Raw genomic sequence first — 500993 nt, forward strand, 5'->3', positions numbered from 1 at the left:
TTTGTTTTTGAAAATTTTCTGTAAGGTCTTTTTTAATAATTCTGAATTTATCTGGTTCTAAAAAGGAAATGGTTTTATTGATATATTCTTGTCTGGGGATGGCTATTACAGTGTTTCCTTTATCTGCACGGGTGTAGATAACATCATTTGTGTTGCTTTTCAACTTTAGTGATTTTACTAAATTATATTTGTTATCAGGTTCATCAAAAAGAAAGGAAAACAGTGTTCTGTTAAAATAACCAAAATTATAGTGAAACATTTCCAACAAAAATAGTTAAATTTATTCTACTTTTTTATATAACGTGTAAAAACAAAATTTTGTGTGGCAAAAAGGTTAAAAAGGTTATACATATCAACTCTGACCAAATCATCAAGATGGCGACAGATAAATATAATAAACGAATAAGGCATCTCTGAGTTATTTGCGGTCCTTTTTTTTAAAAAAGTACACAATAGCCTTTTTAAAGTCTGCATTTTTTCTCTAGGATGCGCCATCTTTTAGAGAAAATTGTAATACCCTGTATCTTGGAAACAAATTATTTCTGGACAAATGCCTACAAAATGTTTTTGACTACAGATAACTCAGATGTTAATACCCTGAATATAATAATAATAATAGAGTTTATTTCGGTAAATAAACAAAATACATCACTGAGGTATAAAACATTATTACCTGTATGTAACGAAGTGAAATTCGTTACTAGAATCACCCGGTATAATTTGCCCCAGGTTTAGAATTCAATAATTATTGTACTAGAATCACCCAGTATAATTTACCCCACGTTTAGAATTCAATCATTATTTTACTTGAATCACCAAGTATAATTTGCCCCAGGTTTAGAATGCCATTATTATTCTACCAGTCATATAAGTAGGTGAAAATAAAATTTTAATCGAAAGCAGTGAAGGTATTTTTCGTCCAGTTCAGGAAAATTCATTTGAAATAATTTCTGATTCATTTCATGAAAATATAACGATGCAATTTAAAATATCAGCCCATGTATAAAAACATCCGAGCGACACCGCGATAGACGTTATCTCTTCAATATGTTCTTTTTTACATGTTGTCGTTTGTTTTTCATAGACACACCGCCGATTTTGAGACTCGAAATTTTCCCCTTCAAACCGACATTACAAGTGAGGTATTTCGGAAAAGAAGAATTATTCTTGGCGGTGTCTTCGAGGTATAAAGATATTTTACTAGTTACTCCTGTCGGTGTATTCGAGCTAGATATTTTCTAATAAATATTGAGCGGATTAAGATTGTTTTTCTGAAGTATTTAGAGTTGAATTTTTAGTTTACAATTTTCTTTCCGAACGTCGGACGTTTTAGTGCAGTAATTCATAGTTGTGAATTTGACACTTAGCTCGTGCCCGAAAAGAATTTGAGTTCGTGTGGTGAAGTGAGAAGTTCTTAGGATTGGTAAGACCCGTTTTATTCCTGTCCGTATTACCGGTGATTTTCCTGTGCTCCATCGCTTCTTTCCGAGTGTATTTATTTGTAATTTATTTTATTTCTTTGATCTTTCTTTCTCAAGTGGAGTTTGTCTGTCAGGTTCCTTATTGCGAGCAACTCTAATTTGGAACTACCAGGCTCCTTATCTTGGGGAGAGGGGTCGCTAATTTCCGATCTCCGGATCACCGCGGCCTTTTCGGCGAATTACCCTGTCTGGTCTGACTCGAGTCGTGAATTAGTGGATGTGCCGATGTATACCCTGAGTGAAATTTATTTCTTTGATCTTTCTTTCTCAAGTGGAGTTTGTCTGTCAGGTTCCTTATTGCGAGCAACTTTTATTTGGAACTACCAGGCAAAACTCCTTATCTTGGGGAGAGGGGTCGCTTATTTCTGATCTCCAGATCACTGCGGTCTTTTAGGTTAATTACCCTGCCCGGTCTGACTCGAGTCGTGAATTGGTGGATGCGCCGACGTATACCCTGAGGGGAATTTATTTCTTTGATCTCTCTTTCTCAAGTGGAGTCGGTCTGTCGGGTCCCTTATAGCGAGCAACTCTCACTTGGGACCACCAGGCAGAACTCCTTATCATGTTGAGAGGGGTCGTTTATTTCTGATCTCCGGATCACAGTCGCATTATCGGCGAGTATTTTGCCCTAGTTCCCTTGATATCAATTTTGGTGGATGCGCCAATACAAGACCTGATTCGAATATATTGTTCAGGCCTGTTTTCTCGAATGAAGAGGTATCAAACCAGACCGTACGGAATACAGAATAGGTTGTCACATCTGAATTATTAGACTACATTACACACGTATGCTTTCCACGGCTGTCCGCACTTAACCGTTTTTATCATTGCTCATTTGGCCTGGTCACTGCTTACTCATTTCTGCTGCTTGATATACGCCACCTGCTCACCTCGCTCAGTTCTCGTTCCGTACCGTGTTGCATTGTAAATATTTGCTTTTGGTGTTTAGTAGCCTTTTGCATTATTGTATATATAGGATAGTGTTGTATATAATTTGTTGTTGTACATAAGGGAACGAATAGAGTTAAATATAATGTGTTTCGTCAGAGTGTCTTTTATTTGTCTCATAGACATTTATTGCCATTTAGTGAAAGAAATCACCAATCGCTCTTACCTTAGATTGAATCCTTCTCCAACTGTTTAAAAGCTACCCAGGGTCGATAAAAGTGAGCGACCTAAGGAATTGCGACCTTATAAAACCTATCGCAATTAGCGCCCGAGGTAATAAAGAAGGGAAAAAGTATACAATCAACAATCCGAAGGAAGTCCCCGTCACAATGTTCGCAATGTTTATGAAACGCCTTGTATATTATTTGCTGATAGTTTATTCCTCATTTGACTTTTTTGTATCTCTGTTCTTTACCATATTATTACAGAAAATTTTTTACTGGTGGCCATTGACCTGGGGTCCTTCTGCCTAAATTATATTATTATTTTTCATTTTTAACTTATTTGTTGTTTTCAATATTTCACTTATTTATTTGTGTATAGTAGCTCGGTATATGAATGGCGATTTAATACCATGCTAATTTCAAATCCTTATTAAAATAAGAAATATATTAAATGCTATTATAATTTGTGGATATATAAGAAATCAAATTATTAATGTTGATTTAATTATGTTTGAGTTTGATAAATAAGTCATTTCATTTTTATACTTTTTAAAATCTGTAATGATCTATGTACCGTATGTATCTATCATTTAGACGAAATAAATCAATTATACTTTTTTGGAATTATTATTTCACCCTGATTAATGGCTCCACTACCGGCTTTCAAAAAACCTTTTTTCTTAGTTGGAAGTCACTTCGTTGACTTCGATTGGAGGCGCTTCGATCGGGAGTTGCAAATCTATGCAACCGATTCACTTCTCACCCGATGATTTGAGAATGGGAGAGGGCGCACCTATAATTTGGCCCGAGAGAGACTAGTCAAAACTCAATTTGTACAGTTTTAGATATTTTTAATTTAATTTTGGTTGGTTATTAAAATTTTGTCAATTTTGGAATTGTATTTCAAGACAAAAATCGTATATATCATAAAAATAAATCAGATTGCGAAGGATTCGGCACAATGTTGTCATAATTTAGATACCTAATTATATTGAATGACTAAATTGAAGAACAGATAAATGTCGGTGATTCATCATTGAATTTGGATAAATATTCCCCATTGCTCCTTAATCTTTATTTTAATGATGACTAGTTTCACTAGTTTCGAAACTAGTCGACCTTACAATAAAGATTGTGGGACAAAGGACTCTTTCCCCAATTTCAATATTGAATTATCTTCATCAAGTTGACTCCTTTATTTTCTATAATTATTTGTTAATAATTCATTGAAAGTGTAATGAAATTCACGTTTGTTGTAGTAACTTCGAGTGCAATGTTTACAAAAAGAGAAGACCTCATAGATGCAATGAGAAGTTGCGAAAATTTTCACAGAATTGTTCCATTTTCGATAAACATTTGAAAATCTTTTTTTCTGAATAAGAATATCACTTGAAATTTACCTTTTCGAAATCCGTACAGAATAGGCAACTTTTCAACTTAAAATGTAGAAAAAAAACCAGTGCTTTTTTCCTATACCACCTTAGATCGAATTAGGTACAAAAAAACACTTCCTCCAGAACGTGAATTTTAAACATTTTTTTCAGAATCCCTGTAGAATATTTTGTACTATTTTTCAGTGCATGAATCGAAGCAATAACTCAACGATATTCATGGAAAAAAACTGATTCGAAAAGTATTTAATTGTACCTTTGACATAAGAGAAAGAATTCAAAGTGAAAAAATTTAACATTTTCATAAAACATAAAATACATATCTCGAAAACTGAGACTTTAACATCAGGTAGAGCACATTCTGATCTACATTCCGTTTTCTTTTGACGTGGTCTTTTTGGGCTACCCTGTATATACTGTTATATTTCTTGGAAGGAAGAATATATGAGATTGAGGAATACTATATCCCATAATATGAGCAATAATCAGTTTTGTAATGCAGTAAGCTATGTAGAATATGCTACTTTCCATAGCACTTGAAGTACAAAGCTTTCATGTAGATAGGATTGAATGTTACTGACCGTGATTATATGAGATTTCTGTGGAAGAATTCAGACGATAATATTAAGTTATTCAGGCATTGCAGAATCGTTTTTGAGATGATCATTAGCCCTTGCCTCTTTGATGCCGTTATATTGTATCACCTTCAGAGGACATTCCATGATTCAAGGATGAAAAGGTATAAGTTACTATTCCACAGATGTTATTGAAACACTACAATGTAGCTCTTACGTATAAAGAATGTGTGACAAGTGTAAATAGTGTGGATTAACTCTCAAATTTCAGAAGCGAAAAGTTGATATCATGAATGATTTCGAATACGATTTGGGAGGGTGTACCTGATTGTGATATACTTGATGCTAGTAAATTGACTAGACGTGCTAATTATATGGAAGACTCTGTGATGAGTTGAGAAAAAGGTTTCGTATTGATTATTTGGAGATCTTCTTCTTCTTCTTAGTGCAGCGCTTATCCAAACTGAGGCCCAGTGGCCCATTGTTCATCGTTCTGGAAAGACTCAGATCCTCAGACAGAAATGTCGCGAGCCTGGCAGGAGTGGTCCCTCTCACCTTAGGAATAGCAGGTATTGAATTTTCTCAACCCAGTTAAGTTACCACAGTTGAATATAGAGAGCAACTCGTCAATCCCATTCTCTTCAAATGTTTATTGAACAGATGGTCAGTCAATGCGCCGATTACCAGACTAAGTTGTTTCCTCTCTAGCAACTGGAGTATTTTGACCCCAGGGCGCGAGGAGGGTCTCTCAATGAGAATCCTCGACCACCTTAGCCCATCTTCTGTACTCCATTCCAAGGAAAATTCCTTGTTCAGCCAACTCCTGAATAAGCTTCTGACAGATGTGCGACAGATTGATAACGCAGGCTCCAGACCTACAAATGCTGCTCGTTGGCCTTATTCGTTTGATTCTCAACATGCTTGTTCCACAAAAGTTTGCGGTCCAATATCACCCCGAGGTAACGAACCTGCTCGGCTAGAGGGAGCCCAACCTCATACAGACTAGGAAGTCTCATGTTTCCAGGCACCCTCTTACTAGTAAAGAGAACCATCCTTGTCTTACTAGGATTTACCTAGAGCTCATTTTTTCAAGCACCATCGTTCAACCAGTCGCAGAGCATTCTGCATCAGATCTACAATGATACTGACTACCTTACCTCTGATCACAAGGTTGTCCGCATATGCCACCACAGTATTTGGAGATACTAAAGAGTCATCGTAAGAGTGGGGTTCCTGACAATTGAGAGTTGGTGAATTCGTTTTAATCGAAAGAGGACAGTACTCCAATTCCCATTCAGCAAAGTTGATGTAACACGCCAAGTATTAGGCAATATTCCATCTATGGAAGATTCTTGCTGTTCTAATTTTCAAGCGAAGTTCTTTTTTACTATATTTCAATCCCAAGAGGAATTTCTTCTTATAATTTTCTAATTTCAAAGGAGATTGTTCTTCGTAAGGTTCCAATCGCAAAGGGGGTGCGAAAGTCCCAACAAAATTCTCGCCGATAAATCAAATCTCGAATTTCATGAAGTTGGAGAACTCAAAGATTTTCGAATTAGAATCTTATTTTTTATTATTTCAGTCAATTCTGCGTATAAAAATAGGGGGTGTTACTTAAAGGTTCTCTATACCATAGTATAAGGAATGGATAGTAAGCCAACCGCCGTTTGACGGCAAGGAACTGGTCACTTGGAGTCGCTACTGTAGTTGGATCCGGTGTTTTACGGGTTGCCTATATCGAACACTATTGACTACCCAAAGTGGAGAAGTAACTCGATAATAGATGGCGCTGAATCATGAGCTATAGATGGCGCAGAAATAATACGATAATTCATTCAGTGGCGTGGTTGAAAAGGGGTCGCATGACTTTGCCAACAATTTTCATGTTATTATTAAGTTACCACTACATTTGAATATTCGAATATTCATTGAATATTTATTCGAATAATTGCGTTTTGCATTACGATAAAAGTTTGAATGATCACTTAACTCTCTATTCAGGAATAATTAAAACAAATTGATAGATACAATTGAATTAAAATTATTCATATACTAGTAGAAAGTGGTTTCATCCGAAGAAATACGAATAGAATTGGGATATTATCAATGAAAAAAATATAAAAATTTAATATAAGATTCAAACATATGAATTTAGCAATAAAGAGTTCTAAAAATAATAATATAAGATTCCACATTCGAAATGTAATGCCGTCTTTTAAATCGTTGGCAAAGTTTTTTCATTTGAAACCTTGCTTTTCTGTTCCCTATGCATTGTGATTTTTAGACATTTCTCTATATATCAGTGGTCGAAAATTGTTTTATTCTGAATTGAGAACCGACGAATCTTTCTATTCTTTCAAACCTGGGGTCTTGAAATGTACACACATCCTCCTCTAACTAAACTGAATCAGAAAAATAAAGTGTTTTGAATCATTCATAGAATTGAGGACGAAGTGTAATCTTGGATGATTTAATGTTCTCAAAATCCGCTCGATCATTCTTTTTGTATCTGTATACCTGTAATGAGAATGAATTTATTTATGGCATTTAGATTGTATTGCTGTGTCTTAGCGTAAGATTACTGCGTCTACAAAAGGATCTATAATTGTATTTTGAACGTTGTCATATAATGAAAATTATTTATGGATTTCCAAAATGAGGTTTTTGATTGAGAATTAGTCTCGAAAATTAGCTCCGCTTTGGATGATCGGTATTTTAATTTTCTCGATAATTTGGAACAATGAGCGATAATGAATGATACTGCTAGTCTACTTGGATGATTTTTTTATGCAATTTTTTTAATGAAAATTGTTTTGGAGTTTGAGGATGCATTAAATTGAATTTGTATTTTAGTATATCCTGAAACATACTTACTATATTTATCTTAAAATGATAAGGAAATGTCAGGCGGCAAATTTTCAAAGTGCCTGTTATGGTTTATTACATCTCTTGTCCTTAGACACTTCTATCTTTTGAGCGTTTTCTTGTGTACCTCCAATTTATTTTATTACAAGGTCAGAAGGATTATTACGACCTAGGGCCGCCTTCAGGACCGGCCAACCGGATCATAAAATACCATTTGGTACCTATTTTGCTCACTCTCAATTGAGCGGTACTTTTTCTATAGAATTTAACATGTACTTGGGTAAATATCTTATTTTCTCCTTTCTTGTTATAAGAATAAGGTTAAAACCAGAAATCATGGTTCTGCAGTTTTTGCCCATTCTTATATTATTTCTTGAGAAGGATGAGAAAGAAATTGTGAAATGAAATTGTTTCTCGTATATTTTCCATTCCTCTGAGGAATCAACAAACTGATTGGATAATTGAAAAAAAAAACTAATACTTGAAATATCCAGAAGCTATTTCAGATGCGCAATAAAAAAGAACCCTTTTTTAGAAAAACTTTAGAAATGTAATAATTTTCTCGAACAAAAGACAGTGGTGTAGAATAAGAATAGAAAAACTATCAGATCGCTCCCCGAATTTCTAAAAAGTTTCTGATTAGTAGGAACTTAATAAAACTATGTTTATAGTTGTGAGTTTTGACTGATCATGTTTTTTCAAATGATAGGAAATAACGACGCACCCCTTAAGCTGATACAAAATATGCTACTGGTTGGGTACTTTTGTGGTCTAAATGTGATAATTGAGTTCTGATTTACTTGACAGGGTTGAAGGTCAGGTTGTTGGAACAAAAACCACCTCTCAGTCCAGTTGCCGACATCAATTGAGCGGTAGTTTTTCTATAGAATTTAACATGTACTTGGGTAAATATGCTATTTTCACCTTTCTTGTTATAAGAATGAGGGTAAATACCAGAAATAATGGTTTTGCTGTTTTTGCCTATTCTTATATTTCTTGAGAAGGATAAGAAAGAAATCGTGAAATGAAAAATGAAATTGTTTCTCGTATATTTTGCATTCCTCCGAGGAATCAACAAACTGATTGGATAATTAAAAAAAAAAATAATACTTGAAACATCCAGAAGCTATTTCAGATGCGCAATAAAAAAGAACCCTTTTTAGTGAAACTTCAGAAATGAAATAATTTTCTCGAACAAAAGTCAGTGGAGTAGAATTAGAATAGAAAAAGTATCAGATCGCTCCCCTATATTTACGCCACTGGATAATTTTGGCTGGCAACAACGATTCTGATTTAAAAAATCATTTTCAGTTCTTTCTTCGTTAATGGTTGAGCTTGGATTTAATAAAGTAGCTTATTTACTTTATAAAAAAAATGCACAGCACTAAGAGTGGCTATTTGCTTAGTATGTATAAAAGAACTAAAATTCCATCTGTCTCTACCAACTCTTGAACTTTTCTTTATAAAATTTCTTTTATTTGATATTAAAACTGAATTTTCCAATTTTCAAGTTTTTTCCTTCATTTTTACCAAAAAAGATGTATTACTAGGAAACCTCTAATATTTCAAGCTCCTGAGCTATATGAAAAATCCATTGATATGTTCAATCCACAAACTACAACCCGAAAATATTGATTTCAATTTTAAATATAAGGTAAATATAAAAATAAAACATGATTTTATTTATTTTCAACATCATTGAGATATTTCAATATAACTTGGTTGTTTAAGGTAAACTTTTTTTCGAATATTCATAAAAACATGGGCTGATTTTTCGGTCAGAAAATATTATTACAGTCGAATAATGAAATACATAACTCTAAGAATCGTAAAAGGTTGGAAAAAAATGATCGAAACCAACTGTCAAATGCTAAATATAGCTTTTGAGAAATTTCATTGGAACTTACGACATTAGGAAATTAATGTTGATAGAAACTTTACCTATTCTCACTCAATCTATAACAAAACAATATCAATCGAATATTCTTCAAATACATTCAATTGCAATATCGATATTCCGGAAAATGGAGTTTATTCCATTCATAAATCCTGAAAAAACCTAGAGATATCATTTCATGACGACTGGACCTGACTAGTGATTTCATCATAACTTGTAGCATTGTTTAAGGAGAAACAATGCTTGTAGCATTGTACTTGTTTATCACAAATACACGTCACTGGCGTAAATTCTTATTGTAGAGCAGAAAAAATATCAAAATATAGAAATCTTCTGACCACTCTATTTCAAATATTTTAGTTCTTCAAAATAACATCAATTTTTTCAGAGGGCTCCACTTTACGGACCAATTTTTGACAGTAAAATTCGAGGCTTAACGTGAGTGCAACTAGATGGCGCTCAACATCAACAAAATCGAATAAAGCACTACACTGGCTTACTATCCTTTCCTTATACTATGTCTATACCTAAAATGAATACATTGAAAGTTATTGAGGAAAAATTTTAATGAAGAAAAACCGCAATTTCTAACTGTGTGGAGTTGTCTGCGAGTTCCGGAAAACACGTCTAATAGACCATCGCCGTGAATCACCCTGTATTTTTAAATATTTTTCATTTATTTCAATAATTAATTAATTTTGTATCCATCGTTTAATTTAAATTCAGTTATATATAGGGTTTTTCCATTCAATAAGAAATTAATTATCGATTCAGAGGTTGGTGTTTTCTAAATGGGACCTTCTATATGACTGGATAACAAATTATACAACAAACACAAAATTAATTAAATCTTAAAATAAATGAAAAATATTTATATATAGGGTGCCCCAACAAAAATTAAATTGAAAAACTCAATATCTTCGAAACGAATGACTTTTTTTAGAAATTTCTTACAAATCTGCGGGTAAAAAACAGCCTTGAAAAAGGTAGGGTGTCCCATTTGAGAAACAACAACTTTGCTCCATATCTGTAAAATGGTAATTAATTTGTATGACCTGTTATAGGTACCTATTTCATAAAAAATGAAAATTACTAAAAAATAGCTACTAGAGATTTTTTTATATCTCGTACAGAAATCAAGATATAGCGAAAAATTTGAAACGACCATTTCTCAGAAACGTCCTGTAACTCGAGAACGAATGAAGATCTGATATCTTATTCATTTTTTTGTTGTCTTTTGAAGGCATCGACACTAAGGTCATTCGCCTTTAACCTAACCATCACCAGACATGTACAACATCCATGACCTAGCCAGGATTCGAACCCGGTACCTTCGGCACCACAGTCGACTCTTCAGTCTACCGTACTGCCGAGGCAGTCTCGGGTATTTAAGTATTTAAAATAAATCTGGCGTTTTTGAAGATTTTTTCTCCAAATCTTAGTTTTCGAGATGCTTTCAATGAGCATCGAATTTGGTGCACCCTGTACCTAGATGATTAAATTGATGATATGATGAAAACTCATTGAGAACTATCAAGTGATTTATCTATTTTACACAGTTGAATCTGATCGCCAAATAAAACAGATTTTCATATTGATATTTATTTCAGAAACAGAAGATCTTGGGTATTGATTGTGCAAAGTATTCGATCAGTAAATAGTTATAAAATATAAAAATGGTCTCTAAATTGAATAAAATAATGTATAATTACACTAATCTAAAAAATTGACTCATCATATTGAGAAGTCATTTACAAGCATTGTAGGTATTTATGAATTGTGCTCATGGAGACATTTATGTTAAAAGAAAGACAATTAAGTTTAGGGTAGGTTATTCTGAATTAGACAGTAAACACTAATCAATCACAAAACGAGCTACCTTTCTATAATTAGAAGAATTGCAAATGAAAAATTATGGTTTAAGCTTGTACGATTAATTGTGTAGATTTTAAAAAGTATTAAAAATTAATCTTCTCATTGATTTCTCTTATGCATTTCGATATAATAATTAAAGGTGTCTGCTTGAAATTAGTTTTCTGAGATGTTTAATTTTTATACTCCATATGAACACATAGCACTCGTATAAATCAATAATTTATTGTTTATTGCCTATGCTGATTTGGTACCATATTTCAAAAACAAGAGTTACGATTTCTCGAATATTCTGGTGAGTTTAAATATAAAAATCATGAGAAATCTTTCAAAGTTTTTAGAATGATTCAGGTACTTTTTCATTTCAGGCTTTTTTAGAATCAGTTGAAGCAATAAACTATATTTTTGGCTGAGAATGATTTAATATGAATTGAATTCGAAGTGAAAGAAATATCTAACCTAAAATTACTTATACTAATATTTATATCACATTTAAAATTTTATAGCTTCAGCTATCAGCGCTTTTTTGAAATGATACATTTTTCTTAAATTTTTGAACATTCATAATCTTATTCAATGAAAATCAAGAAAAAAATGAGAAGAGTTCGGACAGTACCCCTACAGATATAATTTGTCTTGATTGAAAAAGTATCACATCTATCTTTAGTATATAAGAGTAATTGATAATTATGTAGTAGTTAGAACAGTTACATATTGCTTTGTGATTATATAAGAGTTTTTGGTTTTGTCTTATTACCTAAAACTTAAAGTTCCGATTGAAAAAAAAATAATCATTATCAAAATTGTCAATTTTCAATAATTTCAACATCGATCCTGAAACATCAACACACACTAATTCAACAAATATAAAATGATTAAATATACATATTTAATCCTAACACAAAAAGCAACCACAGCCTTGTATCTATCAATTGAGAAAAATAAACTAGTTACAACACCCTGTTTTTCAGTTAAAATTAATATTGATTAATACTGACTTCTTCTCATAAACGTATCTTAAAATTATGTCTCGCATCTTGTATTATTATTGTTGATGATTTTATTGGTCACTCTATCTCAGTTTATCAGTCACAAAACTTGGTTTTCATTTTCATTATCAGATATGCCTCATATATAAAATACTTTCAGTGAAAACTTTTCCAGTTTCATAGGGATCCCATATATCATAGATACTATACATGATGTTTAGAAATTGATAAGAAATAATTCGAAGGGCGAATTTGTGGAGTATTTTCAAAACGCTATTTCCTGAAAAAACCTTATTTCGGCAATAAACACTAGTTTTAAAGTAAATTATGGCACTTTTATCTATCTGATTCGAATTTCCCTGTCACTTAACCAAACGGCGATCAATAATTGAGTAATACAGAAATCAATCGGAACGCCAGCATCAATAAAAAGAAAACGTCAAAGCGACACGAAATAGTGTTATAACGAACGTTCATTCAAATTCATGGTCAAGAGTGCTGTGGAGAAGTTAGATTTTCTGTGACTATGAGTAGCGCTTATCTTATATCATTATCACTAACATTTGTTTACATACTTTGAATCTGGGATGAATATGGTACAAGCTGAGCGCTAGTTGTAATCACAGATAATCAACTCTAATTTCTCCACATCACTGTTGACCACGAATTTTAATGAACGATCGTTATCATAGATAGTGCGTTCAGGAATTATTGACATTCCGGGCGTTTGTGGAGAATCGAAAGAAGTAGGTTATGGCTCATTCAGTAATTTTTTGAAAAATCCACAGAAATTTTGAGTGATATTTTGGAACCAGCAGTAAAACTGCGGCTAGACTTTGAAGGGCCTACTTCGATGTCAATAATTCCCGAATGGCCTATAGATATTAGTTCTTAGATTCTTTAATACTGTCATCTAGCCTTTCACAGAAGATTTAGTCAACAAATCTATTGAAGAATGCAATTAATAATAAAGATATTGCAATGATCAGATCATTGCAATAGCAATGATCTGACGCGAAAAGCAAATTATTGTTTGAGATCTTTTCAATCGCTAAATCAATATATGAATTTATTTCGTCAAACTCATTCTTGAAAAAAAAATAAGGCATTCCGTTTGATTAGTCATGTCCGCATGTAGATAATGCAGTTCTGAAACATTTTCTGTATAGATTTTTAATTTTTTTTTACTGAAGATACCTATCAAAAACCGAATTCAATTCAGAAGATGGTATAGTATATCCAAAGTCACTTGAACTAGTAGTCCATAAAAATGCTTGGTCATAGCCACTGTATTATAATTAATGAAGTAATAAAGTATTGATATAACTTTAAAGTGCATACCGCGATCTGCTAAATACGGGGTTCATTTGAAAGTATTGTTAGGTAATAAATTCACTAGTCCCAAAGGAATTTCTGGAAACTTGGACAACCCTAGTATAATAGAAATTTTCAGCTTCCTCCAAGTGATTTTGGATAAACTATAACAGGAAATAGCATCATAATGAAAAATATATTAATTACATGCAAGAATTGATTTTTGTAGACAATTCACTTTTTTCAAAATATTATTCGCAAACTTGGAAACACCTTGTATAAACAGAGTAATTTCAATGATGTTCATTTGTGCTTATGTGTTAAAAATTGCATCCTTATTAGCAAAGATTCAAATCAACCATGTGCCGTCAAATTGATTTGAAGTCATGCTCCTGGTTTTTCAGTGACATTTGCATAGCACACCTTACAATCATTGTGACATTTCCGGTTACTTTTAATTGTGGACGTAATTTTTTCCTATTTTAAACAAAAGAACGCTTATTGATACTTTTCAAAGGCGTTTTGGATAGTATGAATAATTATATTAGAACCATATTCATCAACAAATTTTAGAAATGTTTCAATTTTTTTTTTGTCATCACTCAATAAGTCCTGGGCCTGATTACTGGCTGGCGGATAAATCGAAGATTTTTGAGAACGCCTATCCTCCAAACGACACTTGCTGAACATGTCAATCGAACGTTTGATTCAAAAGTTACAGTGATTTTAATAGACTAACTTTGTTGAATTAAGATTTGAGGTCTAGTACTGAGTAAATTGGTGCAGACCTTGAAAAAATGATACAGGGAAAGAGGCCTCTCTGAAATACATAAGTATTTTCCAGGGTTGAATCCTTCCACAAGATAAAGAATAGAAACATTAGAGGGGTGCTGATTTGAATATACTATTGAACAAGTGTATCTTGTTGAATTTCCTAAATTTGTCGTTTTATTTGTTAGGACTGAAACTTATTGAGCGACGTGTTGAATTACCTATCACCTTTTTTTCACTCTAATTTTCGTACACAATATACCTCTATACACCTCTATTTTATTTTCATCAGGTTTCGATCCTATTCCTGAATCACATTGAATATTGAAGAAATATAAACTTTTATTGAAAAACAACAGATAATTCAGAATAATTACGAATTATACATTGAGTGAAAATAATTCGAAAAGTATGGATATTGATTCTTCATAAATAAATATAATGTTATGTTTTTGGTCTGTCTGATTCCATTGAAAATTTTCAGATTGGATTGACAAAAATAATGATTTACTAAATTCTATAGCTAATGCGTTATATCATTCCTGATGGATTAGTTTAGATTCATTTGGTATGTTCAAAGAAAAAATAACAGTAAGCAATTGTCATTCGAATAGGCGGTAACTTGTAGTATTTCAAATAAATCGCTCAAGATTTAATTTAAGATCGAATTGTCAATGCCGGAATAGGAAAAATGTTGAGCTTTTGAGGATCTTAGTCATTGTTCATTGTTTTAGTATCAATACCATCACATCATAGTTTATGCAAATCGAGCATTTTAAATGTGAGAATGAGTTAGTTTACCCTGCCAGTAAATTCATTTCTCTAATGAAACACACGTGAAGCATTGTTGTAAAGAAGTAATGAAGCGAAATATATGAGAACTCTTCCCAATTGTCCATCATGAACATAAACAATACATTATCTCATCTCAGCGTGAACTCAGTGAGTGAGAAGAGGTAGTTTTCGACGACCCTGAAGGAGACTCCAAGAGGTTCGTTTGTTCAGTGCTGTGTATAGATATATCGGTATTCACAGCAACATTTACATATTTCGGTGCATTTGAGGGAGAAGGGACGTTTGGGTTTTGTATATTGGCATTCTCAGTGATGTAATGCGTTAATCGACACATCAACGGTCCGAGGTTCACCGTGTAGAATTCCACTAACTGCAGAATATCGTAGAACTTCGTTAAGCCGTTGTCCAATGTGAAAACTGTTATATTTCTCTCCTTGTCGATTATCGGCACTATTTGTTGGTGAGCTAATTTTCCTTGACATTTGTAGGTTAGGACGTATGTTCCTTCACTTGTCCGGCTGGGTCTCACTATGAACACCCTGTGAACAAAACAAAAATTGAATTTACACGAATGTGAGTAATAACTGAAGAATCTACTGAACTATTATTATTATTATTATTATTTGAACTGGGGTCGTTTTGCTTCGGTAAGCCTTCCGGGAACTGCGACCATGCAGATCTTTTGTTCACTACCCTACTCATTCATAGAAACCCAGGGAGGTCGTCAACGACGTTAATAAAATTGACAACCTCCCTAGGGGCCTTGGCCGTTACCTCTCTGGTATCCAGGACCAGCTTGCCCATGTGAATGGTTCTTAGGCCAGCCAGCTCTGGACACTTGCATATCAAGTGTTCAGCCGTTTCTACTTCCGATCCACAGAGCCTGCAAATCTCGTCTGCTGACTTACCCATACGGTACAAATGATGTTTGTACCGACAGTGCCCCGTCAGCAGTCCCACCATCACCCGAAGCTCTGTTCGCGACAGCTTCAGGAGCTTTTTGGCGTAGGTAGGTGAAATCTTCACGAATTTCTTTGCCTGAGCAAGTCTAGGAGTGTTAGTCCAGTGGAATCTACTGAACTAAATGTTAGAGGAGTTATTGAAGTAATAAAAAAAATATACGAAAATATTGCATTGAATTAGACATTGCATTGTCTAATTCAAAATCGCGCCTTTGTTTGACTTCTACCTATTAGGCAATTATTGGCCTAACTTATATCTGTGAAATAATGTGGACCTCTTCCTTTCCAGAGAACAGGCGGGATTTTGATAAGGTTATCAACAAATGACCACCTTCTGACAAACAGAGTTCTTATCGAAAAATGTATCGAGTATAATAGACCGCTAATGTTTGTATTCATGGACGTTGAAAAAGCTTTTGATTCGAACATTAAGGAACCGAACAGGAGCAAGGGACGCAGTGGAGGCTATTTTGCTCAAATCGAACTGGGCGGGACATGTGACGAGAAGTGGGCGATGGAAGATTAACAAAAAGACTTGTTGACAGAAGGGTGTTTTTAAAGGGTCAGTCATGATTTTTTTTGGATAAACTTCTATGGTCATTGATGAATCTAGCGATAAATGAATATGGTGATATAATGTGACAACAAAAACTCAAATTTCTCGAAAACGGTAAAATTGTTTGTATTTGAATAAGAGTACCTTCTTCATGTAATCTTCTTCGGTTCACCGAATGTTTTTACTTTTGCACCAAAACGAAGAAGTTGTCCCAAAAAATCATGACTCACCCTCTAAAAACACCCTTTCTAACAATACCAGAAATGTAGAATTCTAATAAAAAATTTATTTTAACAACATAAATTTATGCATGAAATTTCAATCTGGTGGCAGTCACTGTTAAGAAGTTATGCGTAGAAATAATTTCAATTTTATCAACTTCAGAAGGATATATCTCCCGTAATATGTATTTTGGGCCATAAGTTTATCCATCAAGCTATAATTAGTTTTCAATGTACTATCACCCGCAGAAAGCTCGGTATGCATTTTCGACTCACCCTGTATAGTTTAGTTTATTTAGCAATGCAGCATCGACAACTAAGGTCAATAGCTGATCACCCTGTGTAGGTAAGGACTTTCGAAATTCCGTTTTCTGATAGTTTCAAGCCTACCAGTTCGATCGAAATGAAATGTTACTTTCAGTTGTGAATGTTGTGATACAACAATTTCCAGCTGAAAAGTTTCAGAATTTCATATTGATCGGATATCAGAACTAGAAAAAATCAAGAAGAATATCGAATAAAATTACTGAATATTTTCGTCTTTGAATTAAATTAAATTAAAAATTACGAACAAGATTTTGTCTGTGGGTATAAAATTTCAAGTTCTATACGATGTTTTAAACATCATATCTAAATATATAAAAATGAATCCCTTTATCCCTTGGTCACGGCATCACGCGTAAATGGCTGGACCGATTTAACTAATTCTTTTTTTGTTGTATTTGTTATTATTAGGAGAAGGTTCTTATGTAAGAAAAGATTACGAAAGTTGCATAATTCACGTAGTTGACATTGAAACAAAGAAACGTAGTTTATAGTGTTTATATGCTCTTCGCAAATACATCGGTCAGAGCCACCTCCGTGGCGTGGTCTACAGAGATCTCGATTGAGGCACCGAAAGTCCGGGGTTCGAATCCCGGTGAGGGCATGGATGTTTAGTGGTTGTTCAAGTGTTTGAGAAAAAATAAAAATTGTATGTTGACATATGGATGAATGCGAGTGTGAATTATATGTAATACATGTGGGAAAATTAGGAGAAATCCAACAAATTTGTGACTGGGTACATAACAAAAAGTTGAGCCCAACAAGCGAGAAAGAATGAATGAATGAATATCGGTCGGAGTTGGTCTGTGGTCGGAGTTATAATAACAAGATACATACATAATTAATTTACCATTTCTTAGTGTATTCTTCACATTGGTTTCTACAGGATAATTTGTTGTGTGTGTTTAGGGCATGGATGTTTAGTGGTTGCTCAAGTCTTTGAGAAAAAATAAAATTGTATGTTGACATAAGGTTGAATTGTATGTGATACATATGAGAAAATCAGGAGAAATCCAACAAATTTGTGACAACCAAAAGTTGAGCCCAACAAGCAAGAATGAATGAATGAATATCAGTCGGAGTTGGTCTGTGGTCGGAGTTATAATGAGAAGATACCTACAATAATTCATTTACCATTTATTAGCGTATTCTTCACGATGGTTTCTACAGGATAATTTGTAGTGTGTGTTTTTTTTCTGAAGTGTTTGTTCAACAAGGTTAGTCAAATTAATATAGTGTTGGAAAGTTTTGATAGACCATTTTCATACTTTCACAAAAAAATAGGTACTATAGTTTTTTTCTTATTTTCAGTTGAATTTTTGTTTCTAAAAATGCCGGCAATTAGACGTACAAACTTAAGTCGCAGAACCCGTAATGCTGCAAGTCAAAGAAATACAAGAGCAAGTCAAACTGATGAGCAACGTGAAACGCGGAATGAAGTTGAACGGAATCGATGGAACCGGAACCAACAAAATAGAAGTGTTGCGTTTAACCCCTATAGAGCTGCATTTAATTATAACAAAGAAATTGACTACAGTACACTACACATCGTTGCTAATTGGACCAATGAACGTTGTTGGTCAATATTGCAAGGCATTTAAGTTTAAAAATAAAGCCCCTGCATTGTGTTGCTCGAACTTAATAATGAAATTAACTTAATTCAGATAAAAAGGTAACAGAAATTTCTTGATTATAGGGCGGTACGAAGTTCGCCGGGTCAGCTAGTGAACAATAAATATCCGATAAAAGACTGAGTTGGCGTCAGGAGATTTAGAGCTATTGCCCCTTTGGAGATCAAAGACTCGTATAACATGGTGATCGGTTAGTTCAGTACGTTTATTTCAATGATCTGCTCCTGCTGATAGAATTCTCCTAAAATTATGCTTGAACATTCGAGTGATTATTTTACGTACACAAACAAAACTTCAATCCAGTTGTATTTATTACGGATATATTGGGTACTTTTTCATTATTCTGAATCATCGATTCCTCTCAACAAATACTCTTGGCTCAATTTAGTTACTGTGTGGTTGATTGACAAGTCAATAAGGTTTGTAACTATATGGTTAAAACCATAATGAGTCAACTCTTCAGTTTACTTGACTTCCGCACTCAAGACCTCTACGAAGAAGATATCTTTAATGATTATGATTCCCTCTATTAACATTCATCTAGTAAGGATTGGAATAGTCTCTTGAGTAACATGAATATTGGGGATTATTTGGTTACTGGTTATGTTTTTGCACGAATCCTGAGGAATCTGTAGCTCGTTTTACCAGGAAGAAAGTGGTCATCTAGCCATGGTTGACAGATGAAATTCTTATTATGTTAACCGTGCATTGGAAAAATAATCTATTAATGTCTACGAGGAGGAAGTAATGAAACATTTATCTGAGTTGGATTCATCTGCCACTCCTGATCTGGATAATATGTTTGATGGAATGCTGAAATGGTGCTTCAGATCCCTCTCATTGCGATAACTCCCTCAATAATATTGACGTTTAGTTCATGTAAATTACCACCTGCTTGAAAAAATACCTGTTATTACTCATATTTTCAAAAATGGGGACAAACTATGCTCCAACACCATTACCGTCACATTAGTCTCCTTCCTATCATCTCAAAGATTACTGAGAGATAATAATGTTTGAGAAGTTGCTCCATTCCTTGTTTAAAAACAACATAAATCTTTTAATTTTGGGTGCCAGTACGGTTTCCTACCTTGGCGTAAGTCATCACGTGTCTCCTGCAATACTTTCAGCACCGAATCAAGTCTCTTGTTTGTGGAATACCTATACAGGTTTGGAAATTTCACTCGGAACCATGGGATTTAGCGTACAAATCTCCAAGTCGCTCTGGCTCCAATGGAACAGCGGAAGAATCGAAACATGAGTGCCATACCATATCAAATAACGCAAACGGCTGCTGGCAGGCGTAGATTTCATCGAGACCGAGACTTCAGACCCGACTAACAGATCCCCCACTAAGCTTGCCAGCGGCCATTCACGAAGACCAGAATTTTATTTGATGTGGCATCGCACTCATGTGACTCATGTTTCGATTCTTCCACTGTTCCATTCGAGCTAGAGCGACTTGCAGATTTGTACGCTGAATCCCATGGTTCCGAGTAAATTTTCCAAACCGGTATATGTTATCTATTTGGATTTCTCCCGAGGCTTTGACCATATTCTTGTCAATCGTCTGCTTATAAACTCGATCATTTAGGCATTAGAGGGAATTCATTTGCTTGCCTTCGTTAGTTCATCATTAATAAGGATTTCGAATTTCAAAGTGGTCGTTAGAGGTGTTCCTCAGAGCTTTGTTTTTATAAGTCTAATTATTTTTTTGATTTGTGTTTCAGATTTCCCTAATTCAATTTCAGCTTTTTCTTCACAATATGCAGAGGATATCAAACTATTTTACAATGCCCGCTTTCTGATATAGTCCGAGGTGATCTGGTGCAGGTGGATTGATGTGCCGCCAGTGGCTGCTTCATCTGAACTCCATATTGGAGGACGCAATCCAAAGCACCAATATCTTGTCGATGGCACTGTTCTGGACTGTTATGCACGGAGCATAATGACCTTGGCGTCATCATTAAAGAAGTAATTTTCCGTACCGCCCAAGTGGCAATTCAGTTGGGAGAGCCAGTAAGATCCTGCACCTCATGCAGGGATGTTTGATTGATACAGCCAGCTATATACAGAGGGGTAACTGTACATACTCTTATCACAGGTAGAATGGGACTAGGTTGTACGAATGGATTAAAATAAGTAATTTTTTCCTTTTCTCATAAAAATACTGGGTGAGTTTTCATATTCATGGAAATAATGAAACCATCATCAGAACCAAAACTATCGGCGGAATTTATTGAAACTTGGTATGTTATTGACACATGCAGACATGTCGAGATAGAGAGATTTTAAATATTTCAATATTCCAGGGCCGGACTCATCAATCCTGGTTTGAACTATTCAGATAAAAATTTCACTTCGTATTTCGAATTCAAAATCGTTATTACGATCTCCAAAATAGCATGATTTCTGCTTCAATACATGGTATCAACCAAAGTTCTCACCTCTAACTTTATTTTTTTATGAATTTTTGAAATTGCTCAAATTACGAAAAATGTGTCGAGCAGAATCGAGTGTGCTAGTTTGTTCGTTTGTAGGGAAACCAGTGCTCCAGATTTTTTATGCTTAACGTCGATCTGCCCTGCGTCGACTGGAGTACGTTTCTGCTTTGAGTCTCTCGTTTGAACCTTTTGAAAAAGGAAAATTTACAGCAGTTGATATCAGTGGGATGTCTTTTCCATCCAAAAACCTTTATTTGATCGGATCAACTTAATTCAATCTTTTCCCCTTTCAGAACTTTATTTGTTAGTTAGTGGTTAGTATCTTGAAAAGTTATCAACTGATGAAGGCAGATATTTTTCAATGAACCTACTTCTACCAAATCCATCAATTGTATATATAAATACTATTCTATATTTTCTTTCGCTGGACCTAGTTCTGAAAGTGAGTTATAGTTATTTTTGCTTCTTGTTTCATTTTTATGTATGTGCATGAATAATTGATTACTGCTTTTTATTAGTTTTCTGAATGCGTTAGTTGAAGGACTTACTGTGAGAATGTTTGTGAAAAAGGTAACTTTGTTGGGTGTGAGTGTACTCAAATTTTTCAAGATAGAGAAGAAAAAGACAAGACCAATAACCATTGGGGATCACAGAGGTATCTTTCTTCCTATCCCCGAAACGGTTCAAATATCAAATATTCAAGAAAATGTAGTGAAACAAGGCTGTCACACAATCGGAGGCTTTAAAATGAAAAGCGACAAGGAAACCAACTCTCCTTGTCCTCGTTAGTACACCTCCAACTAAGGCAAATTAAATGATTTTTGTTTGTACTAAGCTGAACTGAAGATATTCCCAAAGTCGTTAGAACAAAGGGGTCCAGGACGACCAATCTCGGGTAAGTGATGGTGGAACCTCTTTCTGTTCTTATTTGAATCATTTATGATTCTATCCCTGGATCTTGACTGATTGATTGTAATCATCTATTTCACTTTCCAATGTGTCAAGTAGGTACATATACTTTAACAAGAATGAATAATAATTAAAAATTCCGTACTACAAAATCAAAAAAAAAATGTGTCTTACGGTTGTTTTATATTCAAAATGAGGGAACGAAAGAAACAATTATTCTCGCATCCGCTGAAATGTATGTTACAAATCTTGTAGGATTTCATGGAGTTTTGTTGTATTCTCGTTTATCCATTGAATTACGAGATCTCTGCCATCAGCCTCTAGCTTGTCGTTTTGCGGTCACCAATTCTGGAATTCGTAGAGGTAATTGCATTTTTTATCTTTTCTTGAGTGTGTAGGCGTGCTTTCCAAGGCTGCTTTCTGAATCATTTCTATTATATAGTTCGAGGCTATCTCCAGATCTTCAGGTTCTAAGTTTTACGATTAGTTTTGTGTTTTCAGTTGATATTTGGTGAAATGAGTTCCAGTTTGTCCTATTTATGTTAGAGCAGGTTCAGCCTCCCAGAATTTAGTGGTTGTACTGAGGTTTATCAAGATCGGTGACTTATCTGATGACAGATCTGGGATTGATTATATTTGGATGTAGCAACTAGCAATACCCTTCATAACGAAAAAGTCAAGAAGATTTAGGGTTTTGTTTGGATCAGTCGGTCATCTAGATTTCTATTCATCAGATTGCGTCATTAAGAAGATATCGTGATCCCCAGTAAGTATGCTTCATATTACAGTCATCTCCTATTGTAAATCTTTATTGGAAGTGATATTATGTCGTGGTGGTGAATAAATGGCTGATAAATCAAAGCTCCAAGTTTCTGTTTATAATCTAAGAGTATATACAGAATCACTTCATTCATAAAATTGGGCAATGCATGGTGTTCGAGATTTCTTGGGGTAAGAATAGCTGAAGCACCATGTGCTCTGCCAACGGGATGTTCAGCAGAGTAAGTTATATATTGTGGAAGACTAAAAACTTTTCTCTCAGTGAAATGTGTTTCCGATATCAACATGATGACTATTTAAAATATATTCATGAGGGCTGCTATTTCATTTTTATGGTTCAGAAGGCCGTTGGCATTACATGAAGCTCTAGGTATCAACTAGGACATTTTTGAGTCTGGTTTTGGTTTATCATTTTCATGATCATAGATGGGTCTGCGAGAAAAGTTGTCATCACAGATTCTAGGGAATGTGTTGCTTCTGAGAAAAATTATCTTCTTGTTCCTTGGTTTGTTGGAGTGCTTGGGGATAAGATCTTCTTTTTCTGGTTTAGTTGTTATTATTTTCGGATTTTGTTCTATTGGTGAGTATGTTTCTGCAATGTTTGGTTGTCTGAGGTCTTTGTTGTGGCTCTTCGTATGTGTTAGAAGTTTGTAGACTTGGCATCCTTTATAATTGGATGGGTGATTTCCTTCACATAATGCACACTTTGTTGGAGAGGATTTATTGCAAGTTTTAGAATCGTGCTCTTGACCAAATTTAACACACATATATGACATATACGATCTACAGCAGAAGGATTTTAAGGGTTCGTATTCTTTATACTTGGTACCTTCAATTGTTTCCTGTTTTTGTTTCGTGGCTCGTTACTTATTCTTTGATTTAGTATGAATTTGGCATATTTCTTTATTGTTTTTCCTCGGTTCTAAGTAAACATAAAAAAGTGGAAGTGGATTTTTCGTCCGGTCTCTTATGCTGCTGATATTTCTGAGTTTGTTCTAACTCTTCCATTTCTGTTTATATGTCGTCTGTAAGGACTCTGAAATGAAGATTTTGGATAACAACCCTTTAGGTCCTCTCTTGTTTGGTTTGGTATGTATGTGAAATGATGTCTTCTTCACATAGAAATCTTAATAATGTCTTCTTAATATGGTAACGTTTGTCTTGATACAATTATTGGAGATTGTTTTCTAATAATAGTAGTAGTAGTAGTAACTGTTATTTATTGTTAAACAAAAGGCCACCGACCTAGGGTCCTTCAGCCTTCTAATAATAATATTGACATCCCTAACAACAGTTGGTAACTTCTTTCTCATTTCTTGATAGACTGTGACTCCGTGTATAAAAATGTGAGGTGGTATTGGTATATTCGTTGGTGCTCTATTGTATATACTAAACTGTCACTATACGAACAAAATTAATTATTTTCACAACCTGTGGAATATTACACAAACCTATTTATTTTTTATTTGATTCGATTTATTGTTTAGAATATAACACTACATAACAATCGAATAACTACTTACAAATTTGACTAACAATTTATAATTTAAAACTGTTTTAAATAACAATCGAATAGTTGGTTAAGGTCATATATGAGCAAATTTTTAATTTGTTTAAACTCACCCATCTCCTTCTCCATATCTGGTAACTAACGAAGATGCCTGATCTCTCGTGAGGTTGCTATGAAACCAAGGCTGCATGGTGTGAATTCCTACATCTACGTGGTTTTCATTCAATTTTGGATTTAATGGTCGTCTTGCCGGTACTTTATGGCGCCTTTTCCACATATATCCTTCTGCTAGAGCAATTTCATTGGCTTCTACTGGATCTTCAACTATTCTACCCTGTTTCCCTGTGAAATCCATTGCTACCCTGCTTCGTATAGATTCCTGAAACAATAGAAACACAAATTGAAAATGATTGAGTATTAAATTGAATTACTATGTTAATGAATATACTATGTTGCATGAATAGATTTTTTTTTTATTTTTAGTTTTCTCAACATCGAGAACACCTCAACATATTCCAATGACTTGTTAGAATTAGGACATACTTTTAATCATTGTTCCGAAATTCTCCTCACTATACCCAAAATTGAATGTATAATAATACAAGGTGTCCAAAAAGGGTATCGGGTATTTGTAAGTTCGATAAAACAAAAACTAGTTACAATTACAAAAAAAAATTATTGTTAATTATTACAGCATGAAGTGGAAAATTATTCGGAAAAGATTATGTTATCTAAATGGTGACCGTTACGCTGCTGGTACTCTTCTAATCGGGAACGAAAATTGGTGATCACACGCTGACACATAGCTCTCGATATTGCTGCCATTTCTGACCTTATATGTTTTGCTTCAATTGGGTCAAATTTATTGGAATATTCTCATACTCCTTACTTTTAATGTGCCCCCATGCAAAATAGTCAAGTGGACTAAGGTCGGGGCTTCTGGGAGGCCAATTGATGTTACCCCTACGCGAAATGAACTCATTAGGGAATAATTCTTTAACAGCTACCATTGCTTGATTTGTTGTATGGCGAGTGGTCCCATCTTGTTGAAACCACGTTCTTGAATTATAACCTTGAAATTTCAGTAACTCTGGACCCAAAAAGTTTCGCAGCATATCGCAATAACGGTCACTATTTACATTGAGTGGTTGGCCTCGTCGATTTTCATGAAAATAAGGACCGTTTCTTCGTCGCGGACTGAACGAGGGCGTTCAAATTCTAGAATTTTTATCGTCGCACCTGTATTTTCGAACATTCGGATCCATTTTCTAATGGAGTCATCACTTGGTACATGGCGTGTACGATATTCCTCACGATATAAACGTTGAGAAGCTACTATTGAATCACTGTTGTGATAATACTCTCGTACGCAAAAAGCGCGATGCGTTCCTGGGTACTGCTCCATCGTCACTGAAACTCCAAAAAATTGCGGAGATCACGATCCCTTTCACAATCCCACCCGTCACTCATTCTTAAATGCAGCGACAAAACAAACACCCGATACCCTTTTTGGACACCTTGTATAAGAGTGTATGCTCTCATAATCCTAAAAACACCAAAAATAATTAGACACAAATAAAATTGAATATTACTAAACGACTAACAGCAAGTTAACAATTCGTCGCTTCTGAATAACTTTCTGAAAACCATTAATTGTCCTATAGTTATCTATCTAGGAGATAGTTGCACCTTAAAATATCTGTTATTCAAAACTTAAAATCTGAAGTAGCGAAACAATTTGTATTCATATAATAAAAAGTGGAAATTAAAAAAAAAGAGACTCAATTTTGAATATAATCCATCCATGGATATAATAGACGGAATTTTTAGCAGATGTTCAACCGTAACGTCTTATTATGTTATTGACATCTTCCATCGGAAAAACTTCTAGAAATGCGAGCCTGTTATTGGCATAAAATATTCGACAGGCCTAACATTCGTACTCCGAAAACAGGCAGAATGGAAAACCGGTCGGAAAAACATTCCAAAACATCCAACAAAGGCCTGGAAAGTTTCAACTCCCCGAGTCAGCGAAAGGAACTGCTCTCTGAAGTCCCAATAAAAAGTTGAGAAGAGTTCATTCTCCAGAAAATGAAACAGAAACCTGAAACTGCTGGCGCATCGGAAAGTCTATCATAATTTTCTTTTATGTTATCAATGAACTTTGATCGAAGAAATTGCAATCTTTGGTATCGGCCCCAATTTCGATAGGGCTGGATAACGATAATATAGAAACTTGACCGAAGACATTTTCATACTAAGAGAAGGAAGGAAATCGAGCTGAGGCTCTATTTTTGACAAAAGTTCGACATGCTTTATATTTTCATAGTTGTATTAACAAGGGTTTTATATAATTTCTTATTTCAAATGGCACACTCAGTGTATTATAGCAGCATTAGATAGCTTTTTTTAATGACAATTTCAGCAAAAAAAAGTGGCGACAGGGGCTCACATTTTTTTGAATATTTCTGCAGAAATTTTTTTTTCGAAGAAACCTTTTCCATTTTCGATTCTACAAATACGTAGTATTATGAGACTGTCTTCTGTTTGGATAAAAAATGTAAAAGGTGCTTTGAGATCATGAACTTGGACAACTCAAATTCATCCAAACTCAAGATTTTCTAATCAGAACCTATATTTTTTATTATTTATGAGTTGAATAAAAGTCAATTGATCATTTATACAAAATTTCGATTGGAATAAAAAGTATACATACTTGGTTCAAGCACAGTGTTGGGGCGAGTGATGAAGTGAGTTACCCAGTGAATAACCTAATAACAAAAAATAATTTTTCGGCAACCGTCCGGGAAGTACTCACTTCCCGGACGCTTTTTTTCTGAGAAAGTAGCATTTCCCGGCCTAGTCCGGAAAGTACGTACTTCCTAGACTAGGCCGGAAAAGGATCATAGAATCCATAGCAACCGAGATAACGGCTGACAGTTCATATGAAATTAGTTGCCAAAAATTTGCATGTTTTTTGATCGCAATCACAATAAAATATGGAAACAGCAGCGATAGTGTTATTTTACATGGTTGCCGAAAAAATATTGTACGCAACACGCCCGAAAATGGTTTTTTTGGACTCACAGACTTTCCAATTTTGTCTATTCGTCCAAAAAAACCCTATTTTCCGGACTTGTTACGTAAATTACTATTACGTAACAAGTCCGGAAAATAGGGTTTTTGAACTGTCAGCCGTTATCTCGGTTGCTATGGATTCTATGATTCTTTTCCGGCCTAGTCCAGGAAGTACGTACTTTCCGGACTAGGCTGGGAAATGCTACTTTCTCAGAGAAAAAGCGTCCGGGAAGTGAGCACTTCCCGGACGGTTGCCGAAGAATTATTTTTTGTTATTAGGTTATTCACTGGGTAACTCACTTCATCACTCGCCCCAACACTGTGCTTGAACCAAGTATGTATACTTTTAATTCCAATCGAAATTTTGTATAAATGATCAATTGACTTTTATTCAACTCATATACACCCAATGTTCTGGAATAATTTGGTAACCATCAAAAAAATGCAACGTGATACCTAAAAAGCTCCTTTTCTGCATAGTTTCAGTTCAAATGTCTGTCGTTATTGTAGTACTTTCCAATTTTTCAATTTTCGATAAAGACATTGGCAACTGTATCATATTTATCTGTGTCAAATCAAACATCGTTTTTCTACATGGTAATTTATACTGCGGAGCAGCTACTTTCCAAAGATGAAATCCTTGGTCTTCCACTAATAGAGATGGGTTGATAATCAGTGCAAATCATATAAAGTACGGTATTCGTTATTTTTAAATGTTTCAAACCACCTTGTTCCCATGAAATCAGGAAATGATTTTGTTGAGCGTTGTTGTTCCGTGAAAGGTTCTGATTATCTGAAACGTTCTTCTGCAGTTTGGGAGGAAAAGGACGAATTACTCTCCGTTGATGATGATCCATTCCTAGCTCAAGGGGCAGAGCCCTTTCGGCGAGAGGAACGAGTAGATTTAATACATTCATTTCAATGAAAAGTATTTTTATCAGCCACAACAAAGATTGATATTCAAAATTCTCATGGACAGTACACGCATTAAACTACCAGAGCCGTTTCTAGGTACAATTGCGCCTGTGGCAATATGTTAGACAGCGCCCCCCATTTTCGATGATTTTTTTTTCGGCCATTATAGTTTCTTATAATATTTTTTTATTCATAATTTGAGTCATATGCTTTCGTTGAAGTTTTAAAATAATAACCAATATTATACAGGGTGTATATGATATAGTTGCGCAAAAATTCAGGGAGAAATTACTTGTCAAAAAATAGCGTGGGTTTTTCATATAAATTTTTTTTTTGCACCTCCATCTCCTTAGCTGTAGCCCCCTAAAGATGGCTCCCGAAAAGTAGTTTTCAATTTGTGAAAAGTTTATAATTGTTGTTTTTTTTTGTTTCATTCATTTCATATTTGTACCATTTCTCGATAAAATCATCGTTTTGACATCCGCCTATTGGATAAATTTGAGGTCGAAAATAATTCCAACCTCCACAACTCAGACGTATTTGTTGATGTTTTTTTTTTCGAAAACTGTGAATAAAAGCAAAAAATTACAAGAGACCTCATTTAAGAATAGATTAGTCTATCCAAAATTAATTTACTCATTGTAAAATATGAATAAAGTTATCGCGAAACAAGTTTGGAGGGTGGCTTTTTCTACCCCTTGGAATCATAGAGAAACACCACCAACAATTTTTTCGAATGCCTTCTCGCTCGCGTGAAATGTCAGCTCAACTTTATTTTCGTGAATTTTTTGATTTTCAAGAGAAAAATGATGTCAAAACGATATTTTTTAGAGAACTGTTACAAATATAAAATGAATGTAACAAAAAAACATTTATCACCTTTTCACAAAATAAAAACTACTTTTTCTACTAAGCGGGGAAGAGCTCAAAAAAAGTTTATGTGAAAGACCCACCCTATTATTTGAATCTCCCCCTGATTTTTTCGCACCTAATCATAAACACCCTGTATATTTACTCATTTTTATTGAAACCATTGATATTCATATAGGTACATATAAACACTATAAAGAGATAACTCCTGAAGATCTGAAAAATCGATCCTTATAAAATTGTATGAAAAAAAAAAAACCGCCGCACTTCAAAAATAAATGCTACCGTTTGTCGAAGAAATACCGACAAGTTTGATAAAGCGCAAAAAACTCGTTAAAATAGGGGTAATAACACATGTCGAAGCTCGACCCTAATATTTATGATCTGAATGTGGCACCTCTGAACATACCGACGCTCAAAAGATATATTTATGACTAGATTACGACACGCTTGAACATAGCCACATTTATATTATTTCTTCCCTTAAACTAAAGTTTTGTTGATTTTGAGATCATTTTGGGCAAATTCTATAGAAGGTTAGCAATATTTTAAATGTTTCCAGATTTCTCGGCATCGCTCGTTGCGAGGCGTATATAGGTCTAACATGAAAACCGAATTGTGATCTTTCGAATTATTTCGCCTGGAGCTCCAATATTTTTTTCTTTTGATATTTTTGGGCGCCCTTGTGGGCCTTGCGCCCGTGGCAAGTGCCACCTTTGCCACGTCCTAGATACGGTACTGTAATCTACTGATATCCATAGATTAACTTCACGAGAACGATTAATGGAACTGAAAACGAAAATTCAAATTCGAGCCATCTGTGACGAATCGTAAAAAATTTCACATACAAAATTTTTGTAAGTTATATTGATATTAATTGCCTTTTAGAATTTCGAAGTTGGGCCCTCTCCTCACAAGGAAATGAAACAGGTAGAAGCAGAAGGGGACATCCTCCCCAAAACCATCAATTATCCATCATTATTCTAAACGTCTTTCCATGAGAAGTTCTCTTTTCCAGATTTTAATTGATTCCACTTAGAAAATTCACCTGGTATAACCAGCAATTTTCAAGTTCACAATAGATGTGCAGCTTAAGTTTATACGCAATCGTGGAGAAAACTGATTGAAGTTCGAATCTATTTATGTTATCTGTGATGATTTTCTATATTCATCGAATTCGATATCAATATATATTCCGAAATATAAATCCAAATTAATGATAGAAACTTTGAATCGCTGAACCCAACAAAAATCATCACATATTGAATGTACTGTACTTCAGATTTAGGCAGGATTTAAATATTGGCAAGCTTTAAATGAATCAAAAGCTAATGATGAAGCGATGCAAAATTTTATATCGGAAATCGATGTAGGATTTGCATTTTATTATACCTGAATTATCACCGTTACCAAGTCCAAACCGAATCGCATAAAAATTGTATGTATTTGGTAGGCTATACGCAACTATTGAAATAAAAGGTCAAAGATTATAGAATAGGATTTTTGGGCATGTTTTGCATCTTTTTGAGTTGACACATGACTCTCAATTGCCTTTTCGATGCTTCATATTTCGCGATTTTTTACCATATTATTCAATTGGTAATTATCTTGAGACACTGCGAAATTGATTTTGTAGGCAATTCCATGTTGTTCGTTCCACACCACCATAGAGGGTTTGTATTGGCCTAGACTTTGATCTGTTATTAATGTGAAGTCTCAGTAAATTTGTGTGTATGTGTTTCGAACAGCTCTTGTGGAACATATTGGTGGCCTGGTGTGAAGTTTTGTAACAGGTCTCGCTTCATACACATTAGTTGATGGACTACTCCCCATATTGTTATGACGTGCAAGGTATTTAGTTCGAGCAACCAGAGGATAGGTGTTGGATTGTCTCTTCTGCATTATTACATAAACTGCAGTTGGTAGTTTTTATTTGCTGCATCATTATACAGGGTGTTTCCTAAACATGCGGCAAAAATTCAGGGGGTTGTTCCTTGGACTATTCTAAGAATATTTTGTCCTTTGAGGATTTTTGAAAAACCTCTTTGTTTCGAAGATACAGGGCGAACAACATTTCTCATATTTTTAAAATTAATAATAGTTTAAATAAAAATGCGTACCGCACTGTGTTTACTAAGTAGGTACAATTTATTTTTAAATTTGTTTAACAACATTCCAATTACTAAAAACGGCCAGTTTTTTGACTAAAAATTGCTAATACATCACAAAACGAATTCAAATGAAAACCGTGTTTAATCTGTATTCCTTTACCATCTGCACTTATCAATTTTTAGTCAAAAAACTGGCCGTTTTTAGTAATTGGAATGTGGTTAAACAAATTTAAAAATAAATTGTACCTACTTAGTAAACACAGTGCGGTACGCATTTTTATTTAAACTATTATTAATTTTAAAAATATGAAAAATGTTGTTCGCCCTGTATCTTCGAAACAAAGAGGTTTTTCAAAAATCATCTTAGGACAAAACATGCTTAAAATAGTCCAAGGAACAACCCCCTGAATTTTTGCCGCATGTTTAGGAAACACCCTGTATACTTAGTATATGTACTTGTTGGCATAGTATATCCAAAGTCACTACAAGGGTTGACCAAGATTCCAGATTTCCAGTTTCCAAATTTCCAGTTATGGAGCTAGGGTATTCATTGCCTAACAGTACTTTCAAATAAACCCTTGTAATATAGCGGTTCGTCCCTGGAACCAGAATGTGTAGATTTGGTTGTTTCTATTGGCTAATATAGTCCTCGTTCCACAGCATGCATGTTTACTTTCAATGGCTGCAGCTATTACTTATTCATTATATTTCTAATGATTCTCATTGATCGGTGTGGTCCATAGGTGGATTAATAAAATGAGCATTCCTTGGTTTTAGTTCGTTGGGTAACTGATTTTCTCTTTTTGTTTGGATAAAGTATATTCAAACTCATGTGAATATACCAGAATATTTTCAATATTCAAGAGTTTTCTAAGTGAATAGAAATTTATTAGGGTGTAGAATCAACAGGAAATTAATTTTCTTACTGGTCCCTTTGAATATATTCTAGTATGTGTAAATAGCATTTGTCAATTTGGTCACTTTCATTGCCAGAAATAGTATACTTGCTGCAGCGTGGCAAATTCTTCTTCTTCTTCGTCAGCATTCCCTTATCCACTCCTGGATGTACGCATTTTTCATGTTCCTCCATGCTGTCCTGTCCTGAGCTATCTGAAACCATATATTTCCCGCATATTGTTTTACATCATCAAGCCATCTTCTCTGTGGTCTACCTACACTGCGTTCCGTCATTCTTGGTCGCAACTTAATTCCTTTTTCTGTCTCTAAGACTGACATTGAGCATAGTTCGTTCCATCGTTCTCTGCATCACCCTCAGCTGGTTTGCAGTCTTCTAAGAGAAGAACTAAGAACTAAGTGTGGCAATTTAATCGCCCTTATTGATGGGAGTTGTGTTCTTCTTCCACACAATAGAACCATAGGATAAAAATGGAAATTCAAGCAGAATATCGAAAAGAGAGGATGAAAGTACTAACGTGAATTGAGTGCTCCTTCATATTTTGGGTCAAATACTGCCTAGGATACAACAGAACTATGTAGTATAGGTATAAGAAGTCTCCAATGTCGAAATTAGTGAATAAAAGAACAAGTATATAAGTAAGTTCTTTGCACATTTTTATAGATTTTTAATCAACCTGTAAATCCTCGTATCCCACCACTATTGCTTCATTGCTGATTTATTTGGTGTTGATGTTTATTCACCCAAGAAGAACATTACTGAGCTTTATGTAAGTATTGAAAATAAGGAGAAATGCTTGTCATTTTTTTATGGACCTGAGTAAAACATTTGACCATGTTTCGCATGATATACAGGGTGGCCACTTTTTCAATGGGATTGTATTGGTAACTTTTAAACCATAAGAGTTAGAAGGTCGGTCAAATGGAGAAAAAGTTGCATGCATAGAAGCATTATCAAGCAGTTCAAACAAATCGAGATTATCAGGGCCGGTTTTCGAGATATCATAAGAAAAATAAATTATGTCATTTTGATTTTTCTTTTTTTCCCACTTCATTTCAAATATCATCAAAAAATGTTACAGGAATTTTTTATTCCACAGTAAATTATCCTCAATTTGGCGTAATCAGATTTCCTATCCAACGTTTCGTACTCTCTGGGCCACCCTCAACCTCATTTATTTCAATACGGACCTGCATATTTTATGACATTTTTCGAAATAACTTTCAACGCTGAATTCAACGATATATCATACAATGTCATTCAAAGTAGATTTTCAGGTGATTTTGACCCTTTTCCAATTTTCTTTGGGTCGGATCTGTATTACCTTCATTTAGTTTAATTAACAACATGCAATATGCAATAAATTTCGATAAGAAAATCAACTTACCCATCTTGAACCAAATGGAACATATTAGAATCAGAGCAAGAAACCAGTATACTGGTTTCTTGGTTCTTCTTTTATAATAATCCTTTAAATATTTCAATTTATAATAATTAAACGAAAGTATCATTTAATGAAAGAAAAATCAAATGATTATTCGAAAGTAAATGGAAATTAATGATGTAAGTGTTCGAAATGTCCACCATTTTGTAAATTGCACTTTACGGTTCTGGAACCCATACTTCTTTTACATTTGCTTGTTTGGTCTACTTGAGTACCTTCCAAAACATTCTCCATTTTCTCGCGAGGTATCACTATTGTTGTATTTGTCATTTGAATCGTTGAAACAAATTACAGAATCGAACTTTATTTTTAGATCATTATACGATATAATTTTTGCAAGGCTTGGTATTCAAATTCAAAATCATTGTATTCGCGTCTCTAGACTATTTTATTAACAGCAGTTTTTGAAAAATTCCATTCACTGGCCACAGTAGGACTCGTTTTTTTTTTGGGTTCGATTGAATTTGGGTCAGAACATTGATATCGTTAATAGACTTGTTTTTTCTTACATACACACCATTAAATTTGGATGAGGGTTAAAATCACCTGAAATCAACTTTGAATGACATTGTATGATATATCGTTGAATTCAGCGTAAAGAGTTATTTCGAAAAATGTCATAAAATATGCAGGTCCGTATTGAAAAAAATGAGGTTGAGGGTGGCCCAGAGAGTACGAAACGTTGGATACGAAATCTGATTCCGTCAAATTGAGGATAATTTACTGTCGAATAAAAAATTCCTGTAACATTTTTTGATAATATTTGAAATAAAGTGGGAAAAAAAAAAATCAAAATGACATAATTTACTTTTCTTATGATATCTCGAAAAGCGGCCCTGATAATCTCGATTTATTTGAACTGCTTGATAATGCTTCTATGCATGCAACTTTTTCTCCATTTGACCGACCTTCTAACTCTTATGGTTTAAAAGTTACCAATACAATCCCATTGAAAAAGTGGCCACCCTGTATTACTGGAGAAAGTGAACTCGATAGGTCTAATGATTCAATAAAATCATATTTTTGTAAAAGAATGCAATTGGTCGAGGTGGCAGGCGTGCGTTCATTTTTCGTTGAAATTGGGTGTGGCGTACCTCAGGGTTCCATATTGGGGCCATTACTATTTTCGATATTTGTGAACGATCTTTTTGATCAAGCTGATAATGATTGTAGATGCTAATACATATGATAAAAGGGAACAGAGTTCGGTAATATGATCTGGCCAATTTAAATTTGAATCAATGATTACTTCCAAAAACCTAACTGAATGAACTTGTTATACTGAACTCTTTCCAACTTTTATTTCTGTGGTCTTCATTATTTTTCAGAGAAAAATGTCTTTTCAGCATTCAGAAACAATTTGTTGTCAATGAACCATTCAGAAATTCGTGCCATGTTATTACACTCAACAATGCATTCTGTATCAATCTACACTACTGCGTTCTGAAAGATCGGTACAGAATGAATTGTTGAATCCATAGTTTTGAAGCTATTTGGTAACAAATATTCAGAAGGCATTATTCTATATCCGAACCAACCCCAAAATTTTCTAGGATTTTTCATCGAAGAGTGATCGTTTTTACGGTTAGACATGATTGAGAGTAACTTTCATTATTTCCGTCTTGAATCATAATTATACTTCCAAAAATCTTGGAGTTAAACTTGAAATTGAAGTCGAGGAATAATATTCTGCAAAATTTAGCTGGTTCTTCATGGTTTGCTGATGAATATCGAAAAGAGAAGATGAAAGTACTAACGTGAAGTGAGTGCTCCTTCACATTTTGGGTCAATTACTTCCTTAGGAGACAACAAAACTATATCGTATAGGTATAAATAGTCTCCAATGTCGATATTGGCGAATAAAAGAACAAGCGCTCAAAAGTAAGTTCTTTGTACATTTTTATAGATTTTTAATCAACCTGTGAATCCTCCTATCCCACCACTATTACTAAATTGCTGATTTATTTGGTGTTGATGTTTATTCGCCCAAGAAGAACATCAACTAATTATCGTGAACGGTAATTTCAATTAAGTTCGATTGTTGACCCAGGAGTAAGCGAGAGAAAGAAGACAATCCTAATAGATGTGGGAGAAATACTGAGAGGGAACCGAGTTAATCAAGCGGGATTTCGAACCTGCTATAAATTAGGGATTTAAATTGGGGGGAAAATGTTCCAACTGATTTATTACTCCTATCTACTGGAGAAGAACGGAATCTACACTGGAAGAACGGGTTCTGGATGAAAGAAAAAATAAATTGGAGTGATTCCGAATATCGGTCCAATAAAGGGAAGGTTAGGTTTCCCTTGGTCTAAACACATTTTCTTCAATTAGGGTTTCAATGGAAAAGATCAAGTATGATAATGAGTGAGTTTCATTTTGAAATCTTTCAAATTTTCGAAAAAATTTCAGTTGAGAACTCAACTATTTTTTTCTGAAGATATTCCGCTCTAGATCAATGTAGTTCAATTAATTCAAACGTAAGTACTGATATGATTCCTGAAACTATGAAATATGCCTCTATTATCAATAATTTTAGATTTGCTTGAATTTTAATATTTTGGGTGGATTCTAGTCACAATTTCAAAAAAAAATTTGAAATTCAAAAATTGAGTGACAGTAGTTTATAGACTACTCGTATATTGTATCATCCATAGAGTAATAAACATGGATAGAGGAAGTATACGCAAAGTTGTTTGGTAACTTTCGCTAGTGTCATCGGTTGTTTCACGTCGTTTGGGGCGCTTGAAGTTTGTTTTCTGAATTTCTGATATATTTGGGTATTTATTTCAATATATTTTGAGTTAATAAGAAACGTTGATTCACTATGAGACATAGTCTAGTGAAAGCCCACTATGAGAGTGTGATGTAGAAGGAGCTATTGACCATTCAATGAATACTTGTCTAATGGGGGTTCCAAAGCTATACATTCAGTTTCAGATTAGTTTTTATTTATTTGAATCTTTTGTAGATCAAATTTTCGGTTTCAGTTACTAATTTCTTTCTTTTTTCGTATTATTATTATTATTGTATGCATATTCATTTTGACCTTTTCTATACAGTGTACTCTGTCTTAAGGAAATAAAGAAATATTATTATTATTATTATTATTATTACGTTTATTACTCCTTCCCGGTTCTTTTCTGTTTTGCTTTCAGATTTAATCATAATATATACGTCGTCAACTTTTGGTGGAAAGAAAGGATGAAAAAAATTTTGTTTGGATGAAGAAGAGCCCATCAATATAAATATGTCAGCTTATTCTGTAAACAATTAGATAAACCGATCACTATACCTATACGGGGAGAGATTGTTGCTGAGGTTTTTATCTGTGCCCTTATATCATACGTTAAAATGTATGATGCCCCGTTTACATTTCCTCTGCTTATACTAGGATATGTATCTATACATGCTTTACTGTTTAAAGTTAATAATTTTTCTATTGATTCATCTCAAAAAAATAAATAGAAAATTTTGTCAGCAGTAAGTCGAACTTCATCGTTCGAGACAATTCCTGGCTCAAATTCAGTTGATTACAGGCATTTTGACGCAATTATAAGGGTAGCAGTTTGGGAACGACTGCTCTTCTTCAGGAGCCGTCTTCGTTCCGTGATTTGGCTATCATCAAAGCTTTACCTATTGTCGATATTGCAGATCTAAACAATTGGCAGTTGTTGCAATTGTACCATTCTCTCAAGTTCTTCAACCACGAGTTTCTTCTTCTTCCTACTGATCTTTTGCCCATTTTCTTTCCCTGGAAATGCCAAACCGACAGTTTTTCATTATATTTTAAACGTTGAAGGGTTAAATTACTATGGAAATTCCATCTGAATGTAAAACCAACCTGTAACAGAATTAATCTTGCCGACGGAATATCTTGTTCATTAATGAAAATTCTAAGACCGAATTGGATTTGTCGTCTGGCGTTTTGATCAAAGTGAGAACATTTGTATAAAATTTCAATTAATTAACATGTTTCCACTCGAAGGAATTCACAAACTCCTCCTGATCCACATTATTCCGTTTGAAAAGCGATAGGAATTAATTCGAACTTTTTTTCCAATTATTCTCATCAACTTCATCTTTCTTTCTTTCTTAATTCTGGAATTCCATTCATGATGAACCCTTATTTCAATTACTTGGGGATGATTGGGAAACAGTGGATACAACTCTGAATCCTGGCCAACTGCGTTTATATTTTATGATTTAGAATTATTATTTTGAAGAATTTTCAATTTCGCAACCACCAAAAGGAAGGCTTTCTGGGATTGAATATTTCATTTGGTTTTACTTTGGCATCGAATGTTCATGCAATTATATTCAATTGAATTCTTCTTTCAGTAGATATATATAAGGTTACAAAGAATTGTATAATTCCTTTCGTTGAATAATTGAAATTGAACGAAAATTCAATCAGAAATGTTCACATTATTATTACATTTCGTGAAACGAATTGACGATATCTCTACAATAATAGACAACGAAGAATCATTCGTCAAGAAGTGGGAAATATTGACTATCTCATGATAGATGTTGGGACAAATTGAGATGAAACATGCGCTTCACCTATGTTTTATCTTTTTCACCAGATGGAACAGAATTGGAATTAAAGCAATGTGTCATATATACAACTACAAATCATACTCATTACGCAAATTTTCATTCAATAATAATAATAATAATAAAGGTCTTTATAATTTAAACATTAGTTACAGAAAATATATCATACAAACAAATAGAGCGAGGTTCAGTGTGGGTAATTGCACATTTCTGTACAACCCCCACCTGTTCTTACACCTAACCCAAAATTCGGAAGTGGCACTCAGATAATGAGAAAAAAAAATCGACTATAAATAAGTCTGAAATAGTATTATTGTTATATTCGATACTTGTATATACTCCAATTTATTAATTTAACTTTAAAGATTGCGTATTTAATTGTTGAATAATAGTTGGAATACTCACCAATGTTTTTCCACCGGCGTGAACTTGGCAGCCACTTTTCAGCAGCCGAATTCATTCCAGCAGCCAAACGACCAGTGGCGTCGGTAGAATTCAAAACTAACGAATCGATCTGTTTTTGGGGTGCAACGCAAGAATTTGCTTTTTGAGTTTACTTGAACGACTTCAGTCAAGTTTTTATGACATTTCAATGCACAAAATAATATTATAGATGAACTTGAATTATGCTGATCAATGAAACGAAGGGGTATATACAAGTCTTTTCACGAATGAAACCTTGAAAAACGTTTAGCCAAGTTGATATTTGGAATACTTACTCTTCAATAGGAACAGAATAACATATCCGAAGCACATTGATTTGCAGGCCGTCTAAGGGGTAGTTTATACCAATGATTTTTTCAAAATTTTCAAAAATGACCCTATCAAAAATGTTAAGCCAAGTTCATATTTGGTATCATTACTCCCATATAGCTACAGAATAACATATCCGGAGCACATTGATTTGCAGGCCGTCTAAGGGGTAGTTTACACTTGTGAATTTTTCAAAATTTTCAAAAATGACCCTGTCAAAAATGTTTAGCCAAGTTCATATTTGATATTATTACTCCTTGATAGCTAAAGAATAACATATCCGAAGGATTTTGATTTGCAGGCCGTCTAAGGGGTAGTTTATACTTGTGAATTTTTCAAAATTTTCAAAAATGACCCTGTCAAAAATGTTTAGCCAAGTTCATATTAGATATTATTACTCCTTAATAGCTAAAGAATAACATATCCGAAGGATTTTGATTTGCAGGCCGTCTAAGGGGTAGTTTATACCAATGATTTTTTCAAAATTTTCGAAAATGACCCTATCAAAAATGTTAAGCCAAGTTCATATTTGGTATTATTACTCCTATATAGCTACAGAATAACATATCCGGAGCACATTGATTTGCAGGCCGTCTAAGGGGTAGTTTACACTTGTGAATTATTCAAAATTTTCAAAAATGACCATGTAAAAAATGTTTAGCCAAATTGATATTTGGTATTATTACTCCTTAATAGCTAAAGAATAACATATCCGAAGGAGTTTGATTTGCAGGCCGTCTAAGGGGTAGTTAACAATAGTGAATTTTTCGAAATTTTAGAGAATTACTCTCTCAAAAATGTTCAGCCAAGTTGATATTGCGCAAAGTTATTCTTCAACAGCTAGAGAATAACATATCCGAAGCATATTGATTTGCAGGCCGTCTAAGAGGTAGTTTGCACTTGTGGATTGTGGACAGTCTTCCCACCCCATAATTGCGGGCTATTGTGGCTCATTGTTGTGCAACTTGTAAAGTCTTATTTGGATTTATTTAACTTGAATCTATTTTCCATATGAGATTAACATAAGGGTAACACAACCAAATATTATCATGGCTAAAAATTTCTGACAGGGTCATTCTCAAAAATTTCGAAAAATTCACAAGTGTAAACTACCCCTTAGACGGCCTGCAAATCAATGTGCTTCGGATATGTTATTCTGTAGCTATATAGGAGTAATAATACCAAATATGAACTTGGCTAAACATTTTTGACAGGGTCATTTTTGAAAATTTTGAAAAATTCACAGGTATAAACTACCCCTTAGACGGCCTGCAAATAAAAATCCTTCGGATATGTCATTCTTTAGCTATTTAGGAGTAATAATACCCAATATGAATTTGGCTTAACATTTTTGACAGGGTCAATTTTGGAAATTTCGAAAAATTCACAGGTGTAAACTACCCCTTAGACGGTCTGCAAATCAATGTGCTTCGGATATGTTATTCTTTAGCTATTTAGGAGTAATAATACCAAATATGAACTTGGCTAAACATTTTTGACAGGGTCATTTTTGAAAATTTCGAAAAATTCACAAGTGTAAACTACCCCTTAGACGGCCTGCAAATCAATGTGCTTCGGATATGTTATTCTGTTCCTATTGAAGAGTAAGTATTCCAAATATCAACTTGGCTAAACGTTTTTCAAGGTTTCATTCGTGAAAAGACTTGTATATACCCCGTCGTTTCATTGATCAGCATAATTCAAGTTCATCTATAATATTATTTTGTGCATTGAAATGTCATAAAAACTTGACTGAAGTCGTTCAAGTAAACTCAAAAAGAAAATTCTTGCGTTGCACCCCAAAAACAGATCGATTCGTTAGTTTTGAATTCTACCGACGCCACTGGTCGTTTGGCTGCTGGAATGAATTCGGCTGCTGAAAAGTGGCTGCCAAGTTCACGCCGGTTGTTTTTCCAACCATCAGACATACCATTTTAATGTTAGAAATGAGCTACATTATTAAAAAAACCACCATGAACTCTTTTTATAGAGAGTAGTATTTATTAGGCCAATTGAAAAGTCCCCGGTCTACTATAATAAAACACATTCTTTCGGCAAAATTCGATTTTATTATTCAACATAGTTGCCTTCGAGGGTGATACAGCGATTATAGCGATCTTCCAACTTTTCCATACCATTTTTGTAGTACGATTTATCTTTCGCTTCAAAATAGACCTCAGCTTCGGCGATTACTTCTTCATTGGCGCTTAAGTTCTTTCCTTCTTTTGAGGTCTGAGAACAGGAAAAAGTCGCTGAGGGCCAGATCTGGCGAATACGATGGATGCAGAAGCAATTCGAAGCCCAATTCATGCAATTTTGCTATTATTTTCATTGATTTGTGCAACTCGGCGCATTGTATTGATGAAACAGTACCTTTTTTTTCTTCAAATGGGGCCGTTTTTTTTTAACGATTTCTTCCTTTAAACGATCCAATAACGTTATATAATAATTGCTGTTGATGGTCTGGCTCTTTTGAAGGTAATCAATGAATATTGTATCTTGCACATCCCAGAATACTGATGCCATAACCTTGCCAGCTGACTGTTGTGTTTTTACTCACTTTGGATTCGGTTCATCATGTGCAGTTCACTCAGCTGATTGTCTTGATGAAACAGCGCCATTTTTTCTTCAAATGGGGCCGTTTTTCAACGATTTCATCCTTTAAACGATCCAATAACGCTATATAATAATTTTGGAGGGGAGCCACATTGAACTGAATATGGTCCTTGGAAGTTTGTCAATTATATATATGATCTAGAATCTAAGTATATATAAAACCGCTTGCACATATACGTCAAACTTTAAACGTAAAATCACAGCCCAAACGGGACCATCTAGAGCAAAAATGACAAGAATAAGACCCCCCTCGAAATCGTCTGGAGATCCCGGGAAAAATCCCAAACCTTCGATTCTCCCCGCGGTTTTCGAGTATACGGGGTGTTTCGGATCATTTTGACATTTCAAGTCCCATATTTCTGTGGTATCTGTGGACAATTTGGCTGTCAGTGTCATGTTAATAATAAATATTCCATTTCGATATATGAAAGTTCTTGAAAAAGTTTGCAGTTTCCAAAATTGTTATTCAATATTTAAATAAATGCCGACAGATAAAATGCAAAGTCTTCGGCGAATCGAAAATTCGATAGATATTTGTCAAAATTTGGAAATGAATATTGATATCATCGAATGCATTTTCAGTTCAGGTTCGTTTGAAGGGTTTGTATAATTATTGATTCAATTGGATGAATGTTACTTTATTTCAGGAATTTTTCGTTTATTTTCCACAAACTATAAAACTACATTCTCTTTCGTGAGAATTTGAATCTATTGCGACAGAAGATGGAACTAAAAAAGAGAACAGAAGTTTCATCTGATCATGTATTAAACAGATAGAAAAACTCCTTATAGATAATTCACAATTGGCTTTATTACTGGAAAAAGAGCCAAGTTAGTCAGATTACATTCAAAAATTTCCATGTGTTTTTTGAATATCTGAAATATACACTTTTACGACAGGAGAGTGCAAAAATATAAATGACCCATCCGTTTTTGAAGAATTTGAGTGCAGTGCTGTTGAACTTATAATGAATAAGTCAAATCATTGTGAAATCTTCCATACGAATAATTTCAACTATATATTATCTATTATATTATTTGCCGCTCAACTGAAACATGTAGTAATAAACCTTGGAAATTAGAGACTCAAACTTTTTACCTGATTTCTCAAAAAGGTTCCACCAAGATAAGAAATTAAAATTTTTTATGAGGTATCATAAGCCATGGGTATTTGAAAGGCAAGTCTATTCATTCTGTCTCTTTTTAGTTTGTTTATTAAAGCTATACTAGGATATACATATAAAAAATCAGTTGAAATACTAGTCAAAATGTTACGACAGAAATAAAATTTAAAGGATCATTCAGTATATGAAGAATTTCAACATGGCAGTTACTTTTGAAATTGGTATCAATTTTCCAGCAATTCAATGTAGGTATAAAATACTTTGAAAAGTAACTATTCATCAAAACTTTCCATTTCATGAATGAATGATTAAACATGTAGATACCTATTTCACTAAAGTTTTCAATCGTTATAGGAATAGTTGCTCTATGGCCAGTTCGAAAATGCTATCCTACTGATTTATTCATTGCTTTTGATTTTGGTAAAAATTAAATTATTAATTGATTCAGATCCAAAGTTAACATTTGAAAAAAATCAACCCACTAACATGGGTCAATAGTATTGGCTGATACAATTTTAGTACCGAGGCAGTCATTTCAAATACTGAACACATCTTCTGACTGAAGTAAAACTTGAACAATGACCTTTTTTTACTTGCAACTTGAAATGAATTTTGCACTTTTTCAGTGTTCAATAATGAGATAATTATTAAATTGACTCAAGAAATTAACAGTATGCTTTATCAGGATTAGTTAATACTGCTAAAGACGTTAATAAACCTATTAATTTCTTATATGGTTCATCATTACAACTCTCTTTTGTTGAATCAAATTTCAATTGAGTTTTCAAAGGAGTGATATTCAGCCCTAAACATTTTTTAGCTTTCCATAAATTCTTTATGATAAAATTATCATTTGAATTTTCTATCAGATATTATATTCATTCAGAATTAACATTAGTTAAAACGAAAAAGTCATCCACGTACAATGCAACAACAGTTAGCAAGTTATTTTTTGATTTTATGTAGATACAATGCTCAATTGTTGATCTTTTTTAACTAATATCTATCAAAATTTTATTTACTATATATATTGCCCTGTTCAATTTACTTCTGAGTAAAACCCAGAGCTACAAGCTTGCTCTATAACGTAGCGAACCATCATTCAGCTGTCCTCCACTAAATCAGAATTATCTAGTGAAATTTCTATATCATACCTTATCTATGATAACTACATCTCGACTGGTATTAATGAAATTGTTACCTGTATCCCTTTGATCATTCACCAGAACCCATAAAAATCATTTTTGTCCCTATACCTTCAAGAAATATGCAACAGAAGAGTATGCAAAATTCATCGATACAATAATCAGATTCTAAAAACGCCTTTGTTCTTCAGGAATGTCCAATTGGTCTTTCGATATTATAAATTATTGAAAATAACCTACTATTAACCAAATTTTTAGATTTCAAAAGGTGTCCTTCCTTAAATTCTAAATATATACACCCTAAATAATTGTTGATCATATATTGTATTTCTTAATAAATTATGGAATAGAAGAATAATTTGTTGCTCAACTGAAAAAAGTATTGATGAACCTTGGAAATGAGGGACTTCTTATAACCTGATTTCTCAAAGATGTTACACCTAAATAATATAATTGCTTGTAAGGCAACATAAGCCATGGGTTTTTGAAAGGTAGATCTATTCATTCTGCCTCTTTTCAGTTCATTATAGCTATACTGAATATTCCTAAAACAAAATTTCACTGTAGGTCTTTTCATAGATCTTATCGAATGATTATGTAAATTCAATATTTGTCAAAACTGAAAATAAACATTGAATGCAGTTTCTTTATTTCAGGTGGTATTTCTATTGACTGATAATAACTCTCACATTTTGATTATGCATTTTTCCCAAATTTTTTAAAGAAGAAAGAAATTGCCATTTCTAGAGAAATGAGAATTTCAGATTTCAAAATGTCTAATTACTACTTCAAATATATATACACCTTATATAATTGTTGATCAAATATTGTGTATTTCTTTACAAATTAGTTAATAATTTGAAGTTTTAATCTCAATTTTCAAACTTGAATTGGTCCAACATCTCTAGATACTTCTAATTGATATTCGACAAATAAGTATCCTGTATAATTATCCATACAAACGAAAATAATCCATCTTCTGAAAAGAAAAACAATGTTTACTATATAGAATTAATTTTAATAATGATTCAAAAGTGATGAAATTTTGCAGACTTACTTATTTTGGGTCTTAGATCACGAATCCGCTATCATAAATTCCTTAATCCAGCTAGTTTTTTTTTTTTTATTGTGATTTCTTTTTTTAATTGTGAAATTGGCCTAATGAAGGTGAGGTTATCCACATTAATAGCTAGTTTTCTTGTATTTTATTAACTGATTCTCGTTAGAAATGATTAATTAATCACATTTCAAGCTTTCCCTGATATAAAAATGCCTTTTTTTCGTCAAAATCGATGGTTTTATCGATTGTTTATATATGGCGGCGGCCATCATGTTTAATACGTAACGTTTGTCAGATGCATAACGGATATTAGGTCTATGGTCAGATGCGAAATAATCTGCGACGTTGCCTGTATGCCAGATCTTCTTGATGGGATCGGTTTTTTACTTGGTGGAAATTCATATTAATAGATTGTTTGAGATTATGACGTATTATAAAACTGTATGGAAACTCATAATTTTCGCACAGCTATTCGAGCAGAAAATTCGGCAAATTTATTTTCGAAATGAATAAATGGTAGTTCATATGGTGTTATTCTGGTTTTTTCGATATTGGCATAGGATTCAGTTTAGTCCTCCTGAACATATACAGGGACATTGATGTTGACGAGGACGCTGTGATTACAAGGTTTTCAAAGGGTTCACAGACCAAATTAGATTTTGTGTTATACTTGCCAATTGTCTTCTTTTTTTTTCATATGAAACAATAGATTTACTATTTTTTTTTTAATTTCTACCTGAATGGCTAAAACCGTGATAAGTAAATTAATATATTATAATATAACAAATACATAAGCGTACAAATTTTTTTACCGAAATTTGAGGCTTTATTGTAAAACACTGGTTATACATTTATGATTCGAAATATTGCCCATCGCTGGTCACTATACTTTCTCACATCTTTCGGGCAGCGTACGAATTGAAAAAACTGGTCATCTTTTGAAGCGATCCACGAATCGATCCAAGTTTTTAATTCTTCATAAGATAGGAAGTGCTGGTCAGCCAGGCTGTGTGCTATTGATCGAAACAAGTGATAGTCCGAGGGAGCAACGTCTGGAGAATACGTCGGGTGGGGTAGGAATTCCCATTTCAACTTTTTCAAGTATATCTTGACTTTCGCAACATGGAGTCGAGCATTGTCATGCAGTAAAATCCATTCATCTACTCTCTCGTCGTATTGCGGCGGTTTGTCTCTCAATGCTTGACACAAACGCATTGATTGCGTTCGATAACGATCGCCTGTGATCGTTTCAGTTAACAACTCATAATACATTACGTCGAGCTGTTCCCACCAAATACTGAGCATGACCTTAGAACCGAGAATATTCGGTTTAGCAGTCGACGTGGAAGCATGGCCGGGATATCCACATGATTTTATGTGCTTGGGATTATCGTAATGAACCCGTTTTTCGTCTCCAGTCCCAATCCGATGCAGAAATTCCTTCCGTCTTTGCCTCGAAAGCAGCTGTTCACAAACAAACAAACTCCGTTCAAACACCTCCCGGCTTCAACTCGTACGGCACCCACTTTTCTTGTTTCTGAATCATTCCTATGACTTTCAGGCGTTTTGAAATGGCTTGTAGTCCTAATGATCCTGTCAATTATTTGAATTTGAGAGCATAATTATGTTTGAACACTACCCTTATTTTTACCGTAGAATTCAAGGAAATCACAAAAAATTGGGTTCTGATTTGAGAATCGAAAGTTATGATCAAATTTTGTTCACAATTTTTGGCACAATATTTGAAACACCCTGTGATGATATTTTTCAAATTCAAGATATGCACGATATTCCAACATCATTCTAGTTTGTGAAAGTGAATTGAGTATACGCATAGGATATTCACAGTGAAAATAATTCACGTGATAGTGACTATGGAAATTCTCTCTTTTTTACGGTTTTTTCTTAATATTTTGAAAACTATGAGAACTAACGCAATAATTTTAGCAGAGAGTAATTGAGAATGGAAATCTTTCTTGTATAACCGGAAGTGCCAGAACTTCTAAAATATTTTAGCTGAATAGGGCATCATGAACAATGTCATATTCTGAATTTTCAGATTTCAAATCGGCCCTGTTCTCCAGAAACGTCTAATAGGCCTTCGAACTTGAAACACCCTGTATAAATATTCATATAAATATCTAAATATAAATATTTTTGAGAGGTTAAGCTCGATATCGGTGTAATCTGGGATTTGGTACCATAGAAAAACTCGAAACCCTTAACGGCGAACACCCTCAAACTTAAGGCTAGGACCGCCCTTGATTTGTCATCATGGAAAGTTATTTGCATCAAATATTTTCATGTGAGCAAGGGCGAAATGGTATGTTCTAGGAAAGAAGTCATATAGAATTCTACCCTAGAATCAGCATAGGATACCGAGTGTGAATCGTCTAAAATCAGCTAACGATACAAGGTTTCCGAAAAAAATATTTTATTTTCTAGAGGGATACCCAGTGAAGGATCTACCGGCATAGTGACGGGGTCCAAGGGGCGGAGCCCCTTCGGCGAGCAGAGCGAGTGAAATGATTAAAGAGCAAATGAAAAAAAGTATTCAATCGCATGAAAATGTATTTCAGTATGTAGTGGTATGCTTCAAATACCTGAAGAAGAATATAGTTATGTTCGCTAGTTTGTAGTGGGACTTTCAGATCTTGATTGGTGTTATTTTACAGCTAAACAACTTTGTGGAAATATTTTTGAATACGAGTTTCGAAAGTAATCTGAATTCTTGAACAGAATGACAACTTTTATGAACAATCCTTATATTATCAGGGCTGTGCCAAAGTTCTGTAATTTATAATCAAGTTGAAGAATAATAACTTCACTTCAAAGTCGGCCAGGGCTTCAATTCCAAAATTTGAGACCCAACAAAATAGCAAATATTCATTTTTATGAATTTTTTCCAGCATAGTTGCATTTAGCCAAAGTACCAAAGTTTCTTTTAATATCAAATTAATCGCAAATGGTGCAGTACCTACATATACGAGAAATTTCTCGTATAGATTTGACCATTGAAAAAAATAATTCCTCATATTTATAAGGAATTATTTTTTGTTTGATGGTCGAATATGCATAGATGAGCTTTCAAATTACTTTGAGGAATGGGTTTTAACTTTCTGGTATTTCATAGAATGTGATTGGTTATAACAAAAAACTGGAAGATTTGATTGGAATTTTGTGTTCGGAGAAGGTTAATGCTGTCAATGAGAAATTATTTTCCAAAAATTTCTTCATTCAATAGAACCATTTGGGAGATATTACTCATTCATGGATTAATGGATTTTCAATTGCCTGTATATTTTCAATCGATTCAAACAAAAAAAAGGTAGGCTAGAGGACAGCCCACCTCTTGTATATTTCACAAACACAAGAAAATAAATTTCTCCAAGAAACATTAATTCCATGAAACGATTATAATTTGCGTCCGAATTTTATGCGAAAATCTCAGATGATTCTTATTCAACGTTTAGAATTGATTTTAGATGTTGACAGAAAAATGGATAAGGATGTAAACAATCCTCTCAACATCACATATTCTCTTAATAAGTTACGCCTAACAAGGCGAAACATGTAGAGCTGATATTAAATAAAGAGTCCATTAAGTACAAAAATAGATTTTTTCGGCAACCGTCCGGGAAGTGCTCACTTCCCGGACGCTTTTTCTCTGAGAAAGTATCATTTCCCGGCCTAGTCCGGAAAGTACGTACTTCCCGGACTAGGCCGGAAAAGAATCATAGAATCCATAGCAACCGAGATAACGGCTGACAGTTCATATGAAATTAGTTGTAAAAAATTTGAATGTTTTTTGATCGCAATCGCAATAAAGTATGGAAAGCAGCAGCGATAGTGTTATTTTACATGGTTGCCGAAAAAATATTGTACGCAACACGCCCGAAAATGGTTTTTTTGGACTCACAGACTTCCAGGACTCGCTTACGCTCGTCCTGGAATTTTGTCTATTCGTCCAAAAAAACCCTATTTTCCGGACTTGTTACGTAAATTACTATTATTACATTACATATTCTCTTCCCTAGAATTTTTCAAGTTCTTTTCACTGAAAGTAGATCAGACCCAATTTCTTTTCAGCTTTATATTGATGATCCAGCAAAAATAGATGGCCCGTGTAAATGCATGAATAATCGACAGAATTAGCTTTTGGATTAAAATTTCAGCCTGTTTCCAAATTCAATTTCCACAAAGACAGAATCCCATTCAGCGTGAAAATACCTAAGGAATGGTCGTTTTCAACAGAAATTGAATCCTCCCGTTCTCCGAAATCATTTCTGTATTCGCTATAAATAGCCCCCCTCCACTTTTGACAAACCCCTCATAATGAACTAGCGCAGCTTCATTATTATGAATGAATGACGCAATTAGAGAAGATGAGTATCCTCATTAAAATTAGGAAAATTATTCACTACGCTCGTCCTGCTGAAAGGAGGCCTCCTTCAACACCGTTTCGTTTTTACCCAGCCGTTAGACATCTTGAAATTTTCATTAGTAGCGAACTCCATGCACAGAGGGCACGCTGACTTTCCAGGAAGCTTGTTATGATCTTGTTATTTATTGCCATGAACTGAGACCCGCATCTTCGCAATATACAGTGAAAATGTGTTCCTTTCCTTTTCATTCTGCTATGTTTTAATTTTGTCTGTAGACGCTTAGTCCAATTCTGTACAAATTATAAATGGGGATAGAAATTGCTAAAATAATGAACTGACGGAAAACCACTTAAAGATTTAAATTCTCTATGATAAAACACTGATTACGATGAAACTAACAATAAAATGGCAGTGGTGCGCTTGGCAGCAAGCAAAACATTCCAAAGGAAAAAAAGTAACAAGAGCATCGATAGAGAAGCAGAGCTGTATACATATTGGGATTTCTATAAAATATACAATTTATTATTTATTTCATTTATTTCAATTAACGTGTCTCAACTACATGGCCATTGACACGAGGTACAATAGCTTAATACTTAGGGACCTTAAGATCTAGAAAGAGACAGTGGTTTGAGAACAGCAAATATTTAGAAGGACCTAAATATCTAAACTAGCATAAAATAATGTAATAGAAGTTATATCCGGTTGTAAAGTTGACAGTCTAGGGAATTTTAGAGCTTCTTCGATCTGATCCTGTCAGCTAAGTAACATCTTGGTTGTTCCTCTGATGATATTAGGTAACCATGGGTCAGCTTGGTGTGGCCTATTCTGAGTCCTCTGACCACTACATTATCGTGTCTCCCGAAAAAAAATTCGATGTATTGTTAACTTGGGATTGGATCGTATATAATTTTGTATTGACACCATCCCATTGAGCTTGCCAGTCTTGGAGATATTTCGTCTTTATGGTGGTTTTGAGATCTGCATGGAGCTGAATATGGGTTATAGGTAGGTCAGATGATCGCGATTGATTTGCGGAGTGGTCTGCTACTTCATTTCCTGCATCCTATATGAGCTGGGATTCAAATTATAGCCGTGGAAATATTCTGGTAAGTTTTGAGGATGTGACATCTTTCTTGGATCAGCTGGACAATGGGGTTCTTCGAGTAAATGTTAGCTATAGCTATTGACTTCATTGCAGATAAGGAGTCAGTAAGTATTTCAACTTTGAAACCTTGTGTGATTGAATTATGAAGGGATTTATAAATTGCAAAAACTTCGACAGTGTGTATGCTACAGTTAGAAGAGAGTTTGTAGAACTCTTCAGTATTCGGCCTTGTAATGAACGAGCATGATACTCCCTGCTCATCTGTGGAAGGGTCAGTATATGAAATACACAATTACTCACAGAGTTGGAGGCGATGTTTGTGTTTGAAGAAGAAGAAGAAAAAAGTTTATTTTTTTACTTAATAAACAAATTGAAAGCAACTTTGAATAGTGGAAGATGTCTATTAGAAAATGATAATGAATATGTCCTCAAAATTCAACTCCACAGTCGATGAGGTCGAGGCTTTCTTTGTATACCTACAAGAATTATTTCTAATGTTGCGCAAATGTCCCTGCCTTCTTTGGACAAAATTTATATAGGATTATAGGTACATTTGGATGGTATTGACACAAGTAAGGTTTTCAAAAGTTTTTGTATCGTCATCAAATTGCCACCAGGGTAAGTAAACTTGGGAGGGCATTTATGAGATATAGGAGTACAAGATGTAGCTCATCAACGAACATAACTACGCCGTTCGAGATTCAAATCTACCCTGAAAATTTCAACTTTTCATTCGAGAGTTATTGTGCTCCATCAGCAGTAAGTGGAATCGTTTGAGACCAGATCAGGCTCAAAATTCCAAAAAGACCCAATATTTCCGTAACAACTGATTCGACTGAATGAATGAGCGAACAAAATTTCCTCTCTTGAATTTGTGACTATAATTTTCATGAACTTCGAAGGAAAACATCTAAATATAAGTATTTGAGGGAACATCGATAATACTATCCGTATGGTAGGTAACCGCTTTGGTTAATATAGGTAAGAATTTCAAGAAATAGGCTCTCGTCCTTGAAGAATTCTGAAAATTCTTCAACAATTTAATGAATTTTTAAAACTAATTTGTTTCCGTAACTACACTGATCAACAATTGCTAGGGATCACTTATGAACTTCTCTTCATTTGTATTTTTTTCAAGTTATCTCGTGAATATCTGTACATTATATGTTCTCTAAGGAAAAAGTAAGATGTTTTGAGTTGATTATATCAAAGTCTTCCTCACTTCATCAACTCTTGTTTACAAAATCGATTATTATCTGTAGGCTGTTACAGGTGGAGCGAAAAGCAATGTGGTATTTGTTATTAAATCTGTTTTTTTCTCTCGTTCAAACACATAAGGTGACAATAATTGGAGAAATGAGAACAATATCAGCTTATCAGTCATGCCGAGAAGACGTTTGGCTCCTGTGCAACTGGACCAAATCATACGGTGGATACAGGAAGGTTTGTCCCAGCGAGAAGTGTCCCGGCGGTTGAATGTTTCGCAAAGTGTCGTGAGTCGGGCTTGGAATAGGTTCATCCAACGCACAGAGTTGGTTGTTCTGCAGAACACCACCATGACCAGCCAGAGATATCACGATATGATTATTGAACCCATAAGTGTTCCGTTAGCGGCTGCCGTGGGCGAGAATTTCATTTCAATTGACGATAATGCCCGTCCACACCGTAGTCGTCTGGTTAATGAAGCGCTAGAAACTCATGCTATTGATAGGATGGACTGGCCAGCTCGCTCTCCAGACATGAATTGCATCGAACATGTCTGGTCTGAGATGTCTAGACAATTGTCAACCTTAGAACAACCGATCAATAACCTGGAGGACCTTTCTAACGCTTTACGGAATATTTGGACGAATTTGCCCCAAAATTTTATAAATCGTTTGATCGAAAGTATGCCTCGAAGGGTAGAATGCTTGAGACGAGCTCGTGGGGGACCAACTAGGTACTAGCTTAACCGAAACTTCAGCCTTCTTGTGATTTCATCATAAAATTTTTATGTTATTCAAACACAGAATTTTTAGTGTTCCTAATAAAGTCTTTTTTTCTCTCCAACTTTCAATTTTTTCATTCTTTTCTCAAGTGAACCATATTATCAACTGAAAATACTCTGATATCTGACTAAATTTATAATCTTGGAGCGAATATTTCAGAAATAAATTTAGAACAAGTAAGTGATCCCTATCAATTGTTGAGCAGTGTATATCCATATTTAATCAACCGATGTATCTTTTCAAAATTATTGATATGATACTGATTTTGGCTGCGACAACTGGTTCCTTATTTTCAGAATACTGAAAGTATACTATCCGAGAATAGGAGCATAGAAAAACATCAAAAATATCTTCTTGAATTTTTTTACCATTGACCCCGCTGACATAATAGAATTCCCAAAAACCAATTCTTTATTCTCTATTGGAAAGGTGTTGCCCAAGAGTAGCATCCACCGAGGCATCCACTAACTACCGATATAAATTCGGGTCAAAGGAAGGGAAGGAACCCTCCTCGTCTTTCCAACACTCTCCGTAATTCCCCAGGGATTATGGATATATCCTCCAAGTTCTGAGTAATTAACACAAGGTTTCCGTGTTTAACGAATACTGTTGGGGATTTGAGTCGGGTAATGAACTCTTTTGGGGACACATCCTCCGCCAGACAAAAGCTCCGACGCCCTGAGACGTGCTGTTAACAAAAGGGTGGAAATAACACGTTCTTTCATCTAGCGCAAGTTTGGATTAGAAAATGCATTCCATATGGAGAGATGTAGGTATCAAAAAGTATTTGGAAACTTTAGTGGGGAATTATTCTATACTGCTTGATGATAATTTTAGGAGAAGTAGATTAGTGTATTTTATGCGAGGATTTTAAGGTCTCATGAAAATTTTTCGCTACTCTAGAGTTTCGCTCCATTTTACTTATATTGTCTGAAAGTGTGGATCTTTGGAATGTAATAATGAAGAATAAATAAATACTATAGCAAGTGTGCCTTCGATGATTACCAATTACCTAAAATTGGATAATGCCAAGTCATACACAGGACATTGTTTGAGACCTCGTTTGAGACGGTATGAAACCTTAAAAATGCACGGAAAATGGAAGAGTGCATCTGTGGCAGAAGGTTACATAGAGCAAATCATTTTCTCCGAAAACAAAGTATAGACGATGAGTATGTTACAGACTCTAATGAATTTTCAGGTGGTTTTTTTGTGAGAGAACTTCCAAGTAGTTGTAGTCAAGTTTTTGCTTCAGATGTTTCGAAAAATCTGAAGATTCACTAGTAAATAATTTTTCTGGAAAATTCGAAAACCGCACATTTAATCTTAATTAGACTTTGTTGTAGTTTGTTGAGTTATCACTTGTAGTAGTACCAAAATTCTGGGAAATAAATAATTTCATTTCAGTTCTTCCTTCTCGCACAACGTGTGGGCTTAATGATCCCCGCTAAAAAAGCCTTAGGGCGTTATAAATGTATTTATAGCAACCGTTTTCAAGGTAAAATAACAGATAATGTACAAGTGAAAAATAAAGAACTAATTGCACGTTACTGATAATTATAATATGATAATCAACACAAAATTCGAAAGTAAAATCAAGCTCGTGAAAAATTACATACTTGAGCTTGACTTGATTTCAGATATTCATTGCTTGACTTGATATTAAGCTACTTGATATTACTTTGGGTCGCACGTCATAAATTTCTGCAAGCTCATGAGCGCTTAGACAAAATAAGGGGATTCCTCGAGCTCCAAGATGACTGAAGTGATCGCCAGCAGGGGCACAACTAAACTTGACTCATAGGGGGCGTTTATCCCCACTTCGAAAATGCCTGATCTTTAAATTTTTTATGATTTTTTCTTCAAATTGTTAATCACATTTTTTTTATTTCTTCTAATCATTTTATAACTGCCAGTGTGACTTTTTTAGTAGTTTTCCCGCATTTCAATGAAATTTGTTATGACAGAAATCTGCTCGTAGATTTTGGTAGTATTAGTAGGTAGTATTACATTTTGAGTATCAGTTCTAGCAACGGAGGTACCGAGACGTTTGGGAATTGGGATGCCTAGACTGTTCCCATCAATCAATTCATTGTTCATTGAGTATCTGCGTGATTCTAGAAGAGTCTACGCAAACATAATAAAATCATAGAACTGTTTTGGTGGCTTAGAACAACTACGAAGGGTATCTCATTTAAAATGATGCTGTGAATATAAGTTGAAAATATTTCATTATCGGGTATTTTATTACGTGAAAAAAGGTTAACTGGATTTTTATTGATAAATTGAAGTGGCAGAATATTTCAGATTAATAGATATTCATTTCACATAACATAATCGTTTTTTTATGACCTCTAATTTACAGTGAATTTTTACTTATCTTCGCATTCCCAATCAATTCATTCTTTATTATTTAGATTCATAACATATTGTAATATGAGACTATAGATAGATAGATAGATAGATAATATATTTATCCTGAATGACATTACATTAATGTATAGGACACGTCAATACTTAATACAATGCAATAATAAATTAAATGATTTCAGTTGAAAAATATTCATCCAGGTTATAGAAACAATTAATAAACATAATTTTGGTAACTTCCTTCTTGAATTTCGATGGATTCAAGGACTTGATCCAGTTTGGTAAATGGTTGAACAGCTTGATCCCCACATATGTTGGAGACGATTCAAATCTAGATGTCTTATGGGTCGGAATACAGATGGTGAAATTGTGCCGTGTGTTGTATTCATGGAAACCAGAAGTTGTATCCAGCTCCGGCAACTTACTGTGAACAAACAGCAAACAGTTCAAAATATAAATGCAAGGCAATGGAAGGATTCTATGCTGGATGAAGATCGGCCTGCATGATTCTCGTGGTCTTAGGTTGAATATAAGCCGAATACACCTTTTTTGAGTTATGAAAATTCTTCTACTCGATGCTGAATTACCCCAAAGGACAACATTATACTTCAAATGGGCAAAAACCAGGGCGTAATAGACGGCAAGCAAACCCTCCAGAGGCAGCGAGTTCTTGAGGCGACTTAGAGCAAAAAAGGACCCATTCAATTTTCTGCTAAGATGATCAATATGGTAGTGCCATCTCAAACTGCTGTCAACGTGCACACCCAGAAATTTAACGCTATCAGTTGCCTTAAGTTTACTGTCTTTGCATTCGATAACAAAAGGCACTTGAGGAATAGATTCTCTTAATTGGAAATGAATTATCTCTGTTTTGCTTAAATTCAACATGAGTGAGTTTCGATAGCACCAATCGGAAAATTGCTGGATAAGTCTGTTGCATTTATTTTCAAGCTCTTCCTTTGTTCTCCCTGAGACCCCCATCGACGTGTCATCAGCGAAAAGAGTGATAGAGTCGGCCTTAATAAAATCAGAAACATCGTTAACGAATAACAAAAAGATTAAAGGTCCCAATACAGATCCTTGAGGTACTCCCATAGATAGAGGATAACTTTCCGACCTGCAACTCTTATTCTCAACAAAGATACTGCGGTCAGACAGAAAACTAGAGATCCACCTCAGAAAAACTCCTCTAAATCCCATACTGTACATTTTATCCTCAATGAAGGAGAACTGCAAACAGTCGAATGCTCGCGAGAGATCAAAAAATAAACCGGCAACATAGAGTCCACCATCCAAGCTGGTATATATGAACTCCAAAAATTGACAGACAGCAGTTTGCGTAGATTTACCCCTGCGGAAGCCATGCTGGGAGCCTGATATTATGGAGAACCTTTCCAAGTAATTCGCCATTTTGCCGTAGACAACTTTTTCCATGACTTTAGAGATGACGCTGAGCAGAGAAATAGGGCGATAATTTGCCATGCATGAGGGCTCGCCCTTCTTGAATACCGGAATTACCTTGGCCATCTTCAATAAGGAGGGAAATTTTCCTGATGTCACCGATAAATTGATTAAATAGGATAAATGTTCCGAAATGAGTGGTGCAATTTCTTTCATAATTTTCACAGAGAGGAAGTCTGGACCAGGACTGGCGTTGTTCTTTAAACCATTTATAACTTCAAGAACTTCTCCGGGTAAGACAGGATAGAAAAAAAAAGTATTCTCAGATAAGCCTTGAGTCGTACAGGAATTAGATGTTATATCTCCATAATGTTGCCGTAGGCTCTGAGCACATATAGATGTAAAATATTTACCAAATGCCTCCGCGACATCCACAGGATCAGAGAGAATGCGACCATTAGCATTCAAAACAATATCATCCGAAGGTTTCCTCTTCCGGTCAGTCTCTCTATCTACAAGTTTCCAGATTGTTTTGGTTTTGTTGTCGGATGCAGCCAATATTCCATCATAAAATGACAACTTACTTGTCTTGAGTAATAGATTGTACTTTTTTTTTGCAGATCTGTAGGTATTATTCAACTCCATGGATTTCAGGTTCACTCTTAACCAGTGCAAACTTCTCAGATCCTTAGAAGCCTTTGTGATCTGAGGAGTGATCCAACTCTGACGACGACCGGATGAAGGACGTGCCCGTCTGATGGGACAAGATTCGTCAATCATAGATGTTAGGATCCTAAAAAAAACACTGAAGCTGGAATCCACGTCCAAGGAATGATATACGATGTCAAAGTCAGCGTCATACATCATCAACCGGAGACCTTCAAGATTTCCCTCCGACACCACACGAGAGCTTCTTATGGCATAGTCGTTCGATCTGCTAACACAGTTTTGGCCGTAACTCAACAAAATGCACCTATGGTCTCCAATATCCGTTTCAATCACAAGCGTTGTGAGTAAATCTGAATCAGCAGTTGTGAAGATGTAATCCACCTTAGTTGATGAAGTTATGCCGTTGCAGTTGGTAAAAACTCTGGTAGGTTCCAAGGACGAGCAGTGTAAATTAAAACACATCAACAAATCCTCAAGATACAGTTTTCGAGTATCTCGCTCAGCTAAATAATTAATATTGAGGTCTCCGCATACAAATATAGCGGTAGACATATACGCATATTTATGCAACACATGGGAGAGAATATTCAGGAACAAGTTGAAGTCACCAGTAGGAGGTCTGTATATACTGAGGATACAAATCTTAGAATTGTCAGTTTTAAGGTATATTCCACAAATCTCACAATGCATCTCAGTAGAAATCTTGCTGATATCATGAATGGGAAGATAGTTGCAGTTGTTCTTCAGATAGATAGCTGCACCTCCATGTCGTCGGGAAGGACGGCAATAGGATGCCGCAATACGATAGCCGGGAAGAACCATATACTCCAATTGAGTTTCGTTACACCAGTGCTCAGAGATGCTAAGAACAGTTGGGTGTTCCATCTTCAAAAAAACTTCTAAGTTATTGATCTTGTTAGAAATACCTTGTACATTCATTTGGGCAATAGTTAGCGGTTCACGTATCGATACCTCGCTTAGCTTCGCTCGTTCAGGCAAAAGTTTAATGTCGTCTGATGATAGTGCAGCTGGACCTAAGTAAGAAGGGTGTTCGGACGACGTTTCATAAAAAAACGCTTCACAGCTGCACCCTCAGGCCAGACAGATGGATTCATGGCCTTATCCAATAACTCCAATGGTACAACAAGCTTAAAGGAGGAATAAATATCCGGTCTCCTGGAGGTTAATTTTTCACAAGACACACCAGGTATACTTGCACCAACATATTTCTCCAGATCTTCAATGTTAGTTGTTGGGCTTAGTCTTGACACGTGGATAAATGCAAGACGCCTTTTGGGAACCGCGAGCAGCGATCCAGATTTCATTGTACCCACGACTGGAGCATAAGGTTTCCTAGAAACCATTTGTGGTTTTTGTACGGCTGGTACGGATTTTTCGTCTATAATCTTAACTGTGCTAACAGGGGGTCTATTTGGTTTCACACCTTTCTTTGATTTTACCAGAGTCCAGTCATACTGTGTTTCAGCTACGGCAGATTTACTACCATCCTTAGGTTTATCGTCCGTCTCAATGTAAATCAAATTATTCATTATTTTCTGTTGATTTAATTCTACAGAACGGGGATCACCGGGCGCTACTCTCTCTTTAGAATTGGCATGTACAGTAGTTGATGAGTCACTCGAGATTTCCGTAGCTTGGACGCGCGGGTTATCATAGCCAGATGGATTTGTTTTCGAAACGTTTTTCCCTCGCTTCTTATCAAACATCGAATTTTGAATTTGTTTTTCCTGCATCAAACTCCGAATTAATTTCTCTTGAGCAACTAGGATTTCTTTCAATGAAACAATTTCTGCAGTAAATAATCTAGTGATATCTTTAATAATTTCTTGTTTAAAATTCAATAAATCCTTTTTTTTCAAACACTCACCAATTTTGTGCTGACAAGACAATTTATCAACATTTGGCTCCGTGTTTGAAATATCCGGACTATTTGTATCTTCAATACAATCCAAATTTTGTTGAGATGATACATTAATTTCATTAGCAGTAGATCGCTGCAAGCAGGTCACACAACTCCACTGATTCAACTTTTTTTCATCACGCAACTTCAAATAATTTTCCACTGATGAGAAAACACATTTACCATGGAAATCATTTTTACATTTTACACATTCAATAGAGTCATCATTTCTATCTATTTTTAAATCACAACTAGAGCATCGAATACCACGTCCGTGCGACATGATTGACAGATGTATATTAATTATATGTGCATATGTTTGATTACTGAAATTGAAGGAAATAAATGATCACAAAATTAAAAGAGAACATCAAAATATTGATAATCATGAATCGATTGGATTATTTTAAGTCTGGAAAATAAAAAAACGTTTTCATAAGATACGTATTGTAACGTTTTTCGGTTAATTAAATCGGTACTTTTCACTAAACTCATTTATTTCAGATACACATCCATATACAACTATTTACAGATACTACTACATTAATTTATTTCCACTACTACATTAATTTATTTCCACAACTACATTAATTTATTTCCACAACTTATATCAACTTGAGTTTAAGCCGCACTGACTGCGGTTTACTTCGACACTGCCCTCGTCTGCGGCTTCCATTGGTTATATACCACTGGCATCTCTCTCTAGAAGGGATTTGATCTTTCTATCGAGCTGTCAGAGCGTCCGGTACCTTCTAGAAAAAGGCAGAGTCGTAGTGCTTTCGAATTCCTTACAGTATTTTATATTTTGTAATTCAAATCCAACTTCGAAAAGTATCTTGTATCTAGTACCTCGAATAGTAATATTCAAAGAATTCTGTATTTGATTATTTTATCTTGTGAATCTTTTCCAGCGATACCTCGCTTTTGGAAATATTCAAAGATATTAGGGGAGATATTAGGAAGCTAGCAGAAACAATTTGGAACTTAAAATTCATTTTGGCCATGATTCCAGGCGCATTTGACCATGTATCATGGTCGAACCTTGTTGTTTGAGACCATTTCTTGCTCAAAAAATAATAATAATAATAAAAAAATACAGACATATTGTCGAAATTATCGAGCATTCGGTTCCATAATACGGTGCTGTTGTAATTGTTAATCTGGTCCGTTGGTATCACAACTCCAATGAATTTATTGCTCTTTAAGTTTTAATCGTTCACTGAATATAAGAACTCCCAACACAACTCTTTTAATTTCCCTGTATTTTGGAAAACTCGGAGGTTGTTTGGAAAACCTGTGAAATCCATCCTTGAGTGAAACTGAAGTGGGGTAGTCCACCTCTGACTAATCCACGATCAATCTAGAAAATGACCCGCGAAAAAGGCAAAACTTTCCCAAGTTTTCCCAAGTCATAATGGATTACAAAATCTCGGTCCCAGCTTTTGTTTTCCACGGATCATTTTTCATTTTATCAAATGGATCCATTTTCAGATTAGACTTAATTAATCATTGCTATCTTGACTCCCAGCCTGCCTTACAATATAAGGGGTTGAATCCAGTGGGAATTTTCGAGATTTTTCACATTACAATGTGGATACGATTTGTGTTTTAGTCCCTTGAATGGAGACAAAGGCAAGAAGGAAGTTCTTAGATAATAATGTATGCGTAGAATTCTCTACACTGAAATTTATAGAGTAATCAGTTTCAAGAAGAACCATGGCATGAAACAAAGATGAGAAAAAAACTGACTTTAAGTCAGGGGCTTTCGACGTTTTCTTTGGTGCCAATTGCGCCCTTGAGACAACAACATGTACCAACATACAGTTGTAGGACCTCCAAGGGCGCAATTGGTGCTTGAATGCGAGCGCTCAAGAGCAGCTGGCTTCATGTCAGTATTTTTCTTAGTTATATTCGATATTCATCTTCGATTTCCTGAGGATCAAAAAAATTCAAGCAAAATATCGAAAAATAATTTCGATAATCTGAATAACCTATGCTTATCTGAGTTTTCTAATTTTTAAATTTTGATCAAAACTTATATGTTTTTGATTCAAAAATGATAAAATATGGTTTGTTACTTTTATATTTTTAAAACTAATATGACCTATAGGATATATTTATGGCATACTAGTCCTTTGAGATACTCAAGGAAAAATAATATTGCTCTGGAACAAGAAAAGTATCTATTCGAAAATTTGAAAACGAATCAAGAAAATCCTAGCTTTCTTCATGGTTATCACCATAATAATTACCCACTTCATTTTGTGATGAAAAAAAAAGAGACAAGTAACAAGTATGAAAAAAGGCAAACGATAAATGGATTTTGAAATTTAAAATCGACGTGTGGTGCGAGGATTTTCCTTCATAATTCAAGCTGTATATAAAGCCGTTAAGAAATTTGTTATTGATCGAAGAAAGGGTATTCAAATATTCACAGAAAGGTTTATTCAAGATCTACTCGGCAATCAGCCAAATGTGAATAAAAACATTTTAGAAGCATGACAAAAAAACCGTTCGAGAAATAAACAACGCACTGATCTAAACAATTCTGAATGAACGATTAATAAATAGAAACAGCTTAATTGAAAAATAAAACAAAACACAACTGAAAAAGTCCTGATCTCAAAAAAAAAATATTAACTCCAACATTAATTCAACAGTCACTCAGGTAAGGAATGGTCTCTCGCGCATCCGTTTCCTAGTGGATTAGTGCACCTGATTGCGCTAGCCTTATAGGAAACGGAAAAATAAATCCGAACTTTACGAAGTATCCCCAAAACGGGCAATTGTATTCTTAAGTTCTATGGTAACGCCATATGGTTCGCCATTTTTAATGTTTTATTTTTTAAATATACACTATAATTTTTTTTTCTTTTGAGATGATACTTTTAATGTTTTACTATTGGCTGCACTGCTCCTATCATATTATTGTATTCTACACTAATATTTTTCCCACTCTAGTTATCAACACACACAGGATCTGCCTTCAGTGGATTTCTCTAAGTTAATTTACTGGATATACATAAAACTTAGTTTTTTTTTTTATTATTATTATTATTTTTAGGCTCAATTTGGACGAATTGTCGCCACTGTGTTACATTAAGTCACGATAGGTACTTGGCTCGAGAAAGACTCGGCAAAGTTGTACCTTTTCTACGAAAGAAGAAAGAACAGAATTTACTGGGTTCGTCGAATCAATATTCAAAAAAACAAAATCGTTTTTCGTACTTTATACACGAAACTGAAGAGGCTAAATTCTTCAAATACTTCCGGATGCGCTTGCCTAGTTTCGATGTCTTAATTACAAAAATCGCTCATAAACTTCACTTATAAAGACTTCAATGTGTAATTCTGCCATGGCCATGACAAACAAAATGTTTACAAAATTGTAAAAAAAACGTAAAATTCATTGTGATATGAAATGATTCAAAGTGAAGTCGTTATACGTGAAAAGACGTGTAGTTGTGAAAAGTTCTATTTACTCAACGCCCTTCAGCTTAATATGTCGGCAAGGCTGCGATTACGACTACGACTCGAGGGGGCTTAGAATATCCTTAAAATTTGATGCTATGCGCATGCGTAGATGTCAAAATAAGAGATCCTTTATTGAAAGATCGTTTATTTGAGCGTTGCAATAACTCTCTACCCAATATCGAATATTTCCACTGAATAAATAATAACGAACGGATATTGCCTGCATTGCGGTGGAATTGGAGTTTGGTAACCTCCACATTTATTCATATTTCAACTGAAAAATTCATTCGAAAATGGGGTTCGAATAGTTGATAATGCGAATTGTGAAATGATCTCATTTTTCTTTCATACTTGCCGTCATCGCAATTCTAACCATTACTGTTGGAGACTTCTGTGGATTACTTTTCCAAGGGGGAAAGTTTTCAGATTTCATAGATTCAGAAAGTTGAGAGTACATTACTTCAAATTGTTTTGAGTGAAAAGTTTGAGATGAACATAAGGGGATATGCTATTATATTAAAGACTTTGTTTTCCATGTCGTCATTGTTGCAAAATAGGTAAAACTGAGCTTTCATTGACATTTTTTGTTTTTTTGTCATCTAACAGCAACGTACTGAAATTAGTCTTCATTATATTTTTTCATCTGGCTATCTACCTTTCGTCGAAATAATTTTGTTTGCACGGCAATGATCATTATTCACCTGTATATCAAATACCTATATAATGATCACAATATCCAAGAAATTAGTAGGTGAAATTCATGAAAAATTACTATGAAAAGAAGTTATGTCTGCCAGGAAAAAATAAGTACTGAATGCGATTAAAACCATACACTTATGGTAGAACTTTATTTTTAGCGTATCCCCTATTCGAATGTTCTGACAACAAAATTATTGCAGCGAACTTCATACGGTTAGAACTCGAAGGATAATATTGAAATTATATTGAAGTTGTTTATTCTCATTTTGAATCAGAAATTATTTCCAATTCTGTCAATAAAACTATGATTTCACATTTTCAACTGAACTTACATGGAGGATTCGAATGGAAGAATATTTGCAAACTGTGAAAATAAATATTATTATGAATTATAATTTTATAAATTATACCATTTTTTTATTCTTTAGAACATTGGCCTCCTCGATCTCCAGATTTGAATCCTTGTGATTTCTGTTTATAAGGTTAACTTTAATCATTAGTCTAGACGAGACCCATAGTTGATATCAACGATTTGAAGAATCGTTATTTAAATATGGTGTGACACCATAAGAAATACACCTCAGATCTTCGAACGCTTATGACAATCCATGACAGGTAGACTACTTTCGTTTATTTTGGCTGAAGGTGTTCATTTCCAGCTTTCATTATGAATCCTTCTTCCACATTTTACATTTTAAGTGATTTCCACTCAATTTATTGAAAAAATTAAGAAATATGGTTTTCCACTTCAGCTATTGGTTTTGGGAAAAGAATTCAAGAATAAAAAATAATTGTAAACGAAACAAAGATTTTAATTTATAATTTCAATTAATAGAACTTCAATTCGAAAAAGATTTTTGATATGAAATAAAGTTAGAGTTGCTAAATTAACCCCCGTATAATATAGAAGGATATTGAAAAAAATGGTTAGTTCTTTGCGAGTGCACAAAAATTACAGAATTTCAAGTTCCTAGCTTTACTGGAATTCAAGAAAAAAATAAAATTGAATTTTAGTCACCACCTTTAAAGGGTGATTCCTCGGAAAAAGGTGGGCTGAGGAAATTTTGAGAAAGACCCTTCTTAATTTCATACGAACATTTACCCCCTGAATTTTGTCGCATGAATTTAGGAACACCCTGTATATAAGAGGTATAGATTATACCTAAATCCTTATATTGACAAAGAGAATTACATAATTTCTTTTCAATCCGGACCTAGATTTTGTTTGCAATCATTGAGTAATTAATTCAACTTGAAGTAAGAAAGATATGTGCCAAATATAAAGGAAATGTACTTGGTAGTTCGCTTGTTAAGACCTCACAAAGAAATTAGCAGAATTCACGAATCACCCAGTAACTCGCTAACCAAAGTAGTCAGACCCAATAAATGGGGTATATCTAGAATCACCTCGGTGTCCTCTATATACTCTTCAAGTTTATCCGTTTACCAATGAAACACCCTATATACGTTGTTCATTCCAAGGTTTTGGATGAGAATTAAGCAAGATTTCGAAGTGAATAATTCAGATCACCTCCAGTTTCAATATATTCCACTGTATACTCGAATAAATTCTTCAAAGTAAGATTAGACATGTAAGAAACAAACTATTTTCATCGTGTTGTTCACATAAACCTCGGAAATTCTCTTCACTCCATACCACAGGGCCCAAAATAAAAAACAAAAAGTACAAACCTCCCATAATTTTACATAATATATGAAATATGCATGGAGACGAATATATGCAGGGACAGGAATTTCATCCAGTTTTATTTCCGCACATATATTTTTCGCAGCAATTTCATCATACTTCGACAGGGTTCAGTGTTCGCGAACTGATATTTTCCAGAACTTTTAACTAGGTCAGATAAACAGGCGAAATAAGAGTCCGTGTTATCCAATTACTTCAGAATTGAGGATATATTGCTCACACAATCTGAATCCCAGTTTTAATGACTGAAGAACCAAATAAGCAGATAACATCCCTAAAAAAGTTGTTCCAAAGAACATGCTGAAAAATTCTTGGTTGAAATTATAAGTTGAATTCAGTAAATTGTTTGAAGTTCAAATGAAACAGTCTCTATGGAATGTTGGTCGAATTGCTCGTTCCCTGAACAGAACACTATTATTTCGTAGCGATGCGATTTCTTATATTCTGAGCAGGAAATTATCTCAAACCATAAGGTTCAGTTCACACGATAACTTCCGAGCGATAGACCTAGAAATTCAAAAATATCGAAAAAAAAATTACACAAAATCGCCCAACGTGAAATTCGTGGTATTGATTCCAAATGAAATTTCAATCCTCCTGCATAATTTCGAGTTGATCACATCATAAGAAGCACATAAAATTCTAGAAGACTATTCGCAAATAAATACAATGCATAATTCAGTGTCATCAAAATCATCAAAACTAGAAAATTCAAGCAGAATATCGGAAAAAAATATTCCTGGCAATGGATGAGGCACTATGCTCTTTCGCTTTCCGTTCCTTAAGAGCCATTACCCCATACCTACTTATTTTCAGTCTATTATTTACCGATTTCTTTTATCTATACGTAACGCACACCTAATAACAAAAAAAAATTATTCAATATGCCAACCTGAATGCTATTTCCCAAATTTATTCAAAATCAAAGTAGTAGAGCGCGAAAAATTGGGCTCAAGGTATTTTACGAATGAGTTGAATTTTTTTTAAAATACTTACTTATTTACTCCCCGCTCCCCGATTTGTTCATCCATTTTCAGGTCCTTTTTAGCAGCCGCCATCAATGTTCCAATTTCATCCTTAGATATTTCTATTCAGTTCTGTTTTCTTAAAGTCAATATTTTTGATATTATGCTACATATTGAAATTTGACATTGGCCAAAAGTATCGCTCTATCATTTCGTCACAATATCTGTATCAAATTTTGGGCCTTGAATGATCCCTGTGGGATTTTTGTCCGATATATTGCATAGAACATTTGATATAAATCACAGATATCACACGACAGACTTGACGCTCACAAATACAAGAAAAATGCAACAGAGGCGCTCAACAAACATAAAAAAACAAGAATTCTAACTAATAAGAGACAAAAATACTGACATTAGAACAGAAACGAGAACAGAGAGATATGGGAGATGATACACAAATTATACAACTCAGAAAAAACAGATAGAGAAGAGGTAAAACAACTAAGTCAATTTTATGTACCACTCATCAAAAAACGAACACAACAAATAGAAAAAGACAAGACCTAGAACATGAAACATACCAAGGAAGACTGACTTTGACGTTGAAATTTAACATAGTAATTTGAGGAAAAATTGAAGGTGAAATATATTTCATTCTAATTAACTTTTCTTGTGAAATAAAATTTATTGTCAATTTGTTAATTTTACTCAAGAAGAATCGATGAAAAATTACGAAAGTTCTTGGTCAACGAACTTCAGCAACATTTTAGGTGGCCGAGTTTTTTCCGGTGAGTGTAGATTAAGAAGTTTTTTCTCCTCCTGTAATACGATGAGAACATCTTAATTTTTGTCATTCCTCACACCGTCTCTATAAATGAACAGGATCGGATTTTTCATTATTGTAGGAACATAACTGGTCAAAAGGTTCTTCAAAGATTCACAAGCAGAATGCGAATTAAAACCTCTGTTTTCAAATTATGTTTGAACAGTTTCCATTTTCATTCTAAAGTAATCCTCTGGGTTAGTTTTAATGAGGTATTGAAGTCATAGCTTGAAAAGTTTGACTCTTCTTGGTGTCGTTTGACGTGTATATTCAGCTTCACATTCTACCGTTCTGAGTGATTCTTCACTTAATTCGAGGTATCAACTCAAAAGTCTTTATTTTTCTGTATATTTCCAAACTACGTTCGGAAACGATGAATAGATACAAGAAGAAATCTCCAAGAAGCGAGAGTAGCAATTTCAAAAACCTAATGCATCGCAAAATCGAAATAAAAAAAAACTCTATGCGACACGTTTCGACAATGGATGAAATAATCGAATGCTTTTCAGTTCACTTTCGGACTAGAAACACGTCAGACAGGTAGACCATCAATCTTGATTCCGTTTGCAGAGAATGTGACCAAAAAAAAATTAACACAGTGGCGTATCGGTGACTTTCAGTTTCAAACGGAAAATACAAAAATAGTGTCGAGCCTAATATGCCTCAATTTTCGGCAGATTTTTCCAGATATTTGAGAAATCGATGGAGATACAAGTGTACGAAATCAAGATTAAATGATTAAGTGGCTTGATATTTTCGGGGTAGGCATGGGATACTAGAGGCGAATAAATTAGAACGAACTCACCAAACTCCACACTGATGGAAACTTTTATAATTTTCGCAGAAACCCCGGATCCGGCAATTTAACTTGTCAAAGTCTGGCATTGCTAGAGTTAAGGTGGCTGAGAAACCTGAAATGCCCAAAGCTGAGATAATGTAGGTAGTCACAAAAGTCCCAAACTAATTACACACCTCCACTGCCACGAATTAATTTTCCTTCTGGATTTTACTCATTTTCCTCCAACGGATTCAGACGATTTCATACACGTTCATTTCGGAAATTAAGCGATTTAACTTTATACACTGTTTGAAAAAATCTCAATTTTTGATGGAGATTGCGATTTGAATCATAAGTTCTAGGTTCCGATTGTGATGAAACTTAGCACTGAGAATCAGAGTCCTTGAACGGAGAGTTGTGCCAAATTTCATTTGTGTGGTTGCATCACAACCATAGAAAAAAATTACACGATTTTGACACAAGATGACCTGAATCTCCGCAAGTACTTTTTCGATTGTGATGAAACTTCGCACTGAGGATCACAGTCCCTGAACGGAGAGTTGTGCCAAATTCCATTTCTGTGGTTGCATCACAACCATAGAAAAAAATTACACGATTTTGACACAAGATGACCTGAATCTCCGCAAGTACTTTTTCGATTGTGATGAAACTTCGCACTGAGGATCACAGTCCCTGAACGGAGAGTTGTGCCAAATTCCATTTCTGTGGTTGCATCACAACCATAGAAAAAAATTACTCGATTTTGACACAAAATGACCGGAATCTCCGCAAGTACACATCCGATTGTGATGAAACTTTGCACTTAGGATCAAAGGCCTAAAACTTGGAGTTTTGCCGAATTTCATTTCTGTGGTTGCATCACAACCAAAGAAAAAAATTACTCGATATCGACACAAAATGACCTGAATCTCCTCGAGTACTCTTCCGATTGTGATGAAACTTTGCACTAGAGATCACAGTCCTTGAACGGAGAGTTGTGCTAAATTTCATTTCTGTGGTTGCATCACTACCATAGAAGAAAATTAATCGATATTGACACAAAATGACCTGAATCTCCTCGAGTATTCTTCCGATTGTGATGAAACTTAGCACTGAGAATCACAGTCCTAGAACTTGGAGTTTTGCCAAATTTCATTTCTGTGGTTGCATCACAACCATAGAAAAAAATTACTTGATATCGACAAAACACGACCTGAATCTCCTCGAGTACTCTTCCGATTGTGATGAAACTTTGCACTAGAGATTACAGTCCTTGAACGGAGAGTTGTGCCAAATTTCATTTCTGTGGTTGCATCACAACCATAGAAAAAAATTAATCGATATTGACACACAATGACCTGTGTTCGGATATGATCGCTTGTTATGACATGCCGTTTATTATGATTTTAGGAAGAACCATATGGCATACCTCAAATTTGTAATATTATGATGAGTGAATATGGTTAATCATCGTCATAAGTATCATTCACTCATTCGGTCGATACAATGTTAGGAATATTGGATCGCATCCAACGAAATAATCAGGGTGTCGCTCTTTCGCTTGATTCTCGTTTAAATTTGATCAGAAATCTGCTAATTACTTTGGTATAAAGTAATGAGCAGATTTCAAATTTAAACGAGAATTTTATTAGTTTTCATTCTCAATAACGACCGATAACCTGCAACAATTAATTCGCTCAATTTATTCATTTACTGCTAGTCCAAATTCAAGTAACTAACTCGAGTTAATTCGAACTTCGCAAAATTCGGGACAACTCGAGTTAGTAGGTCGAGTTGACACAGCTCTAATACCTATACTAACTGACAAAGAACCTGCAACACCCAGAAGGAGAGGTTCAAATTTTCTTTGGTAATACATAGATAGTAAAGGGTTTTTTTAGAGCTATAGAACTTTAAATTGCAATAAAACAACGATGGATTATTCGATTGACATGAATTTTATTTATCCGCAAGATAATCTTGTGGCATTACATTTTAAATTTGATTTCTGGCATATGACCGCCACGGCTGGCTCGGATGTAGTCCAATTTGAACGTCCAATTTTCGATGACTTTTTCCAACATTTGTGGCCGTATATCGGCAATAACACGGCGAATGTTGTCTTCCAAATGGTCAAGGGTTTGTGGCTTATCCGCATAGACCAATGACTTTTCATAGACCGACAGAAAGTAGTCTAGCGGTGTTAAATCACAAGATCTTGGAGGCCAATTCACAGGTCCAAAACGTGAAATTAGGCGGTCACCAAACGTGTCTTTCCATAAATCGATTGTGGCACGAGCTGTGTGACATGTTGCGCCGTCTTGTTGGAACCACAGCTCCTGGACATCATGATAGTTCAATTCAGGAATGAAAAAGTTAGTAATCACGGCTCTATACCGATCACCATTGACTGTAAAGTTCTAGCCATCATCGTTTTTGAAGAAGTACGGACCAATGATTCCACCAGCCCATAAAGCGCACCAAACAGTCAGTTTTTCTGGATGTAACGGTGTTTCGACAAACACTTGAGAATTAGCTTCACTCCAAATGCGGCAGTTTTGTTTGTTGACGTAGCCATTCAACTGATGGACGATTTTGTCGACGATAAAATGGACGTAGTGCGCGATAAGTATTCCGCACAGAACCATTATTTTCGAAATAAAATTGCACTATTTGCAAGCGTTGTTCAGGCGTGAGTCTATTCATGATGAATTGCCAAATCAAACTGAGAATAAATCACTTGACAGCTGTTAAATCGGTTGCCATATTGAACAGTAATGCCAACTTAAAGTTATATACCTCGAAAAAAAGACCCGTTATAACAAAAAGTAAATTATTGAATTTGTCATTTTGAGAAATAGCTAACCATACGAACAGAAATCCAACTACTGTTATCAGATGTTGTCAATCGTGGTTTGATAATGCCCAAAATTATAGAAGAGTAGGCACCGGACGTCGAAGGGGCACAAATGAAGTTCAAGATAGACGTCTGAGACTTATGGCCATTAGATACCGATTTGCGACAACTCGGTCTTTGCCTGATATGAAAGGATATGAAGGCCATCCTGAAACTCTTCGGGCGGTTTACCGTCGGATAAGGTCTTTTGGACTCATTGACCCCATCTTGTGTTACCTCTGACGTTTGAGCATCTCCAGCAACAATTACAGTGGTGCAGAGAACGTCAACATTTTAATGTGTAATAGCATCAAGTCGTCTTTTCTTATGAACCTCGACTCTCCTTGGGAGCACATGATGGCCGAAGACAACGTCGGGGAGAAAGACGTGAACCTCAGTTAGATGTTGAGCGTCATGTACACCGGACAGTAGGTGTTATAGTATGGGGTGCTATTGCACATGCAAGTAGGTCACCTTCAGTCTTTATTCGAGGTAACATGATAGCGCTGCGTTACCTTCAAGAAATAGTGGAACCATATGTTCTCCCTTTCCTTAACCGGTTCGAGAACCCAATATTGCAACAAGATAATGCCCGACCTCATGTTGCCAGAGTTAGTTTGAACTTGTTCGAAGCGACTAATGTGAATCTTCTGCCATGGCCGCCCAGATCTCCCGATTTTTCGCCCATAAAGCATGTTTGGACATCATGGGTAGAAAAGGCTTGGAAATTTACCCCAGCCTCCCCGGATTTTGGCAGTTCTGAGACATGAAGTACAGGTAGCTTAGAATAGTATCCCCCAAAAAAAAAAAGAACATGTCATTGCCTCAATTGCGAGACGGGTTGGAGAGTGTATAGATAATCGCGGTGGTCAAACACATTATTAACGAATTTATTGAGAAAAATTGTGAACTCTTCGTTTTTTCTTCAAATTTCAATTATTTACTGCTTACTATACTATCTATATTTTACCAAAAAAATTTAAAATTGAAATAGTTCCTTCTGGGTGTTTCTTTGTCAGTTAGTATATCTTAAAATGGAATGGAAAATGGCCAATATCAAAATATAGGAATACAGAGCGAGTCTTTGACTTGTACATAGACTTCAACCGGAGATTCCTGAAGTTAAAAGAAATACTTTTTTCCTCCACTATTTCTTCAAATGCGTTTTTTTTCTCACTCAGTATAGCGAGCTTTCTGGAGTTGACTTGACTTTGATGGAAATTCATGTTTGGAAAAGATTCATCACATCGATACAAAAACTATATTCCGAAAATCATTTCCATCGATTCCATTCCATTTGCTACATATAACTAAAAATTACATTTTTCATGGATTTTCAACAGCCTGTATCTTCTCAACCGAGCCGAATCGGAAAAAATGGAAGAGGAAAAAAGTGTTTCCTTTGACTTCAGGAATCTTCAGTTGAAATATATTTCAAAGAGTCATCTTCTATTTACATTTAAATAATGTTTTTTCAATGAATATTTGGAATAGCTGCTTCTACGCCTCTGACGAAACAGTTTATCAAACGGCGAACTCTCGATCTAGTTGTCCTTGGATGGGAGAGGCTTCAACATAATGTGGGCCGGTATGTTTCTTACGTAACAATTATAATTCTTATTTCGGGGAACAGTCACGGTTTGCCATGCCTCCCTCTGAATGGATTAGCGAATTTTCAAGCAATTTGTTTCCTAATGGAGTTTTAACAACCGCCTAGGAAGGAATAGATCCGGACTTTTTGTAACGGAACCATGCTGTGCAAATTATGGGTATTTTACTCTTTGGATTTAATAGGGGAATTAGGGAGAAGGAGGGCTGATATTGTTGAATTGGGACAAATTTGGTATTCACGTTCATAGAAGGATTAAGGGGTTTCTATTGGATTTATTCAAGTTGAAGTTCAAATTACAGAGATAGGACCTTTGAAATCAGGCCACCAATTTGGACTAAGCCAACGTCTCGTCCCTATTTGGACTTCATCAAGTTACATATATGTATAAATAAAAAGTAACAGAGTCAAAGTTTGAAATATTTGCTCACCAAATTCATTCAATCGAATAAAGATGATTAATCTGAGTACAGAGAAAGTAACAGTTGTTAAATGTGTAAGAACTAAGATAGAATGACATAAACACCAACAAGTCGATTATAAAATTGGAATCACCATCAGAACAAACTGTTGAACGATTTGATTTTCAATATTATTATAGATATATCATGTGTGAACATGTTTACGGGTTTTGGGATTCACTATATATGTATAATAAATTAGCATATACCTGTCTTAAAGCCTGTTTATAGGTCCTGCAATTAACGGTGTCATTTGATTTCAAGAAAATCATTTCGATGATATTCCTTTTCTTCCAATTCCTTCCATAATCCACAATATTCTCATTGTTGAAATCAAAAGTAAGATCTTCTGTAAAATGATGCTCAGCAAGGGCGCTTGTATTTTGCTTATCTCTGAATCTCTCATCGCAATCATATTTATGTTGCATTTTTGAAAATTGTTTAGATTTTATGTAGCTTTTGGAGCATCCCAGGTAAGATATTTTATATTAGACTGAACAAATACTTTGTGAACCATGCTCTGGATATGACAATGAACAACCCATATATAAATACAAAAAGAAACATCAATATAAAAGCGAAAAATCAATTTATTTGAGGCCTATTAGTCTGCAAGAACTTGAAAATATTATCAAATCTTTGAAAAATAAACAGACAAGTGGAGTTGATGGTGTATCCAACAGCATCATTAAGCAGTGTATGAAAGAAATTCTGGAACCCCTAAGAATAATAATAAACAATTCAATAAAAAAGGGGATGTTTCCAGACAGATTGAAGATTGCGTTAGTAAGACCTATATTCAAGAAGGGAGATGAAAATGATTTTGGAAATTACAGGCCCATCAGTATTTTACCATCCTTTTCTAAGATCTTTGAGCTGGCTTTTTGTGGACAAGTCATGACATTTCTCTTGAAAAACAGAATATTCACCAATAATCAACACGGTTATTTGAAAGGAAGATCAATTCAAACGGCCATATTCAACTTTGTGAAAAAAATAACAAGTACTTTTGAGAACAGAGATCTATCTATGGGACTGTTTCTGGATCTATCGAAAGCTTATGATTGCCTTGATATAGGAAATCTTATAGAAAAATTGGAAAGTTATGGAATTGCAGGACCAGCCCTAGATTGGGTAAGATCGTACTTCACTAAACGGACTCAGTTAGTAAAGATATATGCAGATGGATGTACAGTGCATCCCATTTTGGGTGAGACTGCCAGGTTTCTCGCTTGTTATTTAAGATAGAGCCTTGCGGTTTTCACGTTCCTGTCCTACTTTTTTGTGAAACTCAAGTTGGTCTAATCAGATTTTGCATAACTGTTTCCGTTCAAGAGATACAGGGTGATTTTTGAAATTGATACTTTTCGGACCCCTCCTTTATCTCCGAAGTTATTAGAAATAATGCTGAGGTAAAAACTACGTCTGAATCAGAATTTCGCGTAGAATCCAGTGGCGTACTCAATATTTTTTTTCGGGGTATGGTTTTGAAGATTCAACACAAACCTATATTTTTTTCAATGGAACACCCTATATAACATTACTTCGTTGAATTCGTTATTTTTTTCCCTTCAAAATGATATATGACACTATATAGGTAGGATGGTCAGAAATGTTAAAAAAACACTAAAACATAAAATAATGATGATTTTTTGTTAATGAGCAATGGATTTTCCATATGAAAAAAAGGATTAATTGGATAATTTTCATTTGTGATATTTATTTATAGTAGAGTAATCAAACAAATATAATACACTCATCACTAATACGAAAAACAAAACGTAGGTACCTACCTAATAGTAACAAATGAATAATACAAAAATTCATAAACATTGCATAATATCTTACAGATTAAACTGTTCAAATTGCTGTCCATTTTCCCTAATACATATAATATAAAAGACATAACAGTCTCGAAGAACTTCGTGCATCAAGGGAGGCAGTTTTCCAAGATTTACAAAACCGCCCTTTTATAATATTAAATACACTCAGGCGTATTGAAAAGTTTTGTCAATTATGTATTACAGGAAAATAGACAGTAATTTGAATAGTTTAAGCTGTAAGATATCATGCAATGTTTATGAATTTTTGTATTATTTATTTGTTGCTATTAGGTAGGTACCTACTTTTTGTTTTTCATGTTAGTGATGACTGTATTATCTTTGTTTGCTTACTCTACTATTTATAAAAATCACAAATTAAAATTATCGAATTGAACTTTATTTTTCATATGGGAAATCCATTGCTCATTAACAAAAAATCATCATTATTTGATGTTTTAGTGTTTTTTTAACATTTCTGACCATTCTACCTATATAGTATCATACATCATTTTGAAGGAAAAAAAATAACGAATTCAACGAAGTAATGATATATAGGGTGTTCCATTAAAAAAAATATAGGTTTGTGTTGAATCTTCAAAAACATACCCCGAAAAAAAAAATTGAGTACGCCACTGGATTCTACGCAGAATTCTGATTCAGACGTAGTTTTTACCTCAGCATTATTTCTAATAACTTCGGAGATAAAGGAGAGCTCCGAAAAGTATCAATTTCCAAAATCGCCCTGTATCTCTTGAACGGAAACAGTTATGCAAAATCTGATTAGACCAACTTGAGTTTCACGAAAAAGTAGGACAGGAACGTGAAAACCGCAAGGCTCTATCTTAAATAACAAGCGAGAAACCTGGCAGTCTCACCCAAAATGGGATGCACTGTACAATAAGATCAGAAACAGAAGAACTGAAGCTTGGAGTGCCACAAGGAAGCATATCGGGTCCCCTCCTCTTCATAGTGTATGTTAATGATTACCCATTGAACCTCAATTGGAGTGAGGATAGAGTGAACTTTGAGGACTATGTTGATGATAAGAATCTGCTGGTTATAGAGTCTCTGTGGCCAGATCTCAGGAAATTGGTTGAAGAGGTACTGAAATATACCGAAACTTGGTTTGCTCAAAACAACAGGGTCATGAACAAGGACAAAACCAACTTGATCGTATTCCATCCTCCAAATTCCAACTTAGAAGTTCCCCAATATGTAACTCTGAATTGCTGCAAATATAAGGTTTCAGAGGCCACTAGATTCTTAGGCGTACACATCGATGAGGAACTGAATTGGAAACAACACATAGAACATCCGAGTAATAAAATAGGTCCATCCATTTATGCTTTGAGAGTAGTTGCCAAATATCTTAGTAAAAAAAATATAAAGACTGTCTATCATACTACTATAGAGTCAAAATTGAGATTTGGTGTTATTTTCTATGGTTCGGGAAACATTCAGCCTTTGTTTATACTACAGAAAAAAGCTATAAGAATTATATGATAGAAAAATTATCATTCAGAGAATCATGTAAAGGATATTTCAAAAAGAACGGCATTTTAACACTTTTCTGCATTGTATATTCAAGAATGTTTAATATTTTTTCATAAACATAAAGATCTGTTTTCTCCATATCTGAATCTCAAGAAAAATTATGACACAAGAACACTATCATACAATTTACCAAAACATAGCCTTTCAACAACTCAAAAGCAAGCAGAGTACCGATGTTTAGAGTTTTTTAATGAATTACCTAAGGATATACAAAAGATTGATCTACTTAAACCTTTCAAAAAAAAGTTTTTAATTTATTATTGAACATGGAACCATATAGTATGGAAGAATTTTTTGGATGGTTAAGAACCACATTTCTTTTTCGACACTGTTTCATTTCTCTTCTTTTTTGTAACTTGAATTGTTTTGAAATAAAGATTATTTATTATTATTATTTCCCGACTTTTGCCTATACGCGTAGGATTTCTCCTCGCCGTCGGCTTCTCACTCCTCGCTAAGAGGAACATTCACTCAATCCCAGATATTTAAAATATCAGAAGGGCAAGCTCGGTCGTGTCCGGTCCTTGTGGTCCCCCTGGTTCTCGTCGAACTTCTGGTCCTCTTACAAGCGATCCTTGGACCTGTCCTTCGCTTCCTAGGAATTTTCTCACCGTCCTTGCAGAACCTAAAAGAACAGCTTTTTGCATTATATTATATATATACTCACTAACTCCTAGTTGCTTGATATTTCTCTTGAGATTTTTGGGTACTATTCCTGTTGTTGAGATGATAATTGGAATAGTTCTCGTTGATATCATTCCCCACTGGCGCTTTATCTGAAATTCGAGGTCCCTATATTTTGAAATTTTTTCGACCTCTTTTCGACGCATGTTGTTGTTATTGGGTATTGCTACGTCGATGAGTATTGCTGCCTTTTGATGTTTATCAACTAGCAATATATCTGGCCTGTTGTGAGGGACTGTTTTATCAGTCAAAACTGTACGATCCCAGTACAGTTTATAGCGTTCGTTTTCCAGGATGGTTTCCGGTCGGTATTTGTAGTATGGCACTTTTTCAGAATGAATTAGTGTTAATTTAGTTGCCATTTCTTGGTGTAGTATATTTCCTACTGCATCGTGTCTCTCTTTATATTCATTTTCTGCAAACATTTGACATCCTCCCGTGATATGTTGGATTGTCTCATTCGTTGGACACCCATAACGGCATCGATCGTCAGTAATAGTTCGATCCTTTATGATATGCTTGCAGTAATTTCTTGTTGAGATCACTTGATCTTGGATGGCTAAAAGAAATCCTTCCGTTTCTGGATAGATCGCACCTGATGTGAGCCAATAGTTCGACGCTTCAATGTCGACATGATCCTGGTTCACCTCGTTGAAATGTCGTCCATGTAGGGGCTTTTCTCTCCATCTTTGCAGTTTTTCTTGGATTGTCTGGTGGTTGTATGACAATTGCTCCTTGTGCAGTTGTAAAGGTGTTGATTCGTCTGCTTCACACAGTACTTTGTAGATCTCTGACGTGCCTGATTTGTCTTTGAAGTATGTTCGTAGGCATTCAATTTGACCATGGGCAAGTTCCATGATGTCTAGCAGACCTCTGCCTCCTTTATTCCTCGGCAGTGTCATCCTCTCAATGCTACTTTTCGGATGGTGCTTGTGTGCTTTCGTCATCAAGGTTCTCATTTTGCGTTGCAGGTTTTCCATATCTGTTTTGCTCCATGGAATGATACCGAAAGAGTATGTGAGAATTGAACATGCATATGTGTTGATGGCTCTCGTCATGTTCTTGCTGTTGAGGTTTGTTTTTAAAATTTTGTTGATTCTCCTAATGAACTCACTTGTTAAGTCTTCCTTCATTCTTTGATGGTTTATTCGTCGGTTTTGTTTCATTCCTAAGTATTTATAAAGATCGTCCGATTTCATTGCTTCTATCTCCTGTCCATTGGTGAGAGCTATCGGTTCATCTTGGATTTTTCCACGCACTACGCTAATCGTACGACACTTGTCCAATCCGAATTTCATCCCCACGTCTTTCGAAAAATTTTCCACTAGTTTGACCATAATTTGCAAGTGGTTTTTGTTGCCTGTTATAAGTTTTAGGTCATCCATGTATAACAAATGATTGAGTGCAATGGTATTTCTATTTCCTTTGACATTGAAACCTTTTTCAGTAGCATTCAGTTGTTTAGAAAGGGGGTTCAGCGCCAAGCAGAACCATAAGGGACTCAATGAATCTCCTTGGAAAATTCCCCTTTTTATTGGAATCTCTTTAGTAGTTATGTTCGCCGTAGAGAGTTCGATATTCGTTCTCCAGTTGCACATTGCATACTTCAGAAAGTTTATTGTAATTGGATCGATCTTGTATATTTCCAAAATTTTTGTCAGCCATCTATGTGGAATAGAGTCGAAGGCCTTCTTATAGTCAAAATATGTCATAAAAAGATTTCTGTGTTTTTTGAAGGCTTGGTTACATATGATGGAATCTATGATCAGCAGTTCTTTCGATCCTAGTGCATTCTTGGAACATCCTTTCTGCTGTGCTGTCATTATGTTATTTGTGTCGCAATGTTTGTAGATACGAGATGCTATACATGATGTGATGTGATTATTATTATTATTATTATTCCACTATGGTCCTTATTCTGTAAATTAAACAAGTTAACTCACGGACGTGACTGAAAACTGGAACAGTTTATTCAAGATTGGAATAATAAAATAAATTGTTCTAATGTGTTAAAATTGAAAATGTGACGAGAAAAATTCGAGTTAAGCACTCGACTTGTTGACAGGAGTTACTTATGTTCGTGAATTAAGAAGTTAAAAAAAAAAGCTTTATCTGAATATTGACGAAGCGGACAATATGAAAGTCACGGAATTGAAGGTGCAGAATTAATGGAAATGATTTCGTGTGCGATATATGTAATGACGCCTATTTTTATGTGATCAGATTCGAAATTTGCCTTATCTTAGATTAAAACTAAGCCAAGTTAATTACAGGTTTTCATGTTTAAAATTCAATCTTCAACCGAAACTTTCGTGTGGAATTATGTTAGCTCTGTAAATCGTGTAGACATTGCTTCAAGGGGTGCAATGTTCGAAAATTGCTGAGAAATGAACTGTGGTGGAATGGACCAGTGTTAAATTCTTGTAGAATTTTTCACGTGCCACAAGTGAATCACCTGAGACTAAAAATTTATTCTTTTTTTATAAATTCTCCGATTCGAATAAATTACAACGCGAACGACAAAATATGTTCGATTCAATGATAATGTTTAAATTAACAAAGTCAGAAGGTATGGTCCACTTTCAATAGATGAATTGGAATATGCAGGTATCTTGTTGATGATATTGTGTCATTTGCAAACTTTTCCTTCAGAACTGAAAATTTCTACATGTGGAAGGTTCTTGCAATCAAAAAATCGGTTGTCATCATTGACACAATTTCTTGATGAAAATGGTGTTGTAAGGGTTGAAGGTAGACTGAAAGATACTGATTTACATTTCAATATGAAACATCCTTTTGCGCTTAAAGCATAATTACCCAAAATTGCTGTTTGAGTATAAGCACCGCCAGATTTTGCATCCTGGTCCTCAATCTTTATTTTTTTGAATTAGACAATTCTACTGGCCTTTAGCTGGTTAAACGTTGGCAAAGAAAAAATTTTAATGTGTTCAAAGTGTTTTAAGATGTTCAAATTTAAAGCTGCTCCCTTGTCATGTCCAATGTCGAGTCTGAAAAGGTAAGGCTTCGGTGGCTATTTAGCATAATTGCTATCGATTATACGGACCCATTTTTTTTTAAGAATAAAAAGTGTAAAGGGAGGATTTGAATTGTCAAAGATTTATGTCAATTTTTGAATGTTTTTGTAGAAAGCCTATTCACATAACTGATTTAATAATAGCGAGTTTTTTCAGCATGTTCAAAAAGATTCACATCAAGGTGGGGGGTTTTGCTTCTATTATTCACACCGATAACGGTAGCACTTTTGTTGGAGCTGACAATGAATTGCGCGGATTCAGCAATTTTCTGTTCGAAGCATATTGATTCAACATCCAATTTGAATTTAAAATGGAAATTTATTCCACCATATGTACCTAATCACGGTGTACTATGGAAAAGTGCACCGAATTTCATCTAGAGACAATTAATTCGAACTAGTTGCCCGCCTCGGCTTCGCACGTTCTTCAGAGTATCAAATTATACTCTATGATTGCTCACTCGGTCAGAGGAAAAACGAAAGCCTTTCGTTTCTTTACCGTACGATTTTGTCGAAAATATTTTGTTGTATAAACCTTTCCAGGACAGTAATGAACACAATAAAAAAAAAGTATCCAATTTAATGCAGTCATTTGAACGTGATACGCTTACATAATATCCATAGATCCTCTTTTATATATAAACATTATTAGTCTAAAATCCCGATATAAAACGACCTTCATCGAGATGCTCATTTGATAAGATGTATTTTATATTTAATTCAACATGTTAATAAATATATCACATATGGGTTGCCTTACAAATTTAAGTCCAGAGTATGTTTAATTAATAATTAAAAAAAATTTTTTTTCAAAAAATTTCACCGGTTTGATTATTAGATAAATTCTATACCAATCGAAAGTATGAAGCCCATAGAATGTGCAAACGTTAGGTTGCCTATTTTTTTCCGGTCACAACTCTCGGGTAGCCAGGTATAAACAGGTAAATCTATACTAGCATTTTGCAACGGTCTGATTATTGAATCAAAATCAATAAAATTGAAGATTATTTTATTATGAACACGGTGGGATAGGGTTGCCTGCGAAAAATCAGTCCCGAAACCCGGTTGTCAAATTTTAAAAAGTTAAATATTGCTGTGAATGTGTGCGACTGAGAGGTCCCAATCAACCATCTCATGCAATAGAAGGGGACACAGCATAGCAGCTGTTCGTAGTCCGTCCAGTGAAAGAAAGAGAGTGCGCATGCTATTTGTTCTTGGAAATGAAAAGGATAGCGATAGACTCGTATATGCGTGCATCATTTTGGAGTAGATAATTATCAAAATAGAGGAATAGTTATTTAATTTTTTTATATCAATTAATTATATAATTCAAGTGACGCACTGGGTAGCTGAACAAAATTGTATTTAAAGTTTTTTTTTTACGAAAAGCTAATTTTACTACACAGTTTTTAAAAGTTTCATCGTTAAAATCAATTATATTATGATCCGAATCACATAAAAAACACTTTTTTGCCATTTTTTATACAATAAATAGTTGCATGTTGTTTCAGTTGTGATTATAGCGACAATCTACTCCAAAATGATGCACGCATATACGAGTCTATCTCTATCCTTTTCATTTTCAAGAACAAATAGCATGCGCACTCTCTTTCTTTCACTGGACGGACTTCAAACAGCTGCTATGCTGTGTCCTATTCTATCGCATGAGATGGTTGATTGGGACCTCTCAGTCGCAAACATTCACTCGCAGCAATATTTAACTTTTTAAAATTCGACAACCGGGATTCGGGACTGAATTTTCGCAGGCAACCCTATACCACCTTGTTCATAAAAAAATAATCTTTAATTTTATTGATTTTGATTCAATATTCAGACCGTTGCAAAATGCCAGTATAGATTTACCTGTTTATACCTGGCTACCCGAGAGTTGTGACCGGAAAAAAATAGGCAACCTAACGTTTGCACATTCTATGGGCTTCATACTTTCGATTGGTATAGAATTTATCTAATAATCAAACCAGTTGAATTTAAAAAAAAAAAATTTTTTTTCTTAATTATTAATTAAACCTACTCTGTACTAAAATTTGTTAGGCAACCCATATGTGATATATTTATTGACATGTTAAATTAAATATAAAATACGTTTTATCAAATAAGCATCTCGGTGAAGGTCGTTTTATATCGGGATCCTATACTATATAATGTTAGATTTGAAACATTGGCCATTCAAATAGAAGATGTATGCGTCTTTAAAGATTTAAATGATGTATCAGCGAATCTGGTATCAATTTTCCAAAATTTATATTTCCCAATTATATTAGCAATATGAATAGAAAGGCGAACTAATGCATTTAGATACCGGTATATTGGTGCTCATGAAAAATTACCATGGACCAGTAAATAGTCCACTGGACTGATTGGACGAGTAGCAGTTCGAAGGAAAAGATTTCGTTTCCTGAATAGCAGAACTTTCAAACTTTGTATTCCGAATGAGTGAGGAGATCTGTGAGACATTTGTGTCCTTCACCTCTACACCTTGACAAGTGATATATGAAATCTAAGAAATCTTATGTACTTATATTATTTTGTAATGGATTTTTTTAACAATAATTTATCAATAGGTACTTGATTTTGTGATTTAGTAATTTTCTTTAGTTTTGAATCCATCGAAAGAGAGCTTTGTGAAAAATTTACCTAAGGGTAATAATTTTAAATCGATATGAAGACGTGTACACAATTGAAATTATGAAAACCATAATGAGAGACCTCAATGTCAAACACTAATATTTGTACTTTCAGATTTTTTTATGTTGAACTTATTGACTGAAATAACGAAAATTATAAGAAATATCATTAAATATAATATTACGGTATAAAGGCCAGGCCATCACTGAGTTCCCTGGAATCGTATCGCCAAGGGTTTCTGGGAGTGCTGTAATACCATAAAGCAAGCAACCAGAGGCAATAAAGTAACTCAACTATGGGTACCGCGGGCGTGGTGGTAATGAAGGAAATGAAAAAGGCTATAAACTTGCAAAAATGTATCTAGGTTAACACATGTTGGTCCTGAGCCCTTCTGCAGAAGGGCTCAGGCACACATGTGGGTTTGGAAAGGACCCACCTATATAAGGTTGCGATCCAAAAATGGAAGTGGGACAATAGAAAAATTCTCTGGAGGAACACTCCAGGTCTTGCTCAGACAAAGAAATTTGTAGTAGTTTCACCGACCTATATCAGGAAACTGTTGTAGTTACCACAAGCTGAGCTTCATGTAATGAGATCTGAAGGCTCTGTGGAAAGGGGGTAGAAACAGACAAATACAAAGCGTGCAAATGTCCGGGGTTGACGAGTCTAAGAACTACTCAAATGCGAAAGTCAGTTCTGGATACTCAGGAAGTAATAACCAAGGCTGCTAAGGTTATCGTTCGTTTCGTTAACAGTATCGACGGCCTCCCTGGGTATGTATGACTAGGAGAAAAGTAAGGATTAAAAACAAAAGATCAACTTGGTCACAATTCCCAGAAGGCTAACAGAGCCGCAACGACCCCGATTCAGTGAATAATAATGATAATATAATATGTTTAGGCTTGAATAATTTTAATGAATAGATCGACTGTTCATATAGAGGATTTGTTTTTTTCTTCGGTGTAAAATTTGTAGTCCGATATTCTTTATGTCATCAAGTTCGACATCATCTAATCTAATCCTATAGGAACTTGATCATTTTTTTCAAAAATCCTAATGTTTAGATATTTCCGGTATTTCAATGTATAATGAATGAAAAATTGTCATTCTGGAAGAGCTATGCTTCAAGTTTTTTGGGATGTATTTTTCCAAATTCACCTCACATTAGTGAAAACGAAAATAAAATAAGTTACTATCTCCGTACTTCACTCTGGCAATATTCTTCTCTGTTGTAGTGACCATCCAGTAGTCTATTGCCAATTGATGGACACTGGATCCCCTCAGGTTTGTTATTGGACTGCATTTGGGTAGTTTCAGGTGTCACTGAGCAATTCGATTTTGCGTGGGAAGTTGAATTGAAAAGAGCCTATAAATTTCATTCATAATATCTATGGCTATAGAGTAAGTTTGTTAACTCGCAAGATTATTCTTTCTCTCGAAAAAAAATAGAACGTAGCTATATTTAAATTTTTCCGATCAGACAATTTTACGAATATGATGTCTCTTCAATGAACGAAGTTTATGAAACTAATAATGTTTTACCATAGATATATTAATAGAGCTATGAATCTTAAGGAATTGAAGTCAGTAATATTTTTTTAAATCAAAGTTGTTAGTGTTCTAACCTGTTATAAATCCTTTGTTCAGCAAACTAAAGTTGAACCTTTTTGGAAATAAGAACCAAACTTCTTCGATCGATGTGGATGAATTATTTTTGAGGAGAAGGCTTTTTTTTAGGTATGTAAGACCATGTGACGAAGTGAAGATATCAGCTCTCCTATAACTGGTCAAAAGAATTTTTGTCATAAAATCAAAGGTATTGAGGTATATTGAAGGATATTCAACAATGAATTCAATGTGTTAGGTACACTATAATCGAAGAATTATTGATTCAAAACTACATTAGAAATAACATAATAATGCTAGAAAACGAATTCAGAGTGTTTCATTTGAATTGATGACTCATTTGCATGGAAAAATTTCAACAGAATCGGTAGATTTCCAATTGTAGTCCATTATGCTTTTAACGATAACAACGATTCAATTTTTGCCATATGGTTATCAATCAAATCTGCAAAAAAATACAGATCGATGTGAAAATTTGATTGCTTCATAAGCTATTTAAAAGTAATTTTTTTATAGTGCTTTTGAGATAATCTCACATTTGAAAACTAATTATGTAGAAGTTCACTCACCTTCCAACTCAAAAAGATGCAGTTTATTACATTCCATACGATATATAGTTTTGAACAATTATTTCATCAATCTAGTTAACATCAGTTATTAAAAATTTCAACATAGATGTTCTAATTTCACACATAATAAGCATCTGGAATAAAAAAAACAAGCATAATCCAATTATATACATAAAAAACGGTACATATCAAATTTTTAATTTCTTCATGGAATTATTGGAATTTGGACTCAGAGAAAACCATCAGGAGGGGTTCTATTCTGAATGACATTTTCAGCAATTTGGATAGAAAACTTCGAGGTGATAGTATTTCATTGAATGGATGTACTATCAATTATTGAAAGTTTATAAACAACGATATGAAGGTTCATTCCATAAGGATCATATGGTATCATTCAGATCTTTCGGACGAACATCTCAGTAACTATTATTAGCTTTATTTAGTACAATTTCCAATAGAGTAGGAAATAATATTATACGATAGATTAACTATTTATCTGGTTAATGTATCAACAATAGGAAACTGCCATCAACATAACCATTTCCAGACAGAAGGTCTCCACGCCATCATTATCGAATCATAATCGAAAGCAACCCAAGGAGAATGTGTGTCATCAAGGGAGAATAGCGATATACCGGTTTCACCCATATTAGGGATCATCAGAATCAGAATCAGAATCAGAAAAACATTTATTAAACATTAAAATATATACAATACACACAATATACATAATTGTTTTCATATTTTCTTATACAATGATAGTTCCTACATAAGATGTTTACCTATCTTTCTTTTTATGTGGTATTATATTACCTTACAATAGTTAAAATTTCATACAAGTCGAGTATTCTTTTATAAATTTAAGTTTTCGTTGTTTTTACAGGGAAATAAAATAAGAAAAAACCTGCTTTAATTTGTTCAATATAAATTATTGATGTGGGGTTTTAAGTTTTACCTTTCGGGGTTTTATGACTATTTTTTAGAATACTGTTTATATTCTTCGTAGAAAATTGGTAGGTGTTCATAGGGAAGAACATGCCGACCATTTCGATTCTTATCACAGAATCGAATTTTTGTTATCCGACTAACCGGATCGCTCACATAACAGGATTTCTCATAAAATTTGGAGGCTATGCCATCTATGTATTCCTTCAGAGTTTCAATTCCTGAGGCGTCATGGAGTGTTGTCACCCTTGTATACCTATTTTTCTTCAAAACCATCCTCAGTATTTGGTTTTGGAATTTTTGTAGTGGGCTTAATGGTGTAGGTTTTAAATGACACCAAGTAGGTGCTGCGTATGTAATAATTGGGCGGATCAGTGCAGTATAAATCAGTTTCTTGTTTTCTGTATTTACTAAACTGTTTTTGTGCAACAGAGAATGTAGGGTCCTTTTAACGGCGTACGCTTTTGTTAATGTATTATCGATGTGTTTGTGGAAGTTTAATCTTGAATCTAGTGTTAATCCTAGATATTTCACAGACTCTTTCTGTTTGATGATGTGATTATTAAAAGTGAGAGGCGAAACTAAATTTCTATCATTAATTTTCCTACTGAAAACGATCATTTCGGTTTTATTTCCATTTACTTTAATTTTCCACCTAATATAGTAATCCATCAATATTCGTAAATGGTATTGTAATAATTTCGAAGCCACTATTGCACTGAAAGAATGAGCGTAAATCGCGGTATCATCCGCAAAAAGTGCAGTTTTCGTATTGGGAAATGGTGGGAGATCGTGTATATACAAGTTGAATAGTTTGGGCCCAAGGACGGAGCCTTGAGGTACACCTGCCGAAATTGTGATTGGATTTGATAATGTTTGGTTCAATTTGACCATGAATTTTCTCTCTAATAGATAAGAATTAATTAATTTTATGATGAATGTGGGGAGTTTAAGGTTGATCATTTTGTATAGTAGTCCTTGGATCCAAACTCGATCAAACGCTTTTTCTATGTCTAATAGTACCATCACTGTGTTCTGTTTTTTATTGAATGCATTGATGGTGTCGGTTATGATTCTTGCTAATTGGTGGGTTGAACTGTGCTTTTCTTTGAATCCGAATTGAAATGGGTCTCGCATTTCCGACCTCTCAAGCGTTTTTTTGAGTATGTTAAAAATTACTTTTTCTGTAAGTTTACTCAACATCGGCAACAAACTAATAGGCCTGTAGCTTAAAGGCGAGTGTTTGTCTTTACCTGCTTTATGAATAGGTATCACCATTGCGGTTTTCCATATTCTGGGCCAATAATTCAATTTTATGATAGCGTTCACTATATAGGTCAATTGTACCAAAGCTTTTTTAGAAAGATTTTTTATTAATTTGTTGTCGATGTCATCGAGTCCTGGGGATTTATTGGGTGGGAGGGTTTTAATTAGTTCTTGAAGATCTGAGGGATTTGTTAGGTATTTATTGGGTTCGGTGTTACTTTGGTTGGAATTCCGTAAAAAGTCAGACACGGTATTTTCTATGAGGCGATCAGTATCAGAATGATCTAAATTGTGAATTTTTTCGAAGGTTTTGGCCATTAACTCGGCTTTCTGTCCGTCTGTGACAAAGAAATTTGAATCGTGATTCAATTGGGGTATGGTAGTATCTTTTTTCTTCAGAGTCTTTGTTACTTTCCACAAGGAACCGTCCGATGGATTGAGTTTTTGAAGTTTATTATTCCATTCTTGATTTTTATAAATTTGGATTTCTCTTTTTATCATTGCGGAAAGTGATTCAGAATTGATTTTTTCTAGGGGATCACGAAAGCGTTGCCAACGTTTGCGAGTTCTATTCCTAAGTCTAATTAAGTCAACAATATATGAGGGGAGTGATTCGGCGAATGGATAGATTCTTTTGGATTTTGTCGTACGGTTCCGTGCGTAAGTGAGACACTCTGAAAATTTCAATAGTTCTTGCTCTAAACATTCAGCAGAGTTAACGGCATTATTTATGACTATTTTTTCATTGAGAATTCTCCGAAATTCCTTCCAGTTTGTAGTTGAATAGTCAAAGATGTTTTTGGAAGTATTGTTACGAAAGTTTCCGAATATTTCAAACTTTATGACATTATGGTCCGAATTTAACTCAGGTAAAGATTCGAGTTCACTAATACGGGTAAAGGATTTTGCTAATAAAATATCTATTGTTGAGGGAGTGGTGCTGTTATACGGAAATAGGGTAGGACTGGGTGAGTAATGTAGATTACAGTCTGGATTTTTTTCCAAGAATTTCAACAGGGTTCTTCCGTTTGTATTATTATTGAGATTTCCCCAAACACGATGTTTGGCATTTAGGTCTCCAATTACAAGAGTTTCTCTGTTATTTAAAAGACTTTCTAAGCAGGTTTCTCTGAATTTATTCGAAGGGCTATTATAAACACAAATTATTTTAGGACCATTTTCCACTTGTATACCTACATTCTCTATTGAACAACTAGTACTAGGTAAAATTTTATATGGAATTGAAGTATGTACGAGAATGGCAACACCTCCGTAGTGAGTATTATTTGAACGATCCATTCTAGCCACGTGGAAGCCTTTTATTTTAAAATTATCCGATGATGTTAACCTTGTTTCGTTTATAAGAAAAATTTTGATGGAATGTTGTTTTAAGAAATACGAAATTTCGTACTCCTTATCACGAACTCCGTTGGCGTTCCAGGAAGCTAAATTAAGTCTATGTGCTGGTTTACTAGTCATTATATGCTATCAAGAAAAGAATGAAAAGTTTGGAATTTTTCATAGCCAGATTCGCATCTAGCCAATTTTTCGTTTAAAGTTCTAATTTTTTGCAGAAAGTCTGAGATATTGATGAAGTTATTCAATTTGTTGAATTCATTTTTGAGTTCTGTAAATGTACCGAATTCACCTGTGGGTTGTTTTGGAATTTTGCGTTCTTCTATTTCTTTTGAACTATTTTGACGGATGTTCTCTTTCTCCTCCCGTCTTCTCAGGCGTTCCTCCCAAGGGTTCTCTTTCGGCAAAGGCGCTGGTATATATTTTTTTGGTTCTTCTTTCTTCTTGTTGGAGGTTTTGTGCAGTTTCTCCAAAAGGTTTATATATACCTCACACTTTATGGAATTTGCTGGATGATCCCCACCGCAGTTCGCACATTTCGCAGGTGTGTCCATTGTTTTCGTACAGTCTTTCGTCAGATGTCCCTCTGCACATTTCAGACATTGATAGGATCTGAAACAATTTGAGGTAGCATGGCCCCAATTTTGACATCTCCTACACTGCGTGATCTTTCTGTTAGAGTAATGTCGTTCCCATGATACGACGGTGTAGTTGACAATCCTGACATGTTGTTTCAGGTATCGAAGTGTGGTTTTTTGGTCGGTTATGACCAAGTACGCTGGATTTCTGGTTCCTTTCATTTTGAAGATGTCTTTTATATTTAGGTTACTCTCCGACAGATCTGTTCTCAGGTCTTCAAGGTTTTGGTCATCGTTTAGGCCTCGTACGACGAATGCATGGGATTTTTTGTCCCTCCTGGTAAATGAGTGGAATTCCAGGTCGTCGGATAAGAAATATTTTTTTAGATTGTTGAACGCCTCTTCGGTTTCCACAAAGACGTTCGATGTATTTTTCCCATATCGGATATGGAATTTTGTCTCTTCGCCAATAATTTTTTTGATTATTTTCACCGTTTCGGAGTGTTTTTCAAAAACCCCATCTACAACTATTGGGGGTATTCTCAATTTAGGTTTTGCTGTAGGGACTGACGGTTCGGGAATGTCGTTTCCTAGGGGTTCGAAACGATTCTTCAATGTTATGCGCGGGGGACTTGAAATTTCCATTGGTAGTGGCGGAAATACTCCTCCTGGGTGCGTTTGGTTAGGATTCTCCTCATCGCGGAGTTTAACTTTTTTCCTCTTCGTAGGGCTCACACTCATTTTGTATTGGCTGGTTACGAAAAACTTAAACACTTAAGTCTTTGTTTCTTACTCACAACACTACACTTACGGCGCTGACACTAATTGAAGTCTAGGCAATAGAACCAAACTTTCAAATCACATTACTCACTGACACTATTAGGGATCATCAGTACCGCATAATTCTACCCAAGATGACAAACAAACGAAATAGCAGGCACCTTATTGAACGCTGGCAGACGCTAGTCAGTATGAATTACTGCGGAGCGCCACCCAGCGGACAAATAACCTAACTACCACCTCCACGGGTACCTCGAAAAAGCAGAATCCCACGTAAACAAGGAAACTCTTCCGTTTTTCAGCCTAAGCGACATTCGTGGTGAAAAAGAACGAATAAAACGGCTGATACTTGGAAATAATTGATGAGAAGAAAAATTGTACTGAATATTGTACTTATTTTTCTTTTATACAATAGTAATAAATAAATAATAACTTCATTTCCAGAAGAATATAGAACATTATAGAAAAAGTCAAAATAATGAAATTATAATAGGGATTATCGAGAATTAAAAAAAATAAATACCAAATTTTCATGTCCAGTTATGTTGCAAGAAGAGCACTTGGGTTGGGAGGCCTTTTCAGGCTTGAGGCTGCTTCTTTTTGTATTAATGACCTGGCCAGCTTTGGAAAACACCCTCTCGCATGGTACAGATGTGGCAGGAACACACAATCGTCGCTTCATCGATATGTATAGATTTGGATATAAGAGTCGACGTTCGTTCCACCACTGGAGAGGATCATCTGTTCTTTTTATGAGTGGCTCATTTAAATATTTATCAATTTCGATAATACTAGCTGCTGTGGGATTTCGGACCATCTCTTTTTCAATTGCCTCGTCGAACTCGGCCCACACATTGAGGTTGACATAAGTCGATTGACTCGATGTTTGTGGTATTGGTGGTAGTTCTTCATCCACAAATAATGAACGGAGTTTTTTCTTTATGGAGTTGAGGCACTGATCATATTTTTCCTTATGTAAAAATGCGTGCTTCTTAAATCTGGGATCTAATAGAGCTGCTTCAGTGGCCAACGTGTTGTTCTCTATATCTTTAAATCTCTCATTTGATTGGTCACGGAGAGTATATAATAATCGCAGATATTGATCAGGTCCACTTTGAGTGATAGCTCTTTCCACTTGAGTTTTCATAATTTTGAACAGAACCAACACTTTGGAAATTGATACGGATGTTTCAGTGCTCATATCAACAGTCACCTCATCAAATGTTTTTAAAATTCCCACGCACTTTTCTAACAGAGTCCACTCATCTGGGGTTAAAGTGTTGAGCTGAGGTTGATCAATGGCCAGTGCACTAACAACAGCATCCTTCATTTTGAGGAGTCTGTCCAGCATATCGTATGTTGAATTCCACCTCGTCACGACGATCTGTTTTAGTTTAAGAATGGGTAAATTCATTTGTTTTTGTATTTCAGTAAGTCTGCTACAAGCTGAGGAACTATGCTTGAAGTATTGAACTATTGCCTTCGCTTTATCCAACTGTTCCTTTAAAGCATCCAAGCTATGTTGAACTGTTAGATTTAAGGTATGGGCAAAACAAGGAAAATGTCTCCAGGTAGTCAAGTGAATGGCTGCCACTATATTAGCAGCATTATCCGTTATTATACCTGTAATCTTGTTCGCAATACCCCAATGTATGGTTTCGTTTAATAAAAAATTAGATAAATTTACGGCAGTGTGCCGCTCATGGAACTCAGTGCAGCCTAAAAGGACGGATTTCAAAGCCGTGTCCTTATCTATGAAATGCGCAGTAGGAGCTATGTAACTTACATTATTTAATGATGTCCAGCCATCTGTGGTTAGACATATCGCATCGGCCTCGGATATTAATTGTTGCACTCTTTCTTTGGTTATTTGGAAAAGTTTTGGAATCAAATTATTCGATACGGTTTAACGGCCGGGTAATGTATAAGTTGGTGAGATCATTTTATACAAATTTCTAAATTCAGGCTCATCTACTATTGAAAAGGAATGGAACCCTTTTACAATAAATTTAATCAATTGTTCATCCAGCTGTTTTGTTTGACTGATTGGTAATGGTTTGATGGACCTTGCAAATTATTATTATTATTATAAACAGATACTGAGATGAGGCTATATGGCCTATAAATCTCATACAAAAAAGAAAAATAAACACCTTAGGAGATAAATGTAAGAAACAAAACAAAAAACATTCTAAGCAAAAATAGAGTCTAGTCTGTTTTTGAACGAATTCACACTCTCAGCACCCACGACACTCTTCGGTAAAGAGTTCCACCTACCGAATACCCGATTCGGCTGGAAAGACTCTCTCGCACGTGTACGAAACACCTCGTGGTATAACTTATACCGGTGGCCCCGGAGATGATTTTCGTTCATCATAAAGATGTCAGCGAGATCACCACCAATAAAATTGTTTAAGATGCGATAAGTCACAATCAAGTCACCCCGGACACGACGGTCACTAAAACTACTCAACCGGAACATCTGCAGTCTCTCCTCGTAAGATGGTCGAACTCGTCCAAAAGGAATCCTGGTTGCAGAGCGCTGTATTCTCTCCAAACGTTGTTGATCACAAATCAGGTGAGGAGACCACGTGGGGCCGGCGTGTTCGAGAATCGGTCGGATGTAGGTTACATAAAGCTGCCTGCAAGTGACAATCGAAGATCTGGGAAACACCCGCCGAATCAGGTACAACATCTTACTGGCTCTAGAGACTAAATTACCCACATGGGCAGACCAGGAGAGATCCTCTGAAAAGATGACACCAAGGTCATTATGCTGCCTGCACGACTCCAGAACACGGCCATCAAAAAAGTATTGATTGAAAAGTTCAAAATTGATTAATTGTTGTTTGCGTTTGCACGCGTGGGAGTGCCGAACAAGGGTTAAAGAAGATGAAGATGAAGTAGCCGATTCTTCAGGTATTGTAAGTAAACTATTCTGGCTAGTTTGTACGCTGGCAGATTCTATGGATGTTTGAACCGTAGCTTCGGCCACTGGGTTTACATGTGTTGCTGATGGTTGTTGTAATGATACTGTCCAATGTAATTTTTGAAATGTCTATTTAAATTACCAGTGCCACCGTTGTCATAACTTGAAACTTTTGAGCAGTACTCGCATTTAGCCTTCTCATTATTCACTATAGTAAAGTGCTTCCATATTGCGCTTCTCTTTCTTGTTATATCTGACATTGTTCTAGTAGAAAAAACTAAAAGTAGCCAATAATTTAAGGTCCCACTGGAATTTTAAGAAACAGTTTTTGATTATAAAAATTTATTGAGTCAACTTGATGAAGGTAATTCAATATAAATATCAAAAAATCAACAACTTCGTGTCTATTGCCTACACATTAATATATGTTTATGATCTAGTTGGTTTATATTTGTCTTGAAATTCAATTCCAATTCTAAAAATGACAAAATTAAAAATCAATCAAAAAAAATCCAAAATAACTGAAACTGTATAAATTGATTAAACGATTAACAAATTGAATAACTAAACTAACATAAAGACAGATTTACGTTTCGGAATTATTGTATTTAATAATAAAATTCATGAATTTAAGTACTCACCCCTTGTAAATATCCTTCACAACAATTGCTATTGAGAAAATTGAAACGAACTAAACGTAACCCTTGATAGTACCTAAGGATTCGCAGGTGAAAGTGAATATAATCACAGCAGGTACTCAGGTAGTTATAAGTACATAAATCATCAGGAAGTCATAGATCCTTTTCTTGTTATTCTCGTGAACTAAATAGACAAATCGACATTTACAATTGAAATTACTTTAAAAATTTCTTACATTTTTATTTAAAAAAAAAACTAGAAAGGAGTCTATTAATACCGGATTTTTTCATTGTGAATCCTTTCCCTTACTAGTTTACCTTAGTTCGAGTCTTGAATTTTCTCAATTGCAATTGTTGTGAAGTAAATTCAAGAGGTGAGTTTGTAAATTTAGTAATTTTGTTGAACTTTAAGGTAGTGATGAGGAAAAATTGTATTATGAAATAAAAAAATTCCGAAACGTACGTCTGTCCTTTGTTAATTTAGTTATTCAATTTGTTATTCGTTTGCTCAATTTGTACAGTTTTAGTTATTTTGAAATTTTTTTTGGTTGGTTTTTGATTTTGTCATTTTTAGAATTAGAATTGAATTCCAAGACAAAATGAACCAAATATATCCAAAACATACATTATTATGAAGAGAATGGACAGAAAGTTGCCAATTTTTTGATTGTAGTAAAGAAGGAATAAAAAATAAAACAGTCACTGGACTATCAAAATATGAAATTTCGAGGGATTTCTTGAAAAAAAGATATTTTTTTTTATTAATTATATTAATTGATAATGTTCCGTTAAAATCAAATATATCAAATTTCGAATACACGAAAAATATTGAACGCAGACGATCAGTTCGCAGGTCGTAGGTTATGGTCATACGGTGCAACCGAGGGTGCAACTGATCCATATGAAATTCGATCTCAAAGCTCGCTCTCGCTTCTCGATCTCCATCGACCAATCACGACCGACTCGATCATTTCATTCAGCATGAGCTATTCGGACTTTTGGAGAAGCACTGGGTCACTTTGACTGATATGAGTGCCATCTATCAGATAAATACCACAACTTTCGATGGGTTTCTGAAACTATAGAAATCTACCATAAATCTCGAAGCATATTCGAATATCATCGAGTCGGTCAGATGATCGAATCATTTTGAGATCCGTGACCCGATCGTTCTTGTATAGGTTATAAGCGAATCAAAGTGATTCGATCGATCGTGATCGACACAGCCCTAATCGCTATTCTCCCTTGATGACACACATTCTCCTTGGGTTGCTTTCGATTATGATTCCTACGTTGGGTCGTGGAGACCTTCTGTCTGACAATGGTTATGTTGATGGCAGTTTCCTATTGCTGATAAATTAACCAGATAAATAGTTAATATATCGTATGATATTATTACTTACGCTATTGGAAATTGTACTAAATATTGTACTTATTTTTCTTTTCATCAATTTTTTCCAATTATCAGCCGTTTTATTTGTTAATTATCAGCTTTGTTGAAAATACTTTTCAAGAGAAGAAAAATTTTCCTGAATTTTTATGTTTCTTTGAAAAAATTATCGGGAATTGTGTGTTACAGTGTTTTTTGTGTCTAACGTTACAGTATTAGTCACTTTTTGAATGAACAAGCTCGCAAAAGCTGAAATTACGTCAATGCTTCTCGATCTTTTTTCCCGATCAATACCAAAACATATAAGGTATGTCAAGATAATAAGTCAATATTGGCAATAATGAACAGAGAGGCAATTTTCGATTTCATATCTACTGCTCTCCATTTTTCTGAGAGGCGATAATCAATTTGATATAATAGCAATTCAAGAGACATGTTTAATCTTCGAGAAATTCACCCTTGGGATTTAGTATTGTGGAAAAGGGATATTCTATTCCATTTATATTTCCCCAGAGTATCGTCCAGCACTAAAGGCGCTGAAAATTGGGAAAGATAATTTTGATAGCAGTTTGGTGGCTGAGGAAGCTCATTCGAGTGCAGTTGTTTTATATATAACTATAAAAAAACTATACTTAAAAATAGAAAACTGCAGTCTGCACAGAAAATTATGCAGGGTGGCCACTTTTTTAATGGGATTGTATTGGTAACTTTTAAACCATGAGAGTTAGAAGGTCGGTCAAATGGAGAAAAAGTTGCATGCATAGAAGTATTATCAAGCAGTTCAACCAAATCGAGATTATCAGGGCCGGTTATTGAGATATCATAAGAAAAGTAAATTAGGTCATTTTGGTTTTTCTTTTTTTCCCACTTCATTTCAAATATTATCAAAAAATGGTACAGGAATTTTTTATTCGACAGTAAATTATCATCCATTTGACGTAATCAGATATCAATGTTCTGATCCAAATTTAATCGAACCCAGAAAAAAAATCGAGAACTGTGGCCAGTGAATGAAATTTTTCAAAAACTGCTGTCAATAAAATAGCCAAGAGACGTGAATACAATGATTTTAAATTTGAATACCAAGCCTTGCAAAAATTATATCGTAGTGATCTCAAAATAAAGTTCGATTCTGTAATTAGCTTCAACGAACCAAATGACGAATACAACAATAGTGATACCTCGCGAGAAAATTGAGAATGTTTTGGAAGGTATTGAAGAAGACCAAACAAGCAAATGTATAAGAAGTATGGGTTCCAGAACCGTAAAGTGCTTTTTACAAAATGGTGGACATATCAAACACTTACTTCATTAATTTTCATTTACTTTCGAAGAATCATTTGATTTTTCTTTCATTGAATGATACTTTCGTTTAATTATTATGAATTGAAATATTGAAATATTTAAATGATTATTATAAAAGAAGAACCAAGAAACCAGTATACTGGTTTCTTGCTTTGATTCTAATATGTTCCATTTAGTTCAAGATGGGTAAGTTGATTTTCTTATCGAAATTTATTGCATATTGCATGTTGTTAATTAAACTTAATGAAGGTAATACAGATCCGACCCAAAGAAAATTGGATAAGGGTCAAAATCACCTGAAAATCAACTTTGAATGACATTGTATGATATATCGTTGAATTCAGCGTTAAAAGTTATTTCGAAAAATGTCATAAAATATGCAGGTCCGTATTGAAAAAAATGAGGTTGAGGGTGGCTAGGAGAGTATGAAACGTTGGATACGAAATCAGATTACGTCAAATTGAGGATAATTTACTGTCGAATAAAAAATTCCTGTAACATTTTTTCATAATATTTGAAATAAAGTGGGAAAAAAAGAAAAATCAAAATGACATAATTTACTTTTCTTATGATATCTCAATAACCGGCCCTGATAATCTCGATTTGTTTGAACTGCTTGATAATGCTTCTGTGCATGCAACTTTTTCTCCATTTGACCGACCTTCTAACTCTTATGGTTCAAAAGTTACCAATACAATCCCATTAAAAAAGTGGCCACCCTGTATACCGTCAATTTTATGGTATATTTCATTATCTTATTTCATTGTAAGGAGTAGTTTTATATGACGAACGATTAAATCTTTTATGATCTTATTCAATAAGGGCCTAAAAATCCTTGGAATTCCGTCGTATTGTAAAAGCTGGAAGTTTCTGTATGCAATTATAGTGTAAGTAACCTAGAAATATCTTGGTGGTGGGTTCTGGCAAGAATTGTCATCTTAGTTGTCCTAGTAAATTTCAGCTTTTATACTTATACGACATGTTATTGGGTCTCAGTTTCATACACATCAGCATATAAAAACTTTTAGTATAATAGGTAATACTCTGATCTGTTAGGTATTTAATTGTTAGGGATGGTCCTTCACTAATATTTTATTGTGATCTCATCACAGTCAAAAATATAAGTACCTATATACGTTTCGGGCAGAAACCTTTTTCAATGTATCTTTGAGTACTGTAATAATAACAACTCAATATTTACTTTGTAAACCAAATCGTCAGTGTTAGGGCCAGTTGCACCATTTGCCTAATCGTTGATTAAAAATTTAAACATTGATTACTTTCTGATTTCTCTTGCACCATCTGCCAAATGACGTTTAATGTGGCCTAATCACCGATTACACTAAACAGGAAAATTTGGACGTTTATTTTCCCGATTAGTTTCAAACAGGGTTCTGCGCATAGAAATAATATCAATTTGACATTAGGTTTATGGTTCTGCGCAACTCAAAACGTCGAAACATATGACTTATTAAATAACCATAAACATTATGTCATTATGGACATAACCTGATGGTGTCACATTGTATGTTTCTGTGTTTGGTTTAGTGAGGAATTTCAAAATTGAAATATGGATTCAGATTCAGATCGTGAATTATCATTCAAATACAATTTATAATAATAATTTGTAATTTATCCTAACTTTGTCACAACAAGAACACAGAACATTATACTAGAAAATTGAAATTCCTGTTTTTTCTATGATCACCGTCGATATTTTGAAATGTTGCCAAACATATCTCATGTTTAACTAAACATCGATTATTATCGAACGGTGCAATCGGTAGAAATTATAATCATCGATTTGTACTAAACATTGATTAGGTAAACAGCGTTTATTTTTTGAATGGTGCAATTGGCCCTTAACGTGTCACCTTATGTAGTGGGATAAATAAGTTTCGACAAATAATAGGTAAAACCGGGGGTAATACTGAAAGTTTACTTTGACGCGAATCAAGCATCCACGGGCTCTTACTTGATAAATAATAATCAATGGAGATAATGAAATTCTGAGCTTCTCTATCTACTTACAGTAATAACGATAGAAGTTCTAATTTCAAAATTCAGAAATAATGGTTCACTTTCTGATTATAAACTGCAGTATTCAAACATAAAATTCAGAAGTTTTTAGGATTCTTGTCGACCACCATCTTAGACGGGAGCAGCAACATTGATGCTCTTTGTAAAAAAAATTATATGTACTTCCTGCTATTACTCGTATCAAGCATCCATGTCGTAATCGACAGTGATATCTGTTTATTATGGCTTAATATACTGCCACCTCTCATTCAATTTTGGCAACTCCGTACAGAATGAAAGATTGTTAATCGCCCAAAAATCCCAAAAGAGAGTCATACGAATTATTTTCAACATCTCTCTCAGTGAGTCTACATAAAAACCTCCTCAAGTGAGAATCAATTTATGTTTTTATCATCCACATCAACGTTGTTTTTTAATGTACCTACTTATACGAAGTAAACGCTTCGTTTACGAAATATAGGATATTGAAGTTAATTTTTTTCATATTTTCTTCTCATAGCCACCTTGCCTTTAAAAGATAGTTAACTTCAATTTGGAATAAATATTCGAATTCAAAGTTTTCATCATGTAATATGCTAGCTTTGAATACAACAGTGTCCGCTTCTTTCCTTCAGAACTTGTAAGAAGAGGATGAAATAAATCCCTGTAACTGTCTTGATATTTTTTGCGCCACTTGGTTAAATGTAAGTAACTGAATTTTCGAAATGTTGGCATCACAGACTTCTTCAAGCTTTAACCTTCGTTTTGGAAAATAATTAAGAATGTTTCACGTGACGTTATTTAAAAGAAAAACTGTTTTAGCATCCTAATGAAAGAGCCAATTTCAGCACGGAAATATATAAGTTCATAACCAATGGTTGTTTGAATTAAATGGCCTGTTTTGCCGAGAGAATTTACGGCAATACTCCTTTTAGATATAATATACAGTACAGTAATTTTTCGATGTATAAAACTCGGATGGATTTTTTGTCCATATTCTTGATATGCTCCAATCAAGTATGGGTCTGGAATATTACGACCAATTAATTCAACTGAACCACTGCAGATTTGCGCTATGTGGAGAGGACCCTGAGATCACAGAAGAACCTTCAGTGTTTTGATGAATCCATAAATACCTTATAATTAGATTTCGAATTCTTAAAATAATAAATCAACCCTAAATAATTATCAATAATTGGAGTAATAGTGATGTTCAATATGCAGATACACCCTTTCCATTTCACTACTATTACATAAATAAGTAAAAGCCAGTTCAAATCTACAGGATATATCAAACATTTTATGTGTTAAAACTCAATATGAGGCTGATGATGAAGATTTTATATTACATTATAACTTTATACAATTGAATTTTGTTAATCATCCTCAAAAAAAAAAAAAATTGAGGAATATATATACAATATCGAAGATGTATACGAAAATAGTTCTAACTAATTTCAACCGGAAGTGCGCTCTTTCAAACTACTAAAATTTCGAAAAAAAAATGTCCACCTTAAAGATTAGACTCACCGTCTAGTACACAATGTTCGTTTAGTTTTGATGTGTCGACACACTTGATTCCTTGTGGATTTTTTAATACTTTCTAGGTAAGGATTGAAAAACAATACACGCGATTTCAGAAAAAACTTGGTCCTAGTGTTCGACCTAAAATCAGTAGGAATATAGAAAAAAATTGAATTCAAGAAGCTCAACTTACAGAGAATTGTTTTCCTATCGTTCTTTTATCCAGCATGGAAATAATGATCAGAATTTCTTTCGTTTTCACCATGAATGCTGAAACTTCATGTGAATTTTTGGTTTTATATCGAGATTTATTAATTTTTTTCAGTGTAATTGTCGCACTTTCGGTCGAAATAACTAAGAGGAATTTGGACTGCGACTTACTCGTTCAAGAATTGGAGGTTGTGTTTCATTTCCACTTGTCTGAAAAAACCAGGAAAATGAATTAGGACAGATTTTCTACAATGTTAAAATCGAACAAAACAAACATATAAAATGGCACATCAAAATCAGTGGTCTTAATGTGAAAGAATATCCAGATTGTCAATAAATAAATTTTGAAAACGAATATTCAATCCTCTAGGGTCTTAGAAAAGGAGGTTTACTACGGCATATTTTATTTTGTAGTGACTGTGTCTGCTCACAGATGGCGCTATGGCTGTATGCGCCACAATACATCGGCCCCGGCAGATTTGAAGGGGTCGTCGCATTGCAACACAGTCACTTCTCAACGATGGTGTGAGAAGGTGTGTCTTGGGCAGAGATCGCTGAATAGCCCAACTGAAGACTCCACCAGCGATCTCGGGACGAAACACAAAACCCTGGGAGAGGGCGCCTATAACTTGGCGGTTATGATGATAATGGCGGTTATATTTAAATATAACGATCATCACACATTCTTAGTATCTCCACTTTCTTCATCTAACTACTTTATATCACATTCGTAAAATGTAAAATCCTCCTCATCCAACATGCAGCTCTGCTGATTATTTTCATATAAAACATTTCTATCTATAATTTTTTCCAGTAAAAATGCAAAATTAATGATTGGAGAACTAAAAGGATTTCGGTTCATCTATAATGAATTAATTAATATATTTATTGTGAGATTAACCTCTGGTATAAGAGGTATTTAGCAATTATTTGATATCGAGGATATTTTGGCTCGGTATTTGAATATTGATAAAAATAATAAGAAATGGCTTGCACTTCAAGTAATTTTGATATTCGGCCAAACAGCTAACTTCTATACCTCTAAGAAAGCTAAAGGCACAAGCACGAAGGAAACATAACATACGTGAAGAATCTAATCAAACTGAGAATCGTGTAACCAGCCGAGTATAAACAAAACAAAATAACAACACCAAATGACCAAATATGCAACGATGTATAAGCGGAAAAACATAAAATGTTGTCATAAAAAAGCATAAATATTCTAAAAATAGGCTAAACAGGGCCCAAAAAATAGGTAGGCAGCACATAAAAGTAATCATAGTGATGTAGTTTTTGTTCAAATTTAAGGTTCAAGATGGAATATCGATAATCGATATATGCACGCAAACTTAAATTTGAACAAAAACCCTGTTCAAGATGTTATCGCTACTTTTATGTGCTACTACCTGCTCATTGATCCTTGTTTTCCTTGTTCTTAGTATCTTTATTTTGCTATTTATACTACATTTTATGGTTTCATTCGTTGACATGTTCCGCTCATACATCGTTGTATATTTTGTCCTTTGTGGTTGCTCTTTTGTTTTGTTTATACTTGGGTGGTTACATGATTCTCATTCATTAAAAAAATATGAAAGTGGAAGAAAGATTTAATGACAGCTTTTTACGTGGTTCACGGTTCAAGTCCTTGCGAGCTCAATGTAGCTTTGAATATTTCAGAATAATCTTTATTCTCCAAACGAGATCATAAAGAGGAAATATATCAAGTATAATATGCTTTTTATACCATTTTTTCAGAAGATGAAAAAAGTGCATATACCAGTTTTTGGTAAATTTGTTGGCGATTTCTTCAACCTTCCCCTCTTCAACTTCATTTCAATGAAGCATATATGTTGATACATACTGATTTTACAACTTACAAAATGAGACTGAAAATCACAAGGAAATCCGTTTTGTTGAATTGAAAAATAAGAAAAAATATTTGTATTCTGTTCGTCTTCTTTCATCCCTCCAAGTCGATTTTAATTTAGGGATATACGGTTTCTACTGTTTCACCATATGTCTACAATTTGATTCAGAATATTTTTTTGTCTGTTCACCAATCTTCTTTTCCCTGAACATGGATTTATCTGATTATGTGAACTTTCCGACATATCATTATTATATGAATGGTGGAAGACGCGAAAACTTTTGAAATTATATCAAGACTCGAGTCCCGAAGGAAAATTCATTTTATAGATCGAATATGGATATTTTAATGCGCTTGGAAACTCATAATTTATGACGCTTTCCAGGGACAGAAAAGATTCTTAAAAAGTTCTCTTGAGTCAAAAATATGAATATCAAAATGAAATGAAAGATTTTCTTCTGCGATGTTTCACGAATTTGATAAAGATGATCATTTGAGACTTGGGTAGAAAGATATTCAGTATTTCTTGAGAATTTGAAAAAGCGGAAAATTGACAGGGTGATCCATTCGAAATAACAGAGTTCATCACTATTCCGGAACAAGTAAAGATCTGACATGTAAATGATAATGACAATTGACAATGTAAATACCACTATAATATCGGCCATATCACAACATCTGCACAACAAAATCCATTCAAATCGTAGGATCCATTTCCGAGATAATTGAGGCGTTCCATACTTGAAACTCACTATGTATGATAAATAAATTACGAATACATGCCTAAATGTGAGATTAATTTATCTGGATGAAATTTGAATGTTTGAAAATGTCAGATTCGATAGTGGAGTCTAGAAAGCAACTCTAAAGGTTTGCCAGGTGCATTCAAGGGTGAAGGGATAATTTTCAAAAATGTATATGTTTCCGACATTGTGTATAATTCAGGCATTCTATACAATGCTTAGGCGATGTATAGAATGCCTAGGTCTTCTAGGCAATGTATGGATAATAATACAAATGCGTTTATCCTAGGCATCGATAAAAATGTCTGCTGGTCTACCTAACATGTGTGAAATGAAATGATTCAGGTGTGAATCCATTATCTTATCTCAATTGGTATGTAGGTACCTACTATTATGTTTTGTTATATGTTATTGAAGTTCTTTAATGATTGAAACAGTATTTCTTTTCTTTTTTTTTGAGGGAAAGTTAAAGAGAAATGTGAAAATCCCAATTATAAACAGCATTCAAATTAGAAAACAACTGCACTCGAAATTTTTCCTTGAATTTTAAGTTCTCAGATCCTAGTTGAAATGTTTAATATTTGCTTTTCATCTGAAATGAACTATTTTTTTACTAATAGGTATATAATTGAATAAATGTCCTTCTGGATTGATTAACATTATTTCATTTGATTTCAGAATTTTTAGGAAATCAATAAAACTAACAAAAACTAAAAAAAACAATTCTCGAAGAATAATGATTGCGTGACGTATAATGCCTGCACTCTTAAAATCGTCAACGTCAAATGCGATCTAACCTTACACACATTACCTATTGGGCATTCTATAGAATGCCTAGACTAGACAATGTATGAAATGAATAATATTTCATACATTGCCTGACCTTTTCAGGTATTCTATACAATGCCTAGACGTTGTATAGAATGCTAGTAACATATACATCATTTTGAATGCTGGAACAATTGATGGATTTTTACCTAGATGTGATTCAACCCTTGACAGTGATTATAATAAGGGTTGCCACAAATCTATAAATGGATAATTACTTCATACTGGGATTGGTGTACTCTACAGTGTTTCTGTTGAAGTCTCCACACAAGATAATAGAGTTTTCATAGGCTTTAAGTGTAAAATCTTCTAGTACATTGGTAGAAGACACATTTTCGATGCGAAAAATAGCCTTCTCTGATGATAAATAGTCCGTGTAAATGTGTCCGTTCGAAATTTAGTTTTTCTGTTAATTTTGGAACTTCAATAAGATGAGTTTTTAGACGTGAAATGATAATTTCATATGGATTCCGTAACCAGAAACAAGAAGAATTAAAGAAGGATATCGAAAAAAAATTACGCAATACTTTCAATTTCAAGTTGCATACAGGGTGTTTTCAAATTGGACGTGAATCTTGGAGGACGTATTATTATGACTCATTTGTTGTCGTTTAAGCCTCAGTAGTTGATAACCAAGAATCAACATTTCAAGAGATATTCGATTTTTTGTGAGTTTTAGCAGATTTCCCACTTTACTCCATTATTTCCTCCATTTTTTTTTTAACAATACAATCACTATTTGCGTTTCAGCAGATTTTTTATGAACAACCATTGGAATGTAAGTAATTATGTCTACGTTTACTCATGCTGAATATGCAGATATTCTTTTTTGCATGGATAGAGCAATAACAATGCTTCCGATGCAAAGAAAGAATACTAAAGTAGATTAAACAGGCGCATTCGACAAATGAGTGTCTTCTTATCAACCTAACGCAGATTTGCGTAAAAAGGTACTGTGCAAAAAGTTAAAAACGCGTCAGGACATCAAAATATTATTATTAGTTATTAGGTTATAAATTAATATGGCTCGAACGAGAGCAACTGAATCCGGTCGGAATTTAAAAAAAAAATTGTTTTTTGGGATGACCTGTTTTTCGAAAAAAAAAAACGGCTTTTCCTTAATGACTTTTCATACATGTGTTGATGGTTTTTTCGATTAAATATTCTTATAGCACGTGGAAAATATCCATGCGTCACTTTTTGATTTTGCTCAACGGATTAATCACAAAATCCAGTCACCTGCTTACGTGAACCACTTTATACAAAATTAGAATTTTCAATACAGGGAGCTATTTTGAGTAACCTAGAAGGACAAGGATTCGTGATGACCAAACATTGACACATTCACTTATGCGGTTGTTTACTGCAGTATTATTACATTTGTAGTAAATATTTGATAGTCCAGCAAAGTCACCCATAACACACTGAAATTGTCAGTTCACGTTAGAACACCAAAGTCAAGCAGTGCCGAGCGTGGTAAGGTCGTGGATTATTCATTTGTTATGTCCAAACATTGACACATTCACTTGAGCGGTTGTTTACAGCATTATTATTACATTTGTAGTATATATTTGCTAATCCAGCAAAGTCACCCATAACACGCTGAAATTGTCAGTTCACGTTAAAATACTGAACCCAAGCATTGCCGAGCGTGGTGAGGTCGTGGATTATTCATTTGTGATGTCCAAATATTGACACATTCACTTAAGCGGTTGTTTACTGCATTATTATTGAATTGAATCTTTGCTAGTCCAGCGAAGTCACCCATAGCACGCTGAAATTGTCAGTTCACGCTCGAATACACGTTAGAACGTGAATTGGTCACCGCTTGCGAAAACTGCTTGCTGTTAGCTCTAAGTTTATTCATTTGTGATGTCCAAACATTGACACATTTACTTAAGCGGTTGTTTACTGCATTATTATGGAATTTTAGTGAATCTTTGCTAGTCCAGCGAAGTCACCCATAACACGCTGAAATTGTCAGTTCACGCTAGAATACACGTTAGAACGTGAATTGGTCACCGCTTACGAACACTGCTTGCTGTAAGCTCTAAGTTTATTCTCTTCATGCAAAGTCCTCCGCTATGAAAATGGAAGGTGTATTTGGCAGAGATCACTGAAAACCAAACTAAGGATTCTGTCAGTGATCTCAGGAAGGCATAAAGCAATACCCACTCATACTTAGCTTGAGTCGAGTACGTCTCGCCAAACATTATATTCGGAATATTCAGAATATACATATAAACAGAATAATTCATGCGTTCCTATTTTTTGTTATGTAAAATACTCAAATGTGTATACAATTATTTATATATTTAAGTGTTTGATCAACTTTCCTGTTGATATCACGATAAAACCGTATTTGATGGTTAAAAAATAACGTTCAACATTGGTATAGAACTTCTAGTAAAAACGTTATTTTCCATGACATTTTTAATGATAATGAACGATTGATTATCCAACCATTTTACAACGTTATATCAACGTTCATGTGCCTATTGGTACGGTCCTCTCGAAATTCTGCATGTACTTCCGAGTGTTTACTTTTCATGATTGAACTGATTTTCAACCTAGTAGGATCTGTTGGGTTATTTCTTTCGATATTCTGTATTAATGTATTATCGTATTGAAAATGATATCAAAATGAAATTTCGCAGAGCTTGGAGTTATTATTATTTCGGATCTACAAGCAAAATCTGAAGTGGGTTGTTGAGACTGAAATATTGCATTTTTCTTTCGATATTTTTCTTGAAACTTTCTGGGTCAAATCATGAAATGTTTCACTTCCATTTCATAACGAAAATTCATTTAGAGCGCATTGTCGAGCGGCAGTTGGAATCCTGCCTCGTCTAAAAAATTTCAAGTTATTAGGTATATTCGTCCGAGAGTTATTACGTTTACGACAGACCCAAACGAACGGAATAAATTTGAGCACGGATGATCCGTCATCAGTGAGTTGAATCTTATCGTTTGAGATCATTTATGACTCAGACTTAGTCTGATAGCTATGATTTTCAGACGATAGTCACAGTCATCTATGTGAAATATATAAAAAAAATAATATGTTTTTCAGAAACTTTTCAGGAGGGTTGAATATAACATATGTAAGTGCATCGAAATTCATCAATATCAGAATAATTGGAAAGAATTGTTAAACAGTTGTTCTTGTGTAGAATTCAACGAACTTCAATATCAACCGTTCTACTGGTCCGATTTTTATCGAATAAGCTAAATAAAGCTTATTTATTTTTTCATATTATAAATCTGAAACCAAAATATTCATATTCAGGTTTTCAAACGTAACACATTATGCCATTGTCTTTACTGTTCCTTTTTTTTTGCAGAGGTGGAAGTTGAAAACATGAATGAATGTGTCATGTGACACATCCATTAGCAAAGTTTATTCGAATTTGGATTCCGCATCTACATTTTCCCCGAGTCAGTCGATGCCCTCGATATTCCACCAATAACCTACTTCGAACAAATATTTTTGCATTTGAAATGCAGCAAGTTTGGCTGGTTGTTGATTTCGCAGGTGTAGAACTCCAAATGCAGTTTGTACAGTAAACAGTTTTATATTCAGCGTTATTAAAGAATTCCATTTACCGCAAAGAAATTATGTTGTTTTGATGGTAAAAAAACACATATAAAGCACTACAGATAGTATGAAGAATAACAACTTACCGAATTATTTATGCGAATAATTCATCGAAGAAGATGATAATATGAACTAACCATTCAATTTATAAAGGAATCGCTTTTTAATACGGAATGATCGATAATCTTCTTTCCATAGTCGTTGTTTGGTAACTTTGGCAGAAAACTGCTTAACTATGAGGTTGTTCTTTATGAAACTGTACCTGAATCGATAATTAATTTAGAGGCAGAAAAAATATTGTAACAAGAATTTTATAGGTTGATAATTATGATTAATATAGGTAGCCTTTGCAACGGTTTCTCAATGATTTACTTAAAAGCTTAAAGGATATGTCAGAAACTTTTGGTGGATCGAAATAAATGGGAATATCATCAAATATTTCATTCGAAATAGAACAAAATTCATTGCCACAAATATAGACATAGGTATATTTCAGCTTTGGATATAATGGTTCTTAAAAGGAGGCCTAACTGGTACGGTGCGTTTAAAATGTCTGAAATACTGTTATGTTCACTGATTAGATTTCGTTTAGGATAATTCTGACGACATGCTTGGCAATGGCCTCTTTTCTTCCTTATAGTGGCGCTTTACGAAAAACTGACCAATCAACGCCATTATTTTAGAATTTTCATCTGGTCTGCCACAAGCTGATGAATTTCTAATAAAATCTCAAACAAAGAGCGCCGTAAATAACTATGCGGAAATCAAGTGAAACGAAAACCATTAAAATCATTGAAGGCTGGTCCCTTCAAAAGTCGTCACTTAAATCTTAATGTTTTTCAAAAGCAAAATTTCAGGATCGTTTGTTCATCGTAGGTCTAGGATTTTCCACCTTTTTCTGTCATTTATCCTGGCACTGTTCGAGAGATATGAGAAAAGGCACCTTTTTCGTTAGTTTTCTGAGCAGCAACCCCAAATTGCAAAAAAGTGTTTTGAATGACATAGATCATTTGCCCAACGTTAGTCCATTTTTGTTCACCCAATAATTTCATTCGTCCAACCACAGAAACCAGAAAAATCGATCATTCGGAATTTCGGAAACTTTGAAGCCGGCAACCTAAATCCAAAATTTTAATTCAAAATTTCAGCATTGTTTGTCCATCGCAGGTCTAGGTGTGTCCACTGAACAATTTAATTTGTCCACCCATAGAAACCAAAAAATCTACCATTCGAAATTTCGGAGTATGTGAACCCCCTATTTAGTTTTGATCAGAGCTCTTGATGCCTTAGCGCCGCCATTACCCGATGATTCACCCCTCAATCTAGTTACAGACAATTCAGCGCACTTTATGAGAGCGTTGCGTGCAGTCATCCTCATAACGACGGCTATAATGGTATGCTATCTATGTTCGCTTTATCTGTGGCACTTCTATGTTCTTAACATTTTTCTATGGTTCGATCAAAAAGTGGATCGGTGTCCAGGTTTGGTAATGTATTCAATAGTCAATATAGTAGGTATAGTTCGTCGTAGCTCTCGCCCCTTGAGACATAGTGTTCACCTTGCACATTTCAAGTTAGATGAATATTGGCCTTGTCGCCACGTAGTTAGTAAAGACTCTACAGTCGGTCAACGGTCTCAGTCACCAATATCATCGTTAAATATCCAAGTCGGTAAATTGTAATTGGATATGTACGTGGAACTGATTCATAGTTTTCATTAACTAGTCAAGTGAATCTTGTGACGTGTAAATTGTGTAATTGTATATATATATATATATAGACTTACTTCATTAAATAGTGTGGAAAATCTTATGGTCCTTCGAAAAAAACCCAGTACCTTACACTCCAATTTATGTATGAATGTTCTACCTCTAATAGTTACATCCCCAAATGCGAATTTTGAGTTCAAAATTTCAGGATCGTTTAACCATCATAGTTAAAACCCATAATTAAATTTGTCCAACCACAGAAACAAAAAGTCGATTATTTGAAATTACAGGAAGTGTGAAGTTGGCACCTCCAATGCGAATTTTTAGGTCAAAATTTCACTTATTTCGAATGATCGTTTTTATAGTTTCAAATTACTGGATGGACCTACGATGAACATATATGCTGAAATTGTGACCTTAAAATTCGCATTTGGGGTACCAACTTCACACTTCCTGTAATTTGGAATGAACGGTTTCTGTGGGTGGACGAATGAAATTATGGGTTGGACAAACGTGGATCTACGATGAACAAACTATCCTGAAATTCTGGCCAAAATTCACATTTCGAGGTGCCATCTTCACACATTCCAAAATTTGGAATGGTCGATTGTTTTGGTTTCTGTGGTGAAACGTGGACGAACTCGAATTTTCAACGGATGGATGCTCTAGAGATGAAGCGGAAGGGAGGATGATGAGTGCGGTTTTCCCCAAAGGATTTAAACAGTCCAAGCTCATTCCGAAATAAGCGAATTATTTATCTTCATCTAACAACAAATCTCTATATTCCTGTATAAAAAACTGTCCATCCAGTTATCCAGAATCTTCTAGTGTTTCTACGTTTGTTTCGTCGGTGACGTAACAAAGGAACACGTTCTTTTCCGATCCATTACAAAGGTTGAACTCAGTCGCTGCGCTGCAACTGCGTGCGATGAAATGACATACGGGTGTGTCATGCATACAATGCGATGATCTGTTGCAGCAAAACGACGCAACGCAACGTACCACTGGAGCCTCGCTCTTATTTGATAGGTTATATTTGGTTTAAGTCCTTTAGATATATGTATTTACGCTTGTTTCTAAACAAACTTTTTTGTTATCAATAAATCATATCAATAGAATGAATGAAACTTTTGAAGCGATATATTTCCTCAAATAATTAAAATCGAACACAGTGTTCACATAATGTTTTTTGTTACAATTACATGACTTCTCAGATGGCAACAATTTTCGGTGAGCAAATAATTCACCCTGTATATAGTATATAATAACTAATTGAGGAAATGAATTTTGTTTTATTTCATGTGATAACATGTCATTCTTGAGTTTTGTTTTTCAATTGCTCCAACAAATTTCAATTTTAACTTACGCTTGAAGTTCCATCATTTGTGATGGTTGCACTCACCTGAAACAAGGGAAAATATTTAAAAAAAGTTGTAGGTAAATTATGAAAAAACAATGTTTTATGACTGTCCACAAAAAAATATGTAGGAATAGAAATTGAATAAGGAGAGAAAAATACATTTTCAATATCCAACGTAATTATTTTCAACGATCTTTAAAGATTTCATTTCTAGGAAATTAGTGCAAAGAGTACATCTCTATTGGAAAGGAGCTCTTCAGATGAACATTATATTTTTCCGAGTGCTTTTTTCTCAAACAGACCGCTGCCTAGATTATTTCGTCTCTGTTGAAAATTAGTAGGTACGGAAGGAAACTTTATATTTATTATGTTTTATGCATTTCAACAAGAACTCTCATAATATAATGCTTGAACCTTTTTTTAAATAACCAAAAAGACTTTAAAAATTAAGTCTACGATAATGAGAAAATTATCTTTTTTATGTTGCATCTAGTTAAATTTTGTACATCAATTTCATCAAAAACATATGTAAGCTCTTAAACTAGATTAACTACTCTCGGAAAAAATCATATTGGTAATATGAACATAATATAACAAAATTATTATTGAATTTCCATAAAAATTTATGTTACGTTTACAACAATCATTTCGACAACATTGTGACTTCTTCAGGTCACATTTAATCTGATTTCGAAATAATTGTGGTGAATATTGAAATATTCGTGAAAATTACATATATTGAAACTGATGTGAAACAGTTGAATTCAAATTATTCATTCCATCCTTCAATAGGTGTATTTACATTTTATTTTATTCATTAGTAAAAACTGGTACTTATTTATATGAATTGAATTAGGATTTTGTCAATAAAAAAATAGAAAATTGAATATAATATTCCATATTCGAATTGTAAAGATGATGGTATACAGTTACATAGAAACTTTTAACTAGTTCAGGCAATTTTTGGAGTACTTGTTTTCAGTATTTGCCCACCATTCGAGTGGATTTGAATCTTTGGATTTTGAATAATCTACTGCGTAAATATCTTTTTCATTTTTTCAATTAGTATTATTTTTTCAACGATTCATCTGAATTGTTTTCGAGGAGGAAATCAAATGCAGTCTTATCAATCGATTACAAAGTTTTTTCATTTCAAACTTCGCTTTCTTATTCCGTATGCATTGCCATTTCTATTTTCTCTATTTCAGTGGTCGAATATTGTTGAATTAGTGATCCACCATTAAAATAACTTCGATTGTACATATTTATGTGATCATCGACAGAATAACGTAAAAAGTATTTCTTAATTCAAATCAATTTGATAACATTGTTCGACAAAAATTAAAATCTGCAAAAATTAAAGATAAGTGATACACAACATTAACCATTCAAAAAAATGTTTTTCAATTCAGATATAACCACAGAAATCATTCTACTCACGAATATATTGGATTACTATTCTCAACTCTCTTAAAATGTTAGTGATATTAATACCCTACTCGAACTAAAACAGTTGGACTCCATTGTTAAAGTTTGTATGTTAGAACATTTTTATTTTTTGCTTTGAAAATTCGGAAAGTAGTATTCTTTTCAAACTTCAGAGGAAAAGATCATTTCAGCTTCTCGCACATTTAGCTGTTATCTACGAGTATACATTGTGTGCAAAATTATTTTTTAGTGAGAGGATCTTGAAGACAAATCAAAATCAGAAAACGGAACAAGTTTTTCATTTCTAGATTTTGATTTATGATCAAATTGAATTGATGTTCTCACTTATATTGAATAACTGTAATGTTACAATCGCAAGGAAAAATAAAAAAATCATAATGCAAAAACTATCAAGCAAGGATTCTATATCAAAACATGTTACATTCAGTAGCATCGTGGAAATAGACGTTTCCAGTTTCATTTTTATGTATTACCAAGTTTCACAGGAATTATTTGAATTTTTCTTGATTACTTGATTATTTCCTTTGGAAATTCATGTTTTGTCTTCTCAAGCTTCGAGAAAAAATGCAGAGCAATGACCGATTATCATACTATATTTCATGAAAATAGCTCTCACAGCTTCCGAGAAATGCTATGAATGGCGAATGAACGTATTTTTTAATCATTTTTTGAATTCCATAGTTACATTTCAATATTGAAATTTTCAGGAGGAGGGGTTTAATTGTTTTCTCTACCTTTTTCAAAGGTTAATCCTTTTGAATAATGAATCAACAGTGCCTGTAGAAAATAACAAACGATTTCGAATACAAAATAGCTAGTTGTTCAGCATAAGATTGAGATTCAAATCTCAATCTTATGCTGAACAACTAGCGATTTTATACTGATACTAGCGATATTTAGACAAGTTGTAACATGTCTAAATATAGATCTTAACTGAAAATAATTATAAACATCAACTTCTTCATTTTAATTTTAGATTCGTCAAGAAAAAATCTCGAAAATATGTCATCCAGTTTCGATGATTCTCGTGATAATCACACTAAGTAAGGGTGAACCTTCAACGAACACATGTACGTTGGAAATAAACATCAACCCCAAAATTTTGAAAAAACTTACTGAATGAAAACCTATACATGTAGCTCCAAACTCAACCTAAAAAAAAATCATCGTCAGAAAAAGGATATTATTTATTACACTGAAATTGAACACACTATCGACGATTAGGAACCGTCTTTGAAATGTAGAACCATTTTATTCGTATGCAACATTGTATTTCGATGCGATCATCATGCTCATGTAGTATTTATCGAATTACAAAATCGATTCTTGATAGAAGGTGTGAAATAATGGTAAGATAAGGATCTTTGAATTTCTGCAGAATATAAATTGCATGCATTGCGATTCATTTTCTCAATACGTCTGGCATAATATAATTATCCAACAGTAGCTACATAGACGAGGTTACTAACTTATAGTCTTACCAACTCATTGCCAATTATTCAATCACGATACCTACAGTGAAGGAAGGTGAACTAAGAGAGGTATTCCAAAAGAATAATATCCTCGATAGTTCGATACTTATCTTCGATTCTTTTTCACATTCAACTGAGTTGTTGGTTTCTCTGAGACAGTGTTAGGATAATTGGTACTTCAAAATTTTAGCTTCTGTACCAAAAATAAGTATAATTATTATTTGTAACTTACACCTGAAGCAACTTCTTGGACTTCCTGAAAAGAATTATAAAATTTTAAAAAGTAAATCAAATATCTGAAAAAATGGTGGGCTTAACAACTGTCATCTATTCTTAATTGATATTGTGATGTTAGTTAAAATAACCCAGTATGATTTATTCAAGTTCAGTTGACAAAGGATCAGGCTCCTGAATGTATTAAAAACCACTTCATTTCAATTTGTATTGTTTTTTTATACTTTCATATCCCCAATAAGATATCAGGTCCGAAGACTCTGATCAACGCTTGTTCCCATGTTATAGAGTGTTCAAAATAAATATACCTAGCGATAAAAGCTACAAATGTAATATAATCATAACTTTTGAACCAGGGAACATTGTATTTCAATAGTTTCTCGCTATTTTGCAGCTAAAAGAATTATTCCTTAGTGATAGCTAAAGTTTTTCTATTTTTTTGTGTATGCAAATGTCAATTCAATGACACACTATCCAGAAGGTATCTCTACGTTGAAGATGGATTTAGCCAGTATCGTCTACTATGTTCTATGGGTTGAACTTTGTTTTTTTCTGACCATTTATCACCTTCAATGTGTCATACTTAATCAAGAATGCCTGGTCGAAAACTCTGTTTATTGAAGTTCAAACATTTACTTGAAATGAGTTTCGGTGTACGCATGAGTACCAACGTTATAGATAGACGAAATTAATTTCACGGCTTCAATAAACAGAGTTTTCGACTAGGCATTCTTGATTAAGTATGACACATTGAAGGTGTTAAATGGTCATAAAGGACATAAAGGTGTACAAAAATCGATTCTAACTGTCGAAACTAACTTCGTGATTAAACTGAAAATATTTTTAATATTTTGAATGCTGATTTGATTCTGATAAATACTTACTGGATTCGGGGACACAACAGCAGTGTCATATTCTTGTGACTGAAAATAATGAAAGTAATAAATTATTTTCGATGGACATCCATATGTAGAGCTTCATATATCTCATAAATTTTATGATCGAGGTATAGAATGAAAGTTTTTAAAATATTCGAAATCAACTTACAGATCTTTCATCTGATACGTATTCTATATACTCTATCTGAAATTCGAATATAAAATGTTGAATAGTGTTAAAAACAATAACATAACATAGAACTCAATAAAAAAATGAGCATTCTCCATTTGAAAGTTTCTAAATTTTTGTAAAAGATTCGAAAAAAGCACTAACTTGGAGTAATAAGATTTATGTTAAGTTGATTTTCAGAAGAAATAAACTAAGGTACTAAAATACAAAAGAACGTATAATCTTTCTCCTTGGAAGTTCACTACTTTATAACCCTTGTATATAATCCGAGATTCATAAAATGATGATTTCTTCTGACAAGTAGCAAAGATGTTGACTAAACTTCCTGAGCAGGTTTATCCAACTGCATTGGTGATCACTAGGTCATCAGTTTCATAATCCTTCTTTAAAAGGCATACATTTCGATTCAGTGCCCTCACAGCCAGACATCCAAGCCATGATTCAATAAATAGATAAACAGACATCATGGCGCTAATTTAAAATTGAGTTCGCGTCAAACGCATTTTCAGGAAAAAATAGCTGATCCCAGTAATCAGTACCATGGGTTTCTGCAGCTCTTGATTATAATATGTCAACAATACTCCCTTTTTTGTATTCCAAAAATGTGTGACGATATCACACATTGTTTGTTACGATGCCAGCAGGATTATTGATTTTCCAGTTGTCTCCTAATTTGTTGCTCATTTATATATTAGGGCTATTTATGATTTGGGGGATTTTAGTTTCGAATACATTTTTCAAAACCAGTTTATAAACGTGATGGCGGCAAGCAAAAAGTACTAATTCCCTGTCTAGTTTTTGTTCAAAAAGTATACAAGCCCAATATAATTATACTCTGTCATCGAGGTTCCAACCATGTGCACCAAACACAGCTTCAACTTGATCTTGATAAATGTTTTGTGCTACTCTCTCTAAATATACTAATGATCCAAAGTTTTCTTGCACAGTTTGGTTCAGTTCTGGTAGGAATTATATTAGGTGTACATCTTTGCTTCCGTTCCGCTGTTTTGCAATAGATGGTTGTAGCTGTAGCAGTAAGTGGTAGTTGAAATAAATAGATCGTGGATTTTATACAATTAGCTTAGATATTTGTAAACATAACGCCATCCAAATATTGGTCGATTTGTGTCTGTATGATAGTTGTTCTGGATCAAACATATCAGAACGAGCCAAATGCTCGTCATTTGCGGTTTTAATTTTCTGCGTTAATATGAAGAAATCTGCGGCTGAGGCTCATCGAATGCTCTCAAACACTATGGTGAAAGAATGTGCCGAGATTGGTTTCAACGCTTCAAGAACGGTTATTTTGACTTCGAAGATCAGCATGGCGGTGGAAGAGAGAAGGTTTTCGAAGATGTAGAATTGCGGGCATTACTTGATCAACACTCGTGTCAAATGCAACAAAAATTCGCAGGATCACTGGGTGTGGCGCAATAAGCCATTTTAAAATGCCTGAAACTCATGAGAATGATTCAGAAACAAGGAAATTGGGTGCCGTACGAAATGAAGCCGAGAGATGTTGACGGAAAGGATTTCTGCATCGCATTGAGACTGGAGAAGAAAAATGGGTTCATTCCTATAATCATGGGGATATCCCGGTCATGCTTCCACATGGACGGCCAAACCAAATATTCACAGTTCCAAGGTCGTTCTCAGTATTTGGTGGTCACAATATAACGAGAGACATGATGAAATGACTTTACAGTATGACAATGCCCGACCCCATGCTGCGAAAGTGATCAAGACATTCTTGGAAACGTTGAAAGTCCTACCCCATCCGCCGTATTCTCCAGACGTTTCTCCTTCGGACTATCACTTGTTTCGATCAACGGCACACGGCCTGGCTGACCAGCACTTTTGGCCTTATTATGAAGAAGTAAAAAATTTGATGAATTCATGGTTCGCTTCAAAAGATGACCAGTTTTTCAACGCGGGTTTCGTACGCTGCCCGAAAGATGCGAAAAAGTAGTGGCCAGCGACGGACCATACTTTGATTCATAAATGTATAACCAGTTTTTCACAATAAAACCTCGAATTTAGGAAAAAAACGGCGGAAGCAAAGTTGAACGCCTATTTAAGTATGATACAAGTTGATTCAAATGACAATATAAGAAAGCTCATATTGAAGGAACCCATATTTGCTGATCACGCAGAGTTAGTGCTTTTCTCGAGGTTTTATGTATTTGCATATTATGTCTACAATTTTGAAATTTAATTTTTTATATAGAAAACTTACTGCGTCGTTAGGTCCTCGCCTTGCAACTCTCTAATAAAATAAATTCGATTAGCACCAAAATAATTCAAGAAATATTCAGACGAATCTCAGCGACCTTCAGACGATCAGTATTAATGTCAAGAAAAGATATTTCACCAAAACATTGACAGTATGTAGAGGGTGGGCTAATTTCGATGTTTTAGCACTACTTACAACTTTTAAATAAGAGGAGATAGACAAAATCTGATACCCAATTCTCGCTCTCTTTTTCTGGGGAACTTACAGGAGTAGTATTCATTTTTGGATACCTTCTTTTGTTTTCGAGTTATAAGCGATAATTTTAAAAATGGCTATATCGAAAAAAAATTATATCTCCGTTAATACTGATGAGCTCTGAAATTGAAACATTATACAGGCACTTTTTCACGTAGAATCCAGTGGTATTTTAAAACTGCAGTTATCAAAAAACTGAACTGAGTTATTCACATGGAAAAATGTTTTGTTCTGTGTTTTACAATTTAATATGTTTCATTTTGCAATTTATTTGTGAATACATCAGTTTTGAATTGACTATAAAGGGTGTTCCTAAATTGGAGGTACAAACGAATATGACAGATTCCTCGGATCATTAGAAATAAAGTCCTATACAATGGGTCTGCAAACGATAAGTTTTTCTCATTGGGTACGCATAAATTTTAAACAAAGGTTTCATAGGGATTTCAGCTCTTTCGAATAATCAGAGTGCGTTGCGCATCCATACATCAGTACTTCTCATTGGGTAATAGAGTAAGAAGACTGAAAATAAAGTTCTATAGGGAGCGAAGGACAACAAATTATTGTCCAACATCTATCGACAGATAATAAATCGATGACGTTTTGGGATATTTTGCATTGAAGAAGAAAATAATGAACTATAGAGCTTTGGCAAATAATGAATCATCGTCTAAATTTACCATGATCGTTTCACATTCGATTCCATGCAAAAAAATTGTTTGAAGCATATCGTGTGTTGGCCGAGCAATATTCTCATGGTTGTATAATAAATGGAGCATGAAATATATCAACTTAAATACTGATGGTCTGAAAGTCGCTTCAGGAGAACTTACTGGGAGAATCCGTCGTTCGTCTGATTTTCTTCTTTTACCCTGAAAAAAGGCGTATAATAACAATTCGGTATTTTCATAAAAAGCTGCTGTTCATGGAAAAATTAAACGATCCGAACGCGTTATTTCTTTGATGAAGAGCGTAAAAATATGTATCAAGTAATTCACTAAAAAAGTGGTGATCATGGAGCAAATGAATGAAATTGATATTATTTATCATAGGTGGAATTCTGTCTAATAGCACTTCATGATTTTTAAGCTTGTTGAAATTTCTCCGCCACTTATGAGCTTTATAATTCTTAATTTATATTTTCGAGTATCTTCACCGTTATCGTTTATTCATTCTCGACGTTCCACGATCTGGGGTTCTTCGCTTACTCCATATAATGGTTTATTTATTTGTTTTTATGCCTTTTTGTATGTTATCTCTTAATAGTTATTACTGAAATTGTCGAGGTTCAAGGACTAAGCCAACTGAATTTCTTCTGGAATAGCTCTGCTGAACTTATTTATCTAACAGAGACATGGTTCAAACCCTCAATAAAAAAAGAGTCGAATTAATCTGCAATAATCACAATGTCCACCCGAAAGACAGATCTGAAAAATCAGCAACACAAAATATTTCATTGGAGTGGCAAAGCATCTACATTATGAGTCAGTTTCAATCTCTCTTTATTCCACACTAGATGACTGAAACGATGAGCCTATTTCTTGGTTTATGTTATATTCGGCCGGGTACATCCTCCAACGATTACGTGGCGTACTTCGAAGCTGTTACAGTCTATTGGATATAGTTTCGTCATCAGCCTGAACATCGTCTCCGAGCTTTCATTGCCAACATTTGTCACTGAAGATTTTCTGGAGGAGTTCGGCAGTGAAATAGTTAGTGGGGTTGATTGTTAAGTAGTGAAAATGTTGATGTGAATGTTGAAACTTTTCATAATGTTCCAAATATTTAATCTTGAATTGCAGAGAATACGATATATCCATATCAGTTCTCGATTGGAAATATTTAAATTTGTTGGAAAAATGTGCAAAACCTAATCTTTAATCCAAGAGTTCAAGTATATTATCACAAATTTTCTCGTTTATTCAAGTATGTCAAGAATGGATTCACAGAAACTACATAATTGATACTTCACGTTTTGAAAATAATATCACCGGTAAACCAAAAACGTAAAGGAGTAAATGTACCTAGATCGGTGACAATATCGAACACAGTAGCAATTAGAATGTTGTAGATGCATTTGGCACATTCTTCATTGATGTTTTCGAGGATCTCTTTAGGCCCGTTACCTGAAGAATTGATGTTGAAAATGTGAGAAATTCCACATATTTTCACATTAACAACATCAGTTCAGACCAAACCTAAATAAAATGAATGAAGGTCCAGGTACAGACTTGATACCTCCAATATTCATTAGGTTTTATGCCATTTCATCTCTTCACTTCATATTTTCAATTTATAATTTATAATTCAATGGTATCTTCCCTAGAGAGTGGAAACTTCCTGAAATGTCTACTATTCAAACTATCGACCCATAGGTTAATAGTTTAATAGTGTGAATTACTTTCGGAAGTTGTTCGAGTCTATAGTAACTGACTTTTTATTTTGTTCGCTTCAATTGACAAAGTGACTGTTGTGTTGGGTTGAGACATACCTGTGCGATAGATTTCAATTCGTCATTATGAATTATGCTCTTTCGTCCGATAACAAAGTTGAATTGAGAGTGACTCAAGTTTCTCATTTAGAACCATTCTCTTTCCTTTTAAATATCAATGATATCTGCAGATGTTTTCTTCACATAAAATTCGAACTTTACGCGGATGACATTAAAATGTATTTCACATTGAGAAATTCAAATGACTCCCGGAAGTTTCTGGACCATTTGGACAGATTTTATGAATGTTGCAACCTGCCCCTTTTGTTCTTAAAATATTGACAAGTGCAAACACATAATATAGTCTGACTCTAAAAATAGTATGAGCAGTACTAGGTTTTTATGATGTTTGCACATAATATCTTTGAACAATAATCTATATTGTAGAATGACAATATTTTTAATTTGCAAATGAAAAACAAATTTTGGACATTTTGTTTTTTGCACAAAGTACTGAAATTTTTTTCGGTTATTCTTGAAAGAAAAAACTACAAAAAAATCGTTACAAAAGAGGTGAAACTATAATTTTGTGAAAAAGATAACCGGTCATCGTACTGTGCTGTCCTCTACTTATATGCTTCGTAAAGAGATGAAAGATGAAGTGAACGTACAACTTCGTACAACGTATGAAGTTCGGTCATCGTAAAAGCTCCAGAGTGGAAATAAATGGGTACATAATATTTGACTGATACGCGGAAAACCAAGTGGTGATAATCCTCCTTAAGGACCTGGGAATATAACTGGATTCAAAGTCATCATTGGAACATCACATAGATGAGGTTGTTAACAGAGGTTCCAGAATGCTCGGTTCAATGCTGAGAATTTCGCGTGCGTTCAGGGTGAGGAAACCTTGAAAGTTCTTTATTTTTTACTGGTTCTCAGTAAGGTGGAATAAGCAACCCCGATTTGGAATCCGTTCAATTACCAGTATATTAATTGGATCGAAGGATTACAAAAGAAATTCACTAGAGTCTTGTACTACAGATTCGAGAATTGGCACGTAGATGGTCCTTATGGTGCATGGTTGAGAGTTAATAGAATGGATACTCCAGAGCAGAGAAGGGTTATATTCGATCAAACTTTCTTGTATCGAATGAAAGGTATCTTTGATTTTGCCCTCATCCGTTTTATTCAAATACTCGTTTTTTTAGCGATCGTGTAGAATTTTCGTTTATATCTCAAGGGTACGTACATCATTGTAATAATAATAATAATAATTATATTTTTCACATTTCCCAAGCTAATTATAGGAGAAGAATGTACTAGCATTTATTTAGAAATTACTAAATTAATAATTTCGTGTTAGGGTTCAGTTTATATTGAATAAATAACGAGATTCCACATGAGTTACTATTCTTATTGAGAGCATATCAACACTTAAAGTTTCCTACTAATCGATTGGAGTTCAACTTGTGATTATTATTCAGAAATTATATTCATTTGCAACAAATACAGTGTTAGTATATATTTCAACCAATTCGATAACGATAAGTGAATAGTAGGAACTATAAGAGTCTTAGTCATTAGTGTTCATTGAAATGAATTGGAAAAAAATTAATATTGAAAAAACTTACACTTTTCTTTGGTTTAGGAGAGAATATCTTCCTGATAGCACCAAACATTTTCCCCTGAAAATGAATCGATAATCGAATATTTCCAGATAGGACAATTATTTCAACTCACTTTTTCGGCAGTTTGAACAGGATCTGCTGCTTGGATCTAAAAAGAATTTAATTGGAATTTTGATAAGTGGAGCTATACTGTATACAGGGTGTCCCGGGAAGAATGCGACAAACGAATACCATGAATTAAAAATTAAAGTCATCCTGGAGGACCCGTATCAAGAGGTTTCAATCGCCTGAGTGCCTTCGTTTGGCATATACAGGGTGATGTTCATCTTATGAGTGAAATTTCACTGTTGAATAACTCTTTAACTAATCTACCGAATAATTTTAAATTTTGAAGTTTTGTCATCCTTTCCTACCGCCTTCCTTCAATATTTCTGAATTCGAGTAAATCAGATCCGAACTAGGAAAATTTCGGACTTTTCCTATTTTCGTGAATATTGGATCACCCTGTACGTGAACATTATGATTTTTTCCGTTTTCGGAACCACAAAGAATTAATTCATAATTAAAATTTCAAATCTCTGCTTGGCGCCATCATTCAGGGTGATCAATAAACATTTCTTCATGAAAGAAATTTCATAGTTCAAGATATCTTGAATTTATCTGTAGAATTATCTCAAAAATTGAAGTTGTTTCACCCTTCACGAATGTCTCACCAGAATTTTCCTCAAATTATTTAAGAAAACTTTTAATCAACAAACTGGGTAAAGAATAGAACGAAAACAGCAAAAAAATTGAAATATTTGATCTTGTGAACAATGAATCAAAAATAAAATATTTTCAGTTCAGCAAATATTGTTCAAAATGATATTCCTTCATTTTAATACATTTTTGAGCAAGTTGATACGATATAGTTGTTTCACAGATTTCGCTATCGTATTCGGTTGAATCGGTTGTATTTCTTTCATGAGGGAATGTTTATTGGTCACCCTGTATGACGGTGCCTAGCTGAGTTTTAGAATGTTGATTATGAATTAATTCGTTGTGGTTACGAAAACGAAAAAAATTATGATATTGACGTACAGAGTGATCCAATATTCACGAAAATAGAAAAAGTCTAAAATTTTGTTAGTCCGGATCTGATTTATTCGATTTCAGAAATATTGAAGGAAGGCGATAGTAAAGGGCGACAAATCTTTAAAAATTGAAATTATTCTGTGGATTTGTTGAAGAGTTATTGAACTAAAAAAATTTCACTCATAAGGAAATGTTTATTGATCACCCTGTATGACCCTGCCAAGCAGAGATTTAGAATTTTTATAATGAATTGATTCTTTGTGGTTCCGAAAACGGAAAAAATCATAATGTTCACGTACAGGGTGATCCAATATTCACGAAAATAGGAAAAGTCCGAAATTTTCCTAGTTCGGATCTGATTTACTCGAATTCAGAAATATTGAAGGAAGGCGGTAGGAAAGGATGACAAAACTTCAAAATTTAAAATTATTCGGTAGATTAGTTAAAGAGTTATTCAACAGTGAAATTGCACTCATAAGATGAACATCACCCTGTATATCCCCGACGAAGGCACTCAGGCGATTGAAACATCTTGATAAGGGTCCTCCATGATGACCTTAATTCATGTTATTCGTTTGTCGCATTCTTCCCGGGACACCTTGTATAGAATGTAGCTGAATTCAATACTGATTTCTAAATCGCATTCTTATCACTGAATGAAAAAAACTTCAACAGATCATTAACAAGATGAGTACTGATATTTATTGTTTTGATATTAAAACAAAACATTATTTTAAATAGTGAAAAGAGAACAAGTAAATCTATAAATTTCATCTTTCAGAACAGAATAAAGCAATCCCTAGCGAGAAATGTTAGGGTTTTAATTTTGAAGAACATAAATGATACTTCAACAATAGTAAAGGGTTTTTCAACAAGATGTTTCATTTTGAATAGCCTGCTATCTGGGCAGCTATGACTTTCGAAGCTACCATCTTTTGTCAAGTGAACATTACACCAATATTAAAATTGAAACGATACACGCTTCAACAACTCATTGAAATCGTTATAATTCACTACAAAAATGGGGAAAATACACAGTTCGCAAAACTAAATCAGTTTTGGGTCATCGTGAAGCACCTTCTAGGCCGGCAATTGTGAAACTGGTGGAAAAATTTGAGCTGTTGGGAAAGGTTAGTGATGTGAAGAATCGAAACTGCATGAGTCAATCAAGAACAACAGGGAATATTGCTGCTGATGTATCGCGTAATGTTAACGAAAACCCAGGTCTTAAGGTTGTTAAAGTTCTGTTAGGTAACAAAAGCATTTGTGGCGGCTTCTCATAAAGCTCCACATAGCAACAATAAACATAGCATACACATTCTGTTTGTGCAAGAAACAGTTATGAAGTTCGAGCGACCGCGAAGTATCATAGGATTGCGCGTAAACGATGTCAACACTGATGGCTCTGCCCAGAACGCAAGAGACATATGAATATATAGTTTTGAATGATTGACTTCGCTAGTTCGCCCAAAAATTGTGCTTGACATTTCTAAATATTAATTGACTTTTCGCATTTTTTTTCTTGATTTTTTAACGCTTTTGAAATACCCGCTTTATTCATCGCTTTGTCTTTTCGCCTACGCCTTTGTTAGTGTTTTTTCTACACCGCTTTAAACCCAGAAAGTTGGAGCTGATAACCCGCACCAAGGGCCCTGTGAAGAGCTGGGATTTGTACCAGAGACCATTTGTTCTTCAACCTGAAGCCCCATTTGGTAAGTCATCATTGTTGACCGCAATTATTATTTGCATTATTATCAAATATTTCGCTGTCGCTCCAACTATCCAACTACAAACGCACGCAGATATACAGTCCATTTTTCTCTCAAACAATACTGAGCTATCGGACGTAACATTGGTCCTTCGGGCCGGATTTTGAATTTTGCATAATTTTGGTTTATTAATTTGTTTTCATTTCCCATTTATCGCTGTCATAAACATTTTTTGTGCCTTTTATTTCATAGTTCATAGTTATAATCTCGCATCTGGTGACGAGTAACGTCATATGTACCTATCTTCATTCCTTTCATTTTCCGTCGTCTAGAAATCGTTTATGCACACACATTTGAAAATTATTGATTGCTTTTGGACTTACCTTGAATTAATTTTCTATACATTTCATTATATTTTGGTTCTTACTGTGAATATCGAACAGAAACATGACGGATTTCAAACTGAAGAGAGCTAAGTTCGCGAGAACATCGTGTATAGGTGAATTAGCTTCACTATTGGATTTGGCCAATAAAGCAACAACAGATTCTAATCTCAGAACCTCGTTTAGAATTCGTTTTACCGAGATAGATGATGTTCGCGAAGAGTTTAATAAACAACACCAAACTGTAACTTCAATCTTGTTACAAGGTGAAGATACTGATCTCGATTCAGAAGAAGCAATAAAACGTGAATTTCAAAATGATTATTTTTCTGTCAAAACTATTTATACTCAATTATTTGATCCAAATGAAAAATCTTTGAATGAATCGACGCAATCTGTTTTGACACGCAAGCAGAGTCTTGCTTCTTGCTTTCCTCATTCCTTAACTCCTAACATTCGACTTCCGCAAATAGAAATAAAAAAGTTCAGAGGAGATTATACGCAATTTGCTACATTTTTGGATGTATTTGACGCCCTTGTTCATAACAATCAATCGCTCACTGAAATTGAAAAGTTCAATTATTTGATATCCTCGTTAGAAGGACCGCCTCTATCTTTAGTTCGCACATTGCCGATGACTTCTGATAATTATCAGATCGCTTATGACTCGCTGGTCAATAGATTTTCCAATGAAAGGTTGAGAGCCCAAGCTCATTGGAACGCAATAGAAAGCACAGGCAAAATCAATTGTAATAATCAAACCGCACTTCGCAATTTACTAAGTACATTCACTGAAAATTTGGCCGCACTAAAAAACATGAATTTTCCTGTAGAAAATTGGGACTTTATCGTGTTTATGCTCTTGATAAAACGCTTGGATAATTCAACTATCGCACGCTTCGAACTTGAAAATGGTTCCTCTATGATTCCCGAATTCAAGACTCTACTTGAATTTCTCAATAAATATTGTATTGCAATGGACACTCTGGGTACATCCCATAATTCTAATAATACCAGAACGGGTGATTCAAATAGTTCTTCCAATTCAAAACAACGCATAGGAACCTATTTCTCTAACGACAATAAGAATCAACGCTCAAAATCCACTTGTACGCTTTGTAATCAAGACCATTCGCTTCTCTCATGTTCAAAATTTATTGAAAAAACTCCCCAAGAACGTCATTCATTCGCCAAGCAGAAACATCTATGTTTCAATTGTTTGAGTAACATACATGATTTGCGATCTTGCAAGTCTGTGAATACGTGTCGAAAATGTCATCAACGACATCACACCTTGTTGCACCTTGCACGGCCCTCCAGTGAAACTTCCGCTGGATCAGAGGAACCTCCTTCTACCTCTTCTGATTGGGCAGTTTTGTCAGCATCCGCTGGTGTCTCTCATAAAACACCTACAGTTCTATTGTCCACCGCGTTAATTGAAGTCAGAGATAATTTTGGAATGTTTCATCGTTTTCGTTGCTTGATTGACAGTGGATCCATGTCTTCTTTCATAACTCGAAAGGCTGCGAATTTGTTAGGTTTACCCCGGCACAAACTTGATGTTGAGGTAAAAGGTCTTAATTCCATGAAAATGAACGCTTCTTATGGTTCTTTAGTTTTAATGTTTCGCCCATGTAGATTGAATGGTCCTGTTTTGTTGACAGACGCAATAATTTTAGACAGAATTTGTGATGAGATACCTTCTCATCCGATTCCTGTTTCCGCTTGGTCCCATTTAGCGCACATAAAATTAGCCGACGAATCCTTCCATACCCCTGGTAAGATTGATATTTTATTAGGCGCAGATGTTTTTTCGAAAATCATGTTGACTGAACAGATAATTGGAAAACCTGGTCAAATTGACGCTATGAACACCATTTTCGGTTATATTTTAATGGGGAAGTTCTATTGTAAATCAAAACCATCTATATCAGCATTTTTAACTTCATGTTCAGATTTCTCCACAGATATTTCTCTGCAAAATTTTGGGAACTTGACTCCTTGCCTTCAGTAGAACCGATATCCCCTGATAACAAACTATGTGATCAGATATTTTCCGATCAACACTATCGCGACAGTGAGGGTAGATACGTCGTTTCGCTTCCATTTCGCAGTTGTTTGCCGCAGTTTACTGGAATGCGTGAACTGGCGCTGCAAAGGTTCTTTACTCTTGAACGAAGACTTTTGAAAACGCCCGATTTGTATAAATTATATGTTGAGTTTATGCGGGATTATCTTGAATCCAATCATATGGAGATTATTCCTTACGACTGCATTAATCGAAACTCATATTATCTTCCTCATCACTGCGTTGTAAAAGCTCAGAATAGTCAGAGTAAAATTCGTGTAGTATTCAATGCTTCCGCAAAATCTCCTTGTTCTGAAGAAGGTTCACTAAATGATCATCTTCTTACCGGGAAGAAACTTCAAAGGGATATAATTTCGATTTTACTTCGTTTTCGGTTGCATGAATATACAGTATGCGCCGATATCCGACAGATGTATCGCATGATTCGTATAAGGCCAGACCATGCAGATTATCAACGCATTATTTGGAGGTTTTCAGTCGATGAGGCACCTCAAGACTATAGGTTACTCACAGTAACGTATGGTGTAAATAGTGCCCCATATCTAGCATTGCGCACCCTCATTCAGTTAACTGATGATGAGGGTCCTAAATTTCCTTTGGCTTCAAAAGCACTACTCGAAAATACGTATGTTGATGATATCGTTGCTGGCAGTTCGTCGTTGGAAGGAGCCAAACTGTTGCTCCAGCAACTAGTTGAACTTTTGAATAGGGGTAATTTCGAACTTAGAAAATTTTCTTCCAATTGCCCTTCCGTTTTGGCAGGAATACCGTCTTCACATATGTCAGCTGATCCTCTGACATTTGACCAGGAAGATGAACACTTTTCTTTGAAGATTTTGGGTTTGCAATGGGATCCAAAGGGAGATTGTTTTCGCTTCAGCTTTGAACCCTTGAATAAATCTTCTACAAAGCGACACTTACTTTCCCAAATAGCTCGCATCTATGATCCCATAGGTTTTTTAGCTCCAGTGACTTTTCTCCTGAAGCACCTCTTGCAAAGAGTCTGGTCGTCAGGTATTGATTGGGATGATGAACTTCCTCCAGATATCGCTAGAGTCTGGGATGCATTCAAATCCCAAATTCAGATCCTATCCTCGATCACCATTCCTCGCAAACTTCTCTCCCCGAAAGCCAAGTCTTACCAACTCGTAGGATTTTGTGACGCCTCTGAGAGGGGTTACTGCGCCGTGGTTTATAATCGTATGATTGATGACAACGATCAACCAAATAATAATTTTTTATGCGCAAAAACTAAAGTTTCTCCTCTGAAACGAATAACAATTCCGCGTCTTGAATTGTGCGGTGCTGTACTGCTAGCCAAGCTCCTCTCATATTGCCTTCACGTATTTCGGGATTCTATAGATTTTTGTAAAGTTTACGCTTTCACGGATTCCCAAATCACATTAGATTGGATCAAGGGATCACCACATCGGTGGCCTACATTTGTAGCCAACAGAGTAGCTCACATCCAGGAGAAGGTACCTAGTGCTTCGTGGTATCACATTGACTCCAAAAATAACCCCGCTGATGCCGGGTCCAGAGGGTTATTGCCTTCAGAATTCGCCTATCAGTCCATTTGGTTTGATGGACCTCAATTATTGCACACGCCTTCAAGCTCATTTCCTGTTAATATCGATATTGATGTGACCACTCAACAGAACATTAATAATTTTTGCTCGAAACTTTCAGATAAATCTGCCCAGAATATTATAATTTCTTTACTCGATAGTATTTCTTCGTTGACCAGAATTCAAAGAATTCTCGCATATGTCCTTCGCTTCACGCATAACGCTAAAAAAGAGAGTGATAAACTGTCTGGAAATCTCACACTCCTTGAGCTAAATGAATCATTGTTTCAATTAGTCAGAGTCACGCAACAACATGCCTTTTCAACCGAAGTTAAAGGGAACACTTTTCCCAAACATTGGCAAAAATTGAAAATTTTTCTTGATGAACGAGGTATATTAAGAGTAGGAGGCAGGATTGATTCATCCTCGTTATCTTTCGAGTCAAAACACCCAATGCTTTTACCTAAAAAGAGTCGTTTGACAGCACTTGTCGTTGATATGTACCATAAAAAATATTTACATGCAGGACTTCGCACTCTTAGATTTCTGATTGCTCAAAGATTTTGGATCATCAGTGGTAGAAAGGCCATTTCTTCGGTTTTGAATAGGTGTTTAAAATGTTTCAAAATTCGGCCCAAGCCATATCAACCCCCTATGGGTGCACTTCCAAAACCACGGATTTCTGAAGTTAAACCTTTCAGTAATTGTGGAGTAGATTTCGCAGGTCCTTACTCTATAACTATAGGTCGACATCGTGGTGTCAAAACGGTGAAGGCTTATGTATGTTTATTTGTTTGTTTCGCTACAAAGGCCCTCCATTTAGAATTGGCAACCGATTTGTCCACTGAGACATTTCTATCCGCTCTCCAAAGACTTATTGCGCGACGAGGAAGAATAAGTCATTTATATTCTGACTGTGGTACTAATTTTGTCGGTGCCAATCGAGAAATAATCAATTTGATGAAAGATTCTGCTGAAAGGGAGCACATACAGTGGCATTTCAACCCCCCTTCAGCTCCGCATATGGGTGGTTTATGGGAAGCAGGTGTCAAATCTGTGAAAACCCATTTGAGCAGAGTTATAGGAGCTCAAATTCTCACATATGAGGAGTTTTATACGGTTCTTTGTCTCATCGAGGCTATATTGAACTCTCGCCCGCTAGAAGCATTGTCTTCAGACCCAGAAGATGTGTCCGCCCTTTCACCTGGTCATTTCCTTACCCTTGAACCACTTAATGCCCTTCCTTATCCCGATATTACCCAACTTCCCTTGAACCGCCTTAGTCGTTGGCAATGTCTCCAGCGAATTCAACAAGATTTTTGGAAACGTTGGCAACGTGAATACCTGCACACTTTGCAGCAATGTTCCAAATGGTACACGCCGGACAATAATCCTCCTAAACTTGGAGATTTAGTGCTCATCAAAGATGAGAGGCTTCCTCCTTGCCAATGGGCACTTGGACGAATTTCATCTCTGTCCAATGCAATCGATGGACGTTCCCGCATCGCCACTGTTAAAACCCGATCTGGTTTCTTGAAGAGACCGGTTGTTAAGCTTTTCCCTTTGCCTGTTGAAATTTGATAGGCACCTATATTAATTGTGGTTAATAAATTAATTTTTTTTTCTCTCTCAATTTTTTTTATAATTAAGTCGCACCTAATGCAGTTTTAGAAAACCAATGTTATGTACGGTATTTATTTTTTGTTCTCTTTTTTTTTTATCTTTCATTCATTTTCCATTTTTCGCGCCCGGAGAATGTTTGTGCAAGAAACAGTTATGAAGTTCGAGCGACCGCGAAGTATCATAGGATTGCGCGTAAACGATGTCAACACTGATGGCTCTGCCCAGAACGCAAGAGACATATGAATATATAGTTTTGAATGATTGACTTCGCTAGTTCGCCCAAAAATTGTGCTTGACATTTCTAAATATTAATTGACTTTTCGCATTTTTTTTCTTGATTTTTTAACGCTTTTGAAATACCCGCTTTATTCATCGCTTTGTCTTTTCGCCTACGCCTTTGTTAGTGTTTTTTCTACACCGCTTTAAACCCAGAAAGTTGGAGCTGATAACCCGCACCAAGGGCCCTGTGAAGAGCTGGGATTTGTACCAGAGACCATTTGTTCTTCAACCTGAAGCCCCATTTGGTAAGTCATCATTGTTGACCGCAATTATTATTTGCATTATTATCAAATATTTCGCTGTCGCTCCAACTATCCAACTACAAACGCACGCAGATATACAGTCCATTTTTCTCTCAAACAATACTGAGCTATCGGACGTAACACATTCAAACCGGTCGATCAGCAGCAACGTCGTATATTCGCTGATTAGGTTTTTGAAATGCATCAGAATGATCCGGATTTTTATAGAAAAATCATCTTCAGTGATAAGGCCCATTTTCATCTGGTCTGGTGATGTGATTGGACCTTAATTATTCAAAAATGAGGATTGTTCAACTGTAACGGTGAATGGATTGCACTATATGCTTAATGATTTTTTATGGCCATTTGGCTTATATCACTTTCCATCGTTAACGGCATCCCTTCTTATTTTACATGGAATAAAAATCCATGAATTTCTCTTGAAATTTTTTTTCCATCAAAATGAAACCTTATATTGAAAAATTATTTATAAGTTTACATAGAAAAAAGGGGAATCATCAAAAATTTTGATAATATTAGAATGCAATGATCCGTACATAATTTTGCTTATATCGTTAGTTCACAATTATTACTGAGATTAAACTTTATCACAAGCGTATTTATTTATATCGGCACCACAGAATACTAATTTTTTTGAAATATATTATTGGGAAAGAAAATAATTTTCATTTATACTCTACATGGTCGAAGATATTAAGAAGGAATTCCTTTAAATTGTGGATTTACGTTCAGGAATGTTTTTCCGGTGATTCAAAAAAAAATCTTTTGAACATACACTTACATCACGTGAAGTAGATGGTTGAGGTTCATCAGTTGCCTGAAAAGAAGTGCAGTGAGATTTACAAGCGAATAACAGCAACATAACAATTCCCATGACCGATAGATAAACTTACAGGAAGTGCCGATGGCAAAGTCGTTGGCTGTTGACTTCCAATGTGCTGTAAGGGAGATGAAACGTGTTAGGATTTCTACCTTTTTATTAACTTCCGAACTTACTAATTTTCTTCTGATAGAACTAGTTAACCTACTAATAGTTCCTTCTTTACTCTTTGCTGCTTCTTTCTGCTGGATAATCATATGAGATATAATCAGTGTTACTATTTTATATTCAGCGATTATTAAAAGAACACTTACGTCTGTATTAGTCATGTATCTGAAAAAAACGGTTGAATTTCTTCTCGGGTCCATTTCCGACTGAAAAATAATTATTCAACTTCTTTTTATTCTTAGTTTGGATAAAATTACTCACGAGCCTAGAACTGGCACCATAACTTCTCTGTAAAATGGAGCGAAAAAATTTGGATGATGAACCAAAGCGAACAAGAAGTCAACATTTTTATTACTTACTCCAGAAAAGTCGAGTAGGGCCAAGTGGTCATGATTACTTCTCTGAAAAAGTCAAGAAGGCAATGGATCGTGGGTCTTCTCAGCGTGAATAAATAATTCAATTACAATTATGAGTGGAGTAAATTAAATGGTCAAAAGTTAATATTGTTGCAAAATTGTTGAGAGTTAGATTTCCTCGTTGCAATGTGAACAGAAAAAGCACGGTTTTTGGCTTCTGTATTGATAACCGCAATTTAAGATTTTTTTCAGCAATATTTATTGAAGAAACTTTTCAAACTGAATACAATCTCATTATTTTCATCCTCTTGTCATCTGGTAGATATGTTAAATGCCCATCTTTATCCTCAAGTTCCTTTGAATATCAGCCTTATTTATATATAAAATTATGTGAATTATTTTCAAGAATTCTTCCGCTATACCCTTGGCTATTCCTTGTTAACGCGGTAAATAAATGCAAATATTCGTACCGCATTCGATACGCATTATATTGTTTCTACGCTGATCAATGGGATGCAGGCGATTTTCCGCATTGGTTTGTGTCAGCCTTCTAGATAATTGTTTCGTCATACCATGATTTCTTCAGGTGACTATTACTGCATACTGCATACAAAAAGACGAACTAATATTTTTACAACGAAGTTCAGTTCAAAGAAGCAATACATTCATTATATCCAAAAACCAAAATTTAAAATAGGTACAAAGGACATAACAGTTATTAGATCTCTGAAGACAGATCAAAATTAAAATATTTAATTCAAAACCAATTCAATAGGATGTGTTTCGCAAAATATGTCGTGTGAAACGGCTACTATAATCGAAATATATTGTCTATTCTCGAGTTGGTATTCGTTAGGATTATATTACGAATAATATTTTTTTATCTATAACTATAACCAGAGCGCTGCATTTTGAAGAATTGATTGTCATTTCACTGAGCTTGACTTGACTGTTTTTTTTTTTTGGTGAACGTGCAAGAACGTTGATATGAAAATGATCACAATATGGCAAAAGGCCATAAAACGATTATATCACTTCGTCAAAGGTATATTCACTCATCAATACGCCGTATCTATGGGAAATTCACGGATTTCATTGGTTCTTCGAAATATGACCAACACTTGAATATTCGATACCTTGGCAAGCACAAGGGATATATGAAGGACTATTACCCGAAAAAAATTGAGTGAAATTTTAATTGTTTTTTTAGGGTCGTAGGCAATGTTATTTTCGTATTTTTTCTCATCGACATCGTCATTGATTAAATAATATAATATTTTCATCGACCGAATTCACCAACTTCACCAATAGAAAAAATTTTGATTTTTTCAATCGAGGAAGCTTATTATATTTTTGAACTTTGTTAAATGGTTGTTTAGAAATTTAGAATATCCGATAAAACTCACTCTAAAATTAGCTCTCTCTCCTAGATGCTCTCTACAGCCCATCTGAAATAAGAAAGGTCGAAACACATATTTTTTATGAATCTTCGAATTGAATATCCATTCAGACTTACTCTCCTGAAAAGTGGACTCTGTGGCCGCTGTAAATAAAAAAAAATAAAACAAAAATTAGCGAATGAAGAAATTTTTGGTGTAGTTTTAACTGGAATAGGTAGAGCGAAGACGTAAAGATTAATTGATTTATATGTTTTTTTATGAGCATCATATACACTATAAAAATTACTGAAAAATGTTTTACAATTTTTCATCTCGAACAGAAACCAAAATAAATCTTAATATTTGAAACATTTTTCAAAAACTCGAGAACGAATGAGGTAAAGATGTCTAAGATTTGCTTTCTGATTTCTTATTATTTCGAAAAAAGAGATCAGAGGTCCTTGAAGATTTTTTTCTCTAGATCTTATAGATCTCGAGATGCATTCAGTGAACATCGAATTTGTACATAATGAAATTTTCTAATCTGTAGTTCTACCTTGTTTTGTTATGATGAGATAAACTCATGAAGCCAAATATCCTACCGGATATTCTGTTTGATTAATATCTCAGGATATAATAAAATAGATACTTTAGCGGAAACTGTCTCCTTGTTAAGTAAGCAAACATGAATATCCACTTGGTGAGAAGCTTGCTAAATTAGTCCGACCAGTTCATTTCATTTCAAGATAGCAAGAAAGAGTAATAGTTTTTTCGATTGAGAAAACAGACGATGCTAGCGAATATTTAAAAAACATTACCAGAGAGTTCGAGCACTGGAGTACTAAATTAAACGATCCCTGTTCACGTGAGCCAATATCAGCGGAAAGTAGTTTAACACTTCTACTGCAGGGAGTCAGAAAAAAATTACAGCAACCTCGAAGACGTTGTATCGGACACATTTCTGTGAATAGGTACTGTCAGGCGATGTAGGATGATCGATTTTTCATCGGAATCCTTCATTGGCAGACAAACGAGGGAACATTTGAAGGCCAGTTTATTGATCGTCCCTGAGATAAAGTATAATTGATTTTCAATTGAGGTGCTTCAGAACCTGTTCAACTATTTTATGTATAGGATTTGGATTTGAATTTTATTGGGCATTATGCTCAACCTTTGAATGAATAAGAATAAAAAAACTCAATTATACTCATAATAAATTTGTTGAAGCATAGAGAAAGTGCTTCCCTATGAAAAGAGTTACATCTACCTGGTTTTAAGTTGAATAAGTTGAAGATAAAATTAGCGAAGGTATAGATAAAGATGACGTAGACGTGGATACTTTGTTCAAATAATAAAAATAAAAGAAAATCTGAATTTTTAATTTAGATGGGTATATTTCATTAATCGAGGTTAAGTTCTTCAAAGTCTGATTCATGTACTGGAATTGTTACAAAATCAACTGAGTGTTGTAACATGCTGCGTGAAGTAATGAAGAAAAAGTAGGTATGCATGATCAAACTGTGAATTCTTTTGAAACTAGAAATTGAAATGAAAAATGAGGTAACCATCTCGGAGAATGAAAACTATTAGTGTATTTGCTTTACAGCAAATTTCTTAGATTTTGAGAAAATTTAAACCTATTGTGGTGTTTTTTTTCGAGATATATAACTTTAAGTTGGCATTACTGTTCAAGATGGCGACCGATTCAACAGCTGTCAAGTGATTTATTCTCAGTTTGGTTTGGCAATTCATCGTGAATAGACTCACGCCTCAACAACGCTTGCAAATAGTGCAATGTTACTTCGAAAATAATGGTTCTGTGCGGAATACGTATCGCGCACTACGTCCATTTTACATTGTTTAGCGATGAAGCGCACTTCTGGTTGAATAGCTACGTCAACAAACAAAACTGCCGCATTTGGAGTGAAGCTAATCCTCAAGTGTATGTCGAAACACCGTCACATCCAGAAAAACTGACTGTTTGGTGCGCTTTATGGGCTGGTGGAATCATTGGTCCGTACTTCTTCAAAAACGATGATGGCCAGAACGTTACAGTCAATGGTGATCGGTATAGAGCCATGATTACTTACTTTTTCATTCCTGAATTGAACAATCATGATGTCCAAGAGCTATGGTTCCAACAAGACGGCGCAACATGTCACACAGCTCGTGCCACAATCGATTTATTGAATGACACGTTTGGTGACCGCCTAATTTCACGTTTTGGACCTGTGAATTGGCCCCCAAGATCTAGTGATTTACCACCGCTAGACTTCTTTCTGTGGTGCTATGTGAAGTCATTGGTCTATGCGGATAAGCCACAAACCCTTGACCATTTGGAAGACAACAATCGTCGTGTTATTGCCGATATACGGCCACAAATGTTGGAAAAAGTCATCGAAAATTGGACGTCCAGATTGGACTACATCCGAGCCAGCCGTGGCGGTCATAGGCCAGAAATCATATTTAAAATGTAATGCCACAAGATTATCTTGCGGATAAATAAAATTCATGTCAATCGAATAATCCATCATTGTTTGATTGCAATTTAAAGTTCTATAGCTCTAAAAAAAACACCCTTTATTTCAATTCATACATAGTATTGGAAGAGTAATATAAAAATAAATATTGATTATGAAGTCCTTCAATTTCTACCTATGTATTTCCTAGCTCTTAACAACAGATTATCTATTGCTCTTCTGATCATATCAAGATTCTGATGTTTTCCTACGAGAGGAGTTCATTGAAAGATTTTTTTCCTACTTCGACACCCTGTATCTGGAACTCTAGTCATAGGATTGAGTTGGACCCATATACTTTATTTTTCACGAGAACATATTCTACAACATACGAGAAATTCAGAAAAATTATCCGGTGACAATTTTTTCATTAGGCTGCTGTCTGGTCCTTTACAGATTACAGTACTTCAAGTTGAATGGACTAGTTTAGTGATGTTGATAATAACTTTATTTGACACGAAAGAATTGAAATATAGAGCAAAACCGATAAATCAGTGAAAAAATTTTGACAATCCATCAATAAATGACTGAGAAATAGATTATTTAAATTTAGGTATTTTAGCGCGGAACGTCTTTGGTCTGTGACGTCACGGCTCTTGCCTGTGATCGCTACACCATAAATTACGTTTAAATACTTAGCCACGCCAAGGCTCTCGCGCCGTTTGTAGTTGTACAGTGTAGTTTTAACTCGAGTTTTGTTTTTATGTCACCATAATGGAAGAAGGCTTCATGAAAGGACAAAGTGACAATTTGCCTAAAATAGATATATTCGCAGTGATGGAGTTTTTTTCTTCAAATCCATCTTTTGTCAGTGCAGAAATAAAAGGAGTTAAACTTTTCAAGTAAGTATCTACTTTTGAGTTTGCTTCATCATGGTTCAACTTATAACGATGATTTATTCAAGAAACGTTTCATAAACAGTTTGTAGTTGAGTACTGGTTGTTGAAGTCTACAATGGCAAAACATATTTATGTGAGGAGTAAAAAGTGAAAAGAGAAAAAAACAATTTATATGTATGTATATAGTAAGTTATTTCAGCCATCGTGTAACGAACAAAACACGACACGAACGGCACAAGTGATTGTACACCAATGAATTCGTAAGCACTCTGCCAATACCAGTCGTCTAGTGTGTGACGTCACGACACTTACACGTACTATGAAATTATTCTTCCAAGCGCAACTTCAAAGTCCCATAACTTTTTCATTTCTAGAGATATTTCAATGATTCTACCACATTTTTGTTTCATTTCACTTAAATTTTCAGAATTAATCCTTATCAAAAAAACGAAAACTATTCCATTGTAGGCTCTGTTCCCAAAAACAAAGGAATAAAAACAAAGTTATTCATAGGAGAGATAAAAAAACTGAACCTAATAAAAAGTCACCCCATATTTTACACGCAACAACATTCGAACGCCCCTCGTATACTCTACCGGATTCACTAAAAATCACAACAGGCATCGTTTTCTGGACTCGCTAAAATCCGGATTACCCGAAATAAATAACGCAGCCGGTCCGCCATTGTCCGATAACTCTTCATAAATTTCGAGACCCATCTCCGAGCTACAAAATGTCGCCGATAAATCGTTGGCGGTAGCATCTGGCGAAAGCCCGTCGATGACCGACTCACCTCGTAAATTTGTTTCGCTTTCATTTCGAAATTCATATGCATCGGAGTGCAGCGCGTGTACGTGCATCTGTCACGCCGTTTAAGTAGTTCCATTATTTGCTGTTGCTAGGCCGGAGTAGGGATTGATGATGCCTGCTGCAGCTGCATGAAGGGAACTTCAAGCTTATGTATGCAGAGCGGTTCTTTATCCGTTTATTCAGTATTATTGGCAAGCATTTGCCAGACCTGAATTGTAACGATTTCATTACCTCCTGTAGTGTGATTATATTGTGATTATGGAATAATTTTTCTCTAATTCTGTGGTTATTCCGTTCATTCTTCCACATCTTGTAGAACAAAATCGTGCGAGAATATATCAGAAACGCACAGTTTTCATGGTTATATTTTATTATTCTATGTTGGCACTCCGAACTTTCCGCCACGGCTTTATCTGTCAATTCATCAATTTGCCCTAAAGAAATCAGTTCTGCCAACCAAAATTTTTCAATGCAAAAATAACTAAATTATATTTATGGAAATATTTCATTAATTTCAATGAAAATGCAATGAATTAGAGAAAATAATGTATAATACTCGTACAGAAGGCTCATTCTACCACTCGTTCATTCCAAAACTCGCCACTTCGTGGCTCGCTTTTGAATTTTGAACTCGTGGAAGAATATCAATGCCTTCTGCACTTGTATTATAAATAACTATATCGAGTGGTGTTTCCTCGAACAGATCCACTCAATTATTTCGTTAAGTTGATAGCCTGACACCTTAACTGTCAAACCTAGAAACTTAGAATTTGCAAGGCAATTTCAGATCTCGGGAAAAACTTCCTCCTAATATCATCAGATATAATATCGATAGATATCTGATATCGAGAAATCAAAAAACCTCATATTTCAATTATAACATATCCTATCGAGTTTAAATTGAGCCGTATACAAAATTTCATTTTTATAGTGTCATTTTCGTGAAAATAGATCTGTACTTTAGTTTTATTCATAAAATATTTATATAGAATGTTCATGCCAAATTCGTAGACAATCCTATCGCCAGAACCTTTTATATACATAGAGCTTTAGCGAGCGCATTGTGTGCTTCGATCACTAGGCTTTGAGCACTAAGCTTCATTTCTCACAAAAGAGTCGCGAATATTGAGAACTAATAATTCGATATTTCCAACACTAACCACTTTATTGGGAATTGTTGAAAGTGTTATGTAATATTATTGACTGGTAACATAACAAGTACGTCAGAACTTTATTGAAACGAACTGATTCAAAATACAAGTGAAATTTTATGAATGAAAAAAAAAGGTGAACATAGTGAATAATCTGAAGAGAAATAACAAAATAAAAACGAGCAAAACGAGTAATTTAAATATGGATTTTGAATTTCAAATTTTTCACGCATTTGACGATATTCAAATGAAAGTAAAAATTGAATTATTCTACTGATGATTGATTTTATTTAACCTACTTATTGATTGAATATCAAATAGCGAAAACCTGTATGGAAATGACTAATGTAAAGAATTATTATTCTATAGTTGAAAACATAAACATGAATATTTATTTTAGAGCTCCCATTCTCTGAACGAAATTTTCTGGGTAGCTTCAAATATCGAATGTCTCCTGTGAGTTAGTGCAAATTTGGCAAGGAGTTTCGTAAATATGGCCTTTCGAATTTGTATACCTAATAATTTCATAACTACCAATTAGATCGAAATGAAATGTTGCCTTTAGATGTCAATTAACAATATCAAGAATCGAAAAGAATTTTATATTGATCGTCTAACCAGAACCATAAAAAATTCAAGCAGAGTAACTGGAAAGAATTGCTCATTATTTCTTTGATGACAAAACCGACACTCTTGAAAATTTTGGGCTAGCGAATGATTCAAGTTTAAACGGAATCGACAGTACTCAGCGCGTAAGATTAAATTATTTTTGACTCCACCAGATATTCCGTAAGTGCTGAAACACTTGTTTTTTTCAAATGAGAATGCCCCATTTTATATCATGCTCATAATCTACATGATATTCTGATTTCGAAATACTTTTTGACGTAGGCCAATTTTTTCGATAAAATTTCATGAATAATAGCCTGAACTAACGATCATATCATATCATAGGGATTATGGTTAATTTTCAATACGTATTCTTCTGTTTTTTTTTTCCAATTTTTCATGTAAAATAATTATTTTCTTGTCTTAACAATGGATGTATTGTTTAATAATAATAATGTGTTATTGCTAACTGATTCTTATGGAACTTCGAAGAATAGAGGCGCAAGATAGTTTCATATTATATCATAGTAGTACAATACCAGAATGAAATATTGAAAATTCCCCTTAAAACTAAAACTGGCGCATTCGCCATTTTGCCACATTCGTCTGAAATCGCTTCGAAAAGTTTTACATGATATTATAAAAATGCTCGATTGAGTTTGACAACTTCATTCCAACGTAATGCTTTGATAATGCGCATGTTCAAGGTATATCAAAGTATAAATGCGCTAATCGAAGAAAAATTCCAAGAAATACAACATACAGTCACAAATATATTTGGAGAATATTTATGGAAATTGGCTGCGAACGAGAATAAGAATCAATTGAACATAGGAGCTTAGAAGAATTGACCTAGATATGAAAGAGAAAGATGGGACCGAATATAAAGAAGCAACGTTGAAGACAATGTGGAACGTTTTGTGAAAACTCTTGCAAAAATGTACTTCAATGATTGAACCATTCAACAATATAATATTTAAATCAGCCTGAGATGCCCACATTCAATGGTGATAGATCATTTAGTAGAAAACAGCAAGGAATCTGATGTTCAGTTAAATTTTAATAAAGTCATAAATATTCGTCAAAAAATTTTCCGCCGAATATTATTGATTAATGCCTGATAATTTTTTGCCCAATTTCCCAAGCTCTTATCTTGGTAACAGCCCAATGTAAGTAACGAGCTTTTTATACAATTCGATTATTTATTTTATTTCGTTTCAAATATTCATTATTTCAAAATGTCACGATTTGGTCATAATACTGACGAGAATATTATTGAAATTATACAAGCAAAAAACTTTCTATCCTAATAACAACATTGATAAATGCTCAGAAAAATGTTAACAACATTCTTTCGAAATCTTTTATGTTTTTTATTAGGTACTACTGAAAATTGACCACAATATAAAGTGCAATTATAAAGAAGTATAATCCATTATTGCATATGTACTTATGTACAATGAGAGTGGCTTTCATTAACATGTTATTTCCCAACATTTTAGCGAAAACTTGGCCCACTCATCATCAAATCCAACCTGTATTACCTACAAATATATTCCATTCCATCCTCAAAAATCGAATAATAAAAAATACGCAATGCCTCCTTTCCTAGACGGTTCACCCTTCATTTGCCCCATAAGGAGTAACGAGGCGATCGAACGACCTTGGCAATGACCGTTCATGGCACCTCCAATCGTGTAGTTTTGTGAGGCGCAGACGCGCTCTTCTCGTTTGATGCAACATGCAACGCGTAGATAATGATTATTGGAAAACGTGAACTGGGAGGCTGGAAAGTGGCCGAACGCAACACTTTCACAGCGGCTCACGTGATACCTCCCGACCTTTCCCAATCGCGGAGCGCTAGTGTAGAGAGGGAGAAGGTTGGGGAATATCGATGAGGTCAAAAATAATGGGATCGCTGGAGCGGTCTCTGGAGGGTCAGGATACGAATAGGAGGACCATTGTTTCGTGTTACTTTCTGAAGGGGTTGATGTGGAAGTGATATTGTCAGCTGCTCGACGTATCGCATGTACAGGGTGTCCCAAATAATCACTGAAAGCACTTCGAGAACTACACGACTTCAATCTTCAAGGACCCCAATTTTTTTTCTCGAAATTATAAGATATCAGAAATCGCATAGATAATATCTATGACCGAATCAAGATATTACCTTGATTCGTTCTCGAGTTACATGGCGTTTATGAAAAAGGACTGTTTCAAGTATTTCGCTATATCTTGGTTTCTGTTCGATGTATTCGAAACATCTGAAACATTTTTGTCAGGAACTAGTATGGCCGATATGATACTCACAATATCATTGTGATATCATTGAAATCAGTGACAGTTTCAGAGATATAGAAAAGAGTTGGTGTTTTTTTGAATGAGACACCCTTTATTTTCCAACGTAGTTTTTTTAACTACAGATTTGTCGAAAAGCATTCCGTTATTGGTTTTTCAGAAGTATCATCTAATTCGAAGATGTTTTAAAGAGTTTTTCGACTTTGATTCATTGGTAAATTGGCTGAAGCTTAGGATAGATAGAAGACACTGAGGCGAGTCAGAATAACCTATATTTGAAGAGTCTATCTTTATAATCGAGAGTGATTTTTTGATTTAGTCAATTTCTTCAACTACCCATAAAATTCAAACACCCCTCTATATTTTCATACTATCTAGTATGTTTAATCTCTGCAACAACATCTACTCAAGACATATACATATAGTAACTAATTTTTTTTACAGGTCTGGCCTAGGAAAACTTGATAAATAAGATTCAACCAACACAACCACTCTGTATTTAAAAATTCCTTAAATTTGAAAGGATATCAGGATGAAGGAGAGAAAAATAAAGGCAGCAAGGTATTTATCGAACTTCAGCATGCGATTATAAAATAAAACAAGTCAAACCTGAATATTCAGATAACACAGTAATACAATTGAATTTCATTTGGTATGTATTGATTTATCAATTTCACCAATTTAATTGAATGTTTTGGGTAACATAATTGTAACACAACAATTAAAAAGTTTGCAGAGGTCTTTGTTAGGAGAAATCAGTAATAATTTCAATTAGTGGTACCACCACTGAAAACGATAACATCGGAATAAAATTCATAATGATTAAAAAGTAAAACAATTTATTATCGCTTATATTATATGAAAAAAGTCATTTTATTGTTAATTTTTCAGTTTGAATATTCAATAAATACATTTTAATCTTGATGGTTTCAGCCTCTACTTGACCGAAACCATCGAAAAAAAAATTTATTCATCGAATATCCAAACTAAAAATTAACAATGAAATGATTCCTGGAAAACATAACATCTCCTTGGGAAACCCTAATGCTATAAAAAAGGCTTTGAAACACACACAATCTATCACAACAATCTACTTATATCTTCAAATTGAACTGTAAATTAATAATAACTATAATATTTTCTTTATTTATTGAAAATTACTAGTTATAGTATATAGTAAATCATTTAAGATGTTTTTATTATGAGAATAAGGAAAACAAATCAATATTATTCTAATTTATTTATATAAAGGTCGACTCATATTATCCGACACGTTTCGCTTCAGACACCAATGATATTTGTCGTAAACGATTCGGTTACGACAAATATCATTTGATGCGTTTCATATGAAGTAATTCACATTGTTCGTTAACGATCGTGTCATTCGCCATCCGTTCCGTTCAGTATTCTTCGAGAGAATATTTTGTCAGACAAAATATGTTTTGTCTGACAAAATATTCTCTCCAATCCGTTCCGTCTACTATTCTTCGATAGAATATTTTGTCAGACAAAATATTCTCTCAAAGAATACTGAACGGAACGGATGGCGAATGACAGGATCGGTGACGGACAATGTGTATCACTTCATATGAAACGCATCAAATGATATTTGTCGTAACCGAATCGTTTACGACAAATATAATTGGTGTCTGAAGCGATACGTGTCGGATAATATGAATCGACCTTTAGTTTCAATTTGTATCCATTTGTGAAGGACCAATTTTCAAACTTATAGAAAATTTTACAAATTTTTCATCGGAATTAATTAGATTTTGACATTTTCTCACTTCATGAATCAATTCCGTACATAGGCGTACGATTTTGCTTCTGCTGTATTTTTTCCGAAATTCGAGGCTTTATTGTGAAAAACTGGTTACACATTTGTGATTCAAAGTATTGTCCATCACTGTCCACTAATTTCTCCCATCTTTCGGGCAGCGTACGAATCCCGCGTTGAAAAAACTGGTCATCGTTTTTTTCAAATATGTCTTGACCACTTCCGCGACATGGGATCGAGCATACTGTAAAACCACTTTATCATGTCTCTCGTTGTATTGCGGCAGTTGATCATTCAATGCTCTGCTCCAAGCATTAATTGCGTTCGATAACGTTCGCCTATGATTTTTTTTCAGTCGGTTTTAACAACCCATAATACAATACGCTGAGATGGTCCCACCAAATAGTGAGCATGACCTTGGAACAGTGAATATTCGGTTTGGCCGTCGACGTGGAAGGATAATAATAATAATAATAATATATGTTTTTTCACCTCATAGTATACAATTCAAACAAAGTTACAATTTTCACCTACATTGCAGTTGTACCTTTAGATATCATACATATCAATATTATATTTATCGAGCATCAAACAATCAAGACAATAATAGAACAAAATTGCAAAGGTTGAATAAACAGGACTTTCCACAGAAGCTCTAATAGAACTTTTGCTTATATGTGGTTCATTATAATAAACAACAAAATAAAAAATTTAAATACATAATAAGAAAACAACATGAACAAGCCCGTCCCAGTTAGTATAACTACATTTTAAATATTCAATTACATTGTCTCATATATTCATTTATATTTTCTTCATTTCCACCATTCAAACTTTTTATTCCTATTTTTTTTCCTTTGCCTATTTTGTTTTTTATTTTCAGAACTTCAGCCTCCGGTTCACAAATTCATGAAACATGACCGGGATATTCTTTTCTGTGCTTGGAATTATCGCAATTTTATTAATTTTTTTTTTATTTCGACTACCACTTACCGCTTAAGCCATCTATTGCAAAACGGCGAAAGCAATATTGTACACCTAATATTATTCTTGATTTAAATATACATACAAGATAAAAATATTTGAAAGGAAATATATCGCAGAAGCATTATGTGAAACCAATTCATTTTTTCAAATGATTTATTTTGCATTTCTTTGACCATATGTATATTCTATGAGATATAACCATTTTCTAATATTTTCTGTTTTTTAATTTTTAAACGTGCAAGCATTTCTCCACTTGACGGGCATCAATCAGTAACAGAAAATCTGAATATAGGCCTTTCGTGATGAGATTCCAACCATTTTGCCGGCTGGTAACGCCGGAGATCCGGGAAATACAGTCAGGAGCCGGTAATTTCATTGAGGGAGGGTTACCAGCTAAAAATAGGCATCCCGGACCAGCGGATACTCCGAATTTTGCGCGCGTTCGTTCGTGAAATCGCGGGCTTCAAATCTTAATTAAATTTTATCTCGATCAGGGCCGACAACGAGTCGTTTCGCGGCAGAATGTCATTTTATGCCGTTTTCGCGTTTCGTTTCGGAAATTGCGATTTTTTGTGGGACCCCTTCGAAGGTTGGGACAGGCATTGGAGGAAATTGGCAGAGGGGTTTTGCTGCTGTAATTACCTAGACGAGACGAAGTTGATTAGTCAGGGTTTGGTCGGGGTCAGTTTCTCATGACGTAATGTGTCTCTCGCAATATTTTTGTTTGTTATTAGGCCAATTGCAAAGTGCTCGGTCTGATGCACAGATGGCGGTGCTAGTATTAAAACCATATGATTTCACGTTAGTACCAACTAAGATGTCTAAAAACCAGGTGTATGAACTGATTAGCTTTTGTTTTGCCAATTTTGAGAATATTAGTTAAGCTTCGTTATGTCAACTGTAGGTAGCGCTATAAACAAATTAAGATTCTTGTTATTTATGATTTACGAGGTTTGTGCCATTATGTACGTATATGTATATCTTTCATTATAGTTATGATCTATGGAAGTAATTCTTGTAATTGAAATACCAATAAACTCTCTCTCTCTCTCTCTCTCTCTCCCTCTCTCTCTCTCTCTCTCTCTATTACAAATATTTGAATTCATTCCAGTAAACGTTTCGTGTTTTGTTTCACGACTTTGCACGATCATACTCGATTACACATCGCTTTTGATTGGTCAGTATCGGGTTTTAATTAATGTATCCAATCAAAATCAACGGAAATGACAAGTATGACATTGCGGCGCCGCCACGAACTAAAACTAATATTTTCAATTTGGTCGAATGTCATTGCATTCAAAATTTGACGAGTGCATTCACCATGTTTTTAGACATCTTAGTACAAACCTTCAAACGATACGTGTCAAAATTTGACAGCATCCGACCATTAGTTTGTGAGATATTGCGTTGTGAGTGTAGCTGTTTTGTTATTGAAAAAAGAGGGAAAATGAAGAATTTCGTGTGATGATAAAATATTGCTTTTTGAAGGGAAAAAATACAGTTGAAGCCAAATCTTTGCTTGATGAAGAGTTTCCGGGGTCTGCACAAGGAAAATCAATCATCATTGATTGGTATGTTGAGTTTAATGTGACGAAATGAGCACCGAAGACGGCGAACGCAGTCGACGCCCAAAAGAGGCTGTCACCGACGAAAAAATCAAAAAAGTTCACAAAATAATTTTGAATGACCGTATGGTGGAGTTGATCGAGATAGCAGACATTGTGAAGATATCATCTGAATGTGTACATTTCATCATTCACGAATATTGCTACATGAGAAAGCTGTGTGCAAATTGGGTACCGCGCGAGCTCACAATCGATCAAAACCAGTCTGAGTAGTGTTCGAAGCTGTTTAAGTGCAATAAACCTAAATTTTTGCGTCGATATGTGATAATGGATGAAACATCATTTCACTCCGGAGTCCAATCGACAGTCTGCTGAGTGGACTGTACACGATGAAACGAATCCTAAGCGAGGAAACACAACAGTCAGCTGGCAAGGTTATGGCATCAGTATTCTGGGATGCGGAAGATATAATAGTCATTGATTACCTCCAAAATTGCCAGATCATCAACAGCGATTATTATATAGCGTTATTGGATCGTTTAAAGGGAAAAATTGTTGAAAAACTGCCCCATTTGAAGAAAAAAAGGTGCACCGTGTCACAAATCAATGAAAACAATGGCAAAATTGCATGGATTAGGCTTCGAATTGCTTCTGCACCCACCGTATTCTGCATATCTGGCCCCCAGGGACTCGTTCCTGTTCTCAGACCTTATTGAATTTTAGCGCCAATGAAGAAGTAATCGCCGAAACTGAGGCCTATTTTGAGGCGAAAGACAAATCATACTACATACACATAAAATCGAATTTTGACAAAAAATGAGCTTTACTGTGGTAGGCCGGGGACTTTTCAATTGGCCTGTTATAACGATAAGATGAACAGTATCGAAAAATGTTGGCGGACTCCAATGTTTCTCTCAACAGGGAAAACCACCACGTGATTACTCAGTTCAAAACGAAATTGCTTAGAAGCACCGATTCTTATGGGGTTTTCACATAATTCCTACAAAAAATAATCTAGAATGTAGAATGACAAATTAGAATTTGCGAATGAAAAAAATTTTGGTAAATTTTCGTTTTTTCCAAAAAAATTCATGATACGTTCGATGTCCAGTGTGGGCAAATTTCAATGTTTTAGCCCTACAACTCTTGAACCAGAGGAGATAGAAAAAATCTTTTCGATCTCTCCTCCTGAGAAACTAACAAGAGTTGTATTCATTTTTGGCTACATTCTTTTATTTTCGAGTTGAAATAGAAAATAGCGATATAAAAAAAATTATATCTCTGCTAATACTGATAGCTCGGAAATTAAAACATTATAGGCATTTTTCACGTAGAATCCAGTGGCACGTTCGTATTTTTAACAGGATTTTCAATTATGAAGCTATGACCCAAAGTTTTGTTTTTTTCAATGGCACTAGATTTCTGTCTATTTTTTCAAGCTTAATTTTCAATCATTTTAAAAATATACAATATCGTATGGTTTGCATCAATATAATTAATAGAAAATGGCCAAAAACCTTTTTTCATCTGAGGGCCCCAATATTTCTTTGGTTTCAACTGTTTATATGCACAGAAAAATACAGCTTCTTATTATAAGAACAAACCCTTTCTATCATTATCATCATTTCTATGCTTTCGACCTATTTCTACAAAATTCAAATATCGATATATTTTATTTCTCAAAATGGTGTCGGAAATAACGAGAAAATCCACATGATCGACTGTTTCCACCGATACAGTTGTAATGAGATGGATACATCAGAAGATTATTTTTATAGGACTCCAGAATGAAAACGCAGAAATAAAATCAATTTCAAATAGCACATGGAATAACGCATATATGATTAAACTCAACAATTCATTTAGAAAAGTATCAAAGAAGAAATAATATTTAAGACGTAGATAACAGTGAAATTACGAATAATATGATGTTATATATTTTTGAAATCAGTAGAAATTACGCTTTCGAAAATTGGCACAAAAATCTAGTGTTCCCATTCCAAAAACCAAAACTCTTGCTCATAGCCTAATTAAAAATCCTGATAGGAAGACGAGAACGCCTCTAGATTCCACGTAGAAAAGTGCCATTATAATGTTTTAATTTTCAGAGCTCTATCTTTCAATATAGCTATTTTTCCGATTTTCGCTTGTAACTCGAAAACAAGAAAAGATGGCCAAAAATGTAAAAGTGTAAAGGTACTACTCTTGTAAGTTTCTCAGAAAAAGAGAATGAGTATGCGATCAACATAAAATTTTGCACAATGCTTGAAATTGTCATTTCAGATCCAGCTATACAAATTTTGCAATTATATTTCGACATAACTTCAGTAATAACCACGAAATTCTCTACACAGAAAGCTTTGAATTCATATTTTTATATATTTCTCTTAAACAGGTTTAATTCGGGAACGTAAAAGTCGGTTCATACGCTTAAACCATTTGCACAATAGGCACTGCTTTGATTTTACGACAATGGTCTGGGCGTGTACCAGATACACCAAACAAATGTTAACATTTCTCCTCGTCATCTTTTTGAGGTCTCCTTCTCCCAATAAAACGTATCATTTCGCCACAATGTATTTTTCGAATTTCGATCCAGGAATTGACTTGAACGATGAAGTTCAACATGCAGATTATTAATTCGTTATTCAATTCTGTTCGTTCCTTGGGTCTTAAAACGGCAACACTCGAACGGAAAAACGTAGATAGAACGTAGAATTTTCAAGTTAATGCATCGATCGAGTTGATGAGGTAAATGCGACTAGGGGTTTCGTAAATATGGCTGTTTAATCTTAGATATAAATTCTTCCTTAGGCCCAGTTTCACCAAATGCTTTAATCTTGACTTGGCTCTTAAGTGAGGCCTTAGATCACGATTAATGTAATGTAGCGTTTCACCACACTCCAAAGCGCCATTTAATCGATTAATCGTGATTTAGCAATAATCGGCCATTTTTGGAGGATTATAACCTTTCAAGTTGAGATTAATAATTATTTATCAGTATGGAATTCTTGTCTATGTAATTATTTTTCCGGAAATTTCTAATTTTTGGTCAATTTTATCAAAATATGACTATATGTATAGGCTCAATATTTTCCATTTAAAATACACGTAAACTTTGTTTTTGTGTTTTATGAAATTTATTGCGAAGAATAATTTATTGATATGTTTGATTGAAATATTATTTAAGAAGCAGTTAAACTTGTTAATAAAAATAAATAAGTTAATGAAATTACTTATATAGTTTTTTTTCCAGAATGTGTGGTTTTGTGAAATGGGATAATTTCTTTTTAACTTCTGCAAGTTTCCGACATTTCGAAGCATATCACTCGACATTTTCGGCAAAAATTACCTTTGTTTTTTGTTTACAAGATGACAAATGATTTGAAATGTTATGAGTTATGAATGAATGACACCTGACACCTAGCGCCAATGGTGGTCATCACTGCTAATACGATATAGAACACTATATAACTTTTTGTTCACAACGTTGCCAAATGGTTTGACTATTTAATCGCGATTTGGTTAATCGCGATCATCTTCGGACATGTTGATGCATGGTAAAACAGAAAACAATGTTAAGCCTGCTTTAGTAACAAGCGGAGTTTAATCAATCTGGGATCAAGTGCTGTTTGGTGAAACTGGGCCTAAGGGTTTCGTGAATATGGCTGTTTAATCTCAGATATAAATTCTTCCTTAGCATGTTCTATGATCCATTAAGTAGGAATTAAAATAGTAACACACTCTATTCTATATTTTTATTCTCAGGCGATCGATTTAGGATTATTATCATTCCATCATCAAGACAGATGAAAATACACTATATTATATACAAGATTTTTCAACATTACATTCAATATTCTTTTTTAAGGAGTGATCTTTTTTATTTTTTAGGTTAAAAGTATGCAACTTATAAAACTTACTGTCCTATTGAAGTCAAAATGGATTAAATCGTTTTATATCATTCATTGCCTCTGTTATTTTTCTCTAATTGTTTGGTTCTCTAGTTTTTCTAATTGATTTCCTGAAGTTATAATGAATTTTATCTCTTGTTCTTAGTAGCGTGGTGAATACATAGGTAACGGATATGGTCGGTTTTCAATGTCAAATTCTGGTATTTGCTCTGTGAGCGGGAAATTTAAAATTTGGTTTCATTAGTTATCTATAAGTTTAAAAATATTTCTTCCGTTGAATTCGATGTTATCATTCAATATAAATAGGGTTATATTTATTGTTTATGATTTCGAATTGTTCAAGTAAAGTTGCAATATTTATGTAGGATCCAGTTCATTGTTCCCTGTAAATAATTGAGATGGTCAACCGGATGCTTGGAGACTTATTAGTCTCTTCAAGTGCCAAGGGCATGACAAATTCAATGAATTTACAGGGAACGAATTGTTATTGTACATAATGTAAAAAGGATGTGTAATTCTTCGGGGTGTCGAAGAATGTGTCATGTCGGTTGTAAAACTTAAGATATTTACTGGGGTTGGGAAAGTTCTAGAACAAGACGGTTGTATCAGATGTGTTACATCTTTTTCTCAGGTTCTAGTCCTTCTAGAATATTCGATTTCCAGGAATCCGCGAAGATCTTTGAGGGCGGTACGGCAAAAGCCCTTATTGGACTAGGGGATGGTACCTTCCCCTAAGGGTGTGGTAAAACCGAGAGAAGGGAGGTCTATATTCGAGAGAGGGTAGTTCCAATCGGTAGAGAGCACAGTTAAAATTAAACCGAAGACGGGTACAGACGGTACTGTTTAACTTAAGCCGAAGACGAGTTAAGTTCGATCGGTCAACTTAAGACTTAAGACGAAAAGACGGTTCGCGGATTAGATTAAGACGAGTCGCGAACAAGTTAAAGACGAGACGACCGAAAACTTGTAATAAGACGAAGACGTGACATAATCGAAGACGTTTCGAGTAATTAAAACTAGAGTTAAATACGAAATTCAGTACCGTAGTGAGAAACTTTTAATTGAGACGTAATTAAGATCTCTTCAATACTGAGTTTGTACTGTATAATTGTGGCTTTGTAAATAGATTTAAATAATTCGAAAGAGTTTAATTAATACAAATCCAACAAAGTCACGAAGAAAAAGATGAAAGGCCTGGTAATCGAATCATACCTCTAGACGATCGATTAACCAAGCCTACATTTATTTTCTCTGTGTAGTATCTTTTTTATTCAACCTAATGCAGAATGAGGTCTATTTTTTTCATTTTCATTGTTTTTTTTTTCAAGGCTACGTGTAGTCATACCACTCTAAAATGAGGGGCAATTTGTGCACGTTATATGGTATATTCCGCTTCATTGTTCTAGTTTTGGTCTTGTTCTGTTGTCAACTAATATGTTTTCTAATATTTTGTGACGTCTACTTGTAGGCGTATAGTTGTACTTTCTCAGAGTTGTGTCTAATCTTTCATGTAAATCCTTGTAATAAAGTGTGGATATGAAATATTGTCTGGTTGTTATGTGGGGGTATATTTTATTTATTATTTGTTTTTTCTTCATTGAAATTAGAATTTCATCCATGAATTGTTGTACGAACACAAGAAAACTATAGAAAAAAAAAAGAACATCCAATATTAATTAATGGATAAAATTCTGACTTCAATAAAGAAAAAACAAATAATGAATAGAATATATCCCATATTACAACCAGAAAATATTTCATATCCACACTTTTTACAAGGATTTACATGAAAGATTGGACACAACTCTGAGATAGTACAAACTATACGCTTACAAGTAGACGACACAGAACATTAGAAAACATATTAGTTAACAACAGAACAAGACCAAAACTAGAACAATAAAGCGGAATATACCATATAACGTGCCCAAATTGCCCCTCATTTATCATAGGTATGATTACACGTAGCGTTGAAAAAAGATTCAATGAACATGGAAAAATAGACCTTATTCAGCATGAGGTTGAATAAAAAATATACTGCACAAAGAAAATAAATATTGCAAATCAACTTTACTTGAACAATTCGAAATCATAAAAAATAAAGATAACCCATTTATATTGAATGATAACATCGAATTTGAAGGAAGAAATATTTTTAAACTTATAGATAACTAATGAAACTAAATTTTAAATTTCCCGCTCACAGAGCAAATACTTTAAATAACTCAATAGGAAATTAATTAGAAAAACTAGAGAAGCAAACAATTAGAGAAGAATCACAGAGGCAATAAATGATATAAAACGATTTAATCCATTTTGACTTCAATAGGACAGTAACTTTTATAAGTTGCATACTCTTAACCTCAAATAAAAAAGATCAATCCTTTAAAAAGAATATTGAATGTAATGTTGAAAAATCTTGTATATCATATTGTGTATTTTCAGCTGGTCTGATGATGGAATAATCCGAAATCGATCGCCTGAGAATAAAAATATAGAATAGAGTGTGTTTCTTCTTTAATTTCTATTCAATCGATGGCTGTTTAAATTTTTGTTATCCTAATAATATCGAAACTTTTTATTCAATCAGAATGAAATTTGGAATTCGAATGGAAAACAACAATTTCAAGGTTCATAAAATTTCATGATGTTCGCGTAACTATTGCATATCAGAAAAAAATTCAAGAAGATTAATGAAAAAACCCATATTACCGAGCAATGTATTCGATTAGGTTGAAATTCAGTTTTCATATAAAAATTATCCCCCGATGCCGCATCCCAAGAAAATTGACTCCAAGATTTCCAAGAACCTAATAGGCGCATGGACACGAGCTCTTAAAAGGTCCCATCGCCGAGTGAGAGTGCTCTTATCGAGTTAATTATACCTACTACTTTTCATTTTCAGAATTATAGGTTCAGTTGAAACATTGAATAGTTTGTCAGTAAAAAATTGCTTTTATTGAATATCGGTTGAACCATAGGTTTAATGGATAGTATTTGTTGAAAATTACTGTAGATACTAAATGTGGTAAAATGATTTCATTTAATAAATATTTTTTTCATTAAATCCATAGCTAGTAATTAACAGAAATTGCATCGGCTGTTGGCACTGAATGAAACAGAGCGAAAGTGAAATGAGATTTTCATTCTCTCAAACACGTCATTCAGTGTGAATAATACAGACCATCCGTTGTTGCTATGCCGAATTTACTGAAGGTAAGATAGATCGACGTTGATGTCGTGGAGAGAATCCGTGGGGTGCCTGAATGGTCATGCTGGTTTGGACGATATCCTGTGGAAATGGATCGGAACGCATTCGAACGAATATTGGACGATATTGACAGCACTCAAAGCCAGATGTACGGAAAACAGCATTTGATGGATGACTGAAACATCCATATAGGCAATCTTATCGATTGCGGATTTCGCGTTTAGAATTTTGTAGGAATTAGTAAGAAGCATAAACATAACCAGATTGATGGAAGTACGCTGCTCATGTTATAGGAAGCTCTATTTTTCTGTGCACTTCAACAGTTGAGACCATAGAAATATTGGGGCTCTTGACTATTTTCTATTATTTATATTGATACAAACTATACGATGTTATATATCTTTGATATCAGATTAAATTGAGCTTTCAAAAAATGCCACAGAAATCTAGTGTTTCTATTTGAAGAAACATAACTTTGGGTCATAGCTTCCTAATTAAAAAACCTTTTGAAAAGACGAGCATGCCACTGGATTCTACGTTAAAAAGTGCCCCTATGATATTTTATTATGTTTTCCAATATCGACATTCTTCCAATTTTCGCTTATAACTCGAAAACAAAAGGAGTTAGCCAAAAATGAATACTACTCTTGTTAGTTTCTCAGAAAAAGAGAACGAGAATGGGCTATCAGATTTTGTCTATATCTTCTGGTTTAAAAGTTGTAGTGCTAGAACATCGAAATTTGACCACCCTGTCGTCGGTGTTCGATTAAATTTTTTTAAAGGGCTTTTAACAACTTCCGAAACCAGTTTTATTAATGAAATATGGAATATAAGCATAATTCCCACCAATAAGGGCGATCAAAGTGCCACGAAGCAGCACGTACTATTTCGGGCAATGAAAGTAACCAAATCGACACATAATATTTCATTTGACGATCAAGTAGCATACTGGTATATCTATTCAAAAGAACTGGTAAATCCTTTAATTTCCTACTGACCTTGGTTCTTAATAAATTTATGGTAACTTGGAACTCTCCAGAATATTAAAGATATTCTGGCTATTCAAGTGAGTTTGAATATACTCTATCCAAATGAAAAAAAAAATCAGATGCACAACGAACTAAAACCATTAATAACCGTGGTTAACTCTGATCTTGCCCTTGGTTATGGCCATTTAGGAATAACCACGAACAACTAACTTCCCCTTGAAAACCGTGTAGTTATGATCCACAATTTTAGTCAGGGTATGGTTCAAGTTGTTATGATCAAAATAATAAACACAACCAACTTTCATTTCAACATCGTTCTTCTATATTGCCGCTCCGTTTTGATAAAACGTAAATTGTCATCAACAGAGACTTTTGTAGGCTTGCATATCCTTGAGTCAGTAATCCACTAAGTCTTATTTCAATTAAATTCAACCTCAAAAATTAACTCAATAAATTGCTGAAAATTTGGACAACCCTTGAAAAATCTGAACATTCTGGCTTACTTCAAGTGACTTTGGTTATACTATAACAAATTACATATATCTGTTCCAGAATTAGTATCATTTTTCCTTTTGGTTGATAATATTCAACTGAATAACTGATATGAAAGAAGCCAGAGTCAAAATTATTTCTGGTTGGCTTGAATCCAGCGTACTTCAGAATCAAATTCGTAAAATACGCCATGGAGTGAATTATCACAAATTAAAAATCAGTTAACGACATCTTGAATTTTTTGTTGATAAAGTAGAAAGTACTGGTCGGTCATAGAAAGACATTTGATAGTTTTTTGGCCATATGTTTGAAAAATAATATTTGATGGAAACTGAATGCAGGAGTTCGATTGTGTATTACGCGAAACTTATAGAAATCTGGATGAAAAACGATCCAGATAGATGGATCGGTGCCAAGATAAGTTGATGAATCCATCTGTTAGATCAAAGTGCCAACAGAATGTTCACAATAGAGGCGGATTCAGACCTGAAACGTGAGAGATTAATCGAAGGCTAATTTTATTTCGGGAAATGGATTTTCCACTTCTAAGAGGCGTTTCTTGAACGTTCCTTGAGTCTCTAAGTATCGAATGTCTTAGAGCTTGGAATTGATCACCAGAAAACGAAAATATTCCGACATCTTCTTGACAATATTGTCCCAACCAAAAAACTATTTCAATGTTATATGTTTGTCGATTTTTTGATTGTTAGCTCTCAAAATATACATACGATAGGAGAAGGAATTCTCCTAAATCCCAGGACAGTCTATTTTCATGGAATATTTCCATCAGTTTAAAAATTGCCCCTCTATCATGCTTCATACAATCAAAACGTTAATAACTTAATTGAGCACGGCTTTCCATAAAAGATTCAAGGCATCCGGAATATATACAGTTAGTTGGAGAAATTGCCATTAACATATTTTTATTGCTGAATTGAATTGTTCATCTCCTCATTTCATTGCAAAAATGAAAATTTAATAACTGACATAAAGATGGAGAAAGTCGTATCGGCTGAAATATGAGGTTGAATAGGAAAAATAATATCTACAAAGGATGACGGAAATATGATGTTCTGACACAATTAAACTCGGTGACCAACTCAGTTTCTGGAGATGACAATAGCATTGATGACATGTTCGTCAAACTCTTTTTTTGTTGCTTAGAATATTGTTCATCAGAATTCAATAGAATTATCGACTCAATAATTTTGAAATGAGTAATTGTCGGTTATTCGTCTGAGATCTAGGGATTTCCAATGAGATTTAAAAAACATATTCTCTAGAAATTTGAACATATTTCATTCAAGTCTCTCAAAACAAGTAAATATATCACATATTTCAAGCATTCATCAATATTCCAAATGCTCTCGTTTGTACTTAAGATGAATATGTCAAAGATTCTCTGGAATCTCAATTTTTTGCGTTCAAGATTTCTAGCATGTTCTGTAATTTTCCAAAGGACGTGAATCTCAAAATGCAGAATATCTGTGGCTGCTCATAAAAACACAGAACTTTTTTCGATATTAGTGTTTCTGTTTGAGGTTTAGAACAATATGAAACTTCGATTTGATTCTACAAAAATTTCAATGATAAGGTTCTGGTAGAACTGAAACCTAGTAGGTACATTTATAATTGTAAAATTACGACATCAAGGCAAACGTATGTTTCGTAAAGATCGTTTGACAAAATAGAATACTTTAATACCTCTACAATTATTCGACACATTCTGCTCGAAACATTCTCCACAAAAAGGCTCTTCAAGCTCAAAACAATAATAAAATTTTGTCTCCTTTGTTTCAATGCTAATTGGTCAATCAAAGAAAATATATTTAATCTTGAAAATTGTATAATGGCTGAAAGTAATTATAACAGCATAATGTTTGATGGTAATTTTTTAATTTCGGAAAAAGTACATCCTCGGGCGGGAGTAGAACCCGCAACCTCCGAATCACTAGTCCAGCGCTTTCATTAACTGAGCTACCGAGGAAGTTGAAAGTTCCAACCACTTATCGAGGAAACGCTTTGCCCAAGATCAAATGTTAGTAGTTTCCCTTACAAATAATGTAGTTCGCAAAGGTTAGGGAAACTTAATGTTGGAAGGGAATTCATTCTCTATCGGTGATCATCACGATTCTCTTTACCTTTGATCTAACGTCGTCGATATTTTATGACTTATGACAGTATGATGTGGTTTCTGAATCTTGCGATCAACCGAACAATTTACGCCAAAGATAAAAATGGTGTGTTAACCATCGAATATAATGCTATTATTATTTATATCAGTACTGTTTTGTTGGTGATTATTTGAAACTTAATTGAAATAAAACAACATACAATGAATAATATTCAATGGATATCCATAAAACGAGAAAGTCATCAACACTATTATATAATACACAACCAATTCTGTAGGTTTGAAATTATCAGGAAAATAAAATTTGGGAAGGCCACATTTACTTAATAGTTAGTTGCATTTTGCCTTGATCGCAGCCCAGTATTCGAATTCCGAACCTTATCTGCATTTTTCAAAATTCTAGAATCGATTCGAGTACGGATTAGTTATTAGGTATTTGAACATTACCATTCCTTGGTCAAAATTAAAAAATTAGAGACATAGTGAACGACATAACTGCTCAAGAATAAGGCAATTGCTATTTTATATCTTGACACGAAAAAAAGATTATATCATCATAGTTATAAAAATTTGAATGAATATCCAGCGGCGGGATTCGAAGAATAAAAATTTCAAATATTGATATCTGTGAAACTATTACTATTATGATTTTGCGGAAACAAAATATATAGGGTGAGTCTTTGACTTGTACATATATTTTAACCGAAGATTCTTGAGGTCAAAAGAAACACTTTATTCATTTGCCATTTTTTCCGATTCGGCCGGTTAAAAATATAAAGCCATTTCATAATGAGCTAATTCACCCCTGGAAACTGGAACACTGAAGTTTTTGCAAGTATAAGATATACCATTTGAACCTTGGAAATAAGCTACTAAATTAGAAAAACCATTATAAACTCACTTTGAACATTCCATTTGTTGAAAAAAGTATTATATTTATAATATAATGAATGAGTTATCCCAATTTCATTGATGATGAAGATCAAATATTTTTCTCTTGATTTTCTATTTCATTTTCGATAATCATAACGAATTGAGCTCGCTACCACCCATATTGGCTCAGCTCTGATATTCATAATTCATATCCATTCATTTATTATATCGCATTTATATTACTTATATCGTTGTTTATTTCATTTCGTACAAGAATGCCATTCAACCTAACATTCTAAAATAAATAATATTCATCTGTGAAAGTTCTAACACAGACTAGTGGTCTGTGGTTTTAAGTTTGAACCTCAAATTTCGAGTGTTGCAAATATAAACAAAGTAGTTCGAATAATCTATGTTCTAACCTAAAATATTCATTTTCATTTCCTGTTTACACTGTTATTGTGATATGATATTCGATATTATGTTTGCATAAAATGAAAATCATCGAAGATTTGAAAAAACCTAACAGAATATTGAAGTTCCATACATATTTTCAAGAAATTTAATAACAATTTCCAAAATAATTGTGTGGATACAAAATAAATAAGTGTGCATTCTGATAGAAAGCAATTTCTTTATGAAATGAAGCATTTGATTTGTTCCAACCATCTCATAAAAATATTGATCTGCATCAATATTTTTGAAGCCATCATTTTGAAAATATGGAAATAAAATTTTATGGTTCTGTAATCAATGGAACCTTACTACATGATTCATCTTGATTTTGCCATTGAAAATAAATGAGAAATATTCAATATAAATATCCACAATTTCTGTTGCCTGTTTCTTTCAACTCAACTATTTGTTTTCACATTAAAACAATTATGGCACTCTTGGAAGTATGTCAATCACAACAAAAAGAAGAAGACAAGACCTAAAACGTGACACATACCAAAGAAAACTGACTTTGACATTCACGTTCCAATATTGTGAAATGACGAGAAATTGAAGGTGAGATACATTTATTTTAATTAACTTATTTTGTGAAGTAAACTATTGTGTACACTATTTTAAATGTTTGTGTTTTTTTTACAGCCTCAATTTTAATTATTATTTCATATTGTAAACTATCAGATGAGTTATTTTTACTGAAGAAGGAGAGTGTTCTCCGAAACGTATAATTATATATTTTTTTTATATGAACTGAACAACTTCATTAAAAACCTGACACTTCCAAATAAAGAAAATACTATTGACTATTAAAAAGCAGGTAAATAACATGATCAAAATATATATATATATATATATATACAGGGTGAGTCTTTGACTTGTACATATATTTTAACCGAAGGTTCTTGAGGTCAAAAGAAACACTTTTTTCCTTTACCATTTTTTCCGATTCGGCCCTGTTAAAAAGATATAGCCATTCTAAATTTTCAAAATGAGCTAATTCACCCCTGAAAACCGGAACACTGAAGTTTTCTCAAGCATAAGATATACCTCTTGAACCTTGGAAATAAGCTACTAAATTAGAAAAACCATCATAAACTCACGTTTAACATTCCATTTGTTGAACAAAGTAGTGTTTATAATCAAATAAATGAGTTATTCCAATTTCGTTGACGCTAAAGATTAAATATTCTTCTCTTGATTTCTATTTCATTTTCGATAATTAAAACGAATTGAGCTCGCTACCACCCATATTAGCTCTGATACTCATATCCATTCATTCATTATATTTCATTTATATGATATCGTTGTTTATTTTTCGTGCAAGAATTAACCTTAAAATCTCAAATAAATAATATCATCTATGAAAGATCTAACACAGACTATAGTAATCTGTGGTTTTAAGTTTGAATTTCAAATTTCGAGTGATGCCAAATATAAACACAGCAGTTCGGTTCGAATAATCTATGTTCTAAGTTCTAACCTAAAATTTTCATTTACATACAGTTTACACTGTTATTGTTATAAGATATTTGTTATGAAATGAAGCATTTGATTTGTTCCATCTATCTCATAAAAATATTGAAATGCATCAATATTTTTGAAACCATCAGTATGAAAATATGGAAATATGGAAAATATTCTGGCTCTGTAATCAATGGAAAATGTTAGACTCCACTTGTAATCAAATTTGTTGTTAATGTGTACCTACATTATAGCCAACTTTACTACTTAATTCATCTTGATTTTGGCATTGAAAATAAATGAGAAGTATTCAATGTAAATATCCACAATAGAATATTTGGTTTCTTTCAACTCACCTAATTTGTTTTCACATTAAAACAATTATGGCCCTCTTGGAAGTATGTCAATCATAAGCTCTTAGGATGAATTTATGGAATAGCAAAAGAATAAAAGTATTCAATCTCAATCACATGAAAATTTGTCTAGTATGTACCTAATCCTAGTGGTATGTTTCGATGTGAGTTTGAATGAGCCGAAGAAGAATACAGTATTGTTCGATAGCAGCAGTCTTTAGTGGGATATTGATTGTTGTCATTATAATGGGACTATTTTGTGAAAACTTTTTTAAACATGGGTTTTATGAATAATCTGGACTTTTCAAAAAGAATGTTGATTTTAGTGAAGTATCTTCTTATTATCAGAACTGTGCCAAAGCTCAGTGATTTTTAATCAAATCGAGGAGTTGAGGTGAGCTTATTCAAATAACTTCATTTTCAAACTAAGTTGGCTAGTACTTCAATTCCTAAATCTGAGACATGACTTCATAGTAAATATTCATTTCTGTGGTTTTTTTTCCACAATAGAACAGAGTTGCATTCAGCCAAAGTACCCAATTTTTTGAATTTCACAGATAATTTTTTTTTTTTAAGATCAAGTTATTCGAAAACGGCGCTTTGTACGAGAAAATATGAAGAATACTTTTATTTTTCAAATTAGCCAAATATTCTTCAATGAACGTTCAAATTACTATTAAGAGTTGGTTTCTTCGAATTTCTGGTATTTTTATGGTATGTTATGTTCATAACAAAGAAACAGAAGAATGTGTATGGAATCTGGTGTTCGGAGAAGATGTATCACATCAAAAAAAAGCTATATTTCAAAAATCATTTCCTTCGATACAACCATTTCCGAGATATAGCCGAAAATCACATTTTTTTAACGATTTTCAACAGCCTGTATCTTTTTAACTGGGCCGAATCGGAAAAAATGGTAAAGGAAAAAAGTGTTTCTTTTGACCTCAGGAATCTTGGGTTAAAATATATGTACAAGTCAAAGACTCACCCTGTATATATATATATATATATATATATATATATAGTCAATAGTATTTCCTTTATTTGGAAGTGTCAGGTTTTTAATGAACTTGTTTATTTCATATAAAAAAATATATAATTATACGTTTCGGAGAGCAATACATTGGACAAACATCACAGAGATTACACGACAGACTCAACGCTCATAAATACACAAAAAACGCAACAACGGCACTAAACAAACATAAAAAGACAAAAAAACACGAATTCGACTATGACGAGACAAAAATACTAACAATAGAGCCAAAACGAAAACAGAGAGAAATATGGGAGATGATACACATACAATCTAACTTGGAAAAAACAGTTAATGATAGACAAGACGTAAAACAACTCAGTCAATTTTATGTACCACTCCTTAAAAAACCGACACAACAAAAAGAAGAAGACAAGACCTAAAACGTGACACATACCAGGTAAGACTGACTTTGACATTCACGTTCCAATATTGTGAATTGACGAGAAATTGAAGGTGGGATACATTTTATTTTAATTAACTTATTTTATGAAATAAATTATTGTGTATACTATTTTAAATGTTTGTGTTTTTTTGCAGGCTCAATTTTAATTATTTTTATATTGTAAACTATTAGATGAATATCATTTTTACTGAAGAAGGAGAGTCTCTCCGAAACGTATAATTATATATTTTTTTATATGAAATAAACAAGTTCATTAAAAACCTGACACTTCCAAATAAAGGAAATACTATTGACTATTGAAAAGCAGGTAATTACCATGATCAATATATATATATATATATATATATATATATATATATATATCAAGGAATAGCTATATTCCTAAAATCATTTCCTTCGATAGAACCATTTACGAGATATAGCCGAAAATCAAATTTTTTAATCGATTTTCAACAGCCTGTATCTTTGTAACTGGGCCGAATCTGAAAAAATCATAAAGGAAAAAAGTGTTTCTTTTGACTTCAGGAATCTTCGGTTGAAATATATGTACAAGTCAAGGACTCACCCTGTATATGTAATAACTCAATAAGTTGAAACGAATTGATTGTTTCTGGCTCTACTTGACGGAAATTCCTTTTAATATGATAAAAAGAAGTAATCATATGTTGAAACGAATATATACGGTATTTCTTCCATAATATTCTTCTCGAAATTTCTTTGATTCGGATGGTGTGATCAGATGGTCACGCAATACACATAAAATTTTGCATGAGGCACCAAATTTCATTTCAATCGAATCGATAGTTTTGAAATCATGAGGGAAACAAAATTTCGAATGGCCATATTTACGAAACGCATGATCGGATTTTGACCATTGACGAACTTACAGCGAGATACAAATTTAACATGATCACTTTTAGTTTCAGATTTTTCCATTCGAAAGTTAACGTGTTTAAGGCCGGAAAGCATGAATTTGATCACGAATTCATCATCAATGAGTCCAGAGCATTCTTTGCCCGAAATTAGAAAATTACTGACATCGTGAAAAAATGATAAACAGAACAATGAAGGGAACGACCCAAAATATGAATAGTATCAACCAAGAAACCTAATCCTACCCATATTTTTCAGGAAGTGGGTAACATATCAGATTCGGTAATTATTTTCAGTCGGATAGCGTGCATTTAACCTTTTTTCAAACATATCTCCATCATTTCCTATAAGATTAATAGTATTTCAACACGATTTCTCTGAAAAACTTCAGAATTAATCCTGAAATGACTCAATTTGGAACGGAAAACTCATTTCCACAATGTTTGGTGTCATACAGAAGTCATTTCTGAAAAAATTTATGTATTATATATTTATGGGTTAATATCACGCTAGTTTCACGAATTTCCCATATCCAAGTCACTGTGACACCAAATCTGTTTACGTTTCATGAGGAATGTGGGTGATTCGTTAAAATAAATGCATAAAATTTCTCATAACATAACCTTGCCTATACTCTAAAATGTTTTTTCAATGTGATCTTATTATACAGATGCGGGAAATATTATCGCAATATATAACTTATGAATAAAATAAAACAAAGTAATTTTTTGATGTGTTCGGCACGACAATTGTTTCGCCAACGCTGTGGCTTCATCTGAACTGGAAAATGTTCTATCTGAAGTTAAGGCAAACTTTAATAACATTGACAAAATTGCTCAGAAATTGTTGTGTGAATTTTATTGGTTAATCTCAACTAGTTCATTTCGTATTTCACAAAAAATTTTTTCTTCTGTAGCATGACAATTCTTAGGATGCGAAATCATTTTCTTAGGAACTCGACGTATCATTACCGTCTTTGAAAGTAACTGGAGAAATGGAGTTGGTCGCAAATTATTCATCTCCAGTTTTTGAAATGTTTTTTAAAAGTATTTCGCCAAACATCATTTAAAACTTCGTCGGTGTTAAATTAAATTTTCTTCAACGGCTTTTAATAACTCCCCAAACCAGTTCTAATGGTGACACAACTCCTAATAAGGGCGATAACGTTGCCACGCGATTTGAATCATCACCATTTCGGGCAATAAAAGTGATCAAATGGAAACATTCTGTTTTATATGATGATAAACTACCATACTGGGATTTAGTCATAATGACTGACAATACAGTGAATTTCCTGTTGACCCTACACAATAATACATTTCTGGTAACTCGGTAAACTATGATTCATCCAAATTAAAAAAAATCAGATATACAGGGTGATTCCGGAGGAGACCGTCAAATTTTAGGAAAAGTTTACACTAGTCAAGGCAGTTTCGAATCAATGTTTGGTTCATGATTAGGGGCCTTTATTGAGAGTCTACAGGGTGATTTGTCCGATTCGACCGATTTTTCTTTTATTCATAACTTGAGCCTTTACCAATATTGATGAAATTTTCAGTGTAGAACAATATTATTGTCTTCTTCCAATAATTCCAACACTTTCTCAAAAATACAGGGTGGGAATTATGATAAGTTCAGATTAAATTTGAAGGTTGAAAAAACAACCCTGCACATTCCGTTTTCAAAAATTCGCTCTCTGCTTCAGGTTCTACCATAATATTACATTACTGGAGCGTTTTTTTTTTGGCACAGGTCCAGTTTTCTTAAAAAAAAATTTTAAAGATGAACAATATCGTTATTTCGCTCCAAGGCAGTGAGAATATTCTGAACTAGATAGTAAAGCTGCATCATACAAAGCTCTTCCTGAGTTCTAAAGTAGTTTTTCCAAATTCGAAATTCGTTTTTAATGACTCATATTCTGATGTATAAAATCATTTAATCCAGAAAATATCTTTATACGTACCTACGTAAACCAAAAAATCTACAATAACTAATGCAGAATAAACATATAAGAATGTAATCAATTCTTATTTTTATAATCAAAGAAATAGACGATTTGATGTCTTGAATCTGTAAGATTTATTTTGTTTAGTTTAAAATATAACATAATAATATACAAAAAAGAAATAATATTATACAAAGTAATACAAAGAAATAAAATAAAAATAAATAAAAACAAATAAAAAGAAATAGCTTACTAACCTGTAAGAAATCAAAAACCATGCCACTTCTTCGGGATTCTAAAATAACTCACAAATACCACATGAACTAGTCTTAGGTTAGAATCTCAGATATAGAACGTAGATCATAGAACATAGATCATAGAACATAGAACATAGAAGTTATAAAGTTGTTTTCCCTAAAAATAACAGTCTTATTTTTACAAACATTCGAAACATATCATGAAAGGCAAAACTAAGGATCAACACAAAATTTATATAGAATGATCGAAATGATTTCCTTTTTTTGAATACATATTCGCGACCTCTTTTTAAATTTCCAATTGACCTCCTGATGAGATATTTTAAGATATTACATTCCTCGAAAATTCATTCAACTAGGTCTTCTCTACTTCTAATTTCAACCTCAAATTCCTAATTCGGAACTACTTTGTCGAGTAGGTACTAATAGACGGTTCCTCCTACACCCGTTCAACAATTTAATTGGAAATTTCATTTGGAGTAGGCCTGTCAATGTGCTCTGCCTTACTAGGATATTGCCCATGTTCTTTAGAATAATGAAATACTTGTCCAAAAGTACCATTATTCAGTTGACGTTGGTTTGGAAATCATAAACAAAAATCAAATCTGCATATTCTGCATGAGTAAATAATTGAGGCATGTTGAAATACACTTTTTGTAACAGATTATTTTTTAATATTCTCATTCTGTGGTTCACTGTGATGGTAACCATGGATCTTAACGAACTTGATTTAAATTGAGATTTAAGTTTCATGAAAAATTTTCAATTTGATAAAAACTATTTTTCATGAATCGGAAGAGCTTTGTTTCGTTGTACGATACAGCTTTACTATCTAGTTCAGAATATTCTCACTGCCTTGGAGCGAAATAACGATATTGTTCATCTTTAAAAATTTTGTCAAGGAAAACTGGACGTGTGACAAAAAAATAAAAACGCTCCAGTAATGTAATCTTATGGTAGAACTTGAGGCAGAGAGCGAATTTTTAAAAACGGAATGTACAGAGTGTTTTTTCAACCTTCAAATTCAATCTGAACTTATCATAATTCCCACCCTGTATTTTTGTGAAAGTGTTGAAATTATTGAAAGTAGACAATCATATTGTTCTACACTGAAAATTTCATCAATATTTATAGAGCCTTACCAAAGTTATGAATAAAAGAAAAATCGGTCGAATCGGACAAACCACCGTGTAGAGTCTAAATAAAGACTCCCAACCATGAACCAAACAGTGATTTGAAACTGCCTTGACTACTGTAAACTTCTCAACCTGTTTAGTGAATTAAAACCGATTAAAAATGCTTATTTTATTAGTCCACCTACCTATACATAATGGTCTATTAGAATCATTAGAAAGATAATAAAGAATTGACAGCTTCAGTCAAGAAGTGAAACGTGGATTATTTTAGCCAATAGACAACCACCAAATCTACACATTCTGGTTCCATAGACGACATGCTATAATTTTTTTTTTATTATAATAAAACTGTGGGAAAATTGTTCAGTCGACTAAAGGATGGCAATCCTTTGATGAGACATTCTAATTTAGAGTACAAAATAGATTGTTCAGATTGTGCTGGCAGTTACATAGGCCAAACAAAACAGTATATAGGGTCGAGGTTTAAACAACATGAGAGAGATTGCAAAAATTGTAGTGAAGCCACAGCATTATCACAGCATGCAAAAATTAATGACCACTCCTTTGATTTTAATAATGTAAAAATTTTAAATAAAGAAAAGAATTGGTTTAAACGAACATTTAAGGAAATGGTTTTTATCAAGAGAATAAAAGATTCTGTGAATACACGCACCGATATTGGTAATTTGAGTTCGGTGTATTTTAACTTAATTAATAAGGTTAATGTAGATAGTTTTATTGCGCGGTAGTTCGTGTTTCCTTTTGAATCGGGTGTTTGGTATGTCTCACACATTTCAATGCAGTCTGTCTTGCCTGATACTGTAGTTTATACTTATACGTCTTATTTGATGTGGTTTTTTATGCTATCCTGATAATGCCATTTTATTTTATGGACATTTATTTGATGATTTCGATGTATTCGAATGATTTATAACCGTTATTCATAGGGTGAGATCGCATTTTCTTGTGATCTTATTGTTTCCTTGGCCGACCTGGCGTGAATTGTTTTATGTTGTTTTGCTTTATATTTATATTCATTGTTATTTTGTCATCTAGTTTATATTTCATATTTATTATTGTATAGCGACGTCATTTTATGTATTTTTTATCTTTATTGCTACACCAATTGTATGATCCAAGCCGTTGTTTATAAATTAGTTTTTGTTTTTAGCCTGATGAAGGAGCTAAATGCTCATAAACGTTGCCATTGAATAAATTGTATACAACTGTTCCTTGTGACTGATATTCCTCACCATCGAACACGCTATAATATTAGGGTCTATTTTAAAGTACTGATAGGCAGTAAATACCCTGGCTCATAATGAATTGCGAATTGCTGGAAACTTGTACAACTCTTGTATAATCAAAACATTCTGCCTCCCTCCAAGTGACTTCGAAGATACTCTACCAATTGTAGAATTTATAGAACGTGTTCGAATTAATCAACGAAAAGTAATCAAACGTGCTCGTACTATTTCTGAAACGAAATTAATTCCTCATGCTGTTTCATCCAGTCTCTAAAGCTTGACGGAAGCCGAATGATAACTCCGTGTGCTCTCGTCTATCAAGATTAATTAACAATTAATCAAATAAATCTGCGTTCATGAACGTCGCGGTTATCCCTCCCACACCTCCGTCATGTATCTCGCATCGATCCAGAAACCATCAAACACCATTCAACATTCTGTCGGGTTATTCTTAGAGAAGAGGCGAAATCTGTTTCCGTTTGATTGAGTCCCTGGAAATTTGCCATCCTCGCTTCTGTTAATTACACTTCCAAGTTGATTGATCGCGAAAGTCGCAAATTGCTCGAGTATCTGATCTGTTTCACATCGGCTGCGGCCGCGAAAGCCAAAATTACAATTTCTTCCCGGAGAATGAGATTAAAAATTTGGCAGACGACGTGAACGCAGTCGGGCATTTGCTGGAACTGATCGTGTGCATTTCGGTTTGTTGTTGGTTGGTGTGTGTGTGTACGTTCACTTTGATTTATTGCCGGAATGTGAGGGCGAACCTTAATGCGGCTTTTTCAATCTCTGAAACTCTTGTATGGCGCTCAGCTTCGGGCGTAATAACACTTAAGTAATCCGGGGATGTAGCCAGACGAATGTTAACCTAGTCTTTTTTTTTGTAGCATTTCTTATTTTGATAAATGAAAATCAGTGTTGGAACATGACTCGAGCTAATTACTTTTTGGATATTCTAGGAGTTTTATGCATTTTATCAGGAACTTTGAACCGTTATATCTCTGGAAGGTTCTCAAAAATATAAGTCCAGGACAATAATTAAATTCTTCTTAATAATCAGTAGAAGAGAAAATTTTAAACCGAAATCTTCATAATTTCGAAGATTTTATCTCAATAAATAAGTAGTAGGAACTTATCAGGATATTATGTGTGGGAATAATTTATTTTCTGAATGATTGAAGCTTTATTTCTAGATCTGGCGAAGGCGTTCGACACCGTTGATCACGGGATGCTTTTGGATAAATTGTATGATTATGGTGTACGTGGCCCAACTTACAATGTGCTCAAAGACTAATACACACATAGAAAACCGAGGGTCAGGATTAATAGTGATCTCAGTAAGGCACTAGAGGTCAAAATGGGAATACCGCAAGTAACGGTGTTGGGGCCAATTTTATTGGTTTGGGGGCCATCTTATTTCATTTGTGCAGACGATACAGCACTTGTTTTAATGAGTAATAGTTGGAGGAAGGCCTATGAACAATCAGAAAATGGATTGAAATATATACAGATATGGCTTAATTATAACCTACTGACTGTGAAAAAGACTAAATTTATCACTTTAACCCTATTGCAGAACAACCAACTGTGGCAAAACAGTATCCACATCCACGTGAAAGACTATGTTGACTGCGACTGACCTGTTATCGAGAAGACGGAAATCATCAGGTATTTTGGGGTAATTGTGGATCAGCATCTGAAATGGGATGAACATGTGGCTTATGTGATACTGTATTGCTGCGCGGGGTCGTATGTTCAATAATTCCCTGAACGTCCCCCAGGTGACACAGAATACAGTATTGAACATTTTGTTTAGAAAACCGAGATTCTTTCCCACGTAATATCTGTGGCGGCTTCTCATAAAGCTCCACATAGCAACAATAAACACAGCACTCGGTGGCCTAGAGGTTAAGAGTGTAGGCTCACTCACCGTGATGCGACAAGGTGCCGAGTTCGAGTCCCGGCGGCTCCCGATAATAATAAATTCCCCAAGCGTCTGTGACACGGTACACACAAATATACCAAAGTCACACTGATGAGTCCGGTGTGTGTGCCAGGTACGAAACGCATAAGTAGGCAGATGTGAAATCCTACATTGGTGACCTCGACGTGATGGGAATGGCCGTCTTAACGATGTGTCCTGGAAAGCAGAAGGTTGATGCGTAGCTCCCATATATCTGCAATTTCCAACGAAACTCTAGACGCCCATTTCCATGACGTGCAATACGTGCTCCTTGGTCTGCCGCGCTATAGCGGACCTGAATAGAAGGCATTCACCGTCCGCACGATCGATGCCGCGAGGTGCAGCTCTGATTAGGCGGCAATCACCCGGCTGCATCGATGACCTCGTAACACGCATAAGTTTCGTTCCTCCGTCACTGGGGAGGGAGTCATGTGGCGGCTTCTCATAAAGCTCCACATAGCAACAATAAACACAGCACTCGGTGGCCTAGAGGATAAGAGTGTAGACTCACTCACCGAGATGCGACAAGGTGCCGAGTTCGAGTCTCGGCGGCTCCCGATAATAATAAATTCCCGAATCGTCTGTGACACGGCACACACAAATATACCAAAGTCACACTGATGAGTCCGGTGTGTGTGCCAGGGACGAAACGCATAAGTAGGCATATGTGAAATCCTACATATCTGTATAGAGAAACTCAGTTACTGAAGGTAAGAGATCTCTATATAAACCAATTTAGCCTGGTTATTTAAGAACAAGTCCGTTCTTCAAGAAGAAAAGGAAAAGCTAACAAGATTCGTAACAAATTTATGCAACTCTACCATCATACAAAAATAATTACACACCGAGGTATGTTTTCTATTACGGCCCCAAACTTTTTAATCACCTACCAGTTATTTCAAATTTCAATATATACAAAAACTCAATCAAAGCTTTGATCATGCTCACTAGACAAATTTTCAACTTATTTGGTTGATCGGAAGTGGCTGTCAGCGTGGTGGCCCGTGTTTTTTCTTCTCGAGTTCTCTTTCTCTCTCCCTCTCTCTTTCAATTTCTCTATTCTCTTTTGTTTGTATATTTTGTTCAAAAGATCATCAGACTAAATGTTTAGCTTAGATTAAAAAAAATAGTGTGTTCAATTTCTGTCCTGCCATATTTAATTCTTGATGTATCTTTGAACACCTCGAAAGGAGGATGGAGAGGACAACACGAATTGGTGCTAAAGTGCGTCCATTCTCACATGAAGGTTAAATAATTTCGGATTGTAAGGATGAAATTGTATATAAATACAATTCGGAGGAATAAATTTGGTTTGATTTGAAAATATATCAACGGCGAAGATTCAATGCGAAAGTGCTTGTAAGCGAATATGGAGGAAACAATAAACAATGACAATGAATTCATTTAAAATTGAATTAAAGAATTAATAAAAATTTATCTGAAAAACACTAAATGAATAGATCACGCAATCAATCGATAGGTCAGAAAGAATTCATAATTCGTTCTCAAAAATTTCTTCAATTCTTCTGTATACTCTTGGCATTCAATGCGATAGAGCTTTCAGTATTTACCGTTTCGATCGATAACGCGTTTCCTGATTTAACAATTGCTATGAATTGGAGTTGAAAACGTTGATGGCCTACCACGGTACCATAGCAACATGCAAAATTCAGAACAAATGCTTTTTTCCTTATTTTCATCCACCGTAAAATCAACAAGAAATCGTACTTAGAAATTACAGAATAAGGAATCGGGCATAATATTAAACTCGTGACTGTTTGTCCAGAAGTTAGTGTTGTTAACTAGGTGCCAGAATGAATTTCGACCAACCCATCAAGGAAACTTTTAAATTGAGGTTCACACTTTTTCTCATACCTATACTCTCATTCGTGTCATCGTGTCCAAACAGAAAATGTCTTTGTCACTAAAAGATGTTATTGGTTCTTCTCACGCAATCATATCTGTTAGGATAAGCGCTATTCAAATAATTCCTGACTTGTAAAGTAATTACGTGGTGTGCCATCAAAAAGACGCGGAAAAATATAAATCGAAAAAATTTTTGTAGAGCTTTTGCCTTAAAATGGTTCCTCCATTGAATTAAAAAGATTATCCTATCACCAGAGGTGCTTTTTCAATAATGCAATTATTCGTTCATATATTTCTAACAGATAAAGACTCAGATATTACGAAAAACGACTTATTGGCATTCATGTAATAACAATGACCAAAAAAGTTTCCTTTTCGAATTAATAGATGAATATGGAAGCATTTTTCTTTGTTCATTTAAAATATACTTCGAATATTTCTGAACAATCATACGTAGTGTTTTTTTTTCTTGTTCTCAGAAAATTAAATTCTCAACTAGGCATTTCGGAATATTTTTTTCATTAAGTAGACTATCTTTATCATACAAGAAAATCACCAAAATCTACTATTATGAAAGTCGCAAATAATCGAAATTTCGGTGAACACCTCACACCTCATCTCTAGAGACCTGCGTTTATAGAAGATGTCATTACTAGGCAGTTATAGATAGATTCAGATAAACTGTTGAAATACTTCCAAAAATCGAGATTAAAAGTGAGAACATCAAAAATGGTTGCAATCTACTTCGGAGAGACAACAGTCAAAAAAGAGAAAGCAGAAAACGTCAAAATAGAAAACCTGACGATAGAATGGAAAAAGGAAGCAAAATATCTAGGAGTAATACTAGATGAAAGAATGAATTTCAACAAACAGATAGAAGAAAACAGAAAAAAGGCGAGCCAATTGCACGGGAGACCCGCTGCTCAACCCTAAAAGTGAATTTCCTTAGGTAACAAGCTAAAGATAATAAAAAAACTGCTAATAGCAAGCATGACGTATGCAGGAGTAACCTAGTATAATATGAAAGACAATAAGAAGGATCAGTTGCAAAGTACGCTAAATTCAGTAATCAGAACAGCGGTTTTCGCCCCATGGTACATAACCAACCAACAAATCAGAGAAGAACTGGAAATTGAAACTATTGAGGAAATAGTCAACAAAGAAAGAAGAAAATAGATAGGCTGAAAGAGCATGAGAATAAGGAATTAAGAAAGATACTACAAATCAAAATAAAAATGACAGATAAGAAGAAACCTCTTTCGAAAAACTAGATAGAAGAAAAAAGTGACATGAAAGAGGGAGGAAAGTCTTTCGATCAGACAACAGTAGAAAATAGGAGAAATTGAAGTAGAGGTGTAGGAAATGTAAATTCCGGTCCTTCAACAAAAAAAAGATCTGAGTTATAGAAGATGTCATTTCCAATTTAATTGGATGTCCTCTATCTTCACCTGATTATTGTCCATCTGGTATCTTAACATTGTAAACTTTAATTTATGAGTGAATAACAAGAATTGTTATGAGTTCGTTGAAAGTTTTCGAATATTTTCCGCATAATAGATTCTTCTTTGACTTTGTATCAATCCGAGAGCTCAAATCCTGATGAAGCATAACTATTACCCAGACTACTATGTATAATTGGCAGAATGCTGAAAGCTATATTTCCTCCGCAGAATCTCCGACGTAATCGGATATTATACTGGATCCGAAGAATTTGTAGCAGTCGAGAAAAAAAATCACGTTTGCCGCTGTAAAATATCGACGATATTTGCCGGTGAAAGAGAGTTGCCGCCCACTTTCTTTACATGAATGATTTACGGACATATTCCACATTCGGCCTGTCACATTCTCCGCATCCATAGGACTGAATTATTGATTGCGACTCCGCAAAAAGCCCTATTGATCTTCGTTGCCATATTGAAGGTTCTGCTGGGAGTTGACGAAGCCATGCAATGTCGGCCTTTGCACATTACGACCGCTCATTTCGTTGAATCGGTGAATCCGTGCAAATCATAATTTTCTGAGATGTCGGGTTTATAACGGCAGCCCTAAGCATCGACTATGTCGGCATTGACTTACAAATGAAGTATCCTTCTTATGCTATTAACACCATCCTACTTGTATGAAGACGTTTATGGTTAGATAATCGATTCGAAATTAGATCTGGTATCAAGAGACATACTGTTTCTGACGTTTCTATTTCTATTGAACTATTCCAAAAAGCATACAATTTTCTATTTCCGACACTTGTTACAACTCTTGTGAGACCTCTTAGCAGGGGCTTATACGGTTCAGGAATCCAGTATGCCTTGGTACTAGCTTCTTCCGTAACAATATCAACTATAGCATCATTCATTCTTCTTCAAGTACCTATCCGATTCGAATTTTGGCAATCATAATTTTGTTGGTAGCAGCTCGAAATAATTCTGCTGAGTTTTTCCCAAACGCGGTTCTCAGATTCAGCAACCATGATATTATTCTTCTTCCGGGTTCTTTCTTACCTACTATTTTCCCTTGAATTATATTCTGCAGTAGGGAGTATCTCTCTTTATTTTTTATAATATGCCCCAGGTAATCGAGCATTTTTCTCATGACTGTATAAATGATTTTCAGGTATTTACTCATTCTCTTAAGCACTTCTTTATTCGTTACGTGAGCTATCCAAGGTATCTTGAGCATTCTCCTATATAACCAGCTTCCAGTTTTTTCCTGGTGGCTTCTGTCAGTGTCCAAGATTGTACAGTAATACGGAAAAGACATAGCATCTTAGGTGTTTTAATATCGATTCCAAAAATAAGTTATGGAGCTTGAAGATGGCACTCATTCCATTGAAAACCGTTTTAGCCTTCCCTAAACGAATTTTTATTTCTTGTGCTCATTTATTACAGTATCAAGGTAGTTTTACTGCTTTACTCGTTCTATTCGAGTTTCGTTCACTTACAAGTAAACTCCTCTTATATAACCTTTGCTTATTATCATCTGTTTAGTGATCTGCACATTGATATTGAGATCATATTGTTGACTGTGGTGCGTGATTTGGTCAATAAGTTTTGGTCACCCAATAATAAAAAAGTGAAACGGTATCTTGTTACCTTGGAATCAAAAATTTCAATCGAGAGATTCTTATTTCCTTTTTGGTGTTGACGACAATTCAGTCTCAAAATGCGCATGGTTATATAGACCTCAAAATACCACTAACTTAATTTTCGTTTGAAATCAAATGGGTGAATTGCCTCAAAATCTATATGTTCAAAGCTATTACCAAGAAGTTGGTAGGTACAGGGTTTCCCAAACTTTGTTGGCTATATCAGGCATTTCTTACAAACAGAAAAAATGATTATTTAATTGAAAATTTGGTTTCTTTGATAATAAACGCTGTTGGAAATAACATATTTTCAGCGATGTGACGAAATATAATAATCCTTTGTCCGTTCGTAATAGGACAGCCTAGCGCTCTAAGCTGAAAATGGCGGATGTAGGATAATAAAAAAAACAATGAATGGAAATTTTTAGCTTTATTGTGCAGTTAGAGTTGATGATCCCTGTTTATGATGTCGAAAAGAATATAAATCAATATTATGGAGTTATTCTTGAACTTTTTAGGGTCTGAAGTATCTGTTATTGTATTGTGTCGAACATAGACTACTGAGTATCATTTATAACGAAACAAAATTGAAATAGTGTACTGACGCTGCATTCAGATATCAATTTGAAATCATGTGTAGAAATAATATGGATCGATTTCCGTTCAATCCTAGTGAAGTGAGAGCAAATCCCAAGAGATTTCGTCTAAACAGATGCACAAGTTTTTCCTCGAAGAAATATGTTTTCTTCCTTGAAGAACCAATGCTCAAACGGTAATTAAATCCCGGAAGAATGGAAGGTAGCCCCGAGGGTAGCCAATATAACTTCAATTCATACAAAGGGAAATAAATTGGATTGTTCTACCTATAGAGACATATCAGTTACAAGCACTCTTGGTCGGCTCTATGTAAGAGTTTTGCAGGACCTGATTGAGCTTGAATATGGATAACAGAAGGAAGAAGAGCAATCTTTTGTTTGAAACAAGTCATAGAAAAAATATCAAATACCAATATGGAAACCAACCTTCTGTTTGTGAATCTGCGAATGGCGTATGATACAGTTTCCGTAAAAACGCTATGGATGATACTACAAGAAACAAACTTCAGTCATACTCGTATTAAAGCACATAGGAATCACTGATGGATCAATATCAAGAATATAAATTTGTAACAATGTGTCAAGGAAGTTTGCTGGATAAAGGTTTAATTCAAGGATGTTGCATCGCTTGGACAATCTTCAAAATTTATGAACCAAGAGCACTAAAGCAATGAAAGAAAAAATACAGCAGAATGGGAATTGATCTTGGAGAAAATATACGCTACAGTTTGCAGACAACCAAGTCACCATAGCGAATGATAAAGTCTTTCTGTTCGAGAAATATCGTGTTTATAAACAGGCATAATTCAATTTGAGCACGGATTCGTCATCAGTCAGAACATTATCGTTTGACACAAAATTGTCACAGACATCATGACGAAATTATAGAGGGATATGTTCGGAAAATACACAGTACTAATGATTACAAGTATTTTTATGAAGATCTGAAAGGAATAATAATTTGAAATGGATATAGTGGAGATTCATTATTTCGATTGAAACTGATTGAGGAATATGTAAGAAATCAAATGCCAAAAAACCTAAAAAAATATAATTTCATGTACAATTGTAAATACTTAAGTTGAAAAAGTTGTTCGAGATAGACGACAAAAGACTAATAATTCATTTACATTTCACACTTCGTATCTCAGAATAAAGATCTTCATTGAAAAGTTTTTTTCATTTCATTCTTCTAAATCCTTTTTTTCTATATTTGTTTTACAATTATTATTTATACTTTTTAGGAGCTAAAGTTGTGCTTACCCATTGATCAGAGGTTAAATCCTGTGAAATGTTTGTTTTCGACTATATTTAGACTTTGTGTTTCAACACTCTTTTTCACAAATGTCATCAAGTATTGATTTCACATTTTGGATGTAACATAGAATACAATTTGACATAGCTATCAATTTCGGTATGAATCGAATGATGTTTGACACTTTTTATGTCCTAGCAGTATTATTTCTATCTTTATGGTCAGCACTATGGATTCTACATGTTCTAGCATTGCTGCACGGAAAATTCAGACTTCATCGGAAATATTGTGGAAATAATGCTGAAAGAGAGCAACCAGGCGTGTCCATCTTGAAGCCTCTTACCGGCGTTGATCCTAATCTAGCAGAGAATTTGGAATCCTTCTTCACCCTAACATATTCTCGATATGAAATTCTCTTTTGCATGGAAAACAACCAGGATCCCGCAAAACAAGTCGTTGAAGAACTGATGAAAAAGTATCCGAACATCTCTGCAAAAGTCTTCATAGGCGCCGTACAAGTCGGCGCTAATCCCAAGATAAATAACATCTACAAGGCGTTTCAAGATAGTATTTATGACTTAATACTAGTTTCCGATAGCGGTATAAAGATGAGAGATGATACTCTCCTCGATATGGTAACGTACATGACCGATAAAACAGGTTTAGTTCATCAGATGCCGTTCACTAGCGACAAGGATGGCTTCCCTGCTATCCTCGAGAAGATTTACTTCGGAACTGTGCAGTCTAGATTCTATCTAGCGGCAGATTTCCTTCAAAGAAACTGTCACACAGGCATGTCGACTCTTTTCAGGAAATCTGTTCTGGAAGGTAAGGGTGGATTGAAGACCTTTGGCTGTTATTTGGCGGAAGATTTCTTCATATGCAGATATTTCAAAGAAAAAGGTTGGAGAACTACTATAAGCAGTCAACCAGCTTTGCAAAACTCTGGCGCCATCGATATCAATGGCTTTCAAGCTAGAATGACACGTTGGGCTCAGCTCAGAGTAGCTATGATTCCTTTGGTGATAATATTTGAACCATTGTCAGAATGTCTGGTTATAGGAATTTTTGCAGGTTGGGCTGCATCACTCTTATTCGAGTGGGACTATACAACTTTTTACATCACGCATATTCTGATTTGGTTCTTGTGCGATTGGTTCCTTATCACTACAGTTCAAAATGGAGCTCTTCCTTTCAACAAATTCAAATTTGTGATGGGGTGGTTGGTTAGAGAATGCACAGGTCCTTATATATTTTTCAACGCACTGGTAACACCAGACATACAGTGGAGGAATAGAGTGTTTAAATTATCGTGGGGTGGTGTTATTCAGAATTTCGTAACAATTTAAAATTAATGAAAAAATAAACCTTATTTATGGTTTTTTACTGGGGCTCTATATTGGTAGTTTATGAGAAATTTCGTTGAATTTTACATCTGCTTTCAAGATTTCATTATATTATGTTCTTATTTTATAAATAAATTCCGATTGACTCAAAAACAGAGAAATATTTTTTTTTATTCAGTTGCAAAGAAAACAAAATTGTCTGTTATGCAATAAAATGTTATGCTCCTTCAGTGGTAGGGATATATTTCATCAACCTAGATTTCTGCAAGACCCTCATTAGGTATATACTACCCTGCCAACGGGAATGTACAGAAAATACAGCGTGCCAATGAAGTAACGTAACTCGTCAATTATTCTTTTACGAAGAACTATTAAGGAAAATTCTCGCACCCGTCGATTTTTAATTTCAGAAGCAATTTATCCTGTGCTTTTATGAATTTGATATTTCTCACTCCTCTACTTAATTTTTTAAATAGGAGAATATATGGATTGTGATACATCAAATGAATTACCTATTCAGCGGTGGGATTAAAAATATAATTGGTTGGGCCGTTTTTTATTGAAAACTTAGGAAATAATTTACAATTTGTGATTCGAAAATAACTGCAATCAGACCATTTTTTTTTAATTAATTATTATCAAGGGAAATCCAAGAATCCATGGATTTTTAATTTCAAAAACAGGTCTCCCTATGTTTTTTTGAATTTACACTCCCCACCTTTAACGCTCCACATCCCTTTAGTGTTCTTTTAAATAGAAATATATAGATTGTGATTTCATATGAAAAGACATTCGGTTGCATATTGAGCGGTGTGACTGAAAAAAGAATTTGTTAACCTATTTTTTCATTAAAAAATAAACAATTTGTGATTGGTGTCAGGTTCTTACTCTTGAAAAAATTCCCTGTCCCAGTTGAAAGAATATTTGCCTTGAAATGAGATCCATCTCGGATAATACTCGCCAATCCTTCATGAAAGTTAGATAGAATGAGATGACAAACGTCCTAGTTTTTTCACTTTTTCACATAAAAACTTCCTTTTGAGATACTTTGTATTGAATCACATCTTATTTCGGGTTATGATATCTAATTGTACCACACTGATGAAAATTGTTTATTCTCCGTAAAAAATAATAGCTTTGGCTATGAATTTTTTTATTCAAATTTCCAAATTCTTCAATCGTTGTAGTAAGTATAATTAATAGTTCCCCAAACATGAGTATATTTTATGGGAAGATGATCAAGAAATCATGCAGTACTTCCGATAACATTGGAATTTTTTACTATGAAATCGAGGAATTTTATCTGCTCATTTTATTAATTCTGGAATTCACATACCTGATTTGTAACGAGCCATGAAACAACCGTTAAAATCTTAGAGACTATTGTTCGTGAAACCATAAGGCAGCTTAGAATAATTGGTGATTCGAAAATACGATTCCTTAAGTATTATGAGCTATCGCATATTTACTGGAATATCAAAAATCTAAAAATAGTTTTCGAATCTTTCTCTTCAAAATAAAAAGTTTCAAATCATTGTGATTTTTGACAATGAAATGAAGAAATCCATTTCATTTTCATTGAAAGAAGTATTACTTGAGAGAATGAAAATAATCGATAGTCATATATGATATATATATAAATTGCAAAATGTGTGTTGAAAACATTGGTTAATTAACAAAAATAATGATTTTGGATTAATCGGAATATGAGTCAGAATTTCTTATTTGAAAATTCATCAATGGTATAAGATGAACCATCGACTGAATATTTATGAATGCTGATCGTAAAGTTTAGTAGCCAATTAATTGAAACATTCTTTGTATCCATTCAGTTCCTAATACGACACCTCCAGAAAATAAAATACTCCGAATGAAATTTAAATAATTACATTACATTTTTTTGAATTCCTTCTGCGAGATATTGTGCTACAAGAAAAATGAAAAACGAATGTCAAAACAAAATATCCAATATTTATGTGACCACAAAACCGACTGAATTGAGTTGAGAATTTGATGCTGATTTAATTGAACAAATTTGAGCTTAGAGTAAAATTTTCAACGAATCCCTTCAACGGAGTCCTGAAAATTCAAGAAGAATATTTGAAAATAAGTACCTAATATTTCACTGATAATAGATGAAATTTCTCTAGTAAATATAGAATAACTATTTCAAACTTTTAGCAAAATTCGTGTTGATAGCTTTGTCACATGTACAGGGTGAGTCAATAGTGCTAGATCGGTCGATAACTCCTGTAAATTTTAGGCTGGAAGAATTAATCAAATTTTGATGGAATCGACAACACTCAGCGCATAAGCTCAAATTATTTTTGACTCTACAGATTGGTCCGAAAGTGGAGAAACACGATATCACCCTGTTTCAATGGAAATGCCTAATTTTTATATCATACTAATAATCTCCATGAAATTCTGATTTCGAAATATGTACCTCACGTATCATTCATTTTTATTGAATTCCCTTAGTGTTTTCAAATCTTCTGCAAGTTTACCAATTACTCTGTAGGTAGTTCGAAAGACACTGCAATTCAAAGAAAAGACCTTTGAAAAATGTCAATATCTCCATTTGTTCAAATGGCATACTCTGATTTTTTTGCGTGCCGGATAGTCTAGTGAGAAATCTTCATTTTTTGTTTGAAAAGTTCTGCCTAAATTGACTAATTTTCAAAATGCTTCGCATTTCATTTTTGTACTGCTACTTTCAAAGGAATAAGACCAACTAATTCGGATATAAAATCTCCCGCTGAATCCGATTTTGCAATAAAAAAAAGTTTGCATTTGAAATTTCAATGTTGGGCCTCATATCTCGTATAAGGCCCTTTTGGGTCCAAAATCTGATGGGCCCATGGGCCCTCGGGCGAAATTACTGAAGACCCTCGTATAAGAATTCTGATTTTCCATCTGTGCAAGAATGTCCGACTTTTGAACCACCCGGTACAACAAATAAAGCAATAGTACAAGCACCGATCCTTGAGTTAAGCCACATCTAACATTTTTTCTCGGACTTTTTGTTTTATTCACAACTGAGGATCATATAAATACGAAAAGGTTCCACATTTTTCCTCCAGACCGAAGTCCATTACTGAGGAAAATAGACCGAAAAAGCCGGTAAATCGAGAATTTTCAACCTTGACAAAACATCATATCCCGGACCAGGCACGGGCTTGGAATATTTCCATCTAAGGGATTGCTGGAACACGGCATATTTAACCCAATTCTAGACAAAAGGGCTAGTTACGTAAATACCTCCAGGCGATAGAGTTGAAAATGCAAATGAAATTCGAGAAGGGAATTCCTATGACTTTCACGATGCCGATATAGGAAGTTTTCATTTCGGTACATTTTCCGCATGAAGATCGTAACGTGGAAATGGTATTATTTCCACAACAGGGCACGTTCGGAAATGGACGGAAAATTCTGAGTAACGCCTTACATTTCGAATAGAGCCAGACCTCAACGACCCTTGGAAATAAAACGAGAAGCAATTTTAGAATACGGAAAGTCTTATTGGTTTTCAAAAATGAACCTTTCATTCGATTGGAATTGAAAACATGTATCGGTTGTTCATTACAGAATTACACATTCGAGCCACATGCGCTCAGGTGACTTCTGTCTTCTTGATTATAAATAATCAAAACGAAATAATTTCCACTGAATTATTTAATTGTTAGCAACAATTGTTTCGCAATAATGTGGCTTCTTCAGGCTACATGTCTGACTGATAACAGTACAGAGTTTTTCAGAAACTTATATGGGAACAAAAATTCGACATTGGCAGAAAAATATTCAATAGGATATCATAAACTTCAAAGTTATATTGGACAATTTGCCGCCTGGGATTTCCAAACTATCGGAAGAAATTCAATGAATGGGGATGAGTTTACATCTGTTTGTTCGTTCAACAGAATATTTTGGGTATTATACCTGTTTATTTCTAAGGCTTCTAAGAGAGTTAATTTTATGCTCTTATTTTCTTAATGGAGAATTTCAAAGTTGGTATTAAAGGTACGATCCCATCCTTTCAAATGATTTGCATAACTTGAAAGTCAATTTTTATTGATTCATTATTCACTTACAATTCTTCAAATGATTGAAAACGAACTATCAGATGTATAACTCTTTTGGTGTTCGTTTATCGCTTTCTTGAAATATCTATCTATTTGTCCAATTGGCAGTCATTACAAGTTAACTTGTAGACACCGGATTTATTTTCTTTCTCAGTTTTATCTTTATTATTTTTTTTCAACATCTCTAAATTGTTTCTGGTTCTGAAAGATATTGTATAATTGAATTTTGTCTTTAGGTATTTAGCAATCTTTTCGGAAATATCATTAACTTTAGTTAACGTAAATTACAATATCGCTAATACATCTTTTTTTCGTTAACTATGTTAATAATATTTGAATAAGTGGAATATATAATTTCATTCGAGTTAGGGGTTATTTAACTAGATGAGTTGTTCTGATGATACGACCTTTCGAGAAAATGGCATGAAAAATTATTATTTTACATTTACATATGCATGACTTTCACGGGAAAACGCCGAAAGATATGAATTTTAATTTGGAAGGGGGCAACTTATAAATGCAAATTTTTCGGTGTACGATCATACGAACACAGGATGGTCCAACGAAAACACAACACATCGATTTTCCGTCTTGAAAATGTGAAAAATCGCCCGGATGCGGCAATTTCTGATTCGATGGAGAACAACTTTTTCGCTTGTTTCATCCGCGTAACTTCAACCCCCTAAGGGGAGTGAGCGCAACCCCTTAATTTAGAATAGGAATGAGGGCCGATAACCAATTTTGAAGATCGTATCGAGTACTATCTGAACCTAAAATTTCGCTTCAAAATATCTATCTATAATGAAATAACAGCGAAAATAGTGAAAGAGGCTATTTGGAATTTATCTCGTGAATAATATTCGTTACCGAGACATTTCATGGGTATTTGATAGTTACACCCTTCCACTATTTTACCTGTCATTTCGTTTTAGATGAAATTCTGAAGCGAAATTTCAGGATCAGATAGTACTCTATAAGATCTTCAAAATCAGTTGTCGCAACACTCCTCATCCATATTCAAAATCGAGGGGTTGTACTCACCCCCGATAAGAGGTGGCACTTACGGAGATGCGAAGAGCGGAAAAGTTGTTCCGTCTCGAATCAGAAATCGACGAGTCCGAGCTATTTTCCACATTTTAAACCCGGAAAACCGAGCTGTTAAGTTTTCGTTGGACCACACTGTATAGTAAAGCAGGGAGGTTAGAGGCAAAGCGGCAAAGAAAGAAGTCGATTCAAATATGCTACCTTATTTAAAGTGAAAACGTAGGTACATACCATGTACTGCATTTTCTCTTTGAATACAGTAGCATATTCGAATTACACATTTTCTCTTTAAATAGAGTAGCATATTTGTAGTAGCCTCCTCTTACCTCGCCTCGTGCCTCTACCCCTTCACGCACTATATGGTATGTGCGTTTTCACTTTAAATACAATCAATATTAAGTAGCATATTTGAATCAACCTCTGACCTCGCCGCGTGCCTCAACCCTCCAGGAACTATGTATACAGGTTGGCCACTTTTTCAATGGGATTGTATTGGTAACTTTTGAACCATAAGAGTTAGAAGGTCGGTCAAATGGAGAAAAAGTTGCATGCTCAGAAGCATTATCAAGCAGTTCAAACAAATCGAGATTATCAGGGCCGATTATTGAGATATCATAAGAAAAGTAAATTTTGTCATTTTGATTTTTCTTTTTTTCCTAATTTATTTCAAATATTATCGAAAAATGTTACAAGAATTTTTTATTCGACAGTAAATTGTTCTCAATTTGACATAATCAGATTTCGTATCCAACGTTTCGTGCTCTCTGTGCCACCCTCAACCTCATTTTTTTCAATACGGACCTGTATATTTTATGAAACTTTTCGAAATGACTTTTAACGCCGAATTCAACGATATATCATACAATGTCATTCAAAGTTGATTTTCAGGTGATTTTGACCCTTATCCAAATTTCTTTGTGTCGGATCTGTATTACATTTAGGTACCTTTAGTTTAATTAACAACATGCAATACATTTCGATGAGAAAATCATCTTACTCATCTTGAACTAAATGAAACATATCAAAATCAAATCAAGAAACAAGTACCTAATAATTATTTACATATTTCAATTCATAATAATAAAACGAATTATCGTTTAATGAAAGAAAAATCTAATGATTATTCGAAAGTGAATGAATATGAATGGAGTAAGTGTTCGAAATGTCCAGAACTTAACGGTTCTGGAACCCATACTTCTTATACATTTGCTTACTTCGTCTTCTTGAATACCTTCCAATACATTCTCAATCTCGCGAGAAATCACTATTGTTGGATTTGTCATTTGTTCCGTTGAAACAAATTACAGAATCGAACTTTATTTTGATATCATAACGATATAAGTTTTGCGTTTTGCAAGGCTTGGTATTGAAATTTGAAATCATTGTATTCGCGTCTCTTGACTATTTTATTAACAGCAGTTTTTGATACATTGCATTCACTACAGATCAGACCCAAAGAAAATTGGATAAGTGTCAAAATCACTTGAAAATCAACTTTGAATGACATTGTATGATATATCGTTGAATTCGGCGTTAAAGGTTATTTCGAAAAGTGTCATAAAATATACAGGTCCGTATTGAAAAAAATGAGGTTGAGGGTGGCCTAGAGAGCACGAAACGTTGGATACGAAATCTGATTACGTCAAATTGAGAACAATTCACTGTCGAATAAAAATTCTAGTAACATTTTTTAATAATATTTGAAATAAAGTGGAAAAAAAAGAAATATCAAAATGACTGAATTTACTTTTCTTATGATATCGCAATAACCGGCCCTGATAATCTCGATTTGTTTGAACTGCTTGATAATGCTTCTATGCATGCAACTTTTTTTCTATTGGAGCGAACTTCTAACTCTCATGGTTTAAAAGTTACCAGTACAATTCCATTGAAAAAGTGGCCACCCTGTATAATAATATAATAACTTTATTTACCCAACAGGAAAGTTCCCAGTAACAGGATAATAAATTACATCAACTAAAAGAAAATACATGTGAATTCCCTAAAAAATTAAATGAAATGGCAAGTACTCCAAAAAAAAATGATAGATATACAGGGTGAGTCTTTGACTTGTACATATATTTTAACCCAAGATTCCTGAGGTCAAAAGAAACACTTTTTTCCTTTACCATTTTTTCCGATTCGGCCCGGTTAAAAAGATACAGGCTGTTGAAAATCGTTAAAAAAATGTGATTTTCGGCTATATCTCGTAAATGGTTGTATCGAAGGAAATGATTTTTGAAAGTTAGCTTTTTTTTGATGTGATACATCTTCTCCGAACACCAGATTCCATACACATTCTTCTGTTTCTTTGTTATGAACATAACATACCATAAAAATACCAGAAATTCGAAGAAACCAACTCTTAATAGTAATTTGAACGTTCATTGAAGAATATTTGGCTAATTTGAAAAATAAAAGTATTCTTCATATTTTCTCGTACAAAGCGCCGTTTTCGAATAACTTGATCTTAAAAAAAAAATTATCTGTGAAATTCAAAAAATTGGGTACTTTGGCTGAATGCAACTCTGTTCTATTGTGGAAAAAAAAACCACAGAAATGAATATTTACTATGAAGTCATGTCTCAGATTTAAGAATTGAAGTACTAGCCAACTTAGTTTGAAAATGAAGTTATTTGAATAAGCTCACCTCAACTCCTCGATTTGATTAAAAATCACTGAGCTTTGGCACAGCTCTGATAATAAGAAGATACTTCACTAAAATCAACATTCTTTTTGAAAAGTCCAGATTATTCATAAAACCCATGTTTAAGAAAGTTTTCACAAAATAGTCCCATTATAATGACAACAATCAATATCCCACTAAAGACTGCTGCTATCGAACAATACTGTATTCTTCTTCGGCTCATTCAAACTCACATCGAAACATATCACTAGGACTAGGTACATACTAGACAAATTTTCATGTGATTGAGATTGAATACTTTTATTCTTTTGCTATTCCATAAATTCATCCTAAGAGCTTATGATTGACATACTTCCAAGAGGGCCATAATTGTTTTAATGTGAAAACAAATTAGGTGAGTTGAAAGAAACCAAATATTCTATTGTGGATATTTACATTGAATACTTCTCATTTATTTTCAATGCCAAAATCAAGATGAATTAAGTAGTAAAGTTGGCTATAATGTAGGTACACATTAACAACAAATTTGATTACAAGTGGAGTCTAACATTTTCCATTGATTACAGAGCCAGAATATTTTACATATTTCCATATTTTCATACTGATGGTTTCAAAAATATTGATGCATTTCAATATTTTTATGAGATAGTTGGAACAAATCAAATGCTTCATTTCATAACAAATATCTTATAACAATAACAGTGTAAACTGTAAATGAAAATTTTAGGTTAGAACTTAGAACATAGATTATTCGAACCGAACTGCTGTGTTTATATTTGGCATCACTCGAAATTTGAAATTCAAACTTAAAACCACAGATTACTATAGTCTGTGTTAGATCTTTCATAGATGAATATTATTTATTTGAGATTTTAAGGTTAATTCTTGCACGAAAAATAAACAACGATATCATATAAATGAAATATAATGAATGAATGGATATGAGTATCAGAGCTAATATAGGTGGTAGCGAGCTCAATTCGTTATAATTATCGAAAATGAAATAGAAATCAAGAGAAGAATATTAAAACTTTAGCGTCAACGAAATTGGAATAACTCATTTATTTGATTATAAACATTACTTTGTTCAACAAATGGAATGTTAAACGTGAGTTTATGATGGTTTTTCTAATTTAGTAGCTTATTTCCAAGGTTCAAGAGGTATATCTTATGCTTGAGAAAACTTCAGTGTTCCGGTTTTCAGGGGTGAATTAGCTCATTTTGAAAATTTAAAATGGCTATATCTTTTTAACAGGGCCGAATCGGAAAAAATGGTAAATGAAAAAAGTGTTTCTTTTGACCTCAAGAACCTTCGGTTAAAATATATGTACAAGTCAAAGACTCACCCTGTATATGATGGTATGTGCGATTTAACTTCAAATACAGAAGCATATTTGAATTTCCCTCTTTCTTGCCTTTACCCTACCCGCTCCACTATATTTCTACCCTTCTACCAATTTGGTGCTGAACTCCTCAAACATCTCAGATGACATTAAGGGACGAGTAACACGTAACCACGTGGGTTTTCCCCAAAGGATTCAATATACTTCATGGCAATATCGAATATAGTGGCCATCAGAGTGTTGCGGTTGCATTTGATAGATTCTTTGCAGATGTTTTCGAGGATCCCCTCAAGCCCATCATCCCGATGTTAAGAATATGTGAGTTCAGCTGGATTGCATCAGTTCAGACGAAAGCCTGAATAAAATAAATCAATTTAAAACAAATGGGTTCAGGTCTTATACCGTTTCACTTATCCCTCCACTTCATTTTATTCTCAATCAATCACTGCGTAGGTATTGGTGTTTTCCCTAGAGAGTAGAAACTTGCTGAATTATTCGTATTACCAAAAGTGGAAAAACGAATTTAGTAGATTATGAACTATTGACCTAATTCTGTTCTGATTCACTGGCTAGTCGTTGGAGTCTATTGTAACTGTATATTGTTCGTTTCAATTGACAATCAGTACCAGACCGCATGACTTTTTTGGAGGTAGATCAGTTCCCGCTAATATATCGCCATGCATTAATGATATATCCCAAATATGGATCGGAGAACCCAAGTGGACGCTGTTTACACTGACTCATCTAAAGTCTTTGACAAATCATCATGCGACCCTTTTGCAGTTCTCTTGGATTATGGCGTGGGTCATACCTGTGCGATAGATTTCAGATTATCATTTTAAATGAAGCATTTTCGTCCATTTACTGGGACAAATCGGGAGTGCCTCAGGGTTCTCATTAAGGACCATTCTTTTTCATTTTATAGATCAATGATATCTGCAAACATTTTTCACACATAAACGTTGAACTTTGCGCGGTCGACGTTAAAATGTATTTTATTTTGACGGATTTCGATCATGCCTGGAATTTTCAGCATGATTTGAACAGATCTTATGAATAATGTTCCCTGCACTACTTGTACTTAAATGTTTACTAGTGCAAACGAATAAAATTTGCTGAAAACATCAATGTAGTAAGCACTCCATCTCTGAATATAGTTTTTCTAGAGAAAGTGAAGATAGTTGAGGATCTGGGAATATATCTTAATTCAACGTTATCATTTGAACACCATATAGATGATGTTGTTTTCAAAGGTTTCATCAGAATGTTCGGTTTCATTCTGAAAATTTTGAATGCATTCAAAAGTGAGGAAACGCTAAAAGATCTTTCAGAGTATAGTCGTATTCGACTATACCTCGGACTTTACTGCAACATCGATTTGAAATCTCTTTTATCACAAAAATTTATATCAATCGTGTCGAAAGAATACACCTCTAGCCTTGTACTACAGATTCAGAATAGACACATTGAGTGTCTAATGATGTAAGGTTGAGACTTTTCAGAATGACTACTCTAGAGCAAAGAAGAGTTATATTCGATCAAACTTTTTCATACCGAATAATGACCAGTCACTTCGTCAGTCACTATAGTTTTTTTTTTCGTAAAACCAACTATTCGCCTACGTACCCCATAACAGGGATATGGAAATTCGAGTGATCATTCATCGCATTATATAAATCATATATTTCTACCAAGAATGATCGAATCGTTTTAAAGATATGATTTTCAAGTATTGAAAGCTCTATCGTAATAAATATACAGGGTGTTTCCTAAACATGCGGCAAAAATTCAGGGGGTTGTTCCTTGGACTATTTTAAGCATGTTTTGTCCTTGGATGATTTTTGAAAAACCTCTTTGTTTCGAAGATACAGGGCGAACAACATTTTTCATATTTTTAAAATTAATAATAGTTTAAATAAAAATGCGTACCGCACTGTGTTTACTAAGTAGGTACAATTCATTTTTAAATTTGTTTAACAACATTCCAATTACTAAAAACCCTTAGATTATTTCCTATGGGGCCATCTAAAATCATTAGTTTATACCACTCTAGTAGAAAATGTGGAAGACTTGCGAAATCGGATCATTGCTGGGTGAAACTTAATAAGAAATGATCCTGGTGTTTTTGAAAGGGTTCGGCAGTCAATGAGGAGAAGATTGGATGCTTGTATGCTGACTAGAGGTGGTCATTTTCAACAGTTTTTGTAGGTTGAGTTGAATTTTCATGTAATTTTTCATAATAAAATGTTATTATCTGAAATTTTGTTTCCCCTATATCTTCGAAACAAATAGGTTTTTCAAAAATCATCAAAGGACAAAATATTCTTAGAATAGTCCAAGGAACAACCCCCTGAATTTTTGCCGCATGTTTAGGAAACACCCTGTATAACAGTATTTTTTCCACAATGGAACATGAACACCAGACCCCCAAAACAGCCGATCTAGAATGAAGAATATGTCCGTAATTGAATATATGATTTTTTCCTTCAATTCTCAGGTTTTCTTCATTTCGTCCTATTTATATTGATTGTCATAATAAATTTCAAAGTATTTCAAGTACTTACATTTGGGACATTGGCCCTGCTGAATTCCCTAGAGGAGGCATCGTTCTTGTTCTTGAACGCTCGGTAGTTCTCTCGAAGTTGCTTTCCATACTGAAAAATATTGGAGACATTTCAATTTTTGAAGATATGATAGTCGTTTTCCATATTTTATGTTCACAATTTCCGTGAAAATTTCAAAATTGAAAAAAAATCTCACAAGACCTTTTCCAGAATGGATAAAATAATACAAAATAAAACTAAATTAATTGTATTTGTATTCCAAGTCCAAGAATTATTGAAGCTTTCCAGCCAGTTGTTTCTGAAGAATATAGACATAGTTGCAATAAAAATTCAGAATACTACTACTACTATTAGGTTTAATTGTAGAATACCTCTGAAAACGATAGACATAACTCTCAGTAGAAAAAATACATAAAGGTGGGCATATGATATAATCAATATCTAAGTGGAAAGAAAAACTAACATTTCATTCAACTGATTTTTAAAAGCGTTCACAATCAAGGCACAAACAATAGTATCCGATAATGAATACCACTACTCCTGTTAGATGGGAAATATTGTATCTGCGATGTTCGATAATTTCCGTGATATAATGATGTAACTCGAATTGGTGACCTCGCAAATTGTTTGTAACAGCCAAAATGTTGTGTGGATCACATCCAAAAAACAATCCCTATAATTTGAAATAAAAATTTCATCAAATGGGCTCTACACTGAGAACTACAACTTGTAGGCATATTTTCTCATAATCCGCTATGGCTCGAATATCCGACGAAAATCGAGTCAACCTCAATTAATCGAAATACCATCAATTTCTACGTTGCTATGTAATATTTTAACAAGAAGTATTATTGCTAATGGTCACAACAATCCGAGTGGAAGACGAGGATTTTTGCATTTGCACGAATGCTTTTTGTTGAAAAAATATCACTTTGCATTGTGTTTTATCGATTTTTTTCACAGGAAAAATTAGATGCCAGAACGATATTTGACGAAACTATTTCATGAGTAACAGATCATTCTGCATACACATAGCTAACAAAACATACTACTATTATACAGGCATACATAATAAATATGAAGTTATTAATTTGAAAAATGGAAAACGGTTAATTATTCAATGACCAAATAGGAACTTCAAACTCAATTATTTAAGGTATTGTGATTTTTGTAGAAAACGGCAGTCAAGTTTTGCCGCGGGTAAACTAGAAAAAAGTGCTGGCAGTTGCCGTCATATGGATCAAGAAACCACTTGCAATTTGAAATTGCGCGTTTGTGATCGATGGAAGTCAAGACCCGGGAAATAATCGTAAGTGATATCATAAGGGCATCAAATTTTTCCGGAAAAAAATCGGAAAAGCACGTTGCTGAGTAATATTTCAACAGAAGCATGAGTGCTGATGCCGAGGCTGGTGTCAACAAAAATCCGAGTCGGAGACGAGGATTTTTGCACTTGCACGAATGTTTTATGTTGACTTTGTAGGATTTCACAGACTCGCCAAAACTATCTCTCTCGTCTTAATTGCCACCACTTACAAACGAGTGGTTTCTAGATAGAAAAACTGTATGACCGATGTTGTCACCAAATATTACAATACCTTTGAAAGCAAGAACTATGGTCTCATGAAATAGTCTTGTCAAATACCATTCTAGCATTAAATTTTTTTCTGTGAAAAAAATCGAAAGACAAGACAGGATTCTTCTGCATACGCATAGCTCACAAAACATACCAGGTACCTATTATGCATGCATAGATACATAATAAATATGTAGGTATCAATTTGGACACTGAAAAACAAGTAATTCATTTAATCCCAAAATAGTACAGATTTAATTATTATTTATGTTATTGAAATTTTCGGTGACCACAGTTTTCAGGTTATTGTCAACTTGACGACTTGTCGAGCTGTTACCCCGGGTTAAGATGCATAGAAAACCTGCTGTGTCTACTTATACCTGTAAAACTCTCAGATAAAACGGGAGATTTTTCAGATTTATACCTACTTGATTTGGAGAGATCGCGGTCTGTTTCAGATGGCGCATACATCGTTTACATTTGACATTTCTCTCAATTCTCGACTCTTGTGAACCAAGGGCGTAGATCTTTTTTTTCTTGGGAGGGATAATCGAAAAAAAAATTTTTGACAACTTTTATTCATATCTGTAATGTTAGAAAAAGAAGTTTGATAATGAAGTTTGAACCAAATTACTCGAAATAATTTTTGTTGTTACTAATTCCGTTGTTCTTACCTTATACTGGGTGTTTTCAAATAAGAGTTACGAAGGAAAATGGGAAATTACTTGGATAATTTTGAGAAAAAAAAGTTTCATGAATATGAGCCCACAAAACGCTTTGCTTTCAATATACAGGTTGTTTCTAGTGTGTCGTACAGTTTATCAAATATTTATTAATCTTCGCTACGGATTAGGTAAATATATACCAAAACTTATAATTAATGCATTCATTAGAGCTTACTAGCTGGATCTTTATAATGATTTGGATTTTCCTGAGGATTACTAGTGATTTTTTCTCGAAATCGATAGCAGATACGACAAAACTATAACAAACCAAAAAGTGTAGTACTGGAACAGAATTTTTTTCTACATTTTTCTAAACTAACAGCCATTCACCAAAATATAGTTTTGGAGGAAGGAAGCAGGCATCCTTCCAGAAAATATATCACCCTGTAGAGTTGCATTGAAAATTAGCATATCACATGGTGAAAACTTTAAACTGGAATATCTATGGCCAATTCATATTAAATATCTTGTGGAGGGAAGGTTATACGAGAGAAAAACTTAAACTTTAACACATGTATCTCAAAACAAAATGTTTGGGGACTCATGTTATAGGACTTTTTTTCTTAAAATGATGCGGAAATCTGTCATTTTCATTTGTATCTCCAATTTAGGAACACCGTGTAATTACCCCCAGTATTCCCCTATTTCTACGCTCTTGTCATGAACTTTGAGTTTAGAACAATAATATTTTATATTCTATAGTCTGTCATTATATTCCATTCATTTGAGTAAAAATTCGATATGAACTGAATTGTAATTTATTGTGAATGTTTGCAATGTCTAAAATCAGTATTTCCTTTTCAAACGGCACCAGGCAGATGCGGAAATTCGAAAAATTTCAAAGAGCGCCACCTTACAGCACTCTGGTGAAGCAGAACACCAAAGCAACAGGTGGGTCACTCAAAAAGTCTGAAACAAAATCGAATCAGTAAACACACCAGGTATTCTATGCATCTTACCCCGGGTAAACTCGAAAAAAATACTGATAGGTGCTGTCATACAGTTTTTCATGTAAGAACCATTTGTTATTAAAAATTACGCATTTATGATTGGTGGAAATTAAGATGAGGGAAATAGTCGACTAAAAACACTTTTCACATTTCTCTCCAGGCGAGGAACATAAATTTCGTCATCGCGATGTATAACACGCAATGGAACAAATGACCTACCGACACCGTGAATTTCGATGCCGGGGACATAAATACAACGAAATTTTCCAATATAAATGACGAGCCAACGGAAATTACGAAAACCATTTAACGTGGAAACTCGATGAAAATAATTTATGCGATGAATCCGCGCAGAAATGGGTATACGTTTTCCTTCCTGTACTCGGATTTCGAATAAATGCAAATATTGTGAGTCATGCTCCGTTGTCAGGTGATGTAATTCACGGTTTATTGTATTCCATTATCAAAATGCAATGAAATATCGGGCTACGGGACATTTATCAAGGTGTGCTCGATTTCCACTTTACGAGCCACAACAATGGCACGGAAGATTGAACAAAGGGAGCTTTTGCTGCGTTAACTGGTACCGAGATAACATGAAAAAAAATGTTCTTTTCATAGAATCGTAATGGATGTCACTATGCAATTATAGAAATTTTCTACGACGAGGAGGATAAACTTTGTATGAGGTTAGAAACATCGGAATGCGGTATGTTCACGCAAAATGAAGGCTTGTATACAGGGTGGCCACTTTTTCAATGGGATTGTATTGGTAACTTTTAACCCATAAGAGTTTTAGAAGTTCGGTCAGATGGAGAAAAAGTTGCATGCATAGAAGCGTTATCAAGCAGTTCAAACAAATCGAGATTATCAGGGCCGGTTATTGAGATATCATAAAAAAAGTAAATTCTATCATTTTGATTTTTCTTTTTTTTCCCACTTTATTTCAAATAATATCGAAAAATATTACAGGAATTTTTTATTCGACAATAAATTGTTCTCAATTTGACGTAATCAGATTTCGTATCCAACGTTTCGTGCTCTCTGGGCCACCCTCAACCTCATTTTTTTCAATACGGACCTGTATATTTTATGACACTTTTCGAAATAACTTTTAACGCTGAATTCAACGATATATCATACAATGTCATTCAAAGTTGATTTTCAGGTGATTTTGACCCTAGGCCTCACATTACGGTACAGGAGGAGAAATGAAGAAATTCCAACGAATGTGAAGTTCTGATGGAGCCGCTATAGGAGAAGATCATGGATGGCCTTTAGAAATGATGGACCATGGGGGAATTGTGAATATTGTAAAAGACTGAACACCAGGAACACGCCGATCGTTTGGGAAACAACGAAACGATGGAGATACTCGTGGAAATCGATCTCACTAATGATATTGAAAAAAACGAGCCTCAGCCTCAGACTCAAAATATAAAGAAAAAGAAATAAAATATTCTGGGGATCAATTCGAAGCATTAAATTTGAAATTTTAGGCAACAAATAGCTTACGCACATACACATCCGGGAAAATTGATTGACAATCATTCATCTGGAAGCTCAACTTAACTCCCTGTTACGATCTAGACGAACAATGGATCCATAAAATTTTTATAATCACTGATTTTCTTCAGAACCACGGTCTTTCCATCAAACAGCGATGCAATTTGATGTCTTGAATCCAGCCTTGTATCCCGACGCCAAAATGGAAATGAGTTTATCAGAAAGAATCAACTCGCCTCATCGAAAATCCACCAACCCTTCAGGAGAACACCAGAAATCTCTGGAAGGGAAGTGTCCTTTATCTCATCCGAGAGAAATTCACTTACTTTCAGAGGACCGGGAGACGCAGAAATATACCGCTATAAAAATTCAGCTCACGCGCGTCTTGGAAAACGTCCACCCTTTGAATTCGTGCGATATTTAGTTAAACGGAGATTCGATCGAGTACAGTTAATTTATTCGAGATGATAAACTCGAGTTATTCATAAGCGCTCTTAACGGAAAATCATTGTTGAGTTTATAAAAACATTTTCATTGAATTGTTTGAGATTTTCTTCAACATAATGAACTGAGGTGGTTTGATAATGTCCAAAATCGAAGAAGAGTAGGCACCAGACGTCGAAGAGGAACAAATGAAGTTCAAGATCGACGTCTAAGACTTATGGCCATTCAAGACCGATTTACGACAACTCGATCTTTGGCTGATGAGTGGTTAGGAGAACAAGGCCATCCTGTAACTGTTCGAGCGGTTTACCGCCGAATGAGGTCTTTTGGACTGCAGCATTATCGACCCCATCTTGTGTTGCCTCTGTCGGTTCAGCATCGCCAGCAACGATTACAGTGGTGCAGAGAACGACAACATTGGAATGTGGAATGGCATCAGGTCATCTTTTCTGATGAATCTCGATCCTCCTTGGGTGCACATGATGGCCGAAACAGGGTTAGACGACGTCGGGGAGAAAAACGTGAACCTCAGTTTGATGTTGAGCGTCATGTACACCGGACAATAGGAGTTATGGTTTAGGTTGCTATTGCATATGCAAGTAGGCCACCTTTAGTATTTATTCGAGGTAACATGAAAGCGCTGTGTTACCTTCAAGGAATAGTGGAGCCATATGTTCTCCCTTACCTTAACTAGCTCGAGAATCCAATATTTAGAAAATAATGACCGACCTCATATTGCCAGAGTTAGTTTGAACATTTTCGAAGCGACACCCATGTGAATCTTTTGGCATGGCCGCCCAGATCCCCTGATCTTTCACCCATAGAGCATGTTTGGGACATCATGGGTAGAAGGCTTGGAAATTTACTCCAGCCCCCACGGACTTTGGCGACTCTGAGATATGAAGTACAGGTAGCTTGGGGTAGTATCCTTCAAGAAGAAATAGACCATCAATGCCGAGACGTGTTGGGTAGATTATAGATATTCGCGGTGGACAAACACATTATTAACAAATTCATCAAAAAAATCATTAAAAAAATTGTGAACCCTTTTTTCTCCTAATTTCAATCATATACTTCTTGCTATACTATACGCATATATGTTTTACCGAAAAATTTGAAATTTAAACAACTCCTTCTGGGTGTTGCAGTTTCTTTGTCAGTTAGTATATGAACAGAGCAACAAGACTTCTTGAGTTCTTCAATATTGAAAAAAATTCAGAAGTCTTTTTTATATAACATCAATATTTCTGTTTTTTATATTTAATTACAGCTCAATTGATTTATTTTCCTTCTCGAAATCACAGGTGATCGATTCAAAGTTAATTGATAAGACTAGCAATGGATCACAGTGAAAATAATCGAATTAATAATGAAAACCCTGTGATGTACACACGATGCTTCATGAATAACTGTAGATGCTTTCAGTGTAAATGGATGACACTTAGTATATTCTGAGCCAGTGTTGAAAATTCTCCGAAGTCTGTTCGTTTATGAGACACATGGTGTTGTATAAATTTTATCAGGCCTGCCGAGAGGGGGAGGAAAAGGTGGTAATTTTCCTTCGGTCCATAATTTTCAGAATCCTGTAATATAGAAGTATAAAATACAAAAAATTCAACTTCGAATATCCATTTTACGTGGGAGCCTTAAGCCTTAACATTAAATATTCCTTGGGTTATAAGATGTGTTCACTGACAGTGCAGACTCTGAGAACGGAAAGCAATAATAATGATAACACTACGAAATTTTTCATATTTCTCGATACTTTGGAAATAAGAATCTGAAATTTAATACTTTCAATAAAATACAGGCCTGCTTGTCCATAAAGCACGTCTGAAAAATGTTTCAAATTTTGTTTCAATCTTTGGAAAATTATTTAGCTTTGTTCGAAAATCGTAAAAATGAAACGATTGCTCTCTCAGAAATTGAAATGTCAGTTTCTTAATATAACACCATATTACAGTTTCACTCAATCCATTCGGTTTTTTTATGCAGAGTGGTCCTAGTTTCAATGGGAATGTAAGTATTCAAAGTGAAAATACAAGTAATACATTTTCAAAAGATCATAGTCATATTGATATCAGACCATGCTATGCTACGAATAAGGCACTTCCCAAAGGAATGGAAAAAAGCCAACGAGGTTTCAATCCACAAAGCCGGCAAAGACGCTAAAATCCTTGGGAACTACCGCCCCCCGATTCTCTCGTGCATAGGGAAGATAACGGGAGCGGTCATTCTGAAAAGATAACGAAAGAAAAGAAGCTCATACTGTTGGAACAGTAAGCCAACACTTTACTGTGCAATAAGTGTCTGAGTAGTGATACAAATCACGGATGGATTTAACCGCAAATAAGTCGCAGAGGCTATATTTTTGGACGTGGTCAAAGCGTTCTATAAAGTATGGCACAAAAGACTGCTATACAAACAAACAGAAGGTGAAGGTGCTGGCGTTGATAAAAATCCTTGGCCATTTTGGCTAAGTTTGGAAAGATATTTCTGAAACTACCAAAATCTACCAATAGATTTCATAGAAATGTGAGAAAACTACTAATAAAGTCACCCTGGCGAATGCTTCAGTCTCTAGGCGCTCGAGGAATCCCCTCATTCAGTCTAAGCTCGCAGGATATTGCTGAAATATATGCCGTGAGACGCTTGCATATCAAGCTCAAGTAATATCAAGTAGCTTGATATCAAGTCAAGCAATAAATATCTGAAATCAAGTCGAGCTCAAGTATGAAATTTTTCACGAGCTTGATTTTCAAGTCAAGTAGTTGGTTGAATGTCCAGCTTGATAGATCCCTAATACCAATCAGTCATTAGAATCTGACTCTCCCTAGCAATTAACAATTCTAAAAAGGAAATCTTATAATCAACTTTCATTTCCATTGTGAATTACCAATTTTTATTATAAGAATTAAAAAAATTCAAAATGTTTTATCTGTTTTTTCTTTGGAATAAACAGGATAGTATCATCGACATACACCTCCATAAGTGGTATATCAAAATCAACATTACTACTGTACAAACTGAAACAGGTCAATCCTCACTAAGGAAACAAAACTAGGACTAACGGGAGCCCCTATGGGAGTATCATACGCCAACAATCGAAATAACAAGTTCTCCTGGGACATTGGTAAAAAAAGACACCACGTCTAACGAAACTAACCTAAAACCATCAGCTACACAAACCGACTTCAGAATCTCAACTAACTGTAAAGAAGGATGAATAAGGCTGTGAAGCAGCATGCATACTTAACGAGACAAGTTGATAACAAGCCCCTATTTATTCCTCGAATCAATTGAGTGTATCTGCAGCATCAACTCTATAATGGTCCCAAATTATACAACCTTTTGCCTTCTGATCTATTTTATCGAAACGATTCATAGGGATAAACTGAGGACATTCGTTGAGTTCAATTCGGATAAATTTTTCCTAATCGGACGATTCAGCTTGTGTTCTTTTTCTTCATATCCTTTTGTGGGGATTTTCAATCAGGCAAAATTGGGGTGGAATGAGGGGTATGAATGAATATTCATGTATTTTTACATGGGAATAATTTCATATTTTATATTCGCATATTTCATATTTGATATTTGCATGAGCTTGCAGCATACAAACTTGCTTAGGCTGCGTGTTGTGCATTTTATTCTGTTATTTTTTATAATACGCGTAACGTTTGAAAATATTGAATGAATTGAAATGAATACTCATAGGGTTGAATAATTAATGATATTTGTGTATCGGTTTCATTTCCTTTATTTTTCTTTCGCTGTGGTCTACTAGTTATTTACAATTCAAGGACGCTCAACCCACACAATGCACACGGATAAAATATCCTTCTACGAAGCAAAGTTTACCTGTTTCTGATTTTACATGAAACTGAGATATTAAGGGTGGTACTTTCTCAAGTTGATACACCACACTGAATATGGACGCCGAACCCAAGCCAAATATAATATGGAATATTCATAGTTCTGATGGTGTGGAAAGGACATATCTAATGTTTTTGAGAATATTTCCCTCCTGTCAAAAATTCTATGTATATGGAGAACAATTATCGAAAATTACAGCGATAATTGCATTGTAGGAAGCGAAACTGCACTGCGATAATTGTTCTGTTCATAGATGCATAGTTTCTATGCATCTTACATAGTTCGAATCTATGGCAATTCCATTCTACATCAGTTTGACAAGTGATGTAATAGTTTATTCGGGAAATATTCCCCCGAATTACACTCGTGCATCAAAATGACCGGATAATTTCGCATTCCAGCGTGTTTCCTTTGAAAAACTTTGAAAAAAAAGAGCCCTCCACCTTCGGTGTCGGGCTCTTTCTCCAAAAATGAAAATGAACTCATGCAGTTTTTATGACAACACGCTGTCATGCAAAATTATCGGTAATTTTGATGCACTTGTGCAATTACTTACGATAACAAGTATGATCAGGTTGAAATTCTGCATGTATATATCAAATAATTATGTCTGAAGAATATTGAAAGAACATGAGGACAATACTGATGTGAAGTTACAAAGCTTTGCGCGGTTTGAAGACCACATAAATATCTCTATACGGGTAGATGTTATCCTACGAACCAAAGTTTACCCCTTTCTGGTTTTGCATGAGAGCCAAGATATCAAGGGTGGCGCCTTTTCTAATCGAAACACTGAATATCCAAGCAGAATTTAAATCCAATAGAATCTGTTATTATGGAAATGCAGAGTATTTCTTTTCCATTATTCTTCTTCAATTTTCTTCAGTTCTGATGTTGTGGAAAAGACATACCTAATGTTTTTGGGATAACAAGTATGATCAGGTTGAAATGCATGTATACATAAAAAGCCGTCTCAAGAGGGATATAATTAACATATAAATGAACATGTCTCTTCACATTAGTGCTCTTTTTCAATATTCAACGGAGATTTGAATACTATGTAACATTCAAATGATACCAACCCTATATTGAGAGACCATTTATAGGAGTATCACAACTAAGCAATCACGTATTCAATAATCATCATTTGATTCAATTAGATTAATTACACTGATCAAGAGTCCTTTGTATAATAGTTGGGAGTGGGTTTTCTCAAGTACATACAAAGAGAGAATCTGACAATTAATGCACGTGTGAAACTGTATAATTGAACTGTTATGTAACATAAATAGTTCCACATTTGGTCGACCTTGGATTCGCCTGAAGCGTTGGTCCGATTATGACAATATTCGATCAGATTCTTAATTCCGTTAATGACAGGGAATACTCCAATGTATAAAGTGCCTAAGCCTGAGATTAATATAAAAATTTCTTTTCTGGGTGTAACAGAAGATTATTTATTGAGTGGAATTCAAGTAAAAATACTCAGTGAGATTGTTATCTCTTTTGTCGATAATTACTGTCGAAAATTAACTTTGAATGAAGATGCACCCTCTGTAAAAATCATCAGAAGTCCTTTGGCAATCCTTTGAGCATTCGAGAGGCCAAAGATGTATCCATATCCCGAGCTGAAGGTATGAACATAGAAGGGCGCATAATTATTTTGAGCTTTTGTTTGCACAAAACATGACTGATTGCAGATAAATAAAAGATTGGTGGGGGAAAAAGTAGGAAACCGTGAGAAGAATAAAATGTCAGAAAAAATAATTAGAAAAACATCACAAAAGTCATCAGGAAAAACATACCCAAGAAGTTGATGACAAACAACCTTGTTGAATAAAACGTGTAAAACGACGTTTGGTAAGTTCTTCCTCTGAAGAAAATGGTGCGATGGAAAAAGATTCCATAGACGACGAAACTTTTGACGAAAATGAATGCTTAGGTTGCTTAGAATGCTACGAAAATACCAAAACTACAGTGGAATGGATTACGTACGTGGTGTGACGCAGGTGGCTTTATGACACATGCAAATTCTTTAAAAACTACAGTACACCATTTGGGAATAAAACAATTGCCGAAAAGTAAGCATATTATGTTGAGCCCCTTGAGCAATCTCTCCCAAACCCAATGCGTCGTCCCACCCATGGGACGCGGGAGAGATTGCTAAAATCAGAATTTTGTATTTTATTTTATTTTTGAAAAATGTCTGAGTTTTTTTTCATGTTGATGTTATAATATAAAAGATTAAGAACCAAAGAATTATTTATGATTTTAGGACCACGATCAGTTCAAAACAGTAGATTTCCGGCGAATTCCACAAAAGGTGCATCATCTCTCCCTGTTTTTTTATAGTAAGAACTTGTTCTTCACCATCTAGATACTGTTAGCACTTTTAAACATTATCTAAATTTCTTGGATTTTTCTGAATGAAGGTTTAAGATGGTTTAGTCACATTGATTCGGTCTGCGGTAGATTGAAAAGTTCATTTTTCGCTATAAGTAGAGTAAGACACTTGTTTCCTATGCCATCGTTGAACAATATTTATTACAGCTTAGTAGCCATTTATCTCACAACATTCTACTTTGGGGAAATTATTCAGAAGTTTGTAGGGTCTTTATTATTCAAAAGCGGATTTTGTGCATAATATAAGGTATTACACCAAGATCGTATGTATGCAAGTTTCTTCAAAAAATAGTTTTTCCACGCTATCTTGTATTTTTATTCTTAAAACCTTATATATCAAGAAAAAAGAAAATAGCATCACAAAATTATCTAGCTTTCATAATTACCATACAAGAAGTGGGGGAGTGCTGTTTACACCAAAACACAAAACAAAATTTGAAATGTCGCCCACATAGCAAGGCATAAAATTGTTCAACAATTTTCCTTCCAATATTACGTCTCTAAATCATAAAGAATGCAAGGCGAGTGTGAAAGCTTTATTGTTAAAAATTTCTATTGTACTGTTGTTGAATTTTCAAACGATGCATTCGAATTATTTGTGTTAACTTCTTTTCGTTTTTTTTTTTGACTTGTCTCACACATAATTTTATGTCTCATGAGATCAATAAATGATTATTATCATTATTATCAATAAATTACGGAGTCTCACAGACTCCGTGTCACCAATTAAGTCACTTGTATGAGTGTCACCAGTAGAAAGTTAATATTGGTACCTACTTGAGTCAAACATTCCTAGAATAAATACAAAATAACATATGACGATGATGACTTGCTTTTGGAGCTGGGAGAGACAAGAAAAAATCATCATGCTGAAAGAATCAGATGACCAAAGGTTCCGACACTGTTATTTTTTAGCACTTTTTATATCGCCTTCAAGTTTCCTTAGCGAATAACATCCTGAAATGATATCATCATTTATTTATGTGCACAATTTTCTAACGGCATATCCCAAGATAGAGTTTAAATGGCGGCTTCGGGTAACTCAGAAGCACCAACCGACAAGAATTTAATCTGGTGCTACCTGATGAGGCTTAGCGTTTAATCAACCATGTATCCAAGTTAGCCACAAAGTCTACGCCGTGCTGCCTTCGCCGCAAGTTTTTTACGTCGGTGAAAATAATATATGGATTCTACTCTTGAATCGGCCAGTGTTGTTCGTGGAAGGCGTCCATAAATCAATCACCCCGAGACTAGAGGCTGTCTTATCATTCTCCACGGCTTATTTTAATTTTTATCCATAGCCAACGCTTTGGAAACGAAACTCGGGCTGAATATGCTATTGAAGTGTGAAAAAGAATAGGGAACTAGAATATAACTAGTAGGCTGATCTCATTTCATTATAACAACTGAATAGTTTTGATTAACTTTGATTTATTTACAATTATGTTTTATCTGGCTTATCATTTTGAGAATCTTCTCACATACTCATTAAAATATAGATAGGTGTACAGTGCATCCCATTTTGGGTGAGACTGCCAGGTTTCTCGCTTGCTATTTAAGAAAGAGCCTTGCGGTTTTCACGTTCCTGTCCTACTTTTTCGTGAAACTCAAGTTGGTCTAATCAGATTTTGCATAACTGTTTCCGTTCAAGAGATACAGGGTGATTTTGGAAATTGATAGCCAGGTGGCTTTATGACACATGCAAATTCTTTAAAAACTACAGTACACCATTTGGGAATAAAACAATTGCCGAAAAGTAAGCATATTATGTTGAGCCCCTTGAGCAATCTCTCCCAAACCCAATGCGTCGTCCCACCCATGGGACGCGGGAGAGATTGCTAAAATCAGAATTTTGTATTTTATTTTATTTTTGAAAAATGTCTGAGTTTTTTTTCATGTTGATGTTATAATATAAAAGATTAAGAACCAAAGAATTATTTATGATTTTAGGACCACGATCAGTTCAAAACAGTAGATTTCCGGCGAATTCCACAAAAGGTGCATCATCTCTCCCTGTTTTTTTATAGTAAGAACTTGTTCTTCACCATCTAGATACTGTTAGCACTTTTAAACATTATCTAAATTTCTTGGATTTTTCTGAATGAAGGTTTAAGATGGTTTAGTCACATTGATTCGGTCTGCGGTAGATTGAAAAGTTCATTTTTCGCTATAAGTAGAGTAAGACACTTGTTTCCTATGCCATCGTTGAACAATATTTATTACAGCTTAGTAGCCATTTATCTCACAACATTCTACTTTGGGGAAATTATTCAGAAGTTTGTAGGGTCTTTATTATTCAAAAGCGGATTTTGTGCATAATATAAGGTATTACACCAAGATCGTATGTATGCAAGTTTCTTCAAAAAATAGTTTTTCCACGCTATCTTGTATTTTTATTCTTAAAACCTTATATATCAAGAAAAAAGAAAATAGCATCACAAAATTATCTAGCTTTCATAATTACCATACAAGAAGTGGGGGAGTGCTGTTTACACCAAAACACAAAACAAAATTTGAAATGTCGCCCACATAGCAAGGCATAAAATTGTTCAACAATTTTCCTTCCAATATTACGTCTCTAAATCATAAAGAATGCAAGGCGAGTGTGAAAGCTTTATTGTTAAAAATTTCTATTGTACTGTTGTTGAATTTTCAAACGATGCATTCGAATTATTTGTGTTAACTTCTTTTCGTTTTTTTTTTTGACTTGTCTCACACATAATTTTATGTCTCATGAGATCAATAAATGATTATTATCATTATTATCAATAAATTACGGAGTCTCACAGACTCCGTGTCACCAATTAAGTCACTTGTATGAGTGTCACCAGTAGAAAGTTAATATTGGTACCTACTTGAGTCAAACATTCCTAGAATAAATACAAAATAACATATGACGATGATGACTTGCTTTTGGAGCTGGGAGAGACAAGAAAAAATCATCATGCTGAAAGAATCAGATGACCAAAGGTTCCGACACTGTTATTTTTTAGCACTTTTTATATCGCCTTCAAGTTTCCTTAGCGAATAACATCCTGAAATGATATCATCATTTATTTATGTGCACAATTTTCTAACGGCATATCCCAAGATAGAGTTTAAATGGCGGCTTCGGGTAACTCAGAAGCACCAACCGACAAGAATTTAATCTGGTGCTACCTGATGAGGCTTAGCGTTTAATCAACCATGTATCCAAGTTAGCCACAAAGTCTACGCCGTGCTGCCTTCGCCGCAAGTTTTTTACGTCGGTGAAAATAATATATGGATTCTACTCTTGAATCGGCCAGTGTTGTTCGTGGAAGGCGTCCATAAATCAATCACCCCGAGACTAGAGGCTGTCTTATCATTCTCCACGGCTTATTTTAATTTTTATCCATAGCCAACGCTTTGGAAACGAAACTCGGGCTGAATATGCTATTGAAGTGTGAAAAAGAATAGGGAACTAGAATATAACTAGTAGGCTGATCTCATTTCATTATAACAACTGAATAGTTTTGATTAACTTTGATTTATTTACAATTATGTTTTATCTGGCTTATCATTTTGAGAATCTTCTCACATACTCATTAAAATATAGATAGGTGTACAGTGCATCCCATTTTGGGTGAGACTGCCAGGTTTCTCGCTTGCTATTTAAGAAAGAGCCTTGCGGTTTTCACGTTCCTGTCCTACTTTTTCGTGAAACTCAAGTTGGTCTAATCAGATTTTGCATAACTGTTTCCGTTCAAGAGATACAGGGTGATTTTGGAAATTGATACTTTTCGGACCCCTCCTTTATCTCCGAAGTTATTAGAAATAATGCTGAGGTAAAAACTACGTCTGAATCATAATTCTGCGTAGAATCCAGTGGCGTACTCAAATTTTCTTTTCGGGGTATGGTTTTGAAGATTCAACACAAACCTATATTTTTTTTAATGAAACACCCTATATATCATTACTTCGTTGAATTCGTTATTTTTTTCCCTTCAAAATGATGTATAAAACTATATAGGTAGAATGGTCAGAAATGTTAAAAAAACACTAAAACATCAAATAATGATGATTTTTTCTTAATGAGCAATGGATTTTCCATATCAAAAAAAGGATTAATTGGATAATTTTCATTTGTGATTTTTATTTATAGTAGAGTAAGCAAACAAATATAATACACTCATCACTAATATGAAAAACAAAACGTAGGTACCTACCTTATAGCAACAAATGAATAATACAAAAATTCATAAACAGTGCATAATATCTTACAGATTAAACTGTTCGAATTGAGGTCCATTTGCCCTAATACATATAATATACTACAGTAAAAGACATAACAGTCTCGAAGAACTTCGTGCATCAACAGAGGCAGTTTTCCAGGATTTACAAAACCGCCCTTTCATAATATTAAATGCACCCAGGCGTATTGAAGAGTTTTGTCAATTATGAATTAGAGAAAAATAGACAGTAATTTGAACAGTTTAAGCTGTAAGATATCATGCAATGTTTATGAATTTTTGTATTATTTATTTGTTGCTATTAGGTGGGTACCTACGTTTTGTTTTTCATTTTAGTGATGAGTGTATTATCTTTGTTTGCTTACTCTACTATTTATAAAAATCACAAATTAAAATTATCCAATTAAACCTTTTTTTCATATGGGAAATCCATTGCTAATTAACAAAAAATCATCATTATTTGATGTTTTAGTGTTTTTTTAACATTTCTGACCATTCTACCTATATAGTTTCATACATCATTTTGAAGGGAAAAAAATAACGAATTCAACGAAGTAATGATATATGGGGTGTTCCATTGAAAAAAATATAGGTTTGTGTTGAATCTTCAAAACCATACCCCGAAAAAAAAATTTGAGTACGCCACCGGATTCTACGCAGAATTCTGATTCAGACGTAGTTTTTACCTCAGCATTATTTCTAATAACTTCGGAGATAGAGGGGGGATCCGAAAAGTATCAATTTCCAAAATCGCCCTGTATCTCTTGAACGGAAACAGTTATGCAAAATCTGATTAGACCAACTTGAGTTTCACGAAAAAGTAGGACAGGAACGTGAAAACCGCAAGGCTCTATCTTAAATAACAAACGAGAAACCTGGCAGTCTCAACCAAAATGGAATGCACTGTACACAAACGCAAAAATGACCGATATGCATTTTGATTTCAAACCTTTTGGCGGTAATTCTTTAAAAGTGTCCAAAATATATGGAGGAATATTCCCTTAACGTGTGGCTACAAATCACACTCTACTTGTATTTACACGAATTCACCCAGAAAGTGGAAGATTCATTCAAAATACATAATTAAAATATTGTCGGAGAGCCACCTGACATCAGTACTAGGAAAATTGATCAGCACTTACAAATTCACCAAATGACGGTGTTTGCGATCTTGAAGGAACAACTGTTATATCCATATCTCATTCAATGTGATTTTCCAAATCTTCCCCAATTCTCCACTTGGATGTTGGGATTGCTTGGAAAATATCCTCACTATTTGAAAAACGTCCTATTCACAGACAAAGCAAATTTTTCAACCAACTATTTTTTAAAAAAACCTCATAAGAACCTAAGAAAACCTTTACGCTCTGACTGTAGCTCATCACCAAGAATAATATTCTCTGAATTGGATATGTTGGGGATCAGTTAATTGGTCCAAAATTCCTACAACCTAGATTGAATGGAAATACATAGGCTCAATTTCTATTAGGTGAATTAGGGGTACAACTTTGCTTCCGCCGTTTTGAAATAAATGGCTGTAGCGGTGAGTGGTAGTCGAAATAAATTGATCGTAGATGTCATACAATAAGCTTAGGTATTTGTAAACATAACGCCATCGACATATTAGTTGATTTGTGTCTGCATCATAAAGTTATTCTCGATTAAACATGTCAGCTTAGGAGTCGAATTCTCGTCATTTACGGGAGGTTTCAATTTTCTGCTTCAATATGCCCGATCGAATACTCTCAAATACCTACGGTGAGGCCGCTCTTAGTGAAATAACGTGCCAAGAGTGGTTTCAACGTTTCAAGAAAGGTGATTTTGCGTCGAAGACCAGTATGGCGGTGGGAGAGAGAAGGTTTTTGATCAAGACTCGTGTCAAACGCAACAAGAATTGATAAGATCATTGGGAGTAACGCAGTGAGCCATTTCAAAACGCCTGAAAGTGATGGGTATAATTCAGAAACAAGAAAACTGGGAGCTGTACGAGTTGGACCAGGGAGAATTTGAAAGACGTTTGTTTGCTTGTGAATAGCTGCTTGCAAGGAAAATACGGAAGGGATTTCTGCATCGCATTGTGACTTGAAACGAAAATGGGTTCACCCCAAGTGCACAAATCATGGGATATCCCGGCCATGCTTCCACGTCGACGGCCAAACCAAATATTCACGGTTCCAAAGTCATGTTCGGTATTTAGTGGGACCAGCTCGGCGTAGTGTATAATGAGTGAAACAATTCCAGGCGATCGTTATCGACCGCAATTAATTCATTCGATTCGAACCTTGAAAGACAAACGTCCGTAATCCAACGAGAGACATGATAAAGTTATTTTACAGCATGACAATACTCGACCTCATGTTGCGAAAGTGGTGAAGGCGTACTTGGAAACGTTAAAATGAGTCCCTCCCCACCCGCCGTATTCTCCAGACGTTGCTCCCTCCGACTATCACTTGTTTAGATCAATGGCACCCGGCCTGGTTGACTAGCGGTCTTATGAAGAAGTAAAAAATGAAGTTTTTTCAACGCGGTCTCCTTACGTTGCCCGTAAAATGGGAAAAAGTAGTGGCTAGCGATGGATAATACTTTGAATCGTAAATGTTCAACCAGTTTATTACAACAAAGCCTCGAATTCCGGAAAAAAACGGCGGAAGCAAAGCTGTACGCCTATGTCGAAGTAGATCTTGTACTTCTTCAAAATACTGCTTTGCGTGTTCGAAGGACAACGTTGTATATGCAAGATGGGGCCCACGCACATATACCCTAATCCGAGCCCAAATAGATGGATAGATATGGAACACTCAAGAACAATGGAAACTATTCATTATCTATTATTTTTTATAAAAAATATTTTTGGAAGTTTTTACAGATTCACCCTGACAAGAAAATTGATTTCAAATAAAATTACAATAACATTTCCTAATCATTTTCAATAATTTCTGTCGTAAATAAGGAAATGTTTTTCCAGAAAAGTTGTGATTTCGAACTTCTGATAATTTTCAATAATTGCTGCCGTGAAAAGAGAAATATTTCTCCTCAAAAGTTGTGATTTTAGACCAAGACTACTTCTTGTCTCAAGAGACGACATATTTTTATGTTGGCATTCAGTAAGAAGTTTCATTTAAGTTTAGTCCCACAATGCCCTAGCAACCACGTGAGGCAAATTGTTGGAACATCCCCACTCTCTGTTCTCCTTAGCTTCCCTCGAAAAAGACACTTGATAAATTTTCATTGGCACACGAATCGCTTATTGACACGTGCAGAGGAGAACGTCTGCATCGTATCGACCCAGTCGTTTTACCAGATCAACTTCGACAAAGCACAGAAACAAGCAGATCCACCAAAATGTTTTCTTCAAAAAGGTAGGGATAACGATGAAATAGCATATAAACTTATTCAACTATGATACAGAGATCGTTTAGAGGTTGCAGCCTGGCAACGTGTCGAGCACTATATTGCAACTATGTGCCTCCTCTGATGGAATATGCTAGGCCGGTGTGCAGCTCTGACTCAGGTGCGATCAACTTCTCTTCGAATCTTTACAGCGTTGGGACACAAGGATTCCCTTTGGGAGGACCTGACTGTTTGAGATTTTTTAATCTGCAAACCTTTGAGGGTTTGTGGTGATCTTATTGTAACATATCGGCCATATCTCGCATGGGTTCTTTGGTGTGAATCTGGATCACCTCTACTTGAGAAGCAGCACCCAACTACGCGGATATGCCTTCAAGCTGGCAAAGGAAAATTCCAGGACCACACAGCGTCAAACTTTTTTTCCTAACAGAGTTTTCGGTGTATAGAATGGGTTGCCAAATAGTGTTGTTGGTGCAAGTTTGGTGAATCCTTTCAAGAACCGACTAGATCAGCTTATTCGAGTGCAGAATCGTCTAACTCAATTCGGATTTATTTATTTTGTAAGATTGACTTCACTTAGTTTTAGTGACTTTGAGGTTGTACAGGGTGGGCAAATAACCGAGGTAAGCGGCTATATCTCAGGATCCACTCATCGTTGAGACTTGCGGTAAAAAATTTTACCACTAAAGTGATAAAGAGAACACACTGGAAATTGATTTGAAGTTCATACCTCTACCGCTAGGGGGCGTAATAGCTACCGTCGAGTAGAAAAATGAATTTTACTCGAAAATGTTTCATATGAAGTTGAAGAAAAAATTTCATCACTGTAATCCTTGAAAAATTCTCTATCTTTTTGAATTGTCACTTTCGATTTTACGACATCAAATAAGGGTAGGTGAAAGGGAGAAATCTGACTGGTTGAAATGCCTGTAACTTCAGTTTGGCTCAACATTTTTGAGTAAATTAGATCTCATCTGAAAGATAATATCTTGTTGATTGAGGACAAAATATAGTCATGATAAATTTGTTTCTGCTGCTTTCGGTAGGGGTCGCTAAGTCAGAAGTTCATTGTTTAGTTCATTTTACTCCGAAATTTCAAATGTAATGATAGAATTTTCTTAACAGAAACAGAAATTCCATCAAATTTGCATGAAAAAACCTCAAGGTCGCAAAGCGATAATTTCAGGCGTTCTGAAGTTATGGCCGAAAGAAGATATTCTTCAACTGATGCACTGATAAAAACCAAATTGTGTCTTCAAGTTCTAAGAGAAACAGAAATGCCATCAAATTTGTATGAAAAAATCAATAGGTCGCAAAGCGTTAGCTCCAGGCGTTCTGGAGTTATGGCCAAAAGAAGACACAATTTAGTTTTTCAGTGCATCAGTTGAAGAATATCTTTTGTCGTCCATAACTCCAGAACGCCTGGAGCTAACGCTTTGCGACCTTTTGGTTTTTTCATACAAATTTGATGGGATTTCTGATTCTCTTAGAACTTAAAGACACAATTTGGTTTTTCGCAGTGTATCAGTTGAAGAATATCTTCTTTCGGCCATAACTTCAGAACGCCTGAAATTATCTTTTTGCGACCTTCAGGTTTTTTCATGCAAATTTGATGGAATTTCTGTTTCTGTTAAAAAAATTCTATCATTACATCTGAAATTTCGGAGTAAAATGAACAAAACAATAAACTTCTGACTTAGCACGCCCTACCGAAAGCAGCAAAAACAAATTTATCATGACTATATTTTGTCCTCAATCAACAAGATATTATCTTCCAGATGAGATCTAATTTACTCAAAAATGTTGAGCCAATCTGAAGTTACAGGCGTTTCAACCAGTCAGATTTCTCCCTTTCACCTACCCTTATTTGATGTCGTAAAATGGAAAGTGACAATTCAAAAAGATAGAGAATTTTCCAAGGATTAGTGATGATATTTTTTCTTCAACTTCATATGAAACATTTTCGAGTAAAATTCATTTTTCTACTCGACGGTAGCTATTACGCCCCCTAGTGGTAGAGGTATGAACTGCAAAACCATTTCCAGTGTGTTTTCTTGTACACTTTAGTAGTAATAATTTTTACCGCTAGTCTCTACGATGAGTGGATCCTTAGATATAGCCGCTTACTTCGCTTATTTGCCCACCCTGTACAAGTATCTCTAGTATTATAGTAGTTGATGAATTCCATTTTATTTTGGTAATTTTGAGTTTATGGGTGGAAACCAGTACTCTGTTCTTTTTTAAATAATAATAATAATAATAACAACTTACCTTAGCCAGCCTCATGAGTGCTATCCAAGTCGTCGCAAAATTTGATGATAAACTGGTAAAACGGATTACCGACTTTGGGAGCACCGGTACGTTCACCACGGGTTCCGCGTCTTGGCTAGTTCGTGGTGCTGGTGTAGCAGTGGGTCTTAGCAAAAACGCGTTTGTTTCATAAGCGGAACCACCCTCTCTCGTTACGCGATACACTTGGAGTTCGGTAGCTTCGCCGACTAGAACCAACCCCCTGATATCTTGTATATCAACCTGAAACAGAAAGACATACTATGTGAGTGCCATGATAGTCGCAGATTCTGATGCTGAAAACATCACAGGTGGGAAATCAACTGAGATATTGGCTCCAGCTAATTACACTGAGAAGTATGGAAAAAGGGATTGTTTTCTGAATGAATTTTTTAAGGATTTTTCCAATGGTGTTTTCGAAGCTTTCTATATTTTATGTATTGAACTGCTTTTCAACTTTTTGGCTCATGGAATTATTCTAATTTCTATTTCGTTGCACAATGTAATTACAAGTAAACTAATGAATCTCTACAAAACCAACAATATTCAAGCTACACTGCTCAACAATTGATAGGGATCACTTACTTGTTCTAAATTTATTTCTGAAATATTCGCTCCAAGATTATAAATTTAGTCAGATATCAGAGTATTTTCAGTTGATTATATGGTTCACTTGAGAAAAGAATGAAAAAATGGAAAGTTGGAGAGAAAAAAGACTTTATTAGGAACACTCAAAATTCTGTGTTTGAATAACATAAAAATTTTATGATGAAACCAAAAGAAGGCTGAAGTTTCGGTTAAGCTAGTACCTAGTTGGTCCCCCACGAGCTCGTCTCAAGCATTCTACCCTACGAGGCATACTTTCGATCAAACGATTTATAAAATTTTGGGGCAAATTCGTCCAAATATCCCGTAGAGCGTTAGTAAGCTCCTCCAGGTTATTGATCGGTTGTTCTAAGGTTGACAATTGTCTAGACATCTCAGACCAGACATGTTCGATGCAATTCATGTCTGGAGAGCGAGCTGGCCAGTCCATCCTATCAATAGCATGAGTTTCTAGCGCTTCATTAACCAGACGACTACGGTGTGGACGGGCATTATCGTCAATTAAAATGAAATTCTCGCCCACGGCAGACGCAAACGGAACAATTATGGGTTCAATAATCATATCGTGATATCTCTGGCTGGTCATGGTGGTGTTCTGCACAACAACCAACTCTGTGCGTTGGTTCAAAAAAATGCCTCCCCATACACATATAGAACCTCCGCCAAAAGCTGTTGTGGGTACCATAAACTGTTCTGCATACCTTCGACCTCTTTCCCTCCAAGCAAGAATACGTCCATCGGAGTTGACCAAACGAAATCTAGACTCATCCGTAAATAAACATCGGCTCCAATCTTCAAGTGTCCAATTGCGGTGCTCCTCAGCCCATTGCCGTCGATGAACCCGGTGTTCCCTATTCAAACGGGGATGTTGTACCCTCCTACGTGCTCTCAAACCACGAACATGTAGTCGTCGTCTTACAGTATGGTTCGAAATTAGAACTCCTGTTGCAACTCTCAGTGATCTATTGAGCCGCGACGGCGGGTAAGTGGGATTACTCCTAGCATTCAGGATCAAAAGACGATCTTGGGCAGCTGTTGTACTGCGCTGCCGACCTCCCCCATGAACATAAGCTACTGAGTCGTTTTGGATGAACCTATTCCAAGCCCGACTCACGACACTTTGCGAAACATTCAACCGCCGGGACACTTCTCGCTGGGACAAACCTTCCTGTATCCACCGTATGATTTGGTCCAGTTGCACAGGAGCCAAACGTCTTTTCAGCATGACTGATAAGCTGATATTGTTCTCATTTCTTCAATTATTGTCACCTTATGTGTTTGAACGAGAGAAAAAAACAAATACCACATTGCTTTTCACTCCACCTGTAACAGCCTAAAGATAATAATCGATTTTGTGAACAAGAGCCGATGAAGTGAGGAAGACTTTGATATAATTAACTCTTTACTTTTTACTTTTACTTTTTCCTTAGAGAACATATAATGTACAGATATTCACGAGATAACTTGAAAAAAATACAAATGAAGAGAAGTTCATAAGTGATCCCAAGCAATTGTTGATCAGTGTATATTACAGAGTTCAGACTTTTTCTACTCCCCCTTCAAAAAATAACAAAATTTGTACAACTCGTCATCTATGTAATGGTCTAGTTGAACACTGAGCATCCTAAAACTGTGGGATTCACTACACCGAAAACAGAGAGCACAATCAACAACCAATACGTTAGTATCTCTAAAGTAAATCGCACGGCAAAAACCAATGAGACAATCCTTATTCAGTAGTTGCCACGGAAACGAATAACAGGACTCGTAGCCGAAAACTTTTTTACGTTTCGTAATTGTGTCGCGATTTGCCATCAGGTTTTGGATTTGTCTAAGTTTTCATGGAAATGAATGCTGTCGTAGAAAAAGTCACCGCGATGGCCTATTAGACGTTTATGGAAAACTAATCATAATTTTGAGCTGAATATTTCCATATTGGGGTTTGAGACCATGATCTTTCTCCCTAAAATATTTTCAGATCTCTACAACTTCCGGTTATACCAGAAACAGACTACTACTGCCTTATTTTAAATGGCACACCCAGTATATTATTGTATAGATTGTTAGATAGCTTTTTCGACGACATATTTCGCAAAATGCCATTCCTAATAAAAACTCAACGGATCATGAGTTAATGGGATTCTTATGGCAAAAATGGTGGCGATGAGGACTAAAATTTTTTTTAATTTTTTGGCATTTTTCGGAAATTTTTTTTTTTCGATTCTGCAAATACGTAGTACTATAAGATTGTTTGCGATTTGGACCAAAAATGTACAGGGTGTTCATCAGAAGATCATGAACTTGGACAACTCAAATTCATCAAAGCTCGAGATTGTAAATTAGAAACTATATTTTTTTAAATTGATTCCTCGCATATCTCTTGGTTAATCATACTTTCAATATTGATAAAAAAAAATAAATAAAAACACTTGACTATACGTATAGTCAAGTGTTTTTCCACTTGACTATACGTATAGTCAAGTGTTTTTATTTATTTTTTTTACCTATATTTTTTATATAAAAATAATGGGGTACTCAAACAAATACCTAAAATGAATACTTTAAGAGTTATCGAGAAAGAACCTTAAATGAGGAAAAACAGCAATTCCTCACTGTGTGAAGTAGTTTTTGACTTCTGGAAAACAAAGAAGAAACTAAAATTCGATTTATTCATAACTAAATTTGACATTTCAAAAATTGTAATGAATTACTCGTAATTGAAAATTGTATTGGTTTATAAATTTTTCAACAATTCCAACGAAAAACCAATTATAATTCATGAAATGTAAAATTTGCAGAATCGAAAAAAAAATTTTAAAAAAAGCTTTTTCTGCCGAAAAATCAAAAAAAAATTTCAGTCCTCATCGCCACCATTGTTGAGTTTTAACCCATTTGGCATATTGCCAATGATGCTAATGATGCCGTAATATACTGGGTGTGCCATTTGAAATAAGGAAGTAGTAGTCTGTTTCCGGTATAACCGGAAGTTGTTGAGATCTGAAAATATTCCAGGAAGAAAGATCATTGTCTGAAACCCCAATATGCAAATTTTCAGCTCTAAATTATGATTAGTTTTCCATAAACGTCTAATAGGCTATCGGGTAAATCACCCTGTATACAGTTATGTGGTCTCCAATAAGTTCATGATTGAACGAGAACTCAAAAGCTGTTTACGCCTATAGTCAGTGCTTCACTTAATTTTTTATATGAAGTATTTTTTTGTGATCTGAAAATAATTGTATCCATAGAAGAGCTTTATCAAAGTTTTCAGAAGTCCTCATAATCTGTACATGAAAGATAAAACTCCGACCTTGTATTCGGTAATTCACCAATCGTTGAAAAGTAATGGAAATTCTCCCTTCTTCACGTCTTCTTCAGTCTTGGCGTTCAAGTTTATCTAACACGTTGCCTCAACACGTGCAAGTATAATAATCAATTATTTCCTCCAACCATTTTAATAATACCGACATTTTTTCACCGTTGTTTCTGTAATTATACGCGGTAAACTAATGAATAAATTGCGTCGTTTTTAAAAGTTCGATCTACTTCTACGACATTTGATATAAAAGAAGGTTCATCCAATCAATACCAAGTAGGTTTATATCTACCTACTATTCATTAGGACCATTATTTTTTCTTGGGGGGGGGTAATCGAAAAAAATTTTTTGACGACAACGTGTACTTTTATTTGTAACGTAAGAACACGAAGTTTGAACCATTACTCGAAATATTTTTTTTATTATCTACCAATTTTACGCCATTGAAAGATATCAGCTATAGCGGCTACGAGTACATAAAAAACGTATTGAGATAGACGAAAAACACAAGAGACAAGCAGAGAATATGTACGGAAACCTCCTAAAAAACGAAGAATTATATTCAATCCAGAGTTTGTTTGAGAAATATCTAAAACTGAGAATGAAATGAAGTGCTTTCGACCGTAGCAGACTCTGATCATCTCATGAATGATTCAATTCAAAATGAAGACATCTTTATATTTCACACACGAGGAAGCCGTTTTTTTTTGAGTCTCGGCAAAATTTTTAAAGCGAGAAGGAATTTTTAATTGAGTTGTTTCTTAACACAAACCATAAACCAGACAACTGATTAATTCATTCCGTTATGGAAGGATAATTAATTGCGATACCGAACTGACATAAATGGAAATTCACGTTTCTGGGAAACAATATTTCATAAATCATTGAGTATGTGAATTAATCACCGAAATTTAAATATGTTCAGGAGGCCGAAATAATACCAAACAAATGCTCTTTGCCATTATTACTAGCAAAAACGATTCGATGTATGTAAAGTTCATAACAATGGATAGGAGGTAATACTTAATAGGAATACATTGATTTTATTGACCCACTTGTATTTCTCATTACGTAATTATTGGAAAAATATCTAAAAACTTATCAATTAATTTTTCGTTAGTAACATGAATGACGTATATTGGAAGATTGAAAAGGCAACGCTTCCGGGGCACTACCTGAACCATCAATATTCAAGAAGAGATATTCAAGACAATTTCTGAAGTACTTCATTTCAAGGTTCTCGAAAGCATTTTTTCACTATCGTATGGGTATGAAAATAGTAATTTACGTAACAAGTCGGGAAAATAGGGTTTTTTTGGACGAATAGACAAAATTGGAAATCTGTAAGTCCAAAAAACCATTTTCGGGCGTGTTGCATACAATATTTTTTCGTCAACCGTGTAGAATAACACTATCGCTGCTGCTTTCCATATTTTATTGCGATTGCGATCAAAAAACAAGCAAATTTTTGACAACTAATTCCATATGAACTGTCAGCCGTTATCTTGGTTGCTATGGTAATGATCAACTGCATTTATTAAAAATATACCTACCAAAATTTTCATATTCACAGTGACACGAACGACGTGATTCTTTTCCGGCCTTGTCCGGGAAGTACGTACTTTCCGGACTAGGCCGGGAAATTCTACTTTCTCAGAGAAAAAGCGTCCAGGAAGTGAGCACTTCCCGGACAGTTGCCGAAAATAGTAATTTACGTAACAAGTCCGGAAAATAGGGTTTTTTTGGACGAATAGACGAAATTCCAGGACGAGCGTAAGCGAGTCCTGGGAGTCTGTGAGTCCAAAAAAACCATTTTCGGGCGTGTTGCGTACAATATTTTTTCGGCAACCATGTAAAATAACACTATCGCTGCTGCTTTCCATATTTTATTGCGATTGCCATCAAAAAACATGCAAATTTTTGACAACTAATTTCATATGAACTGTCAGCCGTTATCTCGGTTGCTATGGATTCTATGATTCTTTTCCGGCCTAGTCCGGGAAGTACGTACTTTCCGGACTAGGCCGGGAAATGCTACTTTCTCAGAGAAAAAGCGTCCGGGAAGTGAGCACTTCCCGGACGGTTGCCAAAAAAAGTAATTTTGACTTGTCGTATATCAATGAAATAAAGTTTTCCTGTAATAATATTTATAAAACAAATCTTTGTTTCCAGGGGAAGTGCTTAAAAGTAGATGTCGCGCATAAATTATACAGTGCGCCTCAAAATTATGGAACAAATTAATTTTCCCAGAAGAAAAATATTTGGCAAACAATGAAACAGTTCAATTTTTTTTTCACCTCTAACAAATTTGTATGCATTTTTGAAGGATTTTTGTTGCACCTTGTGCCATCCCCATCTATCCTATAAATTTTTTGAATAGGGAAAGTGAGTCATGTGGTACTTTTTTTGGCAAGTTCTTTGTATCTTTTTTACAGGCATGCAGAAATTCTCAAGAAAAAAATTTGAGGAATATTAGTTAGTTCAAAGAGGTTTTCAGTATGTGAACTTTGTCATGACTCATTTACTTTGAGACGATGGTACCTGATGAAATTTGCCACCGAATGAAAGTCGACCATTACAGTTTTATTATGCACAAGTTTCAACCCCTTTCAACCCCTTACGTAAAAAATTAGAATGTTTGAAACACTACGCTTCAGTTATGATCTTAAGTAGGTATGTTTTTAGTAAGTTTCTACTGAAGTGGAAACTTCGATACAATGTTTCTATTCAAAGAAAAATTTCTGACAAAGCAGTGACAAATTTCATCAGGTACCATCGTCTCAAAGTAAATGAGCCATGACAGAGTGCACATATACTGAAAACCTCTTTGACTAATTTTTCAAAAAAAAAAAAAATTTGTCTTGAGAATTTCTGCAAGCCTGTAAAAAAGATAGAAAGACCTTGCTAAAAAAGTACCACATGACCACTTTCCCTATTCAAAAAATTTAGAGGGTTGATAGGGATGGCACAGGGTGCATCACATATTCTTCAAAATTGCATAAAATTCGGTAAAAGTGAAACGAAAATTGTCGTGTTTCAGGATTTTGTTGCCAAATATTTTTATTCTGAGAAAATGAATTTGTTCCATAATTTTGACGCGCACTGCTTTATATTTGCTTTAATATTATTTATGAGAATGATAATATTTCCAATTATACATGTTATTCACGAATGAACGGAAAAATATGATTAGCACAACGAGCTTATTCCTAAATTCCCCCAAATTGGTTTTCTAAGTCAATTAATTTCTGATATACAGTGAAATTTGTGACATGTTTGTTCTCATAAATATATTATATTTATTTCGGTAGTACCTATGTTTCAGTCCAATGGTTGATACCCTCTGCAGGATTGACTCTTAAATATAATCATAAAATAAAAACACAATCGTGGTTTTCGAATTAAAACGCTCGGAAATGCGAAGACTTGTCAATTCTTCAAATTGTCTATGCTAAAAAAAAGGAGCAATGTCCAAGAATAGGTAGCACAGAGAGCAATTACTATGTTGAAATTCGATTGAAAAAAAAAATTGTTTTGTGACCCAGAGCTTCTCCATCATCTCAGGTACTACCACCACACCATGCATAGAACATGAACCATAGCCGTCTATAAAGACGGCTGTGATTGAACCCTGGAGTTGATTTTAACATCTCAACGAGACATTTATTCACGTACCTTCGAAACTGGTGCAAACGAGACAGGTTGGGGTCAACGAGAACCACACTCAAATAAACAACAAAAGCCTGAGTTACTTTAAATGGAACCACCCAAAGCTACACATAAAAATCAAACACACTGTAAGTGTCCGATCACATAAAAGTCTTTCTTTTTCCACAATAATTTAATATGTTTAGATACAATCGCTAACTATCATCCACTTTGAGATTCAAATTTACATCCATTGCACATTAATGTTTTTTTATTAGAAAGGAGGCCAGCAGAATGTTGAATCAAGTTATGTCATTGACACCGGAGAACAAAGAAAGTACTCACACACACACTAAATGGGCTAACTTGAATCAAATGAAAATAAATTTTAATTATGTTCTCGATCAATCTTCTCTATAATTCATGGAATTCACCGGACGCCTGATTGTGATACATTTCGAGATTACCTCTTCTTCATTTTGGTCTCTGAACTCAATTTTCTGGACGTCTTATAGTCCATCCAAGGGTACATTTGTATTTGTATTCATTTATTTTCGCTAGCGATAATATTTACACAATTTATAAGGCATTGTCAACAATGAGAAAAAGACAAAAAATAGAAATTCAACATAAAATATTGAACCTAAGCAATCGTGAACAAAAAAATTAATTCAAGTTGTAAATACATCTTGTTACAAGTCGAATCCATAAGACTTAAGATCCTTCTTGAAACTACGCAAAGGAAGAATTTTCATTGCATCAGGCAGCAAATTATACAGGGTGGCCACTTTTTCAATGGGATTGTATTGGTAACTTTTAAACCATAAGAGTTAGAAGGTCGGTCAAATGGAGAAAAAGTTGCATGCATAGAAGCATTATCAAGCAGTTCAAACAAATCGAAATTATCAGGGCCGGTTATTGAGATATCATAGGAAAAGTAAATTCTGTCATTTTGATTTTTCTTTTTTTCCCACTTTATTTCAAATATTATCAAAAAATGTTTCAGAAATTTTTCATTCGACAGTAAATTATCCTCAATTCGACGTAATCAGATTTTGTATCCAACGTTTCGTACTCCCTGGGCCACCCTCAACCTCATTATTTTCAATACGGACCTGCATATTTTATGACTCTTTTCGAAATAACTTTTAACGCTGAATTCAACGATATTTCATACGATGTCATTCAAAGTTAATTTTCAGGTGATTATGACCGTTATCGAAATTTCTTTGGGTCGGATTTGTATTACATTTAGGTACTTTTAGTTTAATTAACAACACGCAATACATTTCGATAAAAAAATCAACTAACTCATCTTGAATTGAATAGAACATATCAGAATCAAAGCAAGAAACAAGTAAAAATTATTTACGTACTTATTTCAGTTCATACTAATTAAACGGAACTATCATTTAATCAAAAAAAAATCAAATTATTATTCGGAAGTAAATGAAAATTAATGAAGTAATTGTTCGTAATGCCCATCATTTTGTAGAATGCACTTTAAGGTTCTGGAACCCATACTTCTTATACATTTGCTTATTTCATCTCCTTGAATACCTTTTCTTTGATTAAATGATAGTTCCGTTTAATTAGTATGAACTGAAATATGTAAATAATTTTTACTTGTTTCTTGCTTTGATTCTGATATGTTCCATTCAATTCAAGATGAGTTAGTTGATTGAATTCAGCGTTAAAAGTTATTTCGAAGAGTGTCATAAAATATGCAGGTCCGTATTGAAAATAATGAGGTTGAGGGTGGCCCAGGGAGTACGAAACGTTGAATACAAAATCTGATTACGTCAAATTGAGGATAATTTACTGTCAAATGAAAAATTCCTGAAACATGTTTTGATAATATTTGAAATAAAGTGGGAAATGAAGAAAAATCAAAATGATAGAATTTACTTTTCCTATGATATCTCAATAACCGGACTTGATAATCTCGATTTGTTTGAACTGCTTGACAATGCTCCTATGAATGCAACTTTTTCTCCATTTGACCGACCTTCTAACTCTTATGGTTTAAAAGTTTCCAATACATTCCCATTGAAAAAGTGGCCATCCTGTATAGTCGATGTCCAGTAAAATTAGGCGATTTATATGTCAAAGCTTGTTTCGCTAAAGGAATGTAACGCATTACTCTATTTCTCCGTCTTGTATTGACTTCATGATGATATTCATCAACTTCTATAAATAAATGTAAATTTATATGGACATAAACAAACAGCTCATAGATGTATAAGATGAATACTGTCCTGATCTCATATTTCTCAAAGTAATGTGAACAAAACTGGGAACTATTAATGCCTGCGGTACTTCTCATTTCGAAGTTGTGATTGAAGGTGTGATTTAATTTTTTTAAATGATTTGCATAAGTTGTGAACGAACTATCAGATGTATAACTCTTCTAGTGTTCATTTATCCTTTTCTGGAAAGATCTTTCTGTCTGTCCAATATAAACCATAAGGCAATCATTACAGGTTAACTTGTAGACACCGGATTTATTTTCTTTCTCAGTTTATTCTCAGTTTAATCTTTATTGTTTTTTTCAAAAACAACTCTAAATTATTTCTTGCTTTGAAAGATATTATAGAATTGAAATTAGTCTTCAGGTATAATAACAATAACTAGAAATAAAACTTTCATAGTTTCAGTATTTTTAAAAAACCTACACATACTGATACTACCATCCATTCTACTTCCAATCATCTGTTGAATCAAAAAATGCTGCATTCAATTGTATGATCCATAGATTAATCAATATACCTATGGATCATGCTGATTTTTCTATTGAATGTAATTCAATAGAATAGAATTTACAGATAGCTGTAAATAACGATTACAACCCATATGTTATTGATCAAATTTTGAGTAATAAACAAAGAAAGCAAGTACTAACTCTAACATACCCTACAGTAAATTATAGTATCGATACTAAACTTTTTTCGTTAACTTATGTAAATCATATTTCCGAAAAGATTGCTAAATACCTGAAGACTAAATTCAATTTTATAATATCTTTCGAAACAAGAAATAATTTAGAGTTGTTCATAAAAAAAACAATAAAGATACCCTATAGTTTATATTGGACAGAGAGGAAGATCTTTCAAGAAAAGGATAAACGAACACCAGAAGAGTTATACATCTGATAGTTCGTTCTCGACTTAAGCTAGGTTGACATGGCTAGTGCATTGCGACCTATGATTTTACGCCTTATTCACGGGCGATGATAACCTATTTGGCAAATTTATGTTGTTTCTTCGTCGGCACAAAGGGATGCCGACCAGCCCTGATGACTGCACATGTCTTTCTGCGTCAATCTAGATATTTATGACTATGATGCGGCTCCTTTTTGATGAGAATTAACTTTGTCGGTATTTCTGCCTGTTGTTTATGACCGAATTAAATCTCATTCCGAATTTCTAAACATGTGATTTTTGTTGATCAATCGCAGAACGTTTGTGGGTCTATCTTCATAGGACTGTTTTTTAGTTTTCTCTTGCCGTTAATATTTTCACAAACATTTTCGTCTGAGAATATTTTTTATAGTTAGGCTATAGACAGGGTATCCCGGGAAGAATGCGACAAATGGATGCATAAATAAAGGTCATCATGAAGGATTCGTATCAAGATCGCCGTTTGCTATATACAGGGTGATATTAACCTTATAAGTGAAATTTCATAGTTCAATAACTCTTTAACTCATCGACAGGAAAATTTCAAATTATGAAGTGTAGTCACTCTACTATCGCCTTCCTTCAATATTTCTGAAATCGGGAACAAATCAGATCCGGACTTTTTCTATTTTTGGAAATATTGGATCACCCTGTATGTGCTTTATGATTTTATCTCGAATTTATAAACAAAAATAATTAATTCATAGAGAAAATTCAAAAATCATTATTGGCACTGTCATACAGGGTGATCAATAAACATTGACTTATGAGTGGAATTTCATTGTGCGATAAACTTATCAGTAGAATTGAATTCGAAATTTGCAGATCGCAATTCCTGACGTCAAAGGAAATACCTTTTTCCTTTACCATTTTTTCCGAATCGGCTCGGTTGAAAAGATATGGGCTGTTGGAAATCCGTGAAAAAATTTAATTTTCAGTTATATCTCGCAAATGGAATGGAATCGGGCATGTACAAGCAAAGATTTCCATCCTTTGAAGAAAAAGTAGAGAGTTATTTCTGAAAATCTGACCAGAACAAGGCAACTGCACAAATGTAGCAAAAGTATCAGAAGCAATTTTGGCCGAAGAAGAACGAAAGTGCACGACTAACTTTCTTCAATTTTTTTCACGAAAATGTCAAGGGCACAACTTTCCATAAGTGCAGCACAAAATCGAAATACAGATGTGCTGGGATGAGATTTTTTTTCTAATTTTTGAGTATTCCTGTGAAAGACAAAAAATCTATGACTTCGGTGCTAGCCTGGCTTTTAATTGAATTCTGTGATATTTAGTATATGTACTAAAAATTTATTTCATCCGTTGAAACCCAATAAACATATTTTGAGAAATAGTTTCAAAGTCGTATGTAACAAAAAAAAATTTAAAAAGTATTACAAACCTAGTACAGCACAATTCAGTAAGAAAAAAAATCGAAAATATCCCTTGTCTTCTTCCACTATGGTCGCTCAAAGACCACGAAACACGCTAAATATCTAACATGTTTGATATCCCATTTTACGTTCGTGCCAGCTGCGAAACCATCCGTTTCGAGAATAGTTTCACAACTCCTCCGTTGACACGAGTCGATCTCTACACATAACCAACCTCGCATGTGCTTCACTACCCGTGTCAACTAGGATAAATCGTTCATTTCGTGAATATTCGCACGATTCTTCCGTTGACACGGGTCGTTTTCCATGTATTCTTGAACCACAGCTGTGATCCACTATCCATGTCAACCTAGCTTTATGCAAATCATTTAAAGGAATTAAATCGCACCTTCAATCACAACTTTGAAATCCTCCATTCAGAAAATAAAAGCATAAGATTGACATTCTTAAAATCCCTAGAAATAAACAGGTATAATATCCAAAATATTCTTTTGAACGAACAAACAGATGTGAACTCATCTCCTTTATTGAATTTCTTCCGATAGTATGGAAATCCCAGGTGGCAAATTGTCCATAATAACTTTGAAGTTTATGATACCCTATTGAATATTTTTCAGACAATGTTGAATTTTTGTTCCTATATAGGTTTGCGAAAAACTCTTTACCCTTATCAGTCAAAAATGTAGCCTGACGAAGCCGCAGTGTGGCGAAACAATTGTTGCTAACAATTTAAAACTCCATTTTATATTAAACAGGTATTACCATTTTGAATTATACAACATTCAGATTCAGTTCAGTCGAGAGAAGGTTTTTGTCATGATTTTGGAATTTTCAATTCCACGGACAGTAACGGAATGGAGTTCATCGACTCCGGGCACCGGAAAATTGAAGAGCGCCCGATATTCGCAATCTCAGTTGGGTAATGCAGTTACCGCAAGAGGGAAATTGTGAGGAAACTTCAGATAGCTTTCCGGAAACGTCCCTTGTGCTTCGAGTTCTTGACTTTGAATTATCGTCAAGATGACAATGAGTGTTTTATGTAATAATGGAATCCCGACGTGGAATTCAGGATCTTTCCCCGAATGCTCAACACTTAAGTATTTGAGTGGGATCAACTTGTGAGGTAATTTCAATGTGAAATTCGAAGAGTTGAAGCATAGTTGAATTTTCGATGAGATGAAAATACATATATCAGAGCTATGCGCTTCATCATGCAAATGAATCGATAATGCCGACATACATTCCATCTCGAATTAAGTTAGAATTTGATGGCATCATTGTTTTAGTTAATGAAATGTTTTTTTGAAGTACACCCCTCAAATCATGGAATCGAGGGGGTAGACATGTGGGAATCTTAGAGTGATTACCACCCTAAGACTTCCAAAATAAATAATTTCAGAAATCTCGCCAAGAAAAAGAGCGATCATTTTTTCACGACAATGAACCAATTTTATTTTCTTCGAAATCGATACAGCAGTAAATATGTAATCGGATCCTCTTACGGTTTATGAGTTCATTATCGCTTTCAAGATAATGACTTATATTGCACCACCAGCACGTCTAAATCAAGGTTTATTATTTTCTTTTATCTATCCGCTTTGTCGCCCCTTGTTTCGCCATCTATGATTTTTGCATTCGATATCGGTATACAATTACCCCATGTTTTTCAAAGGCCCAATTACTTGTAAACTCTCTAAATTCCACAAAATTCGTTTATGTATTTCTTATTTTATTTTCTTAGTTTAACATGCAATTGAAGTAATATTTTACTAAACAAATCTGTCGACAAATAAAGAGCACAATTTTAAATGAGGGACATCTTATCTTTGTTGAAAGAAAAAAGGACTGATGAAAAAACCATTTTAAAAGTGATATTTGCCAAAGTAGAGTTGCTTCATTCAATATTAAATTTGAATCTAGTCGTGCCCAGAAATACTCAGATTCAAACTAGGATTCAAATCAACTGAGTTATCACTTCAGCTGATTCAATGAAAGATTATTTTAGAAGGGGTATTTTCATTACATTGTTGTATAAGGGTAGGCAGGAAGACATCACTCGCCGATATGTCCACCCATTGCACATTATACAGGGTGTCCCGGGAAGAATGCGACAAACGAATACCATAAATTAAGGTCATCATGGAGGACCCGTATCAAGATATTTCAATCGCCTGAGTGCCTTCGTTGGGGATATACAGGGTGATGTTCATCTTATGAGTGAAATTTCACTGTTGAATAACTCTTTAACTAATCGACCGAATAATTTCAAATTTTGAGGTTTTGTCACCCTTTCCAATCGCCTTCCTTCAGTATTTCTGAATTCGAGTAAATCAGATCCGGACTAGGGAAATTTCAGACTTTTCCAATTTTCGTGAATATTGGATCACCCTGTACGTGAACATTATGATTTTTTCCTATTTTCGGAACCACAAAGAATCAGTTTATTATAAAAATTCTGAATCTCTGCTTGGCACGGTCATACAGGGTGATCAATAAACATTCCCTTATGAGTGAAATTTTTTTAGTTCAATAACTCTTCAACAAATCCATTAAATAATTTCAATTTTTGAAGTTTTGTCGCTCCTTCAATATTTCTGAAATCGAATAAATCAGATCCGGACTTTTTTTATTTTCTTGAATATTGGATCACTCTGTACGTCAATATCATAATTTTTTTCGTTTCCGTAACCACAACGAATTAATTCATGATTAACATTCTAAAACTCAGAAGTACAACCGATTCAACCGAATAAGATAGCGAAATCTGTGAAACAACTATATCATATCAACGTGCTCGAAAATGCATTAAAATGGAGGAATATCATTTTGAACTATATCTGCTGAACTGAAAATATTTTATTTTTGATTAATTGGTTTCAAGATCAAATATTTTCAATTTATTTGCTGTTTTTGTTATATTCTTTATCCAGCTTGTCGATTGAAAGTTTTCCTGAATAATTTGAAGAAAATTTAGGTGAGACATTCGTGAAAGGTGAAACAACTTCAATTTTCGAGATAATTCTACCGATAAATTCAAAATATCTTGAACTGTGAAATTTCTTTCATGACGAAATGTTTATTGATCACCCTGAATATTGAAGCCAAGCAGAGATTTGAAATTTACATTATGAATTAATTCTTTGTTATTACGAAAATGAAAAAAAATCATGATATCAACATACAGGGTGATCCAATATTCACGAAAATGGGAAAAGTCTGAAATTTTCCTAGTCCGGATCTGATATACTCGATTTCAGAAATATTGAAGGAAGGCGATAGGAAAGGGTGACAAAACTTCAAAATTTGAAATTATTCGGTCGATTAGTTAAAGAGTTATTCAACAGTGAAATTTCACTCTTAAGATGAACATCACCCTATATATTCCAAACGAAGGCACTCAGGCGATTGAAACCTCTTGATACGGGTCCTCCTTGATGACTTTAATTCATGGTATTCGTTTGTCGCATTCCCGGGACACCCTGTATACTCACTTGTGTATAATATAAATTTCACAATAAAAAATTCTAATAATAATGTAATGTTCTGGCAGTTCTCGAATTCCGTTTCCATAATGATGTGTTCAAAGTTTTTGATATAAATAATTTAATTCCCCTCATAGCAGGTCCATCGCTAGCTAAACTGCTGCCCTAGGCAGAGATCCAATTTGCTGCCCTTGCAGAAGCTAAAAATTAATATTGGATAATCGGGCTCCAGGATTCGCTTCAGCGTTGCTGAAGCTCCGGCAAAAAGACAGGTGGGTACCCTTGCAGGTTTTGTACTAAGCAAAATAGAAAGGCGGTTTGGTTGGATTTGTGAATTTGTATTAACATATTAATTGTGAAAAACTCTGCACATTCTTATGAAAAGTATTTTAGGAAAGAAAAAATATATTTTAAGTGTTATTACTTGTTATGGATTGAAATTTGAATCAAATAGATGATTTAGGAAACGTGGAAAGAAATGAACAATAAACGTGCTCAAATGAGTTTTCATGAATAAATTATGAAAAAATGAATTGAATTCAGGTTTCATACCCTTTTGCGGAATTTAGAGTTCATAAAACGCTCGAAAGCTTTTTCTTTTCTTTGATATGATTAAATAAAACCACCTGATGATACGGATGAATCATTATTTTTAATTCGAATAAATGTTGCAGACATTCTCGATGCAAAGATGTTCAAGATTAGCGAATTTGATTGAAAAATCATTTGTGAAATTCGTTGAAAAAAATTTATTTAATTCATTCTTCCAGGAATCCACATTTCTCGGAAAAAGTAGTAATTGCAGCCCCTCTATAGAGGACCTTGCCGTGTCAGGTTCTCCGGCTCAGTTTTGACTTTAAAATTATCCATTAAAACGAGCGGAGTTCATAAGTGGATGAACTATTATTTGAAATCCAAATATGTGTCCACACCCAATACTAAGTACTTGTTGATTTCACATAAAAATTAAAAATTATATTATGTTATGAAATGTGGTATGAAATAATGAAACTGCTTACATTTTCTAAGAAGAATAAGTTGGTAATGGTGAAATGTAAGCGTTTCTCGTATATTTTGCATTCAATTCTGAGGAATCAATATTCTGATCGGAGAATCGAAAAAAAATCCATAAGCCGCCCCAAGTGGCAATAAAATTCGGCAACGCTTAGCAAACCGAACGCCGACAAGATTGAGTGGCATGTGTTTTTTCAGCGTCAATAACTCGTAAACAGCACTAGGAAGGGATTGCGCAACATTTGGATATGTATGACTTTAATGTCCGGCACCTTCAATGGTTGCTGACCGAATTAAATTTCATTTGGTACTTTGAATTTCTAAACATGCGTTTTTGGTTGATCAATCTTAAATGCCGCCCTTGAATTTTACCGCACTAGGCGAACACCTACCATGCTTCCCCCCTGGCGACAGCCCTGATGATCATTTCTCTAATCGTTTTTTAGCAAGAGAGGTGAAAACTTTTGCTGTTATTTTAATGTCATTGTATTCGTATTTGTTTTGTTCATCTAGATGAGCTGTCCACATTATAACGGGTGTTTTTTTTCGAGGTATATAACTTTAAGTTGGCATTACTGTTCAAGATGGCGACCGATTTGAAAACTGTCAAGTGATTTATTCTCAGTTTGGTTTGGCAATTCATCATGAATAGACTCACGCTTAAAAAACGCTTGCAAATAGTGCAATTTTATTTCGAAAATAATGGTTCTGTGCGGAATACGTATCGCGCACTACGTCCATTTTATTTTGTTTAGCGTTGAAGCGCACTTCTGGTTGAATGGCTACGTCAACAAACAAAAATGCCGCATTTGGAGTGAAGCTAATCCTCAAGTGTATGTCGAAACACCGTTACATCCAGAAAAACTGACTGTTTGGTGCGCTTTATGGGCTGGTGGAATCATTGGTCCGTACTTCTTCAAAAACGATGATGGCCAGAACGTTACAGTCAATGGTGATCGGTATAGATGCCATAATTACTAACTTTTCATTCCTGAATTGAACAACCATGATGTCCAGGAGCTGTGGTTCCAACAAGACGGCGCAAAATGTCACACAGCTCATGCCACAATCGATTTATTGAAAGACACGTTTGGTGACCGCCCAATTTCACGTTTTGGACCTGTGAATTGGCCTCCAAGATTTTGTGATTTAACACCGCTAGACTACTTTCTGTGGGGCTATGTAAAGTCATTGGTCTATGCGGATAAGCCAAAAACCCTTGACCATTTGAAAGACAACATTCGCCGTGTTATTGCCGATATACGGCCACAAATGTTGGAAAAAGTCATCGAAAATTGGACGTCCAAATTGGACTACATCCGAGCCAGAAATCATATTCAAAATGTAATGCCACAAGATTATCTTGCGGATAAATAAAATTCATGTCAATCGAATAATCCATCGTTGTTTTATTGCAATTTAAAGTTCTATAGCTCTAAAAAAAACACCCTTTACATTTCTCGTGGAATTTGGCATGAAGATTTGAGCAATTCTCGTGGTCTTTCTCAATTTTCAAGTTTACAATACACTTTAAAACCATCCGACGGTATTGGGGCCCCTGCAACTGGTAAAAGTAATGCGGTTTGCGTGGACGGCCTGATTAGCAAGCGCAGGATGTATTTTATAAATCGCAGTCTCGTTGATAACAACACACATAATAACGTTTCTGATTAGCATTAGCGCCACCCCTTGTCCCTGGGAAAGTACCGATATGGGTCACAGCCATCCGAATGCACTAGCGCGATAAACGCAGATTACACCATACCTCACTTGTAATTTTGCATCGATAAGAGGCTAGTTATCGCGTTTTTGATTAATTCTTCTTATCCATTGCAGGAGAAGGTTCTGGACGGCCGTGTTGCGGATTTTAATATCGGCCACCACTGCATGCTGCAGTGCATTTCATCTTCGGTGATAAGGTTCGTCAAATTCTGTGGTGTTCGTCTGCGGTCTACAAAGTGGCATTTGACTTATTCAACTACTAACTATGGGCATAATGCTCCTAGTAAAACTGATAATTGAAAATGGCATCAAATTCATGAGAAATTCGCGCTTTATAAGGAGTTGGTCAATAGTGCACTACTCAGCGGATAAGCTTAAATTATTTTTGGCTCTTCAGGCTTGTCCAAAAGTGATGAAACACGATGCCACCCTATTTTCCCAAATGAGAATGCTTAATTTTTGTATCATACTCATAATCCCCATGAAATTCTGATTTCGAAATACCCCACTTGCCTTCATTTATCTGTGATAATTTTTAACTTAGGTCCCTTATTTCGAAGAATGTCAGGGATATAATAGTTTCAATTAGAGATAAATGTTGGAGATAATTGTATGAATAAATAAGTGAATAATAACTTTATTTCCAGAAGTATATAGAACATTATGGAAAAAGTCAAACAAAAACAAAGTATAAACTCAATTCAGAAAGATCATAAAAAGTTCTTGATGATTTTATTTATTGAATTCCCGAATAGTTTTTGAGTCTTCTAAAAATTTACTGTACAGGTGATCTGAAACACACTGTAATTTTTCAAAATATCAATTATATCAAGTATATACATTCAAATGGATTAACTGATTTTTTTTCCTGTCGGATAGCCTAGTCTCAATGTATTTATTCTAGGTTTAATGTATTAATTCTCTAGGAATGATGTATTTATTCTATTAATTTTTATTTCATTTCCTAAAGTTATCCATATTGAGCAATCTTAGCTCGAAGTTGAAATATTCTTCTTAAATCCAGACTAGAGGATTGTACTGTACAGATTGAATTCGAGATGAATCCAACTTATCGAGAAATCTACCGTATGTACAGGGTGGGCCAATGAGCGAGGTAAGCGGCTATATCTCAGGATCCACTCATCCTAGAGTCTTGCGGTAAAAATTTTTACCATCAAAGTGTACAAGAAAACACACAGGAAATTGTTTTGAAGTTCAAAGCTCTACCGCAAGGAGCGTAATAGCTACCGTCGAGTAGAAAAATGAATTTTACTCGAAAATGTTTCATATGAAGTTGAAGAAAAAATATCATCACTTTAATCCTTGAAAAATTCTCTTTCTTTTTGAATTGTCACTTCCGATTTTACGACAACAAATAAGGGTAGGTGAAAGGGAGAAATCTGACTGATTGAAATGCCTGTAACTTCAGTTTGGCTCAACCTTTTCGAGCAAATTAGATCTCGTCTAAAAGATAATATTTTGTTGATTGAGGACAAAATATACTCAAGATAAATTTGTTTTTGCTGCTTTAGGTAGGTTTGCTAAGTCAGAAGTTCATTGTTTTGTTCATTTTACTCCGAAATTTCAAATGTAATGATAGGATTTTCTTAAAAGAAACAGAAATTCTATCAAATTTGCATGAAAAAACCTCAAGGTCGCAAAGCGATAGTTTCAGGCGTTCTGAAGTTATGACCGAAAGAAGATATTCTTCAACTGATGCACAGCGAAAAACCAAAGTCTCTACGATGAGTGGATCCTGAGATATAGCCGCTTACCTCGCTTATTTGCCCACCCTGAACACTACATCACAATAATCAAAGTACGACAAAACGAGTTGATTGCACAGCATCATTCGCAAACATTCATTTAAAAGTAACGACAGCTGTACCAAAGTCTCATAGGCATATAATAATATGCAGATTTACTCCCAAAGATAATTAGGGTCGACTTTTTTGGATCAACATGAAGATTGTGATTTTTAGCGAATTGTATGATCGAAAGCACTATTGATATTGGAGCATGTAACCTGAGCCTAATCCGGGTGAAAAACCGAATGAAATTAGCTGCCATCAGCGAATAAACTATATCGACAGTTCTGGACAGAACTCACAAAATCCGCTGTGTAGATAAGAAAGGTGAGTGCCTCCAAGATTGATCCCTGAGGGACTCCTTCATTTATTCGAATACGCGATGATATGTTTTTCCAATGTTCTTATTGACTTCAGCCATTCAGAAAAGATCTGAAAAATTCTGGCTGAATTAATGAAAAGTGCAAATTTTTCCTGACCGTCGCATTCGCCATTTCGTGTTCCTCATACGAGGAGGTCGAAGGGTGACATCTAAAGTGAAGATTTATGGAACTAAATAAAATTGTAAAATAATGTTTCTTTCACAGTGGGCTCTCTGGATTAATTTTGCGCACAAGCAAATCTAATTATGAAACCGCCAGGGAGTCAATACTATCAAAAAATTTATGATGTGTTTTTGATTGTCTCTTGCCCTTGTAGATCTTTATATTAGGTGGAGTAAAAATAGCATCAATTTTCAAATAGATGGCTTCAGTTATCTGTATCTCGCGTCGTATAAGTCCATTCGGGTTTCACGAAATGGCGTTAGAAAGATAATAAAATTTCATACTACAAAAGCTCCTCTGACAGTTTAGTGATTAGTTGACTCAGTTTAGTTTGAGCGTGCGTCAAAGATGGACACTAGCAAGGAAAAATATTTTCATAGAATCATTGTAAAACTCAGTATTTTCCTCTTAAATCATACTCAAAATATTCAGATAGTTCAATCGACTAAATTCCTAGTTCTCATGATATTACGTGTGAATATGATCAAATTTTTGAGGAAAATCAATGAAAAAAATATTCACTTTTCTGATTAAAGAAGTGGTAAATGATAATAATAAAAATATGGTTTATTCTGTAAGCTACAGGGTATAAACTCTGGAGAGTAAATGTAAGAACGTCAATAATAAAAAAGGGTCAAATTATGTTCAACATGTAAATAAAGTCGAAAAATTAAGTAACGTACACAGGCAGATATTCTTGATAATGATATGCATCTCTTAGAATTCCTATCGCTTCTGACAAAATAATTAATGAACCGTTCACCACACAATTATTGTTTCGGAGAAAATTCTTCAGGAGTTTTTTTTCTGGGTATACTCACTCTTCCTCTCTTTCTTCTCGTCGATCTAAGTGGATATAATAATAAAGTTTCTAGTTTGGCATCTGAATCAGATTCAGATGCAGAAATCAAATCGAGCTATTCCAACATTTTATATACAGGGTGGCCATTTGAAAACGAAACAGACGAGATTACAGACGAAATAAAGTTTTTCGATAGAAATGCTCGGACAGGTCGATTTCTGTTTCGAGGGGGACAACTTAAGATGAAGGTTACGGACGCATAGCGCTTCAACCCTTGCTGCTACAACCCCCACCCCCAATTTTTGAATAGGGAAGATAGGGTGAGTGATACCTCAATTTAAAGGTATTTTTATACTTATTTCAGCACAGTAATTGTTTTTTCATTTTATGCATTAGTTCTCGAAATATTCATGCGTTAGTTAGTTAGGGAGGAAGCCTCAGTCATGGTTGTTTTGAAGCTCAAAATGTCGATTTTTCACAAAACACTACAAGTGCCATGAAAACACCACTTCATTTTCAAATACTTAGTCAAGAATATTTCGAGAACTAATGCATAAAATGAAAAAACAATTACTGTGCTGAAATCAGTATAAAAATACCTTTCAAATGAGGTATCACTCACCCCATGTTCCCTATTCAAAATTTGGGGGTGAGGGTTGTAGTAGCAAGGGTTGAAGCGCTATGCGTCCGTAACCTACATCTTAAGTTGTCCCCCTCGAAACAGAAATCGACCTGTCCGAGCATTTCTATCGAAAAACTTTATTTCGTCTGTAAACTCGTCTGTTTCGTTTTCAAATGGCCACCCTGTATAACACAAGAAAGCAAATAAACAAATTGAATCTCACCCAGATAAGAGACCTACTTCAGATCATAAACCTGAACTGACCGACTCACCACCCCAGAGTCTCAATACAAAGAATACCGAAAGCGATACCGAATATGCGAACTACTTTTCGTATGTTCAGTATATTTCCTTGGTTACTGTAGTTGGTAAGTAGGAGGTCCTGAGAAAACGGTGACTATTTTCTTAGGTGAGTTATTTGTCACCAGAGTAACCGCAGTTTTATTCTGGTGGAGTCCCACTGGTCTTGTCATGGTAAATTTTCAAATTACGGTTTATGAACATTTTACATAGCATGCGACACTCGAGACTTCATTATTTTAATATAAAATAAATACACTTCAGACCAATGGAGAAGAAAACAAGAATTACAAGAGATTAACCTCTTATGTCTAGGCAAAATTTTGTGAACCAATGACAGGCAGGTTACCTGAAATATTGGAAACAGCTGATAACCGCTCTGAAATTCTCGGCGCTATAAGGATTATACCCTAAGCGAGTTATCAGGCTCGAATGCAGTTTCTAGCATTGGACTGCATGCTAATATGCGCCCGGACTAACCGTGTGGAAATGAAGAGTACGCAATTTGAACATTTTGTCATTTGAAATTCTATGAAAAACTTTCCACATTATGATGATCATCTAACATTTTCTACGGCCCTATTCTGTAACTCGAATAGAAATTAACGAATCGGATCGAAATGTGAAAAATCGAAATGGTTTACTTATATCGCGTCCAAATTTGGTATTTTGTGTCCAATTCTTCTTTTATCGCCAAATGTAATTCGTAATTGATATCCATACTAATTCTACTTGAGTTACAGAATAATAATTCGAAACAATTCCAGTGCATTTCTATTCGATCCATACCATTTCTATTCGATTTGAAGTTACAGAATAGGACTGATTGTTATTTATGATTCTTGTGGTGATTTCAATCCCACTTTAGGGTATGATCGTAGTACATCCACAAATTTGAAATCACCTTTCCCTCCGTGTTAGTTTGGATCGAAACTGAATGACCTGCTGCCACTTGTTGGTCAGGCATCACATTTTTGCTTCAACAACGTCAAATTCCCAAGATTTACACATGTTATTCAATTCAATTTATTCGCCTTGTCTACGTGAAAAGTAGTTGTTTGGATTTTTTTTGACCGCTGATTATAATCCTCAAAATCAACGAAATAATGCATATTCGTATTCATATAAGAAAATTATTGTTTCATCTTCATCGAAAAATTTTTTTTTGTTCAATACCATCGGTTTGAATAGAGTACGTAAAGGACACTGATGTGATTATTCCTTTGAACTCTACATTAAATCATAATAATTCTGATCGAATTCAACATCGAAGAGCAGATAAATTAAAATGGCTGACACTTGGTAATGAATGAAGAAAAGGAAAGAATAGTTATTTATAATACAAGTGCAGAAGGCACGAGTTCAAAATTCAAAAACGAGCCACGAAGTGGCGAGTTTTGGAATGAACGAGTGGTAGAATGAGCCTTCTGTACAAGTATTATACATTATTTTCTCTAATTCATTGCATTTTCATTGAAATTAATGAAATATCTCCATAAATATAATTTAGTGATTTTCGCATTGAAAAATGTTGGTTGGCAGAACTGATTTCTTTAAGGCAATTTGATGAATTGACAGATAAAGCCGTAGCGGAAAGTTCGGAGTGCCAACATAGAATAATAAAATATAACCATGAAAACTGTGCGTTTCTGATATATTCTCGCACGATTTTGTTCTACAAGATGTGGAAGAATGAACGGAATAACCACAGAATTAGAGAAATACTATTTCCAAGTGTGTAATAAATATCTTATCTATCTGGTGAATGTTTCCACAAAATGCCATCCACATAACCATTGTCAAACAGAAGATTTCCACAATATTACGTAGGAAACAAAATCGAAAATTGCCCAAGGAGAATGCACGCCATCGAGGGAGAGTAACGATATACCGTTTTCACCCTTGTTAGGGATCATCAGTACCGCATAACTCTGTAATAAACTCATAAATCTCATAATCTTCTGTTTGACAATGGTTATGTGGATGGCATTTTGCCGAAACATTAACCTGATAGATAAAATATTTATTACACACTTGGAAATAGTATTTCTTTTCCTTTCTTCCTTCATTCATTACCAAGTGTCAGCCATTTTTATTTCTTATATTTCGCGCTGTAAGTCGATTAGGCTGAAAAACACAGATTTTCTTAGCTGACGTGGAGTCTACTTTTTCGAGGTACCCGTGGAGGAAGTAGTTAGGTTTTTGTCCGCTGGGTGGCGCATCACAGTAATCATACTGCTTTGCGTCTGTCTGCGTTCAATAAGGTGCCTGCTATTTCGTTTGCTCGTCATCTTGGGTTGAGTTATGCGGTACTGATGATCTCTAACAAGGGTGAAACCGGTTTTTCGCTACTCTCCCTCGATAGGGTGCATTCTCCTTGGGTAATTTTCGATTTTGTTTTCTACGTAATATTGTGGAAATCTTCTGTTGGATGGCATTTTGCCGAAACATTAACCAGATAGATAAGATATTTATTACACACTTGGAAATAGTATTTCTTTCCTTTTCTTCATCGAAAAGCAGTAATGTAAACTATCAGGTAGGAATCAGGTAGAAATTTCAATTTTTTGGTCTAATCAATTAAAAATTTGTATCATCATAATTTTCGTTTTGTGAAAACGATAAGTCGTGTAAATTCGATGGACCATTGACACTCCTGAATGAAAACAGACATACCTCATTGTTTCCCGAAGAAACTGGTAGAGGAAGGTCGCCTAATTTTGGATAGCTTTTCTTAATCAACTTTTTTTGTGTGAAAAAAAGATATTTTATTATTTTTTTTGAGCCTAAAATATGTTATCAACTCTATGAAAACAGTATACGCTCACAAAAATATTTATATCAACTCAAAAGAACATAATAAATAGACCAAAGTGAAATATAGCACTTTTTCAAATAAAAAAAAGGGTTCCCAAAATTGGATACCCTATCCAAAATTGGGAACCTATTATTCCGAGCAAAAATCACACACATAAGCGTTCGTTTTCTCACTACCAGCACAGTCTTCGTGTGTCCATCGGAAACAACTTGAACACTGTATCCAGGCTTCTCCATGTTGGTCTGCTGAAGTTTCCATTGCAGAAAATACACGTTGCGTCATCGTTTTCATCTACGTGCATATCCGAGTCATCGTCATAAACAAGATTTTGTGAGGAGTCAGAGGAGTCACTTTCTTCTTCAACCTCTTGACTTTTCTTTATCTTCTTAGTTTTAACAATCGTCTTATTTTTAGTTTTTCCAAAAAATTTTACTTTTGCGACTTTCCTTTTTTTCAAGGGATTCTTTTCGTTGTCGTTCTTTAACACTAGCTTCTGATTTGTTTTTATAGGGCGTACTTGTTATTACTGCTGCGGAACCAGCTTTACGTCCCCTGTTTGAAAAAAGGGTACCGTACTGCAGGATGGTAAAGGCGAAAAATCTGGAACTTCGACAACCATTTGGTTTCAACACTGCCATCGGTTTGTTGTTTCGGGAGAGTACTTTCAATATATAGTTGAATTGAGGTGCTATTGTTGTTGTTCAATTCGGATGAAGAAGTGTTATTGGGGGTCAGTTGTCGAGGCGGAGTTCTCTCCATCTGTCTTTCTATAAGAATATCCTAATTTTGGATATTCAATTTTAGGAAGCCTCTCCTATCCAAAAGTGGGCAACCACTAGACTCTAGGTTGGGTGATTAAAATCGAAAAGTCCATAAGAGTAATTCTTATTTCAAATACATAGGCTTATTCTACCACTATTCTAATACATCCTCGTAAACTTACACTATCCTACGCTAAGTACTTACCTTTTTATAACTGTTTACACGAGATGGAACAAAAAACTCGTTTTTACAAATAGACACATAATATTATTATGTCACCTAGTATTGAACAGTCGAGCTATGTGCTTCACATGGGAACATTTTATGTTGGGGGTGCTTCGTTCTGTGGATTCAATCAAAGAAAACTGTAAACGGATATTGAGATAATGCAGTATCCAAAATTAGGCAACTATCCAAAATTAGGCGACTTTCCTCTACATACGGGTATGGACTGTTCAATGGGGTCCATCCCGTATGTAACCGAAAAAATATAGTACGTTCCCGAGCACGGAGCATGCATAACTTCATTTTCGTAAAGAAACGACTTCGACGATTCCGCGAACGTGGATACGGAAGATCACAAACCAAATTATCCATTCATATTCACACTTCCGGTTCATTAAGTCGGTGCGGCGTCGTAAAATCCGGCAGATTCTCATATCCGGCCGCCGTCTCGCCTTCAGCGCGCGCTAAAATGTAACAGCGAGTCAGGCATCGAAACATGTATTTTCAGCACTCTTATTAAAATTCGAGCACCGGTCGACCGGTCCTGTTGAATATTCAAAAAGACGCCCGGAACATAAATCCGTTGGATGAGCTACCGAAGAAGAAGAGACGTATCTGGTACGGAGAGAGTTCAAAATACTGTCGCTAAACTTGCTATTTCTAATTGTAGGAATATAAATTTCAATATTAATTATTATAAGAACTAAAATTGTTTCCATAGAGAGATACATTTATTCAATCATGTAACCAATACAGTTGTTGATCTTGTCAATCACAATTCATTTACAAAAGGTAAAAGAAAAAAACAAAAGAGTAAGAAAAATAAACTCTACAGTTCCTCAAAATTTCTTTGATTTAGGAACTCGTTTAAACTATAATAGTATTTCTTTACAAGAAAACTTTTAAGGCTACTTTTCTGTACCCTGAGAGATCGATTTTTGAATTTTTCAGGTAAATTGAATCATAGAATCAATTGAATCATAGAAGTGGAAGAATCCGCGCCTGGCCGGTTTTTCGTCTGACATTACCCATCTAACTACTGCGGTGAGCATAGTACTCAGTAATTATACCTATACAGAGTGGCCCCTTTTTTAATGGGATTGTATTGGTAACTTTTGAACCATAAGAGTTAGAAGGTTGGTCAAATGGAGAAGAAGTTGCATGCATAGAAGCATTGTCAAGCAGTTCAAACAAATCCAGATTATCAGGGCCAATTATTGAGATATCATAAGAAAAGTAAATTCTGTCATTTTGATTTTTTTTTTCCACTTTATTTCGAATATTATCAAAAAATGTTACATGAAATTTTTTATTCGACAATGAATTATCCTAAATTTGACGTAATCAGATTTCGTATCCAACGTTTCTTACTCTCTGGGCCATCCTCAACCTCGTTTTTTTCAATACGGATCTGCATATTTTATTACACTTTTCGGAATAACTTTAAACGCTGAATTCAACGATATATCATACAGTGTCATTTGAAGTTGATTTTCAGGTGATTTTGACCTTATTCACATTTCTTGGTGTGTATGTAAGAAAAAACAAGTCTATCAACGATATCAATGTTCTGACCCAAATTCAATTGAACCCAGAAAAAAAATCGAGAACTGTGGCCAGTGAATGCAATTTATCAAAAACTGCTGTTAATAAAATAGCCAAGAGACGCGAATACAATGATTTTAAATTAAAACACCAAGCCTTGCAAAAAATATCGTATTGATCTCAAAATGAATTCTATAATTTTCTTCAACGGAACAAATGACAAATCCAACAATAGTGATTTCTCGCGAGAAGATCAGGAATGTATTGGAAGGTATTCAAGGAGACCAAATAAGCAAATGTATAACAAGTATGGGTTCCAGAACCGTAAAGTGCATTTTACAAAATGGTGGACATTTCGAACACTTCATCAATTTTCATTTACTTTCGAATAATCATTTGATTTTTCTTTCATGATAGTTTCGTTTAATTATTATAAATTGAAATATGTAAATAATTATTGCTTTTTTCCTGCTTTGATTCTAATATGTTCCATTTTAGTTCAAAATAAGTAAATTATTCTTATCGAGATGTATTGCATGTTGTTAATTAAACTGAAGGTACCCAAATGTAATACAGATCCGACCCAAAGAAAATTGGATAAGGGTCAAAATCACCTGAAAATCAACTTTGAATGATATTGTATGATGAGTCGTTGAATTCAGCGTTAAAAGTTATTTCGAAAAGTATCATAAAATATGCAGGTCCGTATTGAAATAAATGAGGTTGAAGGTGGCCCAGAGAGTACGAAACGTTGGATACGAAATCTGATTACGTGAAATTGAGGATAATTTACTGTCGAAAAAAAATTCTTTCAACATTTTTTGATAATATTTGAAATAAAGTGGGAAAAAAAGAATAATCGTAATGGACGAATTTACTTTTCTTATAGCTGGCACGTTACAAATTAAATACGTATTAACCATCATTGACCTTATTATCATTATTATTAACTTCAGTTCGGAACCTGGCTACAGATAGATTTTTGTAATCAAGAGGCAATCCATTATAAAACTTCACAGCATTGTACACAAATGATTTCCGAAAGAAAGTTGTGCTATATTTTGGCAAGTGAAGACTATCATGATCTCTCAGGTGGTGGTTTTCCGATAGTTGAATTCTCATAATGAAATGTTTCCTAAGATAACCGGGTGAGCCGGTGAGTTAGATGTATGGGTAAGTGTCAGAACATCAGCTTCAATTCTACTGTCCATGTTGAGCCATTCCAATCGACTGATTTCATCAGAAATACCGCGCGATTAATTGGGAAGATTGAGAACAAAACGCAACTTTTGGTCTCGAGAGCGATCGAAACTATTAAGACAAGTCCCATATACATAAATTCCATAATTAATTCGCATCCAGAACTTTAATATTTACGTAAAGGAGCTTTAGAGCAAAAAACGATCCTTTGAGCAGTTTACTGACGTGTACTGCCAAATTCCTTCTATTATACCAACTCTTTCAAGTTCTTCGTCGCCCACGACAATTTCTCAAGGAATTATTGAGCAGATTTTGATGGACTAAATATCATGTATTTACACTCAGAAGAATTAAATTCAAAGTTATGTTCCCTAGACCAGTTCAGGATTTTCTGTGAATCAGCGTTCATCTTAGCCATTGCATTCAAGTAGTCAACTGGCTTGAAAGCTAAATAAAGAAGCAAAGCAATGTAATTGGGATTCAGTATTGAAAATTTCTGCTGTATACAATATAAATAAAAGAAGTCCCAGTATTGAGCCCTGTGGAACACCAGCTCCTATATATCAAACCGGTCAGAGAGCATATCATCCACCTACACTATCTGTTTTCTCTCAGTAAGGTAATCACGAAACACCTCAATCGCGCTCACTTCCAGACCATAATATTTTAGTTTCGCTAATAGTAGCTGATGATAAATAGTATCAAAAGCTTTGTTGAAGTCTAGCAGTATAACCGCAAAACCCTTGTCCCTCAAATATATTATATTCCCTACAACATCCGCCAAAGCTGTACGTGAACTATGAGATCTTCTGAAACCAGATTATTTTTCAGGTAATATGTCATTATATCATATCATATATCATATTATCATTGATATAACGAATAAGTTGTTGATAAATTACTTTTTCGAAGATTTTTGATAATGTACAGAGTAAACTCATTGGTCTCAAATCATTGAGAGAGGTCGGATTGCTAATCTAACTGGGATAGTTAGAGGAGTAATATCCCGAGTGCTTGCCAAATACTCGAATAAAATATCCTAAAATTTGAAAAGCACCAGAGATATATATATCAAGGACTATTTTCAGGAAAAAAATTCACTCAATTTTAATTGTCGAGCAGAAATAACACTAAATAACATCTTTTTGACAATCATCCCGTATGTTTTCGAGAAGTAAAATGTCACAAAAATATTCACCTGAAGCACTCAGATACTTTCACGCTGCATTGATTCTATAGGTAGTTATATAGTTATATCTCAAGTGCTTGCCAAATACTCGAATACTTTTGAGGGGAATAGCCAAAAATATTGGTTCGTTACTAAGTGATTTGTATCATATACGTTAATATGATTGGTTGAAATTTTTCAGGGGAATAGTCCGGTAAAATAAGTAAAAAGCAGTTACTACGATCATTTTTCAGCTATGGAAATTTTGAATTGACTTGACCTTTACCTTCATGGGAAACATAGTAATGATACATAAGTAAAGCACCTTTAGATTTCAACCAAATTTGTGGTACTTTAATATCTGAATCCTAAATGCTTCTCTTCCTACATTGCGCAAAAGAAGAAAAAACGAAGAAATTATATTAGATTCTATTGTTAATAGAAATTTCTGCTTATTCAATTTTGATTGAATATCAGCTTCGCAAATAAATTACAATTTGTAGTTCGATTTCTAAGTCGATCACAAATTAATCACAAATATATGTGATATCACCAAGTTATTACTAATAAAATTCAATTGTTGATATTGCATGATATAACAATTTCTGTTCTGATTGCAATGAATTTAAATTCATCATAATATTCATATTCAACTATTTTCCTATTACCTATTGTTAAGCAGTTTTCGATACTAGGTGCAGCAGATATTGATTTGTTTTATAATTGCTTCATAGAAGGATAAATCAATTACCTACGATATCTTAGATTCTGGAATTATGAATAAAGATACATAATTCTATTCGATAATAATCCAAAATAATGAATAATTGTATTCCATTCATTTTCCCCTGGAAACCTAAAGGCAGATGCAAAAATGTAATCAACCGTCAAATTAGTGTTGAAATGTGTTGAACATGCACGAAAATTCTCCAGCATTATACTATTCGAATTATTCTAATCACTAGTCCCACAACTTCGTCAATCAGTAGCGCCACCATTAGTCAGGTGATTACTGAATTTTCGTGAATTGAAAGCTGCCGCTATTTTCGCCTCGTAATTCTCCAAATGTATTAGCATAAAATGACACTAATGGCTCATAAAACTTATTCGTTTCTCACTTTTTGTGAACGATTAATACACACAGGTGTGACAAACAATAGGATGTAAATTACGTGGAGTTAGAAAGGACATATTTTATTATTACAGCCTTTAGATATCAAGTGTTGTGCGAGTGTTGAAATGGATCAAAAGGAAACATTCTCTAGGAAAATATAGCAAGCGTTATGTGAGAAATTTAGTGAATAATGAATTGTAAGGGTGTAATCCTATCTTATGGTTCATCAAAAATTAATATAATTTTTTCATAGCGTCGGAGCAATGGAACGGTAATTGAAAGCTACATAGAATGAAGATGTTCGTTTTAAATAAGATATAGTAAACCTCTGGTAACGTTAATATAAATAGAAATTTCTTCTGAAATATTTCATTTCGAATGTTGAATAGTATATAATTAAAATATCGAATGAAAAAAAAGTTGATTATTGAAGGCTGGAAATGAGTGGTATTTGAGAAAATATTTTTCTTCATTTGATCACTCAATTTACAGCTTGGGATAGTAATGTACCTCTTTTCTTTCGATGTTTGAATTATATACTGTTCAACCTTCAAATTTTAAAGTATTTTAAAAGAGGTTTCCATTTTTATTAACGTTATCAGATTATTCGAGAAATGATTATTGATCGAAATTGATTCCTCGCTTATTACTCTGTGGAACAAAATTTCCGAGAGAATTCCAATATTATTAAAAGAAAAGAAATAAGACACCTGACAATACGTTTCACAATTTTTCAGTAAAAGTATCAAGTGTTCATTGCGTTTCTTCTATTTAGATGATTATCATTTCAAACATAAAACGTGCAGTTAACAACTCAAAGATGTTTTTTCAACATCATTTGAACCGAATTATAGTTTTAATGTCGATAATATTGGATATTTGGTGTAGATACAGCTCAGAGGAAATAAACGCTTTTACGATCTCCTAAACAAATGAACGTTTATCACTTTCAATAACGAAAGTGATTTCCATGACAAATATAGTTAGATTGTTGAAAAGAGCAATATTGAATCTGGTTACCTAATCCGTTAAGTTTTGGAATCACATAACGGTATGAAATCTTATATGATCCATAGATGTACTTCAAAGACTTGAAATATCGTTCAGTCATTTTGAAACATATTTTCAAGTACGAGAAACAATTGACATGAAATCATTGCTATTAGAATGAGTCAATACCAAAATTGCTTTGTGGGAATTCGAAAAACTATAATGATGACTATTTAATTCTCTGTAATATCTACATATACTGAATAATGAATATTGAGGGAAAACACTGCAAATTTCAAACTATGATTTTTTTTCCTCTTTCAACGAAAAATATCAGTGAGCGTAACGAAAACCAGATGAAATTACCAATGTAAAAAATGTTGATGAAAATTCAGCGCGTGATCGAGGTAATTTTTTACGGAATCTGAATTTAAGTTTGAACATTTTTCAAAATTTCCGATATTATGAGAGTTACACAGGGTGATTCAACGGGATCGCCTATTAGACGTTTATGGAGAACTAATATTAATTTTGAGCTGAAAATTTGCATATTGTGGTGTGATGACAATTTCGGAAATATGCCATACCTTGGATAAAAACTTCACGGTTCATGAGTTAATGGAATTCTTATAAAAAAAAATGGTGGTGATGAGGACTCATATTTTTATTTTAATTTGTCGGCAGAAATTTTTTTTTTTTATTCTGCAATTACGTAGTATTATAAGACTGTTTGCGGTTCGGACCAAAAATGTACAAGGTGTTCATAAGAACATCATGAACTTGAACAACTCAAATTAAAAATTTCCAAATTAAAACCTACATTCGCTTCTACGTATAAAAATAGTGGGGGTTACTTGAGCAAACCCTATACCTAAAATGACTACTTTGAGAGTTATCGAGGAAGAACTTTAAATGAGGAAAAACTGCAATTTGTAACTGTGTGGATTAGTCTGTGACGGTCTGTGACTTCTGGAAAACACAGAAAGAAACTAAAATTCGATGTTTTCATAACTAAATTTGACATTTCAAGAATTGTAATGAATTATTATTATTATTATTAATAGGGAGAAAGATCATTGTCTCAAACCCTTATATGCAGGTTTTCAACTCAAAATTATGATTAGTTTTCGGTGAATCGCCCTGTATATATTTAATATATTTGGTCTTTACTTGATAGAAATTCATTATCATTTGAAATAAATCAAGATAAGTGTTAGATATGTTCAGTTACGAGTTGTATTCAGGTTCATTGTAGCAATATACATAGATATATTTCATTCCACACAAATGATTTTTTTATATCTGTTTCCATCTGTTGTAACTGAAAACTTTTTTCAATATTCTGCATTTATGTTCTATGGATTTGATGACGCTAATCATGACGAATTTTTGTACGAAGCTTAAAATGGTTTTTCTACACCTACCAGCAGAATATTCACTCAATCAGATTTATCGTCACGGAAATATAGGATATTTGTTTTCCATCATTTTTTTTTCTATATACTATCTTCTATCTCCCTGATTGAGTGATCCAAGGTGCAGTCAGTTTGAAAGTTTGCACCTCTCTTGATATTTTCATTTACCTAATTCCAATACACAACTGAACTACGTCGATTTTATTTCTTTGAAATAATTTTTTTCATATTTTTCATAGATATCCTATGGTTCTGGTTACGTAATTAATATAAAATTTTGCGAGAAGCTTGGAACTTTGATTTCAAATTCAAATGCCAATATTCACCTTCATCAAGTCTGCAGTTCTGAAATTTCAAAGGCCCTTATTTTCAGAAATTCTTAATGAATTATCAAACTCCAAAAGGAATTTCCTGAATCTTCTCGAATTTGAACATGAATTTGTCTCCATTGAGTCGAACCTCAACGTTTAAGACCATTCCTGGTTCAAAATTCGAAAATACAGAGATTTTCACTAAACGATATCTTCAGGATACAAGCTTCCAAAAAGATAGATATTAAAATATAGAAACCTAAATCGAACGTATTAATCATTATCTCGAGCTAATGAAGTTACAATTTGAAAAGATAAAACCAATTTAAATTATCTACGATGGAATTGCATGGAATGTAAACTCAATTTCGAAGGATCTTTTTTCATTCGTAATTATGAGGAAATGCAGAAACATTGTCCAAACCGCAGCTGATAAATGTCCTGTTACGTAAATAAATATTGGCTTTGTTTATGAATACAGGAGTTAATTTAAATTCAAGAGATAATTGAATATGCATACTATACGAACCCGGTTGTTGAAACTGATCAAGCACTGAGAGTTGATCCCCTCAGGCTTTGAAATAATTTTATGGTTTATTATTCCAATATTTAGTCATCATATAATAATAATAATAAGAGAGTTTATTCAAGATTATTTATTCAGATTTTGATCCTAGATGTACTACTTCAGAAATTAGTTATAATATCATGCTGATGGCAAATCAGTAATAAAATCCAAGAAAAGTTTCTACAAATTCTAAATTCCCTAGGGTTTGTTCTGATTGATTTCTTGATTGATAGCCTTTCAAATTCAATTCGGTATAGAAAAAAACACTGGTTAATAATTTAATGCCAATAGCTACTAAGTATTCGAGAAGTGGGCGTAAGGAGAGGACAAACGTATTTTTTTTATTTGTGGATTCTACACATTACAAAACGAAAATACATATTTCCACTATCGGAAATAATAATCAAATAGTCAATGTAAAATATAGGTAAATACCTATGCTTAGTTATGATCGGATTACGATGGAATCGGTAAGTACTAAAAAAACGAAATGTTGCTTTTGCTATTTATGAAATACTTCCAAAACACTATTTATTTTCGAAAATGATACTGAACAGAATTCCTTAATGTTCTTTACCTAAGACTTCAGACAAAGGAAAATTCATTACTGAATAGAGTAACATAACTTCTCGGAATCATATCTTTTTGGCAATTATTATTGCAAGAGTGACGTTACTACGATAGGTATCTGAATCACATCTTTTTGTAAATATTTTTACAATAGTGACGTTATTACAGTAGGTATCTGGGAGAAAAATATATTTCATTATTGATAATGAAGTGCAGAAATCGTATTATAACTATATGGTGAAAATATTCTGTATCCTTAATCTGACCTACTCTCGTAAACGACAATGAACAAGTATAAGAATATAGAGAATAACCAATTTATTTTACCAATGTTATATTATATTCAACCTTAGTGCATCTGACCATCAGACGAATTCGCGTTAAGTTGGTATAAAAAAGTTCTAAGTAATTCGTCGAAATTTCACACCTTGTAACTTAACTCCAATAACAAAAGTATTCCTTTTGTATGAAAATAAGCTACATCTTCCTATTACGACAAAACAAAAAGGTTTGCAGTTCTTCAGCCTAACCTCCGTTCCAACAATAAACAAGTTGAATCAAAAAACGAGTTTCTCAACTCACCGACTAAGAAGCGAAAAGGCTGATGAAAATGTCGATAGTTTCACAAAAAACCCCGATTATCGGACGTAGTCCCGGTAATGACACATATCACGTCGACCTGAAGATACAATGTCAAAAGTTCATGCAATCCAAAGCGATGGTGTCAGTACATACCGGCTGCCGGCTTCTAACTGCTATCACCCAGCGCTTCTAAGCGGGATCGCTGTTCGCCTTTGGGTCTATAGATGACAGCTGTTTGCGCATTCTGCAACTCGCTTTTCACGGAAAAGTGTTGTGGAAGTAGTTTGAAATGAATTCTGATGTTTGAATCTAATTCTCAAGGAAACTAACAGAAATCAATAAATTTTTCTAGAAATATAGTTGTTCATGTGTCTATGGACAACTGAAACATGAAGATTGAAAAGAATTTCCTTTAATACTATATCGATTAGGTATATTACCAAGGTTCATGATTTCAAGGGTTATCACATTTCCATAAGTGTCATGTGTATGACTTACATTCGTTGGAAAATTTGAACTATTTATGACAAACTTTTCTTGTAAATAGACGATACTCTTCAAGACGAGACTAATGTCTCAGACTCAGACAGGGGGGCCTGATGTTCAAAGGATAGGTCTATCCTTTTGCAACTATTCGCAATGAAAAAAGTCTCAAATTCGAATTTGTTCATCTAATTGTCAGTTGAAAAATCATGGAAAAAAAGATGCTTTATTTGGTCCTACTCCAATTATTTCAACATTGAATTATGGAAAAAAGCATTTATGGCTGGATATTTGACTATCCCATTTCATCATGCGGTCATCCAATATTACCGAAAAAACATGTTGCTTAGTAATATTTTAACAGGAAGCATGAGTGTTGGTAGCAAACAAATCCGAGTTGGAGACGAGGATTTTTGCACCGGCGCGAATGCTTTTTATTGAAAAAATATTACTTGCATTGTGTTTCTACGATTTATTTCGAAGGAAAAATTGAACGACCGAATGTTATTTGACAAGTTTTTTTTTATGACACCATATTTACTTTTTATTAAAGTTATTTCAATTTTTTAAAGCAATAGTTTTCAAGTTTTGTCGCGAGTGTTGAAAAAACTGTACTACTGTATAACAGATACTGTCATACAGTTTTTCCATCTAGAAACCATTTGTAATTCAAAATCGAGCATTTGTGATTGGTGGAAATTAAGACGAGGGAAAAAGTCGTTGATAAATTCAACTATACTTTAGAATCGATGCTGATTGTCAAATTATCATAATTTAAAACTTTGATTTTATTCGCGAGTATTTTCATAAGAGCATCTAATTTTCTGAAAAAAATTGACAAAACAGATTGTTAAGTAATATTTTAACAAGAAGTGTTGATGGCACCTGCACGAATGCATTCTGTTAAAAAAATAATACTAGGCATTGTGTTTTTTCGAATTTTTTGAGAGAAATTGGTGGGTCAAATGGTATTTGACAATACTATGTGATGACTAATAGATTATTTTGTATACACATATCTCACAAAACTTATACCCATTATACATTATGCGTAGCAACATAATAAATATGTAGGTTTTAATCAGAGGTATTGAAAATTTTAGTAACAGGTCAGGTTTTGCGGCAGGTAACCTATAATAGAAAAAAACTGCTGGCATTTGCTATCATACAGTATTTCCATCTTAGAAACCATTTTACATTCAAAATTGATTTTTTCTGATTGGTGGAAATTAAGGCGAGGGAAATAGTCATTGGAAAAATTAAAATCCTGGATAGCATTGACGAGACTATTTCATGATTATAGAAGTTTTAGCTTTGGGATATAATTCCAAATCTAAAAAGGACCAGAAGAAAATTCAAAATAACTAAAACTGTACAAATTGAGTAAACGTTTAACAAATTGAATAACTAGTTCATTAGAAAATAATTGCTTGGTATCACAGGTATTGTAATTTTTGAAGACATTTGTCATATTGAGCAGCAGGTAGGTAGTCTACAAAAAACTGCGGACCGGTTTTTCCATTTAGAAACCATTTGTAATTCAAACTTGAGCATTTGTGATTGGTGGAAATTAAGACGAGAGAAATAGTCTGAATTATTGAACAAATAATTATTAATATATATAGACCGAAATTTTGAATATAGATCTTTGTACCGTCATTTCAGAATAAGCAATCAGTATATAATATATTGTTATGGATTTTCACAATAAAAAATTACTAGTCATAATAGTTCAAGTAAAATTGAAAATAATTCAAATTCTCAGTTGTTTTCACAGATAGGTATTATCTCAAATTAGAATGTAACAGATATTTATAATAAAATTCAGAATAATTATTAAAAAGAAAAAGATTTGATTGATGGAAATTTCGGAATTGAGTGACAGTGCCATAATAGATAGTATATAGACGATCATCGAATTCAGAAAAAAAATTCAAAATCCACGACTGCGAGGAAAATAATTGAGGACAGATGTCAAGCAGAAAATTGGGAGAAGTTTGGATTTTTTTAAGAGAAATTGAATTGGATTTCTAAAGAATTGAAAGTTTGCAATTGGAATTTGGAGCTGAATTTTGAAAAAGTCTGGAATTGTATTTAGAAAGAGTATGAAATTGGAATTCTAGTAATCCAGTAGAATGGAATAGGAGTTTAAGTTTCAAATGAAGAAATTATAGAACAGGACTAAATGGCAAAGAACATTCGGTAGATAAGTAATTTCCATATTTTGTGTAAATTTAGTTTTAATAGTTAGATTATGTAGATGAGTTTTTTGTTTATACTTATACTTTCTCTGAACCCACCTGAGAGAACGAGTTATTTTCAAGTAGAGATTTGTATTTGTTCGGATCTATTTTAGAAAATTTTCAAAATTCAAATTGAAGACATCCATTGATCCATAACAATATATGTACATATATGGATATATCTCCGAAATCAACAGTCGAATGGATGAAGAGAATTGAATTGCGAGTGGTGTGAACAGTTTGAGTAGTGAGTCGAACCCAATTAGTTTTTGAACCAAAATCGCGAATTCAACATTACAAATAAGTGACGAGTTTAAAATATTGTTGAAAAAAAATTCAAATTCGGCTCAAAAAAGATAAACATTAGGCGACGTTCACAATAACGTCGCCTTTTGCATATGGATGGCTAACCCATTAGTTATACACGTGTGGATTCCTCAAAAAATCAATGTATATCATCTCCGAAATATTTAGGATAGCTTCAAAGTCATTTTTATTTCAGTTGTATTAGAATGAGTTACGTTCGCCCAGTTAGCGTAGATTGAAGAGAAACCTTCACTACGAACGAGAGTTGCCGCATTTCTATGGTTTCGCCATCGTACGGTTGTGTAGTTGCTAGGCACGCTTTCTGATTGAAGTGGCCCGACCGCTCGTCGGCCGGTAACGAAACCCGAACGAGGCCGTAGGTAGCCGATCAGCTGACAATCAGCTGATGCCATGGCCACTGTGATGCTTAATGTTTCGTTTCTGACGAACGTGATGAAATAGGTAGTTACTATTTTAGTTACATTAATAAATTGAGGTAGGTTGAGGAGATAGACGGTGAATTGATAAGTTGGCCTTGCTTCGTTGCCTAGTAGTCTGCTTGGAAAAAATGTGTTTTTGAATGCGTTGACATTCGTGACAAAACGGGAAAATTATTGGCTATTTGTTTCCTGTGGATTATCAATGAATTCAGTGGATTTATTGCGTTAGATATCTCTTTTAGTGGTGATGTTTCGTGACCTTGAATTTTTGTTGATTTGTTTAAGCCGTGGGAATCCTCATGGTCGAACTACCTTACTACCTTATGAAAGGTCGAACAGTGGCACTTTTACCCACCAAACTTTTCCTGCTGTTTGAAATATACGAGTCATAAACTCCTTCATCGCGATTTGAGAGGAACCAATTTACGGAAGTTTGGGTTGCCTGACACATTTCGTGGGTTTTACAAAGTTTACATTGGCTTAACAGAGCTTTTGAGTAGTACAGTCCTCCATTCACTGATGGTCTTCGAAAGATCCATTTCTGTCTCTTCATTATGGATACTTGGATGGCCTTGTGCCCTAGTTCCCTGAGTTCTCCTCAAATCTACGATTTCTGGAGGATGGAAAATATTACGTAGTCCCCCTATAAGTAGTACGGTCCCCCAATCACTGGCGGTAATCAAAAAATCCTTTTTCTTTATCTTCATTATGGATACTTGGATGGCCTAGTGTCCTAATTCCCTGAGCTCTTTTCGAATCTCCGATTGCTGTAGGATGGACAATGGTACGTAATGAGTAGTACACTCCCCTGTTCACTGACGGTCATCCGAAGTGCTCATTCGGTTTTTTCGTTATGAATACTTGGATGGCCTAATGTCCCAGTTTCTTGAGCTCTCCTCGAATCTCCATTTCCTGGAGGATGGATAACGGTACGTATCTTCTTCAGTAATCTCTCTCCTTCTAAAATATAGGTGAAGAAGTTGGCTTTCGTGACAATTTCTTTGTGTACTTTTCTATACTGGTCTACAAATTTAACTGGAATTTGAATTCCTCGATTGGTCATGGGTTTTTTTTTGCTTAATTCAGGCGAAGGGGTATCCATGGAAATATGTTCGGCATAGAGGTAGGACGGGCAGTCCTGACTTCAGCCTTCACTGGGTTAGTAATTATTTTTTTTATGTTTTTATCAAACAGATTACAAAAACTGTTTACATGAGAAACATAACAACTCACTCAATCTATATCGAAGTTGAAGTATTGAAGGAATAAACCTTTAATTCAACTAAATCAATTATTAAGTACGAAAACAGCCAGATTACAAACTTCTTCTTTTTCAGACCTCTTTCATCCTCTGTCGGATATAAGCCTCTTCCGATTTTTTCATGCTTCTCGGTCTTTTGCTGTTCTCATCCATTGCTCACCGGCTACAGCGACTATGTTGTCCATCCATCTTTTTCCCGGTCTTCCTATGTTTTTTGTCTCTCGAGGTCTCCAAACCGTCACTTTGTGTGACCATCTCTCCACACTCTACCTTAGTGCTAGTGAAAAATCTCATAACACAACTTCACTATGTCGTGTAATCGCCTGATCTCAAGTGCTGGCATCCCAAACTCCTATCTGAGTCTGTCTGATCTCACCGTATTATAATCTGGATATATGTTATATTTTTTATAACATAAAAATCTCAGAAACTTGTTTTGAACTTTTTCTAGTGTTGACTTGAACAGTAGAGGCGCCAAACAGTCGAGCAATATTCAAGTTTTATATTCCCAATCCCAAACTGCGGTAAGCCTTTGCTGATATACTCTAGATATGACCCATGAAAGAGAGTGTGTTACTCTAAGCCCAAATCTCTGATTTTATTTATTTATTTTAGTTCTTCTCCAATATTGTATCCTTGTATCAGTGCTGTAACATTTCCATTCTTCTGGTGTAGGATAAGACGACACATTTCGATTTATTGAAGGGTGAATCATTTTTGACACTCCATTGATAGACGCGATCGATTTCAAAATTGAAGATTCAGACAATCTTGTGCAGTATCAATTCTGCTATAGATCTCTAAATCATCTGCAAACATTAAACATCTGGAGAAACTCAGGTCTTGTGGTAAGTCGTTAATAAAGATGATGAACAACAATGCTCCCAAGTTTGATTCCTGTAGCACGCCTGAATTTGCGTAAATTTTCCAGATGAAACACCTCCGTACTTTACTCTTAATGTTCAATTTTTCAGATAGGACGCAAAAAACTTGAGGGTGCATGCGTCTGCACCAATTTCGCCCAATTTTTCCATCAAGATTTCATGATTCACACTATCGAAAGCTTTCTTAAAATCAGTATAAAAATATCAAACAAATTAGTAACATATTGATGGTGTTAGATTTTCTTGGTGTGAATCCATGGTGTTCCTGGCATATATTACTTCTTGATTGATTTATGTACAGGTGTCATCACCACTTTCTTCCACAGATCTGTAAATATTTTCGTTTGCATTGATAAATTGAATATGAAAATCATTGGTTCCTTTATCCACTCAGCACAGCCCTTTATTGCATATGTAGAAATTTCATCAATTCCCGCTAATTTTTTTGGTTTTAATTTTTTAATTGCATTGCAGAAATCCACCACCGTTAAACTCGACAATGATAATTTGGGCTCTCGAGACTATTTTCCAGAATTATGTGCCGCTTCAGATTCTGGAATCATTTGCTCACCCAATTCAAACTATGATATTGAGCTACAGTTTGGATTTTCGTTTTCGGTAAAATTCCAGAATGTTTTGTTGTCTTTTTTCATACTTCGTACTCAACAGTGCTTATTTAATCTGCGTAACCTGATTTCATTAATTTTCTGAGATTACGCCCCTCATTCCTGTATAATTGTAAATGATTGAATGATACATGTAATTTATTCATCTGCTTTTTTTTCATGTATTCAAAGATGTCCTTGTTGAATCATATAGGAAATTTCGTTTTTGTTCTACAAAAATATGAAACAATGATATTTAAATTTATCACACTACACATCTGACGGTAGAAAACTCTAATGTTCACATTATTATGACGGAACAGTGGCGTCCAACCTATTTGTCTTATACCAATAGTCAACTCGTAAAAATCACATCTACGAAAATCATAATTCTACTTTTCCATGTTCCTATTAACTTTATTGGCTCAAGAGTGATGTTTATCTTAGGAAGTCAGCGGAAATTCAGAACCAGAAACCTACACGGTATTATAATCTATCAATAATGCAGACTTAGTAGAAAAGCATGTATTTCTTTCGTGAAAATTTACAACACACCTAGTCAATTTAATCAATCAGTTAAAAACTACTGTAACACGGCACACTGAATCAATACCGTGGTATGTAGTGTGATTTTCAACAACCTCGCGACCAGGAAAGACATACATAGGTATATCGGTTATATCAGTACTGTGAATGTAGTCAATCATAAGTTCAATCTTGGAACAGAATTGAAAACAACCTGCCATTGTAAATGTTGCTATGATATGTCGTCAGTATAAGGCAATTGGGTGGAAAATGTTGAAAATGAATTCAAAATGCAATTTGCTTTTTATATACAAGGGTACCCTTCAAGGAGACTCTCAGATAGGAAATGCGATAATTAATTCATTTCAAATTATCTCTTGCATCTATATAATTCCAAACCATCACAGCACATTACTTACAGCGAATGTCTTCAAATAATTAACTAATTAAGGAACTTTAATATTTGATGTAGTTATTAACTTTCTCTTTGAGGGATTAAGTTCGGATGTGGAAGAAAGGAACCTACAACGCCGATGATGCTGCATGATCTGAGTGAATTGGATCTTGGTGGAAAATAGGGTTTCCTTCTACGAGTAATGAACTTAATAAATCCCGAATTTAATTCTTATACAGTGGATCTGATTATTCCGTTCTGATTTGACATTAGTTTTCTTCTTTCAATAGAATTAATCAGATCTTTCATTAATCTATTCTGCAATCACTCTTTCTGGATGATTTGTGCTCCATCCTTGAACAATACAAAATGTTATTCTCATGAGTCATCAAGATGTGAACAGTCTTTAATATGAGATAATATTGAAAGCATTGGTCTAATATTTGTTTGTCTTATATTTGTTTGATTATATAGTGTGTTACAACTTTTAAATTTCTATTATTCGAAAAATCAATAAATGTTTATGAACCCTATTCTACTCCTATTCTACATAACATTCGAAAACATATACGCAGTGTTCCTTTCAAAAGTTATATTAGAAATGTTCCGTACTAAAAAATCCATCCATTTGCAGTTTCATACTGTAAAAATTCCTAGCCTAGATTTTTATTAACAATAAAGAAATACAAATTCATCAAAACCCATCTAAATTCTTCTTATAGTGGTTCAGATATGTTGACGATATCTTATGTTATTTCACAGGCACACAAAGACAGTTGAATAAATTCCTTCATTTCATTAACAACCTGCATTATTGAATTACGCTTACAGTTTGAATTGAAACTAACAACAGCATTAGTTTTTTTTATTCAACAATTACTAGACTGAATGATTTCATGAGTTTTCAATTTTTCACAAATCAATGATCATCATACTTAATAAATCAAATCACCCCTTTCAACAAAAATAATCAACATTTGATAGTGTGGCGGCTTCTCATAAAAAGCTCCACATAGCAACAATAAACACAGCACTCGGTGGCCTAGAGGTTAAGAGTGTAGACTCACTCACCGAGATGCGACAAGGTGCCGAGTTCGAGTCCCGGTGGCTCCCGATAATAATAAATTCCCCAAGCGTCTGTGACAGGGCACACACAAATATACTAAAGTCACACTTATGAGTCCGGTGTGTGTACCAGGGACGAAACGCATAAGTAGGCATATGTGAAATCGAAAATGGTGACCCCGACGTGATAGCGGAAAGCTGCGGCGTTGGAGCGCAGAGGCGACTCACTGCCCCGCTCAACGTTACGGCTACTGGGGTGTCCATCGGACACTAGAGCCGATGGCACGCCGAGCCTCGTGTTTCCGTCATCACAGCACGCAAGCGCTCTCTCCCCCCTGGGACCACCTGCGTAACTCCTCCTCAGGAGGGTCGTCGTTATTGGTGGGGGGGTATGTAGTGACTCGGTTTGCTCAGAGATGGCGCCATGGTTGTAATGCGCCACACAACATCGGCCCCGGCGTATTTAAAGGTTTTTAGGCGGGCATTTGCACACTATATGTTTGGCTATGGATATATCCTTTCTACAGAGCCTGCAGATCTCAACTGCTGAATTACCCATGCGGTACAAAAGGTATTAGCAACGCTAGTGTCCGGTAAGCAGTCTCACCATTACCCGAAGCGTGGTAGCTTCAGGAGCTTTCTGGTATATTTCTTTGCCTGAGCAAGACTCGAAGTATTCCTCCTGAGGTTTTCATATTGTCCCCCTTCCATTGTTGGACCGCTGTCCTGTAGGACTTCCAAGCCTACAGAAGGCCTCAGGACCAACAGGTGTCAACCTTGATTCCTTTTTTGCAAGTTCGTCGCCTTTTTCATACCCTTCAATACCACAATGCCTCGGTACCCATAATAGAGTCACTTTATTGCTTCTGGCCAGTTGCTTTATGGTACTATGGCACTTCCATGTCAGTAAAGACCCCTAGCTGTCCGTAGTTATGTAAATACGCACCCCTTTGAGGTTTCTTTTGAGACACTCTTGGACGCAACTGTAGACATCTAGTATCTCGGTTTGTAGGATAGAGGACTCACTTCCTAAGGATCTAGAGATCCTCGTTTTAGGCCTTTATACCGCAATACCTGTGCCGTTTTCTGATTTTGATCCATCTGTATACCATATAGAGGACTAAACGATTAACTAAGTTTATTGCACTGAGACGGTCTTCAATGCTTCGAAATCGAAGATAGTTAGCATCACATCTGAGAGTTTTGACAGGAATTTTGTTCTAATTGATGCAGTATCCCTATGTGTCCCATACAGTTTCCTGAACAGAGATTCCCATTGCGGGATATTCTTTTTGCTCCTCTAGGCTACCTCAAGCGCTGCCGTGAGAGTTGTGTGTATAACTCCCGTGACACCCATACAGGCCAGCCTCTGCAGTTTCTGCAGCTGGCTGCGTGTGGTGACCTTTTTAGAGATGCATAGGTGACAATGGGGCGTACTACTGCTGTGTATAACCACATTACCATATCTGGTTTCATGCCCTATGTATTTCCAAATAGTCGTTTGCAGGCACACATGGCTGCAGTGGCTCTGGAAACATCGCTATTGCTTTACGAAATCCTACCACAGGCTTGGACATTATGAAATAATATACAGGGTGGGCAAATAAGCGAGGCAAGCGGCTCAGGATCCCCTCATCGTATAGTCTTGCGGTAAAAATTTCTACCACTAAAGTGTACAGAAAAAGTAAAATGAGCAAAACAATGAACTTCTGACTTAGAGCCCCCTATCGAAAGCAGCAAACACAAATTGTTCATGAGTATATTTTTTCCTCAATCAACAAGATATTATCTTCCAGACGAGGTCTAATTTGCTCAAAAATGTTGAGCCAAACTGAAGTTACAGGCATTTCAATCAGTCAGATTTCTCCCTTTTCCCTACCCTTATTTGATGCTTATTATTTCTTCAACTTCATATGAAACATTTTCGAGTAAAATTCATTTTTCTACTCGATGGTAGCTATTACGCCCCTTAGCTGTAGAGGTGCTAACTTCAAAATAATTTCCAGTGTGTTTTTTTGTACACTTTAGTGGTAAAAATTTTTACCGCAAGTCTCTACGATGAGGAGATCCTGAGATATAGCCGCTTACCTCGCTTATTTGCCCACCCTGTACATCTTATCTGGTGTGGCTAATGTGTTTGTACAATAATCATTTTTTATTCTGGAAATCGAAATCAAAGATTAATGATCTCAATCAGCGGCCCCTTAAAATTAGACGCCATAACCTTCAGCTAACTCAGCCTGCTAGTGGTTATGAGTATAGCAATGCGACTTTGGCGAGATAGAGTTACTTCATGATCAAATCACATATACTCCAGTTTTTAAATATTCTGTGCTACAGAGTAATTTTGAAATTTTCTTACTTTCAGATGATGCCCAATATTCATTACTTTCCATGGGTAACGCCATGACCCGATTCCCTCCATCCTAGTGATTGTCGCAGAAAAACCGACTGAATGAATCTCGTTTGTGAAGGGCAGACATTGCGTCATTCAAAAGTCAGTGTTCGAGGGCACAAACGCAGAAAAACAAACATAACAAATCGCATCGACTCCAGTCAAACGTGGCCATACGTCAAAAACAACCCCAAACGATACGCCTTTAGAACGGGACTCTCGGAATGACGGAATGATTCATCTATTACCGTAATGGGGCGATGGAAATTCCTTTTTTCATTAGTCGATGATTTTTCGACGGAGACAGCCTCTCTCCGCGGAATCCGTGCCGGGACATCTATTACACGTCGAGATGATTTCCCGAAATTATTAATCTTCCCCTAATAGAAGAGATCTGTCTGGAATCCGGCGTCGCCACGGAAAGTATGGAATTATTTTCCAGACGACAATGCATGGGACGTCTTACTTTCCTGCAACGGCTGGTTTGTTTGAAGTTTCTTGTTTGTTGCCTTCTCGCGTCTGTTTTCTAGATACTCAGCTGGTTCGGTTGGTTTATTGCACGAGTGACGAGAGATGGATCCAATGTGAGACATTATTTCATTGTATTAGGAGCCCCACTCACATAGAGGGACCCAATAAGCACATGTACGTTGATTCAACGTTTATTTAACGTTGCTTCATTGAAATTCAAGTTACCGGTTGAATTTTTTAACGATGTCATTTTGGTTTAGAAATCTAACGTGTTTCAGATGCGTGTAGATAACATTATATGCTACATATTTTTTCAAAGGTTAGTTTTGAAACTACATATACAGGGTGAGTCTTTGACTTGTACATATATTTCAACCGAAGATTCCTGAGGTCAAAAGAAACACTTTTTTCCTTTATAGTTTTTTCCGATTCGGCCCGGTTACAAAGATACAGGCTGTTAAAAATCGATAAAAAAATGTGATTTTCAGCTATATCTCGTGAATGGTTCTATTGAAGAAGATGATTTCTGGAATAAAGCTTTTCCTTGATGTGATACATCTTCTCCAAACACAAAATTCCCTACACATCTTTCAGTTACTTCATTATGAACATTACATCACATAAAAATACCAGAAATTCGAAGAACCCAAGTCTTAAAAGTAATTTGAACGTTCATTGAACAATATTTGGCTAATTTGAAAAATAAAAGTATTCTTCATATTTTCTCCTACAAAGCGCCGTTTTCGAGTAACTTGATCTCAAAAAAAAAAAAATTATCTGTGAAATTCGAAAAATTGGGTACTTTGGCTAAATGCAACTCTGTTCTGTTGTGGAAAAAAAACCACAGAAATGAATATTTACTATGATGTCATGTCTCAGATTCTAGAATTGAAGTACTAGCCAACTTAGTTTGAAAATGAAGTTATTTTAATAAACTCACCTCAGCTCTTCTATTTGATCACAAATTACTGAGCTTTGACACAGCTCTTATAAGAAGATACTTCATTAAAGTCAACATTCTATTTTGAAAAGTCCAGATTTCCCATGAAGCTCATGTTTAAAAAAGTTTTCACAAAATAGTCCCATTATAATGACAACGGTCAATATCCCACTAAAGACTACTGCTATCGAACAATACTGTATTCTTTGAGGGTCATTCAAACTCACATCCAAACATACCACTAAGTACATACTAGACAAATTTTCATGTGATTGAGATTAAATACTTTTATTCTTCTGCTATTCCATAAATTCATCCTAGAGCATATGATTGACATACTTCGAAGAGTGCCATTATTGTTTTAATATGAAAATAAATAGGTGAGTTGAAAGAAACAGGATATTCAACTGTGGATATTCATATTGAATACCTCTCATTTATTTTCAATGGCAAAATCAAGATGAATCAAGTAGTAGAGTTGACTATAATGTAGGTAAATATTATAGAACCAATTTGATTACAAGTGGAGTCTAACATTTTCCATTGATTACAGAGCCATAAAACTTCATTTCCATATTTTCACACTGATGGCTCCGAAAATATTGAAGCAGATCATTATTTTTATTTTTATGAGATAGTTGGAACAAATCAAATGCTTCATTTCATAAAGGAATTACTTTCTATCAGAATGCACACTTATTTATTTGGTATCCACACAATTATTTTGGAAATTGTTATTAAATTTTTCGAAAATATGTATGGAACTTCAATATTCTGTTGGGATTCTTCAAATCTTCGATGATTTTCATTTCATGTTATCAAATATCATAATAACAACAGTGTAATCTCACTGAAAATGAATATTTTAGGTTAGAACATAGATTATTCGAACTGCTGTGTTTAAATTTGCAACACTCGAAATTTGAGGTTCAAACTTAAAACCACAGACTACTAGCACAGATTACTAGTTAGTCTGTGTTAGAACTTTTACAGATTTATTTGAGAATGTGAGGTTGAATGGCACGAACTGAAATAAACAACGATATATTATAAATGCGATATAATAAATGAATGGATATGAATTATGAGTATCAGAGCTAAGCTAATATGGGTGGTAGCGAGCACAATTCGTTATGATTATCGAAAATGAAATAGAAAATCAAGAGAAAAATATTTAATCTTTATCGTCAATGAAATTGGAATAACTCATTTATTGTATTATAAATACTACTTTGTTCAACAAATGGAATGTTAAAAGTGAGTTTATGATGGCTTTTCCAATCTAGTAGCTCATTTCCAAGGTTCAAATTGTATATCTTATACTTGCGAAAACTTCAGTGTTCCGGTTACCAGGGGTGAATTAACTCATTATGAAAATTCAAAATGGCTATATCTTTTTAACAGGGCCGAATCGGAAAAAATGGTAAATGAAAAAAGTGTTTTTTTTGACCTCAAGAATCTTCGGTTAAAATATATGTACAAGTCAAAGACTCACCCTGTATACTTTTCTAATAACTTTGATGAGTTACTTTGTTTATATTATTCAATATACTGATATTGGACGTTATTTCAAAATTACATTGAAACGACTCAATAGCCACTTCTTTAGTCAGAAAACGTTTTCTGATAACGTGTCTGGTATTTCATTTCCTGAGATCATAATTCCATATTTTTCACAGGATGATAGGAAACGAGGATAGTCAAAAAACTAAATCCAATTAATGCCAACGTTTCGCGGATATATTTCCACTTCTTCAGGGCTAAAAAAAAAGTTTTCTAATAACTATATCATCACGTTTCCATTCAACTTTGATCTAAACATTCATATTCTTTTTCCTTTATTTCAGTAACATACACGTTTCTGTTCAACATTAAATCATCGTTCATGTTGAATATATCAACATTTTTCGACTCAAATCGTTGATACTGATAATGGAATATCCGTTTTAAATCGATGATGAAAGTACGATCCAACCATGTTACTATATCACGTTGTTATACAACAAGTTACTCAGTTATTTGTACATTATGAAGCAACCTTATTTCCCCATTGTCTCAAAAGCTTTCTAGAAATTTTTCATTTACGAAAAAACCATTGCTCAGACATTGTCTCATTCAAATATGAAAACCGGTCGAACTTGCGAAAACATTTTTTTTGGAAATGCAGGTTACCTTTGATAACTCAATGAGGTAGTTGGATAGCTGGTGAAAAATACTATGATATTGATGCGTCACTTTTAAATCTTGCTCAAACAATTAATCACAAAACACAGTGACCCGCTTACGCGAAGTACCTTTTATAAAATTTGAATTTCTGTTATGTTTGTTATAAGCAAGAAGATATATAAATCAGAAAAGTATTTTGAGTAACCTGGAAGTACAAAATGATAATTCTTTATATTTATCTGTGATATCCAAACACTAAACGTTTACTCAAGCTTGTTGTTTACTATATCTTATAGAGTGTTGTACATTGAAAACTTAACACTTCGATTTTCCGGTAAATTTCTCGTTATATATCCGGTATGTTTTTAAATATTCCAAATACACTGTTTGGCGAGACGCCAGTACTCGACCCGAGCAAAATTTTTGAAGAGATTGCGTTTTTTCGTCCTAATATCACTGACGAAATCTTAGTTTGGCACTCAGTGATGTCAACCAAATACACCATCCATTTCTATAGCGGAGGACTTTGCGTGAAGGAAATAAAGTGCAAGCTTACAGTACGCGGTGTTCCCAACCATCCATCTAAGTCCTAACTGTGCTCGGCTTCAATATTCGAACGTGAACTGACAATTTCAGCGTGTTATGGGCAACTTTGCTGGACTAGCAAAGAGTGTGGAAAATCTCTCGGACCCGTCAATTTCTGATTCAAGTAACAGGAAGCGGAAAAGTTGTTCCCTATAGAATCAGAAATTGACGGGTCCGACAGATTTTCCACACTCTTTGCTAGTCCAGCAAAGTCGTCCATAACACAATGAAATTGTCAGTTCACGTTAGAATACTCATCCATTACAGTTCTGATTTATTTCATATTTCAAGTCAGTATTGATGTATAAGTGTTCTTGTGGAAATCAAACTCAATTTAAACCAATAATTCATATCATAGTACAGTTCTAAAGAAAATTTTTATTCTTAATGAATCATGGTATCTCGTTAGTTGATATGCTGTGCTGCGATCAGTCACAAAAAACTTTCGAAATTTCTTCATTTGTTCGAGTTATCAATGGTTCTTCTAAAAAAAAATTTTCAATTTATCCGATTTCTACCAGTTACACCTTTTTTTTACCTCATCAGAAACAATGTAATTTCAGCCTGTTATTCAAGTTTGAAGACGGGTAATAATTTTATGATGTACAGAATATGGTGTTTCTGATTGTTATTTCTAAACAAATTTTTCTGTTATGATCTGCTATTTCTGTATTAATTTATAGAAGTGAATCGGTGGAGTTTTCAAGAACACAAGTTGTCGAATTTAATGGATATATGAATCCAGGGCCGTCGCTATGGGATAGGCAGGTTAGGTCGATGTTTCGATAACTCAATTTGACATTTCATGATTCGTTATCAATAATTCGTGATGGATACAAATAATCAGAATTCATTAAATTTCAAATTCGGTTATTGAAATACCAAATTTCAATGCATTCCTATGTTTCCCGGGTGTCACAGACTACTCCACTCAGTTAGAAATAGCAGTTTTTCCTTAGTCCAAGTAACCTTCCTCTTTTTAAACGTAGAAAAAAAATGAAAAATATTTGTTGTGGTTATTTGAAAATCTCGAGTTTTGTAATTTGTTTTCGATATTTTTCATTAATTTTCTTTAGCTCCTGTTACAAGATCTACATGCACAGGGCTTCAAATTATCATTTTTCATCCAAATTCAAATTTTCACCATGGTGGAGTATGCAGTTTCAAAATCAATAGAAAAACAAAATTTAGAAAAGCAATATTTTCGGAATCCCTAGTCAAATTTTGACTATTAACGAATTCATCTGCGGCTTTCAAGATCCGAACCTATTCTGTAAATTTCTAGTATCTATAGGCCAGATTTAATCAAATTTGAAGATGCGTCAATAGCGATAGGGATTCATCAAGTCTAGTAGCTTGATATTAACCAACCAACTCCTTGGCTTGACAATCACGCTAGGGACAAATTGACTCTTGACTTGAGATATTTATTGCTCGACTCGATATCAAGCTGCATGATATTACTCAAGCTAGACACGCACGAGTCGCACGGCATATATTTCTGCAAGCTGCAACCATCTTCAAAGTATAAATACAGTGAGTTTGACATCGATCTCCTCAGTTTAGTCAAGAAATCTCCTGTACATCGAGCAATTGAAATGGTTTTATGAAATAGATAAATTACTGACTTAATCACGTGTTGATAGTTCTGAAGATATTTTAGAGGCACGAAACGTTTTTTCAAACTTTGCAAAAAGTAGCTAAGATGTTTTAATCAACCCTAGCATCTTCAGTTTCTGTGCAAAGAAAATTTTCCATAGCTCCTCTAAATGTTACAACTGTTGATCAAACAAAAAATCCATAGGCTGCCTCATGTGTATTAGAGCCTAAATGGAAAATGATGTAATCAAACATTGCTTGGAGGTTACTCAATTTTAAAAGACTATATATTACTTTTATTTTATATTTTTTATGAATTAAAGTGATTTTGGATCCATTTCATTATACTTGATATTTTTTGTTTTTTATATAATTAGTTTCATAAATAACAGTGTTTTATGCTAGGTGCACACAACACAATAAAACTGCTAAACATGAAATAGCTTGATAGAAAGTACTTGATTTCTCAAGTACTTAATAAATGAATACTTGATCTGTCATTGAAATTATACTACTTGACTTGATTTCAAGTCAAAACAAGTCGAGTAGCTTGAATATGAAGTCCAGTCTTGAATCTCAAATCAGCGAGCAGAATCTTGTCGTTTGACACCTTACCCAGCTCTAAATTGGTAAATTTCATAATATATTGTGACGAAATGATCTATGTATTCGAAGAAGGATCGCTAAAAACCAGAGAATAATTCAACGAACGACATTCAATTGCTTTATCAGAGACGCCACAAAACCTAGTGTCAGCACTGCCCATAGGATTTGGTTGCTTCAATGGACTAGTTTTCATTTTTTTGTTAAAGGATTAATTCTAAAAATTTAAGTAAAATGAAACAAAAATGTGGAAGAATCATTGAAATATCTCTAGAAATGAAAAAGTCATGGGACTTTGAAGTTGCGCTTGGAAGAATAATTTCATAGTACGTGTAAGTGGCGTGACGTCACACACTAGACCACTGGTATTCGCAGAGTGCTTACGAATTCATTGGTGTACAATCACTTGTGCCGTTCGTATCGTGTTTTGTTAGTTACACGATGGCTGAAATAACTTACTATAGACATACATATAAATTACTTTTTTCTCTTTTCACTTTTTACTCCTCACATAAATATGTTTTGCCATTGATAGACTTCAGCAACCAGTACTCAAGTACAAACTGTTCATGAAACGTTTTTCAATAAATCATCGTTCTAAGTTGAACCATGATGAAGCAAACTCAAAAGTAGATACTTAATTGAAAAGTTCAACTCCTTTTATTTCAGCACTGACATAAGATGGACTTGAAGGAAAAAACTCCATCACTGCAAATATATCTATTTTAGGCAAATTGTCACTTTGTCCTTTCACGAAGCCTTCTTCCATTATGGTGACATAAAAACAAAACTCGAGTTAAAACTACACTGTACAACTACAAACGGCGCGAGAGCCTTGGCGCGGCTAAGTATTTAAACGTAATTTATGGTGTAGCGATCACAGGCAAGTGCCGTGACGTCACATACCAAAGATGTTCCGCGATAAAATACGTAAATTTAAATAATCTATTTCTCAGTCATTTATTGATTTGATTTTCAAAATTTTTTCACTGATTTGTCAGTTTTGCTCTATATTTTAATTCTATTGTGTCAAATATAGTATTATCAACATCACTAAACTAGTCCATTGATTCAAGTTCGACACTACGTGATCCACATGGTAAATTCAACCAATGGAAACAACCAATTAAGTGAGACCATAAATTTCTACTTTGTATATTTTGTTAATGATAAATCTGTACAATAATCCCATAAATCTGCGAATATAACGCGTACAGACATTCTATAAGACACAACTATGGCTGGGATAACTGGAATTTCATAGTTTCATGACTTCTTGGCTCCTTCGTATCCCAGGTTAAATGCACATACATAAATTTTTATGAGCTCCGTTCAGAGTTGCCTGAAATAGTTGCCAACTTGGAACATTAAAATTGTCCAGCCATTGATGCATCGTCCCACATAGAAGCCGATGGAGAAAATACCTCCGGGCGAATGATCTCTCTGGTTCACGGAAACGGGGAATAATTTGATGAAAAATTGAGCGGCAACTTCGTGAGTTTGTTTTCATTACTTTGCTACATTGTAGCCCTTCCGGTGAAAAAGTTCTTCTTCGATTGTTGGAAAAACAAATGAAGAACGGTCGGGAGAAAATTGGACTTTTCAGGGTAGCATCTAGTGAATTTCTTTTCGGAGATAATCTCTTCAAGATTTCTTCGTGATATTTCATGGATGATAAAGCCATCGGTTCCGAGAACATGAGATTCGGATATTATAAGACTATCTTTTGAAACCCTTATAGATCTTCTCCCAGCCAAATACAAGGTGAGTCTTTGAACCAGGATTTTTCGTCGAGTTACGTGTAGTACGATATGAGCGTAGTTCGAGTTAAACAGATCATTTTTGATTAAATTCGACTTACAGAGGTAATCAGATATAGAGGTAAACCAAATGAAAATTCAAGTTATAGAGGTGGAGAATAGTGATATTTGTTCTCTATAGTAGGACTAGATCGTAAACATATTATTTGATGAATTTACTGAAAACTGAATTGACAATACAAAATTTCATAATGAAATAGACCAGCGACTATCTGTGTTCATAAATACCAATTGACAAATTCTGAATATTTTAAGTGTTTGTCTGATGAAGAAGTCTGATTTTGATTCCAAAACGTCAAAAAAGTTAATTCATTCAAATAGTTATTTTTCGTTCATTTTTAGGTTCAAGTTTTTTAAGCTTGTTTCAGCAATTGAGAGTGAAAACTCTAAATAAGTTTTCCGTAAAAATTCCAATCTTCTGAGAGGTCTCTCAGAGGCTCAGGGTGTATTTTCTACAGCCTTTACAGAACTAAAAGCTAAGCAAAACTAAATTCTATAAAACCTCACGATGCAATTATTCCAATATTAAATACGCTCGATTCACCAACACGTTTCAACTTGTGCGGCGGGGTTTGGAATCAACTACTGACTTCGAGTTATATAGAGGTATTTTTGTGTGTCTTCGATTTATAAAGGTGAAAATGGTGGAATATATCCGTGAAATCATTTCCAGTTATGCATGGAAATTTTTCGGTATAGACAGGTTTTCCAACGGAATTGAAAATAACTCGAGTTAACGAGGTTCGAGTTACCGAGAGTTCACTGTATTTCAACAGTAGATTCTTGAGGTTGAAAGAAACACTTTTTTTTTTTCAAGCCTTCTGGGTCGCTATAGGTGAAATGATACCGACATTTTGAATTTTCCTAATGAGCTCTCCCATTTCTGAAAACCTGCACACTGAATTGTTTCCAAGCATAAGACATATACCATTTTAATCTTGGTAAAAACCATCATAAACTCATTTTTATCATTCCATTTGTTGAACGAAGTATTATTTATAATACAATAAATGATTTATCGCCATTTCGTTGGCTGTAAATAATGAATATTCTTCTCTTAATTTTCTATTCCATTTTTCATAATAATAACGAATTGAGCTCGCAACCATCAATTTTAGCTCTAATAAGCATCTCCACTAATTTAATATCGTTGCGTTGCAACAGGGCCACTTCTTCACGATGGTGTGAGAGTGTGTGACTCAGGCAGAGATTGCTAGGTAGCCCAACTGATGAGTCCACCAGCGATCTCGGGACGAAACACCAAAGCCCTGGGAGGGGGCTCACCTCGTAACTTCGCTCGAGAACAACTCGCCAAATATTCATTTGTGAACGTTCGAAGTTTCAACATCAGGTTTTGAGTGTTGTCAAATATAAAAACACAATCCTAAATCTATGTAGAATTATCTTAGGAGTTAAAATAATCTAGTTTTTGACCTCAGATATTTCCACTGTGTAATATTTATGTATTATCGTGCAAAGCTGAATGATTATTATAAGTATTAAAGTTATGTTATTTATTTATTTATAATTATTATGTTATGAATGGTAGCATGAAATAAAAGGCATCAAAGATTTGAAGGAACCCAATAGAATATTGAATTCTTGTTAATAATTTCAAGAAATTTGAATACTCTTTTCCAAAAAAACATGTGGATGCATTCTGATCGAAAGCAATTTCTTTATAAAACGAAGCATTATTATTGCATCAATAGTTTTGAAGCCATCAGTATGAAAATGTGAAATTGAATTGAATGTTGTATCCAAAATTAATCTCCGCACTGTAACAATGCTTGAGCAAGAATGATGTGATGTCTATGTAATAATTATCATTTGAACTCTTGTTATTGAATATTTTATTTCACAAGTACTTCTCAATTACTGAATCAATTACATTTTTCATATTATTGTTAACTCTACTACTTGATTTTGGCATTATTCCATATGAACATCCACAATTGAATATTCTACTTCTTTCTACTCACTTGATTTGTTTAAACATCAAAACAATTATGGCCTTCTTGAAAGTATATCAATCACATGCTCTAGGATGAAATAATCGAATAGCAAAATTCGATCTCATAAAATTGTGTTTAAGTTATATAGTGACTAGTGGTTTCGATGTAGACTTGAATGACCTGAAGAAGAATACAGTAATATTCAGTAGCAACAATCTTCAGTGGGATTTTCAGATTTTGATTGATAATGTTATAATGTTACTATTTTGTGAAATAATTTTGAAGAAGCGCTTCGAGAATGATCTGGATACTTCAAAACAGAATGTTGATTTTAATGAGGTACCTTCATAGTATTAGAGCTGTGTCAAAGCTCAGCTTTATTTTTCAGAATGGTCAAATATTCATTATTGACCGTTCAACTTACATTTAAGAGTTGGGTTTATCAAATTTCTGGTATTTTTATGGAATGTTAAGGTCAAAGGTGTTCTAAAAAACATTTTCTCCGATAGAACCATTTGCGGAATAACTTAAAATTACATTGTTTATTTTTTATTTTCCAGAGCGTGTATATTTTCAACCGAGCCGAATCAAACAAAATTGTAAAGGAAAAAATTGTTTCTTTTGACCTCAGAAATCTCCGCTTGAAATATATGTCCCTACAATACAAAGAGCAAGTGCAAGAGCAAATTATTCATCTACCCATGCGCAAAAACATGCCACTCAACATTAATTCCATGAAAACACAGACTTTTCCGTTCTCTCAAACTCCTTGCTTTGTTCCAGCTCACAACGTTCCCTCCTCCTCGTCCTCCAAATTCAAATTCGGACTCGACGTCGACATCCTTCCTGATTATAATATTAAAATTAATGAGGATCTGTTGAACAATGGTCGTCAACTCGGGATTTTTCCCCAATTTTCACGTCATCCTGTCACAGCCAAGAATGCGTGCCTAATTTCCTTACACAATTTCCATCGGAATCGTTTCCCAGTCACCCTGGCCGTGGAATGCGATTACGATTTTGCGGTCCTTAATTTCGTATTCATGTAAGAAAAAATTAAACAGGGGAAATTAAATTCGCAGACGTCAGGGTTGAGTTTAAGGTTGTGACAATCGGGACGGCGAATGTGTTTTTGATCTATGTTACGCAAGTGGAATTTGTATGAGTTTTTGAGGTGCAAAATTCGAGAGAGGCCCTGACTTGGAGAAGCTCATGAGTGCACGTTATTCGTACGACGTTGGAGACTATAGAATTTTTTATATGTATAGGTAAAGCAGGACTTTTTTTATGGCCTCATTGTTGTTGGTAATTTTTCCTTATGAGAAGTTTTGATTTTACGATTGTCCAGAAATAACGGAAACATTCGACGTATTGTTTAGAATACACAAAACAAATAAATGAGCTGATCGGATTTTTTTTTACGGAAATATTATGCCAATATTTTTATTCTAGAGGGTTTTCCTATAAGAGGTTTCATTTTGGTAATAAAAAGGACGATTATATTATATGTTTTGGCGAGAGGTTCTCGAGGCCCTGCGTTGCATATGTTGGTCGCTTGTGTCTGATAAACACGCTAGGAGGCGTGACATTTTAGTCGCTTCAGCGCTTGCAATGCACAGCCTTCAGCCCCACGACATGGTCACCACTTTGGCGAGGGGTTCTCGAATCAATTTCGGAGGTTCACTGATGAAATCATCAGTTTGATACTCAATTGTCCCTGCCAAATACACCTTCCCTTTCCACCGTGGAGGAGAGACTCTGCAGAGATGCGGTAGGTATTAAATACCCACCGGTGCTGAATTAGAGTGTAATGCGAAGCCCATACCGCATTTTTCAGGCTAGTACATCGTAACTTTAGTTTGAATATTATTTATTTCATGGCATTTTCGAATAAGTGAGGTCTAATCACACCACCAGTCCAAAAATCGCACTAAACAATGACGGCTGTAGGATGGAGAGGCTTTTCAACAATCACTCTTGGATTTTCCTAGCCCCAAATGCGATAATTCTGCTGATTAACGTAGCTCTAAAAACATTCAGATCCAATTCTTCAGGCAATATTCTCAGTTGTTTTTGAGCGACGCATAGGATTTCGATTCTTGACATCACTAAAGGCAAGTTTCATAATACATCCGAAAAGCCTCCCTTTGGTAAAGACCGTTTTATTAGAAAGCTTGAATGTGGCTCCGGTTCCATGAATATATTCCAACCGTATTCTAGAGAAAGCATTCTTTCATTAAATTATTTAATTTTCCTAGGATTTGCTACACTGAGTGATTTATTGTCTGCATTTGGTAATATTTTATAGAATGGGAAATAATTGTTGAATTGAAGTTGAATTGAAATTTTGAGCATAAAGTCTTATATGATAATTTCAACAGAAAGATTTCATGTGGTAAAGAAAAACGTGTGATGGAAATGACACAATAAATGAGGTTATGTTTTGTACTCATAGAGCAAACATGAAGAAAACTATCGCTTTCTTGCCATGAAGGGACAATATCGGGACTTCATGAGAAAGGACACTTTTTCTAACCTTAAAATTGGTTCATGAAAAACGTTTCATTTGTAAAGGAAACTTCTCACGGAAAACGAGACTTTACTTTTGTTTATGAAACTGGTCCTAACTTGTCCCACACCTCAACTTTTTCCATCCTTTCACCATTGCCACCTGAGAAGGTGCTTCACGACGACCCAAATATGCTTTAGTTTTACGTAAATTTTACTTGTCAAATGTCAAAAGATGATAGCTTCAAAAGTGACCCGATTCCGGGATGTTCAGAAGGAAATCTCTCATTATTGAAAAACTATTTGAAAGGCATTCTGAACACACTAATAAAAATACCCAATCATGTTTTAGTATCAAATTTTCATGACAATATCATAGAAAACTCATTACGGGATGAATGAATCAATATTCAAATTCGTTAGGAATGGCGCTTTTCGAAGAAAAAACAAAATTTATGATGGAAATATGAGTAGAGATTAAGATATTCTATGGAATAACGTATTCTGAACTTTATATGTGGAAACAGCTGAAAATCGTTTATCGATGCATAGAATCGCCAGAAAAGACATTGTGCACTTTCTATATATATATATTCTGGGCTTAATAATATGGTATATCACATATTAGTAAGATACAGCCTAGTGCCGTCTACCCAGTCCTCTTCTCCAAGCCTCGCGATCCTGTGTCAGTTCCACGTTCAACTGTCTCTGTTCCATAGATTGGTGCACTCCCTCACTCCAAGAGCGTCTCGGTCTACCTCTTTTCCTTCGTCCTGGCGGGACCCACTTTCTACACTTATATATTATAGATATCATAAAACAAAAAACCTTTAAATTATAAAAGTTAATTGAATCTACTTGATGAATTTCAAATTCAAAATTTTCAATTCATATTCATCAAGTAGACCCAATTAACTTTATAATTTAAAGTGATCATTTATTGATTAAGAGTCAACCTCATCCAAAAGATTAATTTGAAATTTCTAAATTTGTTTTTCAATTGTAAATGACGATTTGTTTTTGTGTTTCACGAGAAGAACAAGAAAGAACCAATGGCTACCTGTCCTGATTGTTTTTCTGTGAATTTGAACTATAGAAACATTTATTGTCAATTAGTTTTGAGATTCCTCAATTGCAATTCTCGTGAAGTAGGTATATAAGTTGTGAGTTGGTAAATTCAGTGAGTTTCTAAACTATAAGGCACTGATGAGGAAAAATTGTATTATTGAATTAGAAAATTCCGAAACATACATCTGTCCTTATGTTTATTTAGTTATTCAATTTGTTAACCATTTACTCTGTTTGTACAGTTTTGAATTTTGTTTTGGTTGATTCGTAATGTTCTGCTACTGTTGGAATTGTATTTTAAGGTGAAAAATCGAATATATCATAAAGATATATTATGTTGTGAAGGAAAAAGGACTAAATTATGTCAATTTTTTTATATATTTATAAACAAGAAACCCTTAGATGATAATAATAATAATAATAAGCCTTTATTTCCAACAGGTATACCCAATTACAGGAAATCAAAAACAACAATCAATACTAATTTAACAAGAAAAAAAAATCAATGCTATTTCATGAACATAATCCAATGGAATCATGAAAATTAAGACCCATTAAACAACCCATACACACCCCAATAGACAGTTTTCAGGCCCCGGAAAATAAAAACAAAATACAAGAAAGAAATGGAAATCGAATACAATATAATGTCATGCGTGTTCACCTTAACTTCAGATGTTTTCATTCAAATACAAATCACATATATAATCCAGAGATTGAGAATGCAGATCACATCTATCTGCTAGAGAGTTAACAACGGAACAAGCAAATCTCAGTGGTGACTGCAAAAGCAAATTAGTTCTTGGTGTACTTATGTAAGAAAAATATCTGGTTCTAGCATTCGGGCGAGGTACGAAAAAATCTAGCTTACTCAGCAATTCAACGCAGTCAATTCTACCACCCAGAAGACCATGAAGGAGTTTGATGGCATGCAAACCTCTTTTGCATTCGAGGCTTTTTGAATTGAATCTTGATAATAAGATACTATGATCGTATCCCCTAGGTGGGTACAGTCCATCCTCACGATATGAAAGTCACTTCAAAAACCTTCTTTGTACAGTCTCTAGATGGTGAGCATGACAGTTATAGATTGGGCGCCAAATTAGGCAACCATACTCGAGCTTACTTCTGACCAACGCGTTAAATAAGTGAATTATTGTTGACGAATTCTCAAACAATCTCGCGTTTCGTACAATGAAACCATATATTCTACATGCCGATAAGATTAGCTGAGTAATATGTGGTATGAAAGAAAACCTTTGATCAAATACCAAACCCAGGTCCTTGATTTCAGTAAGCCGAGAGAGATTTATACCTCTGATATTGTAATCAAATAGATGCACTTCCTTCCTCCGTGTGTAAGACACTACGCTACATTTCGATACATTTAATTGAAATCTTTTGCTGTTACACCACCTATTCACAACATCTATGTCTTCCTGCAAACTCAAACAGTCATCAGCAGATGAAATTTCCGCATAAATGATCGGTAATGAATCGGTCATGAATCGGTAATAAATCGATAATGAACGAATGTTGAGAAACGTATGACCATAATAAATGAAAATTCGGAATGATCTATACTCGAGTTCAAGAAAATCTTTTCATTCGATTTTCAAATGATTACACGTAATGTACTCGAAACGATGTTTCAGGATACCGACCAGTCTGATTTATGCCGGCGGTATAAACCGAAACCACTCTATAAACTCCAGAATGATTAAGTGTAGTTCATGTATTATCCTTTGAGTTGAATTTATAACATCAAACATACAGCGGGTCTCCTCAACTACAGCCCTGGTCCCAGCCATGCATTAAACGTGTGCATCAGGCCGAGAACCACCGTGCCTAATGTTCAAGATTGGATCGATTAGCGATGGAAATAAAATCCCTGGAGGATGGCCGCACTGATCGAAAAATTATATGAAGCATTTCTAACAAGCTTTTCAGATGAGTCCTGTTTTGGCGTAGTCCCTCTTTAACGAGATTAACAAGCTCTGAAGCGGCTTTCTGGAAGGTATACACGGACATTTTTTGCAGCGGTTTGTTCGATATACCGATGCAGAGAATAATGAGATTTAGGAATAGAATTTTTTTTTCTGTAAATGAAAACATCGTACTCGAGGCTTTTGTTGAACACTTGTCAATATTCTTTGGATTAGAGTGTTGTCAAATACCATGAAATCTTATATTTATTTTGAAATGCAATGATGCTGTGCAAGAGCATCGACTCTAATATTGAAGAGAATGAATTACCGTCTTAACTACAATTTCTCACTGCGGTACTGAATTTCGTCTTATCGACCAATGTTTATTACGAAACGTCTTCGAATATCTCGTATTCGTCTTATTTCAAGTTTCGGTCGTCTCGTCCTTAATTCTTTCTCGACTCGTGTTATCGTAGTCCGCGAACCGTCTTTTACATCTTATTCTGATCGACTCTCGACTTAGGCAGAAACTTACTCTTGACCGACCGACTCTGAACTTACCTCGACTTAGACTCCCGAATTTAGACTTACTCTCTGACTGATCTCCTATGGCTATTGACTTCCCTTCTTCCAACTTGACCGCATCCCTAGCATCACCCCGTTATCGGGGGAAAGTACCACCCCTAGTCCAATAAGAGTTTTACCGTACCGGCCACAAAACTCGCGGATTACTTGAAATCTTAGCATTGGAATATTCTCGAAGGACCAGCACGTGATAAGGATGTGACATCCGGTGCCACCGTGTTCGTTTACGAGCTTTCCCAACCCCCAGTTACACTCCTTTACACATTATCTACACTTGCAATTCGTTCTCTGTAAATCCATTGAAACTTTTATGCCGTCGATGCATTTTGTTTACACTTAGTAATATTCATTAAATTAAGGCATATTCACATACATAAAACTTATTTACTAGAGTCGGTCCAAAGCTTCTTACATTTTGTTGGAGACCAGATCCTACATAAATTTGAATCGCAACAAAAAAAAATAATAGTATTCATACATTCAATAATTAAAACAATTGCATTTTTTTTGTGACCACAGTAAGCTGATACAGTTTGAAACTATACATTGTGTATATTTTGACTGTAAGCGTACACTTTCAGGGTAGTGGAAGTTGATGTCGTGACCTTATAAAAGAATTGATTATGATGGAGGTGGGCGGTTATTGACTCTTGTCTCTTCTTATATATTCTAGGTTTCCAGGAAACCCCACGAAAGCTTTCCTCTCGGTATTGGAAAATATTTCATTATATTCTTATGCTCTCCGTTAGATAGAAGTGAATCAATACTTCAAATAAAGAATAGTAGAAGTTTGTTGAGCTGTAATAATAATATCTCAATAATTTGCTGTACATGGATGATTTGAAACTGACAACAGGCAATAAGAACCACCTAGAAATTATGGTCAAACTAGTGGAACATTTTTCGAAAGATGTAGGTATGGAATTCGGATTGCACAAGTGTCCTACTCTCTGTGTAGTGCGAGGAAGAATTCAAGATGAACCGATTACACTTGCAAATGGACAGAAAATAGAATGAAGTCGGATGATCTTCACAAATACCTTAGAATGAAACAAAACCGACGAATGAACCACCAAAGAATGAAGCAAGACTTGACGACTGAGTTCATTAGGAGAACCAAAAAACTATTAAAACCAAACCTCAACAACAGGAACATGACGAGAGACATCAACACATGTGCATGTTCGATTATAACATACCTACTCATTGCGAATAGTTTCATGGAGCAATACAGACATCGAAAACTTGCAACGTAAAATGAGAACGCCGATGACAAAAGCAAACAAGCACCATCCGAAAAGCAGAACTGAGAGGACTGCACTGCCGAGAAATAAAGGAGGCAGGGCTCTGACGGACATCATGGAACTTGCCATTGGGCAGATAGGAAGCCTACAGGAATACTTCAGATATCAAGCAAGTACATCAGAGGTTTACAAAATACTGAGTGAAGCAGACGAATCAATATCTTTACATCTTCACAAGGAGCAATTTTCATACAATCATCAGACAAACCAAGAAAAACTACAAAGATGGAGAGAGAAACCCCTGCATGGAAGACATTTCAACGAGGTGAACCAGGATCATGTCGACATTGAAGCGTCGAACTATTGGCTCACATCAGGTGCAATGTACCCAGAAACGGAAGGTTTTCTTTTAGCCACCCCAGAATAAGTGAACTCAACGAGGAATTACTGCAGGCATATCATAAAGGATCGAACCATTACTGACGATCGATGCCCATATGGTTCTACAACGAATGAGACAAACCACCATATCACGGGAGTATCTCAAATGTTTGAAAGAAATGAATATAAAGAGAGACACGATGTAGTAGAAAAGATGCTACAAAAGAATTTGCAACCATATCAAAACTAATTCATTCTGAAAAAATGCTATACTACAAGTACCGACAGGAGACCATCCTGGAAAAGGAACGCTATAAGTTATTCTGGGTTCGTACGGTTTTGACTGATAAAATAGTCCCTTACAACAGACCAGATATATTACTAGTCGATAAACATCAAAAGACAGTAATACTCATCGACGTAGCAATACTAAATAACAACAACCCGCGTCAAAAAGAGGTCGAAAAAATTTCAAAATATAGGGACCTCGAATTTCAGATGATGCGTCGGTGGGGAATGATATCAACGAAAACTATTCCAATTATCATTTCAACAATTAGAATAGTACCCACAAATCTCAAGAGGAATATCAAGCAACTAGGACTTAGTGAGTTTTTATGTAATATAATGCAAAAAGCTGTTCTATTAGGTACTGCAAGGATAGAGAGAAAATTCCTAGGAGGTGACGGACAGGTCCAAGGATCGGCGAGATCATGTGAAAGAGGACCTGAAGTTTGATGAGGGACAAGGGGACCACAAGTACCGGACACGACCGAGCTCTATCCTTATGATATTTTAAAAATCTGGGATTGAGTGAATGTTCCTCTTAGCGGCGAGTGAGAAAGCCGACGGCGAGGAGATTTTTCTATCCTACGCGTATAGGCTAAAATCGGGGATAATAATATATATTCAGTGGCAGAGTCGAATGGGATAAATTATATAAATGATATCACGTTTGAAATGTGAAAAGTCAACCTAAAAAACCATAATAACAATAATCCCTCATAATCAATCATTATTCTCAATACAAAATTCATAAAATTCACTTACCTTATATGATTCATAATTTATAAAGAATTTACAGAGCTCCACAATGCGTTATGCCGTAAAAATATTTCGGTAGGGAGTTATGAAGATTCCTACACATTATATTCAAAGTTGTGTTGAATTTGAGTTAGGTTACATCGAGAATGAAAATAAGGTTGTACCTAAAATAAAAAGAAGTACAATTTCCAATTGTGTAATAACATCACACGATATTAATAATTATTTATCTGGTCAATGTATCAGCAGAATGACATCAACATAACCATTGTCAGACAGAGGGTCTCCACGCCATTACGTAGGAATCATAATAGAAAGTAACCCAAGGAGAATGCAGGTCATCGAGGGAGAATAGCGATATACCGGTTTCACCCTTATTAGGCATCATCAGTACCGCATAACTCTACCCAAGATGACAAATAAACGAAATAGCAGGCACCTTATTGAACGCTGGCAGACTGTAGTCAGTATGAATTACTGCGGAGCGCCACCCAGCGGACAAAAAACCTAACTACTTCCTCCACGGGTACCTTGAAAAAGCAAATTCCCACGTCAACAAGGAAAATCTACCGTTTTTCAGCCTGAGCGACATTAATCATGAAATATAACAAATTAAACGGCTGATATTTGAAAATGAATGATGAAAAGAAAATGATAATAATGGTAAAATCGGTATATCGCTATTCTCCCTCGATGACATGCATTCTCCTTGGGTTACTTTCGATTATGATTCCTACGTAATGGCGCGGAGACCTTCTGTCTGACAATAGTTATGTTGATGGCATTTTGCTGATACATTAACCAGATAAATAATTAATATCGTATGATATTTTTACACTATTGGAAATTGTACTTCTTTTGCTTTTCATCATTCATTTCCAAATATCAGCCGTTTTATTTATTAAGGTTGTACCTAATTGTTGCCTTGATATTGATGATGGATGAGGTTGATCATGTTAGATAGTTATGTGGGCTGTTTTCATCATCTATGCGGTCTTTCGGCACGTTTCGGCAAGTTTCGCCTGCCGTCTTCAGGGTGGTAGTCCTGAGAAGGACCGATTGTTTGGTTCTGAGAAGAACCGTTTGCCAAACTGGGTCTGTCTGGATTTGTACACACCAAACCAAAACTCGAGTTCGTATAAAGGTTTGAACTTTAGTCGTATCTGTTGCAATCCCTTCACTCTCACCACTAGTATACAGTAGTAATATTTACTCATTGAGCTTAATATAAGTTACACCTCACTTCCGGTATGTGGAGTTGGATTGCGCAGTAGTCGAATTTTCGGGTTGTGCAGATGGTGTATACAGTTATCCGTCCGAATTCTGATCCTTTTTTTTTATTTGGTGATGTCGATATGCTGCCGACCTGAACAGGGTTCAACTTCCTCCGATTACCTCATACGAACTCGAAAAAAGTATGGTGCGTACAAGTTCAGACAGACCAAGTTTGACAAACGGTCCTTCTCAGAACTAAACAATCGATCCTTCTCAGAACTACCTCCCTGAAGACGGCAGGCGAATGCTTGCCGAAACGTGCCGAAGGACTGCATAGATGATGGAAACAGCCCAAATAACTATCTAACAAGGATGTACTTGTCTTGTTTCGATGTTAATCTTATAATTTTCAAAAGGGTCAAAAAATATATTGCTCGTTATTGGGAGTATACTATCTCAAGGTACTCTCAGCTGAATTACAAGGTTATTCTGTGGGGTGAATCGCCTGACATCAATGAAGTCTTTGTGGCTCAAAAAAATATAATTTGTCTAATTTCCAATCTTAAAGTAATGGAGTCCTGTAGAGCCGTATCAATCAATTATTGAATTCCTACCGTACACTGCATATACATCTTGAAGTCCTGTATATACATACAAAGTTTGTGTTCCGAATATCATGAATATCAGACATATAAAAAATCCATTTTCAAATCATTGTACAACTAAATTCCAACAGTCTCCGTCACACAACGGAGCTAAACTCATCATCTGCCCGATAGGCTGAAGGTTTTGGAACACAAAAGATAAATGCTTTGAAGCAGAAATAAACATTTAACCCCTTACTGCATACTGTGCCAAATTTCGCACATCATATACAAACGTTATTTTCTAAGTCCCTATTCGTTTTGAGTCCCCCATCAAATTGTTCCATATACGGTATGCTCGCTTCTTCGACGGAAAACATTCGTACCCCCTCTCTGGGATTTATCTCATATTTACTGAAGTTATTAGTTCGTATCGGATGTTCAATACGTCAGAGCACGTTAGAGTGATATTTCCAGTAAGATATCTCAGTTGTTTTTGATAATATTGTTGGGAAATGAATAGTGGCACACAGGTAAGTGTTGAGACATATCTTTCTAGCAGCATGAGAATAAAATACTCAAGTTGATAAAGCAAAAAAAGGTTTTGTTCCCGTGTACCATATTTGGCACAACTTGAAGTAAAGGTATAGCTGAGACATAATTGGTGTGGTATTTTATTCCGTTTTCAAATGAATCCTTGTCGGTTCTATGGCATAAGAAATGTTGAAATACCCGAAACATATGAAACCGTGACTACTTTCCAAAGCATCCACATCTAGAGCAATGAATGAGCAGTTCGAAAGTGAGGCCAAATGGACTAGTTTAGTCATGTTGACAATACTATATTTGACACGATAGAAGTAAAATATAGAGCAAAACTGATCAATCAGTGAAAACATTCTGAAAATCCATCAATAAATGACTGAGAAATAGATTATTTAAATTTACGTATTTTAGCGCGGAACGTCTTTGGTCTGTGACGTCACGGCTCTTGCCTGTGATTGCTACACCATAAATTACGTTTAAATACTTAGCCGCGCCAAGGCTCTCGCGCCGTTTGTAGTTGTACAGTGTAGTTTTAACTCGAGTTTTGTTTTTATGTCACCATAATAGAAGAAGGCTTCGTGAAAGGACAAAGTGACAATTTGCCTAAAATAGATTAATTCGCAGTGATGGAGTTTTTTTCTTCAAATCCATCTTATGTCAGTGCAGAAATAAAAAGGGTTAAACTTTTCAAGTAAGTATCTACTTTTGAGTTTGCTTCATCATGATTCAACTTATAACGATGATTTATTTAAAAAACGTTTCATAAACAATTTGTAGTTGAGTACTGGTTGTTGAAGTCTATCAATGGCAAAACATATTTATGTGAGGAGTGAAAAGTGAAAAGAGAAAAAAGTAATCTATATGTATGTATATGGTAAGTTATTTCAGCCATCGTGTAACGAACAAAACACGACACGAACGGCACAAGTGATTGTACACCAATGAATTCGTAAGCACTCTGCCAATACCAGTCGTCTAGTGTATGACCTTACGACACTTACACGTACTATGAAATTATTCTTCCAAGCGCAACTTCAAAGTGCCATAACTTTTTCATTTCTGGAGATATTTCAATGATTCTTCCACATTTTTGTTTCATTTTACTTAGAATTAATCCTTAACAAAAAAATGAAAACTAGTCCATTGTCGGCGGAATTTGTTGTTGACACTAATTATGACATTCCACTCAGGTATTGTTTTTCAGCAATCCTTGCGAAGTAGCAAGCATCAGTGAATAAACTATTATTGAATATTATTATTCAAAATAAAGCCTTTCCTGAAGTTAACAGTAGAAGAAATGAGACAAGAGCCGTATGAGAAATATTTCTACCATCTAGGAAACAAAAAGGATCTGTGTGTTTTCATCGACGTTGACATTATTTCGAGGAATTCCCGGTATTGCACATCCCGGGCGGCAGTTCAATCCTCGATTTTTCCGTTATCCCAACGCAGCGATCGGTTTCAGATGGATTTCCTGCTGTCGTTACAGAAGTTGAGGAGGTGAGGCCATCATGTTACGAATCAATACGGTTTGATCGAAATCCACGATGCGGACTTCCGTCCGGGTCTTCGGTTGGGTTCCGACCCGACAACAGTCACCTGGGGGGCATGACAGCGAAAATTCCTCGTTTGGCTCGCGGAATTCCTCCTACTTGATAGCATTCCCCGGAGATCACCAGATTGATAGAATGGACACTGGAAATGTAACGCCTTTAGTTACATATGTGGATCGATAAGTGCTCCGCAATTTTATTGATTTAAATGAGAATTTTTCGTAATTTACTTGTAGTCCAGTCAATACGTGCTTTTTATAGGAAAGTCTTGGGGTAGTTTTGATATTTTCAGTTATAATATCACAAGTGCATAGACATAGACAATATTCGATTATACACCGATTCACGAAAAGTATCTAATTCGCGAAACATCACGAGAGCGCAGCTCGAGTGGTGTTTCGCGAATTGCATCGAGTGAAGAGGTTCGTATAATCGAAATATACTGTCTATGCTCGAGTGGTATTCGTTACGATTATATAACGAATAATTTCAATAACTATAACCAAAGCATTGCATTTTGATAGTTCAATGACATTTCACTGAGCTTGACTTTAATTTTTTGGCGAACGTCCAAGAATGTTACTAAGATGCATAGAATACCTGGTGTGTTTACTGATTCGATTTTGTTTCAGACTTTTCGAAGGACCCACCTGTTGCTTTGGTGGTCTGCTTCACCAGAGTGCTGTAAGGTGGCGCTCTTTAAAATTTTTCGAATTCCCGCATCTGCCTGGTGCCGTTTAAAAAGGAAATACTTACTGATTTTAGACACTGCAAACATTCACAATAAATTGCAATTCAGTTCATACCGAATTTTTACTCAAATGAATGGAATATAATGACAGACCATAGAATATAAAATATTATTGTTCTATGCTCAAAGTTCACGACAAGAGCGTAGAAATAGGGGGATACTGGGGGTAATTACACGGTGTTCCTAAATTGGAGATACAGACAGATTTCCGGATCATTTTAAGAAAAAAAGTTCTATAACATGAGTCCCCAAACATTTTGTTTTGAGATACATGTGTTAAAGTTAAAGTTTTTTCTCGTATAACCTTCCCTTCACAAGATATTCAATATGAATTGGCCATAGATATTCCAGTTCAAAGTTTTCACCATGTGATATGCTAATTTTGAATGCAAATCTACAGAGTGATATATTTTCTGGAAATGTGCCTGCTTCCTTCCTCCAAAACTATATTTTGGTGAATGACTGTTAGTTCAGAAAAATGTAGAAAAAAAACTCTGGTCCAGGCGAAACACTTTTCGGTTTGTTATAGTTTTGTCGTATCTGCTATCGATTTCGAGAAAAAATCTCTAGTAATCCTCAGGAAAATCCAAATTATTATAAAGATCCAGCTAGTAAGCTCTAATGAATACATTAATTTTAAGTTTTGGTATTTATTTACCTAATCTGTAGCGAAGATTAATAAATTTTTGAAAAACTGTACGACACACTAGAAACAACCAGTATATTGAAAGCAAAGCGTTTGTGGGCTCATATTCATGAAACTTTTTTTTCTCAAAATTATCCAAGTAATTTCTCATTTTCCTTCGTAACTCTTATTTGAGAACACCCAGTATAAGGTAAGAACAACCGAATTAGTAACAACAAAAATTATTTCGAGTAATTTGGTTCAAACTTCTTTTTCTAACATTACAGATAGGTATGAATAAAAGTTATCGTCAAAATTTTTTTTTCGATTATCCCTTCCCAAGAAAAAAAAAGATCTACGCCCTTGATTCACAAGAGTTGGGAATTGAGAGAAATGTCAAATGTAAACGATGTATGCGCCATCTGAAACAGACCGCGATCTCTCGAAATCAAGTAGGTATAAATCTGAAAAAACTCCTGTTTTGTCTGAAAGTTTTACAAGTATAAGTAGACACACCAGGTTTTCGATGCATCTTAAATGTTACTAATGTTACTATGGAAATGATCACAATATGGCAGGAGGCGAAACATCAAAACAATTATACCGCGTCATCAAGTAGTATATTCATTTATCAATACTATGGGAAATTCACGGATTCTAGTAGTCCATCAGAACATGAGTTGTATAATCGATTTTAAATTATTTTCGGAATGCCGAATCTGTAGTTTGAAACCCAAATTTTCGTGTTGGAACATTGAAAAAAATTGAAAAAACATTTAATGATTCGGCGATTTTTTGCATACAACTAAGAAAATATTTTTCGTGAATAACCTTCTTAAACAAAATTTTTAATCTGAGTATTCTATTGTATAAATACTGCAACGGTATTATTTCCACTATGAATTCATCGAAATGAAATCGATATAAAGAAATAAACTAAATTTCAAAAAGTGATTTTAAAATTTTTGTTTCTAAACTAATGATGTTCTGGCCTAAGATATTCTTGACAAAAATTGCAGTTGAATCGAACGATGGCCCCTGACCACAGCGAATCCTCTAGAAAAATGTGGGAATTCGAGAGAAATATTTCGACATTACAATTCTGGGGTGAGGGTGACGTCATGAATTCAATTCACGTGAATAACCTACAATAAAACATAGTTTTGAAGATGAAATAATCCTTATTTTCTTACTTAGTTGCGAAGTATATACATTTCATAAAACTATCGAATGATGCATGGGCGTAACGAGGGGGGGGGGGTTATTGGGGACGTAACCCCCCCCATTGATCAGAAGGAAAAATTTTTTTTGACAGAACAATAAAAAAATAACTTGGAAGATTTTGCTTTTTCAAAGTTGTTATTGTGGAATTACAGAAGTATCATTGTGGGAAGAAAAATATTTTTAAACGATATCTACCACCCCCCCCCTCCCCGCTTTTGACTTCAATTCAGGTCACTCGCTGAAACTTGCCACTACCCCATAACCCCCCCCATGAGTCAACTCTAGTTACGCCACTGGAATGATGTGTAATTCCCAAACCATCAGGTATCACCTGATGATGGCGTTAGTTTAGACCCATCTAGATTGTATAAAAAAAAACAAAATATCGAGTAGACGACATGCCATTAATAATAAATTAATGTTCTAAAGTGGATAAAGTGGGTTTTTGTAGAGACAGATAAAATAAGCCAATTTCAACTATCGTTTATCGAACGTTCACTAGAGTTTATCGCACAAAAATCTCAATGTGTAATATGTAGGAAATTTAATATACTTCGATTTTTTATGGAAAGGTCATTAACAAAAAATTGATATTTTCCGAGTTATTTGCAAAACAACATCGAAAAATGTTGAAGGCAGACCTCAGATTTGGATTCAACACCCCAAAAAAACATATAATATCGAAGAAATCAAAACTACCCCAAAAAGTGAAATTTTGCAGACCAATAATTTACGCCAATTTTCAACTAACGTTTGAGCCAGAACTGTGTATTCAACGAAAACATTCAATGAGAGAAATTTGTAGGAGGTAATATATAATTTTTTTTTATATGGAAAGTTCATTAGCAAAAAATTGATATTTTCCGAGTTATATTGAAAAAAACCGACAAAAAATGAAACTTTTTTTTTGCATTTCTTTCAACGTTTCCTCAAGAAATTTTAGTGATTCAGAACCCTAAAAAACATAATAAAATCATCAGTGCCTTTTAGTTACAAAATTACTGAATTTAGCAAGAAAGAAATTTATGACTACCTGTAGTAACTGCTTTCGCTGTAAATCTTTACTAGAGAAACGTTAAGTTAGTTTGAAGTTTTTCAATTGCAATTTTTGTGAAGTAGATATACAAGTGTTGACTTGATAAATTCAGTAATTTTGTTGAACTATATAATGCATTGATGAGGAAAAAAAAAGTATTAATAAATGCCAAAATTCTGAAACGTACGTCTGTCTTAGTTATTCAGTTTGTTAACTGTACTCAATTTGTACAGTTTTAGTTATTTTGAATTTTCTTTTGGTTATTTATTAATTTTGTCATTTTTAAAATTGGAATTATATTCCAAGACAAAAATTAACCAAATATATCATAGAGATATATTATTGTGAAGGAATAGACACAAAGTTGTCAATTTCTTGAGATTTACATTGAATTTCCTTCATCAAGTAGACTCATCAAACCTTAATAATAAACGAAAATCCACCGGAGACATAATGTTTTTTCCACTGGATAACTTTCTCTGAATAGACTAGTTTAGTGATGTTGATAATGCTATATTTGACACGATAGAATTAAAATATAGAGCAAAACTGATAAATTAGTGAAAAAAATTTGAAAATCCATCAATAAATGACTGAGAAATAGATTATTTAAATTAACGTATTTTTGCGCGGAACGTCTTTGGACTCCGACTCGTCTGTGACGTCACGCCACTTGCCTGAGATCGCTACACCATAAATAACGTTTAAATACTTAGCCGCGCCAAGGCTCTCGCGGCATTTGTAGTTGTACAGTGTAGTTTCAACTCGAGTTTTGTTTTTATGTCACCATAATGGAAGAAGGCTTCGTGGAAGGACAAGTGACAATTTGCCTAGAATAGATATATTCGCAGTGATGGAGTTTTTTCCTTCAAATCCATCTCATGTCAGTGCTGAAATAAGAGGAGTTAAACTTTTCGAGTAAGTGTCTACTTTTGAGTTTGCTTCATCATGGTTCATCTTATAACGATGATTTATTGAAAAAACGTTTCATAAACAGTTTGTAGTTGAGTACTGGTTGTTGAAGTCTATCCATTATCAATGCAAAACATATTTATGTGAGGAGTAAAAAGTAAAAAGAGAAAAAAGTAATGTTTACTGCCCGTATAAAATCCGGTATGAATCAATTCTGATCTTCACTTACATATGAAGTAGTTTTAGTTCCAATTAAGTCACGCCTCATTAATTTGCACCACTTCTTCCTTTGATTCATGTCATTTGGTATATGAAAAAACAATTTATTGGGGTTTTTAATTGTCGTGCTTGCACACATAGGCACAATACAATATTTGTAGGATTTTTTTTTATTTCAGCCATCGTGTCACGAACAAAACACGACACGAACGGCACAAGTGATTGTACACCAATGAATTCGTAAGCACTCTGCGAATACCAATCGCCTCGTGTAAGTGGCGTGACGTCACACACTAGACGTTGCGTACTATGAAATTATTCTTCCAAGCGCAACTTCAAAGTCCCATAACTTTTTCATTTCTAGAGATATGTCAATGATTCTTCCACATTTTTGTTTCATTTTACTTAAATTTTTAGAATTAATCCTCAACAAAAAAATGAAAACTAGTCCACTGTTGGCATTTTATAGGAGAGGTTGAAGCCCCAAAGCCGTTCCCACTATTATTTGAAGCAGTTTAATTCTGAGAAAAAAACAACTGTTTCTAATATACTTTCGATGCCAGCGGATTTCATAAATGCCTATTATATCCTCAAATCTTTTTCAAATTGTAACTACTGTTTATGACCCAAACATATCTCATAGGGTGAAATTATAAGGAATTATAGGGAACCTTATTCTTCCTCTCTATAAATACCTGAAAAAGTTCATTCACTTATCCATACTATCACTATCATTGTTGGATCAATCTCGGTTATTCTGAACAATCGTTCTGTCAGAGAAATGTCATTCATACCCTCCCTCCTCTCAGAATGAATCATTAGCGATTCTTACCACTTAAAACGTTGAAATATGTATCTGAGGATTCCAGAATTTCGTGAGAAGTGTCATCACATTGTGAATGTATCTTATTAGAATTTCAATGAGAAATACCTACTAATTGTTTGCAGCCGGAAAGTCAGCTGAAAGCATTGCCAGCCATCGTCTGCGAGGGTCATAATGGTGGTCATTAATTATTTCATTCCTGCTATCGTATTCGTTTAATTTAATATGGATACTGGCTCCTGGTCGTTGCATGATACGAACGCCAAGCTGCACAATTAAAACAGCTATATGGCGGCATAAAAATGCTGCGCAATCTTTATGCCTGTAATTTCAACGTTGTGATGGCAAGATCTTGCTAGTTGTAATCTATAGTTTGGATATCTGCTGAGTTTTAAATTAAAGAAAAGGATTTCAAATATAGTGACATGAGCCTAGTTCGGAAAACTAGAACCCACAACATTCAAAAAGAAACTGCCTAAAGAGACGTTGGTTACCTACGTACAGGATGAGTACAATATACATCAATTGGACTCGGATTGTACGTCCAAAATGGCGTTCTGGACCTACAGTGAACGTCGATTCGATGTGTAATGTACCAATTCTGGACATCCAATGGATGTCTAAAACAGATAATCAAAGTCATTTGTTCACCCATTGAATCGGGTTTTTCACCATAATTTGACCCCCCCTTCAACTTTGTTACTGAAGGCGGTATAACAAAATGTTTTCTAGAAAAGTTTTACGAAATCGACTATTGTTTTTCAAATTGATTTCACAAAATGAATTATATACAGGGTAGGCAACATATTGATTCCAACTTAATTTTTTTTAATGGAACACCCTGTATATTTTATATATTTGACTAGCTCTTTTTCCCCTGACTTCGAATATATAAAATATGTTTGGTCTATCCCTCTTATTCTGAGTACCACAGAGTTTCAAATTTTAAGAACCTCCTGGCTTGCTCAGTAATCAATTTTCAAGTAGTAGGCTGCGATAATTCAAAATCGTTTGTAGTTTAGTTTTAGTTAATCTCGTTGACAACGATATGACATACGTTTTTCACTCTAAATTGACCCCCCTCGAACTCTGTTACAAAAACATAAAAATATATCATACAAAAATTGTACGAAATCAAATAATTTTCTTGAAAATCATTACATCAATTGGAATAAATACATGGTGAACAACATATTGATAACTCAAAAAAAGGCATTTCGAGTTATTGCAGCCTACCACTTAAGAACTGATTACTGAGCATGCCAGGTGGTTCTTAAAATTTGAAACTATGTGGTACTCAGAATAAGAGAGATAGACCAAACATATGTTATATTTTATATATACTTATTGTTTTTAGCCTGAAGAAGGCCTCATAAAGGCCGATACGTTGTGAAAGAATGGGGTGAAACTTGTTCATTTTTCCAATTTAAATTATAACTCGGAACGAGATTCTTCTATTAGATACAATTAAATATTCACAGAATTATAGTAACTTCCTCATTTTCGGTGTTTAGTAAGTTTTGGTATGAAATATTCTGGACAATAATTGCAGTTGAACCAAACGATGGCCCCTGACCACAGCGTATTTTGTAGAGAAATGTCGGAATTCGGGAAGGAATATTTCGACATTGAAATTCTGCGTTGAGGGTGAAGTCATAAATTTAATTCACGTAAATAAACTACAATGAAGCAAATTTTTTTAAGATGAAATAATCCTTATTTTCTTACTTATTCGCGAAGTCTGTACACTTCATAAAACTCTTGAATGATAAACAGTTCCCAAACCATCAGAAAATCAGCTTTCTCTTTCTCAAATTCTCCTATATTTCTCATCTCACGAAATCTCGTTGGTGAATATTCAAGAATGTTGAGACACTGGGATACTTTTTGACAAACTGGATCCTGATTCGTGCCATACGTTGAAATCTACTCTATTACTCAGTTTTGATGAATTCGATCTCTGAATTTTTAGTCATAATTTTGAATTTCAGAAAATATTAATTAATCGCCTTACACCTTTATTGTTTACGAAGTGATAAATCAAATATAACTGAAGAAAACAACACTGATGTGCGGTCAAGTCTAGCTATTCAAACCATTCAGTTTGAATAACATCTTAAAACAGAGAAGGAAAAAGAAAAACATGCACAAGGTATAAATGACATGTTGATATAATATAATTAAAATAATAAGTAATGTTAGTGCTTTGTATTTCACTAAGCAGTCAAGCAATTCCTATTGACAGTGCGTTTCTTTTTGAAAGTTCAATACTCAGAAACCCAAACCTAGTTTTCGGTTATTGCATTCAAAAAGCAGTTCACTCACATATGTTTTCGAATCGAAATGTGATAATCGAAAAATCTACATGAAATAGTAATCACCGAAATATTCCAGCCTGAAATTAAACTTCTGTGGTACATAACCGACAATTCAATTTTATTTCACCTCCCCACTGAAATATAAACGCTCAAATTAAAATCGGGATCACAGTTCGCCCGGTCATTTGGATTCACAGGAAAAAATCGAATTACGTTTAAATCTCCGAAAAGCTGGAGCCGCTAATATGATAATTTTAAATGCGGCATGGATTTGCCCAGCCCAAATCGATTCTTAACTCGTTTAATGCCAGTGTTGTGCGGCGTGGTTATGATTGGGGTATGATGGTTGTTGAAAATTCGCAGTCTAACGCTGCCTTCATTCAGGAATCTTCCAGGGAATTTCCGTTTGATTTCGAAAGAAATCTCATGAATAAATTTCGAAAATTGGTAAACTCGGTATTGTTTCATATTTCTACCAGTGGCGACTCGACCCCGGACTCGACAGTCTGTAGATGAATAAAAATATATTCATAAAACCTTCTTCGGTGTCGGACTAGGGACTTATTTCTTCTCCAGAATTATGGGTTACAATAAAAAAAATAATGGCGAAAATGCAAGCCATGCGGCTGATAATGTGAATTGTGTTTTTGGTCCTGATACTGTAATAGCCAATCAACACGCCCAATTTAGGTTTCGTCGATTCCGTTCTGGTAAATTCGATGTCAAACTGCAAGGCCAATTGTCGAAAATGTCGATAAAATTGTACAAGATTGCACAAAAACACTTGCATAAGGCTGATCTCAAGAAGAACTCGATGTATCAGTAACAAACGAGAATTTCATCTGCGAATCACTACTGAGTCGCCAAAAATCGACCCATTTTCAAGCGGTTGGTGACTGGTAATGACAAGTAGTGAATCACTTAAGACAACATCAAGCGAAAACGGTCAAGGTCGAAACACATTTGAGTTAGAGTTTTAATGTACTACTCGTACATTGTAAGGAAACAATTGTATTTTAAAAAATTAAGAATATATCAGCTATCATTTTCTATACTCATACTCGTTTATTTCCCTCAAAACTTTACAGGGTAGGTCAATAAAATATAAGACAAAGTATCAGATGTCCTGAACATTAGTACACACGTTAACAACATTTAAACACATATATCATAAATACATATACATATACATATACAAAATTGTCTAGTGAATATAATGACTAGAATTGATGGTTTAGTGAAAGAGAGTTTTGGGGATTTTTGATGATACCTAATAACGGTTAAATAAAACACAGTAATATTTTCACTATTTATTTCAAATTACAGTAAGTGCTCGAAATGTCCACCTTCTGCACGAATGCAGGAGACGGATGTGGCTGCAACATGATGGCTGCCCTGCACATTTCGCACGACACAGGTACGTGATTACTTAAATGAAAAATTCCCGAGAAGATGGATTGGACGAATGGGTACAATTTCTTGGCCACCACGATCTCCTGATCTAAATCCATTAGATTTTTTCTTTTGGGAATATCTCAAAGAGAAGGTGTATGAAATGCCGATAAATTCAGTTGAAGAATTACGCACTCATTAACGAAGCAGCTCGAAATATTGATCAAGCCAGATATGCGCGACGAATCAAACGATCTTTTATTAGAAGATGTTTAGCGTGCATTCGTGCAGAAGGCGGACATTTCGAGCACTCACTGTAATTTAAAATAAATAGTGAAAATATTACTGTGATTTATTTAACCATTATTAGGTATCATCAAAAATCCCTAAAACTCTCTTTCACTGAAATAAGTACCTCAGTTGTAATAATAAAACGTAGTCCGAGCAACCAATAAAATAATAACATGTATTATACAATTTCAGAACCCCAATAAAATAGACAATTTATTTATGAAATGTTCACAAAGATCTCAATACATTTTTCCTTCTCCATAACGACTGAAACTTAAAGAAAAAAGTAAGTGAATTTGCAAACATGAGGATTATCCTACTTTTTTTTCTAAATTATGCAAGATGGTAGGAATTTGGTAGTTTATCTCATAGTACAGCTATTTGAGAGTAAAATAAAAAACGATGCCCAAAGAAATAACAAGATTTGTTATTATTGTTCATTGAAATTAGTGAGTAAAGGTGCACTTTTTAGAAAAAAATGAAATTGTCCGATATCTCGAAAACTATGATATTTTTACTGAACATAACTTTACATTTTCTGGTCGTCAATGACCTCCCCTATTCGGCAGTAAAGGATTATCCATTAATTACGCCACACCCTGTATATGTGGAAATTGTACGTTTGTGGTACGATTCAGATTAATTACGATATAATCTTGGATCAAGTAATCGGAAGTCGATCCGGAGATAAATGGATGCTTCAATTCCGATAGCAGCAAAAAGTGCGAGCCAATTTGTCGTTCTACAAACATTTTCCCGCATCCACGCCCTTCTTAATGAAGGGTGTGTCAAAGGAAAGAAAATTTAATAAAGCTCTCAACTGGACGGAACATAGTCCAACAGAGTTCGATTCTTTCGATGGCGTTCGCTATATTCAACTCCAAGGGATGTTCAGGTGGCCGGGGGTGACTCCGATCGATAGACAGGGGGGGCAATCAGTTTAATGTCATTATAAAAGTTATTCGAAATTAAATTTCTCTCTATCGTCTGTTGCGATTTCGGAAAGAAGAAAGTATGTTGCCGAATCGTGTGATTGAATTGCTTCCGAGATTACACTTTTGAGTTGAGTATTGCCTTTAATGTTATTGTTGCAAAGTTCAATTTGTAGACTCTTCGATTGAAATGATTCGAAAGGCTGAGGTTTAACGACTGATTAAAAAAAACTTCGGATGAAGTCGAATCGACACCTAATTGAAAAGAAGGCGACTATAAACGATTTTCAATACAAATTAAAATCAGTACAGGGTGGCCACTTGTTCAATGGGATTGTATTGGTAACTTTTAAACCATAAGAGTTAGAAGGTCGGTCAAATGGAGAAAAAGTTGAATGCATAAAAGCATTATCAAGCAGTTCAAACAAATCGAAATTATCAGGACCGGTTATTGAGATATCATAAGAAAAGTAAATTCTGATTTTGATTTTCCTTTTTTCCCACTTTATTTCAAATATTATCAAAAAATGTTACAGGAATTTTTTATTCGACAGTAAATTGTTCTCAATTTGACGTAATCAGATTTCGTATCCAACGTTTCGTGCTCTCTGGGCCACCCTCAACCTCTTTTTTTTCAATACGTACCTGTATATTTTATGACACTTTTCGAAATAACTTTTAACGCTGAATTCAACGATATATCATACAATGTCATTCAAAGTTGATTTTCAGATGATTTTGACCCTTATCCAAATTTCTTTGGGTCGGAACTGTATTACATTCAGGTAACTTTAGTTTGATTAAGAACATGCAATACATTTCGATGAGAAAATCAACTTACTCATCTTGAACTAAATGGAACATATCAGAATCAAATCAAGAAACAAGTAATAATAATTTACATATCTCAATTCATAATAATTAAACGAATTATCATTTAATGAGAGAAAAATCGAATGATTATTCGAAAGTAAATGAAAATGAATGAAGTAAGTGTTCGAAATGTCCACCATTTTGTAAAATGCACTTAACGGTTATGGAACCCATACTTCTCATACATTTGCTTATTTCGTCTTCTTGAATACCTTCCAATACATTCTCAATCTTCTCGCGAGAAATCACTATTGTTGGATTTGTCATTTGTTCGTTGAAACAAATTACAGAATCGAACTTTATTTTGATATCATTACGATATAAGTTTTGCAAGGCTTGGTATTCAAATTTAAAAGCATTGTATTCGCGTCTCTTGACTATTTATCAACAGCAGTTTTCGATAAATTGCATTCACTACAGATCCGACCCAAAGAAAATTGGATAAGGGTCAAAATCACCTGAAAATCAACTTTGAATGACATTTTATGATATATCGTTGAATTCAGCGTTAAAAGTTATTTCGAAAAGTGTCATAAAATATACAGGTCCGTATTGAAAAAAATGAGGTTGAGGGTGGCCCAGAGAGTACGAAACGTTGGATACGAAATCTGATTACGTCAAATTGAGAACAATTTACTGTCGAATAAAAAATTCCTGTAACTTTTTTGATAATATTTGAAATAAAGTGGGAAAAAAAGAAAAATCAAAAGACAGAATTTACTTTTCTTATGATATCTCAATAACCGGCCCTGATAATTTCGATTTGTTTGAACTGCTTGATAATGCTTTTATGCATGCAACTTTTTCTCTGTTTGACCGACCTTCTAACTCTTATGGTTTAAAAGTTACCAATACAAACCCATTGAAAAAGTGGCAACCCTGTATATCTCCTGAATGAAATCACTGACTTCTCTGATATTTGGAATAAATAAAGCTCCTACGAGGTGCAAGAAAACCGCAGTCAAATATTATTTGTTTTGTAGGGTCGTATCTCAAAATTTTGGACATTTGTAACAAGTTCGCGCAAGTACCCTGTGGAACAATTTTCATGATTCTCGATATCTGCGTTTTCTGTAACAGCATAACATAATTTATTGATCATGTAAGACAATACAATGTATACGAGTATAGGATATGTGTAAGGATGATTCATTCAATTAGCTAAATAATATTTTATGGCACCATTAAGGTTGCCAAGTACTGCTTTTTTTCTTAGTAGATACAAGAATTTTTTTTCTGTCGGTTCAAAATTCTTTTTCATAATGAATTGAATTTTCAATCAATTGATGAAGTAATAATATTCATTCAACACTTGGCTAGTATGAAAATGTAAAATTAACAATTTTCAATAACATAATATACATTATTGAATTTTTATACCATTTGATGAAATACATGTTTCTTTAACCTAAAATGAGCTTTCGATAATGAATTAATTTTTGAGGCATTTACCTAATGAGTTGAAATATAAAGTTATGAAAATAGAAAAGAAATAGATAAAATAAAACAAAAACTAAGAGGCTCTCAATATGGGTTCAAAACAAGGTCTTCCGCTTCAATATATTTTCCAGGTCTGTTATGGGAGTTATTTATTGCTTTCTGTATCCACCTAGGCTGATTTCAATTTACATCACACACAGTTAAGATTTTATTTATTTCTTCGCTATTACCTCTGCTCTCTATGAAGAAAATATCACAGTTTATCGAGATGAAAGACCCTGAAGCCGGGACTGGAAGCATTCTATTCGAGCAGTTGCCTATTTCAGCGCTTTTTCCTAACAGATACGTTTTTCAAGCAAAGAGAATTGAAAAATGTACCTTATCACCATAAGGGATGTTCTGGTGGGTACAGTGTGGCATGTGCATTCTAGTGTATTTTAGTCACAAAAATCACTTTACGACATATAAACAGATTTCTTGTTCGATCGGCATTTTTGGCATGAAGCATGGCTTGAGGAAACCACTATTGCCATTAGAAATTGCCGCACTTCAACTTCTCCCTTTTTGTTTTACAGGTATAAGTAGAAGGCAGGGCTTCTAGACATGTATGTTTGTGGCGTCCATCGTTCAAAAATTACGCAAGTTTAGAATCGACCTCTTTTTGGAAAATAAATAGTCACTTAATAATAAAAACGGCAGAATTGTTTCCATGTTCTTAATTCTGATAGAAGATAATAATTGCGAGTGGATCATTAATGAATACCAAAGTCGAATTTTCTCGTTACGATCATAGTTCATAACAGAAAAAAAAATTGAAACCACATTTCCCTTCATTTGCTCAACTTGCATGTTTTATTTACATTGCCAATATTTGAACAAGGAATAGATACAAGAACATGAGGCAAGGACACAATAATAATGACGCAAAAATAGATATCCAGATGTGCTAATAAACCGTGAAATTTGATATCTCATCAGTTTTACTATTTGAGCTCATGAATAAACGTATCGATTTCCGAATTTTAAAGTAGTTTATTGTAGTCAAGTGAGTCTTTCGATAGTAGTCAGAATACCAACTGCATTTTAATATAATAGATCATTTTTTATTTTTTGTCTTTTTTGTCGATGAGTCACCAAAACTTACTGTCGTCTACACTGACGTGAACTTTGAACATAATCTATTATTAGTTGGTTTCATTTATTATTGTTTTTAGTGTATTTTACAGTTCCTACTCTAGCTATTTGTATGTGAAAGAGAATAGTCGCAAATTTGGAATTTTCTTGTGTCCATCAATTGTTCATAACCTGCAGGATGCTCAAAAAGTTAACTGATAAATATACGAGTTTATGAATAAAGTAAGAATTGCAACTTAATTTTATAGGTACAAAGTAGAAGTTACGAAAAAACACGATAAAATTGACAACAGAAATAAATCAAAATCAGAATTTGTCAATTTATCGCTCAGTATATCCGTACTAATTGGAGATATTCAACCGAGGGAATGATTTCATATCTTTTTGTTGATTCTGAAGAATATTTTGGGAATTATACCTATTTATTCCTAGGAATTCTTAATTTCGAACGTCATATAGAGGTTTTCAGAATCCTTTTTCAATTATGAGTGAATTCTCCGGAATAATTAGGTTCGAAAAATAGTTTCCTTTATTTACAGAACAATTCATGAAGATCCACCCCTCAAGCAAATTCGCATTCGAACTAGGACTGAACGGTAATATTGATTTTTTGGATCTGAAAATATCGAGATTGAATAATTCGTTTGTCTTCACTATATTCGGACTAACCATTTCACTTCAAACCACTTTTTGAAGCAAAATGACAATTTATATCTGCACGAGTCATAGATAAATCAACGTATTTATGAATCGTGATAATTTTGTTGAAAACTTGGATTTAATTGAACAAATAATGAGTACAAAACATTTTTGATCTTATTCAACAAACATTATAACATATTCTATTCAAAAGATGAGTCTGAACCAAAATATTATTCATTAATCCAACACAATAGTATATCTGAAAATATTGCAAAGTATCTGGGGTAGGATTCTGTAACTTTCGTTATCATAGCAAACGAAAGCGATAACGTTACGAAGCGAAGCTAAGCGGAGCGAATGCGGTATTCTGTAAGCGTCTTTTTCTTTATCGTTTCGTTATCTTTACGCTTTTAGTTTCGTTGTCGGAGCTTACCGACTTTACACGAAGGAACATTGGCAACGTTGCAAATAAGTAGATATTTGAGCTACTGTAGGATTCTGCAGGTTTTGACATATGAGGTACCTGAGATAATCTCTAATGAGAGCAATGAGATAAGAGTCCCTTTTATGGACTCTAGCTGTAATGTCCTTTGAATAATCCACAGTATTTAACTTGGGTATTGTCAGAAATTATATTTTGATTTATGACTCTCATTGGAAGTTACTTAACAAAGGGTTTCATACCATTTTAAACTGTTTAGTTTATCATTGAGAATGAATTAGCTAATTGAATACAGCACCTGAATGCAAATATTGAGTATTTCAAAAAGTCTTATTTGAGCACTGGAAGAAATTCGAAATGGAACCTCGTTCAATGGATTATAATTTAAAACCTTCATTCTTATTCCAGTTACAAAACCTACCCATACTACAAAATAAGTTCGGGGAGTCAACTAATAGTGTGTATAGGTATAAAAAAATATTCATCATGTTTTCAATGATTCTGATCATCGACGAGGAAATCTCAAGAAGAGTTCGTCTAAGTCTTACAAGAGAGGAGAATAGATTTCTTCGAGATAGAAGTGATCCATTTAACTTAACGGATGAGAGATTCATAGACGTTTTCCGTTTGTCGAAACATTTAGTTCACGTTCTATTCGATGAATTGAAACCATTTATGGATAATTATTGGAGGAACACGAGAACGCCATTTGAACAGCGAATATTGATAACTCTGAGATTTTTCGCCAGTGGAAATTACCAACGCGGTATTGGACAAGAATATTTGCTAGCAGTAAGTCAACCCATGGTCAGTCGTTGTGTTAGTGAAGTGACTAAATTGATTAACCATGTATTCCAAGGAAGAATTAAATTCCCTAATGATTCTGAGAAGACCCAAAATAAAAGGAAATTTTTTGAAAAATGTGGAATACCAGGAATAATTGGAGCAATCGACTTTACACACATAAAAATCTTGAAGCCATCAGAAGAAGAGCATTCCTTTTTGAACAGAAAAGGATATCACTCAATTAATGTGCAGTTGATTTGCAATTCTAATATATATTGTGAAGCAAAACATTCAAAATTATAACCTCGAAATCGAAATCATTCAAGTGTCATAATATGACGCTTAAGACTTGGTCACGTGGTAAAAGTAAACCAATCAAAAACGTCGTCGGACTTTTCGTAATGACAACGAACTCTAAAATGTTTCGTTATCGTCATGAGGTCGTTCTTTGCTTCGGCAAACACGACTATTGCCGAATCCCTTTACAGAATACCGAACCGAGCAAAACTGTCGTTTCGTCACGTTTTCGCTTCGCTTTGCCGTTACAGAATCCCACCACTGAGGTATTTTCGTTAAGTATCTTTCAGAACAAGAAAATCTCATCTTTTCTTTAAAATTGATTGTGGGCGAGGAAAGATTTATGGTTTCTTTTTCTATAATGAGGACGCCAAAATATTATTTGCCTTTGGCGCCAAAACTGACCACCTCGGTCCTGTGGTAGGATTCTGTAACTTTCGTTATCATAGCAAACGAAAGCGATAACGTTACGAAGCGAATGCGGTATTCTGTAAGCGTCTTTTTCTTTATCGTTTCGTTATCTTTACGCTTTTAGTTTCGTTGTGGCAGCTTACCGACTTTACACGAAGGAACATTGGCAACGTTGCAAATAAGTAGATATTTAAGCTACTGTAGGATTCTGCAGGTTTTGACATAAGAGGTACCTGAGATAATCTGTAATAAGAGCAATGAGATAAGAGTCCCTTTTATGGACTCTAGCTGTAATGTCCTTTGAATAATCCACAGTATTTAACTTGAGTATTGTCAGAAATTATATTTTGATTTATGACTCTCATTGGAAGTTACTTAACAAAGGGTTTCATACCATTTTAAACTGTTTAGTTTATCATTAAGAATGAATTAGCTAATTGAATACAGCACCTGAATGCAAATATTGAGTATTACAAAAAGTCTTATTTGAGCACTGGAAGAAATTCGAAATCGAACCTCGTTCAATGGATTATAATTTAAAACCTTCATTCTTATTCCAGTTACAAAACCTACCCATACTACAAAATAAGTTCGGGGAGTCAACTAATAGTGTGTATAGGTATAAAGAAATATTCATCATGTTTTCAATGATTCTGATCATCGTCGAGGAAATTTCAAGAAGAGTTCGTCTAACTCTTACAAGAGAGGAGAATAGATTTCTTCGAGATAGAAGTGATCCATTTAACTTAACGGATAAGAGATTCATAGACGTTTTCCGTTTGTCGAAACATTTAGTTCACGTTCTATTCGATGAATTGAAACCATTTATGAATAATTATTGGAGGAACACGAGAACGCCATTTGAACAGCGAATATTGATAACTCTGAAATTTTTTGCCAGTGGAAATTACCAGTTCTAGGTAACTACATTCTGTGACACTAGTAGGTACAAATCAATAGAATATCGGATCATTTTTTGCGATGTGTAATGCATCTAAATTCATGCAGTTCTTCCATGTATAGTGATGATCGATTTCTTTTTGGGAAGGTCCCGATTGGCAACCAAATACTATCAGGACAACGTAAGCCGTTAAAGGAATGCTGCAGTCAGTCGCTAATTAAAGAACAGATGTAAATCACCCGGTGGTGTACAAATTGAATCTCGCCTTATGAAATAATAATAAATGTATTTGTGGCCATCGACCTGAGTCCTTCAGCCAACCTATGAAATATTATTCATGTTTTTTTCAGATATAAAAATTCAATTAATAAAAGACATTTTTTATTATTATTAAAGTGAATCCAGTAAAGAGCGCTGCTTCTCTCTTGTCGAGGATATAAGTCAAACCGTTCGTTCACGTCCAAATGTACAGGGTGGCCAAATAAGCGAGGTGAGCGGCTATATATCAGGATCCACTCATCGTAGAGACTTGCGGTGAACAATTTTATCACTAAAGTGTACTAGAAAACACACAGGAAAATGTTTTGAAGTTCATACTGACGGTTTATACATAAAAAATCGTTATGATGAAATATTTTGTAGGTGAAAATACATTTTTCAGTTTAATCTTTCTATCAATTGCATGCAATACTGCGTTGCAAAATGGCGGATGTTCTGGTGAGATTCACGGATGAACTATGTGTCTGTATTTTCGTATATGTATAGCTACTGTGTTTAAGTTAATTCAATAAACGAGCAATGAATATTATATTTTCTGAACTGGAACTAAACTGATTTTCATGATGTATGTCTTCTGTAAAAATATTACTGATTTATATTTTTTATTCTCTCTGTAGGCCAGTGAACGCTTTTCAATACATTTTGATTTTTATTTTTCTCGAGCACTTACACTCTAGTGTACTTGTCTCATAGGTCATAATATCTCTATAAATTATACATCACATAAAAAGTTTCCGAAACAAAAAATATGGCCAAAATTATTATTGATTTAATCAAATCATATACAGCCGATATTGCATTGACTCGTGGGACATTTCCAAGACTTTCTCTTATTTTATGGCGGACCTTTTAAAAAAAGTCGATGAATTATTGATAATATTTCGAAGCGACGGCCACGGGATTCTATATTGAAAAAAAATACAGCGAGTAGCTCAAATCGAACCTACGCACGGCACAAAAAAAAGGGCCAATAAAACCATGACGGAAGAATGGATAAAACATGTATACGAAAATTTATTCGATTTCTGAGACAATAATGAAGCTTTCCATAAAATACTCAACTGAAACTCTGAACGTACCATTTTTCAGTAAAGTTAAACTGATATAAAAAATTAACATCTTTGTGTCTATTCCTCCACAATCAAATATCTTGATATACTTGGTTTATTTTTGTCTTGAAATTTAATACCAATTCAAAAAATGACAAAATTAATAATCAACCAAAACAAAATATCAAAATAACTAAAACTCTACAACTTTAGTAACGATCAACAAATTGAATAACTAAATTAACATAAATACAGACGTACGTTTCGGAATTTTTGTATTCAATAATACAATTTTTCCTCATCAATTACAACCAAATTACTGAATTTACCCACTCACCATTCGTATATCTACTCCACAAAAATTTCAATTGAAGAACATTCAAACTAACTACACGTAACTGTTTCTCTAGTAAGGATTCACAGAGAAAGCAATTACTTCAGGTAGTTAATGATTTCTTTCTTGTTATTCTCATGAAATACATATACATTTACAATTGAGAAACAATTTTAGAAATTTTAAAATTCATCTTTTGGTTTGGTAATGACTCTTAATCAATGAATGATTACTTCAAATTACAAAGGTTTAGTGACTATACATGATGAAGGATATTCAATAAAGATATTAAAAATTGACATCTTTGTGTCTATTCCTCCACAATTATATATCTTTATGCTATATTTGGTTTATTTTCATCTTGGAATTTAATTCCAATTCTAAAAATGACAAAATTAATAATCAACCAAATGAAAATTTCAAAATAACCAAGACTGTACAAATTGTGTGAACGGTTAACGAATTGAATAACTAAATAAACATAAAGACAGACTTACGTTTCGGAATTTTTGTTTTTAATAATAAAATTTTTCTCTCTATGACTACCTGAAGTAATTAATTTTTCTGTGAATAGTTGCATGATAAACAGTTACTTACGTTTAGTTAGTTTGAATGTTCTTCAATTGCGATTTTTGTGAAGTAGATATACAATTGGTGAGTTCGTAAATTCAGTAATTTGGTTGAACTTTAAGGCACTGATGAGGAAAAATTGTATTAATAAATACAAAAATTCCGAAACGTATGTCTGTCTTTATGTTAATTTAGTAATTCAATTTATTAACCGTTTACTCAATTTGTACAGTTTTAGTTATTTTTAAATTTTCTTTCAATTGATTATTAATATTGTCATTTTTAGAATTGGAATTAAATTCCTCCACGAAAATAAACCAAATATTTCATAAAGATATATAATATATATCTTTATGAAATATTTGTTTTATTTTCGTGGAGGAATAGACACAAATTTCTTTCAATTTTTTATATCTATATTGAATATCCTTCATCATGTAGACTCACTAAACCTTTATAATTTGAACTGAGTAATATAATAATGTCGATATAGTTGTAACAGGAGGGTATACATTTTTTCCATCTTTATTCCCCCAGTCCTTGCGTATGGAGGTAATTGGGGAAAGCCTGAAGCAATAATCTCCATCGATTCGGGGACTGAATTTTCCAACATTTCCCATTTCTGTTAGATCGTTATCCTTGAGAAGGAAGATCGTTTCAGATTGTGATAGGGGTTTGGAGCAGCACTTGGCGTTGCTCTTACCCTCTCGTGGGAAATAAGGGTTTATTGTTGTTTCAGAATTATGCCCCTATTAATTATTTAGGCGTGCTCTTGACGTCGAACTAATTACACGTCCATGGAGTCGGCATTCGCCCGTTTGTTTCTAAATCGACACTCATGATCACAAGAGGAAATGTGCTTTCATGGCCTAAAAACGTGATGCGCAACTGATTTGCACGAGTTGATTATGAAAGCAGGCGCTTGTTTGATTCTATTTGTATTTTCGATTTATTTCAATAATAACACAGGCCAACAAAATGAAAAAAAAAATTTGGTGCCAGAAATCTAACATCTGATTTTAGATGTTTTTAATGTGCTGATTCCAAAAATGCCACCAGATTTTTTCTATCAGTTCTAGTTTTTGAGATACACGTTACAGGTTAAATGATATATCTGAGAGACCTGAATCTCTCAAAGGAATCCGCTGAATTACTTGCATCTAGATTAAAAGAAAAAAATCTACTTTGTCGAGGTACTAATATTACATTTTATCGTAAAAGAGATAAGGATATGCTGCCTTTTTTCACTCAGGAAAATGACTTGGTATTCTGCAACAATATAAAAGGGCTCTTAGAAAAAATGGGTTTGCCTGAATACACTCCAGATGATTGGCGCCTTTTTATTGACAGTTTAAAACGTAGTTTAAAATGTGTTCTTTTACATAACGGTAACAAATATGGCTCAACTCCTATTGGTCATTCTACTACCATGAAGGAAGAATATGAAACAATAGCATTAGTTTTGAGAAAAATTAAATACGAAGAACATCAGTGGTCATTTTGTGTTGATTTAAAAATGGTTAACTTCCTCCTTGGACAGCAGAGTGGTTATACAAAATATCCTTGTTTTTTGTGCCTTTGGGACAGCAGAGCTAAAAATGAGCACTGGGTCAACAAAAATTGGCCTTCAAGAGATGTCATGATTCAAGGAATACAAAACGTGATCAACGAACCTTTGGTTTCAAGAGAAAAAATCTTACTTCCGCCCTTGCATATCAAGCTAGGCCTAATGAAGCAATTCGTGAAGGCCTTAAATCGAGATGGAAATTGTTTTGGGTATTTGTCACGTAAATTTCCTGGCATTAGCACGGAAAAACTAAAAGCTGGTATATTTGATGGTCCTCAAATAAGGCAACTTGTTAAAGATCCACAATTCACCACATCAATGAACGAGACTGAATCTAACGCTTGGAGTTAATTTGTTCAAGTAGTACAAAATTTTCTTGGCAATCATAAAGCAGAGAATTACGTAGAATTAGTGGAAACTATGCTTTCAAATTTTAATATACTCGGCTGTAACATGAGTATAAAAGTTCACTACCTCCACAGCCACCTAGATCGTTTTCCAGAAAACTTAGGTGATTGTAGTGAAGAACAGGGGGAAAGATTCCACCAGGATATTAAAACTATGGAAGATCATTATCAAGGACGATGGGATAGCCACATGATGGCGGACTACTGCTGGAGCCATCAGCGAGACTGCCCTAGTAAACTCCATTCTAGAAAATCGTATAAAAGAAAATTTTTATGTGATTAGTGACTAATGTAATTATGTAAATTAAGTTTTTGCAATAAATACTTAAATCCATGTGTCTTTGTTTTTTTTAACTGTCAATAGTAATATTATATATTATAACAGTTATAACGTAAATTATATACACAATTTTTTTAAAAATCTCAAAAACTAGATCTGATAGACAAAATCTGAGAACTTTTTTACATTCTACATCCAAAAATTACTCAGGAACAGTTAAAAAATCGCAGGCACCAAAATGTGTGTTGGCCTGTGTAATTATATAGAGTAGGGACTGGGGAGGGTTGATACATTTTCTACAAAATTGTTAATAAAGAATTTGTGTTTAACATTTACCAATCCATTTATGTCAGAGTGAAATTTAAGGACTTCGCTTGAACGCATAGCCATATTTGATAACTGAAAATAGAAATTTCATCTTTGATTATAAGCTTTTGAAGTTGTCGGTGCAAAGAGTCTCAAACCTCCCGGTTCAGGTTCCAAGTACCTAAATATGTATATTTTTCACTTTATTCATTTTTACTTTCAATTTCCCTTGCGATTTATTTCAGTTAAGTTTAGTTTTGTGGAATGAGAATGTTTTTTTGACAAATGCAAATTTATTTCAATTTTCGCGCGCATGTGTGTTGGTCAAATTTCAGTTCATACCTGCAGCGAACACATGTGGAGAAATTAATGGAGAATTTCTGTTTTGGTTTTCGGTGTGCTGCCAAAAAATATAAAAGTTCTAAAATTACGAGTTATTTCTACGTTATTAGTGATCAGTATTGTTCCCTCAAGAACTAGATAATCGAGATTGACAAAACATCAATGAAGGTAGGTGAAGTGTTTGATTGTCTCAGTCTTTACTTGTCGGAAATTCATCTTGATGATTAAAAAGTAAAATAACTTATTTCCGCTTTATATATTTATTTTCACAACAATTGTTTCGTCATGATAACATGACTTCGTCAGGTGAGCATGGTAACTAACTACATATTTCGGATACAGTTCTTTAAATAGTTGAAAAAAAAATATGGTGTGAGATATAATAAAATCCTGGAAATTCTTGGGTTTCAAAACAGGTTGAGTAAGGGTGATCTATTTAGGTCCGTTTGGTCGTTGAGGAGAATCTGTTTTTTATGGTACCTATTTATCTCCATTGCTTCAAGGAAATTCAATTTTAGGGTCTTATTTTCTACGTGCAAAATTTCGAAATTGTTGTCGAAATCATGCCCGGTCTCTAACAGATGTTCTGCATATGTTGAATTACAAGTTCCGCTAACGTATGCTTTCTGATGTTCTCCTATCCTAGTCCTAAATGATCTTCCTGTTTGACCAATGTATACATATGGGCAAGTACCACAATTCAACTTATAGACTCCAGACTTTCTATCTTTAGCGACTTTATCTTTATTGTTTTTTATTAAATTTCCTAATGAGTTTCTAGTTTTAAATGAAATATGATAATTATTATTTTTCTTTAGGTATCTTGCTATTTTTTCAGATTTATGTCCAATGTATGAAAGGGAAATATATTTATTATCTTGTGGAATTGTTGGATATACACTTGTATATCCATCTCACACCATATTTTTTTTCAACTATTTCTTTAACTGACTTCGTCAGGTGAGCATGGTAACTAACTACATATTTCGGATACAGTTCTTTAACTGTATCCGAAATATGTAGTTAGTTACCATGCTCACCTGACGAAGTCATGTTATCATGACGAAACAATTGTTGTGAAAATAAATATATAAAGCGGAAATAAGTTATTTTACTTTTCAATCATGAAGGTAGGTGAATTTGACCGATACTCGACTTCTTTTCATTCTTGCATTTGTTTTTTATACAGTCCATTTAATTTATCAATACGACTCCGTCGGCGACACTCCCTATACATGGGAGGCTTTATACACTAAAAGGGAGGTTTGATACAATAAGAAATGAGGCGAAAGCAATCATAAGAAATCAATCTTTTATGATCATAACACTACCTAATTCCTACGTAATTCGCAAGTAAACATTTTATTTTAATACTAACACTTGCACAGGCTGAATGGCACTCAATTTCCTGATGAAGATGATGATCCAGCTTGCATCTACTGCCATTCATTATTTTTGGTGATCATCAGAAAATGGATCTTTTTCATTTTCGTCTTCAGGATCCAAGTCATCAAAAACACCTTTTTTTTGTTTTTGCATTTCTGCTTGAAACTTCCCTTTTGAGGTAATATTTACTGTATCAAACCTCCCTAGAAGACAAATTTTGAAAATGTAGGACGTGAACATAACATAATATTCGATTGAAGATCTATACTGCTGGCGTCTATTTTCTAAATGAAATGTGCGTTAAGAATAAAGCAATTAATTTCGTTATAGTTTTTGTTGATAAAGAGATAAAGGATTACGTTTTTTATGGAAATTCTTACATCAAAAATGTAAAAAACACACTTCAAGCTTAAAAACCTTTATTCGTGACGCGAAAGTTGTTAGATTTCAACTGACACTATTTCCACACTCAAAGAGGAACTGGACGCTATTACAGCTTCTTTGAAGAACCAAGGCGGGAAATTTGAACGTGTATCAACACCCCCCCCCCTGTATCAACCCTCCCCAGTCCCCCCTAGTTCGAAAATATTGGATTGATTTGTTCTTTACTTGATGGAAATTCATTTCAATATGGCTATTGATATCCTCGACTGCTTGCACATAATCCACATTAAATTATATTCCTTTATTCTGTTACGATATTGTATAGTACATCCAAAGTCACTTGGAGGAAGCTGAATATTTCGATTATACAAAGGTTGTCCAAGTTTCCAGAAATTTCTTTGAGGCCAGTGAATTTATTTACTATAATACTTTCATATAAACCCCGGTATTTAACGGATTGCGGTATCCACTTCAAAGGGACATCTATGTAGGATCCAGTTACTTATTGTTCCCTGTAACTAATTGAGATGGTCAACCGGAAGCTTGGAGACCTATTAATTTCTTCAAGTGTCGAGGGCATGACACTTTCAATAAATTTACAGGGAACGAATTGTTATTGTACATAATGTAAAGAGGATGTGTTATTCTTCGAGGTGTCGAAGATATGTCAAGAGTTGTAAATCTTGAAGAGATTTATTGGAGGGTTGATAAAGTTCGAGAACAACACGGTCGTACCAGATGGGTTACATCTGTTTATCAGGTTCTAGTCCTTCTAGAATATTCGATTTCCAGGAATCCGCGAAGATCTTTGTGGGCGGTACGGCAAAGCTCTTATTGGAATAGGGGATGGTACTTTCACCTAAGGGTGTGGTCAAGACGAAAAGAAGGGAGGTCAATATTCGAGACAGGGTAGTTCCAATCGGCAGAGACACAGTTTAACTTAAGTCGAAGACGAGTTAAGTTCGGGCGGTCAACTTAAGACGTAAGACGAAAAGACGTTTCGCGGACTAGATTAAGACGAGTCGCGAACAAGTTAAAGACGAGACGACCGAAAACTTGAAGTACGACGAAGACGTGATAAACGAAGACGTTTCGAGTAATCAACAAACGAGTTAAAGACGAAATTCAGTACCGTAGTGAGAAACTTGTAATTAAGACGTAATTAGGAGTGTGTACTGTATAAGTGTGGCTTTGTAAATAGATGTAAATAATTGAAAAGAGTTCAATTATTACAAACCCGAACAAAGTCACGGAGAAGAAGACATGTTGCATGTTGCATGTTGCTTGATAATAACCTATAAAGTTTTTAAATAGAACAATTATCACGTGGAACATTATAACCTATATTTCAGATCAATAATTGATTTCGATATTCAACAGCATCAAAAAATTGCCATCAAGGCTTTGTTTTATTCTATTTGCCTCCGTGAGTAACGTCAATATTCTCAGAACTGCCATTTATGCCGGTTATCACATATTTTGACATCGGAGGAACATAAATAAGGGTGAATCTACAGGGAGAGAAGTCAGCAAATTACTTTCATTTGATTTTCATTCCTTTGTGTCACAAGAAACGAGTCCCCTTTGATATCTCTTTCATTTCAGGTCCCATTCCTTTCCTCACATTTTCTCGTCCTCGCAATAAATCGCCTTCAGATGCCAGACTTGGTATTGAAATTATTTCCCACATTTCTTAGACGTTTCCGCGCAATGAGCGAACCCCGATTACCTTTGTAAGGGCGTTTTTTATCGTCGACCGTCCATATTTCTATTCGCCTTATTCAATGCTCGCGTCTCGACGTGGGATTTTACAATCGAGAGTTGTGTGTGGGGCTTCAGCATCTAGATCGTTTGTCAAAGAAAAAACATTCAGATCAGTCAATTTACACAAAAATGCCTTTAGGTCCAACTGAATTGCTGAAAGCTCATTTTTGTAGTATGTTGTTAGGACATATATTATTTATTACTGAAGTTATTCAGATTGAATTTGAGCATTTGACGAAGTCTATAGTGTTCCAATAGGTCACTAGTAAAATCTGGAAAAAATCAAAACTTCGGATTTTTCAATGAATGAACCCAGACAATTTTTTGTCCTACAAACAGGGTGTCCGTAAAGACCACGTCAAACCGAGGGAGAATGTAGATCAAAGGACAACCCACCTGCTATGACAAAATTCCCATTATAAAAGTCTTACCGTTTTCGAGATATTTTTTTTTGAAAATAATGAATTTTTGCTCTTTTCAATAGTTTTGCCCTTATGGTTGGTACAATTTTACATCTTTCTGGTTAATTTTTTCAGTAAAATATTGCTGAAGAATGATTTCAACGTTTACATTTAAAACATCCTCCGAAAATTTCAAAGGGGGGCTATGAGAAATATTTTTATTGGAACTTTTGCTAGTGGATTATTTTTTTTATGAAGTTTAGCCCATCGTAGCGGAAAAAAAATGTACCGAGCTATTGCTGCACATTACACCAATAAATTGTCTATTTTATAGTGATTTCAAAGAGGTACCACACAAGTCATTTGTTATTCAAAAAAAAAAAAATGGCTGTTTTTATTCAAATGGGTACGTTTCTGACAAAATTAATTTTGTCAATTCTGCTAAGAAATCTTCGATGTTGCTTTACTAAGTGAACAATGGCAATTATTTACGTGCGAAAATATTACTCGCATAATTATTCACCTCAACGAAATTCAATTTTGCCGGCAAATTTTGGAAAACATCATGCAGATCCAGATTTTTTTAATAAGATCATTTGGAGCGACGAGTCTTCCTGTACCAAGGATGGGTACATGAATCTCCACAATTTGCATAGCTGGAATATCATAAATCCACACGAGGTGAGAGAAGATAGATCACAATATCGATTCAAGATCAATTTATGGACTGGAATATTTAATGGTGCAATTCTGGGCTCGATCGAACTGCCGCCATCACTAAACGCAAACAATTATTTGGAATTTTTAACCAATCAGCTGCCATTTTATTGGAAGATGTGCCACTGGCGCTGCGACGTAGTCTGTGGTTTCAACATGATGGATGCCCAGCACATTACGGACTCGAAGTTACCGCACATTTGAATAGAACTTTTCCCCACCGGTGGATTGGAAGAGAAGGTGAAATTTTGTGGCCTCCTCGTTCACCTGACCTAAATCCTATGGACTTTTATTATTGGGGCTGCCTAAAAGACAAAGTTTACGCAACACCCATACGTGATGAAGCCGAATTGAGAGAACGCATCCGCAATTCGGCTTCAACACGTATGGGTGTTGCGTATACTTTGTCTTTTAGGCTCAATATTAAAAGTCCAGAGGATTTAGGTCTTCATGTATCCATCCTTGGTACAGGAAGACTCGTCGCTCCAAATGATCTTATTAAAAAAATCTGGATCTGCATGATGTTTTCCAAAATTTGTCGGCAAAATTGAATTTCGTTGAGGTGAATAATTATGCGAGTAATATTTTCGCACGTAAACAATTGCCATTGTTCACTAAGTAATGCAACATCGAAGATTTCTTAACAGAATCGACAAACTTGATTTAACAGAATTGACAAACAGAAACGTAACAATTTGGATAAAAACAGCCATTTCTTTTTTCTTTGAAAAACAAATGACTTGTGTGATATCTCTTTGAAATCACTATAAAAGAGACAATTTATTGGTGTAATGTGCAGCAGTAGCTCGGTACATTATTTTCCACTACGATGGGCTAAACTTCATGAACAAAATAATCCACTACCAAAATTTCCAATAAAAATATTTCTCATAGCCCCCCTTTGAAATTTTCGGAGGATGTTTTTAATGTAAACGTTAAAATCATTCTTCATCAATATTTTACTGAAAAATTTAACCAGAAAGATGTAAAATTGTACCAACCGTAAGGGCAAAACTATTGAAAGGGGCAAAAATTCATTATTTAAAAAAAAAAACATTTTCTCGAAAACGGTAAGACTTTTATAATGGGAATTTTGTCATAGCAGGTGGGTTATCTTTTGATCCACATTCTCCCTCGGTTTGACGTGGTCTTTACGTAACACCCTGTATATGAAGTGCACTTATTCAATGGAAATTATTTTAATCTGATTATATTTGTTGCAGTATCACTGCCAGATTGAGTCATCAGCTTGAATGCAGAGTCAATTAATGAGAGGAAGATTGAGCAAGCCTAGATGAGGCAGACTAACTAATTGTCAATACAGCAATGAAAAAGAGCCTATGATATAAGCATGCATTGTCATGGTAGTGGAAAGAGACATTGACTCCTCAACGGACTGGTCTTAAAAAGCAATGTTTTCCTCCAAAGAAGTGGCAGGGGTTGAGATGATTCAAAAATCCACAGCTGGTCGACGTGCCACTTCCTTGCTATATTATGAAGATATAGCATGCGTAATTCAAAATAAATACTACTCGCATTAAATTTTTGTTCGTTACAGATTCACAGTTGATAAAGTATCACAGAACAAAATAGTGTGGTGTTGTCGGACTTTTTAAAGCTGAGAGAATACTCATGGATCTACCACCTAATGAAAAGTTGACCATCGAAGAATTTTTCTCAAAACCTATATAAGGTAGGGTCTCCGTGTCTATTAGGTAAAATTCAGGCTCATATGTCAAAAAAATCGGATTTTTGCACATTTTTTCGCAAATATCTCGTTTTTCCCATAGGTTTTTCGCTATCTGTTGTCATTATCAATGTTACACATAACTGCATTTCGATAATTCAAGAACATTTCACTGAGCTGGACTTTTATTTTTTTGGCGAACGTACAAGAATGTTATGGAAGTGATCCCAATATGGCAGGAGGCGAAATACCCGAACGATTATCACTTCGTCGAGGGAATATCCACTCGACGTACATGTCGCACATCAGAAGATGTGTTATACCGGGTGTAACAGAATCATGGTACACCCCCCGTATCTCCGTTAGTTTTAAAGGTAATAAATTGAAATTTTACATAACAAGTGGCACTTTTTGATCTATAAATGATATTTTTTTCACTTCCGGTTTCGCCGGAAGTGATACCAACTTTCGATTTCTAAGTGGAACACCCTGTATATTATTACATTTCTGAAATCTGCATAATTTTATTAATTCAATGATACCACATAAGTGACATTTCAAACATCGAAATTTTTTATAATTTAATTTTAGTTTTCCATTTAAGTGTGCCATGATGGTTCCGATTTATTCCAATTGACCCATCTGATACTAGAAAAATCGATATCACGTCGAAAATACTGAATTGCGTTTTTATGAGCAAATGAAGTTGGTTGTGATCGTTTTTGGGGTAAAAATAATTGAAAATTTTTTCAAATGGAACCATATTGGTTCCGTGGTACCATTTATTAGTACTAACGGGTGTTTTTTTTCGAGGTATATAACTTTAAGTTGGCATTACTGTTCGAAATGGGACCGATTCAACAGCTGTCAAATGATTTATTCTCAGTTTGGTTTGGCAATTCATCACAAATAGACTCACGCCTGAACAACGCCTGCTAATAGTGCAATTTTATTTCGAAAATAATGGTTCTGTGCGGAATACGTATCGAGCACTACGTACATTTTATTTTATTTAGCGATGAAGCGCACTTCTGGTTGAATGGCTACGTCAACAAACCAAACTGCCGCTTTTGGAGTGAAGCTAATCCTCAAGTGTATGTCGAAACACCGTTACATCCAGAAAAAGTGACTGTTTGGTGCGCTTTATGGGCTGGTGGAATCATTGGTCCGTACTTCTTCAAAAACGATGATGGCCAGAACGTTACAGTCAATGGTGATCGGTATAGAGCCATGATTACTAACTTTTTCATTCCTGAATTGAACAACCATGATGTCCAGGAGCTGTGGTTCCAACAAGACGGCGCAACATGTCACACAGCTCGTGCCACAATCGATTGTTGGTGACCGCCTAATTTCACGTTTTGGACCTGTGAATTGGCCTCCAAGGTCTTGTGATTTAACACCGCTACTACTTTCTGTGGGGCTATGTTAAGTCATTGGTCTATGCGGATAAGCCACAAACCCTTGACCATTTGGAAGACAACATTCGCCGTGTTATCACCGATATACGGCAAAAAATGTTGGGAAAAGTCATCGAAAATTGGACGTCCAGATTGGACTACATCCGAGCCAGCCGTGGCGGTCATATGCCAGAAATCATAAGTGAAATGTAATGCCAAAAGATTATCTTGCGGATAAATAAAATTCATGTCAATCCAATAATCCATCGTTGTTTTATTGCAATTTAAAGTTCTATAGATCTAAAAAAAACACCCTTTATTGATAACGAATTTATCCAGACCTGGTAATAAAATGTGCGAACAATACAATCAAAATTACAGCTAAAAGAAAATAAGAAAATACAATTATTTTGTACTACTTTGATACTGAGAAGGCTAAGGTTCTTCAAGAAACATCTATGCGAGTTCATAAGTGCATTGAGGTTAATGGACAGCGTTTCGAACAATTGTTGTAATGTTTTGTGTAAAGTTTTTGTATTTCAAAGCCACTTTAGTAACTTCTCAGTATTAAAGTAGAACAAAATAATTGTAATTTCTTATTTTCTTTAAGCTGTAATTTTGATTGAATTGATCGCACAATTTATTACCAGGTATGGATAAATTCCTTATAAATAGTACTAATAAATGGTAATAAAATTCATGTCAATCCAATAATCCATCGTTGTTTTATTGCAATTTAAAGTTCTATAGATCTAAAAAAGACACCTTTTATTGATAAGGAATTTATCCAGACCTGGTAATAAAATGTGCGAACAATACAATCAAAATTACAGCTAAAAGAAAATAAGAAAATACAATTATTTTGTTCTACTTTGATACTGAGAAGGCTAAGGTTCTTCAAGAAACATCTATGCGAGTTCATAAGTGCATTGAGGTTAATGGACAGCGTTTCGAACAATTGTTTTAATGTTTTGTGTAAAGTTTTTGTATTTCAAACCCACTTTAGTACCTTCTCAGTATTAAAGTAGAATAAAATAATTGTATTTTCTTATTGTCTTTAAGCTGTAATTTTGATTGAATTGATCGCACAATTTATTACCAGGTATGGATAAATTCCTTATAAATAGTACTAATAAATGGTACCACGATACCAATATGGTTCCATTCGAAAAAATTAAGTTTTACCCCAAAAACGATTACGACGTATTTGCTTTTATTTGCTTAAGAACGTAATTTAGTATTTTTGAGGATTTAGATTTTTATAGTATTAGACGGGTCAATTGAAATAAATCAGAAGGATCATGGCACACTTCAATAAAAAACTAAAAATTAAATTATAAAAATTTTGACAACTGGAATGTCACTTATGTGATATCATTGGATTCAGAAAATTATGTACCATTCAGGAATGTAATAATATACAGGATGTTCCATTTAAAAATCGAAAGTTGATATCACTTCCAGCGAAACAGGAAATGAAAAAAAAAATTATTTATAGATAGATAAGTGTCGCTTATTATGTTTATGGAATATCCCAAATTTCAATCTATTACCTTCAAAACTAACGGAGATACGGGGGGTGTACCATGATCCTGTTACACCCGGTATATAATGTATTCTGAATGGACATCCGCAGATGATCTCCAAAGTTCATAAATCATCTTTCTCCAATATCCCCGCGACTACGTTTATAGCAAGAAACGCCATTAATTGAAAATTTTATCGCGAACTGTTTGATCTGACCATTTGAAAAATGTAAAGCCTTATGAATCGATTCCGAATGGATGGTTTCCTCTCTTCAAGTCATATCAATAATTCCATCTCTCACACTCCCTTTGTGCGAGACCGGGAAATGGATCGAAACAAACGAAGAGACAGGCACTCACACAAATGGACAAGAAACTTCCGCCTTGCATTTTTCGCTTCGAATCAACGAATCCTACGTTGCCCTGAAATATGAAGATATTATGATTGATGACAATTCTTTCTCCTTATATTTTTTGTTTTACACGTTGTTGAACCTAATCGTTTTCTTTATAGTTAGGACGATGTCAATATTTTGCTGGATAGCTACTCGTTGGACTTGGGTTTTCTCCATTTATTTTCCTGTTCTAATACTGACTTTATTGTCGTCTATTCGATATAAATAAGGAGTTCTGATAATTGATATTATGATAATTATCTTGGAAATCGGCATGAACATTCGAATGATTAGTTTACATATAGGTACAGAATAAATTTCAACCTTGTCGGATGTGTTGTTACGAACATATCAGGTATTTTAATTTGGATATTCTTAATTTTAGGTGTATAACTTTGCTTCCGCCGTATTGCAATAGATGGCTGTAGCCAGGGCCGCCGCCAGGACCGGCAAACCGGACATTTTGCCGGGGCGCCAAATTCTAGGGGCGCAGTCGGTTAATAAAACAAGACATATTTTTTCATACAGAAATGTTTTCTTAGTGAAAATAGAAGTCTTTGTAGTAAAATAATGAAAACCCCAAGAGCCAATTTTTTTTTTCAAATTGAATAGGCGCTCTCAACTATAGTTATGAAAATACAAAAAGGTACTATAATACAAAAAGGTACTAAAATGCTCCTTTAAGAATAACGTCGTCTTTTTACTATAGACTTATAGAGGGTCATAACAATGTAAAACGTTTTCTTATGAAATCGACAAAACGTCCTTTGATCAATTTGATAAGGTGATAACAAAAAAATACGATTTCATAAGAAATTTCAAAATTCAAAAACAAATCAAGGATATATTAGCTAGAAATATGTTTTATTCAGTAGAGGAATTTGTTTCGTTTTGGAAAACATAACTTTTTCTTTGTGTTTTTTTATGTGATTTTTTTTTGAAAAACTTCTTTGACATTGTTCAAGCCATTTGGGATATATTTTTGTCATCCGTTCCGAAGATACTGAATTTTTCGGCTTAATTTCTTTAATGAGACATCTTATACAAGGTGGTCCAGATTTAAGCCGAAAAACCCAGTATCTTCGGAATGGATGACAAAAATATATCATATCTCAAATGGCTTGAACAATGTCAAAGAAGTTTTAAAAAAAAAATCTAGATAACCTTCACATCAATAGCTTAAAGTTTGGCTAATTATGGATTTATATTTTTGTGCAGAAAATACATTCCAAATCGAAATGATTTTTTGGTGACTGCACAACTACGAATACCTGGCATAGTATTTCATAGAAAAAAGATAAAATCTCCTAGCAATCAATGTATGCATAATTATATATGCCGATCTCACAGATTTTGCCATAAATCTAACCAGCCAGACTGTTCGGGCGTTGAACAATCATAAACTTCAAAAGCAATTTGATTGATAACCAAACCAGAGGGTAGAATCAAACTTAAAATAAATTAAGCACTCCCTAACAATAAGACTTATTAATAACCTCCAGCCATACGATTTTAGAACAAACATAAAATGGCCATCAAAACGAAGTAGAATTACTTTCCTATAATTACATCAAGTACCAGTGGCGTACCCAAGGGGGGTAAATAAGAGGGATATATCCCCCCAGGTGGAATATCCATTATATGTAACGACCTTATATATCACAATCTAATTATGAGTAAGCAAACTTCTTTGGAAAACTATCAAATCAACAATAGAAAATCAAGAAAATGCAACGATGAGTTATAGTCTAAGCAAATTTGTACGATTCTAGTTAACAATAACAATAACAATAGCTTTATTCCCTGAATCCTGTAAAGAAATATACAAAGAAATGGGAAACCGTCAATAACAGAAAAAAAAAATTAAACTACATCCTAGAATTCATATCACAATAACTCAAAAATTCTGAAATAGAGTAAGGTTCTATATTTATAATCAAGTCTGTTATATTTTTCTTGAATTTCCTAATATCAACTATGTCTAGTACATTTTTGGGTAGATTATTATAAAACTTAATACACATATACTTGGTATTTTTTTCAGTTTATGTCATTTTATGTATCGGAAAGTGAAAGGGAATGGTACTTCTTGTGTTATTGATATTTCTTAGATTTTCGAAATAATGCGCACTCTAAAACAAACATCCCAAAGAAAGTGAGAATTCTATTCTGTCTGAAGTGCCCTCTGCATGATTCCCTATATTTTAGACCAATCATAGATCTTAAAGCAGACTTTTGCAGCACAAACAGTTCACTGCAATCGGAACCACTACCCCAAATCACGACTCCGTACCTGAGTATAGAATCAAAATTCGCAAAATAAATGGATCTTAAAAGTTGCTTACCTATCCGTCGAGATAACACCCTTATCATATAAATAGCGCTATTGAGTCTTTTGCATAGTTGATGAATATGTTCGCACCAACTCAACTGATTGTCCACATAAACTCCCAAAAATTTAGTGGTATGTGACACTTCAACTGCGGTGTTGCTGAACATTATTGTTTTCGGGAAATTTTCTTTGGATCTATTAGTCCTAAACATGACGCATTCAGTTTTATCAACATTTAGTTGAAGCCCGTTCTGACTACACCAAATATTTATTAGATCAAAGGCTGTTTTTGTCTGTTCGATGCAAGTTTTGAGGTGTTTATTTTTAATAAGTGCATTTGCATCGTCAACAAATAAAATTATATTCATAATTGATTGTATTGAAGTAGATGATATAGATGAAGGCAGATCATTGATATATAGAAGGAAAAGAAGGGGCCCCAAAATACTCCCTTGCGGTACACCTACATCAACTACTTCTTCTTTGGACATGTGAACTTTGTCGCCTGTGCTAACGGAAACTCTTTGTGTTCTATTAGATAGGTAACTACGCAGCAGTTCGAGTTGGTTGTCACGAACACCATAAAATTCCAATTTATTCAGAAGTCTTTGGTGATCTACACAATCAAAAGCCTTGGAGAGATCTATAAAAAGTCCGGTGGGCATCTCACCTCGTTCAATTGCCTCAATAATACCCGATGTTAATTCATAGAGAGCCGTGGTGGTGCTTTTACCGCGCAAGTAACCATGTTGATTCTTCGAAAATATCCCGAATTTATGGAAGAATTTCAATAACCGGTTCACTAAGATCTTTTCGAAAATCTTTGAAAATGCAGTCAGCAAGCTGATGGGACGATAGTTGTGGACATCATTCGAATCTCCTTTTTTATACAGAGGTTTGATCACAGCTGATTTGAGGGTCGATGGAAATAACCCCTCCGTAAACGCTCGATTGATTACTAGGTAGACAGCGATTAAACAAGAAGGCCAAATCTCAGCTCCTTCTTATATTCGACCAACAGAAACAGTGACCCGATACAGTAATATAGGTTCTTTAATATATGGAAATTATTAATTAATAATAATTTCAGTTTACAATATTTTCAATAAGCATAATCAATGTTTCTCTGTGATTTTCGGACCTTATCGGGAAAATTGAAGAAAAATAATATAGAATCTTCAAGGTGGAATTCAAAAAATTATCAAAAAATGCCCAGCCAATGAGAATTAATGATAATTCTATCTTAACGCGATAAAAAAGTTTTCACAAGGATTCTAGAATCTTTTGGTATGTTGACTAAAATCAAGTTACCGAAAGTCTAGATTTCAGAATACTTGTGGAAACTTTAAGTATCCCTCAAAATGAATGAGTACAATGTAATTATTATTGAATATCGATAATTTCTCAGAAATTCAGTGTGTGAAATGTAAACTCAACTAGGCTACGTAGAGTTCAAAGGATATTTCCAAACTATGTTTCCGACATAGTTTTTGTCGATTAGGTAGAATAGATCCATAATAATAATTGTGAGAAGAAATATCCGATTCGAATTGATCAAGTGAGTTCAAATTTTATATTTTCTTGAAGCAATTTCATCATATTACTTTACATTTTTAACGAAAAGTTTTTCAATTCGTCATTCGGAATATTAATTGGAAAACTTGAAATTCGTTCCGTTGAAATATGTATTCGATTATATTCCTCATCGTCAATCAAGCCTGATAACCGATCTCGTGGAACTTGCATGGGTTTCCAATGAACTAGTAAAGTTGGTACAATTGAGGCGGAATTAATGGCTTTGCAATGTTGGTACTGGTTTCGCTTATTATTCTATTAACTTCTGTGTTTCGATCGAAATGAATGAAAGTTAATTTCGAAATGGCCCAATATGAATAGGGTAATATTATGGTTATGTAAATAAATGATAGTGTCATCGTTTTTATCATTATGGGTAACACATTAATAAAGGAACGGATATCATTCAGAGGAATAACGAAAACAAAGAAATCGCATATTCATCGGACATAATTTCCGGAATATTTGTAAATAATCGCCATATTTTTTTTCAGAATATCAGTGGAAATGGAGCATTATACCTTCTCAATTATAAATACTGAAAAAGCTACCCTGAATAAAAATTTTTAAAATTTTTTCCGTAAACTGAACAATTCCGTTCAAGTTACATTCTGTCTACCTAGTATAGTATTTATTATTGAAAACATTTTTGAAGGAATGTTGAAACGATTCTTCTCCCTAAGTTGGCATAAATGATCTTTATGTAGTTCTATACTATCTATAGTAGTCTATAGTAGATCTAGTATAGTAGTCTATAGTAGTTCTATATAGATCTATAGTTATGCGTATCATATTTCATTTGATATGTAGTGGGTATTTCATTTCTCAAACGAAATGCTTTTTTTCGAATAACTTTATCCAGGAATATCTCCATGAATCATGGTGAATGCAAAGCATTTCATGAACAAAATCGAATTTTGAATATATAATTAGTGTCGAAGCATACAGAAAGTCCTACGTGAAATAAATTGAGAGGTTTGCCTAGTTCTCATGTTTGATGTTCACACATAAAAATTGCCTTCCTCCAGTAACTATAAACAATTGACACCACCACCATAATATTATAAAGATGAAACTGGCAGCAAGTCTATCCAATTTTTTCAAGATATCTCCCCAAATATTTTCAACATTTCAATAGAATCGAAGCCAACAGGGATAAACGCCATTCGCTCAATAAGCAATTTATAAAATGAACAGCAGGAATTCAAGAGCGGTAAGCTTTTAATTACCACTTGAACGTTCACTAATATTCCAATTTCTCATGTCTATCAATTTCCATAGTTGCTAGCAATGTTGAACCCTAACTCTAATATTGAAATTCTACTTTCACCGAAAATGAAAAATATGATATAAAATTTCTAACAGTTCTATAAATTGATAGACATGATAAAATTGTAATATAATTGAACGAGCAAATGGAGTCGGTGAGAAAATAAAACTTTTAGAGTAGCAAGGTAGTGTAATAAAATAAGGTGAAGTAAAAATAAATCCATTATTTTTGCATGAAAAACAAGGCTTCAATTATCATAGTTAGAATGATCCGATTTAGGTCAAATATGTTTTGACCTATGTATAAGGTTATAAGGACATATGTATATATGTCCATGCCTCCCTCATAGAAGCCCTCGTCCCTATTGGCAGAAAAATGAGATCGAATTTAACCAGCCTCTATTGAAGTGAATTTTTCACCACCAAAATGGTTCGGCATGGACAGGAAGAGATGATGATCACTTGGTGCCAGATCCGGATTATAAGCTGGATGCATAAAAACCTCCCAACCAAGCTCCCGGGACTTCTGATGAGTCACTATAAATGTATGTGGCCTGGCGTTGTCATGATGAAACACAATTCCTCTCCTATTGGCCTAAACGGGTCGATTCTAGGCAATTGCTTCCTTGAGACGGTTCAATTATTGACAGTACACTTCCGAGTTAACAGTTGTGTCGAAGGAGAGCATTTCATAGTAGCCAATCCCACCAAACAAAAAGCAATCCGTTGTCAAGTGATCCACTTCCTATCACCAGTCACCAACCCATTCAAAAACAGTTCGATTTTGTTGAGATTCAGCAGGATTCACACATAAACATTCGGTTTATGAGGTTTTTGCCTTTTTTAAAGCACACTGTAACTGAACTGAGTCAAGTAATCACAAAACTGTCCGAAAAGTTTTTGTAGCACGAAATGTCATCTTTCTTGGGCTATCTAATGAAACACGATCGGACAACGCCAGTTAGAGATAACTCAAGCCATATTGAAAAAATAATGGATTTCCTTTCAATAGTTTCTATACTTGTAAAATTTACACTGCACAGACTTCAAATACTATGACGCGAATGAATTGGTTATCATATGAACGAGTCGAAGGTACTAGTCTGGTTCTCACTGAAGTTTGAATATATTAGCGTCTTGAATTCCCTTCGCAGCCTGAGTTACTGCCCACAATTTCTTAGAATTATGATGAACTCAACGCTCCAAATTTAACCGAATTCGATTGCATTGATAAACCTAAATATCTATAGGTATCTAATTAAATTTACTCTAGTTGTATTCTCAAACAATATATCGAAGTGAGTACCTAATGAAAGTACTGTGAATATAATAATGAGAAAGTTCTGAAGTATTAACTCCCCTTGAATTTCAATTTCCATATATTATTATTCTTCCAAAATTTGGAATTTAGGTCTCAGGAGGTGACAGGAGTAATGTCAAGGAGTTTAGTTTTGGTTCAAATCAACTAATTTTTATCGATTTAGTTGAAATACTCTACTAGTTGAAGAGAATATTTCAAAAGAATTTCTACTTCTTCTTGAACCTGTTAAGAAACAGTTATCTATATTCAAGAAATTCATATTAAACCAATTTCGTTCTTCGAGATACCAAACCCGACTACATATATGTAAGCTCATCCGAATTATTTCATTAGACCTGCTCACCTACACCTACCAAACCCATCTTAAATCAATCAGATGCAATATTCATGACAATGCGAGGAATTTTCATCTTGTTGCTATGTGGGGATGGACGGCTACCTGTCTGGGAGAGGTCAAAGAGGAAACTGTCACACCTCACCTTGAATTATAGCAGACTGCGAGGTTTTCAACTGGCAACGACCATTGTTTAGCGTTAATTACAGTAATTACCCCATTGTTCTGCACGACCGTTGCCTATGGTTTTATTTTTCTTTGTCTATATGAATTTGGCATGAAACGATTCCACCCACTCGAAAACCGCTCACACTGTGCTCATCCAATGGAGTCGAGTGGAAGGATTGAATTGACAAATAAAGCAAACGGCAGGTGCGTGTGGAGAAAATATTTCAATGTTTTAATAAGTTTACAAGATCAGACACTCAGATTATTAGGTTTTTGAAATGTTCACCATATTCGTTCTTGGAAGTCTGGTTAATTATACATTCTTGATTATTTTATCTAAGGAGAATTCCTTCAGAATTGGAAGAGTTCGTGAATAGCTAATATCATTCGATATATTTTACGAATGAAATGAAGGTGCAGGAAACCTAATGAGAGAAAAATGCACTAGAAAACGGCTCGAAAGCAGGAATTATCTTACTCTGTTAGAGCCTTAAATTCAATGAGAATTATTGGTCTTAAGATTAACGAAAACCAGTAACTATAATTCAATTTGCTATCGTCGAAATATTTTCTTAGTCATGGAATTTATTTACAATTATAATAATAATTTTTATTGATCCTTTGAGCTAGCTCTACTAGATAGGATATGTCATATAAACAACAAATGCAAAAATTCACACACTAAAAGTTCCAGTATTGTACAAAATACAAATATAAACTTGCAGTATAAACAAAATATACAGGGTGAGTCTTTGACTTGTACATATATTTTAACCGAAGATTCTTGAGGTCAAAAGAAACACTTTTTTCATTAACCATTTTTTCCGATTCGGCCCTGTTGAAAAGATATAGCCATTTTAAATTTTCATAATGAGCTAATTCACCCCTGGTAACCGGAACACTGAAGTTTTCGCAAGTATAAAATATACAATTTGAACCTTGAAAATAAGCTACTAGATTGGAAAAACCATCATAAACTCGTTTTTAACATTCATAATACAATAAATGAGTTATCCCAATTTCATTGACGATAAAGATTAAATATTTTTCTCTTGATTTTCTATTTCATTTTCGATAATCATAACGAATTGAGCTCGCTACCACCCATATTAGCTTAGCTCTGATACTCATAATTCATATCCATTCATTTATTATATCGCATTTATAACATATCGTTGTTTATTTTATTTCGTACAATTTAACCTCAAATTCTCATTCATCTGTAAAAGTTCTAACACAGACTAGTAGTCTGTGGTTTTAAGTTTGAACCTCAAACTTCGAGTGTTGCAAATTTAAACACAGCAGTTCGAATAATCTATGTTCTAACCTAAAATATTCATTTACAGAATACACTGTTGTTATTATGATATTTGATATTATGTTAACATGAAATGAAAATCATCGAAGATTTGAAGAATCCCAACAGAATATTGAAGTTCCATACATATCTTCGAGAAATTTAAAAACAATTTCCAAAATAATTGTGTGGATACAAAATAAATAAGTGTGCATTCTGATAGAAAGTAATTCCTTTATGAAATGAAGCATTTGATTTGTTCCAACTATCTCATAAAAATAAAAATAATGATCTGCTTCAATATTTTTGGAGCCATCAGTGTGAAAATATGGAAATGAAGTTTTATGGCTCTGTAATCAATGGAAAATGTTAGACTCCACTTGCAATCAAATTTGTTCTATAATATGTACCTACATTATAGCCAACTCTACTACTTGAATCTTCTTGATTTTGAAAATAAATGAGAAGTATTCAATATAAATATCCACAGTTGAATATCCTGTTTCTTTCATCCCAATCACATGAAAATTTGTCTAGTATGTACCTAGTCGTAGTGGTATGTTTCGATGTGAGTTTGAATGACCCTCGAAGAATACAGTATTGTTCGATAGCAGCAGTCTTTAGTGGGATATTGACTGTTGTCTGTTGTCACTATTTTGTGAAAACTTTTTAAAACACGGGCTTTATGGGAAATCTGGACTTTTCAAAATAGAATGTTGATTTTAATGAAGTATCTTCTTATTATAAGAGCTGTGTCAAAGCAAGTTTGTAATCAAATAGAAGAGTTGAGGTGAGCTTATTCAAATAACTTCATTTTCAAACTAAGTTGGCTAGTACTTCAATTCTAAAATCTGAGACATGACATCATAGTAAATATTCATTTCTGTGGTTTTTTTTCCACAACAGGACAGAGTTGCATTTAGCCAAAGTACCCAATTTTTCGAATTTCACAGATAATTTTTTTTTAAGATCAAGTTACTCGAAAACAGCGCTTTGTAGGAGAAAATATGAGGAATACTTTTATTTTCCAAATTAGCCAAATATTGTTCAATGAACGTTCAAATTACTTTTAAGAGTTGGGTTCTTCGAATTTCTGGTATTTTTATGTGATGTAATGTTCATAATGAAGAAACTGTGAGATGTGTAGGGAATCTTGTGTTCGGAGAAGATGTATCACAACAAGGAAAAGCTATATTCCAAAAATCATTTCCTTCAATAGAACCATTTACGAGATAAAGCTGAAAATCACATTTTTTTATCGATTTTCAACAGCCTGTATCTTTGTAACCGGGCCGAATCGGAAAAACTATAAAAGAAAAAAGTGTTTCTTATGACCTCAGGAATCTTCGGTTGAAATATATGTCCAAGTCAAAGACTCACCCTTTATAATACAAACATAAAAACATAGGTCAAATAGATTTATATATATATCGCAGTCGCTAAGAAAATCAAATGTAGTGTAATAACACTTGGACAATAATAATTTTTATGACATTTTTGAACTGGTTGTCACGCAAATTTCTAAGTTTCAATGGAAGTTGATTAAAATTAAAATTCAATTCCCTGATAGAAAGGAGAGCACTGATATTTTGATGTTCTGTGTCCTGGGATTTGTATCCCATCTTTCACGATGTCTTGTCTTATAGCCATGATGACTGGATGAGAGAATGTTCATTCTATGTTCATTTTCTTTTGCATTTATTGAACACCTATACAAATATGCTCGAGAAATATTGGCTGACAAGAATCTCTAGGTTTTAGATTGAATGTTAATCTCAAAATTCTCTGGATTCTGCTAGAACAGCCCTTTGATAAAATATTATAATTTATATGAGTAGAAGCTAAACTTTAGTGAATATCTTACAAGGTCGGCATAGGAAAACAGTTTTTTACTCTTTTGGCTGCAAAATAGGATTTGTCCATTTTACCACAAACTACATCGATATGTTTGGTCCAACTCAATTAGTTGTCAACATAAGATTCCAAGAATCTAACAACACTATCAGAATCAACCTGTTTATTTACTGCACTGTAATTGTCTACTCCGAAATACAGAAATTCCGTCTTCTCTACATTTACCATTAAGCCATCAGTACAACACCAGTCTACGAAACAGTTCATTAATAGTTGACATTTTCGCGATAACTCCCCGAGGCTAGTCGCTGATATCGCTATTGATGTGTCGTCTACAAAAATTATTACTATATTTTCCCTCAGATACTCTGGCAGATCGTTTACAAAGAGTATGAAAATCAGTGGCCCCAGCACGGAGCCTTGGGGAACGTCTAAGATAGACTCGAACTCACTCGAACTAAAGTCCGCTACTCTGACAGTATTTAGTCTATCAGTCGGATAAGTACATATCCATTTAAGGAAGTTACCTCGGAAGCTGAGGCTATATAATTTGTTCAGAATAAATATTATTTTCAAACGATCAAAAGTGCGCGATGAGTCGGAAAACGATCTGCCACATGGAGGCCATCATCCAAACCCTTAGAGATATTAGGCCAATTGAAAAGTCCCCGGTCTGATGCACAGATGGCGGTACTAGTATCAAATCCATATGATTTTTGGTTAGTAACAACCTTCAAACGATACGTTTCAAAATTTGACAGCAGCCCGACCATAGTTTGTGAGATATTGTGTTGTGAGTGTAGCTACCGTTGTTTGAAAAATTTGAAAAAAGATGGAAACAAAATTTGGTGTGCTGATAAAATTTTGCTTTTTGAAGGTAAAAATACAGATGGAGCAAAGAGTTTCCGGGGTCTGCACCAGGAAAATCAACCATCATTGATTGGTATGCTAAGTTTAAACGTGGTGAAATGAGCACCGAAGACAACGAACGCAGTGGACGCCCATATCATTCACGAACGTGTACATCATCTCATTATGAATATTAATTTGTACATGAGAAAGCAGCGCGAACTCACAATCGATCAAAAGCAACAACGTGTTAATGACTCTGAACAGTGTTTGAAGCTGAAGTGCAATAAACCTGAATTTTAACGTCGATACGTAAAACATGGCTCCATCATTTCACTCCGGAGTCCAATCGACAGTCAGCGGAGTAGACTGCACACGATGAACCGAATCCAAAGCGAGCAAAACACAACAGTCAGCTGGCTAGGTTATGGCATCAGTATTCTGGGATTCACAAGTTATAATATACATTTATTACCTCCAAAAGAGTCAGAGCATCAACAGCGATTAATATACAGCGTGGCCACTTTTTCAATGGGATTGTATTGGTAACTTTTAAACCATAAGAGTTAGGAGGTCGGTCAAATGGAGAAAAAGTTGCATGCATAGAAGCATTATCAAGCAGTTCAAACAAATCGAGATTATCAGGGCCGGTTATTGAGATATCATAAGAAAAGTAAATTATGTCATTTTGATTTTTCTTTTTTTCCCACTTTATTTCAAATATTATCAAAAAATGTTACAGGAATTTTTTATTCGACAGTAAATTATCCTCAATTTGACTTAATCAGATTTAGTATCCAACGTTTCTTACTCTCTGGGCCACCCTCAACCTCATTTTTTTCAATACGGACCTGCATATTTTAAGACATTTTTCGAAACTTTTAACGCTGAATTCAACGATATATCATACAATGTCATTCAAAGTTGATTTTCAGGTGATTTTGACCCTTATCCAATTTTCTTTGGGTCGGATCTGTAGTGAATGCAATTTATCAAAAACTGCTGTTAATAAAATAGTCAAGAGACGCGAATTCAATTATTTTAAATTTGAATACCAAGCCTTGCAAAACTTACATCGTAATGATATCAAAATCAAATAAAGTTCGATTCTGTAATTTGTTTCAATGGAACAAATGACAAATCCAACAATAGTGATTTCTCGCGAGAAGAGAATGTATTGGAAGGTATTTAAGAAGACGAAATAAGCAAATGTATAAGAAGTATGAGTTCCAAAACCGTTAAGTGCATTTTACAAAATGGTGGACATTTCGAACACTCACTTCATTCATTTTCATTTACTTTCGAATAATCATTCGATTTTTCTTTCATTAAATGATACTTTCGTTTAATTATTATGAATTGAAATATTCAAATGATTATTATAAAAGAAGAACCAAGAAACCAGTATACTGGTTCCTTGCTTTGATTCTTATATGTTCCATTTAGTTCAAGATGGGTAAGTTGATTTTCTTATCGAAATTTATTGCATATTGCATGTTGTTAATTAAACTAAATGAAGGTAATACAGATCCGACCCAAAGAAAATTGGATAAGGGTCAAAATCACCTGAAAATCTACTTTGAATGACATTGTATGATATTGAATGATAACTGCTTGATAATGCTTCTATGCATGCAACTTTTTGTCCATTTGACCGACCTTCTAACTCTTATGGTTTAAAAGTTACCAATACAATCCCATTAAAAAAGTGGCCACCCTGTATAGCGGTATTGGATCATCAAGATAATGCGCCATGTCACAAATCAATGAAAACAATGGCAAAATTGCATGAATTGCTTCGAATTGCTTCTGCATCCACCGTATTCGCCAGATCTGGCCCCTAGCGACTGTTCTCAGACCTCAAAAGAATGCTCGCTGGAAAGAAATTTAGCGCCAATGAAGAAGTTATCGCCAAAACTGAGGCTCATTTTGAAGCGAAAGACAAATCGTACTACCAAAAAGGTATCGAAAACTTAGAAGATCGCTATAATCGCTGTATCAACTTCAAAGGCAACTATGTTGAATAATAAAATGTGTTTTACTATGGTAGACCGGGGACTTTTAAATTGGCCTGTTAAACAAAGTTAATGAATTCACCTGCTGCCGATTGCGTAGAATGATCCTTACGGAAGCCGTGTTTAGATATATCGGAATAATAAAATGTTGAATATATATGCCTCAAATTCTTCAATAAGCTACCAAAAAAAGTTCAAACCTTATCTGATTTCAGAGAGTTTAAGAATGCTACTCGAAAGCTACTACTGAACCTTGAACCGTACTCAATAAGTGAGTACCTGGATACCGACCTCCATATTTGAGACTTACTTCTGTTATTTTTTTCTGTTTCATCCTTGAGGTCTTTTTGTACTTTGACTTGTTTTCTATTCGGAATGTACTTTGATTATGAAATAAATAATCTACATTCTAGAACTGACTGAAGCATTAGTATTTTCTTTCTGTTTAAGTTAAATTTCAGATTTCCAACCACTATCAACGATTTTCATCTACCTTTTCTTTCAAAAGGAGAGAACTCGATAATACCATTCCTCCAATTTCAATACGATCTCATTCTCCTTTCAAAATTGCCTCACACATCAAATCACAATACACCCCAGAACTTCGCTCCCTATCTGCCGATGCTTTGATGGGAAAATCTCTATAATAACGTATATTACAACTTCGGATTGTCGCCATCTGAAACTTCTTAGCGACAGATTAGGTCCCTGGTAATTTCTGATGGGAGAATGTTCATTGAACTCCCGAATAATCATATTCATCTCTCATCTCTACTTGTAAAAGCTGCCGGAGATATCAAAAGTTTCCCGAATTTCACCTTAGCAGCGATGGGAGGAAATTCCTTCGTTAATGCCTTATTATTGAGTTGTATCCGTCTCGCGAAGTTCAATCCAGAGTTCATTAATTCGATAATAACGCGACGTTCCAGGAAAGATGATAAGTTATTTCCGAATAACGTTCTTCCGTTTCGCAGGGATACTCGAAATACTTCCGGGTATATACTGAATGTCTTCTTTTAATGTTTGTATCATTTTTTACCAGGAAATAATAAGCTTTGTGAGTAGGATAGTTGAAAGAAAGGAACTTGGAGAATTATCGGGAAAAAAGAATCATTGAATTGAATAAGGATCATATAAATTCCATAGAAAATTCAGGTGTGTGTGTTTGTGGATACTAAAATTGATCGGTAAAGTTCAGCATTAGCCCTAGAATAAAACGATGAACTTAAAAAGCTAATCAAGATCCAGTTTTTTTTATAGTTTTATAGTTTATAGTACTCCAGCTCCACTCTTCTATAATATCGACCAGAGTTATTCTTTATACTGACGAATAATGGCTGCATATTTTTAAATATTGTTTGTAGTGTTCTGTTTTTATGGCGTATGGATGAAGCATTATAGGTAAAGTTAAAAAAAAATCAATAATTCAATTCGAATAATATGATTTTGGTATTCGGAATAAACAAAGACATATTCGGAATAGCGAAATTTGTACCTAATTTTATTGATTAGTGGAATCGCTTTTATTCTCTTTTCAAAAATATGTATATAACATGATATTACCACAAGTTTCAGTTTCGCACTGCATATCAACTGCGTGTCTATATATCTATGTTAATCTGTGAACTTTCGATAATTGAAATATTGAATTTCTTGGGCTGAAGGAATGGTTATTTATTTATTCAAAATATTCAGCCACCGAATTCTCCGGATTTTTTTCATTTGGTCTCATTCAAAGAACGATTTGCATCAATTTAAAAATGTTGGAAAAATCTAACTGTGCTCAATCTGGAAACCTTGGTAGCCACCGAATATTTGAATTATTTGTTCACAGATTGTCATAGATAGGCATGTGGTGGATATGCCGAGTGAAACTGAAACTTTTTATTTTTTTTATAGTTCGATGAGGAATTTATATATCATGTTATACATTTTTGAAAGGGAAAAATCTATTTAATTCGTTATAGAAATTTTTATGATTTACATTTTTAGAAACACAAGTTTGTATTTTAAGTTCCAAATTTATTGCACCTAAAAACAAATGATTACACTAATGAATTCTAGAGGAAAAATTGCCTGTTGAATGTTTGTGTTTTATGTTTATATCATCAATAATCAAAAAGAGAATTTTTCATTTCAGTTTTCTCTTAAAGCTTGAAAGAGAGATCATTCAGGTTTGATTTTATTCACAAACTTGACTTGACTTGATTTCTGTATCTTCAGGTTTGGCTTGAAATCAAACTTCTTCAAACAGTTTGCAGTTTGAATATCATATTGCGCAACTTGTCTGAACTTGTACTCTGCCTTTCCGCAAATTAGTTATAGTTCATAGTTCATATGTTGTGTATTGTGCCTGAACTCGAAATGTCTGAACTTTTTTCATGTAGTGGGTCTAATTTTGAAGATTCCCCCCCTCTGCAAAAACTATGAGAAAAAAATCTAGAGACCAGGCAAATCAACAATTGAAAGAAATACAGATTATTTTGATGTTGCGGCAGCCGATTGCAAAACAATGAAAATTGCAAAGTGCAAATTATGTGAAAATAAAGAACAACGGTATAAAATGTCGATAATGGAATTAGTTATTTAACAACATTTGATGAAAAGCCATGAAAAGTTGTATGAAGAAAAATTTCCGCAGGGGGCAAGACTTTCTGGATCAAGTAGTATTTGTGGTAGTAGCAACATAAAACGTTGGATCCAAAATTGTCAAAATATTTTTTGGATGGCAGCTCCTTCATTATTAAAGTTGAAAATATGCGGTTTCTTTTATTGTACTTTTGATTTTCATTAGCAGGGCGCTTTAGTATCAGATTTCTTGTTCACAGTATTCACCTCGGTATTCACTTAATTTGTGAGGAGTTCTGAAGTAATAACTTTAATTGTCACGAAGTATTTTAAAGTGACAAGTTGGACTTGTTTTAAATTTTTATTAATTATATTAAAGTTTTAAATAATGTATTTTCTTGTTGTTTTTAATTAATGTAGGTATTCTTTGCACCTACTAACTATATTCAACATGAATATTTGACCTATTCGAAGCATATTTCCTAAATAAATTATTTTTCAAACTAGTTTGACAGATATTCAAGTCAAACTTGTGCAACTTTAGCTTGAATTTTTGAGCTTGCGGGTTTCACCAAATTAATTATCCCAAATTTACCAAAAATCAAATCCAACAATGTGCATTTTTTTCCAGCTCGAAGGGATCTTGAGATTGAGATGCATAGATTGATTTGAAATTTTATTTAAATTTCTTATTACAAAAAAGGAAAGAAAATAATAATAGTACGTTAGTGCATCTTTCGATATACGTTTGATCGAAAGCGATAAGATTTTGTATTTATATTCCATACTGCTGGAACTCCTCTAAAAATGTTATATCTAGAACAGACGACTTCAATTATTCCTGAGTTCAATTCTATTCGCCATCTGAACGCAGTTGACCAATTTTAAATAAAAGAAATAATTTGAAATATCGATCATAGTTGCCGTGAGACAATGCACGGCAATCGTAAAGGTCAAAAATAAAAGTGATTTACGAGGAAAGAATTACGACCAACTGTGAAAGAACACAATTCTCTACGTGTTCATAGTTTTCTGAAAATAAAATCATGACGACGCTGGTTTCTTTTGCCTACGTTTCGACCGACAAATGAGTCTTTCACCGCGAAACATTGGTTTTGCAATTTATTCGCTGTCACAGGGACCATTTTATCCCAGTATAATGTCTCGCTATCCGTATAACCTTTTAGAGTTATATTGCGTTCCAGGAATTGAGGTTTTTTCGCGTTATTTACCCTGTCACGTAAATTGTACTAATGAAGCTAATTTCAGTTGGAGCTAGCACAATAATGGAATTGAAAATGGAAGAGCGAGAAATAGATGTGCGCTTTTTATTGACCTTATAGTTCAGATGCGGAACAGTGCTGTTTGTGGCCATGTGCAAAACATATAAGGTCCGCAACGCTAACTGGAATAGCTTATTACAATAGTCTTTGCTTGATGGAGAGTTCCCTACTGTGTTTTCTTTTTCTAAAACCTGCTGAAATATATCCGAGATATTTAAGGAGCCCCGAGATTGACCCCGATCCTTCAGAACTTTTAGTGAGGATTCTTTGGAAACATCATTGAGAACAATTTTACAGGATGATGCAGGTTTCCGCCTATAGGCGGAAATAATAAGTTCTGTGAGTATGTGATATATCACATACTCACAGAACCTAACAAAACTCCCACAATAAATATTACGTTGCGGGTTTGAATTATGAATAACATTTCCAAAACTTACCTATGACTTGCAGATCTATATATTTTTTCAGTTTGATTCTTTGTTAGCTACGAAATGTCTCTACTGGAATTTCTAAAACCGCGGTAATTTGTAGATACGTCGTATGTGATTGGTGGTAGATAAAGGGGCTACAGTTACAGGCAACTAGAGAGGATGACTGTAAGAATATTTGAGAAGATTCAGTCACGAATTTCAATAAAGAGAAGTACATTATTTCAGATTTCGGTCATTACAGGCTGAATTTGTGATTTATAAATTAATTTATTAGCAAGCATTGTGTTTACCTCGATATTAACATTTAAGAATAAGAATCTCACTAGAAGAGAATTACTCAATTTTGATAACATATTTTTGTTAATGAGATCTATTTTGTAGGAACGTATTCAGGTTTGGTAAATTCCTTTTGTATTGTTGAATGGAAATAAATAATAATAAAGTTACGGAAATTAAGGAAAAATTTATATATAATTAAAAATAAAATAATATTTTCTGCCAATGTCGAATTTTTGTTCCTATATAAGTTTCCAAAAAAACTCTGTACTCTTATCAGTCAGAAATGTAGCCTGATGAAGACACAGTGTGGCGAAAGAATTAACAATTAAATAATCTAGTAGAAATTATTTTGTTTTATTTTATTTATAATGAATTTTCGCAAAGTAAGGACCGAATCCATTTTATAAAAATTTAAATAAATTAACTCTTTTGAAATCATTGGTTTAAGTAGCATAGTAAAATAAGAAAAAAACTACAAAAATGTGTTTTTATGTACTTAGTTACATATTAACATTTCAGAACATTATATACGTGTTTTGTTCGAAAAATTAAGAGTTCCCTGAATTTTGAGGATCAGTATATTATGTTGAACAAAAAGAACTTCTGTTAGTACATATTGAAATAAGACATACATCGGAATCACCATTGTTCCTGAAATAAAACTCCGTTGAAGTTGAGAATGTATCTGTGAATCGCAATTGGATTCAATACTGCTTCCTGATGAAATCAGGTATGTAAATTTCGATTTTATTGAATTTGTAAAAACCATAATAGTGGTCAGAATTCCATCTCCAGTAATTCAGCTTCAATTAGAACAGAATGACAAAAGAGGTATGTATTTTCAATGAATGATAAACGAGTTATAACTTGGAAAGAAGTAATATTTGAAATTATTGATTATTGTAACCATGTGACGTCATCGATAACTATAACGTCAGGTTAAGACAAGATGACTATGATTTTTATTGAAAATATTCAGAAACAGTCTTCAGATTTCCATATATTTATTATAATCTGATTATGATCTCAATTATTGATAACTCTGAAACTTCCTGATTGTTTCTATGATCATTCATGTAGAAAACAATGTAATTTTTAATGAATACTTACGATTTTGTATAGATACAAGAAGTACATTTGAGTATGCTCACCTGGAACAATAGTATATAACATTACTAGCAAGGTAAGAGGGTTTTTACTGGCGAATGGAGGATATAATTGACGAGCCGCAGGCGAGTCAGTTACCTCCTTGAGCCAGTAAAACCCGTTACCTTGCGTGTATTGTTTTATATTTTATTTGTTTCTCATTTGTAAAAAGGTTAGGTAAATTCCAAAAAAATCTCAATAATTTGTCACAAATAACGTAAAAAAATATGACGTTTAGTTGTCATTTGCAGATGTCAAAAGGTAATAGCGTTTCTGAAACGAAAAAATGAACGTTATACGACAAAAAAGGCCAAGGTATTAAGTAAAGAAGAGGCTGAACAGTTTCTTTTACATGCTCCTGATGACCAGTGGTTGCTGGCGAAAATTGTAATAATATTTGGGATTTTTGGATGTTGTCGATGTGACGAAATTCTCTCCTTAAACATGAATGATGTAGAAGATATGGGAAAATACGTTATTGTGACATTGCGGCAAACAAAAAATTTAACAATAAGAAGATTCACCATAACCGATGATGGCTGCAGCTTCAAGCCTTTCATGTTATACAGAAAATATGTAAATCTTCGGCCTCCTGGAACAGAAAGCCTAATATTTTTTTTGACATACCGACATGGAAAGTGCATTTCCTTTAATGCTGGCCAGCACACTATTGGTGGTATCCCAAAGCAAATAGCGAAATATTTAGGTTTAAAAGACCCAGAGTTATACACCGGCCACTCTTTTCGCAGAACTGGAGCCACTATGGTTGCGGATTCAGGTGGAGATATTTTAGCACTAAAGCGTGCAGGAGGGTGGAAGAGCACCGAAATTGCGATGAGTTATGTAGATGATTCGGTCAACAAAAAAATCAAATGTCTAGCAAATCATTTGGTAGTAAGGAGAGTACAAATGTTCTGCAGTCCTCGAGTTCAGCAGTTTCTGAGTCAACAGATGGTTCATCATCATCAGTATCAACAATTTGTGTTACTGGAAATAACAATTGTACCATGATTTTCAACATATATGACGATAAAACAAAATTTTCTAATGTAAATAATACTACTAACTTGTAAAAATTTTGCAAGTTAACTGTCAGTTTTACAAGTTAGTGACTTGATAAAATAAACTTTCTTGATTAATATTGTGTTTTTGGAAACTGACGTTTACAAATGAGAAACAAATAAAAATATGACATGAGTGAAGCAACATATGGAGACTATTATTATTTTTTTTTCAATGTAGGTACCTATATTCAAATCGAAGCCTCTACTAGTTGTATCATTATTCATAAACAAACTCTTCATTCGGAAAAAGTTATCACGGGAAAGTTTAATGAGAATAAATGCTACTTTAGGGAAGAAGGTATACAGAGTGTAGCATAATGAATGGATAATATGGTACCTGCGATTGAAGAACCTTGTAGCGATTCAGAAAAATATGTTTTATATATAGTGACAGTCCCTTGGTTTCAATATATTCGACATTTCTCGAAATTTAAAAGGATTACATCCCTTGCTTTTATGTTTGGTGGTAAGACTCCAAATGAAGGAATTTTTCTAATTTTTTTGGATAGTATTCCTGGATAGTTATGCTCTGGATTTTAAACTATAATTTTTGGGGCTCCAAATTTCGGGTAGTATCAACGTGGAACAATGTCCGAATCAAGGCAACATATAGTTTTTTTTTTAAGATCTAACTCAAATTTAAAATTTTGTGATTATTTTTTTTCCTTACGTATTGTGATGAAAATATGGTTAAATTAAGAAAAAACATTTATATTTCATTGAGATGGTATATTCAGGGAGGGCTTTGGAAAACGAAACAGAGATATCAGACGAAGAGAATTCATTTAGGAAAAATACTCGGACACGTCGATTATTGATTCGAAGGGGACAACTTTTAAGATCAAATAAATAATAAATAAATAAATAAATTTTTGATATAAAGGATAGAATCAGTGATACCTCATTTGAAAGGTCGTTCTATTCTGAGTGCAGTATATCAATTTTTTATTCATTCAATACTTTCTTCTTCGAGATATTCAAATTCAAAATTTGTATAATACTGATCATTCCTTGATGCTATGTGAATCAATAAAATTTTCGCTAATTCACTCTGTGGTGAGGGTGACAATTGTTAACTGTCACACACTAAACAAAAAAATAATTGGTTTTATCAACAACTGAGGTATAAATGGTTCATTTCTTGGCAGAAGAACTAGAAATGACAGAGCCGCCAATGTTCGTGGGGTGAGGTAAATTTCCAAACCTTCCACTCATGATGTCTCAAACACATGGGCGCCCGCAGAAATTTTTCTCAGGGGGGGCAAAATGAAAATTATTGAAAAACAATAAGGCGTGTCCATGGATTGTCATTGAAAACCGGAAAATTGTTGTGAATCCATTAATTTCCTTTTTTCCATGCCCTTTGGATTGAAAAAGTAATATTGAGGGTGTTGTACTGAAAAATGAGGTAATCAAAATATCAGGGGGGGCCTTGCAAAAAATGACTGCAATATCCAAGTAACAAAAATTGTTCACTAGAAGAACCTTTACGATTTTTTCTCCAAATTCAATAATTTATTCTTTGATATACTTTCTATGTTTTACCAAAAAAAAATTAAAACATAAACAACTCCTTCCGGGTGTTACAGTTTATTTGTCAGTTAGTTTATAAATACTTCAAGAACCAATGAGGTATCCCTCACCCCATCTTCTCTACTCAAAATTCAGGGATTGGACTTGTAATACTAAGGGGTGAAACGAAATGAATGTGAATTTGATCTGAAAAGTTGTCTTTTTCGTATCAAAAATCGACATGTCCGAGCATTTTCTCGAAATGAATTCATTTCGTCTGATATCTCGTCTGTTTTATTTCCAAAAGCCTACTCTTTACAAATATGTATATAGTTTTATGTTGCGTCAAGTTTGTTCCTATGTGACACTCAAGATCAACACATCGTTTCGCTACCTAAGACATTTGAAACAAATCTTTCGAATCAATCATCACCATGTCTTTCTTTCATTTCCGTTATATTCAATTTTTACGACAGCTGATGCCCACATCCAAATGGTAATTCAGAATTAAAAATGGCATCTCTTTGATTTGGAGATGCATCATGAGGTCGAGACCCTGCCCAACATATGCCAGATTCAATATTACTTTTACATTACATGCAACGATGAATGGCAAGATGCCAGCCTTCCTCGCAAGTAACACCGTGGAATACAAATTGAAAACATGGGATGATTCGGACAACGTAAAAAATTATCTGCATCACTGAGGTTGGCAAAAACTGGAACAATGTTTCTATTTCCAGACCCTTTTGGTCTGCATTCCAGAGCGTAATATTTCGGGAGTTAGCATTTTGAGGACATTTTCAACGATTCCTGAAGTTTCAATGGCACATCAGGGAAGATACTGGGACAATAATTCAAGTTTCAATAGCACATCAGAAAGCAAAAAGTGGGATAATAGTTAAAGTTGACACTTTCCATTTCAGTTCGATGTTATCTTCGAAGAGTTCAATGAACTAGAAGATATTTGGTTCAGGGCGCTCGAAAAGAGCTGGAAATGTTAGAATTGCTTGAATATTTGAAATTAGTTCCTTTTAAAACCTGTATAATAAATGGAAATATGATTCCTTATTGGTCAAGTGGTCCGCTTTTTATTATCTAGGCCAAACTAGAGAATACGATAGTATGTTTATATCTAATTTTCCGGTTATTATTCAACAGAGTTGAATAATAGTATATTATTCAACGAGCGGTAATGTAGGTTATAACTCACGTAGATGAAGTTATAAGTGAGTTCAGTTGTAAGTGAGTTATGACCATTACCGCAAGTTGAATACTCTACTTTATCTACGACTATATCAATAAATACAGAAAAAAATACAGACTTAGAATATAGACAGAAGGAACAGGAAATAAACATATGTGCTCGATCCTGAGTACAAGAGAGATGGAAACTTAGTGTCAACAATCACAATCGAACTGGCTTCGGCTAGCTCGAATCCAGTACAGGGTACAGACTTGGAACTAATTTGAAAAACCTCAATAGTTGCCTATAAAATGCATTAAAATATACCGAAAAACATTCCCTGTAAACGAAGACTTAATTATCTTACTGCTACACCAATCTTGAAAACTTTTTCAAACTCCTTCATATTTTTTCAGGCAAGTAATTCTGTATGGTAATATTAGCTGTTTGTCTTTCGGAAATGTATACCTATATAATATTTCATCTTCTCTATCTGAATTAATCGTTTTCAGCGAAACATTCACAATAATTAGATACCAACTTAATTTGAAAACGTCAGAATTATTAAAGTGACATTCCCTCGGACATTCCTCCCCTCAATAACAATAATGGAATGTTTCCTTTCAGCCAATCGAATAGAAGCAGAGAAGTATAGAAGCACAGATCCATATTTTCCGATATATTATAGTGAGTTATAGTAGTGAGTTATTATAACTCACGCTGTTTGTTAATAGATACTATTAATTGCTCAAAAGCAGTTGAATAATGAATATATAATTCATTAGAAGTAGATAAAAACCTTTGAAATTTAGCTAATAAGAGTATGATTCCTTAGAACTTGATTATATTATATATTACTCATTGAAATGAAAATATTTTACAACCTTTGAAATTTTTCGCATGCAACAAGATAGGTCCTATCAAATTTAAACGATTCATAATGACAAAAGCACCTAGTGAAGTCAGGAATGTAATGTTCGAATTCTTAAAATTTTCGCAAGATTCATCATGTACAGGGTGGGCAAATTTCGATGTTTTTGCACTACAACTTTTAAACCAGAGGAGATAGAAAAAATCTGATACCCCATTCTCGTTCTTTTTTCTGACAAACTAAGAAGAGAAGTATTCATTTTTGGCCACCTTCATTTGTTTTCGAGTTATAAGCGAAAATTGGAAAAATGGCGATATCGATAATAATTTATATCTCCGTTAATACTGATGATAGAGCTCTGAAATTAAAACATTATACAGGCACTTTTTAACGTAGAATCCAGTGGCGTGTCCATCTTTTAAAAGGGAATTTCAATTACGAAGCTGCGACCCAAAGTTATGTTTTTTCAAATGGGAACACTAGATTTCTGTGCCATTTTTTGAAAGCTTAATTTTTTCTGATTTCAAAAATATATAACATCGTATGGTTTGTATCAATATAAATAAAAGAAAATGGTCAGAAACTTTTCTCACCTAAGTGTCTCCATATTTCTATGGTTTCAAATGTTGATGTGCACAGAAAAATTAAGCATCGTATTATTACAGTCTCCTTCTATTATTTTCTTCATGTCTATGCTTTCTAATCAATTTCACAGTCAATCATGTGGATCTTTTCGTTATTTCCGAAACCATTTTGGAATAAAAATTTTATGAAATATATCTGGATCCGAATTTCGTCAAAATAAGTGAAAATCATATGAATAATCAAATTGACGGAATGATACTGCTCTTGTTATAAGAAGCTCTATTTTTCTGTGCCCATCAACAGCTGAAACCATAGAAATATTGAGACTCTTAGGTAAAAAACGGTTTTTGACCATTTTCTATTATTTATATTAACACAAACCATACGATGTTATAAATTTTTGAAATCAGGAAAAATTGAGCTTTCAAAAAATGGCACAGAAATCTAGTGTTCCCATGTGAAAAAACCTAAATTTGGGTCATAGCTTCGTAATTGAAGACCCTTCTGAAAAGACAAGCACGCCACTGGATTCTACGTAAACAAGTGCCTGTATAATGTTTTAATTTCAGAGCTCTATCACCAGTATTAGCGGAGATATAAATGTTTTTCGATATCGCCATTTTTCCAATTTTCGCTTATAACTCGAAAACGAAAGAAGGTAGCTAAAAATGAATACTACTCCTGTTAGTTTCTCAAAAAAATAGACCGAGAATAGGGTATCAGATTTTGTTTATCTCCTCTGGTTTAAAAGTTGTAGTGCTAAAACATCGAAATTTGCTCACCCTGTACAGTTTCACTTCAATATCAGTTCTCAATTCTGAAGTTAAAACTTCCTGGTCTGCGGCATGTACTGAAAACATAGACTATAATCTAACAGAAAAATATGTTGCATGTTTAGTGTCAGTCCCTCGGTTTTCGGGATAAGTATTCGTCTTTTTCGGAAATAAAAAAAAATCACACTCTATGCTTTTTGCTGTGGTGGCAAGACTCTAAATACTTCAACATCAGTTTTCAATTCTGATGTTAAAACTTCCTTATCTGCGGTATGCCCTGAACACATAAACTATACTCTAGCACATTCCTCTCGATAATTAACGTCTCTATATAATGATTGGAGGAATGTAATTGATTTCGAATATTATGCTTACGAGTCGAACAGAATTATATGTATAATGTATATTCAAACCATACCATTTCAACGACTATAAGGACCATAAGTCTCCCAGGCCTGTATGTAAAGTAAGCAATAATTTGTTCAGCCTAGAGGTCAAGTCCAAACAAAAGATCGGCCACCTTGTCCAGATTGTCCGGTTAACTGATTAAAACTTTTTCCGGCTCAAAATTCGATTATAGTACGATGTTCTCATTAAATAATAATTAGCGCAATAAAAAACTATAAACTACTCCGCAAGTTAGTGCGACAAATTGATTGATTGAATACATGTTATTTGTCATAGTGAATTTCACGTCGCTGAAGCCAAGATGCCTGACTAACAAGGGGCAGATCATTAAGTTTTGATGCTATCTTACATGATAACCGTCCTGAAGAACTGGTTCAGTAATATGAATCGGTAAAGGAAAGGGGCTTATCCGTTCCTTTGCATCAGAAGAGAACATAATTTGATGATGGGTTTCTAACAGTCCCAGAAGAACTTCAGCAACACGACTGATGGAAACAATACCCGGAAAAACAGATGATATTCTGCCGAGAGACCACTTGATGGGAGACAGATTATCATTTTGAATTACTACAACCATACCCTCTTGAATAGATGTAGATGGTTGCTGGTACTGGTGCAATTGTTGTAAGGTGTGCAAGTACGCCAACTTTCAAACGTCTTGTTGAGTTATTGTTGCAAGTTGCCAACGTGAATGACGATAAATAGATGTTGATGTAACATGTACATCATGAGAAGAAGGAAGAAGATTAAGAATAATTCAGGTGTAGGATCCTCGAGATCAGATGGATCAAAAGATGGAAGATACAAAGAACGACAATTGAGGGTATAACTTCAATCTGAGTAGAAATGTAAGGAACTCCTTATATGTGAGCCTCTGCTCACCGATTATCTGGAGCAGAGGATGTTTCGCAGCTTTCCGTGATGCCACCGAAGTGTGGGCTAGCAGGTGGAATGAAACGACAATCAGTTGCGGAAGCAGAGCAACATCAGATACTGCCTGCTGATCCGCTGTCTGGGGAGACGATTGGGCCCTTCAATGGATCTAGGATCTCTTCGATAACTTTCAACCAGTTTTCCTTTAGTTCGTCTGGTCTAGAAGAAGAGAGGCAAGAAGAAGAGATCAAATCATGTGATGATTTCTTTCGCAATAGTCAATCAGATTGTTCCTCAGATGACCCTAATGATCGACGTTCTGGTGACTGATGCACAATAATAACTCGAAACGTTTAATTGAAGGAGACGAGAGGGAGTGTGAGCTTCAATAGGATTCAACAGGAACTGGAGAAGATGACAAAGTGTCCGAAAATGATGAGTATGTAGAAGGTTTTCGACTACCAGCAATTTCGACACACATTTTTGTCAACATCATATGATCAACGTTGAACAGAAGAGAAGGCTTTAAACTCTCGACATTATCGAATGAAATGCTTATCCGGGTAGAACATACAGCTAACTAGATTTGGAAATTTCTGGTGAAGGAGCTGAGCAAAAGATGAAAAGCAGTGATTGGCTGGGTATTAGTCAACAAATTTTCAAACATATGTCAAAAATATTTGAATATTTTCAATATGATGCCTTCTGATCTTCAACGGAGAATTTAGTATTCAATTTTACATCAATTTTGGAATTCGAACAATAATTTTCGACTCAAGTTTATAAAACGAGTCGATATATGTTTCGGTAACGTAAAATTCGTCATTTGACAGCTTTCTCACTTAATCGCAAATAGTTGTTATGGTACTAGCATTTTCTTTTAAAAATCGCTTTATCGTAGAGACAAATGTATTTTGTTGCAAGAGCAAATATGTATAAAACCGTTACGTGAAATCTGCATTATTTTGCTACAAACTTTACCCTACTACTTGCCAAGTAAGGCATAAATAATAGAGGTCTAATCATGGCGGCGAATATCCTGATAATGGTAACCGAAATACCGAAAACAGAAACATATATTTCTCATCGAAACTTCCTAAAACTGTTTCAACGTAATTATTTCATATTATTATTCGGTCAGCGTTGGCGTTCGGGTCTTGTATCCCCCAAGGCCATAGCTCCTGCTTATCGGGAGTTAATTCCTGAACAATTTAATCGAGCCGTATTCTGTGAAGTTTCGCAAATAAATCCCGACAGCTAGCCGCTAACTTTCATCCGGTTGATACCGGCAGAAGGGTCCTGGCTCATTTCGAAATCTTGAAACTTGAGAGACATCCAACATGAAAGTGCGCACTGGCCGGCAATCCTAGGAGTTGATGGCTGAAGTTAGGGAGCTCCGAAACATTCAGAAAGTTTTTTATCAGTTGAATTGCAAGAGATTAGTTCGTTGGGTTTCAACAGAAATTATCGTGTTTGATACATTGATACAACGAATAGTTGAGCCCTACTTATTTTCTCAAACTAAGAATCATCATACTGGGAGCAATCAGCTAGGGTAAAAATTGGTAACGCGTTTACGGAGAGCATAGAAATTATGTAGGGAAGACGTACGACAGGGATGCTTCCTTTCCCCTCTGCTTTTTAATATTCATTCAGAGCAAGTCTTTAAAGAAGCTGTGGATGAAGAAGTCGGAGGCATCAGGATGAATGGCGAGGTAATAAATAGTATCAGATATGCCGATGACACGGTAGTGCTTGCTGGTAGTTTGAACGAAGTACGTTATTTCACGCAGAGGGTTCAAAGAGTTAGCGTCAGCCTTTGCCTGAATATCAATAAAACTAAGTGGATGGTAGTAAGCAAAACAACTTATCAGACAGTTGACAATAAATAACCAGTTAATTCAACATTTAAAATGACTAACTTAAAATGGGATCAAACAACCGAAATACGTTCTAGAATTGAAAAAGCCAGAGCAACATTTAACAACATGAGAAATTTCTTTACGAAAAGTACCATATCTCTACCATTGAAGATAAGGCTGGTCAAATGCTATGTGTTTCCTGTTTTGATGTACGGCGCGGAGGCGTGGTCATTAACGGAAACACTGATGAACAGACTGGAGGCATTTAAAATGTGGGTGTACCGGCGAATTCTCAGAATATAGTGAACACATCACTAACGTGAAAGTTCTATGCTGAATGGAAAAAGAAAAGTAAATTTAACACAGTATCGAAAAGAGGAAAATTGAATATATCGGCCATCTAATGAGACACGATAAATATCGACTACTACAAAAAATAGAGTGAACGTGACCCTGGAAGAAGAAGACATTCGAGGCTCCACAATTCACGTCAATGGTTTGGACTAACATCAATCCAATAATTCCAAATGAATCAAAACTCTAAAAATTTCTCGAACTTTTCAACAGGGTGTTAAGAAATTGGACTAAAAACACATGGTTTTTTGTCACCATGTATAAATGAGCCATCAACATTTTGAGAAAACTTCTCAGAAGTTTGTTTTAATACCAAATAAAATATCTTCGATTTGACGTAGAACAATTGAAATCGACAAAAAATTCCGAAAATTTTGTGACAATGAACTTTTTTTAGGTGACCGAGTTTTTTTTGCTGTTTTAAAAAAAAAGGGGAAAGGTCTTATTATTGCAAAATAAAAAATAGAAATATCATCAATTAATAATAAAGGAAGGGGCACCAGTTAGTTTTAATTGATTTGAAACTTTTCAAATATTCTAATCTTAAAAAAAAAATTTAATGGAAGAATTCGAATCAATTTGAGACTTTCAATTAGGTATTCAATGAAATTTCTGTATATCGGGTGTCCCAAACTCGATGGCCTATTAGACGTTTCTGGAAAACTAATCATAATTTTGAGCTGAAAATTTGCATATTGGGGTTTGAGAATATGATCTTTCTCCCTAAAATATTTTCAGATCTCTACAACTTCCGGTTATACCGGAAACAGACTACTACTTCCTTCAAATGGCACACCCAGTATATTATTGCATCATTAGATAGCTTTTTTGATGGCAATTTCGGCAATATGCCATACCTTGGGTAAAAATTCAACGGTTCATGAGTTATTGGGATTCTTATGAAAAAAAGGTGGCGATGAGGACTCACATTTTTTTGAATATTTCAGCAGAAAAAGCCTTTTTCAAAAAAAAATTGTTTTGTTTAGTTTACGCAAATACGTAGTATTATAAGACTGTTTTCGGCTTGGTCGAAAAATGTACAGGGTGTTTATAAGAGGATCATGAACTTGGACAACTCAAATTCATCAAAACTCAAGATTTTCAAATTAGAACCTATATTTTTTATTATCATATTTCAGTCGATTCTACGTACAAAAATAGTGGAGGTTACTTCAGCAAACCCTATACCTAAAATGAATACTTCAAGAGTTATCGGGGAAGAACTTCAAATGAGGAAAAACCGCTATTTATAACTGTGGGAATAACTGTCTGTTACTTCCGTAAAACACAGAAAGAAAATAAAATTCGATGTTTGGATAACTGAATTTTACATTACATGAATTTTAATTAAATTTTCGTTGGTATTGTTGAGGAATCCATAAACCAAGACAATTTTCAATTACGAATAATTCATTACAATTCTTGATATGTCAAATTTAGTTATGGAAACATCGAATTTTATTTTCTTTCTGTGTTTTACGGAAGTAACAGACAGTTATTCCCACAGTTATAAATAGCGGTTTTTCCTCATTTGAAGTTCTTCCCCGATAACTCTTGAAGTATTCATTTTAGGTATAGGGTTTGCTGAAGTAACTCCTACTATTTTTGTACGTAGAATCGACTGAAATAATTAAAAATATAGGTTCTAATTTGAAAATCTTGAGTTTTGATGATTTGAGTTGTCCAAGTTCATGATCCTCTTATAAACACCCTGTACATTTTTGGTCCAAGCCGAAAACAGTCCTTTAATACTACGTATTTGCGTAAACGAAACAAAACAAATTTTTTTCGAAAAAGGCTTTTTCTGCTGAAATATTCAAAAAAATGTGAGTCCTCATCGCCACCTTTTTTTTCATAAGAATCCCAATAACTCATGAACCGTTGAATTTTTACCCAAGGTATGGCATATTGCCGAAATTGGCATCAAAAAAGCTATCTGATGCAATAATATACTGGGTGTGCCATTTGAAATAAGGAAGTAGAGATCTGAAAATATTTTAGGGAGAAAGATCATATTCTCAAACCCCAATATGCAAATTTTCAGCTCAAAATTATGATTAGTTTTCCAGAAACGTCTAATAGGCCATCGAGGTTGGGACATCCGATATAGAAAAGTAACATAGTGGGCATTGTTTTTCTCAAAAATTAGATATTGAAATAACTTCAACTGAAAAGTTCAGTGGGAATGCCGAATTTCATAAACATATACAGTTTTTTTTTCTTTCGTTGAAGGCATCGACTGCTACGGTCATTAGCCTCTAACCTTACCATCACCAGACATGTACAACATCCATGACCTAGCCAGAATTCGAACTAAAATATGCCTGATTTAAAAAAAAATATTAAAAATTATCATTTTAACCATTAATTTAAGATGTAACAATATAGGCGCATGAGTACAATAATTGTGCATTAGGTACCTAAACCACTTAGGCAACGGAATGGTCTCATGCGCATCCGTTTCCTAAAGTATTAGTGCACCTGTTTGCGCTAACTCTATAAATAAATAAATAAAGAAATAATAAGTTTATTCGGTCGAAAACTACAAATAAACTTATAGGAAACAGAAAAATGCCCCCGGGCACATCCTGGATTCAACACTGCAAGACAACTTTGACTTGTACAAAACACCGTTTTCAGAATAAAAAAAATCAGCCGCTTTCGAGAAAATTAGGGTTACCAAGATGAGTGCATCCCTTTTACATATATCTCCTAGACCCTAGAGTGTCGGAGCAGCACTTCATCGAATTTATTTCAGATAGATATAACTCGCACCGAAGATGGGTGTTCAACTATTGAAGCAAGAATGTTCCCGCTTCCTTGACTCTTCCATTCCGGATGGCACTTCCTGGAGTGTATCCGGGTCCTGATGTGGTCCTTTAAAGGCTCGAAACGGTCGAAGTTTCCTGTGAATCGTAATTAAATACTCTGGGGTAGTAGTTCGACTTGGGAATAGCTTTTAATTAAGTTTGAGAATTATCTAAATACATACACTGCGACATTGCCGGAGTCCCAGCTTAGAGAAACTCAACTACTGAATGTGTTTGACGAACTTATCTGTTAATATGATGTTCAACCTAAATCACGACGCTTCAATGAAGAAAAGTTAGATACTTGTTGATAAGTGGTTTTTATCTAATGGGTGTTCGCTCCTAAAGTAGAGTTTATTTACGTTGAGACTTGGTACAGGATTTTCTATAAGGGATTTAGACTAGGGCTGGGACTTTTTCGCCTTTTTGTATTCGAATATTCATCCACAAATTTATTCGATTATTCGAATAATTCATTCAAACAAATATTCATACTTGATTATTCATGAGTAGTCATGAATATTCAACTATTCGTTGATTATTCAGTGATTATTCAATGATTATTCAATGATTATTCAGTGATTATTCAATGATTATTCAGTGATTATTCAATTCAGTCAATATTCAGTGATTAAACTCATGTTTTAATGAACCAATAAAATCCGAGCGTTTTGATGAGTGAATATACCCTTTGCGACGTGGTATAATCGTTTTGGTGTTTTGCCTCTCGCCATATACGCTCTATTAGTGTGACGTCACACACCGCCATTTTTGATTCTCCTGTCAGTGTTCGGAATCCAAACAAATAAATTGTCATTCAAATTAGTACGGTCTCGTTTTTATAATCAAATTTTCGTTTGGTAAATACAGAGATGTTTTCATCACATGACAACGTGCAAAATACAATAGATCCTTAAATATACGCAGTAAAACCTTTGCTGGGACAATACGATCTACATAGACCCTTTACAGGTCTAGAGGTACAAAAAGAATGATCGAGCGGATTCTGAGAACATTAAATTCTTCAAGAATACACTTCGTGATCAATTATACGGAATTTTTAAAAAACTTTGTTTTCTGATTCAGTTTTGTTGGGGAAGGATGTTACTACAGTCGATGTGTGTACATTTTGAGACCATAGATTTAAAAGAATATAAAGATTCGTCGGTTCGCAATTCAGAATACATAAAACAATATTTGACCACTGAAATAGAGCAATGTCTAGAAATAGCAATGCATACGGAATAGGAAGGCAAGGTTACATTTCCGAATGTAGAATCTTATTAATAAATAATCAATTAATTAATTATTTTTATTAATTTAATTAATATTATTATTATTAGAACTCTTTATTGCTAAATCCATATGTTAGAATCTTATATTCCATTTTTATATTTTTTATTGATGAAATCCAAATTTTAGTAATTTCTCTTTGGCTGAATACCTTTTTCTACTACTATTAAATGAATAATTTCAATTCAATTGTATCTATCAATTTCAATATTATGTAATTTCCAGTAATTTTAATATTAATAAAACGATTTGTCCGTAGTGAATCACAAAACCTTGTTTTAATCATTCCTGAATAGTGAGTCAAGTGATCATTCAAACTTTCATTCGTAACTTCATAAATATCCAACTACTCACTGAATAGAAAACTATTCACTGATTATTCATGAATAGAAAAGTAGTCATTGATTATTCAACTATTCAGTGAATACTCGACTATTCACTGATTATTCATGAATAGAAAAGTAGTCATTGATTATTCAACTATTCAGTGAATACTCGACTATTCACTGATTATTCATGAATAGAAAAGTAGTCATTGATTATTCAACTATTCAGTGAATATTCATGATTATTCGAATAATGCAAAATGCAATTATTCGAATAATTATTCAATGATTATTCGAATATTCAAATCATTCATTCATGATTCCCAGCCCTAATTTAGACTTCAATTCCGACTAATAAACTACTTGGCATTTTTGGATGTTATTGATTAAAACTTATACTGAAACAGCTATCAATGAATGGTCTGCATAAATAATTTCAACATCGTTGTATCCTCTGAAGTGTTCTAAACCGCTTAGTATCATTTGTATGTATTAACCGAACTAGGATCTAAAGAGTTGAGAAATATATCAAATCATCAAGTTTTAGGAAACTGATGAGATTTCCATGTGACCCTGATGCAAACTATTATCCAACTCGCTAGGAAGTTACAAGAGGTCGGTGTTGACAGTTTATCGGTCCAAAATTTCTCTACATTTTCGGCACTTGTTCATTCATCATCCTATAAAATTTCTTTTCGGAGTTTTCAAAAATCATATTGTCATGTTTTCGTTTATAGCTTTCGTTGTATCTTCTCAGTCGTTCAGAGAATGCACTCAATTTTTGTTTCAGTGTGTCCAAAGTTTCTTGAGCACTTTCATTGTTGGGAACATATTTTTCAATGTCTCCTATGGCGATCTATAATTACATCCACTATCTTTTGTTTTTTCCTACGGAGAACCTTTTGCAAATTGTATTAACCTTCCCATATCTTATCGAAGGCTATCTACTTTGACTTCTAGCATTCTCTGCCAATGCTGTTTGTTATTGTGTTTTTTCTGGGCTGTTTGCTTACTTCTGGGTTTTGTCTTCACGCCGAGTATCGCTGATATTTAGGAGGCTACACAGTAAATAATGAGATGCAATGTCTCGAGGTTCTGTTCATTCAAAAATTTTAGAATTATCTCCATGTTCATCATATGCAGAATATGTGAGAGGTTTTTTGATGTTTTCAGTCCTGGAAGAATAGGTCGTTTAAGAGGATCAGTACCCTGGAATTCTATGAAATATCTATTCATAGTAGCAGATAATCGCTCCAATAGATCTCTTTGGCCTTCTGAATTTTCGGCGGCTGCAGTATAAATAATCCGTTGTTGCTCATCTCTGACTGGTATCCTCGCTGGTATCACTCTGTTGTTTTGTTCCTCAGTATTTATTTGTGTATTGGTGTTGTGTTGTTTTTTCCTCATAATCGTGGTTCTCTTCAATTGTCACTTCGTTATTATTGAAGTTCCTGTTCTGCAGTCTCAGTTGGACTTCATTTCTTATGGTGTTCTTCAGTCTTTCTTTGGGTACGAGTTTATTTGTCAATATGACCCGGTATTGGTCGGATGCTCTTTACTCAGAAACTTGGAGTTCGGGATAGATTCTGTGGAACTCTGGCAACAACTTTTACCAGTAGCCTATTTTATCCTCTGCCATTTTTGTCACTTCATGGTATATGCGCATGATCGCTTCATTTAGAGAACTTGTCCATTTCATGCGTCTTTTGGAAGACCTGCTTGGGTGAGTGCTGCTTGGAGATCTTGCGCAGCACCTTCAGCAGTCGGAAAAACTCGTGTTATTCTTCTCCTAGGATGTTGAAATTGTGGAGGCATAGCATTTTATTCGACAGACGCCCGTCTTCTTAGCACTCTGCCACCGACGCGACGTCCCGTATACTGTCATGTCCAGCGCCGGCTCCAGACACGCCCTGACAAACCTCAGGCAGCGGCTCTATATTCCTATTCCCTGAATTCATCATCATTCATGAGTGGAGAAGACAGTCTTTGCTTGCTTTTTATGATCCGCAGAGCTACAGTGAAGGAATTCTCGAGATGCTTTCCACACAGCTTCATCCATTACCCTGGAAAGAGGCCCCTTCGACAGATTTCAGCTTCCAGGGTCAGGAAGCACCTGGAATCTGCGGTGTGCAGGAGTCGATTCAGCTCTCCTGATATGTGAACCCCTAAGCATTTCCTACCACTACCCGCTACCATATTATTATTATTATCTCGATGTTCTCATTATGATGAACTACGTCGTCAAATGAGACTCAAAGAAAATATAAACAACAACCTCAACACAAATTGAAGCAACATTAAAATTTCTGAAAAAATGCCAATTGTACAATCATATATTATCAATGAAACTATATTACTACGTTTCCTTTCCTGTAAATACTCATATTTTGTAAACATTATCTGAAATATTTGAAGGAAAAAGATATTGTACCCTGTGTCAATGGCCAAGTTGTCGAGAAACGTTAATTTGAATAAAAACATCAAAATGATTGAAAATTATTCGAGAAAAACAATGAATTAGGAAATAATTCCATGCATATTATATTTTTGAGAAAAGTTCAAATTGTCGCCCTTGCTAATGTGTCTGAATTTATCTTCTTATTTATTTGGTCTCATTCTCATCCTACACAGATGAATGGGTGATGCACCCAGAAATGTTATCATTTTGTGAATTAAAAGAAAAAGACAAACCAACTTTCGAAATTGGGAATGCTTCTCTTTAAAAATCGAAAACTATTTTTGGCTTGTAATATTTTTTTGTCATGATGTGGTTCATTTCAAGATTGTATTACTAAGGTAACATAAAGTGTGGGAAATATGGAGGACTCCATGGTTCGAAACAAGTTTATAGTCGAACAATAAAGGCGAGAAAATATTAGATCCAATACTTTTCTTACTATTGGGATTCAATCTATCGGAAGAGGAGATATAAAAATAAACGATGACAGCCAATCTGGTCCAGATTTATGTTCCGTTTTTTGAATCGAGTTATGAAAGGGGGATACAGCCAATTCGGTCGAAATATATTTTATGTTTTTCGACACAACTTTTTTTATGAATGCACTAAGGCGAATGAAAGTTTTTACATTCTCTTGGAGAACGGAGGCAGCTCCTTTGTGGAGATGATCGTATTATAAAGCGAGAAAAATTTATGGTTTTTTCATAATTGAATTCGGTGATCGTGGATGTAACATAAAAAGATATGTTTCTTGCTTGGGAGCATTCCTGTTTTTGGCTTCAAGATTCTTTACGACTGAAAAGATCTTTTGTGGACTGAAGGGAACATTTCGCTTTTCAGAGGCAAATACTTTGAAACTACGTAGATATTTTTTCTTCAGCTTTCATAATATCCACAAATAATATGAACTGGTCACTCAACAGAAGCGAAATATGGGAAGGGACGTCCTGAATAAGTACATTTCATTTCAAAATTGGTATTGTTGCTGAAAAACGATGAAAGTGTGAATAGAAATTCTTCATTGAGGTATATTGAATGAGAGGATTGTCGGATGAGGACATATTTAAATAGCTAATTTTCAGCCAACGTTTCGTTTATCAACAAAAGGACAAGCACAATGCAATGAAACAAAAATATTAAGTTGTTAATGTGCAAAAAGTAGGTAAATTCTAAAGGTTAACTAAACACAACATCTTACACACCTCTATTAGGGCATCTTCAGTGCATAAAATGAAAATAATCATATACACGTACACGAAGTCATATTGCATCTGTATGTAGTGGCTTGTCGTCAGCCTGTTATGCCTGTTATAGGTTGAGAGGATTGACCAATTTGGAAATAATGAGGTCATACTATTATTCACATATATATTCCAGAATAAAGTATGGTATAATTATCTGGGGGTGTTCATCATTGAACTTGAGAGTATTCCGCGTTCAAAAAAAAACTATCCGAATAATGCTGGGTGCACAGAGATGTGCTCCTTGTCGGCAATTGTTTGTTAAAATCGAGCTGCTCACGGTGCCTAGTATATATATCATGGAAATATTAATATTTGTGAAATCTAACTTGGAAAAATTCAGGAAAAATTGTGACTACCATGATTATTCTACGAGACACAGTGGGGAGCTTTCTATACCTAGACATAGATTGAGCATATTTGAACATGACCCTGCCTATATGGGTATTGTATTATATAATAAGTTACCTAATTCAATTAAGCAACTGCAGAATATAATTGCCTTTAAACATACTATAAGAAATTTATTAATAAAAAAGTGTTTCTATTGTGTTCAAGAGTTTCTCAATGATAATGAGTTACATTAGAGCTAGGATGGCTGTTTTTGTTATGTAATTTTTTTGTTTATTTTTTTGAGCCTTTTTTCCTTGTAATTGACTTGTCCTATATTGTTATGTCACAATCCACAGGATCAATAAATATTATTATTATTATTGTATCGACTTTTGCCTATACGCGTAGGATTTTTCCTCGCCGCCGGCTTCTCACTCCTCGCTAAGAGCAACATTCACTCAATCCCAGATATTTAAAATATCAGAAGGACAGAGCTCGGTCGTGTCCGGTCCTTGTGGTCCCCCTGGTTCTCGTCGAACTTCTGGTCCTCTTACACGCGATCCTTGGACCTGTCCTTCGTTTCCTAGGAATTTTCTCACCGTCCTTGCAGTACCTAAAAGAACAGCTTTTTGCATTATATTACATATATACTCACTAAGTCCTAGTTGCTTGATATTTCTCTTGAGATTTTTGGGTACTATTCCTGTTGTTGAGATGATAATTGGAATAGTTCTCGTTGATATCATTACCCACTGGCGCTTTATCTGAAATTCGAGGTCCCTATATTTTGAAATTTTTTCGACCTCTTTTTGACGCATGTTGTTGTTATTAGGTATTGCTACGTCGATGAGTATTGCTGCCTTTTGTTGTTTATCAACTAGCAATATATCTGGCCTGTTGTGAGGGACTGTTTTATCAGTCAAAACTGTACGATCCCAGTACAGTTTATAGCGTTCGTTTTCCAGGATGGTTTCCGGTCGGTACTTGTAGTATGGCACTTTTTCAGAATTAATTAGTGTTAATTTAGTTGCCATTTCTTAGTGTAGTATCTTTCCTACTGCATCGTGTCTCTCTTTATATTCATTTCCTGCAAACATTTGACATCCTCCCGTGATATATTGGATTGTCTCGTTCGTTGGACACCCATAACGGCATCGATCGTCAGTAATAGTTCGATCCTTTATGATATGTTTGCAGTAATTTCTTGTTGAGATTACTTGATCTTGGATTGCTAAAAGAAATCCTTCCGTTTCTGGATACATCGCACCTGATGTGAGCCAATAGTTCGACGCTTCAATGTCGACATGATCCTGGTTCACCTCGTTGAAATGTCGTCCATGTAGGGGCTTTTCTCTCCATCTTTGCAGTTTTTCTTGGATTGTCTGGTGGTTGTATGACAATTGCTCCTTGTGCAGTTGTAAAGGTGTTGATTCGTCTGCTTCACACAGTACTTTGTAGATCTCTGACGTGCCTGATTTGTCTTTGAAGTATGTTCGTAGGCATTCAATTTGACCATGGGCAAGTTCCATGATGTCTAGCAGACCTCTGCCTCCTTCATTCCTCGGCAGTGTCGTCCTCTCAATGCTACTTTTCGGATGGTGCTTGTGTGCTTTCGTCATCAAGGTTCTCATTTTGCGTTGCAGGTTTTCCATATCTGTTTTGGTCCATGGAATGATACCGAAAGAGTATGTAAGAATTGAACATGCATAATATGTATTGATAGCTCTCGTCATGTTCTTGCTGTTGAGGTTTGTTTTCAAAATTTTGTTGATTCTCCTAATGAACTCAGTTGTTAAGTCTTCCTTCATTCTTTGATGGTTTATTCGTCGGTTTTGTTTCATTCCTAGGTATTTATAAAGATCGTCCGATTTCATTGCTTCTATCTCCTGTCCATTGGAGAGAGCTATCGGTTCATCTTGGATTTTTCCACGCACTACGCTAATAGTACGACACTTGTCCAATCCGAATTGCATCCCCACGTCTTCCGAAAAATTTTCCACCAGTTTGACCATAATTTGCAAGTGGTTTTTGTTGCCTGTTATAAGTTTGAGGTCATCCATGTATAGCAAATGATTGAGTGCAATATTATTTCTGTTTCCTTTCACATTGAAACCTTTTTCAGTAGCATTCAGTTGTTTAGAAAGGGGGTTCAGCGCCAAGCAGAACCATAAGGGACTCAACGAATCTCCTTGGAAAATTCCCCTTTTTATTGGAATATCTTTAGTAGTTATGTTCGCTGTAGAGAGTTCGATATTCGTTCTCCAGTTTCACATTGCATACTTCTGAAAGTTTATTGTAATTGGATCGATCTTGTATATTTCCAAAATTTTTGTCAGCCACCCATGTGGAATAGAGTCGAAGGCCTTCTTATAGTCAAAATATGTCATAAAAAGATTTCTGTGTTTTTTGAAGGCTTGGTTGCATATGATGGAATCTATTATCAGCAGTTACTTCGATCCTAGTGCATTCTTGGAACATCCTTTCTGCTGTGCTGTCATTATATTATTTGTCTCGCAATGTTTGTAGATACGAGATGCTATACATGATGTGATGATTTTATATATTGTTGGTAGACATGTAATTGGTCTGTATTTTGATGGATCCGCTGTGTGTTGCATATCCTTCGGTAAGAGGTAAGTGGTCCCTGTTGTTAAAAATTTGGGCATTTCCGTTGGATTACTTATAACATCATTTATGGTTTCAACTAGCCTGCCGTGTATACACCAAAATTTTTTCAACCAAAAGTTGTGGATTCCATCTGGGCCGGGTGATTTCCAATTGTGTGTGTTTTTCAATATTTCATGGAATTCTTCTATAGAAACTGCGTTATGCGGCATTTGTTCCATTGTCTCACAGGATTTCTCTTCATTTCTTATCCAATCAGCCTGGGAGTTGTAGGGGGTTGGTGTAGCCAGTTGATCTGTCCAAAAATTCTCAATATCCTCGATGGTTGGATAACTTCCTGGTGTTGCTGACATATTATTGTTTAACATTCTATAGAAGTTTCTTTCGGAATTTTCAAAAATCATATTATCCTGTTTTCTTCTATAGCTCTCATTGTATCTTCTGAGTCTTTCGGAGTACACACTAAGTTTTTGTTTCAGTGTGTCTAAAATTTGTTGAGCATTTTCATTGTTTGGATCAAACGTTGTATGTTGCCGGTGACGATCCATTATTATATTCACCATTTTTTGTAATCTTCTAGACGGCGAACCTTTTGCAAATTGGGTGAGCCTCCATATTTCTTGGCGGATGCTATGAACTTTGTCTTCTAGCCTTTTTTGCCAATGTGGTTTATTTTGTTGTTTTTCTCTGGCTGGTTGCTGACTTTTAGGTTTTGGCTTCACACCTAGCACTGTTGCTCTTGAAAATGCTGCACAGTATATGATGAGGTGTAATGATTCGAGATCATGGTAGTCAGAAAGATACTTGGGTATAATCTCCTTGTTGGTCATGACCAGAAGATGAGATAGCTTTTTAGATATCCTCAATCTTGGCAGAATCGGTTGTCTCAATGGATCTGTGCCCTCAAAATCTATAACGCATCTATTCATTGTGGCAAATAATCGCTCCAGTAGTTCTCTTTGGTCTTCTTCTGGATTTACGACGGGTGCAGCATATATATTCCGTCGTTGAGCATCACTTATTGCTAACACATCTGCGTTGTTTTGTTCCTCAGAGTTCATTTGTGCATTGATGTTGTGTTGGTTTTCAGCACAATCGTAGTTTTCTTCAATTGTCGTTTCGTTGTTAGTGAGGTTCCTATTCTGTAGCCTCAGTTGGACTTCATTTTTTATGGTGTTTTATGGTCTCTCATCGGGTACAAGTTTATTTCTCAATATGACCCGGTATTGGTCGGCTACTCTTTGCTCAGAAACTTGAAGTTCGGGATAGTTTCTGTGGAATTCTGCAAATAATTTTTGACGGTAGCCTATTTTATCCTCTTCCATATTAGTCACTTCATAATATATGCGCATGATGGTTTCATTTATCGAACTTGTCCATTTCATGCGTCTTCTTGGTAGACCTGCTTGGGTGAGTGCTGGTTGGGGATCCTGCGCATCACCTTCAGCGGTCGGAGAAACTCGTGTTATTCTTCTCCTAGAATGTTGAGATTGTGGAGGCGTAGCATTTTGTTCGACAGACGCCCGTCTCCTTAGCACTCTGTCACCGACGTCCCGCATACTGTCATGTCCAGCGCCGGCTCCAGACACGCCCTGACGAACCTCAGGCAGCGGCTCTATATTCCTATTCCTTAAATTCACCATCATTCATGGGTTCCTCCGTGTCGTGGGGGAGACGGCCTTTGATCGCTTTTTACGATCCGCAGAGCTACGGTGGGAGAATTCTTGAGCTGCTTTCCACACGGCTTCGTCCGTTACCCTGGACAGGGACCCTTCGACAGGTTTCAGCTTCCCGGGTCAGAGAGCTCCTGGAATCTGCGGTGGGCAGGAGTCGATTCAACTCTCCTGATAGGTGAATCGCTAGAGATTCACCTACCGCTACCCCTTATTATTATTATTATTATTATTATTACATGGTTTCACAATTTTCATCAAAATTTTCAGCAAAAGAAAATTCCGCCTGTATTTCAACTTTGCTAGTTTGAATGAAGATTGTCTAGTGGTTATAGACTTCGTCCACTCAATCGCGGCGAGAGTCATCCGTGTATCACCCGTGTGCATCTAGCCTAGGGCTGCCACAAATGTTGGAACATCGACCGGGACAAGTGGCACAGAAATAGGTTAAAATACCACACATAAAGTAAAACCTCATCTGAGAGGTATTCATTTAATAATAATCCAGGGTTTCTAGGATTATTGACTTTTTTGCACTTGGTAGTTGATTTATAACAACTTCTCCAATAAAATAAGATTCATTCAGACATATCCACTGAAATAATTCATAAAGAACAAAAATAATATCAACTCGCAATAAAAACAACATAAAGTGGCAACAATGAACAAGTAGGTATAGTACCCTTCCTTTTAGGCTTTATCCTCGGTGCCATTTTTTTTAGCCCATTTATATATTTCCAAGTTTAGGCCTTTTCAAGTATTTTTTTCTCACATAATTATAAAATTTTACGTATGTCATTTTATAATTATAAATAACTTAAATTATGCTTTCCACTGTGCTTCCTGCACTTGATGCATTTCGTTCATTCGTTCTTAAACCACTGTCAAGATCTCATAGAAAAGAAAACACCCGTTCTACATGAACATTGTGTTCCAGAATTGAGAGAATATATTGTCACGTTTTGATGAGATTCGTACATTGCTGTAAGTTGTTTCTGCGTACTCATGAAAACCTTTCATCGTTCGACCCTTACAGAAAATATCGAAAAATATTTGAAAATTTTAAGACCACTAGACTGCACAGAAATTGACATCATATCGGCGGAAGTGGAAGCAGTATTGTGAAGTATGTGCGCTGGACAACCGATAGTTTTGATGTCTTTGGAAAAAAACTCTTCTAATTAAAAAAAAACTCACCTTTATTTTACTTCGAAGTAAGTACCTATTTGTGTGATCCGCACTGACAGCGAAAATATTTATATGGAACTATTAAGGTCCTCTAAGGATTCAACACATAATAAAGTGATTGTATAAGACGATTTATTTGGCCATGTGTCCAATTTTAATAATTTTATTTTCAATCCATCTTTTTCTGAAAAATAATATTTGAGCAACGGAAACATCATTTCAGTTTTATGATTACTGGAATCCGTTGAGATTCCATGAAAACAAATTTTGTATCACCTACTCTATATAAGGAAATATGAATCTCATAACGTTCAAATTACTGACAGAGACAATTGAATAACTAACCGGGACACGGGGACACAATGGTCCAAACCGGGACATGTCCCGGCGTACCGGGACGTATGGCAGCCCTAATCTAGCCTAAAATCCCGGAAAAATATCATCATTAGTCTACAACTAGCTAAAGGGGGGCATCGACAATCAGACCAAGCTAGCAAAGTTGGATAACATCCATCCATTCGTGCATTTAGTGAACCACATTTTTCACGGTTTGAAGAAGGACGTACTGAATTTGGTGATAAAGATCACGCATTGGCAGGTCGCACGAGCGAAGTTGAAGAGGAACCTGAGGAACCATAGTTTGACATTCCGTATTTTATTGATGTGCAACCTACACAATGAAACTGCTGAAAATCAAGTAGCTTGATAGAATCTACTTGATTTTTCAAGTACATGATAAATGAATACTTGACTTGATTGCAAGTTAAGCCAAGGCAAGTAGCTTGAATATCAAGTCAAGTCTCCATAACATGTGATTTTGAATAATGCTTAACATTGCTCTGTTCGGAGCAGTTAAAAATCACGAGAGGATTTATTTTTTGCCTTGTGATGGAATAGTCGGTTCATAAGGTTATTTTTCCCATTGAAACTTCCATAGTTCAAAATCGATACAGCCAGAATATTGTTTTTATGTAGGTAAGTAACCTGTTTATATCTTGTAAGTTCTATGTAGAATCTCTAAACTGAAGTTATATGATGTCCAATACTCAAACTTCATATCAGCAATGAGCAAATTAAACATACAGGGTGGCCACTTTTTCAATGGGATTGTATTTGTAACTTTTGAACCATAAGAGTAAGAAGGTCGGTCAAATGGAGAAAAAGTTGCATGCATAGAAGCATTATCAAACAGTTCAAACAAATCGAAATTATCAGGGCCGGTTTTTGAGATATCATAAAAGAAGTAATTCTGTCATTTTGATTTTTCTTTTTTTCCCACTTTATTACAAATATTATCAAAAAATGTTACATGAATTTTTTATTCGACAGTAAATTGTTCTCAGTTTGACGTAATCAGGTTTCGTATCCAAGGTTTCGTGCTCTCTGGGCCACCCTCAACCTAATTTTTTTCAATACGGACCTGTATATTTTATGACACTTTTCGAAATAACTTTTAACGCTGAATTCAACGATATATCATACAATGTCATTCAAAGTTGATTTTCAGGTGATTTTGACCCTTATCCAAATTTCTTTGGGTCGGATCTGTAGTGAATGCAATTCATCAAAAACTGCTGTTAATAAAATAGTCAAGAGACGCGAATACAATGATTTCAAATTTGAATACCAAGCCTTCAAAACTTATATCGTAATGATATCAAAATAAAGTTGGATTCTGGAACAAATGACAAATCCAACAATAGTGATTTCTCGCGAGAAGATTGAGAATGTATTGGAAGGTATTCAAGAAGACGAAATAAGCAAATGTATAAGAAATATGGGTTCCAGAACCGTTAAGTGCATTTTACAAAATGGTGGATATTACGAACACTTACTTGTTTCTTGATTTGATTCTGATACGTTCCATTTAGTTCAAGATGAGTGAGTTGATTTTCTCATCGAAATGTATTGCTTGTTGTTAATTAAACTAAAGGTACCGAAATGTAATACAGATCCGACCCAAAGAAATTTGGATAAGTGTCAAAATCACCTGAAAATCAACTTTGAATGACATTGTATGATATATCGTTGAATTCAGCGTTAAAAGTTATTTCGAAAAGTATTATAAAATATACCGGTCCGTATTGAAAAAAATGAGGTTGAGGGTGGCCCAGAGAGCACGAAACGTTGGATACGAAACCTGATTACGTCAAATTGAGAACAATTTACTCTCGAATAAAAAATTCCTGTAACATTTTTTGATAATATTTGAAATAAAGTGGGAAAAAAAGAAAAATCAAAATGACAGAATTTACTTTTTTTATGATATCTCAATAACCGGCGCTGATAATCTCGATTTGTTTGAACTGCTTGATAATGCTTCTATGCATGCAACTTTTTCTCCATTTGACCGACCTTCTAACTCTTATGGTTTAAAAGTTACCAATACAATCCCATTGAAAAAGTGGCCACCCTGTATAAGTAGAACAAGTCTGCTACCAGTGTTATAGATATAAATAATCCTGAAATATTTAGGACACCCCGTATCATTTAATATTCAATGCATGGCGCCTGTTATTTTCGTAACGTCAGTTATAAAATTATAATTAAGAGCATAACCTTCACGATGTTATAAACGGAGTTCCAGAAGCTGAATGCATTTTGTTCCGAAAGAACATTAATTCATCTTAATAAGATGAATTATAGCCATTGAAATAACTGGTCTTCCCTGAAAGTATGGTTGTTTTTCGTGCATAAATATAAGACATAAGTCGAGATATTTGATGGTATTCCGTCATGGTTATAAAAATATCGGATAAATGATGCATATTATATGCGCAAAAGAATCTGAATAATGATATTTTATTTTATATTTTCAATTTCTTCTATATTTGGAATCAATTTTTAGCGATTTGATATCTGTTTCAGACTTCCAGAATTCTTTCAATTCAGTTTCTGCCTTTAGGATTAGTTTGAGTATAGAGCTGTATTTGGAAAGAGAAAATCTTATATAAAATCATAACAAATTCTACACTATGGTTCAATATTTCCACTTGCAAGGTCAGATATTTCGACTAACCAAAAAAAAATAGAAAAATAGAAGAAAAATACAATTATAAATTTGAAAAAAGTTTATAAATATCCAGAAGCGGAATTCGGACAAGAGTCATTAGTGTGGAGTCTGAATGAAATTCACCACACCAAAACTAAAGCTGGGATCTTGCGGTTAATAATATTGTTTTCAGTGTTATCAAGGCAATATCTACTTTGAATTTTATAGTTAAATGTGAATAAGTTTTCGAGGAATAATTTTTTTTGTTATTCTGATTTTATAAATGTTTACGAAACCGCCCCTCATATTTTTCACTTTTCATTATTTTTCATTGAATTGGGGCATTTTAGAATGATTTTTTATGAAAAAACAAAAAAGTTTTTGATGGTTTACAATGATCACAAACAATTTTTTCAATATTTTTTCTCAATTTGAAGAATAATAATAATAATAATAAGAACTGGTTTGCCATTATTAAAAACCATCAAAAATCATTCCTAACCTAACCCAACAGATAATTGATTCGGTAAGTTTAGGTAAAATAGTTTTTATGCAGGTTCACAATTATGGCAAATAAGTATTTTAATATTTTTTTTCAATTCTAAGAAGACTAGAATCTTGGAAATCTGCATAAAAAATGTTCCCTCATCGTTAGAACCATCTAAAATCATTCCTAACCTAACATATATTATGTTCGGTTAGTTTAGGAATGAATTTTGTTGGTTTTTAATGATGTTATTCTAATGGTAGATGGAAATAATCCATAATAGTGATAATTTGGTATCAGATCACTAATCATTCTGGCTATTGTGACTATTCATCTAGAAAGATATTTTATAATTTTCACAGCTTAGAAAGATTTGTAAGAGAGTTAATTAGGGATACAAGAGGTTATTTCTTCACAAGTGATAATGAAAGCATCACTTCAACACCTAAAAACTAACAAGCTAATTCTCAACACCTCGAAGATAACGAATCTTAACTATTCACATAATTTAAGATTCTATTCTTCATATTTAGTACATCTCATGAAAAATCGTCTTCGTTGTAATTCAAATAAGAAAAGAGAGAAAATTCACATTTCTGGATCAGCGGAGCGGTTCTTGACTCAATTATATTCAGTGGGCGCGGATTTCATCGGATGACGCAAGGCTGTCAGAATTATCTCGTTAGGAGATTGAGATAGAAGCACCCCATCGGAAAAAACTGCAGGTGAAGCGTTACAACAATGTATTCTGGCCAATTTATGAATTCCAAACGTGTTCTTTTATTATTCTCGGAAACGGTTTCTTGTTGTAGGAAGCGTCAAAGACGTTTCATTTCGTCACAGTTCGATTTCGTGCAACAATGTGGTTGTATTGGCCGATTGCTGTTACAGGAAAAGTTTTATTTGAAGTTCTTTCATTAGGTCCAATTGAATTGACCGACGCGGTTTATCCAAATCTTGGCAAAAGACCATTCCTCGATGGGTTCACCAAATTTTATTGTTCAATATGAATTAGTCAAGTGACTTTGGTGTCCGTGAAGTTAGCACCCACTTTTTCTAAAATCAAGAACTTTTTTTGGATTCGTTAGTAACTATTTGTAACACAAAAATTCTGGTTTGTACCTCAAGGATACTGGTATCAAAATACCGCATTCCAACTTCACTTTTTTTTTCGATTTTTCCGATTTTTCTCGAGAAGAAAAATTAAGTATGAAAGAACATCGTAAGTAACTGTTTGTTACACAGAAATTTTGTTTGTAACCTAACCTATAATGAAGAAATATGACTCCTAAAATGCGAAGTTAGCACCCACTTTTTCGAAAATGAAGAATTCTTTTCCCGCATTCGTTAGTAACTCGTAAGTAACTATTTGTAACACCAACATTTTCGTTTGTACCTCAAGGATACTGGTAGAAAAATACCGCATTCCGCTGGGGTGCCGACTTTTTCGATTTTTCCGTTTTCCGTTTTTAGTAACTGTTTGTAACACAAAAATTTCTGTTTGTGACCTAACCTATAATGAAGAAATATCACTCCTAGAATGCGAGGTTAGCACCCACTTTTTCGAAAATGAAGAATTTTTTTTCTGGATTCGTTAGTTATCGTTAGTAACTATTTGTAACACCAAAATTTTCTTTAGTACCTCAAGGATACTGGTAGAAAAATTCCGCATTCCGCTGGGGTGCGAACTTCTAATTTTTTTTCAAATTTTCCGATTTTTCTCGACAAAAAAGATTTAGAATGAAAGAACATCGTTAATAACTGTTTGCAATACAGAAATTTTTGTTTGTAACCTAACCTATAATGAAGAAATATCACTCCTAGAATGCGAAGTTAGCACCCACTTTTTCGAAAATGGAGAATTTTTTTCCCGCATTCGTTAGTAACTAGTAAGTAACTATTTTTAACACCAAAATTTTCGTTTGAACCTCAAAGATTACGGTAGAAAAACATCGCATTCGGCTGGGGTGCATTTTTTCATTTGTCTCGAATCAAAAAATTCAGTTTGAAAGTACATCGTTAGTAATTCTTCGTAAAACAAGAATTTTTGTTTGTAACCTAGCTCCAAATTAAAAATAAAACCCCTAATATGCGGAGTTAGCACCCACGTTTTCTAAAATCCTATATTTTTATTTTGCTTCTGTTGTAACTAGTGTTTTTCACTAAATAAAGAGTTATTATTATTACATCGCTAGTAATTATTCGTAACTCAAATATTTCGTTTGTAACCTGACCTATAATGAAAAAATTACTCCCTTAAAATGCGAAATTGCCACCTACATCCTATGAAAATCAGAATTTTTGTTTCCCAATAGTTCTTCGTTTGTAATACAAAAATTATGTTCCTCACAAAATCTGTAATTGGAAAATACAACTCCTCACATGGGAATTCAGCACCTCTATTCTTAACAGTTCTCGATCTTTTTTATTTTGATAGTTACTTTAGGTTCCAAACGAAATTTCTTTTGTTACAAATAGTTTCTAAAGAAGTACAATTGGCTGCAAAAAAAAAATTAATTTTTTTGAAAATTGGGTGCTAACTTCGCAGTTTTAGTTTTTTTCTATTGAAGTTAAGTTTACAAACGAATGTTTTTTTATTACAAATAATACATAATACAATAAAAAATATGAAATTTTCGAAAATGTGGGTGCTAACTTCGCATTTTCGGAGTGATATTTTCTCATTTTAGGTAAGGTTAAAAACATTTTTGTGTTACAAACAGTTACTAATGATGTACTTTCAAACTGAAATTTTTGTTTCGAGAAAAATCGGCAAGAAGCGTGAGGTTGGCACCCTAGCGGAATGCTGTATTTTTCTACCATAATCTTCGAGATACAAACGAAAATTTTGATGTTACAAATAGTTACTAACGAATTACTGACGAATGCAGAAAAAAACTTCATTTTCGAAGAAAAAGTGGGTGCTAACTTCGCATTCTAGGAGTGATATTCTTTCATTATAGGTTAGGTTACAAACAAAAATTGTTGTGTTCAAACAGTTACCAACGATGTTCTTTCAAAGTAATTTTTTTTTTTTGAGAAAAATAGAAAAAAAGGGTGAGGTTGGCCCCCCAGCGGAATGCGGTATTTTTCTACCAGTATCCTTGAGGTACAAATGAAAATTTTTGTGTTACAAATAGTTACTAACAAGTTAGTAACGAATGCAAAAAAAAATTCTTGATTTTCGAAAAAGTGGGTGCTAACTTTACGGACACGTGACTTTGCGCAATAAACTTCTTCATCAGAAAATACTAGCCATTTCGAAACGATGGCTGTCAAACGCATCCGAGAATTCAAATATCAATAATTCATGTGAAAAAACTTACAAAGTCAAAAAAAGCTTTTTTTCGCATAAAAAATGCTCAGTTATCTCCTCTGAATTCAACAAAATACATTTTTCCTGTGTTATGGGATCCTACCAATGTATTCATAGGGTATACTACACATTAATTTTGTTTTATTCGTTTATTAGATAATAATGGTAGAATGAGACGATTTCCCTAATCGATAAACTAATCCTATACAGGGTGTCCCGTAAAGACCACGTCAAACGGAGGGAGAATGTAGATCAAAGGATAACCCACCTGCTATGACAAAATTCCCATTATAAAAGTCTTACCGTTTTCGAGATATTTTTTTTTTGTTGAAAATAATGAATTTTGCCCCTTTCAATAGTTTTGCCCTTACGGTTGGTACAATTTTACATCTTTCTGGTAAATTTTTTCTGTAAAATATTGCTGAAGAATGATTTTAACGTTTACATTAAAATTATCCTCCGAACATTTTAAAGGGGGGCTGTGAGAAATATTTTTATTGGAAATTTTGGTAGTGGATTATTTTGTTCATGAAGTTTAGCCCATCGTAGTGGAAAAAAAATGTACGGAGCTACTGCTGCACATAACACCAATAAATTGTACATTTTATAGTGATTTCAAAGAGGTATCACACAAGTCATTTGTTATTCAAAGAAAAAAGATATGGCTGTTTTTATCCAAATGGGTACGTTTCTGACAAAATCAAGTTTGTCAATTCTGTTGAGAAATCTTCGATATTGCATTACTTAGTGAACAATGGCAATTGTTTACGTGCGAAAATATTACTCGCATAATTATTCACCTCAACGAAATTCAATTTTGCCGGAAAATTTTGGAAAACATCATGCAGAACCAGATTTTTTCAATAAGATCATTTAGAGCGACGAGTCTTCCTGTACCAAGGATGGGTACATTAAGACCTAAATCCTCTGGACTTTTAATATTCGGGCTGCCTAAAAGACAAAGTATACGCAACACCCATACGTGATGAAGCCGAATTGCGGATGCGTTCTCTCAATTCGGCTTCATCACGTATGGGTGTTGCGTATACTTTACTTTGTCTTTCAGGTAGCCCCAATAATAAAAGTCCATAGGATTTAGGTCAGGTGAACGAGGAGGCCACAACATTTCACCTTCTCTTCCAATCCACCGGTGGGGATAAGTTCTATTCAAATGTGCGGTAACTTCGAGTCCGTAATGTTCTGGGCATCCATCATGTTGAAACCACAGACTACGTCGCAGCGCCAGTGGCACGGCACATCTTCCAATAAAATGGGCAGCTGGTTGTTTAAAAATTCCAAATAATTGTTTGCGTTCAGTGATGGCGGCAGTTCGATCGGGCCCAAAATTGCACCATTAAATATTCCAGTCCATAAATTGATCTTGAATCGATATTGTGATCTATCTTCTCTCACCCCGTGTGGATTTATGATATTCCAGTTATGCAAATTGTGGAGATTGATTGTCCCATCCTTGGTACAGGAAGACTCGTCGCTCTAAATGATCTTATTGAAAAAATCTGGATCTGCATGATGTTTTCCAAAATTTTCCGGCAAAATTGAATTTCGTTGAGGTGAATAATTATGCGAGTAATATTTTCGCACGTAAACAATTGCCATTGTTCACTAAGTAATACAACATCGAAGATTTCTCAACAGAATTGACAAACTTGATTTTGTCAGAAACGTACCCAATTGTATGAAAACAGTCATATCTTTTTTCTTTGAATAACGAATGACTTGTGTGATACCTCTTTGAAATCACTATAAAATGGACAATTTATTGGTGTAATGTGCAGCAGTAGCTCCTTACATTTTTTTTTTCACTACGATGGGCTAAACTTCATGAACAAAATAATGCACTACCAAAATTTCCAATAAAAATATTTCTCACAGCCCCCCTTTAAAATGTTCGGAGGATGTTTTTAATGTAAACGTTAAAATCATTCTTCAGCAATATTTTACAGAAGAAATTAACCAGAAAGATGTAAAATTGTACCAACCGTAAGGGCAAAACTATTGAAAGGGACAAAAATTCATTATTTTCAACAAAAAAAAAATATCTCGAAAACGGTAAGACTTTTATAATGGGAATTTTGTCATAGCAGATGGGTTATCCTTCTCATTAAACTTTTATAATTATCCTTTGATCTACATTCTCCCTCGGTTTGACGTGGTCTTTACGGGACACCCTGTATATAATGGTTCATATAATGCCTATAATATTTATCTGGGAATATGAGGAAATTGTAACATAAAACAAGATATGTTTCGTTCATTATAATTTTTTTGGTTGAATATAGAATATTGTGAACCTTCTACATACAATATAAAGAAATGACTACATTTCTATAAATACAAATAATGGTAGGTATTGATGCTTGAGCCCCGTCAAAAATACATCGAAAACACAAAATTGAACGATGTCCTTCCACGATTGTCCAAAATAACAATCCCAATGTGGAAATAGAACCGACACGTACAATTTATAAAATAATCAATCAGAATCCATTTTGCCGCCCTACCTGTGAACGACGCGCGATGTTTTCACTTTTCAGTGGATGGCATCAATCATCTCGAATTAACTGAAATCAAATCGGCCTCGAACGGAAATTACTGCACCCTCTCTAATTACGAGGGTCGCCTGTTTTATCGCGCCACCGTGATGAGGTCATTCGAATCGGATGTAATCATAGGGTGGCTTGATTAAAATTAATAATATCCGAGTAGAACATCAGGCCTCCTTCAATATCTAATTTTCGACGAGCATAGCGCTATGAAACGCGATATGAATGATGGAAAATTAAACGCAAACGAAAGGGCGAAGGCCAAAGACCCGTCAACAATGTCATTTTACGTCATTTTGGCTACGAGACTCGCAGATTTCGGTATGCTGCCTAAAAATGATTAAGATTTATGCAGGGGTTTTCTTGTTGTTAAATAAAAAAGTTCAAGGACCACCGAAATATTCTTCCGATTTCCGAAATAAAAAATATCAGGAAGTCGATCATAGATATCTCGATTCTTTCTCGAGTTACAGGGCTTTTCTGAAAAATTACTGTTCCAATTGATTCGCTTTATCCTGGTTTCTGTTCGAGATATTGAACAAATTCTAGAACGTTTTATTAAGTGGTTTTAGAGATAAAGAGGAGAGTTGATGTTTCTTAAATGGGACACCCTACATTTTTCAACAGTCTTTCAGCCACAAATTTGTCACACGTTTCAAAGATATTGAGTGCTTCGATAGGACACCTCAAATAAGAATATTTTTCATTTATTTCGAGATTTGATTGATTTTGTGTCCATTTTATACACCAACTCTCCTCTATATCTCTAAAACGATAATTAATTACTAATTAAATGAGACACTTCATTTCAATTATACAATGGACACAATATGAATTTCATCTCGAAATAAATGAAAAATATTCTCATATGTACGACGAAAATCTCAATATCTTTGAAACAGATGACATATCTGAAAGACCGAAAACGGAAGGCTTTTCAATAAATGTGTGGCTAACAAACTGCGTTGAAAAATATAATATCCCATTTAAGAAATACCAACTCTCCTCTAATAATACTATGGTACTATGGTGAGAAAAAGGGAGAGGTACTGATTATAATCAGTACCTCTCCCTTTTTCTCACCATAGTACCTATGGGGAGGTAACGATTATTAAGGTATCAATCGATAATCGTACTAATTTCTTATTGATTAATACGTTAATAATCAGTACCTCTCCCTTTTCCTAACCATAGTACCTATGGGGAGGTACCGATTATTAACGTATCAATCGATAATCGTACTAGTTTCTTATTGATTAGTACGTTAATAATGATTAGTACGTTAATAATCGGTACCACCCCATAGGTACTATGGTGAGGGAAATATTAATCAATAAGAAATTATTACAATTATCGATTGATACGTTAATGAGCGGTATCTCATCATTGCTACCATGGTGAGGGGAAGAGTGGGGTACCGATTATTAAAGTATCAATCTATAATCGAACTAATTTTTTATTTATTAATACGTTAATAATCAGTACCTCTCCCTTTCCCTCACCATAGTACCTATGGGGTGGTACCGATTATTAACGTACTAATCATTATTAACGTACTAATCAATAAGAAACTAGTACGATTATCGATTGATACGTTAATAATCGGTACCTCCCCATAGGTACTATGGTTAGGAAAAGGGAGAGGTACTGATTATTAACGTATTAATCAATAAGAAATTAGTACGATTATCGATTGATACCTTAATAATTGTTACCTCCCCATAGGTACTATGGTGAGAAAAATGGAGAGGTACTGATTATAATCAGTACCTCTCCCTTTTTCTCACCATAGTACCTATGGGGAGGTAACGATTATTAAGGTATCAATCGATAATCGTACTAATTTCTTATTGATTAATACGTTAATAATTATTAACGTATTAATCAATAAGAAATTATTACAATTATCGATTGATACGTTAATAATCGGTACCTCCCCATAGGTACTATGGTGAGGAAAAGGGAGAGGTACTGATTATTAACTTATTTATCAATAAAAAATTAGTACGATAATCCATTGATACGTTAATAAGCGGTATCTCATCATTGCTACCATGGTGAGGGGAAGAGTGGGGTACCGATTAATTATTAACGTATCAATCGATAATCGTACGAATTTTTTATTGATTAATACGTTAATAATCAGTACCTCTCCATTTCCCTCACCATAGTACCTATGGGGAGGTACCAATTATTAACGTATTAATCAATAAGAAATAAGTACGATTATCGATTGATACGTTAATAATCGGTACCCCACTCTTCCCTCTCCATGGTAGCAATGATGGGATACCGCTTATTTACGTATCAATCGATAATCGTACTAATTTTTTATTGATTAATACGTTATAATCATTACCTCTCCCTTTTCCTCACAATAGTACCTATGGAGCGGTATCGATTATTAAGGTATTGATCGATAAACAATTAATACCTACGATTATCGATTGATACACGGTATCTCACCATTGCTACTATTGTGAGGGGATGAAGAGTGGGGTACCGATTATTAACGTATCAATCGATAATCGTATTAATTTCTTATCTGTTAATACGTTAATAATCAGTGACTATCCCTCACCATAGTAACTATGGGAAGGTACCAATTATTAACGTATCAATCAATCAGAAATTAGTAGGATCACACCACAGGAACGAAATAATATCACCCTGTATATTAGCATCGCATATAAAAAAAAACGCCAATCGAATTTATGATGAACGTTTGTTCTTTCGATAGTTCCAATATATCTAGGTCCCTTTGTTAACTGATTGTATAATACTGCAGATAAATTGATGTTTGCTGTTTGTCGAGAAAAATTTCCCCTAAAGAGAGAAAAATCTTTCCGCGCCATTAACCACCTTCCCCAAACTTATCCAGAGAAAACATCAAAAGGGCCAGATATCCACATGGATCACTATATTCATAAGGGAATCGTTCAACCGTAAATTCACAATGCGGAAGTCGCCATCGCTCTATTTCTCGAATTTTGAGAACACTAATTCAAACAGATAAGGAAAACATCTTCTGTCATGTCCCAGAAATTTTGCTAGAATGCATTTCATGCGGGCAAAAACACAGAATCGAGATAAGGCTACCGATAGAAAAGAATAATAATGGTCATTTTGTCAACTTGTCGCGTGTCAAGGCGATATGCTTTTTAATGGGTCCTCTTTTATTTGTATAATTCCGAGACTTGCTGGTATAATTCTCAGCGTAACATTCATAACTAAGTCGGTTGAGGTGAAAATACCGACTTAGGGGTTTGCGATAAAATCTACAAGTGTTAAAATTAGCATCAGCTAGGTACAAATGTCCTCAAATAATCATTAAATTTACAGTAATGAACCACATCGTAGGAAGCATAAAATAAAAAAAGTTAAATTTTTTTATATCCTTCAACTATTTTTTAAGTTTTCGTAAAATTATCGACCTACTTCGATGATTTTTGTGGCTATTTTTCAATTGAATCCTAAATTTCAACCTCTTTTTTCAGATTCAATCAATTGGTTTCTCTTATACCTTTATATTACCAATAACTCAATATTCATTATTAATTGGCGAATCATGAGTTTTGAATATGTAAACAATTTTGTTCCTGAAGTAATATTCAAGGAACAATGAAAATAAATGTTTCAATAAACTTATTAGAATGGTATGCGCCCTCATCAGGAACAAAAAATAAAACAAAATGAACATATCATCATTTCTTGGGAAGATTAATATATGATATACCTAAAGTTTGCAGTGTCAGTTATTAAATTCACATTATGAGCTGTATTTTAAAAGGCGCTTTTATTTTGTAGCTCGAAAAAATCGTCTAATAAACGTCAAATAGTTTTCGAAACGTCGCTGGGTGAATCATAGTGTATTATTTGTTCCTCAGAACCGGAATAACTTCCTTGACCATAATTTTTTTAGATTTCAAACAGAGTGTCCAGGAAAATGTGGGAAATCTCTCGGATTCAAATAAAACATAAAAAATTAGATGACCAGTTTCCATCATTTTTTTTCCTAGCGGTCCTCCCTACGGGGGTCCTAAATAACGTCACTGAAAATCCATTTTAGGGAATAAATTCCAAACTAATATAATATAATTTAAATTAATTTGATATGATGAACAGTAGTAAGGACCTCTTCAAATATTGCAGTTAAAGTTAAATTAGCTCTTTTAGTTTACCAGGGGCGGACTAGGTTGTACATTTTAATGCTTACATTACAACACCCTGTATGCTTAGGAGTATAAAAAACAAATTTGGATAACTTGAACATTAAGCTAAAAAAAGGTACTCTTGTTTATCGTCGATAAAATGAACCGTTCTCGAAAAAAAAAAATAACAAAGGAATTCATTTCTTTATTTCTATCAAAAAGAACCATAAATTCTATTTTTTTTAACAAAGTGTGATACGAAAATTATTCAAGGAACAAAAAAGTTCTAGTTCATGTTATTGAATCAGACAAAGTTACAAAGATTCTTAACTATGCAATTTTGGCACAGAAAGGCACGTTATAGTTTATAGTTTTTACGGGGTTACTGAAAGAGCTAATTCAAATTTAAGGGCAGTATTTTAAGACGCCCTCACTACTGTTCATCATATCAAATTTTCTTTAAATTATATTAAGTAGTTTGGGACGTAGGCTTCGGATATAGGCAAACAAGCTGATTCATAAACGATTTATTTTGCTACAGTTTCGGATCCTTTCTTGATTTGATTCTTCTTCAGGCTGCAATAAAGATTTAACATATAAGGAAAACAGATTATGAAATACAAGGGCAGACTCACCGAGACAAATCAAAGTTATAACCTCTCCCTGATCAATTATGAATAATTAAAATTCACAGATATTTCTGTCTTATACAAACAGTCAAAATACAAAAAAATAAAGTGGAATGTGTCATAAATAAGACTACGTATCGATTGTCAGATAAAATAAATAAATAATTGAATGAATAAATTAAATGGATTATTATAAACATAATGTCAAGTAGATAAAAATATATAATACATTGAGTATAAATATCTAAAAATACCAACAAAAGTGTTAGATCATTCAACAAATAACGGACGACAAACCTACTTCACGTGAACGAAGAATAAGATATACCAAAGAAAAACAACAACATAACCTAAACAATCACAGGTCAATCATTACATCTATTGATTTAACATTGTATACTGAACTCAAATTGTCCAAATCCGATCTGAAATTAACACAATTATTTGATCTTTTGATATAAAGTAGTTTGAAATTTATTCCACTAAAATGGATTTCCAGTGACGTCATTTAGGAGACCGTATCTCCGTAGGGAGGACCACTAGGGACAAAAATGGTAGGAACTTGTCATCTTATTCTTTTATGTTTTATCTGAATCCGAGATATTTCCCACATTTTTCCATACACCCTGTATTTAATGACTGATCAAGTTGTCCTATTTGAATCTTTCATAATGTTCCCAAGATTAGTTGTACTTTTTTAGCTGATTCTCACATCTTTGAAGTAGGTACCATATATATATAGTACCATATGTGGTTAAGATATGGAATACATATTTTGGTGAGACCTTCTTGTGCCAAATAACGTAGGTACGCCCCCTTCCTAGGGATTAGGGTGTTTTGTCCCGAAATCGCTGGTAGACTCATCAGTTGGGCTATACAGCGATCTTTGACCAAGAAACACCCTCTCAGACCATCGTAGAGAGGTGACTCTGCACAAATTCGGAGATTCTTCATAAATCCACCCATGCCTCGCTAGGGAGTGACACGAAGCCAGCATTGCCACATCTTGGGCCTGAAGAGTAACTACACACTCCCCTACCAGTACCGACGACCTACCAGAGGAGGAGGTGCTCAGGTATACTTAGGAAAAGAGAGAGCGCAAGCGAGCTGTGAAGGCGGAAAAGCAAGGGCGCAGCGTGCCATTAGCGCTTGCGCCCGATGTACACGCACGAACTCGTGACGTTGAGCGGGACATTGAGTCACTTAAGCGCCTCAACATGATCGCAGCTTTCCACTCCATGTCGGGATCGCCACTTTGGCGAGGCCTTCTCAAGCCAAATAACTCTTACCCACCGATCTCTGCCCAAGACATATCTCACATCATCTTGGACTCTGCACAAATTTGGGGATTCTTTATGAACCCATCGATACCTCGCTAGATAGTGATGCGAAGCCAGCAGCGGCAATCTATTGGGCATGCATAGTCACTACAATACTAGGCCTTTTTTGAACTCAATATCATAGTTTTAGTTTAATATCATGTGAATAATTGATACTCCAAGGTTCAGATCCCAGGGTTACTAGAGAATAGTCAAAATCACTTTAGATATTCAAAATTTGCCGAATGGAAAACCAATGTTTTTCCTTGCGGACGGTTAAGTCCCCATAAGCTTTGATCGTAAGACACAACGATAGTCAAAAATTCAAATCAGATTTGCATATTAATTCAGAAAACTAATAGATAATATGCAGAAAGCGCAAAAACATTTTTAATCACTTCATTTTTCGCACCCCAACACCTAAGTGGTCACTAGTCCCGCTTGTTCCCATTTACCCCAATTGAACCCTATGCAATTAGGGAAGAAATGTATGATTTCCATTCAATCAGCAATACTCGTCAACATACACCAGACCCTGGATTCAACAAATTTACTATCGAAGGATACGTTATATAATAGCATAGTATAAGGAAAGGATAGTAAGCCAACCGCCGTTTGACGGCAAGGAAATAGTCACCAGGGGTCGCTACTGTAGTTGGATTTGGATTTGAAGAAGTAACTCGATAATAGATGGCACTGAATCATGAGCTATAGATGGCGCAGAAATAATACGATAATTCATTCTGTGGCGTGGTTGAAAAGGGGTCGCATGACATTGCCAACAATTTTTATGTTATTATTAAGTTATCACAAATACACGCCACTGGCGTAAATGCTTATTACAGAGCAGAAAAAATATCAAAATATAGAAATCTTCTGACCACTCTATTTCAAATATTTTAGTTCTTCAAAATAACACCGATTTTTTCAGAGGGCTCCACTTTACGGACCAATTTTTGACAGTAAAATTCGAGTAAAACGTGAGTACAACTTGATGGCGCTCAACATCAACAAAATCGAAAAAAGCACTACACTGGCTTACTATCCTTTCCTTATACTATGATAATAGGTACTCTCCCTTCTCCTCACCATAGTAACTATGGTGAATTATCAATTATTAACTTATCAATCGATAATAATATTAGGAATATTTGTATTTTTTCAATTCCACATATATGCAGATATCAATATATTGTATTTATTAGAAATATTTACGACTATTCACTTTTTTCTTGTGTGAGCTCATATTTCATTCGATATCCGGTTGGAATGGCGTTTTCATGTTATTGCTCATGTTTGAATTCATTTTGAGGTGGAATTTATGATTGGCGCGAGTATAAACAAAACTTCCTTGCATTTATATTGGTGTTTTATGGATCTTATTTCCGCTAGGATAAATATATACCAAGTTTTTTCAGATTTATGTCCTATTCGCTCAGATTTTTATTAGAGAATTCTTAATTCAAACATTGCATATACAGGGTATCTAAGATAAGATGAGAATTAATGAGAATTTGATGGGAGATAAACGACATCTGAAAGATAACGGAAAACCGCCAAAGCTAGTATCTAGGAGTATTGAATTTTGATCTACAGGGTGTTCCAATTTGAATGGAAATTGAATTCAATATATCTATAGAACCAAATCACCAATTTGGCTGATATATCATCATCGATTTGCAGAAACGTATTCCAAAACTTCGGAAAATTACCATGTACACTGAATTCAATAGTTTCGTCGATTGTTTCGTCAACACTGACTTATCAGGTTACATTTCGACTGTAATTTATATCAATTTTTTAATGCTTGTGACAATTAGCTTGATCAGGTTACATTTCGACTGTAACCTGATCAAGTTAATTGTCACAAACATTAAAAAATTGATATAAATTACTTCGTTTTATTATTTCATCTACAGGTTGCATATGAATAGTCGCGAAACAATTTAGGAGCTGATTGCTTGCCAAAAACTAGGGTGGGTCATTCATATAAATTTTTTTCTTTGACCCCCCTGTTTAGTTACAGCCCCCTTAAGATGGCGCCCGAAAAATATTTTTCAATTTTCAAGGAATTCACGAAAATGAAATTGAGCTGTCATTTTGTGCGGGCAAGAAGGCATTAAAAAAAAATTTGGTGGTATTTGTCTATGATTCCAAGGGGTAGATAAAGCCTACACTCAATCTTATTTCGCAATTATTTATCTATATTCATATTTTATGATACAATAAGAAAATTAATGATTGATAGATTGATCAATTCTGAACAAATTAGGTCTCCTGTAATTTTTCGCTAAAATTCACTGTTTTTGAGAAAAAAATATTATCATCAGATAATACGCCTTACATTGATGTCTGGACGATATTTTCAATGAGAACTGGAACGAATATTGAATAAATGTAACAAAAAAAACAATTAAAAACTTTTCATGCACAAATTAAAACTACTTTTCGGGCCTTCTTCAGTGGGCTGTAACCAAGCAGGGGGAGAAAAAAATTTATATGAAAGACCCACTCTATTTTTTGACAAGGAATCACCCCCTAAATGTTTTCGCAACTACAGTATTAAATGGATAATCCGAATCCCGGATAATCCGAAGTATCCTATAATCCGAATGGCCCAATTGGTTAAAGGATATGTATAATCCGAACAACCTGAACTCAGCAATCCGAACGGGAGAATGAAATGCAGACGATTTGATTCCTTTGCGAGGATCAGGAGAAGGACTAGATCAAGGTTTTGATTCAGTGGAATTAGTGGACAAAGAAAATCGTACCATGATTCAATAGATGAAGCAGAAAATCAAAAATGAGCACGAGGTTATGACGAAAAAACTGAGACTGATAGTCACTGAGGCAAATGAAAGCTCTGACAACAACCTGTTCAGAAAGTGTTCACTGAAAAATGCGATCATATCATTCAATTCATGTCATGGAAATATATATTTTTAAATAAAGTACAGCATTTTTTTATGAAAATGAGTTGGCACACTCTGGAAATGATTCTACAGGGTGTCCCGGGAAGAATGCGACAAACGAATACCATAAATTAAGGTCATCATGGAGGACCCGTATCAAGATGTTTCAATCGCCTGAGTGCCTTCGTTGAGGATATACAGGGTGATGTTCATCTTATGAGTGAAATTTTACAGTTCGATAACTCTTTAACTAATAGACCGAATAATTTCAAATTTTGAAGTTTTGTCACCCTTTCCTATCGCCTTCCTTTAATATTTCTGAATTCGAGTTATTCAGATCCAGACTAGGAAAATTTCAGACTTTTCCTATTTTCCTGAATATTGGATCACTCTGTACGTGAACATTATGATTTTTTTCTGTTTTCGGAACCACAAAGAATCAATTCATTATAAAAATTCTAAATCTCTACTTGACACGGTCATACAGGGTGACCAATAAACATTCCCTTATGAGTGAAATATTTTTAGTTCAATAACTCTTCAACAAATCCGCCGAATAATTTCAATTTTTGAAGTTTTGTCTCCCTTCACTATCGCCTTCCTTCAATATTTCTGAAATCGAATAAATCAGATCCGGACTGACAAAATTTTAGACTTTTTCTATTTTCGTGAATATTGGATCACTCTGTACGTCAATATCATAATTTTTCTCGTTTTCGTAACCACAACGAATTAATTCATAATCAACATTCTAAAACTCAGCTTGCCACCGTCATACAGGGCGACCAATAAACATTTCCTCATGAATGAAGTACAACCAATTCAACTGAATAAGATAGCGAAATCTGTGAAACAACTAGATCATATCAACGACCTCAAAAATGTATTGAAATGGAGGAATATCATTTTGAACAATATCTGCTGAACTGAAAATATTTTATTTTGGATTCATGGTTTTCAAGATCAACTATTTTCAATTTATTTGCTGTTTTTGTTCTATTCTTCATCCTGTTTGTTGATTAAAAGTTTTCTTAAATAATTCGAGGAAAATTTAGTTGAGACATTCGTGAAGGGTGAAACAACTTCAATTTTCGAAATAATTCTACCGATAAATTCAAGATATCTTAAACTATGAAATTTCTTTCATGTTCTTCTTTCTATGTTTTAACCTTTTAATGATTTTTTTATCTTTGTTCCTCGAATAAATGGAAATCCTTCGAAGAAATGTTATTGATCACCCTGAATGATGGCGCCAAGCAGAGATGTGAAATTTTTATTATGAATTAATTCATTGTGGTTACGAAAACGAAAAAGAATCATAATATTCACATACAGGGTGATTCAACATTCAAGAAAATAAAAAAGGTCTCAAATTTTCCTAGTCCGGATCTGATTTATTCGATTCCAGAAATATTGAAGGAAAGGCGATAGTAAAGGGCGACAAAACTTCAAAAATTGAAATTATTCGGTGGATTTGTTAAAGAGATATTGAACTAAAAATATTTCACTCATAAGGGAATGTTTATTGATCACCCTGTATGACCGTGCCAAGCAGAGATTTAGAATTTTATAATGAATTGATTCTTTGTGGTTCCAAAAATGGAAAAAAGTCATAATGTTCACGTACAGGGTGATCCAATATTCACGAAAATAGGAAAAGTCTGAAATTTCCCTAGTCCGGAACTGATTTACTCGAATTCAGAAATATTGAAGGCGAGAGAAAAGGGTGACAAAACTTCGAAATTTGAAATTATTCGGTCGATTAGTGGAAGAGTTATCTAACAGTGATATTTCACTCACCCTGTATATCGCAAACGAATGCACTCAGGCGATTGAAACATCTTAATACGGGTCCTCCATGATGTCCTTAATTTATGGTATTCGCTTGTCGCATTCTTCCCGGGACACCCTGTATAATCCGAACGACGTTCTGATCATAGATATCATTCAATATGATTCCTATAATCGAATGATTCGATAAACCGAACGGGTTCTGCCAACTTTCTTTTCAGATTATACATGCGTTACTGTATTCACATACACCCTGTATAAGGCATTTCCATCAAGTGAGAATATAATCCATGAAATATGCATTTTTTATTGTAAACATAATTTCACAATATTGTGAAATCTAGAAATGAAAATCCTTCAGAGTTACAGCCGTTTCATCATTCTCTAAACGTTCGCTATCACATCTTAAGTATACCCTTCATACAATGTTCAGTCAGTAAAGCTGTCTCTGGCAGACCCCCAAACAATACAGAAATCGATTAAGGACTGCATCAGATAACAATATCGCGTGTTAGCGTTTCATAATCCATTTTCCACGCTTGTACGTTGACCGAGCACTTTGAATTTGGATGCTCGGCTAACAATAAAAATGTAAATATTTCATAAGATCTCAACTGTCGAGCACTTGGCGAATTATTTGGATATACCACCAACGGGAATCCGGACGCTTCGTGCTTTTGCATGATTCCGTTAGCAATTTCCTCCTATGTACACATCGAATCAGTTTGGACAAATAGAGCGTTGACAGCATTATTGGACTGAAATGAAAAAACCCATGCACAGGCCCTTATTGGGAGGGGTCGACCAAACAATCGTATTTGATAGGTTTCCTTGGAACCAAAAATATATTTTCATGTTTCATTTCTAATATATACAGGTTGTTTCCGAATATGACATCGACACCTTGAAGGACGTGTTAGAATGACTCATTTGCTTTCGTTCGAGCCATATTTAGTGATAACTAAAAATAAGATATTTGAGTTATTGTGATATTTAAAAGATTTCTCACATTGCTTTATTTTTCCTCAATTTTTTCTACGTTGACCAAATTTGATTATAATTTTGTATTATATTCATGGTCAGCGAGAAGTCCGGATATAACATCGTTCGAATAGATAAAGCAGCGAAAATATTGAGAGTGAATTTCAGGTGGAAAGTAACAACTGATGAAAAAAAAGAGGGCACTTGCTTGTATAAGGAATGGTGGAGGTCATTTCAAACATAACTTATAAATGTATTTTCTACTGAATTGTTGAGTTTAATTGCAATAAAAAAATTTTAATTCATTAATTTTCTTTCTTTACTACATATCATATCCTGTTCTGATGAAAATAATCCAAAATTTGGATCAAACTTGATCAACGGAGGAAAAAATTGACAAAAAATGAAGTAAGATGAGAAATTTTTGAAAAAACACAAGAACTCAAATATCTCGGAAATTGTTTTTCAGTTATCAATAAATTTGGCTCAATCCACAGCAATTGAGTGATACTCCCTCAAGATTTACATCTAATTCGGAAATACACTGTATATTGTGCTTTATGATCAATGCTCAGGTCAGAGAAAAAGTAATGAAAAATTATTGGAAAATACTTTTCACTTTTTTTTTATTTCACTTTCAAAAATTTTACGAAATTTAACCATCAGTTGCACTGCAGTTTTTTATTCGTGCCCACTTAATCAATTTTTCATTGGACATTCTATCCACGTGGTTTCTACAAACAAAAATAAGAGATCTATCAAAGGAGTAACACTCAGAGATCTTATTGGAAATTGAGAAATAAGACGAGAACTCAAGATATATAATATGATTTGATTTTTTTTTCTATTTCCTTTCACAAATAGACGAGGTCCAATTAAAAACAAGTGGATTATACATGCTCTACTTCTGGAAAAATGTTGCATCATAATCGTAGTTTTTACAGAGTAAGTACTGAATAACTTGGAAGGAAGATGAAGGATTTATGTTATCTTATGTTTTCAGAATATGTGAAATGAAGCGTTTTTTTTCTATGCACTTCCATTGTCATCCTATAAAAAAATTTCTCCTAAGATTATATGGGGCAAATGGTATTTATCAAAATATTCTGGGAAATAACAAAATAAAAAAATTATTAATTTCCTAACCATTGAATCCTCATTTACCTACTCGACATGGCAACATTCTAGCCTCAATAAAATACAAATTTGACCTTATTTTATATCAATATCCTGAAAAATTGAACATATGTACTGATTTTTCGCGAGATAATGATGTTGGACATTTTGTAATTCATAACAACTGAATGTGATCATTTGCAGCACCAGAGTTACTGTACTCTAGCCGACAAGGTTACTGTACAGGGTGGCCACTTTTTCAATGGGATTGTATTGGTAACTTTTAAACCATAAGAGTTAGAAGGTCGGTCGAATGGAGATCTGACCCAAAAAAATTTGGATAAGGGTCAAAATCACCTGAAAATCAACTTTGTATGACATTATATGATATACCGTTGAATTCAGCGTTGAAAGTTTTTTCGAAAAGTGTCATGAAATATATAGGTCCGTATTGAAAAAAATGAGGTTGAGGGTGGCCCAGAGAGCGCGAAACGTTGGATACGAAATCTGATTACGTCAAATTGAGAACAATTTACTGTCGAATAAAAAATTCCTGTAACATTTTTTGATAATATTTGAAATAAAGTGGAAAAAAAAGAAAAATCAAAATGACAGAATTCACTTTTCTTATGATATCTCAAAAACCGGCCCTGATAATCTCGATTTGTTTGAACTGCTTGATTATGCTTCAATGCATGCAACTTTTTCTCCATTTGACCGACCTTCTAACTCTTATGGTTTAAAAGTTACCAATACAATCCCATTAAAAAAGTGGCCACCCTGTATAATTCCAAGCAATTCTTTTGACAGAGTAACTAAATTAGAAACCTTGAAGTGAAACCACTTCCTGGGCGAAAATGAGTCGCTCTAGTCTTCCTGGACCTTTCCAAACCCTCTCTCATCGACTATCACTTCGTAAACCGAATCGGGACGCGTCCGAAAAAAGTACTTTGCGTCATTGCGGTGGAAGCTAGTCTTGGTGGTGTTCTGCCCATTGCCGACAGGTAGCTCTATGTTCAGGTGATAGCCGAGAGGTACTCTTAAAGGTCTTTTTGCCTTTAAATTTAAGGAATGCAACCGTCTCTTTATGACGGGTTGAGAGTAGGGCTGGGAATCATGAATGAATGATTTGAATATTCGAATAATCATCGAATAATTATTCGAATAATTGCATTTTGCATTATTCGAATAATCATGAATATTCACTGAATAATTGAATAATCAATGACTACATTTCTATTCATGAATAATCAGTGAATAGTCGAGTATTCACTGAATAGTTGAATAATCAATGACTACTCTTCTATTCATGAATAATCACTGAATAGTTGAGTATTCACTGATTATTCAGTGAATAGTTTTCTATTCAGTGAGTAATTGGATATTTATGAAGTTACGAATGAAAGTTTGAATGATCACTTGACTCACTATTCAGGAATGATTAAAACAAGGTTTTGTGATTCACTACGGACAAATCGTTCTATTAATATTAAAATTACTGGAAATTACATAATATTGAAATTGATAGATACAATTGAATTAAAATTATAAATAAACTCCTGTCAGTGCTCGGAATCCAAACAAACAAATTGTCATTCAAATTAGTACGTTGTCGTTGAAGAAATTGGCTAATTTTGATAAATAAGATTATTTGAGGAACGATTTTATTATTATTTGATAGACAGAAGAAACGAGATTAATGCCGTAAGTTCGAACTTGAGGTTCAACTAATAAACATGGCTTTTTACAAAATCTGGGGTATGATACAGGATTCAAAGTTACTGGTATTAACCTCGTTCCTTCGATCTATCAATTAATACTGAAATCGTTCCTCGAATACTCTTATTTATGAAAATAAGCCAATTCCTTCAACGAGACCGTACTAATTTGAATGACAATTTATTTGTTTGGATTCCGAACACTGACAGGAGAACCAAATATGGAGGTGTGTGACGTCACACTAATAGATCGAAAATGGCTAGAGGCAAAACACCAAAACGATTATACCACGTCGCAAAGGGTATATTCACTCATCAAAACGCTCGGATTTTATTGGTTCATTAAAACATGAGTTGAATCACTGAATATTGACTGAATATTCATTGAATAATCACTGAATAATCATTGAATAATCACTGAATAATCATTGAATAATCACTGAATAATCATTGAATAATCACTGAATAATCATTGAATAATCACTGAATAATCAACGAATAGTTGAATATTCATGACTACTCATGAATAATCAAGCATGAATAGTTGTTTGAATGAATTATTCGAATAATCGAATAAATTTATGGATGAATATTCGAATACAAAAAGGCGAAAAAGTCCCAGCCCTACTTGAGAGTACCCGTATATGGTTCTTTAAAAAATGATTTCGAAGCACTGTTACAGACACCGTTCGATTTCTTCATGTGAAATATGGTATAAGATATAATGGTCTCCCCTCGCAGATGTTACTCTGGGTCGATCAAGCACTGGTCTCCGGACAACGCTGCCGGTTTCCAGGAAAAGGGCCACTATGCGCTCTACTGTAGTCCGTGGAATATTCAAACGTTGCGCAATCTGGTGTTTCGACAAAACTTCTTGATGTAGGGCTACTATTCTTGCCCGGTCAAACTGAGAAATTAGATTACCCGGAATTTTACACGGAATATTGTTAATATTACCACTTCGTTTTTCGCTGAAAACTGATTGACTTCGAATACAGCTGTATTCTCCCGAACAAGAAACATTATTTTCTGGTTTATTTTTTTCATTTGAGTGATATAATAGTGAAGATTCTACACACAAAAAATTGTCATGTTACATTCAACAAGTTGAGAGTTGATAAGGGGGGTCAGACTCTTCACGATGTGTGTATTGCGTTCATGTACAATTTAATTTAATCATTCAGGAATAACCTGCTTCCAACCATATTTTGTCTAATTTCTATTCTTTATGTACGATGTGATTCGGTAGAGCATAACAACATACTATCGGTGTTTATTTCCAAATTTCATACCACTGATTTCAGTATGTCCTAATTGTTTTTTTTTTAAATCAATTCAAAATACTCCCTCTCCAGAAATTTCGAAGTATATGAAATGACAAGAATTCACTCTCTCATTCATTATTCCATCCTAAAATTCCTCTTAAATTTCTAGACCTGGTAAAGACACATTAAATCGGTAGAACAAAGAATGAACTCAATCCTCTCCAGGAAATCTATCTCATCTTTCTCCCCAAAAATATATATCAAGTCATACCAGCAACATGAAATCCCCAAGACACCGAAAATTAAGATATACCGTCTTTGAAAAACTCCCATGCCAACCGAAAACCCCTCTCCCTCCCTGAAAAACGGCTCGGTCTGCACTCCCAGGACGGCGAGGACATACATTAATCACGCGGATAAATCCAGGAAACAAATTTAAAACAAACAAAACCCATTCGATTTTATGTCCTCACGTGTGTTTCTAGGATTGGCAATAATAGCCTGTCGACAAAAATATACGGTTTCGGCCTGAGGTGTTTTTCAGCGACAATTGGTTGAATTATCGCCGAATTGTTGTTGTAGTAGATGTCGCTATATAGCGGTGATAATTTCTTCAGAATTTTCAATTGAACGATTTCCAATGCAAGCTGAAAATATTTCTTCTGTTAGAATTGTTTCGTCATTTTGTTGCAGGTCTCTTTTTTGACCTCACACATGCATTTGATGTACTGTCTCCGGAGTTTTTGGAGAGTAAGCTCTATAACGTGGGTTTTCACGGTGTTTTCTCAGAATGTATCTAAAGTTTTATCATTGATCGTACTTTATCTGTAAGAATTGGACATTTCACATGTTACAAAAATGAAATGTTTTTTTTTTTTAAGAAGATATTATATTTTTATTCACTTATCGAAAATTATTTCTTCTGTTTCTTCTCTTTTGGAGCCTTGGTTACATCTGTTACTGAGGATACCGCAGAGCTCTGTTTTGGGACCGCTTTTATTTTATATATATCGTGATTCGGAGGTAAAATTGGTCATATTCCACCAGTGGATAAAATCATATCTCCAAGGGAGAACTCAACTTGTGAGAGTTTTCATGGATGGTACAGAGATAAGATCAGACGTGAAGGAAATCATATTGGGAATAGCCCAAGGTGGGATTGCTGGACCCCTTCTCTTCTTGGTGTATCTGAATGATTACGGACTTGAAGTCAGATGGGTCAATGGAAGAATTATGAGTGTACATTATGCAGACGATACAAATCTCCTTATTTTGGAGTCACTATGGCCAGATCTCAAACTCCCAGCATCAGAGGTAATGAAAAACACTGAAAATTGGCTTGAAGAAAATAATCTAATTTTGAACAATGACAAAACTAACTTAGTCCTATTCCATCCAACTATAGACAGCTCAAAAGATGTAACCTTAAATGACAGCAAGTTTGCAATACCTAAAGACACCAAGTTCCTTGGAATTGTAATAGATCAAAAACTCAACTGGAAGGCTGAGAACATCAATTTATGCACTTTCAGTATTGTCGAAATATCTGAGTCCAAATATATTAAAAACCATCTACTACAGCACAATTGAGACAAAAATAAGATTTGGCATAACATTCTATGGATCAGAAAACATAACATCTATATTCATCTCACAGAAAAAATCAATTCGAATCCTCAACCAAATGAAATACGGACAGTCCTGCAGGGGGGTTTTCAGAGGAAATGGCATTTTAACAGTTTATGCCATAAATGTGCAGGAATGTTTGCTTTTCCTTCATAAAAATAAACATATGTTCGATCAATTCAAGAGTTGTCATTCATATAGTACAAGAAATCAAAACTACAATTATCCTGAATGCAACCTGACAACAACTCAACAACAGCTAGAGTACAGATGCATGAAGTTTTTTAATAAGCTCCCCCAAAGAATTTAGAACATAACATCCACAAGAATTTTTAAAAGGCACATATATAAGGAACTACTGGATTTAGAACCATATTCGATGGATGAAATTGAGAGGAACTTGTAGCAACTTTTCTATCTTCTTTTTTTTTTTGGACACTGTTTCATTTCATGTAACTATTTGTTAAACACACTGTAGGAAATGATTTGAAATAAAGTAAAGTATTATTATTATTATTATTCTTCTTCGCTGATGACAGATCAATCACGGTCTCAGCACAGAGTCCTGGGGGGCTCAGGACATTGAGCAATGAGCTGATTAGTAGGTTCGAGAGTTGGTGTGGCTCTAAGGCACTGATATTCAACATCGAGATAACGGAATGTCTTTATTTTCGTAATAAAAACACTACTGGGGAATGACTGAAGGTTGAATGTTTTGGTGAGCAGATAACATCCAGCAAGAAATTAGGTAGCTTATTTTATGCGATTAGCATAAGTTTTTACTACAGTTTGGTGTATGGTTTTTCAAGTAATAGTGTGTTACTGTGGGGTATTTCAGTGGAGTCCAATAGAGTATTTATTGCCCAAAAAAAAAATAATACGTCTTATATTCTAATTCAACTTAGATTCCGTGATTCATGTATGCCGATTTAAAAAAAAAAACATTTTCACACTAATCTGTTACTACATATACATATAAATGTTTTCTCTATGTTAAGGAAAATGAACATGTTAGGGTTAATTTATATGATTTTTATGATTATTCGACAAGAAATTCGGCAACTCTGTGTATTTCTTCTCACACAACTGCCAAATTCAAAATATCTCCTGTTTATCAGGCAATAATCTTATATGATCATGTACCATCAGTTGTGAAATTATTGGGAAAAAAGAATTCAAAAAATTAGTTAAATGTGAATTGATTTGTAAATTTCATTATAGTTAGATAGAGTAGAAATAGTTTTTAATTTTGTATAATCTTGACTTTTCTCATACATATTTTGTTATGTCTAAAGAGATCAATAAAATTGTTATTACCGAAATAAGGATGTAGCGAATCGAAAGTGGAGTCGAAGAAGATTAAAAACACAGCAAGAAAAGAGGACATTAAAAAAATCCCTCTTATTTACAACAAGAACAAAAGAATACGCCCACCCCAAATAAGAGATTAATTAATAAAGAATTCACAAAAGAGCTCACAAGAGCCAAGAATCGAGAGAAATATCAAATATAAGCGATGTATGCGCCATCTGAAAAAGACGAGATCCCTCGAAATCAAATAGGTATAAATCTGAAAAATCTCCCGTTTCGTCTGAAAGTTTCACAGGTATAAGAAGACACACCAGGTTTTCTATGCATCTTAGTTATAACTTCTTATTGAAGTCGAGAAAAATTCAGTTCCTATTAAAAAAATTACAAATTTTTGAATTTCAATTACAGCACCACCTATTTATCGGTTATTACTCTTTTTGATTATCCCGATATATGCTCAATTGTCATCACTTTCACTCCAAGAAATTCGTTATCTCGAATCAACCAGTTATATCGTACATTTTCAGGGTTCCCCCTCCTCCACCTCGTTACTGAATATCCTTGGGGCTAGGATTGAGCGCACAATATTGATGTCCTGTTATTCCCTCGAGGTCTCATTACACGCGCATCATCCATCCTCTTCGTTTCCTGATTACTTGACAGAAATTCGCGAGTCGATGCTCCCTTGACGTGATAAGTGAATATGATTGACGGGGGGATCCATGGAAGAGAATCTCAGCATGACCTAGTAGAATCTGGTTAGCACTTGGAACATACAATAAACGTTCAGAATTTCACAATTTTACAACATGAGTAACTGAATACTGAAAATTTATGATATATGTTGAAATTTTCCGCCAACATTAAAGATTTTGTAACCTTCCATACAATTTCTTTGATGAATCAACTATACTAGGCTACTTGTAGTCGAAGATGTGATAAGTTTAGCGTACCTACTTTCAATCATGATTTGTTGAGTATAGTAAGAAGTTAACTCTAGATATTTCATTTCAAAACTATTCTTGTACCATAAACGTGTCAGAAATATTTCAATGAGAAATAGTATGATCATCATGCTCTGTTCTGTGTCTATAGAATCTAGGACTTATTTTCTTCATTCTGAAGGACAAGGTAGATGATTTCTGGCAAATAATATGATTTGATTCCATGGTCCGTCCAGATCTGGGGCTTATAATTGGTGCTTTGAGCTATGGATGCTTTTTAGGTCGGGTAGGTAGCTTACCTTGCCTAACAACCTTCCTCCCTTCTCATTCTGGAGGTAACAAGCGGAGGCAACGAAAGGAATGCCAAATTCAGGACATTGTCAAATGGGAAAGGCCATGCGACAATATTGAAATAATGATAACAGCAATGTCGCCCTAGACGGAATCCCAAATACCACAAAACTCATTGGCAGACCTCCAAACGCTGTAAAGACTCCTGGATGTCTATATCCACCGATTAAAGTGGAAATACAAGCATCAGGCTTATAAGATAAAAAAGAAGAAGATATTATGATCATAATTTTCAATGTATAGCTAGCCCACGACTTGCGTTGATAACGAAAAATACGCATCTGACTAAGGTTAAACTTTAATTATAACAGAGAATGATCTTTCTGAAACCTCTGATTGATGTAGAGAAGACTTAAGGTGGAATTATAGCCGCAATTAATCAAAAATAATAATTCCACCTAACGCTAAATTTGCATATAAAAACCTTCGCTGAAGGCAATTACTTAAATAACCACGACAAACTATTTGATTTCTTGCTTTTATGGCTTTGAAACCCTTTGCCCTAAAACCTAAATACCGCTGTACGCGAGGCTAGACGGCACACTGGATTGGTATTTATGTCTGCTCATAAAAGTTGTACTCAAAAAATAGGATCTCAATAGAGAGAGAATAAATTTCTTTCATCTGAATACTAGAAATATTTGAAAAAGTATTCGAGGTCCTTTTTTTCAATCCTTTATCCATTTTAAGCTGTTTCTCTGAGGTCTGTGAAGGATTACTTTGAATAGAATGTTTCCCCATAAAATTCAACGTAATTTTGCCTACCAGCATGGATTCAGGCCTGGAAAATCCACAGAAACAGCAACTCTTGAATCATTTCAAGTTGCTCATTATTACCTAGATGGAGGGAGGGAGTAATGCATTGCAGAGTTATATTGCGACCTCATACAATCATAGGTGATCATATATGTAAAGGGTGTTTTTTAGAGCTATAGAACTTTAAATTGCAATAAAACAACGATGGATTATTTGATTGACATGATTTCTATTTATCCGTAAGATAATCTTGTGGCATTACATTTTAAATATGATTTCTGGCATATGACCGCCACGGCTGGCTCGGATGTAGTCCAATTTTCGATGACTTTTTCCAACATTTGTGGCCGTATATCTGCAATAACACGGCGAATGTTGTCTTCCAAATGGCCAAGGGCTTGTGGCTTATCCGCATAGACCAATGACTCTACATAGCCCCACAGAAAGTAGTCGGTGTTAAATCACAAGATCTTAGAGGCCAATTCACAGGTCCAAAACGTGAAATTAGGCGGTCACCAAACGTGTATTTCAATGAATCGATTGTGGCACGAGCTGTGTGACATGTTTCGCCGTCTTGTTGGAACCACAGCTCCTGGACATCATGGTTGTTCAATTCAGGAATGAAAAAGTTAGTAATCATGACTCCATACCGATCACCATTGACTGTAACGGTCTGGCCATCATCGTTTTTGAAGAAGTACGGACCAATGATTCCACCAGCCTATAAAGCGCACCAAACAGTCAGTTTTTCTGGATGTAACGTGTTTCGACATACACTTGAGGATTAGCTTCACTCCAAATGCGGCAGTTTTGTTTGTTGACGTAGCCATTCAACCAGAAGTGCACTTCATCGCTAAACAAAATAAAATGGACGAAATAAAATTGCAATATTTGCAAGCGTTGTTCAGGCGTGAGTCTATTCATGATGAATTGCCAAACTAAACTGAGAATAAATCACTTGACAACTGTTAAATCGGTCGCCATCTTGAACAGTAATGCCAACTTAAAGTTATATACCTCGAAAAAAACACCCGTTAGTTCAATCTTCATAATGTTTTCAGCGATAGTTTTGTTCAGCATATCAAAACTAAACTGAACTTGTCAAGTTAACAGAATCACATATTTACGAGTACTTTTCGGAGTTTGAAGCAATCTCAAACGTTTGTCTGATTAACTGTCCTCTTCTACATCTTTATTCATTTATTTATGTGAAAATTCATAAAAATAAAAAATTATATTTGTTCTGAAAGTTTTATCATGCATATTTTTATTCTTCAATGAAAAATTCAACTAATTTTTTTTTCCATTCCAAAAAAATTATCAAATAAGAACTTAATGCAATGAAGAACTCTTAAAAATGAATATCAGTGAAAACCAAGCTGAAGAAAAAATATAAATTATAAATCGATGGTCTTTGGCGTAAAATGAAGCGTACTTATTTCAGAACTGAACGGTATAGACTCCTATTAATTTCTCTACAGCTACTTTTCAACATACAGAATTATACAAAACATAAATTACTCAAAATATTCATAATAGAAAGAAGAAATCATTTAAGTCAAAAAAAGCTCATCCCTTTTTCCTAATATCCCGGAGCATTCCTGGCTTCGATTAAATTAGAACTCAAATCACATGCTGAACATATGCATAATGCGGTCATTTAGAATTGAAATGAATCATCATGAAACCTACGTCTTCTCTTTCCAGACTGTTATTATAAGACTCACTCGACTGTCCGTCATTTCATTTTGGCCTTTCCATCCTCTCCATCCCAACCATCGAAAAAATTCAGCGAGACTGAATAATTACCGACTGACAAATACGCCAAATGACAGAAATCTAGAGGTCTGTTCACTTTTTATGGGACAAATGGTAATACGGCTGAAACCGCTCTCCATTTATTTTCCGTCACGAACAACATTATGTTGATGTCATTTCCTACGAAGATGAACCACCCCGAAAAAGCGGGGTGGGATTTCCTACTGAATAACACAAAGGGGGGGTTCTCTTTCGAGAAAAGCATAAAATTCGGTCGATCCAAAAACAGTGAATTATTCAGCAGCCATAATTTCGCAGACTGGCCTTTTCAGAGCACACCTCGACTGCTAATGTTTGATACATCTCGAGGAGTCCTCAAAGAGTTATGAGTATAATTATAAACGCATTATGACGAGGACAGGGACGTATTGGATAAGGAGTGATAGACGTAATGGGTTTCTGTTTTTACGGGGTGCAGATGACTGAAATGAATTTTTGATGACGTGATGGAGAAGTCATTACGGAAATAGAATTTGGTCGAAGAAGATCGTTAGAACGGTTCCAAGCTATTTTTTATTGCTCCTCTACTTAGGGAAACTTCGCGGATTAAACCTAGATCAATTTGTTTTTTTGGACAGCTTCCGAAATTTGAAATGTAAGTCGGATTTGTGTTTCACCAGTCATAAACACTTTCTAATCGCAAAAATGTATTATAAATCTGGGTGTGGCAGTAAGACCTTTAATGTAGAAATTATTCATTGGTTCATTTCATATCAGGCAGGCGAAAAGTTCAAAATATTTTGAAACGAAAGGTTATCGGGTATGTAGTCAAACTTGTACAATTTTAGCTCTTTATTGCTTCAGCCAATCTTTCGGACAATAACTTGTCCTTCTTCAGGGCTACTGAAAATTACATAAAGTTGTAAAAAACACACAGAAATCAATACAGCAGAACTTACATCAATGTGAGTCTTAAATGTTAAAAATATTTCAATGTCCATATATAATATGTAACTTGCAATGAAATAACTATATTTTTCTGAATCTTAACAATAGAATCTAACGAGTCAAATCTTAAAAGTTATATGAAACGAATAATGTCAAAGGTTAAAAGCATAGAAAAAACACAAAGACAAGAGACACAGAGAGGAATGACAACAGAGGACAAGTGACGTCACAAAATGAGGAATTATAAGGCGTTTTATAGTGAGGGAATCATCTGTAATGCATAATCATCTAATTTGACTCATATGAATCAATTGAACGATGTTACAATAAATGGAATTAATACCATTAAAATCTGAATAGATATTTAAGTTTGTTTCATGGCTCATGATTTCAACCGCCTCCAAAAATTGCTGCACGCATGCTTTGAACTTTGGGTAAATATGTATTTTTAAAAATGAAGGACAAAACACCAACATCCAACAAGTCTGGAATAATTTACTCCATAGATTGCATGGAATGTAATAGACCATATATAGGCCAAACTGGCAGAAATTTAAATACTCGAATAAAAGAACATGTTAGAGATTGTACAAAAGGGAGACAAACCACCGGATTATCAAAACATACATATGAAACCGGACGTACTATGAAGTTCTCAGAGGCTAGATGCTTAAGATCTGAGCGCAATAAATATAAACGAGAGTTTTTGGAGGCGGTTGAAATCATGAGCCATGAAACAAACTTAAATATCTATTCAGATTTTAATGGTATTAATTCCATTTATTGTAACATCGTTCAATTGATTGATATGAGTCAAATTAGATGATTATGCATTACAGATGATTCCCTCACTATAAAACGCCTTATAATTCCTCATTTTGTGACGTCACTCGTCCTCTGTTGTCATTCCTCTCTGTGTCTCTTGTCTTTGTGTTTTTTCCATGTTTTTAAACTTTGACATTATTCGTTTCATATGTCTCTTAAGATTTGACTCGTTAGATTCTATTGTTAAGATTCAGAAAAATATAGTTATTTCATTGCAAGTTACATTTATTATATATCGACATTGAAATATTTTTAAAATTTAAGACTCACATTGATGTAAGTTCTGCTGTATTGATTTCTGTGTGTTTTTTACAACTTTATGTTATTTTCAGTAGCCCTGAAGAAGGACAAGTTATTGTCCGAAAGCTCGGCTGAAGCAATAAAGAGCTAAAATTGTTCAAGTTTGACTACATACCCGATAACTTTTCTGTTTCAAATTATAAATTGTTAGTCGAGATTTACAAGTAGTTCAAAATATAGTTCTCACAAGTCAATTAAATGAGGCATAAATTATCTAAAGAGAAAATTGAGAAAACCAATGACTCGTCGCCAGAAGTTTTTGATGACAAATTCATTCATGCGCCTATTGCACCCTTAAATACCTAAAAACTATACTAATCTTAATGATATGAAATGTGTTTCAGTGTTTCATCATAGTGTCAGTGTTGTCAGTTGGTTTATCTGGATCTAGATAAAGAGTTCCCGTTGATATGATCATGTTGAAATTCGATATAAACATTCGTGTTATTATTTCAATACGAAAAAGTAATTACAGAAATTATGGGTAACTTTTTTTCGATATTTTTCTCAAATTCGCATAGTTTTGATTGAGCAATAAATATAAAATTTTGCGCGAGAATTGAAATTGTCATTCCTAGTCAACATGCAAATTTTTATCTAGATCTCAGACTCTCAGATGTCACTAGAAAGCAAAAGTTGTCAAACCTTGGATTTCAGCAGGTAGATACAAAAATATTCTGCTTTTTATGAATTCGACAATTATGAAAATAATTGGATTCCAAATATTCGAATGTGCATATTTAATCGGGAATCACTCAAATAAATATATTTCATTCAATATAATATAAATTCATAACGATATAGTAAAATTGTAGATTTGAAAATATATCAAAATCCGACAACATAATCTAACTATATTGAGAACATGTAGAAATTGCGTATACTTCCTCTATCTATGTTTATTACTCAATGATCTAGATCAATATTTGAGTTTTTAAAATATTATAAAAAATTTTTTCTACCTATCGCGCAAATTTTCTTCTCGATCGAAAGCGATCGTGTATACGGACGGGCAGATTAAAATTTGAGGACATATTCTTCATAAGCGAGTCGAACCTTATCGTTTCGTACCATTCGCGGATCAAAATTGGAAATTCACAAACATTAGGGCTCACAGAGCCGTTTATTCGTGTAATGACTCTGTCTGCTCACAGATGTAGCCGATGGCACACTGAGCATTGAATTTCCGCCTCCACAGCTCGCTAGCGCTCTCTCCCCCCTGAGTATACCTGCGCACTTTTTTCTCTGGTAGGTCGTCGGTTATGGCGTTATGATTTTTCGCGTCACACATAATTTGGCCCCGGCGGATATATAGGGGTCATCGCTTTGCAACAGAGTCACCACTCCACGGTGGTGTGAGAGGGTGGATAGCCTAACTGATGAGTAAAAATCGCTCTATCCATTTTTAACTGTAATCACATCAAATAATAAAAAAAACTCAAAAGCTGTGACAGACTGGCATTTTCTCATTCCTTATATTTTATATCATCGAAGTTGGGATAATTTTTGAACATTGCCATGTCCGCCTTTTCATTGAAAGAAAACCAATGCACCGATGTACAGAACTTGATGTTATTCGCTTGAGATGCACCTAGGAGATAATTCACTCTTGTGACGGTCAGTTAATAAAAAAATACGATTTTATATTATATTATTGATTGTATTTATTGAATTCTCGTCGAAATCACAGCAATTTTGCAACAGGAGAAAATAACAAGGAGAATGTGACTGATATAGACTCCATTTAGTAAATTGCAACACGTTGAAAATTTTCAGACGTCTTTCCCAACTGACAATATGTCAACTCAATTTGCCTTAAAAAAAACACCCTTCTTGATTACCTAATGATTGCATCCGTTTCTGGAAGGACTACCGATGTGGATACATTTATTCTGAAACGTGATCGGCAAGGGTTTGTCTCTATCATATAAAACTGCTCATTCAAGTCGTATCTGATTTTGATGAGGCGTTGGCAGTTTTTCTATTCAAACATTGAAGAAAGTAAAGAGTTCAATGTGTATCGTAATGGGTAGAATGGTTATGAGTGGATAAAAAGTTACGATATGAAATCGGTCCTGTGAAGTTATGAATTATCATCAATCCCTTAAGAAGTCATTTCGAACCCAGAACAATACGATGTAGAAAAAGGAATTCGCGTGTTTTTTAGTAATTTATCATTATATACATGGCCACAATTACCCTCACAGCACAGCAATTCACGAGGTGATTATCAAGAATATTATGGCTTACACCATTGGCATGATAATTTGAAAATATACGAAATCATTCAATTCATATTAGCATTCTGTGAATGAACTTTTCTTTGATACTTCCATATAGTACTACATCACAACCCTATCACCCTGGGTTACCCTTAAAGATCAGATGGAGAGAACAATGGATGATATTTTTCAGCTAGAAGGGCCATTCCTATGGTTTTACTGAATTCCATATGAAGGGTGTTTGTTTTAGGGCAATAGAACTTCAAATTGCAATAAAACAACGATGGATTATTCGATTGCATTAATTTCATTTATCCGCAAGATAATCTTGTGGCACTACATTTTAAATATGATTCCTGGCATATGACCGCCACGGCTGGCTCGGATGTAGTCCAATCTGGACATCCAATTTTCGATTACTTTTTCCAACTTTTGTGTCCGTATATCGGCGATAACACGGCAAATGGTCAAGGGTTTGTGGGTTATCCGCACAGGCCAATGACTTTACATAGCCCCACAGAAAGTAGTCTAGCTGTGTCAAATCACAAGATCTTGGAGGCCAATTCAAGGTCCAAACCGTGAAATTAGGCGGTCACCAAACGTCACCAATAAATCGATTGTTGCACGAGCTGTGTGACATGTTGCGCCGTCTTGTTGGAACCACAGCTCCTGGACATCATGGTTGTTCAGTTCAGGAATGAAAAAGTTGGTAATCATGGCTCTATACCGATCACCATTGACTGTAACATTCTTGCCATCATCGTTTTTGAAGAAGTACGGACCAATGATTCCACCAGCCCATAAAGCGCACCAAACAGTCAGTTTTTCTGGATGTAACCGTGTTTCGGCAAACACTTGAGGATTAGCTTCACTCCAAATGCGGCAGTTTTGTTTGTTGACGTAGCCATTCAACCAGAAGTGATAAAAAATTAAAATGGACGTAGTGCGCGATACGTATTCCGCACAGAACCATTATTTTCGAAATAAAATTGCACTATTTGCAAGCGTTGTTCTGGCGTGAGTCTATTCATGATGAATTGCCAAACTAAACTGAGAATAAATCATTTAACAGCTGTCAAATTGGTCGCCATTTTGAACAGTAATGCCAACTTAAAGTTATATACCTCGAAAAAAACACACCCTTTAGTTTCCGAGAAAAGCTTTCGACGGCGTGCCAATGGTTGTTTTTATTCGATATTTGAATTCTATACATATTTCAAATCGTAATCTATGAAACTGGGGCTGAATTTTTTGTCTTGACTAATTTTCGTTGGTTCGTTATAGAAATGAAATGTGAGTTCCTACCTGAATTAATTTAATTTTTTATTGCATTCCTTTTGTTTTCTAATGATTTAAGTGGATAAATATATATATTTTTTTATTTAAATTAACGTGTCTCAGCAGCTAGGCCATTGACACAAGGTACAATGTACTTATCCTCTAGGTATTACAAATAATACAGCAGTTCATAAAATATTCACAAAAAAGGAAACATTGAACTAAAATTATATCAATCAAATTTGATTGTACAGTTGACAGTCTTTTAGTAAAAATTTAAATATTAATTCATCTTTTATACCCTAATGAGTAGGGAAGAAGGGGGCATCTTTCAACGGAGCACCTTTGTACAATCACAATCATCTGTTTCTGAAGAGAATATCTTACATAAATTAAACCTGGCATCGTTGTTGAGATGTGTTTAGTGTGAGTGGGGCACATTTGAACACCGTTCAGCAGTGTTGAATCAGTTTCTAAGCCCGAAACCCTGGGTACAGTCATTGTCATGATCATTGTATCAGGAAATACGATTATTCATCTTTCCTATATCTCGATTTCACACATTCATGAACGGTGCACCACCTGGAAGCAATGGTTTCGTGAACAGTCCAACTAGAGGTTGGATGACAGGACAACTCTTATAGAAAACTTATCATACGAAATGCAGCAGAAAAAATCCAATTAGAGGAGAAGGTGGTAATGTGACCCCCGCAGGTATATTGGCCCCCTTCAATATTAGTTACTTCCCACAACGACATCTAGTATTATTTTGGCGCAACGAGATCATTTTAGTGTACTATTGATTTAATAGCCTATAAATCCGCTAGAGGCGGTTGCGTTCGTTCGTCATTTGAACAAGTAGAAACTCGTACCGGCCAAACTTATTTTACTACTGTGAGTTTTATTCCTTAATTGGTAAAACAACTGATCAAATTTGCTGTGGTTTTGAACATTGTGTCGTGACACTGTGGTCTACAGTACTTATAAGGTAAATATGCATTTTTTTAATATTTCATAATGTTTTAGATTGTATATCAAAATATTTTGAATAACTCTAATTTGGCCCCCCGACATTGGTTGTATCATGGCCCCGGGGGCCACATTACAAATAAGACTTGTTAAGCATTTACATATTTTTATTTTGTGATTTCAGATGCCTAGACAAAGCGTATTATCTCCATCTTCGAAGAAGAAACAAAAGACGTGGGACCCTGAACAAATGAAAAAAGCAATCGATGCAGTGAGGCACAAGGTCATGGGATATAAAAAAGCTGAAAAATTGTTTTCGGTGCCTAGATCTACACTGAAACGGTTAGTGAAGGATCCACAAAAGTCTTTAGATTTACTTGTACATAAACCTCTTGGTCGAAAACCTATACTACCACTTAGCTTGGAAGAAAAGTTAGTGGATTATATTTTGTTTATGGAGGCTAGGTACTATGGACTCACTAGGATGGATGTTAGAAAAATGGCTTATCAGCTGGCGGTGAAAAATAATATTCAGAATACATTCAAGAATGATGTAGCAGGGCGAGCTTGGTTGGATCACTTTTTAAGGCGACACAAAGATAAATTATCGTTGCGCAGACCAATGGGGACATCATATGCTCGTGCTAATGGCTTTAACCGTGAAGCAGTCAAGGAGTTTTTCAATATTTTGGAAGCCGAAATGAGTAAAACGAATTATCCTCCCGACAGAATTTTCAATGTCGATGAAACTGGGTTGACTATCGTGCAATCAAAAGTACCACAAGTGTTAGGGAAAAAGGGGAAAAGGCAGATAGGAGCCTTAACTGCTGCTGAACGAGGTTCTTTGTGTACTATTGTCTGCTGCATGAGTGCATCAGGTATGTTTGTGCCCCCTATGATGATTTTTCCAAGGAAAAACTTCACGGATATCTTGATGAAAGGTGCACCTCCTGGAGCGATTGGCAAAGTTCATCCATCTGGTTGGATTCAGTCCAATTTGTTCACTGAATGGTTCAGACACTTCATTGATAAAACTAACCCTAGTGCCGAGTCTCCCATATTACTTATATTTGACGGCCATTACAGTCACACGCGCAACATTGAAATAATAGAGCTTGCTCGTGTAAACCATGTTACGATCATCAGTCTTCCACCTCACACAACTCATAAGCTCCAACCTTTGGACAAGACTTTCATGGGCGCCTTGAAGAGTCACTACAGTGAGGAGATTCGCAAGTTTCTTTTGCACTCTGAAAGAATGCTAAAACCTTACGACATTGCTGAACTTTTTGGACGATCATATCTCAAGAGCACGACAGGAGAAATTGCAGTAAATGGTTTCCGTGCAACAGGCATTTATCCATTTAATCCGCAAGTTTTCAGTGAGGTCGATTTTTTAACGGAAGAATCTCATAGTTCTCTTACTCCTGATAACCAAGAAACAGGCCTTGTTGATGTAGTATCCCAGAGTACTCCAGGAGTGAGCTCTGAAGTACAAGAGCTGCAAAGTAGTTTGATTCTCCCAGAAGACATTCAACCAATCCCTAAGGCAAAGACTCGCACTTCTAATCGTGGAAGAAAGACTACTCGAGCGAACGTTATCACTTCATCGCCATATAAAAACCAATTAACCGAATCATTACAAGTAGCAGAGACTCGTGTAAAAGGGCGCGGACGAGGACGTGGTCGCGGACGTGGACAAGGTGTCAGGCATAATTATGATGGAGCAAGCACAAGTGGAGTTAGTGTACGGCGCAAGAGAGATGTGACACCCAGCAGTAGTTCCGACAGTGACGAAACAAACGTCAATTTTGATGACATAAATCTGAATAGGGTTCCTGACAACGAAAATGTACCCTGTATTTTTTGCGAAACCATTTATACCAATGACAGACCTGGAGAGAAATGGATACAGTGTCAGAGTTGCCAATTATGGGCTCATATTGCCTGTGCAGGTTCAGAAGGGGACTATTATATTTGTGACTTCTGTCGTTAGGTGCCAATACATTTAATGTGACCCCCAGGGGGCCACATAACCATCAGCTGATCTCGAGATGCCAAATTTGATTACTTAAGAATAAATGATAATTTGTATTTCATTTAGCGAGTTTATTTTATTTCATTGTAAGATGTGAATGCACATATAAATACTGAACCCAATATTTTTCATTTCATCTTTTTAATTCCTTTATTTTAGAAATGAACCCTCAAAAGCAAAGTGGGGGGTCACATTACCACCTTCTCCTCTATCATTTTCATGGACAACCAAGATAACGAGTGAATTGGTTGTTGGAGTTGAACACTACAATTAGTCTGTAAAGATTTATATTCTTGTACACAAAAGATTGTGGTTTATTTCTTCTGATGATGAATGAAAATGGTTTCATTGAACTAACAGAAAAAAAGTTGAAATTTGAATTTCCCCCCGTGGAAGATATCAGCAGTGTGGAGTTAGAGGACGTAGTTCGGAAATTACAACGTCCTGCTATCGCCAAAGATACCGAAAGAACCTCGCCCTTGCTTTCATTTCATTTCAATCACACCCGATACAACAAACGATAGTTATTTCTCATTACAGATCTCTTTTGTGTATTATTTGACTGAATAAAATTTATGTTTGAACATTTTTACCACTTCTACTTCTTAATAGCAACACTAAGATTTTCAGTTGAATCAAAAACTTTATCACTGAAAATGGATCACAATATACAGAGTGTTTCCAAATTACACGGGAACCTGGAAGGAGTGTTATCACTCATTTACTGTCGATTGAGCCATATTTAGTGATACCTGAAAATCAATAGTTTCTGAGTTCTTGTGTTTTTTAAATCTTTTCTCACCTTACTTAATTCTTCGTCAATTTTTTTTACGTTGACCAAGTTCGATTTGAATTTTAGATGATTTTCATTAGAAAAGGATATGATATGTGTTTGTGAATTAGTATGATTTAAAAGTTGGTTTATGTATAAAGAAAAGAAGAAAAACTTCCTGATATAAATTTGGCTGCCACTATCGAATTCCACAGTGTATGTATGAAAAACTTATTTTGAAACCCATCCAAATCCCTTCTTTATTTCCTGAAAAATTTTTCGTTAGAATACAGGAACTCGTTTTTTTGAGCAGATTTTGATTTGAAAATGGAAAGAAGCAGAAAAAGGAAGGAAATGAATTCAATATTTTTTAATTGTAATCAAACTCAAAAATTCAGTAAAAAATGTATTCATAAGTTATGTTTGAAATGACCTCCAACTTTCCTTTTACAAGCAAGTGCCCTCTCCTTCATTTCGTCAGTTGTTACTTTCCACCTGAAATTTAAATTTTGTTTGGAATGACCTCTTTCATTCCTTATAGAAGCACGTGCCCTCTTCCTTATTTTTTCAGTTGTTATTTTCCGTTTTCTCGCTGCTTCGTCTATTCTAACGGTGTTAGCTCCATACTTCTCGATGGCCACGAAAATACTTCAAAGTTATAATCAAGGAACGTGAGTAACTTAAATATCTTGTAATCTGTTAATTTTTGGTTATCACCAAATATGGCTAAAATGACAACAAATGAATCATACTAACACGTCAGGTCCCCAATTGAGTTCAGTTATTATATTTCGGGACAACTTTTGGATAGGGTAGATGTTATAAGGGATCTGGGAGTCTATTTCGATTCCAAGCTTGATTTTGTTTTCCATATCAACTTAACCATTCGGAAAGCTTTCAGAATGCTGGATTTCGTTAAACGAAATACAAAGGATTTTAATGACATCGATGCTATAAAAAATATATATGTAACTAACGTCAGAAGCATTTTGGAGTACTGTTCTACTGTTTGATCACCATACTATCAGGTTCACATCGGTAATATTGAGAAAGTTCAGTAAAAGTTTTTGAGATGGATAGGTTATAAGCGGGGCATTCAGTCTAGTGAAATTGACTATAGGTTATTGATGTCCGGCTTGTCCTTGAAAACTCTTCAGGAACGAAGAAAAAATTTCGGGATAATGTATGTTTATAAGCTCCTTTATGACCTCATTGATTGTCCCTATCTACTGGCAAGATTGAATTTCAATGCAGTGCATGTTAATTTGCGTCACAGAGATTTTCTTGTACCTGAGTTTCATAGCAGGAACTATTCCTATAACAACCCAGTGGATAGGGCGATGAGAGCATCTAATGAATCGGGTTTGGATTTGTTGAATGAGTCCCTATTCGCAATCAAAAGATACTTCAATAATTCTTGAATAAAACTGTTTCATGTTCATCTTTTTTTTATATATTTTCTGGTCCTTCAGCTAAGCTGTATTATTTCCTTTGTTTTATTACTGTTTATTTGTTTTTGTTATCATGTAAAATGGTTGTACCGTTAAAATAAATAAAAAAATAAATAAATAAACGTCCTCTAAGGGTCACGTCTAATTTGGAAACACTTTGTAAATACAATTATAAAGTAAAATCAATGATTCTCCCTGGATAAACATGTTTTCAACGTTCCGCACAAAACTTTCATCAAGCGACCACTCAGTCGGGAGAAACTTATCAGCAATTCCTCCGGATTCCACCTATCATCGGCAAGTCAAGAATAGTACCGAGCAGAAACAAGGGCACAAAGGACGCCATAATTCGATAACACCGAGTCTTCCGAGTGAATAAGCGGACAATTATTGCGGGAAGCCTGGCCTTCACAGGTATAAAAGAATCCTGAAACCCCTAAAGGTTTTCCCGCATTCAGTTGTGGCCGATCCAGGAGATGCCGAAGTAAAGGGATTAGACTGACCGAAATTGCGCCATGTCTGCAAACGGTATGAACGCTTCTGTTATTAGGTGAGAAAGGTTGGTATCGGGAACCTGATTGGAACGAATTGACTCAATATGAAGACGAAATTCAAGAAACGCTTGAATTGTAAATACCTTAATAATATCGGCCATATTACAAGATCTTCGTACAGAAAAATCTCATGAAAATCTTGCTATCCAATCTATATATATAAAAATGAATCATTTTTTCCCTTGGTCACGGCATCACGCGTGAATGGCTGGACCGATTTCACTAATTCGTTTTTTGTTGTACTTGTTTTTATTAGGAGAAGGTTCTTATGTAAGAAAAAAATACGAAAGTTGCATAATTCACGTAGTTGACATTGAAACAAAGAAACGTAGTTTATAATGTTTATATGCTCTTTGCAAATACATCGGTCAGAGCCGCCTCGGTGGCATGGTCGACACAGACCTCGACTGCGGCACCGAAGGTCCGGGTTCGAATCCCGGTGAGGGCATGGATGTTTAGTGGTTGTTCAAGTCTTTGAAAAAAAATGAAAATTGAATGTTGACATGAGGATGATTGCGAGTGTGAATTATATGTAATACATGTGGGAAAAATAGGAGAAATCCAACAAATTTGTGACTGGGTACATAACCAAAGGTTGAGCCTAATAAGCGAGAAAAATGAATGAATGAATATCGGTCGGAGTTGATCTGTGATAGCGCATGGATGTTTAGTGGTTGTTTAAGTCTTTGCGAAAAAATAAAAATTGTATGTTGACATAAGCATGATTGCTAGTGTGAATTATATGTAATACATGTGGGAAAATTAGGAGAACTCCATTTAATTTAATTATATTTATCTATTTCGCATTTAATTATAACAAGGAAATTGACTACAGTACAGGGTGGGCAAATTTCGATGTTTTAGCACTACAACTTTTGAACCAGACGAGATAGACAAAATCTGATACCCACTTCTCGATCTCTTTTTCTGAGAAACTGAAAAGGGTAGTTTTCGTTTTTGGCCACCTTTTTTTGTTTTCGAGTTATAAGCGAAAATTGGAAAAATGGCGATATCGAAAAACATTTATATCTCCGCTAATACTGATGATAGAGCTCTGAAATTAAAACATTATACAGGCACTTTTTTACGTAGAATCCAGTGGCGTACTCGTATTTTCAAAAGGGTTTTTAATTACCAAGCTATGACCCAAAGTTATGTTTTTTTAAATGGGAACACTAGATTTTTGTGCCATTTTCTGAAAGCTTAATTTTTCCTGATTTCAAAAATATATAACATCGTATGATTCGTATCAAAATAAATAACAGAAAATGGTCAAAAACCTTTTTTTACTTAAGAGTCTCAATATTTCTATGGTTTCAACTGTTGATGAGCCTTCCTATAACAAGAGCAGTGTCCTTCCGTCAATCTGATTATTTCTATGCTTTTCACTTATTTCTACAAAATTCGAATCTATATTTATTTTATACAAATAGTTTCGAAAAGATAAACGAACTTGGAAAAAGTTTCTTAGGTAGCTTGAACACAGTTTCAAATATTCATCTATTGAAATATCGAGAAGAGGTGTCGACTATGCATTGTGCAATTGTTGTCATTATTAGGTTAAATATTATTTCTTGTTTGTCCCTTCGTAATTAAAATGTTGAGTTCAATCAGATATGCATTGTTTCATATGCTGTTTAAAATGGATTGGTACTCCTGATACATGCATCTCAATACAACTCTTTCGATTGAAAAATTCGATATTGTGGTTTCTCCGTTATTTCCAAATCAATTTTTAGATAAAAAATTTATAAAACATATCTAGATTCGAATTTTGTAGAAATAAGTGAAAAGCATAGAAATAATCAGATTGACGGAAGGACACTGCTCTTGTTATAGAAAGCTCAATTTTTCTGTGTTCATCAACAGTTGAAACCATAGAAATATTGAGACTCTTAGGTGAAAAGAGGTTTTGGCCATTTTCTATTATTTATATTGATCCGAATCATACGATATTATATATTTTTGAAATCAGGAAAAATTAAGCTTTCAGAAAATGGCACAAAAATCTAGTGTTCCCATTTAAAAAAACATAACTTTGGGTCATAGCTTCGTAATTAAAAACCCTTTTGAAAATACGAGTACGCCACTGGATTCTACGTAAAAAAGTGCCTGTATAATGTTTTAATTTCAGAGCTCTATCATCAGTATTAGCGGAGATATAAATGTTTTTCGATTTCGCCATTTTTCTAATTTTCGCTTATAACTCGAAAACAAAAGAAGGTGGCCAAAAACGAAAACTACCCTTTTTAGTTTCTCAGAAAAAGAGATCGAGAAGTGGGTATCAGATTTTGTCTATCTCCTCTGGTTCAAAAGTTGTAGTGCTAAAACATCGAAATTTGCCCACCCTGTACACTGCATATCGTTGCTATTGGACCAATGAACGTTTTTTTTTCAATATTGCAAGGCATAAAAAATGAAAATTCATGTTTTTCACATGGCCAGTTATATGTCGCCTGTTCCCGTGTCGGAATACCAATACCAACAACACTATTTATATACGCGCCAGAAAATAAAACTAAGAATATTGTGTATCATAAAGCATTAGAATAATAAACACTTTGTTTTTGGAATAATTTTGATTTATTAATATATCTACCAACAGCAATACTTAATAAAGAAATTAACTTAATTAAGATAAAAAAGTAACAGATAAATCTTGATTAAAGGGCGGTACGAAGTTCGCCGGGTCAGCTAGTTTAAAGATAATTGAGGCATTCCTTACTTGAAACTTACCCTTTATACCGGGTGTCGCAACCCATCTTGTACATGCAATGTCTAGTTTATTTGAGAAGATAATAAAAAAATTAAAAAATTGCTTTGTATAACATCAAAGTATCTTTCCAATGATGTATAAAAAAGATTCGTACATTCGACAGCCCTATGGTAACTACCCTTCAGTTTTCATTTTCAAATGGCATCACCTGTATATTGTCAATGGCAATACGCTCTATTAGTGTGACTTCACACATCGCCATTTTTGGTTCTCCTGTCAGGGTTCGGAATCCAAACAAATAAATTGTCATTCAAATTAGTACGGTGTCGTTGAAGGAATTGGCTTATTTTCTTAAATAAGAGTATTTAAGGAACGATTTCAATATCAATTGATACACAGAAGTAACGAGGTTTATACCAGTAAGTTCGAATCCTCTATCATTCCCCAGATTTTGTAAAAAGCCGTGATCATTAGTTGAACTTCAAGTTCGAACTTACTGGCATTAATGTCGTTCCTTCTGTCTATCAATTAATAGTGAATCGTTCTTTGAATAATCCTATGCATCAAAATAAGCCAATTTCTTCAACGACAACGTACTAATTTGATTGACAATTTGTTTGTTTGGATTCCGAACACTGACAGGAGAACTAAAATGGCGGTGTGTAACGTTATCACTAATAGAGCGTATTGCGTGTCATTCTATTTGGAATACGACGATAGCACATACTTGATAATTTTTATTATAAACTACAAATATATTAACATTTTGTGAAGTATGAATTGCAACCAAAATACCTTCTATGCAATTCAAAAAACGAAGAAACATTTAAAGCAAGTCTTTTGTTTGAAAAACATTGGTTTCTTTAAACAAAAAATTCATCTATTTCTCATATGTGAAGTGTGTACGAACATAAGTAAAGGCATTTCATTTTTAAAAGGATAATTGAATAATGTAAAAGAAGTCACAAAATATTGATGTTCTTGTTTTTATTGCTGAAAATTACCAAGAATGTGCTATCGTTGAATTTCAAATAGAATGACACGCAATTTTCACTGACAATACACACGGGGTGCCATTTGAAAATAAAAAGTGAGGGGTAGCTACCACAGGGCTGTCAAATATAAGAACCATTTTTATACATCATTGGAAAGGTATTTTGATGTTATTCAAAGCAATTCTTTTATTTTTCAGATATTATCTTGTCAAATAAGCTAGATATTGCCTGCATACGATAACTTGCGACACCCGGTATAATATCTAAGCTGTTGGCTATACCTTTCAGGTACTCACTCTCTAGAAATTAGAGGTTATACATAACTTATCATAAGAAGAATCGTCAGTAAGAGTGATTAAGACTGAAGTTAGCTAAATGCAAAATAATAATAATAAGTAAGTACCCAAAAAGCATAGGTACAACAAAATCTCAAAAGCAATATATAGAAGTGAAATATACGTGAAATATATTTAACTTGAAGAACTGAAGAGATAACATTGAAAATGAACAAATACTCAAAAAATAAATTATCCGCCAATGAGTATGGCATTATGCTTCCTCGCACTTCTTTCATAATATCAACCCTTTGTAGCATGTTATTTTCGGTTTTGGAACACCAGATATTATCTGCCACCTCATACTAAAAAAGGGTGAAATTCTTATGGAATACATGTGAAACGCAAAAAATGGGAATTTCACGTTAGCGCATTGACAAAGCGCGCCCTTTATTTGAGAAAGCTCAAATTTCTATTTTATCATTTATGACCCAATCTGAATTTATATATGAACTTTCATCGAAACTGAAAGAACAGCATGTGAGATATAGAAATAACAGTAATTGAACGTTTGACCATTCTCAACGCATACGCTGTATGTACAAAAAAGCTGAAATCCCCATGGAGTCTCCTCTACACATCTACACATACATAACAAATTCCATCCACATCGGAAAATGAGAACGCGAGATATGGACCAAAAATTTCATATTTGTTCATACCCCAAGAGTACCGTATATCCGGAAATGCAGCAATTTGTGTGGCGCCATCTGCAGTCCAATCAAACAACCCACCCCAAATTCCATTGAAATCTGATGAGAATTTCAAACAAATTTAAATTGTGACAAAATCAGTTCTTTCGTAACGTGTAGTTCCTATACAGGGTGGGTCACGATCAATGGTACTCTTGACTTTTACGGAGAACGGAAGTTAGATTAGTTTTAGAATTAATTAATAAGGTTACGTTTCACTGCGACCTTATGGTCTATTGTGCCCCCCATCAGAGCTATTCTCTCCATAACATGATCTACAGCTCGCCTTCCAGTTCCAGAGTTCTGATGAACTCCAATATCTGGGATGGCTTCAAGGAGGCTAATTCCTTACTTCTATAAGTTTCGTGCCCAAGGCAGGTTTTGCGTTGGCTAGTGATGGCGGGGTATTCCGTCTCCAGGTGATCCGGAATTTCTTCCTCCTCCCCATAGAATCTGCACTCGTCATTTTCTGTTAGACCCATTCTCATGAGGTGTTTCCTAAGGCGGCAATGCCCTGTGAGGAATCCAGTGAGGATGTGTAGCATATTCTTACTAAATTCCAGATACTTCTTGGATCTTGTAGAGTCAAAGTTTCGAAGAAACTTTTTGGAGTGATCCAGACCAGGAAGATTCCGCCAGAGTTTTTCTCTTTCGGTTACCTCCTCTTCCTGAAACTCTTTCTTGTAGGTGCATTTGTCTACACCACAGAAAGGTTCCGTGCCGATGAAAGAAGTTTATGCTCCTTTTAAGTGTGTGGGGAAAGGAAGTTAAGATTTTATTGCAAATTTGGTTTCTTGGGTAGAAACCACTGCCCCATCGATCTGAAATATTTTCGACACTTCGTACTAACAATTTCGATATTTCACCTGCAACACTCTGTATATCGTTACTTTTTGCGCCGTAACGTCCAACGAATCCAAAGTCCTTATCTTATTGAGATTAGAGCTTTCCACTATTCTGGATCGTTTGAATTCGTTGGGTTAATTGGTATTCTCGATAATTTTCCACCAGAAAAACTTTTTCGAAAAAAAGGAAAAGAGTCTTATTATCCCAATATTGATATGTCTATGGTTCCTAGGATCCGATATTCAGAAGTTATATCCCGAGCGCTTGCCGAATACTCGAATATTTTCCCAAATGTAAGAAATGGAAAAGGAAAAATATTCGATAATTTGGTAAGTACATAGGAGGGGTATATGAAGGACTATTTCACGAAAAAAATTCACTCAATTTGAATTGTACGTCAGAAATAATACGAAAAGTGAAATTATCAATTTTAGATGAATAGGTACAGTCCATTCAGGAATTATTGACAGCGAAGCAGGCCATGAACGTCTAGTCGCGGCTTTATTTCTGGTTACAAAAATATCACTAAAAATTGCTATGGTTCATCATAGAAATAACCAGTTTAAATTATTTTCATCATTTTTGTATCCGAAAGATCCTAAATTTTCGAAATTACGATTATTACGAAGGGACGCATACAGTCATGATTTCATAAATTGAAATTCAGATTATATAACGTAAAAATATAGTGAAATTCTATCTCATTTCAAGGAAATTCAATGAAGAGATATCTATTCATTTAAGAGTCGCCCATGAAAGATCCCATTGAAGATCATTAAAATATGCATATTCCTTTTCACCAAAGGCTCTTCAAAAATTGTTGCATTACTGATGGACACTGGATACCAACCTGCTCGCAAAATTCTTATCAAATAACTCTTATGGATCATTTTAACTGTGGTGTCTAAACTGATGAAGAAAACAGAAAAAACTGGTTGATAAATTCAAATAGTGTAGCTTAGTGAATGGAAGAGCCATATCATAATAAGACAGAAATAAAATTCAAAGAATCCACTTAGTATATGAAGAATTTTGACATCACAGTTGTACTGTAACTTTCAAAATTGGAACCAATTTATTAGCCGATGTGTAAATTACTTTCTAAAGTCACTATTTATTGAAACTGTTCATGACATGAATGATTGATTAAACTTGTATGAAAAATATCGGTTCTATTTGTACTCGAGTTTTCTGTTTTTTATTGAAATGCTTTTATACTAGTTTCTATTAAATTACATAAATTATTTTGCCCATAACATCTTTAACTCACTCACTAAAAGCATTTTTGCATGAAATTATTTTTAATTTGTGAATTTAAAAATTTTATTGCATTCTATTATTATCTTCAAGTGGGTAACAGGTGAAAAAATTCTTGAAGTTACTCTTCTGAATATATTTTTCGATTAAATACTCAGTAAAAATTCTATAAAGCAATTGGAATTTATTAGATTTTTGGATTACTCATTGAAGAACAAAAAACAGATATAACAATACTTAATTTCAATATAGAATATAAATAAACTATAGATGCAATGCCAAGACTTTGTTTAGCAATCCAATTATAAAATAATCCTCTCTTCATAGATTTATATAATCCTCATGGTCACCACTGTCAAAACAAAACATCCAGGTAAATATCCAGCATTCGAAACAGTGCTCCTTCTACTTTTACCCTTGAATATACTTGAAAAACATTTTGTTTTCTTTCTAGAGTCCACTGTTGAATAATTCTGGCATTTTCAAATAACCAAGTTTCCTCCAGATAAATTTATTTCACATTTTGTTGCAAATATTCTCTGTATTCACCATAAAATCGTACTTATCATATCATATTTTTCTCTTTATCAATAAGAATTTTCCTTTCATTAACTGTTTTGAACTTGTAACCAATTAAGTTTATGTAATGTTGTCTTTGATTGATTAAAATCCAGATGCTTTTTGGTCAAATTTCATCCAGACTGATATATTGGTTGCTTTTGGCTCGGCTTTTGGTAACAATCAAATCATTCAATGATTATTTGAAGGTGAAATCGTATTGCACATGTTTTCTTCCACTAATAATCCAGGTTGTAATGATTGGCCTTCTTCTTTTTTCAAACAGTACTGTGAGAAATACTCTAATAAACTAATCAATGTGTGTTTGAAATTGATACAACTCTTAAGTTTCAAATTTTCTTCGATCAAAACCAATAACACAAACAAGCTGAAATCTAACCTCCTGTCAATGACATTTCCAATGCCAACCCGAAATCTGCAATTCAAAATGTTACTGAATGAGCCAGTACCAACTTAATTTCGATTTTCCAAAGCCACCCGGGATGTCAATAATTCCTGAATGGACTGTATGTCATACCAATAAGTGTCGATGTTTCAAAAGGTCACAGAAATATTTACCTAAAGCACACGTGCAAATACCCGGATATTTTCACGCTGCATTGATATTCAAAAAAATTGGTTCGTTGCTAAATGATTTATATCATATGCGTTAATATGATTTGTTGAAATTTTTGAGGGGAAAAGTCATATATATTTTTTTGGAAGTTATTGAGATACCTATTGTGAAAATTACTGTAAAATCCTAAAAATATTCAGTGCTGCACAATATGTAGACCATGCAGCAGAACTCCTAATTTTTCCCACTTCCTTTTCAAAGGCGATAATAACTCCAAGTCATACGATACAGAACTCATTAAATCCATCCGTCCCTCCATCAGTAAAAACTTTGCCGAACCCAAGAACTTTATCTTCGAAAGCAACTTCTTTATCAACTAATAAAGACATTGATATTGAATTTAGTGTCGGAATGAAATGTTTTTGTCTGTCAATGAACAAAGTTTTAATGAGACAATGCTCGTAACAAAGTTCTGTCCGGTAAACAGGGCTTTTCAATTTTCCAGGAGATGAAACTCTATTCTCTACTTTCGGTTCTGTTTGCAAAATGACACTTCGGAAATTTGGTTACTAGGATTGAACTGGAGTATTTTCTTATGGGGGATTCAGGGCATGTTCGGAAGAATACAATGAAATATTCTGATGAATAGGAATTATTGGTCTTAGGGTCCGCTGAATAGTTCGTTTTATTGATTTCAAATAAGCAGAAAAATCAGATAGGAGCATTAATATAAATTTATGTAGGATCCAGTTATTATTCCTTGTAACGAATTGATATGATCAACCGGATGCCTGGAGACCTATTAGTTTCTTGTAGTGTCGAGGGCATGACAGTTTCAATCGATTTACAGGGAACGAATTGTTATTGTACATAATGTGAAAAGGATGTGTAAATCTTCGGGGTGTCGAAGAATGTGTCATGTCGGTTGTAAAACTTAAGAGATTTACTGGGGTTGGGAAAGCTCTAGAACAAGACGGTTGTACCAGATGTGTAACATATGTTTCTCAGGTTCTAGTCCTTCTAGAATATTCGATTTCCAGGAATCCGCGAAGATCTTTGTGGGCGGTACGGCAAAAGCTCTCATTGGACTAGGAGATGGTACTTTCCCCTAAGGGTGTGGCCAAAACGAAAAGAGGGGAGGTCGATGTTAGAGACAGGGTAGTTCCAATCGGCAGAGAGCACAGTTCAAATTAAACTGAAGACGGGTACAGACGGTACACTTCAACTTAAGCCGAAGACGAGTCAAGTTCAGTCGTTCAACTTAAGACGTACGACGTAAAGACGGTTCGCGGATTAGATTAAGACGAGCCGCGAACAAATCAAAGACGAGACGACCGAAAACTTGAAGTACGATGAAGACGTGATAAACGAAGACGTTTCGAGTAATTAAACTAGAGTTAAAGACGAAATTCAGTACCGTAGTGAGAAACTTGTAACTAAGACGTAATTAAGATCTTCTCAATACTGAGTTTGTACTGTATAATTGTGGCTTTGTAAATAGATGTAAATAATTCAAAAGAGTTTAATTATTACAAATCCAACAAAGTCACGGAGAAGAAGACGAAAGGCCAGGTAATCGAATCATACCTCTAGACGATCGATTAACCAAGCCTACATTTATATCCAAATTATAATATATATTATATCCAAATGTTCAGGAAAAAACGTGATTCATAAATATATTCGTGAATATTGAACTCATAATATAATACAAGGTTAGTTTATGAATATGTATGTGTAATATCAGATAAACACAAATGCATAAATCTCTGATCGATCAATTTATACAATTAAATCGATAGTGAACCGAATTAACATTTTTCGCGAAATGAAGACTGCCCTGAATCACAGAAATATTATGACCATGTAAAGTATTTCAAAAATTTTCTTTTTGATTCTGTAAACGTGCGAAGAACACCGTCCTGGTTCATTGAAATAACTTCAAATTCACACAAATAATAAACGATTGTAACAACCGTTTACCAAAATTGCTTTCCAATTTTTTTGTATCATATGGTCTCTTATTGTTGTATTTTTATCACCATCCCACAGTGTTTTCAACTGTTATTTCTACCACTGTTTACATTTTCTTACTTACGCTCGAATTGTACCTTGCTTGTGCCTGTGATTTGAACATCTCTAAACCAATTTTGTCACGAAATGTCTCAGTCTTACAGTCCTCGATGATATAGGAGAAATGCATAACATATACCGAGTATGTGACGAAAATGCTGAGCAGGATATACGGACATATCGGTCTGTATGAGCTGCCATCATGGAGCTCCTTGAATCAACCGACAAAATAATCTATACAGACGAAGAAAAAGCATTAGACATAGGCAGCCACCTCTACTTCAATGCAGACCGAACTTGGATGTCATGAAGTAAGAATTTATAAATTTGAAAGATGTATTGTCAATGGACCCGATGGTATCTTCAACAGGACTTTGCAACATCTGACAGACAATGCCGTTGAATCTCTGACAGGTATCTGTAATGATATACTAAAATTCAGATATTTTCCAGATAGAAAAAAACAGCCCTCCTATCATCAATCACAAAGGACATCTCGCTTGACTGACATCATTAAGCTCCAGAACATTATTCCAGATGAAGAGTTGGGCTTTCACCCCAAGAATCGCACCACAGATCAACTAAGCTGTTCAGAATCTAGGAATATACATTAACCGGTTTCGAATGTTATAACAGGTAACTGGCGCTAAATCCCTTAATAGTTTTGAGGCTTTTGACTCCGTATGCCAAATTTTATGTAACTAAGTAACTGTCCCGATGTATCAACTTATCTACTCTTTTCTTCAGAATCTAACCTCAGAGATCTTGATGCCGATGGCCCTGAAGTGGTATGCTGTCACCTCTGCTTCAGAATACACAGCAGACAACACCAAATTTAACCACTCTTCTCTAGTCATACATCAGGGTGGCCACTTTTTTAATGGGATTGTATTGGTAACTTTCAAACCATAAGAGTTAGAAGGTCGGTCAAATAGAAAAAAAGTTGCATTCATAGGAGCATTGTCAAGCAGTTCAAACAAATCGAGATTATCAGGGCCGGTTATTGAGATATCATAGGAAAAGTAAATTCTGTCATTTTGATTTTTCTTTTTTTCCCACTTAATTTCGAATATTATCAAAAAATGTTACTGGAATTTTTTATTCGACAGTAAATTATCCTCAATTTGATGTGATCAAATTTCGCCAACGTTTCGTACTCTCTGGGCCACCCTCAACCTCATTTCTTTCAATACGGACCTGCATATTTTAGGATACTTTTCGAAATAACTTTTAACGCTGAATTCAACGATATATCACACGATGTCATTCAAAGTTGATTTTCAGGTGATTTTTACCCTTATCCGAATTTCTTTGGGTCGAATCTGTATTACATTTAGGTACCTTCAGTTTAATTAACAACATGCAATACATTTCGATAGGAAAATCAACTTACTCATCTTGAACTATGGAACATATTAGAATCAAAGCAAGAAACAAGTAATAATTATTTACATATTTCAATTCATAATAATTAAACGAATTATCATTTAATGAAAGAAAAATGAAATGATCATTCGGAAGTAAATGAAAATTAATGAAGTAATTGTTCGAAATGCCAATCATTTTGTAAAATGCACTTTAAGGTTCTGGAACCCATACTTCTTATACATTTGCTTATTTCATCTCCTTGAATACCTTCCAATACATTCTCAATCTTCTCGCGAAGAATCTCAGGTTCGTAGTATCATAAATTTAATTTTTGAGATATCATTAAATTTCCTTTAGGAAGTTACTTTCGAATAAAAATTTGATTTATCTTTGATTGAATGATAGTTCCGTTTAATTAGTATGAACTGAAATATGTAAATAACTTTCACTTGTTTCTTGCTTTGATTCTAATTTATGTTCCATTTAGTTCAAGATGAGTAAGTTTATTTTCTTATCGAAATGTATTGCATGTTGTTATTTAAACTAAAAGTACCTAAATGTAATACAGATCCAACCCAATGAAATTTGGATAAGGGACAAAATCACCTGAAAATCAACTTTGAATGACATCGTATGATATATCGTTGAATTCAGCGTTAAAAATTATTTCGAAAAGTGTCATAAAATATGCAGGTCCGTATTGAAAATAATGAGGTTGAGGGTGGCCCAGAGAGTAAGAAACGTTGGATACGAAATCTGATTACGTCAAATTGAGTATAATTTACTGTCGAATGAAAAATTTCTGGAACATTTTTTGATAATATTTGAAATGAAGTGGGAAAAAAAGAAAAATCAAAATGACAGAATTTACTTTTCCTATGATATCTCAATAACCGGCCCTGATAATCTCGATTTGTTTGAACTGCTCGACAATGCTCCTATAAATGCAACTTTTTCTCCATTTGACCGACCTTCTAACTCTTATGGTTAAAAAGTTACCAATACAATCCCATTGAAAAAGTGGCCACCCTGTATACACAGTTGACACCAAATGAACAGTGCAAATTATTCCCTCTTTGCCAACAAATACCTGAAAAATAGTGCATTAGTTGGCTAATCAAACTAGAGAACCTAGATAAGGGTGCAGCTCTTCTCTTTTCCAAGGCGATTAAAAATCCCCAAGATCGCCCTAAACGCGCTTTTGATTGTTCATAATGCCCAACTCCATCGTAAAGTGGAACTACCACCATTGAAGAAATTTCTCAACAAAATAGCTCTTAAAAATGGAATTCAATGACCGTCATTGAGTAGTGCACGATACATCTTGATCTTCTCCCAATAGTAGGTATTTAGCATTTATACTCACAAAAACTGATAGGTATAATTCTTGTCATCAATCCTTTTTATTTCAGAAGATGATCAAGGAGTCTATGACTCGTAAATTCGAAATGGCTGTTTAGATTGAATGAGCAGGTTATGTTCTTCGATTCAAACACAGCGTACCATACTATTCGACCTTCATAAGTTTCATTAGGGTTTTTCCTGCTTAGCAGAAGAATATCCTATACAATCCTTGTTGTGGAGGAGGTGAGGTGTTTGAGGGACCTGGGAGTGTTTCTTGATTCGAAGATGTCATTTGAATTTCACAAAGACAGTGTAGTTTCTAAGAGTCTTAAGATGCTAGGTTTCGTTTTGAGGATTTCTAAGGCATTCAAAAATGTGGAAACAGTCAAGACTCTATATTTCAGCTATGTACGTAGCAATTGGAATATATAACACCGATTTGGAGTATCTCTTATCGTAAATATATCGATAAATTGGAAAAAGTACAAAGAAAATTCACCAAAAGTTTTCTTTACCGTTATGGTGATAGACGTGACTGCGCTCATCAATATAGACTTCAATGGACTAGTTTTCATTTTTTTGTTAAGGATTAATTCTAAAAGTTTAAGTAAAATGAAACAAAAACGTGGAAGAATCATTGAAATATCTCTAGAAATGAAAAAGTTATGGGACTTGGAAGTTGCGTTTGGAAGAATAATTTCATAGTACGTAGCGTCTAGTCACTTGTGCTGTTCGTGTCGTGTTTTGTTCGTTACACGATGGCTGAAATAAAAAAAAATCCTACAAATATTGTATTGTGCCTATGTGTGCAAGCCCGACAATTAAAAACCCCAATAAATTGTTTTTTCATGTACCAAATGACATGAATCAGAGGAAGAAGTGGTACAAATTAATGAGGCGTAACCTAATTGGACCTAAAACTTCTTCGTATGTGTGTGAAGATCATGTTGAAGTAAGTACCTATCAGTACTAGCTGTCTATTTCTGATAATAAAAATACTAATGTGTAAGTTGGTTTGAAATAAGTTATTGAGTAAAAATAACTTTGCCCTTTCACGAAGCCTTCTTCCATTACGGTGACATAAAAACAAAACTCGAGTTAAAACTACACTGTACAACTAACGTAATTTATGATGTATGATAGCGTGACGTCACAGACGAGTCGGAGACCAAAGACGTTCCGCGCTAAAATACCTATTTCTCAGTCATTTATTGATGGATTTTCAAAATTTTTTCACTGGTTTATCAGTTTTGCTCTACAGGGTGTCCCGTAAAGACCACGTCAAACCGAGGGAGTATGTAGATCAAAGGATAACCTACCTGCTATGACAAAATTCCTATAATAAAAGTCTTACCGTTTTCGAGATATTTTTTTTTGGAAATAATGAATTTTCACCCCTTTCAATAGTTTTGCCCTTACGGTTGGTACAATTTTACATCTTTCTGGTTAATTTTTTCAGTAAAATATTGCTGAAGAATGATTTCAACGTTTACATTAAAAACATCCTCCGAAAATTTTAAAGGGGGGCTATGAGAAATATTTTTATTGGAAATTTTGGTAGTGGATTCTTTTGTTCATGAAGTTTAGCCCATCGTAGTGGAAAAAATGTACCGAGCTACTGCTGCACATTACATCAATAAATTGTCTATTTTATAGTGATTTCAAAGAGGTATCACACAAGTCATTTGTTATTCAAAAAAAAAAGATATGGCTGTTTTTATCCAAATGGGTACGTTTCTGACAAAATCAAGTTTGTCAATTCTGTTAAGAAATCTTCGATGTTGCATTACTTAGTGAACAATGGCAATTGTTTACGCGCGAAAATATTACTCGCATAATTATTCACCTCAACGAAATTCAATTTTGCCGGCAAATTTTGGAAAACATCATGCAGATCCAGATTTTTAAAATAAGATCATTTGGAGCGACGAGTCTTCCTGTACCAAGGATGGGTACAGGAAAATTTTACAATTAGCATGTTAGCGAAATTGATTTGTTTAATTTATCCTTGTCCGAATTCAAGCGGAGAGTGATACTGTATTTGTCAAGATGTTAAAATAGGGTAGTTAATTTTTTTTTTATAAAGTGCTAGTATAGATCTTCATTTCATATTTATATTACCATGTTTCACGATATTGTTGATTTTATGTACTTTAATTTGTAGTGAATACCTGATACTGGGTTTATCCTGTTGGGGTTCCAGTTATGTAAATAAAAAAATAAAAAAAATGACATCACGAATATTTTCTGGATACTGTATATCTTCTTACGGCAATTGAATTAATGTCTTCAACAAGATCTACACAAGTATTTTTCAACGTAAAATTTCGATCAAAAAAATTGAACACCAGTATTGTACACGAAACAGAGATATCCATTTTGAATCCTTGAAGTGCCGGAGAAGAAAAGGTCAGAGGTCATGCAATTATCTGGCTCCAAAATTATACTCCTCACTCCGTAAACAACTGAAGGATATAAAAATCTATAAAATCTTCAAGATCAGCATCAAACAATGGATGATTAATGGAAGAAGGAATTTCATAGCAAATATTATCAACCGGAACTGAAATAGGCCACGAAAATATAAACAAAACCCACCAAATCAAAAAAAATCAAAAGAAAATAAAACAAAATTCATAGATTAGCGACAAAATACAACTGAACTGGAAATGAAAAATCACCAATATGCGACATACATATAGCACGGACAAGATGAGGCAACAATCTTGAGATGACGTTTCTTTTATTTTTTTCAGTGCAAAATATGAAAATAATATATCACAGAATTTCTAGAATAGCGACAAAATTAAAACGAAAATGGAATGGAAGAATCACCAATATGCGACGTATGGCACGTACAGGGTGGAGCAACAATCCTTAGATGATGTTTTTTGTTTCTTTTTTGATGCAGAATATGTTTATTAGATTTTTATCCATTTGGAATTGGTTAAAGTGTATTTAGTTTCTGAAGACTGAAGTTTATTTTAGTCACGTACAGAAAATTATATATGTAATTATCTCTGTGACTTGTTTTTGTTCATTTCAATGAGAACGAATAAACATATCTATCTATCTAACACCTAGGTAAATCATTCGCATTCACCTTCTCACCACGTCATTCCAACTATTCGAACATCAAAATATTCCTGAGGGGATTTGCTCCGAATCAGTTGTCGCTATTTACATGAGTGTTTTCAACACTCAAATCGTCCGGATCGATCCTAGTGGTCTCCTATGGGGCGCGGGTATCACACCCCGTCGTTCGTGATCGGCTTGACAGTGCTCAATGAATTGTGCCTACCAGAAATCACGCGATGCACCGCTATTCAATGTATACGCAAACTGATCGATCTACGAGCCATCTGACTAAACTGGAACTAATGGATAGTTTTTTGGTCTGCCCATCATCACGACATATCGAAACGGGTCGATAGGTTAACTCTAATTATTCGGCGATGTAAACTGATATGGAATCTCATTATCGAGGAAATTCTATTCGCCGATTATATAACTAATTTTTTATGACCAATAGAATCCGGTAATTTCCATAGTTACGGCGTAATGATACTTCATTTGAATATGACGACGTGGTATAATCCTTTTGGTGTTTCGCCTTATGCCATATTGCGATCATTTCCATTCTTAGACATTCGCCAAAAAAAAAGTCAATCTCCGTGAATTATAGGAATTACACGTTACGAACGAACTGATTTCGTCACAATTTACAATTTGTTTGAAATTCTCATCAGATTTCAATGGAATTTGTGGTGGGTTGTTTGATTGGACTGCAGATGGCGCCACACAAATTGCTGCATTTTCGGATATAGGGTACTCTTGGGGTATGAACAAATATGAAATTTTTGGTCCATATCTCGCGTTCTCATTTTCCGATGTGGATGGTATTTGTTATGTATGTGTAGATGTGTAGAGGAGACTCCATGGGGATTTCAGCTTTTTTGTACATATAGCGTGTGCGTTGAGAATGGCAAAACGTTCAATTACTGTTATTTCTATATCTCACATGCTGACTCATGGGGTGCAAATTAGCACTCAGACAATAAGAATTCGCCTCAGAGAATATGATTCAAGGCCCCGTGTCGCGGCAAAAGGCCCAGCTCTTACCCCAGCCCATCGAAGGGCGCGTTTGGATTTTGCGAGAGAGCATATCCATTGGGAAGAGGCTGATTGGGAAAGAGTGCACTGAGCATATCTTTCATGTGGACGTCTGTATACAAGGGAACGTCGATCAAAATGGAAGAGGCAGAATCTAGACTCATCTGTGAAGAGAATTCTTTCCCAATCAGCCTCTTCCCAATGGATATGCTCTCTCGCAAAATCCAAACGCGCCCTTCGATGGACTGGGGTAAGAGCTGGGCCTCTTGTCGCGATACGAGGCCTTAAATCATATTCTCTGAGGCGATTTCTTATTGTCTGAGTGCTAATTTGCACCCCATGAGTTTGCTCGAGCTGATTTTGAAGGAGGCGAGCGGTTGCAAACCGTTGTCTCAACGAAGAAACTCTCAAGTAACGTTCTTGAATGGCAGTTGTTACCCGTGGTCTACCCTGTCCTGGTCTTCGGACATTCATACCTGTCTCCTTGAATTGCTGCAACATTGTCGACACACTTGTATGGGAAACTCCAAACCTTTCTGCAATTCTTGTGTATGTCCACCCTTCTTCTCGCAAAACTACCGCTTGGGCACATTCCTCTTGGGTCAAATTGCGTGTTTCGCGTTGCATAGCGATCGAGTGTAGAAAATCAAACGAAAGAAAAACTATTGATCACTAGAATTGATCGAGAACAACTGATTTCTGAATGAAGCCAATACATTCAAAATCTGATAATCTCATCGATCTACGAGCCATCTGTCATAGTTTTTTGGTCTGCCCATCATCACGACATATCGAAACGGGTCGATAGCTTAACTCTAATTATTCGGCGATGTAAACTGATATGGAATCTCATTATCGAGGAAATTCTATTCGCCGATTATATAACTAATTTTTGATGACCAATAGAATCCGTTAATTTCCATAGTTACGGCGTATTGATACTTCATTTGAATATGACGACGTGGTATAATCCTTTTGGTGTTTCGCTTTTTGCCATATTGCGATCATTTCCATTCTTAGACATTCGCCAAAAAAAAGAAAGTCAATCTCCGTGAATTGTCATCAAAATGCAGTGCTTTGGTTATAGTTATTGAAATTATCCGTTATGAAATCAGTTATAACATCGCAAGAGCATATACAATATTCGATTATACACCAATTCACTTGACGTAGTTCGCGAAACATCACGAGAGCGCAGCTCGAGTGGTGAATTATATAACGAATTATTTCAATAACCATAACCAAAGCACTGCATTTTGATATTTAAATGACATTTCACTGAGCTTGACTTTTATTTTTCGGTGAACGTCCAAGTTACTATGGAAATGATTATATCATGATTATATCGTCAAGTATTATATTCGCTTATCAATACGACGTAACAATGGGAAATTTACGGATTCTATTGGTTCATCAGAACATGAGTTGTATAATCGTAACGAATACCAACTCGAGCAAAGACAATATATCTCGATTCTACGAACCTCATCACTCGCCGTAGTACGTCTCGTGAATTTTTCTGATCGGCCACTAAAAATTTTGTACTTCTATTGCGACAACATCAATGTTGAGCTCATCAAGCTCCTTCCATCAGACGATACACCTAAACCATAGATAGATCAGATATTTCCTTACATCCAAACCAATACGATCTGTACTTTTTTGAAATGATTTATTGAATAAAATATACAAGTACAAACAAAAATTAACATTCACAATCCTCTAAACAGTACCCTAAACTGGTATCGAGGATAGTAGATACAGAATTCCATTGAAATTAACCAGTGCCTTTGTTAGAAAATAAAATCTTATTTCGTACATACACACCTGATGCTTGAGGAATCGCAGTTCCACATCAAGACAAATTTCAAAAATGCCAACTTAACATTCTATTGAAAAAACGGACAAAATCACATTACATCATGTATGTTTATGTATATGTATGTTTATGTATATGTAAACTTTGATGATGAATATATTAATATTATTATTATTATCAACTCTAAGTATTCTCTTATTTGATCAGAAAATTTACCAATTGAACTGACAGATTTTATGGAAGTAGGTAATTGATTGAATATTTTTGAAGCTTGTGCTATTGGGTTATTCAGCCCTTTCTGACTTTTTACTTTTGTCTGATATAAGTTTTAATGTGTTCTTGTTTCATAACTATGAATATCTTTTCTGTTTTCATATATCCCCTATGTTTATTTTTTCTAATAGGACAATTTTTCTACCATGCGGATTTGGAGTCGAGAGAAAATGGTCGATGTTTATGTGAGTAGGTTGATGTTTAAGAAGTTTCAATAAAGTACGTACAAGATGCAGATTTATACTGCAGCACAAAAGTTGAGGAAGTTCGAAAATTTTGTGACCATTTCAAAATTTGCCGATTCTTGTCCCCCAAATATTCATTTATGACAAATAAAATGTTTACTTTCTCATATCTGAATGGTATTTTTGATCTTCGTTCGATAACTCTTTCAGTTTCAGGCATATTTTTATCGTTTGCGTTTCTAATTATTTTGGATCAATTGTTGTTTTACATCCGTGCAATCAACTTTGGTTCAAAATCGGAAAATTGTTTTTGTAATAATGCCTAGACGTAAACGGATGAAGCCAATTCGGCTAATTTTCTAATTTCTCTGATGTGAGTGAAAGCGTAGTTTTCCGACTCTTCCATCGATATGGAGAACATGCTCGAAAGATCGAGACGTGGACGCCCAAGATCTACCACTCGTGCACAAGGTCGGTTTCTGATTGTCTGAGCTTTTGAGTAGGTACTTGTCGAATCAAGCAACAGCGGCTTTCGAACGCTTCTGGTGTTTTGGTTCCGATTGAAACAGTTCGTCGAAGGCTTCGAGGCATAAGTCTACATGTAGAGAGCCTTTATTGAGTACTTCTCACATGAAAAGTCCTTTTTCGGAAGTAATCATTTTCCATGATTAATTTCTCCTTGGAATTTCAAAAATTTTTTTTTCAAACAAGCCAAATAATTTTCATATCGGAAATCAAAATCGTATCCGTTTCGACCCAAAATTCAAAGGCTACCACAATTTGTCACAATATTAATGCCCACTTCGCATAAATAATTTCCTATATCGTGGATGTTATAAAGAAAGATTAACTGGGGTTTAATTAAATAAGTATAAAGAATGATGGAAAGCAGGATTAACTCTTTTTCCTTATCTCCTTCGATCCAGCTACGTCCCTGTGGCGCAGCATCATTTCATCCGGTGAAATTCGTGAACGGGAGGTGCTAAATCAGAATTTACGGCCTGCCAGCGGTTATCGTTAAATTTTTATGATTGCCGAAAATGAACATCGAATGTGACAGTCGAAAAACCGGGCCTTTTTTGTTAGCCGCCTTGGCAAGCTGCAAGTGCACTTAAATTGGTCGTTAAATTCCTGGTATACTCTTAATTAATTATCAAAATTCAGCTTCTTATTGGAACACGAATTCATTGTTCGTATCTCATTCATGATGTAGATGTTATGTACAGTTGTCAGCGTTTTTTCTTTCTGTTGCAGTAATCTTCAAAACAAAAAAATCCACCTAATAGGACTAACATCAAGTTTTTAACCTAAATAAATTATACGAGCCGAAAATATTCTCAGAAGTGAATGTGTTTTATCATCAATAGAAACCAGATTATATCAATATAATATCTGTTCAGAGTAATCAAAAAAAATATATAATTTTTTTGATGAATATTAATACCTATACAGGTAGTATCTGAAAGATCCACTGAAATAACTCTTCGGAAAAAATATTTCAAACGAAAATTTCTTAGTATTAGGGGGACATCGTATGCTGACATTCTATGTGTCCTTTGTGTTTGATTTCAAAGTCGAGTAGATTTTCAATATAGGTGCAAAAAACTAAGAACATTTCGTATCTCTGGTTTTTGCCGAAAATGAATAGTTTGAGGAATAGAAAGTATTTTATACTCAGAATGATCTTCTACACAAACTACCTACTGAGCATATTAGAAGAAGTGGGTATTCATAAAGAGACAAATAAGAAATTCAATATAAATTTTCAAATTGGAAAACGCTAGCAACAATTAAAATAATAAAACATTTCCTATACTTAATTAAATATTCAAAAGTTTTTCCATCATGATTAGCAATACACATTGCTATCCTCTCTTGAGGCTTCAGACCATTGACGAAGGCATCAATTAATGATAAAAAAATTTTGAATAGAGATAAATGAAAATGAAAGAATAATACTGATGAATATTGTCTGAAATTACCCAAAAAAAAATTACAGATTGCTACTTCCTTATCGCAAAACGCACATCCAGTATATTATTGCATCATTAGATAGCTTTTTTGTTGATAATTTCGGCAATATGCCTAGGGTAAAAACTCAACGGTTCATGAGTTAATGGGATTCTCATGAAAAAAATGTTGGTGATGAGGACTCACATTTTTTTTAATATATCGGCAAAAAAAGCTTTTTTTTTTTTATAATAACGATTCTGCGGGTGCTTAGTATTATAAGACGTTTGCGGTTTGCACCAATTATTTACAAGGTGTTTATAGGAAGATCATGAACTTGGATAACTCAAATTCATCAAAACTCAATATTTTCAAATTGGAACCTATATTTTTTATTATTTCCGTCGAGTTACTTAAGCAAACCCTATAACTAAAATGAATACTTTGAGAGTTGTCAAGGAACAACTTTAAATGGGGAAAAACCGCAATGTCTAACTGTGTGGAGTAGTCTGTGAGTTCCGGAAAACACAGTAAAAAACTTGAATGCGTTTGGATAAGTAAATCTCACATTTGATGAATTATAATTAATTTTTCCTTGGGATTGTTGAGAAATCCATAAATAAATACTATTTTCAATTACGAATACTTTATTACAGTTCTCGAAATGTCGAATTTAGTTAAGAAAACATCGAATTTTAGTTTCTTCCTGTGTTTTCCAGAAAAAGACTACTCCACATCGCGGTTTTTCCTGATTTAAAGTTCTTCTTCGATAACTCTTAAAGTATTCATTTTAGGTATGGGGTTTGCTTGAGAAACCCCACTATTTTTGTACGTAGAATCGACTGAAACATAAATATAGGTTCTAATTCGAAAATCTTGAGTTTCGATGAATTTTAATTGATCAAGTTCTTGATCTTCTTAAAGACACCCTGTACATTTTTGGTCCAAACCGCAGACAGTCTTATAATACTTTATATTCACAGAATCGAAAAAGAAAAATTTTATCTAAAAAAACTTATTCTGCTGAAATATTCTAAAAAAATGTTAGTCTTCGACACCATTTTTTCACAAGAATCCCATTAACTCATGAAATGTTGTGTTTTTATCCATGGTAATCCAAATTTCCGAAATTTTCATCAAAAAAGCTATCTTATGATGCAATAATATACTGGGTGTGCCATTTGAAATAAGAAAGTAGCAATCTGTATCCGGTATAATGGGAAATTGTAGAGAACTGAAAATATTTCAGGGAGAAAGATCATTGTCTCAAATACCAATATGCAAATTTTCAACTCAAAATTAGGATAAGTTTTCCATAAACGTCTAATAGGCCATCCCGGTGAATCATTTGAAAAAATGTATTTCCGTTTTTTTTTTTAATTTCACATAGCCATATTAGTAGCAGAAATTAGTCGCCCTATTCTAGCTTTGAAATAATTAATGATCACAATATTCAGCATGACAAAAATTTCAGTATTAATATTATGGTTGCGCAAAATTGCTCCAAAACCTAATAAAAATGAAATTGAAATTATTAATTTGACGTTTCCATTCTAACGAAGATATAGCGCCATCTTCAATTACCTGTATCGGTAAGCTACAAGGAAGCAAAATATCGAAAAAAATTCAGAGGGAGCTGTGCGTCTAGTTGTCTCATAATATATTCGATCATATTCACATCATTTCCATGATTCCATATTACTCCAAATTTTCCTCAACATAATATTCAGTTGAAAATATATTCTACGACTTCGAAAGTGATATGATATGACATAATACATAGGTAGGTAGGTATTCAACGAATCTTGAAGTAGTAGTTCCATATCAGAAATGCGTCAAAGAATTCATGCATATTTCGATATCTCTATACGAAAAATGCAGTTTCGTCCAAACGTGAAAATTCCTCCACCCTTTTGGAGGTGGTAGATCGTTGAATCGGGTATAATATTTTCACTCTGTGTCGGAACGAATTCAAACGACTCGCGTGTGCAATATCTGAAAGTGTATTGTGATGTCGATGCCTTCAAGGCGAAAACTTCAATGGATCATAAATTCGGCAATTGTTGAATTTTGCCTGTACCTACTAGTTTCATCCTGACCGGAAAATCAAGTACAGTAGATGCTTTTAAGGGTATAACTTATTCTAGCCGTTAAACGGAATGCGTTGGAGAATAAGCTTAGAGATTCTACCTTTAGGACCGTTCGCAAACCGTTTTTCAAGGGGAATCACGTAGTTTGCTGAAAGTACTATCAATAAGTCGATGCTTTTCGGTTTTATAAAATGAAAAATTCAGACGATGGATCCATAAGATATAGGTACCTTTTCCCAAAATTGGATGGAAGACATAATAAAAAGATTTGATCTCATAAATCACCCCGTATCTTCGATTTTTTTTTTTAAATGATCTGTATTATTATAGGCCTAAATATTCCATAAAAACGATATTCATGGAAATATTCCATTAATTTCTCTAATGTTTAATGTATAATTTCAATTGGAATTGTATTCCAAGACCAATTAACCAAATATACGGGGTGATTCACCGGGATGGACTATTAGACGTTTATGGAAAACTAATCATAATTTTGAGCTGAAAATTTGCATATTGGGGTTTGAAACAATGATCTTTCTCCCTAAAATATTTTCAGATCTTTACAGCTTCCGGCTATAGGTATCGGGAACATACTACTACTTCCTTATTTCAAATGGCACACCCAGTATATTATTGCATCATTAGATAGCTTTTTTGATGGCAATTTTAGCAATATGCCATACCTTGGGTAAAAACTCAACGGTTCATGAGTTATTGAGATTCTTATAAAAAAAAATGGTGGCGATGAGGACTCAAATTTTTTTGAATATTTCATCAGAAAGAGCTTCGTTCGATTTTTTTCCTTCACCGCCACCATTTTTTTTATAAGAATCCCAATAACTCATAAATCCTTGAGTTTTGATGCATAGAATATATCAATTCCACTTATTATACAGCGTGTCCCGGGAAGAATGCGACAAACGAATACCATGAATTGCAGTCATCATGGAAGACCCGTATCAAGAGGTTTCAATCGCTTGAGTGCCTTCGTTTGGGATATACAGGGTGATGTTCATCTTATCAGTGGAATTTCACTGTTGAATAACTCTTTAACTAATCGACCGAATAATTTCAAATTTTGAAGTGTTGGCACCCTTTACTATCGCCTTCCTTCAATATTTCTGAATTCGAGTAAATCAGATCCGGACTAGGAAAATTTCGGACTTTTCCTATTTTCGTGAATATTGGATCACCCTGTACGTGAACATTAAGATTTTTTTCCGTTTTCGGGACCACAAAGAATCAATTCATTATAAAAATTCTGAATCTCTGCTTGGCACGGTCATACATCGTGATCAATAAACATTCCCTTATGAGTGAAATTTTTTTAGTTTAAGATATCTTGAATTTATCGGTAGAATTATTTCGAAAATTGAAGTTGTTTCACTCTTCACGAATGTCTAACCTAAATTTTCCTCAAATTATTTAAGAAAACTTTTAATCAACAAACTGGATAAAGAATAGAACAAAAACAGCAAATAAATTGAAAATATTTGATCTTGAAAACAATGAATCAAAATTAAAATACTTTTAGTTCAGCAAATATTGTTCAAAATGATATTCTTCCATTTTAATACATTTTTGAGCACGTTGATATGATATAGTTGTTTCACAGATTTCGCTATCTTATTCGGTTGAATCGGTTGTACTTCTTTCATGGGGGAATGTTTATTGGTCACCCTGTATGACGGTGACAAGCTGAGTTTTAGAATGTTGATTATGAATTTATTCGTTGTGGGTACGAAAACAAAAAAAAAATATGATATTGACGTACATAGTGATCCAATATTCACGAAAACAGAAAAAGTCTAAAATTTTGTTAGTCCGGATCTGATTTATTCGATTTCAGAATTATTGAAGGAAGGCGATAGTAAAGGGCGACAAAACTTCAAAAATTGGAATTATTCGGTGGATTTGTTGAAGAGTTATTGAACTAAAAAAATTCACTCATAAGGGAGTGTTTATTGATCACGCTGTATGACCGTGCCAAGCAGAGATTTAGAATTTTTATAATGAATTGATTCTTTGTGGTTCCGAAAACGGAAAAAAATCACGTACAGGGTGATCCAATATTCACGAAAATAGGAAAAGTCTGAAATTTTCCTAGTCCGGATCTGATTTACTTGAATTCAGAAATATTGAAGGAAGGCGATAGGAAAGGGTAACAAAACTTCAAAATTTGAAATTATTCGGTCGATTAGTTAATGAGTTATCGAACTGTAAAATTTCACTCATAAGATGAACATCATCCTGTATATCCCCAACGAAGGCACTCAGGCGATTGAAACAACTTGATACGGGTCCTCCATGATGACCTCAATTTATGGTATTCGTTTGTCGGATTCTTCCCGGGACACCCTGTATGTATAAAAATTTGGATCGACCAGTTTAGAAGATTTCTTAGTTTGAACTTGTTGCTAATAGAATATAAAGGGTAAGTTGTTACAGTATACATATCTAGTAGATTTTCATTTCGACCGAATATTTCACTATAATGACCAGTCGTTTTTCGCCACAGCAGGGGCCCATTTCATAAGTCACTAGATTGTAGGCGGTTTTTTTTGTCGGATAGAGGTGCCCACTACATGAAAATAAAACAGTCGCTGTCCCGTCGATTTCTTAACGAAAAACGGCGGTCTCGGTCTGGTGAGTTTTCCAAGAAGCGGCGGGATCTCCGCTCCAACTCGATCGGCTTGGTAATTACCGCTGCTTCGCCCACTACAGAATAATCCAGTTGACCTTGTCATACAGGCAATGACAAAACGTACGTTTTTGAAGCGGTTCATGACGATGTGCAAAATCACCGATCGTATAACAAACGTCGGTCCGGAAGATGATAATATGACATTTGCTTAGAGTTGGATATCCGTGAAAATAATTGTCCGTCTTAACATACCCTTATTTGGAATATACATACACTGAAAATAGAATATTGGCACTGCCAGTAAGGAAGATTACAAGTGCCCTGTTCAGTCAGATGTCTCTCGAAAATCTAGGTTCAAAAAAACTACTTCACGTATGATTCGTGTTGAAAATTTATAATGCTTCCGGCAGTTAAGAGAAATTGTAGATTGAAAAGCTGTTGACTTCTCTAACAATTCAAAAACAATTCTATTAAAACTTTGGTCAGGAATTTTCGATCGCTCATTCATCAATACTCATATTGCACACTTGAGGAGTTGTGATTATACAGTCCAGCTAAGATTCGGCAAGAACATTATTTTACATAAAGGGAGTACCGAAACTATAGTGCCAAATCAAAACAGAAGATTCACCTTGAAAAATGAATAATATAAAGGGTGTTTTTTTAGAGCTATAGAACTTTAAATTGCAATAAAACAACGATGGATTATTCGATTGACATGAATTTTATTTATCCGCAAGATAATCTTGTTGCATTACATTTTATATGATTTCTGGCATATGACCGCCACGGCTGGCTCGGATGTAGTCCAATCTGGACGTCCAATTTTCGATGACTTTTTCCAACATTTGTGGTCGTATATCGGCAATAACACGGCGAATGTTTTCTTCCAAATGGTCAAGGGTTTGTGGCTTATCCGCATAGACCAATGACTTTACATAGTAACAGACAGAAAGTAGTCTAGCGGTGTTAAATCACAAGGCCAATTCACAGGTCCAAAACGTGAAATTAGGCGGTCACCAAACGTGTCTTTCAATAAATCGATTGTGACACGAGCTGTGTGACATGTTGCGCCGTCTTGTTGGAAACACAGCTCCTGGACTTCATGGTTGTTCAATTCAGGAATGGAAAAGTTAGTAATCATGGCTCTATACCGATCACCATTGACTGTAAAGCGCACCAAACAGTCAGTTTTTCTGGATGTAACGGTGTTTCGACATACATTTGAGGATTAGCTTCACTGCAAATGCGGCAGTTTTGTTTGTTGACGTAGCCATTCAACTGCTCTGTTGGACGATTTTGTCGACGATAAAATGGACGTAGTGCGCGATACGTATTCCGCACAGAACCATTATTTTCGAAATGAAATTGCACTATTTGCAAGCGTTGTTCAGGCGTGAGACTATTCACGATGAATTGCCAAACCAAACTGAGAATAAATCACTTGACAGCTGTTAAATCGGTAATCATCTTGAACAGTAATGCCAACTTAAAGTTATATACCTCGAAAAAAAACACCCAATATTATACCTCTTCTCAAATGTCGTTCGTTGTAGAGATACAAGGGGTTGAATATAAAAATTTAAAAGTAATTTTTACATAACTTTCACAATTTCCAACATTTTTCAATTGAATTTGAAACAATGGTCAAGTTCCATAAGTGCTTAATTTCAATAAAAATTACATTTTCAGTTGCCACTAGTGGCGTACAAGAAGCAGCATGGCCCCTTTTCTTCCCTTTTTTACGCCACTGGTGAAATATGAAAAATTTTGCTTTTTCGTATTGCCCATTCAATTCTGAGTGAAAAATTCAGACCTGTTTGAATCCGGAAAAACTAACCGTTTTCAATATAATTGCGCTTTTATGAATACAAACATACGAGTAATGAAAAATTTGTCCGAAAGAAATAAATTTTACAACCAAAGATCGCACGTTTCTTAGCTCTATGCATTAACCTCAGTTTACTCATGCACTTCGTTAACAGTGCCATTGTTTCAAGGCTATATGTCGCCACTGGCAATATACAAGTGTCCCAAACTTTTTTTTCAGGATTATGCAGATGTTGTTATACTTCAATAAAATCTTTCAGCTTCCCAAAAAACTGCGTATAACATACTTCCATAAAATCTGGGAAAACTCTCGAATCAATCAATTTGGGAGCCTAATCATGTTTGAACACTAACCATATTTTTCTCCGTAGCCAACGCAATCATGTTTTAATTTGAAAATCGAAAGTTGTGATTGAATTTTGTTCACAATTTTTGGCATAATATTTAAAACACCCGGTTATATGATATTTGACAATTAAAGGATGCACGATATGCCTATATAATTCTACTGCGTAAAAGTCAATCGAGATAAATCCTAAGATATTCACAGTGAAAATAATTCACATAATTAATATTGGTCGGAATTAAGGAACATAATCATGTTCGAACATTATACTTATTTTTCAGCGTAAAATCCAATTCAATTATAACAAATAGGGTTCCAATTTAAAAATCCAAAATTATTATCGAATTTTGTCCACAATTTTTGGCAATATATTTGAAACACCCTGTGATAATAATTTTCAAATTCACTAGATGCACAACATTCCTACATCTTTCTACTTCGAAAAAGTCAATCGATATAACGCATATAGGATATATACAGTGAAAATAATAATATAATATGACTGATTCGCGAAAGAAGTGATTGGCAACGAAAATCTTGATCAATATTTATGAAAACAAATAAAAAAGGTTTTTTTAGACATTTTTTTACATTTCTTGTATAGCTTCGGAGATATTTCAGTTGAATAGAGAATTACAAACAATGACGAATTTGTAGTTTTTCTGGGATTGTCTAGTGGTTGTATGAAACTTGCGTCTTGTGCAGTTGTAAAAGTGTTGATACATCTGCTACACACTATGTTTGGTAGATCTCTGACGTATTTTGTATACTCGTAGACATTCTATTTGCCCATGAGCAAGTTCCATGATGTCTAGCAGACGTCTACCTCCTTTATTCCTCGTCAGTGTCAGCTGCTTTCGGATATTAACTCATCAGAATTCTCATTTTGAGTTGCAGGTTTTCTATATCTGTTTTGCGCCATTGAATTAAATCGAAACGATAGGTATGTTAGGATTGAACATAGATATACAGGGTGTTTCGAGTTCGACTGCCTATTAGACGTTTCTGGAGAACGGGGCCGATTTGAAATCTGAAAATTTGGAATATGACATTGTTCATGATACTCTATTCACCTAAAATATTTTCGAAGTTCCGGCACTTCCGGTTATACAAGAATTTGAAAAAATTTTTACGAAAAAAATTTTTTTTTTCATTTTGTGTCTCAGATATTATCAAGATTTCCATTTTCAATTACTCTTTTCTAAAATTATTGCGTTAGTCCTCATGGTTTTCAAAATATCAAGGAAAAACCGAAAAAAAGAGAGAATTTCCAAAGTCACTATTTCGTGAATTATTTTTACTGTGAATATCCTATGCGTATGCTCAATTCCCTTTCTCAAACTAGAATGATGTTGGAATATCGTGCATCGCTTACGCTCGTCCTGGAAGTCTGTGAGTCCAAAAAAAACATTTTCGGGCGTGTTGCGTACAATATTTTTTCGGCAACCATGTAAAATAACACTATCGCTGCTGCTTTCAATATTTTATTGCGATTGCGATAAAAAAACATGCAAATTTTTGACAACTAATTTCATATGAACTGTCAGCCGTTATTTCGGTTGCTATGGATTCTATGATTCTTTTCCGGCCTAGTCCGGGAAGTACGTACTTTCCGGACTAGGCCGGGAAATGCTAATTTCTCAGAGAAAAAGCGTCCGGGAAGTGAGCACTTCCCGGACGGTTGCCGAAAAAAGTTTTTTCGTAAAGTTTGTTTTCAATTCTGGTATATCCGGAAGTGCCAGAACTCCGAAAATATTTAAGTTGAAGAGAGCATCATAAACAATATCATATTCCGAATTTTCAGATTTCAAATCGGCCTTGTTCTCCAGAAACGTCTAATAGGCCGTCGAACTTGAAACACCCTGTATATATATTGATGATTTTCGTCATGTTCTTGTTGTGGATGTTTGTTTTGAGTATTATTATTTGAATAGTCAATAGGAAATATTTGTAGGCAATTTGCGTTTGAAGACTAACAAAGACAACCCAAGCGAAATATTTCCTTCTTTTCACTCTCTGTACAAAAATTGTTGTACTGCGGAGTATTAACATTTGTATACGTATTTTCTTCTTTCTGATTTATAAATTAAAAACAAGAAAATATCCAGATCAAATCAAGAACCCGATTTACAAAACCATAATAAATTTGAATACCAATGTATCAAATGAAAGTTCCAACCACTTGCAACTTATCTAATCCTGTTTTGAGCGGGCCAAGAAGCACCCAAAAAATTAGCGCGTTTTCCAATTTCCTGATAACGAAAATAAAAGTCTGAATAACCAATTTCTATTCGAGGCAATCTGAGGACGTTCTCCTGCAATGGCAATACATAAATTCCGATACGGAACGATTTCGACGAAAAATACTACGAAAAATACGAAATGAGAGTGGGAGGAATCCTACATTCCCTCTCTCATTTCATTAAAATTCTTCGTTGTCGTTTTCTCAAATGAATTCAGATGCAGAAGCTGGGAGGGAATCAACGATATCGAAGTATCCGAGAACATGTAAACATAAACACGGATATCCGGACATTTTTATGTGAAACAATACTATGAAAACTATATCTCCCAATATTCGATTCTATTTTCATGGAGAAAAAGAGGGCTCTCGTGAAAGGTTGAGAGGTGTATTCGACGTTAAAATTCAAAGATGAAGAAACCTACAATCTCAGAAATTGGGCTTGTGCTAACACTAGGGTTGGATGCAATATTGAGCCCATATAATATTACTCGTATTCTTTATTGGTTGAATCGATCAACTATAATTCTATTAAATTGGGATAATGAAACACCGGATTTCTAAACTAATATATTGAATTCGGCTGTACAAGTTATATGTTTACAAGGTAACAGCTACGAGCGTACTGGTGTATGATGCCCCAATTTCCTGGGGATGTTAATCGTCGCCTTGGATTCTGCATACCAAAGCGCCATCCAGGTCCCTGATTGGTCCACGTCTTTGTTCCTTTGTTCCTTGCCCTCAGATGTGACTGCACGATGACCATATGTAGCGACAACCTGACGCCGAGGATGTGCCAGCCCTCGCTGTACCTGCAGGGGTTGGTTTTTCGATCTAAATGCGTCTTTGTGAATATTCAACTGTCCGTAAAGTTTGTGTGAAATTTACTTGACGCAACATACCGCCCCCCTTGAAAGCTCTGCCTTTCAACAATGTCCGAAACTGCAAGCAGAGTACCCTAACACTCAAAATAAATGTCAATTTTCGACCGATAAAACACAAAGTCCCGATACCGGTCATTTAAATAATCCTTTAGCAGTTCTCACTGACACGACACGCACTATACTGCCCTTACAATGGTGCGTTTCGGTGATTCTGGCTAAGTCCCATTTTCGAGAAGGTGTGTTGTCCTCCTTCAATAGTACCATTGTCCCTGGTTGCTGGTTCCCAAACTCGATCTGAAGAGACTTCTTGATTCGATTTGTAGTCTCAAATCGTAGATCTTCTTGCGGTGTTGATACACGAAAATGACCTGATGTGAGTACATTCAGGACCAAAGGATCATAGGATAAAGGTTTTTAAAGGTCGAGAGTTTAAGCACTCCTCTACCTGTACAATGACTGTCTGAAACTCATCATAAAATAGCCTCTCATTACCTAAAATTTCTTTGACATCAAATCTGGCCGACTTTACTGCCGCTTCCCACAGACTGCCAAAATGCGGTGCTCGTGGTGGTATAAAATGCCATTGTGTCATATGACTTGAAAAATACTCCGAAAATTTAGCCTGATTTTTGTACGATTTCAGAAAATCATCTAATTTCAAGAGTTTCCGCTTTGCTCCAATAAAATTCGCCCCGTTATTCGAATATATATTTTTAATCAAACCTCTGCTTGCTATAAATCGCCTGAAACAATTCATAAATGATTCCCAGCTCAAGTTCGGAGCTAGTTCCAAATGAACTGCCTTTGTCGAAATGCAAGCGAATGAATATGAATATGAATTCACGTATTTTTTTTTCTGATAGATCGCCGATAATGTAATTCGATCTTGAAGGTTTGATGCAAAAACAAGTTAGAGATTTATGTCTCTGTCTCTTTCTGACCGTACCGTGTCCTGATAACACCCTATATTTTATTCGTATCGATGAAAGAGTGTGCTCCCAGATGCATATTCCCGTTATGCTCATGCTTGAAGTTAAAATTCACTTGACGCAACACGTATATTATTGAGAAATGGACATCAGTCAGGCTGCTCTTTGCATGTAATGTCAATTATGAGATTGAGCAGATATCAAAATAATCTGAATCAGCAGGTACAACACAATTAATCATCATGACATTGAGAATGCAATAGATGAAGATAATTAAAAAATGTATTTTTCTTATCTTGTAATTAAATGCGATAATAGTATATTCTGAAACAAGTTGCAGAATGGGCTCCTATTCCAACACGATTGAGAAATTCGAGAACGAACGACGAAGGATCGAGTTTTGGAACGCATAAGTGTTGGAATTGCCTTCTGCAACGAGTATTAGTCGATATTTTCTATATTTGTATTTGTATTGTGACTTTTGTATTGTATCTAGGCAGTTGGTGAGAAAATTGGCAGATTACTGAATAATACGTTTCGAATTTTGAAATAATTTTCAATTACGCATTAAATTCGTGAATTATGTTTGGCAAAATCGATTTAACACCACCAGAATTAAGAGAATCACGAATAATGTTGCAAATCAATTCACTATGCAAATTATGTTATATTGACAATTGACGGTGTAAACAACAACAAAACGAAGAGTATAACTGAAAACAATGCTCTAATGCGTTCATTACAGCATTGTTTTAGTACTGTATTGAACTCTTTAAGATACTGAAATAGAGAAAAGAACATAATGTTTTTTTATTATTTTCCAAGATCCAATACTAACATCACATTAACAGATGCTCGTAAAATGTTGCTAATGCCACTCTCCTAAAGTTATAATGAAGATTTTTTCACACAAATCAATAACTGTGGTATTTATATTGACAACATTTTTGAAATTTTCAAATATAAATAGTTAGCTCGGAAGATAAAAAAAAAAGCTCAAGACAAAACTAATTCAAGCTTCATGTATATTTTAAACAGTAGAGCAAAGTAATAGTAAAATTACCGATGGTCACTGAAAAAAAAATGACGCCAGTAGTCCATATAAAGGTACTTAATCTCCTTTTCTGCAATATCAATCTTCACATAATTTTTCACGGAAGCTGAGCACATTTCGGCTAAATTTTACGATTTTCAAGAATAAAAAATTCAAGATTAACTGTCGATGGAGAAAATGAAATAAAACGTTCTCCAATACGTCTCTGTTGAAGACCTAATTTGTCTTTTTCTGATTGTATCTGTAATTGAGACCAGTTTTTGCTAATTAAAGCGATTACTTATTACAGGTTCTGTGGTAGCAAGGATGACTAAGCAAACCATTATGGTGAAACTAATACGGGTCATTCTAATCATCATTGTTTCACGGAAAATTAATTAAAATCATCTGAAATTGTAAGGTTAGCGTAAATAATTGAGATTTGAGAGATCAATTATTGAAAATTGTCACTAATTATTTTACCAAAAAATATAACCTCTCATACATATTTAGGGGTTTGTTTCTCCTCAGAATAAGATAAAATGAAAGCTATATCCATTTATATATCTGAGCATAACCCATTCAGATTCTGACTCTGATACCTCTGAAAATTGTCTTTGAAGGAAATAAAATTCTAAACTGAATTAATCAACCTTTCTGTCGTTGTTTCGAAACTAGCTACTTAGTTTCGATTGAATAAATATTTTTCTACTCATCGAGCAGAATAAAATTTTATATAACATAGTCAGGAACATTTCCGCGCTATTATTCAGCACTCATTCATTTCATCACAATGTCAGTATTTCTCAAACGTTGAACGGGAAATTGTCTGAAACGATCAAAATTCACTTACTGAAGACTAATTCGTCCTCAAATTCGATTCTGTTCGTCCGGTCATCAGTAAGTAGCACAACATTCAAACGGACAAACCTACCCAATGACACAGGTACCTTAATATAACGTTGTGAAATGATTAGGTAATCGACAGTATCAGTGAAAATGTGCGAAATAAATTTTATTTGCTCGAAGTATTATAACAATGTTGAACGTTGCCTTCAAACGTACGAATACGGTTTCATTATGAAATCAACAGAAACATTTAAATTAATAAACAATTGTTTATATATTCAAGTATTTAAATAAAAAAAGGACACGTATGAATTGTTCTGGTTTTATTTCTAGTACATTCTGAATATTCCGAATTCAATGCTATTTGGGGAGACGTGCTCAACCCAAGCTAATTTTTTGAAAATATTTCGTTGTTTTATCCTGATATCGCTAATAGAATCGCCAGTTTGCTAGCACTCAGTGATTTCTCCCAAATACACCTTCCATTTCTACAGCAGAAGACTTTGCCTTAAGGAAATAAACTTAAAGCTTACAGCACCCAGTCACCCGAATAGTAACCGCTGCTTGGCTTTAGGATTCTAATGTGAACTGACAATTTCAGCGTGTTATGGGTAACTTTGCAGGACTAGCAAAGAATCACTACACAAGTTTCGGCATCAAATATATCTGACGAAATATCTTCCTTGTATTTTCAGGTTACTTAATATAGCTTCCTGTATTATAGATCTTCTGCTTTATAGAAACATGACAGAAATTCAAATTTTGTACAAGGTGGTTCACGGGTCACTGGATTTTATGATAAATTCTTTCAGCAAAATTGAAAAGTAATCCATCAATATGATAGTATTTTCCACGGGCTATCCAAATATGTTATCGGAAAAACTATCGAACATAGGCATGGAATGTTATTAAGAAAAACCCGTTTTTCCAACAAAAACAATTTTTTTGAAAATTCGTCCGGTTTTCAGATTTAAATAGTTCAGAGACAATTTCTGAGTATTTTTTTCATTTAAACTTTCGGTTTCCTTGTAGATGGAGAATTTTTCGAAAGCTTTTGAGGCAATGGGGAAAAAAGGTTGCTTTTAATGAACAAAAAATTAAGGATATCAACGTGATATATTTACAGGACTAGATTGTAGTTTCATCATGAATTTAAAACTGATATTTCATTATCACTAACAGCCATTTAAGTCAAAGGAAGGTTTGAGTATGAATTTTTTTTTAATCATTTTTACATCAACGTTGAATGGAAACGTGAATATATATAGTTATCATGAAAATGTAAAATCAACGTGTTCTATAGATAAGTGGTTATTTAAAATTGGCAGAGTATTATACGTTCGGTTCTCGCATACCGCGGTTTGTTAATGAATAAATTTCAACTAGGTATTACGTAAATATGCCCGTCCGAAATGATGTGTTTCAATTTTTTTCGAAACTGCTGGTTGGACTGAGATAAAAATGAACATTCGGATATGGAATGACAATTTAAAACATCGCGCAAAATTACATAGTGACGCCGTGGTCAGAATTATGATCATATAAAATTGACAGAGACGATCTAAAATAAAATACGCAAAATTTAAGAGACCACATTACAGACAGAATTGTGATTTTGGGTGTAGATATAAAATACCATTCTGGACAAAACGATGGAATTATCGATTATTATGGGAATGTTGATACAGTGATACGCGATAAGAAGGTAACTTATTGGGGTTAGATAATCAATTAGTCGGAGTCGAAGGTAGTTGAGTGATATCGATGTCGGAAACATTCGAGGGGTAGAAAAAGAACACCTTGGCAACTAAGGAAAAAACCCCAGAACATTTTTTCACGGGCGGAGGAAAAGGTTACTTTCAGCCAATTGAACTCTTAACGAGTCAATTCGGTTCGGATTCTGGAAGAGAGTTGGTCGTTACACAAAATAATAGAAATACAGATATAATTAATATGTTCAGTGCAATTTTGAATCTGTTTTTCGATAGAATAGTTTCAGACAGTCACTAACCAGAAAAAGAAAACAATATAGTAACGGATTCAGTACCAATCTAGTTCCCTCAATTTTTCTGTTGATAGTTTTTTGCAATTTCGATTTATATTTTTGTTCTATAACGGATTGACGTTGGAATCGACAGATTGAAAGATTAAAGTGATAGCCTTAATATAATAATTTCGTTGATAATAAGTTATGTGCACTATAGTATAGTTGATTAGGAATTGCCGACATTTAGTTCCGTGAAAAGAGCACAATTTTTTCTAAAAACTTGGAGGAAACATCGAAATCAAGATAGGAATTTTTAATTTTTTTTGTTTTGTTGTTTCGATTTAAGATGTATTTGGAATACGGAAATATCCATTTTTCTTGAACTTGCCAAGTCATGTCAGTCATATTTTGAAGTTCTGAAATCTCCTCTAATTCATGCAGCTTATTCGGAAGGATAAAAGGACCAGCCAGAGTAGAGTTAACTCAAAGAGTTTTTGTTTCTGTTTAGTATATTTTTGAAAGCTCAACTTATAAATTTTACTCACTGCTCCTTACATGGTACATATGTGAAGTCTATTAGGATGATACCATCATTTTAAATTCAACCCTAAATGAAAATCATATACAGAATTTCTTCAAATAATTTTTAATGTTCCTTTCAAATAAATCATAAGACCTGCTCTAGCGTTTCTGCCGCCCCGGCAAAAATACAAGTCGGCAAAATGCCGGTTTGCCGGCCAATAGAGCATGTCTTGTAAATCATCCTGTACATCGCTCATAAAGCATTAGGCCCTTCCCCTGGTTCAATGCAGAAGCATCGACCTGTTTACAAGGAATGTAATTCTGCAGAGTGGTCAATATTTGCCTAAGACATGCTCCTCCAATCGTCAGCCATATTCGTTTTTAGCCGCGAAAAAGTTCACAGGGGATAGGAGCTCTCGTGGAATATCATAATCGAAGTCGACATCGGTTTTTGCAGGTTCCGTTATTGTAAAACGGGAAGATAGGGGGATATGAAGCAATGGCGGATGCTGCAGGGAAGGAAATAGGAACCTTACAACAAATTTAATTTTAATTATCAAAAAAAATACGTCAGCATTGTGCTAAATCTTCAACGATAAGATAATTTTCTGAACTATAAGAGACTGATGGGAAAGAATTGTATTGAAAAATTCCTAAATTCAGAAACGTACGTCTGTCTTTATTTTAATCTAGTTATTCAATTTGTTAACCGTTTACTCAATTTGCACAGTTTTGGTTATTTTGAATATTGTTTCGGTTGATTATCAATATTTTATCTTTTTTTGAATTGTATTTCAAGACAAAATCCTATATGTATATCATAAATATTAATCATATTGTGAAGGATTTGGCACAATATTGTCATGATTTTTTGATGAATATATTTAATAACCTTCATCAATTAGACTGATTTATGGTGGGTTTCATAAAACTTTAATCGTTCGATCAATACAACAATTTGAAAATCAAAAGGAACACAAAATATCGAACAGTCATATTTAGGGAAAGACTAGTTGAATTTTTCCTCTGAGTAATAAACATGGATAGAGGGAGCATATGTCATTTTCAGTAAGCAAATTTTGTCACCATCATGAACTATGAAATTTGACATAAGGGGCACGGAAATGACACTATATTTCACTTAATTCCATAGATATATTCTGCTTCAAAAAAGTTAAGAAAGTTCAGATCTTTTGAGACTGTTTCAAAAGTTACCATCTTTTTCATCAATTTTTTAAATATAGACTAAATTATTTTATGCCCATTTCTTTATGAGTTTAACAGTTTCAGTGAAAATTCGTTTTCAGTACAAAATCAGTTCATTCGAAAAATTTTAAAAATAAAGTTCAGTAAAGAGTATGACCTCAAACATCAAGCACAGCTTGACAACGCGTTTGCGATTGTTTAAGCAGCATTGATCAATTTCTCTCCAGAATTGTGGTAAAGGCCGTCTGAGTTCTTGATCCGTATGAGGAGATGATTGGTGAGAATCTAAAGCTCTTTGTAGCTTACCCCAAGCGTGTTCAATGGAATTGAAAATAAATGAACATAGACAAGAATCGGCAACTTCTGAAACAGATACAAACTTTTTGAAGTTCCTTAACCTTTGTGGAGCAGTTTATTCCTCTCAATCCCATATTCCATTCTACGTTTATGCACAATTCACAAAACGAACTTCAACCTCGTCAAACGACGTGAAGCAATCGATGACAGTAGGCGCGCAATAGTTGCCAAACTTTGGATTTCAGCAGGTATATAAAGAAAATAATAAATATTCTGCTTACTTAAAATTTGACAATTAGGAAAAAGACCGGATTCCAAATATTCAAATTTGCATATTTAATCAGGAATCACTCAAATAAATATATTTCATGCAATATAAATAATATGTATATGCGTTTACTCCCTTATCTATGTTTATTACTTTATGGATTTTTCCCATTAACGCACCCGCCTCTGGAATTCGAGATTCGAACCATACCCTGAAAGTTTGAAGTTTTTGAGTTGGAAAAGTTATCGTGTATACGAATGGCAGGTGGACCGACGAATTCGTCATCGGTGAATCGAACTTTATTGTTTGAAAACAAACATTCTTGCCTCAAAGTTCGAAAATTACAGACATTGTGACGAAATGATAGAGCGATCGTTTCGGAGAACAAGCGCACTGAAATTGAATGATATTGATAGCCAGCCAATTCCGTTTGTTTCAAGTATCCAACGCAAGGGTTTACACCATTGCTGATCGTCAAAACGCAATACAGTGTATGAAATTTTCGAAGCATGCCTAGCATATTTGTTAAGTATGAAAACATTATAATGTAGGTATGGAAACATTATCATGTTTCTTATAGTATAGGATCCCGATATAAAACGACCTTCATCGAGATGTTTATTTGATAAAACGTATTTTATATTTAATTTAACATGTCAATAAATATATCACATAAGGGTTGTCTAACAAATTTTAGTCCATAGTAGGTTTAATTAATAATTAAAAAAAATTTTCCTTTAAACATTTCACCGGTTTGATTATTAGATAAATTCTATACCAATCGAAAGTATGGAGCCCATAGAATGTGCAAACGTTAGGTTGCCTATTTTTATCCGGTCAAAACTCTCGGGTAGCCAGGTATAAACAGGTAAAACTATACAAGCATTTTGCAACGGTCTGATTATTGAATCAAAATCAATAAAATCAAAGATTATTTTATTATGAACACGGTGGTATAGGGTTGCCTGCGAAAAATCAGTCCCGAATCCCGGTTGTCGAATTTTAAAGAGTTAAATATTGCTGCGAGTGAATGTGTGCGACTGAGAGGTCCCAATCAAACATCTCATGCGATAGAAGAGGACACATCATAGCAGCTGTTTGAAGTCCGTCCAGTGAAAGAAAGAGAGTGCGCTTGCTATTTGTTCTTGGAAATGAAAAGGATATGCGTGCATCATTTTGGAATAGATAATTATCAGAATAGAGTAATAGTTATTTAATTTTTTTTTAATCAATTAATTATATAATTCAAGTGACGCACTGGGTAGCTCAACAAAATTGTATTTAAAGGTTTTTTTTACGAAAAGCTAATTTTACTACACAGTTTTCAAAAGTTTCATCGTTAAAATCAATTATATTATCATCCGAATCACATAAAAAACACTTTTTTGTCATTTTTTCCAACAATAAATAGTAGCACGTTGTTTCAGTTGTAATTATAGCGACAATCTACTCCAAAATGATGCACGCATATACAAGTCTATCGCTATCCTTTTCATTTCCAAGAACAAATAGCATTTTTTCAATTATTAATTAAACCTTCTCTGGACTAAAATTTGCAAGGCAACCCATATGTGATATATTTATTGACATGTTAAATTAAATTAAATTAAATATAAAATACGTTTTATCAAATAAGCATCTCGGTGAAGGTCGTTTCATATCGGGATCTTAGACTATTACAAAATTCTTAAATTCATTAAAAAAGAAATATTAGTAGTATAACTAGATAATAGAGAAGCAGTAACTTTTTGGTTATCAAAGTTAAAGAGAGATTTCAGAGAAGTAGCAAGAAATGGAACTAAGGGGGACGTCTCTAAACCAACCCTGATGGTTACAACGTCAGTTTGAGTAGAATCTTCTAATTATTGTTGAATTTATCAACGAATATTCAATTGATAGACGATTCAAATGGAGGAAAATAATTTGACAAATGAAGTTTTGATGGAATTATTCCTTCTTTATGGTCAATGCGTTTAAATTTTCTCTTGTTCATTGGTTCTAAGTCAGGATATACATCTCATTAAACATTCTGCATATTCTTACTACAATTCAATTGTATTGAAATTGAAAAATAAACAATTTCATCAGTACTCGTGTATGTCATGTATTGCCTTCCATCATTTTACCCTGAATTCGTTATAGAATTCAACAACATTTTACAAACGATATCGATAGTCACATTATCATAATTTAAGAGTTCATAGATTTTATGGATATCTAAAACCAATGTATCTTGATTTTGCCATCGGGATGAAAACTTGAATTTATTAAATTAGGAAAACTCACAATTTCGGTATAGGAGCATGAATATCCTCAATACATCATATGATATGCAGATCGTTACATTTGAAAAAACACATTTTTTATAATTTTAGTATGTCTCGTTGAAGCCTATAATTTTAAACTACACTGTATCATTACAGATGTATTTTAGTATACGTAAATAATGCACGGTATATTGGTAATTCACACCCGAAATTTGAGCTATCTAGGATTCCAAGTACCGAAGTGATAAATATTCAATTGAAGCTATGTTTCGCACAAAATAACACTTCGACTTGATCACCGAAAAATGAGGATTTAAGTATTACTTCATGTTTTCGACGATGAAAATAGATTAAAATTAATCGTGGAAAAAAAAGAAGAATATGTGCAAAAATCATAAATATTGAGCACTTCGAATTTATCCTATTTATCATTCATATATGACTTGAGTTAGAAGGTAAGCACTTACCTTATCCATGGAATAAAAATGTTTCTGAAAAAGAAAAAGATTCGTTTAATCTAATGATTCGTCATTGTCAGTGAATTGTTGTTAAGCATCTTAATGAATATCATTTTTATCATTAAATTTTCATTATTATTATTAACTGTCTGAATTAATATCATATCAGTTAGTGATGTTATATGATTTTCACTTGAAAAAAATGGGAAACAAATAGGTGTTTTGGAGGTCCTTTGCATTCCTAAAATCATTCGAATTGAATTTTTCATTGAATTTCAACCTAGAATTAATGCAATCACACTCTTGTCCATGGAATATTCATTATATTTCACGCCCTTTCGATAGAAATGAGGTAGTAATCAGAAATTCAAGAACATCGGATAACCATAAATTTCTAAATATGTACATACATACATAGTCACCGGATCAGAATGGGGATATACCAACCCAAATACCGTGATTTCACACTGTGAAACCTACATTTTTCATATCGTAAAAACCTTCATCGAGTAGGGTCATTTAATCTCTTTAATCTTCAATTTTATCTTCCATGATCATTATTCAGTGATAACTTCGAACAGCGAGATTGGCATACCTCATGCATTTAGCAATTCAAACGAGTCAATCATAATAACCTATTCAAAAATTCCTATAACAAATTTTTACACTATATTCCCGATATATAATGAAAAGGAAATAAAAAATGAAAAGCATATTCCAAGATTGGTTAGCGAAAGTCTTGAGGTGGAGAATAGCTAATAATAAATCAATTTTTCATTAAAAAATATAGATTAATGGTAATCATCAGATTCTTTGAAGAAACTCATTAATTTCCTCCATAAATGCCCATCTAAAGAAGGTAAGTAACCCAATCTTGTAGAAAACTCACAGTGGTCAGTGACCATGTGAGCATGTAACTCTAGCTTAGATTTGAATTTCACATATGTAACAAAATAAACCGACATCAAATACGTCGTGTAAACAAATCTTCCAATCAAACCAAAACAATTATGGAACGAAAAAGGAGGAGACCCATCTTGTTGATACCAAATATTCTGATATTCGTCGTCATTCTTCGAAACATTGCTGGCAGAGTAGCACTAAATCAAATCGCAAAAAGCCAAATAACATTCTACTGTAGGGTTTTTTTCAAAATAATGAAGCCCTATTGAGCACCGTCCGATAATTTCCATGTGAACATTCAATTTCTCGCAAATTTGAATGTGACATTCTTGAGTCCAATGAGTATTTTTTCTTGACCAAAACTTGTAATTGTGATAATATCCTGTCTCTTTCTTTCGGAAAATGGCTTCGTCAGAAAGTACGATATTTTTCAAAGAATTTATGTCATAAACGACAGTCTGGATCATCCTCGTTTAATTCGTGAGTATATGGGCGTACAACTTTACTTCCGCCATTTATTTAAGAAATTCAATGCTTTATTGTAAAAAAAACTGGTTATACATTTATGATTCAAAATATTTTTCATCGCTGGCCACTACTTTCTCCCATCTTTCGGGCAGCATACGATTCCCGCGTTGAAAAACTGGGCATCTTTTGAAGCGATCCACGAATCGATTCAATTTTTTACTTCTTCATAAGACCGAAAGTGCTGATCTGCCAGGCCTACCATTGTTGGAATCAAGTGATAGTCCGAAGGAGCAACATCTGGAGAATACGGCGTGTGGGGGAGAACTTCCCATTTCAACGTTTCCTAGTACGTCTTGATCATTCTCGCAATATGGGGTCCAGCATTATCATGATGTAAAATCACTTTATCATATCTTTCGTTGTATTGCGGCCGTTTGTCTTTCAATTCTCGGCTCAAACGCATTAATTGCTTTCGATAACGATCGCCAGTGATTGTTTCTGTCAGTTTTAACAACTCATAATACACTAGGCCGAGCTGGTCCCACCCAATACTGAGCATGACCTTGGAACCTGAATATTCGGTTTGACCGTCGACGTGGAGCATGAACGGAATATCTCCATGATTATCGAAATGAACCCATTTTTCGCCTTCAGTCACAATGCGATGCAGTAATCTCTTCCGTCTTTGCCTTGAAAGCAGCTGTTCACAAGCAAACATACGCCGTTCAACATATCTCGATTTCAACTCCTGCGGCACCCAATTTGCTCGTTTCTGAATCATTCCCATGACTTTCAGAGGTTTTGAAATGGCTTGTTTCGTCACTCCCAAAGATTCTGCCAATTCTTGTTGCGGTTGACACGAGTCTAGATCAAGTAATGCCTCCAATTCTGCATCTTCGAAAACCTTCTCTCTTCCACCGCCATGCTGGTCTTTCAACGTTAAAATCACCGTTCTTGAAGCGTTGTAACCACTCTCGGCACGTTCTTTAACTAATAGCGGCCTCACCATAGGTATTTGCAGCATTCGATGAACCTCAGCCGCAGATTTCTTCATATTAAAGCAGAAAAATAAAACCTCGCAAATGACGAGAATTTGGCTCGTAAGCTGACAAGTTTAATCGAGAATAACTTTATGATGCAGACACAAATCGACTAATATTTCGATGGCGTTATGTTTACAAATACCTAAGCTTATTGTATGACATCTACGATCCATTAATTTCGACTGCCACTTACCGCTACAGACATCTATTGCAAAACGGCGGAAGCAAAGTTGTACATCAATAACTTGAATATTGTAAGGATAATAGTTCTCTTTTCCAAACAATATCATGTCAAATGAGTGTTCTATGTTATGATTTTGGGCTAGCTGTCTTGTCAAAAGTTAAATTTTTTCTTCAGAAACACATTCAATCTGGTTTCCTTGTTTAGCCGAGGTCGACCTTGCCGAGGCAAATCATGGATCCCGTTTCAATAAATTTAGCTACCAATTTAATTACTGTGGATCTTGCAATAGGCAGACTGTCAGGATGTTCTTAATTGAATAATTCGAATGCTTCCTCATGTGTTCTTAGTTTATCACCATATCCATCCACCATTAAAATTTTTTCTTTCCCGTTCAATTAAACGTGCCATTTATTTACATCAAAGATAATTCTATTGAAACTTGGTTATAGCTTCCTCACACTCTCACTGCAATTACTGAAATGTTAATATCAATAAATGGGTTCATTCAAATACAATAAGTACAAAATGAAAATAAACTCAGAAAACATATCTCGAGTTATTTCCAACTATTATAGCTATAAAATGAAAATATGATGCATCATTATTCTACAGTGAAATCAAAATCCAAAGGGTATTTTTTCCTTCCTTTTGTCACCATTGAAAAATCTTCGTCTTCATTGAGAGTTTCGTCTTATTCGTTTATTTAGTTCCATTTGGAAAATGTTTATAATAATCGGGAAGTTGACTTATCTGGGAAATTCATTTTTCAGCATCTCATCTTTTCAAAAGACCAATTCATGAAGAGTTCATGTATACAATGTTCAATCTTTTTTAATCAACAAGTTTTCAAATTCTTTTTGAACTTTTTCAACTTTATTATTTCGTGGTATTTTTGGGTAGTTTTGAAACTATTTATGTACAGCATCTTTGTTCCATTCTCTTTTCCGCTCTTAGTCGTTCAAAATGAAATTGTCCCTTTCTGTTCTGGTTTAATATTTATGTTCGTTCACGATTCTTGATATTTTTCTTGGGAATGTTTATTACTATTTTAATAGCATATAGCAGTCTAATATCTAGTACTTCGGATATCCTGTAGATTTCTTCACTTATAAATATGTAATTTATTTTCATATATGTATCTTTTTTTATATCTTATTTTCAGAATGCACTTCTGAATAATATCTAGGCCTTTTATGACAATCTGAGATCTGAGACAACTCTCCATCCAGTAATGCCATATTTTGAGTTGCCGTTGTTCTAATGCATCGTAAAGTATTCGGAGATGTTTTAAAGATTTCATATTCTTTCATATGAGTCTCAATCAAACGTAATACTTCTGAGTTTTTAATAAGATGTATATGTTCATCCCATATAATTACAATTGAAGGGTACAAGGGTAGAACCCATCCCATTGGCCTTGTCTAAGAACCCTGTCACTAATGGCTTTCATAACGTCCTCATTTCAAGTTTTCCTTTTTCAACGAACGCTGAAATCAATCGAATTGAAACATTGATTGAAACAGATATGTCCGTTACAGTAGTTGTTTTGAAAGCCGGTATTCCATTATTGAAAGGATGTGCAGCAAAATTTCACCTCAAGTAGAAACCTTCAGCAAGAAAATGGTCAACATTCTCTTGATATTTACAGATTGCATTTCCTTAGAAGGGAACACCAGCTAGTAGCTACTATACTGAAAGCTTGTATGACCATTAATAGTATAAAATTTGGTTTTTGTAGAATATGGGCACGCCAAACTGAAATCAGTTGAAAAACTACCAAAAGTTGCGTTGAGCTTGAAACGTCACTGAAAAATTCTTCAAAAAAACTTTTCATTCACGTGCAAAACCGATCCCTTAATAAATTTGTCAGAATGGGAAAAGCAGTTGATTATCTAAGAAGAAATTTTCCATACACAATACTGGTTTTGTGTTAGTTACAGGTACCTCAAAGTCAATAAAACATTGGCAAAAAAGCGATTCATTCTGTTCGAAGATTTTAAATGGATAACTTCAGGAGGAAGAGTCCTCAGTCAAGTTGATTTGGTATACTGGCAGGCTAGAAGAACTTACTCAGCAAGATGCTTTGTACGAGCAATAGCAAAACTAAAAATCATGAAACTGTTTCACGATGAAGCTTCCCATGTTCATTGGAATTTATGTTCTATTCTTTGTCCTTCGAGATTTTCCTTTTGTTATAATTGTAATGTTATGTTCATGTTGTCCAACGCACTTGATACTGGATAATAAGTTTTCATTTCTATAAATTGTCAAAAATTGTCAGTATGGCCGTTTTAACAATTCATAATATTCTGTAAACCTCCAGTATCAGGCGCAGTACTTCGCGCATGAAGATCTGTGCTCGAACGGCACTTAACCTATAGACTGGAGCAGGAGGGGAGGTTTCTCTTCTCTTCTGTCTCTCGGTAATAACCAGTGGACTACATGGGCGTAGCCAGCGGTTTTTGGGGGTTCAAAAAAAAATTTCAAAAGAGTGAAATGAAAATGATTTTTTTCTCAAAACATACTTGAGAAATGAAACTAATGAAAATAGACTGAATAGGTTGACAGAAGACTTTTTTTATAATATGTAAATAAATTCAAATATTCTTTTTTTTATATGGTTAAATATATATTTTATAATAAATATGATTATGGTTATGTCAAGCTCTTTTATTCGCTTCATTTTCTCGAACCATATACAGAGAACGAGTTTGATATTTTTGCTATACCAGGTACATGTAGGCACAATAAAAACACTAATTTATTTCTTTGAAGGAAATTCTTATTTCTCCCATTATCTTTTCTTTATACGCCTTTGTCTTAATTTGTCTAAATTTTTATCTATGGTACCAATTTTTTTACACCATCATTGAAGAAAGTTGCACCATCCAATAAATCCAAAAAAAAGTTGTGGTAGTTATTTAAAAATATTAACTTCGTTCTATAAAAATTAATTACGTCATGAGTAAAATTTTATGCCATTATGTATTATGTTTCTTTCTTTATCCATACACTTCATAGAAAAATTTCTATTAGGTGGTTCAGACGCTTCTCCTATTTCGATCAGATTCACCGTTTTCGAAAGAAACTCCTCATCATAGAAATGTTGCTTTAGAATCGTGAAATGGTGAGGTATCAATGCAGGCCCGGTCTGGCTAGGTCGGCAGCTCGGCGATCGCCGAGGGCCCCGACCCAAGGTGGCCCCCAGCTGAACCAAACTAAACTAAACAAATTTTTGAAAATATGTTTTTTTGACAATTTTATTTCATTTAAACATTTTAAAATGAACAACGAATAGACATTATGGGCAATTAAGGTTCTGTATTGATATTTTTGTCAAAATCTTTTATTTGAACAAGTTGATAAAAACAATTGCTTCGATAAAACGCAATATAATTTTGAAAGGCTTCCACGATAGCATTATTCATAACGTTATGGTAGACTCTACCCAAGATACAGGAAGCACTTATATACCAATTGGCTATTTTTGTACGATATGTCATTCGATGAAAAGATTATGAAAGGCTTCTAGAAATTACTGTAGTTAAAGACTCGAGTGGTCCTGCATTGTAAAAACGTGTAACTCCAGAATTAACCAAGTACGGAATTCTGGAATCAAATATCGTTTCATGTTCATTCGATGGAAAAAATAACATGAAAGAGTATTATAACGGTTTACAGGCTCACCTTAAAAAGCTAAATGAAAATATGACGTATCTATCACGTCTTGAACCTAGTAGCTGATTCAGCAGTAAAGTTACTAGAGACAGAAAACTTGTTTGGATTGGTGGAAGAATCTGCAGTTTTTCTGAGTTCATCTTACAAGCGAATGGCAGTATGGTAGAAAGAAACAAAAAACAACATACAAACTTTATAGACTGCAAAAGTCTCTAAGGCTCTATTTTCGATAATTGATGAAAGTGTGTTGAAGAAAACTGCCAAAGATAAATAATTGACGTCAGTAAACCGTATTAAAAAAACATGATGGTCAGTTTGATTGTAAATCCAGACATATGGCCAGAAATTTGGCAAATCAATGATCAAAAATTAGAAACTCATTTATTTCATTCGTTTTACATTTGGTTCTTGTTATAACTCCTGGTTCAAAATATTTGCAAACTAAAACATTGAGACTACCTCGGTAGTGCAGTGGACAGAGATGTCGACTGTGGTGCCGAAGGTACCGGGTTCGAATCCTGGCTAGGTCATGGATGTTGTACATGTCCGGTGATGGTTAGGTTAGAGGCTAATGACCATAGCAGTCGATGCCTTCAATGAAAGAAAAAAAAAAAATTGAACTACGATGTTGCTTGGAATTCATTTCAATCACTGCTCAAACTAATTAATGAAAAAAGAAGTGATAAAAATTTTGAAGTTGTATACACGAAAATAAAAGAGTATGCGCCAAGAGTCTGCTATTAATTGTAAATCGGAAGAATATCGGAAGAATCGGAATATTGATATGGAAATAAAATTGCATTTCACGGAAAGAAGAATTTCGAAGAAAAAACGGATGTCTGGGAAAAATCAAAAGATGATTCTCCTAAAATCTCAACAAAAATAATTACAAGTCAGTATTTTTCGATGTGTTAGAACCAGCATTGAAGAAAGTTTTTGTCCAAATAGAGAAATTTTAGAGGACCTGTCTTGGTTACACCCAAGAAAGTTCAATGAAATAAGCTTGAAGATATTCCAACTGTAGTCCCCTCTTCTATTTCAAACCTGCAAAGTTTGAAGACGTTATTATTAACATAAATAATTTGCAATCAGTTCAAAAGTTTCATGAAAATCGAAAATACTCAAGATGAACAAATCCCAGGCGAAATGTTAAACAAAGCAGAAGGAAATTTAGATTACTGTCGAATTGATTCAGAACCTAAATCAGAAGAAGCAACTTTTCGTGGTCTACGTAATGACAGTAAAGCAATTGTCAAGCGTTCGTCATGCGTATTTTCAGTTCTTTTTGATTTCTCTGGATCGGGCTTATTCATTCACTTGTTTGTATCTTATAAATACGATATTTTGTATACAGGTTACCTGTAAAATAGTGTTTTTTGAGTTAAAAATAATCAAGAATCGTCTTAGGTCTAGTTCAAGCCAAAACCTTATTTCCATCCTAGTTTTTATGAATATGGAAAGAGATTTATTTTCTGACTTGGACAAAGATGACATAATTAATGTCATGGGCAGGAGTTGTGAAGAACTTACCAAAGACTGAAAGTTTAGTTAGTAAAATCATTAATTACTCAACTAGCACTGTGCTAAGATTTTTTTTTGTATTTATATTGTTAACAACAGTATTCATTTTGACCTACTTCATATAATGATTTATTTTATACTTTTATTTCATTATTATTTTAGGCCCTATTTTACTTTTTAGTATCAATATACCTAGTTGTTACCTTAAAGTTCAGTTTATAATTGTACATTTTTTTTTGTCTTGTGTTTTCCATTTTTATGTTCGTAGTTACGTCATTGGTCTCTCATTGAACTCTCATTCTACTTCAATTATAACCACTTTCAAGGAGTACTGAATGCATAATCTTGTTCTTTCAATTAGAGATTCAAACCTCAACAACCATAATTTAAAATTATTCAAGAGCACGTTTTGGCTGCCGTGATAGGTTCTCGTTTTATTTCATGAAGGGGGGCCCCAAATCAGCATCTAGCCGAGGGCCCCCAGTGGAGCCAGACCGGGCCTGGGTACCAAATTCACTCACAGTATGGAACGCACGTGATTGAAATTAAAATAAGCAATCGTTATAATTTACTTTCAATATTTCATAAAGCATCTACTTAGTGAAATATCTATTACACAAGAATAAGAAAAAACAATGTAGCATTATTAAATACAAATGACTGACACTTGCTAATGAATGAAAGAAAAAGGAAAAGTACGATGAATGTAGCATTAGTTTAGAATGTAGCAATAATTTAGAATATACGGTTTTTTTAATGAATCCAAAAAGAAAAGAACCATATATTCTAAATTTCATGAAAAAAGACCATAACAATATCTTAGTAACACCTTCAAGCGAAAGATTCAAAGAACTTACCCTGATAGATAAATCCCCTAATTCCATCATTCTCTTCTGTCCCTCAGTTACAGCGGAATAATACAATCTTCTATCTTTAAGGAGGAGATAAACTTGTTCCCAATCCTTACCTCTCCTCATTAGGGCTCTTGAAAAGAACACTGGACAGCGACCATCATCGACTGAATTCTGTAAAGACGTAAAGACAAAGGTGATAAGAAAATTTGTAGTTGAATACTGATTTCCGTTTAACCCTTAGGCCCAGTTTCACCAAACAGCACTTGATCCCAGATTGATTGAACTCCGCTTGTTACTAAAGCAGGCTTAACAGTGTTTTCTGTTTCACCACGCATCAACCCGTCCGAAGATGATCGCGATTAACCAAATCGCGATTAAATAGTCAAACCATTTGGCAACGTTGTGAATAAAAAGTTATATAGTGTTCTGTATCGTATTAGCAGTGATGACCACCATTGGCGCTAGGTGTCAGGTGTCATTCATTCATAACATTTCAAGACATTTGTCATCTTGTAAACAAAAAACAAAGTTAATTTTTGCCGAAAATGTCGAGTGATGTGCTTCGAAATGTCGGAAACTTGCAGAAGTTAAAAAGAAATTATCCCATTTCACAAAACCACACATTCTGGAAAAAAAACTATATAAGTAATTTTATTAACTTATTTATTTTTATTAACAAGTTTAACTGCTTCTTAAATAATATTTCAATCAAACATATCAATAAATTATTCTTTCCAATAAATTTCATAAAACACAAAAACAAAGTTTACGTGTATTTTAAATGGGAAATATTGAGCCTATACATATAGTCATATTTTGATAAAATTGACCCAAAAATTTGAAATTTCCGGAAAAATATTACATAGACAAGAGTTCCATACTGATAAATAATTATTAATCTCAACTTGAAAGGTTATAATCCTCCAAAAATGACCGATTAGTGCTAAATCGCGATTGGTCGATTAAATGGCGCTTTGGAGTGTGGTGAAACGCTACATTACAATAATCGTGATCTAAGGCCTCACTTAAGAGCCAAGTCAAGATTAAAGCATTTGGTGAAACTGGGCCTTAAACACCGTCATGCGGTCACCGTAATCGAAGGCCAATTGCGATCGACGTCTGTTTTTATCCTCTTTTGATATCTCCCCTGCAGTGCCACAATACCTTCAAACTACATGATCGATAGTATTCTGCTGCAAGCGGAAGGCAGTGTATAGCATAGTTTATTCTTTAGAAACAATATAAATTCGCAAAAGGTCTAGATGAGCGAAGGACGGCGTTAGTAATAGTTGTCGTAAAAACTTTTATTTTCGACGATATCTGATCAACTTGTACCTTGAATTGGTCGTTGATCAGTTAGTAAGACCTGAACGCTAGAGGAACTTGTCAACTGAAGAATTCTTCTGATTCTTGGGCATGCATAACATGTCTTACGCTTCTTTAGGTTATCCTTTCAGTGAAGTATTGGGATTTCGAGAATTTCGAGTATGCTCCTAAAGTCGAAATTCTCGATATCCCAATCCAGATGCTTATGGGGCGTTTCTGGAGATCAAGGAAGTCTGGGCACCAATCATAAGATCCAATCTGAGGAAATTGAACCCTGTTCAGGTGGATATCATCTCGACACCACCAAATTAGAAAGGAGTCGAAATTCGGACGAAAAACTGCACACGCCATCTTCGCAACCCGAAAATTCGACTAGTGCGCATATCATCTGCGCGTACCGGAAGTAAGGTGTAACTTATATTAAACTTAATGCGTATAGATTGCTATCTGCTTCTGTAGACTAGTGGTGAGAGTGAAGTGATTACAACCGATACTACTAAAGTTCAAACCCCTATACCTTCATACAAACTCGAAAATAGTATGGTGCGTACAAGTCCAGACAGACCAAGTTTGGCAAATGGTTCTTCTCAGAACCAAACAATCGGTCTATCCCTGCACCAACATCCTGAAGACGGCAGGCGAATGCTTGCCGAAACGTCGGAAACAACCAACAGCACAGATGATGGAAACAGCCCAATAAACCATCTAACAAAAAACAAAGTATTACACTAATTGACTCTACTGGAAAAAGTGCCTACAGTATGTTTTGGTTTCATGTTGATAGCCCAGCAATAAAGAAGTTATGGGAACTTTTCCTTTCACGCCATTTTTCAATTTTCAGCTTGAAAACAGTTGAATTTTCACCAAATGACCTTTTCCAAAAATCGAGCCCGAAAATGGGGGGTAATCGAAAAAGAAATTTTTGACGACAAAGTTTACTCATATCTGTAATGTGAGAAAAAAAGTTTGATGACGAAGTTTGAACCAATTTACTCGAAACAATTTTTTTTATTACCAATTCGGTTGTTCTTACCTTATACTGGATGTTCCTAAATTTGAGTTACGGAGGAAAATGAGAGTCTTTGAATAATTTTAGGAATAAAAAGTCCCATTAATATAAGCCCGCAAACTCTTTTTTTCGAGATACAGTGTCATACTTTTTAGCAATGCTTATATCAGTTTATCAATTTTTATTAATCTTCGCTACAAAGTAGGTAAAAAAGTACCAAAACCTAATTTAATTCGTTCATCACAACTTATTAGCTGGTTCCTTATAATAATTTGGATTTTCCTAAGGATTACTAGAGAGATGTTTAAATTTTTTTTTTAATCGATAGCAGATACGATAAAACTATAACAAACCAAAAAGTGTAGCATTGGACCAGAATTTTTTTTACATTTTTTAAACTACCTGCGGTTCACCAAAAAATAATTCTAAAGAATCAGGCATCATATCACCCTGTGGATTTGCATTCTAAGTTATCATTTAACATGACGAAAACTTTAAATTGGAATATCTATGGTCAATTCAAATTAATTATCTGGTGTCTTCAAAAATAAATTGCAATTTGAAAGAAACACAAAATGGTACAACACATCCCACACAAATTTTCTATGCGAATTACTCAATTCAGTCCTTCGATAACTACAGTATTGAAATTTCGTGACGAGAATGATACAAAAAACCGAAAACACCAGATTAGTATATACCGATGACGAATGCAAAAATCACAGATGGCAAATGAGAGGCCGAGAAAGCGGATAGATAAAGGAAAATAATTAGCATTGGACAAAGACGTGCCTGTAGTGCAATGAAAGTACTCATCTTGAAAGCGATAATAAACTCATAAACCGTTAAAGGGTCCGATTTTTTATTGCCGTGTAGATTTCGAAGAAAAGTAAAATGATTGTTGGTTCAATTTATGGAAAAATTTTCGATCTTCTTCTTCTTCTCTAGTATTCGCGATTTGGTAATTTGGAAATCTTGGGGGGGTAATTACCCCCAGTACCCCCACCCCATTTCTACGCCCTTGTGCGCTATTCATATTTTTCTAGCTCAAAGGGATTCTGAGATCCCCTCACTAGACGACGGATTTGGAACACCCGATACAGCATTTTCGAGGTTACTGACAAACTTCCTTCTGATAGAAATGAATAAAAACCTCTCCTCAGTAACCTCGATCCGTATCAGAGGAAAACCACAGAACGAACATTTATCCAAGAATTTATCCCTTACGCTATTTATAATCGCACTCTTCAAGCCACTTGTCCAAAGTGGAAACTGATATTTTCCGTTCGCCACGCCGTAATTCACTTCTATTTATACTCCTCACTTTTCTCCAGTCAGATTGTATCGCTCTAGCATCTCCGTTTCATTCAGTACATACAATATAAATGCCCCAACTTCTTAAATAGCACTACAATAAACCTGCTTTATGACCCGAGTGTTACTTGTATTGTACTTGGGACCGAGTTGGTTATTTATGAATATATTTCCGTGAAAATTCCTCTGCCAAATGCAGCGTATCGTTTTGCGAAGAACGTCGAAACAATTTTTTCGGCATCGGTTTGAAGATGGAGTAAATCTTCTTAGTTAGTTCAAATCTTCGTTATCGCTCAATGTCTAAAGTTTTCGAACTTGTTTAAGAGACTGAATTATAATACACTGCTCAACAATTGATAGGGATCACTTACTTGTTCTAAATTTATTTCTGAAATATTCGCTCCAAGATTATAAATTTAGACAGATATTTGAGTATTTTCAGTTGATAATATGGTTCACTTGAGAAAAGAATGAAAAAATGGAAAGTTGGAGAGAAAAAAAGACTTTATTAGGAACATCTGGAATTTTTTTGTGATCATTAATAGTCCTGCTATAGACATAATATGTCTATTGGAAAGGGTTCAATTTTTTTGTTGTTGTGTTTTTGTTTGGAAAAATTGGAAATAATTATTTGTTTCTATCATGAAATTCTGTGCGAATCATATATTTAATAGGCTTTATCCCAGCCCTCGCACGTTTTATGTCTTAATTTGGGAGAATTCAGAACTTTGGAATTTTTTGCTCACTTATTTTCCGTTACTTTTCAAATCAGAAGAAATTCGCTAAATATTATACCAAAAACTAAACTAAATTTTTAATCTGTTTTCAGTCGTAGTCGGATCCTTTTCTTCCTGTTTAGATATGAGGTTTTTCACTCGGATATATAAAAAACTCATTATATTTCACTTTTCCAAATATTACCTTCTACTTCAAAACTATAATTGTATTTTATTCAACCCGAAACCAAGCTAAAGTCCCTTCCGACTTCTCGATCGATACTTTTTTAAGCCCCTTTCTATCGAGTATCTTGAGTCCCCGATCAATACTTTTTCATTTCCGTTTCTTTCGACTACCTTGAGTCCTTGATCGATACTGCCTTAATTTTCAATTACTCATTAAAGGGCTAAGTTGAAGAAATTGAAAGCAATTCTATGCTGAACACAATTATTTACACAGAAGAATTATTCCTTTCGAAACTATTGGATTATCATAACTGCGTATTTAAACCTTCGAAAACCGTTTCAACCACTCAATTTATGTGACAATTATGCTCAAAACTGTTGAACGATCTAATTAGGAGTTATGAATAATTCGAACCTCACAAAAGGCGTAAAGTTTGGTTTCTCTTAATTTTGCAAGTTTTCCTAATTTACGATTTATTATAAATATCAAATGTGTATTATCAATATTGTTCTTATATTTGTTATTCTTCACAAATTGCGGAGGTTTATAATCGAAAATAATTAACCAAAATCAAAGGACTATGTTTGAGAAATAATATTTAGAATTTTGTCAATAAATTAACCTAATCCAGTAACAATTTGAAAGTTCCACCTGCGGTGAAAGTTTTATGTTATCAGATTTTTTTTCGAAAATTAACTTATTTTTGATCGACCAGATCTTGATGTGAGCTCGAAATCCTCTTCAGTTGGTCCAATCTCATTCAAGACCCATTCAAAATTCAGAAATTGTCTAGCGATAAAGCAGGACATAAATATTAAATACACTGCTCAACAATTGATAGGGATCACTTACTTGTTCTAAATTTATTTCTGAAATATTCGCTCCAAGATTATAAATTTAGTCAGATATCAGAGTATTTTCAGTTGATAATATGGTTCACTTGGGAAAAGAATGAAAAAATGGAAAGTTGGAGAGAAAAAAAGACTTTATTAGGAACACTCAAAATTCTGTGTTTGAATAACATAAAAATTTTATGATGAAACCACAAGAAGGCTGAAGTTTCGTTAAGCTAGTACCTAGTTGGTCCCCCACGAGCTCGTCTCAAGCATTCTACCCTACGAGGCATACTTTCGATCAAACGATTTATAAAATTTTGGGGCAAATTCGTCCAAATATCCCGTAAAGCGTTAGAAAGGTCCTCCAGGTTATTGATCGGTTGTTCTGAGGTTGACAATTGTCTAGACATCTCAGACCAGACATGTTCGATGCAATTCATGTCTGGAGAGCGAGCTGGCCAGTCCATCCTATCAATAGCATGAGTTTCTAGCGCTTCATTAACCAGACGATCACTGTGTGGACGGGCATTATCGTCAATAATATGAAATTCTCGCCCACGGCAGCCGCAAACGGAACAATTATGGGTTCAATAATCATATCGTGATATCTCTGGCTGGTCATGGTGGTGTTCTGCAGAACAACCAACTCTGTGCGTTGGTTCAAACAAATGCCTCCCCATACACATATAGAACCTCCGCCAAAAGCTGTTGTGGGTACCATAAACTGTTCTGCATACCTTCGACCTCTTTCCCTCCAAGCAAGAATACGTCCATCGGAGTTGACCAAACGAAATCTAGACTCATCCGTAAATAAACATCTGCTCCAATCTTCAAGTGTCCAGTTGCGGTGCTCCTCAGCCCATTGCCGTCGATGAACCCGGTGTTCCCTATTCAAACGGGGATGTTGTACCCTCCTACGTGCTCTCAAACCACGAACATGTAGTCGTCGTCTTACAGTCTGGTTCGAAATTAGAACTCCTGTTGCAACTCTCAGTGATCTATTGAGCCGCGACGCCGGGTAAGTGGGATTTCTCCTAGCATTGAGGATCAAAAGACGATCTTGGGCAGCTGTTGTACTGCGCTGCCGACCTCCCCCATGAACATAAGCTACTGAGTCGTTTTGGATGAACCTATTCCAAGCCCGACTCACGACACTTTGCGAAACATTCAACCGCCGGGACACTTCTCGCTGGGACAAACCTTCCTGTATCCACCGTATGATTTGGTCCAGTTGCACAGGAACCAAACGTCTTCTCGGCATGACTGATAAGCTGATATTGTTCTCATTTCTTCAATTATTTTCACCTTATGTTTTTGAACGAGAGAAAAAAACAGATTTAATAACAAATACCACATTGCTTTTCACTCCACCTGTAACAGCCTACAGATAATAATCGATTTTGTGAACAAGAGCCGATGAAGTGAGGAAGACTTTGATATAATCAACTCAAAACATCTTACTTTTTCCTTAGAGAACATATAATGTACAGATATTCACGAGATAACTAGAAAAAATACAAATGAAGAGAAGTTCATAAGTGATCCCTAGCAATTGTTGATCCGTGTATTTTCATTGTGGATCTATTATTTCCTAAATATCTGTTGAAAATGGATTTATTTTCATTAGATCTAATCAAAATATGAGCTTCTGAGTGCTCGTAAATTCATGCGCCACTTGGACTTCTGCAGATCACATCAGAACTATATACAGGGTATATCACGGTCGATGGTAATTTAGACGTTTACGAAGAACGGAAAGCAAGAATTCATTGAAAAATTGGTTCCTCAGACAAAAACAACTGCTCTATCGATGCCGCTTGTGTCAAAAAGTCAAGCCCCAAGACAGGTGGGTATTTGCCGGCTTAGCTAAACAGTGGAGTTGGGAGTGGATCCCTATTAGCTAATATGAGATGACCAATGGGTGTCAAATTTTCGCCGAATACCCTAAAAGACTACCCTCAACATTACCAACCTACCAAGTAATGTTGGAATAAAAAAAAGATCGAGACTCTTAACTGTTTATTCTCCAAGATGTACCACACAGTACAACGTCTAGCTAGAAAACTACTACGCTGACAACTGTAATCAATTTTGTAGTCAATAATGTAGAAATTTATTCAACAAGGTAGTGAATAACTGAAGTGCAGAAAAAAAGGAGGGAAAGGAAACTGTAATCACGATTGGGATTTTAAATGGGACTTTTAAACTCTTCAAAGAGAAAAGGAGAAGAAATCTACGCTTTAGTCAGATATCTGCCCTGAGATGCGGATATCAATACCATACAAGAGGACTGATGTAAAAAGAATAACATTACATCAAACAAAGGAGACACTACTCTTATTTTTGAACAAAATTCAGTTGCAAGATTTCCCTCGAATATACATACAAATATTGCTAGTCAAATAATTGCTTCAAAAAAAGAGGTGAATCCACATTTATCATACATGCATTACCAGGAACTTGCAACTTGCAACTTGCCAATTCTTCCCATGACTTCCCAGAATTTCTCGTGACTTTATGTGGCTTCCGAGATCCCTTCCCATGAAATTTACAATGACTTTCTCATGGGCGTAACGAGGGGGGGGTTATTGGGGACGTAACCCCCCCCATTGATCAGAAGGAAAATTTTTTTTTGGCAGAACAATAAAAAAATAACTTGGAAGATTTTGCTTTTTCAAAGTTGTTATTGTGGAATTACAGAAGTATCATTGTGAGAAGAAAAATATTTTCAAATTGTACTACATGAAAAAATGCTTATTTGAAGTGTAAGCAATTTTCTCATTCATCAGCTATTTAAGCAAGAATGTTGAAGAAATTGGTTGAGATGGTCATTCCGCGAAATATTTTACTGTTCTTGCAGATGAAACGACAGACATCTCAACACAAGAACAAGCATCAATCGGCGTTAGATAACTATACAACAATGATATTAAAGAAGATTTATTTCAGTTTGTACCTGGTTCTGATTTAACTGGTAAAAACCTTGCGACAGTCATTTTGAAATCATTCGCGAGTTTGGAATTGATACAAAGTATTTGAGGGGTCAAGGATATGATGGGGCCGCTGCAATGAGTGGAAAATTCAACGGAGCACAGGTATATGTAATGGAAGAGCATCCGACTGCAATATATGTCCATTGTGTATCCCATAGCTTAAACCTTGCTATAAGTGCATCATGTTCAATTTCTGAGATCAGAAATTGCTGTGAGACTGCAACAAAACTATGTGTGTTTTTTAACACCCCAAAAAGAATGGAGGTTATTACAAGAGCAATTGATAAACTGTTCCCTGAAGCCAAATCTACTCGTCTAAAACAACTCTGTCCAACAAGGTGGGTTGAGCGCCATGATTCAATATTACTACTTCAAGAAATGTTACCTGCTGTCCAGGAGGCTCTTGAAGAAGTTTCACAGTGGAAGGATGTAGAATCAGCGTCGATGGCATCGCAGCTTTTATGTGCACTTCAGAGTTCATCCTTTATAATCAGTTTGCAAGTGATGGCTAGAGGATTTTCCTTAAGTTTACCCCTTGCTCGATTTTTGCAGCATGAACATATCGATCTTTTGAATGCATGAACATGGAGACTAATCTAAAAGGGACGATAGAAACAATCAGAACCAATGCTGAAGAAGAATTCGCAACCATATTTAAAAGCCCCAAGAAGAACTGGACGACAAACTCTTAGGTGCAACATTGAAACCGACAATCCTCAATCATACTTTAAGATATCCCTATTTTTGCCATTTTTAGATCACTTTTTAAGTGAATTAAATAGTCGCTTTCTGAAACATCAAGACGTACTGAAAAGTTTTGAGTGTCTTATACCGACCTCTACCAGTAATGCTGAAGTCACCAGAACACAGGAAGTAAGTTTTAAAAAGCTCCTGAATTTCTATCAGGAATATATTCGAATTGGTAACATCGCTGCCATTGGGGAACTCCATATGTGGTACGAGAGGGTGAAAGATTTGAAAATTAACTCAAGGAAGGCAATCAATTATTACACTGCCTGCCATCAGGATGTTTTTCCCACTATCAACACCCTCCTGAAAATTCATACCACTCTTCCTGTATCGACATCAACCAGTGAAAGGTCCTTCTCATCTCTTAGAAGATTGAAAACATACTTAAGGAACACAACTGGCCAGCAAAGGTTGAACGGGCTTGCTATGCTCAATACTCACAGAGAGCTAGATATCAATGCTGCTGAAGTGTTGGACGAGCTGGCAAAAACATCTCGCCGTCTTGAATTTAGACTTTCTTGAATGATTGTATAGAGGAGCGTGATAGCAATTTTCACTTATACATTTATATTTTAGAATATTTTCAATATTTTTTTAATTCTTACACCTATTTCATTGTTTATTAAGTGTAGCATTCAATAGTATAATATATATTGTGCCTGTATGATGAAATAATTTTTTCAAAAGAGTTTTCCACATAAATCTTTAATGGAAACGATATCTAAACCCCCCCCCCCCCCCGCTTTTCACTTCAGTTCAGGTCACTCGCTAAAACTTGCCACTACTACCCATAACCCCCCCCATGAGTCAACTCTAGTTACGCCACTGGACTTTCTAAAGCCATTCGCCCCTCGGTTTACGCTATCCACACAAAATTTTGCACGAGGTTTCGAATTGTCAATTTACATCAATATATATATATATATATATATATATATATATTTATCCCGATCAAATTTGCAGTTATGAAATTAACAAGAGTATAAAATTTCCCAAATCCCTAGTAGTCAAGTCGACGTAGTAAGAAGCAGGTGCTTATCTCGGAATAAACTCGTATAAACTTAAACTATTCAGACATATTAAAAGTTAATAGTTCAGGGATATCGGGTGTGGTAGTCAAGCTCTATAAGATCAATTTCACGTAGTCGATATAGATGTCCAGTTGATCCTAAAAATTGTTTCAAAACCTACATATGGTAGGTTGTCTGCTACTAAAATCTAAGGTCAGAGGTCAAAAAAATCGATAAACATCAATATTGTAGAAAATAAAATTCCCTACAACTTTTGTTTCAAAAGTGTCGTTTTCGATATAGCATCGGAGAGCATCATTTAAGGTCAATCCAGTCAAAATCAGGCCATATAAAGTTTGTTAAGTATTGATGAATGCATAATTAGGTACTTTCATTTCTTATTAGTATTAGATGTTTTGTATTTAATTTTTTTTTCATTTTTATGGAATGATATTAAGAAGAAAACAAAACTCAAAGTGTTTTTTTTTCAATTTCAGAAGTTATAAGTATAAATTACATTACCATTGAAATATTATTCAGAAATTTTCTTTGACAATTCTTCATCTAACGATCAGGTTAGTTTTATTAAATACATTCATATTTAATTGAAAAATAAATAATATATAACAGTTATTATCCCCCGACTTTTGCCTATACGCGTAGGATTTCTCCCCGCCGACGGCTTCTCACTCCTCGCTAGGAACATTCACTCAGTCCCAGATATTTAAAATATCAGAAGGGTAGAGCTCGGTCGTGTCCGGTCCTTGTGGTCCCCCTGGTTCTCGTCGAACTTCTGGTCCTCTTACACGCGTTCCTTGGACCTGTCCTTCGCTTCCTAGGAATTTTCTCACCGTCCTTGCAGTACCTAAAAGAACAGCTTTTTGCATTATATTACATATATACTCACTAAGTCCTAGTTGCTTGATATTTCTCTTGAGATTTTTGGGTACTATTCCTGTTGTTGAGATGATAATTGGAATAGTTCCCGTTGATATCATTCCCCACTGGCGCTTTATCTGAAATTCGAGGTCCCTATATTTTGAAATTTTTTCGACCTCTTTTTGACGCATGTTGTTGTTATTAGGTATTGCTACGTCGATGAGTATTGCTGCCTTTTGATGTTTATCAACTAGCAATATATCTGGCCTGTTGTGAGGGACTGTTTTATCAGTCAAAACTGTACGATCCCAGTACAGTTTATAGCGTTCGTTTTCCAGGATGGTTTCCGGTCGGTATTTCTAGTATGGCACTTTTTCAGAATGAGTTAGTGTTAATTTAGTTACCATTTCTTGGTGTAGTATCTTTCCTACTGCATCGTGTCTCTCTTTATATTCATTTCCTGCAAACATTTGACATCCTCCCGTGATATGTTGGATTGTCTCATTCGTTGGACACCCATAACGGCATCGATCGTCAGTAATAGTTCGATCCTTTATGATATGCTTGCAGTAATTTTTTGTTGAGATCACTTGATCTTGGATGGCTAAAAGAAATCCTTCCGTTTCTGGATACATTGCACCTGATGTGAGCCAATAGTTCGACGCTTCAATGTCGACATGATCCTGGTTCACCTCGTTGAAATGTCTTCCATGCAGGGGTTTCTCTCTCCATCTTTGTAGTTTTTCTTGGATTGTCTGGTGGTTGTATGACAATTGACAGTTATTATTATTATTATTATACAAAAAATTAGAGTTGAGGTTCATAACCTATAAACTCGAAATTAATAATATACTGATTGGTACACTTGCACTCCAAAATGAAAATTAAAAAGTATGTGAAAAAGGATAAAGAAAAAAGTCATCACAAATTATAAGCTTGAACTCAGTGTCCTCCTTGTTGGGCTGACCTCCATTCGTCGTATCTGTTTTTGAATGCGCTGACAGAAGTAGTCTGAACCACGAAGTTGGGAAGACTGTTCCATTCACTGAAAACTCTATTTGGAAGGAAGTTCTGACGCAGAGTTGTTCTGAAATTTTCCCGCTTCAGTTTATAAACTTGACCTCTGAGATTATTGCTGTTGAGAGTAAACAAATCCGCGTATAGCTCGGAATGAAAATATTAAGTTCCCGCGAGCTGTTCCCTCCTCGAAGGATGTCAGTCCCATGGATTTAAGTCTCTGTTGCTATGAGGGCCGAGTAGTTCCATAGCCAATACGAGTAGCCCATCGCTGTTTAATCTCGAGTAAATCAGCCTCGCCCCTTGTTGTACTCCAACAAGCCAGACCACCGTACTCCAGAGTGGGGCGAATGTAGCTCTTGAATATAGTACCAAATGTTCTGTCACTGCAATCCTCGAAGGATTTGTAGAACATGTATGTCAGTTGATTGGCCTTAAAGGAAATATGCTCAATAAGGTTTCGCCAGCTGAGGTCTTCGGAGACTGATGTCAAGGTCGATAAGTTGGGTAACGGAAACCAGAGCCTGACCACCGATGTTGTATGGAAGATGAGAGTTGTTTTTTCCGATGTGCAGAATGAAACAATTGTTTATGTTGGGGGGAAGCATCCAGATATTGCACCAAGTGTTTAAGCGGTCCAGGTTGTCTTGGAGGGTTGAATAATTGGCAGAAAGGAAATTGTATATCTTAAGGTCATCAGCGAATAGAGAAACAGTAGATTTTAGGTGGAGTGGTAAATCGGAAGTGTACAAAAGAAATAATAGTGGACTCAGGACGGATCCCTGGGGTTCACCATAAAGAACCAGGATCTTGAGGAAAGCTCACATACAACCCGAACGCGATATGAGCGATTTGATAAAAAAGCCTTTATCCAGTTGATAACAAATGGAAATTATCAGTAATTATGTAGATATTAATGATTTATTAATGATTGACAAACTTTATATGGCGTGTTTTTGACCTGGACTACCGCTTGACTTTAAATGATTCTCTCCGCCTTCTCGAAAACGATTCGACGTATAAAATAGCTTCCAGAATAAATGTTGTAGGTAATTTTATTTTCTACAATATTGGTAATTACAAGATTCAGCGAAAAACCTAGGAACCTAAGAAATGAGATATTTAGAGAAATATATCTAAAAAATTCGATTTTATGATTTTTCACCTTAGATTTTAGAAGTCGCTGAGAACCTAACATATGTAGGTTTCGAGACAACTTTTGGGATGTCTTCAAAATACAAGTTTCTAGAGGGGTATCTCAAATCAATCAAATCTCAAAGGTTAACTTCTTAGTTGACTGGAGTCTGGAGTATAGTCAGATTGTGATCCAACGGCATTCGAGAGAAGAAACATCCCAAAAAAATTTACAAATACTGAGGGCAGGCCGGACGGAATCTAATTCCAGGACGTATACTCCTCACCAGTGAGTCAAACTTTATTGTTTGATTAAATTAATTATCTATCGAAAATGAAATATAAAGAGTTGTGTAAAAATTCCAGTTTTTTTTTATATATGTCTGGTGCACGTTGAGCATGCATGCTCATGTAAAACTTCTTGGAGGGATAATAGTGTTACAGAACTGTGAAAATAACGTTCCCTGGAGATAATAATGCCAGAACACTTTCTACTAATATTATTGGTTTATTTCTTTTACATTATATTTGAAGAAATGTTTTTTTTAGTGATATGTAGGATTGTGATAGTTTTATCATAAAAAATAATTCACTTGAGAGATATTGAAAGATACGATTCAATCGATCTTTCACAATGAAGAACTAATTTACCTTATTTGGTCAAGATGAACATTTATTTGTTATTCAATATTTATTTCATTATAGTGATGATAATTCGATCATTTAAAACATTATAATTCGATAAAATCTTTCTAATTGCTTCATGAAGTAGAATTTATATAAAAGAACTTACCTCAATGTAGCATATTACATGGCCAGTATTGGTATATTGTAAACCTTCACAAATTATGCTTCCCTCACTACGTATTCTCTGAATGAAATAAAAAACAAAATAAGATGAAGAATAATTATGTGTGCACATTTGAACACAAGAAAAAATAGATAGAAAAATTCTTATTGAGATATTCAGAAACTGACAAAATTTTGACCAATTATATTCATTTTTGGCTTAACGGAGTGAAAACCTCAGGAAAAAATTGTTAGAAATAATTTCTCGATAGAGTAAATTGTAAAGCAATATAATATGAGCATACACTAAGCGACTTGTTAAAACACAGTGGCAACACGAGTGGTCTCATTTTTAATTGGCTACCATTTTTTTAGTCAAAAAATGGCGGCTTTTTGTTTGCATTTTTAGGATATATTCTTGTTTGGGATTTATTCGAAATATAATGCCTATAAGTTTCACGGTATAGAAATGTACATATCTGTGTTAAAGCTTCCTCGACAAAAATAATATAATTAATAGATACATCACTTGCTGGCAACTTGTGAAGCGCACATTTTTTAAATAGTAGCAATTTCTATTATCAGTAAAAGTTTAATTTGTTATTCATTGTAATTCGTATCCTTTTAACCGGAGTAAGTGAACTTGAAATCCAAAAGATTTTTTTCATTATAAAACTGCAACACATTACTATAAATGAAAAAATGTATTATCTGAATATTATATTACGGCCTTACAACGATTGGTCGATTAGTATTAGGCAAAATATCATTTCATTTAATCATTATAGGCTATAACTGTTTCATTACGATTTTCATTCAAAACCTTTGATTATACACCCCGCCCCGAGCCCCAAAAGTTTTAGGCTCAATTTGATTAAATTGTTGTCACACTCGTCACTGTGATTCATCAAGTCACTGTATATTTTACCAACGTTTGGCGTCATCTAGTAGACAAGATTTTATTGTTTCAAAGAAAGCAGAACATGTAAAGCAGAGTCCTGTTCAATGTGATTGCTAATGGCATCTTTCTATATTCTTTTGTTGCGCCATCTAACGTTTGTTTCGTTAAAGTCACTAATATATCTAAATCCCAAGAAGATGAAATCATAGGCTAATTTTCATTAATCGACTCTCCTTTTTTATTCAAATCTCGAAATGAAAAATATTTTTATTTCTTCTCGTATACTTACAGTGGGCTCACTCAAAAAATCAAATTTTGATATGTCTTGTCGTAACACATATCGCACAGTGGCTCTTCTTTTGAATTTCATCATGTCATTATAAACTTCCACCATTATTTCGTGTTCTTCAAGTACGCGCTCTGAAATAAATAAAGGAACCGCCATAAAAATGTTATTCAAAACATAGCTTAAATATACGCACCGGCGTTTTTGTCTACCCAGTATTCTACCAATGACCAAAATGCAGTGGTTTGGTATTCCATTTTTATTGCCACTATCTTACACAAATCCAACACGCACATATTTCTCTCCACTTCCATGGTAACTTTACCTTCGTCAGAATCCCTTTGTTTGTGGAAAGTGATTTTAACGGCTCTTTCATTCTGAAATGATGAAAATTATGTAGATGCACGAGAATTTCATTTATGGAATCCGAGATCCCAAAGCCGTAAAGGTACGTTTTCCTCGGACAGTTTCCGTCGGCCGTCACGTTTCGACTGTTTTATCCAACCAATCACAATTTTAACAATCACGTAGGGCGGAACTACGAGATTGCTAGTATTGATTGGTTAGATAAAGTCGTCAAAACGCGGCGGTCGACGAAAACTGTCAGAGAAAGACGAACCTTTAGACATAACTAATTTTCTGAAAGAAGGAACCTTAGACTTTGAGTAGAGTCCTATGTACTTATTTCTATACCTGTGAGTTTGTGAACTAATCAACCATTTGAAAATACTTAAATTACATGTTTTTTTCGAAGAGCTTTGAAACATTTGACTGAAGTTTTGCTCCATTTCAAATAATAAAATATACAGGTTGTTTCTAAATTAGGGGTTCAAAAAAATTCAGAGATTTCCCAGATAATTTTAAGATGAGAAAGTTTTATCGCATAGGCAAACACTGCTTTCGAGATAGGTAGTTTGATTTTTTTTTTCAAGTTTTTCTCTTATAGCATCTGCAAAACATAAAATATTCATTTGAAATTTGACATAATTATTCCATAAGAGTTTGCATCGATTGCAATTCTGCAGGTGATATCTTTTTTGGTACATTGCCCGATCTTTTCCTACAGAACTTTTTTTTGGTAGACCACCGATATTTTGAAAAAAATGTAAAAAAAAAGAACTTCAATCTATTACTCAACTTTTTCCCTTGTAGTCATTAATTCATTTTTAAACTTCGACAGACATAAAGTGAGAATTCAAATATCACATATGTAACTCTGGTGAGTTTTATCCAAAACAACAGGTGTATTATTTCCAAAGGTAGGCAATAAAATCGAATCAGTGCACACACCAGGGTTCCTAGTTGGAACCAAGAAATTGTCAAATTTTAACATGTGAGAAAAATAATCAAAATTACTACCTACCATTAGTTCCTAAAATTCCACTAATAATCATTTCTTTTCCGCGAAAACTTGTTTATTTGGCAAAAATATGAAAACAAACCGATTGATGAAAAATTAGGTTTGTTTGAATGTTTTTGCCTCAAATAAACAAGTTTGAGTGATGAAAATAAAAAATCTGATAAAATTTGAATCACGAGTTGTGTTTGGAAAAATTATTTTTTTCAACAATTTAAATGTTCGATATTCTCTTGGGAAATGGCACTGAATAGGTTTGTCTTCATTTTTCAATAATGCACTGTAGCTGTAGATAATGAAGAATTCAAAGTAGAATTCGGATGTTTTAATGTAAACAAGGTAGAATCGCTGAGGAAGTATGATAGTATTATCAGTATAATCCCTAATGATTGGCTGGAATAATGCATTGCTATTAGTTGAAACCTCCAAAATGTCAGATTTAATTATGTGAAAAAATAATCATAAAAACCAATCAGAAAGATGTGATGTATATACATTAATTATTAGTTTTGGACCTTATTTTTCCGAAATGTAGCGTGAAGATTTGATATAACTCATGAAATCATCACAAAAAAGTCTTACTACAAGTAACACTCTGTATTTCGAAAACAAAGCGTCCATGTTTATGGGACTCTTTATTCTTAAAATCAACCATGGTGACCCTTTTCGTTTTTCTATTTTACATCCACCCAGATATAATTTATCTAGGAATTACCCTTGAACTTGGCATTGGAAATGTCATTTCCAGAGGATTCCATTTGGATTCTTATCTCAATAATAATATTAATAAACTTGACCTTTGGAGCTGCCGATGATTCAACAATTCCATTCAAACGATCTCATATTGCATTAATCGAATCTCGGGGTTAAAAAAGTATTGAAATGAAATCAGTACAGATTACAGAATTTCATTCATGAATCACCAAGTTCATTGGAAGGCTATTCCAGCTTGGAAGGAAATTTGTTGTTCAAAACTTAATCAATGAAAGCCATAGCGCCACATCTAAATGTTTTGTCGAACTCGAAATTCTGTGTACCAAGAACTTTATAATTGTGTGTTCAAGCAGTATTTGTTCAATTTGTAATAGTGGTGATGAAAATGAACTCGTTCGAAAACTTATATAGGACAATTTCATTAGACACTTCATCAGTAGGTATCATAATATACAGGGGGTCACATAAGTACCTTAAAATATTCAAGTGACGTATATTCCTGAGACAATTTTAAGAAGAAAAGTCCATATAAACTTGTGTCCGGAAATACTTCGTTTCGAAGATACAGGGTGTAGAGTTTAATTTTTTCTCAAGTTTTTTTTTCTCATAGCACCTTCTCTCACAAGATCTTCAACTTAAGATTGACAAAGATATTCCAATTCAAAGTTCTCATTATGTAATATGCTAATTTTGGATGCAAACCTACAGGATGATATTTTTTCTGGAACAGTGCCCGTTCCTTTCCTCCAGAACTTTTTTTCTGGTGGACCACTAGTAGTTTGAAAAATGTGAAAAAGGAACTTTGGTCCAGTACTACTAGAAGATATTTTTGCAAAAAATAACTATAAAATTTTACATACAAGCAAGTAATCAATAATTTTTTGCACTGATCACTTATCAAATCTTGAGAATAACTTTTTCAGAAAATCTTTTGATAGTAACAGACAAATTTCCTCATTCCATTTTAGAATTTTACTCATTTTCAAAAGCGAATAGGATAATTTCAAGAGGAGTTACTATGCAGAAAGATAAAATGATTATGAGTTGCAGTTCAAAAATGAGAGTAACATAATATATAGTCTTTTGAGAACAGAGAGACAATATTATTCACCAGAACAGTTTTTTTTAAATTCGTAATTAAATATTGTTTTTTTCATTGAAAAGACATTTCCTTGTCTTATGAAATATCTCAGGAAGCAAAGAAAAGAATTCTTTCATGAAACAAAAATATTATAATCCAGAATCGAAAAAAGATCGGGTACTTCTACATTAAATTTTCATTTTTTATTTTACCTTTTCAGCATCCAAACGCCTATATGGATACGGTGAGGCACACATGCATTCTCCGTCGGTAGTTGTAGAGCATCTTTCTGCAAGAAAAACAATTGATTCACATTCAAGTCTGAATTTTTCTTATATAGTAAAAATACAAAACTACTGTATTCTAGTATTGCATGGTAAATGAACCTATTTAAAACATTTATACATAATTCAGTAATCAATATACCTAAGAGAAGTGAAACCTTCGCTCTGCAGATATTAATAATAATTTAACAATTAAGGCTTGATTGTTTTATGAAATATCGATTACTTTGAAACCCTCAGTCAGCTATGGTAAATAACCCATAAATACTCGCAAAAAATGAAACTATGAAATCAATGAAGGTATCTTTGGTTAGATATAGTATCAATACACCAAATATTTACTTACAACATTAGCTGTAACAACAATTAATATGGAGAATAAAATCAGTTTACTTACTCATCGTTCCTATTGTTGTTGAAAGTATTTGTTGAATTCTCTTGAATTCCCGCCAACAAAATTTGAATCGTATTTCGTATTGGAAGGTAAGGACGCGAATATCGACGAATTTGGTGAAGTAAACAAGCAACTACTAGGACGATTCGAAGACTAAATGAATTAATGACCTACCAATTTAACACTTGATGATGGAATCATAGTTTATCAGTCAAGTGCCTTAAATGAATATTTAAGATATTATCTACTTTTCATTACATGAAAAATAACACCTTGGAATGATCGAATTCAGAATACAGAATTCATGTAAAACCTATTTCTACCATGCATCTCTGTCTAGATATAATAATCAAATATTTATCAAATCACTTTTTCATGAATCAAAAAATGTTACAAATCAAACATTATTTTTCTTCATAATTCAGGTATGATCTTACCACACACTACATCAGGATCATTTTGTATGCCAATTAACCGATTGATGCTGGCAATCAGGTCTTTGTTGAAGAATACCGACATTTTTTTCACATAAACAGCTCTTAGTACATTGAGACAGACAATTTAAAATTTGGAACAAAATCACTAACAAATAAACAACACTGATCACAAGAACACACACAAATACAAATGAAGTCACATTTTCTCATGCTTCATTCCTTTCAATTTTTTCCTAATGATATTTGATTGACCATGTGTTTTTTCGAACTCTATAAAACATCTGGAATTGATTTGTTCGAATAAATATTTGTTCAGGTTCAATGAATATAAAATATATTTCGAGAATACCTTTATATCAGTTATATTGATACAAATAACTGATGTCGAATTTAATTCAACAATATCAATGAATGAAATACATACATCCATCTATTAAATTTTCAATGGATTTCGCATAGGTATTTTTTTCTATGCAATTACATGACTAGAGCCGAATAGAAAGAAATCGAAACCCATCCCGAAAATAGTTTTAGTTAATGAATAGTTTTAGGCTTTCGCGGCCATCGTTTAAAGTTACTTGTTCTTTCGGATATTTTGGGACGTCGTCGTTTATTAAATTTCGACGTTTCGGCAGATCGAGTATCAGACATCATCAGGAGTTATTCTCGCTGAGAACTGCCAGGACATCTCGCAAAAACGTTCGAAATCAATAAACGCCATCTAATTAAAGAAGTAGGGTTATGTACTCTCTCAATCAGTGGCAATACTGGCTGAAGATTGATCTGTTTGAGAAGAAGAAAACCTGCATAGCTATAATTTGTCAAATAACTCATTTTATCAATAATATTTTTTTCATTTGACAGTATTTGGGTGATAAAGGTTAATCATGTCACTATGATATTTGAGCTTTGTATTCTTCATGAGGGACTTATAATAATATTTGGCGCTTCTTTACAAAATATAAGTAGTTTGATTTTTAATATTCGAATGCAATCAATGGATATCCTTCAGCTCCCGTTTAGCAAATATGATTTCCGAAGTAATCCATCTTTTGCGATCATGAATTTGTTTAGTCCTTCTCATCAATGCGCCACATGTATTGAAAGTATTATGAATAATAACGATAAAAGCCTTGGAACATTCATCAATATGTGTGCATTCATATATATCATAGAAATTATTCATGGATATCCGAAAAGTAAACTCATCAAGAATTTGCCTACTCATATCCCTGACTAGTTGGTAGTTAACAGATGACAGAGGCTTATCAGTAATTCAGACAGGGCCCCCGCAACCGCGCGTGCAATGCGTGCACCGCACGCGGGCGCCACTCTAAAGGGGCGCCAAAACCTCTTATAGACCGCATGAAGAACCGATGGACCAATGGTTTTCGAAAAAGATTCTTTTAAATTTTTTCAACAATTTTTTTTCCAGACTTCTTTCTTACAATTTATACAAGTTTCCGAACGTCGCAATCGGTATGAAATAGCCAGATATTGGTTTACAAAAACGCATACTCGATGCTAATCCTAGGGCATTTTTTGCGCCATGTGCTGTTAAGCTTAAATTAAACTGAAAATGATGCTGCTAAGGTTTCAAATGAAACAGTGGACTCTTTTGATATTGTACAAGAACTTTATATATATTTATCTTCATCCACAAAAAAATTGGAATGTTATAAAAAAGCATGATCCTCAGTTACATCTAAAACCCCTAAGTGATACTAGATGCTCAAGTAGAATTGATGCTAAAGTTTCATTTTATTCAAATATGTAAAAATAGCCTTTTATAAATAGCAGAAAATGATACTTTTAACATAGAAACTAGACATAAAGCAAGTTCTCTTTCATCAAATATTCATTCTTTTAAATTTATTTGAAGTATAATAATTTCTTATGATGTTTCATTCCAGATTAATATTGTAAGCAAAATGATGCAAAGTGTAGCGATTGACATTAAAGTGTACCAAAACCATTTGAAGAATTTAGTTGATCATTTCAAAAATTGAAGGGATGATAATGTTCTCGAGGAAAAACTTGCGGAAGCTGGAAAACTTACGGCTGCTCCTGAGATAGATCAAGGTTTTTCTCCATTATATACTGTAAGACGAAAGTATAAACCAAAATTGTTCGATTATGAACAGACGGATGAGGCACCTCAAGATCCAAAAATCGCTTTTAAAATAAATTTCTCTTTGAAAATCATTGATCAAACACTAAGTTCCTTAAATAGTAGGTTTGATATGATATCTGATTACGATAACGTTTTTTGTTTTATTTGTGATATTCTTAAATTAAATGACAAATATCTATTAAAATGATGTCATGCTCTTCAACAAAAGCTAACTGATCAGGAAAAAAAGAGGCTGACGTGAAAGAAAATGATTTATTCAAAGAGATAAAAGCCTTAAGATTGTTTTCATTATCTGAAGCGAAAATCCTTTACAATATATTTTTGAAAATAATCTAACTTCTTCTCTACCGAATCTTATTATTGCCTCAAGAATCCTTCTCACTTTACCTGTGTCTGTTGCTTCTGGCGAGAGATCATTCACTGAATTAAAAATAATCAAAAACTATTTGAAATCTACCATGTCATAAGAAAAATTTTCTGGATTGGCAATCTTAGATATAGAGCACGAGATACTCGATAAAATAGATTGATTGATTGATAACATAGAAGAATTTGCAGCAGCCAAATCTAGAAAAACATCCATTCAATTTCTGGATTGATCCCAATTAAATGTTTATGCCTTTAAAAATAATTCATAGAAGAATACAGCTTAAGTTTTGAAACACATTTGAAATGTATTATGTTACAACTAACACCATAAAGTTCTTAAGGCAATGAAGGTTGCTGATAGATTTTCAACCATTCTACAATAAATTCTTAACAAAACTTCAAAAAAATTTTTTCGATTATCCAGCAGTGCTTTTCTCCACCTCCCCCCTTTGAGGGGCGCCAAAATATGTTCCGCACGCGGGCGTTGATGACCCTTGCGGGGGCCCTGAATTCAGATCAGCGAGAAAGTCCAGGGATAAGGCTTGATGATCACTAATTGAGCTCCAAAAACCTCAGCCGTCCAATTAGATAGGTTAGCATTAGTTAATTGATATATGGCCAGTAACGTTTGTAAATATTCCTGTTGGATCTTTAGATTTCATATTCAAATTGAAGCATTCCAACAAGTCGATCAATAATTTACAATTCTTTGTATTGATTGTCAAAAATCTACATTGAAATCACCGCATACAAAAATTATATCGACTAAACTGATGAAATGAATCAGAGTACATGTTAATCTCTCCAGAAAAAGAAAAAATCACCAGAACAAGGTCCGTGAACACTTATAATACCTAACTCAAAGGCACCTGCCACTAGCATGATTCCACATATTTCACATTCCAATTCAGCAGAAATCTCCGAAACATACATACATAACAACTTTTTCACCTGTTACCCAGATTTCACGTAGATCATAGATTCTCCGTGAGCTCGATTTGGGCGGCAATAATAATCAGCTTGAAAGTATCCAGGAATTGACATCGTTTTTACACTTTCAGAACTGCACCTATGTTCGGCAATACTGTCAAAGTCAGGATTATTCTCTGCCAGCCAATTTAACAGCAGAAGTCTCAAATTTATATGTTTGGTTATGTCTAATCTACTGGACGATTCACTTGCTTTTTTTGAAAAAACCGATGGATACTTGCCTTATTTGGCCAATTTGATCCGTGAAGAGCTCTATCATATTCAGAATTCGAAATAAGCACTTTAAATGGGAAATAGCTTTCAGGATACTTTGATGTTAACTTTTCACACTTGACTATTGACTATTGAGAACTCTTTTTCCATAAGAAGTTGCAGATTTTCAACTGTAGTTTCCGGTTTCAGACTAGATACATGAAACACCCTGTATTTTTCCGCCCATTCGAGATTCAAGTTGTCTACATTTGTACCAACAACTGGTAAGCACCATTTTCGAAGCAGCTCTTTTGTGGGTTAAAAACATTCTATTCAGTTTCCTTACTAGGTTTATTTGATGGAATTTCCCTTATGTTAATGTTAGGAATTGACTTACTAGGAGCATTAGACAGATTTGATGGCATGGATGATATAACTTGGTTTTCCTTTCTTGGATTACTTGAAATTTTCACTGATCATCCGCTTCATCGGAGCGGCAGAAGTCACCGCTGATGGAACCATTAATGAAGGAACTGGGGTAGTGCTTGTGCGATCATGATCGTCAGTTACATCATCCTTTATCATTGAGAAATAACTACGTAGAGGTTGGGCAAATTTCGATGTTTTAGCACTACAACTTTTAAACCAGAGGTGATAGACATAATCTGATACCCCATTCTAGTTCTCTTTTTCTGTGAAACTAACAAGAGTAGTATTCAGTTAGAAGCGAAAATTGGAAAAATGGCGATATCGAAAAACATTTATATCACCGCTAATACTGATAATAAACCTTTGAAATGAAAACATCATACAGGCACTTTTTAACGTAGAATCCTGTGGCGTGGTCGTCTTTTTAACAGGGTTTTTAATTACAAGTCCATGACCCAAAGTTATGTTTCTCAAATGGGAACACTAGATTTCTGTGTCATTTTTTGAAAGCTCAATTTTTCCTGATTTCAAAAGTATGGTATCGTATGGTGCCATCTTCGGTCTTTTATATGCTTTTTGTCAAGCTCAGGTCTATTACATGGTCGTCTAGGAATGGTACTTGCAGGTCTTCATGTGTACGTACATTGCTGACAAATCATGGTGCATTTACGGCTGGTCTCATGATCGTATTCTACATGACTTAAAGTCTCTGTAGATGGATCTTTGCGGCGTATCCACAAGCCGGGCATGCGTAAGTCATGACCGGTCGAATGGTGGACTTATAAGTCCACCTTTGTCCCTTTCCAACAAGCTCCTTCTCTGTAGAGAAGAAGCTTGTTCTCTATAGAGAAGAAACTTGTTCTCAATAGAGAAGAAGCTTGTTGGACAGAGACATTTTGCTGCTTTTGCAAAATAGTGGTTGCAACGCTGGCGCTGCTATCTCTCCCTTAGTCACAGCTGATGTGACGTGTTTTTCCAAGTAAGCTTCTTGTCAATTATCACTCCCAGATACATGGCCTCGTTTTGCTATTCTATCCTCCTATCGAACATTACGACGTATTCTTGGGATATTTCTTCTTTCGGCTGAAAAGAACGGCTTCGCTCTTCTTAGGGTTTACTTCAATGCCCCATCGAGCACACCAAGATTGAAGTCTGTAGATGGCTTTTTGTAGGTACTTCGTTGTCGATATACAGGGTGTCTCGTAAGATGCAGAGGAACCGTGAAAGGAAAGGAGCTCCTGACGTTGACCGAATGCACCGAATGAGGACTGAGCCTTCCATGAAGAGCCGCACAATATTGAGTCGTTAGAAGTTTATAAACAAAACATCGAAAATGTAGCGATCTTCTTTCATCCATCCTCAACCAACCCAACACGAATCCTATGAGAAATGTGATCATATTTCCTCAAACCGAAAATGAATCGGCAACACCAGTTCTGAACAAGCTGAATACTACATCTCACATAAGCACTGATGCAGGGTCCATAAACTACGTCACAATAATCGAATAAAGAAATAATCAAGGACTCAGCCAAACGTTTCCTTATACTAAAGGTCAAAAATCGTCGACACCCATAAACAACTCTCAGCCGGTGAAACGCTGTCTTCAGAATACCAGCCACATGAATGGAAAAATCAAGCCTACAATCGAAAATTAACCGAGATTCCTCACGGTATCACACAAGGTTAAAGGCTGACCGTAAATGCACAGTTGCAGGTTGTCCCTTACTATAGAATATTGACGAACATTGGAAAAAACAGAATATTTGCACTTGCCTATATTCAATTTTAAATTATGTGAGGCTGCTACATTACAAACATTTTCAAGATCATAGTTAATCTGCTGGGAAGCCAAACCCAAACTACTCATATCAAAAGAATAAATTAGCATCTGGGACATCATGGTCTGGTATGTGTTCATGATTTTTTCGATTTCCGCCTTTTTCGGGGATTTCTTCTTGAGCGCTTTCTTTGCAGCCTTCTTCTTTCTGACCGCTGTCGCGAGTATTTTCCTTTAGAATCCTCCTTTTCGGTTGTTCATCATTTTGGGAGAAACCGTCTTTTTGTGGGCCGAAACGGCTTTGACCTGCCCCTTCTGAGGGCCGGCCGTCTTTGAAAGGGAAACCGTCGGTTTTCCCTTGGAGGGAATGTGGGGAGAACACTTGTAATTAGCCGGATGGAGGCCATTACACAGCGCGCATTTCCTTTTTTTCCATTTCTTTTCCCCTGGACGGCGGGATCCGGGATGCCTCGCCATCACTAGCCAACCCAAAAAATGCTCTAGACAAGAGACTTGTAGAAGTGAGGAAGTAATCTCCTTGAAGCTAACCCAGATACTGGAGTTCATCAGAACTCTGGAACTGGAAGACGAGCTGTAGACTATGACCATAGACTACTAGTCTTTGCTATGACGACTAATGGCGAGAGGAGATGGGGATATAATAGACCATAAGGCCATGGTACAATAAAAACCCCCTTAGGGTAGGAATCCTATAGTATTCAAAGTGAAAACGCAATAATTCCACTTTAAATACAATGGAATATTTGAATCGCCGCGTGCCTCTACCTAATTTCTAATCTAATCTTAATTCTAATTTCCGCTATACTATATTTCTGCCCTTAAATATAAATCTAAAAAACAATTAACAACTTTGAATCACAAGTGATGAAAACATCTTAAACTATAGAAGGGCTTTAGACTGTTGAAATCTCCGTATCAACAGAATAGATTTTATGGCTCTAGCATGGTGAACTGTTGAATGATCAAATATGCCATAATATTGAATAACGTTTTACTTTGATGTGTCTAACAGCCATATGATAAATAAATTATTCAGTGGTGGCTAGCTATGAAGTTCAATCATTTTTCACAATTTTGAATTCTTTCCTCTTTTAAAATGGTGATATGCCTTTTTTTTTCGAGAATAAATCGGTGCATCCAAGGAAATCCATATCATGACCCTTTCGAGAAATATGAAAAGTTATAGAAATTCTTTGGTTTTCTTTTATTCGCAAATCAAAAGAATGTGAAACTCCATAAAAATTGGGGGATAATTGTTTTAGAAACCGATTTGTACTTGCCAGTCCCATCTTAACGGCAACTTAATTGTGTTCCAACTTAACGGTAATGCTCGACCCTCAATAAAGAGTTTATTAATCGGGCATTGAAAAGAAAATAAGAACCATTTTTATTTTTAAAAACTTGTTTTTGTATAAAGCTTCATAGAAAGTTCTGTGGGTCACTAAAAATGTTGTAAACCGTGGGAATATTTTTAGCTTCTACTCTATGCATTAGATACGATCATTTTCCCAGCAACTTTAAATGGAAAAAAATTTCTTTGAAGAATGAAATTATAGTTTTCCAGAGTAGATAGAAGAATAGATAGATTCTGGAACACTACAGTTATTATAAGTCCTGGAAAACAATTATTTGCTGCTGAGACACATAAATGTTGAATCTGTATATTGTATAAACACCAACATCTTCTATCCAACACATCTTGAAAAATATTTGAAGTTTCCATCTTTAAATTCCTTAACTTCATTATAACAATATATGTTACTTATTTGATTGCTCAAAGATTCTCAAAAAAATGGGTGAACACAAAAATGAACATTCAATTTAAGAAAGATTATATTTGAATATAAAAAACACTTGAATCAAATAAATAAAATATTATTACATACAAAATTTCCCTTGTGCATCATGACTACATCAATATAAATAGATTATGAGCAATACAATTATCTTTGGTTGAGAAAACATTACAAAATGTTACCAGTTATCTAAAAAGTCCAGTCCTGTTTTTGGTGGTAATTCATTACAAGACTCGTCCACCTGGGGTTCTACAAAATTGTTTTTTTGCTCAATCTGGGCCACCTCCTGAATTGAAAAAAAATAATCATTTGAATATATTAATCCAATCATACTAATTTCGAAATATGAAATAGATACCTTAATAATAGGTTTCTTCGAAATATTTATAACCTGCATAGTCTTCTTGACTTTAGTATCATTAGGTGCTAATATGGATAAATCTCTTTGGCTTTTTGTTTTAAAACTGAAGGGAGCTGAGTGCTCATCTCGGTAAAAGCAGTTATTCTCATCAATAATTATTTTGGAAGAATATTCCTGTTTTTTCGTATATGCTTCTGTTTCCTGGCAATTATATTTTATTTTTACTTCGGGCTTGATAATACTTTCATTCAATATTTGTTCTTGTTCCAAAGGACTCAGTGTATTCCAGAGTTCCTCATAAGCTGCTTTAGTTTCATTAATGTCATTACAAATTCGGTTTGCTATGGAATTCATAGAACTGAAGTATTCTTCAGCGCGTTTATTCAAATCCATTTTTATTGTTATTACTTAAAATCAACCAATTATCAAATATCAACACTAGGCCAATATGTCTATTAATTTTTCACAAAATTTTCATGAGGGAATTATTATTTGCTATTATACGCTTGGAGCCAACTGAAATATACAGTTATACCCACATTGAGAATATTTATGCATATTACATATTAGTAAAAATTATGTATTGTATTCCTCAAATGAATGATTTTTTAGTAAACACAGCTTTAACCTCAAATGTCAATTCAACCATAGAATTCCATATTAAGAACAACATTTCATTTTATCATCAAAATGTGCAATCAATTTTGATTCATCACTAAAATTGAAATGTTATTCGTAATACAAATCAAATATTCAATAATATTATCAACATCATCGGATATATTAATTTTTTTTCAAATGAATCTTCTGAAGAGTTGAAGAGTACCATTTGAAATGTTTAGTGTAATGCATGGACTACTCTGAGATGTAGTGGTTTGTGTGATAAAAAGATTTTGTTGCATTCATTCGAATCTCTTTGATTTGAATTAGATATTGACCAAAGTTCGCTTTCTTTCCGTAGGCACCGCCATATCCGCGATTCAAATATATCGCACCCGTCCTCGAAAAAGGGGACAACTCAAAAAATTCCAGTATTGAGTTAGGCCCAGAATTGACTAGCAGGAGTGACTTGTTTTGTCCTTCGAAGACGAAGACTTGTATATTTCAATCCTAATCCACGTGACAGCTCGAGTGTGTTCAATGAGCTGGAGGTTGAAGAGAGCAAACCAGAAACTTAAAACGCAATTGGGAATTTTGAGTTGTTCCCTTTTTCGAGGAACATATGCATGTTCAATTCTAACATACTCATTCGGTATAGTTCCATGGAGCAAAATAGACATCAAAAACTTGCAACGCAAAATGAGAACGCTGATGACGAGAGCAAACAAGGACCACCCGAAAAACAACGTTGAAAGGACAACATCTTCCGAGAAATAAAGGAAGCAGTGTGCTGATGGACATCATGAAACTTACAGTGGGCAGAGAGAAAGCCTACGAGAAAACTTTAGAGATTAAGCAAGTACATCAGAGGTCTAAAAAATACTGTGTGAAGCAGACGAATCAACATCTTTACAAATGCACAAGAAGCAATTTTCATACAACTACCTGACAATCCAAGAAAAACTGCAAAGATGGAGAGAGAAGCCCCTACATGGAAGACATTTCAACGAGGGGAACCAGGATCATGTCGACATTAAAGCGTCGAACTATTGGTTCACATCAGGTGCGATGTATCCGATGTATTTTAGCCATCTTCGATTAAGTGATGTCAACGAGAAATTACTGCAAGCATATTATAAAGGATCGAACTATTACTGACGATCGATGCCGATATGGGTGTCCATGCAACGAATGAGACAATCCAACATATCAAGGGAGGGTGTTAAATGCTTGCAGAAAATGAATATGAAGAGAGACACGATGCAGTAGAAGAGATACTACACCAAGAATTGGCAACCATATTAGAACCAATTCATTCTGAAAAAGTGCCATACCATAAGTACCAACTGAATTGGTGTGTGGTTGGTTTGAAACACAAATTCTAATTTTATGAATATGTGTTTATTGATGCACAGATCACATACAAGTTGCTCCAGCCTGACGCTAATATATATGGATAGAATTGAGTAGAGAGTATTAATTGGTTTTGTTTGGTTAGACTGTGGGTGGTTGACTCGAGATTAAGGTTGAAACTGCCTCTCGCATGCAGTGTTTTCTGCTTGGGGTCGAACCTTCTCAAGTGGTACTTTAAAGATATATTCGATGCGATGTTTCCAATCGCACAGTACCCAACACCAACCGCGGAGACCATCCTGGAAAACGAACGCTATAAACAATAAACTGTACTGGGATCGTACAGTTTTGACGGATACAATAGGCCAGATATACTACTTGTCGATAAACATCAAAAGACAGCAATACTCTCATCGACGTAGCAATACCAAATAATAACAACATGCGTCAAAAGGAGGTCGAAAACATTTCAAAATAAAGGGACCTCGAATTTCAGATAAAGCGACATTGGATAATGATATCAATGGGAAGAGAACTATTCCAATAATTATCATCTCAACAACTGGAATAGTATACCCAAAAATCTCAAGTGAACTAAGACTCAGTGAGTATGTAATATAATGCAAAAAGCTGTTCTTTTAGGTACTTCAAGGATAGTGAGAAAATTCCTAGGAAGCGGCGGACAGGTCCAAGGATCGGCGGGATCGCGTGGAAGAGGACCAGAAGTTCGAGGAGAACCAGGGGGACCCATAGACCTATAATAACATGGACTAACCCTCACGTGGCTTCTACTCACTGCGCTCTGCGGACTATCGAAGAGAGAGAGGTATTGTGAAGGAAGGAAGTAGAAAGGCAGAAAACGCGAATTTACTAAGGGAATAGCGCGTTTTAAATTTTTTTTTGGAGAAATATTGAGTTTTTTGCATTAGTTGATTATTGAAATAGCTAAATGGCTATGGGAATAAAGCGTTTTTAATTTTTTCAATGAGAAATATTGAGTTATTCGGATGGAATTAGAATTGAAAGAGCTTGATATGGCTATTGGAATAGCGCGTTTTTAATTTTTTTTTGGAGAAATATTGAGTTTTTCGCATGAGTTGATTATTGAAATAGCTAAATGAAACACATTTAAGAATTGTATGGTTCAGATTTTTATGATATCTAAAATTTCTTTCAGAAAAAGGTGAATTTTATTGAGTGCTACCTGTAAGAAAATATTTTTTAGATAGTTCAGTATATCAATAATATTATAGACAATTAAATTTATATTCGATATAATATAGCTACAAGTGTAACTGAGCTTTGAGAAATTCAAAATTTGTGATAAGTAAAAACACAACAGAAAAATTTATGAAATTTTTAAAATTTTATATATTTTATCTTCTGAAAAAATAGCCCAGATATTTTTAGAAATAGAATGAGGAAATTAAATAGTGAGTGTTATTGGGAATGAAAGTGCCATATTTTTCCTATCAAAGGACAAATTCAGCCTTACGTTCCAAAAGTATATATCTTCCTCTACTCTAACGGTTTAAAAAAGAACTGCAAATTTTATACATGGGTTTATTATATTACCTTTTATCATCAAATATGCAAGCACATATGAAAAAAAAAACATATAATAAATATCAATATAAAAAAAATTGTGTTTAACATCCGACGAAGAGATTCGAATCAGGGCTTCGAAACTGGAATAACATGGACAAAAATTCATAACTCCGTATCTATGAAGGGCAGGAATTTGCTGTATAGTATTCATTATTATTATAGTAACACATGTTCTCAATATCAAAATTGTATGGCTCCTTCCTTCAAAACTTTGGTTCCATATAGAGATTGACATAATGGTCCTCTGTTTTGAAGTGATTACTACATATTACGGTTGTGGCAGAAGGTTTTTCGTCTTTACTCCATATTTCCATCACCCATTCAATTTAATTTCTCGGAAACCTGTGAAAATATTCAATAAAATAAACGACAAATCCCTTCTTGTTTTCTTACCTATGAAATGTCACGTCCAACCCTTTTTTGGATAAAACAACACAATTATAAGCTACACACGAAGCAGAGATACTTAAAATTGTTCATTAGTACTAAAATAAGCACCAGAACACCAACAAACACTCAGTAAATTGTTTAAAAACTAGTAATCACCACAAGAAAACACATACAATCAGTTCAGAAAACCAATGTTATGCCTTTAAACTTTCATCCTTGTCACAATACACCGATATCAATGGTCTCTCTCTAACGCTCAGTCCATGTTATTATAGGTCTATGGGGGGACCGGACTCGACCGAGCTCTGACTTCTGATGTTTTGAATATCTGGGATTGAGTGAATGTTCTCCTTAACGGGGAATGAGAAAGCCGACGGCGAGTGGAATTTTCTCTCCTACGCCTACAGAATAAAGTCGGGATAATAATCATCAACTGCAACCAAAATGAAGTGCTACGGTCATTCATTTCCTGGCGATCATGAAGACTTACGAGGCAAAGGTTGAAAAAAAATCATTACCGTAGTGATTAATATTCAAAAAATTACCAGAATCGGTATATATTCCATATACACATCATCCAGATCTATTCAGGCTTCATCCCACAGATAATATGGAAAACAATGTTCCATAGAAAGGTTCAGACTCTGGTCACCTCACCACCAAGGTCTATAGATTACCCAAGTTATCATAACATAACGCTATTGGCCAAGGACTATAGATTAGACCTTGACGGGTAGCTTCCAACCAATCAGCGTCAACCATTCGTGACGTCACCTGGTATCCCTATTCAAGTTAAAAGTTACAAGGCAATCTGTCTCAACTAAAGTCACAACAAGATGAAGAAGATAACTTCAACCAATGATTGCATTGATTAGTTCAATAGTAGTAACTTGTTTATTGCCTCTAAACAAATGACCATCGACCTAGGGTTAGTTCAATATATATTGAATTATTTGAAACTATCTTCCGACTCTGTTTAGGTGATACTTAGATCAAGTGTCTCACTCATATATTGCTGTCTGTTCCTCTCTCTTTATGAGCTATCTATATATTATTAGAACAATGGTTAGAGACTAAAAACATAGAGATATCAATTATTATTTTAATAACTCTAGGACCGAATATGACAAATTTTGGATGGAGTAATCCATTACCTTTATTGTTCATATATTGATCAGAAAGATAAAAGTAAAATCTTTCAATTATAATATAATAATAATATATATTTATTCCATAAATTATAAACAATATTACATAAACATATTACAAAATCATGTTCAATCATCGGAATAAACAAAATACCTACCACAGAAGCTCTAGTTAGACTATTACTTGTACGTGGTGTATGAAGCCTAATCACAAGTATGAAAACATATCAAATGCAAAATGCAAAAAAAGAAATAGAAATCTTCTTCTAACTTTTTTTTTTCTTCTTTTCAAATTTTCTAAAATATCCACATTTACATCTCTCCCCTCTCCAGATCTTTGATTTCCTTTTCTCCGAAATTTTATTCCCATCAAGCAACAGATCAACTTTCATACCCTCTATATTCCTAAATTCTCTTCACTCGCTTAAATCCTACCATTGACAACTCTGATTAATGAGGCCATGGAAGAGTTTTCTTTCTGAACTCAAAATCCAATGCTTTGTTTTCTTCTTGAACAGTCTTACACTATTTATCGCTCTGATCTCAAGGGGCAACAAACCATACAACCTCGGAGACAGATAATCACATTGACGTTGGCCTATGGTCTTCTCGCAGCGAGGAACACTTAAAAATGTTTCCTTATTTCGTGTGCTATAGCAATGCGAAATCGGCTCGGTGGTGATCTTTCTCTCTTTAATTCTCATTAGCATACACATGCAAAAAAGTTGTCTCAGATCAAAAAAACCAGATTCTGTATAAAGAATATCATTCGAGTATCTCAGAGGCTTCCTGAACATTATCCTCAAAATCCACCTATGGACAACATTCAGGTTTTCTAGGTGTTTGTCACATACACCACCTCAGCCAACTATCCCATATGCCAATTGTGATTGAACAAGTGCATAATATAGTATTCTCAAATGTTTTTGGTCGATAAAGTCTCTGAGGCGTTTGAACCTAAACAGCATACTTCTCAGTTTTTTCACGATATTCCCAACTTGAAGATCCCATTTTAGATGTCGGTCAATAACAATGCCAAGGTACCTCACCGACTCGGCTTCAGGAATATATGAATTCTCGCTCAAATTAGGCTTACCATCCTCGGTAAATATTAATATGCCATTAAAAAATAATGGAATTTGAAATACAAAGACTTTATAATCATACAGTTTATTATAATGATACAAAACTAGATATTCTAAATTCATTTGCTCTATAACTGCTAGAATAAACTCTATAATACAAAATGATTCCTTAATAAATATAATTGAATCTCTTAGTAATATTGAGGAAGCGTTAACAACAAAGAGCTTGATTAGGTCCAAACTCAACCTATCAATTGGCAGCAGTATAATGTTTATCTCTTTCAATCATATGTGAGTGTTCCTACCATACTGAAATCTTTCAGGCATATTACACATGACTTGTTCCATTGGCATTCCTGAAATATAAATCACCAATAATATGGAAACATAAAAATCAAAAACATTATTATGATTCTATAGGATAATGAAAATATTCAATATAATTGGTTTGGTTTTATATCTTACCAAGCGGCGACTGAGGAATAACTCCATTGTTTACTCCTGTGCCAATATTACCTTGAGCTGGGCTCCTCGTATAGCTTTTCAAATCAGCAAGTAAATTTTGCCAAACAGCTATTTTGTCATAATGCCTCTTTATCAGTTCTTCTTTTCTAACTAATTCTAAGCGTAATTCACTAATATCTTCTCTGACAACAATCTCAGGTTTGAGTGCTGACAGAAGAAACCTTTTCTGTAGAAAAAATGCGTCCATTTGTCTAGCTAAGTCTATAAATCTTAGAGTTGTCTGCTCGACTTGTACTTTAATTTCTTCTTTATCTGTTGTTGGAACAGCTTCATCTTCAGTGAGAACATTTAGGCAATGCTGAAAGGCTTCTTCGAATTCATCAACTAAATTGCCACTCCCGTTTGTTGGCGTTGCCATTGCTGAAACAGGTGGAGATGCCTCTTTCATTGGTAAATTAATTTAACCGAACGGTAATAAATGTAAAACAAAAAGAAAAGATAATACTATATTGAGGTTAAATTTTTATACATTCTAATTGAAATATGTCTAACTAAAATAATACAGAAAATTATACTTCTATGATTTTTCTTCTTCTACTATTGTAATTTAATTGAACAAATAGTGTTTTCCATTTTTTGAAAGCTCAATGAAGTAGTGCAATAATGAAAGTTAACAACGAAGTCAAAAAATATAGAAATAATCGATATCATAACTGAGCAAAATAAAAATTTGAAATGGCTCTTCTATACTACCATTTTTTTCTATGGCAATCCAATCTGCCTAGAAAGAAAAATCATGCTTATCCATGCTGCGCAAAAACTGAAAATATTTCTAATAAGCTGTACAAGTTTAGTTCATTATATATTACCGTGTCCTCGTTTGTAATATTAAGTTTAAGGTAACATTTAAACTAGAACGAAAAAGTACTTAATGGGAGTATTCTAATTTTAATATATTTTTTCAGAGAGCAACAATGATTTACCTCTTTTATAATGCTTTTTGATCAATCGACGAAATCGTAAACAAAAAATATATCCATATATATTCATTTCCTTTGTTTGAATGGACAGGTGAGTGTCAAGTTAGTCTTTGTTTATATATATCAGCTGATTTGTATTGTGTAATCTCCAATGTCGTTGTCAATAATATAAAACAAGAACCAAAATTGTCAATATTAATGTTTGTTCTTAAATTTTCGTGGTAGATCATCATTCATAAATTAGGAAATGTTAATAGTATACTGTCCTAAATGAAAAATCCTGTATGAAACTCTAATGATAATGTAATAATAATGATAAGTAATAAAAATATTAATACTCCTTTTATCTCTGCTTAGAGTCAACTTAATCATGTCCAATTCAAGGCAACACTATCAAGAACTACCAGAATTTGATCATGATGATGAACCCAGTGTACTAGTTCATACTGCAGAAGCACCAAGAACAAGATGGAATCTCATAAGAGACCTCGATTCATTCCTGAAAATGGTTTATGAATATCATCAGAGGCATGGATTTACCTGCATAGTTGCTAAAGAAATATGTGAGACGATACGCCGTATATTTATGTCTATTTTTCCATTATTCTTGTTATATGGGATAGATTATCCTGCTTTATTCAGTTACAAAGTATCTGATTCTAATGTATCATTTAGTGATCTGATTCTGCCTTTTGACAAGATGATTCAAAATTTTGGTCTCTGGACTTGGATGTGGATAATGATGCTGATAATTGTTTTTATATTTTTTTCAATTCGCTCAGTTTTGAAAGTGAGATATTTTTATGAAATAAAGCAATTCTATAACACTGCCCTCAAAATAGAAGAAGCCGATTTAGATAACTATGTATGGCAAGATGTACAAAAGAAAATAATTGCAGCACAAAGTGAATTTTCCATGTGTGTTCATAAACGAGAATTAACAGAGCTTGATATACATCATAGGATACTTAGGCAGCAGAACTATTTCATTGCTATGGTAAATAAACATCTGATTCCACCAAGATTAAATATTCCTTTTCTTGGTGATGTTTTATATTGGTCCATTGGATTCCAACTAAACCTGAGGTTTATTTTATTCCATTTTCCATGGGGTGCTTTCAAGGATTCATGGCATTTGAGGGATGAATACAGAAAAGCAACGTTGAAAACTGATTTAGCTAACCAATTAAAACTTTCAATAAGATTGTTTGCTATAGGCAATTTGATATTGTGTATTCCCATATTTCTGTGGCAATTTGTTTATTCATATTGTTACAATTCTGATTTTATTGTGCGAAAAGTTCCTTGGGAATTTGCAACCAGAAATTGGTCATTATACGGCAAGCAGTATTTGAGGCATTTCAATGAGCTTGATCATGAGCTGGATATAAGATTGAATAAGGCACATAAACCAGCTAGCAGATATTTAGAATTATTCTTTTCTCCTTTGAATGCAATCATAGCTCAGACTATCCAGATTTTGGTAGCTTCAACTTTAATGGCTTTCTATGTGCTGACATTAATACATGAAGATATATTGGCTATAGGAAATGCTGTACTTATTTTTACAATAGCATCTGTAATTATAATTGTTTGTAAGAGTCAAATGCCGAAAGAACATGTTCCCAACAGTCCTGATATTTTGTTGGCCAATGTTCTGGTGCACACTCATTATTTACATCAGGAATGGCAAAGCAAGGCCCATACAGCTAAAGTAAGAACAGAATTTGAACGATTATTCCAGCTGAGAATACAGGGTAATTAAAGATGGCTTATTAATTATTGAATATAAGAATATGAATTTTTCAGGAATCATCGAAGATTTGATCTCACCTTTTATGACACCTTTCCTTCTTTTCTTCTATGTGGCTCCCAAATCTAAGGATATTGTGGATTTCTTTTATAACTTTACCGTTTCTGTGACTGGTGTCGGCGATGTATGTAGTTTTGCTGTGATGGACATCAGGAAACATGGTAATCCTGATTGGCATCATAAGAATGTTCATGACAGAGAGGTTCCTACACAATTTGCACAGGCTGAAGATGGAAAAGTTGAATTGTCTCTACTTCATTTCAAACATACCAACCCCAATTGGCAACCACCTACAGAAGCACAATCATTCTTTCACTCTATTCAAGATCATGTAAGTATTTTATTTGTTTTACAATAAAAAAACAACTCTGACAATTGGTGTGGCAATATATGCTTTTTTGTCCTTCAAACCTAAACAAACAAGTTATTTTTGTTCTTGCACCATTATTATCTTTTGAGGGTTCTGATTTACTCATGTAGAGAACCTACTGTATATAGGAAAGAGCTAAAATTTCTATGGAATCATTTGTTTCAACCTGAATATCGATAACAACTTCAAACAAAATGGGACTAGTAAAACCAAATATTCAGGTATTTATGATCTAGGATTTGGAGAATTTCTTGAGAATTCAAATCGTAGCTGTATTCAGGACAAAGTTCACAAAAGAATTGTTGTGTAATATAAACATTTTTCGGAAAAATGTTGTTTCACTTTTAATCAATATTAAAATGAGTTTTCATCAGTATTCATCCATATAGTTTGAGTATAAATATCATAGCTTGAAACAATATAAGCCAAGCTCTTGTCTATCCTTGGAATTAATATGTCTTTGTGAATAAGTACAAATACATATCAATTCTGTCAAATTTGGATAAGGAACCAATAAAAAATAAATTTGATTACAATAAATTTTTCATTTCAGGAAAATGAAATTGATGACTTGATGAGTGTGGATAGTTCTCTACATCAGTATACACCAAGGATGCAGTTCTCTCAAAATCACCAATTCATGAGAGAGAATCCCATTCAAACTTCTGAAAAGGAAGTGAGCAGAGGAGCCCTATACTTACATCTTTTAAGGAGTCAACACGAACAGGGTCGTTCTATAAGAATACCACCCCAAGAGAACACTCCCCTACTTTTTAATCATTGATCTAGTCGTGAAAATGCACTTTTGTATGGTGATAGTGTGTGTGATGTGAAGGAAGTATCACTGGATATCCTATTTTGCCAATTTTTTCCACATATATTGGAATATGAATGAAGCTTATCCTGTAAATATGGTTTTAAAAATTTGACAGTGAAACCTATCCTATTTTATTTGAGTATGAAGTTATTTCATATTCTGTCAAGGTAGCTTTTTAAATTAAATGTAATTTGGATTATCCTTTATTATCAGTCAAGTGCGAATTTATTTTTCTCATTATTTGTTCATATTATTATTTGAAGATTTGGTAATTTTTACTGAATGACTGATTATTTTTGTATCAATTTTAGTTTATAGACGTCAAGTGATATAAGAATCTGTGAATAAATAATAAATCTGATGTAGTTGTAACAATATTGTGAATTGATTTTGCTTAGAAGTTCAAATAACCTTCAAAGGGTGTAATTAATTTTGTTTTTCAATAATTGAAAAATTGTTTTTAAGTACAAACCTCTATTTAAATTAGTGGAAGTAAATAATTTTCCATAAAAATGTTTTTATTTTTTAATTCATAAATTCTTTATTATTAATAATCTTCGATTTATTTAGAACAACAAAATATATTGATCATCATTTATCTATTAGAGTTCCTCTTATTTTCTTCACATCTTGTACTTTGTTTGGTTCTAACTTTCTCTTGTTCATTCCTTTTCTTTCAAGTTGTTTCTCAATAATTCTTGCATTATTTGCATAACTATCAGCAACTTCTCTCTGAAATTGAAAAATAATTAATAACGAGCAAAACAATAGAATGATTGCTTATGCTTATGGAGTAGATAATTTGAAAATTACTATAAGGATTACAGTACATGGGAGTCTCATAGATGTGATGAATAATCACAAATAAGGGGTGCATTTTTAATTAGTTGGTTTTGCTAAGGAGAATCATAAAGATATGACAATATGATTGACGTGATATACAATCCCAAAAATATTCACTAATCAATCTGATGAATATTAATGCAGATTGATTAGCAAGTTTGTTGAGAATTCCGTTTCATTATATAATCTCTGAAAACATATGGTTTACTTCTAATAATAAATATATTAATTGGATATAGAACAGAGAGGAAAAACTTTCCTGAACTCTAAATTATTCAGTTTATGTTTTAACCTCGTTGGATCTGATGGTATAGAAATATTTCAAATTTAGTGATTGGAATTTCCTTTAGTGATATGTATAAGGTAGGATTCAATATGATGTCATCGTTGTTGGTTATTTCATCTAAATGATGATCTTAAGTTCCTCTTGAAATTTTATATGTATTCGTTTCTCAAAATGAACTATATTATTATACATATTGAAGGCAAGTGCAAATGACATTGACAATTAAGAATCAAATGCAAACAGATGGTAGCCAATCAAAAATGAGACTCCTCGTGTCGGCACTGTGTTCTATTTAGTCACTGTAACACTATATGTGTTAAAATGACACCTACCATCCAAGCTGCCTTATCCTATGGTAACTATGAAAAGTGGATATCTATGTACATTCTCTTCCTCCATCACGATGTCACAAATATAAACACGCAAATTTTAAGGAAAGCTAAATACTAATTCAATAATAATTAACAATAACGCTCTAACAAAGAGCGACTGTAGACAAATAAGAATATCGGACTGGCAGAAATATAGGTTGAGTTAAGCATAGAAAAAAAGGTCTATGGCTAATCATCTCTGATGGCAGGACGTTGTTAACTGTCAACCTAGATTTCTTCAGATTAATATTTATATATACCTATGGTTGCTCATTGTTAGAGCTTTACTTCTTTGAATTTTTAATTAGTATTTACCTTTCCGTATTAATTGAATGTTTTTACACCTCAGACTGATTGAACAGCAATTTAGATAATATGAGTAACATTGTGATGGAGGAAAATAGAGAGACAGCTTGGGTTTATAGATATCAGATTTCACATTGACACTTTCAGTGCTAATGCTACCGTTACTTTCAATTCATAGCCTTCTGTTCTCATTCAGTTGTCATTGTTGGTTGAGTTATAGGATACTGATGGTGTCTAAAAAAAGGGAAACCGGCCTATTGCTAATCATCTTCAATGATGGCATCTCTCTGTGGTTAACTCTCATCCTAGATTTCTGCCAGTCTGATATTCTCATGATAATATCATATTGGAGAAAAAAAAGCATATTCCAAAGTATTTCAAGTTTTTGTGAAGCTACATTATGTATTAACTGTCACTGGTCCAGAAAAAAAAAATTGATTAATGATACTTACTGCTTCGATTTCATCCTCCTCTTCATCTATTGTAGAAACTGTAACAGAACTGAATTTACCCATATTTTTTGTGTGTTTTGTTACCATGATTTTCTTTGGCTGTTCAATTGCTACTTGATTGTAAATATCCGTGATTGGTCCTTCTTTAGTCGATGTGATGAGTGACCCTTTCACAATGAAACTTACTGGACTTTCTGGTTCATGTTTGTAATAAAGAAGAAGCGAACATTTTTTACACTTCAGTTGATATTGTCGTTCTATACCTTGAGGCCTTTTCAGATATACAGTCTCATCTGGATCACAAGTCATTTTATGAGCATGATTTGTTCCATCCAACACTCTTGCCCCATCTCTTTTACGTAAAGGTAATTTTTCAATGGAACAATCTGAAACGGGAAATTTCATCATTAAAGACTAAAAAACATGTATGTTATTATGATGTTTAGGTAGTGATCTAAGGATTTACCTAAAATTAGAGTCATCTGTCCACATAGGCAATAATAAATATGTAGAGGTTTTTCGTCTCCATATTCCTCTTGATCTTTTGTATCTGAACAAGCTATGCTCCTGGACACAACTTTGGGCATCTTATCATTTCCTACTTAATAGGTTATTATTGAATTTGTGTAGCAGTACTACCAATACCGGAAATATCTGTATTTAGTATTCAATTTTCCCAAAACAAAAGTAAACCAGATGACAAATCCTATCCAATTTGGTTATGTTTATGTTCCATTTGTCAACTAAAGTATCATAGAGTAGTGTGTACTGTGATGATTCGTTCTTCTTTCATTATTATAATTATTAATGGAACTTTTGAGGGAATTTTACAGAGAAAGAGTTACGAACAAAATTGATGGAATGAGCGTTTATTCTTAAGCTGATATTAGCTCTCGTATGATAATCTTCCCCTCCGAGAGGTCGCATATTGCAGTGCAGATAAGATGGTATGCGACATTTTAAAATCTTACAGCTCAGAAGTCGAGTATACCAATAACTTCGCCACCTAATGGGCAGTAGGTTGAGAGCATTTCTGAACCAGCTAACGTGGTAAAATTTTGTCAAGTTATAAACGAATTTAATACCCGCATTCCGTAAGCGGTCAAGTTTTTCCAATTGGCTTACCGTTAGACCCATGAAGGCCACGTCAGCATAGTCCAGATTATAGGGAGCAACAGTGTGAAGAAAAAAGTGTTTCGCGTCTGAAAAGGTAGGAAATTCTTCAGAAGTCGGAGCTGATGGAGGCACTGGTAAAACTTTTAACTCATACTGGTAATTTGAGGATCCCAAGAAAGCGTCTCATCTATAATACATACTTCTGTGAAGCCACATTTCGAATGATTCCAGTTGGTTCACCATCATTACTTTCAGAGTCCACGTCTCCACTCCGTATTCATGATCACCTGTCTCATTTGATTATATTCATGATACTTATACTTTGCCACTCGAGCCAAGTTATGAGGTGCGCCCTCTCCGAGGGACTTAGTGTTTCGTCCCGAGATCGCTACTGGACTGTTCAGTTTGACTATCCAGCGATCTCTGCCTTAGACACACCCTCTTAAACCACCGTGGAGAGGTGACCCTTTTTTTTTAATAGAGGGACATCCATCTTATGGACACCCAACAAATCTCGACGAGTGTAAAACACCTATCGGCACCTGCTGGGTAGTGTGAGTCTCTCCCGCATGGCATACTCACTAAAAACCTCCATTACACCTCCGCCGAATTCGTTCCGTGGTTTCATCCATAGCTCTGATTACGGAACTGAAGCCTAAGGTAGTTCCCCGCAGGCACTTGGTCGGCAAGCCTCCTCCCTTCGGACTAAATCTTCCACGAGGAGACGCCTTGGTCTTGCGACCTTTGCAAACTTGCACAACTTACGCAAACCCTAAGTCCTCACAGCATACTATCAGCCTCAGTTTGTGCAGGGAAGTTATAAGGACGGGGGTTTTTAGAGGCAGTTTAGTAGTTTTGTCTGTGATCAGTGGGGTTGAGCAGAGTACTAGCATACTTTTTCGTTTTTCTCGTTTCCTAAGATTCGAAGTCATTAAAGTCATGGTTACTTCTGGAATAGTGTACCGAGAATTACACTTAAGGTCCTAAACTGGCGCTCGCGGAAACATAAGTAACCCCTTTTCTTCCACATACTCACAGCCAAATGTTGGCATCTTCTTGCTTCCTTCTCGGCCTCTTGTGTCTCCTACTACTAGACCTGTCAATGATTTCCACCTATCTTTATGGCCTCTGTCTGGTCGGTTCTGCGCCTCTCTGGTGGACCCTGCTGCTGCTCTATTTCCCTTCTCATGTTGCTCGTTCTGATTGAACCTGTCACTTGGAGGGGTAGAGATAAGGGTATATTATTATTAGGGATGGGTGAGGTATTAGCAGAAATGTGGTGTTTGGGGGAACATGGGATTGTTGAGGTATGAGGAATATAGCAGGCTGGGATTATCCACGCCACATTTTTTGGTCAGTCTTAGTTTCACTGTCTACTTCACAGCAGGCAGTTACTACAAGCCCTACCACCACGACTTTTTTTTTTTATACGCATCTCTCGGGAAAAGACTGAGCTTATAACGCCCTTTCAAGCGCCCCGAGATGAATTTAGAAGAAATCGGTTTGTGCGTGTCTTAAACTGCTGTAAGTTGTAACCAAGGGGGAATACATCTTGAGGTAGGGTATTCCATAGCCTTGCAGTTCGGTAAAGAAAAGCCTTCTGATACACCGATGTCCTAGCTGTAGAAAGATGCACGACAAACTGGTGACTATTATCGGCTAGCCTTGTTCGTCGATCAAATTGAGCCCCTGGTGGAATCATGGAGGCAATGACAGCAGAACACCTTCCGTGGTAGTATCTGTAAAAAAGGCATAAGTCTCCAACCTTCCTACGGTGATCGAGACTATGAAGGTTGGCAGTTAACGTTGGATCATCTATTAGGCTTACTGCTCTTTTTTGAATGGAATCAAGTAGGAGTAACTGACCTCGGAAGAGGGAGAGATGACCCTGGTGCATTGCAACGACCCCTTTAAATCCACCGAGACCGATGTAGTGTGGCGCGTAGAGCAATTACGCTATCTGTGAGCAGACAGAGTTACTACATACTCCCCCTCCAGTACCGACGACCTACCAGAGGAGGAGGTGCGCAGATATACTTGAAGGGGAGAGAGCGCAAGCGAGCTGTGAAGGCGGAAATGTAAGGCTCAGCGTGCCAGTGAGTCCTCTCAGCTTTCCGCCATCACGTCGGGGTCACCACATTGGCGATTGTTCCCGAATTGACTACAATGTAGCCTTTATGTAGATTATTTAGGGGTGTAGTTTGGCTAATCCTGAGGTTTTACTCTGAATTCTTCCGTTTATAGACTTTTCGTTAGAAAGTCATCTTTGGGACTTGGAATATTTTCGAGGGAATTGTTAGATATCCTATAATACTATGAAATGGTTCAACTACCAAGCCAATACTTTCCTTTGCGAAAAACTTTTTTTAGACCTCGGTCGGAATTTCGCCAGGGCCCGATACCTTCCTATTTTTTACTATAGAGAATGCATTCATCATCTCGGATTTGAGAATAGTGGGCCCCAGGCTATCAGATCTATGATCTTTAGAGTTGGCCTTTTTACACTGTGTCCGTTAAGTATGGAACAAATTCATTTTTAGCTAAACAGACCATGTTTAATTTACCGTATTTTAAAATAATAATCTAATATACAGGGTGAATTACTTTCGAGTAATGACGTCACCGCCATTTTTTTTATGGAACAACCCCATTTTGTCTCCATTTTCCGATTACTCTAGCTGAGCTGATTCCAAAAATGTATCACATGTTGATTCCAATTGGTAGGTACAGGGTGGACAAAAATACAATATGATAATAATAATATTAAAACATTCACGAATACCAAAAATACTGTAGTACTAAACTGTCATTGAACACCAATAAATTACTAAACAAATAATGACATTTCACAAAAAACTAGACGACTATGTTTTTTCAAATTAATGAGAAATATGATAATTTCTTTCATATTCTGTCTGCTAGACCACAAGTACCAAACATGTTTGGAAACAGCTCCTTTTTATTAATCTAAAAATGTAACAAACTACAGGGTGTTACATTCAAACCAATTGCCGCTAAACAATAAGTATTTTTGACAATATTGTTGATTTAACTAATAAAAAATGTCACCCGTTACTTTATGAGCACACACAAAACCATTGTATTTTTGTCCACCCTGTACCAATTGGAATCAACATGTGATACATTTTTGGAATCAGCTCATCTAGAGTAATCCGAAAATTGAGACAAAATGGGGGTGTTCTATTTACAAAAAATGACGGTGACGTCTTTACTTGAAAGTAATTCACCCTGTATTAGAATATTATTTTAAAATACGATAAATTAAAATAAAAAATCGACGTAATTCAGGATTATTTCTTAAAATGGTCTGTTTAGCTAAAAATGAATTTGTTCCATACTTTACGGACACAGTGTATAACTGGTCCATGTGTTCATTAGTTCATGTTCCTCCAAAATCAGTTGACCACTATCATTCGTAAGGGACATAGTTGTTTTCTTACTCTGGACTCAAGCTACTTCCTTCACTTTTCTTTACGTACAAAAGTTTCATGTTTGTAGCAGAGGTATTCTATTTCTACACATTCCCTTTCCATTCATTCCTGCTTGACTTCTTTGATCTCCCTTCTTATGACCTTTTGTATTTTTTTTATATTTGTCAGTTTTGCCTTCGACAGTCTTCACTATCATGAGGGCTAGAATGTGATCTGTCATCCACTTGTTTTTCATGAGTATTAGATTGAAAGAGTCCAGAAAGTCATTCATAAGCTTAGAGTGAGAAATTCTCTTAACCTTGCAATTATTCAGATCTCCCATCGTAACGATTTCGGGATAATCTGAGACCACATCATCGAGAACCAAACTGAACTCCTCGAAGTAGGTAACCGTAAGCAGGTGGAGAATGAGGAAAATCACACAAGAACTTTTTTTGAAAATTGGTTTCAAATTCAACAAAAAGGTATTCAAGTTTATGAGTTACGTTCGTACTAGATTGTTTGACTATCTTACATGAGATATTATCTTTTACATACACTCAACTCCACCCCAAGACAATAATCTCAATCATTTCTCAAAAGCATATACTCAGGTAGTTTGACAAAAGATGACTTGATGGTTTTTTGAGCCACAATTCAGTAATGTGGTATTATGGGAGAAAGTTTGGTTCGAATCATCAATATTGGCAATTAGGCTCTGGGAATTAATTTAGCACATGAGTAGGCAGTAGGGCGATAAACTCTCAAAATTGTCATTCTCAACGTTCTCAAAAGCATTGGAATTATTTCAAAATGGCCGACTTGTTGTTGCGTAAGCCGTGGGTTATAAAACTTAGAATTCTAGAACAAATTTGATGTAATTTCAATTCTACATTAATTATAGACTCAAAAATGATTACAAAGGAATTTTCATTGTCTGAAATCATTTCTAAGAACAGTTAGAATTTTTTCATGAGGTTGAAGTATGGATTTTCTTTAATGAAGTGCTTTTCTCAATGGAAATATCTCTCATTCAATACAAAAAGGCATTGAAAAAATACACAAATGTATTATCCTTTGAATAAAATCAATTTGGATAAACATATTTCGATTCCTTTTACTGGTAACAACATTTTTACAAATAAAATGAATTATTGTGATGAGGTAGCAATAACAAATACTTTTGTTAGATAGTTATTTGGGCTGTTTCCATCATCTAACGAATACTTTTGATCAGAGAAACCTCGTAGCTCATGATAAATCATGAGTAGTCATGTTTTCGAAAATTTTTTCTTCTTTGAAATTTTATCAACGTTTCATTAATATATTTTTCTACATTCATGCAAAAAGCAAAACTTCATTGAACTTTATTTAGTGGAAAAAGAAGTTCTTTATTGCACTAGTGCAATTAAGTTTTTATTGCACTCATCTGTCATTCTACTTCAACGTGCTGTCATCATGACAAACATAAACGTTCAAACCCACTACATATTTATCAGATATGCTGTGAGATTGGCAATACGTTTTAAACAGTTACATATTTTATATTATTTTGTATTAATGTTAGCAGCCAGAGATAAACAATGCCTTCCCGAGAATAACTCCTTAATCAAAACTGATCCGATTTGTAATAATAAAGTATTCAAGTTGCGCTTTTCATTTTCCTACACCTAGTGCCGCACCTCAATAAATCATTTTTTGCTTTTTGCATGAACGTAGAAAAAATGTTGTATGCAACTCGTGCAAAAATTGTTTATTGCAATAAACATTCACTTTTTGCACTTGTTGCATAAATAACTATTTCTTCAACAATTTTTTTTTGCAGCCTTCACTGTTTTTTTAAAAATTTCTAAGTCAGTTTAAAAATTTTTATCACATCGCTCGGATACGTCAATTTCTCATTCGAGGGGAACAAATTTTCCGTTTTTTTCATCTCCGAAACTTCAACCCCTAACGGGAGTGAGCCAAACGCCTTGATGCTTATTAGGGATGAGGGGAGGGATTGCATTTTGTAGATCGTATAGAGTACTATCTGGCCCTAAAATTTCGCTTCTAATTATTTATCGATAATGAAATAACAGCGATAATAGTGAAAGAGGCAATGTGGAATTTATCACGAGAATATTATTCATAACAGACACATTCCAAAGGTATTTAGTTGTACTCTTTATTGTACAGGGTGTACAAATTTCGATGTTTTAGCACTACAACTTTCAAACCAGAGGAGATAGACAAAATCTGATACCCTATTCTCGGTCTCTTTTTCTGAGAAACTAACAAGGGCAGTATTCATTTTTGGCCACCTTCCTTTGTTCTCGAGTTATAAGCGAAAATTGGAAAAATGGCGATATCGAAAAACATTTATATCTCCGCTAAAACTGAAGATAGAGCTCTGGAATTGAAACATTATACAGGCACTTTTTGACGTTTAATCCATTGGCGTGCTTGTTTTTTCAGAAGGGTCTCTAATTACTAAATTATGACCAAAAGTTATGTTTTTTTAAATGGGAACACTAGATTTCTGTGCCATTTTTTGAAAGCTTAATTTTTCCTGATTTCAAAAATATATAACATAGTATGGTTTGCATTGAAATAAATAACAGAAAATGGTCAAAACCCTTTTTTTATCTAACCGTCGCGCGTCGCAATATTTCTATGGTTTCAACTGTTGATGAGCACAGAAAAGTTTAGCTTTCTATAACAAGAGTCTTCTGTCAATCTGATTATTTCTATGCTTTTTACTCATTTCATTTCTACAAAATTCGAATCTAAATATATTTCATCAAAATAGTTTCGAAAATATAAATGAACTCGGAGAAATTTTCCTACGTTGCTTGAACACAGTTTCCAATATTCATTTCTTGAATTCAGTGCGAAATATCGAGAAGATGTGTCGACTGTGCATTGTGCAATTTTTGTCATTATAAGGTTAAATATTATTTCTTGTTTGTTCCCTTCGTACTTATATTGTTCAGTTAAATCATATATGCGTTATTTCATATGCTATTCAAAATGGATTGGTACTTTTGCGTATTCATTCTGGAGATCTATGAAAATAATCTTCTTATACATCCATCTCATTTCAACTCTTTCGATTGAAATATTCGATCTTGTGGATCTTTTCGTTATTTCCAAGTCAATGTTTAGATAAATAATTTATTAAACATATCTAGATTAGATTTCTGTTGAAATTAGTGAAAAGCATAGAAATAATCAGATTGATAGAAAGTTCTATTTTTCTGTGCTCATTAACAGTTGTGACCATAGAAATATTTGGACTCTTAGATAAAAAAAAGGTTTTTGACAATTTTCCATTATTTATATTGATACAAACCATACAATGTTATATATTTTTGAAATCAGGAAAAATTAAGCTTTCAAAAAATGGCACAGAAATCTAGTGTTCCCATCTAAAAAAACATAACTTTTGGTCATAGCTTCGTAATTAGAGACCCTTTTGAGAAAACAAGCACGCCACTGGATTCTACGTCAAAAAGTGCCTGTATAATGTTTTAATTTTAGGGCTCTATCATCAGTTTTAGCGGAGATATAAATGTTTTTCGATATCGCCATTTTTCCAATTTTTGCTTATAACTCGAAAACAAAAGAAGGTGGCCAAGAATGAATACTGCCCTTGTTGGTTTCTCAGAAAAAGAGACCGAGAATAGGGTATCAGATTTTGTCTATCTTCTCTGGTTCAAAAGTTGTAGTGCTAAAACATCGAAATTTGCCCACCCTGTACTGTCATATCGTTATCGATGGAAGTTTTGAAGCGAAATTTCAGTATCAGATATCTAGTATTTGATAAGATCTTCAAAATGAGGATTGCAACACCCCTCATCCCTATTCAAAATCAAGGGGTTGTACTTTCCCCCGTTAGGGAGTTGCAATAACGTGTATGCGAAGAGCGGTCGTGGTTACGAAGAAACTATAGTGGTCCATGGGTCCTCCTCATATGATGCCTGGTTTTGTGCTTGATTCGTCCGAGGGATCCTTCTGGTCTGGTTATATTTGGGAAAGACGTTAATTGTTCGATGTATCTAAAGAATACGTTGACATTCTTAACTTCCAAGATGGTACACTCAGTCACTTTCAGATGGCATTCAATTGAACATTTCAAAAAGAACATTTGTCAGACACTCAAATAATACAAATTTTGTGGAAATTTTTTACTGTTTTAGTGTCTGATGGATATTCTTTTTGAATAGTTCAAATAAGTCCCATCTGAAAGCGTTATAAAACACTACGTCAATTTTTGTACTTTCATTCATCACTAATGGATAGTGAATGAGATGAATTTTGAAATATAAGAATTCCCATTTAAAAAACACCATATTTCCTCTATATCTCTCAAACGGTAATTAATTTATATGATATCTTATGAGTATCATGCAAATCATGAATATAACAGAAAAAAAAATTTAAAAAATTCATTTTTCAGAAGCGCTCTGTAACTTGAGAACGAATTAATATACGTATGATCTGCTTTCTGTTATCTTACTATATCGAAAAAAAGAGATATATGATATATAAATAACATCTTTATTTGTTAATCATATATGATTTCATATTGAAAACTTGAACATCGCTTATTATATCAAGTGCACTCCAGAGAGGAATGGAAGAGAACTACTGGGCAACGTTTTAAAATGTTTTAACCAACAAATAACTGTATATATTACATAAGATGGGATATTATTATTTGTAAAAGTAATATAAATAAAGTAGAATCTTTTCATTTGCTACTCAGATATGAAATTTTTGAGTTCACATTGAGTTGAGAACCTTATATGTATTCCCTCTAATGAGAAGCTAATCTTGAGGTTAGCATTTTGTCCATTTGTTTTGTTGGGTTTTCTTTTATAAATGTTTACTTATAGCTTGTTTTTTATTCCTGAAAGAGGACTATTACCTCTGGAATATTGGTTTATTGGTTTATTATGGCAAATATGAAAGTTGAAACTTAATGATTCAAGAAGTTCAAATTCATAATGAGAAATCAACGTCAAATATGCATGCATATAATATTTTCCCTACTAGCGTTTCGGAAGTATTACTTTTCACACGCATTGACGTTTGGAAAGTAGTACTTTTCCAAATTCGTGCGGAAAAAAGCCCTACTATGAACTTTCCGCATGCATATGCGTGTGGAAAGTGAATTGCAAGGGTTTTTTCCGCACGCAAAATATTAGAGAGTCGCATCAATCATAAAATTTTGGCATGTCTCTATGCGCCAATCATAAAATTCGGTATCAAGAAAAAAACTCTCCGTGAAAGTGTTTCATTTAAGCTATTAGGAAAAATATTGTTCCTAACTCATGTGGAAAGTACCTTTTCCGCACTCGAAAGCTCCGCTTCGCATCGTTCGGTCTCTTGCAGAAAAGTATCACTTTCCACACTTGTTAGGAAAATAACTATAAACTTGAAATATCAATCAAATCAAGCTGTCAGTAGTTTCAAATCGTTCTCTCTTGATGTATTTTTATTTCCATCTTTTCAAGACATGAACCATTTTGAGACTGTTCATTTCCCTATTCAAAATATAATCAAAGATATTCTACAGTCAAAGGACCCAGCACGTTTATTATGGGAAATGGCTTTCCGTGAATTTGGCTGAATTTTTGATATGTTGTAGTTCTTGATGAACTGATCAGAAGTGTCCTTAGCCACAAAGCTCAAAAATGGACAGTTTTCGAGATATGGAGCTTTGAAAATAGATTTTTTGTAATTTTCGGGTTTTTTGCTCATCAATCGTGGAGCTCTCATTTCTGGTTTGGATGGAATTTGGATGTTCGGCGGCCAGAACCCGATTATGATTTTCCCATTTTCCCCCATTACAGCTCGCGATGTCTGGTTATGAACATTTCGGCTAACATATTTGATATTATTGGACATCAGATATATGAGGATTCAGTTATTATGGTATCTCTTAAACAAATCTCACAATATGTCGTTTCTCGGTCATGTGAATTATTCTGGCGTCAACTTGTGGCATGAAAAGATGTATGGAAGATCTGGGATTTCGTATCTCATTTCATAGCCAATGTGGAGCAGTGTATAAAAAATTATCGATGGCGGTGCCTAATATAACCAAGGAAGATCATTTCTCAGTCGGGTTCTGGCCGCCGAACATCCAAATTCCATCCCAACCAGAAATGAGAGCTCCCCGATTGATGAGCAAAAACCCCGAAAATTACAAAAAATCCATTTTCAAAGCTCCATATCTCGAAAACTGTCCATTTTTGAGCTTTGTGGCTAGGGACACTTCTGATCAGTTCATCAAGAACTACAACATATAAAAAATTCAGCCAAATTCACGGAAAGCCATTTCCCATACTAAACGTGCGGGGTCCAAATTCATCCTTTATTTTTAATGACTTTTGATTCCTTTATTTTTCATGACTTTTCATTCATTTATTTTATAATAATAATAGAGTCTTATTTATAGAGATTACACAAGGTGATTCACCGGGATGGCCTATCATAATCATTAATCATAATTTTGCGCTGAAAATTTGCATATTGAGGTTTGAGACAATGATCTTTCTCCTTAAAATATTTTTAGATCTCTACAATTTCCGGTTATACCGGAAACATACTACTACTTCCTTAATTCAAATAGCACACCCAGTATATTATTGAATCATTAGATTGCTTTTTTGACGACAATATCAATAATATGCCAAACCTTTTGTAAAAACTCAACGGTTCATGAGTTAATGGGATTCTTATAAAAAAATAGGGGGCGATGAGGACTCTTTTCGAAAAAAAAATTTTTCTTTTTCGATTCTGGAAATACGTACCTAGTATTATAAGACTGTATGCGCTTTGGACCAAAAATGTACAGGGTGTTTATAAGAAGATCATGAACTTGGACAACTCAATATCATCAAAACTCAAGATTTTCAAATTAGAAACTATATTTTTTATTATTTCAGTCGATTCTGCGTCCAAAAATAGTGGGGGTTACTCAAGCAAACCCAAGTTCATGATCATCTTATGAACACCCTGTAAATTTTTGGTCCAAACCGCAATCAGTCTTATAATAGATTAGATACTACATATTTACAGATGTAAATATGAAAAGAAGAACAAAATTTTCGAAAAAAGCTTTTTCTGTCGAAATATTCAAAAAAATGTGAGTCCTCATTGCCACTATTTTTTATCCCATCATCTCATGAACCGTTGAGTTTCTACCCAAAGTATGGCATATATTGCCGAAATTGTCATCAAAAAAGCTATCTAATGATGTAATGATATACTGGGTGTGCCATTTGAAATAATAAGGAAGTAGTAGTCTGTTTTCTGTATAACCGGAAGTTGTAGAGATCTGAAAATATTTTAGGGAGAAAGATCATTGTCCAAAATCCCAATATGCAAATTTTCAGCTCAAAAGTATGATTAGTTTTCCACAAACGTCTAATAGACCATCCCGGTTAATCACCCTGTATATGCACGTTTGTAATGTCCTTTATTTGATTTTTCGATTTGTAGAGCCCTTAAGATGATTATTGAACACAATCGAAACTTGTCGGCTTTGTTTTAAGAAGTGGTTTTGTTCTAAAAAAACCTGGCTTTTTTTTCTATCAACCAACAATTGATGAATAACAAAGATCTCAAAAAAGATACATTTTTTTTCAACAGTTTTCATTAATTGTTGGGTTGAAAAACGGCTTATAAGTAGCTTTAATCCCTTTTTAACCTTTACCAGCCAACAGAATTTTAATAAAAAATGAGGGGTCATCATCATTATATTTTGCATAATTGGCTAGTATTAACTCGTTAAAAAACTTAGAAAATAAACTTATCCTGGCAGATAATTGAACTGCCAATTACTTGATTCAATAAACAATAACACGGTATTATAGTCATATCACACATTACAGTCTTATCGGGTAAAACATGTTGAGACAATGAGTATTAGAATGCTTTATCTCAACAATTCCGCAGAGGAATATTATTTTTAATCTTTTCTATGAAGAAGTCTGATTCAGATGTGTGGTGATATTAATCATCCAAGCATGATTTGAATTTGAGTCGAGTTCCTGAAAAAATATTCAAATCTGAACGAGAGAATGAGAGAAATATTTATCTTTTTTTGTTCAGTTGTGTGTCGCATATTTTGGCTTTGTTATTTTGCACTGTTCATAAAATTGAGAGAAAAATTTAATTTGGGAAGGCTCAGCCTTTGTGGGAATTTTGATTGTTTGTAGATTGTATAATATTTCTGCAAATAAATGTATTATTATTATTTAATCTACCCAAAATCCATTATTTTGGAGGATTTGTAAGCAATAGATTCAATTATCTAATTACTTATTTAGTATAACTAAAATTTAAGGAAATCATATGATTATTGGAAAAGCTTTTGTTAGATGAGTCAAAGATTGATTGAATAAATAATGAATAATAATTAATAAATGAATATATGAAAAATTGACTGTGAAATTTTATTTCTTCGTAATTTTATCTCATATCTATCGAGTCAAAAAGGTCAGTGGACTACGGAAAAACATTGCATTTTAGTTTGAATGAATTGTATAATCTTGTGAGAAGGTTGTTACTATTTTATCGAAAATACTCTTCTAAAATTGAGTTCAATTTTCTCCTGAATCCTCAAGAGTAACTTGGTATTGTATCTTTTATCTCTAAACTGATCTCAATAAGTTTCAAGTTTAACGATTCCATAAGCTCTGTGGAAATTTACTGTTTGTAGAAATTTGTAGAAAAAATATTTTTTGCTTTTGTTATTCGATCTCTATTGAAATTATTTTTTCGTCCTGGTTATACCAACTTTCGAATTTTGAGCTGACATACGAAATATTCCCGGTTTTCAGCTTTGTGGGAAGTTCTATCAAATCAATTTTTGATCATCGAAGAGAATCACGATAGAAGATATAACTGCCACCAGATGATAATAATGAAAAAGCGTATGTACATCGACAAAGTGAGAGAATACCATGACCTGGCATTTGAATCGAAAGAAATTAAGTGATTGCACCTAATAAGAGCCGGGTTTTTGGAAATCCTTATGAATCAACTTCAGAAAGAGTCAATTTGTAAGGCATCATAATCAATCATCCAGGTCTTTCAGAAAAGTATCTTTTTAGTTTGTAGCCTTAGACTGTTAGTTTCGGAGATACAGGATAATTATTGAAATTTGGCCTAAATTATAATGATAATCATAACTTAGGAATAATCAGTCCGATTTTGTTCAAATACAGCCCTTCAAAACGTTTTATGTAATGGGAGGACTGTTCATTTATATCAATGTTAGCAAGATATTGGTTATATTGGACTATTATGGGATTATTATCTTAAATTTACATTTAATACAATGGGGTTGTCCTTAATCATGGCAAAAAAACATTATCTTCTTAATCACAAATACACCTTAATTCAATAACGATGTTGTGTATGCAGATTTATTTATTTACCTTATTTATTCTAAGACAAACAAAAATTTCATATTCATAGATTCATACGAGTTGGCAATGTAATATCTCACATCAATCGCTATTATCACTGCCTTTCAAAATATAACTCAATTTCTACAAAATTCTTCATCACAATAAAAATCCAATGTAACATAAAGTATCAAAATTCAAATGTCAGAAGTGTTCAATCTGACTCTTGTCAGATATCTATTTTATATTCAACGGTAAATTTTATGAGCAACTTGATGATTCTGCTATGGGTAACTTAGCTAGCCCAGTTCTAGTGAATTTGGTAGCATCAAATTGAAGACTTTTGACATTTGAATTTTGATAAAAATATCGAAAACTATGTAACATAGGATTTTGATTGTGATAAAAAATTTTGTAGAACTTGAGAGATATTTTGAAAGACATTCATAATAACGATCGTTTGAATTCTAAAAGATTAAAATGCGCTTTTATACTTTTGAAACGAATTATGAAATATTTTTTTCAAGACGTATTATTATTACGTTTTCTTTTGACACATCCGCCTCAATAACATCGCACCAATAGAGGAGAGCGGGGTAACTTGGGATATTTCGTTTTTGGAAACCTTATAGTCGTTTTTACTGATATCTGAAGAGTTTTTTTTTTACAAAGGCAAATGTCGGCAAAATTTATCATATGAGAGGAACATTCAACCTCGCTTTGGGGCGAATTTTTCCACCTTTGGATCAAATTATTCCGCTTAGATTCTGATAACGTTTCGTTGAAATAATGAGGGTATGGTGAGTTTATTTTATCCAAAACTAACCTAAAAAACAACAACAAAATATTATGTTACTGGCTTATATAAACTTTTTTATTTAGTTAAAATAAAATTGAAATCCATAAAAGCTATAAGGCTTATCTAATGTGTGTTCAAAATGAAAAAATAACTGGTAACTTCCATTTAAACATTTTATTCAGGCAAATTTCAATTGAGACTAATCATCAGTCAGCTGTCTATTTTCATCAATTGTAATTAACTTTGGCAATCTCCATTTCTATTTATCCGCATTCTTATTCATCACTCTTTTCTTTATCTGACTCACAATAATTAAGATACACGTAGTGTATCCGCTGTCACTCGCGGTATGCGTTTTGCCTTTTCTTGATCCTGATATTTTCTTGACTTTTCTCCTTCCCTTTACCATTTACTTTTCTTGTATCTTTGTTTTTTTCTGTTCCAGTCCTTGCAATGCCTTCTCTGTTTTGTCTTTTTTTCTACATGTTATTTAGCCATTACATTTTTTTCTGGCATGTCTGTTAAAATAGTCCCTTTTAAAATGTCGTTTTCTACAAGTCGATGTAAGGTCATGCAAAAAATTAAATTTCTCTTGCCACAGTTTTAACAGATTTTCCGTCGTTAGTCGGAGGTCTTACCTCTCTCTGTCTAACGCTTGTAGTTTCGCATCCTTAGAATGAAAGAATGTTTCATGAGAATTTTAGATACGAATGAAAGTAGATTGGGGTAGGTCTTTCCGCGGAAAAACCAGCCCTGCCAGAAGGAACTTATGACTCCAAATAACTTTTATATACGAACATTGACATACTGGCGAACTAACAAAATCAATTGAAACAATACTAAAGCAGTAAGATTCCTTACCTATGTAAATACAATTTGGGAAGTTATGTTTGATTAGGTTCATAACTAACAGAGATAAACCAAATAGTTCAAACATGAATAAATGTACTTACGTGACATTTCAAGAGCTCGTGCACAAACCACTCAACCACCGTCGCCAGAGTAAAAAATGACTGCCAAATTTGCGCTCCACTTGTTGCTTTAGCAGCATCATTTGCATGTCTTGCTACGAGTCTTGCTATATCTTTTCGTTACAAAGTTATTACCATCGGAACAACTTAACCTGGGAACTTCAAATTTGAACTCGATTTTTAGTTAGATAAATGAATATATCGGAGCTTCGAGATGAAGTATTCATTTCAATGAAATTTAAACTTCTTAGAGTTTCCTAGCAACGCATGACATA

The 500993-nt window shown here is 34.4% G+C and overlaps 5 protein-coding genes across 11 annotated transcripts; 1 reads left to right on the forward strand and 4 right to left on the reverse strand.

The window, feature by feature from the left end:
- Window positions 1–10907: 10907 nt before the first annotated feature.
- On the reverse strand, window positions 10908–464265 carry LOC123678795 (growth factor receptor-bound protein 10-like). 6 transcript variants are annotated; one of them, XM_045616020.1, is made up of 29 exons: window positions 464036–464265; window positions 463133–463209; window positions 459965–460145; window positions 459772–459902; window positions 458586–458663; window positions 444625–444792; window positions 435980–436003; window positions 208148–208408; window positions 186838–186927; window positions 131852–131878; window positions 131742–131783; window positions 130339–130380; window positions 130241–130267; window positions 130126–130185; window positions 129988–130053; window positions 129885–129929; window positions 129773–129808; window positions 120116–120151; window positions 120007–120060; window positions 116775–116813; window positions 115690–115719; window positions 113433–113468; window positions 113270–113308; window positions 112384–112407; window positions 111796–111831; window positions 109237–109272; window positions 99297–99335; window positions 24513–24778; window positions 10908–15601 (listed from the first exon to the last, which is right to left on the reverse strand). In XM_045616020.1, exons 1-29 carry the CDS (start codon window positions 464115–464117, stop codon window positions 15196–15198), a joined length of 2478 nt encoding a protein of 825 aa, XP_045471976.1. In that variant the 5' UTR covers window positions 464118–464265; the 3' UTR covers window positions 10908–15195. The 6 variants fall into 6 exon arrangements, 3 of the variants coding, with proteins under 3 accessions (XP_045471976.1, XP_045471974.1, XP_045471977.1); XM_045616018.1 differs by having other exon boundaries at window positions 129988–130056; window positions 464036–464264; XR_006747290.1 differs by lacking the exons at window positions 10908–15601; window positions 24513–24778 and adding exons at window positions 83838–84061; window positions 84186–84319 and having other exon boundaries at window positions 129988–130056; window positions 464036–464260.
- A 7500-nt stretch (window positions 464266–471765) lies between these two features.
- LOC123678431 (uncharacterized protein C1orf198 homolog) lies at window positions 471766–472764 on the reverse strand. Its single transcript, XM_045615454.1, has 2 exons — window positions 472105–472764; window positions 471766–472032 (listed from the first exon to the last, which is right to left on the reverse strand). Exons 1-2 carry the CDS (start codon window positions 472498–472500, stop codon window positions 471925–471927), a joined length of 504 nt encoding a protein of 167 aa, XP_045471410.1. The 5' UTR covers window positions 472501–472764; the 3' UTR covers window positions 471766–471924.
- A 5596-nt stretch (window positions 472765–478360) lies between these two features.
- LOC123677591 (mediator of RNA polymerase II transcription subunit 28-like) lies at window positions 478361–479310 on the reverse strand. Its single transcript, XM_045614212.1, has 2 exons — window positions 478757–479310; window positions 478361–478647 (listed from the first exon to the last, which is right to left on the reverse strand). The coding sequence occupies exons 1-2, from the start codon at window positions 479202–479204 to the stop codon at window positions 478577–478579; spliced, it is 519 nt and encodes a 172-aa protein (XP_045470168.1). The 5' UTR covers window positions 479205–479310; the 3' UTR covers window positions 478361–478576.
- Window positions 479311–479503: 193 nt separating this feature from the next.
- LOC123677589 (autophagy-related protein 9A) lies at window positions 479504–483290 on the forward strand. Of its 2 annotated transcripts, XM_045614208.1 has the most exons (5): window positions 479504–479655; window positions 479722–479827; window positions 480094–481493; window positions 481546–481880; window positions 482473–483290. In XM_045614208.1, exons 2-5 carry the CDS (start codon window positions 479820–479822, stop codon window positions 482701–482703), a joined length of 1974 nt encoding a protein of 657 aa, XP_045470164.1. In that variant the 5' UTR covers window positions 479504–479655; window positions 479722–479819; the 3' UTR covers window positions 482704–483290. The 2 variants fall into 2 exon arrangements, with proteins under 2 accessions (XP_045470164.1, XP_045470165.1); XM_045614209.1 differs by lacking the exons at window positions 479504–479655; window positions 479722–479827 and adding an exon at window positions 479885–480039 and having other exon boundaries at window positions 480121–481493.
- LOC123677590 (STING ER exit protein) lies at window positions 483248–485723 on the reverse strand. The gene is made up of 3 exons (XM_045614210.1): window positions 485461–485723; window positions 484995–485380; window positions 483248–483468 (listed from the first exon to the last, which is right to left on the reverse strand). Exons 1-3 carry the CDS (start codon window positions 485579–485581, stop codon window positions 483328–483330), a joined length of 648 nt encoding a protein of 215 aa, XP_045470166.1. The 5' UTR covers window positions 485582–485723; the 3' UTR covers window positions 483248–483327.
- Between the last annotated feature and the right edge of the window lie 15270 nt (window positions 485724–500993).

This window comes from Harmonia axyridis, chromosome 4 (assembly GCF_914767665.1).
Source record: "Harmonia axyridis chromosome 4, icHarAxyr1.1, whole genome shotgun sequence".
In the NCBI taxonomy this organism is placed as follows: domain Eukaryota; kingdom Metazoa; phylum Arthropoda; class Insecta; order Coleoptera; family Coccinellidae; genus Harmonia; species Harmonia axyridis.

Bases quoted from the DNA above. Each gene is read 5' to 3' on its own strand.
- LOC123678795 (XM_045616018.1), bottom strand. From the start codon at position 464,117: ATGTCGGTATTCTTCAACAAAGACCTGATTGCCAGCATCAATCGGTTA. The intron at 459,903-459,964 runs GTGCGTATATTT...TATTTATTTCAG, and splicing joins CTGGGTAGACAAAAACGCCG to AGCGCGTACTTGAAGAACAC. The intron at 113,309-113,432 runs GTAAGTTGATTT...CATTATTTTCAG, and splicing joins ACGTATCAGATGAAAGATCT to TCACAAGAATATGACACTGC.
- LOC123678431 (XM_045615454.1), bottom strand. From the start codon at position 472,500: ATGGATTTGAATAAACGCGCTGAAGAATACTTCAGTTCTATGAATTCC. The intron at 472,033-472,104 runs GTATCTATTTCA...TTTTCAATTCAG, and splicing joins CGAAGAAACCTATTATTAAG to GAGGTGGCCCAGATTGAGCA.
- LOC123677591 (XM_045614212.1), bottom strand. From the start codon at position 479,204: ATGAAAGAGGCATCTCCACCTGTTTCAGCAATGGCAACGCCAACAAAC. The intron at 478,648-478,756 runs GTAAGATATAAA...TTTATATTTCAG, and splicing joins TATTCCTCAGTCGCCGCTTG to GAATGCCAATGGAACAAGTC.
- LOC123677589 (XM_045614208.1), top strand. The intron at 481,494-481,545 runs GTAATTAAAGAT...TGAATTTTTCAG, and splicing joins ATTCCAGCTGAGAATACAGG to GAATCATCGAAGATTTGATC. The intron at 481,881-482,472 runs GTAAGTATTTTA...TTTTCATTTCAG, and splicing joins TTCACTCTATTCAAGATCAT to GAAAATGAAATTGATGACTT.
- LOC123677590 (XM_045614210.1), bottom strand. From the start codon at position 485,581: ATGCCCAAAGTTGTGTCCAGGAGCATAGCTTGTTCAGATACAAAAGAT. The intron at 485,381-485,460 runs GTAAATCCTTAG...TTCCCGTTTCAG, and splicing joins ACAGATGACTCTAATTTTAG to ATTGTTCCATTGAAAAATTA. The intron at 483,469-484,994 runs GTAAGTATCATT...TTTCAATTTCAG, and splicing joins AGGAGGATGAAATCGAAGCA to AGAGAAGTTGCTGATAGTTA.